General features: G+C 42.3%; 2 protein-coding genes and 2 non-coding genes across 14 annotated transcripts; 3 read left to right on the forward strand and 1 right to left on the reverse strand.

The window, feature by feature from the left end:
* Positions 1–68,214: 68,214 nt before the first annotated feature.
* On the forward strand, positions 68,215–360,472 carry LOC126267437 (sodium/potassium/calcium exchanger 3-like). Of its 3 annotated transcripts, XM_049972697.1 has the most exons (11): positions 68,305–68,414; positions 89,276–89,477; positions 139,298–139,383; positions 182,480–182,662; positions 234,175–234,371; positions 245,103–245,250; positions 291,325–291,417; positions 303,363–303,443; positions 336,098–336,268; positions 347,373–347,474; positions 359,526–360,472. In XM_049972697.1, exons 3-11 carry the CDS (start codon positions 139,338–139,340, stop codon positions 359,858–359,860), a joined length of 1,356 nt encoding a protein of 451 aa, XP_049828654.1. In that variant the 5' UTR covers positions 68,305–68,414; positions 89,276–89,477; positions 139,298–139,337; the 3' UTR covers positions 359,861–360,472. The 3 variants fall into 3 exon arrangements, with proteins under 3 accessions (XP_049828655.1, XP_049828654.1, XP_049828656.1); XM_049972698.1 differs by lacking the exon at positions 89,276–89,477 and having other exon boundaries at positions 68,215–68,414; XM_049972699.1 differs by lacking the exons at positions 68,305–68,414; positions 89,276–89,477; positions 139,298–139,383; positions 182,480–182,662 and adding an exon at positions 221,662–221,722.
* Positions 360,473–390,846: 30,374 nt separating this feature from the next.
* On the forward strand, positions 390,847–390,921 carry Trnar-gcg (transfer RNA arginine (anticodon GCG)). The gene has a single exon. It is a non-coding gene; the product is annotated as a tRNA-Arg (tRNA).
* A 23,969-nt stretch (positions 390,922–414,890) lies between these two features.
* On the reverse strand, positions 414,891–474,386 carry LOC126268177 (uncharacterized). Of its 9 annotated transcripts, XM_049973772.1 has the most exons (8): positions 474,071–474,283; positions 473,847–473,966; positions 435,994–436,138; positions 435,718–435,821; positions 434,732–434,891; positions 434,438–434,652; positions 416,125–416,191; positions 414,891–416,038 (listed from the first exon to the last, which is right to left on the reverse strand). In XM_049973772.1, the coding sequence occupies exons 4-8, from the start codon at positions 435,719–435,721 to the stop codon at positions 415,654–415,656; spliced, it is 831 nt and encodes a 276-aa protein (XP_049829729.1). In that variant the 5' UTR covers positions 435,722–435,821; positions 435,994–436,138; positions 473,847–473,966; positions 474,071–474,283; the 3' UTR covers positions 414,891–415,653. The 9 variants fall into 9 exon arrangements, with proteins under 9 accessions (XP_049829729.1, XP_049829732.1, XP_049829731.1 ...); XM_049973775.1 differs by lacking the exon at positions 473,847–473,966 and having other exon boundaries at positions 474,237–474,353; XM_049973774.1 differs by lacking the exon at positions 473,847–473,966 and having other exon boundaries at positions 474,019–474,350.
* A 22,813-nt stretch (positions 474,387–497,199) lies between these two features.
* On the forward strand, positions 497,200–497,274 carry Trnas-cga (transfer RNA serine (anticodon CGA)). Its single transcript has one exon. It is a non-coding gene; the product is annotated as a tRNA-Ser (tRNA).
* The last annotated feature ends 23,406 nt before the right edge of the window (positions 497,275–520,680 follow it).

Below are 520,680 nucleotides of genomic sequence, written 5' to 3' on the forward strand. Positions count from 1 at the left end.
CTGATCCCCAACTTGAACTGTCATTACTCCTCCACCCATGTCAATTACTGCATGGTGGGCATTCATGAAGTCATTTCCTAAAATCATTGCCACATTCAGCATTGGGAGCACTCTCTACCCTGGCAGGTAAAATTAAGCCGAGTCTGCCTTCGGATTTCTACGCTCTTACCGTAGATTGCACCCTTCACGGACTTGAAAAACGGGCCAAGTCCCAGTCCCTTCGCATTTTTGAAATGCTGCCTCTCTCACTATGGAGAAAGGGCTTCCAGTGTCAATGACACACTTAAAACATATTTTGTTTACTGCAACTGTCACGACTGGATTTATTCCCGAAATTTTAGCACTCGTAGTTACTTGCAACAAATCCTCTCTAATATCTTCCCTCTCTATATACCGCAGTCATTCACCATGTCGCTAATTTGTTCCGATTGGGCGCCTTCTGCGCTGATCGTTTGTCATTGCCGGTTTTGTTCATTAGCATTTCCTGGATTATGTCTAGGGTTAGGCCGAATTTCAACATCCTGAGGTGCTCTGCCTACAGTCCTATTCCCACCGTGTTCACCGTAGTATCTATTCTGGTTGCCGTAACTGTTGCGTTCACGATCCTGTCCACGTCTTCGATCATTTCCGTTGTTCCACCTGTGTTCGCGACTGTCACCCCAGTTTCTATACGGCAGGTCCCGATTATTGTTCCGTTCGCGTCGCGACGACCAGTCACGCCGTCGATTAGTACTACTGCCAAGACTGCGGTCGCGCTGCTGTGCCCCGTAATAACTTTGTGTCTGATTAGGCGGGAATTCTCCTGTATTATATTCCAACTCTTGGAGAAGGGTCTTAAACGTTTCCACGTCCTCTTTGCATCGTCCCGCAAGAATGACGTGGCGCAAGTGCATCGGCAATTTGGTGATGCATATCCTAATTAGTTCCGCAGGCCCGTATGGGTCGTATAGAAATTGATTTGCCTGCAGCATGTGGTCGAATAGGCGTGCTGGGCTGCCGAAACCAGACTGGTTCAAATTTGGCAGCATAATTATGCCATGCTTGACCCTATCTTGTGCCGCTTCCGACCAATAGGCGGACAGAAAGGCTTGTCGAAACTCCCGAGTGGAGTTGCAGTGACGCGCTGCCGACCTCATGCGAATCGCCGGTTCGCCTTCCAAATAGCCACACATATATTCTATCTTATGTGAACTTGCCCAGTCAGGGGGAAGACAGAATTCAAATTGCTCGAGCCATGCTCGTGGATGTATTCCTTTTTGAGAATTTCGAAATATCTCAAACTTTCTCACCGTAAGGAAATGTTTGAAATCAAATCCCGCATTTCCTCCCGGCGAGGCCCTTGAATGCTTCTATTTTTTTCATGTCTGTCCCTCAACATACATTCTTCCCTGTCGTCAATATCTTCCTCGTGGCCGGAGTCCCTCTCTGCACTGTCCGTACGGCTATTTTTGGTGCTATTGGCGAGTTCGGAATCACGCCCCAAGCGGCTTTCCAGATGGGCCACGCGTTCTTGTAATTCACCTGTTACAGCTTTGTGCCGCCTGTTCACTTCGAACTGTCCCTTCTGAAATCTAAGAAGCGAACGCACTTCTTCAGTCTCCGCGACCGCTACCGTTGTAGTATTGTTATCGCTCTCCGTCACCTTCATCATGCCTACGATGTCCGCTAATGCCGCAATCTTATCATGTATTTGTCTGTTGTCCTCCGCCCCAGTCTGCTTCAATTGTTCTACTTGCTGCTCGAGTGCGTGAATCGCTTGACTGTTGTCCGCTACTGTGTTGCTAATCGACGCGGGACAATGCGTTTCCGCCTCCTGGACCCTCGAGAGTACCTGCTGGTGTTCTCTTTGGCATTGTTCTCTCAGCGCTTGGAAATTCCTAAGTAGCTGTTCTTCGCTCTCTTTCGATTCCGCATCGCGACTCCGCTAGCCCTGTTCTAAGGCTTGCAGACGGTCATCGATTTGTTCAAATGTACGGCATAATTCTTTCATGATATCACTTTTTATTTCACTTGCCAGATTGAATATTCTTTGTGAGATATCCTCGGACACTCTCTGCATCGACTTGTCAACTTTATTTGTCTGCTGGATTAGTTTTTCGTCTATTTGCTCGCCTAGCTCCCGGATCGATTTTTCAGATTTTTGAGTCATTTGTTCGTTTAGCTCACGGATCGATTTTTTCAGATTTCTCTGTCATTTGTTCGCCTAGCTCACGGATCGATTTTTCAGATTTCTCTTTCATTTGTTCGCCTAGCTCACGGATCGATTTTTCAGATTCCTCTGTCATTTGTTCGCCTAGCTCACGGATCGATTTTTCTGATTTTTGAGTCATTTGTTCGCCTAGCTCACGGATCGATTTTTCTGATTTTTGAGTCATTTGTTCGCCTAGCTCACGGATCGATTTTTTAGATTTCTCTGTCATTTGTTCGCCTAGCTCACGAATCGATTTTTCAGATGATTCTTTCTGTTCTCGAAACGAGTTTTCAGATTTCTCTGCGTTTTCTTTATTTTGTTGCAATAAGGCTTTCATGAGTTCTGCCAAATCAATTTGGTTTGTTGGAGGCAAATTAATTTCTGGCTCTGATGTGAGCCCGTTCATCCTATTTTGCATTTCCTCTGAAGTATTTCCCATTGCATTTTCGGAACCGTCCGATGCGTTAATATTCGAAATCAGATTATCCCCTTGGTCCATGTTGCTTAAGTTGTTGGACTGCCTACTTTTAGCTTGGCTACATCTCAGCATTTGTTCAATTTATTATACCCGGTACGCAACACACTAATCAGAATAAATGTATCCCCCAAAAATCACGACAGTCACACGTAAGGTACCCAACTTAGTACGCACTTTTTCACACTCAAAACAAATTTATATCTTTGATCGAAACAGAACAATTTACAAGACAGAAAAACACACACACACACATATAAAACACACAAATATAGAAAACAAAACAAGACAAACAACACAACGCCGCTCAACAACTACGTGAATCTATTGAAAGTATGCTCCAAAACAACGCAGAAGTTGTTTGAGCGCTACAGGAGAAAAAAAATTAAGATTATACAACGCTCGCAATCTAAAGTTTCAGAGATTCCAGAGTCTAGCGGAATCACAGAACAGGGTCGCCATGTGTAATGTTGATGCTTTAATTTGCTATGTGAAAGCGGTGCTGATAGACAATAAAAGAGGGTTAAAAGCTGTGAGCTATCTGAGGAAGTTAACGTTGCATTACTGAGCAACTGTTTCACCAGGTATCCAATCTAGCTTACCAAATTTCCAACCAGACTAACATTAATTATAATATTTTAATAGTCATACGAAAACTGGTGATACATATATAAAAAAGAGAATTTAAATAAAAATAAATCAATCAGTTTATATTTGGAAATTTATTTTAACATTGATCATTGAAATTTCAGCATATTAAACTTGAGTCATAACTAAGCTGGTGCCTTATTTTGGATTGTGAAAATGTGAGTTTGTAATCTTACGGAACACATCAAATAGGGAGCCAAGATTGGGATACTGCATACAACACTACATTCATAAAATAACACACGAAGAACATTGAAACATATGTAAGAGGGAATTAACCACGACCAACCGATTCAATTTTCACCCAAAGAAGTTACGTTTGTAGCTCAATCCTGCCTGTCATGTAATTACCAAACACTGGTATACTAAATTCATACTAACTCTCTGAGAAATCTTCCCGAACAGAATAGCTGAGAGCTACTTCGATGATTACACCACATGCTTCACGTGGTTAACTTGGTTTACACAAAGAGTGTAACTCCACAATAATTTTGATAATTAAAATGAATTAGATCGAAAAGCAATTTACAATAGAAAAACCGGGAACTGGTTACCATCGTCTTACTATTAACCTGAGGGGTCAAACAACTGTATAAGCACGTGGTACTGGTCTCACAAAGTACACCCCACGTGGGTTGAACATAAAGAAAAGTTGCTATATTGAAAAATATTGTCAAGACGAGACGTTATAATCTCACGAACATTCGCATTTAAGATTGATGATCTTAGTTACAGTTCCTGATCAACACGTGGTTTCACTTTACTCACAAAGTAGTGACAAAGCAACTACTGGAAGATATTCTGAAGTTGTCACTCGAAATACACTGCGTTGCAATTTAAGATAACATTAGATATTTTAGAGCTAAAACCTGAAATAAAGTTGATTAAATTTTCAGTTAGGCTGAACTTAAGAAATCCATTGTCCCGCGGACTTAGCAGACACGCGCTTAGTCGGAGATCGTACCACTTCAGACGCTCGCCGCGGACAGACTGACCTGCGCTCCTACCGAGCGTGCTTCCCGATACAAAACGGAAGTGACCAGAGGGGCAGCTTCCTGTACCAACATGACAAGCGACGGACAGAACCATACTAAGGATAGAAACATCTTTGCTTTTAGAAAGCATAGCTACCTGTTCCGACGTTGGTCCTACTGTTCTCTAGCAGACAGACTTGTCTGCTACCCTCAAGCATGCAACTAGAAATACATTTGCTCATTCATCCTCTCACACAGAAGGGAAGGGGGATGACAGTATCTTATCATATACAGTACATAAAAGAAAGCGGATGTAGGTTCCGTATGAGACTGTGTGACATGAATTACATATATGAATTAGATATAAACTGTGCTTTAAAGTGTAGTAGCGTGACAGATCGTTCTTGTTTATGTGTAAAAGTAACACGTTCCACTACTCAGTCTCCTCGCAGATAGTCAGAAACGCCACAGTAAATTTAGAAGAGGAATTTATGCCGTAAATGACAACAGATTTAAGAAATTAACATGAAAGGAATCCAACAGAGACCTTTCAATATCTATGATTGAAAAGTGAACAGTTTTCTGGCTCTTCATGTGTTCATAAAAACTCCGCCATCCGACATATAGAATTCCTAGTGTATACAGAGCAGTTTCACGAACCCCTTCCATTTCAATATTTATTACTGGGCTGTACTTTTTCAATAAACTCATGCTTCAACACAGTTTCAGCTAACAGGTCCCCTCTATCTCGTGTACACAGTCTTTAATCATAGTACACATGTGATCTTCATTACCAGTTTCTGTATCATCATTCCCTGCAAATATTACTTCAAAAGCTTCTCTAAATTTTAAACTTCCTACACTCTACTCTCCTAGCTTGATAGCAACCCTCTAGTCTCTCCCTCCTACGTCTCTGACATTAACTTCTGGTCAAACTTTGCAAAGTTAGTCCTGTCATCAGTATCATAATCACACTCATCCCTCCCCATCCATTCAGTATTTAAGTCACTCTCACTTAAAACCATTTACCGTTCTTCACTAGGAACGAGAAAGGTTTTAACTTCGTGCTCATCCTGACTGCTGCCACAGCCCAGCGTCAGAGACACCACAGGGTGACCCTTCTAACTGCTGCAGTAAATCCAGGGAATACAACACAGTTTTCGACTAGTATCCAGCAACAGTCAGTTCCTTGAGTCTTCTGCCTGATAGTCAAGAACAAGATTTGAAGAGTTTCACAGGTGACACAATACTCTCTCACTTTTCCAATATTCTCAGTCAGATTAGCATTCATATTTTAGGCCGCAGTCTCAGTACTACATTTGCTGTGGGTGGTTAATGACTTTTCTACATGGGGAAACTGTGGACAAAATGTCCTTGTAACTGCATGTGAAACCTGTAGAGAGGTTGTACCTAGGGGGCCGTAGTGGAGGTGGCAAAGAAAAGGCAGAGAGCCACATTGGGGGCTATAAATTTTGAGGACAGTGACTTCATCGTGCGAGTGGTTCTGGGAAACAGTGTTCAGTGATTCTTACCTACAGAGAAACTTCTGGGCAGAACTCTGTCCTCCTCCTGCTTATGGTCAGGCAGAAGGGCGCCATTTCACAGGACATTTTAGCCGGATCAGGCGCCAGTCCGTGGCAGAAGAGGGTCGAATGGCTGAAAGTGGGGGAGAAAGATATTTAAGAGCGACTGTCGTAAACTGAGTTTTTGTGCAAATGGTGGGAAGGTCATAAAACCCTGTGTATTCTCATGTTAGAAGCTGGGACATTACAGACAGAGTGGCTGCCGTACGTGTGAAGTGAATGAAGAGCTGTGACCCCTCACCCCCCTGACCCAGGAAGTGGCCAGGTTCTTTCAGTGAGCGCAAAAACATATGTTTCAAGGACACAACTGTCTAGAAAGCTTAACAGCCTTCTTTCTACATCTACATCTACATGATTTCTCTGCAATTCACATTTAAGTGCTTGGCAGAGGGTTCATCGAACCACAATCATACTATCTCCCTACCATTCCACTCCTGAACAGCGCGCGGGAAAAACGAACACTAAAACCTTTCTGTTCGAGCTCTGATTTCTCTTATTTTATTTTGATGATCATTCGTTCCTATGTAGGTCGACCTCAACAAAATATTTTGTCATTCGGAAGAGAAAGTTGGTGACTAAAATTTCGTAAATAGAACTCGCCGCGACGAAAAAAGTCTTTGCTTAATGACTTCCATCCCAACTCGCGTATCATATCTGCCACACTCTCTCCCCTATTACGTGATAATACAAAATGAGCTGCCCTTTTTTGCAGTAGTTCGATGGATTACTCCTACTACCCTTCTTAAACACTGGTGCGACCTGCGCAATTTTCCAATCTGTAGGTACACCTTGAAAGGTCTCTGTTAGATTCCTTTCATGTTAATTTCTTAAATCTGTTGTCATTTACGGCATAAATTCCTCTTCTAAATTTACTGTGGCGTTTCTGACTATCTGCGAGGAGACTGAGTAGTGGAACGTGTTACTTTTACACATAAACAAGGACGATCTGTCACACTACTACACTTTAAAGCACAGTTTATATCTAATTCATATATGTAATTCATGTCACACAGTCTCATACGGAACCTACATCCGCTTTCTTTTATGTACTGTATATGATAAGATACTGTCATCCCCCTTCCCTTCTGTGTGAGAGGATGAATGAGCAAATGTATTTCTAGTTGCATGCTTGAGGATAGCAGACAAGTCTGTCTCCTAGAGAACAGTAGGACCAATGTCGGAACAGGTAGCTATGCTTTCTAAAAGCAAAGATGTTTCTATCCTTAGTATGGTTCTGTCCGTCGCTTGTCATGTTGGTACAGGAAGCTGCCCCTCTGGTCACTTCCGTTTTGTATCGGGAAGCACGCTCGGTAGGAGCGCAGGTCAGTCTGTCCGCGGCGAGCGTCTGAAGTGGTACGATCTCCGGCTAAGCGCGTGTCTGCTAAGTCCGCAGGACAATGGATTTCTTAAGTTTAGCCTAACTGAAAATTTAATCAACTTTATTTCAGGTTTTAGCTCTAAAATATCTAATGTTATCTTAAATTGCAACGCAGTGTATTTCGAGTGACAACTTCAGAATATCTTCCAGTAGTTGCTTTGTCACTACTTTGTGAGTAAAGTGAAACCACGTGTTGATCAGTAACTGTAACTAAGATCATCAATCTTAAATGCGAATGTTCGTGAGATTATAACGTCTCGTCTTGACAATATTTTTCAATATAGCAACTTTTCTTTATGTTCAACCCACGTGGGGTGTACTTTGTGAGACCAGTACCACGTGCTTATACAGTTGTTTGACCCCTCAGGTTAATAGTAAGACGATGGTAACCAGTTCCCGGTTTTTCTATTGTAAATTGCTTTTCGATCTAATTCATTTTAATTATCAAAATTATTGTGGAGTTACACTCTTTGTGTAAACCAAGTTAACCACGTGAAGCATGTGGTGTAATCATCGAAGTAGCTCTCAGCTATTCTGTTCGGGAAGATTTCTCAGAGAGTTAGTATGAATTTAGTATACCAGTATGTGGTAATTACATGACGGGCAGGACTGCGCTACAAACATAACTTCTTTGGGTGAAAATTGAATCGGTTGGTCGTGGTTAATTTCCTCTTACATATGTTTCAATGTTCTTCGTGTGTTATTTTATGAATGTAGTGTTGTATGCAGTCTCCCAATCTTGGCTCCCTATTTGATGTGTTCCGTAAGATTACAAACTCACATTTTCACAATCCAAAATAAGGCACCAGCTTAGTTATGACTCAAGTTTAATATGCTGAAATTTCAATGATCAATGTTAAAATAAATTTCCAAATATAAACTGATTGATTTATTTTTATTTAAATTCTCTTTTTTATATATGTATCACCAGTTTTCGTATGACTGTTAAAAGATTATAATTAATGTTAGTCTGGTTGGAAATTTGGTAAGCTAGATTGGATACCTGGTGAAACAGTTGCTCAGTAATGCAACGTTAACTTCCTCAGATAGCTCACAGCTTTTAACCCTCTTTTGTTGTCTATCAGCACCGCTTTCACATAACAAATTAAAGCAACAACGTTACAATATGATCATTAAAAATATTATGGGGAATCAAAGTAAACGAATAAGAAATGGAGGTTCCATAAGATGAAATTATTGGTGGAAAATTATTTAGTCATGCATTTCTTGTGTTCCCAAATTTGAGTATAAATCTGATGTTAGGGATTGATTTTTGAGTAAATATGAGGCATATGTGAATGTAAGGATCAGGTGTTGTAACTTAATACTGTTGGAGAGAGGTAAAGGGTAAAATTTAAAAGTGCACTCGATGATGATTTAGTGGCTAATTTGCATGTAACACAGTGCTTAATGGATGAAATGAAAGCTGAGGAGAACATAAACTCAGGAAATAATACTGAAAGGATGTCTGAAACTGAGAAAGTAGAATTGTATCATTTATTAATTAGAAACAGATATATTCTCAGAACAACCAGAGAAGGTGCTAACTTTGAATACTCGCTCATGGTGGAACCACATAAGCCCCTTAAGGTCGTGCCCTACCCAATAGCATCAGCTGACAGAGAGACAGTTAGAATAGCGCTACAGCATATGTTGGAATGGGGAGTTGTTGAACAATACAGAAGTAAATATTGTAACCAAATCCTAGTTTCAAAAATGTAAAATAGTTGACATCTGTGGATCTGACTGCCAGATTTTGGTAGGTCCCATTAACAACAGAAAGCATAAAATATACTGCCTTTCTGTTTGAAGGTAAGGCATACCAGTACAAAGTAGTCCCTTTTGGACTTTGCATATCTGTTGCTATATTTGTGAGCGCTCTAAGTTGTGTGCTGGTAAAAGAGCTGATGAGAACACTGACCATATACGTAGACGACATACTGATTGTCACGTCAACTTGGTGGCATCACTACTATTTGTTGCAGGACGTGTTTGCAGATTTCAAAGCGGAAATAAATTTCGTAGGACATGTGCTGTCGTCAGAAGCTATTGTATGTAAGAAAGACAAAATAAAAGCAATAACAGAGTGCTCCAACCAAGGAATCGTAAGCAGTTAAAGTTGTTCCTTGGAACAGTGATTTTCTGTTGAAAATTCTTGCGTGATTTAAGTCTAAATTCACCAAACTTGTCAAGCTTGCTTAAGAAAATTGCACCATGGGACAGTTGACTGTGGTAGGGATTTTAATAAAATAAAAGATAGTTTGAGAAATAGCAGTTTACTCTATTACCTGTAGTAGTTGGTGTTAGAGCTGCACCTTTTTTAAATTGAAGTCAAATGATAGGTATACCTACTTAAAGGAAGTCTATGTAACAAACGAACCACCTTCAAAGAAGGCCAGGTATCCAAGTAGAGAAGGAGTGAGCATATTTCATCAAAATATGAGGTATTAGAGATAAAATTAGTGAACTGCTTATAGATGTTCATTCTGACACTATTGGTATATCCGAGTATCACTTAAATAATGTAGCATTTCAGAGGCTTCCTTTACCAGGATACAGATTAGCTGGCTGGTTTTCAACGAATTCTTTGTGGAATGATGGAATGGCCATGTACGTAGAGAACAGTATTCCATTTGAGTCCCTAGATGTATCAAAGCACTGCGATGAACAGGTATTTTAATGTTGTGCAGAGGCAGTTAATTTAGTGAAACTAAACTTCTAATTGTTGTTTATAGGTTCCCTAATTCTGATTTCAGTTCATTTCTGCTTAAGCTAGTGAAGGTTCTTGGTTCACTTTATAGGAAGTACCAAAAATTAGTTATATGTGGTGACTTCAATATTAATTTTGTATTTGACTGTGCAAGAAAAGCAATGTTGGTAGACCTCCTAAACTCATATCATCTGATGCAGACTGTGTTTTTTCCAGCTAGGGTGCAGGTGAACAGTAGCACAGCCATAGACAAAATTTTTGTTCATTCTTCATTACTAGATGTGCATTCTGTTAGTAAAAGGGTAAATGGCCTTCCAGACCATGATGCACAAATTTTAACGCTAAAAGGCGTTTGTACTCAAACAAATGTCACAAATAATTACAAATTATGTAGGAAAGCTAATCTAACGGCATAGAGAGTTTTTTAAACCTTGTTAAGGAACAAGGGTGACAGGATGTTTATAGTGCCGATAACACAGGTATTAAATATAATGCTTTCCTTAACACATTTCTCATGCTCTTTGAGAGTTGCTTTCCACTAGAACGCTCAGAATGGGGTACTAGCTGTAAAAGGCAGCCTGGGTGGCTGATTAGTGGGATAAGGATATCGTGTAGAACAAAGTGTGGATTATATCAAAATGTTGCAAGTAGTCACAATCAAGCTACAGTAGTCCATTACAAACAGTATTGTTAAGTGCTTAAACATGGAATCAGGAAGGGAAAGAGTATGTGGTACACAAATAGAATAGCTAGTTCACAGTATAAAATTAAAGCCATATGTTCAGTTGTGAAGGAAGTGTCTGGTCAGCAGTACAAGCTCGATGATATAGTCAGTTCGTAGTAAAAATATTTCTGTTACTGATAAATCAGATATATGTACATAAGTCAGATATATGTACAGTATTTAACAATTACTTTCTGAGCATTTTTGGTGAATTAAGCAAAAACTTTGTTTCTACAAGGAATCATATAACTCTCTTGGGAAATGGCTTTCCGAGATTGAGGTCTGAAATACTCCCTCTGTGATACTGACAAGGGAGTGGCTGAGTCAGTTATTAAATCACTTAAGACTAAGGACTCTCATGGATATGACAGAATGCCTAGCAGCATATTAAAGTACTGTGCTGCAGATGTTAGCCCTGTAATTTTTTTATGAATCGAAAGTTAGTGAAAAGGCTGCAAATGAAAGGAAAATTGATCACCTTATATCACATAATTTGCTATCAAATTTACAGTTTGGCTTTAGAAGTCGTTAACAATTGAAAGTGCTACATTCTCTTTACTCTGTGAAGTACTGGATAGATTAAACAAAAGGTTTCGAAGTGAAAGCATATTTTTTTATTTACCTAAGGCGCCTGATTGTGCTGATCGCAAAATATTTCGCCAGGAGTTGGACCATTACAGATTTCAGGGAGTAGCTCACAATTGGTCCACCTCTTATTTTAACAACAGACAGTAAAAGGTCATTATTCACAGTGTTGAGATAGCTGTGATGGGTCTGAGTGGAGTACAGTCAAATAGGAGTTGTTTCCACAGTGTAAAAAATTTAGAAACTATAAAATTTTGTGTTGAGCAACATATGGAAGCATGTGCCACTGAACTAAAACTAAGTGATGGCACTTTCATAATTGTAACAGTGTATAGGTCCCCCTCAGGGAATTTCCAGCTATTTCTAGAAAACTTGGATGCTTTGTTGTGCTATCTGTCTGACAGGGGGAAACAAATTATCATTTGTGGGTATTTCAATGGTGATTCCCTGAAAGAGTGTAATATGAAGAATGACCTTGTAGTGTTACTCAGTTCTTTCAATTTGAGCTCCGTCATTGATTTTTCTACTCCGGTAACAAAGAACAGCAAGACACTGATAGATAACTTTTTTATAGACCAAGATAAATTGAAGGACATAAATGGTTATCCTGTTGAGAATGGTCTTTCAGATCATGGTGCACAGTTAGTTACAGTACATGACATAGCTCCATGCAGTATATCAAATCAGAATTTCAAAGCAGTGCATTCAATTAACAATATGAATATTGCAAACTTTAGGGAAAGCCTAGAGCAGCTAGACTGGGATGAAGTGTATAAGGAACCTGATGCAAACTTGAAATATAACAAATTTCACGATACATTTTTAAGGGTAATTGAAAATTGTTTTCCCAAGAAAATAGTTAAACATAATTCCAAGAAAACATATAAAAAAACCTTGGCTAACTAAAGGAATAAGAATATCTTGCAACCATAAAAGAGAACTGTATCTAACAGCAAGAGGGACTACTGACCCCGAAATTTTTCAATATTATAAAAACTATCGTGCGGTACTAAGAAAAGTTATTAAAAAGTCCAGAAGCATGTGTATCATGTCTGGATCAGTAACTCTGATAATAAAACTAAAGCAATTTGGAATATTATTGAAAGGGAAACAGGGCAACCAAGAGCACAGGAAGACTTTAGTGCCATAAAACTGAATGACAAGTGTACTAACAAACAATCTGAAATTGGAAATATTTTCAATAATCATTTTTTAAATGTTGTGGAGAAAATAGGATCTAGATCTTCAATAGAAGAGGCAAGGCTTCTAATAGAAGAGGCCATACATGTGCAGTTTGAAACAACTGTATTTCCACCAACCACTCCCTCTGAAATCAGTGAAATAATAACCTCACTGAAAAGTAAAAGCTCTTACGGAATTGATGGCATTTCCAGCAAGATACTTAAAGCTTGTTCTCCACAGATAAGTAGGATTCTCAGCCATGTATGTAATACCTCTTTGGAGCAGGGTGTTTTCCCCAATAGACTGAAATATGCCATTGTAAAACCATTGCATAAAAAGGGGGATATGTCGGATGTCAACAACTATCGCCCAATCTCTCTTCTGACAGCTCTATCAAAAATGTTTGAGAAAGTAATGTATTCAAGAGTAGACTCCCATATTTGTAAAAATAAAGTACTAACAAATTGTCAGTTTGGTTTTCAGAAAAGCTTTTCAACAGAAAATGCTGTATACGCTTTCACTGATCAAATATTAAATGCTCTGAATAACCGGACATCACCCATTGGTATTTTTTGCGATCTCTCAAAAAGGCCTTTGATTGTGTAAATCATGGAATTCTTTTAGATGAGCTAAATCATTATGGTTTGAGGGGGCAGTGCACAAATGGTGTAATTCATACTTAAGTGGAAGAATGCAGAAAGTTGAAATAAGTGATTCATGTAACGTTAAAACAACAGTTGATTCCTCAAACTGGGGGGCTATCAAGTACGGGGTCCCACAGGGTTCGGTCTTAGGTCCTTTACTGTTCTTGATATACATTAATGACTTACAATTCCACATTGATGAAGATGCAAAGTTAGTTCTTTTTGCTCATGATACAAGTATAGTAATAACATGCAAAAACCAAGAAGTAAGTGATGTAATTGTAAATGATGTTTTTCACAAAATTATTAAGTGGTTCTCAGCAAACGGACTCTCTTTAAATTTTGATAAAACACAGTATATACAGTTCCGTACAGTAAATGGCACAACTTCAGTAATAAATATAGACTTTGAACAGAAGTCTGTAGCTAAGGTAGAATTTTCAAAATTTTTAGGTGTGTCCATTGATGAGAGGTTAAACTGGAAGCTACACATTGATGGTCTGCTGAAACGTCTGAGTTCGGCTACGTATGCTATTAGGGTTATTGCAAATTTTGGTGGTAAGAATCTCAGTAAATTAGCTTACTATGCCTACTTTCATTCACTGCTTTCGTATGGTATCATATTCTGGGGTAATTCATCGTTGAGTAGAAAAGTATTCATTGCTCAGAAACGTGTAATCAGAATAATTGCTGAAGCCCACCCAAAGTCATCCTGCAGACATCTATTTAAGGATCTGGGGATTCTCACAGTAACCACGCATTATATATATTCACTTATGAAATTTGTTGTTAATAATCCTACCCAGTTAAAAAGTAATAGCAGTGTGCATAGCTATACTACCAGGAGAAAGGATGATCTTCACTGTGCAGGGTTAAATCTGACTTTGGCACAGAAAGGGGTAAATTATGCTGCCACAAAAGTCTTTGGTCACCTACCAAACAGCATCAAAAGCCTGACAGATAGTCAACCAACATTTAAAAATAAATTAAAAGAATTTCTAGATGTCAACTCCTTCTACTCACTGGCTGAATTTTTAGATATAAATTAAGGGAGGAGAAGGAAAAAACTAGCTTAAACATTAGTGTCATGCAATATTTTGTGTAATGTAATATCTTGTACAGACATCTTTTATTAACCTGACACGTTCCACATCATTACGAAGTGTCGCATTCATGATCTATGGAACAAGTATTAATCTAATCTAATCCCTAGGGAACAGTGTCGGGGCCACTCCTGTTCCTTATTTATACAAATGATGTGCCCTCTAGTATTATGGACAAATCCAAAGTATTTCTGTTTGCTGATGACTCTAGCTTGGTAGTAATTCATGTTGTGTGTAACATTGGCTTGTTTCAACTAGTGCACTTCATGACATAAATTCACTGTTTGCAGAAAATAAACTAATGCTAAATCACAGTAAAACTTAGTTTTTACAGTTTCGAACATACAATTCAACAAAACTTGACGTTTTAATTTCAGAGAATGGCTATATGATTAGTGTAGTTGAACAGCTCAAACTTCTAGGTGTTCAGATAGATAGTAAACTGTTGTGGAAAGCCCATGTTCACGATCTTGTTCAAAGACTTCATGGTGCTATTTTTACTATTCGAAGAGTAATTGAAGTAAGTGACTGTTCGACACGAAAATGAGTCTACTTTGCTTATTTTCATTCACTTGTGTTGTACAGTATTATATTTTGGGGTAACTCTTTCCATTCTAAAAGGATATTTTTGGCTTAGAAATGGGCAGTTCAGGCAATAAGCGGTGTAAATTCGCGAACCTTTTCTCGACCCCTGTTCATTAGTCTGGGTATTTTGACATTGGCCTCTCAATATATATATCCATATCTGTTGTTAACAATTAACAATATCAGCTTACTCCCAACAATCAGCAGCTTTTACTCAGTTAATACTCCTCGACAGAAATCCAATGTGCATTTGGATTGCAGTTCCTTCACTCATGTGCAGAAAGGTGTGCAGTATACTGCTGCATCCATTTTCAATAAGCTACCACAATAATTCAAAAATCTTAGCAGTAATCCACATGCTTTCAAATCGAAACTGAAGAGTTTTCTCGTGGATCAATCCTTCTATTCTGTTGAGGAGTTCCTTGTAAAATTAAGCTGATTCTTAGATTGTTGACTGCATTTACGTAAACTTATGGCATTACTTTTTTTGGGTACATAGACATTTTACTTTATCTGTTACTACTTTTATGTTGTAATGTCATGTACTGATGCATTTCTTGACCTTGGAGATCTGCTCCTCAATTTGGTTCTACGGAACTAGACGTGTAAATAAATAAAATAAACAAATGTCTCTCCAATTTTACCTTGCCACAGACAGCTCAGACTATGGAATACGTGCTGCTTTGTTTCAGAGGAAGTAAGTGGATGGAAAAATGGAACAAGAGAGTGTATCATATGTCGGTAGGGTGCTGAAAAACAATGAGGGGGCTATAGCATAACAGAAAATAGATTACTGGCACTGGTACAGGTATCCTCGAAATTTGGGACATATTTAGAAGGACATTAAAAGACACATTTTTAGCCATAGCATGTAAATCTTTTTTTTTTTGTCAGAGAACCCTGTTTAATAAAGCATGAAAGCCAATGCAAGATATCTTGTGCGCGGTCGCATGTGGTCGCTGGTGAGACACAGAAAGGATGTCTAGTCTTTTGTTGATTACTTCTTCTGTTATCTGTTCTGGAATGGAGTCGAGGGAGAGCCTCGCGCATTAGACTGGCCACTCTAATTTAAGCTCTTTAATTTTATAATAAGTCACCACGTACTGCAGGGCGCATACTCGTGCATACTAGTAACTATGATTAACGCTATTTGTTCTTAAATTTCATTGTTTGTTTAATCCATTATCCTAAAATTTCAACATTATATGTAAACTGTATTTTCAGTATTTATCTCATTTTTGCTCAGAAATAACGCGATGTCTGATGCCACCTGTAGGGAAGCAGCCTACTCACGCCGTTTAAAGTTCACATCACTCTTTCCATTGTGTGCCAGCCAGTCTGCTGTAACTAGCTCTGACATCATAAATGTTGCCCAATACTTTAAAAATCAAGTAAATAACCTGAAACGTTTCTAGCATGTCTGGAGCAATACTAAATCAATACGTGCTGAATATCAGTTCAATAACTTTAACCACTTTCGAAATTTGGACTTTTTCTGTAAAAACCATTGGCGCAACAGAAGAGATAGAAACTTAAAAATTTATATTTAGATTCCTTTTGCATAATAATTTAGTAGAAACAGTATTCTGGATCTCACAAATTAAAATTTTAGTTGAAATTCATGATTTTCTGGTTTTTGTCTTAAAAATTAAGGAAGCAAGTTAGATTAAGTAAGCGAATAAATAAGGCTAGGATGTTTAAATTTAAGTAGAAGGGAGATCCGCTATATTTATAAAGATGTGAGAAGTTTCAACTGAATAACTATAAAACTATAGCGATAGGGTATCTCCAAAGGGCACATTGAGAGCTCGTCTACTGCGTATAGTGTAATTAAATTAATTCTCCCGCCAAAAATATTGGACTTAGCCACGTCAGACTTTTATTCTGATTACTTACCTGTGTGCTGATTGCACATTTAAATTGAGAGCTTTATTGGCCATCAGCAAAGGAAGCAATGATTTATTCGATAACTTAAAGTGGTGCATTACTAGGCCAGCGGCTAGTCGGGACAGCGAATTTAATCAGGCGTTCCCTTAGCCGTCCGCACTGCGGCTTTATATATAAGAACGCTGCGCGAGAAAGAAAGGTCCCAGTTTTCTCCAGACGCTGATCAGCGCACCATCTGTGCCGGGAGTCGCGTCACGTCGGTATCATTGCTATAAACAGCCCCGGATGCCATAATAAGTTACTCGGGATACGCGTAACCATGAAATCGTTTTCGAGTGAAGTGTTAATTCTGGGATGACTTTAATGATCTATCTTCAGTTCGCGTAAGTCGTATTTTCACATGCCGCCGCGGGACAGACATTCTACCATTATTTAGCGTGGCGTTTGAGGAACATTATCATCAAATTATGGCGAGCATTCACTTAAACATTTAATTTGAACAGTTATAGTTGCACCAGCGCATTAGACTCTGAACTGCTCTGGTAGTTGGATTGTGTGGATTCTTTTTGGTCTGTGACTTTCAGAATATAGTGAACATTTTTGAAAGAATCGTTTTGATTATGGATCCCAGACAATCTTGTAATTCCTCAGAGCTATAAGCGGTAGCTATAAGTGTATTTCTCAGTTGAAGTGGACACTAGGAATTCTAATTACAGGCTTGACGTTTTGTTAATCACTTTCTGGTTCCCAATATTGTACTTAGAGAGCCAGTGTTGAGAACGGCAAACAACAGCATTAAATAAATCATAGGAAAATTTCATTTACAATTATTTCCACTTGCCGCCCCACGTATGGTGCATCGTTGGGAAAGACATTCCACATCATTTTTCATTTTAATAACAATAAATTCCACATGCCGCGCCACACACTTTATCATGGTTTTAATATATTCAATGATTTTCTTAAAATATTTCCATCCATCTCAATCTGTTCAACCAAAAATTAAATAATATAAATAATCATATTTACATACATATATTTTTTAATTTTTTTATTTAATTATTTACAGACGTGAGACCATTGTCATGAAAGATCATAAGGCTCTTACTTACAGGACCATAACCTATTGAATAAAAGACTCACTCAATGGGAGGTGTTCTTGGAAAGATTTCCATATCAGATAGAATATGTCAAGTGCACTAATAATGTTGCTGATGCGCTCTCATGATTGCCAATTGGAACTGATGGGAATAATGAAGAAGAGGAAGAGAGGACCGAATTTAGAATGATGTATATGGTGGGTGTTGAAGGGGAAAAACTTATTAGAAGTAAATACAAAGACATGAGGCAGATACAGAATATTGATCCTAATTTGAAGTTAGTACAGACCAGTTTGGGAACCAAGGAGCATGAGAAGGTGGCCAGGTATAATAAGATTTACAAAGGGATGCTGCTTCACAAGAAGAACGAAAATAAAGAGTAGTGGCGACTGTGGTGGTATGAAGTACAGTCCCTCACAATTATGGACATTATGTGTAGGAGTGTTACAGGACTATGTACTGTTTAACAACATGGACTGTAAATTGTGGAAGCAAGTCGATGCACATGACAGGTGTGAAAGGATAAAAAACAGCACGTTTTGAGTGATGGGGAAGTGCATAAGATCTTGCCGAAAAATGTGAAGGAACTTCTTGTGGTTAACGTGCTGCCAGGCAATAGGGATGGACAAAAATACGTTCTACTTGTTATAAATGTGTTTTCCAAACATGTAAAGTTGTATAGAATGAGAAAGAATACTAGTAGAACTATGATAAAGCACTAAAAATCAAATAAAAACTATCACGATCGCGTTTTCAGATTTTTGATTTGTTAGTAACGTGTTTTAACACTTTCCTCAGAGCATCTTCAGGCTTTTGACCGCCATTATGGCTGCTGGTGATGGCAGACGGAGGCATAATGGTAGTCAGAAGCCTGAAGATAGCCTGAGGAAATATAACAACATAAAAAATTTGAAAACTGGATTGAAGCAGTTTTTGTTTGATTTATAGCATTTTTTACTGAACAATGTGCTCCAGAATGCTTTCTAAAATCATGGTAAAGAAAGTGGAGTCTAACTTCAATGCTCCAGGTAAGCCAAAGGCTCTGCTTTCTGACAAAGGATCCGAGTTCATGTCGAAGGCATAGAAACATTTCATGGAGCAGACAGGCGTGAAGCACATCAGGACCTCAGTTTATAAGCCAGCAGGGAATCTGGCTGAATGATAAGTGCGCGCGCTCGGACATTTGTGCCGGCCATAGTGCAGCCGCAGATGTACCTCCCCATGCAGAATATGTAGCCTCATTTGAGGAAGTGACGGACAGTGTGAAAAACAGTGCTGCAGGGTTCAGCCCACGTGAAGCGATGTGGAATGAGAAGGCAGCCAGCAGGACAGCCGAGCCACTGAGCCTCCCACCTATCTCTGAACAGGAAAGACAGAAATTAATTGAGGAGCAAATGGGAAGAGGGGCATAACAGAAGAAATTTAAGCACGAGTAGGTGTACGCCAACGAAGTGCAAAGTTGGTGACCTGGTGCTAGGAAAACAAAGGACCAAACGAAGGAAGCAGATGGTGAGACCAAAAACCTTTTTGAACTCTACCATGGCCGATTTGCTGTAGTAAGCTGTAATCACACAAACGGCTACAGAATAGAGTACCCCAGGCCACAGAGACAGTTGGAACTGAGGAATGTGACTGAGCTCCAGCTCTATAAACAGCCAGTGTAATGAGTGCTACATAATTTTGATGATACGAAGTATACACATTTGTTAAATTGTACATATTTAGGTTAATATTTTGCGGGTTATTTTGTCAAGTTTATGCTAGATTAATTGTTTTCCGTGGTCACTTTAGTGTATATAGGAGTACTTAGCTTAAGAATTTTGGAAGAGTAATTTGGATACTGGAATAAGTTTGTTTATTTAAGGGGTAATATTAACTGTGTAACCTAAATTTTAATAGTTTTGGAGGGGACATATATATTGGTGGATGAGAATTGTGGAGTAGCAGATGTGAAGTACAACCAGTTGAGAAATTCAGAGTGGTGAGCTACAAGCTACAGCATTCGTGGTTACTGTGCAGCACATGGGTATGGTAGGACATGGAAGAAGGTTGAGGAACTTTGTGGATGAAAGTTTACTTACTATCATTTTGGAAAATGAAAAATATGGATGCATTCTTGTATAGATGGTTACTCTGGTCTCACACCAAGTTTCTTTTTGATGCATGGGAGTAAAGTTTGTAGTTCAGGTTAAACTGAATGGTCAGAGAACTGGAATGAAACTGCAAAAAAATGGTTCAAATGGCTCTGAGCACTATGGGACTCAACTGCTGTGGTTATCAGTCCCCTAAAACTTAGAACTACTTAAACCTAACTAACCTAAGGACATCACACACATCCATGCCCGAGGCAGGATTCTAACCTGCGACCGTAGCAGTCGCGCAGTTCGGGCTCAGCGCCTAGAACCGTGACACCACTGCGGCCGGCAATGAAACTGCATACAATAAGTTATATGAATTGACTAAAATATTTTGTTCCTCCCATGAAGTATGGACCTTGCCGTTGATGGGGAGGCTTGCATGCCTCAGCATTACAGATAGCCGGACCGTAGGTACAACCACAATAGAGGGGTATCTGTTGAGAGGCCAGACAAATGTGTGGTTCCTGAAGAGGGGCAGCAGCCATTTCAGTAGTTGCAGGGGCAACAGTCAGCAAACATTAACCAAAACGGCTTTACTATGCTGGTACTGCTAACAGCTGAAATCAAGGGGAAACTACAGCTGTACTATTTCCCGAAGGCGTGTAGCTCTACTGTTTAAATGATGATGGTGTCCTCTTGGGTAAAATATTCCGGAGGTAAAATTGTCCCTTATTCTGATCTCTGGGCGATGACTACTCAGGAGGAATTCATTAGCAGGACAAACAAAACTGGCCTTCTATAGATAGGAGCATGGTATGCCAGAACGCTCAATCGGGCAGGTAGGTTACAAAATTTAAAAAGGGAAATGGATAGGTTAAAGTTAGATATAGTGGGAATTAGTGAAGTTCGGTAGCAGGAGGAACGAGACTTCTGGTCAGATGAAGACAGGGTTATAAATACAAAATCAAATAAGGGTAGTGCTGGAGTAGGTTAAACAATGAATAAAAGAAGTGTGCGTAAGCTGCTACGAACAGCATATTGAACACATCATTGCAGCCAAGATAGACACAAAGCCCATGCCTACCACAGTAGTACAAGATTATATTCCAACTAGAACCGCCGCAGATGACGAAGAGATTGCAGAAATGTATGTGAGATAAAAGAAAAGGGAGACGAAAATTTAATAGTCATGGGGGACTGGAATTCAATAGTAGGATAACGAAGAGAAGGAAAAGTAGCAGGTGAATATGGAATGGGGGTCAGAAATGAAAGAGGAAGCCCCCTGCTGGAATTCTGCATAGAGCACAACATAATCATAGCTAACACTTGGTTCAAGAATCATAGAAGGAGGTTGTATATATGGAAGAAGCCTGGAGATACCTGAAAGTTTCAGATAGATTATATAATGGTAAGACAGAGATTTAGGAACCAGGTTTTTAATTGTAAGACATTTCTAGGGGCAGAAGTGGACTCTGACCACAATCTGTTGGTTATGAACTGTAGATTAAAACTGAAGAAACTGCAAAAATGTGGGAATTTAAGGAGATGGGGCCTGGATAAGCTGAAAGAAGCAGAGGTTGCAGAGAGTTTCAGAAAGAGCATTAGGGAACGATTGAGAAAAACAGGGGAAAGAAATACAGTAGAAGAAGAATGGGTAGCTTTAAGAGATGAAATAGTGAAGGCAGCAGAGGATCAAGCAGGTAAAAAGATGGGGGCTACTAGAAATACTTGGGTAACAGAAGAGACATTGAATTTAATTGATGAGAGGAGAAAATAGAAAAATGCAGTAAATGAAGCAGGCAAAAAGGAATACAAATGTCTCAAACATGAGATTGCTAGGAAGTGCAAAATTGCTAAGCAGGGATGGCTAGAGGACAAATGTAAGGCTGTAGAGGCTTGTCTCATGGGGGTAAGATAGATAGTGAATACAGGAAAATTAAAGAGACCATTGGAGAAAAGAGAACCACCTGCATGAATATCAAGAGCTCAGATGGAAACACAGTTCCTACGACCCTACGACTTATCTTAGAAGCTACATTAAGGAAAGGCAAATCTACGTTTCTAGCATTTGTAGACTTAGAGAAAGCTTTTGACAATGTTGACTGGAATACTCTCCTTCAAATTCTGAAGGTGGCAGGGGTAAAATACAGGGAGGGAAAGGCTATTCACAATTTGTACAGAAACCAGATGGCAGTTATAAGAGTCGAGAGGTATGAAATGGAAACAGTGGTTGGGAAGGGAGTGGCACAGTGTTGTAGCCTATCCCCGATGTTATTGAACCTGTATATTGAGCAAGCAGTGAAGGAAACAAAAGAAAAATTCGGAGTAGGTATTAAAATCCATGGAGAAGAAATAAAAACTTTGAGGTTCGCCGATGACATTGTAATTCTGTCAGAGACAGCAAAGGACCTGGAAGAGTAGTTGAATGGAACGGATAGTGTCTTGAAGGGAGGATATAAGATGAACATCAACAAAAGCAAAACCAGGATAATGGAATGTAGTCGAATTAAATCGGGTGATGCTGAGGGAATTAGATTAGGAAATGAGACACTTAAAGTAGTAAAGGAATTTTGCTATTTGGGGAGCAAAATAACTGATGATGGTCGAAGTAGAGAAGACATAAAATGTAGAATGGCTATGACAAGGAAATCGTTTCTGAAGAAGAGAAATATGTTAACGTCGAATATAGATTTAAGTGTCACGAAGTCATTTCTGAAAATATTTGTTTGGAGTGTAGCCATGTATGGAAGTGAAACATGGACGATAACTAGTTTGGACAAGAAGAGAATAGAAGCTTTCGAAATGTGGTGCTACAGAAGAATGCTGAAGATCAGGTGGGTAGATCACGTAACTAATGAGGAGATACTTAATGCAATTGGGGAGAAGAGGAATTTGTGGCACAACTGGACTAGAAGAAGGGATCGGTTGGTAAGACACGTTCTGAGACATCAAGGGATCACCAATTTAGTACCTGAGTGAAGCGTGAAGGGTAAAATTCGTAGAGGGACAGCAAGAGGTTAATACACTAAGCGGATGTAGGTTTTAGTAGTTATTCGGAGATGACGAAACTTGCACAGGATAGAGTAGCATGGAGAGTTGCATGAAACCAGTCTCTGGACTGAAGACCACAACAACATCAACAAAATATTTTTTATGGCAGTCAAAAAAAATGGCTCTGAGCGCTATGGGACTTAACATCTTAGGTCATCCGTCCCCTAGAACTTAGAACTACTTAAACCTAACTAACATAAGGAAATCACACAACTCCCAGCCATCACGAGGCAGAGAAAATCCCTGAGACCGCCGGGAATCGAACCCGGGAACCCCGGCCTGGGAAGCGAGAACGCTACCGCACGACCACGAGATGCGGGCTATGGCAGACAATTTTCTGTCTGTATGTTCGTAGTTTATATATTCAGTGAGGTTAGAATGAGATTCTGTACTGACTTGTGTAATGGGATATTTATCAATTTTTGCTTTTATTGACTTGCATAAAATTTAGGTCAAATAGCAATGGACAGTTAACATAATGTCCACTAAAGTAGTAGGCAAGATTGTAGCTGACACCTACCATGAAACGAATAATGTATCTAGATATTCTGAATTCCATCCTTCTCACATTTTCATTTCACTTTAGTTGGAGAAACTTAGTCTCTGTGTTGCAAGGTTGTAATAATTTGCTCTTTTTTGTCCATTGATAGAACAAGTTGCCGCTACCGAAATGAAGAATGCGTATCTTGCACGCATTCCTTGTACACATGATCATCTTTTCGTATGCGTTAGTTTTCAGTCAGAAATCTTGTTTGATTGTGTCAAGTCTGGATGGCAAAGGGGGTGGGTTTTTAATCCGTCCGATTCTTGGTACCCAGACGCCTTTGCTGACAGAAAATTGATTGGGTGATTTTTGTTTCTTGTTAGTGGCATGTGAACTGGCTGGCGAGAGAGTTCAGAAAACTGCCGCAAAGTTTTGCTGCACCCCAGTTACGATGAGGCACATATGAAGATTACGATATGTGTTGTGTAGTGTTTGTGCAGATTGTTTACAATGAGGGAAATAAGTGAAAGTGCGATGTTAAATTGATGGTGGGACCTGCCCATAGACATTAAATCTGTTCATTTATTGCTTGCAGAGACTGTAATGTTATTCATATCTGTTTAAGATAATTATGTTTATATTAAGGTAGAAAGTGCTGCTGCATAAGTTCGTTTATAGATTCATTTAGTTAAGCTCTTTCGGTTTTCGTGTGAAAATTTTTGGGGCAAATTATTTCTGAATGTCCAGTACGGTGTTTGGTGTTACTTGCGACACAACTTACAATGTATATCGTGTAGTAACACGAGAGCCTGTTGTAAACTGTACTATTCAATCAAAAAGACGTGACCGCTGTCGCACAGCCAGCAGCTAAGATCGAGTCGTATTCATCTTGACAGCTGAACTCAGCTCGACAGGAGCACCTGGAGACCCAGTTTCAGACTATGCTGGACAGATGGAGTTGTCTCTGGAATTCCGCCGACCGCAATTTCCCTTTTTGTTTTGGCATGGTGAGGGCTGCCACACGACTGTGTGCCCGCAGGTAGAGGCCGCCCAGCGGCCGGGGGGGGGGGGGGGGGGGGAGGGGGGGAGGGGAGGGGGGTTGGCCACACACAGCCCGGCTTGTCGGGGGTACAGTTAGCGAGCGGTTTGCCGGACCGGTCGGGCTGTCAATGGACTCGTTTCTCGCGGCCGCTTTTCGCGTCCAGTGCAAAATTAAAGCTTACCCCCAAATTGATGAAGATTGAGCCGTATGAGTCAGTGAAGAGCCAGCTGGCTCATTTGAAGCGGAAAAGATGGATGACTACGCTTGTTATGACGCGCCTTCCACATCCGCATTGGTTTATAAATTACTGTGAGTTAAATGTTACAAACTGAACTGTAAAAGTGAATATCTCGGCAACGCAGTATACAATTGCAACAAACGAGGGGCCTGCGAATGTACCTCGTAGAACTGTATCGGACTGTAAAAGTAGATCTACTAAAAGTATTCAAATATTTAAATGAGAGGCCAGTCCGAAAACAGAGGAAAACAATAGAAATTATTGTTTATAAATTCGGACGACGTTGGAATCGATGAGGCTGTGTTAGGAGAAAGTTTTATCTGATGAGAGGTGAAATAGCCGCTAGTTCGCGTGTGTGAATTATTCAGAGTTCCTTCTTTCCGACACAGAAATTTTTCAGCACCTGATGGACTTGTTATTTTTCTGCTTGGGTATGACGCATACAACATACATTAGGAGCAGGGGAAATGAAATGGATAGACTTCCTCTTCGTTACTGTCATTATTTTATTTCTGCTTTAGCTTGTAGGTTATCAGAATATTCATATGAGTGATCCCCTGCAGTCTCTGAGGATGCGATTGGGACGGTATGGATGGCCAGACGGTGCCAGAATCTGTACAGACCGTCCAGAGGCTGTACATGTTTCATGTCAAGATACCAGGACTCATTATGAGCGTTCGTTGTCTACCAAATTATTACTCAAATTTCCTCAACAATGTGTGAATGGCATCGATACATCAGTCCTATGTTACAGCAGTTAATACTCAGTACGTCTGCCTTCACTACTTTAGTCAGTAGCTAATGTTGACAGTTTATTTATTGTTAAAAATTTATCTGTTCACGTGTTTCGGCCATAGCCTATCTTCACAAAATCATTTAAAAGGACTTCACGCACAGTTTTTTGCTTTGATGATGGCAGTAGCCGAAAAGATATAGTGGATAAAGATGTATACAAGGGACATCAGTAAGTAAAGAGATCCATTGATGTAGAAATGAAAAAGTTTGTAGCAAGTATGTTTTACTTCGTTGACTTTCGATTTTTATCACTGGCTGCGCTGAGAACAGCTGACCAATAAAAACAATTAACATAACAACACAAGGAATGAAGACTCATAGTGTACAGACTTAAAAGAATGCTATGAAAGAGAATGTGGCTCTTTTCTAGACAAGATTTTTGCGTGTAATGAAATTTCGGTTCACTATTCTGAAACATAGACCAAAAGACAAAGCATGGAATAATGGTTTGTTGGAAAGTGGCTCAAGGTATAAAAAAAAAGACATGCAGCTTTCCTGTATGATTAAATGATGATGGTGTCCTCTTGGGTAAAATATTCCAGAGGTAAAATAGTCCCCCATTCAGATCTCTGGGCGGGGACTACTCAGGAGGACATCGTTATCAGGAGAAAGAAAACTGGCGTTCTACAGATCGGAGTGTGGAATGTCAGATCCCTTAATCGGGCAGGTAGGTTAGAAAATTTAAAAAGGGAAAAGTTCGGTGGCAGGAGCAACAAGATTTTTGGTCAGGTGAATACAGGGCTATAAATACAAAATCAAATAGGGGTAATGCACGAGTAGGTTAAATAATGAATAGGAAAATAGGAGTGTGGGTAAGCTACTACAAACAGCATAGTGAACGCTTTATTGTGGCCAAGATAGACACAAAGCCCATGCCTACTACAGTAGTACAAGTTTATATGCCAACTAGCTCTGCAGATGATGAAGAAATTGATGAAATGTTTGATGAGATAAAAGAAATTATTCAAGTAGTGAAGGGAGACGAAACTTTAATAGTCATGGGTGACTGGAATACGTCAGTAGGAAAAGGGAGAGAAGGAAACATAGTAGGTGATTATGGATTGCGGCTAAGAAATGAAAGAGGAAGCCGTCTGATAGAATTTTGCACAGAGCATAACTTAATCATAGCTAACACTTGGTTCAAGAATCATAAAAGAAGGTTGTATACATGGAAGAATCCTGCAGATACTAAAAGGTATCATATAGATTATATAATGGTCAGACAGAGATTTAGGAATCAGGTTTTAAATTGTAGGACATTTCCAGAGGCAGATGTGGACTGCGACCACAATCTATTGGTTATGACCTGTAGGTTAAAACTGAAGAAACTGCAAAAAGGTGGAAATTTGAGGACATGGGATCTGGATAAGCTGAAAGAACCAGAGGTTGTACAGAGTTTCAAGGAGAGTGTAAGGGAACAATTGACAGGAATGGGGGAAAGAAACACAGTAGAAGAAGAATGGGTAGCTCTGAGGGATGAAGTAGTGAAGGCAGCAGAGGATAAAGTAGGTAAAAAGGCGAGGGCTGCTAGAAATCCTTGTGTAACAGAAGAAATATTGAATTTAATTGATGAAAGGAGAAAATATAAAAATGCAGTAAATGAAGCAGGCAAAAAGCAATACAAACGTCTCAAAAATGAGATCGACAGGAAGTGCAAAATAGCTAAGAGGGATGGCTAGAGGACAAACTTAAGGATGTAGAGGCTTATCTCACTAGGGGTAAGGTAGATACTGCCTACAGGAAAATTAAAGAGACCTTTGGAGAGAAGAGAATCACGTGTATGAATATCAAGAGCTCAGATGGCAACCCAGTTCTAAGCAAAGAAGGGAAGGCAGAAAGGTGGAAGGAGTATATAGAATGTTTATACAAGGGCGACGTACTTGAGGACAATATTATGGAAATGGAAGAGGATGTAGATGAAGACGAAATGGGAGATACGATACTGCGTGAAGAGTTTGACAGAGCACTGAAAGACCTGAGTCGAAACAAGGCCCCAGGAGTAGACAACATTCCATTAGAACTACTGACGGCCTTGGGAGAGCCAGTCCTGACAAAACTCTACCAGATGGTGAGCAAGATGTATGAGACAGGCGAAATACCCTCAGACTTCAAGAAGAATATAATAATTCCAATTCCAAAGAAAGCAGGTGTTGACATATGTGAAAATTACCGAAAAATCAGTTTAGTAAGTCACAGCTGCAAAAAACTAACGAGAATTCTTTACAGACGAATGGAAAAACTGGTAGATGCGGACCTCGGGGAAGATCAGTTTGGATTCCGTAGAAACACTGGAACACGCGAGGCAATACTGACCTTACGACTTATCTTAGAAGAAAGATTAAGGAAAGGCAAACCTACATTTCTAGCATTTGTAGACTTAGAGAACGCTTTTGACAATGTTGACTGGAATACTCTCTTTCAAATTCTAAAGGTGGCAGGGGTAAAATACAGGGAGCGAAAGGCTATTTACCATTTGTACAGAAACCAGATGGCAGTCATAAGAGTCGAGGGGCATGAAAGGGAAGCAGTGGTTGAGAAAGGAGTGAGACAGGGTTGTAGCCTCTCCCCGATGTTATTCAATCTGTATATTGAGCAAGCAGTAAAGGAAACAAAAGAAAAATTTGGAGTAGGTATTAAAATCCATGGAGAACAAATAAAAACTTTAAGGTTCGCTGATGACATTGTAATTCTGTCAGAGACAGCAAAGGACTTGGAAGAGCAGTTGAACGGAATGGACAGTGTCTTGAAAGGAGGATATAAGATGAACATCAACAAAAGCAAAACGAGGATAATGGAATGTAGTCAAATTAAATCGGGTGATGCTGAGGGAGTTAGATTAGGAAATGAGACACTTAAAGTAGTAAAAGAGTTTTGCTATTTAGGAAGTAAAATAACTGATGATGGTCGAAGTAGAGAGGATATAAAATGTAGACTGGCAATGGCAAGGAAAGCGTTTCTGAAGAAGAGAAATTTGTTAACATCGAATATAGATTTAAGTGTAGGAAGTCTTTTCTGAAAGTATTTGTATGGAGTGTAGCCATGTATGGAAGTGAAGCATGGACTATAAATAGTTTGGACAAGAAGAGAATAGAAGCTTTCGAAATGTGGTGCTACAGAAGAATGTTGAAGATAAGGTGGATAGATCACGTAACTAATGAGGAGGTATTGAATAGGATTGGGGAGAAGAGAAGTTTGTGGCACAACTTGACTAGAAGAAGGGATCGGTTGGTAGGACATGTTTTGAGGCATCAAGGGATCACAAATTTAGCATTGGAGGGCAGCGTGGAAGGTAAAAATCGTAGAGGGAGACCAAGAGATGAATACACTAAGCAGATTCAGAAGGATGTAGGTTGCAGTAGGTACTGGGAGATGAAGAAACTTGCACAGGATAGAGTAGCATGGAGAGCTGCATCAAACCAGTCTCAGGACTGAAGACAACAACAACAGTTCTTTGTTGGGAGAAGTGAATTAATATTAGTGGGGATAATGTTGAGATCTAGTAAAGGTCTTGTTTTGTAAAAATGCACAATTATTTTTCTACATCAATAAACGATGTAGACTGTTCGTGTTACGTCATTTTAATCTAATTTAGCAGCAATGTCAAGACTATAACCATGTGGCATGGCTCTGTGCGTTAAGTCCTTTTACATGGCTTTTTGATGGTAGACTGTGTCCGAAAGTGTGAACAAATTTTTGACAAGAGGACTGTCGTTGAGACGCTAATTTTCAGTAAGTACATACTGGTGGCACGGTTACTCTGTGACTTTATAATTCGTGCTTGTTAATCACAGCAGTATGCCGTATGCTCACACCTGTCTGTAGACGATTAAATACATACATCAAAAAAAGTTTTTGCATCATCCTGTTTCCCAGAACTCCTAAAGAGTGATGTTGACTGTGAATATTGTTATCACAGACACAGTCTCTTTGGCTGTTCAGAGATGTCACTAACCCCAATCAAAGATGTAAACAGCCATACATGAATTGCTCACCTATTAGACGGAGAGGGTCCGACAGCCATTCCCAGTCATTCGACCAGAAAGGAGGTCCACAGCTCGTGTTGTCTGTTGTTCAACCATGCCTAGACCGTCAATACCGCGGTTCGATCGCGTCCGCATTGTTACTTAGTACCAGGAAGGGCTCTCAAGAAGGGATGGGTCCAGGAGTCTCGGAGTGAACCAAAGCGATGTTGTTCGAACATGGAAGAGATACACAGGGACAGAAACTGTCGATGGCATGCCTCGTTCAGGCCGCGCAAGGGCTATTATTGCAGTGGATGACCGCTACCTACGGATTATGACTCAGGGGAACCCTGACAGCAACGCCACCATGTGAATAATGCTTTTAGTGCAGCCACAGGACGTCGTGTTACGGCTCAAACTGTGCGCAATAGGCTGCATGATGCGCGACTTCACTCAGAATCCATTGCGAGGTCCATCTTCGCAACCACGACACCATGCAGCGCGGTACAGCCAACAACATGCCCTGAAGTGGTAGACATCTCCAAAACTAGCAAAAAAGTCTGCAGATATTACTGATCAGCTTAGTTTTAATTAAAAAATGGGTTCATAAATAGATCAAAACCAGAACGATAAATAGATATGGAAAATAATGTCCTCACAGCCCCTTGGTCTCTTATTTTGGAAGCAATCACACTGTCACGGTTGCGAGTGTTGGCGGAGTCATGGTGTGTACAACATGCGGCCCCACTGCTGACTCGTCGGCAGATACTCCAGGTGCTGCCCGATATTGTCGCTAAACTCCTAAAAATGTTTAGCAGAAGTGCATACTGGCAGGTGAATTTGAAAGGACGTCTCTTGAAGACAGCATAAAACTGAATAATCCTGTTTAATGAACGTAAATTTTAACTGTTGCCCCGTAAATGCGATTAAAACTACAATGGAATTCATTTTTGTGGTAAGTGTATTATATGTAATGTTGTAGTCTTCTCAACGGTAATATTTGTTTGCCAAGGTCGCAGGGAAGGATACATCTATTTCTAGTTTCAACCAGTAAAATGGCCATCTTCATATTACATAGCAGAAAGAAGTTGCTACATAGACTACCGAAGCATGACGCTTTGTCACAGTCACATTTCCAATTCCAAACTCGAAGATTCAAGACTACAATTTTTTACTTTGAAACTATAAACACGATTGTGTGAAAGCGTCTTGCTCAAATAGTGGATGTAGACACCATTTTCTGTTACGTGATCTGAAGATGGTCATTTAACCGGCCGAAACCAGTAAACGGTATGTCCTTCCTTCCGATCTCGCAAATAAAAAGTTCTCATAACAAGAGTGCAACACTATATATCACCTCCTAGTAAGTAACATGGCGGCGAGTGAGTGACGTGCGTTAGCTTGGCTCGCAAGTTTACGTCAAATCTGGAGGTGTTTTAAGCAGTTAGGCTAGTCTACATGCATGTCTACTATCGAGTGTCGTATTTCACATCACATACTGAGCACCAATTACACGGAATCGCAATTAAAATGGGAAATCGCCGAACAACGCGCAGTGCAGCCGACGGCCAGGCCGGAGGCAGCGCAGCCGTGGAGTCCACACCGGCAGCTGCGGCCGCTCCGCCCGGCACCGCTGACATCGCCGCACTCGTGAAGATTTGCGTCTAGGGGGCGCCGAGGAATTGGTTTTGCTGATTGGCCACGTCGAGCCATGACGTCGTCTCCCACACCAGCCAATCCAGATCGTTGCTACTTTCTGAAACGCGCTGTTCTTTAAACGAGGCCATTCGTATGTGCGCTGTCGATACATTCTGTGGGTAACTCGTTATAATCCTTCACTGTTGTGTGTTCTAGGCCTATGTATATAATGGTCGATCGCAACATGTGTTTTGTGTGCGATAAAGCATTTCAGCTTCGAAAAACTTTATACGCGCACATCAGGAATGTGCATGTAGGGCCAAGTACAGAAGGTAAGATTAAGTGCCCACAAGACGACTGCACCCATTCCTTCAATACATTGGCGAGTTTGAGAGCACATGTGGAGAAAAAGCACATAGTTCGAGGTGCAGATGAAAAGATTGTATTCCAGTCAATGGACGATAAGAAGCACCGCATAATAATAAGTTTTTACTATTAAATAGTAGGAATGTTTCTGGTAAAACTATAGAATTTCGATCTTTGTGCATCCAGTAATCTGGTGCAATGTTGTACTGCAAAGTTTCTTTCCGTTCACATGAAGGGATTATTTGTATTAGCCTTAAAAGACAATACATTAAAGTCACAATCATTCTAATCCACAAGGGGTAATTAATAAACTTTATTTTTACTGTCCATAAATTGTGTAGAAACTAGTTTTTTTTTCGTATCACTCAACGCATGGAACCCAGATTGGAATCCAGTTTCATGTGTAGCAGATTTCTCTTAGCAAAAGGAATACTTTAGATATACCAGGAGATAGCGAGCAAATTCTGAAGCTATGGGAAGAAATTGCTGTCACTTGTTAAATCTCGCTCCAAGAAAGAAGGTCAACATTGTGCCAGCAATGAGAAGGTGCCAGTTCAGCGAACATCTAAGAAAGAGAAAAGTGTCTTTGGTAAACCAACCCTGGCTGAAAAGCCAAAAAGCCAAATGTTGCTAGTGCTTTGGTGCAACCTGACAGTGAAGTGTTGAGTGTACATGTTGGCTTTGATCACGCATACTCTAAGACTTAAATTTATCTGTCCTCTAGTTGTGTGTGCATGTTTGTGTATCATGGTTTATAGGCCTACAGGGGAAACTCGCCATGTAAAAAAAAATGAGTAACGCATCATACTCGTTACCTCAGGGTGACGTGGAAATCCGAGTGTACTTAATAAAGAAAATGTCACTGTTTGTGTGTTTCTTTTGACTCATTTATCCTATTGCATATAGTTAACAAAATGTAACTGAAATATCTACTTAACTATAACATTAATTGGACTATGTACATAGTCATTTCAAATGGTTTTGCTATTTTTCACAGGTAAAGTACGAGTATTCACCAGAATGCTACAGTACATATGTTTTCCAGTTGACAACTAAATGAAGTCAAAAAGCAAAATCTGCTTGGACAAGTTGAAAATTGTTCATTCAGTTCCAGTTATTATTTTTTACATTAAAACAGTGCCTGAGAATCTATTTTGCTGACTTTCTTGGTCGAATTTTCTATATTTAACATGTCAGTTACGACATGCTTGGTGATGGATATTTTGTCACCAGGCATATGGCATCAGGTGTGTGGCTTTTAGTGATAATACTGCAGTCGATTTTCGGGACCTTGAGCATGAAGAATATGCATCCGGAAGTTTTGTTTACAAAGTGCAGCTAAAATTCTAATGTCTGTCTGAGGAATTTCCTTTAATGGAATGTTTTTGCCCAATAATTCAGTTAATGTCTGCTAATTACTTAACATGAGAAGTGCTGTGAGGCCAACACCAGCCACGTCAGAGCCGTTTGCCATGGCTGCTGGCAACTTTGTGACATTTAAGGAATAATACACAAAAGTGGGTTCAGCCTAGTTTTCTTTGGTTAAAGCAATTAAAATCAAACTTGTGAAACATGTTAAAAATCACATACTCCTCACCATAATTTAAATGTTTACATTGAAATGGTCCTGACATGTGCAAAATATATATGGAAATCTTATATTTTCTTGAAACCTTAAGAACCAAACCTGTCGGTTGAATTAACATATGAGAAAACCCATCACAAAAGCAATGTTATGCATCAATTTGCTGTAGCTTAAAGGCTATCTTGCATTTAGTTACTAAACAGTTCTCGGAACCTGATAATTTTCATTTCTTCATGCTTGAGGTGGTGGCGATCAACACAGCAATTAGCAGTAGTTTGTATAGGCTGTCCCACATAAATGATAGCATACTCACAAGGAATATTATAAATCCCTGGTACACTGAGCCTGAGAGTCAGGTCACAATATTTCTTTAATTTTCCTTGGTGACAAAAAGACTCCTCTGATTCCTTCCCTGTTTACACTCTAACAGCCATGCTGTCTCTTCATCCTCATGACTTGGCTGATTATTTCTTCAACAGAATGTTTGTTTGTTGGGCGGGGGGGGGGGGGGGGGGTGGGAGCTTGGATTGTGCAAGGGCAATGGGAAGGTGGGGAGGAATGGTCTAGGGTAAAAGTAAGATAAATAGTGACTAAATGGTAGTGGCAGGGGGGGAGGGGGTGGGGGTGGTTTGGAGTTGTAATAAACACAAAACCAGAAGAGATTATGTCACAACATTATGACAAAACTATGGACTACATGTCGTAAGGCATGATCCCAATTTATGCAGCAGTGTTCTGTCTGAATTAATAGCCAACTCACTTCCAACTGGGAATTTGCATAGATAGCCAATACATATATTAAATACCTAATACTGCCAAGAATGCAAACATAAACAGTGTCATGCTTTTAAAACATTGTTTGTATATATATTAAAAACAAAGATTCCAAGACTTAACAAGTGGGAAAGCGCTGGTAGACAGGCACAATAAAATAACACACAAACACACACACACACACAAAATTTCGAGCTTTCGCAACCTGCGGCTGCTTCGTCAGGAAAGAGGGAAGGAAAAGGAAAGATGAAGGGATGTGGGTTTTAAGGGAGAGGGTAAGGAGTCATTCCAATTCTGGGAGCGGAAAGACTTACCTTAGGGGGAAAAAGGATAGGTATATACTCGCGCACACACGCACACACATATCCATCCATACATACATCAATGGCAAGGAAAGCGTTTCTGAAGAAGAGAAATTTGTTAACATCGAGTATTGATTTAAGTATCAGGAAGTCATTTGTGAAAGTGTTTGTATGTAGTGTAGCCACGTATCTAAGTGAAACATGGACGATAAATAGTTTGGACAAGAAGAGAATAGAAGCTTTCGAAATGTGGTGCTACAGAAGAATGTACATTTTATATTCTCTCTACTTCGACCATCATCAGTTACTTTGCTCCCCAAATAGCAAAACTCCTTTACTACTTTAAGTGTCTCATTTCCTAATCTAATTCCCTCAGCATCACCCAACTTCATTCGACTACATTCCATTATCCTCGTTTTGCTTTTGTTGATGTTCATCTTATATCCTCCCTTCAAGACACTGTCCATTCCGTTCAACTGCTCTTCCAAGTCCTTTGCTGTCTCTGACAGAATTACAATGTCATCGGCGAACCTTAAAGTTTTTATTTGTTCTCCATGGATTTTAATACCTACTCCGAATGTTTCTTTTGTTTCCTTTACTGCTTGCTCAATATACAGATTGAATAACATAGGGGAGAGGCTACAGCCCTCTCTCACTCCTTTCCCAACCACGGCTTCCCTTTCATGTCCCTCGACTCTTATAACTGCCATCTGGTTTCTGTACAAATTGTAAATAGCCTTTCGCTCCCTGTATTTTACCCCTGCCACCTTCAGAATTTGAAAGAGATTGTTCCAGTCAACATTGTCAAAAGCTTTCTCTAAGTCTACAAATGGTAGAAATGTAGGTTTCCCGTTTCTTAATCTAACTTCTAAGATAAGTCGTAGGGTCAGTATTGCCTCACGTGTTCCCATATTTCTACGGAATCCAAACTGATCTTCCCCGAGGTCGGCTTCTACTAGTTTTTCCATTCGTCTGTACAGAATTCACCTTAGTATTTTGAGCTGTGACTTATTAAACCGACAGTTCGGCAATTTTCACTTCTATCAACGACTGCTTTCTTTGGGATTCGAATTATTATATTCTTCTTGAAGTCTGAGGGTATTTCGCCTGTTTCATACATCGTGCTCACCAGATGGTAGAGTTTTGTCAGGACTGGCTCTCCCCAGGCCGTCAGTAGTTCTAATGGAATGTTGTCTACTCTCGGGGCCTTGTTTCGACTTAGGTCTTTCAGTGCTCTATCAAATTCTTCACGCAGTATCATATCTCCCATTTCATCTTCATCTACATTCTCTTCCATTTCCATAATATTGTCCTCAAGAACATCGCCCTTGTATAGTCCCTCTATATACTCCTACCATTTTTCTGCTTTCCCTTCTTTGCTTAGAACTGGGTTTCCATCTGAGCCCTTGGTATTCATACAAGTGGTTCTCTTTTCTCCAAAGGTCTCTTTAACTTTCCTGTAGGCAGTATCTATCTTACCCCTAGTAAGATAAGCCTCTACATCCTTACATTTGTCCTCTAGCCATCCCTGCTTAGCCATTTTGCACTTCCTGTCAATCTCATTTTTGAGACGTTTGCATTACTTTTTGCCTGCTTCATTTACTGCATTTTTATATTTTCTCATTTCATAAATTAAATTCAGTATTTCTTCTGTCACACAAGGATTTCTTCTAGCCCTCGTCTTTTTACCTACTTGATCCTCTGCTGCCTTCACCACTTAATCCCTCAAAGCTATGCATTCTTCTTCTACTGTATTTCTTTCCCCCATTCTTGTCAATTGTTCCTTTATGCTCTTCCTGAAACTCTGTACAACCTCTGGTTCTTTCAGTTTATCCAGGTCCCATCTCTCAAATTCCCACCTTTTTGTAGTTTATTCTGTTTTAATCTACCCAATCGTCATATGAATATGTAATTATAGCAGGTGATACTAACATTAATTTTCTGCGCAATAGTCCTTCCATTGAGAAACTTAAGAGGACGCTTTCTTCCTCAAATATGACGCTGCTTCAGCTGGCACCTGCTCATCACACTACTACCAGTCACACTTTCATAGATATATTCGCAACGAAATCTCCGAACAGAATAATACGCACCTCTCAAATATCTGCGCCTGGCATGTCTGCCCATGACATCATTTCCATGACGTATTCACTAGAATGTCCTAGAAACAAACAAAAACTGTCTACATACCGAGACCTCAAACGCATAAATTTGCCTGAACTCGAAACTGAGGCACAAGAAATAGTTTGGGGGATGACCTCTACTCCCCTCATGGACATAAACGACAAACTCCAGGATTTCACTAACAAAATTACTCGACTCTATGACAAATATGCTCCAATAAAGACCAGAAAAGTAAAAAGGAAACCTGCATCCTGGCTGACTGATGAACTAAAACATCTCATGAATCTCAGAGACGCTGCATATTGAGAATACAAGATGCACCCTACACCTGAAAATTATACTGTATACAAGCAGAAAAGAAACATAGTCAGTCAAGCGGTGAGAAATGCTAAGCTCAAGCATGCCCGTACATTAGCTGACATATACATCTACATGATTCCTCTGCAATTCACAAGTGCTTGGCAGAGGGTTCATCAAACCACAATCATACTATCTCTCTACCATTCCACTCCGGAACAGCGCGCGGGAAAAACGAACATAAACCTATCTGTTCGAGGTCTGATTTATTTTATTTTGATGATCATTCCTACCTATGTATGTTGGGCTCAACAAAATATTTTCGCGTCCGGATGAGAAAGTTGGTGACTGTAATTTCGTAAAAAGGTCTCGCCGCGACGAAAAACGTCTATGCTGTAATGACTTCCATCCCAACTCGTGTATCATATCTGCCACACTCTCTCCACTATAACGTGATAATACAAAACGAGCTGCCCTTTTTTGCACCCTTTCGATGTCCTCCGTCAATCCCACCTGGTAAGGATCCCACACCGCGCAGCAAAATTCTAACAGAGGACGAACGAGTGTAGTGTAAGCTGTCTCTTTAGTGGACTTGTTGCATCTTCTAAGTGTCCTGTCAATGAAACGCAACCTTTGGCTCGCCTTCCCCACAATATTATCTGTGTGGTCTTTCCAACTGAAGTTGTTCGTAATTTTAACACCCAGGTACTTAGTTGAATTGACAGCCTTGAGAATTGTACTATTTATCGAGTAATCGAATTCCAACGGATTTCTTTTGGAACTCATGTGAATCACCTCACACTTTTCATTTTTTAGCATCAACTGCCACCTGCCACACCATACAGCAATCTTTTCTAAATCGCTTTGCAACTGACACTGGTCTTCGGATGACCTTACTAGACGGTAAATTACAGCATCATTTGCGAATAACCTAAAAGAACTGCTCAGATTGTCACCCAGGTCATTTATATAGATCAGGAACGGCAGAGGTCCCAGGACGCTTCCCTGGGGAATACCTGATATCACTTCAGTTTTACTCGATGATTTGCCGTCTATTACTACGAACTGCGACCTTCCTGACAGGAAATCACGAATCCAGTCGCACAACTGAGACGATACCCCATAGACCCTCAGTATGATTAGAAGTCGCTTGTGAGTAACGGTGTCAAAAGCTTTCCGGAAAACTAGAAATACGGAATCAACTTGAGATCCCTTGCGAATAAAGAGCTAGCTGCGTTGCACAAGAACGATGTTTTCTGAAACCATGCTGATTACGTATCAATAGATCGTTCCCTTCGAGGTGATTCATAGTGTTTGAATACAGTATATGCTCCAAAACCCTACTGCAAACCGACGTCAATGATATAGGTCTGTAGTTCGACGAATTACTCCTACTAAGAACTGTTGCGACCTGCGCAATTTTCCAATCTGTAGGTACAGATCTATCGGTGAGCGAGCGGTTGTATATGATTGCTAAGTAGGGAGCTATTGTATCAGCGTAATCTGAAAGGAACCTAATCGGTATACAATCTGGACCTGAAGATTTGCCCGTATCAAGCGTTTTGAGTTGCTTTGCAACCCCTAAGGTATCTATTCCTAAGAAACTCATGCTAGCAGCTGTTTGTGTTTCAAATTCTGGAATATTCCATTCGTCTTCCCTGGTGAAGGAATTTCGGAAAACGGCGTTCAATAACTCCGCTTTAGCGGCACAGTCGTCGATAACAGTACCATCGGCACTGCGCAGCGAAGGTATTGACTGCGTCTTGCTGCTTGTGTACTTTACATACGACCAGAATTTCTTCGGATTTTCTACCAAATTTCGAGACAATGTTTGGTTGTGGAACCTATTAAAGACATCTCGCATTGAAGTCCGTGCCAAATTTCGCGCGCCTGTAAATTTTAACCAATCTTCAGGATTTCTCGTTCTTCTGAACTTCGCATGCTTTTTCCGTTGCCTCTGCAACAGCGTTCGGACCTGTTTTGTGTACCAGGGGGGATCAGTTCCATCTCGTACAAATTTATGAGGTATGAATCTCTCAATTGCTGTTGCTACCGTATCTTTGAATTTGAGCCACATCTCGTCTACATTTGCATAGTCAGTTCGGAAGGAATGGAGATTGTCTCTTAGGAAGGCTTCTAGTGACACTTTATCCGCTTTTTTAAATAAAATTATTTTGCCTTTGTTTCTGGTGGATTTGGAAGAAACGGTATTGAGCGTAGCTACAACGATCACTAATCCCTGTATCAGTCATGATGCTCCCTATTAGCTCTTTATTGCTTGTGGCTAAGAGGTCAAACGTGTTTTCGCAACCATTTACAATTTGCGCGAGTTCGTGGACTAACTGCTCGAAATAATTTTCGGAGAAAGCATTTAGGACAATCTCGGAAGATGTTTTCTGCGTACCACTGGTTTTGAACAAGTATTTTTGCCAACATATCGAGGGAAGGTTGAAGTCCCCACCAACTATAACCGTATGAGCGGGGTATTTATTTGTTACGAGACTCAAATTTTCTCTAAACTGTTCAGTAACTATATCATCTGAGTCTGGGGGTCGGTAGAAGGAGCCAATTATTAACTTAGTTCGGCTGTTAAGTATAACCTCCACCAATACCAATTCGCACAGAGCATCTACTTCGACTTCAATACAAGATAAACCACTATTGACAGACACCACCAATTCTGCTTTAGCCAGCTTTCTGTACCTATAACGATTTCAGCGTCTGTGCTGTCTATTAGCGCTTGAAGCTCAGGGACGTGCCCAGCACAACTACAGCAAATTTACAACTAAAATTCCGACTGTTCCTTGATCCAAGCACGTCTTGTATTTGCCATGCACCCTTTGAGATTGCAGCCCACCCCGTACTTTCCCGAGGCCTTCTAACAATAGATGTAGCCCAGCTATCCTGTGGAAAAATCTCCGTAGTCTCGGTTTAGGAAAATAAAAGTTGCAGAAAATCCCATGGTCCCAGCTGAGGAACTAAACCGATTCTTCACATTACCTACAACCACAATTAAACCGAAAAAAAACAGAGATTAGATTAATTTTTCGTTCCAAAGATCCGTGTTGAGCAGATCCTCGTGGGTGTGGAACATGTCACCTTTTTTTATTTTTTTTAAAGCTGAAATAACAATACTAATAGTATAAATATATACAACACATCATTTGTTTCTATTAAAAGATTCGTCAATGGAGTAGAAGGAGTTGGCCACTAGTAAGTCTTTCAGGCTTCTTTTAAACTGATCTCTATTTGTAACTAAATTTTTTTATGTTTGCTGGCAAAATATTGAAGATGAGTGTTCCTGAGTAGTGGACCCTTTTTGAACTAAAGTAAGTGCTTTTAAGTCCTTGTGCAGATCATTTTTGTTCCTGGTATTGTATGTATGAACTGAGCTGTTTGTTGGAAAAAGAGATATATTATTTAGGACAAATTTCATTAAGGAGTAAATATATTGAGAGGCAGTAGTTAGTATACCCAGTCCTTTGAAGAGGTTTCTACAAGACGTCCGTGAGTTTACTCCACAAATAACACGTATTACACGCTTTTGGACTCTGAAAACTTTTGTTTGACTTGAAGAGTTACCCCAAAATATTATACCATATGACATTATGGAATGAAAGTAGGCAAAGTATGCAAGCTTTTTCACTTTTATGTCGCCTATGTCTGCTAACACTCGAATTGCAAATACAGATTTGTTAAGGCGTTTCTGCAGTTCTGTGGTGTGCTCCTGCCAACTGAATTTATTATCAAGTTGTAATCCCAGGAATTTAAGACTGTCAACCTCTTCTATCTGCTCTTCTTCATACTTTATGCACATGCTGGGTGGAAACCTCTCACAGGTTCTGAATTGCATATTGTGAGTCTTTTCGAAGTTTAATGTCAGTGAGTTGGCTTTAAACCATTTAATAATGTTCATGAAAATATCATTAGCAGATCTTTCTAGAGCTACACTCAACATACTATTTATTGCAATACTTGTGTCATCTGCAAACAAAACGAACTCTGCTTCTGGCAGTGTAACTGATGAGAGATCATTAATGTACACAAGAAAAAGCAATGGCCCTAAGATGGATCCTTGTGGGACACCACATGTAATTTCTTCCCACTCTGATGATGACTGATGACTTAATTCACTAGTCCCTTGCACTGACACCCTTTGTTTCCTGTTAGCGAGGTATGACTTGAACCATTTTGCAGCACTGCCCGTGACAACATAGAATTCTAATTTATTTAAAAGGATGTTGTGGTTTAGACAATCGAATGCCTTTGACAAATCGCAGAAAATACCTGCTGCTTGTAACTTGTTATTTAATGAATTAAGTACATCTTCACTGTAGGTGTAAATAGCCTTTTCGATATCAGAACCCTGCAGGAATCCAAACTGTGTTCTTGATAATATGTTATTTGTGGTCAGATGGTTGAGAAGCTGCCTGTAGATTACTTTTTCTAAAAATTTTGATAATGCTGGCAAAAGTGAAATCTGTCTGTAGTTTGATGGCATCTCTTTATCCCCTTTCTTGAATAGAGGCTTAACATCTGCATATTTCAGCCAGTCATTAAATGTCTCAGTTACAATTGACTGGTTACACAAGTAACTTAGAATTGTACTAAACTCACAAGAATCATTGATTACTTCATGGGGACGAACGACTGTAGCAAAATGTGGATTAGATCAGCATATATTGGACATTATGGCATCACTATCCAGATGATAAAACTTATTATTGATCAATTACTGCCCTCTATAACAGACATTTTCAACGATTCATTAATCACAAATATTTTCCTTGAGGCCTAGAAACTGGGTCAAATTAAGCCACTGCCTAAAAAGGACATCGCCACAGCACCCTCTGACTACCGCCCCATCTGCCTTCTTCCTGCACTATAAAAGACCTTAGAATATATAGTCCATGACCAGCTCACCAACTACCTAACTACTAACAACCTACTAGCCGAATACCAATCAGATTTCTGTAAACATCGAAGCACAACATCCGCACTGATAAAGGTGAAAGATGACCTGAAACTTGCCATGGACAGAGAAGAAGCGAATATCATTTGCCTCTTAGATTTCAGCAAAGCATTTGATACTGTCGTTTTCGACATCTTACTAGCCAAACTTAGCGGTCTAAATTTCTCGCCAAGTGCAGTGCAATGGTTTCGCTCATACATGACGTCTCGTCAGCAACGCGTCCTATCTGGGAATATAAAATCACAATGGCGGCAGGTAATGTCAGGCGTTCCCCAAGGCTCAGTATTAGGTCCTATACTCTTCTATCTGTAAGTCAATGATGTGTGATCGGTTCTGACCTATTGCAAATATCACATGTATGCTGATGACCTTCAGTTGTATCTAAGTGCGCAACCAAGCAATCTTAAGAAAGCTATTGAAAATTTCAATACTGATCTCGATGCACTATCAAAATGGGCACAGGACATAGGACTTAAATGAAACCCATCTAAAACGCAAGCGGTACTTGTTGCTCACTCTAAGCTCATTAGCCCAAAACATCTGGAATTCGTACCATCGCTTATCCTAAATGGAACTAATATTAACTCCTCTCCCTCAGCAAAGAGTTTGCGAGTAATAATAGATGAAAATCTAAATTGGACAGAGCACGTAACTGCAGTGTGCAAAAAAGCATCAGCATCCCTTCATGTCCTACAAAAATATAAAAAGCTCTTCCCTTTCGATCTGAAAAAGAAATTAGTACAAACGCTTATACTTCCAATCATTGACTACAGCGATATTATCGTACAAGGACTCTCTCAGGAAAATTCGCGACGTCTGGAACTGGTCATGAATGCCTGCGTCCGATGTATCTGTGACGTTTGACTTTTTGATCACATTTCACCAGCATATGCAAACTTGTCCTGGCTGTGTGCAGACAAACGCAGAGATTTCCATACACTCTGTCTCATCTACTGCCTTATAAATGTACACTGTCCCTCATATCTCTCCTCGTCGTTAACGCTTATGTTGGAACAACATGACAGAAACACACGTTCCCATCATAATAAAATCCTCTCTGTTCCACTGCATCACTCAGTCACCTTCTCCAAGTCCTTTACAGTAGCGGGAACCCGACCCTGGAATAACCTCCCTCGTTATGTTAGAGAACTTAAAAACATGTCCGGCTTCAAAAAACAGTTAATGACGCATCTACTTAACCAACAATAATGCCTTCCTCTGTACATGAATGCACTTCACCTCATTACTTCCCTCTTTCCCCCTCCTTAAATCTCCCTTCCCCAAAACTCGCTATACTAGTAAACATCTACTTTACACACCAAGATAGTAATGTACATCTGCACAAATCTTCATTACTATTGTCAATTTTTCTCATGTTTATCATTATTATTTGTTTTTTTCCTGTTATTATTATTGCTTTTATCATAATTTGTATTTATAGCACCTGTTGTAAAAATACTGCAAGCATTTACTTTATTAGGTCTTAGTCATTACTCTTTATTCATATTGTCACTAGAGTAATCTAATTTTCTCATTTAACGTATATGTCATGATGTAACTCTGATGTGTAAAATGCTGCCTGTGTGGAACACTGGCCCGACGTAAGAGAGGGTCTGATGGACCTAATCTGATCAGGTTAAATAAATAAATAAAATACAATGCTGACAACGTCAGGTAATTTTAATATGTTAAATCTATAGATATTCTCAGAGTATTTTCTGCCGTCAACTGAAATAAGTCAATGTTCCAGTTCTATGTGTTACGATAAGTTTAAAAATCATTTTATTGCAATACTTTTCTCACTATTCTGAATTTTACTGACCAATACATATTTGAATGGGCAGCCCGTTCATTGCAATATTTTTCCACTATTCTGAATTTTCATGGCCAGTTGTATGAATTAATACGTGTTGCATTTTGATTCACATTCAGTTTTACATGGGATAGCGCCACACGAAACAATGGTTCAAATGGCTCTGAGCGCTATGCGACATAACTTCTGAGGCATCAGTCCCCTAGAACTTAGAACTACTTAAACCTAAATAACCTAAGGACACACACACATCCATGCCCGAGGCAGGATTCGAACCTGCGACCGAAACAATGACTCAGCATGCTATGACGTTAATGTCCTTAACACTGGGGGACTGATGACCTTCGCTGTTTAGTCCCCCTTAAACATCCCAACAACCACCACCACCTTAACACTAATGTTCCCTCATAATTTGTATTCTGTTAAAGGGTTAATAAATTAAGCCTCCTGGTGATTTACAGTTCTATCTGTCTTTTACAAAACTATGCAACTTTCATATGATGACTGTATCATCTCAAAAAGCGAAAAAAACGTGACGTTTGGCGGATTACAAGTCTGCTGGTAAAATAAGGAAATTTTATCTGCTGCAATAAGATGACAGCGGATATGTATCCCCAGTATACTTGAGTACCCACGTATCTACAGGGACTGACATGTTAGTGCTTACTTTTTACTATTAGTTTATACTCTATGAACTTTTCCAACGTCATAATGCAGATCTTCAGATTCCTTTCTGTCTGCGGCCCACTTGCGGAGCACTTATGTGTTTCTTAGCGAAACCGCCAAAAATCGAGGTGATGGCCGATTTCAATGTTTTACAGCACTAGCAATATAGCTAAACTATCCTCATCGTAGCGATAGTTCACTCCAAAAATGTTACCTAAGAGGTTTGATCTTTGACAATTATCATGGCGCAACTATATCTTCATTACACAGACATATAAACATACAGCAAAACAATTACATAAATCACAAGATACTTTACTTAGATTTACATGGTTTTTATGGTGTTGTACATAATCAGTTAATTGTAATTATCAGGCACAACCGATGTAAACTCAGTGGCATATTTTGTAGGAACGTTGAATGACACCTGCCCTCGAGTTGATGTCTGGTAGTTGATGCGTAGCAAGGTTTGGGTAGCAGCACAACGGTGAGATTTTGGGAATCATACAAGAATAGGTTGCTGCTGCCTGCTATTGAAAAAGCTGAGGCTTGTGATATTTCCAAGATTTTTTTGGCAAGCTCTGTTATCGTCGACTTACTTTCGGAACTGGAGTTGAATTGTTCTTCCAAATTCTTTGATTATATTCTTGTAATTTGGATGAAACGTTCTGAACGTAAATTGCTATAACTTCTCCTGTCTTTCGCTTTGTGAACATTATGCCATTCTTTCTGCCGTAACCGCTACAGCAGTAGGGAGAGAATATTCTACGCATCGGCGTTGGCCTAGCTCTGTGATATCGCTTTTGTTTGTAGATGCGAATTCAGCTTTTACAACAGGGTGGAATAACGCTGGAAACGTAACATATGTGAAGTCATTTGTAATGTCCCTTCTCTAATGCAGCTGAAAACGACCACAATGGAATGCAGTAACGCCGTCTTACGAAAATCCTTCAGTTCGTACTGCAGTTTTTGTGTATATTGAACAGGCAACTTTCTATAATCATCAGAATATTGGAGTGTGCCAAACTTGCTATAACTTTACTATTGCTGTTGTTATTTGTTATTTTTTGGAAAGTCTTGTGTCGCTTATTTTCGCTATGTTTTGAACGTTGAATAGGAAAGACGGAAGCATTTGATCTTCACTTCATGCGATATTCTCCTTTACCTTTGCTGTTCACTTAATTTTTAGAATGAAAGGAGAACACACAGTCATAAAAGCTGATAACGAGGAGCCGGTACTTTACGTATAAATCCACAACCATTTATGGTGATTTGTCACTGTAAATACAAAGTAATTTATGTCGGAGCATGTTTCCCCACTACATGACGAACAAATGCGCTGAAACCACCAGAAAACAACGATTGCGCGGTACTGATTACCCTAGAACGATTTTCTTTTCTCTCATCTGTTGGCTGCTTTGGGTTAACTGAAAACGGCAGTAAAGCTTTCATGCCACTAGGATCCTGATGCATTTGTAACTAAGTATGAAATGGCTGAAATAATGTGTTCATCTGGCTTTTGGGCCAAAATTCTAGTTTTTGCTAATAGTTACTCGTATGACACATGATACTAGAAACAAATCATAGATGCCTTGGCGACCATGTTTCATGTTGTGCGAGCAGCAATAACTGACTGCTTTGAGAATACCGAGCTAATTTGTAAAATTTCATCAACAAGCCTACACGAACAAGCTGGTGGAGAAACAACTCCCCACAATTTGTTTATTATTCACAGATGTCACTAAACAACGAGACGAGCGAGCTAGTGGCTTAGGCTACGCAAGCTGGAGGCGTCCATTTGTATCCTGCCATTGATGATAAAACGCAACGTTGGTCGTCTGTTCTCTAGTTGGTGGGAGTGTTTTCCGTGAGCTATTGCAATATTCACGGTGAGAGAGTTACTCCATAAAGCAGATACAGTATTGTCGTCTTTTATATCAGCCATTAGCCTTTGCCACTGAAAACCAAACTACAATATTAAATAATCTTGTGCTTGCCAATGTGAGTGTACAAACGTCCGCTGCAGATCATAGGCTCAAGGGGCGACGCATTTGCGATCACGTGGATTGGCACCAACTGGCGTGAGGCGGCCGTAGGCCGGTGGAGGAGAAATTATTCCGATCAGGACAGGCAGCCAAGAACTCTTCACGGAAACGTTTTCGCAGGCTTCTGCTGTTACTGGCGGGTTGTGAAATGCAGTAAACTATTTCTGAACTTCCAACAGACTGATACAGATAGGAGACCGATGAGTTGTAGTTCACTAAATTACGGAAGAGTCGGGTTCAGAACTCCGCTTTCTTTTGTACTGCGCTGTGTTGCCATGGAGAGTAATTTAAGTGGAAGCAACACTTCCTGTGGAAACTGCCGTAGCCTACAGTATTGGCAGTTTGCGTAAATGGCCGCCAGGTGATTTTATTTCAGTGTTTTCGTTAAAAAAGAAAGAAAAGAAATTAAATGGTCGTGTGGCATTGTTGGACGGGAGGCCCCAACAGAAGTTCGGCCGCCTGGTCGCAAGTCTTATTTCCGTCGACACCAAATTGGGCTACTTGCATTTCGGTGACGATGAGCTGTCGATGAGGACAACACAGCCCGCAGTTCACGAGAGAATAAGATGTCCAAGCCGGCCGGATGTCTTACCTGTGCCCGCTGCACGGTAAGCAAACACGGTGCCATTCAGCTAAGCAGGCCGACTAGTGATTACAAAATCAAGATGAATACACGCACTGGATAGCTGAGGCACCTGGTTAATGGTGATTCGATAGAGCAAGAAATGAATGAACCGAAGTGACTGTAATCCGCTCCACGGAGTCAGGAAGTCAGAATTCTCACCCGGTCTGACGCACAAGTGTTACGACAAAATCGTGATCCAGGCATCTCTGGAGTTCAGTGGTCTGGGTTCTTGATACTAACCTAGTACACATAGGGTCAGATTTCGAGTCCCGTTTCAGCCGAAGACTTTCATTAGGCACTGTCAATGGATATTTAGTTTGATTTTTAACGTCTCTTCATTCATTGTCAATAACGATTTGTGACGGTTTAGGCTCTCAGACAGATGCAGACTTCTTCGTCACATCTTTTCAAGTTCAAACATGTTATTCCCAGCTACTGGTGAAAAAGAATTCTATAGTTAACGTGTCTTCGTGTGTAGTAAACAACGATATGTGCGGGGTTAGATTCTCAGCAATCACCGGATTGTACTCTTCGCCACGTGACTTATAGTTCAAACATGCGCACATCGCGCTTCTTGTGACAGAAACCTATGTTTAGTGTTCATTCGTAGGTAGAAAACGGCAAAAGGTGCCGGGTTCGAATCCTGGGAAGGCAGAAATTATTCATTATTTTAGTCACTGCGGTTTCAAACATCTCGGTACTGCTGAGAAAATTCGATATTAGGAATCTGACTGTGTTAGATATCAATCGTATTAAGTGCTGTGTTGGAATCGCCATCGAACACGTCATTTCAAGTTAATTACTTGCGAATAAAACCATATTTAACAACTCTCCTCGTTAGTTAATAGGAACAAAACTTTTGGATAGTGGTCTCCACCCAGTGCAAAAATTTTCGTCATGCAATTTGGAGTTCCGATTTGCTAACTGATACTGGCTAAAACCGTATTATACTACGTCCCTTTGGAGCTAGTCAGCAGTGACGATCAGTGGTGTGGTCGAATCTCGGTCAGGCACGAATATTTTGCTTTGTTAGTATTGGATCTCAGTCAATATCCAGAACAAAATAGTTCGTCATATCATGGCTTCTGTAACTGGTTGCTTCATTATTCAGCCTATGCAGAAGCACTCGCTTAGTGAACGATGGTTAATAGGTGGTTGGAAAATCTTTTAGAGGGCAAGAATACCTCGGGTAATCATAGAGATGTGGAAGTCCATATGTTCTTGGAAATCTCTTATTCACAAAACAGTGTGGTTTTGAGTAAGAATTACGTAATAATTGAGGTGTTAAGAGTTGATGGCATTATTTGTGTTAGATACTAATGAGAGTAGTTTAGAAATGTTACTTCTTGTCAGAAATTTCAGTTTCAAGCGTTAAGGACTATCTCAGGTGTTGACTGAAATTTTTAGTATCGTAGCATTAATTTATACATGGACTTACTGAAACACAGATGAGTGTTTTCTAGTTGTCATTTGTGGTAACCATTTTGTGTAGTCAAGCGACTGTACCGAAAATAAGTTGGAGGACCTGCAAGACAGTTACGTTATGTGGGCTGCATGCAGATCAGGCGAGCAAATTCAGGTTATTCGAATACTTTCGAGGATGATGGTACATAACCTGTTGTCATCACACTTGTTGGTGCTACGACCAGAAATTCAAGCCATAGTCACATAAAGCACAGCAAGGAACGTGTCAATGCCTGATAGGCCCTCAATGTGCCCATATTACTGTGTCACATCTTCGACGCGTGTTCCTAAGAATTCTGCAAACATTTTCTTGTGGAATTTTTCCCCACTCCTCAGCGCGGACCTCTGCGAGTTGTTGAAGAGTCTGAGGCGCCGCGGGACGGGCGCGCAGTTAGTTGTCTGTCCAGCGCGTCACGTGCACGCTCTGTGGGACCGAGGTCAGCACTCAGAGAGGTCCGAGTCCAACGTTTGAATCGCGAGGTCCTGTAACGTCCGCGGGTGTAAGTGGACATGGCAGGACCCTGTAGGGCCCTGGGTATCTGAAGGTCCGATAGGCCATAGATTGAGGTGCCATCTCACACGATTACTGAGTGCAGCCAAAAATAGTTCAAATGGCTCTGAGCGCTACGGGACTTAACATCTTAGGTCATCAGTCCACTAGAACTTACAACTACTTAAACTTGAGTAACCTAAGGACATCACACAGAGTGATGCCCGAGGCCCGAGGCCCGAGGCGACCATAACGGTCGCGCGGTTCCAGGCTGAAGCGCCTAGAACCGCTGGGCCACACCGGCCGGCTGAGTGCAGCCGCATGTGTTCATTTCCTGAACTGCTGCTTCTTTCTCTGGACACGTATACTTCCGTCGCACCGTGTTAAAACAAAAGCGGGAATAGCCTGTAAACAATACGCTGAGCCAGTGACCCAACTGCCAGTGCTGATATTCCTCAGAAAATCGAAGTCGGTCTCTCACGTGCCGCGCAGCTATACTGGGGGACGTGGTGGCGTCTCCTTGGTCTGGAGCCGGCCTCCCGCGGCCCGTCCCTTTGCTGTGCCGACGCTGACACTGCCGCCGGCTGCTGCTGTTACGTCATTCCGTAGGTTCCGGCAGTCGGCTGAGAGAACAGTTAAACACATATCGGCCGCCTCTGGCCGATGTTTTCCATTTTCTCCCTTGCCCTGGCTTCCTCGTTTATGTTCCAGCTTCAAGGAATCGTTTCCAGACCATCTCGACAACAGATGAATCCACATTAAGTTCTGTAGACACCGCACGAACGGTTTAACATTCCTGCAGTAATGTCACTTCCCGAACGCGTTCTGCCTCACTCAGATGCCTCACGTTGGCTGCCGAAACGCACACTGAGTATAGAGACGCAGCCGTCACTTGCACTCGCTAGTTGGCAGACTGAGACACTGCTTGTCCACTGCTTGCCCATTTCACTGTTACGCATGCAGGCTGAGCTGCAGTACCGCCACTAAGCCACGGCTTTCACTCGTACAGTGGAGGCCTGTTGTCATTACTATAACATGGTGAAAGACTAACGGCGACAATGTATGTTGTAATCGCGGACCACTCTAACTGTTTTGAATGTTGTTGTTTGTACTGATTTCGGAAGTACCTCGTAAGATTAACGCATGGACAATAATGTACACGAGTAACAGCTTTTAGCTAAAGTAACACGTATACAATATTTTCTAAAACCGACACCTCGGATTTCTCCTTACAACTTCCAGTAAATGAGGCGTCGCGGACAGTTTCTGTAACAAACACGCTTTCCGGACTTTATCGATCTAGTGGGTTTCTTTCGGTAAGGTCGATTCTAGGTAGCCGGGGATTTGCTCAAGCCGAGGAGGCTTCCCTACAACACGCACAGTGGCTGGTGTTCGGTAGCTGTGTCAGAAGGGTGCCCCACAACTCTGTTAAAACTGCAGTGCTCCTATACCGAGGTCGTCTCCACTCCCAGGTGCGGCATCCACGTACCTTGCCTTCTCAAATCGTTCGCCGGAAGACAAATGAGTGGAGCTGAAAGTGTCGCCGCCGACGATCTCGTAAGAGAGGGAGGACACGCCCACTAGGAAATCGCATGGAGAAGGAAACACGGCGTTCCAGAAGGAACCGTCGCAGAATTCGCCTCAGTCGCTTTAAGGAAGACACACAAAACTAATCCAGAACGGCCGGACGCGTATTTCAACGGCCTGCTCTCGCGAAGTCCTGTACATTTGCTGCTACACTGAAGGTGCCAGCAGCCTCGTCCACGTGGCCTCTCCAGCGGCTCCTGGAGACGAGCCGCTCCCTCACAGAGCGCCGGACGCCGGGCAGCGGCTCGAAGAGTGCGATACACGACGCACAGCGACGGCCGCCCTGGGAAGCCTCGCACACAGAGGAATAACAGCGACATACAGTGGGTCGACAACAGATACACGACGCACAGCGACGGCCGCCCTGGGAAGCCTCGCACACAGAGGAATAACAGCGACATACAGTGGGTCGACAACAGATACACGACGCACAGCGACGGCCGCCCTGGGAAGCCTCGCACACAGAGGAATAACAGCGACATACAGTGGGTCGACAACAGATACACGACGCACAGCGACAGACGCCCTGGGAAGCCTCGCACACAGAGGAATAACAGCGACATACAGTGGGTCGACAACAGATACACGACGCACAGCGACGGACGCCCTGGGAAGCCTCGCACACAGAGGAATAACAGCGACATACAGTGGGTCGACAACAGATACACGACGCACAGCGACGGACGCCCTGGGAAGCCTCGCACACAGAGGAATAACAGCGACATACAGTGGGTCGACAACAGATACACGACGCACAGCGACGGACGCCCTGGGAAGCCTCGCACACAGAGGAATAACAGCGACATACAGTGGGTCGACAACAGATACCCGACGCACAGCGACGGCCGCCCTGGGAAGCCTCGCACACAGAGGAATAACAGCGACATACAGTGGGTCGACAACGGATACACGACGCACAGCGACGGCCGCCCTGGGAAGCCTCGCACACCGAGGAATTACAGCGACATACAGTGGGTCGACAACAGATACACGACGCACAGTGACGGCCGCCCTGGGAAGCCTCGCACACAGAGGAATAACAGCGACATACAGTGGGTCGACAACAGATACACGACGCACAGCGACGGACGCCCTGGGAAGCCTCGCACACAGAGGAATAACAGCGACATACAGTGGGTCGACAACAGATACACGACGCACAGCGACAGACGCCCTGGGAAGCCTCGCACACAGAGGAATAACAGCGACATACAGTGGGTCGACAACAGATACACGACGCACAGCGACGGCCGCCCTGGGAAGCCTCGCACACAGAGGAATAACAGCGACATACAGTGGGTCGACAACAGATACACGACGCACAGCGACGGACGCCCTGGGAAGCCTCGCACACAGAGGAATAACAGCGACATACAGTGGGTCGACAACAGATACACGACGCACAGCGACGGACGCCCTGGGAAGCCTCGCACACAGAGGAATAACAGCGACATACAGTGGGTCGACAACAGATACCCGACGCACAGCGACGGCCGCCCTGGGAAGCTTCGCACACAGAGGAATAACAGCGACATACAGTGGGTCGACAACAGATACACGACGCACAGCGACGGCCGCCCTGGGAAGCCTCGCACACACAGGAATAACAGCGACATACAGTGGGTCGACAACAGATACACGACGCACAGCGACGGACGCCCTGGGGAGCCTCGCACACAGAGGAATAACAGCGACATACAGTGGGTCGACAACAGATACACGACGCACAGCGAAGGCCGCCCTGGGGAGCCTCGCACACAGAGGAATAACAGCGACATACAGTGGGTCGACAACAGATACACGACGCACAGCGACGGCCGCCCTGGGAAGCCTCGCACACACAGGAATAACAGCGACATACAGTGGGTCGACAACAGATACACGACGCACAGCGACGGCCGCCCTGGGAAGCCTCGCACACAGAGGAATAACAGCGACATACAGTGGGTCGACAACAGATACACGACGCACAGCGACGGACGCCCTGGGAAGCCTCGCACACAGAGGAATAACAGCGACATACAGTGGGTCGACAACAGATACACGACGCACAGCGACGGCCGCCCTGGGAAGCCTCGCACACAGAGGAATAACAGCGACATACAGTGGGTCGACAACAGATACACGACGCACAGCGACGGACGCCCTGGGAAGCCTCGCACACAGAGGAATAACAGCGACATACAGTGGGTCGACAACAGATACACGACGCACAGCGACGGACGCCCTGGGAAGCCTCGCACACAGAGGAATAACAGCGACATTCAGTAGGTCGACAACAGATACCCGACGCACAGCGACGGCCGCCCTGGGAAGCCTCGCACACAGAGGAATAACAGCGACATACAGTGGGTCGACAATGGATACACGACGCACAGCGACGGCCGCCCTGGGAAGCCTCGCACACCGAGGAATTACAGCGACATACAGTGGGTCGACAACACATACACGACGCACAGCGACGGCCGCCCTGGGAAGCCTCGCACACAGAGGAATTACAGCGACATACAGTGGGTCGACAACAGATACACGACGCACAGCGACGGACGCCCTGGGGAGCCTCGCACACAGAGGAATAACAGCGACATACAGTGGGTCGACAACAGATACACGACGCACAGCGAAGGCCGCCCTGGGGAGCCTCGCACACAGAGGAATAACGGCGACATACAGTGGGTCGACAACAGATACACGACGCACAGCGACGGCCGCCCTGGGAAGCCTCGCACACAGAGGAATAACAGCGACATACAGTGGGTCGACAACAGATACACGACGCACAGCGACGGCCGCCCTGGGAAGCCTCGCACACAGAGGAATAACAGCGACATACAGTGGGTCGACAACGGATACACGACGCACAGCGACGGACGCCCTGGGAAGCCTCGCACACAGAGGAATAACAGCGACATACAGTGGGTCGACAACAGATACACGACGCACAGCGACGGCCGCCCTGGGAAGCCTCGCACACAGAGGAATAACAGCGACATACAGTGGGTCGACAACAGATACACGACGCACAGCGACGGACGCCCTGGGGAGCCTCGCACACAGAGGAATAACAGCGACATACAGTGGGTCGACAACAGATACACGACGCACAGCGAAGGCCGCCCTGGGGAGTCTCGCACACAGAGGAATAACAGCGACATACAGTGGGTCGACAACAGATACACGACGCACAGCGATGGCCGCCCTGGGAAGCCTCGCACACAGAGGAATAACAGCGACATACAGTGGGTCGACAACAGATACACGACGCACAGCGAAGGCCGCCCTGGGGAGCCTCGCACACAGAGGAATAACAGCGACATACAGTGGGTCGACAACAGATACACGACGCACAGCGACGGCCGCCCTGGGAAGCCTCGCACACAGAGGAATAACAGCGACATACAGTGGGTCGACAACGGATACACGACGCACAGCGACGGACGCCCTGGGAAGCCTCGCACGCAGAGGAATAACAGCGACATACAATGGGTCGACAACAGTATGGAGACACCAACAACGCAGCGCATTACCACACCTAACACGGTGCATCGAGCGAGGTGGCGCAGTGGTCCGGCCACCCGGCTTCAGGTTTTCCGTCATTTCCCTACATCGCTCCAGGCAAATGCCGGGATGGTTCCTTTGAAAGGGCGCGGTCGGTTTCCTTCCCCATCCTCGACACAATCCGAGCTTGCGCCCCGTCTCTAGTGACCTCGATGTCGAAAGTACGTTAAACGCAATCTTCCTTATTTCCCAACACACTGCAGGAAAACCCAACCGTTTTCAATGGAACTGAACGAAGAGTATGGAAACTTCTTATATTACTGCAAAGTACGTTTGTTAAGTCGAGAGGCATGCCTGGAACGACATTTTGATTTAAAACTCGCTATTGTTTAAGTTAAGGAGGAAAAATGGGGTGCAGAAATCAAAATAAGAACATCCGGAATGGATGGCAGATTTGGAATTTTAAATGGGCTCTATTGAATACTGTCCACAGTAAGACAACGCAAGGTAACTTTTTCCTGATTTGATGAGGATGCATTAAAGAAGAAAATCGCATTAAAGAAGGGTCATTTTCCGACAAAGAGACTCTACTTTCCTACCTTCACTGGCATTAAAGAAAGTGAGAGGTTTGAAGAATTCATTGTAGCCTTGAAAGAATTAGAAGGATAGTTATACAAAGATTTGGAACACACTGTCAATGTTGTGGTTCATGGTGTGGGTTCCTGTAGTCATGTCCTAGTTCATGAACCAGGGGCAACGTATGAGTGGCCAAGTAAGTGGTCCCGACAGTCGGGATACCAGTTACTTTGGAATAAGGCTGGGCATCTCGGACATATTCCGAGTCGTGGTCACCTTTGTGCTCATACGGCAAAGACTACCAAATCCACAGGTTAGTCCCTCAGCCGTTAGGGGTAATACCCAATGGGACTCAGGGCAAGTAAGGCTAGCAACCTGCTTCCCTGGTACTTTAAATATGATGCTGGCAATAATCAGAGCAAAATGCCTCGGACCTTTTAAGGTGACGGAGTCCCACCTGTAACTGACAAACCAGAGACTCCTAAGATACGACTTGGCAAACAAATGGTAATGAGATGGGGAGCTATTAATATCAATGGGGGCTACCCTGGGAAGAAGGTAGAGCTGGCAGAGGCTGCAAGTAAGATGGGGCTGGACGTTTTAGCTGTTAGTGACATTCGGGTAAGGGGTGAGAAAGAAGAGGAAGTGGGAGAATACAAGGTCTACCTGTCAGGAGTCAAAGCAGGAATAGCACAATGGGCTGTAGGGGTTTACATCAGGAAAGAAATGGAATCCAGCATAGTTACAATAAGGTATGTAAACGAACGACTGATGTGGATAGATTTGACAGTGTCTAGCAAGAAAATTAGGATTGTGTCAGTATATTCGCATTGTGAAGGGACAGATCAAGATAAGATGGATAGTTTTTATGAGGCACTCACTGATGTAGTTGTTAGAGTAAAGGACAAGGACAGTGTTCTGCTCATGGGTGATTTTAATGCCAGGATTGCAAATCGAACAGAAGGGTATGAAAAGGTTATGGGTAAATTTGGAGAGGATATGGAGGCCAACAGGAACGGGAAACAACTCTTGGATTTCTGTGCCAGTATGGGCTTAGTAATCACAAACTCCTTTTTTTAAACATAAGAACATTCACCGGTATACTTGGGAAGGCAGGGGAACCAGATCTGTCATTGACTATATAATAACAGATCAGGAATTCAGGAAGGCTGCGAGGGACACACGTGCATTCAGGGGATTCTTTGATGACACTGATCATTATTTAATCTGCAGTAAAATTTGGATTGTAGGGCCGAAAGTGCAGATGGTCAGGTCCATGTGTAGGAAACGCACAAGGATGAGGAAATAAGGCACAAGTACATAACAGCAATCTCAGAAAGGTACCAGTTAGTTGAATGTACTTAATTACAGTCATAGGAAAAGGAATGGACAAGGTACAGGGACACAGTACTAGAAGTGGCTAAAGAATGTCTTGGAACAGTAGTGTGTAAAAGTACGAAGAAGCAAACAGCTTGGTGGAATGACACAGTCAAAGCAGCCTGTAAAAGTAAAAAGAAGGCTATCAAAAATGGCTACATACTAGAACTCAGGTAGACAGAGAAAGTTATGTTGAAGAAAGAAACAAAGCCAAACAGATAATTGCAGCATCCAAGAAGAAATCTTGGGAAGACTTTGGAAACAGGTTAGAGACTATGGGTCAAGCTGCTGGAAAACCATTCTGGAGTGTAATTAGCAGTCTGCGAAAGGGAGGTAAGAAGGAAATGACAAGTATTTTGGACAGGTCAGGAAAACTGCTGGTGAATCCTGTGGATGCCTTGGGCAGATGGAGGGAATATTTTGAAGAGTTGCTCAATGTAGGTGCAAATACGATCACTAATGTTTCAGATTTCGAGGTAGAATGGAATAGGAATGATGATCGAAATAGGATCACATTTGAGGAAGTGGAGAAAATGGTCAATAGATAGCAGTGCAATAAAGCAGCTGGAGTGGATGAAATTAGGTCAGAACTCATCAAAAACAGTGGAATGTCAGGTCTTAAATGGCTACACAGGATAATTGAAATGGCCTGGGAGTCGGGACAGGTTCCATCAGACTGGACAAAACCAGTAATCACACCAATCTTTAAACATGGAAACAGAAAAGATTGTAACAACTACAGAGGTATCTCTTTAATCAGCGTTGTGGGTAAAATATTCTCAGGTATTGTTGAAAGGAAAGTGCGAGTATTAGTTGAGGACCAATTGGATGAAAATCAGTGTGGGTTTAGGCGTCTTAGAGGTTGTCAGGACCAGATCTTTAGCTTACGGCAAATAATGGAGAAGTGTTATGAGTGGAACAGGGAATTGTATCTACACTCCTGGAAATGGAAAAAAGAACACATTGACACCGGTGTGTCAGACCCACCATACTTGCTCCGGACACTGCGAGAGGGCTGTACAAGTAATGATAACACGCACGGCACAGCGGACACACCAGGAACCGCGGTGTTGGCCGTCGAATGGCGCAAGGAGCGGAGCATTTGTGCACCGCCGCCGTCAGTGTCAGCCAGTTTGCCGTGGCATACGGAGCTCCATCGCAGTCTTTAACACTGGTAGCATGCCGCGACAGCGTGGACGTGAACCGTATGTGCAGTTGACGGACTTTGAGCGAGGGCGTATAGTGGGCATGCGGGAGGCCAGGTGGACGTACCGCCTAATTGCTCAACACGTGGGGCAGGAGGTCTCCACAGTACATCGATGTTGTCGCCAGTGGTCGGCGGAAGGTGCACGTGCCCGTCGATCTGGGACCGGACCGCAGCGACGCACGGATGCACGCCAAGACCGTAGGATCCTACGCAGTGCCGTAGGGGACCGCACCGCCACTTCCCAGCAAATTAGGGACACTGTTGCTCCTGGGGTATCGGCGAGGACCATTCGCAACCGTCTCCATGAAGCTGGGCTACGGTCCCGCACACCGTTAGGCCGTCTTCCGCTCACGCCCCAACATCGTGCAGCCCGCCTCCAGTGGTGTCGCGACAGGCGTGAATGGAGGGACGAATGGAGACGTGTCGCCTTCAGCGATGAGAGTCGCTTCTGCCTTGGTGCCAATGATGGTCGTAGGCGTGTTTGGCGCCGTGCAGGTGAGCGCCACAATCAGGACTGCATACGACCGAGGCACACAGGGCCAACACCCGGCATCATGGTGTGGGGAGCGATCTCCTACACTGGGCGTACACCTCTGGTGATCGTCGAGGGGACGCTGAATAGTGCACGGTACATCCAAACCGTCATCGAACCCATCGTTCTACCATTCCTAGACCGGCAAGGGAACTTGCTGTTCCAACAGGACAATGCACGTCCGCATGTATCCCGTGCCACCCAACGTGCTCTAGAAGGTGTAAGTCAACTACCCTGGCCAGCAAGATCTCCGGATCTGTCCCCCATTGAGCATGTTTTGGACTGGATGAAGCTTCGTCTCACGCGGTCTGCACGTCCAGCACGAACGCTGGTCCAACTGAGGAGCCAGGTGGAAATGGCATGGCAAGCCGTTCCACAGGACTACATCCAGCATCTCTACGATCGTCTCCATGGGAGAATAGCAGCCTGCATTGCTGCGAAAGGTGGATATACACTGTACTAGTGCCGACATTGTGCATGCTCTGTTGCCTGTGTCTATGTGCCTGTGGTTCTGTCAGTGTGATCATGTGATGTATCTGACCCCAGGAATGTGTCAATAAAGATTCCCCTTCCTGGGACATTGTATTCACGGTGTTCTTATTTCAATTTCCAGGAGTGTATATAGATCTAGAAAAGGTATATGACCGGGTTCCTAGGAGGAAGTTATTGTCTGTTCTACGAGATTATGGAATAGGAGGCTAACTTTTGCAAGCAATTAAAGGTCTTTACATGGATAGTCAGGCAGCAGTTAGAGTTGACGGTAAATTGAGTTCATGGTTCAGAGTAGTTTCAGGGGTAAGACAAGGCTGCAACCTGTCTCCACTGTTGTTCATATTATTTATGGATCATATGTTGAAAACAATAGATTGGCTGGGTGAGATTAAGATATGTGAACACAAAATAAGCAGTCTTGCATATGCGGATGACTTAGTTGTGATGGCAGATTCGATTGAAAGTTTACAAAGTAATATTTCAGAGCTAGATCAGAAATGTAAGGACTATGGTATGAAGATTAGCATCTCCAAAACGAAAGTAATGTCAGTGGGAAAGAAATATAAACGGATTGAGTGCCAAATAGGAGGAATAAAGTTAGAACAGGTGGACGATTTCAGTACTTAGTGTGCATAGTCTCACAGGATGGCAACAAGGTGAAAGAACTGGAAGCGAGGTGTAGCAAAGATAATGCAGTGAGCGCTCAGCTACGATCTACTCTCTTCTGCAAGAAGGAAGTTATCTGTGCACCGTTCAATCTTTCGACCAACTTTGTTGTATGGGAGTGAAAGCCGGGTGGATTCAGGTTACCTTATCAACAAGGTTGACGTTACGGATATGAAAGTAGCTAGGATGATTGCAGGTACTAGTAGATGGGAACATTGGCAGGAGGGTGTCCACAATGAGGAAATCAAAGAAAAACTGGGAATGAACTCTATAGATGTAGCAGTCTGGACGAACAGCCTTAGATGGTGGGGAGAAACAAGGTTACCCAAGAGACTCATGGGTTCAGCAGTAGAGGGTAGGAGGAGTTGGGACAGACCAAGGAGAAGGTACCTGGTTTCGGTTAGGAATGATTTTGAAGTAATAGGTTTAACACCAGAAGAGGCACCAATGTTAGCACTGAATAGGGGATCGTGGAGGAATTTTATAAGGGGGCTATGCTCCAGACTGAACGCTGAAAGGCATAATGAGTCTTAAATGATGATGATGATGATGATGTCAATCTTACGTCTGTTTCCGTTCTGTTTACGAGGCCGTTTGCCGTTTCAGTCGAAAGCGCCCCTGTGTATTTGCAAGTGTAACTGATTGACCTGCAAGGTAATCACCGTTTTAGTGACGTATCTTTTTGCGTTAAAGCTGTCCAGGACATCTACGTCGCATTTATCAGGTAGGCCAGTGTTTCCAAATCCCCAAAACGAGGTTGCAAAAGTGTTACAATATTTCAATCGACGTATTTGTGTGAAAGAATTTTTTCGATTACGAAACTCAGCAAGACACGATTTACTGGCAACTTGAAGTCGAAACTCTGTGAAATGGTTTGTCTTCCATATGTAGATAGTTTTCGTCAGACAAAAATAGCTTATGTCTTCAGTACACAAAGCATAATTGAGTAATAGCGAAAATCTGCTTTGTCTGTGACCAGCATTGTTGAGAAACGTGAAATATAAAACCAAGTGGAGCGCAGTGCGGCTGGTCTCTCACAGAAGGTCGGCGCGTTCCCCGTTCCCCGCACTTCTTCCCCCGCCACGCTTTCAGGCACCGCAGCGCCACGTGGCTGGCGGTGGGGAGAATGTGATGTGGAGAGAGAGAGGCCGAGTGCTGTGGCACCCGGGCCTGTGCACAAAAAAATGGCTCTGAGCACTATGGGACTTAACTTCTGAGGTCATCAATTCCCCAGAACTTAGAACTACTTAAACATAACTACCCCAAGGACATCACACACATCCATGCTCGAGGCAGGATGCGAACCTGCGACGTAGCAGTCGCGCGGTTCCGGACTGTAGCGTCTAGAACCGCACGGCCACTCCGGCCGGCGCCTGTGCACAGCCCGCGAGGCAAAATCTCACCAGCCCCTGACTTACAGCACAGTGGATCACCTACACAAGTTGTTTCAATCGTCAATTTCTTTGAAAGCAAAATTTTGAGTGTTTTTTATTATTTTTCTTGTTGGTTATTTTGTGCCAGTTAATTAGATTTTCTCTAAGGAATTACCTGTTTCATAGCGTGTAGGCTTTCACGGCCGGCATCGTCAGTAGTTAAAACTTCCGGGCTGAGAGGCCGTGGTCGAACAGTAGAACTTCTTCTCCCTGACGTTTCGTTGCCAGCTGCGGACATCTTCCGAGGCGAGTCTACGACTCTACGCCCTCTACCCGCTCTATATATACAGGACCTCCGCGGCTTGGTAGCCAGTCGTAGACTCGCCTCGGAAGATGTTGTCCGCAGCTGGCAACGAAACGTCAGGGAGAAGAAGTTCTACTGTTCGACCACGGCCTCTCAGCCCGGAAGTTTTAACTACTGACGATGCCAGCCGTGAAAGCCTACACGCTATGATTATTTGTATTGTTTCTTCTAACTTTTATGTAACAATATTTTTTTTCTTGTTGTCAGATCTGGGTCAGTTAAATACTTTAGTGGGTAATTTCAATTTGGTTATTAATCACTTGCTCTCCTTAACTGCTCATACTTCCTATTTATGTGATAAAGACATCTTTCTATTTTTATCAAACAGTGAATATTGTTGAACAGAAAGCCCCTTGGGTGCAGTCCTTCCCTTTGAGTGCTTTCACAGAGATCCTTAGGCCGTCAATGCCCGTACCGAAGCCGAATACCATTTCCCAATGAATTCTCGTTATACCTGGCATTGAAAGATCTTCCAGTTTGTCCTATATAATAAACAGGACATCAATCACACGTGGTTTTATAAACTCCTGAAGTGTGTATATGAGCATTTGTGGACGTGAGATTGTGAATAAGGTTTTTTCTGCAAATTGGTCTTAGTAGAAAGGGCTAATTTTGCATCCATATGCATCCAAGACGAATTCTGTAAGAAATAGGGCCTAAAAATGGAATCGAAAATCTTTCTATACTCTTTAATATCAGAAACAACACTGATGCCTGAATGAGTCACTGCAGCGTCAATTTTAACTTTGAAGATGTTTTCAACTAACGAGAGATCACAAACGTTATTAACTCCAATAGTTTTTATTAAATTCATCTCACCATTAAGCTTGTCTGGTGACAAAGGTATAGAAACTACGCGATGAATGCCTGAATGGCAAAATATTTTTTATCGGAATGAGGATGCACTGAACTAGTGGGGACAATCTGATCTGTGTTAGTGGCTTTTAGAGAAACATCGAAGGAAAGTTTGTCGTTGTCTGTGGCGATACTGGAGTTCTTGTAAGGATGACGACGACCGTAATTTTCTAAGCTGATTTTTTCATGAAGAGTAATAAAAGTTCCAAACAGAAGGTCAATACCTTCCTGGAAAGCACCGTGTATGGTCAAAATGTCGTCTACGTACCGAGAACATGACAAAATACGCAGAACAGTAGCTGAAAAGATATTGAAGAATTTTTCTCCCAGAAAATTAATGAAATTATTGGGCAAGATGCCTGCCAGTAGATTACGCATTGCCTGGCCGTCAGGCGGATGGTACAGTTTGTCAATGAAAACAAAGTAGTTGTATTTTACTACTATTCTTAGCATACGAATAATCTAAGTGATTTGCTCATCAGAAATATCTTTTTTAAAAGAACGTAGGATTTTTTCAACGATGTCTGTAGTTGTTTGAACGGATACATTAGCATATAGGTTCGTAATATCTAGTGAAAACAATTGAGTATGCTAAACACATTACAAATCTTTGATTTTACTTACTATGTTTTGAGAATTGGCGACGAAATAATTATTTCGAAAAATAAGGTTTTTTTTATTTTATTGCGAAGAAATCTTGCTAACTCATCTTATGCACTGTTCATATTGTTCACAATCGAATGTACAGATTGACAAATTTTATGTACCTTTAACTCGGAATGCAATTTTGGGGCCTGTAGATTCATTTTAATAAGCTGTTTCTTATCACAGAGTTTAAGCAGATGTATAGCTCTCTTATTAGCAAGTCTAATTTCTTTTTGTATTGTGGGGATCTGATCTTCATCTAGCTCCGAAATATGGTTCTCTTCAAAAAATTGTGATGTTTTAGACACAGTCACCTTCTGAGCAGCAACAACTGTGGCATTACTTTCGCCAGGTTTTATTACAGCGGCATTGTTTTCTTGTAGCTCGACACTGGTACTTTAAATCAATTTTTTATCACAATGATAATGAAAGACGTTCTTACTGCATGTTTCTCAAAACTATTACATAAATCTTGAACTACCCTCGTTTGTCGAGAAGCATCAAGATATCAAGATCTATTTTAAGATATGCTATCATATTTTCTACAACATTTTTGTCTGAGTGGTTAGGCAGCTACATGACTTGGACCTTGCTATTGCCACAGGCAACGACAGTCTTTCGTTCGATTTTTTTCGAAAAGCCACTAATACAGATCAGATCTTTCAATGTCAGGTATAAGGACATTTATTGGGAAAGAGGAGCACTAATATATCAGGTTCTTATCGGGTCTTCAGCCGATCAAACTGTCACCTGCACATAATATTTCCACGGTCTACCTGGCCGCCATCGTCGGGTGAGCAAAGCTAAACCGCTCGCGCCGATAACTGATTCAAACTGTGGACGGCGGAACCTTTATAAGCGACGAAAATAGGAAAGTGGATGCGCTAAGGTAATGCGCAAGCACTAAATGCTTGCTGCTGCCCTCTGGCGCAAGAAGAGTTGCTACGCCTCCAGTGGTGAATTCTGCCGAAAAACGACATATAGTTAAAAATCGTTAAAAAATCGTTCCTCATAGCCAGCCGATTCAGCTGCCGTTGTTTCTTCAAAACCGAAGCCCACGAGGAAGGCAGGCGGTGTCGCGTGCGTCGCAGCACGTGACGCTGCAGGTCTTACGAACGCCAGGAGCCGTTTGCGGCGGGGAGCGGGTAACAATTTCAGACGAGTTTAATTATTCTTGGCCCCATGTTTAGCTGCATGCAACCTTCAGTTGGTTGCTTTTCCAATTGAACACTGATCTCCCGTGGGCGCCGCTGGGAGCCGAGGGTTCGCGAAGTGTGGCGGACGAACCGACTAGTGTGACGTCACACGTCCGCTGCGGGGCCCGTGTATCTCGTTGGCCCCGTGATAAAACACGATTCCAAGTTTCACTTAGCGGGTATCCATTATCATCGTTAATGACATTATCTGTTGGACTAATTTCGATAGATCCTTTTATAACACAATCCCAGTAATGCGAGGCATTTGCAACCATTTGTGTCTCATTGCGTTAGCATCCTATGTCTCTCTGTAGTTCAGTGCTCAGCCACGACAGATTTTTCAGGTCTTAGCAATCGCGATGGCGATGACTTTCAACACGTCATATAAGGTACGAATAGTATGGCTAAATTATATTTTACCGCACTAACATGGTATTTTGTAAATGCAAGGCTTCCTGAAGCCTATTTCGTTCTTAGCCGGCGAACGGAATACACATCTGATTTCATGTTTCTTCAAAACCCTACCCATCTTCGCTGACACATTCCCAACATATCAAAGGATAGCCATAGAACTCAGTGTCTTCAGCTCGTTTAGGAAGTACTCCAAACTCAAAAGCACGTCAAATCTGTCGTTATGATTAAAAACGTCCTTAAGATGTTGCAGCTGTTGTGGTAAACTCTGAACTTCCGAGATAGCATATGCTCTTTTGACCAAGGTCCGTAGGATAACAGATGGTAGCATGTAAATATCTATCGGTACGAGTCGGTTTCCTATAAACTCTGTGTCCGAGAGCTCCGTCATCTTTTTTTATAAACCAATACAACCAAAAATGTTAAGTTCCCCTCCTTTTCAATAATCATGTTGAGTTTGATGTTAGGATGAAGACAATTAAAATGGTCCGATAACCAGTGCAAAGAATCTATTCCATGTGGACAAAGAAGAAACATACCGGCGACATACCTATCAAATTTGTTTTCAGAGCCACATCCTCAAAGACCCCCATAAAAAGATTAGCGACTATGCAATAATGTGCATAATTCCACGTCTGCTGATCATCTGTTAATTTCCGCTTACAAACCGAGAAGTGTTGTAGAAACTTCCATTTTACCAGAGAGGTCACGGCCTCGACGTACCCGGAGAGCTGGAGGCTTTCGAGTACATTTCTAAGCACGATGGCCTCATCCTTAAGGAACAGTCACAGTTAAGTAACGAAAATCTTCCCGGTGGCTTTAATCCACTACTCGCGAATTTTGATTCCTATGTTTTCAACTATGATCTCCCTGCCTGTAGTTCAAAATGCTTCAAGTGGCTCTAAGCACTATAGGACTTAACATCAGAGGTCATCAGCAACCTAGACTTACAACTACTTAGACGTAACTAACCTAAGGACGTCACACACAATCATGCCCGAGGCAGGATTCGAACCTGCGACCGTAGCAGCTGCGTGGTTCCGGGCTGAAGCGCCTAGAACCGCTCGACCACAGCGGCTGGCGCCTCTAGTTCGGAAACATTTTTTCTTCAATTCTCATAGAGAAGTGTACTACTAAACTTTCCTTCGAGGAGATGTTTTTAGACTGTACAGCTGTTTGTGTGAATATTCTACCTTACGAGTCTACTCAAAAAATTCCGGAACATTCGTAATTATCTCGCCAATGGTGCGTTGGATCGAAATACGGATGGCATCCCTGCAGACGTTTGTGTGTAATGTGTAACTGCCGGAAGTTTCATTGTTGTGTGTCTGTTAGTTATCGTTTAGTACTGTATTGAGTAGAGCGTTGTGTCGCACTGTTTGTAAATTTCGAGGTGGCAGAATTACAGGAGCAGCGCGTCTGCATAAAATTTTGCGTAAAACTAAAAAAAACCCTCTACCGAGACACGCCAAATGATGCAAGCAGCCTACGGTGATGAGTGCTTAAGCCGCACTCCGTGTTACGAATGGTTCACATTGTTAAAAATGGCCGGACGGAAGTTAAAGATGACACTCGTACAGGACGCCTTTCTACGTCTACCTATGACGCTCATGTCAGGAACGTCAATTAAATTGTGCGTGGCAGTCGAAGACTGACTGTCCGAGGGAGAGCAGAAGAATGTGACATTCCAGTCTGATCATGTCATCAAATCCTGACAGCCTTTTGGAACGCTTCGTGTTGCCGCCAAGTCCATCCCACGGCTCATGAGTCAACCAAACCTTCGCCTCACAATCTGTGAAGAGCTTCTGGATCTCGCAAATGAGGAGGAGACGTTCCTTAAGAAAACCATAACTGGCGATGGGATGTGGGTCTGTAGTTATGGTGTTGAGACCAAGATTCAATCTTCACAATAGGTCAGGAAATGTTCTCCAAGACCAAAAGAAGCTCTTCAGGTCAGTTCAAATGTCAAAGCCATGCTGATAGTTTTCTTTGACTTTCAAGGATTAGTTCAGAATGGATTCGTATCACGGGTAAAAATCGATGATACTATTGGGACGTAGTGTGACGCCTGCAAAGAAATGTGAGAAGGAAATGTCCTGAAATGTTGCGAGACAACTCATGGCGCTTGCATCATGATAACGCGCGCCCACCCACATTCATCCCTGCTGATGCGCGACTGCTGCACGGAAAGCGAACTCACTGTGCTGCCTCACCTCCTGTACTTTCCAGACTTGGCCGCTGCTGACTTTTCTTTGTTACCAAAGTTGAAAACCCCGTTGGAAAGACAAAGATTTGCAACTATAGACGAGATAAAATAAAAGTCGCAGACTACGCTTCGTCCGATCCAGCAAAAGGCGTACAAGACTCTTTCCGGAAGTGGTAACGGAGTTGGGAGCGGTGTATCAACTGTGGAGGAGATCGTTTCGAATGCACGATAAGTAAAATGTAAGTGTAAAAAACATTTGTGTCCTAAGATCCGAAACTTTTTGAGCGGACCTTGTAGTCTGTACTTTGCGTATTGGGCATTTCGGTACAGACTAATAGATGGCTCTTAGTTGTACTTCATTTACTTGGCTACTTTGTGTTTTCAAAAATACATTAGGCTCTCATCCTTTCAAATTTGTTTTTTATAGTTAACTGTTGTTTATCTCAATTATTTCTATTACAACATCTCAAATGGACATACGCCACTGTCCGCGCCCGATAGCCGGCGCAACTTTTTATCTTGTTTTGGTAGTAGCAATGTAAGCCACTGGCCTGCTCAGTCTGATGTTGTCCCTTGCACGATGTGCGTACCAAAGGCTGGAACGTTTTTAATTTTTGACTTGAGCAAGTCTGCCCTAAACTTTGACTATTGCTTGCTTATAATGTAATTTTACGTAAGTAACCTTTCCATCTTGGTTAATGTTTCTGCGAGACTTGTTTATCTAGTTATTATTTTGTAAGACTTTTAAATTTTCATTCTGATGAAGACATCGTCAGTGGTGGCGAAACCTAGGTAAATGTATTAATTGTTTGTAAGCGGGTGGATGTGTTATTTTTCCATTTAAATTGGAAGACAGGATTTGGGAAATAGAAGAGGAGGTTGTTTGAGATGAACGGGAGATATGTTAGTGAATCCTAGGTAAATGTATTAATTGTTTGTAAGCGGATGGATGTGTTATTTTTCCATTTAAAATGGAACAGGATTTTGGAAATGGAAGATGAAGTTGTTTGAAGGTGAGCGAGATTATGAGATAGGCGAAACACTCTCCGACTGCGAGAAGAATGTAGTCCTTTCGGTTGGAAAGAAGGCAGGTGTTGAGAGGTGTCAGTATCACCCAACTATCAGTTTAACAAGTTATGGTTGTAAAATAGTAACACGAATTGTTTACGTAAGTATAGGAATCACAGTAGAAGCCGACCTCGGGGAAGTTCAGTTAGGATTCTGGAGAAATGTAGAAACATGTGGGACAATACCGACCCTTCGACTTATGACAGATTAAAGAAAGGGGTACCTATGTTTATAGAAATTGTAGATGAGAAAGTTTTTGACTCCAGTAAAGCCTTTGACATTCTTAATATATCAGGCATAAAATACAGGATGCGAAAGGTCACATACAACTTGTACAGAAACCAGATGGTAGTTATATGAATTTTTTTTTTTTTTTTTTTTTTGGAAATTTGTGGTAAGTTCCTATGGGACGAAACTGCTCGGTCCCTAGGCTTACACACTACTTAATCTAACTTAAACTAACTTACGCTAATGACAACACACACACCCATGCCCGAGGGAGAAGTCGAACCTCCGGCGGGGGGAGTGGCGCGAACCGTGACAAGGCGCCCCAGGCCGCGCAGCTACCTCGCGTGGCAGTTACAGGAGCAGGACACGGAAGGGAAGCAGTGGTTGAGAAGGGAGAAGACAGGTTGTGCTATGTGCCCGATGTTGCTGAATGTGAACAGTGAACAAGCTGCGAGGGAAACTTAGGAGAAGTATGAGTAATTGAAACGTGGGCCATGAACAGTTCAGACAAATCATTAATTAAAACTTCCGGGCTGAATTGCAGTGGTCCATATATAAAACTTGTTCTCCTTCCTGACGTTTCGTTGCCTACTGCGGACATCATCTTCTGAGGTGAGTTGGCGACCTCAGAGTCGGCGACTCACCTCAGAAGATGTTGCCCGCAGTAGGCAACGAAACGTCAGGAAGGAGAACAAATATCTATATGAACCACGGCAATTTAGCCCGGAAGTTGTAATTCATGAAGACGCTGGCCCTGAAAGCTCACATATTATGAGTTCAGACAAAGATAGGACAGCTTTTGGAGCATGGTGCTAGAGAAGAAAGGTGGAAGATGTAATGGGCAGATCGAGTGAGCAAAGAGTGTGCTCTGAACGAAACTGGCAGAAAGAGCATCGGTTGAAAGGACACGTCCTGAAGTGTTAAGATACCGTCAATGTCGTGATGGAGGGAAGTATGTGAGACAAAAAATATAGAAGGAAACGAAGGCTCTGGCACAGCAGCAGGGTTCAGACAGCTGTAGGTTACTGTAGGTAGGCAGAGATGAAAAGAGTTGCACAGGACAGAGTCGAACGGATGGCAGCGTTAAACCAGCCTTCGGACTGAAGACCACAACAGTTACGGAGCATTCGTAACAACTGAAGCGACACTGTCAGAAGAACACTGCATCAGAATCATGTTAATGTCTAAGCGTTTGTCACGTGTAAGCGATTTTTTGTTTTGGAGCACTCTGCTAATTCAGTTGCAGTGTCTCTGAAAGTATGTCGGTCGGCCTGTTTAGCCGCAGAGCCGCCACACGGACACACGCAGAAACGCAGGTGGAGCGGATTAAGAGCAGCGGGGCGGCGCACGCTTCCGCCACGCCGCGGCGCCGTGCGTTTCCAGCCGGCCGCCGGCCGCAAGGCGCCACGTGTGCAGAGCGCCGGCGCGCTGTGACGCGCCACCGACTGTACCTGCTGCAGAGGACAAGGACGGCAGCTGCGCGCACGGCGGAAGCTCGCCAGTCGGCCACAGCTCCGTCTCGGCACACGTTCTGCACACACCGCGCTCACACCGTGAGTAAACACGATCTCCTCTGAAAAATTCCTAACATACATTGTGCAGCTGCTTCGTCCCATCTACTTTGGAGATACTTTCCGTGTGCTTCTTTAGTTCGGCTTTTCCGTCGCTGCTTTTACAGCTGACGACTGGCAGCTGTGCTTTGAAGTTCCGTATAAGGTCCAGCTTTCGATATCCTAGCTCTTTCTCTGTGTATACGAGACAAGTGACGTCATCGATTCGGACCCCAGCGTTTAAGGCGTCGGTTCTGTGCTGTTGCTTGCGTGCACCACGCCCAGAACTGCGTCAGAGTATTCACACAAACCTACCAGTAGGTGACGACTGCCGCGTTTGTTTCCACTGACAGTGGAAGTGACTTTGGAGAGGTTCCCAGAAAACAAAATGCTCGTAAACCGCATTTGTCTTATACAGCTGTCTTATTACATCAGAGTAGAAGAATTCTGCTGTTTACATTACAGCTTCGCGATGTAAATAGTTCCCGATGTTTTGGATGCTGCTCTGATTGTCCTTTACCGGGGTTAAGTAACAGCCGACATTCCGACTATTTACGGCAGTATGTCTTACCTCTGTCGTTAGCAGTAGTTTAATTCGTCCGCAGATCGCTTTTATAAGGACACTGAGCAAGTCACGGTGTCACAGCTTAAGAACAAAAAACGTAACGCGTGCGTGCTTGCATTTACATACTTACTGGTCTAGTTCCACGGGTACGGGACAGGTAGTGGTATAATGGCGGTCGTGGCCTTAACAGCTCGAACCATCTAGGCATTTGCCTGAAGTGCTTTGAGAAAATCACGGAATACCTAAATCAGGGCGGCCACATTGGAAATAGAGCATTCAACTCCGGAGATAAGGACGACACTTGCCTACAGCGCAAAACCATTCCGCGTATCCCTAGCTAACAATGCTGTCTGATTTATACATTCTTTGCAAAAAAGCTACTCCGTAAAGTAAAAAAATTGGCGATACCCTATCCATTCGTTGAATTTCGCATTAGCCTCGGCCACACATGCCGCAGAAAACGACCTGAGTACATTTCCGTTAATTTACCTTTCCTTTCTTTTCTTTTTATTCGCGCCTGAAGCGAAGGTTGCGTCTGTCACGAAGCCTGCCACTTTGTCGCTGCACTTCATTATTAGCTTAGGGTTTCCGTCTACGAGCCACCCCAAAACAGCAGGGAACCTCCACCTTGTTGCACTCGCTGCACAGTGTGTCTAAGGCGTTCAGCCTGACCGGGATGCCTCCAAACAAGTCTGCGACGATTGTCTGGTTGAAGGCATATGCGACACTCGTTGGAGGAGAGAACGTGATGCCGATCCTGAGCGGTCCATTCGGCATGTCGTTGGGCCCGTCTGTACCGCGCTGCATGGTGTCGTGGCTGCAAAGATGGACCTGGCCATGGACGTCGGGAGTGAAGTTGCGCATCGTGCAGCCTATTGCGCACAGTTTGAGTCGTAACACGACGTCCTGTGGCTGTACGAAAAGCATTATTCACTTGGTGGCGCTACTGTCAGGGTTCCTCTGAGCCATAGGTAGCGGTCATCCATTGCAGTAGTAGCCCTTGGACGACCTGAGCGAGGCATGTCATCGACAGTTCCTGTCTTTCTGTATCTCCTCCATGTCCGAACAACATCGCTTGGGTTCACTCCTAGGAGCCTGGACACTTCCCCTGTTGAGAGCCCTTCCTGGCACAAAGTAACAATGCGGACACGATCGAACTGCGATATTGACAGTCTAGTCATGGTTGAAAGACAGACAACATGAGCCGTGTACCACCTTCCTGGTGGGTTGACTGGAACTAATCGCCTGTCGGACCCCCTCCGTCTAATAGGCGCTGCTCATGGATGGTTGTTTACATCTTTGGGCGGGTTTAGTTACATCTCTGAACAGTCAAAAGGACTGTGTCCGGGATACAATATCCACAGTCGACGTCTATCTTCCCGAGTTCAGGGAACCGGCGTGATGCAAAACCTTTTTTAATGTGTGTACTTTATCGTCAAGCATACCGTACGAATTTTTAAACACAGTGTATGCCGGTACGATATTTGCGTACAGGTTCTGTAATGGAACCGCCGCCGCTGCAGCTCCTGGTGAATATGCAGACGATTTCGTAACCGTAGTGTGCGAGAGTCGAGTTGTTTACTTGCGTTTCCGCTGGCGTGCGGCGCGCATCATGTGAACACAAGTGAGTAGCGTCGGAAGACACTGTTCTGTTGGTGGAGCGCACTCCGTCAACAAGTACACGCAAAACTGCTATGCGTTTTAGTGTTCATCATACAAAAATAACGCCGACACTACGTATGTATGACCTCCTCCACTATCACCTACAGCGGATCAGCACTTTTGAGAAGGTGACGAAGGAAGTCGATTCACTTTTGTAGTTGGTTAACTGCAAATCACCGAGCAATCTCATCCACACTGTTTGCTAATGAAGGTATTTTCACTTCTCACAGCATCAGTAGCACTCGTAACTCACACCAACTCCGGAACCGCGCTGCTGCTATGGTCGCAGGTTCAAATCCTGCCTCGAGCATGGATGTGTGTGATGTCCTCAGGTTAGTTAGGTTAAGTAGTTCTAAGTACAGGGGACTAATGACCTCAGATGTAATGTCCCATAGTGCTGAGAGCCATTTAAACTCACACCTGTGTTTCGACGAAAACTCACGCGCCTATGGGGAGATACATTTGCAACAACGCTTGTTGCAAACGTGTCGTGTGATATGACAAACAGATGAAAGGGCTCGTTGTGTTACCGCGTGGTCTTACAGTGCTCCGTCGTGTAAGCGTTGCTGAGCGCGACCTTACAGCATCACTGGAAGGTTCAAAATGGTTCAAATGGCTCTGAGAACTATGGGACTCAACTGCTGTGGTCATCAGCCCCCTAAAACTTAGAACTACTTAAACCTAACGAACCTAACGACATCACACACACCCATACCCGAGGCAGGATTCGAACCTGCGACCGTAGCAGCAGCGCGGCTCCGGACTGGAGCGCCTAGAACCGCACGGCCACCGCGGCCGGCCATCACTGGAAGAAATTCATTTCTGAATACAAGAATAAGTACGGTATGTTACTCCAGCATGGCGGAGGCCCCTTCAATTCTTGTCGTCAGGTGACACGTCATCGACGCCTAACGTTCCGCGGAAGATTGAGTTGCAAAAATCGTCACGTTCTGTGATTGCCATAGTGCCAGGATCTTTCCCTTGTAGATTTTTACCTTTGGAATGGTTTCAAGGTAGGGCTATTGATAAATATCAATGTATCGATAATTCTTCCTAAGATAATCAAGGTAAACCTGCAACTCCTTCCTCAATAAATATCGACATCTATATGGAAATATCGAGTGCCGATATTTTTATTTTATATTACGTTTCTTTCTCAATTTTCGATATATAATTTAAATTGTTCTTTTGAAATTGTAGTAGAACATAATTTTACTTTCTCTGTGTGAAGGAGTCTTACTACTTTTTGAGCTTTCATCACGTCCAGTCTTTCTTTTTGACTGCGTGAAGCAGGTACAAGTGGCACAAACAAGCAGCCCGGTTGCAGTGCGGGCCAGCGGTGTGAATGGAATAACAAGGTTTGCGATGTAAAGAAATAACACAGCAGTTGCATTAAAAAAAAATCTCCTGAAAATGATGAGGAAAAATCTAAATGACAAGACTGGTCTTTCCGGTGGGCGGAGACGTGTGAGGCGAAGTGCTTGTGTAACGATGCTACCGACAGAAACTGCAACGCTTAACTTCACCGTACAATGTTGAGGCTACAACTGCTAGGTCTCTGGCGTTGGCAGAAGTGAAAAAACAGGGAAGTCGGAATGCAGTGTTCTGGACAAATCCGATATGTGACGAAAACGAGCGACGGACCCATCGTACACCTTTTATTGTGCCACTTACATCCAGCTACCATTGTCAGCAAAGTGGTCATCGCCAAGCGTGAACATGCCGCGATTTCCTTTCAATTCTTGCTCTAGGGGGGATAAGCAGGTGCTGCTTGTTGATGCACAGAATATCTAATATTAAATCAATAACTAAAAATATAGCTCTTAAACTGGTACTAGTATATTTACGATGTGCAGCCGATACTTTATTAGGCCAATACGTCGATATTTTTCCGTCGATATGTCGATACCGTTTTTCGATTTTAACAGTACCGATAATGATACTTTTTTAAATATCGATAGCCCGCCCGGTTAGCCGTGCGGTTTAACGCACTGCTTTCAGAGCGGGAAAGGTGTGCCTGTCACTGGCACGAATCCTCCCGGCGGACGGCCTGTGGATGGTTTTTAAGGCGGTTCTCCATCTGCCTCGGCAAATGCCGGCTGGTTCCCCTTAATCCTCCTCAGTTACACTATGGCGGCAGTTGCTGCGCCAACACTTTCTCCACGTACGTGTACACCATAATTACTCTACCACACAAACTTTGGGGTTACACTCGTCTGGTGTGAGACTGTAAGGTGTCAGGCAAATCCAACACCTTCCATGAAAACCCTGACATGATAAGCAAATCCAGTAGTATGTCACACAGCTCCGAATAAATCGTGACATTAAGTTAATCAAAGTAACACGAGTAACGAGTGAGCAAATGGAATACCGCAGACTAACACAAGAATGCCTAAATGCATGTCATACCTTCCCACCGTGAGACACACGCAGTTCCGAAGGGAGAAACGAGAACAGAAGCCGAGAGCAGAGCCGTGTTAAGCTAGAAGTCCCTACGATAAGGGACGGACTGGACACCCACGTCGCCAGCTAACCATCAGGACAACACCACCCGCAAGTTTTAGCGTGAGACTTCTTCGCGTCTCTGTTACGTCAAGGACCACCCCCCAGCCCATGTTAAAAGCTAGAGCCCTCCAGAAAAAACAGTATAGATCTTACGATAACACGAAAAGGGCCACACCACCTGCAAGCTTTAGCGTGAGACTTTTTCGCGTCTGTGTTACATTAGGACCACCCGCCCAGCCCATGTTAAAAGATAGAGCTCTTCAGAAGAACAGTGTAGATACTACGATAACGCTAAAAGGATCACACCAGCTGCAGGTTTTAGCGTGAGACTTTTTCGCGTCTCTGTTACGTTGTAAACTTTAAAAACATTGCCCCAGCACGAAAAGTATAACGTTTCTCATTTGATAGACAGAATTTTTGTAGGCGGATCTTAAGGTTAACATTGAGACCCTGATTGGTCAGATGAAAACACAACCAGATAGTTTTTTTTTAAACCAACTTCGGTAAATTGTAGTAAGGAGAAGTTAGGGGAGAGTTACTTCGGAGACGTACTCAGAACTGCAGAGGTCTCATCTGTTACACCCCCTTTTTGCGTAATACTAGTGTCTATCGTCAATTAAAGCTCATGGTGTTCACATTTGCCACTCGAAGTAAAAATCTGAAACGCGATGATTTTTTGGTTATATAGTTATTAAAAAGCCACATCAGCCACTGTAATTTATGACAAGTTAAATAAGTAATTAAAGATAATTGAAGGTCACTGTAGACCATTTTGATAGTTTGCTCTTTTGTGAAACTTAATTTAAACCTAGATTATACATGTGATATGGCATAGGTCATCCTTCGATCCATTGTAGAACTTGGAAACCCACTCAGGGAATATTCGTTCACATTTTTGTTGAACACAGTTGGTTTTTACCATCCTGTATTAAAACATTTCCTTTTATCAATAGTGCAATTTATAAACAATGTTTTGTGAGTAGAATAAAATTTTCAACGGTAAACTTAACTGCTTTTCCGACGTTATTTTACCAGCTAACTAAAAATGGGAAAGCCTTGAACCCCTTCCACTAAATTTAGTTAGTATTAAGATTCTTTTACAGGGAGTGCAGTGGAGCTGACGCTGAAATCATTAAGTATTTGGTTCAATCATCGCTAGTCTCACTGAACTCTTCTGAATGCAACATGCCATGTGTGGTCTGGCGTCTCCTTACCAGCAACAGGTGACAGGTTCAAACTAGTCAACTCTCTAAAAAACAAGCTCAGAGCGTCGTTGCGCGAAAATGGTAGGGAGACACGATATAGAACAAACAGACACCACCATGAATGTTTAGAAGACATTCCTGGGGGTGTACTGGGGGCCGAACCGCACAGTAACCCTGGGTTCGTTGTGAGGCGGCGGTGGGGTGAGCGGACTGATGTGGCCTGTCGTGGGGTTGTGAACCACTGAGGGCCCGGCCGGCTGCCGCTCTGACACACGGCGGCTGGCGGCAGCAGTCTGTCCGTACCGGTCAGGACCCTACCATTTGGTGCGCAGCTGTACTCAGCCCGGCCGGATGCCGCTCTGACACACGGCGGCTGGCTGCAGCAGTCTGTCCGTACCGGTCGGGACCCTACCATTTGGTGCGCAGCTTTACTAAGCCCGGCCGGCTGCCGCTCTGACACACGGCGGCTGGCGGCAGCAGTCTGTCCGTACCGGTCGGGACCCTACCATTTGGTGCGCAGCTGTACTCAGCCCGGCCGGCTGCCACTCTGACACACGGCGGCTGGCGGCAGCAGTCTGTCCGTACCGGTCGGGACCCTACCATTTGGTGCGCAGCTGTACTCAGCCCGGCCGGCTGACGCTCTGACACATGGCGGCTGGCGGCAGCAGTCTGTCCGTACCGGTCGGGACCCTACCATTTGGTGCGCAGCTGTACTCAGCCCGGCCGGCTGCCGCTCTGACACACGGCGGCTGGCGGCAGCAGTCTGTCCGTACCGGTCAGGACCCTACCATTTGTTGCGCAGCTGTACTCAGCCAGGCCGGCTGCCGCTCTGACACACGGCGGCTGGCGGCAGCAGTCTGTCCGTACCGGTCCGGACCCTACCATTTGGTGCGCAGCTGTACTCAGCCCGGCCGGTTGCCGATCTGACACACGGCGGCTGGCGGCAGCAGTCTGTCCGTACCGGTCAGGACCCTACCATTTGGTGTGCAGCTGTACTCAGCCCGGCCGGCTGCCACTGTGACACACGGCGGCTGGCGGCAGCAGTCTGTCCGTACCGGTCGGGACCCTACCATTTGGTGCGCAGCTGTACTCAGCCCGGCCGGCTGCCGCTCTGACACACGGCGGCTGGCTGCAGCAGTCTGTCCGTACCGGTCGGGACCCTACCATTTGGTGCGCAGCTTTACTCAGCCCAGCCGGCTGCCGCTCTGACACACGGCGGCTGGCGGCAGCAGTCTGTCCGTACCGGTCGGGACCCTACCATTTGGTGCGCAGCTGTACTCAGCCCGGCCGGCTGCCACTCTGACACACGGCGGCTGGCGGCAGCAGTCTGTCCGTACCGGTCGGGACCCTACCATTTGGTGCGCAGCTGTACTCAGCCCGGCCGGCTGCCGCTCTGACACATGGCGGCTGGCGGCAGCAGTCTGTCCGTACCGGTCGGGACCCTACCATTTGGTGTGCAGCTGTACTCAGCCCGGCCGGCTGCCGCTCTGACACACGGCGGCTGGCGGCAGCAGTCTGTCCGTACCGGTCAGGACCCTACCATTTGTTGCGCAGCTGTACTCAGCCAGGCCGGCTGCCGCTCTGACACACGGCGGCTGGCGGCAGCAGTCTGTCCGTACCGGTCCGGACCCTACCATTTGGTGCGCAGCTGTACTCAGCCCGGCCGGTTGCCGTTCTGACACACGGCGGCTGGCGGCAGCAGTCTGTCCGTACCGGTCGGGACCCTACCATTTGGTGCGCAGCTTTACTCAGCCCAGCCGGCTGCCGCTCTGACACACGGCGGCTGGCGGCAGCAGTCTGTCCGTACCGGTCGGGACCCTACCATTTGGTGCGCAGCTGTACTCAGCCAGGCTGGCTGCCGCTCTGACACACGGCGGCTGGCGGCAGCAGTCTGTCCGTACCGGTCCGGACCCTACCATTTGGTGCGCAGCTGTACTCAGCCCGGCCGGCTGCCACTCTGACACACGGCGGCTGGCGGCAGCAGTCTGTCCGTACCGGTCGGGACCCTACCATTTGGTGTGCAGCTGTACTCAGCCCGGCCGGCTGCCGCTCTGACACACGGCGGCTGGCGGCAGCAGTCTGTCCGTACCGGTCGGGTCCCTACCATTTGGTGCGCAGCTGTACTCAGCCCGGCCGGCTGCCACTCTGACACACGGTGGCTGGCGCCAGCAGTCTGTCCGTAGCAGTCAGGACCCTACCATTTGGTGCGCAGCTGTACTCACCCCGGCTGGCTGCCACTCTGACACATGGCGGCTGGTGGCAGCAGTCTGTCCGTACCAGTCAGGACCCTACCATTTGGTGCCCAGCTGTTCTCAGCCTGGCTGGCTGCCACTCTGACACACGGCGGCTGGCGGCAGCAGTCTGTCCGTACCAGTCGGGACCCTACCATTTGGTGCGCAGCTGTACTCAGCCCGGCCGGCTGTCGCTCTGACACACGGCGGCTGGCGGCAGCAGTCTGTCCGTACCTTTCGGGACCCTACCATTTGGTGTGCAGCTGTACTCAGCCCTGCCGGCTGCCACTCTGACACACGGCGGCTGGAGGCAGCAGTCTGTCCGTACCGGTCAGGACCCTACCATTTGGTGCGCAGCTGTACTCAGCCCGGCCTGCTGCCACTCTGACACATGTCGGCTGGCGGCAGTAGTCTGTCCGTACCGGTCGGGACCCTACCATTTGGTGCGCAGCTGTACTCAGCCCGGCCGGCTGCCACTCTGACACACGGCGGCTGGCGGCAGCAGTCTGTCTGTACCGGTCGGGACCCTACCATTTGGTGTGCAGCTGTACTCAGCCCGGCCGGCTGCCACTCTGACACACGGCGGCTGGCGGCAGCAGTCTGTCCGTACCGGTCGGGACCCTACCATTTGGTGTTCAGCTGTACTCACTCGCCTTCACTGCTGTAGTGAATAAGTGACGCACGAAGTAGCGCCAGACGTCCAGGGATGGTTCAAGTGGCTCTGAGCACTATGGGACTTAACGTCTGAGGTCATCAGTCCCCTAGAACTTAGAACTACTTAAACCTAACTAACCGAAGGACATCACACACATCCATACCCGAGGCAGGATTCGAACCTGCGACCGATTTAAGTGCCTAGAACCAATCAGCCAAAGCGACTGGCTGAGTTTACTTTGCCAGCGCTCAACGCTTTCCAGTACGTTATGTTCCAGCCTCTCCAGCACAGGAAGCACGACCAGCACACTGCATGCCAAAGCAACGACTCCCTCTGTGACCCCATCTCGCTCTTTATCAAGAAGTAGGAGTCAGATCTATGACGGTGAAGTTCACCACTAACCACTCAACATCCCCTTCTGAATAACCGTCTGCTGTAGGGGTTTTCATACATTATAGCGTTCGGCTATGCACGATGTTGTTTCTAATATCATCTTCCCACTCTCCATCATATTCAGGGTGGCCAGGAACAGTGAAAATGTATGCAGGCTGTGCTGAAAAATGGTGTTGTTGTTTTCAGTGCAAAGACTGGTTTCATGCAGCTCTCCTTTTACTCTGTCCTGTGCAAGCCTCTTCATCTCCGAGTAACTACTGCAATCTACATCATACTGAATCTGTTTGATATATTCATCTCTTGCTCTCCCTCTACAATTTTTACCCTCCACACTTCGCTCCAATACTAAGTAGTTGATCCCTTGATGCCTCATGACGTGTCCTACCATCCGATCCCTACTTCTCGTCAAGTTGTGCCACAAATTCCTCTTCTCCTCACTTGTATTTAGTACCTCCTCACTAGTGGCACGATCTACACATCCAATCTTCAGAATTCTTCCGCACCAACACATTTCAGAAGCTTCTATTTTCTTCTCGTCCAAATTATTTATCGTCCATGTTTCACTTCCATACATGGCTACACTCCTTGCAAGTACTTTCAGGAAAGACTTCCTGCTGCTTACATTTACACTCGATGTTAACAAATTTCTCTTCTTCAGCAACGCTTTTCTTGCCATTGCCAGTCTACAACTTATACCCTCTCTACTTCGATCATCCTGAGTTATTTTGCTGCCCAAAATAGCAAAACTCATCCACTACTTTAAATTGCTCATTTCCTAATCTAATTCCCTCAGTATCACCTTGTCGAGTTCGACTACATCCCATTATCCACACCAGCCGGAGTGGCTGTGAGGTTCTAGGTGCTACAGTCTGGAACCGCGCGACAGCTGCGGTCACAGGGTCGAATCCTGCCTCGGGCATGGGTGTGTGTGATGCCCTTAGGTTAGTTAGGTTTTAAGTAGTTCTAAGTTCTAGGAGACTGATGACCATAGCAGTAAGTCCCATAGTGCTCAGAGCCATTTGCACCATTTGAACCATTATCCACGTTTTGCTTTTGTTGGTGTTAATCTTATATTCTCCTCTGAAGACACTGTCCATTCCGTTCACCTACTCTTCCAGGTCCTTTGCTGTCTCTGACAGAATCACAATGTCATTGGTAAACCTCAGAGTTTTTATTTCTTCTCCCTCGATTTTAATTCCTACTCCACATTTTTCTTTTGTTTCCTTTATTGCTTGCTCAATGTAAGATTGAATAACATCGCGGATGCGCTATAACCCTGTCTCACTCCCTTCTCAACCACTGCTTCCCTTTCGTACCCCTTGACTCTTATAACTGCCCTCTGGTTTGCTGAGAAATAACAGTTAAGAAAAAAAAATTCTTAACAGTTTAGCTGAGAAATACCTGTTAAGAAAAGAATTCGATACATTCCGCCGGTTTGGAGTCAATTAGCACTGAAGTTAGCCCATCAGGTCGTTTCGCGCGTAAATTCAAGTGCCCTGCCAGAGCGTATCGCCATAAGTGTTCCTCGTTTAGTTTCCTAAAACCGAACAAGAGAGTGATACAAAATTTGGACGTGGGCCGGTAGTAAGAATGGATCCCCAGTCAAAGGCTGACTCGCCTCGTGCTCTCTCGTCTACACTATGAGAACAGCTGGCACTAATTGTGCCTGGAGGGCCGCTTGAAATTGCGGGCGCACCGCCTAATGGGCTAACTTCGACGGTAAATAACTCGGAAGCGGCGCAACGTATCGAATTTTTTTAACAACTATTTCTCAACGCAACCTACCATGCAACTCATAAACTTTTCAGAAAGTTTACCACAGCCCTGTATTCATACGGTTGATCATAATTAATGGCGTAAACACGTACAGTTGAAAGTACAGGATACTCGAAGCAAAAAAGTATCATTAAACAGGACCTCTGAGACGTATACTTCAATATCTGCACTGAAGCGCCAAAGAAACTGGTATAGCCAAGCGTATTCAAATACAGAGATAAGTAAACAGGTAGATTACGGCCTTGCGGTCGGCAACGCCTCTATAAGACAACAAGTGCCTGGCGCAGTTGTTAGGTCGGTTACTGCTGCTACAAAGGCAGGTTATCAAGATTTAAGCGAGTATGAACGTGGTGTCACAGTCAGCGCACGAGAGATGGGACATCTCCGAAGTAGCGATGCTGTGGGGATTTTCCAGTGCGACCATTTCACGAGTGTACCGCGGATATCAGGAATCCGGTAAAATATCAAATCTCCGACACTGCTGCGACTGGAAAAAGATCCTGCAAGAGCGGGACCAAAGATGACTGAAGGGAATCGTTCAACATGACAGAAGTGCAGCCCTTCCGCAAATTGCTTCACATTTCAGTTTTGGCCATCAAGTGCAGCGTGCGAAGCATTCAACGAAACATCATCGACAAGGGTGTTCAGAGCCGAAGGCCCAGTCGTGTACCCTTGATGACTCCATGACACTGCTTTACGCCTCGCCTGGGCCCGTCAACGCCGACATTGGACTGTTGATGACTGGAAACATGTTGCCTGGTTGGACGAGGCTGTTTCAAATTGTATCGAGCGGATGGACGTGTACAGGTATGGAGACAACCTCACGAATCCATGGATCCTGCATGTCAGCAGGGGACTGTTCAAGCTGGTAGAGGCTCTGTAATTGTGTGGGGCGTGTGCAGTTGGACTGATATGGGATCCCTGATATGTCTAGATACGACTTCGACGAGTGACACGTACGTAAACACCCTGTCTGATCACCTGCATCCATTCACCCATTGTGCATTGAGATGGCAATTCCAGCAGGACAATGCCACACCCCACACGTCCAGAATTGCTACAGAGTGGCTTCAGGAACACTCTTCTGAGATTAAACACTTCCGCTGGCCACCAAACTCCCCAGACATGAACATGATTAATGGAATGTCTTGCAACGTGCTTTTCGGAAGAGATCTCCACCCCTCGTACTCTTAAGAATTTATAGACAGTTCTGCAGACTTCACGGAGTCAATTATCTCCAGCACTACCTCAGACATTAGTCGAGTCTATGCCACGTCGTGTTGCGGCGCTTCTGCATGTTCGCAGGGGCCTTACATGATATTGGGCAGGTGTAGCATCTTCTTTGGCTCTTCAGTGTATAGGTATACAATAAATATTTCAGCAAATCATCAATAGACATTAAAATTTTTATAATTCTTGATTTTGAGATTAAATCATTTCAGTTATTAAAATAGGTTTTATGTAACATGGTTTTACAATATACAAATTGTATACGGGCTGGCAATTTGCCTTTACACAAACAACCTCCTTCTCTTGATTCTCCATGCCATCGTCAAATATGTAATGTTCTTGCTTAATTTGTTATGAAAGCGGAGCTGATAGACAATAAAAGTGGGTTAAAAGCTGTGAGCTATCTGAGGAAGTTAACCTCGCATTACTGAGCAACTGTTATATAAGATAATTTAAATAAAAAGAAATAAATCAGTTTGTATTTGGAGATTTATTTTAACATTGATCATTGAAATTTCAGCATTTTAAACTTGATTCATAACTAAACTGGTGCCTCATTTAGGATTGTGAAAATGTGAGTTTGCAATCTTATGGAACACATCGAATATGGAGCCAAGATTGGGAGACTGCATACAACACTGCATTCATAGAATAACACACGAAGAGCGTTGAAACATATGCGAGAGGAAATTAACCACAACTAACCCATTCAATTTTCACCCAAAGAAGTTACGTTCGTAGCGCAATCCTGTCCGTCATGTAATTACCACACACTGGTATACTAAATTCATACTAACTCTCTGTGAAATCTTTCCGAAAAGAATAGCTGAGGCCTACTTCGATGATTACACCACATGCTTCACATGGTCAACTTGGTTTACACAAAGAGTGTAACTCCACAATAATTTTGATAATTAAAATAAATTAGATCGAAAAGCAATTTACAAAAGAAAAACCTCGAACTGGTTACTATCGTCTTACTATTAACCTGATGGGCCAAACAATTGTATAAGCACGTGGTACTGGTCTCACAAAGTACACCCCACATGGGTTGAACATAAACGAAAGTCGCTATGTTGAAAAATATTGTCAAGACGAGACGTTATAATCTCACGCACATTCGCATTTAAGATTGATGATCTTAGAGTTACTGATCAACACGTGGTTCCACTTCACTCACAAAGTAGTGACAAAGCAACTACCGGAATATATTCTGAACTTCACACTTGAATTTCACTGCGTTGCAATTTAAGATAACATTAGATATTTTAGAGCTAAACCTGAAATAAAGGTCATTAAATTTTCAGTTAGGCTGAACTTAAGAAATCCATTGTCCTACGGACTTAGCAGACACGCGCTTAGCCAGAGATCTTATCACTTCAGACGCTCGCCACGGACAGACTGACCTGGACTCCTACCAAGGGTGCTTCACAAATAAAAACAGAAGGGACCAGAGGGGCAACTCCCTATACCAACATGACAAGGGAAGGACAGGACCATGCTAAGAATAGAAACATCTTTGCTTCTTGGTCCTACTGTTCTCTAGCAGACAGGCTTGTCTGCTACCATCAAGCATGCAACTAAACATACATTTGCTCATCCATTCTTTCACACAGAAGGGAAAGGGGATGACAATATCATATCATATACAGTATATAGAAGAAAGCGGATGGAGGTTCCGTATGAGACTGTGTGACATGAATTACATATAAACTGCGTATTAAAGTGTAGTAGTGTGACAAATCGTTCTTGTTTATGTGTAAAAGTAACACGTTTCATTGCTCCGTCTCCTCCCAGATAGTCAGAAACACCATAGTAAATTTAGAAGAGGAATTTATGCCGTAAATGACAACATATTTAAGAATTTAACATGAAAGGAATCCAACAGAGACCTTTCATAACCCCAACGCTCCGGGAAAAGACTGTGCATGGAATTTTCTGGCCATGCTAGGACATTCCCAAGCAGGCTTCTCCCACCCAACTTAAACCCAAAATGTAAAGAAAAGGCAAAAAGGACACCAGCTACTTGCTAAAACACAATAATTTCAACACTTCTTTAGAATCTACCAATTTCAAAGAGAAAAATAAACGATCTGTGACACCTATTTAAAAGATAGTGTAGACCTAATTCGGTCAACAAGTAAAAACAATGGTTCCTGTGTCATTAATATGAAAACAATTTCTGATTGTTACTCTTATGGAGGTCACCAGTATTTGCTCATTGCAAGAGCCAACTGATCACACGAAAATTTATGACTTTAGTAACAAGTAAAATTTACGAAAATAGCAAAGGTGCCACAGCAATTAAAAAAAACACATGAAAATAACATCAGTATTATAAAGCAGAACATTACAATGCACAATCCGCAAAGGCAAAAAAATGATAAGAAGAAAAACATGTTTTACAAAGTGGTTATAGCAAAAAATTCTATATCTTATAAAACTAATAATTTGTAGAATTAAAATAACTTTGTGGCACTAATTCAATCACACTAACATATTTCAGTTAGTTAGCAAACAATGATCACTGTGTCATTATACTGAAACTACAATTAATTATATGATTGTTACCCTTAAGGGGTTCCTCACTATAAATATGCCCCATGCAAAGGCTAATCGATCACAGTCCAATGAGAATGAATAGCTACCTGACTGATAAACGAAGCAATGCCACAGGGATGAATTTACGAAACAAAATAGCACAAATCTAATACATCACACAAGAACAAACATTGATCAATAAAACAGTTCTGAAAGTACAATAGTCAACGTCTAAAAAAATCACCAATAAATAAAACACCTGCAAAATACAAGAGTCAAAGTCTAAAAAAAAATAATAAATAGAACACCTGCAAAATACAACAGTCAGTCTAATAAACACCAATAAATCGAACCCCTGCATAACACACGAGTCAAAGTTTCTCTGACAGAAATACACGTATATGCATTGGACTAAGAACGACATAATCACTTTCACTGGCACACTCAGTAGTTCCACTGTTCCGTGGCACAAAATAAAGGGTGGGGGGGGGGGGGGGGGTTGTCACTGTCAGTAGGGATTCTGTCACACACCTCGATTTGGTTCCATGTTTGTGTGGTCAAATTCGTGCAGTATCCTCGTTTGACACGCCATTTTTATATACATGGGCAAGGATGACACTTAATGGCTCTTCTTTGTGCCACCCTTAGCTACCAGAGAACATCGAACTATGATTTACTGTCGCTTGACAGTGGGCATCCGCCAGGAAATGTTGATAGGCGTCGTTGAAGTCTGCCATTTTCTCTGGACAGTGCCTGTCAAAAGGCTCCACGCCCCTTTACACCTGTCTTCTGTCGTTTCACCGCAGCCGTCTCGTCACGGTCACGTTCGTGTGGTGCGTTGCCAGCAGATGGATTTCCGCGCGGTGGACCGCTCGCCCATCTCAGGTCATCGCCTCCACAAAGGGTCGCACTGGTGCGGCCGCCCATTAGGTCCGGGTGCAAGGGAAAGTGTTTGCCCCGCACCATTCTTTTGTGGTCGACCACACTCCCGAAGTGGCCCGGTTGGCAGCGTGTCCTGCTGGGAAACCCGCCAGTTTACAACTAGCTCTCCTCCTCGTTGCTCCCGCTGTCTCGTAAGAGTTGAGCCGGTTCGCTTTCACGTTCTCAACTGCATTCACAGAAATTGTTCATCATAGTTATGTGATTTCACAATGTCATACACAATACAGCTTAGTATTGTCTTTCACTAATTTTAAGAACAAAAGTGAGACATAATTTTTTTTAAATAAAAAAGTTTGATGAATCTACAATATAAAAATAAAAGTGAAATGACTTGACAGTATAAAAATAAAAATTAAATGAACTGACAATATAATACCTGAATCCACATCACTAATGTGGTTCACTTGCATTTTAATAAATCAAATGCTACTTATTAATTCACTAAAATGAATAGGATTATGCCTTGTGCAGGACAGGACAGCGTAGTGTTTACATGTTATTTACACACACACATGCACACCTGTTGTCTATTCTACAAACTAACTACCCATAAACATGCATTACTCAAAATTTTACTTCAATCCATTACTAGTTTATACCACTACAATATCGTTCTAATTCGTCCTCTTCCTGACGCTCGCGGCGTTAGTCTTGTCACATGATAAATATGGAGAAACTTTCCTTAAACATACACAGTAAAAAGAACAATTGTTATTTACACGCCAAAACATTTATACCAGTTGATACACCTGATAAGAGACTCGCAATTATACATTTATGATACTCAAATATTCACACATAAAACAGTAAGACAATTTCATCTAAAATTACGTTATCACAAGAATTAATCACACAGATGACTCTGAGAAGGATAAAAATATTTTAATTATACAGGTTATACTACATTTTCTTACCCATTTCGTTCCTTGTTTAAGTTACCTTTCACTTCCAAATCAGTTATTTCGCCTGTGGTGGTTATTCTGGATTCATTTCTCATGAACGGCAAAATTGTGGTCACCTCTATTCTGTAAAACAGTTTCATATTAACATATTGAACTTACAACAGACACAAAAGATCCGAATCCTCCTGTAGTTTAAATGACAAATGTTTTGCTTCATACTTATTTCCGTAAACCAAGCTTTCCTTCGGTCCCATAATCAAAATTATTTAATCTTCCTCTACCTTCAAGAGAGAAATTTCCTCAGTACAAATCACATAGGCTGCAGTGCATCCCGCACCAGCGAAAACAGTAAGCTGTAATGCTCACAGCATCAGCAAAGCACATAAACGTCTTTTTTCTAGGACAAGTATTAACGCAGAATAATTTTTCAGGCTCTGGCTCAACATCAATCAATACTACGGAAAGGATCCATATTTCTGTTCCATTCTCCATTTGCTGAAAACTGCTCCGTGCTGGTAGGTGGATCTACACCATACCTAGTACGGAAGCCACGCTGAACACTTATTACTGACCCGCACTGCGAAATACGTAGAACACAAAACGCTTTATGTTGTCGCGACACCAAATTTACAAGAATTGAAGTGGGGGCACACAGCTGCTAGCTAGCGGTAACCACGTAAAACTCTAGAGTTAGCTCTTTCCAACAATATGTTGTTCACGCACGTATCTCAACTATGTTATGACTTTTTATAAATCGGATGATTCTTTTTGATTGTCCATGTATAATTGTCGTTGTGAGTCGAGCAACCCTTCATGAACCAAAATTGTGATTAGGGTTACTAAGGAAATTGCTTCTACCCAAGTGCGACACTCGTACCGAAAACGTTATTTCCTCAACTATTCTGGAGAAACACGTCTTTCACGAAACTGGATAAAAATTATTTACAGTTGAAAATTTTACATATTTTTCGTAGTTGCGATAAATAGCTTGATTACAAGGAACGCTATCCGCTGCCTCTTGTCATGCTGCGAAGACAGTGAACAATTTTTCTACTTTAGAGCCAGCAGCATAATATATGTCTGATAACGACATGATTATTTTTAGAATAGATGCACCAAACAGATGCTTATATTAAGTAATCTTTATTTACGACAGACTGTCTCTGTTTTATCGCCATTTTCAAGTACCTGCAATTACAATTTTGGTGAGAACAGGTATGGGTGCCAGTGTCATGTATATTAAAGAAGCTGTATTGTACAGCTACTGTATTGTACAGATATATTGTACAACTACTTTAATATAAATGACACGGGCATCCATACATGTTCGCATCAAAACTGCAATTACAGGTACTTGAAAATGGCAATAAAGCCGAAACAGTCCGTCGTAAAGAAAGATCACTTATTATAAGCATCTGTTTGGAGCATCTACTGTAATAATCGTGTCATTAAGAGACACTAAGAATTCGCACAAGACAGCTTCCTCACTGAGGTCCTTCCTGTCTCTGCAGATCAGGTTTCGTCCTTGTGACAGGAGAACGGAGACAGCTGAGTGCCTTCTAGGCGGTTCGTTCTCGTGTGGTGCCGTTGGGTCAGTCATCTCCAGGTGCCATCCATGCCTCCAGATGCTGGACTCGAATACGCCACGTCCTCAGTCCTGTTCGCTGTGGTGGTGTTGTGTGATCCTCAGCTGTCTCAAGGAAACTCTCGCTCGACTTCAGTTGTGAATGTGCTTGGTATAATCAAGCAGGAGACAAATCTTATCGTGTTGGTATTGCCTATTCTGAAAAAAGGACCAACTTCAGAAGTTATTGCTTTGGCCAAATGTAATGAGGAGTAATTCTAATAAGACTTAAAACTTCTCCACAATGGCGGGTCATATAAAGTCCTTAATCATGTGATACATGTCATTACTAACCACATCTACCGGTTTGGTGTAGTGGAATCTGTATCATACAGGGCTTAGGTATTCAGCTGTAAATTACTCAAAAAGCAAAAAAAGTTTTCATAGTTTCTGGTCGTCCTCCACAAATTCTTCCCGTCAATTTGAACGCAGTATTATTTCTGGCAGCCACTTTCAGAAAGTCGCGGTCCAACGTAACCATCGGGTATTTTGGGACTGTGCTGTGTTCCACGGTTTTTCCTTGCCAGGAGAGGTTTGCACTTGTCTTTGTATCCTCGTTTATTTAATGGGAGACACCTGTTTGCACTTTCACTGGCTTCCATTGCAGCTGGCGCCTGTCACTGCACCTGGAGAGAATACGTGTCTGTAGAGCCGTCCTCTAACGATGCAGATGTCATCCGTCTATTAGCACGGCTGTTGAGACTGAGACGCGCGGGGTAGCCGCTCGGTGTGAGACGCTTGCCACGGTTCACGCGGCTCCTCCCGCCGGATGTTCGAGTGAGTCATCCCTCGGGCATGGGTGTATGTGTTGTCCATAGTGTACGTTAGTTTAAATTAGATTGCGTAGTGTTTAAGCACAAGGACCGATGATCTCAGTAGTTTGGTCTCATAGGAACTTTTTTTAAAAAAGTTGAGACTGATCATTTGCATAGGCGTTAAACAAAGATGACGTTATACATGTCTATAGGCTACGAAATAGTGTTTTATTATGTTGTCGACTGCCGCGCGGGATTAGCCGAGCGGTCTGTACGGAAATAAAACTGGGTTAATCGATCAACAACGAACTTCAACGTATGTCTTACGACGTCCGCCCCGAGCAGATGCAACGAACAAAAGCGAACAAAATGAAATGCCGGCTCGGTAGCTCAGCGTGTTGTTCGGCTAGAGAGCGGGTTGGCCTCTGTAATAAAAAAAAACTGAGTGGAAGGATTAACAAACGAACCTTAACGGAGGTCATGTGGCGTCCGCAACGACCAAACTCAACTATCAACAACGGAAAAAAAGCGGTCTTAGACGCTGCTGTCATGGACTGTGGGGCTGGTCCCGGCGGAGGTTCGAGTCCTCCCTCGGGCATGGGTATGTGTGTTTGTCCTTAGGATAGTTTAGGTTGAGTAGTGTCTAAACTTAGGGACTGCTGACCTTAGCAGTTAATTCCCATAACATTTCACACACATTTGAACATTTTTTTGTTGTCGACGTTTTTTTGTAAACTATGATTATTCACAGAACCGCAAGTTGCTGTAAGGTTTTTGGAATCAGTTCATGTAGGCCTAATTGATTCCTTTTATACCCATCTTCGACATATTGTGTTAGTTTGGTTACTTGTCACCTGTGGCTCTTTCCAGGCCAAAAGTCTCCTAGTTCTGGGATCAAGAGAGAGCCATGCGCTTCCATCACTCCTTTTAAATGTGACGTAACAGTAAAAATTTGCCGATAAGTTCTTGATTTGTTTACAAGTTTGCCGGGTTTTAATACGGCTGCAACCTTAACTGCTGTCGTACTGACGGCATGCCACAGGAACGGGCACACTTGCTCACTTGCTGTTAGTAGTTAGCGCTTTGTGATAGGACCGAAGTGTTTGATCTGCTCATTTCGCAAACTAATTCTATTCAGTTCATGTAAAGCGAAACGCAAATATTTCTTTTACCAGTCTGAACACGATCAGTGGAAATGTTAGCAATCAAGGATCTGTAGTGTGGTTGCATGCATGGTAAATACGTCTCCGGAATCAGAGAGTAACAGGCAATGCTGTTTCCAGCCTTTGTTTGCTACCAAAAATTTCCCAAAAATCTGTATATAAATCTCCATAAACTGTTAATTTTTTTTGACATGCAGTTTAGTAATGAATTAAGATCCTTTACAAACAGCTCAAAATATCGTCATCATATTTCAGCAACAGTTCACAGGTACGAACTTTTCACTTTTTATCAACACAACAACTACTTGTTCCAGGCGCGCAGTCCGGAACCGTGCGACTGCTACGGTCGCAGGTTCGAAACCTGCCTCGGGCACGGATGTGTGTGGTGTCCTTAGGTTAGTTAGGTTTAAGTACTTCTAAGTTCTAAGGGACTGTTGACCACAGCAGTTGAGTCCCATAGTGCTCAGAGCCAATTACTTGTTCCAACAATTTTGGGTTCTATTCAACCTTTACAAAAGGCAACTTGTCTTTTTTTTGTATTGGCTGTACATCAAAACGTTGTCAGCTCATGCCGAGTTCTATTTAACTTCTGTACCCCTGCCGTCCTATATTATCCAGGCTGACACAGATCTTGTTAAGATACTAAAGCTCGCCTGTGGTTCCTTTTTTTCATGCCCTAAATGTCTGGATGGATCAAACTAACTTCGCTTTTCAGAAAGCTGACCAGATCTGGTGGTCGCGCGTCGCGAGTACGCCGCCGATTTCTGGCGCCTTCCCGGCACGGCAGGTACTTTGGCGGCGCAGCCTGTTGTCGGCACGTGGTCCCCCCACGTACTGACCAGTCAGTCGGCTCCTCTGCCTGCTACTCAGGCGCAGCACGCAGCCGGTACACGTGTGCAGCAACAACCACAACGCAGGTACCAAGCTTTGCCGCAGTCAGCAGCAGCCCTCTCAGGTCTTCATTTGCGCGGTTGGCAGCTGTGTTGGCCAAGAGCCGGTCACGACGCTGCAGAATCCACACCGGTGTGTCTCGCTGCTCCTGTTTCATGGAGACAGCTATTGACGCTACGTTCCAAGTAGTTAGCTAGACAACTTCCTGCTCCTTCTGTTACGAGCCCGTTATTTTTATCATTAATACCAAATGATTTGGTTTCTCAAATGGGAAATAAACTCTTCAGTCACAATCCAATGGCGAACTCTTTTTGCCTTCTCTAAAAATGGAAAGATTTTGTCTGTTGGATTTGCACTAAAAGATTCAATCGGCGTATAAAGTACAGGTATATATACAGATGAAATTTAGGTATTAGTGTGACTTAAACTAAATTCCACAAAACCGTTGGCTGATTAGAGTGCAAATAAACATCTGTAAAAGTCTATTGTACTGTATGGAACTGGGGACCTAGCAACGACGGAGAGGCATCGTCCCCGCCGCAGCCCTCAGTGGTTCACAACCCCACGACAGGCCACATCAGTCCGCTCACCCCACCGCCGCCCCACAACGAACCCCGGGGTTATTGTGCGGTTCGGCCCCCGGTGGACCCCCCGGTAATGTGTCACACCAGGCGAGTGTAACCCAATGTTTGTGTGGTAGAGTAATTAAGGTGTACACGTACGTGGGGAAAGTGTTGGCGCAGCAACTACCGACATAGTGCAACTGAGGAGGATTAAGGGGAACCAGCCGGCATTCGCCGAGGCAGATGGAGAACCGCCTTAAAAACCATCCACAGGCCGTCCGCCGGGAGGATTCGTGCCAGTGACAGGCACGCCTTCCCGCTCTGAAAGCAGTGCGTTAGACCGCACGGCTAACCGGCTGGGCTATAAAAGTGTAACTTAAGAATCTAACGAGACCTGTGGTAGGCAGTCACATAACATTCCTAAAATATTTTGTCGTATCTAATGCCAGTGGTAAGACATACCTGGTTCAGACACATTATAAATGTAATAATATGCACACATTTTCTCCGTGTGCCAAACGGCAATCATTCAGTGTTTCAGGAATTTTGTAGGATTTACTCAGAAATTTCGTAATTCTTTTTAAAATTAATACAGGGAGAACCCGAAAGGCACAGTCAAAGTTTCTGAGGTTGTTCTGGAATATTATCTGAGTATTTTGGTACAAGAGACCAACTGGTCAGCAGTGGAGGCTGTTACGAAGTGACTGCATTTTGTTTCGTGTATTATCGCCACCCATCTCTGCACCTGTACTGCGGCGAGAGTATTTGCAGAAGGGTGCACATGTGGGCGGTAGGAGCTGTGCGCCTTCTTCCGTTCGCTGAGGGCTCCTGCTGTTGATGACAGTGATGCCGAATCTACCCTTCGTCCTCAGCAGTGCGTTCAGTAGTGATTGGTTCTCCCTCGCGTGTTTTCCTTACAGTGTCTGTTGCAGGTTAAAAGCTACCCGCAGCAGAACTACGGGTAGAGTTGGCGGAAAGCACCTGGTGTGGGGGTTCACTCGTTGCTACGCTGGGCTGTTGCCACACTGACGGCAAACGACGTCACAAGACATTCGCCCCCTTACCTTACTCTGTGTTGCGTGTTGTACTTTTGGTGATCGCATTTTGCAGCCTTTTTGGTGTTGCGCAAATATGTTTACAGAAAGAAAGGTGATTTGAGTTACATCCCGAAGAAAATCGTAATTATATCTTTACTCTGTAATGGTCCACCGGACGACAAAGCTCACCCGACACCAAAACATCAGAAAGTACCCACCGTCAAGGTATGAAATTCCGGTGGAATCTGTATACAGTTTTGATGAAGAAGAACTGCTACATTACTGGAAACGCTGAAGCGTCTGTTTCAACAGCCACGAAAAACTGATTTGTTTCTCGTCGGTAGGCGAACTGTGCCGGAATGCGGTACATTTGGAACCTGGCATTGCGCGTGCACACGCAAAGAGTAGCTAATAATCGTTGTTTCAGGACGAATTGTCCCCTTGTTAGCCGAATAACTATACAACTAACCACTGCCAGATAGGGAAACTCATGCTACTTAAACGGCCAATGGCTAGATTTTTGAGATGGCGTTAGAGAGAGGAGCTCACACAGTCACTCTGTTCCTTGACTTCCGGCACATCTTAGACAGAACTCCACGGCACCACAAAGCAAATTCACTTTTGACAATTAAGAGTGCAACGCCAGGCATGATAGCAAGTGCCGAAATTTTAGTCGTGCGTTTAGAGCGTGGCAGGAGGAATACAACAATGAATGTTCACAGCCAGTGGTTACCAAACTTTTTTCTCTGGGACGACCTTCACAAAGAAAGACAGTATTGAGCACGCACCACCACCCTACTTCATTAATGAAAATAGCGATTAAAAAAAACAAAAAGCAAAACACACACACACCAAGAAAAGTTTTGCATCACCTCGGTTCCAAGAGTTTCGGAACCTCTAAATAACATTGGAATAGAGATCAGCATAAACATCATTTCCGCCCTTTTTATCGCTCATGAAAACCACACATTGCATGATGTACCATCACACAGCGACACCTTCAGAGGTGGTGGTACAGACTGCCGTACACACCGGTACTTCTAATGCCACGTAGCGCGTCCTCTTGCATTGATGCATGCCTGCATTCGTCATGGCATTCTGTCCTCAAGCTAATCAACGCACTGTTGGTCCAAATTGTGCCACTCCTCAACGGTGATTTGGCGTAGATCCCTCATAGTTGTTGGTGGGTCAAGTCGTCCATAAACAGCCACTTTCAATCTATCCTAGGCGTGTTCGATAGGGTTCATGTCTGGAGAACATGCTGGCCACTCTAGTCGAGCGATGTCGTTATCCTGAAGGAAGTCATTCACAAGATGTGCAGGATGGAGGCGCGAATTGGCGTCCATGAAGAAGGATGGCGTTTACGAATCGTACAGGCGTTACACCGTCTTCCATGACCACCAGCGGCGTACGTCGGCGCCACATAATGCCAACCCAAAACAGCAGGGAACCTTGCTGCACTTGCTGGACAGTGTGTCTAAGGAGTTCAGCATGACCGGGTTGCGTCCAAACACGTCTCCGACGATTTTCTCGTTGAAGACATGTGCGACATTGATAGGTGAAGAGAACGTGATGCCAATCCTGTGCGGTCCATTTGGCATGTTGTTGGACCCATCTGTACCGCGCTGCATGGTGTCACGGTTGCAAAGGTGGACTTCGCCATGGATGTCGGAAGTGAAGTTGCGCACCATGCATCCTATTGCGCACCGTTTGAGTCGTAACACGTCATGTGGCTGCACGAAAAGCATTATTCAACATGATGGCGTTGCTGTCAGGATTCCTCCGGGCCGTAATCCGTAGGTAGCGGTCATGCACAGCAGTAGTAGCCCTTGGGCGGCCTGAGCGAGGCATGTCATCAACAGTTCCTGTCTCTCTGTTTCTCCTCCATGTCTGAAGAACATCGCCTTGGTTGTCTCCGAGATGCCTGGATGCTTCCCTTTTGAGAGCCCTTTCTGGCGCAAAGTAGCAATGCGGAAGCGATCGAACCGCCTGTCTGTCCGGTCAATACCGTCTAGGCGTGGCTGAACTACAGACAACACGAGCCGTGTACCTCCTCCCTGGTGGAATGACTGGAACTGATCGGCTGTCGGACTCCCCCCGTCTAATAGGCGCTGCTCGTGCATGGCTGTTTACATTGTTGGGCGGGCTTAGTGACATAGCTGAACAATCAACGGGACTGGGTCTCTGATACAATATCCACAATCAACGTCTATATTCAGGAGTTCTGGGAACCGGGATGATGCAAAACCTTTTTTTGATGTGAGTATCTTCTTTGCCTTATTCTCCATTTTACCAAATTCAAATTTAGAAGGATTTTACACAACAGAAACCAAAACTGCGTGAATTATGACAACGAAAATACGGCACAAATTGCTAATTACGTTTTGATTTAATCAAAACTATGAAAAGAACAATATTTACAATTCAGAAGAAAAGTATTACGAGAGTAAAATGTTCTCGGGCTTGAAATCCAGCAGGCTCCCTCCCCGGCCCTCCTCGGCCAGTGTCAGAGGTGTTTCGCTGAGTGAGCTCGCGCACGCCACAGCCAGTGACGTCACTGGTGTGCTCTTCCGCGCCCGCTCCAACCTCGCGACGGCCCAGTGGTTGGTTAGCAGGGCGTGCCGAGCCGCGAACCGCCGTCCTTTTTGATGGTGTTCAAACCTTTTAATTTCCACCGCTTCTTTTATGCCATTATCCCTAAATCCCTCTGTCCACATAATGACAAATGTTTCGTCGAAGTAAATTAAGTGTACATTCTCTAAAGCGTGCCCTGCCAGAGCTGGTTTTTAGGGTGGTGCAGGCCTCAGCACCACTCGTGTCACGTCCTATGCCGCTCCGCAGTAACCACGCTGGCAAGCTGCCTGGCACACTGCAGCCAGGCCTAGATCGTCCTTCGCAGGCCACACGAGCTGTCGTATTTTTGCTGGGGGCCTCAAAACTGACGAGACGTTGTCTCTGTTCGAGAGCCGGCCAATCTTTTCCGACACTGTGCCACAGGAAGGAAAAAACGCAAGTTTCTTGTTCTCTTCTTCGGTGGTGTTTTTCTTCTGTGCCTCAACAGTAACAGCCTGTGATACCTGGCGGCGATTGTAACCGTTACCCGAGAAGACTTTTCGAAGGTGGCTCGATTCTGGTGGTAGGTTTCCAGCGTCTGAGATGACTTTAGCACGGTGAACGAGTGTGCTCAGAGCGCCACACTGTTGTGCCTGGTGGCGGTCCAAGGTAAGAGTGTGCAGGTACCGATCATGAGTGTAGGTTCTCTGTACACACTGTGGCCGAGGTGGCCTCAAGGACGTCAAGGAAGGGCAATGCACCATCTGTGTCCACTTACTTAGTTAACTTAATGTGCTCGTGAATGCCGTTCACAGTTTCTCCCGTCTGTGGGGCCGGATGATAAAATTGTCGTCGGCGTAGCGATAAAAGAGACTTAGTTAATTTGGAGCCGTATCCAAAACGATGTCTTCAAATTTCACCATAAAAAGGTTGTCTACACATGGAGCTAACGGACCCCATCGCCACACCGTCCCACTGAACAAAATACTGACCACCGCGTAGGCCGAAGACGCAGCTGTTTAATTCGTCTGATAAAGTCGTCGGTGTTCTCCGTGTGATGAACACAGCGACCCACATGCGGCCTTCCATTCGGTTTTGTCACACGTAGTTACGAAATCCTTCATTTTTTCATTCCAACATTGCACAGCTGCCTGACTACCTTGACATGAAATGTTAAGAATATTTACTAATAGTTTGTCAAAAATGTCAATGAGGGCCGGCCGGAGTAGCCGAGCGGTTCTAGGCGCTTCAGTCTGGACCCGCAGGTTCGAATCCTGCCTCGGGCATGGATGTGTGTGACGTCCTTAGGTTAGTTAGGTTTAAGTAGTTCTACGTTCTAGGGGACTGATGACCTCAGACGTTAAGTCCCATAGTGCTCAGAGCCATTTGAACCATTCTGAATGTCAATGAGGTAAACCATTTTCAAAAGAAAGTCTCCGTTGCTCAAACCGTTTGCCAGGGAGTGACCGTCCCCGTTTAAGAAACAGAATACCTCATTCCTCAGCTTAGACATTTGTTTCAGTACTTTATCCTTTGAAAGCCATCGAGCATAAACAAAAAAAGAGCAGTTGAGAGCGTTCAGCACGAATCTGCTCACAATAGGACTTCAAGAAGCCTCGAATTTGTACACTGTTGCCTCAGTAATATTAACTGTTTCTATAAACGTTTGCAGGACTTCACGATCGGCTGAGCTAAGTCGTCCAGCGCAGTGAGTAAGTACTGCATCAGGGGGCACAGCTTTTCACTTCCTCTCGCAATCCGCCACGAATTCCAGACAACTAGCGAGCTCCGTCCGTGAATGTCCCAGTACACCTATTCCATGATATAAAAAAAAGTATTGATCGTGTGAAAAAGGTTTTGGGCTGTAGCTGTTTTCAGTATCGGTTCACAGAAGAGTTATTCCTCTCGAATATTACACTCATCAACGAAACAAACATAAGCAATCAAATGAGTATCTTTAGATTATCAGTCGCTTCGTCCACAAAGCCAGTTGTTACGCAATTTATCGAATTAACAGCTCGAGACACCGTCAGAAATGTCTAAAAGTTTTCTGTGCACTGTGTCATTAGAGACAGGAATACTATTCAAATGAGTCACCGAACATGATTGCGTCGCCCTATCATTTCAAACTGCAGTTTCGTGGTCCTCGATTTTCACTGGCGTAAAAATGACATCGGACGAAACTCAATCAAACCACGGCTACAGCCGCCATAGTACTATCGAACAGAAGGCCTGCAGTGGACAGTGCTCCCATTACGTCATTAATCCAGCGCACTTATAATTTTTATTCACCTACACACCTGAGTAAGGGAGTTGCTGACCACGACAGGTAGCGAGGTATTAGTTAATTTTCTCAAGTACCTGTCCACACCACTGCTGCTGCATCACGCTCGATACACGGTAATATTTTTAGTTATCTGCTCACACCCTTGTGTGCTGGTGTAAAGTTTTCGTGTTGGGACTGGTGAGAGGTCTCTGTTGGATTCCTTTCATGTTAATTTCTTAAATCTGTTGCCATTTACGGCATAAATTCCTCTTCTAAATTTGCTGTGGCGTTTCTATCTGGGAGGAGACTGAGTAGTGGAATGTGTTACTTTTACACATGAACAAGAACAATCTGCCACAGTACTACACTTTAAAACACAGTTTATATGTAATTCATGTCACACAGTCTCATACGGAACGTACATCCGCTATCTTTTATATACTGTATATGATAAAATACTGTCATCCCCCTTCCCTTCTGTGAGAGCGGATGAATGAGCAAATGTATTTCTAGTTGCATGCTGGATGGTGGCACACAAGCCTGTCTGCTAGAGAACAGTAGGACCAACGTCGGAACAGGTAGCTATGCTTTCTAAAAGCAAAGAGGTTTCTATCCTTAGTATGGTTCTGTCCGTCCCTTGTCATGTTGGTATAGGAAGCTGCCCCTCTGGTCACTTCCGTTTTGTATACGGAAGCACCCTTGGTAGGAGCGCAGGTCAGTCAGTCCGTGGCGAGCGTCAGAAGTGGTAAGATCTCCGGCTAAGCACGTGTCTGCTAAGTCCGTAGGACAATGGATTTCTTAAGTTCAGCCTAACTGAAAATTTAATGACCTTTATTTCAGGTTTAGCTCTAAAATATCTAATGTTATCTTAAATTGCAACGCAGTGTATTTCGAGTGTCAACTTCAGAATATCTTCCAGTAGTTGCTTTGTCACTACTTTGTGAGTAAAGTGGAACCACGTGTTGATCAGTAACTCTAAGATCATCAATCTTAAATGCGAATGTGCGTGAGATTATAACGTCTCGTCTTGACAATATTTTTCAATATAGCAACTTTTCTTTATGTACGACCCACGTGGGGTGTACATTGTGAGACCAGTACCAAGTGCTTACACAATTGTTTGACCCATCGTGTTAATAGTAAGACGATAGTAACCAGTTCGAGGTTTTTATTTTGTTAATTGCTTTTCGATATAATTTATTTTAATTATCAAAATTATTGTGGAGTTACACTCTTTGTGTAAACCAAATTGACCACGTGAAGCATGTGGTGTAATCATCAAAGTAGCCCTCAGCTATTCTTTTCGGGAAGATTTCACAGAGAGTTAGTATGAATTTAGTATACCAGTGTGTGGTAATTACGTGACGGACAGAATTGCGCTACGAATGTAACGTCTTTGGGTGAAAATTGAATCGGTTTGTTATGGTTAATTTCCTCTTGCATATTTTTCAACGTTCTTCGTGTGTTATTTTATGAATGCAGTGTTGTATGCACTCTCCCAATTTTGGGTCCATATTCGATGTGTTCCGTAAGATTACAAACTCACATTTTCACAATCCTAAATAAGGCACAAGTTTAGTTATGAATCAAGTTTAAAATGCTGAAATTTCAATGATCAATGTTAAAATAAATTTCCTAATATAAACTGATTTATTTCTTTTTATTTAAATTATCTTATACCGGTTGTCGTATGACTATTAAAAGATTATAGTTAATGTTAGTCTGCTTGGGAATTTGGTAAGCTAGACTGGATAGCTGGTGAAACAGTTGCACAGTAATGCAAGGTTAACTTCCTCAGATAGCTCACAGCTTTTAACCCACTTTTATTGTCTATCTGCACCGCTTTTATATCAAATTAAAGCAGCAACTTACAAGTATCATCCCATATCCATGGACTGTTTTCACCAGTTAAACTGCATAATCGGGGTGTAGCTAGAGTGTCTATACAGATGAACCTTTTAAAAAACGTTACGAGTCCCAAGAAGCCTCTGAGTGTCTTCCTATTATATTGTGTTACAAAATTTCATTTGCCTTCAATTGTCCTGGGTTCGGTTTCATTCCCTGTGCAGATACGACATGTCCTAGGAAGTTTATGTGTTGTGTTCCAAATTTGGATTTTTTCCAGGTTTGCGGTTACTCCGTGTTCTTTAAGTGTTTTCAGTAAAGTATCCAAAATTTTGTTTCGTTCTCCCACGATGACTCTGCTATGAGGATGTCATCCACATAACATGTCAATCACTCCTGTAACTCCTTAGGTTAAATACTTCCTAGACCTCGAATAAAAGCTGTGGATGAAATATTCAATCCGAAGGGGAGTCTTTTAAACCTATAAAACCTTCCAAAAGCAGTAAATGCAGTAAATTTCCTGAATTCTGGACCTAATTCAGTTTTCCAACAGCTGCTTCGTAAATCGAGTGATGAGAATACTTTTAGATAATGAAATTTTTGGCCTCAAATCTTCTAGGCTCTCGGAACGATCTGTTTTTGAAACTATGATTGTGTTAATTTGTCTTGAATCTAACACCAAACGTATCGTTCCATCATCCTTTTCCACAATACGTAACCGGCTGTTACAAGTTGACGGTACCTGTTCAGTAACACCATCTTGTTCCATCTTATTTAACTCCAAGAATACACCACTCAATGGGATGTTATATGGAGCTACTCTAAAAGGCTTATGGTCCTTAACCTCGAATCTGTATTGTAGATCTTTAATTGCTCCAGGTTTCAGTTCAAATACAGTCGCATGCCTGTGTAGGATTCCATCTAATTCCAACCAATGCTGATGTGTTAACCCCTCTAGACTTCGTATTTTTTTCTCGATCTCTGTGTAAATATATTCGAGTATTCCCAAATCCTTAGGCCCTTATTCGTTCGTCCTTTTATATCGCGGATTATCCTGACAAGCAATATCTCAATCTACTTGCAGTTGTAACTGTGTATAATTTCCACACATTTCTTCATGCCTCATGTTTTCCACGAATTTTAAGGTGATTTCTCCTAAAGTGACACTTCCTCTGCACATTTCCAACACAGCTTTACGTTGATTGAGGAAGCCAGCTCCGATAATCATATCGGCTGACATCTTTGGTACTATAACAAAATTCGTTTCTATTACATGACCCTGACAGTCAAATGCAAGTCTTGTCTGCCTTGTGACGTTCCACGAACGTCCCATAATTGGTCCGTGTATTTTGACTTTTCGTGCTTTTAACAATAATAAATCATTGTCAGTATTGCAACGATTGAATAACGCCTCTGATATCGCCGTTAATTCACTCCCACTACCTACTATTGCGTTAACGACAAGACAATACCCTTGACTGTTATACGAAGTATCGGACTTATCTCTGAAGTACTCTCGCCTTCGACTTTCTCCATTAATATGTCCTCAATTACTTGGTAATTTAACTGATGTAAGTGTGTTTGTTCCGTCACTGCTGGATGTTTATGGGCATCCATAGTTGCGTCATTTTTCATCAACATTTGATGGTCTTCATCGAGAGGTTGGGGCGAAGTATTTCCCTTTTTTAAACTGTCCAACTTTAGTGTCGCTGCTTCTATCTCAGCTTCTACCGTAACGAATCTAGATTTTAAATCCTCATTTTCACACCTGGCTGAGTTTGCCTCCTCGTCACACATCGCCGTGATTATGTTTAGTTTGGATTTTAGAGCTTGGCAAGCATTCTTTAAATGAGACAGTACTTCACACTTACAATCTGGGGATTTGTCAGATTCTGCATTAATTGTGTCTGTACTCGCACCCTGATTCAACTCGTTATCATATTTATTCTCTGACACTGAGAATTGCAGATTCAAATTTTCAGCTGTGTCGTCATTTATTACGAACCTGTTTTCTGTGTCTGGTGAGATGTTTACATAGTCTCGGTAATACTGCCGTACTATGTCCTCGTATGTGCCAAATTGTATACCTCTGAATCTGATTTATCAGACTGTTTATTATCTGGTTCGTTTTCCGATCCAGACGAAATATTTGCCCTGTTACTTTCCTCTTCATTATCGACTTGTTCTTCCAGATTTTGTTCACAACGCCTCAGACTCTTTCTGATTTTCTTTTTTTTTGTGTGTGTAAGGCTTTTAGTAGATCTTTATCGATCGTAGCGTTAGTGGTTACAGTAGGATTTGTATTATCCTGATGAAAATCATTTTTCGTCTGTGCAGAACCAAACATCTGGACCATATACATTAACGCTTCGTCATAATCAAATGGTTTATTACTAGGTAATGCTGGGAGTTCATCCTCAACGTCAGTTTCAATCCACTCTATCTCGTCCCAACACTTCAATTGTCACTTCCTCCCTATTCCTAATATCTGTACGGATAACTTTGATGATCTTTCTGTCGTTCCGGGTCCCAGTTGCGATTCTTGTACATCACACCTTAACCTATTTATTGCTGTAGTCGCCTTGTCATTCGTTTCTGCAGAAAGTGTGTTATCTACATCTACATCTACATCCATACTCCGCAAGCCATCTGACGGTGTGTGGCGGAGGGTACCTTGAGTACCTCTGTCGGTTCTCCCTTCTGTTCCAGTCTCGTATTGTTCGTGGACAGAAAGATTGTCGGTATGCCTCTGTGTGGGCTCTAATCTCTCTGATTTTATCCTCATGGTATCTTCGCGAGATATATGTAGGAGGGAGCAATATAATGCTTGACTCCTCGGTGAAGGTATGTTCTCGAAACTTCTACAAAAGCCCGTACCAAGCTACTGAGCGTCTCTCTTGCAGAGTCTTCCAGCTATTACTAAATGATCCTGTAACGAAGCGCTCTGCTCTCCGTTGGATCTTCTCTATCTCTTCTATCAACCCTATCTGGTACAGATCCCACACCGGTGAGCAGCACTCAAGCAGTGGGAGAACAAGTGTACTGTAACCTACTTCCTTTGTTTTCGGACTGCATTTCCTTAGGATTCTTCCAGTGAATCTCAGTCTGGCATCTGCTTTACCGACGATTAATTTTATATGGTCATTCCATTTTAAATCACTCCTAATGCTTACTCTCAGATAATTTATGGAATTAACTGCTTCCAGTTGCTGACCTGCTATATTGTAGCAAAATGAGAAAGGATATTTCTTTCTATGTATTCGCAGCACATTACACTTGTCTATATTGAGCCGGCCGCGGTGGTCTAGCGGTTCTAGGCGCTCAGTCCGGAACCGCGCGACCGCTACGGTCGCAGGTTCGAATCCTGCCTCGGGCATGGATGTGTGTGATGTCCTTAGGTTAGTTAGGTTTAAGTAGTTCTAAGTTCTAGGGGACTTATGACCACAGATGTTGAGTCCCATAGTGCTCAGAGCCATTTTTTGTCTACATTGAGATCCAATCGCCATTCCCTGCACCATGCGCCAATTCATTGTAGATCCTCCTGCATTTCAGTACAATTTTCCAGTGTTACAACCTCTCGATATACTACAGCATCATCTGAAAAAAGCCTCAATGAACTTCCGCTGTTATCCACAAGGTCATTTATATATATTTGAATAGCAACGGTCCTACGACACTCCCCTGCGGCACACTTTAAATTAATCTTACCTCGGAAGACTTCTCTCCATTGAGAGTGACGTGCTGCGTTCTGTTATCTAGGAACACTTCAATCCAATCACACAATTGCTCTGATAGCCAATATGCTCTTACTTTGTTCATTAAACGACTGGGAAGAACTGTATCAAACGGCTTGAAGAAGTCAAGAAACACGGCATTTACTTGGGAGCCCGTGTCTATAGCCCTCTGAGTCGTTGTGGACGAATAGCACGAGCTGGGTTTCACACGATCGTCTTTTCCGAAACCCATGCTGATTCATACTGAGTATATTTGTAGTCTCCAGAAAAGTCATTATAGTCGAAGTTAATACGTGTTCTAAAATTGTAAAACTGATCGACGTTAGGGATGTAGGTCTATAGTTCTGCACATCTGCTTGAACTCCTGCAATACGTGACGTCAGTCAATCCTCACGCTTCCCAGGATCTGGTGGTCGTAATTCAGTCTCCGCCTGTGGTTCGTTTCTCCGGTAATTACCCGAAGTATTTGCTTGTTGCTGCGTTCTCGCACCACTTCCCTATATGCTTTCTCTCCAAGGAACTGGCGACCGCTGATTAAAATCAGTTTGTCGGCTATCCCGAGTTCTCCAATTTCCGTTCCTATTTTCATCTATATTCATATCCATTACGCTGTGGTGTAGTGTTTCCACTACTCCCATTTCCGTAATTATTCCCATTTCGTCCAGAATTCAATCCCAATACCGGCCCACCACTGCTACCATTATTATTATTCTTTTTACTATTACGTGTTTTTTCAAAATTATTCTGTCCTGAATCGCGACGTCTTTGAGCGTCGTTTTCATACACGACTTCTACTTCTCTCAAAACACCTTTGAAAGTTTCTACAGTATTGCCCCCACGTCCTATCAAGGCTTGTTGATACTTCATTAGCAGTTTCGTTTTGCGTATTTGAATCAATTCTCCATCGCTATATGGGTTATTTAAATATTGGTTCCTTTTAGTCATATTCTCAAAGAATTGGCTGCTGCTTTCTCACTCGAATTTTCGAATGAGACATTTTGTAATAATCCATATTTTATTCTCATCTGAGCCTCAGGTGACCAATGTCTTGCTATAAAGGCAGCTCTAAACGAATTATACGACTCGCAAGCTTCCGCTATCTTCTGCATAGTTTCAGCAACAATTCCCTCCATATGTGCACAAATGAAATCTAACTTAAGTTTCAATGGCCAATGTCTCGGTATTCCTACTTTAAATTGTTCAATAAATGTCCGGGGATAGAGAATATTTGCATCTTCCTTATAGTGCTGGTATTTCCGCACTGGTTATCATCAAAACACCTCGCTTCTCTCTGTGATGTACCTTCTGGGTTTTGAAGACCGGAATTCTCTCCTAGGTTTGCATCAAATCTACGCAAACGTGTGTAACTTGGTTCATTCTGTGCCATTTGTGCCACAGAATCACTTGCAAATCTCATTGTGCAATGTGCGTGCATAGCGCCCGCTACCGGCTCTGTATCTTGACGTGTAAGCAATTCTGGCTCGTTATATAGACACCGTACTGTCTCCCGTCGGTATTCGTCCTACAGGTTGTAGCGTTGCGTAACGCGTCTCCGTGGTTTGATCAGCGTATGTCTCGCTTTGTGCTTGACGCACTGAACCTCGCTGCAAACCACACTCTTGTATTCCCGATTGACCTGCTATTCTTTCTTGAACAAGTAGTCGCAATCCACACCGTTCCCTACGGTTACCGTGATGTTCTGTCATATGCTGGTTTGGAATACTTTCCCGTTCTCGGTTTGCGGTTTCGGACTGACACCCACATGTGCCTTTCCGTCTTACGTCACACGTAATTTCGCGTAACCTTTCTGTCGTATTACCGACAACTGTTGATTTTACAGTATTCACAGTAGTATCTACCAACACTAAAGTGGATTCTGCCGTCGTCTGCGCCTCCTCACTAACGCTTTCTGCGACATCTCGACTTTCGATCGAACGTAAAACTTCCGAACTCAGCGTTGAAATTGATGTCCGTTTTTCTCCTGTATTTTTAAAATACGAGCATAGAATTTCATTAATGCTCCTTTTGTCGTTCTTTTGTGAGATGTCGTCTCAGCAATAACATGTTTCGCTTTCGTCGTCGCTTTGATGGCAAAAGCTTCAACCTGTTGTGTTAAAAAACACTTTTTTGCGTAACTTCACGTAACGTAATCATGTCTGTTTAGTGTCAGTGTCTGTTCTCAGTTGTTTGTGTCCTGTAACGAGTGTTTGAAGCGTGATTTGTGCTTCCTTAGCTTCAGTTCGTATTTGATCTAATTGGCCTTGAATATTATCACGCGTTTTTTGTATTTCCTTGCTAGTTTCTTTCAGCTCCAATGTTATGTGCCATTCTAATTCTTTTTGCCCTTGTGTTATGCGCCCTTCTATACGCCTTTCTGATTCCTGAGATTGTTGTAATAAACGCTGCAACCCTCCAAATATGTTGGTGTTTTCAGTAACCCCCCTTTCACCTGTTGCCATCTGATGTAACCATTCCCTATCTCGTTTTTCGTTAACCCTTTCCTTCACTTCCGAACATAGTGTAGGAGCACTAACACTCGTTCTTTCATGTAATTGCAAGCCTGACTGAATCAATATGATTACATTTGGTTCAGTTGCATTTTCGGTCTCATTCGGTGTTTCTGACTATTCTGTCTCGTGTTGTTCACGCTGATCTACCTGTTGCGTCTCCAACTCGATCCTGTCAAGATCTTCTATGACTTCTCTTTGTCTTAATCTATTATTTTCTGCCATTTTTGAGCGTTCCTCCAAGCGATGCTCTTCGCGAATTTTTGGAACTTGCTTACGCGTTAACATCTGATCATTCAACGATGTGTTGCACAATCAAATAAGAAATACATGAATACAATTCTATCTACACTTCCTACACAGTTGAGTCACATTTACATTTACATTTTTTCCAATTTCTGTCAGCTTTTTATTTGGGAGGATTATGTACTTTGTACCTATCAAAAGCAAACCCTCGATCTATCAGAATACTGTAATGTCGCTTCCTGGCAGACGTCGCCATTTGCAAGATATGCGCACAAATGGAAAAAACATCTCAACTGTCTTGTCAAGCCCTGGGTATTAAACAGGTATTCTGTACAAATATGAATCTGGCCCTGTAAGGCAGCTAATATTAGGTGCAGATCGTAACAAATTAATTTTAAACACTGATGTCACGTAACTACAATGCATGAATTAACAAAATGAAAGTTTGGGATCTATTCTAGAAAGAAAGAAACAGCTGTCCCCTTTTTCATTCTACATATAATTTATCAACTGTGCTTTGAGGGGTCAGGTGATTGCAACAATCACGTCCAATTACTTTCAGCACTCAATAACAAAATGTTTAACCCTTGGACATATTGAATTGGCAATTATCAACTCATTATCTCTACAAATGAAAATGTTATCACAGGCAAGAATGATCAAAAATCTTCATCTATTAAATTTACTTCTATGATATTGTAGATGGTCTGTGCACTAAGTTGGTGGAGAATAAATCTACCTTTTAAACCAATGAAAAAACTCCCATGTACTCAATGTGAGGGTAGGTTAGCATCCTAGCTTTTGATTGTCAATGGTCAAAGCGTACGCAGGTCGGTGTGAGCAAAATCTCGACATTTACTGTGGCCTAATGCGCAATGGTACCTTACCAATCGCGATCTGCAATGGCGTTATCTCCATGCTGGATCTGCTCTAGCCTTGACTGAATTCACTCAGTCTCAATTTTCCTGCATTCCATAGAACGTTAATGTTTCCCTAGTCGAAATAGTGGCTATTGCACACTCGCTAAGGGTTGCAGGAATGTGCACAATTTCATTGCCCGCAAAAATTCCCGCAGGAATAATTTACTACCTCTTTGCTATCTGTCACCATAATGCGTGAAGCATATCGTCCACACATCGCAGATGCAAAGCTCTCAACATCCTCGCTATTTCCCACACTCTTGTCTGGTCTGCTGCAAGACGAGAGAGATCTAGAGATTTTTAGTTCTCAAAATGCTTTTACATAATGGAGATCTCTCCACCACGGCACGTTTGCGCCGACCAGTATGGCTTCAGCCAACCGCCACCTCGTTAGAGGTGAATCTGTATTTTTCCTGCCGGGTCGCTGCTAGCCCTTTTAATCCGCGCAGCCACTTACCCTCGGTCTTGGCCGTATTTACGCTATAGGAAATAATGTATTGATCTGGCCTTATCCCTTTCCGCACTGAATCTCGGTGTTATCTTGTTCAGTGGGGTTTTCCAATGCCATTAAACACCTTCTCGGTTTGTCTCCAAGATGGGTTTCAATTTAACTCATTTATGCATGCCCCTGTCTTTATATTGGTAGATATTGTTTTATTAATTTTCGGTGCATGAGATTACTGCAATTGCTTTTTGTTGATAATATAGTTTTCTGAGGATCTCATAATGTATCGTACTGTTGTTATGGACTGGGCCCATATAAGGTCCGTAAAATCCGGATGCCTTACGTATTCTTACATCCGAGACATACACGAGAAGAAAATTACAACAAAGCGCACATTAATACCGAAACTCTGTCAAACGACAGTAAGGAGTTTGGGAAGGGAAATTTTCGGCTGTTACACTGGGATTAAATGCATCAGTGACAACGTGGCTTGTTATCATAGTGACTACATCTGTATTATACAACACTATTATACAGACAGAGGATGAAGAGCCTCTAGACGATCAGAAACTCTGTCACTACCTTCAGCAGGAAAGACGAATTAATAGAAATTATTTACTGTCTGAGGAAATATACGTACCTGATGTCACAGTTCCACAGGATGGACCTGCAGTTGCTAATGGAAACAGAACTGTTGAGAACCATTTCCTCTAGGCGAAATGTGTGTTAAAATCTGGTGAATACATGAACGCTTAATGAAGTTTTAGTGTTCTGGCAACAGACTACAAAAATCATAAACCTATAAATTTTATGCTGGTAAAATCATGGACTGCGATGGCTTGGATTCCATAAAAGAAACTGTCTTGTATTGTAATAATTTATTTTGTTTGTTTAGGTATGATTAAGAAGAAACTCATAAATATTAGTGTGTCCCTTACTGGCAAAAAATATAGCAAACAATATTAATTATCTGTAGAATGATAGCGGAAATAAATTTATTCTTTGCTTTGAGAAAACTACTAATAATCACGGAAAAATGAATACAAACATGATGATAACGACATTATCCAATTTTTCACTTATTTTTATCCCTGTCATTAATCTCGGAATACAGAAACTCACTTTTTATTTGTATAATACAAAATCTTTGCTTACAGGACGGACGTCTTTTGCCTTTTATTTTCTTGCTTCACTCTTTCTGCTTCCTTTTTCGTCTGTAACAACTCACATTTTTCTTTGTGATTTTCAAGAAGAAAATGCAGTTCTTGGTTGGACAGATATCCCCTCGCTTCCGACAGTTACGATTTTTCTCTCGGGCATTTGCAGCTTCTGTAGTTTTTACTTTCTTCAAGAAAGGTCTGTTCCTTGCTGTCCACGACCACTCGTTTGCAGACGTCGAGGAAATCTTGTTACTGCAATTGGGTAGTGCTTCTTGTTGTGGACCTGCTACTGGGATCTCTGTTTCACGTTGTCCTGGGTGTTGAAAACCGCGCTGGGCAACTAACACATGCAGGTGTTGCACAGGCAGCGTCACAGTCAACGCTGTTGCTACGTGGATCTACCTGAGCAGTGATTATCTGCAGTAACTGTGAAGATGTTTCGTCTAGTGATGGGGTCGCAGCAACTGTCTTAAAATTCTTCAACTTGCCTCGACCCCTTTCTTGTTTTGCCCTTCATCTGAAATTCTCATAAAACGTTTTCACTTGCTTCACCGTTATTTTCTTTACAAATTCATTTGAATTAAAACGGTCCACAAGCTCTTCCCGTGCTTTGACCTTTGCACGGAATGTTGCGTTGTCCGTCTTCTTGTTTTCGGTTACTTCTTTCATTTTGGATATGAGACCCAAAATTTGCACCCTGTCTTCTTTGTTTCGGCAGTATTTACCATTATGTTTGCGTTATTATGATGGCATCGTAAGAGTTACTGTAAGTTACAACTAGAAGAGATCGAATACCTTTACTGAATTTGCGCTACTTCGTTTGTTCAACTGAAAAACAGAAAACAACAATGAAATAAACACACATGATGAAACGTGACGATACGTGAGGAATAAATGAGCATTAGGACCGAGCGAGGTGACGCAGTGGCTAGCACATTGGACTCCCATTCGGGAGGACGACGGTTCAATCCCGCGTCCGGAAATCCTGATTTAGGTTTTCCGTGATTTCCCTAAATCTCTTCAGGCAAATGCCGGGATGGTTCCTTTGAAAAGGGCACGGCCGACTTCCTTCCCTAATCCGATGAGACCGATGACCTCGCTGTTTGGTCTCCTCCCCCAACACAACCCAGTAAATGAGCCGTCGAATTCGACGTTTGTCTGGCATATTTAGACAGAGACTAGTGAAACCTGGCACATGTGTGTTTACTTACGAATGGCGATTATTAATTTGTTTTATAAATGCATTAGAGTATTTGCATTAAAGTTTGCTATAAAAATGGAACAAAATGTAACAAAGTTTTAGAAATGTTGAGTATTGCTTTCGATGAGTCTGCTGTGAGTAACACAAGGGTTTACGAGTAGTATCAGCGTTTCCGAGGTGAAGAGCACGAAAGTTCTGAACGCCCCATCGCATAAACGATCGACGAAAACTTGGAAGAAATGATAGAAATGATTACGAACGGTGGCCGAATCAGAATCAGACAAGTTTCTGATGATGTTGGCATATCAGCTGGCTCATGCTGTGAAATCTTTTCGGATGTTATGAGTATGAAATGTGTGACAGCAAAATTTGTGCCAAAGGTGTTGAATTTCGAGCAAAACCAGCAACGAATGGAAGTGGGTCAGGAGTCGCTAAATAAAGTCAACGACGGCTAGAACTACTGAAACGTGTCATAACTGGTGACGAAACGTGGGTGTACGGGTATGACGTCGGAACTAAAGCTTATTCGTCCCACTGGAGACATTCACAATTGCCAAAACAGAAAGAAGCTCACCAAGTGCCGTCGACTACGAAGATTCTGATCTCTGCTTTCTTCGATATTAACTGAATAGTCGATCACGATTTCTTGGCGAAAGGTTAAAAGGTAACGAGTACAATGTACTAATCATCTTGGTATTGAAGCTCTTTTTTCCGTGTTTGCTTTAACAATATATATGTTTTTGAATAGGGTCCGCCTTTAGCAAAACACAGTTTTGTTTTATAACCCAAACATGTTTCACTGCAGTTGCAGCATCCTCAGTGGGCTTTTATTTTCCATCTGTTAAAGATAAAGAACGTTCTTTGTTGTTTTGTATACATGTAGCTATTAGTTTTTAAAAAATGTAATCATAGATATTTGAAAAAACACATAAATTATGAAAATCCATACCTTTTTACCACATGGTGTGGTTTTTATGACGTCTTGTGTTTCTACAATGACCGACAGTTTGTCATCTGTAACCACTTATACCTTAAAGTACATAAATTGTTTAAGCCAAAATTACGATTTGAAGAACTATGTTATTATTATGCCTGAAATTATTTAATTCTATGTGTGTGTGTGTGTGTGTGTGTGTGTGTGTGTGTGTGTGTGTGTGTGTGTGTGTGTGTGTGTCTATTTACATGGTGTTTCACTTACTCTTTTTTCGTCTTCATCACTGTCAAACACTGAATATTGAGTTGCCACTGCCACTGTCACTGTCACTCACTGTTTCACTGTTTGTCAGCTATAAAAACAAAACATGGCTGGCAGTGGAACAGCTGGAGGTGTAAAAACAAGATGGCTGACAGTGGAACAGTTGAAGGTGTTCCTGGCGGCTGTTTTGAACCTTTCAGAGGTGACTGAGATATTTTTTGTTTTGTGTGTGTGTGTGTGTGTGTGTGTGTGTGTAAAAGGGGGAGACAGAGAGAGAAAGAGAGGGAGAGAGAAAGGGAGGGAGAGAGAGATTTTAGGTTTCAGGATCTTTTTTTTCTGGTGTGTGGGGGAGGGGGTTTAAGATCTCTATAGGTTCGTTTTGTCTGTTAGTTCTTTGAGGGCAGAGAACAGAGTGCCATTGCAGAGAGCTGTGTATTCATTTATTATTTGTTTGCCTTCTACTATGGCTTTTTGTATCTGGTAATTTTCTTCGATCATCAGTTTTTGTGAGGGGCTGTTGCTGCATTTGAGAATTTTCAAATCCGTGTTGATGTTTGTTGGGCTATGTTTCTTGTCCATGAGGTGTTCAGCAAATGTGGAATGACAGCTGTTACTTTTTAATGCTCTTTTGTGTTCTGCATATCTGGTATTAAAGTTTCTGGTTGTCTGTCCTATATAAACTGCTTTGCAATCCTGGCATGTTAATTGGTAAATACCAGATGTGTTGTGTTTGTCTGTGCTTGTGTTGGTTGTCCTTAGTTTTTTCTGTGTTGAGTTGTCTGTGCGATTTTACCCCCCCCCCCCCCCATGAACCATGGACCTTGCCATTGGTGGGGAGGCTTGTGTGCCTCAGCGATACAGATGGCGGTACCGTAGGTGCAACCACAACGGAGGGGTATCTGTTGAGAGGCCAGACAAACGTGTGGTTCCTGAAAACGGGGAGCAGCCTTTTCAGTAGTTGCAGGGGCAACAGTCTGGATGATTGACTGATCTGGCCTTGCAACATTAACCAAAACGGCCTTGCTGTGCTGGTACTGCGAACGGCTGAAAGCAAGGGGAAACTACAGCCGTAATTTTTCCCGAGGACATGCAGCTTTACTGTATGATTAAATGATGATGGCATCCTCTTGGGTAAAATATTCCGGAGGTAAAATAGTCCCCCATTCGGATCTCCGGGCGGGGACTACTCAGGAGGATGTCGTTATCAGGAGAAAGAAAACTGGCGTTCTACGGATCGGAGCGTGGAATGTCAGATCCCTTAATCGGGCAGGTAGGTTAGAAAATTTAAAAAGGGAAATGGATAGGTTAAAGTTAGGTATAGTGGGAATTAGTGAAGTTCGGTGGCAGGAGGAACAAGACTTCTGGTCAGGTGACTACAGGGTTATAAACACAAAATCAAATAGGGGTAATGCAGGAGTAGGTTTAATAATGAATAGGAAAATAGGAATGCGGGTAAGCTACTACAAACAGCATAGTGAACGCATTATTGTGGCCAAGATAGATACAAAGCCCACACCTACTACAGTAGTACAAGTTTATATGCCAACTAGCTCTGCAGATGATGAAGAAATTGAAGAAATGTACGATGAAATAAAAGAAATTATTCAGATAGTGAAGGGAGACGAAAATTTAATAGTAATGGGTGACTGGAATTCGAGTGTAGGAAAAGGGAGAGAAGGAAACATAGTAGGTGAATATGGATTGGGGCTAAGAAATGAAAGAGGAAGCTGCCTAGTAGAATTTTGCACAGAGCACAACTTAATCATAGCTAACACTTGGTTTAAGAATCATGAAAGAAGGTTGTATACGTGGAAGAACCCTGGAGATACTAAAAGGTATCAGATAGATTATATAATGGTAAGACAGAGATTTAGGAACCAGGTTTTAAGTTGTAAGACATTTCCAGGAGCAGATGTGGACTCTGACCACAATCTATTGGTTATGACCTGTAGATTAAAACTGAAGAAACTGCAAAAATGTGGGAAATTAAGGAGATGGGACCCGGATAAACTGAAAGAACCAGAGGTTGTACAGAGTTTCAGGGAGAGCATAAGGGAACAATTGACAGGAATAGGGGAAAGAAATACAGTAGAAGAAGAATGGGTAGCCCTGAGGGATGTAGTAGTGAAGGCAGCAGAGGATAAAGTAGGTACAAAGACGAGGGCTGCTAGAAATCCTTGGGTAACAGAAGAAATATTGAATTTAATTGATGAAAGGAGAAAATATAAAAATGCAGTAAATGAAGCAGGCAAAAAGGAATACAAACGTCTCAAAAATGAGATCGACAGGAAGTGCAAAATGGCTAAACAGGGATGGCTAGAGGACAAATGTAAGGATGTAGAAGCTTATCTCACTAGGGGTAAGATAGATACTGCCTACAGGAAAATTAAAGAGACCTTTGGAGAGAAGAGAACCAAGTGTATGAATATCAAGAGCTCAGATGGCAGCCCAGTTCTAAGCAAAGAAGGGAAGGCAGAAAGGTGGAAGGAGTATATAGAAGGTTTATACAAGGGCGATGTACTTGAGGACAATATTATGGAAATGGAAGAGGATGTAGATGAAGACGAAATGGGAGATACGATACTGCGTGAAGAGTTTGACAGAGCACTGAAAGACCTGAGTCGAAACAAGACCCCCGGAGTAGACAACATTCCATTAGAACTACTGACGGCCTTGGGACAACCAGTCCTGAGAAAACTCCACCAGCTGGTAAGCAAGATGTATGAGACAGGCGAAATACCCTCAGACTTCAAGAAGAATATAATAATTCCAATCCCAAAGAAAGCAGGTGCTGACAGATGTGAAAATTACCGAACTATGAGTTTAATAAGCCACGGCTGCAAAATACTAACGCGAATTCTTTACAGACGAATGGAAAAACTGGTAGATGCAGACCTCGGGGAGGATCAGTTTGGATTCCGTCGAAATGTTGGAACACGTGAGGCAATACTGACCTTACGACTTATCTTAGAAGGAAGATTAAGAAAAGGCAAACCTACGTTTCTAGCATTTGTAGACTTAGAGAAAGCTTTTGACAATGTTGACTGGAATACTCTTTTTCAAATTCTAAAGGGGGCAGGGGTAAAATACAGGGAGCGAAAGGCTATTTACAATTTGTACAGAAACCAGATGGCAGTCATAAGAGTCGAGGGGCATGAAAGGGAAGCAGTGGTTGGGAAAGGAGTGAGACAGGGTTGTAGCCTCTCCCCGATGTTATTCAACATCTACATCTACATCTACATCTACATCCGTACTCCGCAAGCCACCTGACGGTGTGTGGCGGAGGGTACCCTGAGTACCTCTATCGGTTCTCCCTTCTATTCCAGTCTCGTATTGTACGTGGAAAGAAGGATTGTCGGTATGCTTCTGTGTGGGCTCTTATCTCTCTGATTTTATCCTCATGGTCTCTTCGCGAGATATACGTAGGAGGGAGCAATATACTGCTTGACTCTTCGGTGAAGGTATGTTCTCGAAACTTCAACAAAAGCCCGTACCGAGCTACTGAGCGTCTCTCCTGCAGAGTCTTCCACTGGAGTTTATCTATCATCTCCGTAACGCTTTCGCAATTACTAAATGATCCTGTAACGAAGCGCGCTGCTCTCCGTTGGATCTTCTCTATCTCTTCTATCAACCCTACCTGGTGCGGATCCCACACTGCTGAGCAGTATTCAAGCATTGGGCGAACAAGCGTACTGTAACCTACTTCCTTTGTTGTCGGATTGCATTTCCTTTGGATTCTTCCAATGAATCTCAGTCTGGCATCTGCTTTACCGACGATCAACTTTATATGATCATTCCATTTGTATATTGTATATTGTATATTGAGCAAGGAGTAAAGGAAACAAAAGAAAAATTTGGAGTAGGTATTAAAATTCATGGAGACGAAGTAAAAACTTTGAGGTTCGCCGATGACATTGTAATTCTGTCAGAGACGGCAAAGGACTTGGAAGAGCAGTTGAATGGAATGGACAGTGACTTGAAAGGAGGATATAAGATGAACATTAACAAAAGCAAAACGAGGATAATGGAATGTAGTCAAATTAAATCGGGTGATGCTGAGGGAATTAGATTAGGAAATGAGACACTTAAAGTAGTAAAGGAGTTTTGCTATTTAGGAAGTAAAATAACTGATGGTCGAAGTAGAGAGGATATAAAATGTAGACTGGCAATGGCAAGGAAAGAGTTTCTGAAGAAGAGAAATTTGTTAACATCGAATATAGATTTATGTATCAGGAAGTCGTTTCTGAAAGTATTTGTTTGGAGTGTAGCCATGTATGGAAGTGAAACATGGACGATAACTAGTTTGGACGAGAAGAGAATAGAAGCTTTCGAAATGTGGTGCTACAGAAGAATACTGAAGATAAGGTGGATAGATCACGTAACTAATGAGGAGGTATTGAATAGGATTGGGGAGAAGAGAAGTTTGTGGCACAACTTGACTAGAAGAAGGGATCGGTTGGTAGGACATGTTTTGAGGCATCAAGGGATCACAAATTTACCATTGGAGGGCAGCGTGGAGGGTAAAAATCGTAGAGGGAGACCGAGAGATGAGTACACTAAGCAGATTCAGAAGGATGTAGGTTGCAGTAGGTACTGGGAGATGAAGCAGCTTGCACAGGATAGAGTAGCATGGAGAGCTGCATCAAACCAGTCTCAGGACTGAAGACAACAACAACAAACAACGAGTTGTCTGTCCTGTAGGCTATTTTTATCCCTTGTTTTTTGAGTATGTTGCTATTCTGTGTACTGTTTTTTTTGTTATAGGTGAGAGTGAACCATCTGTTTGTCATTGTGGGTGTTTCCTGTTCATGTGTGTTCATTGGTGGGTTCTGTGTGTTTGTAGGTTGAGGCTTTTGTTTTTGATTTTGTGTGTTGGTTGTCCTTTTTAGTTTTGCTTTAATTTTGTGGTTTAGTTTATCTATAGTGTTTGTGTCATATCCATTCTCCACTGCTATTTGTCTGATTGTCTGCAATTCATTCTTGTAGTTGTTATCAGTGTGGGGTTTATTTTAGTCTGTGTAGCATATGTTGGAAGCTGGCTAGTTTGTGTGTAATCGGATGATTAGAGTCTTTGTGAATGGTTGTGCTAGTGGTGGTCGCTTTCCTGAATATGGAGAATTGGTGTTGGTTGTTGTGTCTGTATATTGTGAGGTCAAGGAAGTTTAGCCTTTTGTCGTGTTCTGTTTCTATGGTGAATTTTATTTTTGGGTGTACTTTGTTTATATCACTGTGGAGTTGTTGGATGCGACTTGGTGTTTCATCTATAAGGCATATGATGTCATCTACATAACGGTACCAATATATTATCCGGTATTGTTTGGGTCTAACTATTGTTTCGAATATTTTATTTTCAATGTGATTGAGAAAGATGTTGGCTAGGACTCCACTGACTGGTGACCCCATTGGAAGCCCATCTTCTTGTGAGTAAAACTGATTGTCAAAGGAGAAGTAGTTTTGTTGTGTAATAAGTTTTAGGATGCTAGCTATTTCTTTTATGTGGGGTTCGGGAATTTTGGCTTGTTCTTCTAATTGTTGTCTGATGATGTTGATGGTTTCAGTGGTGGGGATATTGGTGTACATGGATGTGATGTCAAATGATGTGAGTGTGGCTGTTGTGGGTATGTTGATGTCTTTGATTTGCTCTACCAGCTCTCCGGTGTTGCGTATGCTTCTGTTATTTGTGTATATGTAATGTTTCTGTATGTATGTGTGAATTTCTCTGGCTAAGTGGTATGTGGGTGCACTTCTGAAATTGACGACAGGGCGTATAGGAATGCCATCCTTGTGGAGCTTTAGTAGGCTGTTCAGTGTGGGTGCTTGGGGGTTCTTTTGTTTCAACCATTTTGCTTTCTGATTTGTGAATATGTGTGAGATATTTTTTAGGAGTGTTATTGTGTTTCTCTGGTATCTTTGTGTTGGGTCACTGGTTAGCTTTGTTATGTTGTTGTCTTCCAGGAATTTTAAGGTTTTTTGCTTGTATTCATCCTGTTTTATTATTATCATGGTGCTGCCCTTGTCTGATCTTGTGATGTGTGCCTCATTATTTTTAAGTTTGTCCTTTATTTTTCCAGAGGTTTTTTCTTCTTCAGTTTTTGTTCCTGTCAATATGTTGTTTTTGTTTTCTTTTATTATGTATCTCATTTCTTCTGTGATTAATTGTCTTGTCAGACCTGCATTGAAGTTTTGGTTATTGTTTCTTTCTTGTTGTTTTATGATGTACCCACTTTCTGTGATACGATTCTCCACTGTCTTGTGTGTGATGTGTGTGTTGACATTGTATTTTGGGCCTTTTTCTAGAAAACTTATTTCTTGGTTGGTTAGTGGTATGTCAGTAAGGTTTACCAGACGTTTGTGGAATATGTGGTTTGCTTGCTTTCTATTTTTATGTGCAAAAGCTTTGTTTTGTTTTAAAAGAGTGTTTAGTTTTTGTTGTTGTTTATTCCATTTTGATTTTATTTGTGTTTCTGTGTTTTGTTTGACTGTATTCATGATATCGTTGAATATTTCAGAGACTTTAATGTGGTTTCCTAGTTCCAGGCGAATTTTGAATAGTTCAACATTGAGTTGTAATTTAAGTAGTAATAAACTGTTTTTTAACACTTTAAACTAATTTATTACGTTAATTATAGTGCTCTGCAAGCATACCATTAAAGGTTTTTGTCTTACTCGCGTATTTTCACAGTAATCACGTAAAGTTCATTTTGTTTACATATCGCGGCCAGGCCGAACTTTTGAGTTTTCAGATTAAACTTCATACCGCAATCTTAAGTGCATTTACTGATAGTTCAGTGTGCTAAATACGTTTGCTGCCCCTTTATATCTGTAGAGTATCGTCATCTCTTAAGTAATTTCCAGTAAAAAACTTCTGAACCACTGTTTACATAGTCGCGAGTAGGCCTAATTTTTCTTACACGTATTTTCATTGTTTTCCGGTAACTTAATTGTCTTTCTGTCACTAAAATAGATTTGTACCATGAGTGTAAAGTGCCTGACGTGCCGTAGGATCGTTAGCTCCGGGGTCTGGTGTGATGGATGTAGTAACTTTTTTCATTGGGGCGACTGTAGTGGCGTGGGAATTGGGAAAATGAGCGAGACTCATCAGTGGTTCTGTAGGCTATGCAGTAGAGATAGGAAGATTGTGGAACAGGAGGGGAAAATTGCTGCCCTTCAGGCTGAGTTAGATGAGGCTAGGCGAGAACTGGGCAGGTTAAGGGGGGAGAAGGGTAAACAGGGGTGGGAAGTGGCAACAGGCATGAGGAACAGGCCAAGAAATTCTTCTGACCGCTTTGTTATTAATGTACAAAATAGGTTTGACCTGTTGCCTCAGTCAGAAACTGATGAGCCTCTCACAGAAGTAGATGTACACAGGGCTCAACAAGCTTTCAGCAGCAAATTGATTAAGAATGTAGGGAAGTCTGCAAAGAGAAAGAAAGTCTTGTTGCTAGGTAGTTCGCATGCTAGGGGTGTGGGCCAACTTCTGCAGGATGAATTAGGGTTGGATTACCAGGTCACAAGTTTTTTCAAACCTAGTGCTGAACTTGGGCAGGTTACAGAGGATTTAGGTTCACTATGTAAAGGTTTTACTAAGGAAGACACCGTGGTTATTGTGGGTGGGCCGGGCAACAGTATTGACAGAGATCCGGGGTACAGCATAAAGTGTGACCTGGCAAAGATTGAATCGGCATCGAATCATACCAGTGTTGGGTTTGTGTCGGTTCTGGAGCGCCACGACCGACCTCATTTGACCTCTTCTGTCAGGAGAGTTAATTTGGAGTTGTAACGGCTACTTGGATCTGGTGCAGGGTCACACATTGGTGTGGTTCCTGTTGATTCACTCTGTAGGTGGGACTATACTAGACATGGCCTACACCTCAACAGGAAAGGGAAGGGTAAACTGGCTGGGCTGATAGCAAGAAATTTAAAGGGGGGAGGAACTACATCTCATGGTGGAAACTCTTTTTTAGTGTAAGATCAGTGTCCAGTGGGAAACTCAGCCAGGCAAGTACTAAAGATGTTAAAAAAGTTCAAGATACTCACAAAAGTAAAGTGAAAAATAATGTTAGCATATTTCATCAAAATATTGGGGGATTGAAGAATAAAAGTACTAAAGATGTTAAAAAAGTTCAAGATACTCACAAAAGTAAAGTGAAAAATACTGTTAGTATATTTCATCAAAATATTGGGGGCTTGAAGAATAAAATTGATGAGCTTCTGCTTTGTTTAGAAGATATAGAAACCAAGAATGTAATAGATATACTATGCCTGTCTGAGCATCACATTGTCACTGATATGCAAAAGGTTAGCATCAATGGGTACAAATTAGCTGCACATGTAAGTAGAGATAATATGATGAGAGGAGGAGTTGCCATATATGTCAAAAGCTTCCACAGTGCAAAAAATTTAGAAACTAAAAAATTTTGTGTAGAGCAACATATGGAAGCATGTGCCACTGAACTTAAACTAAAGGATGGCACTTTCATAATTGTAACAGTGTATAGGTCCCCCTCAGGGAATTTCCAGCTATTTCTGGAAAACTTGGATGCTTTGTTGTGCTATCTGTCAGACAGGGGGAAGCAAATTATCATTTGTGGGGATTTCAATGTTGATTCCCTGAAAGAGTGTAATAGGAAGAATGACCTTTTAGTATTACTCAGTTCTTTCAATTTGAGCTCCGTCATTGATTTTCCTACTCGGATAACAAAGAACAGCAGTACATTGATAGATAACTTTTTTATAGACCAAGATAAGTTTAAGGACATAAATGCTTATCCTGTTGAGAATGGTCTTTCAGATCATAGTGCACAGCTTGTTACAGTACATGACATAGCTCCATGCAGTATAATAAATCAGACTTTCAAAGCAGTGCGTTCAATTAACAATATAAATATTGCAAACTTTAGGGAAAGCCTACAGCAGCTAGACTGGGATGAAGTGTATAAGGAACCCGATGCAAACTTGAAATATAACTTATTTCACAATACATTTTTAAGGGTATTTGAAAATTGTTTTCCCAAGAAAATAGTTAAACATAATTCCAAGAAAACATATAAAAAACCTTGGCTAACTAAAGGAATAAGAATATCTTGCAACCGCAAAAGAGAACTGTATCTAACAGCAAGATGGAGTACTGACCCCGAAATTGTTCAATATTATAAAAACTATTGTGCGGTACTAAGAAAAGTTATTAAAAAGTCCAGAAGCATGTGTATCATGTCTGAGATCAGTAACTCTGATAATAAAATTAAAGCAATTTGGAATATTATTGAAAGGGAAACAGGGCAACCAAGAGCACAGGAAGACTTTAGTGCAATAAAATTGAATGACAAGTGCACTAACAAACAATCAGAAATTGAAAATATTTTGAATAATCATTTTTTAAATGTTGTGGAGAAAATAGGATCTAGATCTTCACTAGAAGAGGCAAGGCTATTAATAGAAGAGGCCATACCTGCACAGTTTGAAACAGCTGTAATTCCACCAACCTCTCCCTCTGAAATCAGTAAAATAATAAACTCACTGAAAAGTAAAAGCTCTTACGGAATTGATGGCATTTCCAGCAAAGTACTTAAAGCTTGTTCCCCACAGATAAGTAGAATTCTCAGCCACGTATGTAATAGCTCTTTGGAGCAGGGTGTTTTCCCTGATAGACTGAAATATGCCATTGTAAAACCATTGCATAAAAAGGGGGATATGTCGGATGTCAACAACTACCGCCCAATCTCTCTTCTGACAGCTCTATCAAAAATTTTTGAGAAAGTAATGTATTCAAGAGTAGCCTCCCATATTTGTAAAAATAAAGTACTAACAAAATGTCAGTTTGGTTTTCAGAAAGGCTTTTCAACAGAAAATGCTATATATGCTTTCACTGATCAAATATTAAATGCTCTGAATAACCGGACATCACCCATTGGTATTTTTTGTGATCTCTCAAAGGCCTTTGATTGTGTAAATCATGGAATTCTTTTAGATAAGCTAAATCATTATGGTTTGAGTGGGGCAGTGCACAAATGGTTTAATTCATACTTAACTGGAAGAATGCATAAAGTTGAAATAAGTGGTTCGTGTAATGTTAAAACAGCTGATTCCTCAAACTGGGGTGCTATCAAGCACGGGGTCCCACAGGGTTCGGTCTTAGGTCCTTTACTGTTCTTGATATACATTAATGACTTACCATTCCACATTGATGAAGATGCAAAGTTAGTTCTTTTTGCTGATGATACAAGTATAGTAATAACATCCAAAAACCAAGAACTAAGTGATGTAATTGTAAATGATGTTTTTCACAAAATTATTAAGTGGTTCTCAGCAAACGGACTCTCTTTAAATTTTGATAAAACACAGTATATACAGTTCCGTACAGTAAATGGCACAACTCCAGTAATAAATATAGAATTTGAACAGAAGTCTGTAGCTAAGGTAGAATTTTCAAAATTTTTAGGTGTGTCCATTGATGAGAGGTTAAACTGGAAGCAACACATTGATGGTCTGCTGAAACGTCTGAGTTCAGCTATGTATGCTATTAGGGTTATTGCAAATTTTGGTGATAAGAATCTCAGTAAATTAGCTTACTATGCCTACTTTCATTCACTGCTTTCGTATGGCATCATATTCTGGGGTAATTCATCGTTGAGTAGAAAAGTATTCATTGCACAAAAACGTGTAATCAGAATAATTGCTGGAGCCCACCCACGGTCATCCTGCAGACATCTATTTAAGGATCTAGGGATCCTCACAGTAACCTCACAGTATATATATTCCCTTATGAAATTTGTTGATAATAATCCAACCCAATTCAAAAGTAATAGCAGTGTGCATACCTATAACACCAGGAGAAAGGATGATCTTCACTATGCAGGGTTAAATCTGACTTTGGCACAGAAAGGGGTAAATTATGCTGCCACAAAAGTCTTTGGGCACCTACCAAACAGCATCAAAAGCCTGACAGATAGCCAACTAACATTTAAAAATAAATTAAAAGAATTTCTAGATGACAACTCCTTCTACTCATTGGCTGAATTTTTAGATATAAAGTAAGTAAAAAAAAAAAAAAAAAAAAACCTTAATCATTAATCATTAGTGTCATGCAATATTTTGTGTAATGTAATTTTGTAATTTCTTGTACAGACATCTTTTATTAACCTGACACGTTCCACATCATTACGAAGTGTCGTATTCATGATCTATGGAACAAGTATTAATCTAATCTAATCTAATCTAATCTAATCTTTGTATGTAGGTTTCTAATTTCTTGCTTCAGCCACTCAATTTCAGCTTTATGTTTGGCATGACGAGCTGCAGGTGACATACTGTTTACATTTACATGTATATAGTTAGGTATTACATTATATGAAAGACAAAGTCTATTGAATTTTTATATTTAAAATAGTTTGATGTAACTTTGCTGTAGTGTTCCGGAATTTGTTGTAGAGCTTGCTCGGAAATGCCTGGCAAGGCGTCAAAATAATCATCTTGGTATTGAAGCTCTTTTTTTCCGTGTTTGCTTTAACAATATATATGTTTTTGAATAGGGTCCGCCTTTAGCAAAACACAGTTTTGTTTTATAACCCAAACGTGTTTCACTACAGTTGCAGCATCCTCAGTGGGCTTTTATTTTCCATCTGTTAAAGATAAAGAACGTCCTTTGTTGTTTTGTATACATGTAGCTATTAGTTTTAAAAAAATGTAATCATAGATATTTGAAAAAACACATAAATTATGAAAATCCATACCTTTTTACCACATGGTGTGGTTTTTCTGATGTCTTGTGTTTCTGCAATGACCGACTGTTTGTCATCTGCAACCACTTATACCTTAAAGTACATAAACTGTTTAAGCCAAAATTACGATTTGAAGAACTATGTTATTATTATGCCTGAAATTATTTAATTCTATGTGTGTGTGTGTGTGTGTGTGTGTGTGAGTGTCTATTTACATGGTGTTTCACTTACTCTTTTTTTGTCTTCATCACTGTCAAACACTGAATATTGAGTTGCCACTGCCACTGTCACTGTCACTCACTGTTTCACTGTTTATCAGCTATAAAAACAAAACATGGCTGGCAGTGGAACAGCTGGAGGTGTAAAAACAAGATGGCTGACAGTGGAACAGTTGAAGGTGTTCCTGGCGGCTGTTTTGAACCTTAGTTTAACGCCGAGGCGGGAAGCAATCCGAAAAAACGTCCGGATTTGTGGCGAAACAGTTCGTGGCTTTTGCAGCACGATGATGCACCCGATCACACTTCATTGCTTGTTCGTGAATTTTTGACCAAAACCGACACTGTAGCGACTGGCCCGCCCACGTATTCGCCACGCGTGCCTCCGTGCACTGTCCCGACGTTTTACACCGAGGAGGAGTCAAAAGTCATTGGATAGCAGCAGGCGCGGTTCGAGGTGCCGTGTCGCGCATTGCACGGCCCCTCCCGTCAGAGGTTCGAGTCCTCCCCTGGATATGGCTGTGTGTGATATTCTCAGCGTAAGTTAGTTCAAGTAGTGTGTAAGTCTAGGGACCGATGACCTCAGCAGTTTAATGGCTTAGGAAGTCACACACATTTGAACATTTGGATAGCGAAAGGCACAAGAACAGATAGCAGCATATCATGTGCAGAAGGTATAAAAGGGCAGTGCCCTGGTGGTGCTGTCATTTGCACTCGTGTAATTCATATGAAGGGATGTCCGACGTGACTGTGGCCACACCACGGGAACTAACAGACTCTGAACACAGAATGGTACTTGGAGCTAGACACGTGTGGCATTAAGTTTCGGAAATCGTTAGGAAATTCAATATTCCGAGAACCACAGTGTCAAGAGGGTGGCGAAAACACCAGATTTCAGACGTTATCTCTCACCACGGACAGCACAGTCGCCGACGGTCTTAACGACCGAGAGCAGCGGTGTTTACGTCGAGTTGTCAGTGCTTACAGACAAGCAACACCGAGTTAAACAATCACAGAGGTTCATGAGGGACGTATCCATTCCAACAGTGCGACGAAATATCGCGTTTACGGGCCATGGCGGTAGGCGACGGACGCGAGCGCCTTTGCTGACAGGACGACATTGCTTGCAGCGCCTCTCCTGGACTCGTGACGATATTGTTGGACCCTAAACACTGGGAAATCGCGCCCTCGTCAGACGAGTCCCGATTTCCGTTGCTATGAGTTGATGGTTCGGCTCTATTGCGGCGTAGACTCCACGAATCCATGGACTGAGGTTGTCAATGAAGCACTGTGCGAGCTGCTGGTGCCTCCATAATGATGTGGGCCGTGTTTACATGAAATGGACTGGGTCTTCTGGTCCAGCTGAGCCGATTATTGACTTGAAATGGTTACGTTTGGCTATCTCGAGGCCGTGTTCCCAAACAAAGACGAAATTTTAATGGATGACGGTGTGCCATGTTGAAACGTCCCCTTAGAAAAATTATACAAGACTGTGCTTAAACTGACACACAATATATTTAGCGCAAAGCAATCTTACTTCCAAAAATCCCTACGAAAGAATGGCCCTGACTAGCATTAACCTATACGTTTCACAAATCACTTACCTCACAAAAATCTTCGTTACTCTAGCTACTGCAATACAGCGAGCGCCACTACTGCCAGCTAAATAAAAGATTCAAACTACTGAAGGCACTAACTACTGATAGGCATAGTTAGCAAATGAAAGATTTTAATAGAGAACAAACAATGTATTTACCTCACTAGTCATAATATATATAGCAGTTCATGACACCAATTCTTACAAATTTCAAAACTCCGCCATCTCTCTCCCCACGTCCACCACTGCTGGCGGCTCACCTCCAACTGCGCAACGCTACACCCTGTTAGCATCCAGCTGCCGATGCCCAACACTACAATGGCGAGTATTACAACAATGCCAACCAGCCACAGACTGCACACGGCACAGCCAGTGATTTTCATACAGAGCGCTACGTGGCGGCGGCGTTACCAATTTAAAAAAATCTAAACAGCCTACTTACATAGCCCTCATGCTCCCCACAAAAAAATTTACAAATTGTTTGGGCAGTGGCCAATATAGATTTGAAAAATTTTTTCATAATTACAATGACAAAGAAATGAAATGCACACACTTATCGATACAATGTTGGTCAAAAGCTAAAATTTTCTCACAGTTTATAAAGACAGTCCTGATCATTCATCAAAGTAAAATAGCAGTGTTTTTCTCAGAGACTGAGCAATAAAAGAAAATGCACACGGAAGTAGTGAATTTCCATGCAGTCTTGAAGAAGTAGTGTTGTCCTTCCAACGGAAAGACAGTGCTGACTCTTGACATGCAGACAGGTAATGGGCCACAACAGAGCAAACCCACAGCAGAGTCATTCGAAGTTTTGAAGAATATTGGTAGGTAGGTCATCACAGAGTAGACCCCTTGTACTCCTGGTAGAGATTACGGTATTGGTGGGCCACCAGAGATGCAGACCCACTGTAGACCTTGTAGAAATAATGGTATCGGTGGGTCGTCAAAGGTGTAGACCCACTGTAGTCCTTGAGGAGATGGCCAGCAGCCATCTGTTTGACTGTGCAGGCGCACAATCACCATTGAAGTGTCTTGCGGATAATATAGCAAGTCCATAACCACCACTTGTGCACTCACAAAAATTGTTTTTGAAATGTCCTTAGAACCAGCAATGCTGTTATCCAGTCCCTTACTGAATTATTAACACACGTGCAAACACTATCAGTCCCTACTTCTCACATATTGTCCATATACTATGACCAACAGAAATGTGTGCAGTGAAATGTAATTTACAAGTTACTTAATTTGATGAACTGGTGTCAATTACAATTTTATAACATAAGAATACAATAACAAAGCTACAAAATATATCATTAAAGAAGATTACGACATAAGTACATACATAAAAGATCAGAATAACTTTTGAAACATCAACTTCACACATGAGCATTAGAACAAAACAGAATATATAATGTGTAAACATCTTTACAAGGTAAATAACATGTTATTAATGCAAATTATATTTGAGGATAACAGTATTCCTCATCATAGTGAATGTAGCTTAGTATTAGAAAAATTCTGCAACATAAGTCTTATCAGATAAACATATAAAGACAGGAAGAACATAAATACACAAGGGTACACAAACACATAGTGGGATAACACAAGGAAAGGACAGGGTTTGTTTTACTGCAGTATTTTGCAAACAAAACTTTCTTTACTTCTCGGAGATCTCCCTTCGTTCTTCATTATTTCCAAAAAGTCCTATCTATACCTGATTTCTGTACTTTTTTCGTATAACTTCTCAGTGCATTTCTTCAAATCCATCACAACTCATTCACTTATATAGGTTACCCTCTCTTAAGCTAACTTAAATCTACTGAGCTCAGATGCTTAACTAAGGGACGAGGCAATGCAGCAGCACAAAACAATTTACACAAACAGCAATGATAAAAAAATGGAAATTGGCAAAAAAAGGCAGCAATATTACAACTAATATAAGGCAATGCGCAGCAAACAAGAAAAATAAATCAGTAATAAAATTGGCTTAACCTAGTAATACAAAGCGACATTCAGTAGCACTATGAATGGCAAACAGCCGCACCAAATGCTATAACTTATACCTAAACATGACAAAGCTCAAGCAGAAAAAATGTTACACTAAAGACAACAATGCAGATAAGGACAATGTCTATTCACAGCTTAATGTCTATGCAATTAAAGTGGTGCACCACAACTTATTCAATGAAATAAATTCCCAAGTACTTGAAAAGAAAATTATGTATGCAGTTCCTGTGAAGGGCAATGTCTTTTTGTGCTCCCTCATTTTTTTGGAAGTATATTACGAAGTTATTCTTTACTGAGTCTGTAGGCATAAAATATTTATATTAGTACATCTATAAAATTTTATTTTAACCAATGCTGTAGTGCAGATGGAAACTGGATATTAAACAAAATGAGCAATCTCTCAGCTAGAAAGACAATAGATATAAAATGTTTCTCATCGTTTCATTTCAGTAAATGTCATAAATTAAGAACTATACAGTGTAATCATGTTTTCAAGTTTGATGGTGTCGTATTTACGACGCTTTCTACAATGGAATGTCAATAGCGAGGATAATGGCTTCCCCTTCTTTTTTTTTTTTACCTGTGCCTCTGAAAGGGACACACTAATGGCTTTTTTCTCAGGCGACTGTCGCACAGCTGGGTGCCCACGATGCATTACATGCAGGTGGTCACTTACCTTTCTTACTGAAAAAATTAGGACAGCAGTTTCCGCTACAGTGACAGTCTCATATAAAAATATTTTCACAGGTTGAGAATTTGCGTTACAAATGTGTAGAAAATAAAATCCTATAAATATAACAGTGTCCAAAAAATTTTCGTCGGCATTGTAATATATTCACGCATGTACACACATTTCATAATTCTGAAAGTACGATTCTTGGTTTCCAACATCCTTTTCCACAAATCAGAGTCCCTAACCACTACTCATTATTCCTTACCTTGTTCGTCAACACTTCTTCAATATTTCATCATAACAGATACGTAGTATAATCAAATAACTCATATAGCATCAGCTTATTGATCATAAACATACCGCAACAGCGTAATACACATCGTCATCATAACATCAGAAAACCTCAGCCAAATCTCAAAATCATCGTAGCTTCCTCCAGTAATTTAAAGACCTAAAAAAAATTCTCTGCTCATGTCAAGTGTCATCTGCCTCAAACGTACTTTAAAAATCATGATCTCGTACCAAATATGTCATTCAAAGCTCCCTGCCGCCGTTGGATAAGCAGCTGCAGCAGCAAGTCGTATAACCCTAGCTTACTTATTTGTTACATAGTTTAATTAATTTCTTTGCGTGTTTTTGGGTACTTGCATTGTTTAATTCGTATATTTCGGGCGTATTATAGTACTTGAGGGTTGTAGCATCGCGCCTTAGTACCTGAATAGTGCAAATTTGCGTAGTCGTCTGTCTTCTGTTTTTGTTGTGAACGGCCAGAGTCGGTTGGCCAGTCAGTGTGCTCCCTGCCGCCGTTGGATAAGCAGCTGCAGCAGCAAGTCGTATAACCCTAGCTTACTTATTTGTTACATAGTTTAATTAATTTCTTTGCGTGTTTTTGGGTACTTGCATTGTTTAATTCATATATTTCGGGCGTATTATAGTATTTGACAGTTGTAGCATCGCGCTTTAGTGTTTACTTCGTAGATTCTTATTTAAATTGCGTGTGAGTTTCGTATAGGAGGTGCAATTTCAAGTTTTAGTTACTGTAATCGTAAATTCAGCAGATTGTAGCGCAGTCGTTAGGCATTTGTACAGGTTAGTTGATACATTCTTTGCGTGTTCCGCTTGCGTTATCTAGGCACCGACTCGTGTTTCAGTAACTGTTGTTAAACATCGATTAGAATGGGCAGGGACTGCGATTGCTGTGTTCGGATGAGGGCTGACTTGGCATCCCTTCGCTCACAGCTGCAATCGGCGCTGACTTCGGTCGCGCAGCTTGAGGCTGTTGCCAATGGGCACCACTGTGGGGAGCCGGACTCGGGTATCACGGGGATGTCAACCTCATCCCGTCTGTCCCCAGATCGGTCTGCCGCTGTGGTTGCCCCGGTTACTGCCCGCAGTGGGGCTGAGCCCTCGCCTGTGGTTGATTGGGAGGTCGTTCCAAGGCGTGGCAGGCAGCGAAAGGCGTCCCCGGAAGCTGACCAGAAAGCCTCCCCGGTGCGTCTGACAAACCGGTTTCAGGCACTGTCTCTGGCTGAGCCAGATGCAGCTGCCTGCCCTGTTTCAGAGGATCATTCTCAGCCTTCAAGGTCCGGGCAATCGCAGAGGTTGGGCTTACTGGTAGTTGGGAGCTCCAATGTTAGGCGCGTAATGGTGCCCCTTAGGGATATGGCGGCTAAGGAGGGGAAGAAATCCAGTGTGCACTCCGTGTGCATTCCGGGAGGAGTCATTCCTGATGTGGAAAGGGTCCTTCCGGATGCCATGAAGAGCACAGGGTGCAGCCAGCTGCAGGTGGTGGCACATGTCGGCACTAATGACGTGTGTCGCTTTGGATCTGAGGAAATTCTCTCTGGATTCCAGCGACTATCTGATTTGGTGAAGGCTGCCGGTCTTGCTTACGAGATGAAGGCAGAGCTCACCATCTGCAGCATCGTTGACAGAACCGACTGCGGACCTTTGGTGCAGAGCCGGGTGGAGGGTCTGAATCAGAGGCTCAGACGGTTTTGCGACCGTATTGGCTGCAGATTCCTTGACTTGCGCCATAGGGTGGTGGGGTTTCGGGTTCCGCTGAATAGGTCAGGAGTTCACTACACTCAGCTGGCGGCTACACGGGTAGCGGAGGCTGTGTGGCGTGGACTGGGCGGTTTTTTAGGTTAGAAGGCCTCGGGAAAGTGCGGGATGGGCTGCAATGTCAAAGGGTGCTTGGCAATTACAGGACGTGCTTGGATCAAGGAACAGTTGCGCTGGAAAAGTCCCTGAGCTTCAAGCGCTAATAGAAAGCACAGAAGCTGATATCGTTATAGGTACAGAAAGCTGGCTAAAGCCTGAAATAAGTTCTGCAGAAATTTTTACGAAGTCTCAGACGGTGTTCAGGAAAGATAGATTAGGCAGAATTGGTGGTGGAGTGTTGGTGTCTGTCAGTAGTGGTTTATCTTGTAGTGAAGTCGAAGTAGATACTCTGTGCAAATTGGTGTGGGTGGAGGTTATACTTAACAGCCGAATTAAGTTAATAATTGGCTCCTTCTACCGACCCCCAGACTCCGATGATACAGTTGCGGAACAGTTCAGAGAAAGTGTGAGTCTCGTAACAAATAAATACCCCACTCATACGGTTATAGTTGGTGGGGACTTCAACCTACCCTCGGTATGTTGGCAAAAATATTCGTTCAAAACCGGTGGTAGGCACAAAACGTCTTCCGAGATTGTCCTGAATGCATTCTCCGAAAATTATTTAGAGCAGTTAGTCCACGAACCCACGCGAATTGTAAATGGTTGCGAAAACACACTTGACCTCTTGGCCACAAACAATCCAGAGCTGATAGAGAGCATCATGACTGATACAGGGATTAGTGATCACAAGGTCATTGTAGCTAGGCTCAATACCATTTCTTCCAAATCCATCAGAAACAAACGCAAAATAATTTTATTTAAAAAAGCGGATAAAGTGCCACTAGAAGCCTTCCTAAAAGACAATTTCCATTCCTTCCGAACTGACTATGCGAATGTAGACGAGATGTGGCTCAAATTCAAAGATATAGTAGCAACAGCAATTGAGATATTCATACCTCATAAATTGGTGAGAGATGGAACGGATCCCCCGTGGTACACAAAAAAAGTCCGAAAGCTGTTGCAGAGGCAACGGAAAAAGCATGCGAAGTTCAGAAGAACGCGAAATCCTGAAGATGGGCTAAAATTTACAGACGCACGAAATTTGGCACGTACTTCGATGCGAGATGCCTTTAATAGGTTCCACAACGAAACATTGTCTCGAAATTTGGTAGAAAATCCGAAGAAATTCTGGTCGTATGTAAAGTACACAAGCGGCAAGACGCTGTCAATACCTTCGCTGCGCAGTGCCGATGGTACTGTTATCGACGACTGCGCCGCTAAAGGGGAGTTATTGAACGCAGTTTTCCGAAATTCCTTCACCAGGGAAGACGAATGGAATATTCCAGAATTTGAAACACGAACATCTGCTAGCATGAGTTTCTTAGAAGTAGATACCTTAGGGGTTGCGAAGCAACTCAAATCGCTTGATACGGGCAAGTCTTCAGGTCCAGATTGTATACCGATTAGGTTCCTTTCAGATTACGCTGATACTATAGCTCCCTACTTAGCACTCATATACAACCGCTCGCTCACCGATATATCTGTACCTACAGATTGGAAAATTGCGCAGGACGCACCAGTGTTCAAGAAGGGTAGTAGGAGTAATCCATTTAACTACAGACCTATATCATTGACGTCGGTTTGCAGTAGGGTTTTGGAGCATATACTGTATTCAAACATTATGAATCACCTCGAAGGGAACGATCTATTGACACGTAATCAGCATGGCTTCAGAAAACATCGCTCTTGTGCAACGCAGCTAGCTCTTTATTCGCACGAAGTAATGGCCGCTATCGACAGGGGATCTCAAGTTGATTCCGTATTTCTAGATTTCCGGAAAGCTTTTGACACCGTTCCTCACAAGCGACTTCTAATGAAGCTGCAGAGCTATGGGGTGTCGTCTCAGTTGTGCGACTGGATTCGTGATTTCCTGTCAGGAAGGTCGCAGTTCGTAGTAATAGACGGCAAATCATCGAGTAAAACTGAAGTGATATCAGGTGTTCCCCAGGGAAGCGTCCTGGGACGTCTACTGTTCCTGATCTATATAAATGACCTGGGTGACAATCTGAGCAGTTCTCTTAGGTTGTTCGCAGATGATGCTGTAATTTACCGTCTAGTAAGGTCATCCGAAGACCAGTATCAGCTGCAAAGCGATTTAGAAAAGATTGCTGTATGGTGTGTCAGGTGGCAGTTGACGCTAAATAACGAAAAGTGTGAGATGATCCACATGAGTTCCAAAAGAAATCCGTTGGAATTCGATTACTCGATAAATAGTACAATTCTCAAGGCTGTCAATTCAACTAAGTACCTGGGTGTTAAAATTACAAACAACTTCAGTTGGAAGGACCACATAGATAATATTGTCGGGAAGGCGAGCCAAAGGTTGCGTTTCATTGGCAGGACACTTAGAAGATGCAACAAGTCCACTAAAGAGACAGCTTACACTACACTCGTTCGTCCTCTGTTAGAATATTGCTGCGCGGTGTGGGATCCTGACCAGGTCGGATTGACGGAGGACATCGAGAGGGTGCAAAGAAGGGCAGCTCGTTTTGTATTATCGCGTTATAGGGGAGAGAGTGTGGCAGATATGATACACGAGTTGGGATGGAAGTCATTACAGCATAGACGTTTTTCGTCGCGGCGAGACCTTTTTACGAAATTTCAGTCACCAACTTTCTCTTCCGAATGCGAAAATATTTTGTTGAGCCCAACCTACATAGGTAGGAATGATCATCAAAATAAAATAAGAGAAATCAGAGCTCGAACAGAAAGGTTTAGGTGTTCGTTTTTCCCGCTCGCTGTTCGGGAGTGGAATAGTAGAGAGATAGTATGATTGTGGTTCGATGAACCCTCTGCCAAGCACTTAAATGTGAATTGCAGAGTAGTCATGTAGATGTAGAAAGCTCCTATAGTATCACAATGGTTCTGAAAAAATATGAACAGTTCACAAAGTACAGACAAAATACAATTTCGTGAGTGTGAAGTTATCCAACTGTGTAATTACGTAAACATCTGTCACTGATGTAGTAAAATGAATGTTTGTCTCTCCCAGTTAAATGATCAGATAGCTGTGTAATTAATGTGTTAGAGAAATACGGTACCGATGTGTAAAGTTGTATAAGCAAATACCATATTAGCTAGGGCTCCTTGTGCTTGCCAAAGACATGGTACACAAAGTAGACGTGTACCCCCTGAGGATTAATGTAATTATACCCTCAGGTGTTACAGATTACAGCAATGGAATGAAATGTATCACAAAAAACTTTCTTTTTAATTCAACAATATTAATAAATAAATGGTTTAAGTACGAAATTAATCACTCAAATGCGTGCCCTGTGTTGCTAAATGTGCGATTTGCTGTAAGATAATTCTGTGGAACTGTCGTAGTTACCGTCCTCTGTAAGCAAAGTTCTGCTGAAGTCAATGTACTTACCTCATCATAAACGAAGGTGAAATGCTTTGCGTATAGATATCGTAGTTACTACGCTTATTGCCGTGATGAAGTAAGTACTGTACTGTAACGTATTGTTGTGCTACAGAAAAGGCTGTCTCATTGTAGCTATACCACAAAGTTACTACTAAAACATGTTTTACTTTCCAGAAAAATTCAGAAAAACTGTGCAGATATAAAACAGATACAGTGCAAAAGCAACATTGTAAATTGTCACTCATTAGTAGCGTCGTGATAAAATCGTGTAGCTGTCACAGAAACCAAATGCTAAGTCATCTTTAATCTCACGGAAAGTACTTTAAATCCAGAATTTATTTTCAAGTAAACCAAAATGTTGCATTAAAATCTCATTAGCAGTACTGGTAAATGTTCTAAGTATGTGAGCCTTATGGTCGTTACGTAATCGTGCAACTAACAAGCAAGAATGTACACGCACAATAACACTGTGACGTCTGTTCACTATAACAATGCATTCGTAATTTCTGTTTAAAAATGTTCCCTAGGCTCTAGACTGGATAGTAAACTTCAAACATTGTTGCATATTAACAGTTTATAAGTCTGACAAAGCATACTGGTAATGTGAAGTGAACAGCTTTATGGCAAAGACAAAGTTAAAAATCAGATTATCTTTCAATAAACGGTTTTACATGTGAAATGTGGTGTAAACCTTTACTCTTCCTACTATGCAAAGCTCGAGCTTCAACGGGATTATCATGTCGTATACGTCGGTAAAGAATGCTAAAATTTTTCTCAAGGTTAGCGTCTGTGTTATTTTTCTCTCAGCCAGCCGGCGCACGCGGCTGCCTGCGGTGCGAGTCATTGTCTGTCTCTTTGTTGGCGCGCGCCGTTATTGGGATTAGGAGACCTAACTTCTACAAATTCACCTTGCCGAGAGGGCCCAGCTCTTTTTTAATCCCGCCAGTTCTGGTGCAATTCAGGTCTGTCGTTACGATCATATCGTCTGTCGTCATGTCGGTAATTTCTGTAATTAATTTCTTGTCGGTCACGTGGTGGAGAATTTCTCCCTGAATCGTAACTGCGCGCTGGACCGTTGCGTCTGAAGTTATTCCATCTCCCGTGATGATAATAGTTCTGGTTGCCATATTGTCTGTTTCTATGATTGTCTCTGTCATATTCATTACTACGGAAATGCGATCTTTCTCTGTAACTATTACTCTTCCAACGGTTGTCATATGGATTGTGTCTGTTTTGGTCACGATTTGTGTTGTGAGAATAGCCTTGCCGTGTCCAGTTATTGTTTCTTTCATCGCGGAATTGCGACGGATGTGACCTGTAATTGTTGTGTTCCTGTTTCCGCGTTCCGCGATTGTCAGTATTAATTTCCAATTCTTGTAACAATCCGTGAAAAGCCTCAATGTCATCTTTGCAACGTCCTGCCATAATATGTCGTAAATGTTCAGGTAGTTTGATTAGGCAAATGCGGATGAGTTCTGACGGGCTGTATGGGTTTGACAGGTACTGATTCTTGTGTAACATGTTTTCAAAATATTTCACAAGACTGGAAAATTCAGATTGTTCGAAATGTTTCATCATTATGATGCTATGTTTTACTCGGTCTTGTGTGGCTTGGGACCAATATGCTGAGAGGAAGGCATGGTAAAATTCTCCTTCACTGTGGCAATCGTGAATGACCGATCAGCTGGTTCATTCTCTAAGTAGCCACACATAAATTCTAATCTGTGCTCTAGTGACCAGTTGGGAGGAAAACAATGAGAGAATTGATGGAGCCACGCTTGTGGATGAATGTCGTTGCCAGAATTCTTAAATGTTTTGAATTTACGTGTAGTAATGAACAACTTATAGTCAAAATCATCGTGTCGGCGGGTAGCACATCGTTCATTGTTACATCATGTCGGCAGTTCCATCTGAAAATTCGGTGCACCTTACCAATTTCTTTCACAATTTCCGAAATGCCCTGTGTTATTATTTTGTGGCTTTTCCGTATTTATAAGTCCCTCTTCCAGTGTTGGAGCGCGACTGTCCTCTGAAATACGTAATTCTTATATTACCTGTGTCAGCTGATCTTGTACTTCCCGGATTTCTCTTTGGTGTTGCGTATTAATTTGATTCTGATCTTGTTTGAATTTCCTAATTTGTTCGAACTCTTCTGTGTCATTAAAGACTACCGGTTTTGTGTCATTCAGATTATCATCTACCTTCGTAGATAAATTAGTGAACTGATCCGAAAGTTCGGCTACTTTCTCCGATAGTGAACACATTTCCTCAGTGTGTTTTTCTGAACCAAGTTTCAGAGTGTCCATTTGTGTTGAAATCGAATCTACTGTGTCCTTTAAGTTTTCCTGAGTTCTTGCAAGTTGCGTAACCGAATCGGTGGATGCAACTGAGTCCATTTTAGCTTGCAAGGTGTCGTGATTTTCACGAACAACAGTTTGCAATTCTTTTATGGCTGCTTTGTGATTCTGTAATGAGTTTTCATGCCGCGAAAAAATAGGTTGAAAATGCTCACAAATTTGTGTTTTTACGTCATTACAGATTTTTTGACATTTCGATTCAATGTTATGTAACTCAGTAGTTAAATCTTCACGTGTTTGTTCAAGTGTGGTGTCTAACTTCCGAAGATTATGTTCCATTGTGTCCAACTGTTGCTGTGTTAGTCTCTGATCTTGTTCCATTGTGTCTAACTTTTGAAGATTATGTTCCATTGTGTCCAACTTTTGAAGCTTTTGCTGTGTTTGTCTCTGATTTTGTTCCAAGGTGTCTAACTTTTGAAGATTTTCTTCCATTGTGTCTAACTTTTGAAGATTTTGTCCCATTTGTTTCTGATTTTGTTCAAGCGTTGTGTCTAACTTTTGTAGCCTTTGTCCCATTTGTTGCATTAACTGTAATAACAGTGCACTGGTGTCTGAAACATGTTCCTCAGTGCTACTCAGCAGTGCATTTGAACCGGCAATATTCGCATTTTGAAAAGCAGAAAATGTGTCTTGATTTATTTGAGAAAACGGAGAGGACGCAAAATCTGAATCTACAGTATTTGCAAGATTGTGTCCTGTCATTTCGGAATCCTGAGGCAAGCTGTTGCCGACCGATCGATCGATAACACTTCCCTGTTCACTAATTGTTTCACTGCCTACACCATTATTTGCAACCCGCTCCATTTCCCTATACACAATTACCAAATTACTACTTTGAACATTAGTTAATTCATTACATGGTGGCGCTAACACACTGCTTTCGTCTTCACTGTCATTTCTCAGTTTACTTTGGAGCCTAGTATTACGTTTTTCACACGCCATTATTGTCACAATTTTTCACACGACAACACAGAAAAACACAATTTGAAAAACAAAAATAAGAGAACACATTAACATAGCACTGAAAATAATATCTAGTTAATTGCAAGCGCAGCTGCGAAATACTTGGTGCAACTCTACATGCATGCCACAACTGTTGTACTGTACAACAATGAAAGACTACAACCACAAAGGAAATTCTCTCTATGATTACACGCTAGCAATAAAAAAATCTACATTAATTACACAAACTACAAGAAAAAATCAGAAGATTCCAGTGAGGTATCCTCGGCTAAGGGTCGACTTATGAAACGTCCCCTTAGAAAAATTATACAAGACTGTGCTTAAACTGACATACAATATCTTTAGCGCAACGCAATCTGACTTCCAAAAATCCCTACGAAAGAATGGCCCTGACTAGCATTAACCTATACGTTTCACAAATCACTTACCTCACAAAAATCTTCGTTACTCAAGCTACTGCAATACAGCGAGCGCCACTACTGCCAGCTAAATAAAAGATTCAAACTACTGAAGGCACTAACTACTGATAGGCATAGTTAGCAAATGAAAGATTTTAATAGAGAACAAACAATGAATTTACCTCACTAGTCATAATATATATAGCAGTTCATGACACCAATTCTTACAAATTTCAAAACTCCGCCATCTCTCTCCCCACGTCCACCACTGCTGGCGGCTCACCTCCAACTGCTCAACGCTACGCGCTGTTACCATCCAGCTGCCGATGCCCGACACTACAATGGCGAGTATTACAACAATGCCAACCAGCCACAGACTGCACACGGCACAGCCAGTGATTTTCATACAGAGCGCTACGTGGCGGCGGCGTTACCAATTAAAAAAAAAAAAAAAACAACTAAACAGCCTACTTACAATGTCAGTGGGCCACAATTGTTGGGGATTGGTTTGAAGAACAATCGGGATAATTCGAACAAATGATTTGGGCACAAATCAAACATTTATGAGACGTAATCGAAGGGTCGGGTTGTGCACAAAATCCGGCAACACTTCCGCAGCTACGGACGGCTGTGGAGGCAGCATGGCACAACACTTCTGCAGCCGGCTTCCGACGACACGCCGAGTATCTGTACTGTGCCGGACAAAAGAAGGTCCGGCCCGCTGTTAATTGCTATCCCACGACTTTTGTCACCTCAGTGTACAACCTTTGAAGAGCCTAGAAGAGCCTCGCTTCAAGAGCGAGGTGTCATCCCAGAGATCGAGTTCCAGAAGCGTTTCTGGGATTGGAAGGGGCACTGGCCTAAGTGTATAGTATCTAACGGAAACTACTTCGAAGGCGATAACATTAAAGTAGACGAATAAAAAATTATTTCTAAAAAATGAAAATTCACCGTGCTTTTTGAACACACCTCGTAGATCTGGTTCCTCAGCGCCAACCGGGAATGTGCGCGACGTGTCCAGCCTGTTCCGTTTTCCTCGAATACCTAAATGGCGGGGATGGCAGATACCTCCCGTGGTTTAACAAAGTCTTCGATTGTCTGGGCCACGCAATACTCTGCCTAAGCTGCAACATTATGTACTTGAAGAAAAGAAACTCACCAATGGTTCACTTGCTATCTAACAAATGGAAGGCGGAATAATGTTCTCTAATATCAACGAATAAGGAACAGATCTGAATCTGATTGGGGTTCTGTAACAGGTGGGGGAACGGGGTAGAGTAGTGTAGGAAGTCTACTGCGACATATTTTCCGGGGGTACGTGTTTCTAGTCCTTCCATCGATGGCCATTTGATAATCTGACGTTCTGACAGAACGAGTGGTTGGCACTGTCAAAGAATTTCCCCTATTGCTAGTAGCAGAGTAAAGAAGAGATGGTGGGTGGCGTATAATAGAATACATATCACGTTCATATGTAGGCCTTTTAGGACGGAGAAACGCCTCTAAATGCTCGATAAAAAATTATATACTAATTTCGATAATAAAGAATAACATTTCCATTAATTGCAGAGGGCAGCATTTGTCATTGCGGGGCGGATGAAGAAAATGTAGAATTATTTAACAGCGTGCCTGTCCGAATTCAGATTAGGACGTATATCATGAGGATATATTATTTTGGTGGTGCAGCCATGTTTATAACACGATGATATTTAGTGAGCCCCGTACATATCCCGAATGGAAAAGGATTTGGATGAAGATACGTCTTTGGATAAAACGGTTGTCGGCTCCTTTTGTAGACTCGCTGGGCCTCAGCAGTGCTAGTGGCAGAACATTTCAGGAAGAAGTTGGAGAAGGCCACTCGTAAATGTAATGGCCGCGTTGTGATATTAGGAAAGATTAGAGCTTAGCAGCTATAAAGGGGCAGAATGAAGTAAAGTTATCTCTGTCGACATGATAAACAAAACTCTGAATGTTTTGTTTCGCGCTAAGTCACTAAACGAATCGACGCCACCAATCCAGTGACTGTGATCTTTGGGACCAAGCGAATGCAGTACGGACGGCCACACCACAGGACGCCATTGGGGCCTCATCCGCGTCGACGTCATCACGCACGGAACGAATTACCAGGGCTCATGGCGGACTCACTGCCTACAAGGCAACACACATGCTGAACCGAGGTGACTGAAATGTTAATCATTTCCGCAAAACATACTAATGTACATGTCCTGTGAATATGAATGTCCTATCTCTATTCCTTCAAAGCGTTGTGTTTTTTTCTGAACACGAATGTACATAAATGCAAATAACATCTTTGATATTGACCTTACACATACGATAATAATTTCAGCAAGCTCTTCTCTTTATTGCGATTTCAGTACTGTCATCAGGTTTTCTGTAATATGTGTGGGTATAGCCTTAGCGTTTTCAGTGAATTTTCGAACCTTCAGAACCTGGCCTTTTGCGCAACACCCACAAACGTGTGGCGGCGTAGTTTGCCTCAGGCGCCACGGGATCTGCGAGCAGACTGCAGCCCGCCAGAGAGCTCATCCCAGCCGCTCTCACGGCTGCTTCCAAACACTCTCGATGTCGCTCAGCACTGGCTCGCTCTCCTGGCCCGGCCACTACAGCGCAACCAGCCAGCCACACAGCACTCAGCCACACCCACTGTTTCAGAGTACGCTGTATGGTGGACACTCCACTCGTAACATCACACCGTCTCCCATGGTTGTATATGAGTAACAAATGACATACGTATTCCGCACAATGACTGTTACATCAGTTCCACAACGATTTAATTCCCGCAAGTTAGTTACAGGGCTAAGCCGTCCTTTTTCCGAAGGAATTCCAGTGAAATCATAGCCTCTTTCTTAGGTTTTCCTCCAGCGATTTACGTCTCAATTTTGGTTAAATACGTTACCAAAGAAACAAAGAACAATGAAAGACTAAGTTTTCAGTTTATTATACTGTTTTAAGAACGTATCAGTTCAGTAAAAAACTTTTAAACTGCTTCCAACGGTTCATGTGTCCTTTTTTGGGTTGAGGATGAGCCTAAGGGACTAGTTTTTTTTATTTCGGAACGTTTGTGGTGCACATGCAAAAAGATAAAGAAAAGAAACGGAACACCAAAATATAATTAATGTAGAGTAATGAAATTGCCACAGTACATTGGTCTAGGTAACATATCTGTGATTATCACTGCTTAATCAGATGTACATGTAAGCACCAGATAGGCCACTGCAAATGTGAAATGCTGGTACGTTAATAATTGGAACAGCCGCTAGAACATTGAATGCAAGCATGGACACGTGCATGCCTTGTGTTGTACAGGTGCCGGATGTCAGTTTGCGGGATGGAATTCCATGCATGTTGCGCTCGGTCGATCAATACAGGGACGGTTAATGCTGTTCGCGGATGACGCCAAAGTTTCGGTCCGATGATCCCAAATGTGCTCTATTGGACACTGATCTGGTGATCGAACAAGCCAAGGCAAAACGTTGACACGCTGTAGGGCATGTCGGGTTACAACAGCGTTATGTGGGCGAGCGTTACCCTGTTGGTAAACCGTGTGGGCAGGCGTTATGCTGTTGGTAAACGTCCCCTGGAGTGCAGTTCATGAGTGGCAGCACAACAGGTCGAATCACCAGACTGACGTACAGATTTACAAACAGGGTGCGTGGGATGACCTCGAGAGCGCTCCCGCTGTCGTACGAAATCTCACCCCAGACCGTAACTACAGGTGTGGGTCCAGTGTGTCTGGCAGGCAGGCAGGTTGACTCCAGGCCCTGAACTGGCCTCTTCCTAACCAACACACGCTCATCACTGGCACCGAGGCAGAACCAGCTTTCACCAGAAAATACAACAGACCTCCAGCTTGCCCTCCAGAGAGCTCTTGCCACCATTGAAGTCGCAAACGGCGGTCGTTTGGGGTCGGCGGAATGCACGCTACAGGGCCTGTGCCTCGGAGCTATCCTTCAAGTAGCCTATCTTTAACAATCCGTTGTGCCACTGCTGCGCCAGTTGCTCCTCAGACTGCTGCCGCATATGCAGTGCGATGCGCCACGGCCATACGCTGAACACAATGGTCTTCCCTCTCGGCAGTGCGGCGAGGCCGTCCGGCGCCCTGCCCTCTTGCGACCGCACGTTCCCATGACAACCGCTGCCGGCAGTCGTGTGCAGTGGCCACATTCCTGCCAAGTATTTCTGTAATATCGCGTAACGAATATCCAGCTCCTCGTCAATATGGTGTTGATATTGGCGTCTTTGTAGCCTTGAAGGCACTCTTGACTGCCATCGAGCCATCACGTCCGATCTCAGAGGTAACTAAGGCTCGCGACACTTACACTTTTTATCTAAAGCGAACTTGATTTGCGTATTCATAGTGCCACTACTACCGCCACCCCTATGCGACGGTAGCGGAATCTGAGCAGGCGCCGTCTTCCACGTGAAGAAACACACCCATCAACTCTAGTGTATGTTGCGCATCTTCTTGGTGTTGCGATTTTTTTCCGTCAGTGTAGTTTGCAGTCCTTGTTAGAGTTCTATTCTGTATGCAGTTTCTCTGGTCAGAGGCTACATTAAGAGCTGAAGTAGTGAAATGGCGATTTGACTCCATCGGGTGGAAGCCTCTCCCATCAAAACAAAAGACGTCAGGGTATGTTAACAAGCTCAAGCACGTTGTAAATTAGCTGCCTCACTGTCTTTCCTGTGTGTTGTGTTACAGAGCTGCTGGTGCTACCACGCGAGGAGGAAATCGCCTGACGATGTCGCTTGGCAGTGACGTCATCTCTCCTAACATCTCATTCACAGGTATTTCCATGTTAATTTAAATATGTGTTTTACTAAGCAGAGATCATTTATTTATTACTCACTGTCATTGCTGACGCTCGTGACTGTTTCTTTGTCCGCACACATCTCATAAAACTTTTCTAATAACTGTTTTAGAAATTATTGGTACATACTCTTAAAAACATGATACGTTTTATGAAGTATTGTGTATTTATTTAAAGGTATACCATAAATTCATTTTAAATGTTACCCAGCACATAATTATGCATTTTATTCCAGTTACACAGAAACACAAGAACATGTAAAACAATGAGATATGCAGTTATTAAATAAATGAAACTTTTGCAACTGTTGAGTAAAATCTGTGCAGCAGTAGGAGGTACTCGTTGATTAGGGGGTTAACTCTTGATGTTTCGTGTTCAGATAGTAGTCTGTGAATGGGCAAGAATCGAGTCCGTTTGAATCTATAGATGCTGCTTGACATGTTGTAAGATGACTATAACCAGAGGATTCACTGGAAATGTGTGTAAACTGCTGAAGAAGACTGGCATCGCTCATGTGCAGCAACTACTCTCTTCCCCATGGAATATTCAATAACATTGCCAACAAAGCTAATGCTAGAATTAATGCAATATTCTTCTCGATAAATTTGTTTGTATTTTTGAGAATCATTTTCATAAAATAATAACTAAATATGACACTGAAAAATAATAAAATAGATTCTAACATCTTAAAGCATCTCCATGTCTTCACATCGGAAAATGCATCCCTATGAAATATAATAATCAAGCAACCGTGCAGCTGAAATCTTTCATTATGCTCAGTATTATAGCATACCTATAAGAATCGAGGAGCAATACATCTTTTTCAAAAAGTGACAGCTCGTGCAATGAACACATATCAATAAGAAGTATTCTTAGTGAGTAGACACAGAAAGTAAGTGTACAACTTTATGGTATTTCTGCTAAGAAAAATTAGTAAACTATGAAGAATAATAAAAATCCAGTCAATTAATTAACAGCAGAAAGTAAACCAATATAACTGCATGCCTTACGGGTAAAATTTGATAAAACCAAATTGTCTTCAACACTTCATATAAAAATAAATAAAAGAGCCAAAGTTTTTAAACTGGACATTTGCAGTAACCCTTCACCACAGTGGAGAGCTTTAAATGGTCACTTCGGTCAGTAATGAGGCAGCAAATGTGTGTAGTGCACAGCATCGTCTGCACAGAGCGCCAGTAGGGGGACAAAGCAGAAGAGGGTGCATTATGTTAATTGGCTCTGAGCACTGTGGGACTTAACTTCTGAGGTCATCAGTCCCCTAGAACTTGGAACTACTTAAACCTAACCAAATTAAGGACATCACACACACCCATGCCCGAGGCAGGACTCGAACCTACGACTGTAGCGGTCGCGCGGTTCCGGACTGTAGCGCCTAGAACAGCTCGGCCACCACAGCCGGCGTGCATTATGTTAGTGTGGGTTGCCTACATCAGGGGCAGGTATGCAGTATGCACTTAGGAGCAAACCTATTGTTCTCCTTTGATTGACAGGTGAAAAATCTATTGTTCTGTTAAGTGCTTTCCCATATCATCCCCATTTCCTTTTGATTGACATGCACTTAACCTATTGTCATCCCCACCCCCACCCCTCCACCACACTCCTCCCCCCTTCCCCCTCGCTGCTACAGGTACACTTTCAGGTCTGAGTTATTGGAACAAGCCTGCTCTTTCACTCTTATCAATTTGATTTACCACTTAATTAAATTGATCAAATAAATAACTTCTCTGGTGGGAAAGTGCCATGCCCCCTGGTAGGAAATTCAAATTCCATCAGGACAATGCAACCTCTACTAACCTAAGAAAATGGTGGGAAAATAGATTAGTTGGGCTACTTTCACCAACCTAAATCATCCGACCGCCACCTCCTTCTAGGAAATGGGGGAAGAGGACTCGACCTGTGCTAGACATAAGTCTTTATTTTGCACGCACTATTTGTTGAAGCAATTAGAGGCAGTATTTCCATCCAATGTGTTAACCACAATTTCTGGAGTCCAACTGACCTAGTACACAGTACTGCCACCAAAGGATGCTGTTGTCTGTTTTGTGATGTAACCCAAGATAGTGGCAAAAATGGCAGGAAACAGTGTGGTCGCCAAGGGCTCTGGAGTCCAACTACCCTAGTACACAGTACTGCCACCAGATGGCATTGTTCGTCCATTCTGTGATGTAATACAAATTGGCCATGTGGTGGAGGAAGAGTGTCATAACAGGAAATTCAAGGGTATATTGTTTATTTATTAAAAAAAATCAGTTTGTGGGGGCTGGATTTCTCTTGCTCATCATTCTCTGCTGTTTGGAAGCATGTAGGTCTTGTAAGAAGTAATTACGTGGAGCAAACATGTTGCATAAGCTAATGTTCGGCACTGTACTCTGGGTGTCTTAACCTAATATTTGGCCCTTTGCCGGCACTTAACCTATTCTTCTGTTGAGTGGTTTTCCATGTCACCCATTTCCTTAAACCATTCTACCGCCTTTGATACCAAATTAAGTAATAAGTTGTAACGATCGCAAGTAGACAGTGCTTTAAATCACATACAGAACACGTGACTGTATACGAGTCGAACGCAGGCTATGTCATGCGACTGATGCATCCTGACAGAACAGTGGAAAAATTGACCTGCAGCAACCTCTCCCTCTCTAGAATGCATCATCAGTCTACCATTAAATCGTACCTCGAAACAGCTCCATCTCAATCGATGTCCCTGTCCACTATCTGTCATCCTTTAATGCAGATACATCTTACGTTTAGAGGTGGATGGTTCTCTGCCTTCCTGAAAAGCGTCAAATCAGTAGTCAACTCGCGTGTATCACTGGTACCTCAATAGACATACAGTATAATGCTGCCTCAGTGGGAAAAAAATTGACTGCTTCCCTGATTCTCTTTGGTTCCATATCTACGTTCCTTGGATTCCTTTTGCTGCCACATACTTGTTCCCATGTACAAATTGTTCTGCGCGAACCAGAAGATACGCAAGTAACTCCTCAATTTCTGTGCATTTTGGTATATATTTGGTCAATTTATGCTTATTCCCTCATCATTTTTCGCAATTCTATCGATTTTATGTCAGATCTATCCATGCGATCATGACACAACCTGTCGCTCTGGGTTCTAAAATTGCTTGTAAATGTAGCACAGTTGCCAACACCTGCCCCAACTTAAATGTTCAGGAGTTGTAGTAATAGCACTGTACTCGATTGTGTCCAGTCACCTCTACATTTGGAGAGCGTTTGCTCTGTTTTCTGTATGTGTATATATGTATGTGTATATACACGTGTCCTGGAAGGCACCCAGGACCCACGTCCACCTCTGGGGGACCAAATTTCGATCATAGAACATGTATTCACACATAGCGGGTGATTGGTCCACTTGCGAACCCTATCCTGGATACCCCATGTGGTGGATACACCTCAAACATTAACTCGGATGTGGTATATTGTATATCAGGACCCAAACACCACTTCATACCTTGTGCATGGTGGATCCGCCTTCAAACCCTATCCTCTGTGCAGCATATTGTGGATCCGCATCACAAAATTGCTCTGGATATAATGTGCGACGGATCCACACTCGAATGCTAACTCAGGTCTACTACAGTATATGTGATGAAACTTTAAACTGGCCCATGCAGTGGATCAATACCTTTATATTTAATAGGATCATCACATGTGCTCGGAGCCAGCATGGAAGCGGTATTTGCGTTTGATGTATGGGAGGTGAAAGATGCGACAAAAATCTTATCGAGTTCTCTAGCGAATGAAGTTAGTGGAGCTTTTATAGTTTGTAATTTTTCTCTGGTGGATGGAACTGAATAACGATGATAGAATATTGGGGTCATGGACGTGAATGGTCTCTGAGGGACGTGGATCTGTGGTACCTGCTTGTAGTTTGGAGAAGCACCACAATGGATCTGTGGTACCTGCCTGTAGTTTGGAGAAGCTCCACAATGCAGCAGCAGAATCCCCGTCCTTCGCCCAGTTCCCGTACTGTCTTTTTACTACTCCGTGTTGCAGGAGAAGCTCCATTTCCGTAGAATGGTCCAAGCGCACTTCCGTCACAGTAACTCAGTTTCGCCTGTTTCCACACGGGTTGCCGAAGGTGGTAGATATAGCTTCCTCTGACTTCTCAGTTCCGACTTACATTGCAATAATCACATGCGCAAAGCAGTAGGGGTGGTAGCGCAGAGTCAGAGGGGCAGTTGCAAGATATATAGGGGCTACCTAAACCAATGTTGGAATTTTACTGTAGCAGATAGGTTCGAGAAAGAGGGCTCGTTTTGAGATATAAGAGTGCCAGAAATATGATACGGCATTGAGACAGAATGTGTTACAAATACTGGAGAAAGACCGCTTGTGTCAGTAATGTACAGTAGTTGCTGGTATCGGGTTTTTTAACATCTGGCGGTTTGTAAGACGATTAAACCTCTCATTATAAGACATGGTGGTAGCACTCACAAGAAAAACTTATGAGACATGTCCACCCATCGTTGATTTTCAATCAGTAGTATTTCGTATCGCCAGCGATCAGTTATTAATGAAGTATTTTACTTAGTAGTAGGGGGTACATGATAGGTTCGCCTTGAGCATCAGGCTTATAAAGTATGTGTTTGTGTTCAGGCATGTGCGAAGGAAGGAATGGATCTGGCATGAAATACTGTGACAGCAAAGGGAAGAGCATGTCAAGTCATAAGAATGGTACTGACATTTCTAAGTCCAGAATGATTCGCATTTCCCATTAATGGTAGAAGCTATCCGAATGGAGAGGCCTGTTTGAGTGTCACAATGTAGACTTATCTGTATTGTCCTATAGACGACCGAATAGCAAACTAATACTTTAGTATGTGTTAAGCAGCTTTTGTGATTAAGTGGAAATTTGACATGATTCAATATGGACGTGCCTTTGTGTTGGACCATTATTCAGACCCACAGAATTTGTTTGGTTGACTACTTCTTCGCATTTGACTTCTTTATTTAGTTGAGATTAGATCGATTGAAGATTAAGCATCTCTATTTTTCTTTTGTCGAGTTTTTTCATGAAAAGAGCTTTGCAGATGGGAAAAGTTTCTTGTTACTCTATGGATTACAGCACACAATGCCTATCTACAGTTTCAGGTTTCTAGAGAAATAATTTCCAGTCTATATCTTCAGAATTATATCATGTGAGCCGTACTGCTATGCAAGCGATATTGATACGTGTTTCATATCGAGAAGTACCGCGAAAATGGTACTATATTCTAGCAAATCATGCGAAATTAGATATGTTCTTGTAATCACAGAGTCTGGAGACGTGTGTAGAAAAGCGTGCAAGCAAGAAGGTCCAGACCAGAAACAGTAACGCATTTGTGCCGAGGGGGAAACGAGTCAGTCTTTGAACAACAGTTCTGAAAGTGACTTACATCCACTGAGGGCGCTCAAGTCACGTGTTGGAGTTGGATGACCGCCCTACCTCCTGGGAAATACACTCCTGGAAATTGAAATAAGAACACCGTCAATTCATTGTCCCAGGAAGGGGAAACTTTATTGACACATTCCTGGGGTCAGATACATCACATGATCACACTGACAGAACCACAGGCACATAGACACAGGCAACAGAGCATGCACAATGTCGGCACTAGTACAGTGTATATCCACCTTTGGCAGCAATGCAGGCTGCTATTCCCATGGAGACGATCGTAGAGATGCTGGATGTAGTCCTGTGGAACGGCTTGCCATGCCATTTCCACCTGGCGCCTCAGTTGGACCAGCGTTCGTGCTGGACGAGCAGACCGCGTGAGACGACGCTTCATCCAGTCCCAAACATGCTCAATGGGGGACAGATCCGGAGAACTTGCTGGCCAGGGTAGTTGACTTACACCTTCTAGAGCACGTTGGGTGGCACGGGATACATGCGGATGTGCATTGTCCTGTTGGAACAGCAAGTTCCCTTGCGGGCCTAGGAATGGTAGAACGATGGGTTCGATGACGGTTTGGATGTACCGTGCACTATTCAGTGTCCCCTCGACGATCACCAGAGGTGTACGCCCAGTGTAGGAGATGGCTCCCCACACCATGATGCCGGGTGTTGGCCCTGTGTGCCTCGGTCGTATGCAGTCCTGATTGTGACGCTCACCAGCACGGCACCAAACACGCCTACGACCATCACTGGCACCAAGGCAGAAGCGACTCTCATCGCTGAAGACGACACGTCTCCATTCGTCCCTCCATTCACGCCTGTCGCGACACCACTGGAGGCGGGCTGCACGATGTTGGGGCGTGAGCGGAAGACGGCCTAACGGTCTGCGGGACCGTAGCCCAGCTTCCTGGAGACGGTTGCGAATGGTCCTCGCCGATAACCCAGGAGCAATAGTGTCCCTAATTTGCTGGGAAGTGGCGGTGCGGTCCCCTACGGCACTGCGTAGGATCCTACGGTCTTGGCGTGCATCCGTGCGTCGCTGCGGTCCGGTCCCAGGTCGACGGGCACGTGCACCTTCCGCCGACCACTGGCGACAACATCGATGTACTGTGGAGACCTCACGCCCCACGTGTTGAGCAATTCGGCGGTACGTCCACCCGGCCTCCCGCATGCCCACTATACGCCCTCGCTCAAAGTCTGTCAACTGCACATACGGTTCACGTTCACGCTGTCGCGGCATGCTACCAGTGTTAAAGACTGCGATGGAGCTCCGTATGCCACGGCAAACTGGCTGACACTGACGGCGGCGGTGCACAAATTCTGCGCAGCTAGCGCCATTCGACGGCCAACACCGTGGTTCCTGGTGTGTCCGCTGTGCCATGCGTGTGTTCATTGCTTGTACAGCCCTCTCGCAGTGTCCGGAGCAAGTATGGTGTGTCTGACACACCGGTGTCAATGTGTTCTTTTTTCCATTTCCAGGAGTGTATCTACTGCCACGAGTATACTTATGGTGCGTGTGTTTTATGCTGTCTGTCTTCACGGTATATATACAAATCATGTAAAAGGGGCGATTTTGTATGGCACATCATACTAATTGTATGTTTACTACATCTACACGGTACGCAGTGATATTTTGCTGGGTCGGAGATCAGTTTCACGCTCTGATATTCAAGCTCCTGTCCTCCGTCAGATAGTAGTGTAATTGAGTAAGAGATATGTAGCGTACTTTGCAAGCTTTAATTGTGGGTACAGTATGGCTACCTGTATAAAAAACTTTTTTGAGGCTGAAATTCTCGTCTGAAGAAAGAAAAAAGAAGGTGTACAGTGCTGCCACACCGGCAGCATCAGTAATTCGGCGGGTAAATTCGATAAGAACCAATCATAATCCCCATACATTCACAAGACACCCTTTGTGCTGGGATATAGGAGTCTCTACATAGTGGTGAGAGCATTCGTGTATGTGGAAACAGAAAGGATAAGACGTGATGGACGGAGTGCCACATTAGGACCATCAGGAGGAATGCATTCGGCGTTATTCCGCACTGTTTTCGTAAACAAGATCTGTTAGGACAAGACTTCGCATGCAGACAAGCTGAGACATCATAAAAGCTCCTACAAAAGCACCTGTTAACTATTTCTGGGACACTATACAATTTCCGAGAGGTCGACATGGCTCTATTTTACTTAGCCATGTGACGTCAGTATAACACTAAGAACCTGTTAGATGGTGAGTCGCGACGCAGATGTTTTTCGGCGTGGCATCAGTCACGCTTGCGCAGGTAAGTATGGCTGGACTCAGCTCGTAGGTCCTGTTAGGACAGCTAGCGAGAAAGCAGGCTGTGCTATTCTGGAACACCTTTCTATAGTGCGATCTGTGACATCAGTATCCAAAGGTATAGCGCCAGCTATGGTAAACACACGTGCTGGCCGGAGGTGTTTCGTATATGGGATTGGTATGAGCGCACCTTGGAGATCTGTGGTGAGGTGGACAGGGGTGTGTGATGTACCTCACATGATCGGCGAGAACGTGATGGCAGAGGAGCAAATGCTGCAGAATCAGGCCACTGCAAACAACGTGGTTGCTGCAGCTCTAACCAGCTAGCCTGAAGGAGAGTGGCGCATAAACGCCAGAGCGATGCTGTGGCTACTGTGGCCAGGGTTGGGTCAGGGCCAGGTGCACTGGTTGACGCAGCGGCGGCGCATGGACGCCAGAGCGATGCTGTGGCTACTGTGGCCAGGGTAGGGTCAGGGCCAGGTGCACTGGTTGACGCAGCGGCGGCACATGGACGCCAGAGCGATGCTGTGGCTACTGTGGCCAGGGTAGGGTCAGGGCCAGGTGCACTGGTTGACGCAGCGGCGGCGCATGGACGCCAGAGCGATGCTGTGGCTACTGTGGCCAGGGTAGGGTCAGGGCCAGGTGCACTGGTTGACGCAGCGGCGGCACAAGGACGCCAGAGCGATGCTGTGGCTACTGTGGCCAGGGTAGGGTCAGGGCCAGGTGCACTGGTTGACGCAGCGGCGGCGCATGGACGCCAGAGCGATGCTGTGGCTACTGTGGCCAGGGTAGGGTCAGGGCCAGGTGCACTGGTTGACGCAGCGGCGGCACATGGACGCCAGAGCGATGCTGTGGCTACTGTGGCCAGGGTAGGGTCAGGGCCAGGTGCACTGGTTGACGCAGCGGCGGCACATGGACGCCAGAGCGATGCTGTGGCTACTGTGGCCAGGGTAGGGTCAGGGCCAGGTGCACTGGTTGACGCAGCGGCGGCGCATGGACGCCAGAACGATGCTGTGGCTACTGTGGCCAGGGTAGGGTCAGGGCCAGGTGCACTGGTTGACGCAGCGGCGGCGCATGGACGCCAGAGCGATGCTGTGGCTACTGTGGCCAGGGTAGGGTCAGGGCCAGGTGCACTGGTTGACGCAGCGGCGGCACATGGACGCCAGAGCGATGCTGTGGCTACTGTGGCCAGGGTAGGGTCAGGGCCAGGTGCACTGGTTGACGCAGCGGCGGCACATGGACGCCAGAGCGATGCTGTGGCTACTGTGGCCAGGGTAGGGTCAGGGCCAGGTGCACTGGTTGACCCAGCGGCGGCGCATGGACGCCAGAGCGATGCTGTGGCTACTGTGGCCAGGGTAGGGTCAGGGCCAGGTGCACTGGTTGACGCAGCAGCGGCACATGGACGCCAGAGCGATGCTGTGGCTACTGTGGCCAGGGTAGGGTCAGGGCCAGGTGCACTGGTTGACGCAGCGGCGGCGCATGGACGCCAGAGCGATGCTGTGGCTACTGTGGCCAGGGTAGGGTCAGGGCCAGGTGCACTGGTTGACGCAGCGGCGGCGCATGGACGCCAGAGCGATGCTGTGGCTACTGTGGCCAGGGTAGGGTCAGGGCCAGGTGCACTGGTTGACGCAGCGGCGGCACATGGACGCCAGAGCGATGCTGTGGCTACTGTGGCCAGGGTAGGGTCAGGGCCAGGTGCACTGGTTGACGCAGCGGCGGCGCATGGACGCCAGAGCGATGCTGTGGCTACTGTGGCCAGGGTAGGGTCAGGGCCAGGTGCACTGGTTGACGCAGCGGCGGCACATGGACGCCAGAGCGATGCTGTGGCTACTGTGGCCAGGGTAGGGTCAGGGCCAGGTGCACTGGTTGACGCAGCGGCGGCGCATGGACGCCAGAGCGATGCTGTGGCTACTGTGGCCAGGGTAGGGTCAGGGCCAGGTGCACTGGTTGACGCAGCGGCGGCACATGGACGCCAGAGCGATGCTGTGGCTACTGTGGCCAGGGTAGGGTCAGGGCCAGGTGCACTGGTTGACGCAGCGGCGGCGCATGGACGCCAGAGCGATGCTGTGGCTACTGTGGCCAGGGTAGGGTCAGGGCCAGGTGCACTGGTTGACGCAGCGGCGGCGCATGGACGCCAGAGCGATGCTGTGGCTACTGTGGCCAGGGTAGGGTCAGGGCCAGGTGCACTGGTTGACCCAGCGGCGGCGCATGGACGACAGAGCGATGCTGTGGCTACTGTGGCCAGGGTAGGGTCAGGGCCAGGTGCACTGGTTGACCCAGCGGCGGCGCATGGACGCCAGAGCGATGCTGTGGCTACTGTGGCCAGGGTAGGGTCAGGGCCAGGTGCACTGGTTGACCCAGCGGCGGCGCATGGACGCCAGAGCGATGCTGTGGCTACTGTGGCCAGGGTAGGGTCAGGGCCAGGTGCACTGGTTGACCCAGCGGCGGCGCATGGACGCCAGAGCGATGCTGTGGCTACTGTGGCCAGGGTAGGGTCAGGGCCAGGTGCACTGGTTGACGCAGCGGCGGCACATGGACGCCAGAGCGATGCTGTGGCTACTGTGGCCAGGGTAGGGTCAGGGCCAGGTGCACTGGTTGACGCAGCGGCGGCGCATGGACGCCAGAGCGATGCTGTGGCTACTGTGGCCAGGGTAGGGTCAGGGCCAGGTGCACTGGTTGACGCAGCGGCGGCGCATGGACGCCAGAGCGATGCTGTGGCTACTGTGGCCAGGGTAGGGTCAGGGCCAGGTGCACTGGTTGACGCAGCGGCGGCACATGGACGCCAGAGCGATGCTGTGGCTACTGTGGCCAGGGTAGGGTCAGGGCCAGGTGCACTGGTTGACGCAGCGGCGGCGCATGGACGCCAGAGCGATGCTGTGGCTACTGTGGCCAGGGTAGGGTCAGGGCCAGGTGCACTGGTTGACGCAGCGGTGGCACATGGACGCCAGAGCGATGCTGTGGCTACTGTGGCCAGGGTAGGGTCAGGGCCAGGTGCACTGGTTGACGCAGCGGCGGCGCATGGACGCCAGAGCAATGCTGTGGCTACTGTGGCCAGGGTAGGGTCAGGGCCAGGTGCACTGGTTGACGCAGCGGCGGCACATGGACGCCAGAGCGATGCTGTGGCTACTGTGGCCAGGGTAGGGTCAGGGCCAGGTGCACTGGTTGACGCAGCGGCGGCGCATGGACGCCAGAGCGATGCTGTGGCTACTGTGGCCAGGGTAGGGTCAGGGCCAGGTGCACTGGTTGACGCAGCGGCGGCGCATGGACGCCAGAGCGATGCTGTGGCCACTGTGGCCAGGGTAGGGTCAGGGCCAGGTGCACTGGTTGACCCAGCGGCGGCGCATGGACGCCAGAGCGATGCTGTGGCTACTGTGGCCAGGGTAGGGTCAGGGCCAGGTGCACTGGTTGACGCAGCGTCGGCACATGGACGCCAGAGCGATGCTGTGGCTACTGTGGCCAGGGTAGGGTCAGGGCCAGGTGCACTGGTTGACGCAGCGGCGGCGCATGGACGCCAGAGCGATGCTGTGGCTATTGTGGCCAGGGTAGGGTCAGGGCCAGGTGCACTGGTTGACGCAGCGGCGGCACATGGACGCCAGAGCGATGCTGTGGCTACTGTGGCCAGGGTAGGGTCAGGGCCAGGTGCACTGGTTGACGCAGCGGCGGCGCATGGACGCCAGAGCGATGCTGTGGCTACTGTGGCCAGGGTAGGGTCAGGGCCAGGTGCACTGGTTGACGCAGCGGCGGCACATGGACGCCAGAGCGATGCTGTGGCTACTGTGGCCAGGGTAGGGTCAGGGCCAGGTGCACTGGTTGACGCAGCGGCGGCGCATGGACGCCAGAGCGATGCTGTGGCTACTGTGGCCAGGGTAGGGTCAGGGCCAGGTGCACTGGTTGACGCAGCTTCGGCGCATGGACGCCAGAGCGATGCTGTGGCTACTGTGGCCAGGGTAGGGTCAGGGCCAGGTGCACTGGTTGACCCAGCGGCGGCGCATGGACGCCAGAGCGATGCTGTGGCTACTGTGGCCAGGGTAGGGTCAGGGCCAGGTGCACTGGTTGACCCAGCGGCGGCGCATGGACGCCAGAGTGATGCTGTGGCTACTGTGGCCAGGGTAGGGTCAGGGCCAGGTGCACTGGTTGACCCAGCGGCGGCGCATGGACGCCAGAGCGATGCTGTGGCTACTGTGGCCAGGGTAGGGTCAGGGCCAGGTGCACTGGTTGACGCAGCGGCGGCGCATGGACGCCAGAGCGATGCTGTGGCTACTGTGGCCAGGGTAGGGTCAGGGCCAGGTGCACTGGTTGACGCAGCGGCGGCACATGGACGCCAGAGCGATGCTGTGGCTACTGTGGCCAGGGTAGGGTCAGGGCCAGGTGCACTGGTTGACGCAGTGGCGGCGCATGGACGCCAGAGCGATGCTGTGGCTACTGTGGCCAGGGTAGGGTCAGGGCCAGGTGCACTGGTTGACCCAGCGGCGGCGCATGGACGCCAGAGCGATGCTGTGGCTACTGTGGCCAGCGTAGGGTCAGGGCCAGGTGCACTGGTTGACGCAGCGGCGGCGCATGGACGCCAGAGCGATGCTGTGGCTACTGTGGCCAGGGTAGGGTCAGGGCCAGGTGCACTGGTTGACGCAGCGGCGGCGCATGGACGCCAGAGCGATGCTGTGGCTACTGTGGCCAGGGTAGGGTCAGGGCCAGGTGCACTGGTTGACGCAGCGGTGGCACATGGACGCCAGAGCGATGCTGTGGCTACTGTGGCCAGGGTAGGGTCAGGGCCAGGTGCACTGGTTGACGCAGCGGCGGCGCATGGACGCCAGAGCGATGCTGTGGCTACTGTGGCCAGGGTAGGGTCAGGGCCAGGTGCACTGGTTGACGCAGCGGCGGCGCATGGACGCCAGAGCGATGCTGTGGCTACTGTGGCCAGGGTAGGGTCAGGGCCAGGTGCACTGGTTGACGCAGCGGCGGCGCATGGACGCCAGAACGATGCTGTGGCTACTGTGGCCAGGGTAGGGTCAGGGCCAGGTGCACTGGTTGACGCAGCGGCGGCACATGGACGCCAGAGCGATGCTGTGGCTACTGTGGCCAGGGTAGGGTCAGGGCCAGGTGCACTGGTAGATGCAGCGGCGGCGCATGGACGCCAGAGCAATGCTGTGGCTACTGTGGCCAGGGTAGGGTCAGGGCCAGGTGCACTGGTTGACGCAGCGGCGGCACATGGACGCCAGAGCGATGCTGTGGCTACTGTGGCCAGGGTAGGGTCAGGGCCAGGTGCACTGGTTGACGCAGCGGCGGCGCATGGACGCCAGAGCGATGCTGTGGCTACTGTGGCCAGGGTAGGGTCAGGGCCAGGTGCACTGGTTGACGCAGCTTCGGCGCATGGACGCCAGAGCGATGCTGTGGCTACTGTGGCCAGGGTAGGGTCAGGGCCAGGTGCACTGGTTGACCCAGCGGCGGCGCATGGACGCCAGAGCGATGCTGTGGCTACTGTGGCCAGGGTAGGGTCAGGGCCAGGTGCACTGGTTGACCCAGCGGCGGCGCATGGACGCCAGAGCGATGCTGTGGCTACTGTGGCCAGGGTAGGGTCAGGGCCAGGTGCACTGGTTGACCCAGCGGCGGCGCATGGACGCCAGAGCGATGCTGTGGCTACTGTGGCCAGGGTAGGGTCAGGGCCAGGTGCACTGGTTGACCCAGCGGCGGCGCATGGACGCCAGAGCGATGCTGTGGCTACTGTGGCCAGCGTAGGGTCAGGGCCAGGTGCACTGGTTGACGCAGCGGCGGCGCATGGACGCCAGAGCGATGCTGTGGCTACTGTGGCCAGGGTAGGGTCAGGGCCAGGTGCACTGGTTGACGCAGCGGCGGCGCATGGACGCCAGAGCGATGCTGTGGCTACTGTGGCCAGGGTAGGGTCAGGGCCAGGTGCACTGGTTGACGCAGCGGCGGCGCATGGACGCCAGAGCGATGCTGTGGCTACTGTGGCCAGGGTAGGGTCAGGGCCAGGTGCACTGGTTGACGCAGCGGCGGCGCATGGACGCCAGAGCGATGCTGTGGCTACTGTGGCCAGGGTAGGGTCAGGGCCAGGTGCACTGGTTGACGCAGCGGCGGCGCATGGACGCCAGAGCGATGCTGTGGCTACTGTGGCCAGGGTAGGGTCAGGGCCAGGTGCACTGGTTGACGCAGCGGCGGCACATGGACGCCAGAGCGATGCTGTGGCTACTGTGGCCAGGGTAGGGTCAGGGCCAGGTGCATTGGTTGACGCAGCGGCGGCGCATGGACGCCAGAGCGATGCTGTGGCTACTGTGGCCAGGGTAGGGTCAGGGCCAGGTGCACTGGTTGACGCAGCGGCGGCGCATGGACGCCAGAGCGATGCTGTGGCTACTGTGGCCAGGGTAGGGCCAGGGCCAGGTGCACTGGTTGACGCAGCGGCGGCGCATGAACGCCAGAGCGATGCTGTGGCTACTGTGGCCAGGGTAGGGTCAGGGCCAGGTGCACTGGTTGACGCAGCGGCGGCACATGGACGCCAGAGCGATGCTGTGGCTACTGTGGCCAGGGTAGGGTCAGGGCCAGGTGCACTGGTTGACGCAGCGGCGGCGCATGGACGCCAGAGCGATGCTGTGGCTACTGTGGCCAGGGTAGGGTCAGGGCCAGGTGCACTGGTTGACGCAGCGGCGGCGCATGGACGCCAGAGCGATGCTGTGGCTACTGTGGCCAGGGTAGGGTCAGGGCCAGGTGCATTGGTTGACGCAGCGGCGGCGCATGGACGCCAGAGCGATGCTGTGGCTACTGTGGCCAGGGTAGGGTCAGGGCCAGGTGCACTGGTTGACGCAGCGGCGGCGCATGGACGCCAGAGCGATGCTGTGGCTACTGTGGCCAGGGTAGGGTCAGGGCCAGGTGCACTGGTTGACGCAGCGGCGGCACATGGACGCCAGAGCGATGCTGTGGCTACTGTGGCCAGGGTTGGGTCAGGGCCAGGTGCACTGGTTGACGCAGCGGCGGCCCATGGACGCCAGAGCGATGCTGTGGCTACTGTGGCCAGGGTTGGGTCAGGGCCAGGTGCACTGGTTGACGCAGCGGCGGCGCATGGACGCCAGAGCGATGCTGTGGCTACTGTGGCCAGGGTAGGGTCAGGGCCAGGTGCACTGGTTGACGCAGCGGCGGCGCATGGACGCCAGAGCGATGCTGTGGCTACTGTGGCCAGGGTAGGGTCAGGGCCAGGTGCACTGGTTGACGCAGCGGCGGCGCATGGACGCCAGAGCGATGCTGTGGCTACTGTGGCCAGGGTAGGGTCAGGGCCAGGTGCACTGGTTGACGCAGCGGCGGCGCATGGACGCCAGAGCGATGCTGTGGCTACTGTGGCCAGGGTAGGGTCAGGACCAGGTGCACTGGTTGACGCAGCGGCGGCACATGGACGCCAGAGCGATGCTGTGGCTACTGTGGCCAGGGTAGGGTCAGGGCCAGGTGCACTGGTTGACGCAGCGGCGGCGCATGGACGCCAGAGCGATGCTGTGGCTACTGTGGCCAGGGTAGGGTCAGGGCCAGGTGCACTGGTTGACGCAGCGGCGGCACATGGACGCCAGAGCGATGCTGTGGCTACTGTGGCCAGGGTAGGGTCAGGGCCAGGTGCACTGGTTGACGCAGCGGCGGCGCATGGACGCCAGAGCGATGCTGTGGCTACTGTGGCCAGGGTAGGGTCAGGGCCAGGTGCACTGGTTGACGCAGCGGCGGCACATGGACGCCAGAGCGATGCTGTGGCTACTGTGGCCAGGGTAGGGTCAGGGCCAGGTGCACTGGTTGACGCAGCGGCGGCGCATGGACGCCAGAGCAATGCTGTGGCTACTGTGGCCAGGGTAGGGTCAGGGCCAGGTGCACTGGTTGACGCAGCGGCGGCACATGGACGCCAGAGCGATGCTGTGGCTACTGTGGCCAGGGTAGGGTCAGGGCCAGGTGCACTGGTTGACCCAGCGGCGGCGCATGGACGCCAGAGCGATGCTGTGGCTACTGTGGCCAGGGTAGGGTCAGGGCCAGGTGCACTGGTTGACCCAGCGGCGGCGCATGGACGCCAGAGCGATGCTGTGGCTACTGTGGCCAGGGTAGCGTCAGGGCCAGGTGCACTGGTTGACCCAGCGGCGGCGCATGGACGCCAGAGCGATGCTGTGGCTACTGTGGCCAGGGTAGGGTCAGGGCCAGGTGCACTGGTTGACGCAGCGGCGGCGCATGGACGCCAGAGCGATGCTGTGGCTACTGTGGCCAGGGTAGGGTCAGGGCCAGGTGCACTGGTTGACGCAGCGGCGGCACATGGACGCCAGAGCGATGCTGTGGCTACTGTGGCCAGGGTAGGGTCAGGGCCAGGTGCACTGGTTGACGCAGCGGCGGCGCATGGACGCCAGAGCGATGCTGTGGCTACTGTGGCCAGGGTAGGGTCAGGGCCAGGTGCACTGGTTGACCCAGCGGCGGCGCATGGACGCCAGAGCGATGCTGTGGCTACTGTGGCCAGGGTAGGGTCAGGGCCAGGTGCACTGGTTGACGCAGCGGCGGCACATGGACGCCAGAGCGATGCTGTGGCTACTGTGGCCAGGGTAGGGTCAGGGCCAGGTGCACTGGTTGACGCAGCGGCGGCACATGGACGCCAGAGCGATGCTGTGGCTACTGTGGCCAGGGTAGGGTCAGGGCCAGGTGCACTGGTTGACGCAGCGGCGGCGCATGGACGCCAGAGCGATGCTGTGGCTACTGTGGCCAGGGTAGGGTCAGGGCCAGGTGCACTGGTTGACCCAGCGGCGGCGCATGGACGCCAGAGCGATGCTGTGGCTACTGTGGCCAGGGTAGGGTCAGGGCCAGGTGCACTGGTTGACCCAGCGGCGGCGCATGGACGCCAGAGCGATGCTGTGGCTACTGTGGCCAGCGTAGGGTCAGGGCCAGGTGCACTGGTTGACGCAGCGGCGGCGCATGGACGCCAGAGCGATGCTGTGGCTACTGTGGCCAGGGTAGGGTCAGGGCCAGGTGCACTGGTTGACGCAGCGGCGGCGCATGGACGCCAGAGCGATGCTGTGGCTACTGTGGCCAGGGTAGGGTCAGGGCCAGGTGCACTGGTTGACGCAGCGGCGGCACATGGACGCCAGAGCGATGCTGTGGCTACTGTGGCCAGGGTAGGGTCAGGGCCAGGTGCACTGGTTGACGCAGCGGCGGCGCATGGACGCCAGAGCGATGCTGTGGCTACTGTGGCCAGGGTAGGGTCAGGGCCAGGTGCACTGGTTGACGCAGCGGCGGCGCATGGACGCCAGAGCGATGCTGTGGCTACTGTGGCCAGGGTAGGGTCAGGGCCAGGTGCACTGGTTGACGCAGCGGCGGCGCATGGACGCCAGAGCGATGCTGTGGCTACTGTGGCCAGGGTAGGGTCAGGGCCAGGTGCACTGGTTGACGCAGCGGCGGCACATGGACGCCAGAGCGATGCTGTGGCTACTGTGGCCAGGGTAGGGTCAGGGCCAGGTGCATTATTTGACGCAGCGGCGGCGCATGGACGCCAGAGCGATGCTGTGGCTACTGTGGCCAGGGTAGGGTCAGGGCCAGGTGCACTGGTTGACGCAGCGGCGGCGCATGGACGCCAGAGCGATGCTGTGGCTACTGTGGCCAGGGTAGGGTCAGGGCCAGGTGCACTGGTTGACGCAGCGGCGGCGCATGGACGCCAGAGCGATGCTGTGGCTACTGTGGCCAGGGTAGGGTCAGGGCCAGGTGCACTGGTTGACGCAGCGGCGGCACATGGACGCCAGAGCGATGCTGTGGCTACTGTGGCCAGGGTAGGGTCAGGGCCAGGTGCACTGGTTGACGCAGCGGCGGCGCATGGACGCCAGAGCGATGCTGTGGCTACTGTGGCCAGGGTAGGGTCAGGGCCAGGTGCACTGGTTGACGCAGCGGCGGCGCATGGACGCCAGAGCGATGCTGTGGCTACTGTGGCCAGGGTAGGGTCAGGGCCAGGTGCACTGGTTGACGCAGCGGCGGCGCATGGACGCCAGAGCGATGCTGTGGCTACTGTGGCCAGGGTAGGGTCAGGGCCAGGTGCACTGGTTGACGCAGCGGCGGCGCATGGACGCCAGAGCGATGCTGTGGCTACTGTGGCCAGGGTAGGGTCAGGGCCAGGTGCACTGGTTGACGCAGCGGCGGCACATGGACGCCAGAGCGATGCTGTGGCTACTGTGGCCAGGGTAGGGTCAGGGCCAGGTGCACTGGTTGACGCAGCGGCGGCGCATGGACGCCAGAGCGATGCTGTGGCTACTGTGGCCAGGGTTGGGTCAGGGCCAGGTGCACTGGTTGACGCAGCGGCGGCGCATGGACGCCAGAGCGATGCTGTGGCTACTGTGGCCAGGGTAGGGTCAGGGCCAGGTGCACTGGTTGACGCAGCGGCGGCGCATGGACGCCAGAGCGATGCTGTGGCTACTGTGGCCAGGGTAGGATCAGGGCCAGGTGCACTGGTTGACGCAGCGGCGGCGCATGGACGCCAGAGCGATGCTGTGGCTACTGTGGCCAGGGTAGGGTCAGGGCCAGGTGCACTGGTTGACGCAGCGGCGGCGCATGGACGCCAGAGCGATGCTGTGGCTACTGTGGCCAGGGTAGGGTCAGGGCCAGGTGCACTGGTTGACGCAGCGGCGGCGCATGGACGCCAGAGCGATGCTGTGGCTACTGTGGCCAGGGTAGGGTCAGGGCCAGGTGCACTGGTTGACGCAGCGGCGGCGCATGGACGCCAGAGCGATGCTGTGGCTACTGTGGCCATGGTAGGGTCAGGGCCAGGTGCACTGGTTGACGCAGCGGCGGCGCATGGACGCCAGAGCGATGCTGTGGCTACTGTGGCCAGGGTAGGGTCAGGGCCAGGTGCACTGGTTGACGCAGCGGCGGCGCATGGTCGCCAGAGCGATGCTGTGGCTACTGTGGCCAGGGTAGGGTCAGGGCCAGGTGCACTGGTTGACGCAGTGGCGGCGTTGGCCATCGAGTGGTGGGATGTTTTTCTTACCAGTGATCTTTCGTTATACTGTATTCCATTGATTTCTCCAAGCAATAGGGTGCTCCAAATTAAAAGAAATTGTCCCATACCAGTGAGAAATATCGTTTCAATTAATTTGTGTAATTTTTTATATCAAAGTGGTGTTAGCAGTGTAACAGTTAATGGGAGGGTGTGCGTGAGTGGGTGGCATGGAGCAGAACAGCAGGTCAAGTGCAGAATGCTAGGTTAATTTGTATAATTTTTATGTAAAATGCAGTACAACAATTTAGGGGGGTATGTGACAAAGAAAAATGTGCCAGAAATGACGTTCAAAAGCATGTGAAATGCGAAAAGTGTACCAGAAAATGGTGGGAGGACACAACTAATTACTTAATTTGGTATCAAAGGCGGTAGAATGGTTTAAGGAAATGGGTGACATGGAAAACCACTCAACAGAAGAATAGGTTAAGTGCCGGCAAAGGGCCAAATATTAGGTTAAGACACCCAGAGTACAGTGCCGAACATTAGCTTATGCAACATGTTTGCTCCACGTAATTACTTCTTACAAGACCTCATGCTTCCAAACAGCAGAGAATGATGAGCAAGAGAAATCCAGCCCCCACAAACTGATTTTTTTAATAAATAAACAATATACCCTTGAATTTCCTGTTGTGACACTCTTCCTCCACCACACAGCCAATTTGTATTACATCACAGAATGGACGAACAATGCCACCTGGTGGCAGTACTGTGTACTAGGGTAGTTGGATTCCAGAGCCCTTGGCGACCACACTGTTTCCTGCCATTTTAGCCACTATCTTGGGTTACGTCACGGAACAGACGACAGCATCCTCTGGTGGCAGTACTGTGTACTAGGTCAGTTGGACTCCAGACATTGTGGTTAACACATTGGATGGAAATACTGCCTCTAATTGTTTAATAAATAGTGCATGCAAAATAGGTTAGTAGAGGTTGCATTGTCCTGATGGAATTTGAATTTCCTGCCAGGGGGCATGGCACTCTCCCACCAGAGAAGTTATTTATTTGATCAATTTAATTAAGTGGTAAATCAAATTGGTAAGAGTGAAAGAGCAGTCTTGTTCCAATATCTCAGACCTGTAAGTGTACCTGTAGCAGCGAGGGGGAAGGGGGGAGGAGTGTGGTGGAGGGGTGGGGGTGGGGATGACAATAGGTTAAGTGCCTGTCAATGAAAAGGAAATGCGGATGACATGGGAAAGCACTTAACAGAACAATAGATTTTTTACCTGTCAATCAAAGGAGAACAATAGGTTTGCCCCTGAGTGCATACTGCATACCTGCCCCTACTGTAGGCAACTCACACTAACATGATGCACCCTCTTCTGCTTTGTCCCCCCACTGGCGTCACCCCAGTTCCCAGGGGTGGCTGCGCTGTGGCCAGGGTAGGGTCAGGGCCAGGTGCACTGGTTGACCCAGCGGCGGCGCATGGACGCCAGAGCGATGCTGTGGCTACTGTGGCCAGCGTAGGGTCAGGGCCAGGTGCACTGGTTGACGCAGCGGCGGCGCATGGACGCCAGAGCGATGCTGTGGCTACTGTGGCCAGGGTAGGGTCAGGGCCAGGTGCACTGGTTGACGCAGCGGCGGCGCATGGACGCCAGAGCGATGCTGTGGCTACTGTGGCCAGGGTAGGGTCAGGGCCAGGTGCACTGGTTGACGCAGCGGCGGCACATGGACGCCAGAGCGATGCTGTGGCTACTGTGGCCAGGGTAGGGTCAGGGCCAGGTGCACTGGTTGACGCAGCGGCGGCGCATGGACGCCAGAGCGATGCTGTGGCTACTGTGGCCAGGGTAGGGTCAGGGCCAGGTGCACTGGTTGACGCAGCGGCGGCGCATGGACGCCAGAGCGATGCTGTGGCTACTGTGGCCAGGGTAGGGTCAGGGCCAGGTGCACTGGTTGACGCAGCGGCGGCGCATGGACGCCAGAGCGATGCTGTGGCTACTGTGGCCAGGGTAGGGTCAGGGCCAGGTGCACTGGTTGACGCAGCGGCGGCACATGGACGCCAGAGCGATGCTGTGGCTACTGTGGCCAGGGTAGGGTCAGGGCCAGGTGCATTATTTGACGCAGCGGCGGCGCATGGACGCCAGAGCGATGCTGTGGCTACTGTGGCCAGGGTAGGGTCAGGGCCAGGTGCACTGGTTGACGCAGCGGCGGCGCATGGACGCCAGAGCGATGCTGTGGCTACTGTGGCCAGGGTAGGGTCAGGGCCAGGTGCACTGGTTGACGCAGCGGCGGCGCATGGACGCCAGAGCGATGCTGTGGCTACTGTGGCCAGGGTAGGGTCAGGGCCAGGTGCACTGGTTGACGCAGCGGCGGCACATGGACGCCAGAGCGATGCTGTGGCTACTGTGGCCAGGGTAGGGTCAGGGCCAGGTGCACTGGTTGACGCAGCGGCGGCGCATGGACGCCAGAGCGATGCTGTGGCTACTGTGGCCAGGGTAGGGTCAGGGCCAGGTGCACTGGTTGACGCAGCGGCGGCGCATGGACGCCAGAGCGATGCTGTGGCTACTGTGGCCAGGGTAGGGTCAGGGCCAGGTGCACTGGTTGACGCAGCGGCGGCGCATGGACGCCAGAGCGATGCTGTGGCTACTGTGGCCAGGGTAGGGTCAGGGCCAGGTGCACTGGTTGACGCAGCGGCGGCGCATGGACGCCAGAGCGATGCTGTGGCTACTGTGGCCAGGGTAGGGTCAGGGCCAGGTGCACTGGTTGACGCAGCGGCGGCACATGGACGCCAGAGCGATGCTGTGGCTACTGTGGCCAGGGTAGGGTCAGGGCCAGGTGCACTGGTTGACGCAGCGGCGGCGCATGGACGCCAGAGCGATGCTGTGGCTACTGTGGCCAGGGTTGGGTCAGGGCCAGGTGCACTGGTTGACGCAGCGGCGGCGCATGGACGCCAGAGCGATGCTGTGGCTACTGTGGCCAGGGTAGGGTCAGGGCCAGGTGCACTGGTTGACGCAGCGGCGGCGCATGGACGCCAGAGCGATGCTGTGGCTACTGTGGCCAGGGTAGGATCAGGGCCAGGTGCACTGGTTGACGCAGCGGCGGCGCATGGACGCCAGAGCGATGCTGTGGCTACTGTGGCCAGGGTAGGGTCAGGGCCAGGTGCACTGGTTGACGCAGCGGCGGCGCATGGACGCCAGAGCGATGCTGTGGCTACTGTGGCCAGGGTAGGGTCAGGGCCAGGTGCACTGGTTGACGCAGCGGCGGCGCATGGACGCCAGAGCGATGCTGTGGCTACTGTGGCCAGGGTAGGGTCAGGGCCAGGTGCACTGGTTGACGCAGCGGCGGCGCATGGACGCCAGAGCGATGCTGTGGCTACTGTGGCCATGGTAGGGTCAGGGCCAGGTGCACTGGTTGACGCAGCGGCGGCGCATGGACGCCAGAGCGATGCTGTGGCTACTGTGGCCAGGGTAGGGTCAGGGCCAGGTGCACTGGTTGACGCAGCGGCGGCGCATGGTCGCCAGAGCGATGCTGTGGCTACTGTGGCCAGGGTAGGGTCAGGGCCAGGTGCACTGGTTGACGCAGTGGCGGCGTTGGCCATCGAGTGGTGGGATGTTTTTCTTACCAGTGATCTTTCGTTATACTGTATTCCATTGATTTCTCCAAGCAATAGGGTGCTCCAAATTAAAAGAAATTGTCCCATACCAGTGAGAAATATCGTTTCAATTAATTTGTGTAATTTTTTATATCAAAGTGGTGTTAGCAGTGTAACAGTTAATGGGAGGGTGTGCGTGAGTGGGTGGCATGGAGCAGAACAGCAGGTCAAGTGCAGAATGCTAGGTTAATTTGTATAATTTTTATGTAAAATGCAGTACAACAATTTAGGGGGGTATGTGACAAAGAAAAATGTGCCAGAAATGACGTTCAAAAGCATGTGAAATGCGAAAAGTGTACCAGAAAATGGTGGGAGGACACAACTAATTACTTAATTTGGTATCAAAGGCGGTAGAATGGTTTAAGGAAATGGGTGACATGGAAAACCACTCAACAGAAGAATAGGTTAAGTGCCGGCAAAGGGCCAAATATTAGGTTAAGACACCCAGAGTACAGTGCCGAACATTAGCTTATGCAACATGTTTGCTCCACGTAATTACTTCTTACAAGACCTCATGCTTCCAAACAGCAGAGAATGATGAGCAAGAGAAATCCAGCCCCCACAAACTGATTTTTTTAATAAATAAACAATATACCCTTGAATTTCCTGTTGTGACACTCTTCCTCCACCACACAGCCAATTTGTATTACATCACAGAATGGACGAACAATGCCACCTGGTGGCAGTACTGTGTACTAGGGTAGTTGGATTCCAGAGCCCTTGGCGACCACACTGTTTCCTGCCATTTTAGCCACTATCTTGGGTTACGTCACGGAACAGACGACAGCATCCTCTGGTGGCAGTACTGTGTACTAGGTCAGTTGGACTCCAGACATTGTGGTTAACACATTGGATGGAAATACTGCCTCTAATTGTTTAATAAATAGTGCATGCAAAATAGGTTAGTAGAGGTTGCATTGTCCTGATGGAATTTGAATTTCCTGCCAGGGGGCATGGCACTCTCCCACCAGAGAAGTTATTTATTTGATCAATTTAATTAAGTGGTAAATCAAATTGGTAAGAGTGAAAGAGCAGTCTTGTTCCAATATCTCAGACCTGTAAGTGTACCTGTAGCAGCGAGGGGGAAGGGGGGAGGAGTGTGGTGGAGGGGTGGGGGTGGGGATGACAATAGGTTAAGTGCCTGTCAATGAAAAGGAAATGCGGATGACATGGGAAAGCACTTAACAGAACAATAGATTTTTTACCTGTCAATCAAAGGAGAACAATAGGTTTGCCCCTGAGTGCATACTGCATACCTGCCCCTACTGTAGGCAACTCACACTAACATGATGCACCCTCTTCTGCTTTGTCCCCCCACTGGCGTCACCCCAGTTCCCAGAAGACAGATGTTGACTGTGGATATTGTTTCACAGACACAGTCCCTTTAACTGTTCAGAGATGTCACTAAGCCCACCGAAAGATATAAACAACCATACATGAGCAGCACCTATTAGACGGAAGGGGTCCAAGAGCCGATCAGTTCCAGTCATTGCACCAGGAAGGAGGGACAGGGCTCGTGTTGTCTGAAGTTCAACCGTACCTAGACAGTCAATACCATGGTTCGATAGTGTCCGTATTTTTTCTTTGTGCCACGAAGGGCTCTCAACAAGGGAAGTGTGCAGGCGTCTCAGAGTGAACCAAAGTGATGTTGTTTGGACATGGAGGAGATACAGAGAGACAGGAACTGTCGATGACACACCTCGCTCAGGCCGCCCAGGGGCTACTACTGCAGTGTATGACCGCTACCTACAGATTATGGCACGGAGGAACCCTGACATCAACTCCACCATGTTGAATAATGCTTTTCGTGCAGCCACAGGACGTCGCGTTACGACTCAAACTGTGAACAATAAGCTGCATGATGCGCAACTTCACTCCCGACGTCCATGGCGAGTTTCATCTTTGCAACGTCGACAACACGCAGTGCAGTACAGATGGGCCCAACAACATGTCAAATGAACAGCTCAGGATTGGCATCACGTTCTCTTCACCGCTGAGTGTCTCTTATGACTTCAGCCAGACAATCGTCAGATACGTGTTTGGTGGCAACCCGGTAATGCTGAACGCCTTAGACACACTGTCCAGCCAGTGCAGCAAGGTGGAGGTTCCCTGCTGTTGCGGGGTGGCACTATGTGGGGGCGACGTGCGCCGCTGGTGGTCATGGAAGGCGCCATAACGGATGTACGATACATGAATGCCTTCCTCCTACGGATAGTGCAACCATATCGGCAGCATATTGGCGAGGCGTTCGTCTTCATGGACGACAGTTCGCACCCCCATCGTTCACATCTTGTGAATTTCCTTCAGGATAAAGACATCGCTCGACTAGAGTGGCCAGCGTTTTCTCCGGACCTGAGCACGATCGAACATGCCTGGGATAGATTGAAAAGGGCTGTTTACGGACGACGTGACCCACCAACCACTCTGAGGGATCTACGCCGAATCGCCTTTGAGGAGTGGAACAATCTGGACCAACAGTGCCTTGATGAACTTGTGAATAGTATGCCACGACGAATACAGGCATGCATCAATGCAAGAGGACGTGCTACTGGGTAATAGAGGTACTGGTGTGTACAGCAATCTGGACCACCACCTGTAAAGGTTTCGCTGTATGGTGGTACAACATATAATGTGTGGTTGTCATGAGCAATAGAAAGGGCGGAAATGATGTTTTATGTTGATCTCTATTCCGGTTTTCTGCACAGGTTCCGGAACTCTCGGAACCGAGGGGATGCAAAACTTTTTTGATGTATTTTTCGTACACTGCATGGCTGATGGTTCTAAAAGGTCACACTGGGTTTTGTAGACTGGCGCGGCTCTCCACAGCAGACCTCGCCAGCCCTGCACAGCTGGTGCAGCCTGCTGCCCTTTGGACCTGCTCACTATACTGGAGCCTCCGTATCCGTTTGCAGTCTCTACACCCACGCCTCTCTCTCTTACCAAACGGACTGCTCCATCATACCTGACGGTGCCCCGTATGAACCTGTGATTCATTTTAGTCAGCCAATCTGTGTACTGTCAATCGCCGCAAACATCCTTCCCGTACCTTGAACAGTTGTGGAAGGGCTCCTGTTACTTACTGCGCCACCTTCAGTTCAGCATGGGATGGCAACTTGAGACCCAGCATTCCACCACTGATACAATTAATTTTTTTTTTCAGTACTGGAGAGAGGTATAGCATGCTGTCCGCCATAAAGACTATTCTGGTGTGTTAGCAGGAATGCAGACCTAAAGTGCACCAAATGGAAATCCCACTTGTAGATGGGTTTGTAAGGATAACACAGTAACCGGCCACGAATCTCGTTTCTGCGACAAGATGGAGTCGATCAGGGCCCTTTACTCATGGCCGCAGAACTCTGCCGATTGGGGAGCGAGCTTTCACAGTCACCGCTTCTTATGAAACGAGTATCAGTGAGCATCGAACACCATTGGTAGACGCTGAGGTAAGCATGTACCGCACGAAGCCACCCACGGACAAAACAAAACTTCAGAGGTTTTATCGTTTTTAAACCAAACTGTTGGAACTCCTTGCAGCAATGCACACATGGATCCAGTACGTCTGAATAAGATAGTCTCTGTTGCCTTACATAAAGGTACGACGGTAAGCGAAGCTTCCACGTGTACCGCAGAAGCCGTTGTAATAAGACAAGCTCTCCGATTTGTGAGAGACTAAGACCGTTCCGATACCGCTTACAAACTTGAATAACATTAATTCGCTGAGTCAGATTGCACTGATACAGTGAAAGGGAATCTACATTTACGTTGAAACTCCGCCGTCCACCGTACGGCACGTAGCGGAGGGTACCCTATACCATTACAAGTCATTCCCTTTCCTGTTCCATTCGCAGACGGAACGAGGGAAAAACTACTATCTGTATGCCACCATATGAGCCCTGATTACTCGTACCTTACCTTCGCGGTTCTTACTTGTAACGTATGTTTCAGGTTGTAGAACCGTACAGCAGTTGGGTTCAAATACCGATTATCTTAGTTTTCTGAATACTGTTCCTCGAAAAGAATATTGCGTTCCCTCCGGCGATTACCATTTAAGTTCCCGAAGCATCTCTGCAACACTTGCGTATTGTTCGAACCTACCACAAACAAACCTAGCGGCCCGCTTCCGAAGTGCTCCGACGCCCTCCTTTAATCCGACCTGGTACCGATCCCAGACACTTGGTGCCACTAGCGCCCTGTATGCATCCTCCTCTAGAGGTGAGAACCACACTTCCCTAGAATTTTCGCAGTCAACCGAACTCGACCATTCACCTTCCCTATCACAACCCTCACATGCTCATTCTATTTTTAACGACGTCACGCCCAGATATTAAAACAATTTGATTGTGTCAACCAGGACACAATTAATGCCGTATCTGAAAATAACGGGTTTGGTTTTCCTACTCATCCGCATTAATTTACATTTTCCTATACTTAGAGCTAGCTGCGGTTCATGACACCAACTAGAAATTCTGGCTAAATAATTTTGTATCCTCCTATAGTCACTCAATTTCGACACCTTACTGTACACCGCAGCATTGCTCCCCCAACCGCTCGCCAAATCAGTTATCGGTCCTGCCACACTTCCCTGGTGCACTCCTGACGATGCCCTTGTCTCTGATGACCACTCGCCGTCAAGGTCAACACGCTGGGTTCTGTGACTTAAAAAGCCTTCGAGCCATTCACATGTCTGTGCGGTTATCCCGTATGCTCGTAGCTTCGTTAACAGCGTGCAATGGAGCACCGTGTCGAATGCCTTCTGGAAGTCTAGAAATACGGAATCTGCCTGTCGCGCTTCATCCATAGTTCGCAGTATATCACGTGAGGAAAGGACGAGTTGAGTTCCGCACGGGCGATGCTTCCTAAACCCATGCTGATATGTGAAAATAAGCTTCGGTCTCAAGAAAATTTGATATTTTCGAAATGAGAATATGTTCAAAGTTTCTGCAGTAAACCGAATTTGGGGATGTTGGTCTGTAATTTTGCCGGTCCGTTCTTTTGCCCTTCTGATACATAAGAGTCACCTGTACTTTTTTCCAGTCGCCTGGGACTTCGGCCTGGCCGAGAGATTCGCGATAAATGCAACCTAAGTAAGGGGCCAATGCCGGAGAGTACTGTTTGAAAAATGGAACTGGGATTCCATCGGCACATGGCGACTTATTTGTTTTCGATTCTTTCAGAATTTTCTCTACGGCGTGGATGCTTATTACTGTATCGTCCGTACGGGACTCTGTTCAGCGGAACGTACGATTCTCCTGTGCGAACGATTTATCGAACGTAAAATTTAAAACCTTCGCTTTCGTTTTGCTGTCTTCAACTGCCACACCAGACTGGTCAACGAGTGAGTGTATCGAAGCCTTAGACCCACTTAGCGATTTCACAAAGGACCACAATTTTCTCAGGTTCTCTGCCAGACCTTTTGCTAAGGTTTGACGGTGGTAGTAGTTATAAGCTTCGCGCGCGGATTTTTCTAAAGGCGTACGAATCTCTACAAATCTCTGCGTGTTGTCATTTACGCTGTCTCTTTTGAAATGAACAGCATCTGCTTCGTCAACATTTTCTGTATCTCGTTATCGAACCAAGGTGGATCTTTTCCGTGCTTAATCCACTTACTGGACACGTAATTCTCTAGTCTCGCTTTATTTGAATATCCTATCACTTGACAGTCACCTCTAACGAAACTGCAAATGAAGTAGCAAAAGACGCCATTTTAGTAAAAGAAAAATTCCTTGCTACTCTATCTGACGTGCCCGGAGAAAGAACGAGAGGGGAATGTCTGCAAGATGACGACGACCTACAAACGTTTTGATAGTTAGACCTTACGTAGTCACTGAAAAAGACATTCCACGTCAATATTGGTTCCCTAAAGCAGAAATTTCATCGTCATAATGAACCGTCAGAGATTCGAAGATTGCAGTTCCTTCTCCGCTTCCGCCTTTATGCTGTGCAGAGGCAGAGTTCTTGAAGGTTGTTTTGGCCTGCTAGAACAACGTTTCATTTTTACACATTTTCCGTGGGTACTGTATGGCTGCGCGCATAAGGCCACGCTTCTCGTCCCAAACTATCTCACGGTATGTACTGTACAACACTACAACGACGCCATAGTCAAAACCATAAAGAGAGACAGATCGAACTATGTTTTCCATATGTACAGTCACGTGTAACATAATGCTTATACTTTCATATGCCCCAGTTATCGCATTGCAATTAAATCGAGTGGGGAGAAAAAAACAAATCTATTAATTATTATGTGCCATTTCTTCCACGAAAGAAAAGGACTTACTGGTAGAGACTCGGGTGTTTGGTGTATGTAACTTGCCACATAGTTGTCACGCGTAAATTGGTGCTAAAACACGTTTACTTATGCACAGTAGCAAGTAGAAAACTAAGAAGAAGCCGGAACTGAGTTCCACTGGAAAGCAACAGAAAAAAATCCGGCAAGCGCGAAATTGGGGCAGTTCCCTGCGAAGCCATTGGTGGGCAGTGGGCTGCGAGATGACACGAAGTGGCGCCTGTTACACCGCGATGTTCTGCGCTGCCTGCAGCTACAGTAGGTGGCCGGCACTGGCCGGGTTTCCTCCGCAGCTTAAGCAGCCGCCTTTGTGCCGGGCGCCGTTGCACCGCCGCGCTCGCCAACGTGTGGAGTGGAGATGGGCAGAAACGGCGACTTCAAGGAATCGACAGTTTCTTCTTTAGGAATGCTCTCTCCTACTTGCGCCCTTATATGCAGTCAAAGTTAAAAGAAGGATGCATAAATTTCTGTCCAAGTCAATGCATATTTGATACTCAAAATTGTGTGTTTGCATTGCAATTATTCCAGTTTCACCATCAAAACTGTGAAATGTACCAGCATATAACTGAATAAAAAAGAATGTCTTTCAGTTCAGGTCCCTATAGAAGATTTTAAAGAGAGTTTTTCTATTCTTTTCTTAATATTTTCAGACGTTCAGCTCTTCTGTTCGACTAAGCTCATTTCGTAAGTCGGACTAGAAACCCCGTAAATTGTGGATTTGACGCTAATGTCAGTTGGTTCCGATACACGTGAGCCATCCCCTTCAGCCACCGGTGCACCTCGCACCAAATGAATATCCTAGGGTAATCTAGTAGTACTTTTGTCCTTATGGTATGTCGTCACCATTAGTCGGTTAACTCACTGCTGAGTGTCGAGAACTTCATTTCTTAATTCATTATTTCTTAACTAATTGAATCTTCGCCTAGACGCCTCCATCCACAGAGACATTCACCTCTTCTTAAAATAATGTGAAGAGATAGCTGGTGATCTTCTTCGCTTGATCCAGCCATCTGTTTGCTACTCTTTCTCGAGGTCTTTGCCTTGGAAGATTATTTTTTCTAAATTATCCCCAAGCATCTGGAAGTATCTTTGGCTGACACGAGAAAATAAACGTTTTGGGGTGCTAAGTTAGTCTACAATGAAAGCACCTGTTCTTCTTTCTGTTCATGGTACACGTAACAACTTCCGGGGACACCACATCTCTAGGGCTCCAGTTCGGCAATAGTCATTGGCGTTTTCTGCCAGGTCTCGCAGCAGTACAAGAACGCAGGAAACCCCAACGATTACATGGGGAACTTCATCGTTGTATCAGATATTGCCCGCGTCTACCAGATCTCAGTGAGTTTAAGCATAGTGAATCTTCGTTTTATTTCCTGTGTCATTCATCAGAGGTCCTAGATATACAAAACATTCACTACCTCCAGATCCTTTAAGCACGCTGTAAGCTGAATTTGATCTAAACCTTCGCGATTAGTAACCATTACTTTGATTTCTTCATGTTTATCTCTAGACCGAAACTTAAATAAGCAGACCAGATCCCTAAGTTCGTTCTCACTGCCTGCAGTGAGGGCAGTATCATGTGCAAAGCATGAGTCTGTAGTCTGGTTAAAATTGCTCCAAGCCTTCTAGTGATATGCAGAAATACACTACCATAGATGCATCTGGATTTGCTCATTATTGCAGCAGACATCTACTGCAAAATGCGACGGCTGATACACTCATTCTGATCCATACAAAAATGTTCTCAGGTACGTACACACTAAAAAAAATACGTTTCCACACAGAACTCGGACCGCGACCTCTGCTGCACGAGTCGCTGCCGCTTCCCCAAGACCCCGGAAGCCTGGTGAGCTGACGGCTTTCGACCCCTGGACAGGCAGGGCTTTGCTCGCAGTTACAGGGCGACCACAGAGATTGCTGCTGCTAGACAACTTCATTATGTTCATCACAACTTACAAATTATTTTAACCCCTTGCATTTTCACAATCATATTAACGGTTCATTTCGTTGTGTAATTCTATTATTTGATGTTGAAAATATATGGTATCGTTTGACACATACTTCAATTCAACATTCTAATGTGTTTCATACTAGAAGGACTTGCATCCCTGTTAGACTATAAACCCCGTTCGCAGCTGAGGAAGCCCTCTGTTGAATGTACAATCTACCGTAGACCCCTCGAGGAAAAAAAAAAAAAAACTGTGCCCAGTAGCTGGAAAAAGCGAGAAGGGTAGTAGACGTGATCCAAAAAACTACCGCCTAGTATCTTTGACATCAGTTTGTTGTAGAATCTTAGATCATATTCTGAGCTCAAACATACCGAGATATCTCGAACAGAATATTCTCCTCCATGTCAACCAGCACGACTTTCGAAAACATCATGTGAAATGCAACTCTTGCTATTCTCACGTGGCATTCTGAAACCCATGGATCAAGGCAGTCAGACAGATGCAGTATTCTTGATTTGCGAAAATCATTTGACTCAGTGCCAGACCTGCGCTTGTTATCAAAAGTACGATCTTGTGGAGTACCAAGTGGTATTTGTTGCTGGATGATGGACAATTTGGTAGGGAGGACGCAGAATGTTATCTTGGGTGAAGAGTCATCGCCAAATGGACCCACTTCGGATGTGCCCCAGGAAAGTGTGTTGGGACCTTTGCTGTTCGTTTTGTATATTAATGATCTTGCACACAACATTAATAGTAAAATAAGACCATGGGTAACAAAAGAAATACCTCAGATAATCGCTGACAGAAGAAAGTACAAAAATGTTCAGGGAAATTCAGGAATACAGAAGTACAAGTCATTGAGGCATGAAATCAACAGGGAAGCTAAGACGAAATGACTGCATGAAAAATTGGAAGAGATCGAAAAAGAGAGTATTGTCGGAAGAACTGACTCAGCGTATAAGAAAGGCAAAACAACCTTCACTGAAATTAAAAGTAAGGGCGGTAACATTAAGAGTGCAATGGGAATACTATTGTCAAACACAGACAAGAGAGCGAATAGGTGGAGATAGTACATTGAAGGCCGTGATGAAGGGGAAGATTTGTCTGATCTGATACAAGAGGAAGCAAGAGTCTATTGAGAAGAGACTGGGGATCCAGTATTCGAATAAGAATTTAAGAGAGCTTTGGAGGACTTAAGATCAAATAAGGCAGGAGGGATGGATAACATTCCATCAGAATTTCTAAAATCATTGGAGGTAGTGGCAACAAAAAGGCTATTCAGGATGGTGTGTAGAATGTATGAGTCTGGCAACATAGCATCTGTTGTTGTTGTGGTCTTCAGTCCAGAGACTGGTTTGATGCAGCACTCTATGCTACTCTATCATGTGCAAATTTCTTCATCTCCAAGTAACTGCTGCAACCTACAACCTTCTGAATCTGCTTAGTGTATTCATCTCTTGGTTTTTCTCTATGATTTATACCCTCCACGCTGCCCTCCAATGTTAATTTGGTGATCCCTTGATGCCTCAGAACCTGTCCTACCAGCCCATCCATTCTTCTAGTCAAGTTGTGCCACAAATTCCTTTTCTCCCCAATTCTATTCGGTACCTCCTTATTAGTTACGTGATCTACCCATCAAATCTTCAGCATTCTTCTGTAGCACCACATTTCGAAAGCTTCTATTCTCTTCTTGTCTAAGCCTATTATTGTCCATGTTTCACATCCATACGTGGCTACACTCCAAACAACTACATTTGCAAAAGACTTCCTGACACTCAAATCTTTACTAGATGTTAACAAACTTCTTTTCTTCAGAAACGCTTTTCTGGCCATTGCCAGTTTACATTTTATAACCTCTCTACTTCGTCCATCATCAGTTACTCTGCTCTCCAAATAGCAAAGTTCATCTACTACTTAGCCTCGTCTCCTAATCGAATTCTCTTAGCATCACCCGGTATAATTCGACTACATTCCATTTTGCTTTTGTTGATGTTCTTCTTATATCCTCCTTTCAAGACACTGTACATTCCGTTCAATTGCTCTTCCAGATCCTTTGCTGTCTCTGACAGAATTACAATGTCATCAGCAAACCTCAAAGTTTTTATTTCTTCTCCATGGATTTTAATTCCTACTCCAAATTTGTCTTTTGTTTCCTTTACTGCTTGCTCAATATACAGATTGAATAACATCAGGGATAGGCTACAACCCTATCTCACTCCCTTCTCAACCACTGCTTCCCTTTCATGCCGCTGTATTTGAAGCCTGCCACCTTCAAAATATGAAAGAGTATTCCAGTCAACATTGTCAAAAGCTTTCTCTAAGTCTACAAATGCTAGAAACGTAGGTTTGCCTTTCCTTAATCTTTCTTCTAAGCTACGTCGTAGCTCACGTGTTCCAACATCTCTGCGGAATCCCAAGTGATCTTCCCCAAGGTCGGCTTCTACCAGTTTTTCGATTCGTCTGTAAAAAATTCGTATCAGTATTTTGCAGCCTTGGCTTATTAAGCTAATAGTTCGGCAATTTTCACACCTGTCAACACATGCTTTCTTTGGGATTGGAATTATTATATTCTTCTTGAAGCGCCGGCCGGGGTGGCCACGCGGTTAAAGGCGCTACACCAGATGGTAGAGTTTTGTCAGGACTGGCTCTCCCAAGGCTATCAGTAGTTCTACTGGAATGTTGTCTACTCCCGGGGGCCTTGTTTCGACGCAGGTCTTTCTGTGCTCTGTCACAATCTTCACGCGGTATCATATCCTCTTCCACTTCCATAATATTGCCCTCAAATACATCGCCCCTGTATAGACCCTCTGTATACTCCTTCCACCTTTCTGCTTTCCCTTCTTTGCTTAGAACTTGTTTTCCATCTGAGCTCTTGATATTCATACAAGTGTTTCTCTTTTCTCCAAAGATCCCTTTAATTTTCCTGTAGGGAGTATCTATCTTGCCGCTAGTGATATATGCCTCTACATCCTTACATTTGTCCTCTAGCCATTCCTGCTTAGCCATTTTGCATTTCCTGTCCATCTCATTCTTGAGGCATTTGTATTCCTTTTTGCCTACTTCATGTACTGAATTTTTGTATTTTGTCCTTTCATCAATTAAATTCAATATATTTTCTCCTACCCAAGGATTTCTGTTATCCCTCGTCTTTTTACCTACTTGATCCCCTGCTGCCTTCACTACTTCATCCCTCAAAGCTAAGCATTCTTCTTCTACTGTATTTCCTTCCTCCATTCCTGTCAATTGTACCCTTATGCTCTCCCTGAAACTCTTTACAACCTCTGGTTTAATCAGGTTATCCAGGTCCCATGCCCTTAAATTCCCACCTTTTTGCAGTTTCTTCAGTTTTAATCTACAGTTCATAACGAATAGATTGTGGTCAGAGTCCACATCTGCCCCTGGAAAAGTCTTACAATTTAAACCCTGGTCCCTAAATATCTGTCTTACCATTATGTAATCTATCTGAAACCTTCCGGTGTCTCCAGGCCTCTTCAACGTATACAACCTTCTTTCATGACTCTTAAACCAAGTGTTAGCTATGATTAAGTTATGCTCTGTGCAAAACTCTACCAGACGGCTTCCTCTTTCATATCTTAGCCCCAATCCATATTCACCTACTACTCTTCCTTCTCTTCCTTTTCCTATTATCGAATTCCAGTCCGCCATGACTATTAAATTTTCGTCTCCCTTCACTATCTGAATAATTTCTTTTATCTCATCATACATTTCATTAATCTCTTCGTCATTTGCGGAGCTAGTTGGCATATAAACTTGTACTACTGTAGTAATCGTGGGCTTCGTGTCTATCTTGGCCACAATAATGCGTTCACTAAGCTGTTTCTAGTAGCTGACCAGTGCTGCTACTTTTTTAATTCACTATTAATCCTACTCCTGCATTACCCCTATTTGATTTTGTGTTTATAACGCTGTATTCACCTGACCAGAAGTCATGTTCCTTCTTCCACCGAACTTCACTAATTCCCACTATATCTAACTTCAGCCTATCCATTTCGCTTTTTAAATTTTCTAACCTACCTGCCCGATTAAGGGAGTTGACATTCTATGTTCCGATCCGTAGAAGGCCAGTGTTGTTTCTCCTGATAACGACGTCCTCCTGAGTAGTCGCCACCCGGAGTCAGAATAAGGGACAATTTTACCTACGGAATATTTTACCCATCTTTTAAACATACAGTAGAGCTGTACGCTTTCGGGGAAAAATTACGGCTGTAGTTTCCCCTTGCTTTCAGCCGTTCGCAGTTGCAGCACAGCAAGGCCGTTTTGGTTATTGTTACAAGGCCAGATCAGTCAATCATGCTGACTGTTGCCCCTGCAACTACTCAAAAGGCTGCTGACCCTCTTCGGGAACCACACGTTTGTCTGGCCTCTCAACAGAAACCCCTCCGTTGTGGTTTGCACCTAGGTAGAGCTAACTGTATCGCCGAGGCATGCAAACTTCCCCAACAATGGCAACTGCAAGAGCTGACAATTGTGAGAATTATCGCGCAATCAGCTTAACTGCTCATGTATCCAAGTTGCTTACGAGAAAAATATACAGATGAATGGAATAGAAAATTGAGAATTTATTAGATAACAATCAGCGTGGCGCTAGGAAAGGTAATGGTACCAGAGAGGCAATTCTGAGATTGCGGTTGATAATGGAAGCAAGGCTAAAGAAAAATCAAGACAAGTTCATAGGATTTGTCGACCTGGAAAAAGCGTTTGACAATGCAAAGTGGTGCAAGATATACGAAATTCTACCAAAAATAGGGGTAAGCTATAGGGAGAAACGGGTAATATACAATATGTACAAGAGTCAATGTGGAATAAAAGAGTGGACGACCAAGAACGAAGTGCTCGGACTAAAAAGGGGGAAGATGGGGATATAGTCTTTCGCTCCTACTGTTCAATTGGTACATCGAAGTATAAGAAAGATTCAGGAGTGGAATTAAAATTCAAGGTGGAAGGATATCAATGATACGATTCGCTGATGACATTGCTATCCTGAGTGAAAATCAAGAAGAATTACATGATCTACTGAACTGAATGAACAGTCTAATGAGTATAGAATATGGACTGAGACTAAATCAAAGAAGGACGAAAGCAATGAGAAATGGCAGAATTGAGAACAGCGAGAAATTTAATATCAGTATTGATGGCCACAGAGTAGATGAAGATAAGGAATTTTACTACCTAGGCAGCAAATGACGGACGGAGCAAGGAGGACATCAAAACCAGACTGGCATTTTCAAAAAAAGGGCATTCTTGGCCAAAAGAAGTCTACTAGTATCAAACTTAGGCCTTAATTTGAGGAAGAAATTTCTGAGAATGAACGTGTAGAACACGGCATTGTATGGTAGTGATGAGAGGTGGCAGAAGCTCCCTCTCATATTTCTATCTTACTCTGAGTTATTCGATTTTCCTCTCTAACTGCATGCGGTGAAAAGTTGCTATTCCTTCACACCCGGACTTCCCACGCAGCGTCTCCCGTCACCCGGGTGGTCCGGTGACAGGCGGGCTCTGCTGATCTTGAAAGGGTTAAGTCGACGGGTGTGAGGGAGTCGAGTGAATGCCTTCCAGACGCCGACATTGTCAGTAGAGCGGCGGAGACACGCCCGCAGGAGCCTGAAGGAGCGGCTGGGCTAGAGATTCCGTTACTTCGCAGAAACTTAGCGAAAACACTTTCTGGGGGGCTACCAGCGAGGCGTGGGAATGACTTGTGTCCCCAGGCAGTCTTGGCGCGCAAATTCCCGCGTTTTCTGCCAAATCGTAACTGTGATTGGTTTGCTCAGGACCTAGCTCCGTGACGTAGCAAAATCGGCGCAGAAATTGGCGCCAAGAATCTCCATTGGTGGAATGATAGTGCTTCGGCAATAGAGTGGAATTTTCCACCGGTTTTCGAGTTGCTGATTGGAACGTTTAACCACGACCACTGTCGTGGGGGCGGGAATGCTCTGTGTTCGGCTTGTACGGGTGCTCTTGTAGGGTCGGCTCTGGCCTTTCGGTCGGAATAGGTTACAAGACTGAGCTTTCGCTGCTCTGGACAGCCTCCCTTCCGTTGGCTGTCTAATATACTTTTATTTGATTGTAACTGCTTAACGAAGTTGCTGAAGTTTCGACTTCAACGTAACTTTCCGAGTACAGTTGGCAACTGAGCGTTCTGCGTACAAGCGGCCTATGTTGTCTGTCTTGAGCAGTTTTGGCTAAAGTTGACTGTATCGGAGTTACTGTGTGACTTCGCTTGTTAAAATCAATCACTGTACCGTCAGTGATTGTGTGGCGAGCCTTCTTCGTCTCCCTCAGATGCGCATTTGTATCGCTAGGAAGTCTTTAGTCTGGAACAACCAGACCAGGATAATTTGTTTCGGACTATACTCGCGACATTATCATCACCACGACGGGACGTCGAAGTAACCAGCCATCGCCTCCGGTACGCCAGATCGTGTCCGTGCAGTTAAGAAGACAGCTTGGTAATGTACGTCCGCAGCACCGGCAAAGCAGGCAGTTTTGCTAGGTGATAATCAGAGCTCAGCAGGGCGCGCCCGTTTGTCTTTTCTAACTTTGCTCTGTCTTGGGTGTTCATTGTCTGAGTTATCACAAATGGGTTAACTGTGTGTATCTCTTAAGATTTGAGTTGCAAGGAATTGGCTCCACATACCACTTCGTCATAAACGTCACAATCTAGTTTAGGGACCACTTCACCTTCACAGCATTTATTTGAGTATCCAATTTGAGCCAATTTGATGTATTGTAAATGTGTCATGTGTTTTTGTTTATTATTTTGTGTTTAGTCTTAATAAATCATGTTGTTATTTTGGACAGAACTTTCATTTTGTTAATTGGTAGAGCAACCCTATCACTTCGTTAATGAAACCTTCCTATATTTAACTTATTTATCAAATTAAATTATTGCAGGTGCCAAACTCTTTTCTACTCCACTTGCAGGGTCGATTACAGTCAGTTCGCGTAGTTTTTTAATCCATGTGCAACAGCAAAAGTCGGAGTTAGAATAAGGGGGGGGGGGGGGGGGGCTTAGAGCATCATTCACGCATGTAGATTCTAGAAGAATTTAGTGTTAAACACACTGCTAGCCCCGGCACCTCGCAGTGAAACACGAACTTTGGGAAAACCGGAACAGAAGAGAATCGAGCCATTTCAGCTGCGGTGCTACAGATTAATACTGAAAATTAGGTGGACTGATAAGGTAAGGAATGAGGAGGTTCTGCATAGAATCGGAGAAGAAAGGGGGAAATATGAAGGGACAGAGTGATGGGACATCTGTTAAGGCATCAGGAAATTACTTCCATGATACTAGAGAGAGATGTAGAGGATAAAAACTGTGGAGGCAGATAGGGGTTGGAATACATTCAGCAAATAATTGAGGACATAAGTCGCAAATGATACTCTGCGATGAAGAGGTTAGCACAGGAGAAGAATGCACACTAGATCGCGTGTTCCAAGTACAGCTATCGCTGAGTTTTCTTTAGCTGAAACCAAAGCAACGGAGACATTCATAGGCGGTTGCAGAATGTCTACGGAGACCTGAAAGTGAACAAAAGCGCGGTGGGTCGTTGGGCGTGGTAAGATACATAGTGGTGCAATGATTGGCAGCTTCCTTCAAATGTTCAAAAATTTAAAATTGTACACTTTACAAAACGAAGAAACATAGTTTCCTGTGAAGATGTTATTAGTGAGTTAGTGCTGGACTCTGTAAACTCAGGTAAATACTTGGGTGTAACACTTTGTAGGGAGGTGAAGTGGAACGATCACACAGGCCAAGTCGTGGATAAAGCAGGCGGCAGACTTCGGTTTAGTGGTAAAATACTGGGGAAGTGCAGCCAGCCCACAAAGGAGACTGCTTACGAACCACTCGCAGGGCCGCTTCTAGAATATTGTTGGAGTGTGTGGGACCCATATGAAATAGGACTAGCAATGGATATCGAACGTGTGGAGAGAAGAGCAGCACGAATGATCACACGTTTGTTTGTGCCAAAGGAGATTACCAATGAAATGTTGAAAGATGTGACCTGAGAGTCCACTAACAAAGTTTCAAAGACCGGCTTTAAGCGGTTACTCTGCGAATATATTACAACCACTCTACGTATCAAATGGTTCAAATGGCTCAGAGCACTATGGGACTCAACGTCTTAGTTCATAAGTCCCCTAGAACTTGGAACTACTTAAACCTAACTAACCTAAGGACATCACACACACCCATGTCCGAGGCAGGATTCGAACCTGCGACCGTAGCAGCCCCGCAGTTCCGGACTGCAGCGCCAGAACCGCACGGCCACCGCGACCGGCCACTCTACGTATCGCTCCCGTGAGGGTAACATTAGATTAATTACAGCACGCACAGAGGGATGTAAAGAGTCATTTTCCCCTCGGTCCATATGTGAATGAGTCGGGAAAAAGCCATAATGACAGGTACAGTGAGACGTATGCCGTGCACTTCACAGTGGTTTGCAGAGTGTAGCTGTGGGTGCGGCAACCGAAAACCGAGACATTTTAGATGTAATCGTCATATAAACATTTGAAACGTAAACTCTTGTTGCAGTATAGGACAACTAATGCACGTGAAAGTGTAAAGCAAAGAAGGAATTATAAAAAAGAGTGAAATTCAAACAAAATGATGAATAGGTGTAATGAATGCTATAACATGGAAGAAAATATAAAAACAGGAAAGAGAAGAAATTAGTTTGAAGTTAACACATAAAAACAATTAAAATCTCATGGGAAAAGATACCAAATGAAAAAAGGAATGACACGAAGAAAAAAAAAGAGGGCAAATAAAAATTTAATACGATGATTAAAATGACAAAGGATTAAGAACGAAAATACGTTCAAACGAATTAATTAAACGAAAATAATGATCAAAGACATTTGAATAAAAATTGTTAACCTCGTTAAGGGATTCAAAGACCCAACCTTCACCGTGTTAGGAGCGTGTGTAACCCCTGCACTACACGACCACCGTGGATGAAAGCCCTTGACTTTAAAGTCCTGACACAGAATGTAGCTGAATGTCGCACTACCTGTATTGTTTCTCGGGAAAAGCGAGGACTCGACATCGCAGTTCTCGGCCCTCTGTTCGCCCGTCACCAGTGTGGAGCCACTGGCGACGTTGTGGGTCAACAGACACCATCTCCCTCTCTCTCTCTCTCTCTCTCTCTCTCTCTCTCTCTCTCTCTCTCTCTGTCCCTGCAGATTCGCCCATCACCTGAGTTCTCTTCCAGACGCAGCGCTGGCCAACTGCAGCGCGCCGCCTCTCTCTCTCTCACTCTCTCTCTCTCTGTCCCTGCAGATTCGCCCATCACCTGAGTTCCTGAGTTCTCTTCCAGACGCGGCGCTGGCCAACTGCAGCGCGCCGCCTCTCTCTCTCTCTCTCTCTCTCTCTCTCTCTCTCTCTCTGTCCCTGCAGATCCGCCCATCACCTGAGTTCTCTTCCAGACACGGCGCTGGCCAACTGCAGCGCCGCCTCTCTCTCTCTCTCTCTCTCTTTCTCTGTCCCTGCAAATTCGCCCATCACCTGAGTTCTCTTCCAGACGCGGCGCTGGCCAACTGCAGCGCACCGCCTCTCTCTCTCTCTCTCTCTCTCTCTCTCTGTCCCTGCAGATTCGCCCATCACCTGAGTTCTCTTCCAGACGCGGCGCTGGCCAACTGCAGCGCCGCCTCTCTCTCTCTCTCTCTCTCACTCTCTCTGTCCCTGCAGATTCGCCCATCACCTGAGTTCTCTTCCAGACGCGGCGCTGGCCAACTGCAGCGCGTCACCTCTCTCTCTCCCTCTCTCTCTCTCTCTCTCTCTGTCCCTGCAGATTCGCCCATCACCTGAGTTCTCTTCCAGACGCGGCGCTGGCCAACCGCAGCGCGCCGCCTCTCTCTCTCTCTCTCTCTCTCTCTCTCTCTCTCTCTGTCCCTGCAGATTCGCTCATCACCTGAGTTCTCTTCCAGACGCGGCGCTGGCCAACTGCAGTGCGCCGCCTCTCTCTCTCTCTCTCTCTCTCTCTCTGTCCCTGCAGATTCGCCCATCACCTGAGTTCTCTTCGAGATGCGGCGCTGGCCAACTGCAGCGCGCCGCCTCTCTCTCTCTCTCTCCCTCTTTGTCCCTGGAGATTCGCCCATCACCTGAGTTCTCTTCCAGACGCAGCGCTGGCCAACTGCAGTGCGCCGCCTCTCTCTCTCTCTCTCTCTCTCTCTCTCTCTCTCTGTCCCTGCAGATTCGCCCATCACCTGAGTTCTCTTCCAGACGCGGCGCTGGCCAACTGCAGCGCGCCGCCTCTCTCTCTCTCTCTCTCTCTCTCTCTCTCTCTGTCCCTGCAGATTCGCCCATCACCTGAGTTCTCTTCCAGACGCGGCGCTGGCCAACTGCAGCGCGTCACCTCTCTCTCTCCCTCTCTCTCTCTCTCTCTCTCTCTCTCTGTCCCTGCAGATTCGCCCATCACCTGAGTTCTCTTCCAGACGCGGCGCTGGCCAACCGCAGCGCGCCGCCTCTCTCTCTCTCTCTCTCTCTCTCTCTCTGTCCCTGCAGATTCGCTCATCACCTGAGTTCTCTTCCAGACGCGGCGCTGGCCAACTGCAGTGCGCCGCCTCTCTCTCTCTCTCTCTCTCTCTCTCTCTCTCTCTCTCTCTGTCCCTGCAGATTCGCCCATCACCTGAGTTCTCTCTCTCTCTCTCTCTCTGTCCCTGCAGATTCGCCCATCACCTGAGTTCTCTTCGAGATGCGGCGCTGACCAACTGCAGCGCGCCGCCTCTCTCTCTCTCTCTCCCTCTTTGTCCCTGCAGATTCGACCATCACCTGAGTTCTCTTCCAGACGCGGCGCTGGCCAACTGCAGCGCGCCGCCTCTCTCTCTCTCTCTCTGTCCCTGCAGATTCGCCCATCACCTGAGTTCTCTTCCAGACGCGGCGCTGGCCAACTGCAGCGCGCCGCCTCTCTCTCTCTCTCTCTCTCTCTCTCTCTCTCTCTCTCTGTCCCTGCAGATTCGCCCATCACCTGAGTTCTCTTCCAGACGCAACGCTGGCCAACTGCAGTGCGCCGCCTCTCTCTCTCTCTCTCTCTCTCTCTCTCTCTCTCTCTGTCCCTGCAGATTCGCCCATCACCTGAGTTCTCTTCCAGACGCGGCGCTGGCCAACTGCAGCGCGCCGCCTCTCTCTCTCTCTCTCTCTCTACCCTGCAGATTCGCCCATCACCTGAGTTCTCTTCCAGACGCGGCGCTGGCCAACTGCAGCGCGCCGCCTCTCTCTCTCTCTCTCTCTCTCTCTCTCTCTCTCTCTCTCTCTCTCTCTCTCTCTGTCCCTGCAGATTCGCCCATCACCTGAGTTCTCTTCCAGACGCAGCGCTGGCCAACTGCAGTGCGCCGCCTCTCTCTCTCTCTCTCTCTGTCCCTGCAGATTCGCCCATCACCTGAGTTCTCTTCCAGACGCGGCGCTGGCCAACTGCAGCGCGTCACCTCTCTCTCTCCCTCTCTCTCTCTCTCTCTCTCTCTCTCTGTCCCTGCAGATTCGCCCATCACCTGAGTTCTCTTCCAGACGCGGCGCTGGCCAACCGCAGCGCGCCGCCTCTCTCTCTCTCTCTCTCTCTCTCTCTCTCTCTCTCTCTGTCCCTGCAGATTCGCTCATCACCTGAGTTCTCTTCCAGACGCGGCGCTGGCCAACTGCAGTGCGCCGCCTCTCTCTCTCTCTCTCTCTCTCTCTCTCTCTGTCCCTGCAGATTCGCCCATCACCTGAGTTCTCTTCGAGATGCGGCGCTGGCCAACTGCAGCGCGCCGCCTCTCTCTCTCTCTCTCCCTCTTTGTCCCTGCAGATTCGCCCATCACCTGAGTTCTCTTCCAGAAGCAGCACTGGGCAACTGCAGCGCGCCGCCTCTCTCTCTCTCTCTCTCTGTCCCAGCAGATTCGCCCATCACCTGAGTTCTCTTCCAGACACAGCGTTGGCCAACTGCAGCGCGCCGCCTCTCTCCCTCTCTCTCTCTCTCCCTCCCTCTCTCTCTCTCTCTCTCTCTCTCTGTCCCTGCAGATTCGCCCATCACCTGAGTTCTCTTCCAGACGCGGCGCTGGCCAACCGCAGCGCGCCGCCTCTCTCTCTCTCTCTCTCTCTCTCTCTCTCTGTCCCTGCAGATTCGCTCATCACCTGAGTTCTCTTCGAGATGCGGCGCTGGCCAACTGCAGCGCGCCGCCTCTCTCTCTCTCTCTCCCTCTTTGTCCCTGCAGATTCGCCCATCACCTGAGTTCTCTTCCAGATGCAGCGCTGGCCAACTGCAGTGCGCCGCCTCTCTCTCTCTCTCTCTGTCCCTGCAGATTCGCCCATCACCTGAGTTCTCTTCCAGACACAGCGTTGGCCAACTGCAGCGCGCCGCCTCTCTCTCCTCTCTCTCTCTCTCTCTCTCTCTCTCTCTCTCTCTCTCTCTCTCTCTCTCTCTCTCTGTCCCTGCAGATTCGCCCATCACCTGAGTTCTCTTCCAGACGCGGCGCTGGCCAACTGCATCGCGCCGCCTCTCTCTTTCTCTCTCTCTCTCTCTCTCTCTCTCTCTGTCCCTGCAGATTCGCCCATCACCTGAGTTCTCTTCCAGACGCGGCGCTGGCCAACTGCAGCGCGCCGGCCGTCGACAACTTCCCGTGGGACGGTCTGACGCGTGCAGAGCGCCAGCAGGGGTACGCCGCGCTGCACGCCATGGCAGCCGCCTACCTGTTCGGCACGATGGCCATCATCTGCCACAAATATTTCGTGCCAAGTGTACACCTGATTGCAAAACGTAAGTTGGTAAACCATTTCTATTCTCTTATAAGTCAATTTTATTAGACTATGCGCGATCGTGACAGTCCTGTGTCACGGCTTGGGAATCAGTTGCCTACGTGGGTGTGGAAATAATTCGTTGTTTTGCTCTTTATTTCCCCAGAACCAACGCCACCTACAAGTAGCATTTTCAAATCGCGTCTAGGTATCTTAACTCGGTATCTTCAGATCGCTCAGTGTAGTTACAACGTCAATATTCCTTTTCAGATCGCATTTTGATTGCGACAGTTCTTCACAGTGAAGAAATAACTATGTTATTGATAATCTTCTTCTCGAGTGCTGAGTGTTCTTGCTCTGAATTGAGCACGTTGGACACATTTAGAACCTTTAATGTTTGGTGTCTATCCACTGCCAAACTGCAGTCAAACAATACTGTGTGCAGTAGAACTATCACAGCCTTGATTGGATACCAAGACAGTTTTTTCTGTGTTTTTTGCCGGCCGAAGTGGCCGTGTGGTTCTAAGCGCTACGGGCTGGAGCCGAGCAACCGCTACGGTCGCAGGTTCGAATCCTGCCACGGGTATGGATGTGTGTGATGTCCTGAGGTTAGTTACGTTTAATTACTTCTAAGTTCTAGGCGACTGATGACCTCAGAAGTTAAGTCGCATAGTGCTCAGAGCCATTTGAACCGTGTTTCTGTGCTTTTTTCGGGAACTTTGACGTAACATGAGTAGTAGGGCAAGGTTCATGCCACCCCACTGTCCATTGTCGCCAAATTTATTCAAGATGGCGGCGATGTCGTCATCCAAGATGGCGGCATGTAGACATGGCAACAGCGCATGACGTCATCCAATATGGCAGCTTTTGGCCTACGGCCACTAACCTAACCTCGATCTCTCCCACCAAAAATGGTGGGAAATTTGAATTTTGGCGGGAAAATAGACCAATTGTGCTACATCCACTAATCTATGCATCCAGAAGAAAAAAATGGCGGCAAACTTGAATTCCTACACCATAATGCATGCCAAACCATACTTGTCTTTATTATTATTCATTATCATTTATTATTATTTAAATAGACCAATTGGGCTATGTCCACTAACCTAAGCCTCCAAAAGAAAAAAATGGTGAGAAATTTGAATTCCAACAGGATAATGAATGCAAAAACCGTACTTGTCCTTATTATTATTATTCATCACTATTGATTATCATTTATTAACATTCATTATCATTCATTATTATTTATTATCATTTTTTATTATGTATTATCATTTATTATTATTTATTATTATTGGCCTGCCTCTACTACAAAATACCCTCCAAATTCAAATTCCGACATGATAATGGCTGCAAAACCTTACTTTTGTTTATTATTATTCATTATCATTTATTAACATTCATTATCATTCATTGTCATTTATTTTAATTCGTTATCATTTATTATCATTCATTATCATTTTTTTATTATTATTATTATTATTATTATTTATTATAATAGGCCTACCTCCACTAGAAAATTGCGTAAAAAATTCAATTTCCAACACGATAATGTCGTGAAAACTGTACTTCTATTTATTATTATCATTTATTATTTATTCGAGATGTCCGATTTTCTCGGCCAGGAAGCCATTTTCCTTACATCCATAACAAAAATCTATCACAAGTTCAAATCCCAACACCATAACTGATCACACGTACGAACTTCCTCCGTCACTTATCTTTTTTCGCTGGTAGCCTATCATAATCGTGTCAAATAATAAACTGCACTTATAGTAACGTAAGTCACGTCCTCTGATTTTGTAGGGGGGCAAGGGACTGAAGACTTTATTTCAAGCAGTACGGTCATCACTTGTTCTCCAACACAGTCAGCACACACATCTTTGATATCGCAGTGCAGTCGCCACGATGTCCGCGCTCCAACTGAATTAGTTCAAACCCTCGGCACCCCTTGGCCAGCGCGCGGAGACACTGCCTGCGCCTGTCACATGAGGCGACCGGCCAGGTGCGGTTAGAGATGGGTCGAACTCGTTCATTCCCGTGAACTACTTCATTCATATCGCTCTTTGCTGTGAAGCGTTCAAATGAGGCAGTTCATTCATGAAGTACGGAAACCTGGCGAAGTTGCCCAGTTCGCCGCTCAGCTGCGGCTATGCTCGCTCTTACAATAAAGCTTCGTAATACTTCATAATTTTACCAACAGATGGCCGAACTATGCAGTAACATGCTCACAACGTTTTACGCTCTTATAGCGTCTGAGTTAAATTAAATAGAGCATGGTCGAAGGGGACAATGGAAAGATAAACAGAGAAGCCTGTGACATATAAAGAAGGTATTACATTTAATCTTGCTCGACATTTCCTCATGAAGCGCCCAAAAAAGTCTTTATCTGCCAAATGAAACATTACTTGTTGTATACATGGACTGAAAACGAGGGCTACCAATGAAATGCAGTCCAATTTTATGTCCCATTTAAAATTTAATCCAAACTAGAATGAGTATGATTACCACTGTCACAAAGTCTATACACCTACGTTAAGTAATTATACGGAAGTTTGCAGACAAATGAATATTAAAGATACAAACGAAGAGGCTGGCTGTGTGAGAACGCACAGCCAACATGAAAATAAAAGGTTTGTTAATAACACTGAAAGAGGGATTTTACCTGAAATCGTACCAATGACTACAGGTGACAGTTTACGTTTTGAATCTGGAGGGTTATTATTCTCAACAAAAATAAAATCTACAGGAAAACTTCCGTATAATTACTTAACGTAGGTGTATAGACTTTGTGACAGTGGTAATCATACTCATTCTAGTTTGGATTAAATTTTAAATGGGACATAAAATTGGACTGCATTTCATTGGTAGCCCTAGTTTTCAGTCCATGTATACAACAAATAATGTTTCATTTGGCAGATAAAGACTTTTTTGGGCGCTTCATGAGGAAATGTCGAGCAAGATTAAATGTAATACCTTCTTTATATGTCACAGGCTTCTCTGTTTATCTTTCCATTGTCCCCTTCGACCATGCTCTATTTAATTTAACTCAGACGCTATAAGAGCGTAAAACGTTGTGAGCATGTTACTGCATAGTTCGGCCATCTGTTGGTAAAATTATGAAGTATTACGAAGCTTTATTGTAAGAGCGAGCATAGCCGCAGCTGAGCGGCGAACTGGGCAACTTCGCCAGGTTTCCGTACTTCATGAATGAACTGCCTCATTTGAACGCTTCACAGCAAAGAGCGATATGAATGAAGTAGTTCACGGGAATGAACGAGTTCGACCCATCTCTAACCGCGCCTGGCCGGTCGCCTCACGTGACAGGCGCAGGCAGTGTCTCCGCGCGCTGGCCAAGGGGTGCCGAGGGTTTGAACTAATTCAGTTGGAGCGCGGACATCGTGGCGACTGCACTGCGATATCAAAGATGTGTGTGCTGACTGTGTTGGAGAACAAGTGATGACCGTACTGCTTGAAATAAAGTCTTCAGTCCCTTGCCCCCCTACAAAATCAGAGGACGTGACTTACGTTACTATAAGTGCAGTTTATTATTTGACACGATTATGATAGGCTACCAGCGAAAAAAGATAAGTGACGGAGGAAGTTCGTACGTGTGATCTGTTATGGTGATGGGATTTGAACTTGTGATAGATTTTTGTTATGGATGTAAGGAAAATGGCTTCCTGGCCGAGAAAATCGGACATCTTGAATAAGTAATAATTGATAATAATAAATAGAAGTACAGTTTTCGAGACGTTATCGTGTTGGAATTTGAATTTGACGCAAATTTCTAGTGGAGGTACACCTATAATAATAAATAATAATAAATGATAATGAATGTTAATAAATGATAATCAATAATAATGAATAATAATAATAATAATGACAAGTACGGTTTTTGCATGCATTATTCTGTTGGAATTCAAATTTCCCGCCATTTTTTCCTTCTGTAGGCTTAGGTTTGTGGATGTAGCCCAATTGGTCTATTTAAATAATAATAAATGATAATGAATGTTAATAAATGATAATGAATAACAATAAAGATGAGTGTGATTTTGCATGCATTATCGTGTTGGAGTTCAAACTTGCCGCCATTTTTTTCTTCTGGAGGCATAGGTTAGTGGATGTAGAAAAATTGGTCTATTTTCCCGCCAAAATTCAAATTTTCCACCATTTTTCGGGGGAGGGGTCGAGGTTAGGGTAGTGGACGTAGGACAATTGCCCTAATTTTCCCCCAAAAGCCGCCATATTGGATGACGTCATGTGTTGTTGCCAAGTCTACATGCCGCCATCTGAGATGACGTCATCGCCGCCATCTTGAATAAATTTGGCAACAATGGAAAGTGGGGGTGGCACGAACTTTGCCCTATTTCTAACATGGGCGATGAAATCCTTCCTGCTCTATCGCTGGCCGCATCTATGGCTCCTCTTCGAATGTGGTAGCTCATTACCCACCATGAGAAAGTTTGACATCAATGTGTATGTCAAAACCCACAAAAGACGGTACAAATTTAGATAATATTCTTGTCCATTTCAATGTTACACAATAATAAACATATTTAATAATGTCTCCATCTTCTTGTCACATCTCAGTTCACGCTAATTACACCAAGAGTTTTAAATCATTAGGCAGCGTTAACAGGCAGTTCAAACAATTAAACAGTTCATGAAATCTGCGTCTAATAAGTTCAGAAGTCTGATCAGATAAGTTTCTCAACTACAGACATTAAATAAAAACATGGTCGTGTGTTAACTGACTGTTCCGTTGGTTCTTAGTAGGAGGGGCGTTTGAGAAATCCGTGAAAAGTCCGAGAGATGCCACTATCGAGGTCATGTTTAGTTAGTAGCATCTTTGGAAATAACGCACACCAAATTTCAGCCATATTGGTCGATTTCATTGTGTTTGGCATTCGTGTGAATCAAGGAAGTCGAGTGATAGTCAAAAATGGACGAAAAACAATTTCGTGCGGTGGTTAAACATTACTCTATGAAAGGCAAAACGCCTCAGGAGACTAAAGGGAAGCATGATAACAATTACGGTGGCTCTGCACCTTTGATTAGAACAGTTTCAAAATTTGCGGAGTGGCCATATGAGCACAAGTGATACTGAACATTCTAGACGCCATTTGGAAGTTACGACTCCAGAAATCATTGATAAAATACACGATATGGCGATAGATGACAGAAGAGTTAAGGTGCGTGATTGCTAGTGCTAGTACTTGTGGGCATCTCGAATGAACGGGTACATATTTTGCATAAACATTTGGACATGAGAAAGCTATCCGCAACATGGGTTCCGCGATTGCTCATGTTGTTGTTGTTGTTGTTGTTGTCTTCAGTCCTGAGACTGGTTTGATGCAGCTCTCCATGCTACTCTATCCTCTGCAAGCTGCTTCATCTCCCAGTACCTACTGCAACCTACATCCTTCTGAATCTGCTTAGTGTACTCATCTCTCGGTCTCCCTCTACGATTTTTACCCTCCACGCTGCCCTCCAATGCCAAATTTGTGATCCCTTGATGCCTCAAAACATGTCCTACCAACCGATCCCTTCTTCTAGTCAAGTTGTGCCACAAACTTCTCTTCTCCCCAATCCTATTCAATACCTCCTCATTAGTTACGTGATCTATCCACCTTATCTTCAGTATTCTTCTGTAGCACCACATTTCGAAAGCTTCTATTCTCTTCTTGTCCAAACTAGTTATCGTCCATGTTTCACTTCCATACATGGCTACACTCCAAACAAATACTTTCAGAAACGACTTCCTGATACATGAATCTATATTCGATGTTAACAAATTTCTCTTCTTCAGAAACGCTTTCCTTGCCATTGCCAGTCTACATTTTATATCCTCTCTACTTCGACCATCATCAGTTATTTTACTTCCTAAATAGGAAAACTCCTTTACTACTTTAAGTGTCTCATTTCCTAATCTAATTCCCTCAGCATCACCCGATTTAATTTGACTACATTCCATTATCCTCGTTTTGCTTTTGTTAATGTTCATCTTATATCCTCCTTTCAAGACACTGTCCATTCCGTTCAACTGCTCTTCCAAGTCCTTTGCCGTCTCTGACAGAATTACAATGTCATCGGCGAACCTCAAAGTTTTTACTTCGTCTCCATGAATTTTAATACCTACTCCAAATTTTTCTTTTGTTTCCTTTACTGCTTGCTCAATATACAGATTGAATAACATCGGGGAGAGGCTACAACCCTGTCTCACTCCTTTCGCAACCACTGCTTCCCTTTCATACCCCTCGACTCTTATTACTGCCATCTGGTTTCTGTACAAATTATAAATAGCCTTTCGCTCCCTGTATTTTACCCCTGCCACCTTTAGAATTTGAAAAAGAGTATTCCAGTCAACATTGTCGAAAGCTTTCTCTAAGTCTACAAATGCTAGAAACGTAGGTTTGCCTTTTCTTAATCTTTCTTCTAAGATAAGTCGTAAGGTCAGTATTGCCTCACGTGTTCCAACATTTCGACGGAATCCAAACTGATCCTCCCCGAGGTCTGCATCTACCAGTTTTTCCATTCGTCTGTAAAGAATTCGCGTTAGTATTTTGCAGCCGTGGCTTATTAAACTGATAGTTCGGTAATTTTCACATCTGTCAGCACCTGCTTTCTTTGGGATTGGAATTATTATATTATTCTTGAAGTCTGAGGGTATTTCGCCTGCTCATACATCTTGCTCACCAGCTGGTAGAGTTTTGTCATGACTGGCTCTCCCAAGGCCGTCAGTAGTTCTAATGGAATGTTGTCTACTCCGGGGGCCTTGTTTCGACTCAGGTCTTTCAGTGCTCTGTCAAACTCTTCACGCAGTATCGTATCTCCCATTTCGTCTTCATCTACATCCTCTTCTATTTCCATAATATTGTCCTCAAGTACATCGCCCTTGTATAAGCCTTCTACATACTCCTTCCACCTTTCTGCCTTCCATTCTTTGCTTAGAACTGGGCTGCCATCTGAGCTCTTGATATTCATACACGTGGTTCTCTTCTCTCCAAAGGTGTCTTTAATTTTCCTGTAGGCAGTATCTATCTTACCCCTAGTGAGATAAGCTTCTACATCCTTACATTTGTCCCCTAGCCATCCCTGTTTAGCCATTTTGCACTTCCTGTCGATCTCATTTTTGAGACGTTTGTATGATTGCTCATACTTGACCAAAAACGGAATCGTGTGAAGTGTTGCAAGGATTGTTTGCAGCAGTTCCGGAAGAATCTGCAAGACTTTAAGCGTCGTTTCGTCACTGTGGATGAAAAAGGGATACATTACTACACTCCTGAGACAAACAACAATCTAAACAATGGGTTACCAAGGGAGAATCTGCACCAAAAAACCTTGAAGACCATTCCTTCGGCGGGAAAGGTTATGGCGACTGTCTTTTGGGATTCGCAAGGGATAATCCTCATCAACTATCCGGAAAAGGGTAAAACTATTACAAGTGAATATTATTCATCGTTATTGGACCGTTTGAAAATCGAGTTGCAAGAAAACCCCGGCGATTGGACCACAAGAATGTCCTTTTCCATCACGACAATGCACCTGCACAGACCTCAGCAGTTGTGGTCACAAAATTAATGGAAATAGAATTCCAACTCGTTTCACATCACCCCGGTTCTCCAGGCTTGGCTCCCTCACCACACTACTATTTGTTCCCTAATTTGAAGAAATGGCTGGCGGGACAAAGATTTTATTCAGTGGAGGAGGTGATTGCAGCAACTAATAGCTATTTTGCGGACTTGGACGATTCCTATTATTCGGAAGGATCAACAAATTAGAACAGCGTTGAATGAAGTGTATAAGTCTAAAATGAGACTATGTCGAAAAATAAATAAAATTTAACTAAAACACGTAAGTAATTTTTATTTTTGCACGGACTTTTCAAATGCCCCTCGCAGAATATTTTACACATTATGAGTGTAAAAACAAACACAATGGTATAATATTCTACAACGATATCGAAACAGCCGGAAACCTGTTTTTTTTTTTTTTAAAAAAATCCATATATGACCTCGTATCTCCTGAACTAAGTGTCGTACAATGATCTAACGTTGTAAGTACATTCAGCGGCTTATGTGGATACCGTGTGAGAAATTTATTGCGAATAGTTTTATTTGTGCGTGCGTGTGTGTCTGTGTCTGTGTGCGTGTGTGTGTATGTCCCATATCTCCTCCTGAAATACTGGACCGATTTAAGCGAGACCTGGTGCACAAGTACCTCAGTGTCAGACGACACCCGCTTTGTGGGTAAGAACAACCTACCTATCAAAGGAGTGGGGCCGGGAAAGAAGCGTAGGCCGCGACGCGTGAGTTCCCAGATTTACTCATCCAGTGTTTGACAACAAGAACATTTAGGGACTTGACAACAAACTTATCGCGTAATTTCACCATTACCAATTTTTTTCTCGCTGACAACCCCTTCAAAACGATGAAAGGAAAAGTGTTTGTCGCTTACTACTTTTCTGCTGTGGATGCAGTTAGTACAGATGACGTATAGCGTTGTAATTTATTACTGCTCTACTACAAACCGTATTCGCAGTACAGTTTACAGGCAGTATGCAGATATACCATGGAATATTCAAATGGTTGGAATGGCTCTGAGCACTTTGGGACTTAACTTCTGAGGTCATCAGTCCCCTAGAACTTGGAACTACTTAAACCTAACCAAACTAAGGGCATCACACACATCCATGCCCGAGGCAGGATTCGAACCTGTGACCGTAGCGGTCGCGCGGTTCCAGACTGAAGCGCCTAGAACCGCTCCGCTACCGCGGAATGTAAGAGCACAATTATATCACTGTTCGACACACAGTTCAGGAGACATCACATCACAAGCAATGAGATGCATGAGAAACTGTCACATAACGTTTAATTTGTTACTTCTTTGGTAATAACTTTATTCGCAATAAATTTGGCAAAAAGCATCCAAATATGCCGTTGAATGTACATACAGTACTATATCACTGTACGACACACAGCTCAGGGGTTAAGACATTGCAAACGTCATGCACCAGGTCAGAAGACGCGTGGTGTGGCCAGGCATGCACAGCTATAAATGCGAGTCACAGTTGGTGATAACTGATGGAAAGTCATCGAACAAACCAGAGATAATATCTGGCGCTCCCCAAGGAAGTGTTATAGGCCCTTAGCTACTCTTGATCTATAAAAATAATGAGCTTGAGTATCGGTTATTTGGTTAGCAACGAAATAAATAACGCTGTTTTACCGATCGCTCTCAAGAATATTGAGAAAGGATGATTAATTATTAACAGTTCCACTCTAAACTGTGTTGTCTGCAGTAAAAAACTTTTCGACGAGCGGGTGACGACAAATTGTTGCCTGCAGCTACGGCACCCTCGCTGAGCGGTCGTTTGTGCTTCGTGCGGCGGCCGGCACCGATTCCATCAGGTGTTTCGCGGAACTGTTATCAAGTTTTTGTTTTAGTGTAATCTACTGGATATTTTGCCTGCAAGTAGTTAGCAACAAGTGTCAAAGCATCGTCGCTGGGAGACTTCTCTCGGCGGCTATTTATAAAATGGAAACTAATGACGAAATCCCAGTCGGTACAGGCCAAAGGTCGGCTATCGCTTTGCATGCGAGTCACAACATCCAGACTGCCACGATGCATCCTCCTTCAATAGTGTTAATTACAAATATGCATCAATTGGATACCATGGGAATGTGCTCTCTAGATCACTGTCCTCACAATGATCAGATGGAGATGGACCAGCATTCATCAAGTTCAGCTTTCTTGTCGCAGTGTCTGACAAACAATACCCAGCGACAAAAGGCAAGACACCGATCACCATCATCCCAACAGGCAGCAGCTCCTGACGCACACGTTCCGAAGAAGGCAAAGGCAAGTGAAAGGCACAGTAGTGATGTTGAAGTGGATTTAAATGTGGTAGATATTGATAATTTTGGATACACTGTGGAAGTTCTAGGAGGAGATACTAACTTGAGTGTAAATATAGGACACAGGAATTGCAATGAGCAGCCTGCTTCCCAAAAGTCTGTTAGTCGTAAGAACGTGATCTCCTACATGAAATAACACGTTACCTAGTAACAACAAATATGCTAGTAATGATAATACATATCAACAGACATGGGACCCTACGTCGTCTTTGTAGACGGAGAAAATGATAATGTAGGGAAGTTACATCTGATGGCTCTTGGAAGAATGTTGTTTACAGAAATTAATAACTTAAGACATGAAATAGTTAATATCTCAGCTATTGATAGAAACAGGTATAAAACTGAAACCAAAACAGGGCAGTCTGCAAACAGGTTGCGGTTGCTGATGTTTTTCGGCTGAAGAATATCGAGGCTTATATTCCAGATTTCCTAACAAAGAGAAAGGGAGTTATCTGTGATGTTGATATTGCATTATCCCACCAAGACATCCTTGCAGAAATAAAGTCAGAATTTTGAGTAACAGATTTACGAAGGTTCACAAAGCAAGTAATAGAAAATGGAGAATTGAAAGTACTTCACACACCGAAATGTGTTGTAACATTTAAATCTCAATAACTTCCACAGTACGTATATTTGTGCGGTATACAATGCCCCGTTGCACCGTATGTCCAGTCAGTTTTCAATGTCACAATTGCCTTAAATATTTCCATTTAAGTTTGCAATGTCGCAGTAGTGCCCGCTGTGCCAAATGCACGGGAGCCCACGAGACCTCTCAGTGCTCGCACGCCGGAGAGACCAGGTGTTTGCGTTGCAGCGGAAACCACCACGCTACCGATAGCTGTTGCCCAGTTTATCCGCAGCACATGGGAGCAAAGAGCAGCGAAGCCTATGGCGCTTCTTGCGTAATTGCCGTCTCGTCACCGCGACCAACATTTGCGCAAACTACTGCCAGAGTTTCTACAACACGAGAGCTCTCTCCTAGTGACTGGCCTAAAACATGCGAGAATCCAAAAGGTTTGAACATGACGGACAAAAGCATGCAGTTATGTCGGTTCCAGCTCCCAGGTCTTACAAAAATAAATCATTTACTCGCAGTCCATAGAAGCAGGGTTATTCAGGTAAGTTATACGGATTTCAGGGTCCACAGAACTCAATACAAAACAATCCATATTCTCCCACTCCTCTGGCAACATCTTATACTGGTCGAGAAACTACGAGTAACAGCCTTTTGTGCTCTAATAATGCAGATCTTTCTTTGTCTTAAAAATGAAACAGATGGCTCTTATTTGTAATGCTGTTGAAGACTTCTGCAAATCTGACAATGGCTTTTAAAATATTCCAGTGGAATGCACGGCCAGCAATCTCGAACAGAGAAAGTCTTTATCGGGATCTTAGCAGGAACCACATGCCGGTAGCTTGTATTTGCGAAACTTGGTTTCAGCCAACCCAACGAATACAATTCAAAGGATACGCTGTTCTCAGAAACGACAGAGGCGATGGAAAAGGAGGAGGAGTAGCCATTTAAATTAGAGAGACGGTTAAGTTTAAGAAATTGGACACCACTATTAGGACAACAGAATGCCAGGTAGTTGCTGCTGTAATTTACACTCCTAACGGCGCACTCACCATCGTCACCATTTACAAACCACCTAAATGTGAAATACAAGATCTTTCACTGGATCAGATTGTAGCCCATCTTCAAACGCCATTCCTTCTTTGTGCAGACTTCAACGCACACCACTCACTATGGGATTGCGAAGTAGATGACGCCGATGGCAGAGAGTTAGTTACACTTTTTGAAAAGTTTAATTTGATTCTTCTAAATGACGGTTCTCCTAGTATGATACATAACCCAAACAGACGACCGTCAGCCGTCCATTTCACATTGTGCTCTGTTGACTTCAACCGTGTAACGGAGTGAGCGGTCAAACGAGACCCTCTTGGCTCAGATCATTTCCCTCTGGAAATCACAAGAGACTTATCTATAAATACAGTAGAAATCATCTAACCAAACAGCAGGTGGAAAATAAAGGATGCTGCCTGGCCAAAGTATACTGCAACAGTCCAGGTGAAGTTTCAATCTTTTGACAATTTGTTAGCTCCGGAAGAGGGCTACCAACAGCTAATTTCAATTACTGAAGACGCTGCAACAATTTCCATTCCAAGAAAAAAGGAATTCATCGTTTTGACGTAACGGACCCTAATCTGGTGGACACTAGAGTATTCTAGAGCCATAGCACAGCGCAACCTTGCGTACAGTAACTTCTGTAAACAACAAAATGTAGAAAACGTCATTGTATATAGGAAGATAGCAGCGAAAGTTCGAAGGCGGTTAAAACACTGTAAAAAAAATAGCTGGCAAAATTTCTGTGAATCTTTAAATAACAATATTAGTATCGCTGATGTTTGGAAGAAATTAAGATTTTTCAAAAACAAAAACTTCACTATGCGTCAGTCATTAAGTGACGCATGGCTTGAAGACTTTATGAATTTAATCTCACCAGCTTCCGCAGCCGAGCAGCCATATTGCCCCGCGGAACAACGAGATTACAATCATTTTCTCGTCGTACCGTTTTCTTATGAAGAGCTGATGAATGGCATTAAAAAGAGCGTAACTTCCACACCCGGTAAGGACGGTATTCAGTATCAGATGATATAAATTCTCCCAGACATAGCACTCAGAAAACTGTTACAGATATTTAACCAAATATGGATCAACGACACGCTAATAGAAGATTGGACTACTCAAGTAGTGGTACCCATACTGAAACAAAAATAAAGATGAAGAGCAGGCCAAATCACATAGACCTATTTCTCTTTCTTCCTGTATCGGCAAAACCTTAGAGTGCCTGTAAAAAATCGCTTGGAATGGTGGTTGGAATCAAATCAGACCCTGTCATTGAGTCAGTATGTGTTTAGAAAAAGCAAGGGAACAATAGATAATTTAAATATCTTAACCTCAGATATCTATGACGCAACAACAAGAAACGAGAATGTAACAGCTACATTCCTGGATATAGTTGGAGCGTATGGTAATGTTCTTATACCTATGTTGCTACGCAAGTTGGAAACCATTGGAATCCCGCCACAACTGATTTATGGAATCAGCACTTTCCTCGCTGGAAGACCCTTGTGTGTTCGGTTCCAAAATAAACTAATTGGACCACGTCGTCTTACAACAGGTCTCCCACAAGGAGCTATCCTCAGCCGCCTACTCTTTGCACTATATACTAACGAGCTGGCTAGGATGATCCCTTTTCCAGTTAAAAGCCTCCAGTATGCAGATGATATTTGTTTGTATGTGTCGACCAAAGGAATAAATCAGGCTGTATGTGAGCTTTCAGAGGCAATGGGCACACTGGATCAAACATTACGTAGCTGTGGGTTACAGATCTCGGCAGGAAAATCGGTACTTGTTCCTTTCACGAACCAAACTATGCCAGGCTGCTTGAATAGTGAAGACTTTCTGGTCATAAAATATCACTAAAATCCCAGGAGAAGTTTCTTGGTGTTCTCTTGGATTCCAGAATGAGATGGATACCTCATATTCAAACAGTACGTGTGAAAAAGCACTGAACCTTATCAGATCAGTGACAAGAGTATGATTGGGGGGGAGGGGGGGGAGCTCCCCCCAACACTCTGCCGCACGTTGATACGTTCCCATACAGACTACGGATGCACAGTCTATCACACTGCTGCTAACAGGTACCTAGCACTACTGGATAAACTGCAGTACAGAAGCTTACGCATCTGCCTCGGAGCTATGCATTCTTCTCCCACCAACGCCCTTCTCCTGGAACCAACAGAAATGCCTCTACATATCCGAAGAACAATGATGTGTGATCGTTATATCTTACAGCGGATGGCAGATACTAAACATCCACTGATAAAAAAGTGTGAAACGCTCTCTCAAATCGGGAATAACAGAAATGTCAGGAAACAGCAGTTTCATATCTACAAGCGGTAGGAAGACTGGAAATATCTCCAAAAGAAAGTATATCGAAGTGAGGTTCTTCCAATGTTCCTATATGACTACCACAGCTCTTATCACGATATTCTTGTAACACACGTCGATTATTCCAGCAAAGGAAAAGGATATGGGCAGTTTTCACCTACATCGCACCTGGCAGAAAAGGGGGCAGGATATCTTAAACCACAAACAGATGGCTCAAAAATGCTTTCTTCTGGCCAGAATCTACAGAAGAAAGGAAGTTTCAAGTACCAGTGTATGCTTCCACATTTCTTACTGAAACTTTTGCTATTATAGAGGCAATCAAATATGCAAGATCTCTCAAAATACCGAAGGCAGTAATAATCACTCACTCTCAAAGCGTTTTGAAGTTCATTACTTACAGAAATTGGGACAAAAGAACTAGGAAATACATCCTCGACATACTGGATCATTATCACAAAGCTAAAAGACTGGCCAAATTGTAGAATTTGTATGGATCAAATCACATTCCGGCATTCTTGGACTTGCTCCATAGGTTTGACAACTGTAGGCTTCTTCCTCTAAATGGGTCAAGCGTATACTACACCCAGAAGCTGACTGTGTGTGGGGTACTACAAACGTTTTTTTAGATTAGGCGCCTCTCCATCCAATCTCGATAGCGGTAGCTATAGGAAACCCAAAGGCATCAGTGAAAAATAGAAAGAAATGCCTCCCACAGGTGAGAGTATAAAAATCCTAGAGGTTAACTGTCGAAGCATTCGCAACAAAGTGACAAGAGTTCGAAGTGCTCTTCAAAAGCAGTGAAGTTCACGTAATACTAGTTACAGAAAGCTGGTTGAAACCAGGAACTGATAACAGTGAGATTTTTGGAGAAAACTTGAGTGTAAATCAAAACGATAGGCAAATGGGAAATGAAGGTGACGTATTTGTCACAGTAGACAAGAAACTTAAATCCACTGAGATAGCCGGCCGCTGTGGCCGAGCGGTTCTAGGCGCTTCAGTCTGGAACCGTGCGACTGCTACGGTGACAGGTTCGAATCCTGCCTCGGGAATAGATGTGTGTGATGTCCTTAGGTTAGTTAGGTTTAAGTAGTTCTAAGTTCTAGGGGACTGATGACCACAGATGTTAAGCCCTATAGTGCTCAGAGCCATTTGAACCATTTCCACTGAGATAGAAACCGAAGCTGCATGTGAGATTGTTTGGTCAAGACTCAGTATCATGGTGGGCAGAAAATAGTAATTAGATCCTTCTGTCACCAACCAGACTCATCTGATGCAACAGGAAACTTAAGAGAAAACCTCACTAGTATGGGTAGAGGTTATACTTGACAAACTAAACTATTAATTGGATCGTTTTACCGACCCCCCCTCCCCCCCCCCCCCCCCGACTCAGAAGATATATTTGCTGCAGAGTTCAAAGAAAACTTGAATCTCATTTCAAATAGGTAACCTACTCATACAATTATAGTCGGTGGCGACTTCAATCTACCCTCTATATGCTGGAAAAATTATACGTTTAAAGCAGGCGGCAGGCATCAAACGTCAACCGAAATTGTACTGAATGCTTTCTCAGAAAATTATTTTGAACAATTAGTTCATGAGCCTACTCGAAGCGTAAATGGATGCATACTTGACCTCTTAACAACAAATAATCCTGGACAAATAGGGAGTATCATGACGAATACAGGGATTAGCGACCACAAGGCAGTTGCTGCTAGGCTGAATACCGTAACACCCACAAACCTCAAAAAGGAATGCAAAGTACATCTGTTTTAAAAAGCTGATAAAAATGCTCTTAATGCCTTTTTAAGTGACATTCTCCACTCCTTCCAATCTGATCGCGTAAGCGTAGAGAAGATGTAGAATGATTTCAAAGAGATATTATCGACGGCAATGGAGAGATACATACCACATAAATTAATAAGTGATGGTACTGATCCTCCATGGTACACAAAACGGGTCAGATCGCTCTTGCAAGAGAAACGGAAAAAGCATGCCAAATTTAAAAGAGCACAAAACCCCGAAGGTTGGCAAAGTTTTGCAGAAGTTAGAAATACAGAACGTGCTTCAATGCGAGATGCTTTTAATAATCTCCACAACGAAACTCTGTCTCGGAATCTGCAGAAAACCCAAAGAGGTTCTGGTCATATACAAAGCACACAAGTGGCAAGACGCAATCGATATCTTTACTGCGCGATAACAACGGTGAAGTGACTGATGACAGTGCCACAAAAGCAGACTTATTAAACGCGTGTTTCCGAAACGCCTTCACCAAAGAAGATGAAGTAAATATTGCCGAATTCCAATCAAGAACAACTGCAAAGATGAGAATCATAGAAGTAGATATCCTCGGTGTAGCAAAGCAGCTTAAATTACTTTATAAAGATAAGGCCTCCGGTCCAGATAGTGTACCAGTCAGGTGGTTCCTCTCAGAGTGTGCAGATGCAATAGCTCCATATTTAGCAATTATATACAACCGCTCGCTCACAGAAAGTTCCCTACCTAAAGACTGGAAAGTTGCTCAAGCCACATCAATACCCAAAAAGGGAAATAGGAGTAATCCGCTGAATTACAGGCCCATATAACTAATGTCGATTTTCAGAAGGGTTCTGGAACATACACTGTATTCGAAAGAAAAGAAGAAAACGATTTACTGACACATGGTCAGCACGGATTCAGCAAATATCGTTCTGGCGGGACACAGCTAGCTCTTTATACTCACTAAGTAATGAGTGGTATAGTCAGGGGATGTCAAATTGACTCCATATTTTTGGCTTTTTCAGAAGACTTTCGACGCCGTTCCTCAGAAGCGTCTTCTAACCAAACTGTGTGCCTACATAATATCGCCTCAGTTGTGCTACAGGATTCGTGATTTCCTGCCAGAAAGGTCACAGTTCGTAGTAATAGACAGAAAGTCATCGAGTAAAACAGAAGTAATATCCGGCGTTTCCCAAGGAAGTGTTATAGGCCCTCTATTGTTCCTGTTCTATATTAACGACATAGGAGACAATCTGAGTAGCCCTCTTAGATTATTTGCATATGATGCTGTAATTTACCGTCTTGTAAAGTCATCAGATGACCAAAATCAATTGCAAAATGATTTAGATAAGTTATCTGTGTGGTGCCAAGAGTGGCAATTGATCCTGAATAAAGAAAACTGTGAAGTAATTCACATAAGTACTAAAAGAAATCCGCTAAATTTCGATTACGCGATAACACACACAAATCTGAAGACTGTAAATTCAACTAAATGCTTAGGGATTACAATTACAAATAACCTACATTGGAACGATGACACAGGTAATGTTGTGGGTAGAGCAAACCAGAGACTGCGAATCATTGGCAGAACACTGAGAAGGTGCAACAGATCTACTAAAGAGACTGCTTACACTACACTTGTCCGCCCTATTCTGGAGTATTGCTGTGTGGTGTGGGATCCGTATCAGGCAGGCTGACGGATGATATTGAAAAAGTTCAAAGATGGGTGGCTCATTTTGTATTTTCGCGAAATAGGGGAGATAGTGACACAGACATGATATGTGAATTAGAGTGGCAATTATTAAAACAAAGGCGTTTTTCGTTGCGATGGGATCTTCTCATGAAATTTCAATCACCAGTTTTCTCCTCTGATTGCGAAAACATTCTGTTGGCACCCACCTACATAGGGAGAAATGATCATCACGATAAAATAAGATAAATCAGGGCTCGCACAGAAACATTTAAGTGCTCGTTTTTCCCACGCGCCTTTCGAGAGTGGAACGGTAGAGGGACAGCTTGAAAGTGGTTCATTGAACCCTCTGCCAGACACTTAATTGTGAATAGCAGAGTAATCACGTAGATGTATGTAAGTCCCCCAATCATACTGTAATCATCAATGGAGACTTAAATCTACTGTCAATTGGAAAAATTACATTGTTGTTAGTGGTGGGCATGATAAGACATCCTGAGAAACATTACTAAATACCTTCTCTGGAAGCCGCCTATAACAGATAGTTCGAAACTCCACTCAAGATGGAAGTATGTTAGATCTAATGACAAATAACAGACCTAACCTATTTGAAGATGTCCACATTGAAACTGGTATCGGTGACCAAAACGCAGTTGTGGACTGTCTGGCCATGTCCGATCGTGTACCAGTCACTACACGACCCATCAAATGCACCTTTACCGGATGTGCATGCTGACTCAACAACCCCGAGTGTTCTGCACTCCCGGCAGGGGGCTCTTTGGGACAGTCAATCTCAATGCAGTTCCCAGAGACCCTCTCCCAGAGACCCTCCACTACGAGAAGAGAGAACACGAATAGAGAGAGAGAATGATTAGTGTGATCTGAGTCTTGGTCCAAGATAGTTTTATTGATTTATGTTGGCTATTAAGGTTTACATAGATGCAGCCACCACATTTGTTATTTATGGTAGTCATAAACACCAGCCTGTACTCTAATCTACCCACATGTCTTATTGGTAATCTCTCTATGACCACATAGAGCAGAATAAGTTTTTATAATGATAACAAGTTACAGTTGCAATCAAAGTATAAAAATTAATGCTGATTTACATGGACAAATTAAGTATCTTGTATACAGCTAGGCAGAGTGGAGTGGCCATGTGTTCTGGGGCGCCATGTCATGGATTGCGCGACCTCTCCCACCAGAGGTTTGAGTCCTCCCTCAGGCATGGGTATGTGTGTTGTTCTTAGCATAAGTTAGTTTAAGTAGTGTGTAAATCTAGGGACTGATGACCTCAGCATTTTGGTCCCTTAGGGATTCACACACTGTACTATATGCAGATAGTATCTTAAATATATCAACATTGTCCATATCATGAAACTCTTTTCTATTGTAAAAGCAGCGAGAGGAAATTCATTAACAATTTTAAGGGCATTCACTTCATGGGAGTCTCCTGTTATTGCTACCCTGTGCCTTGGGATGTCAATGCTTGGGTTATTTCTAGTATCATGTTTGTGAATTGTTTCCCTAATAATATATTCTTTAATGAACTTGACAAAGAGTGCAGGTATACAGATTTATCACTGTCAGTATCCAAAGCCTATTACCGAGAGGGTGACAGTGCCCTTTAGTATCAGCCTTGCTTATTACACAATTTTTTTCTTTTAAAATGTTGCTGATATAAGGAGAATGTCCCCATATGAGAAGGCCATATGAGGTATGTGAATGAAAGAGCGTAAAATATGTCACACAGATAATTATTGCTGACCATATCTCTCAGTTTCCAAGTGAGATAGGACGCTCTTGAGATCCTTTTACAGAATATATTGTTTTTAATGCTCTTTCCAACTGAGTTTGGCATCAATGTGTACTCCTAAGAATTTGATACATTTATTATCTACATTCGTAGACAGTCCTAACATAAGCTTTTGGGTTTTGTCTGAATTACAAAGAAGTTTATTGGCTGCAAACCAATTTAATGCAGAGTCAGGGGTTTCTTGTGTAATCTTATCAAGAGATGGGATGTCGTGATATTAAGTAAATAAAGTCGCATCATGAGGAAAGCAGATAACTGACTGTAACACACAATGGGGTGGTCATTGACAGCCACAATGGAAAACAAAAGGCCCAAGGACAGAGCCCTGTGGAACACCTGTTCCAATTTCTACTAAGGGGGAGTGTCTATTTCTGAGACAAACTGTTTTCTGTTGTTCAGGTAGTAAAAAAATTACTGCCAATATAGATTTTAGTACACCCTAATACTCTAATTTTGTGGCAATATGTTAAAACGAATGCATCTGATTGCTTTACTTAGATCACGTAGTACAAGTGACACTATATTCTTATTTTCGAAAGCTTTTTGAGTCTGATCAATAATTGCAGAACAGCTGCAGTAGTACCTTTATCTGGCCAAAATCTGCAGATTGTTGCAAAGGAGATCCGTCTTATCAAAAGAATTCCTTAATTGAACATACACAATGATTCAAATATTTTTGAGGATATTGACACAATAGAAACTGATCAGTAGTGCTTGGGGGAGTTGTTCAAGAAGTGCTTGGGGGAGTTGTTCATCACTCTTTTCGAATATGGGGATAGCTTTTGAGATTTTGATTGAATTCAGAAGTACTCCATACTCTAAACATTTATCAAACATAAAACCTAGTGGCTTACTTATCAAGTGAGCTGTATGTTTAACAACATAATTATAAATCCAGTAGCAGTCCATACTTTTGGAATTAGATATTTTGGAAAACAGTTTTACAGTTGTCATTGGACGTGATATTTATCCCCAAGAAACAAAAGCTCTTCAGACAGCTAAGGACCAAGCAGATTCCTCGAAGATCTGTCTATGTTTAATTTCGTCTCAGTTCTCTAAGTGATGTGACAAAGTAGTCATTCAAGTCTCCTGAATCAAGCAGAGTTTGACATACCAGACTGGAAGAATTATCTTGTCTGATAACTTCCCTCGCTGCCTTACACTTATTTGGAGCAACTTCTATATACCTTTCACATACTGCTTTTTTGGTTTGTATGAGCTTAGCTTTATAATACTTTTTACTTCTAAAGTAAGCAATGTAATCCAAATCACTCTGTCTGGTCTCCCGATTATCCTCACTTTTGTATATTTGATGCAGTATAAGCATGTTTCCTCTCATTTTTGCCTATTCTTTTGTATACCAGTTAATTTTTGTGTTTTTACATTTACTTGAGAACCTAATTTATACTAATGAGGAATATGAAAACCACAAGTCTCTATATAATTTCTTAAAAAATCATCAAAAGCATTTTCAACTCCAGTTTTTCTTGTCTGACACACATATACAGAGCCCCAGTTTGCGTTCTTTAACTTCTCTCTCTCTGATCTCTTACCCAATTCACATGAAATTCATTTGAATAAATTGGTTGCTTGTGATAAAATGTTAAAAACAATGAAATATAATCTGCAAAACAATCTATCAGCCAGGCCAGCTACATATTCCTCAATAAAAGCCAGTTCACACTTACCGTCATAAAACTGTCACATCATGGCACCTTCATGTCAGGGTGTATTCACACTGTCCATCATGTCAAGGCGTGTCAAGTCAGTTTAAGTCATGTGATCTCAACTTACGTGACTGTCATCAACTGTTCTTTTAGTGGGAATAGTGTTCTTCGCAAGATTATTTTCTACTGGTTTTGTACACGAAGACACATACTAAATGTGATAGTTTATATATATTCTGGCGTCCACATTTGTACGAAAATGACATTTATTGAACTTAAATGGTTTTCAGCTTGTAGGAATAGATTGTGTATGAGAGAAGGAAGAAGAAATGGAAAACAATGCATAAAAATAGTGTGTGGTCTGAAAAATGTCAATACGTGGCACTTAGAAATTCCACACACTATACAAGATCAAGGAAGGGGAATCTGCATTTTATATTTTACAAAGTTGAAGCATCAGCTTTTTCTTTTGTTATGCCAAATTGCATGCAGAAATACTAAAAGGAACCAAGCAGCCATCACAGCCAATGAAAAATTGGTTTGTTTAAGGTTAAGTTTAGTTGATCATACAGTGAAAATTTTTGTGTATTAGTCATACCTCCCTCAGTATTTTTCCCTTCAAGATTTATAAGTTGTCTTAGCATCTTCTATTTGGCTTTTAATAGATCAAGTGCCTTATTTGTACTGGGGCTAGATAGTGAAACCACATAAATGATAATCACTGGTCCTTGCAAAACTCTTTTACACGCAATCCAGAAATCTACGTAATAATAAATAAGCCTGCCACAAACGCATATTGAAACAAGCAAGTGTATGGAAGTTTCAGCCCATATCTAAATGAAACGCTACAAATGTCTGACAACATACAATTTAATTCCACCTACTAATCAACCTGATTCTACCCACAGTACTGTTTTCACTTCAAGTTGCAGTCATACTGCAGACCATTTCATTGTGCAATATTAAATATGGTATCAGTATGTATAAAAGTCCACTATATGGATATATTAGTACAAGGCTAGTCATGTAGTACACTGATGTCATACAATTCAGAGTGCTGCCTCACTGCTTCAATTAATCTTTCTTTGTTTGTTATAAATTTTAACAAAGGAAATAATGAAACAAAACAATGACAAAACAAAATATGGTGATCTGTCCATAGCAGTATATCAGGAGGAAATGAGTTTGGAGGTCTCATGATTAACAATGGTTGGATAGTGTCAGCCATCAAAACTTTCTTCACAAGAGACCTTGACTGTGGCATGACATGACATCATGAGATGGGACGGCCAGTGTGGATGCTGCCATTTGAAATGTATTGCAGAATGTTTGGATGGGACTGGAGTCAATATCAGTTCAGGCATGGATATGCTTCTAACTGTGGCAAATGACACAATATCACAGGCATCAGTCTGGTTTTGAGCTAATGGGTTCCTGCTTAATGAGAGTAAAGGAAAACATTGTATTTAGATTAAGAGATCTGCCAGTAGAAGACTTCATGGATAGTGTTAAGTTCTTAGATATTGTTATAGATAGTAAATTGACTTGGGAGTCACATATAAATACATTAGTGCAAGGCTGTCTAGAGTGGTGTATTTGTTAAGGAATTTAAAAAACCATGTACCTGTGGCCTACGTAAGATCGGTCTACCTTGCTTTTTTTCAAAGCATTATTTCTTATGGTTTTAATATGGGGCAATAGCTCACACCTTCAGGACATTTTGGTACTTTGGAAGAAAGTAATTTAAATTATCACAAACAGTGATAAACTGGCCCACTGCAAACCACTGTTTATCAACTTAAAAATATTAACTGTTATAAACATGTATATTTACAGTGCATATAAAGATGTTTATCAACTTAAAAATATTAACTGTTATAAACATGTATATTTACACTGCCCTACTGCATATAAAGAGCAACTTATCAGAATACCAGCGTAGAAGAGATGTACACTCTCATGGAACCAGGAATAGTGGCCATCTTAACATTCCTTACTACAGATTATCCAAGTCACTGAACAGCTACGCAGTGGTGGGTATCAAGATGTTTAACAAACTGCCACTAGAATGGGTAGAAGCTCCATTTGATTTATTTACAGACAAATTATTCAATTGGTTATCTGCAAATCCTTGCTACTCACTTCAGGAACTTTATGACTATAAAATGTCATAGTTGTACTGGTGTGGAGAGTGCAGCATAATTTCTTTAAGTGAGTAATTTATGATGCAATGTTTTCATATTGTTGTTGTTGTGGTCTTCAGCCCTCAGACTGGTTTGATGCAGCTCTCCATGCTACTCTATCCTGTGCAAGCTTCTTCATCTCCCAGTACCTACTGCAGCCTACATTCTTCTGAATCTGCTTAGTGTATTCATCTCTTGGTCTCCCTTTACGATTTTTACTCTCCACGCTGCCCTCCAATACTAAATTGGTGATCCCTCGATGTCTCAGAACGTGTCCTACCAACTGATCCCTTCTTCTAGTCAAGTTGTGCCAAAAAGCTCCTCCTCTCCCCAATCCTATTCAATACCTCCTCATTAGTTATGTGATCTACCCATCTAATCTTCAGCATTCTTCTGTAGCACCACATTTCGAAAGCTTCTATTCTCTTCTTGTCTAAACTATTTATCATCCATGTTTCACTTCCATACATGGCTACACTCCATACAAATACTTTCAGAAACAACTTCCTGACATTCAAATCTATACTAGATGTTAAAAATTTTTCTTCTTCAGAAACGCTTTCCTTGCTATTGCCAGTCTACATTTTATATCCTCTCTACTCCGACCATCATCAGTTATTTTGCTCCCCAAATAGCAAAACTCCTTTACTACTTTAAGTGTCTCATTTCCTAATCTAATTTCCTCAGCATCACCCGAGTTAATTTGACTACACTTCATCACCCTCGTTTTGCTTTTGTTGATATTCATCTTATACCCTCCTTTCAAGACACTGTCCATTCCTTTCAGCTGCTCTTCGAAGTCATTTGCTGTCTCTGACAGAATTATAATGTCATCGGCAAACCTCAAAGTTTTTATTTCATCTCCATGGATTTTAATACCTACTCCGAATTTTTCTTTTGTTTCCTTTATTGCTTGCTCAATATACGGATTGAATAACATCAGGGACAGGCTACAACCCTTTCTCACTCCCTTCCCAACCACTGCTTCCCTTTCATACCCCTCGACTCTTATAACTGCCATTTGGTTTCTGTACAAATTGTAAATAGCCTTTCCCTCCCTGTATTTTATCCCTGCCACCTTCAGAATTTGGTTAGGTTAGGTTAGAGTTGTTTAACGTCCCGTCGACAACGAGGTCATTAGAGACGGAGCGCAAGCTCGGGTTAGGGAAGGAAATCGGCCGTGCCCTTTCGAAGGAACCATCCTGGCATTTGCCTGAAACGATTTAGGGAAATCACAGAAAACCTAAATCAGGATGGCTGGAGACGTGATTGAACCGTCATCCTTCAGAATTTGAAAGAGAGTATTTCAGTCAACATTGTCAAAAGCTTTCTCTAAGTCTACAAATGCTAGAAACATAGGTTTGCCTTTCCTTAATCTTTCTTCTAAGATAAGTCGTAGGGTCAGTATTGCCTCACGTGTTCCAACATTTCTACGGAATCGAAACTGATCTTCCCCGAGGTCGGCTTCTACCAGTTTTTCCATTCGTCTGTAAAGAATTCGCGTTAGTATTTTGCAGCTGTGACTTATTAAACTGATAAGTCGGTAATTTTCACATCTGTCAACACCTGCTTTCTTTGGGATTGGAATTATTATATTCTTCTTGAAGTCTGAAGGTATTTCGCCTGTCTCATACATCTTGCTCACCAGATGGTAGAGTTTTGTCAGGACTGGCTCTCCCAAGGTTGTCAGTAGTTCTAATGGAATGTTGTCTACTCCCGGGGCCTTGCTCTGTCAAACTCTTCACGCATTATCATATCTCCCATTTCATCTTCATCTATATCCTCTTCCATTTCCATAATATTGTCCTCAAGTACATCGCCCTTGTATAGACCCTCTATATACTCCTTCAACCTTTCTCTTTTCCCTTCTTTGCTTAGAACTGGGTTTCCACCAAAGCTCTAGATAAAGATCTTGTTCAAAAATGGTTCAAATGGCTCTGAGGACTATGGGACTCAACTGCTGTGGTCATTAGTCCCCTAGAACTTAGAACTACTTAACCTAACTAATCTAAGGACATCACACACATCCATGCCCGAGGCAGGATTCGAACCTGCGACCATAGCAGTCGCACGGCTCCGGACTGCGCGCCTAGAACCGCGAGACCACCGCGGCCGGCAAAGATCTTGTACCAAAATGCTCAGTCCCTAAGCAATAAAGTAGAACTAAATATTTTATTAATGCATTAACTAGAGGATATTTCTGTAATGTGTCTGGCTTGATGAGAACTTAATTAAATCTGTCTGTGTACACAATTTCACTCTGGCTTAGTACTATTGTACACCTAGTGGTCACTATTGAGGTGTAGCCATATGTGTAAAAGATAATATAAAGGTTACTAAAATGGATAATGTCACCTCTCTAAGTTGTGAAAAAGACTTTGAGATGACAAGTGATAAAAATTCCAAAATTAGGTTTGATAATAACAACAGTGTACCGCTCTCCAACAGGAAAGTTTGAGGTATTTTTAGAAAAAATGGAAATTTTCTTAAATAAGCTGCATAAAACAAGGTGTGATGTAGTATGTGGTGACTTTAACATAGATTGTCTAAGTAAATGTAAACAGAAAACCGCCCTTGGCAATCTCATTAAAACACACAACCTTACAGCCACAGTTAAAGTTGCAATGAGAACACCAACCAGTCAGACAGGCTTAGATCAAATCCTGATTGATAAAGAAAAATTGGAGTGGTCAGTAAAAGTGTTTAACACAGGATACAGTGACCACAAAGCTCAAATACTTACCACCACAAAGGGAGGAAGACCGGTTAAGAATAATTTACTAAAGGTCAAGAGAAGGAACTACAGGCAGAAAAGCATTTGTAATGTGCCGGGCTGTATCCTTACCCGGTAGCACCACATGTAACGTGCCAGGCTGTTTCCTCATCCGTGGCGCCATGTGTAACGGGCTGGGCTGTATCGTTGTATTAAATGCCTCTTACTAGTTCACGTCATAACCGGATGTACCGGTATTGAAACATTTTCTCACCCAGTAGATAGTGCGCAGTGTTTTCGACCTACCTTGCTTTGTTTATTCAATATTGTCTTCCCGGTAGCTACGTCCGTCTCATCAAAATCACACTGAAATTAAAAAGCCAGGATCCTAGGTGAAGTTTTCCAAAATCGTATTGATTGTTGAACATTTATGCCAACCACAGAGAGATTTATTTGTTATCACTAGCACACAAAATATTCATGTGACCAGGCCTCTTACACTTAATCGTCACAATAGGTGCGTCAAAAACTTCCAGTCTTTAACAAAGTTCACAATTATAATTACTGAAAAATTAACCAACTTGCCGCACTTTCACTCCAAAAGAATCTAACTGAGAACTGAAAACTACACCAGCTCGGACCTTATATAGACGAGTGCATCAATATTTGACTATTTCTGTTAATATATTGTAATTTATAATTTCCAAGGGTTAAAATGATCGTTTCTAACTGGTTTTGAAGTTAACTATTGGATTTTATTATTTAAATAACATGAGTGAGCTGTATCAATTTAAATACGCAGAACTAACTTATGCATCCGCCGTGGGAATTCCCGACTTTTAACCATGGCAGCCCTTTTGAACAATAATTTTTACATATTCAAATTTACTTAATTCTCAATTAATGCACTTACAAAGTCGAGACTGAAGTTATTTTGTGTAGAAAAATAAAGGTAGCAAAAGTATCGAAACAGATCTGGGAAATATTTGGTAGTTTGGTCACAACTGGCACTGAAAACCATACAGGCTACAGATTTTAAGTCTTAATATCTATTTAACTAACAGACTTTAGGTTAATTTAAACACTTTGCTGGAATAAGTAAAATTTAGGCTTTCTTTTGGATGCAGTCTTGTAGCTAAATTTGATCTATTTGCTCACTCGAATTGTATTTAGTATGTATTGCACAATATACGTCATTGTTCATAACTTTCAATAGTATGCATTTCCAATAAAACTGATTAGCTCATTACTTTCAGAATAGACATTGGAACATACTGAAATAATAGATTTTACTAGGGGAATTTTATTTAAACTATTTCTGAATTCTGTACTATGAGGCTGAAGGCCACAGAATCTGTAGTTGGAATCTGAGTAGTGAAAATGAAAAAAAATAAAATTTCATTGCTTAACTAAGTTACTGAAGGAGTGTAAAACCAAAACAGGATAGCAGTGGGCAACCCTGCTTCATTACGTCACCCGCCCATGTAATTATACTGATGAATATTTTTAAATATGAACCTGGATAATTCCATAGAAAAAAATTTCATACAAGTGTTAGATATATACCACCATCATTTCACTTTAAATTCACACATGTAGCATTTTATACACTAAAACATTTCAATAGAAAACCCTGGAGGCACTGGTCATCAAATAACACTTGTAAATTTGAATTTTCAATGACATTGAAATCTTCCTATCTCAGTACAAGAATAGTTACAAAACAAAAGAAAACATGTACAAAAATTTGACATAATAATATTTACATTACATGAGAACATTCTTATTTCACACACATGACAGTTATCTCACAGTTTGTCAGTAATATGGGCCATAAAACAATTCGTAGCTTACTGTTGAGTCATTCCTCACACTTGAGCAAACTCATTCCACTTGAGATCACTGCCGTAGTATCCATTATTTACCTATTACCCACAAGTCTTGTCCTTTCACCACTAGTGTGCTTTGTCGCTTCTTTCAACCCCACATTACTGATTACAAATATATAAACTTTCTGTCATTCATTTTAAAATTATAATATAAAGTCTTATCTAAGGTAACATACAGGTACATATTTAACACTATTTAGTACCGCAGATCAACAAGGATTTCCTCAAAAGTTCAATAAAGTTATAGTAACATTGCATATAACAAAGCATTTCTCTCTATGGAAACTGTTTCTAATATAAATTCTCCACTTATTGTTTCCTAATTAATTTATTTGCCAATGAGGCAAGTCTAACCAGCAGTACACGTACTTTGTCAAATGCTAAATATTATTGTAATTTGGATTTGATGGGTCCCATTTTAATAATTAATTCCTTAGGATTGCCATATTGGTTATAGCAGAGAAACAATTTGTTGCCTTTCTTTACCCAGTTGTCATAATACTTATTTGTATTCTAGTTATTAACTCCTCATTTTAATGCTTATCTATATTTCAGTTGTGCCATACTCTCTTTTTTCCTCTGTTAACTGTAAATGTGTGAAGTGTATCCCTACTAAAACATTAATTACAGCAGACACAGGGTCCCTAACTATTCCCTAACCATTACTTCATTTTACTATTTCATACTCGTTGACTTCATATTCCTTATTCACCATTATCATCACTAAATAATTAATTAACTACGCCCCTGCTCTGGCTTCACTCAACCTCGAACAACAAGAAAGACACTTCACAGTCACACTTTTTAATACTTATCTTTGACTTACTTTATATACAGAACTTCATTATTGCACACTTTATATACTTCAATACTCATCATATTACTGATTATTCATGCCCAAAGCCTCAAACTATTATCACACCTGAAGATGTTTCCTTCATTCTGTTAATACTCCAAACAGGCAACTCTGTTTCATCACTTGACAGTATAACCAATATTCCTTCTAATAACATTTGAAAAAAAAGCCATTATATTTCTCATATTATTTTATAACCTAACAATATTATTGCTGCTGTTCACTAATACAACTCCAATACGTTATATTTTTAAAACTTATTTCAAATCATTTTCCACCCTTTGTAGCTTAATATTCCACCAGTTACCAAATATCATTACTAATACACACATAAATAGTAAATTGAAAATTAAATTTGCATGGCCTAACTTACATGATAAGAACACCAACCAGCTAAGATATTCTCAATGGGCACTTGCCAAGTAGAAAAATGGGTAATACCAATAAACTTTATCATTAATCATATTTCCTCCTCTGCAGCTTTCTACCTAATTATTTCTCCAAATACTATTATGAATACTGAATGACAGCACTTTCATAAAGTTACCATAAGCATCATTGTTCACAAAACTTTCTGGTTTCTCAAACTACATGGCCCTCTCTTCATAATTAGACTGGCAACTGTAAGTATTCAATTGAAAATAAACAGTTCCTAAGCAAAGTCAAACAGTACAATACAGTAAATAGGCAACAACCTGCCACAAGATCAACAAAATAATTTCAGGTAACACTCAGATACAAAAATACTAAAATAATGCATTGTATTAACAGTATATATATATATATATATATATATATATATATATATATATATATATATATATATATATATATATATACACACACACACACACACACACACATATATATATATATGATGATGATGATGTGACTTACCAAACGAAAGTGCTGGCAGGTCGGTAGACACACAAACAAACACAAACATACACACAAAATTCAAGCTTTAACAACCAACGGTTGCTTCATCAGGAAAGAGGGAAGGAGAAGGAAAGACGAAAGGATGTGGGCTTTAAGGGAGAGGGTAAGGAGTCATTCCAATCCTGGGAGCAGAAAGACTTACCTTAGGGGGAAAAAAGGGCAGGTATACACTCGCACACACACCCATATTCATCCGCACATAAACAGACACAAGCAGACATTTGTAAAGGCAAGGAGTTTGGGCAGAGATGTCAGTCGAGGCGGAAGTACAGAGGCAAAGATGTTGTTGAAAGACAGGTGAGGTATGAGTGGCGGCAAATTGAAATTAGCGGAAGTTGAGGCCTGGCAGATAGCGAGAAGAGAGGATATACTGAAGGGCAAGTTCCCATCTCTGGAGTTCTGACAGGTTGGTGTTAGTGGGAAGTATCCAGATAACCCAGACGGTGTAACACTGTGCCAAGATGTGCTGGCCGTGTACCAAGGCATGTTTAGCCACAGGGTGATCCTCATTACCAACAAACACTGTCTGCCTGTATCCATTCATGCGAATGGACAGTTTGTTGCTGGTCATTCCCATATAGAAAGCTTCACACTGTAGGCAGGTTAGTTGGTAAATCCTGTGGGTGCTTTCACACGTGGCTCTGCCTTTGATGGTGTACACCTTCTGGGTTACAGGACTGGAGTAGGTGGTGGTGGAAGGGTGCATGGGACAGGTTTTGCACCGGGGGTGGTTACAAGGGTAGGAGCCAGAGGGTAGGGAAGTGGTTTGGGGATTTCATAGGGATGAACCAAGAGGTTATGAAGGTTAGGTGGTCGGCGGAAAGAGTAATTCCAGTCCCGGGAGCGGAGAGACTTACCTTGGGGGGAAAAAAGGACAGGTATACACTTCTCGTTATCCGCCAGGCCTCAACCTCCGCTAATTTCAAGTTGCCACCGCTCATACCTCACCTGTCTTTCAACAACATCTTTGCCTCAGCACTTCCGCCTTGACTGACATCTCTGCCCAAACTCTTTGCCCTCACAAATGTCTGCTTGTGTAGTGTATGTGCAGATGGATATGTGTGTGTGGCCGACTGTATACCTGTCCTTTTTTCCCCCTAAGGTAAGTCTTTCCGCTCCTGGGATTGGAATGACTCCTTACCCTCTTCATTAACTTCATTAAAACCCACATCCTTTCGTCTTTCCCTCTCCTTCCCTCTTTTCTGAAGAAGCTTTTATTTGGTAAGTCACATTATATACACTCCTGGAAATTGAAATAAGAACACCATGAATTCATTGTCCCAGGAAGGGGAAACTTTATTGACACATTCCTGAGGTCCGATACATCACATGATCACACTGACAGAACCACAGGCACATAGACACAGGCAACAGAGCATGCACAATGTCAGCACTAGTACAGTGTACATCCCCCTTTCGCAGCAATGCAGGCTGCTATTCTCCCATGGAGACGATCGTAGAGATGCTGGATGTAGTCCTGTGGAACGGCTTGCCATGCCATTTCCACCTGGCGCCTCAGTTGGACCAGCGTTCGTGCTGGACGTGCAGACCGCGTGAGACGACGCTTCATCCAGTCCCAAACATGCTCAATGGGGGACCTGCATTGCGCCAAACACGCAAACGACCATCATTGGCACCAAGGCAGAAGCGACTCTCATCACTGAGGACGACACGTCTCCATTCGTCCCTCCATTCACGCCTGTCGCGACACCAGTGGAGGCGGGCTGCACGATGTTGGGGCGTGAGCGGAAGACGGCCTAACGGTGTGCGGGACCGTAGCCCAGCTTCATGGAGACAGTTGCGAATGGTCCTCGCCGATACCCCAGGAGCAACAGTGTCCCTAATTTGCTGGGAAGTGGCGGTGCGGTCCCCTACGGCACTGCGTAGGATCCTACGGTCTTGGCGTACATCCGTGCGTCGCTGCGGTCCGGTCCCAGGTCGACGGGCACGTGCACCTTCTGCCGACCACTGGCGACAACATCGATGTACTGTGGAGACCTCACGGCCCACGTGTTGAGCAATTTGGCGGTACGTCCACCCGGCCTCCCGCATGCCCACTATACGCCCTCGCTCAAAGTGCGTCAACTGCACATACGGTTCACGTCCACGCTGTCGCAGCATGCTACCAGTGTTAAAGACTGCGATGGAGCTCCGTATGCCACGGCAAACTGGCTGACACTGACGGCGGCGGTGCACTAATGCTGCGCAGCTAGCGCCATTCACGGCCAACACCGCGGTTCCTGGTGTGATCATTGCTTGTACAGCCCTCTCGCAGTGCCCGGAGCAAGTATGGTGGGTCTGACACACCGGTGTCAATGTGTTCTTTTTTCCATTTCCAGGAGTATATATATATACCAAGCGGGAAAGTGCCGGTAAATAGGCACAATGAATAAAACACACGGGAAAGTGCCGGTAAATAGGCACAATGAATAAAACACACAAACACACACACAGAATTTCGAGCTTTCGCAACCGGCGGCTGCTTCGTCAGGAAAGAGGGAAGGAAAAGGAAAGATGAAAGGATGTGGGTTTTAAGGGAGAGGGTAAGGAGTCATTCCAATCCCGGGAGCGGAAAGACTTACCTTAGGGGGGGAAAAGGATAGGTATATACTCGCGCGCGCACACACACACACACACACACACACACACACACACACACACACACACACACACACACACACACATATCCATCTATACATACACAGACACAAGCAGACATGTCTGCTGTACCCTTTGAGCGCCACTATCAGTGTTCTTTTCCTCACTGAGGTCCTTTCCATCAACATTACTTCCCTCTCTTCCCACTTTGTCTCCAATTACAGTGGACGAAGACTTAATTTCCTCGTCCTGAATACCACTTACTTCACTGTCAGTTATGGTCAAATTTAATTCTGACCTATACCCACTGTCGTCTGTGAATTCTAATACTTCAACTTTTCTACCCCCTAAAGTTCATTGCTTAACTAAGTTACTGAAGGAGCATAAAACCAAAACAGGATAGCAGTGGGAAACCCTGCTTCGTTACACATTGACCACTTTAACTCACTATTGCAATCTGAAGACTGATCTGATGTCTATAAAAAGCAAAATCTGAATTCGAAATTCCATATTTTTCTAGAAAAAATGGTAAAGCATTTTGATACAGCCTTCCCTCAAAAAATGGTAAATATAAGAGAGAAGACAAGAGGAAAGGGTTGGATTACTAAGGGAATCAGAATTTCTTGCCAGAAAAAAAGGGAGCTCCACAGAACCTGCAAAGAAAATAATGCTACTGAGGAAATGCATACTCACTACAAAACATACACTAAAATCTTACAAAAGGTCATTAAACAGGAAAAAAGAATGTACAATGATTACTACATAAATAATTCTACAAATAAAGTGAAGGCTATGTGGGACATCATTAAAAAAGAAACTGGCAAAAATAAGAGAACTGAGGATACCATTGTCTTGATACACATGAATAAAAAGATTTTACAGCCTAGAGAAACAGCAAACATATTTAACAAATACTTCACTGGGATAGCTGAAAATTTAATAAAAACTAATTTTAGATCAACTCAGCATCAAGTGGTAAACAAGTGCAACAGTAATAAATTTTCAATGTTTGTGGACCAAGTAATCAGGGAGGAGACATTGAAGGCTGTCAGAGAACTAAAGACAACATACTCAGCAGGAATTGATGGTATACCGAACAGAATCCTAAAACTCTGTATCCAAAATATAATTGACCCCCTTCCTCACTTACGCAACTGTTCCCTAGAGTCAGGCATCTTTCCAGATCAACTAAAAACATCAAAAGTCATTCCTATTTTCAAAGCTGGCGACAAAGATGAAGTAATAAACTATTGTCCCATTACACTGACATCCTGTTTCTCAAAAGTAATAGAAAAAATTATGTGTCAAAAACTGTTAAAAGTTTTAAACAAAAATAGTGTGCTATGTAATACTCAACATGGCTTTAGAAGCAAGAAATCAATGGAGACAGAAATCTATGAATGCATATCTACTGTATTAAAAACAACAGATGAAAAACATCAAACAACAGGTATATTTTTGGACCTAACCAAAGCCTTTGATATGGTAAACCACAAAACCCTATTGAAGAAGCTAGAGCACTATGGAATTAGGGGGTTTGCAAATGATTGGATTCATTCATTTCTCAATGACCGTAAACAAAAAGTATCCATCAGACATATAGATGATAAAGCATGAATAATCACAGAATATGTATCATCAGAAAGCCCAATCACTTACGGGGTACCACAAGGGTCTGTAATGGGACCCCTGCTTTTCTTGTTATACATCAATGATTTGGATATACATATTGATTCCCACAAAGTAATACTGTTTGCTGATGACACAACAATACTGGTAAAAGCAGCAAAAAATGAAGATATACAAGAAGAAAACACAGCTACAAAACATCTAAGTAATTGGGCAGCAGAAAATCAGTTGATAATAAACTACAACAAAACAGTACCCTTAAATTTCCATAACCACCAAAACACCACATTGATATACCCAGAAATAAAAATCAATTAACACCCTATTGCAAATGATGAGGCTACAAAATTTCTCAGCATCTGGATACAAAGAGACTTAAAATGGGACAAACACATAGAACAAATTAATGCCAAGCTGAGCACGGTCTGTTATCTTCTTAGGGTTCTCAAGCGATGCATAAATGAGCAGGCACTATTGTGTGCCTATTATGCGTACTTCAATGCCTATCTCAAGTATGGTCTCATATTCTGGGGAAATTCCCCAGCAGCTCAAGGGACTTTCAGAATACAAAAAAGAACCATTAGGATTATTACAGGGAGTGGTGCTCGACAGTCCTGCAACCCAATATTTAAAGCACTGAATATACTACCTCTACCGTGTATGTTTATTGTTGACACAATAATGTATGTAAAAAAGTATATGATTGGAAATGATGATAATACTTTAAAAAACAAAGATATACATGATCATAATACTCGAATAAAATATAACTTGCATGTACCCCCAGCCAGTACCAGTTTGTATCACAAAGGTATATGCCAGCTGGGTATTAAACTTTATAATAGACTATCAAATAGTATAAAATGCTTACAAAATATTACTGCTTTTGAAAGATCTGTCAGAGAATATCCACAGTATCACTGTTTCTACTCAGTAAAGGAATACTTGGACCAGAATAACTGTTAATAACTAAAGCTACTGTAATTTGTAACATTGTAAGAGCTACAACTACTGAAACTGGTAGCATGTTGAAAAATGATTATTTAAATATGTATCATTTTGAGCTTAGTAATAAGTCCAATATCATCCTGTACACTGTACTACATGTGATCAAAAGACTCAATAAATCAAATAAATAAATAAATATTCATGCAAGTGGTTCTCCTTTCTCCTCTTTTCCTTTATGCAGAATCTATCTTACCATTAGTGAAATAAGCCTCTACATCCTTACATTTGTCCTCTAGCCATCCCTGCTTAGCCATTTTGCACTTCCTGTCGATCTCATTTTTGAGATGTTTGTATTCCTTTTTGCCTCCTTCATTTACTGTATTTTTATATGTTCTCCTTTCATCAATTAAATTCAATATTTCTTCTGTTACCCAAGGGTTTCTACTAGCCCTCATCTTTTTACCTATTTGATCCTCTGCTACCTTCACTATTTCATTCCTCAAAGCTACCCATTCTTCTTCTACTGCATTTCTTTCCCCTATTCCTGTCAATTGTTCCCTTATGCTCTCCCTGAAACTCTGTACAACCTCTGGTTCTTTCAGTTTATCCAGTTCCCATCTCCTTAAATTCCCACCTTTTTGCAGTTTCTTCCGTTTTAATCTACATTTCATAACCAATAGATTGTGGTCAGAGTCCACATCTGCCCCTGGAAATGTCTTACAATTTAAAACCTGGTTCCTAAATCTCTGTCTCACCATTATATAATCTATCTGATACCTTTTAGTGTCTCCAGGGTTCTTCCACGATTCTTGAACCAAGTGTTAGCTAAGATTAAGTTATGCTCTGCGCAAAATTCTACAAGACGGCTTCCTCTTTCATTTCTTTGCCCCAATCCATATTCACCTACTATGTTTCCATCTCTCCCTTTTCCTATTGACGAATTCCAGTCACCCATGACTATTAAATTTTCGTCTCCCTTCACTACCTGAATAATTTCTTTTTATCTCCTCATACATTTCATCAGTTTCTTCATCATCTGCAGAGCTAGTTGGCATATAAACTTGTACTACTGTAGTAGACGTGGGCTTCGTGTTGTGGCGAAATAAATAAAAAAAATTAAATTTATTGGTTTTTTGAAAAGAGGAAAAATTATGGACATGGAACTGTAACTTTATAACTTTTTAAAGGCTTTTTAACGGACTGTATTGACCATATTGAATGCGGACAAATTCAGTGCTGCGTGAAATATGCCTGTAATTTAATTTACCATTCCGATTTATTACATTTTTGAATTCTACGTCACTGTTGATTTAATCAGAGTTCTCACCTTAGATGTAGAATTAGTCCTTCTGCCACAATTTTAAGTCATTAGTCGCCATCGATGTTCTTCTCTTTGTTGACCGTGCATATCTTCCTAAGTTGGCACCGGTTCACTTCACGAAGATGGTGTAAACCAAGGAAATACAATGCTACGTCACTTTAAATAATTTTCGTAACACTTTGATACTTCTCACTATTTTTTATTCACAAGACAATAAGACTTGCTCTGCTCGTCGCACAAACCATAATTGCTAACAACATGGCTGCCTTTCCGCACCCTCCAAAATTACGTCCGTCCTCCACAAGGCAACAATCGAAAGTGACTCTTAGCTCCTTCTCGGAGTATGAAACAAAAGAGAATCCAATGTGGACATTACAAAGACTATAATCTACATGCTTCTCAATTTAATCTTTGGCACAGCCTTTAAGGTATTGTATGTCTCTGCGTCGGAATGTGTCATTACAGCTGCTCCCCTACTGTATACTGTCACTAGAAAATTTTATTTGGTTGACAGGATACAGTAGTCGACCTTGCAATTTGTAGGTTTCGGGGTCTTTTATTTACAAACTTCATTCATATTGTCTCATTTTCATGCCACTGTGAATTCTTTGGTATTACTGAGTGTGTGTCATTTTTTTGTTATACTTATGCTAATATTTACAAACCTTAATCTTAATATGCAAAGTTCTGGTTAATACTTAGAAAACGACATCATGTGGTAAAGTTTGTACAATAAAATATACAATGAATACAACGTTATTTACAAATGTTTCCTTCCTCATCAGAGGTGAAAATTAAGTCTTTGTATTGCTTTCTGTATTTATTCTGGGGCGACTGGCTTTGTTCGCTAGCCCCAGTGTTGAATATGGGCGTGTGATACACGCGCCTGATTGTTTGGTCGTCCGTTAGCGGGCGACATTGGTTGAATGCGCACGCCAGTGCAGTGAATATACACCGACATGCGGGTACCGTCTAGGCTTCCGAACCTCAGTAGGCGTGTGCTTTTTGTAGTTCCTTCCAGTACTTGGACTGAATACGACAAGGTACATTGGAATATGTGCCCCGAAGAACACACTACACTATGTGCGAGGCGGAGGACGATCCCGGCGATGCAGCTCCTGGTAAGAAGCGTACCATGTCAAACTTGTTTGGCATTGTCCTTTCCTATTGTGGCGCCGTGGGTCGTTTGACGATACAAGCTTCAATTTTCGATGTCACTTGTTTAGGCTCGCTGACACTTGAAACGTAGCACTAGTTTGCACAATTTTAATTTCTACACATGCCACTTTAACTAGGAGTATTGCGATCGAAACTTTCTTTATCACTACACTTTATTCTTCGCATTAACCCCTTTTACCTATTGTACCGAGATTCATTCCCCTCAATACTTCTGGTCAATGTACATAAGTATTCACTAATTTTTAAGTCATGGGACTTGGCATGAAATACAAAATATATCACATACAATGGAATAACATATAACAGATACAATACATTGGTTACATTAATTACAGGAAAAAGCTATCGACTAAAATTGAAAAATTTTTGGCCACTCATAGTGGCTTCTGCATCTTGGATTTTACTGATTCACACACCTTTTTCCATTAATCTGTTAGAAGGAACAAGTCCTTTGTTTTCCTTCTCGAACTCGAGTATAAGTTAAGGTTTACCTCCGTTACGTATTCTTCATACGCAACGACATGCATGAGCATGCAGAGAACACACCTGTAGCCGCTCCACTGCAGCTTGGAAAGGGAATTTTCTACCTTCTACTTAGGGTAGTGGCAACGACTACGTGTATGCTACGGTTTTTACGTATAAAATCTGAAAATGCACGAAGTAATCATTTATATGCAGCATAACCCTAATATGTACAGTGTTTTGTGCTTAAGCACGTTCTGGTGTGCTTGTAAATCATTACCTCTAATAAAACTTCCTACATTAACATAGACATATAAACATAAAATCTTGAAGTTCAGGGTGTAACTGCTATTACTATCTACAGTGTTTCATAGTAGCAGCATGCCCTTGTGTGCATGTATCATCTTCAATTATAGTGCGCTTATAGGCGTCTTATATTATCATGGGAGAAAAAGTACAGACATTTTAATGCATTGCTCGTCATGAAAATCTATGTACACGAATAATCCGACTTTCATAGCTTCAGTGCAGCATAAAATTCTGTATGACGTTTTTGTTCATAATTCATTTTATAGACGATTCCTTTGCTTACAGGTCGTCGATCACACTACTTACCTGTATCTCGTTTAGCGGCGATATGCTTTTCATTCTTTGTGACTGTAAATCGTGATATGTGTGAAAGATATAATTTTGTCATGATTTATCATTTCATGTTTCAAGTGTGTAAACTAATTCATACCTTCCTTCTGCATACATGATTGAAGCATCGCTAACGTTGCACTTTGTATCACGTTTTTCGTATTTTCTCGTAAACTCGTAGAGTCTTAAGGTTTTAATTAAGTTGTTTCTTGACATTAGGTATACATGTTTATACAAGGTTGTGTTAGAGTTTCATTTTCCTTATACACTTCTATGTTGTTTAGGTTCCGTACATGTACAGAGCTTCTTTCGCCTTTCACACATTCATACATACGTTTATACACACAAAAAACATCTACCACTATAAAATACACTTTGCTAGTGGGGCCCTTTTTCGGTACCCTGCACCATTCCCTCAATATTCCAAAATAATTCAGGGTGAGCTGAGCATCATCCCCTCATACTAATAATACTTACAACTAAATATTTCTTCTTACATACATAACTGCCTTACGGTCCATTAATGCGCAACCATTCCATATTTTCTTCCTTTACACTTTAGCTTTCGTACATGTGACCTCGTGAATAGTTTATATATTCTATAAAGTTGTTTGCTGAGTACTTAGGTGTTTCCTCATGTTAATGTGACTCTCTCACTATAAATCATAGGTATTTGTTTTGAGAGCGGTTCAGTTCATTATTCACACTGCATGGATCTGTTTATTATTTTCCTATTTTAAAGCTTGTGTCCTTTATTTTCCTTAGCACAAAAATTTACGCGTTTACTTTGTTGTTCATTCTGAAAATCGCTAGCTACTGTGTAACGTAAATGTATGCGTTATCTCTTTGCTTTCCTCTTTGCTGCTTTTTCGCTATATGTAATTGTGTGTTGTTCTCGTGTACATAGCCTTTCTTCCAGTTATGTATGTGCATTATTTATTTATTTTCTATTGTGCTATTTTCTTTCTCCTTCCGTACAAGCTAAGATTTTACTCAATAGAATATAATATGACAATACCAATATGACCAGTATGTACTTGTATGTTCACTTTTATTACGTAATACCAGCTTATAATTAAATTTTCTAAGCTACTATTTACAAGACTTGTGTGCCCTTTTCTTTCTTGTTTTTGAATGGCTCTCGTCACTGTGTCTCATAGTAAGAGTGGTCTCACAACTTTTAAACATTCGGCACATGCGCACTTATGTACCATGACTGGACTGCATGCGTGGAGAAAACTCTGCATTGTTGGTGAACATTATTCGTGATAGCCGCCATCGTGTAATATGAGTCACATGTCGTCTGGACTCGACCGTTCATGCGCCTTCGCGCTTTGTATACACTCAGCTGATCGTACAGGGAAGGGGGAAGGTTTCTCCCCGGCTCGCTGCCTACAGCGTGGCCAATGACCTTGCCTTGCTATGCAGCTATCGCGTGCTCATCAGCTGAGCGTTCGATTGCAACTTCGACGCGTGGCTTGTTGCTCGTCTCAAGCGAACAAACTCTGGCCTTTGCGTTAATTTGGCATTGTTCCTCTCTCTTAAATAACTGAGTTAGACCACAAAAGTACCGTGTGGTTTATTTTATAGTGTTAAGATTCACAGTAACACATTTTTCATTAGGTGTGGTTAACTATGCGTTTTTTAGCTGGCATATGCCCCCAGTTGATTACTAGTTTCGATGTTTAACTGAAATTTCAGTTATGGTTTCTAGTGTAATGCATGTTTTTCACTAACTGACTGTCTTTTGTTTTCGTGTTCGCAAGTTTCTTAGGTTAATGACAGCAATTTTACCATGTGATCCAAGGTTGTGTAATTTCAATTTTGCTAAAATATCATATAAACTTTAATGAAAAAATTCCTTGATACCCTTGTGGGGGTATAACCCTTTCACCTTGCCCGTTCGTGCGTTACCTAACAGATAACATCCTGGGTGAGGTTTGTTTATTATAATGAAAGGGCCATCATACAAAAACTGCCACGTAATACTTTTTGACTTGTTACCTACAGCTGTCAAGATTTTACAATATTCCGTTGGCAACACTGGTACTTGTAATGCTTTCGAAACTTCTTTAAATAAACTGTTAGAAATAATATTCGTAGATGCGCCTGTATCTAAAATTACGCTGGTAATTATAGTTCCTATCTTGTCGCATACGGATGCCAACTGTGTTGGTTTTGTCCACTGCCATTAAAATGATTCCCGTTACCGTTGTTTTGATTGGTTACGGAATGTTCATTCCGATTACTTGTGCTCGGCTCTTCTTCATATATTAGATCAATTGAGTCAAGCACGGAAAGAAAGTATTCAAGGTCATTCTCTGGTATGGTTACCAATTTTTCGCTGAAGTTTGCGGGTAGTCTGTTTTTCAGAATTTTGAGAACATCTACATGCGGTATTGGATTGTTCCAATAGCGCGTCTTATTCAAATACTTTCTCAACCCGCTGTTTTTTAGGTTGAACGGATGTGGGTTGAATACCTCACGTCGCAGTCTTTCTTGGACCGCAGTTGACCAATATTTCTCCAAGAAAGCCCGTTCAAATTGTTCGTAGGTGATGCACTGTTCAGCCATGTCTGTTGCCCACAAAAGTGCATCTCCTTGCGTGAAGCCTACTACATGTCTAATCTTCTGTGCCTCAGTCCAGTTTCTTGGTAAGACATTTTTAAATGCTCTTACGAATACGACTGGATGAGTTTTTCTGGATTCTGTGGAGAAAACTGGAAACTGTCTATGTTTCAACAGGCTCTCATCGACTAGAATCGTCGAGATGCAAGGCGACACGCCTACTGCCTGTTGCAGCACCGCGTTTGGCGAATAGCCATTGTTTGCCTGCGCCGGTGTGTGCACATACGCCGGACTGGGCACGTGATATTCTGCGTTATTAACATCGTAATCTGGCACGAGCGAATAAGTGTCAGGCTGCCTGTTGCTTGACGTAGGCAAATCATTTGTAACATTCAGTCTACCAGCAATTGCCTTGCGTATTCTGTCTTTGGCTACTTTGATTTCATTACCTAATTTTTCAAAAAGTTTTGCTTCCCGGTCAGTTATTGATTCATTTACATTACCGGTTTCTAAAGTTTCATTTATTTTGATAATGTCCGTAATGTCCGTGTTGATACGTCGAGTCTCCTGTTTCAGAAAACAGACTTCTTCGTTAACTTTATCAACTTGGTCAGGTATTTCTTCACATGCAGACTGTACTCTGGTTAAATTTAATTGAATAGCCTGTACGTTTTCATGTATTTCCTTTTGTACCGTTTGTGTTTGATTGTGTGTTTCTACGATTTCTGACAGTTCCTGTTCCTGTTTGTTTGTAAGATCTGACAATTTCTTCTCTAAATCATTTGCCAATACATTGTATACATTATTGACTGTTTTGATGACTTTGTCTTTGATCTTTTGATCGATTTCATTGGTGAGTTTATTTAAGCGTTGATCAAAATGTTTGTGCATATTTTCAAATTGCGTGTTTACACTTGAAAACTGCTGTTGGAACCCAATTTCCATGTTTGACAATTTTGTGTTTGTCATGTTGTGGCTGATTTCTAGATTCGACAGTTTTGTGTTCGTTGTGCTGTGGCTGATTTCTAGATTCGACAGTTTTGTGTTCATTGTGTTGTGGCTGATTTCTAGATTCGGCAGTTTTGTGTTTGTTGTGTTGTGGCTGATTTCTAGATTCGTTAATTTTTTGTTCGTTGTGTAGTGACTGATCTTTAAATCAGATAATTGCTCACTCACGTTTGACATCAGACTGTATAATGCCTCAAGCGTAACTGACGAAGCTTGTGTGTTTGTATTTATGCCATTATTTGTAACCATTGTTTCTCTACCACGGTCTGATTGAATCGAAACCGGGCTAGGTTCACTGATTTCACGCTAAATATTTTCATCTGATCTGGTAATCGATGCTTCATCGACTGTGTGCATGGTTTCATTTGCAAGTGTTTCGTTATTGTTAATCCCAGTGGAGTGCAATTGAATTGTATTTACTTCTACATTATGTTGTGCTGAAAAACTAATTGTGTCATCATTTACGTCAGTATTGATAGAATCGGTGACGTGTTCATGAACATTTGTCAAATTAAAATTCTCCGATTCCATTGTGGAGATATTATTTTTATCTCTACTTTACTGTTAATCTGAATCTTTAAATTCTCTCGCAGTTGAATTAATAAAAACATCTCGCGATTGTTATTTGTTGCGCGCCAGAAATTTACAAGATGGCGCACTACGTCTTCTAATTCTGCGATTGTTGAACATAAAAAGTAATTATCAAAGTGTAATTGTGTGTTGCCACAAACACTACCAGGATTTTAATATGGAACGGAAAAGGTTCTGCTTTAAGTGGAGCTAAGACAAGGTGCAGCCGCTGCGTGCCTTTGCGCTTTCCTACCTTAATTCCGGCTGAGCTGCGTTACTCACGATTACGTTAGTTTTGTAAATCCTTGTCCTTGTTCCTTCTGGTTATTGTGCCATCCGTTTATACAGTTAATATTGTTTCACCTTATTCGTCATTTTCCATGTGCGTCATACATCAGAGAAACAGTAATTAGTACAAGTACATTTGTAGTACAACAATCAAGTACTTACTTTTTGTTCCACCAGCACTGTCCCTGTCCACAGTCGCCAGTGTGGCGAAATAAATAAAAAAATTAAATTTATTGGTTTTTTGAAAAGAGGAAAAATTATGGACATGGAACTGTAACTTTATAACTTTTTAAAGGCTTTTTAACGGACTGTATTGACCGTATTGAATGCGGACAATATCAGTGCTGCGTGAAATATGCCTGTAACATAACTTACCATTCCGATTTATTACATTTTTGAATTCTACATCACTGTTGATTTAATCAGAGTTCTCACCTTAGACGTAGAATTAGTCCTTCTGCCACAATTTTAAGTCATTAGCCGCCATCGACGTTCTTCTCTTTGTTGACCGTGTGTATCTTCCTAAGTCGGCATCGGTTCACTTCATGAAGATGGTGGAAACCAAGGAAATACAATGCTACGTCACTTTAAATAATGTTCATAACACTTTGATACTTCTCACTATTTTTTATTCACAATACAATAAGACTTGCTCTGCTCGTCGCACAAACCATAATTGCTAAGAAAATTACGTCCGTCCTCCAGAAGGCAACAATCGAAAGTGTCTGTTAGCTCTTTCTTGGAGTATGAAACAAAAGAGAATCCAACGTGGACATTACAAAGACTATAATCTACATGCCTCTCAATTTAATCTTTGGTGCAGCCTTTAAGGTATTGTATGTGTCTGCTTCGGAATGTGTCATTACAGTGTCCATCTTAGTCACAATAATGTGTTCACTATGCTGTTTGTAGTAGCCTACCCCTACTCTTATTTTTTTGTTCATTATTAAACCTACTCCTGCATTACCCCTATTTGATTTTGTATTTATAACCCTGTATTCACCTGACCAAAAGTCTTGTTCCTCTTGCCACCGAACTTCACTAATTCCCACTATATCTAACTTTAACCTATCCATTTCCCTTGTTAGATTTTCTAACCTACCTGCCCGATTAAGGGATCTGACATTCCATTCTCCAATCCGTAGAACGCCAGTATTCTTTCTCCTGATAACAACGTCCTCTTGATTAGTCCCCGCCCAGAGATCCGAATGGGGGACTATTTTACCTCTGGAATATTTTACCCAAGAGGATGCCATCATCATTAGCCATTCAGTAAAAGCTGCATGCCCTCGGGAAAAATTACGGCTGTAGTTTCCCCTTCCTTTCAGCCGTTCGCAGTACCAGAACAGCAATGCCCTTTTGGTTAGTGTTACAAGGCCAGATCAGTCAATCATCCAGACTGTTGCCCCTGCAACTACTGAAAAGGCTGCTGCCCCTCTTCAGGAATCACACGTTTGTCTGGCCTCTCAAGAGATACCCCTCCATTGTGGTTGCACCTACGGTACGGCTATCTGTATCATTGAGGCATGCAAACGACCCAACCAACGGTAAGGTCCATGGTTCATGGGGGGGGGGGGGGGGGGGGGGGTTCATATTATTTCATTTTAAATATTGTATTTTATGGGAAACCAACTGTGACATATTGATCTTCAACCAATGTATATATGATGTATAACTTGTATATATGTAACTTGACTTTGTCAATTGCTGTAATAGCTCAAAGACAATAAAATTTCATCCATTTATTCTTGACATGACATGATGCCCAGTGTAAATTGGCCTTAATATTGTCTAGACATGTATCATTACAAGTAGGACATTTGTTTGTGCAATGTATGTTTAGATATCTTAAAAGTTAAAAAAAAAGTTCCGGAGTCTTTTTGATTTAAATCTCCCATTTCAGTATTAAAATCTTTACAGGTTACAAACAACATTGTTTTAAATTTAAAAAACCTCTTAATTACAAACTGAAACTTTTCAAAAAATACATTTATATCTCCATTTGGGGACCTATACAGGCTAACGATTATTATATTCTGAACAATTAGACTTATACAAGTGAACGCGGCATTTACTTATTTACTTCTGAACAGTATGCCACAATTTTGTAAATTTTAGACCATGCTTCAAGTAAAGTCCAGTACCAAAAATTTTTATATTTCCTTCACATTATGTCAGTCACAACACATCCATGAGGAAGGAAACTGTCAATTTCATTTTCTGTTAGCCAGTGTTCTGATACACACATCACAGGTACATCCTTAATGCTACAAAAATGTTCAGATTCTAAAAATTTATTTCTTGTACAGCAGCCACTCACTTGCAGCAGTGTAAGTATTTTATCATTGTTTTCTTTCTCGCACGAGCACTCGTTTGCACATGGCATATCCAAATTTCACACACTGCAATTGTCTAAGTTAGAACCGCTGGAATGTTTACTTCTGCTAAAAAGCATTATAATCATCACTCGTGGTCTCGGTAGAAAGCACTACCAGTACTGTTTCATCACTTCGCTAGCTAAATTCTAGAGCTGCATCACTTTTGTATTTCATAGATATTTACTTGATACCTCTCTACACGTTTGATTTCACATGAACTATATGTGAGATTTACGACTAATAAAGGCCTTTCCCAGTCTGTTGATGTGTAAACCTTGTGCTATATGAAATCGTCTCCAAGTGTGCTTAATCAGCTTATGTTGCATTTGCATTTTGAAAGTCCCTACACACAATGTGCATAGTCTTATTTGTTTTTTTCTGCTTCCATATTCACACAGGACCAATTATGTAGGTCATGGCAATTGGGTACGGAAAAAAATTATCACATTCGTATTTCTGCATGCCCCCTCCATTTAAGGGGAAGCACAAAATCTTTCTCGGCGTTCCTTGCAAAGTCATTTGTCCCTTTAAGGAAGAAAGAAAAATCACTACTGTTTTTAGTCCTGAGATTTTTTCGTGACTTAATGCATTTGCTGCCGTCAAATTTGCATCTAGTTTTATCATGCGGTTGAGCTCCTGTCTACATCGCAGTTAAGAGGCTGGCTATTTCTAGCCCTTGACTGTCAGCCTAAAGGTCAACTTTTACTCGTACCTATTGCGGGAAGATCACTGTTGTTTAGTCTGTAAACACTACAGGTACCTGCGCTGTTTTGAATCACATTTTCTACGTTGTTATTTTTGTCAACGAGAGACAAGGATGCCTGGGGAGAATTTCTAATAGCCGCTAAATGATTATTGTTCACAATCATGTTACCGTGGTTATTTTTCAGCGGCAAAATATCTTATTGTCTCGTCTTGTTGGCACCGTCTTCGATCTTCCCTTGCAGTTCCACACTTCATATTTTTGCACAGTCCTTATTAGAAAGTATTTGATGACGATTGTCATGCACTAAATTTTCATATATTACACAGCCTTCTGTGGTTTTTTCTTAATATCTGCTGTTTATGACACTTCTGTCCACTTTTCTGAGGTGATTGAATTAACTAGTGGAAGATTTGCCAAGTTTTACATCGATAGTGACTCAATTATTTCTTTCTGAAGTTTTGAGACTCCCCATTTGAATTTACCAATAATGAGTTACAGACCTGAAATACGTTGTTTCAGCTTCATAATTTCATCATTACACTTTGTACACACTTGCTTTTTCACTGCTGAATTCACTATTCTGCGTGACGATACTTAATGAACCTTCGCTCTGGTTGCCATTTTGCACAATAAAACTACTCGCCTGTGTTCGTGTTCTCTGACTTTCAGGTAATGTTTTCTTTGTATAGTACATATGTAGAAACACTTCTAGATTTTTCAGTTTTTGTTGTGGTCTAATATCTCTGTCTCTCTTATTTTGCAAGCATCTTATGTTTTGATGAAAAAATCTGTATGTATAATGATTGCTATCTTTTGTTCTGCTGTTTCTCAACTGATTACTGAAATGTGTCTATAATTATCCCATAAATGGCAGCTTAAAAAGGATACTGAAAATATTCAGAGTCATAGGGGTCGGAGTCTGCCATTATAACATTGAATGCTGCTTATTTATTTATTCATCAGAGAGGTCATCTCACAGTGATATAGGATATGTCAAGGAGATAAAATGCAATCAATGGCCCAAAACATAACATACAGCGTTGATAACATGCATTAAAGGGTAGGATATGAAGCCTAGGAGGACGGGGCAATGGGATGGCCATGACCATGATTGAGGAACCGTCCCAGCATTTGTCTTAGCGACCCACGAAAACCACAGGAGACCCAAATCAGGAGGGGATTATGGAAGTGTCCGATTCCACCCTTTGATTTGACCCATGACGTCATAAGTATGGTGGAAATGGCTAGTCTAAGCGTCTCCAATATGGCACCTATGATGTCACTACATATACATGGCAACAAACACGAAAATACGTATAAATAAGACAATAACATCTCCCTCCTAAAATACAATCAAGCTAATGGTGCAGCTGCGGGAAACTGGGCTGACGATACCAAAACCAACGCCTACAGCAAAAACTACGGAAATTGGAATCAGACTTTTCCCTTGACCACAGCTTACAATGTCAAAACATCAGTACCCACATGCAAAACTACGAAAATTGGAATCGGTCATTGACTTCTGTACACCAGTAAGCCCCTTTCAGTGGTGTCAGGTACATTTGGTTTGGAATCTCATTGATGGAAGTAGAATTGTCTTCAGTGATGGTACCCACTTCAATCTGAGCACCGATGAGCAAGGAAGATGTGTCTGGAGACACCATGGACAGTAGTGGGATGCCAACCAGACTGTCGCTCACGGTGTGGCCCAAATATCAGGAGTGATGGTCTGGTGTGCAATTTCTTTTCATATCAGGATCCCTTTGGTTGTCATCCAAGGCAGTATGTTGACAATATTCTACGCCGTTTTATTGCTGTTCGTGGCATGCCAACCTGGGCTTACCTTTCAGCAAGATAATTTCTGCTCACACACAATGAGAGTTTCTACTGCTTGTCTTCGTGCTTGCCAAAGCTTAAATTGGTCAGCTGAAAATATTTGGAGCATTATGGACAGGGCCTTCCAACCAGCTTTGGCTTTTGATGATCTAAAGCACCAATTGGACAAAATTTTGTACGATATCCCATAGCAGGACTTCCAACAACTCTGTCAATCGCTACCAAGCCAAATCACTGTATGCATAAGGGCCAGAGGTGGATCAACACATTATTGACTCACTCAATTTGTCAATCTAGGTCTCGTGTGAATAATTCCTTCACAGTGCATTTTTTTTAGGAGCATAATAAATCAACATTGAGCATAGGGAGAATGCACAGTATACACTTCTGCATAAAGAGAGGAAGCAACTCTTTGTCACCTTGAGCATAGATGATAAATTTAGAGATTGTGTAGCAAAAACAAAGTTTTTGTGCATGAACATCTAACGTGGAGTGAATATACAGAGATACTGGCCAAAAGAATGTCATCAACATGCTCTGCTCTGACAGTGTTAGCATTAGTTTGTAACAGCCAACATCTTTTGGTGACACACTATGCCTCCATACATTCAGTTCTTGACTATGAACTCTTTTCTGGGGATCGAAGGCATAAAATCATCCATCAACCACAAAGGTTTACAGTTTTGAATTTTCTGTTGATAACTCCATGAATGTGAATTTGTGACCAGTTTGCACAATTCATTCATGATGTGGCTTTCTTTTCCTTCTTTTTTTCCTCAGAGTGTACACATTTTTAAGTTGCTAACATTCTCGAGGGATCTATTTTTTTTTTTCCTTTATATTAGCTTTGATGTTTAACCTGTAATATGATGGTGCTTTCATTGCTAAAGAGAACTTTTTCTCTATGTCTTACACTGTCTGGAATGTCATTGATATACATTAAGAACAGGATGTTCCCATTTATTTTATTAAAAAATTTACATGTGAACAATCTCCATATTTTGCACCCTGTTCTTCAAGTAAAATTGAAACCACTCACTCACTGTTCCTCTTATACTTAGCACTTCTAGCTTGCTCAGTAGTATTTTATGGTCAATGGTGTCAAAAGTCTTGGACAAGTATAAGAAAATGCATGCAACACAATCATCCCTATCAAGACCTTTGAATACCACTTTTGTTAACTCTGAAATGCCTTTATTCTACTTTTCCACTTCTGAAACTATGTTGTGCTTTGTTAAAGAGGTTGTTTTTATTCAAGTAACGTATCGGTCTCCTTCTCATGATTGCTCCAATTATTTTTGGGAATGAAGGCAGCAGTGAAACTGGCAAGTAGTTTTCAATGATTGCTGCTTTACCTTTCTGTAGTAAGGGCATCACTTGTGCATGCTTTAATTATTCTGGAAAAATACCTGAGCTAAAGGATTCATTTATTAAGTTTTTTAGTGAGGCTTGTGTGCTATCTATGCATGACTTCAGAACAGAGACAGGAAACTTGTCTGTGCCTGCAGACTTATTATTTTTTTAATGCTGTACTTTCTTCCTAACTTCAGGATCTGTTGTGGGAAATAGCTTCATTGTGCTTGCTGCATAAGTCATATGGGCTCCACATGTGTTCTAGGAGGATTTTGCTGCAGCTTATCCACAATATCAGTGAAATAATCATTTACAAAATTTGCTAACCCCTGAGGACATTGTATTATCCTGTTCCCATCTTTGATACGTATTATGTTATTATACCTGCTACCTTTTCCAATTTCTTGTTTAATAAAATGCCACACCACTTTGCTTTTATTTTCTACATTTTTATTATCTTTCATTGACTGAATTTTTTCTGCAGACAGTACCTTCCTGTATATTTTTTCATACTGTGGTAGTATTTGAGGAACTGTAATTAGTGCAGAGCTTTTGCAAAGAACTGAGAAATTTAAGTGTCTATGAGAAATTTCTAACACCTACAGTTAACCATCTATTTTCCTTAGCTGCTGCAGTAGAAGTAGCCACCTTTTGAAACATCACCTCAAAAATTAGTTTAAACGATGAGCAAAATTTAGAGAACTTAACATTTACAATGATTTTCATATATGTTTCATCCCAGGTTTCATTTGAAAATGCCCTACAAAAAGTATATGAACAAAAATAATAAATTTTTGAAAATATAAAGCATCTTATTGTCTTCTTTTGTAGTCCTTCCGGTTTATGTGCAGTTAGTGTTACAAGTAAATTCTTGCCAGAATCTGTCAGGTGCAGCCCACACCATATGTGGTGCAACCATGCATGGAGTGAGGAATTACTCGAATCTATCTGTAATTGCCCATTTTACTTGAGTGACTAGCTTTTACTTTCAACAGAAGCCTTCATCTGTCACATCCCTCAGAGAGTGACACCATCTTCATATTAAACAATGAGCAATTTGAGTGAAGTGCTTGATTTCATCTTTATTTTGTAATTGAGGTTATGGTTCAAACTGTTTCTGCCAGCCCCTCCCCCCCCCCCCCCCCCCTCCCAGTGATCACTGCATCTTATTCTTCACCAAGATCTTGAGAGTAGTAATCTGACACCCTGCACTTAGGGTGTTCTGTACTGTTTCAGACATTCCATTCAAGGGCTACTTCCTGTCTGAAGGACGCCCTTGGTCTTTTTAACGCTCTGACCACTACTTGCATAACTTGCACTTTTCCCCACCATCTCATAATCTTTGTGAGCTCCTTTAGTTGTCTACACTTTACTGACCACACTTTCAAGAGCAATGATTCGCACTGGAGAAGTATAGACTAAAGCCAGCAGACCTGCACCATCTCTTGAATGTATTACCTGAGTTGGCAGTTCTGACAACAGTTCAGTGATCTTCGCATCTTGCAATGTTACTGCTATCAGCTGTAGTTCTCAGTTGTTCTGATTCTGTCTGTGCTACTGTCATATCAACTGCTCATCCATAACCACCTCCATCGAAGCTGGTCACTCACTACATCAGCAGCTCACATTAATAAATTGTGGGCAGCATTCACATCATCGACTATTTTCCACCACTCTGCTGCAGTTTCCTCAATTGTCCATTGTGATGATGTTTTGCAGTCTAGACGTAATAGGGAACAGGTGTGAGTTAACATAATTGTGGTCAACACAGTGCTATCTCGGCCACCAATATTGGCTTTGAAACAGTTGCTGTTATTCCTTTGAACAGCTCTTTAATTATGGAGGTCAGGGGGTGTGAACAGAGTGAAATACCTTCAAGAAATAATAAATGGAGCAAGAAGAAAGAATGGCTAGAATTTAACATTCCATAGACACCGAGACTGTTAGACGCACAGTGTTAGCTCTCCTGGGAAAGGGTAGGGAAGAAAATTGGCTATGACCTTACTCAAGAAACCACCGTGGTATTTGCCTGGATTGATTTAGAAAGGAAGGAAGATTTCAAAAAAGCAGTTGGTGTAATGTCCCATCAACAGTAAGTTTATCAGAGATGTAACAAAACTTGGAATGTAGGGAAATCAGCCATGTGCTTTACAGTAGGACTCATGGACTGTCTTAAGCAATTTAGGGAAACCACTCTAAACCTAAATCTGGGTGCATGGATGGGTATTCAAACCCAGTTCCTCCCTCAAGTAAATCCACCATCTTTGCCACTATGCTGCTGCCACCAGTCAGGACTGAGTCAAAGCCCTTTGTGTAGTAATAATTCAGCATAAGAGTCATATGAAATTTCAAAACATCATACATGGAGAAGAATGACTATATTCTGATAAAGTATCCAACCCTTCACAGTAACACACTTCCTCAAAACTCTAGCTTCATACGAATCTTGATTAAATGCATGAAAAGAGGATTATCTACATAAATTAGAAACAAATTAGTAGTAAACTGAAAGCTCTATAGTTAATAATGAGCATTATTCCTGTAAGAAAAAATGGAACAATCAAATGATTATTTATCTATCAAATCTTTTAGCAGAAGTACTATTATAAGAGAAAACACAATTTTTTTCAAAGAATAGCTTGTTGAAAAAATTATTTTTGCATTACAGGGCTGGGTGTGTCTGACGATGTAGCTGGTGCGACTGCCATGGCTGCAGCCACGTCGAGCCCTGAGCTGTTTGTGAGCTCTGTGGCAACCTTCACCAGTGACACAGAAGCTGACACAGCACTAGGAACAATCATTGGCTCAGCGGTATTCAATGTCTTAGCTGTCCCAGCAGCATGTGGCCTTTTTTCAGCAGGAAAGGTGTGTGTCTGTATATACAGTTTTTTTCTTCTTTGACAGTGACACAGTCACACTAAAAATTATCTTGTTTGTCTGCAGCATGTAATGTTGCACCTAAAGACAAATATATTCTGCTTCAATAAAATGCCCACTGAGACTTGAATTTCTGAGATAACTGATTTATATGGCATTAGATTATGCTTCATTGGTCCGATTCATTAATTGAGATGGGCACCAATCTGGTCACTAGTGCGTTCCCATTGGTTATGGATAACTAATTTGTTCATTTCCTATAACTTCATGATATTAATTTGCTTAGACTTCATTTTCCATGCTTGCCAGAAGTCAAGAGTACAGTAAAATACCTGATTTCAAAAATAAATGACACTTCTCAAATTGACCTGACTGTATTTGTACTCTCAAATGCAATGACTGTTCATATTAACATCTCTTTATAGGTAACATCACAATAATCTCTGTATTAAATGTAGAATTGACAGGTTGAGATATCACAACTGACTGCTAGCATGTATATGACAGATAACCAGAGTGTGCCTTGTTTTCATAAAGACATCATCTTCATTGTTAATGCTCTTTACTTGATAGTGTTCTCCACATCTTCCAGCCAGGATGCTGCAGTACAGAATAACTGCTAAACCAGAGAGTACCACAACACATGGTAAAACTGCCATAATTGCCCCACCTTGAAGGTGCACTCCAATCATCTGTGCCATTTTACAAGCACGAACAATAACAAAGACTTCCAAACAGATCCATATCTTAAATTACTTAACAAATAAAAATACTTTTGACTGTAGTGTTCATCATTTGTCAGTTAGATGTTGGATAATGTATTTCTTTACCTGTGGTTTTTACCAAATCTCTCTGGAGTGATTTTGTTCATATACCAGACAAAGCCCCTTAACAAAACACTTTGTGGTCACAATTACCATATTTGACAGCCACATGCTTCTTGACCTTGTGAAGGCCAGATATCTTTGAACCTGCTGTTCTCTAGTGGCACCTTTGGTGTAATTGATCCACTATGTTGTTTTCATTCTTCAGCAACTGATATTTCCCATCACCAAGTGGAGGGTCTAGGGCTTAGAGAGATGCTGTGTGTCATCTACCAACAAATAGTTAATGGGAAGTTTCCAGGAAACATTTCCAGGAGACATTTATGTCTGCTTGTGTCTGTGTATGTGCGGATGGATATGTGTGTGTGTGTGTGTGTGTGTGTGCGTGTGTGCGTGTGTGAGTGTATACTTATCCTTTTTCCACCTAAGGTAAGTCTTTCCGCTCCCGGGATTGGAATGACTCCTTACCCTCTCCCTTAAAACCCACATCCTTTCATCTTTCCCTCTTTCCTGACGAAGCAACCGCCAGTTGCGAAAGCTCGAATTTTGTGTGAATGTTTGTGTGTCTATCGACCTGCCAGCGCTTTTGTTTGGTAAGTCACATCATCTTTGTTTTTAGATATGCTTGTCATTGTATGTGAGACATATACTCGTGGGACACCCCTTACAAGTTCTGAATTGCATGTAGTGTGTTTCTTCGAAGTTTAGTGACAAAGAATTGGCTAGGAACCAGTGATTAATGTCCACAAATATTTTATTGGCCGATCTTTCTAAGACTACATTTGATTTGCTATTTATTGCAATGTTTGTATCGTCGGCAAACAGAACGAAATTGACCTCTGGTAATGTTACTGATGAAAGGTCATTGATACATACAAGAAAAAGTAAGGGTCCTAAAACGGAAACCAAGCGATGTGGCGCAGTGGTTAGACACTGGACTCGCATTCGGGATGATGACGGTTCAATCCCATGTCCGGCCATCTGATTTAGGTTTTCCATGATTTTCCTAAATCATTCCAGGCAAATGCTGGGATGGTTCCTTTGAAAGGGCATGGCCGACTTCCTTCCCCGTCTTTCCCTAATCCAATGAGACTGATGACCTCGCTGTCTGGTCTACTTCCCCAAACAACCCAATCCAACACTAAAATGGAACCTTGCGGGAGCCCACATGTAATTAGTTCAGAGTTGGATGATGCCAGATAACTTGATACGTGTATGTTTCCTAATAACACCCTGTGTTTCCTGCCAGAGATATACGAATTGGACCATTTTGCAGCATTTCCTGTTATATTATAAAATTCTATTTTACTTAAAAGGATATCGTGATTTACACAGTCAGGTGCCTTTGACAGATCACAAAATATAACAGTTGCCTGCAATTTTTTGTCTAATGAATTAAGCACATTTTCAATGTAAGTGTAGATAGCCTTCCCAATATCACAACTCTTTAGAAATCCGAACTGTGACTTTGACAGTATGTTATTTGAGATAAGGTGGTTATAAAGCTGATTGTACATTACTTTTTCTAAAATTTTTGAGAATGCTGGCTAAAGTGAAATTGGACAGAAATTTGATGCTATTTCTTTATCTCCCTTCTTAAACAGTGGCTTAACTTCAGCATATTTCAACCATCCAGGAAATATTCCACTGATAAATGACTGGTTACACAGATAGCTTAATACATTACTTGACTCAGAATCATATTCTTTAGTTAGCTTTGTTGATATTTCATCATATCCACTAGATGTTTTTGATTTTAAAGATTTTATGAGGGACATTATTTCTGCTGGGTTAGTGAGGGTCAAATTCATATTATGGAAGTTACTTGAAATGTCTGGTCTGAGGTATTCTGTAGCAGTGTCTACAGAATGTGACAACCCCATCTTTTTAGTAACAGTTATAAAATGTTTGTTATGTTAAAAAGTTCTGCAACACTATACACATCTGTCACTATACACATCTGTCACCAATGTATCATTTACTCTTAATGCTATTTGTTCCTCTTCATGTCTGGTTCTACAGGTCTCCTCCTTCACTATATCCCATATTGTCTTTATTTTGTTATCTGATATAACTATCTTTTCCTTGTAATATATTTGCTTTGATGTCCATATTACAGTCTTTAACATTTTGCAGTATTTCTTATAATGTGCTATAGCATCAACATTGGAACTGTTTCGGATTGACAGATACAGTTTTCTTTTTGTTTTGAGTAATCCATAGCTTCTTTGTAGACTTTTTTGATTCATGCCATGAACACTGTAAACATCAGTCCAGTGAATGTCTCTAAGGAGTGTCCTAAAATAATCAATTTTTGGCTTATTGATTACCCTCTTGAGCTCAGATTTAACAGATTTCATATCTTGTTCAGTGTTTACATTTAAAAGAAGGAACTGCATGACATGGTCTGAAAGGCCATGGACTATTGGTTTTGTAATATAATTTTGCTCATTGGACTTTTCTATAAAGATATTATCAATGGCTGTTTGTGAGCAAGTGGTTCTTGTAGGTGGGAACTTTACAGTGGGAATTAACTTGAATGATAGTGTTACTAACTCAAATAAGTTCTTATTGGGAGAGTCTTTAAGGAAATCTACATTGAAATCACCAGCGACCACTATTTCTTTGTTTTTGGTTGTTAAATGGGCCAGTACAGCTTCAAAGTGGTTTACAAACAGATTAAAGTTACCTGCAGGTGCTCGATATACACTTAATATTATGAAGGATTTTTTGTGAAATTCTAATTCTGTTGCACATGCTTCCATATGTTGTTCTAGGCAAAATTTATGAAAGTCTATGTTCTTATGACAGTTCCTGATGAATGTGGCAACTCGTCCTTTCTCCATTTCTAATCTAAAAAAGTGAGATGCTAACCTAAACCCTGTAACACTTAAAAGTTCTATACCAGTGGCCACATGATGTTCAGAGAGGCAGATATTGTCAGCTGGGTTTGAAGACTCTAGTTCATCTATGCAGATAGTTAATTCATTCATTTTATTTCTCAGTCCTGGAATATTTTGATGCAATAAAGATAGCTGTCATTTCAAATTGACTGAGTTAAAATTGGGTAGAGTTAAAATCTGTTGACTGTTGAAAATTCTTAACCAATAGCTGTTTTATTGATGTAATAAGCTGGAATTATGTTTTTTGATTTCTTTCACAAACTGAAGGTTTGTCTCAGTTCTAACCTTTCTTTCTGTCCTCCCTACCCTAAAAAAATTTCTGTTCCGACACTGACAATGTTGAGTGTTTATGGAAAAAGTTTAAGGCAATTGTAAAATGCGTTATAGACAAGTACGTGCCGAGTAAAACTGAGGGATGGGAAAAACCCACCGTGGTTCAACAACAAAGTTAGGAAACTACTGCGGAAGCAAAGAGAGCTTCACTCCAAGTTTAAACGCAGCCAAAACCTCTCAGACAAACAGAAGCTAAACGATGTCAAAGTTACCGTAAGGAGGCCTATGCGTGAAGAGTTCAGTGAATTCAAAAGTAAAATTCTATGTACCGACTTGACAAAAAATCCTAGGAAGTTAAATCAGTAAGTGGCTCGAAACAGCATATCCAGACACTCAGGGATGATGATGGCATTGAAACAGAGGATGACACGCGTAAAGCTGAAATACTGAACACCTTTTCCCAAAGCTGTTTCACAGAGGAAGACCGCACTGTAGTTCCTTCTCTAAATCCTCGCACAAACGAAAAAATGGCTGACATCGAAATAAGTGTCCAAGGAATAGAAAAGCAACTGAAATCACTCAACAGAGGAAAGTCCACTGGACCTGACGGAAAACCAATTCGATTCTACACAGACTACACGAAACTTGCCCCCCTTCTAACAGCCATGTACCGCAAGTCTCTAGAGGAACGGAAGGTTTCAAATCATTGGAAAAGAGCACAGGTAGTCCCAGTCTTCAAGAAGGGTCGTTGAGCAGATGCGCAAAACTATAGACCTATATCTCTGACGTCGATCTGTTGTAGAATTTTAGAACATGTTTTTTGCTCGAGTATCATGTCGTTTTTGGAAACCCAGAATCTACTCTGTAGGAATCAACATGGATTCCGGAAACAGCGATCGTGTGAGACCCAACTCGCTTTATTCGTTCATGAGACCCAGAAATTATTAGTAATGTATTCAAGAGTACAAACCTCGAATACCATATCTTTCTAGCTTTGATAGCAGAATTTTATGGTCCACCATGTCAAAAGCTTTTGACAAGTCAATAAAGACTCCTATTGTTTCCTGTTTTTTGTCCATCAGGTTTAGAATGGAATTGATGCACTCATAGATAGCAGTTGTTGTTGACCTCTTATTTCTGAATCCATGTTGTTCACTACATAGGATGCTGTTTTTATTAATAAATTTCATAAGTTTCTCATACATCACTTTTTTCAGTACTTTAGAGATGTAGGAGCAAATTGTGATGGGTCTGTAGTTATTTACATTGTCTTTATCCCCTTTTTTAAATTCAAGAATAACTTTTGATGTTTTCAACACATCAGGGAAAGTGCCTGCCTGAAGTGAGCAGTTGCATAAATGTGTGAGTACTTCAATCAGGTTCGATGCGCTCTTCTTTAACATTGTTGCAGGTATACCATCAATACCTGCCGATTTGGAATTTTTTAGTCCTTTTATTGCTTGTGAAACAGAACTGATGTACATTGATCCTCTACATGCACTTATTTTATATTCATTTGCCTGGGTGCTCTTAAAGTTTGACTGTAACATATTTTCAGCAACACCTGTGAAAAAGTTGTTAAATGGGAGGATATCCAGATGGCAAAAATTGTAAAAGTTGAAATCATGATAGAGCTACTATTCCATGTGGGAATCACTACAATCAAACCGTACAAGCAGATGGGTTCCATCTGCTGAAGTTTAGTCCTGTTTTATTCTTTATTTTTCATGTTTAATTCCATAGGAAAAAACTGAGGAGCAGATTGGCATGCTCACAGAATGAGTCAGTGCATGAAATTAATGCCAAAAAAATTATTAATAGATATTTTTTTTATTCAATCCTATGCAAACAATCTGTTGGGTATGTATTAGCAAAGTCAATGATATACCACAGGAATTAGCTTAAATGCCTGCCAGGGTCTCCCCAACAGAATAAAGCAAAAAGTTAGCCATGAGAAGATCCATCAGTTTAGATCTGAAAGATTTTTTAATTCTTGTGGTAGCTTATTGAAAATTAATGGAGCAGAACACTGCAGATCTTTCTGCACAAGTCAAGAATATGTTATCCAAATCCAGAATGGATTTGTGCCTAGTATCAACTGAGTGCAAGCTGCTAATTCTTTGAAATAAGCTCATATTGTTAAAAACAAATGACATTAAAGAGAATGCATACCGAAAACCAGTGTCAGAATTCTCAGGCTCCTGGGCAGTGACAGACAAGAAGTTAATGAACAAATGTCACATATTATTCAAACTGCCCATTTCTGAGTAAAAAATTTCTACAATCCATGAACTCATGTATTGAACTACACTATTTGATACCATGTGGTTGTAATTGAAGTGCAGCTATTCGCAGAGGTCCTGTACGGGCTATAATTATTGCATGGTATTGAAACTTGGTAAATATGCTAATGCATTAATATGGAACCAATTTAGTGTGTAGTATTTGTACATAATGTATAAAAGGGCAGTGCATCATTAAAGCTGCCATTTGTACTCATATGTTTCATGTAAAAGGTTTCCATTGTGATTATTACTGCATGATGGGAATTAACCAACTTTGAACGTGTAATGGTAGTTAGACTTAGATGCAAGGGGGGGGGGGGGGGAGCATTCCATTTCAGAGATCATTATGGAATTCAGTATTCAGATATCCACAGTGTGAAGAGTCTGCTGAGAATACCACATTTCAGGTATTACCTCTCACCAAGGACAATGCAGTGGCCGACGCTCTTCACTTAACGTCCAAAAGCAGGGACATTTATGTGGAGTTGTCGGTGCTAACAGACAAGCAACACAGCTAGAAATAATTGTAGAAATCAATGTGGGATGTGCAACAAGTGCATTCATTAGGGCAGTATGGGGAACTGTGGCCTTAATGGGCTATGGCAGCAGATGACAGCCGCAAGAGCCTTTTGCCAACAGCATATTGTCACCTGCAGCGCCTCTCCTGGGCTCGTGACTATATGGGATTGGCAATAGATGACTGGAAAGCAGAGGCCTGGTCAGATGGGTCCCCATTCCAGTCGGTAAGAGGTGACGGTAGGGTCTGAGTGTGGCCCAGATCCCACAAAGCCATGGGCCCTAGCTGTCAACAAGGCACTGTGCAAGTTGGTGGTGGCCCCATAATGGTGAGAGCTGTATTTACATGGAATGGACTGGGTCCTGGATTATTGACTGGAAATGTTTATGTTCAGCTGCTTGGAGATCATTTGCAGCCATTCATGGACTTCATATTCCCAAACAACGATGGAATTTTTGTCACCAGACAATTCTTCGGGATTGATTTGGAGAACATTGTGGACAATTTGAGCAAATGATTTGGTTACTCATAAAAAATTCGTGGCATATAATCGAGAGGTCACTTCTTGCACATAATCCTGCACTAGTACCACCTTCACAACTATGGACGACCATACATTTATTTATTTATTTATTATTTATTAATTTCATGTTCCGTAGATCCAGTTAGTGAGTCAATCACAAGGATATGGAACGTGTCAAATTGTACAGGTTTCAATTTAAACTTACAATAAATACAAGGGCAATTCAATGCCAAATTATACATAGTCTAAGTAAGACATACTATAAATACAGTAATATATACAATGTCAGCTAAATAACATAACAACTATTTAATAGGAAAAAGTTTCAAATAATGGTTACAAATAAGAGCACAAGGTTAAATCAGACATTAGGCCTACATGAGTAAATACAGGTACAGCCAATTTGTTGTTGCAAAAACTGTGATTATGCTCAAATGCTCAATAAAATCAATTGAACTAGTTCTAGACACATTAAGTTTAGTAATGATGTACACTTTCTTTCAAATATTCATCCACAGTATAAAAAGATCTCTCTGTCAGGTAATCTTTGAGAACTTGTTTAAATTTTGGCAGTTCTGTATGAACACCTTTGATATGTAGTGGGAGAGCATTGAACAGCTTAATGCTGGAGTAGTAAACTCCTTTTTGTACCAGAGTGAGACGTTTCATTTCGACATGTAGATTGTTTTTGTTTCTGGTGTTATAGCCATGGAATTTACTGTTGTCTTGGTAGATAGAATAATTTTTGCACACAAAGGTCAGCAAGGAAAAAATATACTGTGAGGCAGTTGTTAGGATACCTATCTTTCGAAACAAGTGCCTGCAAGTGTGTCTTTGATGGACCCCACACATTATTCTGATTGCTTTTTTTTGGACGGTGAAAACTTTTTTTGCAAGTGGTTGGTTCCCCCAAAACATGATAGCATATGACATCAATGAGTGGAAGTAGCCAAAGTAGGCAACCTTAATGGCATCAACTTCAGCCACTGAAGAAATTACCCGTAATGCAAATGTTGCCGAGCTAAGTTTCTTACATAGATGTAGAATGTGAACTGACCAATTACATTTACTGTCTATATAAGCACCCAGGAATTTTGTATCTTCAACTTTCTGTATTGGTTGATCTCTACATTTTATGTTAATTTCATTGAGATTACTTTGTGATGTATGGAACCTCATATAATGAGTTTTATTTGCATTGAGTGAGAGACTATTTGAGGAGAACCAATTTAAGATGTCATTAAAGACAGTATTTGTAGTTTGTTCAAGATTGTGATGTATCAAATCATCAATTAGAATTGTGGTATCATCAGCGAACAGGGTAAATTTGCTGTTTGTCTCAGAACAAAGAGGAAGATCATTGATGAAGATGAGGAACAGCAATTTTATACAGGCAGCATGGCTCAATATTTCTGCAGGGGACATGTGGTGACTTGTTGACGCCATTCCATGTTAAGTTGCTGCACTGCACTGGGCAAAATGATGTCTGACACAATATGAAGGGAAGTCACCAGTAGTTAGAAAACATCGGGCCACTAGTCTTTTGTTTGTGGCATTGCCAATCTCAATACTGTGTAAAGCTCTTACTACACAAGCTAATGTCTAGTATTGTGCTACACATAATTTTATTATTATGTCTGCTTTGTTTTTGAGACCAAACATTTCGAATCTTTTTAAATTATGCAGAAGCATTTCTATTGAAACCCAACTCTAAAGAGTAATTAACCATATTTTATAGCAGTAGAATGTAATTTTTCCAATTTTTCCTGTCGTCAACTTTTATGGTAGGTCAGATTTGGATAGTTTTGTAATGCATGGCCTGCCGAGGGTGTGTTTAAATATGAATAAGGATAAAAAAGCAATAATATGTAAATCTACAAAGTATAAATTTAAAATATGTAATTATGGCGATATATGTAATGATAAAATAAAATAAATCAGCACTCACAACTTAATTCATGAACATTTACACTTTTCATATCCATAAGACAAACAGAAAAAATATGTAATTACATACAAATCTGAGTTCAGGTAACCACACAACAGTGTTTTTACAAATTCCTTCAAAGCCAAGTTTATTAATTCACTCATAAGTGGTGGTATGTGACCCAGAGGCAGCCAATGTGAAGCCTTATTGTGGTCACCAGTGGTAGAGAATTATATTTCAAGACGGAGGAGGTACTCATTTTTTATGAAGAAAAGGTGACAAACAGTAGAATGAAAAAAAAGCATGCAATTAGGCCCCTGAATCTAGCCCTCATAGAATTAACAAAAATGCAATTTCATTTTATTTTGCTTTAATTACTGTTATGACAGTGTTAGTTGAACTGATAATAAATGAGGTAATTCTCTACAGGATCAATAAGTAAAACATGTGCTAGAATAAGATCAGGATGATAAGAAGTATGTTAAGCAACAGGGAGTAACTTCTGTGGTATTAGAAAGAGCAATGAAGACAAAAATTGTGGAGACAGACAAGAGACTGGAATATATGTAATAAACAATTGAGGAAGTGCTATTGTGAGATGAAGTGATTGACACACAAGAGGAAACCCTGGCCAGCCACATCAGACCATTCATTCAGAGGATTAGAAAAAGAGGTAGAGTGAGCGGGGTTAAATAAGTAGATGATGATTATGTGCCTGACTCTACTGCCAGCTACTATCTGCTGCTGAGAACAATGTACACAACAGGGATGTGGCAGTGAGCTGAGTATGCACTGTGATTTACTGCAGAACTGAACAGTATGCCCCATTTTAAAGGTATAATTACAATGTTGTGGCTATCTTGATGATGTTCAAATGATGTCGACTCTTTAAGTGGTATAACTTTTTAAATGCACTGATACTTCCAGAATAATGTTGGTAAAATTCCACATTTGTGTGTACACGATATCAGTAGCTGTCGTACAAAATATTCATTAACACTAGTTTTGTGTATGCAGCTATCAAAATGTGTTTTTTCCCATTTCAACATATGTTTCACTTTATTCTGTTGAAATGGTATTGTTTTCTCTTTTGTTTCTTGCTGAAAAGTTTGATCCAGTAACTGTGTGTATATTTCATGAGAAGTTTCTTCTCTGGCACTCTTATTACACAAAATATAAAAGAACACTAAAGAAGGTAAATGGCAAACAATGAAACACAACAAAGCTTACAATTAAATCTACTGGTATTGCAATACTTTGATGGACTGCTCATTGGGAGCTGCGGGGACAGAACTGAGTTAGGGGAAGTACTATTTCCTCACTCCTTGAACTTCTTCCTTGCTGGCATTATTGTAACCTACCTGTTCATTACTTCTTACGGCATTACTGATTACTGACAAGGATAATTCAATAATTCCAGTTTTGTTTCCATTTTAAGATTTTTCATGCTATTCACCATTGTTTCAGGTAATTGAACTCAATATATGGCCAATTACAAGAGAAGTTATAGCATATGCATTCTCAATCATCACACTTTTAGCAATTCTTGCTGATCGTCATGTTCGGTGGTATGAATCATTGTTTATGGTCTGTTTTTATTTTTCATACGTGTCAGGTAAGGAGCACATTCATTTTAAAATAATCCTTGTCTTCTTTATTGTTGTTGTGGCAATATAAGTTACAGTTTTGATATTTTCTTCCTAAAATGTGCTTGGCATACAACCGTTAAACAGATTGCATCCCCATAAGGAGAAAATAACAACACCAATTGAATGGTACTACATTTTGTAATACACTCCTGGAAATTGAAATAAGAACACCGTGAATTCATTGTCCCAGGAAGGGGAAACTTTATTGACACATTCCTGGGGTCAGACACATCACATGATCACACTGACAGAACCATAGGCACATAGACACAGGCAACAGAGCATTCACAATGTCGGCACTAGTACAGTGTATATCCACCTTTCGCAGCAATGCAGGCTGCTATTCTCCCATGGAGATGATCGTAGAGATGCTGGATGTAGTCCTGTGGAACGGCTTGCCATGCCATTTCCACCTGGCGCCTCAGTTGGACCAGCGTTCGTGCTGGACATGCAGACCGCGTGAGACGTCGCTTCATCCAGTCCCAAACATTCTCAATGGGGGACAGATCTGGAGATCTTGCTGGCCAGGGTAGTTGACTTACACCTTCTAGAGCACGTTGGGTGGCACGGGATACATGCGGACATGCATTGTCCTGTTCGAGCAGCAAGTTCCCTTGCCGGTCTAGGAACTATGACGGTTTGGATGTACCGTGCACTAATCAGTGTCCCCTCGACGATCACCAGAGGTGTACGGCCAGTGTAGGAGATCGCTCCCCACACCATGATACCGGGTGTTGGCCCTGTGTGCCTCGGTCGTATGCAGTCCTGATTGTGGCGCTCACCTGCACGGCGCCAAACACGCATACGACCAACATTGGCTCCAAGGCAGAAGCGACTCTCATCACTGAAGACGACACGTCTCCATTCGTCCCTCCATTCACGCCTGTCGCGACACCACTGGAGGTGGGCTGCACGATGTTGGGGCGTGAGCGGAAGACAGCCTAACGGTGTGCGGGACCGTAGCCCAGCTTCATGGAGACGGTTGCAAATGGTCCTCGCCGATACCCCAGGAGCAACAGTGTCCCTAATTTGCTGGGAAGTGGCGGTGCGGGCCCCTACGGCACTGCGTAGGATCCTACGGTCTTGGCGTGCATCCATGCGTCGCTGCAGTCCGGTCCCAGGTCGACGGGCACGTGCACCTTCCGCCGACCACTGGCAACAACATCGATGTACTGTGGAGACCTCACGGCCCACGTGTTGAGCAATTTGGCGGTACGTCCACCCGGCCTCCCGCATGCCCACTATACGCCCTCGCTCAAAGTCCGTCAACTGCACATACGGTTCACGTCCATGCTGTCGCGGCATGCTACCAGTGTTAAAGACTGCGATGGAGCTCCGTATGCCATGGCAAACTGGCTGACACTGACAGCGGCAGTGCACAAATGCTGCGCAGCTAGCGCCATTCGACGGCCAACACCGCGGTTCCTGGTGTGTCCACTGTGCCGTGCGTGTGATCATTGCTTGTACAGCCCTCTCGCAGTATGGTGGGTCTGACACACCGGTGTCAATGTGTTCTTTTTCCATTTCCAGGAGTGTATATACAATGGCAGCAGCAGCTCTTGGTAGAGCCTGATGTACAAAGGATATTCATCGTAACATGATATGTACAAGAAAAGAGGATATGTATTAGGCAGAGCAGACACATTAAAAATAAGGTTGGAAATATGTGCTGACGTGACAAAAGTCATGGGATGGTGATATGCCCATGTACAAATGACAGTAGTATCGAATACGCAAAGAATAAAAGGGCAGCACAAAGGCGGAGCTGTATATTTATACTCAGGTGATTGATGTGAAAATGTTTCTGACATTATTGTGGCTGCACTATGGGAATTAACAGACTTTGAATGTGAAATGGTAGTTGGAGCCAGATGCATGGGACATTCTATTTTGGAAAGTGTTAGGGTATTCAATATTCCGAGATCCACAGTCTAGAGAGTGTGCTGAGAATGGCAGACTTCAAGCATTGCTTCTCACCATCAACAACACAGTGGCCAGTGGCCTTTACTTGACAACAGAGAGCAGTGGTGTTTGTGTAGATTTGTCAGTGCTAATAGACAAGCAACACTGCACGAAATAAACATAGAAGTCGATGTGGGAAGTACGGTGAACACATTGGTTAGGACAGTGCAGCAAAATGCAGCATTAATGGGCTATGACAGAAGATGACTGACGCACGTGCCTTTGCTAACATCAGGACATCATCTGCAGTGCCTTTCTTGGGCTTGTGACCACATCAGTTGGACCCTAGGTGACTGGAAAGCTGTGGCCTGGTCAGATGAGTCCTGATTTCAGGTGGTAAGACCTGACAGTAGGGTTCAATTGTGGTGTAGACCTCATGGATCCATCGACACTAGTTGTCAGTCACTATGCAAGCTGGTTGCGGCTCCATAATGATGTAGGCTGTGTTTATGTGGAATGGACTGTGTCCTTTGGTCCAACTAAACTGATCATAGACTGGAAATAGTCCTGTTTGGCTACTTGGAGTCCATTTACAGCCATCCATGGACTTCCATATTCCAAAGCAAATGTGTAATTTTTACAGATGACAATGCGTCACATCACTGGGCCACAGTTGTTCCTGATTTGTTTGAAAAACATTCTGGACAATTTGAGTAAATGATTTAGCCACCCAGACTGCACGGCAGTTGTGGACAGCTATAGAGGCAGCATAGCTCAGTATTGCTGCAGGGAACTTCCAGCAACTTGTTGAATCCATGGCATGTCAAGTTCCTGTACTACATCAGGCAAAAGGAGGTCCGACACAATATTAGAAGACATCCCATGAGTCTTGCCACCTCAGTGTATTGCACAAGTGGAGAAGGAAGTGCAGTGGACTGATTTGTTTCTATATAAGTTAATTTAATTACATGTTTGTCGTGACAACAAATATTTTATTTATTTCGTGATGTATTTTGGTCACTAGCCATCTTCAGTTTTCAACTAAGAATCATTTATTTAATACAGCATTTGTCTCTGGGTAGCGATCTACAGGGTCATCTAGTATCCAAATTGTTTTCTTATGGATCACAGCTTGCCAAATCCCATGAGTTTTCACTTATGATTTGTACTGACCATTGGTGAAATGCATCGCATCCATCTATTTCATGATATGCTTGAATTGTTTGTTATGTGTATGATTAGTTTTCCTACTACAGTGCTCCTGTGTACCACAGTGCCGTGAAGGTGGGCAACAATGACTTCTCCTATATCTTTTAGTTTACATTTATGTTTTATTAGCAATTGCGACAAGATGCATTGCATTGACTTTTGACCATGTTGAAACTAATGACTGCCAATTGTTTATATACATAACTTGTTTTTCTGATACTTGTTTTTCTTTGCACAGTGCTTTTGAAGATGGTCAGTGGCCAAAATACAGGAAATTAGTAAAATATATGTTAGCAAGGAAACGTATTGTTAATTATATAACTAAAAGCAACAGTTCAAAAAATCTTTTGCTGTGATGTGTAAGGTTTATTTGTTATAAAAAGTTTTATTAAGGAGGTTTCTTTTTCAGTCGTAGTCCATTGCTTTTTATCATGAGATGCTCTTAGATAACAGGCATAGCATTGTACTGTCTGTTGAAGAAACACATAACTCCAGCACTAATCCAGAAGAGCATGTTTCCCAGCAATGGATTTTGCAAAGTGAGATGCTACCAGTTACATTTATGATCACAAGATCCAAATCTAACAAGACTGTGGTGTACTGTACCACATAAGTACCTTGCAGTGATTGTTTCTGCCAGTTAATGTATAGTTTCACTCGTTCCACATCCTTGAAACTTCTCCAATATGAAGGGCTCTACAGCACAAAATATGTGACTTAATGAATGAAATAATGTATCAGCAATTTTATGAGGCTCAGTTTCTTTTAACTTTGTAGGTGTATGTGTAATGTTACTCAGCAATGTCTTAGTGTTCAGTGTCTACTCTTACATCTACATTTATACTCTGCTAACCACCTTACAGTTTGTGGCAGAAGGTACTTGTGTACCAGCTTCACTTTGCCCTTCCCGATTGTGAATGATTGATGGGGAGAACTATTGTTGGTATGCGGCTAAGGGATGTCAGACATCTCTAGCTTTACCTTCAAGATCTTTTCATGAGTTGTACATAGAAGGAAGCAAGATATTGGTTGCCTCTTCTAGGGACGCACGTTCTCAAACTTTATGCAATGAAGTGTGCCTTGATGAGAACCCCTCCCTTGCAGTGTCTGCCACTGCAGTTGGCTGAGCATCTCTGTGATACTTTCGCACTTACTAAATGAACCTGTAATCATTTGTGCTGCCCTTCTTTGGATCTCCCCTTTTATTTTATTTATTTACACATCAAGTTCTGTAGGACCAAATTGAGGAGCAAATCTCCAAGATCATGGAACACATCAGTACATGAAATTACAACATAAAAAAAGTCAGTCCATAAGTTTAAATAAATGCAATCAAGAATACAACAAGAATCAGCTTAAGTCTTCAAGGAGCTCCTCGTCAGAATACAAGGAGTGACCCACGAGGAAACTCCGCAATTTTGATTTGAAAGTGTGTGGATTACTGCAAAGGTTTTTAATGCAAATGGTAGCTTATTGAAAATGGATGCAGCAGTATACTGCACACCTTTTTGAACAAGAGTTAAGAGAGTTAAGAAAGTCCGATCCAAATATAGGGTTGATTTCTGTTGAGTATTAACTGAATGAAAGCTGCTTATTCTTGGGAATAAGCTAAAATTGTTAACAACAAATGACAGTAAGGAATAATATATATTGAGAGGCCAATGTCAAAATACCGAGATCCATAAACAGGGGTCAACAAGAAATTCGTGAACTTACACCACTTATTGCCCAAACCGCCCATTTCTGTGCAAAAGATATCTTGTCGAACGATCACTCACTTTCGAATAGTAAAAATGGCAGCATTAAGCCTCTGAACAACATCCTGAATGTGGGCTTTCCACTTTAGTTTACTATCTATCTGAACACCCAGAAATTGGAACTGTTCATTTTCACTAATCATATGCCCATTCTGTGAAATCAAAATGTCAGGTTTTGTTGAATTGTGTGTTAGAAACTGTAAAAACTGAGTCTTACTGTGATTTAGTGTTAGTTTATTTTCTACAAGTCATGAACTTAAGTCGTGAGCTGCACTATTTGAAACCAAGCCAATTTTGCATACAAGATTCTTTACTACCAAGCTACTGTCATCATCAGTATTTTAGAGTTATCCGTAATACCAGAGGGTGTATCATTTATATAAATAAGGAACAGGAGTGGCCCCACCAATGATCCCTGGGGAACCCCCCACTTGACCATACCCCAATCAGAACCCACATCACAGCCATTGTTAACATTGTCACTAATGACCTTTTGCTGTCTGCTGCTAAAGTAAGAGGTGAACCAATTGTGAGCTACCCACCGTATTCCATAATGGTCCAACTTCTGGAACAATATTTTGTGATCAACACACTTGAATGCCTTAGTTAAATCAAAAAAATATGCCCAGCATGCTAAACCTTTTGTTTAATATATCCAGTACCTCACAGAGAAAAGAGAATATAGTATTTTAAGTTGTTAAATGACTTCTAAAGCTGAACTGTACATTTGATAGCAAATCTTATGTTATAAACTGATAAATTATCCTTACATAGACAGCCTTTTCAATAACTTTAGCAAACACTTGTGACGACTGCGATTCTACCCTATCACTAAGTATCGCCAAAATACCCGAAAAATACCGTGTTAACTAATGCAGTCCAAATCAAGTCGTATCTAAATAGACGTTTACCCAATTTTACTTCCCAACACAATATCTGATCGTATTTACCCCAGTTTAGCATAGAATAACCATATTAAATAAGATTTAAGGACATTGACAAAAAAAATTGTTTCTAACATCAATAAACAAAAGAATTCCAAAGTTGAGTGATGAACCCACAATTTTACATGACTCTCATTCAATATAATCACAACCCGTGTGGTTTGGCAGATACCCACCTTTGAATTACCCACTATAGAATGTTAGCACCAATAGCAAGCGAGCTTAATGGCGGGCGCCCTTGTCCAAGTAGCAAAGCATTACAATACTTCTGGCAAGTGCTACGGCACACGAATTGAGACACATACCCTCCAAAAGTTATAAATAAATACACATGCAGTGGCAGAGGATTTAAAACGTAAAAAAAAATGGAAATAACTAAAAGAGAAATGGCTACTGCTAATGAAAGTCAACAATGTCTACATAGAACACACCACTTCGTGGGGAACACTTTCATTCTAAAGAAGACAAATGTTACGTGTATGGCAGCCAAAAGGAAATTAAAAAGGTTTGCAATAATTTTGAGTCTTTGAGAGGAGAAGCGCTGCTTTAAAATCCTATCTTGTGTGTTGTGACGATGGTCGCGATATCGACGTCAGCTGGCTGGTCCTGGTGAAACGCTGAGATCTGCTCCCATGGTCGTGTGATTGCAGATGATTTTTCCTCATAATTGGGCGGGCGGTGGTATTTATTAAGCTGCAAATCTGATTACAGTGGCGTTTTGCAGGCCACAGGTTGGTCGATGTAATTGTTGTTACAGATGTCCGTATGTGCACAGTATTAATGTTTCTGGCACACACAATTTAAGTTTACTTATGCCACACACAGTTTATAAAACTTGTCAACGGCGAATTCTATACATAGTCATTTCTTATTTTGACTGTCGCGATCGCGATAAACCGTCCTGGGCGGCAATGTACTCACACACAATAGACAGTTCGCTTAGGTTCATAACGACTATTACCGATTATAGGCGTCCGACAGTTCATCGAAACGCGAATAAATATGTAAGTTAACAGTACTTGAGTGTACGAAAACACAGTCAAAATACAAGTGCAGTTCAATTCACAGACACAAAGCTACAATACTGCCCATTCTCGGTTGCATTGTCATAGTTACTTTGTCTCACAGTCTCAGTATTTACTTTGCCCAGTTTCTACACTCACTATTATCATATCACGTACTGATATAGAACAGTCATAACGTACATCGCTTGCCACTAAACTCAATCTTCACCAGTTCGTAAAACTCACAACTCCCACACTAAAACATGTGTCCACCTCTCTAGCTACCCAACAACACACACTCCCTTTGGTGGATCAACTATGGATATCGCTCTCTCTCTTTCTCAATACTCTTGCCCACAGTTTATACAACATCAAAGTAAATTACATATATCTTCACACAACTATTTTCTACCAAACTTATTACAGTAAACAATAAACACAAAAAATTAAAGCTTTCCACAATCAATAAACTCTAAACATATTTATCTACATACAAAAAAGAAATAATTTCCAGTTACATATTACATTTAGAAAGCAACTTTTAACTCTGTTTTACAGGACAAAAGAAAATAAAATGCGCTACAACATCAAAGATATATGAACAGACGGGGAAAAAAACAAGAAAAATAACGATGTCTTCACATGTGTCCCCATTTTACCATGAGATGTTCCCAAAAACCTCTCAAGATAAAATGTCCATGACCCATAAGAGACAACTGTCCTCATAAAACTAGATAATATTCTGGTACATGTTGACTTGACTTATCCAAAGCTTGTATTTACAAATATTACTTCAGTAATTTCTCATATTATCTAATAACATACAATCTACCTGACAATCATGAAAACAATATTCAACAAAATTCCTACAGAATAATGATTTCAATTAAGCAAACCAATTAAATGAATGATTATTTTATATTCTGAATCTAGCACTAAGAAATGTATGAGCAGTAACAATTTAAAAAAAATTCTCATATAAACAAATAATTACAACAAACTTATACAATATCACTGAAGACTAATCTGGTTAGTCCATTCCTCACTGTATACATCACTTTTTATCACACACTTTTGAGTCTTTGTAACAAGTCATGTTTCCACACAAAATTTATGACTCTAAATTATAGATTCTGTCATAATGTTGTGTATTTTAATGTACTTAAATAATTGATTCTACAACTCAAATTCGATTGCCTATAGCGACTAATATAATCCTATACTCCTTAAACATGTCTCTCAGTTCATCAAATTCTGGTTCACATTTAAAAAAGAAAATGGAGAAGGGGTCCATCACCCAAACCTCATGCCCTGGGTTTATATGGTTTCAAATCTACTATTTTCTTCAGACCAAACTTCTTTTTTGACTTTGTATACACCAGATAATAAGCATTCGGATGTGGTATACCCACTACGTCAAACTGACCTTTAAACACATCAAAAAACGTTGATATCTCATTGTTAATCTCCTTAGATTTTTCATAGGTCTTCACCAATACCAAGTCTTCCACCTTAATTTCAACCTTCTTTAATTTTTTATCATGCCGTCTCCTCCTCTCCTCTAACCTCTTTTCCACTAATTCTCGCAGTCTTTTCTTCTTCTCATCCCAACTTAACTCATCCCTAGGTGGAAACGACAACTTCTCCTCTACAAAACTCAAGGATCTTTCTCCCTTCATAATCTCATATGGGGTAAACCCAGTTACATCATGAGGCACTATGTTCATTACATCCTCAATATTTTCCACAACATCTCCCCAGGAACTGTGATTATTACTACAACACGTGAGGCATAATCTTCCTATTTCCCTCATATAGTGCTCCGCCGGGTTCCCGGCTGGGTGGTAAGTTCATGTATATATGACCGCTATTCCCTGATCAGTAAGACCTTCCTTCCAATGCTTACTACTAAACAGGGAACCGTTGTCAGAAAGTATTGCTTTTGGCTTACCAAATTTTACAAAATAGTCCTATTCAAGTTTAGTCAGAATCGCCCTACCAGTGGCTTTACACAAAGGGTACAACCTAATAAATCTAGAAAATACTTCCAATACCACAAAAATGTAGGCAAAACCTCCTTTTGTCTTTGGCAAAGGGCCATAGAAATCGACAGCTAATAACTCCATCAAATCATTAGGTTTTACATTCTGCATAGGAAGCCGGCATGTCTGATTTGTAACCTTGGCTCTCTGACACTTATCACATGTCCTAATCGTGTTATTTACTCTGTCAAAGGCCACACATTCTCTTAATTTCTGTATACATTTCCTTGCACCTATATGCCCAAAACTCAAATGAATGTAGTCAATTATTTCATCAATGCAGTCACTAGGCCAACACACCTTTCAATCCTCTGAACTTTCATTAGTTTGCCTGAACAAGATTCTACCATTCACTTTATAGTATTTCGGCAGTATATCATTACCATTTGGCATATCTAACTCTCTCTTAATCATTTTCCAGAGCTCATCATGGGTTTGATACCCCCTCATGTATTTACATATATTTTCTATTTTCTTTTCCCCTTGAACTCCCCTAATATAGAATAATTTCACATGCTCTTCATCTATATCTTGTCCTTTTTTCCCATTTTCAGCTAAAGGTAATCTGGATAATGCATCTGCAACTTTATTTTGAGTACCCTTAACATACTTGATTTCGAATTCAAACTGTTGCATGAATACTACCCATCTTGTCAACCTAGTATGCATCAACCTAAATTTCTTGAAAAATATCAAAGCCCTATGATCAGTATATATGATGGTTTCATTTCCCCACAGATAATCCCTAAATTTTCTAAATCCCCAGATTATTGCCAAAGCTTCTTTTTCTGTCACACTATAATTATTTTCATACTTAGTTAATGACCTGCTTGCAAATTCAATTGTTCTATGATCTTCCTTCACACCTTCTCCAAAATCCTGAAATAATTCTACTCCAATACCATATCCACTAGAATCAGTCCCCAAACAAAAAGGTCTAATAAGGTCAAGATGATGCAAAATTCTACCCTCTTTTAAAGCTCCCTTAAGCTGCGTAAAAGCTTCCTGAAACTCACTGGTCCAAACAAATGGCACTTTAGGACTCAGTAACTTTTTTAAACTTGGATTGTTAAATACTAGTCCTGATACAAAATTTCTATAAAAGTTACATAAACTGAGAAAGGACTTCAATTGTTTTCGATTCTTCGGAGATGATCATTCTTTAACAGCTTTGATCTTCTCTTGGTCAACTTTGATACCGGTAGTGGACAAGATTCTACCTAAAAACTTTATTTTCTTTCTCACAAACTCACATTTCTTTAGTCTAAGGGTCATGCCCCTTTTCTCAAAGCCTGAAACAGATCATCCAATAAACTACAATGTTCCTCCCATCACTCGGTGGCAATCAACAAATCATCTACGTACACAGTTATTCTAGAACTCAACTCTGGTCCCAAGACTTGGTCTAATGCTCAAATGAATACGGACACACTAATATTCAAACCAAAGGGTACTGCAGTATATTGGTAACATTTCCCATTTACCAAAAAGGCCATATACTTCCTATACTCCTCCGCAAGTGGAACCTGCCAGTACCCAGCCGTGCGATCAAGGCTAGTCATGTAGTTCATATTATAATACTTCTGTAAAATCCCGTCCATATTTTCGGGGCAATCAGTCTCTTTACTCACTATGTCGTTCAAAGCTCTAGCATCAATAACCACTCTTACACTACCATCTGTCTTGCCCACCACTATTGAGGGACTATTGTATTCACTCTTGCTTCTTTCTATAACTCCACAGTCTACCATTCTCTCAATCTCTTTATGTACAGCTTCCCTCAATGCAAACGGTATAGAAAACGGCTTTCTTGCAAAGGATTCATGTGGTTTCACATCTAATTTACACTCAAAGTTCTTAACTTTACCGGGTCTGTCTGAAAATACCTCTCTATTTATCCATAATACTTCCATTAACTCTTCTTTCTGTTGTTTACTTAACCCTTCTACCTTGTCCATCTGGTTCTTCAGTTCTTCTATTATCTCTCTCTATAATCCGAGTTCAACTCTAAATCTCTCATATTGACTCCTACTGTCATCACTCTCATTTTCAACTGACCAACTAAATCATTGCTACCCACTATCATTCCATCAAATTTCACACTTGTTTCTAATCCTTCATTATAAAAAGTGACAAAACCGTCCCCACAATTCATTCCTGCTTTATACTCTGTCAACCAGTCCATGCCCAGGATAATTTCCACACTGAGCCCTGGAACAACAAAAAAATTATGTACTAAGCTTACGCCCCCAAGTTCAAATTCTAAGATGATCTGTCGCTTGACCGCTTTGCTCAACTTGCCCGTGGCACCCATTATTTTTAACCCCAACACAGGTTCGTCCATTACCTCATTACCTTCTTTTATACAGTTATAGAATACCTCTGGTATAGCTCTTATTTCACTACCTGTATCCAAAAGAGCCTTTTGTTCCCTACCATAGGTTTTCATTTTCACAAAAGGTAGTCCAGCTTTAATATCACCCATATCTTCACCTTCATGTAACAAATCTCTTTCAATATTATCATATTCCCATTTTCTACAACCTATTTCTGAGCTTTCCTCTTCTCTTGACTCCCTTCTAATTGCACACAAACTCTCTTCCTCCTCGCTGAAAGTTGCCACACCCTTATCCTTGCCAATAATAAACACATTAATTTTTTCTTCCTCATCAGCATCTACACCATGGTTCAAGGAATCGGTAGAAATCTCTCCCTCAATAACTTCAGAAACTGGCCTGTTCTCTTCCCCTTTACTCCTATGCAAATTACTCTGGAAAAGAAATGTATCCTCTGGTACCTCTTCTTCTCCCCCTTCACTGTCACTACTACCACTACTTGTCTTTTCCTTCTCACTTTCAATACTTTCCATTTGTATCACTTCATTCTCCTTCTCCCTTTCTATTTGCTCCTTTTCATATTCTGTAACACCATCATACATATGAGAAAATACCTCCATACATTAACCTCCCGATTCTATATTAGTCCTACACTTAATTTTGGGCCCTATCTCTTCAATTATTAAGTTCTGACCTCCACATCCCCTATCACCATGATTAGTATTACTATTGCTGCTCATCATAAAATACCTGACATCATTGTGACAACTGGCAACATTGGTAGGCCCTGATACTTGACCCGCCCCAGCATGGGCCCTTACTGTTGCGGTGTACCGTTTCCCATATTAAAACTTCCTCTCCTATCATAATCTCTACCATTACCCCTAAAATTCCCTCGACCTCTTTTTCCCCTACCTCTCACTTTTACCTGATTCACTCTACTGGTCTGTTCCTTGTTCTCTTGGTACTTCCAAGAATCTCTGTTTACATCAAAAGAACAATTTGTCTGCCATCTATCCACATCTCTCACCCTATTCAGAAAATCTTTCAGATTATTATTATGCCCTATTAATCCACATCTCCTATTATGAGGTAACTTCCCCATCAATACTTCTATTGTATCTCGATCACTCCAGGTACTGTCCAAATGCTTCAACCTAATGATCCATCTTTCACAATATTCTCTCACGCTCTCCTTATTTCCGTTATCATACCATGGTGCCTTCTACATTTACATCTACATCCATACTCCGCAAGCCACCTGACGGTGTGTGGCGGAGGGTGCCCTGAGTACCTCTATTGGTTCTCCCTTCTATTCCAGACTCGTATTGTTCGTGGAAAGAAGGATTGTCGGTATGCTTCTGTGTGGGCTCTAATCTCTCTGATTTTATCCTCATGGTCGCTTCGCAAGATATACGTAGGAGGGAGCAATATACTGCTTGACTCTTCGGTCAGGGTATGTTCTCGAAACTTTAACAAAAGCCCGTACCGAGCTACTGAGCATCTCTCCTGCAGAGTCTTCCACAGGAGTTTATCTATCATCTCCGTAACGCTTTCGCAATTACTAAATGATCCTGTAACGCACTGCTCTCCATTGGATCTTCTCTATCTCTTCTATCAACCCTATCTGGTACGGATCCCACACTGTTGAGCAGTATTCAAGCAGTGGGCGAACAAGTGTACTGTAACGTACTTCCTTTATTTTCGGATTGCATTTCCTTAGGATTCTTCCAATGAATCTCAGTCTGGCATCTGCTTTACCGACGGGCAACTTTATATGATCATTCCATTTTAAATCACTCCTAATGCGTACTCCCAGATAATTTATGGAATTAACTGCTTCCAGTTGTTGACCTGCTATTTTGTAGCTAAATGATAAGGGATCTATCTTTCTATGTATTCACAGCACATTACACTTGTCTACATTGAGATTCAATTGCCATTCCCTGCACCATGCGTCAATTTGATGCAGATCCTCCTACATTTCAGTACAATTTTTTATTGTTGCAACCTCTTGATACACTACAGCATCATCCACAAAAAGCCTCAGTGAACTTCCAATGTCATCCACCAGGTCATTTATGTATATTATGAATAGCAACGGTCGTATGACACTCCCCTGCAACACACCTGAAATCACTCTTACTTCGGAAGACTTCTCTCCATTGAGAATGACATGGTGCGTTCTGTTATCTAGGAACTCCTCAATCCAATCACACAATTGGTCTGATAGTCTGTATGCTCTTACTTTGTTCATTAAACGACTGTGGGGAACTGGGTCAAATGCCTTGCGGAAGTCAAGAAACAAGGCATCTACCTGTGAACCCGTGTCTATGGCCCTCTGAGTCTTGTGGATGAATAGTGCGAGCTGGGTTTCACACGACCATCTTTTTCGAAACCCATGCTGATTCCTACAGCAGAGTAGATTTCTAGTCTCCAGAAAAGTCATTATACTCGAACATAATACGTGTTCCAAAATTCTACAACTGATCGACATTAGAGATATAGGTCTATAGTTCTGCACATCTGTTCGACGTCCCTTCTTGAAAACGGGGATGACCTGTGCCCTTTTCCAATCCTTTGGAATGCTTCGCTCTTCTAGAGACCTACAGTAGACCTCTGCAAGAAGGAGGGCAAGTTCCTTCGCGTACTCTGTGTAAAATCGAACTGATATCCCATCAGGTCCAGCGGCCTTTCCTCTTTTGAGTGATTTTAATTGTTTCTCTATCCCTCTGTCATCTATTTCGATATCTACCATTTTGTCATCTGTGCGACAATCTAGAGAAGGAACTACAGTGCAGTCTTCCTCTGTGAAACAGCTTTGGAAGAAGACATTTAGTATTTCGTCCTTTAGTCTGTCATCCTCTGTTTCAGTACCATTTTGGTCACAGAGTGTCTGGAAATTTTGTTTTGATCCACCTACCGCTTTGACATAGGACCAAAATTTCTTAGGATTTTCTGCCAAGTCAGTACATAGAACTTTACTTTCGAATTCATTGAATGCCTCTCGCATAGCCCTCCTCACACTACATTTTGCTTCGCGTAATTTTTGTTTGTCTGCAAGGCTTTGGCTATGTTTATGTTTGCTGTGAAGTTCCCTTTGCTTCCGCAGCAGTTTTCTAACTCGGTTGTTGTACCACGGTGGCTCTTTTCCATCTCTTACGATCTTGCTTGGCACATACTCATCTAACGCATATTGTACGATGGTTTTGAACTTTGTCCACTGATCCTCAACACTATCTGTACTTGAGACAAAACTTTTGTGTTGAGCCATCAAGTACCCTGAAATCTGCTTTTTGTCACTATTGCTAAACAGAAAAATCTTGCTACCTTTTTTAATATTTCTATTTAAGGCTGAAATCATTGATGCAGTTACCGCTTTATGATCACTGATTCCCTGTTCTGCATTAACTGATTCAAATAGTTCGGGTTTGTTTGTCACCAGAAGGTCTAATATGTTATCGCCACGAGTCAGTTCTCTGTTTAACTGCTCAAGGTAGTTTTCAGATAAAGCACTTTAAAAAATTTCACTGGATTCTTTTTCCCTGCCACCCGTTATGAACGTTTGAGTCTCCCAGTCTATATCCGGCAAGTTAAAATCTCCGCCCAGAACGATAACATGCTGGGGAAATCTACTCGAAATATTTTCCAAATTATTCTTCAGATGCTCAGCCACAACAGCTGCTGAGCCCGGGGCCTTTAAAGACATCCATTTACCATGTCTGAGCCTGCTTTAACCATGACCTTCGCCCAAATCATTTCACAATTCAGATCTCCGTCAATTTCCTTCGATACTATTGCACTTCTTATCGCTATAAACATGCCTCCCCCTTCACTGTCCAGCCTGTCTTGCGGTATACTTACCAATCTGAGTTTAGGATTGGGCGTTGTGACCGTTTATTAATGGGAGCAGTTCTGGGACCTTTCTATAGACGCTCCTGCAGTTTACTATTAGCACATTAATATTGCTATTCCCTGTTGCATTTTGCCTACTCCTACCTTGCCGCATCTCGGGAGGCATCTTGTTGGGCCTAGGGAGGGAATTCTCTAACCTAAAAAACCCCCATGTGCACTCCACACGTACTCCGCTACCCTTGTAGCCGCTTCCGGCGTGTAGTGCACACCTGACCTATTCAGGGAGACCCTACATTTCTCCACCCGATAGCGGAGGTCGAGAAATTTGCACCCTAGCTCTCCGCAGAATCGTCTGAGCCTTCTTAAAAGCCTCAATTACATCACTCTGTTCTTCTTGAGACCAGTACTCTGCTAGAAAAGCTGACACAGAATCCTCAAAAGTTTCATATCTATCTGGTGCATCTGCTCCCTAATCTAAACTTTCACCCTTTAAACATGCACTTGCCCTCCTTAATTTATCTTTCTCAATCCACTCTACAGTAAACTGACTTTGTAAACTATTCACAAAAGCCACTGGATGGACGTTGCCTTTAGGATCAAATAATATATTATTAAGAGTACTACCATCTCTCATATGTACTACCACAGATGGAGCTGTACAATTCCTATCTTCTATTGTTCTTTCCAAAGTTCCTACTCTTTTCTCAATCACAGAAGTGGACTCCCTGATTCTTCCCACTTCTACTTGAGCTTTCTTACTATGTTCCTGTAAAATTCTATCACAATATTCCTTCACTTCTGTCTGTCTTTTATCACACACTTCAGCCTGTGCTACAATATTCTTATCCAAGCAATCAACCCTCCCATTTACCTCCTCCCTAAGACTCTTTTACATTTCCATCAGCTCGAATTCAGTTTCTTTAAATGTCTCTTTAACATCATCTTTAAATTTGTTAAAATCTTTGCCTATATCCAACTTTATATTTGAAATCCTCTTTTCTATCCCATCATCTAGTTCCCTTTTAAAATCCTCAAACCTTTGTTCAAATTTCTCTACCATATCCTTCTGTGATTTGCTAACAGCTTCCATTTTCTTATTTATACCCTTTATATCTTCTCTTAAACCTTCATGGCACTCTTTCATTCCTCTCATTTCTGCTAACAGTACAGCAAACATATTTTTACCCCCCCCCCCCCCCCCCGTTCCATCTACATCTTTATCAACCTCTGGCTCTGTCTTAATTACTGTATCCTTAACCACTATTTCCATAGCAATTTCACGTTCTTTATTTCCCCCTTGCTCGTCATTGCACACTTTAAAACTGGCTACACATTCATCCTCTTTAGTAGTCATCTTGTCTATTTTCTGATCCTAACACCAACAAACCACTACCACTAATTATGAAAAATTTTGAAACTGAGATCAGAAGACTGCAATTCTTTAAGACAGCGTCAAAACACCCTGTCCTGTCACTCCACAGTCGCCATATGTGACAACTGTGATTCTACCCTGTCACTAAGTATCGCCAAAATACCTGAAAAGTACCGTGTTAACTAATGCAGTCCAAATCATGTCGTATCTAAATAGACGTTTCTCCAAATTTTACTTCCCAACACAATATCTGACCGTGCATTTATCGCAGTTTAGCATAGAATAACCATATTTAATAAGATTTAAGGACACCGACAAAAAATTTGTTTCTAACATCAATAAACAAAAGAATACCAAAGTTGAGTGATGAACCCACAATTTTACACGACTCTCATTCGATGTAATCACAACCCATGTGGTTTGACAGATACCCACCTTTGAATTACCCACTATAGAATGTTAGCACCAATAGCAAGCAAGCTTCACTGTCATTGGTCAACGTTTAAGAAATTAATGGCGGGCGCCCTTGTCCAAGTAGCAAAGCATTACAATACTTCTGGCAAATGCTATGTGTGGCGTCGCAACTAGTGCGAGCGCACAGTTTTCTATCAAATATTTACTGTGAAATGTAGACAGACTGTAAAGTAGCCATCAGATTAGCATATGTGCTGTAGCGGGCAGATTACCGGTGTCCGTTCGTCTGACGTCACGACCATATGGCATGTCTGTACCGTGAGAATGTAAGACCTGTGCGCTAACTAGCCGCGTGTATAACGTGGAACTTTCATCTTTAATAACTTCTAACTGAGGAACCTGAGGAAATTAAAAGTTAATATACTAGTTTCTGTTATGAATAAAAATAAGTCATCCAAATTTGAGCTTTGAAACCTGCATATTTTGGAAATTAGAAAAATCTTACAGAAAACGCAAATTTCTACAATTTTCGAGTCTAAATAAATACCATTATGTATAGATCACCTTCAGTGACCATCCAACTATGAAACAAAATCACCTTCCGTGCTTTTGTATTTATTTTGAGAATTTTACTTTTAGAAATTCACCTATAACTTTGTTAAAACCATAAATGTTTTGAATTTTTGTGAACAGTTATTTTATATGAGTAGGTGAGAGTGAATGAGTGTGCCTGAGTGAATGAAAGAGGGACATTCGCCATTCTTTGCAAGTGTATAAAATCTAGGTTGGAACTCGCAAGTGTTCAGACGATGTAACCGTGGGAACAGAGTCGCCAGTGGTTCCCCATCTTAGTGAATGTCGGATGTCCAAGAGTGTATGGTATTGTACAAGCAGCCAGAACGTTCGCGAGTATTTAAATAATTTCTGGAAATAAAGTAAAGTCTAGTTTTCCTTTCGGTTTGTTAAATTATACAGTAAATTTTGTGTAACAAGAAATCATGACGTAAATGATTCAGAAGTCATGACTGGTGCGTGCTAGATTTTGGCGCGAGGCGCACCCAAAGAGTTAATTCTGATTGGCTGTGTGATGTGTGAGCCAATGAGATGCGAGGACGGTTAGCAGACCAGGAGAGTGAGTCGCGAGTGGATGAAGAGTCGCGAAGGAACTGTGATCGAGAAGAGACATGCTTGATGTGTCCTCGCGAATAATGTGTAAAATGAAGTCATAAAACGGCTTCATCGGTTCGGTACTGTGCGATTTGAGACTGGAAGAGTCCAGTAACGCGTAGTGTGAGTTTGAGCGAGTTGTGACTTTTCGTTCCGCGAAAGACGCGAGTAACTTTAATAATTAAAAGCGTGGCGGTACTTCGTAAACTTTTACTAAGTGCTTATGGCGAGCATTAACGTTAAAAAACGAACTATTATTGAACATCGACTGCAAACGTGTATGTTAGAAAATCGTCTGTGTTGCAGTTAAGTAAATTCCGTAACTTTGAAAGCTAATTCTGGCGGGGTTTGAGTGTGGATAGAATTGTGAACTGAACTTTCTTCAAACGTAGATTAGCGGGCTGATGATCAGGCTTAAAGACAATAAAGAGCTTAAATAGAATTACCAACTTCGCGTTCTCGTTTGAGTAAACAATTACTACCATTCCAATAACTCAATTTATTTAGGAAGATTGCTCATAGATTGTATTTCAGCAAACATGTATCGCGGCCTCCGGTGAGCGGCTATTAAATTGCAGTTTCTTCAACACTGCTTTTCTGCAATTTTTCCAGTAGCTGCTATCAGGAGAGGCGAGTGCAGCAACTACCTAAGAAACGAGGTAGGTGGATTTTCTTTCAGGGAAAGGAAACTGCGCGATAAGAGCCTGACCCGTCGCAAGTGGTGCATCGGCCGGGAAATAAAAATAGTAAATTCCAGTGAATTTCAAAAAAAGCAGTAGTGACAATTACCGGACAATACAGAAGTGCTCGCTATGTGTAGGAACTGTGTAGCGTACAAATTGATATCGCCACGTGAATAGGAAGGACAGTGAAAGTGTCCGTGAACTGTAATGTGTTGTACGGAACGGAAGAATTTTTCGGTGACTACGCGCCGATTGGAATAGCAGTCTACGACGGCGTCTGGCAGACGACGAGCTACGGAGACTACGCAGAGGCGACGCCAGCAGTGGCAGTTGGCAGCGCTGATTCGAGCGGGGGCCCGGAAACTGGTACAGCATTGCAGTGTATGGTGAACGGACCCGCAGTTTCATCTAGCAGCAACGCAGCACGCCGAAGCACAAAGTTAAGTACAGTGCTTTTGAAAACTTTGTGTGTTTGTGGAGTCAAACTGAGAAAAATGGCTGAGTTTCAACCAAGTGACAAAAAGGCGGAACTAAGTTGTGATAGTGGGATGGAGACAGGGGAAAATGACCCCATGAATTTTAGTTTAGACGTGTCTCAACCCAATTTCAGTAGTAGTTTGACTGATTCATCCTATGTTAATTATAGTTTGGAGTCAGATCCAAATATGTCAGTGCCCAGTGAGTTACAGTTACCCATGCCGGTAGTTAATGTTAATAGGGACATTGTATCAGCAAATGAGGGGGCGAAGGATAATGTCGCCAGTATGCTGATGAATCTATTAACTAAGATGAACGTGTTGGATTCCAATATGTCAAGTAAGATGGATTCCAGTATATCAAAATTGGAAACTAATATGTCACAAATGGAAACTAATATGTCAAGTAAAATGGATTCAAAAATGTCTAAATTAGGATCTGATTTAAGTAATGAGATGACTAAAATGGGCGCTGATTTAGATTCCAAAATATCCGATCTCAGAGACTGTTGGAAGCAAGATTTAGCAGTGCTCAGTAGTAAAGTAAATGTTGAAATACAGCAGGTTAAACTAGAATGTACAGAAAATATTGTTCAAGTGCAAAGTGAATTGACGACACGAATCGAACAGGTTACTGAGGATCAACAGCAATTTAAATCCCATGTTGATGCAGAATTAGATAAAGTATGTGAGCACATAAAAGTGGTAGAGAATTCCAATGAAATTAATCATGCCGCCTTAGAATGTAAAGTAAATGATACCAAAATTCGGTGTGAGAAACTTGGAGAGCAAGTTGTAAATAAGGTCAATAATTTAGAGACTCACATAAGCCATTTCAGTGAAAGTGTGAATGAGCAACTTTGTGGGCATGAATGCAGACTAACCAAAGTAGAACAGTGTGTTTCTAACCATAGTGGTAGTATAATTTCCAGTGGAATAATTGAATCTACCGAGGTTGCGTATGTTACCCACAGACAGTTTTTAAAATTTGACCCAAGTAAGAACATGCACCCCAGAGAATTTTGGAACGATTTTGAAGACGTTCTGCCGAAAGTATGGAGCGATAAACAAAAGATAGGCTTTATCACTTCAAATTTGATGGGAGAGGCCAGAGTATGGGGGAATTTAGCCTCTGAAAAATACGCGAAATTGTCAGAATTTAAATTAGCGTTCTTTGAGGAATACTGGGGAAAGAGAAAGCAGATGGATGTTCTTAATCGGTTCTGGTCGGGAGAGAAGTATGACCCCAAGAGAGAGGGCATCAAACGATTTGTTCAAAGGTGGGTAACAACTCTGTCCTACCTTAGTAATAAGTTAGAAACAGAACAGATCATATTAGGGGTAGAAAATAAGCTACCGTGGAACTGGAAAACTAAGATCATATCTGCGCCCCGAGATAACATTGACAAGTTCGTACAGTATTTAGAAAGGGTTGAATCCGTCCAAAAAGAAGAAGAAAACATGAGGAGGGAGCATCGCCCGCCTGCTAGGCAGAATGACAATCGCGCGGATGTAAACATTAATAGGATGGGTGTTCAGAGAGGCGGCGGATACCGTGGCAGTTCACGTGGTAGAGGAAGAACATATGTTAACAGGTTCAATGAACGCGAGCAGTATGACAGCGGCCGACAGATGTCAGGAGGTGAGGCGGTCAGCTGGAGGCATAGTGATGACGCACCGCGCTCGGAAAACCATTAATTGTCTACGAGTGTGCTGGCGATCGTAGGCAACAGCGTTTAAAGTTAAATCCGCTGGCAAAACCATTCATAAGAAAGCAGCCTGAACGACCACCTAACATAAATGTTGTTGCTACAAAATTTAGGGAGGATAACGTAAAACAGACAGAGATAGTAGCGTTAAGTCAAGTGGAGGTTAATGAACCAATTAACTGTAAGAATAATCATAAGAAGCCACTTATTGAAGAACTAAGTACTAGTTATAAGGGTAATAATCAGAAAGACATTATGCACAGTAAAACTAATGAAGAGCTGTCGGATAGGGGTGAGAACAGTAATAATGGCAGGGTTGTGACTGTGCTTGATAAGATAATTGATGTTGTAGATAGTTACGAAGAAGAGGATAGATTAGAGGAGGAGGTAGAGGTTAATGACGACGCCTTGGATAGGGTCGTAGAAAAGGAGGTTAATGAGAAAGAGGGGGAAACATTGGAAAAATGTTTTGACTTAGCAATAGTGGATAGGCTGATAGGAGCTGCCACTAGAATTGAGGGTGATAATAAGCATGAAATAAACCCTGTAAGTGTGAATGTGATTGCCACCCAAAAGACAGGCTTCGAAAGGAGAGAAATTGTGCAAGATTTATTGGAGGAAGCAGAACCCAAAATAAATAAAGAGTACTTAGGGCAACCGATAGTAGAGCTAAGAGTATTAAATGAACCAGTTAAATGTTTGATAGATACTGGATCGGAAGTCTGTGCAGTATCCCAGAACTTGGTAAATGAACTCCCTAACAGTAAACAGATTGTTAAGATGCCAGTAAGTGGCTTGAACATTGTAGTAGCAACCGGTAAGACTAAGAAGACAGTAAAACAGGAAGTGTTTCTACCCATAGCATTTAAGGAAGTAGAAATAAGACAGAACTTCTTAGTTATAAATGGACTGAGTGTAGACATATTGGTGGGGGCTGACTTTTTGAATAAATATGAAGGATGGGTGAATTTTTCTACCAATGATGTTATGGTAAAAATTAAGGGTAAACTAATTACTATACCTTTCATCGGTAAGCAGCTATGTGAGGATCCTGAGCAGAATGATTTTCCTATATGTATTTGTAAAACAGAGAAATTCTTGGAGGGCTATAATGAGTACGGTGGCAAAAAAGTAGAGGATCCGTCTGAGCTTGTGAGTGTCAGAAATAGGATCGAGGAGAAATTACTAGAATTAATTGATATTGATGAAGCAAGGAAAAACGATTTAAGACAAATACTAGTCAAACATGCCGAGGTTTTCTCAGATCAACCAGGGCTAGTAAAGGATTATGAGTGTTTTTTGACAGTGCAGAAAGACGCTCATTTCTTCAAAAAACCATTTGCAATCCCAGAAGTACATAAGGAGGCAGTACGTGACTTAATTCAAAATATGTTAGAGTGGGGAATTATTGAAAGGGCTGTTAGTGTGTACAATAACCCGCTAGTCATAGTTCCTAAGAAGGATGGCTCAATTAGACTAGTGTTGGATGCTCGAGCATTAAACAAAATAGTACTACCTGAGAGTGACCGTCCGGAGAATATTGAAGAACTGCTACAAAAGTTTAAAGGTGCTAAGTTCTTTACATCCATGGATGTGACCTGTGGATATTGGAACCTACCGTTAGCAAAGGAATCAAGAAAGTACACGGCATTCTTATTCGAAGGTAGATGTTATCAGTATAAGGTGGTGCCGTTTGGTTTAAATATAAGTGTATGTGCCTTTGTAAGAGCTATGTCGCAGGTATTAGGGGACCATCTACTAAGAAGAATTACAGTGTATGTAGACGACGTTTTGATATCGACACCAACGTGGGAGGAACACTGTATGTTATTGGATGAAGTATTGAGGGCCATAAAATTGGGGGGTATGAAATTGAAGCTAGACAAAACTGAATTTGTGAAGAAAGAAATTAAATTCTTGGGGCACATAGTGAGTGGCGATGGTATCATGCCGGATCCAGAAAAGATTAGAGCAATAAGGGATTATGCTGCACCTACAACACGTAAAGCATTAAAGGGGATGTTTGGTTTGTTTGGGTTTTATAGAAAATTTGTGTCTGGACAATTATTCAATGCACCGTGCCTGCGAGAACTCTTAAAGAAAAATGTAGTTTATAAATGGACTTCTGAGTGTCAGAAGGCGTTTGAAGAATTGAAAGAAGCTCTTATTAATAGTAAGATTTTGAACCATCCCGATTTTTCGAAACCATTTTGTCTGGGATCTGATGCTTGTGGTTACGGGTTAGGAGTTGAACTATTTCAGTTGGAAAAAGAAGGAGAAGAGGAAGTCCACAAGACCATAGCCTTTGCGAGCAGGTCATTGCAACAATCCGAGAAAAATTATAGTATATCTGAACTTGAAGCATTAGCTGTTATTTTCGGCCTGCAAAAAATTTGAAAAGTACCTTTTAGGACATGAAATTTGGATCTACACAGACCATAGTGCCCTTACATATTTAGACTCATGTCAGCTAAAACATGCTAGATTAAGAAGGTGGTCCCTGTATTTACAGCAATTTAATTATAAGATGATATACATTAAGGGTTCCGAGAACATCGTGGCGGACGCCTTATCAAGAAGTGTGAAAGATACAGGACAAGAAGGGAAATCTTTAAGAAATACCGATAATAATGAAGTAATGTTGGCCATCATGCAGCTCCAGGACGATGGCTTAATTAAGCGAATTTGTAAGAACCTACGGAGGGAACAGAACCAGGATGACAACATTAAATTAGTAAAGAGTAGATTAGGTCATCCAGACTACCCAAAATTACTGGTCTACTATAAAGTGCATAAAGATGTCTTATTTAGGCGCAGGAAAGACAGTGAGGAGAATTGGAAAATATGTTTTCCGGAGCAACATGTAGATGCACTTATAGACTACGTACATTGTAAGTATGGGCATTATGGCGCTCGTAAATGTATAGCTAAGTTAAGTGAAGTGGTAATTTTTGATAATATGTGGAGAAGGGTGCAACAGCGATTAGAATCCTGTGATCGTTGCCAGAAAGTTAGGGCCAACAATAGAACTATCCAAGGACAGATGTATTCAGTAGAACCACAAAATCGGCTGGATTTAGTAGCTGTAGATTTATTTGGTCCACTACCAGTGTCTAGAGGGGGATGTGAATATGTGTTTGTGATGGTGGATGGGTTTACTAAGTACGTAAAATTTTACCCAATTAAGAAAGCCAACTCTAAAGTATTAGTGAATAAGTTGGAGAAGGACTATTTTGGGAAGATAGGAGTGCCAAAGGCAATATTGTCAGACAATGGGCCCCAGTTTATCTCTAAGAAATTTAGTGAATGTTTACAACAGAGAGGTATCGATCACATAAAAATCTCCGCGTACTTTCCTCAAGGGAACATGTGTGAGCGAATTATGAAGGAGTTAAACAGATTGTGTAGAACATATTGTCATAAAAAACACTCCGCTTGGGCCAATTATATTGAATACTTCGAAGAAGTAATAAACCATCTGAAGCATGAAGCCACAGGATATGCACCAGTAGAGCTAATGTGTGACATTAGGCCGAATAATATTTTATTCGACCTGGTCGAGTTTCCAAATCTCACAGACATAGCCATCGAAGAGAAGGAGAGACTGGCACGTATTAATATAAGAAAGAAGGCCCTGGAAAGAAAGAGAAGGCATGACGCAAGAGCTGATCCCACTAATTTTCAGGTAGGGGATCTAGTGCTAGTGAAAACTAGGGAAAGATCTAAGAAACTTACGTCAGAAACAAAGAAGTTTACCGATGAGTACGTGGGCCCATTTAGAATCGTAGAGAAGCCTCACCCAAATGCTTATAGACTGGAGTTTGTGAAATCACATAAGGTGTTAGGGCTTAGGAACATTGTGGATTTGAAAAGATATGTTCAAAAGAGAGACGTGGCCAGGAGTGAGTAGTTACCTCAGAGAGCTTTGCACTCTTTGCAGAGCTAAGTGCGTGACGAGCACTAGGTCTCGAGTCGTTTGACAATATTTCTTCCACTTTCTTTTCCGTATTGTCAACCTACTCTTCTTTCATTCAGAACTAAAATTCTATCGTCTTTCCTTCTTCTCTATCGTAGTTTTTAAGTGATAAAGTGTTTAAGTAATGAGTAGGAAAGAACCTCAGTGCAGTATAGGTTAAGCGTAAGGAATGAGTGTAAAAGAAAATCAAAAAGGATTAAGATACCTCAGATAAGTAATAAGTCTCAGTAAAGTAAATGTTTGGCCTAAGGTGTGAGTAATGCCCTTAGAAAGGTAAAATAACTAAGAAATGTAAGAGCCTCAGAAAATATGGTGACGAACATTGAAGCTGTTTGTTAAGTAACTGAACGATATGTTAAGACGTAGCATTAAGCTAATGTTTAGGAAAGGAAATGGAGCAGTACAGCAAAACTGTCTGTTCAATGAAGTCAGAGCCTCAGGAGGTGATTTAGTGGTAAAATGAGTAAAGGTACAGTGCAACAAGGTTGACTGTCAAAGGGGTAAAGGAAGTTAAGTTAAAGGGACAGTGCAGCAGGACTGACTGTCAAATGAAGAGAAATATGTGAGAAAAGGAGAAAGAATGAGCATAGTGTTTGGCTAGCTCGATATTAGGAAAAAGTGAGGCTACGAAGGTGAGTAAATAAAAAGCTTAATGTTGGTAACCAGAGGTGGCGTTTGTTGGTAAACAGAGGAGATGTTTGTAAACAAAAGGAAGTGAGGCTACGAATGTAAACAGAGCTGAGGCGACGTTGGTAACTCAGGAGGTGGATGTATGTTAGAAAGTATGGGTAACGAGGTTTCGCAGATTAGTAGGAAACGCTTTAACAAATACTAACCTGAGTGTGTGAAGTATGAGTATGAGAGTTGTAAATTAAACCCGAATGTGACTAGAGAAAACCTGATGTTGACAAGAAATTGAAGTAACTCCAGATATGTGAGATGAGGAAAGTACCCATGACATCGATTCCATTTTTGACCAGAGACACACAAAGCTCCCCAAGTTTGTCGTAGAGATTAGTATAAGGATTGTAGTGTTGATAAATGAATAAGTAAATATGTATTTTTCAGTGTTTAATTTATGATACAGGACTACAGGAGATTGCCTGGAGACAGAATTGTAATATTGATAATTTTGTGTATATTTTATATTGTTGTGTATTGTACAGGAACTGGAGAGTCACCAGTGCTGGCGGAGATTTATTATGTATTTGTGAACTATTTGTAGGAATTGTTTTTCTTAGTATTTCTTATGTAACCATAACTTGTTTGATTATGAGATGAAGAAGTAATTAAAGAGTAAATGTGCCACTTCGGTACTGCATTAGGAAAGTCAATTCACTTTTCACTTAAAAAAAAAAAAAAAAAAAAAAAAAAAAATTTGAAAATTGTACATACTGTAAAGTAAATTTTATCAAAAATATGAGACTTTAGAGTCAAGCAGATAGCGCCATTTATCGCTGCTGTAGGTTAAGACGTAGCAGTTAGAAAGGGAACTGAGGCCAGCTGATGTTTCAGGTGCGCCGAAGTAAACAGAGGTGGTAGCACGAGACTTGAAATGGACCTCCCAAGCAGGACCCGGTCGAACTACGAGTGCTATCAAAATCTTAAGTGTAAGTGGTAAAAAAGTGACGCTCACCATAGCGACAGTAGTGTTAGTGTGCGTGTGACGTACATCAAGATAGTATTTAGGTTTGTTTTCTCTTTCAGGAATTTGTAAATAGAATTTTGTAATCTGAAAAATTTTTTTTGAATGATGATAAAAGTGAATGTTTAGATATAAGATGTTTTGTAGGTCGTCAGCCCTAGGTATAAGTGGATGATTGATGTACAGGAACTATAAATGTTAAATAGCTGTTTGAGTAAATCTTTAATAGAAATTTTTTTAGAAAACTAAAAGTTTGTCATGAATGAAAAAATTTAGTTTCCTCAGGAGGTGTGTGGCGTCGCAACTAGTGCGAGCGCACAGTTTTCTATCAAATATTTACTGTGAAATGTAGACAGACTGTAAAGTAGCCATCAGATTAGCATATGTGCTGTAGCGGGCAGATTACCGGTGTCCGTTCGTCTGACGTCACGACCATATGGCATGTCTGTACCGTGAGAATGTAAGACCTGTGCGCTAACTAGCCGCGTGTATAACGTGGAACTTTCATCTTTAATAACTTCTAACTGAGGAACCTGAGGAAATTAAAAGTTAATATACTAGTTTCTGTTATGAATAAAAATAAGTCATCCAAATTTGAGCTTTGAAACCTGCATATTTTGGAAATTAGAAAAATCTTACAGAAAACGCAAATTTCTACAATTTTCGAGTCTAAATAAATACCATTATGTATAGATCACCTTCAGTGACCATCCAACTATGAAACAAAATCACCTTCCGTGCTTTTGTATTTATTTTGAGAATTTTACTTTTAGAAATTCACCTATAACTTTGTTAAAACCATAAATGTTTTGAATTTTTGTGAACAGTTATTTTATATGAGTAGGTGAGAGTGAATGAGTGTGCCTGAGTGAATGAAAGAGGGACATTCGCCATTCTTTGCAAGTGTATAAAATCTAGGTTGGAACTCGCAAGTGTTCAGACGATGTAACCGTGGGAACAGAGTCGCCAGTGGTTCCCCATCTTAGTGAATGTCGGATGTCCAAGAGTGTATGGTATTGTACAAGCAGCCAGAACGTTCGCGAGTATTTAAATAATTTCTGGAAATAAAGTAAAGTCTAGTTTTCCTTTCGGTTTGTTAAATTATACAGTAAATTTTGTGTAACAAGAAATCATGACGTAAATGATTCAGAAGTCATGACTGGTGCGTGCTAGATTTTGGCGCGAGGCGCACCCAAAGAGTTAATTCTGATTGGCTGTGTGATGTGTGAGCCAATGAGATGCGAGGACGGTTAGCAGACCAGGAGAGTGAGTCGCGAGTGGATGAAGAGTCGCGAAGGAACTGTGATCGAGAAGAGACATGCTTGATGTGTCCTCGCGAATAATGTGTAAAATGAAGTCATAAAACGGCTTCATCGGTTCGGTACTGTGCGATTTGAGACTGGAAGAGTCCAGTAACGCGTAGTGTGAGTTTGAGCGAGTTGTGACTTTTCGTTCCGCGAAAGACGCGAGTAACTTTAATAATTAAAAGCGTGGCGGTACTTCGTAAACTTTTACTAAGTGCTTATGGCGAGCATTAACGTTAAAAAACGAACTATTATTGAACATCGACTGCAAACGTGTATGTTAGAAAATCGTCTGTGTTGCAGTTAAGTAAATTCCGTAACTTTGAAAGCTAATTCTGGCGGGGTTTGAGTGTGGATAGAATTGTGAACTGAACTTTCTTCAAACGTAGATTAGCGGGCTGATGATCAGGCTTAAAGACAATAAAGAGCTTAAATAGAATTACCAACTTCGCGTTCTCGTTTGAGTAAACAATTACTACCATTCCAATAACTCAATTTATTTAGGAAGATTGCTCATAGATTGTATTTCAGCAAACATGTATCGCGGCCTCCGGTGAGCGGCTATTAAATTGCAGTTTCTTCAACACTGCTTTTCTGCAATTTTTCCAGTAGCTGCTATCAGGAGAGGCGAGTGCAGCAACTACCTAAGAAACGAGGTAGGTGGATTTTCTTTCAGGGAAAGGAAACTGCGCGATAAGAGCCTGACCCGTCGCATATGGCACACGAATTTAGACACATACCCTTCAAAAGTTATAAATAAATACACATGCAGCGGCAGAGGATTCAAAATGTAAAAAAAAAAAAAAAAAAAAAAAAAAACATGGAAATAACTAAAAGGGAAATGGCTACTGCTAATGAAAGTCAACAATGTCTACATAGAACACACCACTTCGTGGGGAACACTTTTATTCTAAAGAAGACAAATGTTACATGTATGTCAGCCAAAAGGAAATTAAAAAGGTTTGCAATAATTTTGAGTCTTTGAGAGGAGAGCGCTGCTTTAAAATCTTATCTTGTGTGTTGTGACGATGATCGCAATATCGACGGCAGCTGGCTGGTCCTGGTGAAACGCTGAGATCTGCTGCCACGGTCGTGTGATTGCAGCTGATGATTTGTCCTCGTAATCGGGAGGGCGGTGGTATTCATTAAGCTGCAAGTCTGATTACAGTGGCGTTTTGCAGGCCACAGGTTGGTCGATGTAATTGTTGTTACAGATGTCCGTATGTGCACAGTATTAATGTTTCTGGCACACACAATTTAAGTTTACTTATGCCACACGCAGTTTATAAAACTTGTCAACGGCGAATTCTATAGAAAGACAATTCGTATTTTGACTGTTGCGATCGCGATAAACCGTCCTGGGTGGCAATGTACTCACACACAATAGACAGTTCGCTTAGGTTCATAACAACTATTACTGATTATAGGCGTCCGACAGTTCATCGAAATGCGAGTAAATAGGTAAGTTCACAGTACTTGAGTGTACGAAAACACAATCAAAATACAAGTGCAGTTCAATTCACAGACACAAAGCTACAATACCACCCATTCTCGGTTGCATTGACATAGTTACTTCGTCTCACGGCACAGTCTCAGTATTTACTTAGCCCAGTTTCTACACTCGCTATTATCATATCACGTACTGGTATAGAACAGTCATAATGTACATCGCTTGCCACTAAACTCAATCTTCACCAGTTCGTAAAAGTCACAACTCCCACAGTAAAACGTCCCTTTGTCCCTTTTTATGGAGTAGCTTTACTGCTGAGTACTTTAATTGTTCAGGAAACTGACAATTCCTAAAGGAAAAATTACAAATACGGCTAAATACAGGGCTAACATGTGCAGCACAGTGCTTTAATATTCTGCTAGGCACTCCGTCTTATCCATGAGAGTCCTTAGTCTTCAGTGATTTAATTATTGACTCATTCTCCCCCTTGTCTGTATCACAGAGGCGTTTTTCAGATATCAATCCGAGAAAGGCATTTGCCATGAAAATTATATGATTCATTCTAGAAAATAAATTTGTATTTAATTCACCAACAATGCTCAGAAAGTGATTGTTAAATACTATACATATATCTGATTTATCAGTAACAGAAATATTTTTCTACTGACTGACTTTATATTGTCGACCTTGTGTTGCTGACCAGACACTTCCCCTATTTCCACTATCAGATATCTGGTATGGAAACCAAGCTGATGGGCAATAGTCAGGTATTTGTTCACTAAGAGTTTTGAAACTTTCTTCCTTTGTGGGTGGCCAAAGTTTTCTGAAGATGCTTCCAATGAATCTCAGCTTGCCATCTGCCTTACCTGTGATGAGTTTTATGTGTTTGTTCCACTTTAAATCACTCAATATGCATACACCTAGATATTTGGTATGTGTGATTGCTACCAGTGAACGTTGTGCAGTCATGTAAAGGTTCAGTAATGGGTCTATTTGCATATACTGTTATATGAAAATTACATTTTTCAAGAGTTCATTTTATGCTGAAGCAATTGCATTTCTTTCAAGCATACAACGTTTATCTGTTTTAGAATTTATAGGATGAAGATGACAGGCTGTCAAATAACAATGTTCATTTTAAGCAGTCATTTTCACAGCATGAAGACTGTCAAGATAATTCAGAAAATTCTTTGGACTGTCTTTTATTCGTATTTTAGAAGCATACACAAAAACCGCAAGACTAAAAAGGAACAAGAGTCTTCACCCATTATTATAAACAGCAACCAACAAAGATCTTACATTAAAGCAGACAGATTGTTTTGTCTACTGTGATCTTTATAAGTATCAACATAGACAACACATCTATCAGGAAATAACAACTCAGTAGAACACCTGGAGGCACAACAGTAATTTAGACAACTGTTTTTCTTTGATGACTAAGAGAACACTCATACAAATACCAACTCTATATTCTGGCTTTGAGGACCACATGACACTAACCATCTTCCTCCCAGACCATAGAGCTGCAAATGTACTTTGGGTAGCTGTTCAGATGGCCCCATGAATCTGAGTAAATCTTGTTCCCATCCTCCCACTACCTAAAATTTCTGGCAGTACCTGAATTGAACGTGGGTACTCCGCTTAGCACACATAAACTATGACCTCTCAGCTATGTGGGTGGATTCTGGGAGAGAAATATTAGGCAGTATGCTATGTAAACAGCATATGCTGTTATTGTTCTGTATTATGCTCTGTTATGGTCATTCCCTGTAGAAATACAATACATGGCTAAATGCCATTCATCAAACTGGCATCCATCTGGCTGCTCACTACTTTATCAGAGCTGCATCAATTTCTTGATATACATTGTTGTGATCTCCAGTCTGAAGACTAGTTTTATGTAGCTCTCTATTCTAATCCATCCTGTGCAAGTATCTTCATGTGTTCATAATTTTTGCAGTTTGCAGCCACTTAAACCTGCTTATGTTTTGATTCATTCCACAATTCTGATCACTCTTTTTCAGGATAGGATCTGCAGAATGCAATGAACCAAGGTGTATACTTAAAACATGATGTTAATCCTGAAAGTAGCACATGAACAATATTAGCAAGCTGGTGTACTATGCATCTTCATATTCTGAGCCTTTATCTATCATTTCCTTGCTATCATAAGGAGAATTTTCTTAGTCTGTTGATGTTCATTTTATAATTTTTGTTCAACCTGACCAATGTATATCTCTCTTGTGTACACCTGAGGCTATCAGTTTCATCTTTCAAATGTATATGATGTCCCTACATAGATAATGGGGAGTGTCCCATATAGCAAAATATACTTTATTGAGTCACGAAATACGGAAACATGTCTTCATTAAACATGACTCAGAACACACTACAGTCTTTGCTCAAGGCACAGTTATTATACTTATACTCTGTCAGTGACACGTATCACAGTGGATGTCCACACACCTGCCCCCCCCCCCCCTCATCCCACCTGACCCTCCTTAAGGTGGATCACTGAAGGGAAGACAAGAGTGGGGTTAGTGACTCGTGAAGCGACGGGTACAGGTGTGTATGACCAGTCGTGCTGTGGCTGTCGCTTTCAAGAGGCAAGAAAGGCCATTTCTCAAGGTGATGCTTTGCAGTTGTATGTAACCAGTCATGCTGTGGCTGGCAGTTTAGCAAGACGTGACTGGGCCATTACTCAAATTTGCAGTGCATTTAGTATAAGTGCTAAACAGGTGGTATAGCTATAGCTGACATGTGAAGAATCTTGTGTGCCTACAGGGGTTGCCAGTGTTATGACTAAAGAGATTTTGGGGATGAGTGGGGACAAGGTGATGAGGATGTTGGCATGTGGAGGCCACATGTGCCAGAGAGACTTTGATCTGATCAAAGGGATGGCATGTGTTGAGGGGGTAATGTGGTTGATGGAAGCTACTAATTTATTTGCTGGCAAAAGCTACAATGGGCATGGCCTGTGCTGTGGGTGTGCGCGGCAGACTAAGGTCCACAAGGAGGCAGGAATTCTAAGTACTGATGCTCTTCTGGTTTTGGTTGAAGTCAGTTCAGCTGAATATACTATCACAGAGACTGGTGTTATTGTGTTGAACTCATGCTGGGAAACAAAGTTGTCAATGATGGTTGGAGGCAAATTGTGCAATTGAAGGTGGTTGAAAAAAACATTGTGTCATGTTCAATTGCTCCAATATGTGTGAATGTGATGTCACAGAGCATTCTGGTAGGTTTGTGGTAATCGAACAGAGAAGCTGATGAATGTAGCCGGATGGTTCGATGTTGTGTGAAGATCAGCAGCAGACAGTGTGGAAGAGATGTGGTGACAGTGTAGTGTACAGCTGGAAGGGTGCAACTGATGATGCCAACAGTGGGGTAGCCAGGTGGCAAGGCCGGGCTGACAGTGCTGGAGCCGGGTAGGGGGGGGGGGGGGGGGGTGAGTGGTGAGTGTGGTTGGACATCAGGTGGCTCGACCGGTCGGTAGCATTGGTACACTCCCAATCTAATCATCACACAGGTTGCATGTTAAGACTGTGAGCTGCTCGTGTGCCAAGGTGAGGGCAGCAGGTGTGTCCTTACAAGGTTGCAGGAGCAATGTGTTCTTCGTACGGAGAGTGTCCGACGACGTGCGGCAGCGGGGAACTGCAGAGAGCTCGTCAGTTGAGGAGGCACACTCCTTGAGTGTGTTGATGGATGTACGATTGTCTTCCCGTTGCTTGTCTTGAACAGTCAATGCACCAAGTTGGGTTGTGGATGCCAGGGCGAAAGCTCCTAGAATGCAGGGGCGTGTGGCAAAATACAGGAGCACGGTGTGTTGTATGAATGGGAAGAGGCAGAATGGCATAAAAAATCCACCTCTAGGTCCTGTTTTATGGCATCCTTGAGTCTGATGACAAGTCTCAGCCAGTCGCAAACACTACTGAGTAGCCACGAGATGGGTGACAGCCACACACAGTGTCGCTGAACTGCTCCCACACGTACATGGCTTGGATGTGTACAGAGAATGGAAGAAGTAGGAATACCAAAACGAATGAAGGAGGCCAAATCTGAGGGAAAGAGGGAGACCTAGAATAAGATGGACTGACTCAATAAAGGGGAGATTAAGAAGAAGGAGTTTGGACTGAACTAAAATAGTTATAGAAGAAGAGTGATGGAAAGACAGAAATGTAGAGAAGTACTGTAAATGTCCCAACCCAGCTTGATATTGGATAAAGTGGTAACAAAGAACAAGATGAGCTCTTTATTTTGCTTGTCAAGGTCTCAGATATTAGCTCATTATTTTCTTTAACAGAAACATAGGATATTATGCAAATTGAGGATGGAGAGGGGAGAAAGGAAAGGGGAGGAATTAATGGTAAGATAAGATAAGATACTTTATTGTCACATAACATGTTTTTATACAATCATTCGATGGAGAACATTGGTGACTCGTCAGTCTTTAACCTAAGTTGTTACACTATTTTATATACTACAGGAAATACGTCATACATACATTGCTTATTATAATAAAAATACAACATTATATTTTAAATCTTTTCCTGACTCATCGAATCATTACTATAGCCTTCACACACCTATATGAAGTATGGATGTACTGAACGGGATACAAACTGCCACATAATTCTATATATAAACGTAAATATAAAGTGAACGTGTATACTTTGTATCTATATGGCTTTGAAAGTATACCATTTGTACTTGCATCTTTACTCCCTATTCCTATTTATAAATTCTTCTAAACTATAATATTGCTTTTTATTCATTTAGAAATTCTTCTAGACTATAATAACATTTGCTTTTTAGGTATGTGCCAATGGTCCCCAATGTGGATTCACCAAATATTGACCTTATCTTATTTCTCATCTTCAGAGCCATGTAATATGGAGTATTTTCATATACTGTGAGTCGGTGACAAGGTAGCATGTATTTCAGTTTATGTCTAGTTTTATAGGCATGTGTGAATGTATTTCCTTCAAACAGATGTGAGTTTTTCTGTTCAAAGAGAAGTATTTCATATATGAAGATGGAAGGAATTGTCATGAAGTCCAGGCTTTTGAATAGTGGTTTGCATGAATGTCTACTATTGATTCCTGTCATTGCTCTGATTTATTTATTTATTTTTTGTAGTTTGAAGATTGGACGGAGGTTTGTCTTTTCAGCACCCCAAAATATTATTCCATATCTTATCAGTGTTATGAAATTCACATGGTATACAGTTTTCTTCACTGTTAAATCCGTTACTTTGTGTAGTACCCTCACTGCATGAACTAAACTATTTAATCTCTTCAGTAAACTGTCCACATGGTCGGTCCATTGCAAGTTTTTATTAAAGTTATCCCAAGAAATTTTACAGAATCAACTGTGGTCAATTCTTTACCGGAATATTCTATTTGTGACATACATTCAGTAGTTTGTTTGGCCCTTATGTGTATGATTTGGGTTTTTTCAAGATTTAATTTCATAGCATTATCTTTTATCCATTGTTCAAGTTCTTGTAGAGTTTGTTTCGTGATCCTTACTAATCCGCCAGTGTTTTTGCAGCAGACTACAGCAGTTGAGTCATCTGCATAAAATATTGTATCTGTATTTACTTTGCTAGGCATGTCATTTATGTAATATAAGAACAGAAGTTGTCCTAATATCGAGCCCTGAGGCATGCCTCCTTGAATTTTTTTCCAGCTAGAGTAAGTTTTCTCTCCCTTTTGATGTATCACCACCATTTGGTATCTGTTTTTGAGATAAGATGAAAACCATCTTATAGATTTTTCATGGAAGCCATAGGTACCCAATTTTTAGAGCAGTAGCTTATGGTTTACTGCGTCAAATGCCTTTGATAGGTCACAAAAAATACCAGATACACTTTGTTTGTTGTCAAGGCATTTACTTACTTTGGAGATTAGTTCATTTACAGCTTGAAAAGTGTTTCGTCCCTTCCGAAACCCATATTGGTTATTGAGAATAATATTACCTTCCTTATTGTACTTTTCTAATTGATTACATACAATTCATTCAACTATTTTAGAGAAAACTGGGAGTATAGACACTGGGCGGAAATTTACAAATCTTCTTGTTTTCCCTTTTTGTAGACGTTGTAGCGTCTCCTGGTCAGTTGTCACAAAAAGCGTGTGACCGAATTTTTTCCGTGTGTGTAAGACCAGTTAACATATATTGATATAGTGCCATGCACGTGGTGAAAGACAGATAATTTAAACATGAATAAACATGAGCAAGTGAAGCAATAAAACAAGACTGTGTAAACATTTCACGAATATATTATGTGTGTATGTAGAACATTCATAATTATTTGACGTTTTATGCATTTTTTAATTTTGAATTCATGACATATTATTATCTTTGACAAACGTATTCTTGTTAAATGAATTAGTGATTAAGATCTGTGCCTCAGATAAAAAGGACAATTCAGTACATGTATAAATAGTAAAAAGATTTCTCTGTTCTCTTTGGGTTTCGTTGCGAGTAACACTTGTGTGTTAATTAAATGTATACGCTGGCCATGAATCTTTTGTTCATGAAGCTTGAGATCCGCCATTAGGCGAGTTGCTAAAAAGGTGTGTAAAATTAATGAATTTTTGTTTGAATATATAGAGTTTGAGCAAATATGTTTTTGAAATAATTTGTAAAGTTGCCAGCCATTCGTCCCATAAATAATTTAGACATTTTCAGCATTTAATTTAGTGGAAGCCGCTGATCCAATCTGCAAGAGCAATGGCCGCAGACGCGGCACATTTAAAAAATATTTATTTCAGGCATCGCAGTCATCTCGCCAGTAAAGTGAGGTAACATAATAAAATGTAACATTTTCCTCCAGCTTGCAGCAGTGCTGGCAGACTATATTATATTGTTCAGTGTGTTTCTCAGTTTGATTTGGAAGGTACTGTGTGACGTGTTTTATGTGTGGGGCGCCAGTTATTCCATCTCCCTTACCCCTCCCCACACTTTTTTACTACTGGAGTTAATTTGATTCGGCTTGTGGTTTTATTTATTTAGATATGATTATATATGTGTAGCAGCAAGTAAGTTGGTACATGGTAACTAGTAACTTTGCTTTACGATATTAAAGTTTGGATTTGCAATTTCATACTGATATAAAACTGAAACTCAGAGCTGATGGCAGTACACAACATTATTTGTAACAAGTTGCTATAGTTTTGATTCAATGTTATTACACTGTCTTTACTTGGTTATTCTTCCTTCATAAAAGCAAGTAACTGAGTAGTGTTGAGTAAATATTTCCCTTTGGCTGTATGAGTCACACTAGCCCACATATGTTAAGTTCAGACATGGAGTGGGAGAGGGAATAAACACTTTTATCATAAATGTGGCACACCATGGATCAAATTATTGCTTTTCCATATCTGCTCTGGATAATCATGTAGGAAACATTCACTTGCTACTGTAACATAATCAAGAAAGAAAGAAAACTGTATCTGAAGTCACTACCTTGCATCGTATTCAGAAAAGTCAGTAATGAAATTCAAATGATCGTCACAGCACTGAATGTTGGTTACATTATGCAGTGGATTTTTGAATACTGTTAATTAGAACAGGCACGCGGCTAGCTCGCGTTCTCTTAATCTCTGGAAAAAAATGTTAAATATTGCTTTAGTTTCACAGAGCAGACCTTGCCACAAAATGTGGAAATGATAAAGTCATAACACAGTTATTCATTATATTTTTGTGATCGCATAGAACATGTCGCACAGTACCTTCCAAATCAAACTGAAAAATGCAGTGAATAACATAAAATAGTCTGCAGGGACTACTGGAAGCAGTAAGAAAATGTTAAATATTATCATGTTACCTTGTGTTACCTACGAGATGACTGCGATGCATGAAATAAATATTTTTTAAATGTGCCGCATCTGCCCTCACAGATTGGTACAGCGGCTTCCGCTAAATTAAATGCTGAAAATGTCTAAATTATTTACGGGACAAATGGCTGGCAACTTTACAAATTATTTCAAAAACATATTTGCTCAATCTCTATATATTCAAACAAAAATGCATTAATTTTACACACCTTTTTACAACAAATCGCTTAATAGCAGATCTCAAGCTTCATGGCCAAAAGACTCATGGCCAGCATATACATTTGCTTAACACACAAGTGTTACTCGTAACGAAACCCAACGAGAACAGATAAAATATTACAATGATTTTTACTATTTATACATGTACTGAATTGTGCTTCTATTCTGAGGCACACATCATAATCACTAATTTATTTAAAAAGAATACGATTGTCAAAGATAATAATATGTCATGGATTCAAAGTAAAAAATACATAAAACGTCAAATAATTACGAATGTTCTACATACACACATAATATATTCGTGAAATGTTTACACAGTATTGCTTTATTGCTTTATTGCTTCACTTGATCATGTTTATTCGTGTTTAAATTATTTGTCTTTCACCGTGTGTGTGGCACTATATCGATACATGTTAACTGGTCTTACACACAGAAAAAATTCTGTCACACGCTGATCCATACTTCCACCTAGCACCAACTATTTGCAGTTCCTCTCCCTGTCTTCCATGCTCACTAATTTTAGACTGCCGCAGGAGATCAAACATAAATGTGCCTCTGCACTGAAGGTTATTGATTCATTGCCCATTGTGGTGAACCAATTATATGAATGTGTGGTGTCAGTATTTTTCAGTCATGTCCTACAGAAAAGACACCATGCATCATATAAGAAACATTGCAAATCAAGCAATATGTCACTGTATGGGAAAACAGTTGATAACATTGGATAGTAATTGAAAAAAAGGTAAGAATATGAGTCGTTTAGCGGGCACGACTATGTGCAGGCTAAGTGAGGATGTAGCTCCAATGTGAATGCTGTCCTCAGGCATGCGATGAGTTAGTTGGTGTCCATAAGCAGCTGGGAATGCCCTGACTACTGTCAAGTGATTGAAAGCTACTGTGACTGGGTGTGTTGGGAGAGCTACTGAAAGCTCCACATGGAGCACATCCATACCTCACCACTGACTTCTAGTATTAGCCGCACACAGTTGATGTCAACAAGTGAATGGGCCTGAAGATGACATGTTACAATGTTGAAACTAGTTGCCAAAATAAAATCGACACCTTAAATACAACTGGAGGAATTTCTTCATTTTTAATATAAATTTATACCCGCTGATGTCTCACTGTCCTCCATTTCAACGACGGATGTACGAAGATTGTGGAATTGTGGTTTATTCATCTCATGGCATACATTTGCAGTCTGTTTGCTTTGCATTCAGAAGACAGTCAAAAATTTATAATACACTTACAATGATTTTTGCACTAATAAACAATAGTGTTAAAATAAATGATAACACTATAACGATAGTTATTGGGATATGTAACACATTGTATCCATCTCAAATTTCCAGTTCATCCTGCATGATTTCATCCACTGAGTATTAACATTTCAATGTCAGAATACTAGATACAGAAAACTGGTTGAAACTTGAAATTGATAGTAGTGAAATTTTTGAGAAATATTTAACAGTATATTTAAAGGATAGGCAAATGTTGTTGTTGTTGTTGTTGTGGTCTTCAGTCCAGAGACTGGTTTGATCCAGCTCTCCATGCTGCTCTAAGCTGTGCAAGCTTCTTCATCTCCCAGTACCTACAGCAACCTACATCCTTCTGAATCTGCTTAGTGTACTCATCTCTTGGTCTCACTCTACGATTTTTACCCTCCACGCTGCCCTCCAATGCTAAATTTGTGATCCCTTGATGCCTCAGAACATGTCCTACCAACCAATCCCTTCTTCTGGTCAAGTTGTGCCACAAACTTTTCTTCTCCCCAATCCTGTTCAATACCTCCTCATTAGTTACGTGATCTACCCACCTAATCTTCAACATTCTTCTGTAGCACCACATTTTGAAAGCTTCCATTCTCTTCTTGTCCAAACTATTTATTGTCCATGTTTCACTTCCACACATGGCTACACTAAATACAAATACTTTCAGAAATGACTTTCCTGACACTTAAATCTATACTCGATGTTAACAAATTTCTCTTCTTCAGAAACGCTTTCCTTGCCATTGCCAGTCTACATTTTATATCCTCTCTACTTCGACCATAATCAGTTATTTTGCTCCGCAAATAGCAAAACTCCTTTACTACTTTAAGTGTCTCATTTTACTAATCTAATTCCCTCAGCATCACCCAACTTAATTCGACTACATTCCATTATCCTCATTTTGCTTTTGTTGATGCTCATCTTTTATCCTCCTTTCAAGACACTGTCCATTCCGTTCAGCTGCTCTTCCAAGTCCTTTGCTGTCTCTGACAGAATTACAATGTCATCAACAAACCTCAAAGTTTTTATTTCTTCTCCCTGGATTTTAATACCTACTCCAAATTTTTCTTCTGTGTCCTTTACTGCATGCTGAGTATACAGATTGAATAACATCGGGGAGAGGCTACAACGCTGTCTCACTCCCTTCCCAACCACTGCTTCACTTTCATGCCCGTCGACTCTTATAACTGCCATCTGGTTTCTGTACAAATTGTAAATAGCCTTACGCTCCTTGTAGTTTACCCCTGCCACCTACAGAATTTGAAAGAGAGTATTCCAGTCGACATTGTCAAAAGCTTTCTCTAAGTCTACAAATGCTAGAAATGTAGGTTTGCCTTTCCTTAATATTTCTTCTAGGATAAGTCGTAAGGTCAGTATTGCCGTCTGTCAACACCTACTTTCTTTGGGATTGGAATTATTATATTCTTCTTGAAGTCTGAGGGTATTTCGACTGTCTCATACAGCTTGCTCACCAGACGGTAGAGTTTTGTCAGGACTGGCTCTCCGAAGGCCGTCAGTAGTTCCAATGGAATGTTGTCTACTCCGGGGGCCTTGTTTAGACTCAGGTCTTTCAGTGCTCTGTCAAACTCTTCACGCAGTATCGTATCTCCCCTTTCATCTTCATCTACACCCTCTTCCATTCCATAATATTGTCCTCAAGTACATTGCCCTTGTATACACCCTCTATGTACTCCTACCATTTTTCTGCTTTCCCTTCTTTGATTAGAACTGGATTTCCATCTGAGCTCTTGATATTCATACAAGTGGCTCTCTTTTCTCCAAAGGTCTCTTTAATTTTCCTGTGGGCAGTATCTATCTTACCCCTAGTGAGATAAGCCTCTACAATCTTACATTTGTCCTCTAGCCATGCCTGCTTAGCCATTTTGCACTTCCTGTCCATCTCATTTTTTGAGACATTTGTATTCCTTTTTGCCTGCTTCATTTACTGCATTTTTATATTTTCTCCTTTCATCAATTAAATTCAATATTTCTTCTGTTACACAAGGACTTCTACTGGTCCTCTTCTTTTTACCTACTTGATCCTCTGCTGCCTTCATTACTTCATCCCTCAGAGCTACCCATTGTTCTTCTACTGTATTTCGTTCCTCCATTCCTGTCAATTGACCCCTTATGCTCTCCCTGAAACTCTGTACAACCTCTGGTTTTTGTCAGTTTATCCAGGTCCCATCTCCTTAAATTCCCACCTTTTTTGCAATTTCTTCAGTTTTAATCTACAGTTTATAACCAATAGACTGTGGTCAGAGTCCACATATGCCCCTGGAAATGTCTTACAATTTAAAACCTGGTTCCTAAATATCTATCTTACCATTATATAATCTATCTGATACCTTTTAGTATCTCCAGGACTCTTCCATGTATACAACCTTCTTTTATGATTCTTGAATTAAGTTATGCTCTGTGCAAAATTCTACCAGACGGCTTCCTCTTTCATTTCTTACCCCCTATCCATATGCACCTACTATGTTTCCTTCTCTCCCTTTTCCTACTCTTGAATTCCAGTCACCCATGACTATTAAATTTTCATCTCCCTTCACTACCTGAATAATTTCTTTTATCTCATCATACATTTCTTCAATTTCTTCATCATCTGCAGAGCTAGTTAGCATATAAACTTGTACTACTGTAGTAGGCGTGGGCTTTGTGTCTATCTTGGCCACAATAATGCGTTCACTATGCTGTTTGTAGTAGCTTACCCGCACTCCTATTTTTTTGTTCATTATTAAATTTACTCCTGCATTACCCCTATTTAATTTTGTGTTTATAACCCTGTATTCACCTGACTAGAAGTCTTGTTTCTCCACGCTACCGAACTTCACTAATTCCCACTATATGTAACTATATGTAACCTATCCATTTCCCTTTTTAAATTTTCTAACCTACCTGCAAGATTGAGGGATCTGACATTCCACACTCCGATCTGTAGAATGCCCGCCCGAAGTTCCGAACGGGGGACTATTTTATCCAAGAGGACGCCATCATCATTTAACCATACAGTAAAGCAAATAGGCAAGTAGGAAATTCAAATCCACCGAGATGGAAATTGGAGGTGCATGTGAGATTGTTCGGGCAACATTCAATGTCAATGTGGGGATAAAATGGTAATTGGATCCTTCTATCGATCACCAGACTCATCTACTCATGTAACCAAAAACTTTAGAGAAATCTTCAGTTCACTTGTACTTAAATGCTCCAATCATACTGTAGTCATCGGTGGAGACTTTAATCATTCACCATTTAATTGGGAAAATTACAGTTTTGTTAGTGCTTCTCTGAAAACTATATAGAGCAGATAGTTAGGAACCTGACTCATGACGGAAATATATTGGATCTAATGGCAACAAAGAGACCTCACCTCTTTGAAGATGTCCACTTTGCATCTGGTATTAGTGACCACAGGGCAGTTGTAGTAATAATGATTATCAAAGTACTAAGGATAATTAAAACAAGTAGAAATATTAATATGTTAATTAAACTAGATAAAGAATTGGTAGTATCATATAAAATGGCGAATTTCAAACTTTTAGCTCAGGACAGGAGCCTATGACTCAAGTTTAAATGAATAGCTAAGTGGATAAATACATACCCTGTAGAACTGTTCATGATGGGAGGGACCCTCTATGGTATACAGTCACTGTAAAGAAACTCCTAACAGAACTGAGATTTTGCATGATAAATTTTAAATAAAGTAGAGGGCTTTAGAGAGAGAAATGTTGAATGAAATGTGTATGTCTGTCAAGAGAGCAATAAGTAAAGCCCCCAGTAACTACTGTAGCAGAATATTGTCAAGACATTTTTCCCCAAACTCAAAGAAATTCTGGTTCTAGCAGTCCAGTCACTCATGGACAAGATAGGAACTGAAATACAGGGTAGCAAACCAAAAGCACAAATGCTTAAAGAAGGAAAAATCTGGAGGATTGTCTGAATTGAATCCTCATATGACTGAAAAAATGATTGAAATAGATATTAGTGTCTTTGGCATTGAGAAACAGCTAAAATTGTTAAAAATGAATAAAGCTCCAGAGGCTAATGGGATTCCTATCAGATTTTATGCTGAATTCGCAGCTGAGTCTGCCCCTCTTTTAACTATAATCTGCTGTAGATTCCTTGAACATAAAACTGTGTCCAGCAGTTGGAAGAAAGCATTCGTCACACCTTTTTACAAGAAGCGTAATAGAAATGATTCACAAAACTATTGTCCACTATCCTTAACATCCATTTGTTGTAGAATCTTAGAACATACTGAAAGGAATTCAAATGTAAGGAAGTATCACAAACAGAATGACCTCCTCCCTGCTAACCAGCAGGGATTCTGAAAACATAGACCGTGTGAACTGAAATTGCATTTTTCTCACATGACGTACTAAAAGCTATGGATCAAGGCAGTCAGGTAGATGCAGAATTCCTTGATTTCTGAAAAGCATTTGTCCCAGTACCATTTCTATGCTCATATGATGTATCAAGTGAAATTTGTGACTGGATTGAGGATTTTTTTGGTAGGGATGACACAGCATGATCTTGGATAGAGATTATCGACAGATCTAAAAGTAACTCTGGGTGTGTCCCAGGGATGTGTGCTGGGAATCTTGCTGTTCATATTGTATGTTTATGACCTTGCAGACAATATTTATAGTGAAACTTCCTGGCAGATTAAAACTGTGTGCCCAACCGAGACTCGAACTCGGGAGAGTGTAACAAAGGTCCCGAGTTCGAGTCTCGGTTGGGCACACAGTTTTAATCTGCCAGGAAGTTTCATATCAGCACACACTCCACTGCAGAGTGAAAATATCATTCTGGAAATGTCCCCCAGGCTGTGGCTAAGCCATGTCTCTGCAGTACACTTTCTTTCAGGAGTGCTAGTTCTGCAAGGTTCGCAGGAAAGCTTCTGTAAAGTTTGGAAGGTAGGAGACGAGATACTGGCAGAAGTAAAGCTGTGAGCACTGGGCGTGAGTCATGCTTCAGTAGCTCAGATGGTAGAGCAGTTGCCCACGAAGGCAAAGGTCCCGAGTTTGAATCTCGGTCGGGCACACAGTTTTAATCTACCAGGAAGTTTCACATTAGTGCACACTCCACTGCAGAGTGAAAATCTCATTCTGTAAATATTTATAGTATCTCATATGGTTCACAGATTAGGCATTTACGTACAATGAAGTACTGTCTAGAAGAAACTGTACAAATATTCAGTCATATATTAATAAGATTTCAAAGTGCTGCAAAGATTTACAACTTCCTTTAATGTTCAGTAATGTAAAATTGTGATTTCACAAAACAAAAAATAAAAAAAAGGTAGTGTCCTATGGTTATAATAACAATGAGTCACAATTGGAAGCGGCCAACTCATACAAATATCTGGCTATAAAACTTTGTAGGGATATGAAATAGAATGACCACATAGACTCAGTTGGGGGGTAAAACAGGTGGTAGACTTCAGTTTATTGGTAGAATGATGGTAAGCGCAATCAGTCTACAAAGGAGACTGAAATCACTTGTGTAACCCCTCCAAGAATTTTATTCAAATGTGTTGGACCCTTAACAAACAGGACTAGCAGGGCATATAAGTGGATACAAAGAAGGGCAGCAAAAATGGTAACAGGTTTCTTTGGCCCATGGGAGAGTGTCACAAAGATGAAACAACTAAAGTGGCAGACATTTCAAAATAGATGCAAACCATCCCACAAAAATGTACAAGGTGTATAACTTTGCTTCAGCTGTTTTTTCCAAAACATTTTAGGCTTTAATGAAACAAATTGGTTACACATGTATCATTCAAAGTATTTTCCATCACTACTTCCTCCCATCTTTTGGGGAGTGTATAAATCCCGCATCAAAAAAATTGTTCTTCTTTCAAAGTGATCCATGAATCAATCCAATTTGTGACTTCTTCATGAGATCGGAAGTGTTAGTCAGCCAGGCCATGCGCCGTTGATCTAAACAGGTAATAGCCAGAGGGAGCAATGTCTGGAGAATATGGCGGATGGGATAGGTCTTCCCATTTTAATGTTTCCAAGTACATTTTGACCTCTTTTGCAACGCAGGGTGGAGCACTGTCATGCTACAAAATCACTTTATCATGCCTCTCGCTGTATTGCGGCTGTTTGTCTTTTAATGCTTTGCTCAGATGCATTAACTGCATTTGATAACAAACACCTGTGATTGTTTTGCTTGGTTTTAACACCTCATAGTACATGACACCGAGCTAGTGCCACCAAATGCAGATCATAATCTTGGAGCCGTGAATATTCGGTTTGGCCGTCGGCATGGAAGCATGACCGGGATATCCCCATGATTTTTCCCATGTAGGTTTATTGTAATGAACCCATTTTTCCTTCCTGGTCACAATGTGATGCAGAAATCCCTTGCATTTTTGCCTCTGAAGCAACTGTTCACAAACACACAAATGCTGTTTAACATGTCTTGGTTTCAACTCACACGGGACCCAAGACCATTCTTTCTGAATCATGCCCATAGCCTTGAGACATTTTGAAATGGCTTGCTGTGTCACTCCCACTAATCATGCCAATTCCTCTAGAGTTTGATCCAAGTCGTCACTCAGCAATGTCTCCAATTCTGCTTCTTCGAAAACATTCTCTCTTCCACCACTATGCCAGTCTACTATTTTAAAATCACCATTCTTGAAGTGCTGAAACCACTCAAGACACATTCTTTCATTAATAGTGTTCTTACAATATGTACTTGAGAGCATTTGATGAGACTCAGCTGCTGTTTTCTTCATATTGAAACAAAACGGTAACACCTCCCGCAAATGATGAGAATTAGACTTGTAAACTGACATTTTCAATCAAGAACAATTTTATGATGCAGACACAAATCGACTAATATTTGAATGAGGTTATGTTGACTGAGGTCCAAGCTAACTGCCTGATGTCTGCGATCTGTTTCTTTCGACTGCTAATTACCGCCGCAAACGGCGGAAGTAATGTTGTACACTTTGTACTTAAAAATTTTCAGTGCTGAATCTAGGAATATATAACAACTGACTATATATCACTTCCACACGAATCATGAAGACAAGATTAGTCTAATTACAGCGTGTACAGAGGTATTTAAGCAGTCGTTCTTACCACAGTGCATATGTGAATGGAACAGGAAAAAGCCCTAGTCACTGATAACAGTGGGACATGTGCTGTACCACCCACTGCCATTGCTTGCTGAATATAGATGTATTTGTAAAATGTTGGCATGTATTTTTATTTTGTAATTTATATTGTAGAAAAATGTGTCTATTATGAAGGAATGTTGTAAATTCAAGAACAATGTGAAGCTAATTTCATGTGAAACCTGTGAGGTTTATGAGGAAACATATCTTGTAAAATATTGATGCACCATTTATGAATCTAATCATTTGTGCACAAATTGGTCTGGCAGTATGTTATATATTAGTAATGAAATGAAAAGCTAATTGTTAAAATTTCTCCACAGGTCTGTGCTGCATTGGACGGAAAATTAGTTGCTGCAACACAAAGCCAAGCAGATCACTCTATGATGGCATAGATGATTCTGCCTCTGAAACAGGTTCTTACTAATATTTCTGGAAAGAATTATGCCTAAATTTTAGCAAGTGATAGAGTAAATCTGCAAGAAGTCTGCTCTTTAACATGTAAATACTTTAAGTTTAAAGGGTACTATCCACCAAAAAGCAGAATCATTGAGTTGTCAATAGGTGCACAAAAAAGGAAGAAAACTGCTAGCTTTCAGATTTTATTCTTCAACGAGCTAGAGTACGTGAATTGAGAATTGATGGTAGTACAGAGGAATGGGAAACTATTTGGTGCAGGGACAGTGGGTTACCTGAGAGTGAAGCCAGGACAATTATGGGAGCAGAGGATGTATTGTAAGGATAGCTCCCATTTGTTTAGTTCAGAGAAGCTCTTGCTGGTGGTGGTGGTGGTGGTGGTGGTGGAGGGAAGGATCCAAAAGGCTCAGGTTGAGAGCAGTCATTGAAATTGAGCATATTCTGCTCAGCTGCATGTTGTACCACCAGGTGGTCAACTTTGTTCTCAACAACAGTTTGGCAGTGGCCAGTTGATCCCTCTCATGCAGCCTATGAGAACTCCCTTGCCCAGTACACTCAGGGCCTCATAAACACGTTCACAGATTGGCAATGCCCCTCAAACGTATTCCACTACAGATTTTCCATTTAGTACCTCCAAATACCCCCAATCTTCACACCACCCTCAAGAATCCACTACAAATGAGTGCCCCTCTCATCAGCCAGTATCATCCTGGAATGGAACAACTGAACTAGATCCTTCATCAGGCTGTAATCGTGAATTGAAATGAGCGACATCCTACCCGAGATACTTCCCACCGCTCCTAAAGTTGTGTTCTCTCTGCCACTCCCAATCCCAGTCCCTTTCCACAAGAATCATATCTCCGTGGAAGACCCAGGTGTGAAACCCGCCCAGTACACCCACCCAGCTCTTCCTATTCGACCCCTGTCACGGAGTTATCCTACCCCATCAGGGACCGAGCCACCTGTGAAGGCAGCCATGTCATTAACCAGCTCTGTTGCAGTCATTGCAGAGCTTTTATACTGGTATGACTAGCTACAAGCCACCCAACAGGATGAACAGCCATCACTAAACTGCGGCCAAGAAGAAAGTAGACCACCCTGTGGCACAACATGCGGCTGAACATAACGTGATTGATTTCCACGGGTGCTTCACTACCCGAGCCATCTGGATTCTCCCCTCCACCACTAGCTTTTATGAACCGCACAGGTGGGAGTTGTCCTTACAACACATTCTGTGCCCCCACAATTATTCCAGCCCCTGCCTGCACACACACACTTCCCACATCCTACACCCAACAGTTTCCAACCCCCTCTGTCTTGTCATTTCCTCCCCATTCTCATATCACACAGTCTTTGTTACCCATCCTCTGCCAATGCAGCCATCAGTCTTTCCCCCGCTCCTCTCCTTTTTTTCTTTTTTGTCCCCCTCCTCCCTGCCCCACAACCTCCTGATGCTGTGCCTGTTAGCATTGTAGTCCCTGCATACTCTGTCAGAGACCATTTATGTCTCTCCCAATGCATACAGTACTATACCTTCCCCTTCCCTGCTCCGTCTAGATTACTGCTTGCATCCCACATGACATTTGCATTCTGGCGCAATGCATGAGGTGAGCTTGATTTTGTGTATGAATGGTGTGTTTCTTTTCTTTTGCTGATGAAGGCTGTGGCCGAAAGGTTTGTGTGAGTGTCTTTTAATTGTCCCTGTATGCAACTTAATGTGTCTTCTTTACAGTAAGTAGTAATATATCTTGTCCTGCAGTGTTTATTTTCCTACCTGGAGTTTCTATTGTTTGAATTTTATGATAATTGCTCTTTCAATATACTGCTGTGATTTTTCTCTTGAACTGTATGCCCCTGTACTTTCTGCTATATTTAAGAAATGATTATTAAATAAATTTGCTAGCTGTGATTCATCATTTACATCCTTTCCATTTAGTCCAATAGTGATGTTATCCTGTTCTGTGGCTGGTTGTCCTATCTCTCATTTCACTGCATTCCATATAGCCTGAAGTCTGTTGTCAGAATTACCAACCTATGACAGTATGCGTACTTCCTTGATTTTTTTAATAACTTTTCTTAGTAATTTTGAGTAGTTTTTGTAGTGTGCAACTACTGCAGTATCTCTACTTGTTCTTGCCAACAGATAACATTTCCCTTTTCCCCTGACACCACACACAGATCAACACTATATTCACGATGGCTACTGATTGTTACACAGCTAACGTGGAGCCATGTAAAAAGTGCACAATCAGTAGTCAGGAGATTCAGGCTCAAATTCTTTATTTTCTGTTCACCACCTGAGGTGGATTAGGCATTTTACATTGATAGCATATGACATTTTCCTTCAATACCTTAGAATTAAATGAGCATTACATATTCCAAATACAACCTAGAAATGATAGGATAAACAATAAAATAATAAATATACTGAAGCACCAAAGAAACTGGTATAGTTATACATATTCAAATACAGAGATATGTAAACAGGCAGAATATGGCACTGCAGTCAGCAATGCCTTTATAAGACCATAAGTGTCTAGCGCAGTTGTTAGATTGGTTACTGCTGCTACAGTGGCAGGTTATCGAGACTTAAGTGAGTTTGAATATGGTATTATAGTCAGTGCATGAGTGGTAGGCCACAGCATCTCTGAGGTAGCGATGAAGTGGGGATTTTCCTGTACGACCATTTCACGAGTGTCCAGTGAATATCAGGTATCCGGTAAAACATCAAATATACAACACTGCTGCAGCCAGAAAAAGATCTTGCAAGAATGGGACCAATAATGACTGAATAGAACCATTCAACATGACACAAGTGCAACCCTTCCCCAAATAGCTGCGATTTCAATGCTGGGCATCAACAAATGTCTGCATGTGAACGATTCAACAAAATGTCATCGATATGGACTTTAGGAGCTGAAGGCCCACTCATGTACCCTGGATGACTACATGACACAATGATTTATGCCTCACCTGGACCCGTCAACACTGACATTGGACTGTTGATGACCGGAAACATGATGCTGGTCGGACGAGTCTCGTTTCAAACTATCGAGTGGGTGGACATGTACGAGTATGGAGACAATATCATGAATCCATGGACCCTGCATGTGAGCTGGTGAAGGTTCTGGTGTGGGGCATGTGCAGTTGAAGCTATATGGGACCCTTGATACACCTAGGTATGACTGTGACAGGTGACTTGTACATACGCACCCTGTCTGATCACTTGCATCAAGTCATGTCCTTTGTGCATTCCGATGGACTTGGCAATTCCAGCAGGACAATGTGACACATATACATCCAGAATTGCTACCAGAGTGGCTCCAGGAACATTCTTATAGTTTAAACACTTCCAATGGCCATATTCACCCCGTCATACTCTTACAGATTTGTGGACAGCCCTGCATGATTCATGGTGTCAGTTCCCTCCAGCATTACTTCAGACATTATTGCAGTCCATGCCATGTCATGTTGCAGCACTTCCGCATGCTCGCAGGAGCCCTAAACAATATTAGGCAAGTGTACCAGTTTCTTTGGCTCTCCAGCGTAAATACAGTCAATGGTGTGACATAACGAAAATCTTAAAAATTAATGCCAGCTGATTTTAGACTCATGAATTCAATTGTATCATAAAAAGGTTTAATAAGTAAAATGCTTAGTAGCTTGCTTCTGAAGCTACTTATGTGAGCTGACCAAGCAGAAAATGGAAGTTTATTAAATATTCTTAAGCCATTGGTTAGATGGGAATTCCCTGTACTTACCAGCCTGCGCCTTGGTACATATAATTTTATTTTGAATCTAGTGTTACAGTGCTATATGTTTTCACTCATTTTGAAATCTGCTACACTGTGTTCATGTACAGTCCCATGACACATATGTAGAGATTAATGACTGTTAATATGTGGAACGGTATAAACAATGGCCGGCAGTGTTCTGGTCTCACCAGCATGACTCATTGCCCTTCCCACCTTCTGTTGAAGTTTTAGAATTTCACTGATGTGAGGAGAATGCCCCCAATTCAGCAGTCCATACTCTTTATGTGTGACTGAAAGAGCCCAAAATAAATAACTCTTAAATATTCTTTTGTTTCTAAGCCTCTCAGGTTCCACAATAAACAAGTCTCTTGAGGTAATTTTGTTCCAGTGTGGTTGATATGTGTTTTCTATGTTAACTTAGAGTCTACATGAATTCCTAAAATTTTAACCACCTTCAACTCTACCTCTTTTTACAATACTAGTATAATCTGCTGTTTTTCAACAGGTCTGCATAGCAGTGTATTTGATGAGAACCAATTTAGTGCTGCTTCAATGCCATCTGGTATTATATATTGCAGAACTAATGTGTTCTCATGCTCAGCTAGTAAATTTGTGTCCTCAGCATAACAAGTAACAGTATTAAGAACACACTGAAGAAATCATTGACTGCAATTATGAAAAAGAAGGGCCCAAGGACAGAATGTTATGGGATCCCTGATTTAACTTCTTGCACATGTGACTGCCTGTTTCTGACAGATACAAACTGTTTGCTATTGGTTAGGTATGGTACAATTACTGCCAGTGCAGAGCCTTGTACACCATATATTTGAGTTTAGCAAGTAAGATATCATGAGAAATACAGCCAAATGCCTTACTTAAATCACACAAAAGAAGTGTAGCTTTCTTTTTATTCTCAAAGGCTATTATTACGTCATTCACAATTGAGAGAAAGGCAGTAGTTGTACCCACTGTAATCCTCCCCTTCCTTCCTATTTCCTGCTATTGTCCACAATAAGAAAAGTCTTTCCTGAAGATTTGATAGCAGTAAGATTACAATAATGCCAAGTAAACTAAAGAGTTGGCTCCAGTTCTTCTTGCCTTGGACTGTGATTCTTGAAGCTGAAATTTTCACATTTTAGGTCCTCATGGCTGAACTGACCTAAATAATTTTGAAGATTGTTACTTCCAGATTTTCGTTTCTACATTAGTATACTTTTGTCATATTTTAGTATATCATACAGTCCTTTGAATTTTCACAGTAACAAAGCTGAAATTACATTGTTCGCCCAAAATACAAAAACATGACTGATCACATCACTAACCACTCTTCATGTTGTGGTGATAATGACATTCCAAAGGGTTCACAGTTTTTCTTGACAAATAAATTTCTATCAATTTCAATTATTATTTCTTAAATGAATCTAGAAATAAATATAATAAACAGTACTAGATTGTGTAATTAATAATAGAAATTTTAAGTGTGCCAAATAATTCTTAATTTCAAATGTTTCTAAAAAAAATAATTTTAACTGTGCAGTAGCCACCAGAAGGATCGCGGGAGGCGCACATTGGCACAGCGCATCATGGACAATAATTGCCGCAAGTAAAGTCCCGTCCACCAGAGGGCACGCAAGAATTTGGCCGCGCCCTCTGCCAGCAGAACAACAACAACTCAGGCAGCATGGGTCGTGCCCAGTCATTTCACATCGGGCATGTCTAGCAGACAGTTCCCGGTATACACTATGTGAAGTGGGACAGAAAACGTGAATCGAGTTACTACGCAATTGGTGACGAGTAGGGTCATTCTTTCACATGTTGTGTCGTCATCGTTCCGGTTTCGCAGCTTATCCACGGCATGGAGGATTTAGTGTGGGTTTTGGTTGAGCAGCAGACGGAGCTCATGGCAACCATGAAACAAGTGCTTCCGGCATTGCTCTCCACGCAGTCTGCTCCAGCACCGTTCCCTCCTCCCTTTCCCCCCTATGACGAGACAGCAGAGGATTGGGACGCATATGAACATTGCCTTTGGCAGCATTTCCAGGCGTTTCATGTTGCCGATGCAGAGGTATGCCATGCTCTTTTCTTGTCTTGTTGTCTTGGATATCTCCCTCACTGTATCAAGTTTTGCGGCAGCTCACGCTGTTGCAGGAACCCTCGTCCATGTCTTTTGATGCATTGTGTTCGTTGCTGCCTTCATATTATCGCCGCCGCACAAATGTGGCGGCTAGGGTCGAGTTCTAACAGTGCAAGAAGCAGCCCCACCAGTCTTACCGGGAGTGGGCCGCTACCCTGCGCGGTCTTAGTCGCAAGCGTCATTCTGTCACGGAGCAGTAGCGAGAGTCGTATGCCCACGTTATGGTGCGCGACGTCATTGTTCGTTTGGCCCCTGATAGGGAGGTACAGCAATGGGTCCTGCAGTTGGAAGACCCTTCCCTCGAGGAAGTCCTGTCCATTGCTCAATCGTATGAAGTCTCTCACACCGCAGGTCAACAGTTGGAAGCGTGGTGCGACGTCGCGGCGGTTCAGGGCGGCGCGGCCGCGTCCACTGCATCCGGGGTGGACGACGTGCGAGCGGTACAATCCGGCCGTTACGGCCGCTCCCGCACGGCGCGTAAACAGAGTTCTGGCCGTCGGCCCCTGTTACCGTCCTGTGCGCCGTGCTATATACATCATGATCGGTCGGAGTGCCCCCAGCATTGGGCCGTTTGTCACAAATGTAATAAAATTGGACACATTGCTAAAGTTTGCCGCTCAGCCTCAAAAGAATTGAAGGAAGCAGGTACAGAGGACGTGGACATTCACATTCAGCAAGTTTCATCAGGCCAGGCTCCCGACGCATCGGCACACAAACTCTTTATCGAGGTGTCCGTTCGGTTGCACCGATTACACCTGCAAGTAGATACGGGCACAGCAGTTTCCTTGTTGAATGCACAAACTTACTCCGACCTTGGGTCTCCCCCATTGTCACCAGTTTACCAGCGTCTAAGTGGTTATGGTAAACAGTTCATTCCCATACTGGGTCAATTTGCTAACGATGTTACTTACATATCAGTCACTCGGCCTCTTACTTTCATTGTTGTCAGTGGTGTGAACTCCGCTAACGTTTTTGGATTCGATGCCTTTCAAGCATTCTGTTTATCTATCGCAGACACCATACAGTTGGTCTCCGACAACGTTCCCTATCAATCATTTGAATCATTGATCTCTGACTTTCAGGATATCTTTGAGCAGGGCCTAGGACATGTTTCAGACTTTGAAGCTCACTTAACGTTGAAGGCGTCGGCTTTTCTATGCGCGAGGCAGATCCCATTGGCTCTCTGCCCTCAGGTAAAAGCAGAGCTCAACTGGCTGACAGCCCTCGGAATCGTTCTTCCCATTTCTTCTAGTGAGTGGGCTTTGCCCTTCGTTATTGTCAGGAAACCCTCGGGAAAATCACGTCTTTTGGCGATTTCAAGGCCACCATTAATTCCCAATTGGTGGTAGACACCTATCCCTTGCCTCGTTCTGATGAATAGTTCTCCGCCATGGTGGGAGGCCGATATTTTTCGAAAATCGATCTTTCGGAGGCTTATCATCAGATACCACTTGATGAGGACTCCAAATGGCTGGCAGTCGTCAACACCCCGTTTGGCCTTTACCAACACCAGCAGTTGGCCTTCGGAATATCCAGTGCCTCGGCGATATTTCAGCATTATCTTGAGCATGTCACGTCGACAATCTCTTATTCTATTAATTACCTGGACAACATAATTGTCACAGGCCACAGCACGAAGGAACACTTAGACAACCTTCGAACCTCCTTTCTCAAATTCAGGTCCGTGGGCCTGCGTTGCAACCTGCGTAAGTCGAACTTCTTCCAACCGTCCATTGGGTATGTGGGCTACACCATCTCTCGGCACGGCATCCAGCCGGAAGTTTGGTCCGAGGTGTTGTCGACCTTTCACGGCCCGCTTCACTGAAGGAGTTACTAGCTTTTTTAGGCAAGATTGCCTATTACCTCCGGATCATTCCCAGGGCTTACACCATAGCCCACCCCCTGTACTGCCTTCTGCACAAGGGTGTTCCTTTTGATTGGTCGCCTGCATGCGAGCGAGCGTTCACCTCGTTGAAGGGCCTCCTCACGTCAGCGCCTTGTTTCTCTACTTTTGACCCCAATAAGCCGTTGGTCCTGGCTACAGATGCTTCACAGTATGGAGTGGGGGCGGTCCTGGCCCATCGCAATACGGATGGCTCTGAGCAGCCACTGGTGTTTGCATCTAAAACTCTTAGTCCCGCACAGGCGCATTACTCCCAAGTGGAAAAAGAGGCTTTGGCCATTGTCTACGCTGTTACCAAGTTTTACCCTTATTTGTATGGCCCGAAGTTTCAGTTAATCATTGACCATGAGCCATTAATATCGTTATTTGGCCCCGCCTCTCAGATCTCGGATAGGGCGGCCCACAGACTTCAGCGCTGGGCCTTGTTCCTCCCTAACTACCATTATGACATTCATTTTCACCCTACCGGACAGCATGCCAACGCTGGCGCGCTTTCCCATCTTCCAGTGGGCACGGATCCTAAGTTCGATCAGGAGGAGATTATGTGTTTTCATTTGGATGTGGCGTCCTGCCAAGCGGTTGATGGCTTCCCTATCACTAGTTCTAGAGTTGCCAGGGAAACGGCAGCTGACCCAGTTCTCCGGCAAGTAGTTTGCTTTGTTCAGCAGGGGTGGTCGTCCTGACCTCCAGGCTGGTCCTCGGACCCTCTTCGTAATTATTTTGTTCTACGAGACCGCTTCTCAGTCTTGGAAGGAGTTCTCCTTCTGGCTACCGATGATACAGCTCCTCGTGTGGTTGTTCCTGCAAGTTTGTGAAGGGAGGTCCTCACGTTATTACATGAGGGGCACTGGGGTGTTTCCCATACTAAAAACTTGGCTCACAGACATGTGTACTGGCCCGGTATTGACAGAGAAATTGAGCACTTTGCGGCCGCCATTTCCTAGTGTGTGAGCCAACAGGCATCTCCCAGGTCAGCGTACTCTTCGTGGCCACCTGCAACCCAGGCATGGGAATGTGTTTACATAGATTTTGCGGGCCCGTTTCTCAATGGCTTTTGGCTCATTGTCATTGATGCTTATTCCCGATTCCCATATGTGGTTCACTGCTCCTCAACCACTTCAGAAGTTGCAACCCAGGCACTAGCAAAAATCTTTTCTGTGGAAGGTCTGCCAGTCACCCTGGTATCGGACAAAGGACCTCAGTTTATTTCACAGACCTTCCAGGATTTTTGTAGGCACTTCGGTATTCGGCACATTTGCACTCCCCCCTTTCATCCACAATCAAATGGGGAAGCCGTGCACATGGTGTGCACATTTAAGATGCAGATGAAAAAGTATGTGCACAAATTTCCTGTGCTGGAGGCATAGACGTGTCTCCTGACGGCATACCGGACCACACTGATGGGAGAACGCATCCCCGCAGAGATCCTCCACGGGCGCCAACCTAGGACTCTGCTGCACCTCCTCCAGCCCGGTCCTCGCCAGTCTTTGCAAAACGGGGTACCTGGCTTTCCACCGGGTACGTCGGTCTGGGCACGTAGGTTTGGTCACAATCCATGTTGGATACCGGCGGTGGTCCTGCGCCACAATGGCCACCGGCTCTATACCTTGGAGGCAGGGGACCGTGAGGTATGTCGTCACCAAAATCAGCTACGTCCACATTTGGGCACCCACCCTCCGACCCCTCGGGTGCCGGCTTCCCCATTGCCGGCACCCGTGTTGTTTTCTCAGGGTACGCTACCACCCCTCCCACCTGTGACTCCGCCTCACTGCGATGGTTCTCAGCCATGGCAGCCTCCAGTAGCTCCAGCACAGGCATCGCCATCGTTAGGGATGCCCCGGTGAGAGCTGCCCCCCCTCCCGTGCCCGGTTTCCCAGGAGGCTGGTTCACCTGTGGTCGTCCCTTCCCCATTGTCCCCACCACTGAGTCTTGCCCCTCCCGAGATGAACCGGGATCTGGAGTTCGACAGCTTCTCGCCCGTTCTGTCCCGGGTTCCGGTGGCGGGATGACGGGGGCCTCTTTGTGTGGGTCACTTCCAGCTGTACTCGAAGGTTCTGGCTCGAGGGTTGGCAGGTCCCCCTGACTCCAGCCTTCCAATGGATGTGGAGGTCATCACTACTGCACGACACTCCACCTTCCGACGCAGTGGATCACAGTGGCTACACCCCCGGAAGGAGGAGTGCAGTAGCCACCTGAAAGGTCGTGGGAGGCGCACATCAGCATAGCGCATCATGAACAGTAGTTGCCTCTAGTAAAGTCCCATCCACCAGAGGGCACGCAAGAATTCGGCCACGGCCTCTGCCGGCAGAACAACAACAACTCGGGCAGCACAGGCCATGCCCAGTCAGTTCACATTGTGCATGCCTGGCAGACAGTTCCCGGTATACACTATGTGAAGTGTGACGGAAAATGTGAATTGTGTTACTACAAACTGTACATTCAGAGCTAGCACTGAATGATTGTATCATCAGAAATAAAGTAATTCCTTTTCATAAATTTTAGCTTGATATATAACATACTGTGTATAAAGCTATATGGAAGTTTTCAGAAAAGAAGCTGAGATAATATTGATTTGCCCAATATTCGAAAAATAACATTTGTTTTAACAACTACTGTTGAGGAAAAGTGGTGATAGAGGAGGATGTCCCATTACACCATGTCACCTTTTCCTTAGCATTGGCACCTGTGTTAGAGGGGAGTCCATCAGTTTTGTTGTGGTTACATCCAAGGAATTTTGGATCATGGTCTGCAAGTGCCCCACCAACTATACTGATAGTGTACAAATCCCTTTCAAAGTTGTTACTTATACATGCTCCATCATGTGTGGCATTTCTGTTGCTGCAATATACAGGATGAGTCAAAAAGGACTTTACAGTTTTTGAATGATATAGAAACTGATCATGTAATCACAGTTATGACCACATCATCTAATAAATGGTCACCTCTCAGATCATTTAGGCCAAACACTAATGTTAAAATGTAATACCAAATTCAAAGAAAAATGTATGAGCACAGGTGAATATTACCTGCAAACAACATTGCAACATTAGGTCACAATTTAAGCCAGAAATCATGGGAATCAGTTATGACTACCATTGGGGTCAACAACAATGGAACATGTTCACGGCAATTATGACAGAGCACTTAAATAGAGATGTGCTGTTTAAAAAAGTAAGTAGACAGAAAAATCAATATTCAAAATCAAAACCTGTGCCATTAGATTTTGAAACAAAAGATCTGAAAGAAAAAATGGAAAACATGAATACCTTACACAGACTGACTAACTCAGAGTTACATAAAGAACTCTGCACCATCCAGATCCCTCCCCGCAGTATCAGCTTGTCTGAACTGTGTGAACGAGAATTGTCCTGAGAGCACATCCCTTCTTCCTGCAGTTCTCTTGGCCCCAGTCTCTGCTAGCTGCCTGCCCCACACCAACCTTCACCCTGCACTAGACCCCTGATCTGTCTCGTCCTGCACCCATGCCTTCTTCTCCCCCGGCTACCCCTTCCTCTGCTCTATCACCCTCTCTCTGTTCTGTCACCATCATTGTCATAGTGTGGTGCATGAACTCACCAGCACCAGTGTCCATGTTGCATCCCTATTCCATGCTTCTGCTGCATCTCCCCTCCACATTCTTGCACCTGTCATATGCCTTCCTTCCATCCTTTAGCAACCCTTCCATCATGCTCTTATCCTCCTTTCTCCCCTCGCCCACTTCGCCAGACACAACCTCTCACCCCAGTCGTGCTGCAGAGCTGCATTTTCAGAAAGCTGTATTGTGCCAGTGCAACGTAGCTGTAAAGGTGTGTGTGTGTGTGTGTGTGTGTGTGTGTGTGTGTGTGTGTGTGTGGCATGTATGTGCAGGCTCAGAGGTGGTTTTGATGTCAGCGCAGTAATGCAAGTCAAGTGTCTACTTACTTCATGGACTGTTTTTCCTTCTGTAGCTTTTTGATTATATGTGAGTGTGACTGTGTACTCAGGCTTGAAAAGGAATTGCCTGAAATTTAGCAAAGTTCTCAGTTTTGGATGACTCAACAGATCTATGGTTTAGTGAGGTGTTACCTTAACTCCATGGGTAGCAACATATTTACAAACTACAAACAAGGAATGATGCCGTAACACTACTTAATTTTTTATTTTTTTTTTCAGACACACTTTGCGGTGCAGAGCAAGAGGCAGTTGAATCAGCAACTGCAGAAGACATAACGCTGACAAAAGAAATAGCCCCATGTAAGTTATTACCTGTCATTGTTCACTAACACACATGTTTAAACAGTACACTAACGATATATTTGGAAAAAAGTATATGACACTGTTTTAATCATATCAGTCTTTCACATGTCTTATATAATACTGCAATTCTTATATTCACCATTTAGTATTTTCATATGACATACAACCAACGCTTGCTGTCATATGGACTTCAGTTCTTCTTGTATTACAATATTTATCTTCTGATACTGCGACTGTCAAAGATTTTAATTACCATGAGGGTAAAGTGAAAATACTCAGCACAGCACTGAGATGGTTTTGGTGTCAGCACAGTAATGCGAGTGAAGTATCTACTTGCTCCATAGAATGTTTTTTCTTATGTGGCTTTTTGATACACATGTTTGGTGTGGACTGGAACACTGTACCATCATAAAATACCTTTTTTACATTTTATCACTAATAGAAATTCGTGACAATTGATAATTATACAGGGTGTTCAAAAAGTCAGTATAAATTTGAAAACTTAATAAACACAATAATGTAGGTAGAGAGGTAAAAATTGACACACTTGCTTGGAATGACATGGGGTTTAATTAGAACAAAAAAAAATCACAATATGTCCAACAGATGGCGCTGGACAGCAAAACGTCAGTGACTGCGCATGACAATCATGCATAAAAGGAGCTGTAATGACAGAGAGAATCAGATGCGCCAGCAGTCGCAGCATCTTGACGTTACCTGAAAAGGCACTTTTAGTGAAGCTGTATTATCAGAATGGGGAATGTGCTATTTCAGCGTTATGATCCTATCGCCATAGGAAGGGGATTCGAAAGGGTGAAGGTCCGTTGACAAATGCAGCTGTGGTGTGAATGATTTTGAAGTTCGAAGCCATATGTTGTTTAGACGATAGACCCCATAGTGGCCGACTGAGCACTAGGCATGATGCTGCTGAGACAGTTCAGCAAGAAATGGAGACTGTAGCGGGTTCGTCTATGTGTGGGGAAGTCAGCACTCATGCAGTCGCTCGTCACACTGTCATTCCATACACTACTGTTTGGTTGGCACTGAGGCGTACCCTCCGATGCTATCCATACAAAATCCATCAGCATCATGAACTGGCACCTGGCGATTTAGTGAAGCGGAGGGCATTTGGGGTGTGGGCATTTCAAAAGATGGCAGAAGATGACGATTGGTTGGGTAATGTGTTGTGGGCCGACGAAGCTCATTTCATGCTCCGATGGTCTGTCAACGGCCACAACTGCAGGATTTGGGCTACCGTAAATCCTAGAACTGTCATGGAAACTCTATTGCACGACGAGAAAGTCATGGTATGGGTTGAATTTACCACGTCTACCATTATCAGCCTTTTTTTCTTCGAGGAAATGTGTGAAACTGGTTTTGTAACTGCTACCATGACGGGTGAGAGGTACGCCGATATGTTACAGAATCGCATCATTATCAGCCTGGCTGATAAACACCTGCTGGAACGTACGATGTTTATGCAGAATGGCGCTCCACCCCATTTTGCTACATGCGTGAAAGATCTCTTGCGCGTGTCGTTTAGTGATGATTGTGTGCTTAGCCGTCACTTTCGTCATGCTTGGTCTCCCAGGTCCCCAGACCTCAGACCATTCGAGTATTGGCTTTGGGGTTACCTGAAGTCGCAAGTATATCATGATTGGCTGACATCTCTAGGGATGCTGAAAGACAACATCCGACACCAATGCCTCACCATAACTCTGGACATGCTTTACAGTGCTGTTCACAACATTATTCCTTGATTACAGCTATTGTTGAGGAATGATGGTGGACATGTTGAGCATTTCCTGTAAAGAACACCATCTTTGCTTTGTCTTACTAAGTTATGCTAATTATTGCTACTCTGATCAGATGAAGCGCCATCTGTCAACATTTTTTGAACTTTTGTATTTTTTTGGTTCTAATAAAACCTCATGTCACTCCAAGCATGTGTGTCAATTTGTACCTCTCTATCATTATTCCGTGATTTATTCAGTTTTCAAATTTATACTGACTTTTTGAAAATTCGGTACATAGAAATTGCTAGTAGGCCACTACAGAAGTAGAAAAGTCACACATGTAGTACAATACCAGTGATAATGTATAAGAAACAGCAGGCTAGTTATTGACATTACCATATTGTAGTTGATAAATTACTTTCTCATAGAATAGGTATGTGACTAACCATTGATTCAATGTTCCTTTGAAGGTTTGTTCTGATAAATCTTGTACAGTTTATGGAAGCTTATTAAATAATTTGTGCTGTGTGAGTCCATAATTGCTACATGATCTGTTCTGTCTGCAGTATGGAGTATAAATGCATCTATTGCTTCTTGTGTAGTAACAAGTACATTTCCTCTGCATTTTGCTTCTGGTAGCTTCCTTTTTGTGTAAATTTAAACATAGTACATTTACAAGATTTTATGTATATGATTTTTGGTTCACAAAGCACAGTTTTATAATGCGCCTTGTATGAAGAGCCAATAATTACACTAATAGCTTTCTTCTGTGATGTTAAGATGTCATGCACACAACTAGAGTTTACCCATAAAATTGTGCTGCATAATATTATTCTCTGAAAAAATGAAAAATAAGATGTTCTAAAACTTATTTCAGGTACACAGTCCATAAGTCATGTTAACAAATAAGCTGCTCTCAATAACTTACCACTAATATATTGCATATGTTGGCCCCAGAATAATTTACCATCTAAATATACCCATAAAACCTTAACATAGCATTGATCTTCTGATGGAAGATAAAAATCCCACTTCCCAAGAGATAAGTGGGATTTTAGCCACATATGTACTAGCTCTCTGCAGCAGGGTATTTTCCCAGATAGACTGAAGTATGCCATTGTTAAACCACTGCATAAAAAAGGGGATATGTCTGATGTCAACAACTACCGCCACTATCTCTCTTCTGACTGCCTTATCCTAAATTCTTGAAAAAGTAATGTATTGTACTGTAGATTCACACCTTTGTAAAAATAAAATTTTAACAAAATGTCAGTTTGGTTTCCAGAAAGGTTTATCAACAAAAAATGCTATATATACTTTCACTAATGAAATATTAAATGCTCTGAGTAGCCGGAAGTCACCCTTTGGGATTTATTGTGATTTCTCAAAGGCTTTTGATTGTGTAAATCATTGCATTATTGTGTAAATCATGGCATACTTCTAGATAAGTGCAAGCACTATGGTATGAATGGCACAGTGCTCAAATGGTTTAAATCATACCTAACTGGAAGAGTGCAGAAAGTTGTTAACTGATCGCCATACTTTTAGTTACTTCCAGAGAACAATTACTAATCCACATGTACACGCCATAATATGTTTGGCTTAAGCTCATTAAACTATCAAAGTAACTTATTTTACGCACAACTTTGGCTGAATAAACCATGTTCCTGTAACGAAACAGCAAGAAAAGGCATGAGTTGTGCAAAGTGTAAGAGGAAATTGCACTATTATTGCATTACTCAAGTGTAAATACAATGAATAGAGTGAAAAACTGGAAATGCAGTGATTGTTTTCATACTGAATGTGAATGTAAGAGCGCAGCAACGAAAATGCTGACCTTTGCTCCTGAGAGTCAGTTAGTGAGCAGGAGACCCAAAATATTTGTTGCCTCTGATAGACATGGCAGAGACTGTGCAAGAAACATTTTAAACTTAGCTTCAGATAAATATGATGTTGAAGGGAAGATGATACCAGGTGCCTCCACTAGTTCAATATTTAAAAAATGCAACTGGTGAAAGAACAGGGACATATTGTGTTTTGTAATTTCCCTGTCACACAAGTTTTAAGGTTAATTGATTTATAGTCTTTGGAATGGCTGTGTACTGATAATGCAGGGAAAACTGCCCAAGCATCCTATTGGTTAAAAGCAAATGGATTCTTGCCGAATGAAACCAAACACAGCAGGTGGTTTTCAGTTTAAAAGACAGATTAGATTAGATTATATTAGATTAGTACTTGTTCCATAGATCATGAATACGACACTGTGTAATGATGTGGAACATATTACATTACACAAAATATTACATGACTTTTTTTATGTGTGTGTGTGAGGGGGGGGGGGTGGAAATTACCCCCTTACTATATCCAAAACTTCATCTCGTCAGTAGGAGTTGCCATTCTTTTAATTTCCTTTTAAATGCCATATGGCTATCTGTCAGACTTTTGATGCTATTAGGTAAGTGGCAGCATTATTTATGCCCTTCTGAGCCAAAGTTAGATTTAACCTCAAGTAGTGAAGATCATCCTTTCTCCTAGTGTTGTAGCCATGTACACTGCTATTACTTTTGAATTCGTTTGGATTGTTAATAACAAATTTCGTAAGTGAACATATATATTGTGAGGCTACAGTGAAGATGCCTAGCTCTGTGTGTGTGGAGAGGGCAATTACTCAAGAAATAAACATACCCAAGAGATCAGTACAAAAGTTAGAAGAAGCAGAAAATTCTGTAGGAAAGAAGACACCCTATAAGAAGAGAAACCTACTTTCAAAAAGAAGAATAGCAATTCAAGCTCAAGGAGTGAGAATGCCAACAGGTGGAATATGGCAGTCAACCTGAAGAAAGAAACCAGAACCAAGGGACCAGGATTTTTGGTGGGACCAGCGGTGGTTTCACAGAAGAAAGCAGTTAACTAAGTGAGTCATCAATTGGATGAACAGGTATATGACTATTATAACACAGATGATCACACTGCATCAAGATTAAAGACATTAACTGAACCTACAACTTAAAATATAGAGTCAAATTGCTCCCAGAGGAATACTGACAAACAAACTCCTCACTTTTTTTACAAGTTAACATACGTTGCATTAGAAATAGGATTTTAGCATTAGAACATACACTACTGGCCATTAAAATTGCTACACCAAGAAGAAATGCAGATGATAAATGGGTATTCATTGGACAAATATATTATACTAGAACTGACATGTGATTACATTTTCACGCAATTTTGGTGCATAGATCCTGAGAAATCAGTACCCAGAACAACCACCTCTGGCCGTAATAACGGCCGTGATACGCCTGTGTATTGAGTCAAACACAGCTTGGATGACGTGTCCAGGTACAGCTGCCCATTCAGCTTCAACACGATACCACAGTTCATCAGGAGTAGTGACTGGCGTATTGTGATGAGCCAGTCTCTCGGCCACCATTGACCAGACGTTTTCAATTGGTGAGACATCTGGAGAATGTGCTGGCCAGAGCAGCTGTTGAACATTTTCTGTGTCCAGAAAGGCCCATACAGGACCTGCAACATTTGGTCATGCATTATCCTGCTGAAATGTAGGGTTTCGCAGGGATCGAATGAAGGGTCTAGCCATGGGTCGTAACACATCTGAAATGTAACATCCACTGTTCAAAGTACTGTCAATGCGAACAAGAGGTGACTGAGAAGTGTAACTAATGGCATTCCATACCATCACACCAGGTGATACGCCAGTATGGCAATGACGAATACATGCTTCCAATATGCATTCACCGCGATGTCGCCAAACATGGATGTGACCATCATGATGCTGTAAACAGAACCTGGATTCATCCGAAAAAATTATGTTTTGTCATTCCTGCACCCAGTTTCATCGTTGAGTACACCATCACAGGCACTCCTGTCTGTGATGCAGCATCAAGGGTAACCACAGCCACGGTCTCCGAGCTGATAGTCCATGCTGCTGCAAACGTCGTCGAATTGTTTGTGCAGATGGTTGTTGTCTTGCAAACGTCCCCATCTGTTGACTCAGGGATAGAGACATAGCTGCACAATCCATTACAGCCATGCGGATAAGATGCCTGTCATCTCAACTGCTAGTGATACGAGGCCATTGGGATCCAACACGGCATTCCGTATTACCCTCCTGAACCTACCAGTTCCATATTCTGCTAACAATCATTGGATCTCAACCAACGCGAGCAGCAATGTCGCGATACGATCAATCGCAATTGCGATAGGCTACAATTTGACCTTTATCAAAGTCGGAAACACGATGGAATACATTTCTCCTCCTTACACGAGGCATCACAACAACGTTTCACCAGGCAACACTGGTCAACTGCTGTTTGTGTATGAAAAATCGGTTGGAAACTTTCCTGATTTCAGCACGTTGTAGGTGTCGCCACTGTCGCCAACCTTGTGTGAATGCTCTGAAAAGCTAATCATTTGCATATCACAGCATCTTCTTCCTGTCGGTTAAATTTCACATCTGTAGCACGTCATCTTCGTGGTGTAGCAATTTTAATGGCCAGTAGTGTATATGTAACACCGAGCATGTAGATGTTATATGTGTATCTGAGCACTGGTTAACCCAAGAACAAGTAAATATATATGTAGAAAACAGAGAAAGAATGGCGGGGCTGGAATTGATGTATCTATGCTGTACTCAAAACTAGATGGGGGGGTTTAGTTGTGTAAAACTAATGAATGAAAATATAGTGGTAGTTAGTATACATAGGTCGCCAGATGGTGATGTAAATTTGTTTACTGAAAAATGTGAATTAATAGTTAAAAAGATATTGAAGAGTAAGACAAGAATTGCTATCTGTGGTGATTTCAACATAGGAATGGCAAACACACAGAGGCCAGCTGCTAGGACGTTTTTGAATACGCTGAGATCACGGGACCTGTGCTGTACAGAGTTAGCGTGGGTGGTGGAAGGCAACAGGCACATGACTGGAAGCTCCACCTCCGTCAGGTGGAGGGTGGCCGCCGGTCCAACCAGTGGGGAGCAATGATGCGTTGGCCAACTCGGGAGCAGCGGTACGGGAGAGGAGGCGGCAAGTGAGCGTGCCTTCTCCGAATGCAGACTGAGCTGTCCAAAGAAATGAAAGCTCAAATACATGACGGGTCACACTCTCATTGGAGGGACAATCTGTGCACTATCTTGACATTGAGTTCCTTGGTGAGGGTCGGGTCTGTACTGTCAGTGAGCAGCACGAGCACACGATTATCTAATTTGTGTGGTCGATGTGACCTATTGACGCCACAACTATATAGAAAGGGTCCCCAATAAATGCGAGGCAGCATGGCAAATAATAAAACAAAAGAATACACCAAAATGTGTGGAAACAGCTCTGTTCGAATCTGAGGAATTAAATCAGTATTTTTTAAACTCAGTTAAAGAAATAAGTAACAGTATTAAAGAAACAAAATCATCTGCAGTGGACCTTGTTGCAACACCACTGCCTGTTAACCTGGTATTTCAATGGAGGGCTGTCACACCTGCGCGTGTTACAAAAGCTGTATCCAAATTTTCTAAAAGTATGGACTGTTATTGGTTATCAAATGACATAATTAAAAAGACAATACACTCAAATCACCAAATCATTAGCTTTTATTTTTACCAAATGTGTATAATTTGGAGTTTTTCTGGGTGCACTTAAGATATCAAAAGTTGTCCCAGTTTTTAAAAAAGGGGACAAACATCTTCCCCTAGGCTACAGACAAGTCTCTATTGTTCCTATATTCTCAAAGATATTTGAGGGACTGATACACACACAAATAAGCAGCTTCGTTGAAAAACACAATAACCTATGTAGCAATCAATTTGGTTTCTGCAAGGGAAGAAACACAACAGGGGCCATCTTGGAAATCATTGACCAAACCTTAACAGCTTTCGCAAACAGTAACATGGTATCACTGGTATTACGTGATTCCATTCCTGTTGACATACCACTTGGGAAACTAGAGCTTTATGGGGTGAGAGGGAGCACTTTAGCTGTGATAAATTCTTATTTAAGTAACTTAAAACAGTTCGTTTCAATCAGAAATGTAAATTCTTCTGTAATGGAAATTAGCACAGGTGTACCACAAGGGTCTAGCCTTGGGCCCTTCTCCTTCATTGTAACTATTAATGATTTCCCAAAAAACATAGCCCACCCTGTTGTGTGTTACACTGATGATACAGCACTACTTACCACACATCAAAACATTTCAGATCTGAATAAACTAACAAAAGAATTACTTGATAAGGCCCTAGACTGGTTTGCAGCCAATAAGCTCCTGTGCAATCCTTATAAAACCCAACAACTTTTAATGGGAATATCAAATGAAGTAGGCAATAAGTTGGTAAAACTCTTAGGTATTCACATTGACTCAAAAATCATTGGGAGGAACATGTCAATCACGTATGTGAAAAAATATCTCGGGTAGCATACCTTATCTTGAAACTAAGGGAGGTAGTGAGCTTGGACTACCTTAGGATGACATACTTTGGGCTATTTCAGTCACATATTTCGAATGGTTTGGACATTCCGTTCACATCAAGAACATCTTGAAATTACAACAGAAAGTCTTACGCATAATATGTAAAAGAGGTCATAGGGAGCACTGTCATCCTCTTCTTCCCAGACTCAGAATACTTACAATTATATATTTATACATCTATGTCTCTGTACTCTATATTAAAAATAATATTTCAGAATTTATTGCCAGAGGGGAAATACATCAACACAACACCTGGACTAAGGGTAATATAGACATACCACACCACAGAATAACAAGAACACGAAATTCCCACAAAGTAAACCCACTCAAAATGTTCAATAAACTGCCAATTCATGTTCAGCCTATGGATATAATTTTTTTTTTAATTAAGTCGTACAGCTGGCTGTCAGATCATCCATTCTATGTCATTAAAGAATTATTTGAGATGCCTGAGGATGATATTAGCATTTAAAAGTTGTCTGTAACATATTATTGTGTTCTGTGGTTAATAGTTGGTAATTACACAGTGCATACAATAAACAATACAATACCATATTATATTAGATTGTAGTATAGCTTATTGCATTAACTTTTAGAAGCTATCCTGATGTAATGTGGTACACTGCCATGCTTAAAATGTATTCTATAATGTACTGACACTAGTTTATTTTATTATTCTATATGTACTAGTACATCCTGTATGACAAAGCCAATATCATTGTAAAATGTACTTATTAATGGAATTCTCAATGCTACTAATGTTCAATAAACACAAAAAATGTGGGATTTTTTGTCTTCTATGATGGCATTTTCATACTCATTCCTATATTTACCAAAGGCTAGTCTGACACGGCCAGTCTACAGATTTTTGCATGTATTGTAGAACACCGTAACTTGATTTTTCAAATTTGCCAGTTATCTACTATACCATGGATTTTATCTGCTTGGAATCTCCTTTTTGAAGGCTCTGTCAATTACTTTGCACCTCTGTATGGAAATGATACCATTGAGTTGTATCAAAAATGCTTTAAAAACCTGCCTAATATTATTTTTGTTGACAAATCATTACTTAAAGTCATCATAACATTGAATATCAGATTCACAATACCTGACAATTTTATCATCAGTGGCAGGTCTGGTGATTACAATTTTTGGGACAGGCCCAGTCACATTACTGTCATCAAGAGGGAACCTACTTGTATAATATAAGGATACAGGATCCAGGATGCAATCTTGGTGAATGCTGATAAGAAAGTTACTCCTTCATTCCCAACAGTTAAGAACAGGAACACCAAATTAAAGCATAGCTGATCTTTTCTTGAAAATGACCCATATAAAAGAAATCTCAGAACTACAATCACAGATAAAAGTATCCAAAATGGTATTCAGTGGTTGGCAAGGGAAAATACACAGACTAAATGTCAGTGCATGCATATGGCATACTTTACATGAATAATTATCTGCGAGGAAGCTTCTCTGTGCAAAGTTGAGGCCACATTTGTTGACTTCTGGCAAAAGCAAAGCCAAAATCCAGTTATTATGTCAATGCATGGACCATTTTGTTTTACGTGATGAAGTTCCATTACTTAATGACAGGTATGGCACTGCAGTCAAGTCAATTGATGGAAGCTGATGACACTACAACAATAAGATAAAGTTGGTTTTGTAGAAAGTGGGGAGTGCGCATGGTGATTATGATGACATATAATCATTTGCATTCCTGTCACTTTGATTTGATTTGATTTTATCAGGGACGCAAAAGCAACATTGGTCAAGGCCGCTGCTGCCCGCACCGAAACAGAGTTTATTGTGCGGTATTGTTCCCTGTGTCTCTTGTCGAGCCACCAACGTCCATGAACAGTGCAAGGAGATCCTTTACCAGTACTCTGCTAGACACAGTTTCTTCAGATCTGGTTGAGCCACATATTCTGTGTCTTTTAATCTCCAGTGCCTCACATTCGAAAATCAGATGTGATGCAGTTTCCTTGCCCACACCACACATCCTACATTTGGGATCTTCTTTGATTATCCCCATGGCTTGTCAATAGTCCAACCACGAGTTTCATTGCTCTGTTGTTCAAGCCCAGGATTGAGACACTTCTCTTAGAACATGGCTTCGGCATCAATACCTTGCCATTTTTTGCTTTTGGACCTTTGCCCAATATTCTACATGCTTCCTCCATGTCCAATCTCATAGTTTTATTTTGATCATCACTTTGGTGATTGTCAGGACAGGTTCCAGGTCAATAAATGGTGTCATCGCCACTATCCTGGCCAAACTATTGGCTTGCTTATTACCACTAATCCATGAGTAACCAGGGACCCACAATAGGTTTACTCTATTGCTTTCCCCTAGCTCCACAAGGACTTTGTGGCATTCTTTCATGACCTGGTGGATGACATCGGAAGTTCACTGAGGCTTTTTGCAGATGATGCTGTGGTGTATCGAGAGGTTGTAACAATGGAAAATTGTACTGAAATGCAGGAGGATCTGCAGCAAATTGACGCATGGTGCAGGGAATGGCAATTTAATCTCAATGTAGACAAGTGTAATGTGCTGCGAATACATACAAAGATAGATCCCTTATCATTTAGCTACAAAATAGCAGGTCAGCAACTGGAATCAGTTAATTCCATAAATTATCTGGGAGTAGGCATTAGGAGTGATTTAAAATGGAATGATCATATAAAGTTCATCGTCGGTAAAGCAGATGCCAGACTGAGATTCATTGGAAGAATCCTAAGGAAATGCAATCCAAAAACAAAGGAAGTAGGTTGCAGTACGCTTGTTTGCCCACTGCTAGAATACTGCTCAGCAGTGTGGGATCCGTACCAGATAGGGTTGATAGAAGAGATAGAGAAGATCCAACGGAGAGCAGCGCGCTTCGTTACAGGATCATTTAGTAATCGTGAAAGCGTTACGCAGATGATAGATAAACTCCAGTGGAAGACGCTGCAGAAGAGACGCTCAGTAGCTCGGTACGGTTTTTTTTAAAGTTTCAAGAACATACCTCCACCGAAGAGTCAAGCAGTATATTACTCCCTCCTACGTATATCTCGCGAAGAGACCATGAGGATAAAATCAGAGAGTTTAGAGCCCACACAGAATCATACCAACAATCCTTCTTTCCATGAACAATACGAGACTGGAATAGAAGGGAGAACTGATGGAAGTACTCAGGGTACCCTCCGCCACACACCGTCAGGTGGCTTGCAGAGTATGGATGTAGATGTAGATGTAGAGGTAGATCTTTGATCTTGTCGTAGAGGCTGCCAGTGCTTTCAGGGCTCCTTGGCTGTCTATATAAATGAAAATGCTACAACCTCTGTAGCACCTCCGCAATTTCTCCTCCATGCACTCCCTGATAGCAGATATTTCTGCTTGAAACACAGTGGCCATCTTTCCTAGAGAGATTGCACTCTCCAGCCTTGGCAGCACTCCAAATACCCCAACCCCAATACTTTGGTCTGTTTTTGAACCATCAGTGAACCAGACTATGTCCCCAGTATGGTGTCAAAATTTGTTCTCCCAGAGCTCTCTACTTCCAATTACTACATTGAAAGGCTTGTTGAAGCAGCTGGGAGTTATTATATAGTTGGCTGGCATTTCTCCAACCATACGTATGGTCGGCGGATTGCGTAAGCCGCCTTTGTGGCGTGACATGCTGTTGCCTCCTTGAGCCCCCCGGTTCTAGATGTACCCATGTCCAATTCTAAGCTACGCTACAGATCAGTTTGCAAAAAAAAAAAATTATTTATGGGAATATACAGTACAATCACCAACAAATTTTACATATTCACATACACCTTTGCCTTTAACCCAAATAAATACAGATTCGTTAACAGATATTTTCCTCCTGTTACGAGTATACAATGACAAAGAAGAAGGAGAAACATATGCAGATTTACCAAAATTCTTATTAGCCAAGTCCGAAATATGGTAAGTGTGAAAGGCAATAATGTCTCTGTCAACAAAACTTTCAAGTCCAGCAACACTTGGTACTCCAGCACCTAGATCTACTAGTGCTCGCGTCCGGGATAACGCTCCGCCAGCAGGCAGAAATATTCTAAGTCCGAATCAAGGTCACGCGTGTTCGGACATGTATATAAGCGAGCGAGTGCCGCGTAGCGGCTATGTCGCACTGCTGCTGCTGCACAGGCAACTGCATTGAACGCTGCCAAGATGCCTTACAGAAGATATCGCCGCCGTTCTAAACAAACAGTCTACAAGACCATCGAGAACATCGAATTTGCTACAACAGCTGGAGACAAGAAGAATCGTATTCCATTTAAGTCTGTCGCTGCACAATCTCTGCTGGATGGTCCTGCTGTTTTCGTCGGTTGTAGACGTAATTTTAGTTTAGATATAAACGATACGTTTGGTCATGGTAACGGATGGTTTACTGTTGCCATTGTTCGAGGAGGTACTGGAGTACCAAGTGTTGCTGGACTTGAAAGTTTTGTTGACAGAGACATTATTGCCTTTCGCACTTACCATATTTCGGAATTGGCTAATAAGGATTTTGGTAAATCTGCATATGTTTCTCCTTCTTCTTTGTCATTGTATACTCGTAACAGGAGGAAAATATCTGTTAACGAATCTGTATTTATTTGGGTTAAAGGCAAAGGTGTATGTGAATACGTAAAATTTGTTGGTGATTGTACTGTATATTTCCATAAATAATTTTTTTTTTTTGCAGTGTGCATACCTATAACACAAGGAGAAAGGATGATCTTCACTATGCAGGGTTAAATCTGACTTTGGCACAGAAAGGGGTAAATTATGCTGCCACAAAAGTCTTTGGGCACCTACCAAACAGCATCAAAAGCCTGACAGATAGCCAACTAACATTTAAAAATAAATTAAAAGAATTTCTAGATGACAACTCCTTCTACTCATTGGCTGAATTTTTAGATATAAACTAAGTAAAAAAAAAAAAAAAGAAAACAACTTAATCATTAGTGTCATGCAATATTTTGTGTAATGTAATTTCTTGTACAGACATCTTTTATTAACCTGACACGTTCCACATCATTACAAAGTGTCGTATTCATGATCTATGGAACAAGTATTAATCTAATCTAATCTACCTCACTCAGAATTTTAGTGTGAGATCCTGGATACCCCAGTGAGTTCCAGTTTTTGCCAGTCTTTAACCTGTGTGCTCCATCTACTGCCACCATCTTTACCCACAGGTGTAATGGGGGCATGTCCAACATGTTCCCACCCCAGCAGTGGGTGCGCTGCTAATTCCACCTGTAATGGCTAAGCACGCCAATCTCTGCACCTTAGCAAGCTCCTTAGCAGCTATCTGCTGTGCTATCTTTTTCCACCACACTGTAGCCCCATAAGTGATCATAGGTCTTACCACTGTGGTGTATATCGAGTACATACTCTTCATGCTTAAGCCCCAGTTTTACCACAAGCTCTGCTGGTACTCATTGGAGTACCTTTTGCCTTGGAACAGGTGCCCCTTACGATAGTTTCTCATCCAGGGTTACCACTAGAAATTTCTTTATCCCCTTGACTGGTAGATTTTCATCGAGAAGTTTGAGATTCCAGTATGTGTATTGGATCTGCTCCCTTATAAATGGCACTACAACAGTCTTATTAGGACTGACCCTTAGACCTGTTTCACACTGGGAGACTGGTGACAGTCACCAGTGATGGTTACCGGTAATTGTGGTGAACACTCCTGGATCACTGGTGTCCGACACTGCAGGTATTGCCAACGATTAGTTAGTGGAATGGACTTGAGTGAGGAGGAACTTTTGTTGTTACCTCTCAGCAGCAGCAGGAGGAGAATGAAGTCAAAATGTTTATTACATGTACATCCACTGCTACATGATCGGCTGGAGAAAGGATTGCTTTATACGCCTTATGTTGTTTGAGGAAAAGTTAACTATTCAGAGATTACAGGACATGTCACCTTATTTAGACCGTGGAGGAAATATTGCGAACAGTATCAGAGATGACTGCAAACTACTTCATTAGCCCTGAAGGTGAAATGCCTTGGCAGCTGCAGAAAATGTAATTGATGTAAATGTTACGTGCACTTTAATGTGGTTAGGCCTCATTGTTCACCTGGCATTGTATTTGTGATATGCATTATGCAATTATTATTATGTTAACTGTAAGAAGTCATATCATTGTATTCACTGAACTGATTGGAACTTACAATTAAAATTATAGAGTGTCAGGAATTTGTACCTCAATAATATTATAATAAGTAAATAAAATTCATTATTGTAGTAGCCACATATGGGCAAATAATTGTAATTGAGAATAATATTTTAACTCTATCTTTTGGACCACAAGGTGGAACACCTTAAGACAACGATGAGGCACGCCCTTAATTTTGTTATAAATTTTTTAAATGTAAGTGTTGTTTTAGATTTTTTCTTCATTTGCCTGTAGGGGTGAGTTCATGGTTTCCACACTCATCTGTTTTGTCCCTACTTATTGCATTAAGACTGCATAACAGTACACTTCATACTAGTAAATGCAAAAGAAAAGGGGCAAGTGATGCAAATGGGCTTGAAGGTTATTATGCTCCTAGCCTCATACAGGAGTAGCAAATAAATTTTTCTAGTTTTTTATGGTTCAAAAAATAAGGTATTAAATTTGAGAAAAGAACATACAACTTGCCGATCTTGTTTTTTTCATCCATGTTCTTCTCACTGAAAAGGCACAAACTTTGTTGTAATTCCTTGCCACACGTTCGTTTTCAGCACTTTGTTGCTGTAGTCATCGCTTTTGACATCCCAAATAGCAGGACGACTTTCTCCTTCACTTATAAAATCTTCTGTGCTAATCAAATCTAAACTCATGGCTACAATGTGTTCAGTATAATGTACAATGAATGTTTCATGTCACTGTCTCAGAAATGACTGCCTGCCTGTTGGCAAATCTGCGGAGCTGTGACTGTGATCTGTGTCCCAGTGCAAACACTCCAATTCAAACTAATGCATGTCTGGTGGTGACTGCTGTGAACACAGTGACCCTGTCCATTACATGTGGCGAGGGTGAGTCACTGCTGTGTCACAGTGGCTTGGTGAGGCAGTGTAGTGCCCTGGTGTGAATGCTCCAGTCCAAACAAATGTATCTCTGTCAATGACGATCCTGATGACCGTCACCAGTGTCCCAGTGTGGAAAGGTCCTTAGATCCTGTTTCCTGTACCAATTTTGCACAATGTTCAATACTCCTTGTGCCATAGATCTGACTGTACTTGAAAATTTGCCAAGTATTACTATGACGAGATCATCTGCATATCTGTGGCAAAAAATGTCTAGAGTTTAATTCTACAATAAGTTCATTCACCACAAGGTTCCACTGTAGAGGGGACAGGATCCCTCCTCGTGGACAGTCTCTGGTGGTGTTGATTACCATTTTTTCTTGCTTCATGTTGGCTTCTACCTTTCTGTCACTAAACATGGCTCTAATCCACCTGCAAATGGTGGTCTCCAAGCCATGCACCTCTGCTGCCTTAACTATGGTTCAAAGGTTTTTTGCTAAAAGCCCCTTTGATGTCCAAGAAGATGCAGGGGGCTATTTCCTGAAAGTGTAGTGCTTTCTCCACCTTCCCAACAAGTTGGTGGAGTGCAGTTTCACATGATTTTCCTGGTTGGTATGCATGTTGTGTTATGTGTAGAGGGACCCTAGTTAACCTCATCTCCGTAATGTGCAGGTTGACCAGTTTTTCTAATGTTTTAAGAAGAAAGGAGGACAGACTGATTTGTCTCATACCCTTAGCTGTGGTATGATTAATTCTCCCTGGCTTTGGAATGAAGACAAACTCCACTGCCCTCCAGATGTTAGGAATGATTCCTGCTGCTAGGCTAACCCTAAATAACCTATGTAGGAATCTTATTAAGTTCACTCTTGCTTGTTGCAAGAGCACTGGAAAAATTCCATCTGGGCTAGGTGACTTGAATGATTGGAATGTTCCGACCGCCCATTGGATTTTACTATGGTCAACACATTCTCAGGCAGATTCCCAGTTCTCTCTTTGAATACCTGAAAATGGATATCTCACAGGGATCTTACCCTGATCTTCATTGTCTGTCAGAGTACATCGAGGAAAATGAGTCTTGAGGAGCAGTTCCAGCATTTCTTGTGCTGTCCTTGTATACTCCCCACCTTCTTTCCTTAAAGTTCCTCCTGGTTTAGTTGGTATCCTAAAGAAGATTTTGTGAAGTCTGGCCTGAACAGCCATACCTCTACCTCCTCACAGAATACCTTCCAGGACGCCTGCTTTGCTTGCTTAATTGCAAGATAAGGATCTCCCGATATTCTGCCCATTGTCCTTTCTGTCTCGCAAGGTTTAATTGTCTTTGTACCAGTTTCCTCTGCGATTCCAGGTTGTTGTTCTACCAAGATACAGTACTATTTGCACACTTCTTGGTTATTGAGCAGTTGTCATGGTATGAGGTCATGATGGCAGAGGTCACTGCCTCAGCTATCTCCTCAAACTCTACTGGATTCCTTATCGAAATACTGACTTCCGATAGGCTTGAGTCGAAGTTCCTCCTATATGCCTCCCAGTCTGTTTTCCTGGGATTCCTATAGGACATGGTCTATCTAATGCCCATTTCAACCTCAAACTTATACATGTGGTCTGATGGGGATGGCTCTAAAGCCACGTGTGATTGTTTGACATAACTACCCATCAAAGTGTAACTGAAGGTTATGAAATTGCCTCTTACCTTCTTATATTCCTAAATGTAGGTTCCTTGCCTCTTTTGAGGATTCTAAGTTATTATCTAGAAGAAATTCTAGAAGGTACTCACCTCTACTGTTGGTGTCAGTGTTGCCCCACACTAAGTTGTGGGCATTAGCATTGCATCCAACAAATAATCGGTCACCCTGTTGTGCACAGGCTTCTGTTAGTCTCCTCTTGAGTAGGAGGAGCAATGTCCTCATAAGGAACGTATGCTGAGGCCATTACAAACTCCCTCGTGGTACCTTCCTCACATTGCCGCATCCTGATGGTCACTAAGTCCCTAGAACAAAAGTCTACCATCGGCATGAAGGGGGTTCCATTTTTTACACAAATGCTCATTCTGCAGATTCTTATATTTCTAGCATAAACCAGCTTACCTCCAGTGCCACCGAGACCTGATACACCTCCTTTATATAAATAGGACTCCTGAATCAGGGCCACGTCCACTTCTTGTCTTCCCAGATAACTCAGGGCAACAGTGGCCCCTTTACTGTGGTGGAGGTTTATCTGCAGCACATTCAGTCTCCATCTTGCTACTATTGTCACTTATTATATCTTTGGTTACCCTGATGGTAAACTGTGAGAACCCCAAGAGTAGTACCAGGTCCTGTTCCCACATTGCCTTCAGGGACTTCTCTCTGATATCCACCACAAGGGTATGGCCGTTTGGTGCAACCTTCCGGTGATTACCTTCCAATCCTCTGTCGAGACCCTTCAGGTTTTGTGACCCTGTTTTCTCAGTCAGAGTCTATGGAGAGGTATCCATAAGCAGTTTTGGCACCCAGATAAATATATTTGTGGGGTCCTGAAAAGCTCATCCCCCGTCTTTACAAGCAGCTTCGTATCCTCCCATGGTGATATTAGGGGAACCTTTTCCTTAAGCCAGTCCACTGTACCCATCCCCTCACAGACAAAGATAAGAGCAGTGTAATCCAAATAGACTCTCCTGAATTTGGGTCCTGGACCAGCATCCCCCCCCCTCCTCTACCCTCCCCCCCTCCTCCCCTAGTCTTCTCAAAGAGAGCTCCTCCTGCTGTGAGGTGATCTTGACCAGTGGATAGCCTTGCTGGATAACCACCATCCTAAAAACTGAGACTGAAGTACTATAGGTCTGTTTCCCTATTTCTTGCCTTCTGGATATGCTTATCCTGAGAAGTGTGAGTCTTAGATTCCTTCCTTGTTTTCTTACTGCCTGCCCTCAATGTAGAAGGGGTTTGCACACCCCCTTCACCTTGGGACAGTCTTTTCTTGAAGGTCTTGGGCTCAATGCCTTTTAGTTCCCTCCACGTTTTTTTAGGAAGCCACTCTTTTCCTTCCTTTAGCTTTTGTTCTCTAAGAAGTTTCCTCCTCTGAGCCCCAGACAAGCCTTTGATCTTTATCTGGTCCAACTTCTTAGCAACCATTCCCACTTCTTGGACACATCTGTCCCTCTGTTCGGCTGAGGGGATGTTTTCCATCGGTTCTGGCACCGATGTTTAGGTGTCTGAGGTCTCAATTTGCCCCTCATATTGCTATTTTCTTTCATGTCCATTTTGGTCCCATGAGAGTTGGGGATCTAATCGGTCCACACCACAGAAACTGCATGCAGTGCAAGGCTAATTACTCAGGGAGGTCACCTGGTATCCCTGAGGCTCTGTTCATGACACATTTTCTTATATGTCATGCACCCCTCAGCATGGATCGCATCACACCTTGGGTCGGGTATTGAGGAGTTGAGAAAGGACAAGGAATGGATGTGGGATGATGGGTCATTGTGGGCCACACTTAGTCTGGTCCATCGGCCAAGACCTTAGTGACTGTAAGTTCTCACAGCATGCATAGCACTCAGCTTCATGTCAACACACAAGTCTCTCCACCCACACGGGCAGTGCTACTTCCAGGTGGGGTCCCCTGGAGAGGCCTGTCACTTACTATGAATACTTTTATTCTCACTGTGTATACACAATGCGTGTAGCATAGAGCGTGTACTGCAGAGAACTGGCGTTGCTGTGGTAGGGCAGCAATATTATTGGCGGGTATAGCCAGTGTTTCGGTATGCCCACATAGGGCCCTCCTCCCGCAAATGCGGAACACAGTGACTGGTGTATGTCGTGATGCATTGTCCCACTGGCAGTGGCAAGGGCCGACATATCATAGTCCGCCAGGTGCCTGGGTGGCCATAAGGGGCAGCCTGGCCCATGACATCAGTGGCAGCACTGACAGGGTGGTGGCAGTGTCCATTGGGGTATTGGTGGCTGGTGGAGCATCATCCAGTGTTGGTGAAGCTGTCAGTCTGCCAGTGGCAGTGTCTGGGCTGTCAGACATCGTTATGAAGTGTGCTCTGGGGCCAACACGAGCAGGTAGCCATCCGAAGAAAGAGTGGATTTCAGACCTGCTGTGTTGATCGTAGGCAGAAGGGGTGTGGAGTGCTCTAATGACACTGAGACTGTGCACTAGCCCAACTGTCTATTGTTGAATTTGGTCATAACCGTGAATAGTGAGTCCTGTAGTGTTATGGAAATCTTCTGGGAGGTAGCCTCACAGATCTAGGCTGACTGTCAATTGGCTTGAGGGAACTGGAGCTGGGGCCAGTGGATGGTAAACACCGGGTGTGTCAGCTAAAGTCCACATCGGTTTTAGGCAGTTCAGTGACACTGTTGCCATTTTCCCAGCTTGCAAGATATAAAAATTATTTGGCCCTCGTTTCAACATCTTGTAGAAGCCACTGTATGCAAGGTGGAGGGCAGGTTTGACGGTGTCAGACTTGAGCATGACATATGTATATATTTGGACATCCTTGTGTAGAAAGACGGTTGATATGGCATGGTGAGATGGCGGTGGGATGCAGACGTGGCAGATGTGGTCCCTAACAAGATTTACTAGGTCTGGCAGTTGAAGTCCACAGGGTCAGTGGTTTGTGATATGAGCTCTGCTAGAAGGGTGATCAGTTCCCTGTAGAGCACCTCTGCCGGCGAGGCATCCAGATCTTCTTTGTAGGCAACTCGTATGCCGAGCAGCACCAAGGGTAGGGCCTCCATCCAATCCTGGTCATGGTATATGAGCACTGTCTTGAGGGTGTGGTGTCACCATTCCACAGGTCCGTTGGATTGAGGATGGTAAGCCATCCTGAGGAACTGGTGTCACCCACAGAGGAGGCAGTGGTCGGAGAACAGGGCCAACTCGAATTGCCGGCCCTGGTCAGTTGTCGGGGACTCTGGGCAGCCAAAGCATGAAATCCATAGTGTGATGAAAGCTCAGGCAATGGTGTGGGCCAAGATATCAGTCAGAGTTGTGGCCTACACCCATCGAGTTGTCCTGTCTATGGCTGACAAGATGTACTTGTATCCATTCAAATCTGGGAGTGGCCCCACCAGGTCCATGAGGAGATGTTTGAAACAGCGTTCAGATGGGGAATTTCCCGAAGCGTGGCTGGGCATGACATTCTGTCTTGGCCTGTTGATATTGGATGCAGGCTCTCGTCCACACGTTGCAGTCCTATTTAATTTTAGTTCAAACAAAATGTTTTGTTATGAGTTTCAATGTTGAGCGTACTCCAGCTTGAGAAAAGTTGTGGAGGAGGTCGAAAACTATCTTCCTGAAGTTCTGTGGGACAACTGATCATTGCCTACCATGGGATACATTGCAACAGAATAGTTTGGTTTGCCTGTGATGGTGCACTGCTTGAGCTGGGGGCCCAATGTGTGCCCAGATAGCAGGTTTTGAAGGTCGGTGTCAGTTGCTTGTGCCTCCGCTAGTTGGTCGAAGTCAAGTGTGCCGATGTGGCGGTGAGTTGTGAGAGGTAGTCAGCCACTGTGTTTTCTGCTCCCCGTACATAGTGGACATCCCTAGTATATTGTGAACTCAAGTCCAGGTCACAGAATTGTTGAGAGTAGGTATTGACTGGCGGGTTTTAATAACATCAGCCAGAGGCAGTGGCCTATGTAGATAGTAAGTGCCCAGCCTTCGATGTCATCTGAGAAGTACCAAAAGCTCACTGTCAAAAGGTTGAGCACATTTTCTGGTAGTCGGTAAGTTCCTGTGAGAAAAACCATAGGGGTTGGGTTGCACTGGGAACTTCCTGTTGTAGCACCACTCCAATTGCCCGGTCACTGGCATTGGCCGTTATAACCATATGGGCATCGGGCAATGGAAGTGCCAGGTTGCTGGGCTGAGCAAGCTGGATTTTGATGTTATTGAAAGCTGCTTGCATATCAGCAGTCCAAGTGAGCTTACATTTGTCTGATGTGTTCTTGCCGTGGAGTGACTCTGAGCGACAGAAGTGATTCAGTAGTATGTGGGAGATGTTGTGAGTAAAAATTAATTACCCCAAAAAACGGCATAACTCTTGATAGTCTGTTGGGGGTGGTAGGTTAGGGATTTGATCTATCTTTCCCGGGATGGGATGGATGCCTGAAACGTCGATGAGATGGCCTATAAATGTAACATATTTTTGCTGGAGTTGGCATTTGTTCTCATTGACACAACAGCATGTTCTGCTAGTTTATCAGATACTGCTTGGAGGTGTTTCTCATGATCTTGAGCTGTTTATGAGTAGATAATTATATTGTCCAAGTAACAGTAGCCAAAGGGCATGGCAAAAAACAAGCCGTCAATGAACCATTGCCATGTCTGGGCTGTATTCTTTAATCTGACGGGCATAAAGAGGAATTCAAATAGGCCAAACAGTGTAATTATTATCACCTCTTTGGGATCTCCTTCTTGGCCACTGTGATCTGCGAATAAGCTCTTTTGCAGTCGATCACACTAAGATGGTTGCACCAGCCAGTACATGGGAAAAGTCCTCAATATTGTGCACAGGGTAGCTATCAATGATGGTGCATGCATTCAAATGTCTATAGTCCCTACACTGGTGCTATGTTTTATCTTTTTTCATTCTCATAGTAATCGGTGAGGCCCACACACTGTCTGATGGCCTGATAGTGCCCTTGCATAACAGTTCCTTGATCGTGGACGTGGCGGCCTGTAGCTTGTAAGGGGCAAGGTGGTGGGGCCAGTGTCAGACTGGTAGGCTGTGGGTGATATTAACTGTGTGTACAGTACTATCGCATACAACGTTAATCTTTTTATGGAGTTGATATGGAGTAGCATGTGAGGCACATGATCCATTTATGAAGGCGATATCACTGTTAACACTTGTCCTGCTCATGAGAGCAGTAACAATGTTTTCAAGCAGCCCACTCATGGGAGCTTCATCACCAGAAGTAAGACACACTGGACTGACCTGTGGTTCTGAAGGCCTGGTGGCGTCTCAGGCGGCAGCTCTCGTTTTTGCTGGTGCGAAGACAGCTGTTGCTACGTGATGTGCAGTTGGGCTGTGAGCAGCGATTGCAGAGGTGTTTGTTAGCTGCTCGTGGGCTGGTATTGGTGCAGGGAAGATCAGTGTATGCAGTAGTTGCGGTTTTAAGTTCCTCGAACAATGCCTGGCACTTTAGCGTGAGGTCCAGTGCTGATTCAGGTCCAGGGGCAACAGGCAGCAGAGTCTCGTCTGTTGGTAGGTGGTCACTGTTTACTCAACTGATCAGCATGCAGTCATCACAATGTAGTAGTAAGGCCCTACCAAGGTTCTGCAGAAGATTATAATGCCTCACAAAATCTGTTCCCAACTATGGCTCTACGGTGTTGGCCACGAGAAACGTCCATGAGCGAAGGGTGTGGTTGTCCAGTTGAAGTTTGCTAGAGGCTCTGCCTAATGTGGGACTCACTGAATTGTTCACAGTGCATAGTTGTATAGCTGATGGTGTAAGTTTACCAAGTGCCAGCTGAGGTGGCAACGAGCTAATGTCAGCACCCATGTCAACTAGGAAGTACACTCTAAGATTGTTGTCCTAGACGAAGAGCCACATGCCATTACAATGTGGATGTGGGATATGATGAGTGTTGTCATGTTTCATAGTGAGGCAGCTTGAAGCAGAGTAGCGACCTGATGTGGCTATGTCAGGCTGATGTACTAGTTTGGGTAGCCGCAGGATGGATGATAGCGGTCCATGTCTGCAATGAAGCGTGCATGGAACCAGCAGCTGAGTAGGTGGAGCGTTCTGGCCAGTTGAGTTGTTGTAATGGTTAGGCACGGGTTGACGACCAGGCACGAATGCCTCGGGTGGTTGTTTACACTCTGCAACAAACGCACCACCTGGGTCAGTCGTGGTATCTGATTGTTGGTGCCTCGCAGCAGCATTGCTGTGTGCATGATGTGGCAGGACTCGACTAAGGTTGGAATAGCTCAGCACCTGTAGGTTGGCCGGGCACTGTGCAGTGAGCACTACACAATGGTCTCTGTGGGTACATCTGGTGTGCAGACTGGCCTGGGCTGGCTGTAGATGCAACCGGTGTTGACGTCGATGCCGGTGTCAATGTGAGTGTTTATCAAGGAGTGGCTTTACACGAGGGCAAGCATCCATTCGGCAAGGTGTAACTGAGTTTCCAGCGGTTTGTCTTCCTGCTTCAGCATGGCTGTCTGTATGTTTTCAGGTAGCCTTAGATGCCATAGTGACCAGCAAGCATGATCTGGTAAGAGATTTGTGTCAATTCAGAGGCGTAATCTGCACCAGAGCACTGACGGGGTGTCATGGCCCAGCGACATCTCAGCAGTCAGCTGTTGTTCAGGTGAATGTGACAGGCAGTGTAGTATGATGATCTCTCGTATTTGTCAGTGGCTGGTGTGTGCAATAAGAGGTCACTGATAAGATCAGTGTTGGTGTGGAGGTAGTTGAAAAGCCGACTGCATCATGTGCTCACAGAGTGCGAACCATATTTTTGGAGAGTCAACTTGTAGTGGCAGCATATATAACTTGGTGTGTGGCCAGTGGTAATCTGCCTGGTGGTGAGTGGCCAGGACCAGTATGAGGTTGTCGTAATCGTGCGAAGTACACGGTGCAAGTTCGTGAACACTGTCTGGTGGCGCTGATAGAAGTACAGCTGGCATTTTGACGTGGTTGTTGGGGTAGTTGTGTCGGTAATGTGGGTGTCGTGACCGATTATCACAGGACAGTGCAGGTGTCACAGCTGGTGCATCTGTATCACAGAGGATGGCGTCGTAGTGGGATACCGAGGAACGCAGTGTAGTCGATGGGACACGGTTGGTGGCAATATTGGCAGACGGTGCATCAGTGTAGGTCACGCAACGCGGCAGCTACTGTAGGTACTCCTAGTGTTTCTGTGGTGTGTGGTTCATAGTTGTGGCCAGGCTCACCGTATTGATATGCTGTGGTTGCGAGGTGTGAAGAGCCTGCACAGTTAGAGGTAGACGTGGTGTGCCTGCTTGTTGAGTGACATCACGTGGTAGGCGTGGCACGGAGCACGGCGCAGCTGTTGTCGGTGTGATGTCATTGTGATGTTGTGAGGGGGTCGCGGCGTGGCTGTAACAAGTGTGATGTCACCCAGGTGACGTACAGTATTGTGTGGAACATAAAGTTCAGTTGTAGGCCTTGGAAAAACATGGTCTGGCAGAGGAAAGTCACTTGTAGGATGGATTTGTCTGCAATAACCCGTAAATATCGGTTCTCTGCAGTGGAAGGCAGTAGTATATAGTAGTTACTGTCAATAATTGTGGTACTCTGTAGGGTGTCCATGATTTGGTACATTGCACGTGGAATATCGGTACACGCTGAATCATTAGCATGAAAATGAGTGCTGTGTAGTTCATTAACACTGTCACTGATCGATATATTAGCAGCACTGGTTGGGTAGGAGGTGGGGATGGTGGCAGGCAGCCATTGTTCACTGTGTATGGTCACTGTTGATGTCGCACAGTTACTTAAGGGAGTGACAGGCTTTGTGATTTAGTGTGTTCATTCCTTTGGTGAGAGGTCATGATGACTTGGTTCTGCGGTTGCTGAAACAAAGGGAACAGTGTCGATCGTTCGAGAACCACAATTGCACTTGTTGTATCATCTTAAAATCAGTGAGAACACCAAATAGATGCACAAATAAATCGTCTGTAGTGATGCCATGCGATGAAAAGCTCCGTTGTGGGGTGTATTCTTCGATGCTTGAAGTTTGTTCAAAAATGGTCCAAATGGCTCTGAGCACTATGGTCATCAGCCCCTAGAACTTAGAACTACTTAAACCTAACTAACCTAAGGACATCACACAACATCCAGTCATCACGCTTGAAGTTTGTATCCCACAGCGATCGGCGGCATGCCGGTGCAAGTATAACTTGGTATTTCACAGTGTGGTTGAAACAAAGTAGTAGGGTCACCACTGTTTTAGGATCAACTCCAGTAAAAAGTTTGGAAGGAAAGAACTCAATTAAACTAAACTAAACTCTGCCCAAACAGGCCATGAAGGCCCATTGCTACCGACACTGGATGTAGATACTGAGGGGCAGGTGGTCAGCACCCTGCTCTCCTGGCGGTATGACAGTTAATGAGATAGAAGGCCACAACTGGAAACAGAAAATATATGACACATCGCGAAGGAATTATCCAAATGGGGTGGAAATCGATAAATGTGATTTGCATGTACAGCCAAACAAATTATTACAATCTTGAAAGTCTCTTCAGGTTTGCTGCTGGATCCTAAAATCAACTTGAATAGGTATTTCGATGATCCAGCTGGTTACCATATGCAGGAAAATGCTGCTTCTGCTGATGAGTCCCACTGAGAACTGACACCATGGCTGCAAATTGACGTCCTATATGGGCCACCGTTCGGTACACGGCGCATGCGCTGCCCGTGCGCTAAGACAGCGAGGTGGCGCCACCCTTAGTGGAACACTGCTGACAACGATATATCGCACTCAGGACCGCACTTAAGAACGTTCAAATTTTTATGCTAGATAATACAGGATTCCACGTCTTGCTAAGAGGAAACCCATTGTTTCTGTTGATTAAATTATCCGCCAACCTAACTTCAATTGCCTCTTTATAGACACTGTTGCAAAAACCGGAAATGTTGGCAACTACCACAGTTTCATCAAATTTCGTACTGTGTCCCTCACTTAAGCAGTGTTCTGCTACTGCCAATTTTTCTGGCTGTTGTAGCCTCGTATGACGGCGATGTTCCACACACCTGTCATGCACTGTGCAAATCGAACGGCCAATGTAAACTTTCCCACATTGACACAGAATTTTGTACACACTGGGTTTCCTAAGCCCGAAATCATCTTTCACAGAGCCGAGCAGTGCCCTAATCTTAGAAGGTGCATGGAACACACTATTAATGTTAAAATTCCTTAAAATTCATCCACTCTTAAACGATAAGCCTCCAGCATAACGAAGAAAGGCCACCAATCTATGTTCCTCTTCATACACCTCCGGAGATGTTCCAAACTCCATAGCCCGACGAATCTGCTTCTCGGAGTATCCATTTTCCTTAAAAATAGCCATCAAATGTGCAAGTTCTTCGGTTAAGCTGTCCGTGTCGGAAATGGCATATTCTCTCTGTACCAAAGTCCTGAGGACGCCACTGCATTGGTGTAGTGGATGACAAATCTTAGGATGCAAGATACCAATCTGTGTTCATTGGCTTTTGGTGAACACTGTGTCCCAAAGTACAATCTGGTTTTTTATAACCATAACATCTAAAAATGGAAGCATCCCATCATTTTTAGACGTTATGGTTGATTTTTAGGATCCGGCACCAAACCCGAAGAGACTCTCAAGACTTATTACGCTGGGAAAGCCTACATAATCACAAATTATTACAGTTTCAGAAAAATTGGGTGAATTATTCAAGATAAATAGCTTCATAAACTGAGCAGATCAATAATATGGTGGTCCACTCTGGCTCTTATGCAAGCAGTTGTTCATCTTGGCCTTGATTGACAGAGTTGTTGGATGTCCATCTGAGGGATATTGTCCCAAATTCTGTCCAATTAGCATGTTAGATTATCAGAATCTCAAGCTGGTTGGAGGGCCTTGCTCATAACCCTCCAAACTTTCTGAGTTGGAGAGAGACCTGGTGACCTTGATGGGCAAGGTATGGTTTGACAAGCATGAAGACAAGCAGTAGAAACTCTCTCGATCTGTGGGCAGGTGTTATCTTGCTGAAATGTAGCGTAGGACCATTTGCCACGAAGGGCGACCAACTTGGAGAATACTGTTGACATACTTCTGTGCTGTATGGGTGCCACCATCAGTGCTGGTTGTCAGGCCATACGGTTGGTGACCATCAGGTCTGTATCCCACCACTGTCTGGGGCATCTCCAAACACGTCTCTGACCTACTTTTAGAATCTGGTTTACTGGAGTACAGTTATCTTCCGTGATGAGTCCCAGTTTGAACTGAGCCCCAATGATCAGTGAAGACATGTCTGGAGATGCCACAGACAGCAGTGGGGTACCGACCTGTCAGTTGCCTGTGATATGACCCGACAACCAGGAGTGACGGTCCGCGGTACCATTTCATTTCATAGAAGGAACCCTTTGGTTGTCATCCACAGCACCCTTACACTGCAGTGGTACATCAACAATGTTCTGTGCCCTCTTTTGTTGCCCTTCATGGCAAGCCATCCTGGGTGTACATCAGTAAGGTAACGCCCACCTGCACACAGCAAGAGATTCTACTGCTTGTCTTCATGCTTGCCAAACCCTATCACAGCCAGGAAAGTCACTGGACTTCTCCCCAATTGAGAAGATTTGGACCATTATGAGCAGGGCCCTCCAGTGAGCTCAGGATTTTTATGATCTAACATGCCAATTGGACAGAGGATGTGTGTGTGTGTGACATCCTGTGACATCCACCATTTAGCACCTCCTATGTAATGTGTGAAAAAGTTAGTGTCTGGAATATTGTGTGGGTTCAACAAAAAAGTTACTGGACATGGGCATTTTGCAGACTTTCCAGAACAGACAGCAGAAGTTAAATCTACTCAGTATGTAAATATTGTGGCTGAGCTGAAAGTGCACTATCTCAAAATGTGCAGCTTTCACTTAATGTTAATTTCTCTTCCAAGTTGGAAATTTTCTTGTTCGCCGATTGCAGATATCCTCCTGTCTGCTTTTTGGATCTTCTCTGTTGTGTATAACCTTGGGTGAATCATGTCCTTCATTAAGAATGCACTCTGTTTTGGTAGAAGCATTTCTGATCACAGACTGAGGAAACTGAATTTAATGTGTCTCTCTAAGTCTTTAAGAGTTAGTTAGTTCTTTATCCATCCAAGGATAATTTATGATACAATGTAAGTCCTGTCATTTTAACAGAAAAAGGGAACATTTTTTTTCTTTTTAATTTGAATAATTCATGCATGCAATACTACTTTCACATGTTGATCTAGATTAAAATATATACATTAGGATACTATATGTTAACAATGTTAACTGATAATCAAAATATCCACGGGTGTACTGCCGGTCTATAGTGTCCAACGGGCACAATATTTCGGAGATCAAACATGTCGCCATCATCAGGTGAACTGACGGACTGAGCTCCAGTGAATGTGCCAGCACGGAGATCCGTACGCTATGGCTGCTCAGGGGGAAATGGGTTCGGTCGCGGCGGCGGCCGATTTAAATACCTTCCTCCCGCGGCGAGCTCCCTCCGCCGTCCGCACCACGGTAGCGCGGTGGAACAGATTGCGACGGCGTCTGAGATGACGTCGGTGTGATGGCTCTGTCCGCCGTGGTCGTCAAAACTATGCGTTTGCTCGATTTACTCTTGATTAACCCAATCACTGGTTCCCAAGCCTTGCTAAGATTATAGCGTGATTTTCCGACAAACAATGTTCAGCGACCGCCGACTTGCTCGGATACATCAGTCGAGTGTGCCTCTGGTGTTCCCGGCATCAATCCTCGACGGTACGCATTGTCTGACCAATATACGACTTGCCACATTGACACGGAATCTGGTACACGCTGGCCTTCCTCAAACCGAGGTCATCTTTGGGGCTCCCCACCAGTGCATGAGTTTTATTCGGAGGACAAAACACAGTTCCGACCCGGTATTTCTTCAGAATGCTGCCGATTTTCCCCGAGAGTGCGCCTGTGTATGGAATAAATGCAGTGCCTACCTCCTCCCTCGTGACTTCATCCATCTCAACAGGTTGTGCTGCAATGGTTGGGCGGAGAGCACGTTGGATCTGCCACTCTGAGTACCCATTTTTTCGAAACACAGTTCTCAGATGTTCCAAATCCTGGGGTAGACTCTCTGTGTCAGAGATAGTGCGCGCCCTATGTACTAGAGTTTTAAGTACCCCATTCCTCTGTGAAGGGTGGTGGCAGCTGTCTGCGTGCAAATACAGATCAGTGTGTGTTGTCTTTCGATACACCCCATGACCTAGGGTGCCGTCAGCCCTTCTCCTGACCAAGACGTCAAGGAAAGGTAATTTACCCTCCGTTTCAGTCTCCATAGTGAATTTGATGTTGGGGTGTATGGAGTTTAGATGTGTAAGGAAGTCTAGGAGTTTATCCATACCATGTGGCCAGATGACGAACGTGTCGTCCACCTAACGGAAAAAGTAGGTAGGTTTCCATTCGGATGACGACAGGGCTTCCTCCTCGAAGTTCTCCATGTACAAATTTGCTACCACCGGTGAGAGTGGGCTACACATGGCGACTCCCTCCGTTTGTTCGTAGTATTCTCCATTAAAAAGAAAATACGTGGAAGTCAAGACATGCCTAAAAAGTTCAGTGGTATTCTCGTCAAACCTCTGACCAATCAACTCTAGCGACTCTCGCAGCGGTACCCTCGTAAACAAGGAAACGACGTCAAAACTCACCATGATATCTGACTCATCCAACCTGAAGCTGTCAAGGCATTTAACAAAATCCACGGAATTGCGGATGTGATGAGGGCATTTAATTCCAGAATGATGTATGTAGAAGAACAATGGGCAAAGTTTAAACAGATTGTAAATAATGCTCTGGAGAAGTACGTGCTGAGTAACTGCATTAAGGATGGAAAACACGCACTGTGGTTTAATAACAAAATTCGAAAAATGCTGAGCAAGTAGAGATTGTTGCACTTTTGAGTCAAAAAACAATGTAGAAATGGCAACAGGCAAAAGTTTTTAGAAATTCATACATCTATAAAAAAGACTGATGCGCGAAGCAAGACAACAACTACCATCATCATACCTTAGCAAAAGTTCTTGGTGAGAATCTGAGAAAATTTTGGTCCTACATAAAATTGCTAAGTGGGCCGAAAGTACTCATTGATCAGGCTGGTGTGGCAACAAAAGACAGCAATAGGAAAGCAGAAGTTTTAAATTCCACATTTAAGAAATCATTTACTCGGGAGGATTGTGCAGACATACTGTCATTTGGCTGTTGCACGTACTTCTGCATAGAGAGCAAAGTAATAAGCATCCGTGACTTAGAGAAGCAACTGAAAGAGTTGAGAATAAATAAGTCACCAGCCCAGATGAAATCCCAATTCAGTTTTACAGAGAGGACTCTTCATCATTGGCCCCTTACATGAATTTTAAAACACATTTTAAAAAATAAGAAAAATAATTTAGAAGCAATTCCTATAAATAACAATATGAGTCAATTAGCATTACTTGTTAGTAGTCTATATATCACAGGAGTGGTCTGTAATGGCTGCTTCTGCCTGTTGTTGTACTGACTGAATTTTTTCACACCTCTTAAGTTCTCTGTGTGTATGACATTTATGGACCATCATGCATGATTGAATGATTTCATGAATGTATGATTAACAACATTTCAGATGAGAGAGAACACATTTCAATGCAGCTGTTTGTACAAATTACATCACTTTGAAATATGATGTGCCCAATAGCCCAACTCTTCACATATTACTTACTTTTTAATAGGTGAATATACCGTAACTTAAGAGATATGCATTCACCAATCAGTAGAGGCGATTATAACATAAAGAGAGTCAGTAGTAGTTTTTAATGAAAAATGTTTACCCCTTTTGCTCTAAGAAATGAAAATTTATGTGTACAATGTGATGAAGATCTTTTATTATGTGTAAATTCGCATCATTATTCTGGAATTTTTCCTCTTCACTTCAAAACACGAGTTCTCCATTTGATGACCTGACATCCAGGTATATAAAATTTAGTTGGTAAGACCTAACCTTCACAATAGAAATGTTATATCTAGTGCACCTAAATGTAATGTCTCACACAATGAAACTTTGAACTAATAAGTATTTTTTTGTGTATAAATAAATAAGGGTGATTTTTTCCACTGTGTACAAACTATTATTCAGTCATACTTTGTTACAGAGACTGTGGTTTAATATGTACTGAACCATGCAGCCCCAGTTACAGTATGCATTGTTTCCTCCTGGAGGGTGCTACTGCTTCCCATACGTCATGCCCTAGTGCCCTCTCCTGCCCTGATAGCTGGTAATATTGTGTCCAACTCACTTCTCCTGCTGACTCACCTTGTGATGGATATGATACAGCATTGTACGCAGTGGTTCCATAATTGAATCGAGAGCTTGCTAATATGGTGTTTACTTGCAGAAAGGCAAATGGCAATGGGTGGTGGGCAGCAAGGTTGCATCAGGAGACCTATCCTCACGAACAACCACCACAGCATTCAACGTTTGCAACAGTGTTTCACTGTTTGTCTGATGCAGGGTTGTTTCAGGAATCAGAAAATCATGAAGGACATACCCGAAATGTTCGGACACTAGACTTCAAGGAAAATTTGATTAACATTGTGGAAGGCATCTGCCGTGTCAGCACCAGGCAGTTGGCCCACCAGTACAGTGTAAGCCAGACAACTGTGTGGAACATTCCCCATGACAATTGTTAATACCCTTATCACATACACCATGTACAGGGCTTACTAGAAACAGACTTTCCACATCAGGAGCAGTTTTGTCACTGGTTTCTTCACAAGGCAGCCACAATTCTGTGATTTGTGTCATCCATCTTACTTACAGTGAGACCATCTGCATGCAGAGTGGTATCCTCAACATTCATAACAGTTATCTGTGGGATAGTATGCAAAACACCCACTGTATAGTGATAGCGAATCATCAGCACCAGTGCAGCCAGAATGTGTGGTCTGTGGTCCGGGATGATTGGCGACCATAGTCTGGGACCAGTCTTCCTTCCTCATTGCCTAACAGGTCAGAAGTATAGGCGTTTCTTGTGGATGACTTTGCCTCCCCTGCTGGAAGAAATATCATTGATGATTCGAAGGGTTATGTGACTGCTACACAATAGTACTCCAACCCATTTCACTATTAATGTCCAGACGCATCTCAAACATGTCTTACCTGGTCAATGGATCAGATGAGGGGGTCCAGTCACATGGTCTTCTAGTTCACCAGATCTCAATTTATGTGATTTCTGGTTATGGGGGCCATTTCAAAAGTATCATGTGTGCAGAGCTCCTTCCAGGTGTGGAGACACTGGAGCATGGTATTCATGCTGCATTTGACACTGTTCAGATGGAGCCTGGCTGGTGTGAACATGTGTGACAGAAAATGGTATGGTGTGTACATGCATGTGTTGAGGTACATGGAAACCATTTTTAACATATACTGTAATGTTGATTGCATGGTACAATGCCTGCAACAATGTATGACTGAGTAAATGATTCCTAGTATGGAAACCATGCATTTCTGGACATAAGTTCATTTGACCTTTTTGTTCCATATCCCCTCATCAATCAAACCTTAGAGTTTGTAAAAGGTGCAAAGAATCACCCTAAGTTGATTTGATTTGATTTGATTAAAATTAATAAGAAGCATTCTCTTTAAGTGAAGCATTGATTTAAATATTTGAATACTATACAGCAGTGTATCTTGTCAGTTCAGTGACGGTTTATTTGCTTACTTTTCTTTATAGGTGGAAGAGTATGTAACTTCATCATGAAACCAGCACAAATAATTCTGTTTTTGACAATTCCAAACTGCCAGCAAAAACATTGGGAAAGCTTCTATCCCATCACATTTATTATGTGTATTGCATGGCTTGCTGTTACTTCATATCTTGCTACCTGGATGATTACTGTCATAGGTATTTACTTACCAAAAATTATAAGTTGTCTCCAATATTTATTTATACTGTAAATTGTTTTACCACACAAAAATCAAGTAGTAGAATATGCCAGTCAAAGTAATTTATTGTTGACACTGAAGAAAAAGAATTTTAAAAGTCTAAATATTATTTCTAACAATGGAAACACCAGGTTTAAATATCACCAATACAGAAAAAGTTTAGATTGCTGCTCATCATAAAGATGAGTCATTGAGTTGCTGTATGTGTGTGTGTGTGTGTGTGTGTGTGTGTGTGTGTGTGTGTGTATTTTGCTGAAGAAGGCATTGGCCAAAAGCTATAATGTGTAATAGTCTTTTCGTTGAGCCTATCTGCAACTTGGTGGATCTTCTTTACAGTGATAACAATGAAATTAATGTGGTTCAAGATTATGTATTAACCATTTACTGTGGAATAATTTATAGACACAGTTGATAAGAGAAGCATTTTTACAGAAAACCACAAAATGTTGTGCTACCTCTTTATCAGTACTCCTAAAAATGAATATCAAATTTGCCTATTCCAAAATATTGTGAAACCTTGCAAAACGGGTGTTCTAATAAATAATAATGCATCTTAACTTTAAATATGTTGTAATATATGACTGATCAGATTTTGGAAGTTTATTAAAAGAATTTAAACATGTAACTTAATGTAACTTCTCAGTATAAAACGCATATTTGAATCATCAGTTGTTTTTTTTTTTTTGGGGGGGGGGGGGGGGGGGGAAGGTTTCCATGGATGAAGGGCTAACATAGTTTAAGCCACCATGCTGCATTAGGCATTACTAAAGATGTGTAGTGCATGTCATGAAAATAAATATACAGCACAGGACTTTAGAAGTAAACATCCAATTACTCAGTACTTCTCTGTGTCCATTTAGTATTTAACATTTGCTTTTAAAGTCCTGTGTCATATATTTACATCATGGTGTGCACTTTTTGCTTATATTCAAGATGGGATGGGTCAACATCAAAGGAATACTTAAAACATTAATAACTGACTATTTCTTCTACTGATCAAGAACTAAAAGGAATCTGACCTGGGGGCAGCTGATCTGAGCTAGAAGGGAGGAGGCAGCCTTTCATCAGATGCAGACAAAACAAAGGACACAAATGCACACAACTCACACACACACACACATGACCACTGTTGTCTCCAGGTGCTAACACCCAACTGCAGATGCATATGAGCTGAATATACACTCCTGGAAATTGAAATAAGAATACTGTGAATTCATTGTCCCAGGAAGGGGAAACTTTATTGACACATTCCTGGGGTCAGATACATCACATGATCATACTGACAGAACCACAGGCACATAGACACAGGCAACAGAGCATGCACAATGTCGGCACTAGTACAGTGTATATCCACCTTTGGCAGCAATGCAGGCTGCTATTCTCCCATGGAGATGATCGTAGAGATGCTGGATGTAGTCCTGTGGAACGGCTTGCCATGCCATTTCCACTTGGCGCCTCAGTTGGACCAGCGTTCATGCTGGGCGTGCAGACCGCGTGAGACGACGCTTCATCCAGTCCCAAACATGCTCAATGGGGGACAGATCCGGAGATCTTGCTGGCCAGGGTAGTTGACTTACACCTTCTAGAGCACGTTGGGTGGCATGGGATACATGCAGACGTGCATTGTCCTGTTGGAACAGCAATGGAATGGTAGAACGATGGGTTCGATGACAGTTTGGATGTACCGTGCACTATTCAGTGTCCCCTTGACGATCACCAGAGGTGTACGGCCAGTGTAGGAGATCGCTCCCCACACCATGATGCTGGGTGTTGGCCCTGTGTGCCTCGGTCGTATGCAGTCCTGATTGTGGCGCTCACCTGCACGGCACCAAACACGATATGACCATCATTGGCACCAAGACAGAAGCGACTCTCATCGCTGAAGATGACATGTCTCCATTCATCCCTCGATTCACGCCTGTCACAACACCACTGGAAGCGGGCTGCACAATGTTGGGGCGTGAGCGGAAGACGGCCTAACGGTGTGCGGGACCGTAGCCCAGCTTCATGGAGATGGTTGCGAATGGTCCTCGCCGATACCCCACGAGCAACAGTGTCCCTAATTTGCTGGGAAGTGGCGGTGCGGTCCCCTACAGCACTGCGTAGGATCCTACGGTTTTGGCGTGCATCCGTGCGTCGCTGCGGTCCGGTCCCAGGTCGACGGGCACGTGCACCTTCCGCCGACCACTGGCGACAACATCAATCTACTGTGGAGACCTCACGCCCCACGTGTTGAGCAATTCGCCGGTACGTCCACCCGGCCTCCCGCATGCCCACTATACGCCCTTGCTCAAAGTCCGTCAACTGCACATACGGTTCACGTCCACGCTGTCGTGCCATGCTACCAGTGTTAAAGACTGCGATGGAGCTCCGTATGCCACGGAAAACTGGCTGACACTGACGGTGGCGGTGCACAAATGCTGCGCAGCTAGCGCCATTCGACGGCCAACACCGCGGTTCCTGGTGTGTCCGCTGTGCCGTGCATGTGATCATTGCTTGTACAGCCCTCTCACAGTGTCCAGAGCAAGTATGGTGGTCTGACACACCGGTGTCAATGTGTTCTTTTTTCCATTTCCAGGAGTGTATCAAGGAAAATAATCAGTTTTTGAAAATGTAATCTAATCGAATAGATAAAAAATCTACTCACCAAGCAGCAGCAGGAGAACACATGTAACAAAGGTATTAAAGTTTGAAAGCTTTTGGAATCAGTGGCTCCTTCTTCTGCCAGAAGGGTTGAAGAGGAAGGAAGAGGGATGAAGGGAAAGGACTGGTGGAGTTTAGGGAAATGGGTAGAATATGAAAAAGTTGGCCAAAATCCTGGGTCTCTCCTTCTCATCCAGTCTGGTAAGTCTCCCCCGACTTGGAGTTCTGGGCAACTTTTCTGAACTCTACCTCTTTACCTAAATCTCACCAGTTCTTTTCCTTCACTCCTCTTCCTTCCCCATCAACTCTTCTGCCTGAGAAGGAGCCACTGGCTCTGAAAGCTTGCAAACTTTAATACCTTTTATATGTGTGTTATCCTGCTGCTGCTTTGTGAGTAGATTTTTTTTATCTATGCAATTATATTATGTCTGAGGTGAGCAATAGTGGAGGAGAAGCGGAAAAGGCTGTGCAAGTGGATTGGTGTGCTGCATTGGGATTGGGGAAGTAAAGGGGCAGGTGGAAGAAAGGGATTCATGAAGTTTGAGGCCGGGGTTACAGGAATGATGATTATGTTGCAGGGAGAATTTCCATCAATGTGATTCGAAAATCTGGTATTAGTGGAAAGAATCCAAATGACACAGGCTGTGAAACAGTCCGGGAAGTCAAGTACATCATGTTGGGTGGCACAGCTGTCTCCTGGCCACAGTTTGGCAGACAGCATTCATACAGACAGACAGCTTGTTAGTGGTCATGGCCATGCAGAATGCAGCACAGTGGTTGCAGCTGAGATGGTAGATCAAATGACTGTTTTCACAGGTGTCCCTGGCTTTGATGATGGGGTGAGAGATTACTGTGACAAGGCTAGAGTAGGTGGAACAATATATTGGCCAGGTCTTGCTTCTAGTTCTGTTGTTGTTGTAGTCTGCAGTTCATGACTGGTTTGATGCAGCTCTCCATACTAATTTATCCTGTGGAAGCCTCTTCATCTTGGAATAACCACTGCAACTTACATTCTTCTGAATCTGCTTACTGTATTCATCTTGTGGCCTACGTCTATGATTTTTACTCCCCGTACTTCCCTCCAATACTACACTGGTGATGTCTCAGAATGTGTCCTGTCAACTACTCCCTTATTGTTATCAGGTTGTGCCACAAATTCCTTTTCTTCCCAATTATATTGAATACCTAATCATCAGCGGTTTGTTTTACCCATCTAATCTTCAGCGTTCTTCTGTAGCACTACATTTCCAAAGCTCGTATTCTCTTCTTGTCTAAACTGTTAGTCATTCTGGTACCCAAATAGCAAAATTCATATTCTAGTTTCAGTGCCTTGTTCCCTGATTTAATTTGACTACATTCCATTATCCTTATTTTGCTTTTGTTGACATTCATTCTGTGTCCTCTTTTCAACATACTGTCCATTCTGTTCAACAGCTCTTCCAAGTCCTTTTCTGTCTCTGACAAAATTACAATGTCATCAGCAAAACTGAAAGTTTTTATTTCTTCACCCTGACCTTTAACTCCTACTCCAAAGGCTCCTTTACTGCTTGCTCAATATACAGATTGAATAACATTGGGGATAAACTACAACCCCTGTCTCACTTCAGTCTCAACCACTGCTTCCCTTTCATACCCCTAAATTCTTATAGCTGCTGTCTGGTTTCTGTACAAGTTGTAAAGAGCCTTTTAGTCCTTGTATTTTACCACTGCTATCTTCAGAATTTCAGAGAGAGTATTCCAGACAACATTGTCAAAGGCTTCCTCTAAGTCTACAAATGCTATAACTGTAGGTCTACCTTTCCTTGACCTATCTTCTAAGAGAAGTCTTACGATCAGTGTTGCCTCACATGTTCCTACAGTTCGTTGGAATCCAAACTGATCTTCTCCGAGGTTGGTGTCTACCCGTTTGTTCATTCTTTTGTAAATAATTTGTGTGAGCATTTTGTGCTCATGACTTATTAAGCTTATAGTTTGGTAATTTTCACACCTGTCAGCACCTCATTTCCTTGTATTTGGAATTATTGCATTCTTTTTGAAGTCTGTGGGTGTTTCACCTGTCTCGTACATCTTGCACGCCAGATGGAAGAGTTTTGTCATGGCTGGATCCCTAGAGGCTATCAATAGTTCTGACAGAATATCATCTACTCAATAGGCCATTTTTTGACTTATGACTTTTCAGTGCTCTGTCAAATTCTTATCGCAGAATCGTATCTCCTATATCGTCTTCATCTGTGTCCTCTTTGATTTCTATGATATTGTATAGACCTTCTATATACTCCTTCCACCCTTCCCTTCTTTGTGTGGTACTGGTTTTCCATCTGGCATGTGATATTCGTATAGCTGCTTCTCTTTTCTCCAAAGGCCTCTTCTATTTCCCCGCAGGTGGCATCTATCTTTCCCCTAGTGAAACATGTTTCTAAAACCTTACAGATGTTTTAGCCATTCCTGCTTAGCCATTTTGTGCTTCCTGTCAGTCTTATTTTTAAGACGTTTGTATTCCCTTTTACTTGCTTCATTTGCCTCAGTTTTATATTTTCTGCTTTCATCAGTTAATTTCAATATCACCTTTTTATCCAAGTATTTCTATTTGGCCCTGCAGTGTTACCTGTTTGATCCTTTGCTGCCTTCACTATTTCATCTCTCAAAGCTATCCTTTCATCTTCTGTTGTATTCCTTTCCTATGTTCTAGTCAATCATTGGCTAATGTTTGCACTGAAACTCTCAATAACCTCCTGTTCTTTCAACTTATGCAGGTCCCATTGCTTTAATTTCCTACATTTTTGCAATGTCTTCAGTTCATAAACTTGTATTGCACTCAGAGTCCACATCTGCCCATTAAAATTTTTTACAAGTTAAAATCTGATTTCAAATTCTCTGTCTTACCATTATATAATCAATCTGGAACCTTCCAATGTCTCCAGATCTCTTCCATAAATCTTCTTTCATGATTCTTAAACTAAGTGTTAGCAATGATTAAATTATGCTCTCTGTAAAATTCTACCAGGTGGCTTCTTTCATTTCTTTCAGTCCATATTCACCTACTATTTATACTTCTCTTCCTTTTTCTGCTGTTGAATTCCAGATCCTCATCACAATAAGTTTTCCTCTCCCTTAACTATGTGAATAATTAATTTTATATCATCATTTATTTCTTCAATCTCTTCATAATCTGTGGAGCTAGTTGTGTGCAAACTTGTACTACTATGGTGGGTGTCGGCTTTGTGTCTGTCTGTGCTTTGATACTGTGTTCACTATGCTGTTCATAGTAGATTACCCACATTGCTAGTTTCTTATTCATTATTAAATCTACTCATGAATTACCCCTATTTAATTTTGTATTTATAACCCTGTATTCACCTGACCAGAAGTCTTGTTCCTCCTGCCACCTAACTTCATTAATTCCACCATATCTACCTTCAACATATCTATTTCCCTTTTTTAAATTTTCTAACCTGCCTGCCTGATTAAGGGATGTAACAATCCACACTCCACACTGTCAAACACCAGGTTTTTTTCTCCTGATGTCTTCCTGAGTATCCCCCTCCCTGCCATCTCCCACCTAACCCTTGGGGGGATCTGAATGGGGGACTAATTTTACCTCCATAATATTTTACCCAAGCCGATAGCACATCATCCAACCATACAGTAGAGTTGCATGCCCTCAGCAAAAATTATAGTTGTAGTTTGCCCTTGCTTTCAGCTGTTCACAGCATGGCAAGGCCATTTTGGCTGATGTTACAAGGCCACGCCAGTCAATCATCCAGACTGTTGCCCCTGTAACTATTGAAAAGGCTGCTGTACCTATTCAGGAAGCACACACTTGTCTAGCCTCTCAACAGATACCACTCCACTGTGGTTGCACCTACGGTACATCTATCTGTATTGCTGAGGCACGCAAGCCACCCCATCAATTGCACAACCCATGGTTTCTGGGTAAGTTCTATTGCAAAGGGTGAGGGGTTGAGTGCAGGTTTAGAATAGAGGTGGACAAGAATATTGTATATGTTAAGTGGTCAGCAGAATACCACTGTGGAAAGGGTGGGTGGAATATTTCTCATACCTGAGCATGGTTAGAGGTGGATGAAACCCCTGGGGGAGAAAGTGGTTCAGTTGTTCCAGTCCTAAGTGGTACTGATTCAGTTGCTCCAGTCTTTGAATCATGAGAAGGGTGGTTTTTTTGTGGTTGGATGGTGGGTATATGATGGATGGTAGATGACTGGGGGTACAAAATGTGGAAGTTCTGTTTCTGGACAAGGTTGGGAAGGTAATAACAGCCTGAAAAGACATCAGTGAGACCCTTTGCATTCTAATGGCATTCCTTTTGACACTAGAAAAATTATTAAGTATTCCTGAGAAGAGTAAAAAGAACAGACAGACAGGTAGCCTCAAAACTTTCCACTACAAAATTAATTGTAATTACTGTTCCCTACTCTTACCAGGTCCTCTTTCCTTCCTAGTATTACATGATTTAAATAAATCTGTCCTTTGGTGTTACTTTTTAATGTGAAAATTGAAACTGACCTTTTCATCAAAAATAAAATAATTAGTGCTGTGGATCTTAATTACTGTGTTCTTGGCTGAAAAAGGGTACATTATTAATTTTTCACTTTTCTCCGGAGTGCAATGGAGTGCACTCAAGGTTAATGTTCTTCTTAGCAGCCGGCATAAGAAACAACTTTTCAAGATCCGCATCATAATATTGCTCTGAAAAATGTTTGACATTGTTACTGAAGAGCGAGTCAGACGGATACGATTCTGAACAGCTGTGATAGTCTGTGTAGGTAGGGAAATTTTACAAATTTTTGCTTTTCACAAAAAAGACTCTATTCATTCCAGGAGACCATGAGATTAAACAGAAATCACACAGAACTACATAGCATTCAAAATTCTAAGTCTTCTGCTTGCTTGCACTTTGTATCGTAATTACTAGGAGAGGAAAGATGAGCATAATATTCACTTCAAAAATGAGAAAAATTTTACCTTTTAAGATGGGTGCATATACCGACAAAAATTAATCTTTTCTTATAGCTCACAGCAGTGGCTGGTGTAATTTCCTTTTTAACAATAGAACTACAGCTCCTTTGAAAATATGTCCTTCCGTAGTCAAGTCTACTATCAGAGAAAAAAATCATTAGTTAAGTCACAGAATACACAAGTGTGTTAAAAATCACTGAACACTAACTAGCCAATAATATTATTTACAATGCTGTGATCCCGCAGGCCAAAGTGACAGTTCAGGTTATGAAGTGATACTATAGCATATTTGGAGAAGGATTGTTTGCCGCTGCACATACAATGACCATGAGTGGTTTAGCTGTATGGAGGAGACTTCTTAGTGCCGAATGGGTGGCAGCTCTTGGAGTGGAGGTATTGTTGGTTAGTTGGTAGGTCTGATGTGGACGAAGATACTTACATCAGTACTGTCTTTGAGTTGGAGGTCAAGATTGAAAAAGGTAGCTTGTTAGGCTGAGGAGGATCAAGTGAAGCGAATAGGGCAGAAGGTGTTGAAGTTCTGGAGGTATATGGATAGGGTGTCGTCACCCTCATTTCAGATTCTGAAGACGTCATTAATGAATCTGAACCACATAAGGGTTGGGGATTCTGGGTGGTTTGGAAGTATTCTTCTATATCACCCACAAATAGGTTGGCATAGAATGGTGCCATGTGGGTGTCCACTGCTGTGCCACAGATTTGTATGTAGGTAATGCATTCAATGGAGGAGTAATCATGGGTGAGGATATAATTGGTAATGGTGACAAGGAAGGAGGTTGTATGTTCAGAGTCAGTTGGACATTAGGAAAGGTAGTGTTCAGTAGTGGCAAGGCTGTGGGCATTGGGGATGTTAGTGTAGAGGGACGTGCAATGACAGTAGTGAACAGGGTGCCGGACGTAGAAGGAACAGGTACTGTGGAGACTTGGTGGAGAAGTGGTTGGTGTCTTTTATATAGAAGGGTAGGTTATGGATAATAGGCTGACGGTGTTGGTTCACAAGGGCTGAGATTCTCTCTTTGGGGCACAGTAACTGGCCACAACTGAGCACTTTGGGTGGTTGGATTTATGTACTTTAGGAAGCGTGTAGGGGACAGAAGATAGGGAGTGGTGGGGATGAGGAGGAAACAGACTCAGGGGAAGGTTCTTCAATGGACCTAGACATTTGATGAGGGACTGTTGATGCTGCAGTAATGGGTTCATTTTGGAAGGTTTTGTAGGGGAACATATCTGACAGCTGGAGGAGTCCCTCCAACAGGTTTGCATTTGTTGGCAGATAGGATTGTAAGGTTGGGATCAGTTTTCAGATGGTGGGTTGTGGTTCTTTCTGCAGATGTAAGTTGGTCTCCATGGTGAGGATTTTTGGGAAAGCTGGTATGGCAGGGTTTGGGGTTAGGAAATTCTTGAAACAGGGGGTTATTTTTGAGCAGTGGAGCTGGATCACAGTTGGGTGGAGGAGTAACGTGAGTCAGACAGAGTTCAGTATTGGTACTGGATTTGGTCTGATTGGTAGGGTTGGTGACAAAAAAATATGTCCATTGTAATGACCGGGAGAAGGAGAAAAGATATTTAATAACTGACTGCATTTGTGTTTGGGACAAGCAGTAAGGTATTGAGAAGGGACTGATACTTCTGTGGGACTGTGGCTTTTGTAGGACAGGTTCATGACTGTCTGTTTAGATTCTGGGTTATGTATGATAATGAGAGAGAGTTTGTGAGGGTGTGATAAATGTAGTAGTTCCGCGAGGCAGGGTTTGGTTGCTATGAGGGTATGCAAGGAAGATTTGATAGAGGCTCTTGTAGAGGTGGTGCATAATGGTAGCCCGAGGCAGGAGTAGGAGGTCACCAGTCTGGAGTGATCTTTTTTGAGATGGCATTGTGCATATTGGTTTAGTTACTCAAAGGCAAGAGTTTCAGTTTTGTAGATGGGATGCACGAATTTGGTATTGTAGACCAGGAGAATTTTGTGAATGGAGAGGAGTATTGCAAGGAGGTTGCAGCCTGATTTATATGGCTTTCCAAGACTAGATTGTTCAGGGCTATGAACTGGTAGAATCTGACAGAAGGTCTTGCCACAGCCAGAGGTGGGTAATTTGATGGTCAGGCAGTTTGGGGGAAATTCCATGAGTTAACAAACATTGGAGGAACAGTATGTGGGACTGGGTTGTAGTTACGGATAGGGAAAGGTTTCTGTACTGGCACAGATGGAAGGAGCAAGCATCCATAGTAGAGAATAAAAACTTTGTAAACATACACAAAAATACATTTGAATATCACAAAAACTCAAAACAAGTGAAACAGATGAATATTGTGTAAAAAAGATAAAACCGGACAGGTAAAGAAATAAGCATGGGGGGGTGGGGGGGGGGGGCAACATGGCTTCTAGTTAACTAAATACTGTATTCATTAGTATCTTTCCAATGTACATAAAAAGGGAAATCTGTGACCAGTATATATTACCAGTACTAACAAACAAAAGTGAAACATGGGTGTTATATGAGCAAATAGTTTGAAAACTGCATGTTGTCCAATGAGGAAAGGAAGGATGGATGTTTGACATATTTTTCATAATTACAGTCTGTTATCTGAGAAGCTAAAATAAGACACAAAATTAACATTTTCATGCATAATAATAAATGTATATATTATTTATTCCTAGCACTTACAAAAGAATGCTAATACTTAAAAATTCCTAATACTACAATTGCTTCCTACATTTCAAAACTACAATAAAACCCCTTGACCAATTTCCCAACTACTAATACTACTGTTAGTACTACAGAATCTGCTCTCTTCTTGTTCATTTATAAGGATACATCTAAACTGTAAATGGTTGTTTCCACTACTGGATCCACCCTCATACTGCCTCAGTCAATAGCCATTGTCTGCTTCACTGGAGACTGACTAGATACTTTTTTAGCCATATTGGACAGATCCATTTGGCTTAATTCATGTGAATGATATTATGTATTTCTTCCTTTGAAAATAGCAAAAGCCAAAATGCACTAGTCCTTATAAGTGAATAAATACTGTGGTCAAGACATACAAAAGTGTTTGGGTGCAACCAGTGACCATGTCATCTCACCTCATAGTGCCTTTATACAGTTTATAGCTTCATCTTTTTAGTGATACAGCGTGTGTGTGTGTGTGGGGGGGGGGGGGGGGGGTGTACTGGTTGTGCACATGCTAAGAATATCATCCAGCAAATGAAACTGTGTCATAAACAAACAATACTCTGTAATGATGTCCTTACAAAAGCTATTCCAAGATCCGCCAACTTATCTGAAAAAGAGCACACTAAGTATAATGACTGAAACTAGCAGCAAAATACAAACCCTGTTGCTGCTTTTGGCTAAATATGTCCAAACATCATTTATCTGACACTGCATATGTAAATGGGTATCTCTGACATTCCCTTTTTTAATTTACAGGAGACACAATCAACATACCGGATTCCATTGTGGGACTGACACTACTAGCTATTGGTACTAGTCTTCCAGAAGCAATGTCAAGTATCATTGTTACAAGACAAGGTTAGTGTCAAATTTTTTTCTCTCCATGTAATAGCCATATTTAGGTAATATTATATGGGACAGAAGAGGAGCTTCTATGTACTTGTTGTCAAAAGAAGTGCATTTGAAATGGGGGGATAGACATATAATGAAAAAGCAGTTCATTTACTGGGGAAGTTTTAAGCTATTGCTTAGTTGGGAGAGAGAGACAAATACAAAAGTGGAAAAGGGAAAAGGAAATAAGTACATATGGTGGTAACAGCAGGTAGTAGTAGGGAAGATGTAGCATAAATAACAAATCAGTGTTAAACTTTAACAAACCTACCTATTACCCCTTCACAACCCTGTTGACGTGTAGGCAGTAGCTGTTGATAGTCCATCTACTAATCATACCAACAGGTACCACACATTTTATGAATGACAACAATCTATTGTACATGCTGTCATTGGTCAAAACACCTCTTTGCTCAATCATCCCTATTGCACAGATTTTGGTTTATTCCTATTTTATAGTGAACATAGTATAACTCATCAAATAGACTTATTTGGGTTACAGTCTAATGTTTATTTAGTCATACATTGCTGTTATGTAGTAAATTGGTCAGACTTTAAAACTGAAAATGCACCTCTAGAGATTGGTGTCGTGTTTTTAATTTTAAATTCTGGACAACGCACTACATTTTAACACTTTGGAATAACGACAATAAGGAAAGGTTGGATTTGTACTCACCACATAAAGGAGGTTTTGAGTCACAGACAGGCAAAATGAAACAGAATGCTAGAAATATTGTTTTCAGGCTAAATCTTTCATCAGGAGTAGAAGAATCACATTTTTCACACGTGCACAAATCACACACAGATGGCTACTCTCATCTCTGGGTGCTAGGGCCTCACTGTGTTAAAGACCTTCTCCATCCTCCCACTCCCCACAATGGAAACACTTTTTAACCACAAGTGCTACCAATCAGACTCAATCCAAAACCAATACTGATCACTAGCTAACTCAATTTACTCCTCCATCTAACCAAGATCCACCCCCACTGATTCTTAATTATCCCTAAATAACTTTCCAGAATTTTCTAACATTATGCCTTGCCCCACCATCATTCTTCAGATTCCTCAACATGGATCACAAACTCACATTCTCAGAAAGAACTTCAATCCACAATCTAAAGACTGATCCCAACATTATAATTCTACCTGCTGGCAAAGGCTTCACCACTGTCTTTATGAAGCACAGGAATTACCTGACAGAAGGACCCCACCAGTGATCAGGCATGTCCACCTACAAGCCCTGCTACAGTGACACTATTACAGGAATACAGCAGGATCTACAGTCCCTTCTCAAATCCTCTGGTGTGTCCCAGGAACTCTCCCCTGAGTCTGTCTCTCTCCTCACCCTTACCACTCGCTGCACTCCTAACTTCTGCATGCTTCCTGAAGTACTTGAACCCAAGTGCCAAAAATGCCCCATTGTTGCTGGTTACAGTGCCTATTACCTGTAACCTATCTCCTATACAAAAAAAACACTAACCATTTCCTCCATTGGTTCTCCACAGTTTCTGTTCTTTTACCATCCAATGCCCTGATCATCACTGCTGATGTTACCCCCCTCTACGCTGACATCCCTAATGCCCCAGGCCTTGCTGTTGATACTGAGAACTACCTTTCCCAATGCCCAACTGACTTCAAACTGACAATCTCTTTCCCAGTCACCATCACCAACCATACTCTTATGCACATTTACTTCTACTTTCAAGCGGCCAGCTAAAAACAAATCTGTAGTACAGAAATGGGCATGTGCACAGCTCCCGCTTATGCTAACATATTCGTGGGCTATCGAGAAGAAACCTTCCTAACCAAGCAGAATCCCAAATCCCTCACTTGCTTCAGATTTGTTGATGACATCTTCATGATCTGGACTGAGGATGAGGAGACCCTGTCCACATGCCTCCAGAAACTCAGCAACTCTGCCATTCACGTCACCTGGTCTCCTCAGCGTGACAAGCCACCTGCCTCGATGTTGGCCACCACTTCAAGAATGCTACATAAGTACCTCCGTCCACATCAGAAGTACCAAGCGCTAACAATACCTTTACTTCAATGGCTGCCAACCATTCCATACCAAGAAGTCCCTTCCATGCAAAAAATCACATATAGTAATTCCATCTGATTGATCCCCACTGGGTTGCCACAGAGGAGTGCTCGTCTGCTCCTTTTGTGACTCAGTATCACACAGGACAGGGGCAACTGAGTCACATTCTGCCCAGGTTTGAACTAGCTCTAGTCATGTCCAGAAATGAGGAATAACCTCCCCACCACTTCTACTTTTCTCCCAACGAGAGACCAGTTTGTCGATACAGTAACTGTAGAATGTTGACTTTTTTGGTGGAGCCACAGCCTCACCTCTGCTTGCACTGCTTCACCTCCATCAAAGTGAAGACCTCACAGCTGTTCTTTAAGTTTTGGAAACATGAAAATTGTATGGGGCCAAGTGGGGACTGTACGCAGGATGTTCACTGACAGTGAACCCGAGGCATCAGATTGTCACGGGTGACGCAGTGCCCTTGTGTGGTCCGGCATTGTCATGCTAAAAGAGAGGGTGCTCCATGTATGGATGACCTCCTCAAATTGATGCTTTCAGTTTTCTGTAGTTAGGAACTGAGTTACAGCATGCTGTTTCTCACAGACCGACTTAGTTATGTTCACACCACTATGTTACACACTGCAATTTGGAACCCTCTAGCAGCAGAGGGTGGCAGTGTTTGTCAGTGAAGTGAGAAGGTCAACTGAGTAATACACATCACATGTAATGCCTCAGTTGATATTGAGAACAGAATAAAAAATTCTGAGGCATTGCTTTTCAGCACAGCCTCATAGTATCTGCTCTTTGAAGACATTATGCAGCTACATTTAATTTAATAAGTTGGCAATAGGACAAGAAACCCTCAAAATAACTTACATATCCCCAAATTCTTAAGCTTTCAACACTGTACCTTCATAATTTCTTACAACTCCCTGTAGCCTGATGCCATATTTCAGTTGGACCATGTCACAATATCTGAAGACAAGTCACTCATTAAATACAGGGTGTACATGAAGTCCAGGAACACCTTCAATTATGCGTTGCACAAGAACCAAATGTTGTACAGGTGCCATACACATGTCATTTTGAAGAGAAACCCTGGAAGTTTTTTCCTTGTATACCGCCACAGCATAGTTTGGTAATTTGCCAGTAGTCAGCGCTAGTCACAAACATGGTGACTTCAGGTGTGGATTAAGCTTTCTGCATGTTGGAATTTGACAAAAACAAGTGCGCTACAGATGTTCAATGTATGTTTAGAACCAAGTATGGTAAGAAGCCACCAACAGGGAACGCCATTTACCACTGATACAACAAATTCGTTACGACGGGTTGCTTGTGCCCGGCAAAGAGAAGCAGACATCCCAGTGTGAGAGAAGTGAATGTGGTGTGCTTACGAGAGACATTCGTAAGGAGTCCAAAGAAATTGCTGCATTGTGCATCCTGTAAACTCAAAATGTCTCCAATGAAAGTGTGGAAAGTTCTGTGACAGAAGCTGTCTATGAAACCATTCAAATTGGAGCTAGTGGAGAAGCTCAATGACGATGACAAAGACAACCATTTTGAGTCTTGTTTGCAGTTGCAACAATTGAATGAGGATGGGGATGGCATTGTTGATCACTTTATTTTCACACTTAGGAGGTAATTTTCTAGAATGTTTCCCTATCGAAGCTGCGGGCTCCAAATGATGGATATCGTATTGCGATTCTAAATTGATCACACAACTGTGGTTGTGGGCATTATGAGCATGTTTACAGTATACAGCAATGACAAAAGAAGAGCGTTACTAAAATAGTTGTAATTATGAAGGAAATGACTTACCTCACTCATCGTCGACATTGTCGTCATGAAAAAGTCCGTTTGATGTTTATGCTAGGGGAAGCATTCCCTTTTTGCCATAACCTCGGTAGACTCTGCCAATGTCACACAAAAATATGGGTAGAGTGTCACATTTCCGACAAAAATTCAAAAAGTTTTCTACATTGCATAAGCATGGAATTAGATTCTTCCACATGAGGCAATCGGCCAAAGAAACATCTACAATACCAGACATCCCACTCACTACCATCATAAATCATTTGGGTTTTCCTAGCATCTCACAAATAATGCACCATTACGCCCTTCACCACAGTCGCATGATCAATTTAGAATCGCACTTTCGATATATATCATTTGCCACCCGCAGCTTCGATAGGCAAACATTCTCAGAAAGTACCCTTATGGGAAAGTGAACAGGCATAATTGTTGAATCTGGGGTACAAAGCATCCACACGAATGCACTGAATTTGAGTGCATTTTTTGTGCCTTGACGTGTTGAATGACCATTCTTCTTCACTGAGAGCACTGTCACTGGACATTCCTACTTGGACATGTTGGAGCAATGGCTGATGCCTCAAATGCAATCAGACTCTCCGTTCATCTTTCAGCAGGATGGGGCTCCACCCCATTTTCATCGTGAAGTTCGTTGGGTACCTGAACGCGGAGCTGCCACATTGATGGATCGGCCGTGGTACAGAAGGGAACAGCTGTGTCATAAAATGGCCTCCCGATCACCAGATCTCATTCCATGTGACTTTTTTCTGTGGGGACACAGTAAAGATCTGGTGTATGTACTGTTTCCACCACGGGATGTATCAGAGCTCCAGGAGAGAATACAGGAAGCAACTGCCACAGTTGATAATGCCATGCTGGAATGAGTATGGCAAGAATTCGATTACTCTATTGATGTCTGCCGGGTCACTCATGGTTTGCATATCGAATGTTCTTAAAAAAAAATCTTTCAGAGTTTCTCTTCAGAATGCAATATGTATGACGTTTGTACGATGTTTAGTTCTTGTACAATAAATGATTGAAAGTGTTCCCCGATTTTATGTAGACCCTGTATGCAGCAGGTGCATGGCAAATATGTGACATTTACTTAAATAAAATAGAAAGAAACTTCCACATGGGAAAAATATATTAAAAACAAAGATTCCAAGACTTACCAAGCGAGAAAGCGCCGGCAGACAGGCACAATGAACAAAACACACAAACACACACACAGAATTACTAGCTTTCGCAACCGATGGTTGCTTCTTCAGGAAGGAGAGGGAAAGACGAAAGGATGTGGGTTTTAAGGGAGAGGGTAAGGAGTCATTCCAATCCCAGGAGCGGAAAGACTTCCCTTAGGGGGAAAAAAAGGACAGGTGTACACTCGCGCACACACACACACACACACACACACACACACACACACACACACACACACACACATATCCATCTGCACATACACAGACACAAGCAGACATCTTTAAAGGCCTTTAAAGTATTGAAGGCAGCAGCATTTCTTCTGGACTGCCAAATGCTTGGCTGTGTCTGGCTGGAGACACTTTTGTTTCATATTGTGAGTTATTGACATTGTAGTCATACAACATGAGATTTTTTTCGTTTTGTGAATACTATTTTACATTTCTGAACATTTAAACCAAAATTCCAGTCTTTGCATCACTTTGAACCCCTATCAAGATCTAACTAAATAATTGTGCAGCTATTTTGACACAGTATTTCATTATAGTTTACTGCATTATCTGTGAAAACTCTCACATTACTATTAATATTGACCACAAGATCATTAATATACAACACGAACAGCAAGAGTTGCAACACACTACTGTGTTGTTCCCCAAAGTTACATCTGTAACTGTCGATGACCCTCCATCTGACATAACTTGCAGTGTCCTCTCTGCCAAGCAATTTTCAGTCTAGTTATCTAGTTACAAATTCCACTTGATACCCCATACAGTCATACAAAGTTATTGAAAAAGATGGACCCAATGTAGTTGATTTTTATTCTGTGAAGTGTAAATTGTACATGAATAGTGTAAATTCCAATGAAACAAGGAAGTTTCAAAGTATTTTTTAAGACAGGTTATAAATGTTCAGTGTGTCCCTCCATTGCTGCATGGTAAAAATCAAAGTGGTAGCCAAACTCGTCCCCACATGCGATGGAATCATATCTTGCATTATGGAGTTCACTGCAGTAGTGACACGGTTCCGCAGGTTCACCAGAGTTGTTGGCAGAGGTGGGCCATAAACAGCCCCATATGAAAAAGTAACAGGGTATGAGACCAGGAGGTCTTAGTGACCAGAAGGGTAGAGGGAGGTCTCGATTTCCCACTTGACCTATCCACCACCGAAGAAGGGAATGATTTAAAAATCCTCAGATATAATGGTGTCGCTGGAGGAGAATGAAGTCTTGTGAATATTTGGCAAATTGAAGACAAATGCATTGTTCCAATATGTCCAAATACATTATTCCACTAACAGTGCTTTCCACAAGAAAGAATGTTCCATAAACTTTTGCCCATGATAATGCACAGAACATGTTTAGCTTTGGTGAGTCCACTTGTGCTTCAATGTTGTACAGTAATTTTGCAGACCTCATATGTTAACATTGTGTCTATTCAATTTTCCAGAGACAGAATTTAGCTTCACTGCTAAAAATTAAGCACAGTAGAAACACATTGCTCTTCATAGTTTCTGGCATATCACCAAAAAATTCAATATGCTGTTCTTTGTCATTCTCAAGGAGACCCTGCACAAACACTAGGTCTTGTACAGCAAATGCCATCTCAAAACTTGCCATACAGTTGGTTGGGGTATTTCTAGGTCCATACTGGCTCCGCTGGTTGACTTAACATGGACTACGAATTATTATAAATTCACCTGACATCACACATGCTGTTGGCACAGACATTTTTCCCTACAGGGACATCCAGTTTTTAGAAATTTCTTAGACGAATGGTTTATGTTTCTTCTAATTGGTGGTTAAATGCTGAATCAGAGATGAAATGCCCGCAGCACTGGAACTGCCATCTCACTTCTTACTAACTCAGTATCGTAGAAAGGGTGCTGCATCATAGCCATAACTGCCTGTTGGCGTGAGTACCCTAGTGGCCATTTACGCAATTGTTACTACCCTAGTGGCTTAGCAGTTGACAAAATGAAACTTTGGGCCTCCCTCTTTTCTTCGGTATGTAGACTCTTTGTGTCCCTTTTATATGTCAAGAAATGCAGATTAATTAAACTGGAGCTATCTTTTTGAATAACCCTGTACTTTTGACAATACATGTAGGAGTGGTACTGAATGAAATCCTCTTTTGAAGTTATGAAATATTGCATTTTGATCCATTTACTTCAGGATGTCATGCAACAAAAGTGCAAGTCGGGTTTCACACAATCATCATTTTTGGACTCCATGCTTATGAAAATGCAGTAGAACTATCTGACAGTATAAAACATTTTAATGATGTACACTGTAAGTTGTTAACATGAACAGATGACGAAACAAAACTGTTTGCATGAAAAATGGTTAAGTCCCACATTGGGCATTCCCGGCACGTATAGCCACATCTCAAGTTGTGGCAACACTTTCACCCCATTCATTTTACAGGAGTGAGAGAATATTATTATGTTGAGGAGTAAATGATTTTTAGATCAGACATCTAGCAACATTTTATTTTTTGCAAAAATTGTATTTCACATGCAGGAGAGAGTAACTGAATAATTATTAAATTCTTTGGTGTGAATGAAGTTGGTAATGATGTACTTTTCATCAGCTTATTCATTCCAATGCAAGCATCAAACTCAACAACAATCCTTTTGTCCCTTTTGTTTGGGAACACTGAAATTCACCATCATTCTCAATTTTGAAAAAAATCAGATCCAAATTAAGTTGCTGAAAAGAAAATTCTGTCTGTAGGCACAAAACTGATCACAGAAGTAACAGACAGTATGGGGAAGCAGATGTAGCAGGAAAGTCATTAAGATGAAACTGAGTACTATAAGAGAGAATGTATGTGCTAGCAGGGATTGTTTTCATTCCCTAGAGGCAAAAGTGAGATGATTCTCATGAGTGTAGAACATGTCAGAAAGTATAACATAAAAAACATAGAACATTTGAATGTAATAGTCACTTCCCTGATCATTTATCAGGAGATCATCAAAACATGTGAATACATAACAATAAACTGGAACTGCTAATATTTACAAAATTAATACACTGTGAGAATGAAACATAGTTGCGCACTTTCAATAAATTTATCATAGACAATATACTTAATCTTCACTGTTGTGACCAAGTGCTGTCAAAACTGGAATCTAACAGGCATTTTTACTTTAGCTGGTCTCACAGTCCCTGTTAAAATATTCATCTATAGAGTAGGAGTTGCCTATCAAAAGTCTTTGAATCTCTGTTTAAATTGTGCTTTATCTGAAACCAAGTTTTTGATGGTTGATGGCAATTTATTGAAAATGTGTGTTCCTGAGTATTGGACCCCATTTTGGACCAAGATTAGTGATTTTAAACCTTTATGTAGATTGTTCTTATTACTAGTATTGATATTATGTATTGAGCTGTCAGTTAGAAACAGAGACATATTATTTACAATGAATTTCATTGAGGAATTAAATGCTGAGAATCAGTGATTAGAATACTCAGTTCCTTGAACAGGTTTGTACATGTACCACAAACAAATCTTATAACATGCTTTTGTGCTCTAAAAACCTTTGCTCGGTTTGACTAAATACCCCAGAATATGATCTCATATGGCATAATAGAATGAAAGTAAGCAAAATATGCAAGTATTGGAAGTTGAATAGCTGCTGCAACAATATTCATGTGACTTCATTCTTCACAAAGTCCTCTGTCATTCTCTATAATGAACTGCTCTTCAAACTGAGCAGTGTAACTATGAGGCTATGTTTCTAGAGCAAGATGGCTTATTCTTAATATGTGTTACAATGAGCATCCTAATATGTGACAGTATTGCATAGGAGGACATGCTATCTCATATTAGCTTGCTGAATCCAGACTCATAGTTTTACTAAGTGGCTTGACAATTTTGTGAACATTGTGAAGCTCTCTGATGAAGATCCTGTTTGCTAATACTTTGTGAGCATCATATCACATTTGTGTGATACACAAAACAACAGAAAACCATGTCCACATCATCTGTTTATCACCCCATTCAACACATAAAGTGCAGCCTCTTGTGTGGAGTTCAAGGGTCGGTTTACAATGTGTTATCCCCAAGAAATAGAAACCCAGGTCAAAAAGTAACCTTATTCTTGATTACATGTGTATTTAGAGCAGCCTACTTGAGAGCACTAACAATGGAAAATGCTATAAGTTGTCTCTGGAAAATGGGACTCTTCACACATAACGGGCATATACTTAGCGACAATGACTTTGCTCTTTGAATGTGACATACAAGATGCAAACAACAGAGTAGATGGGAGTCCATTTGGTATCCAGCCAGCTCTAAAAATCAACAGCTCACGTCATGAGCCACCAGCTCTAGGAAAATCAGTGTCTTCTAAATCTGTCAAGAAATTATTCACATCTCCATTCTGTGTAATTTTGAAACAATTCAAAGAGAAGAAAACTGATGGAATTGAAGAGACAGAAGCAAAAGTTTTGTTCTTGGAAAAGAAAAAGAGAAAAACATGGAAAACACAATCTTACTATCATTCAAAGAATAAGATTCTGAATGCATATTCATTTATCTGAAGATTAAACTACAGAATTGGTTTCAGTCCATGGAATATTATGCTTGGGCTCTCAAAGGATGTTAACTTGAAAAATAACATTTGTATGCCCTGAGTGCACTTCTTTTGCACAACAAATGTAGGAAATTTTGGAGAGACACTAAGGAAGAAAATATTCTAATGGAATTATCATTTCCTTGAGACGTATGAGTCTCAACTTTATGAAAGCAGAAAAAAATATTATTTTAGAGTTTAGTGATCAGCTGACTGTCGCATTTTAGGACATTTCTATTTTGATTCATATTAACTTCTTTGTGCTTTTCTTCAGATGTACATCTATTAAGTAACAAGAATCCTATAAATAAAATTTAATGTACAATGTTTCACATAGATTTACTATTACAGGTATATCAAATATTGTAATATAAAGCAGAGTAACGTTAGGCATGGAAAGTTCTCCATCCACCATTGACACAAATTATGTGCCTCATCTGAAGAGGTATGGAGGCAGCCTGCCTTTGGAAACATGTCTCATCATCCACAAGACTGTCCCTTGTTCCTAACACTAGATTCCCCAGTTGATCTGGTGACATTTCATTTTGGAACCTAAATTCGTCAACATCAGCCTGTTGTGAAGACCACTGCTGAACTATTTGACTCGTGTGAACCAGTGAGTGGTCCTGGAACTGGATCACTGAATTTTGATGCCTCATCCTTACACTCGATCCATGTATGTTTAATGATGTGCACATACTGATTCATGATGAGATGAATATAGATTTAATGAAGTACTCCTGCCCTGTCTGATGATATCGACCCACAGCAAGAGACTTTCATGCGGCCAGCATGAAAATGTTGCACCATGTAGTGTGGGTTGTAATGTGCTCCCCATAACCTATAGACCATCATCAGATCTGAAAAGATGACATTGTGTTAGTCACAGCCTACATTCAGTTGAGCGAAGGCAAGTCTATAAGTTCGTAGTCATCAGAGTGGGCCTCTTTATTAGCACCCATTTGGGCTCTTAGGGCAGCACCACGCAAACTGATGCAAACAGTCTGCAAGCATCCAGGGAAAGTGGTCTCATTCTCGAGTTGAACTCCGTCATCAGGCCACAAGTGGCCTACCGGGACCATTCGACTGCTGTGTCATCCTCGGTGGAGGATGCGGATAGAAGGGGCATGGGGTCAGCACACCGCTCTCCCGGTCGTTACGATGGTATTCTTGACCAAAGCCACTACTATTCGGCTGAGTAGCTCCTCAATTGGCATCACGAGGCTGAGAGCACCCCAAAAAATGGCAACAGCACATGGCGGCCTGGATGGTCACCCGTCCAATTGCCGACCATGCCTGACAGCGCTTAACATTGGTGATCTCATGGGAATCGGTGCATCCAATGCGGCAAGGCCATTGCCCATTCTTGAAAAACAGACGTTCCATATGGATGTCAGCTAACATGTTGCCTTGGTGAGGTGTCAACACCTTTCTGTAGCCCAGCCAGTTACTCGTCTTCTGCCACTGCTTTACCAACTTCTGGGCACAGTGAGGTTGAACACAACACCTGGCTGAATCCAGATCTTCAAACAATGGCATGCCACTAGCACTGAAACCGTCTTACAGGATGACTGCCAGGACACTATCTCTTAAGGCAGTAAATGACTGTCTGTCATATACCTGTCTGTGGTGCAGTGTGTTATCATATTTGGTATACCTCAGGTATATTTGTGTTACACTTGCAACTCATCAACCAACAAAAAAATTGGTACTTCAGCAAAATTCCAGATCCTCAAATGCTGGCCCGTGACTATCACGTAACTGTACACATTTGCTCTCATCGGTTTATTAGAGGCAGAAACATTTGACATTTCAAACAGATGAAAGTAAATGTTATAATGTATATATAAAATGCAATACTTATATGCAATCACAAAAATTCAAAAGTTGCATAACTAAAGTTGTTACAGTAAAAAGGGAAGAAACACTGCTATAAATGTGTTACATGAGGTGCTGCCACCGTTACCATTGTGTGTTGTGCTATCACTGGTACAAGTTGTACAAACTGAAGATACCTGAGCTTATGAAGACATGTTAACAGTTTTTTGTGTTGACTGTGCATTTATTTTCTGTATGTAGCGAAAAATCACACAAAGGAAAATGAAGGATGGAATAACAACAGTTCTGTATGGCGAGTAGCAGTTCTTTTGACATTATTGCTTTATGTGATATAAAAGATTTATATGGGGAGTTAAAAAAGAATAAAATAATACTTGTTCTCTTCCAAGTTAGGGTAAGTTATTAATTATTTCTTCCAGAAAATAACACTAACAAAGTATAAAATAGATTTCAAAAACAATGTGGACTGCATGCCCAACAAAGTACACAGGTATTTTGTTACTTAAGAGTAACTTCTGTTTTTCCGGTCTTGCTACATAAATAACAACAAGGAAAATTCTATTTTCTAGGACGAGGAGCAATGGGCATCACTAATGCAGTAGGATCCAACACATTCAACATCCTTCTTTGCCTGGGACTTCCTTGGCTGCTGAAAACTACAGTGTTGACTGGTGGGAATGGAGCCCACCAGGTTAACATCAGCTCTGGCGGGCTACTTTACAGTACAGTTTCCCTTCTTGTGACATTGTTGATGTTCTACATATGTCTTGCATGTTTTGATTTCCAGCTTTGTTCAGTATTTGGTACAATACTTCTTATCTTTTATATTGTGTTTCTAGTTCTTGCATCTCTCGTCGAGCTTAATATTTTCTTTCCAGTTAACCTACCTGTATGTGAAAGGTGAAATAGTATCACGTGTCAGACTCTCTTTCAATGTATAAAATAAAGTAAAAACATTTCATCATGTCAATGAAGTAAAATGATATGGTAGCAGAATGGTGCTGACAGTACATATAACACACAATAATTAATGTCAACATGGTAAAAAGCATGGAAATACTTCATTCATGAGACTGAACACACTTATAACAATCAAAGCTTGTAACAAGCACAATAGCCACTATTATGTATTGCATAGAGCAGTAGCCATTTTACGCCTTTTGTAAGCTATGTGTGCACTAATAACAATAATCTTGTGTGTGTTCATCTCAACCATATGTTTATTCTTTCACTTAGTTATTCATTCACACATTGTGATCCACAAAAACCATTGTCATAGTTTCTGTGATAGCACATGAGTCAAAACATTTAATATCAGAAAGATGCAGCTATGATGAATTGCATTGTGTGTGCTTTAAATATCAACTAACATCAGAGGTGGGCAGCATTTGTTATTTACGGGTATTTGCCACATACTTCACACACTATATGGCTGCAAATTTGTAGTGTGAAACTTATTTTTATTATTTGTCTTGAAATAACTTTTAAGATATAATAGACTGATTTCATTATTCAATTTTCTGTAGTGTAAGACTCATTATGGTGCCTTTCCTCATTTTTAATCACACAGTCTTGTTTCCTATATTATATTTTATAGTTAAATCTGATTTTCTATGTAGTCAGCCTATTTTACTATCCAATTTGTTTTTCAATCATCAAGTTTCTGGCATATAAAGTAATTTTTATTGTTTAGATATTTGTTAATAGTGTTATGACTTCTTACAATATCCTGTTGGCCCCTAAAAAAATTGAAAGAGAAGAGGCCTCCCACCTAAAGAATACTTCCATCAGTTTAAAAACTCATGTATTCACAATATAGATTCTGAAACACCAAAAAGCACATTTACAAAATGTCGAACAGAAGGAAGAAATAATTGGCACAAGCAACACTAGACATTTCACGGACTTGACAAGCTTTCACCAAAACAAACAATTAAAAGAAATATAGCAGTTTGAAACTGAGTTCCAGTCTATTAACTGCACAGTAGTATGTATGATAGAAATCCAGCAACTAGTAGTATTGTTGTATTAAGGACATGTTCATTCTGTTGTATTATGCCTTTGAATCAGAAAAGGAGCACATTTGAAATTGAAATATGATGTTAATTAATTAGAGGAGATAAACACTTTGAAATTTCAGCTATTGAATTAACTGTATCAAAGGAAACTTCAGTAGATAAAAGTATTATAGTGTATTATGAAGCAGAGTTTCTGACCAGTGTTTGCCTTCAGGAGGCGAAATGTGTAAAGCTGCTGACAGACATGCATAGAAGCAAAGTGAATATGCTACTTAGGTGATACTTTCATTAAATCGCTTAACATTGCAGTCACAAGAGCTATGTCCCACTGAGAAGATAAGGGGCATAGCGAGACAGCCTCTGGCCAAGCCTGCATCTCTCCACCAACTACAATAGATGAAAGTAATGGGAGCTCTATCTCCGAAGACTGCATCTGTCATCCCTACGATCACTTTATACTTGGTAAATGGCCAAAATCAAGCAATGTAAACTGCAGGTAGCGTTAAAAACAATGTAGGGAAAGATAGGTTGCCACTTCCTGAAAGATGATACATTAAGTTACAGACAGACACAATTAAAAGACACTTACACGAAGCTTCTGGCCACAGCCTTCATCAACAAAGGAGAAACACACACCACTCATACACACAAGAAGCACAAATCACAACACATGACTGCCAACTCCGGCAAGAATGCATCTGTCACAAGGGATACAAGCAACAGCCTGGAGACGACAGGGCAGGGGGAGGCGTAGTAGTGTATGGGGTGAGGGAGAGAGGAATGCTGTCTGGTGGAGTGTGCAGGGATTAGACTGCCAACAGGTGCAGCATCAGGAGGTGGTGGGGCAAGGAAGTGGGGAAAAAAGGAGCAAAGAGACGAGAATGGGGAGTAGATGATACGACAGAGAAGGCAGAAACTATTGGGTGCAGGGTGTGGGGCAGTATGTTATAGTAGGTTGAGGCTGGGATAATTATGGGAGAGGAGGATGTGTTGTAAGGATAACTCCCATCTGCACAGTTCAGAAAACTGTGTGGTAGAGGGGAGGATCCAGGTAGTTTGGGTAAATGGAGTGTATTTCAAATGATAGTAGTTGTACAATATATTGAAATTCTTGCCCAAGACAATCTGTCCATTTATGATCCTGTGATTATGATAATATAAACTGTTCAGTCTGTATAGATGCTCTGTACAAGGGCAATGTACTTGAGGACAATATTATGGAAATGGAAAAGGATGTAGATGAAGATGAAATGGGAGATACCATACTGCGTGAACAGTTTGACAGAGCACTGAAAGAAACAAGGCCCCGGGAATAAACAACATTCCATTAGAATTACTGACAGCCTTAGGAGAGTCAGGCCTCACAAAACTCTACCATCTAGTGAGCAAGATGTAGGAGACAGGTGAAATACCCTCAGACTTTAAGAAGAATATAATAATTCCAATCCCAAAGAAAGCAGGTGTTGACAGATGTGAAAATTACCGAACTATCATTTAATAAGCCACAGCTGTAAAATACTAACATGAATTCTTTACAGGCGAATGGAAAAACTAGTATAAGCCGACCTTGGGGAAGATCAGTTTGGATTCTGTAGAAATGCTGGAACACATGAGGCAATACTGACCTTACGGCTTATCTTAGAAGCTAGATTAAGGAAAGGTGGCAAACCTACATTTCTAGCATTTGTAGACTTAGAGAAAGCTTTTGACAATGTTGACTGGAATACTCTCTTTCAAATTCTGAAGGTGGCAGGGGTAAAATACGGGGAGCAAAAGGCTATTTACAATTTGTACAGAAACCAGATGGCAGTTATAAGAGTCGAGGGGCATGAAAGGGAAACAGTGGATGGAAAGGGAGTGGGACAGGGTTGTAGCCTCTCCCCAATGTTATTTAATCTGTGTATTGAACAAGCAGTGAAGGAAACAAAAGAAAAATGCTTCTGTGGCTATCAAAGCTCAAGAAAATGTGGCTACAACTGATGAATTAATTAAAATGTGAAATATTTCATATAGTGATTACAACTACCTTTGAAGTGATAACTTTCTGTCAGCTCACTCAACTTTTATTTCAGCAACAGATTTAATAGAAATCCACAACACAGAAGATGATGAGGAAGAAACAAAGGAAGATGAGGAGGTACCTAGAATAATTAATATGCCTGAAGAAGCTATTGCATGCATTAATGATGTTATGCCATTTGCAACACACATAAATTCTTCCAAGCTGTTGGAACTATTTTACAGAGCAAAAAATTTCATAGGAAAAAAAATTGAACAGGAAATTCAAAAAGGTTTTTTTCTTAAGAAAACAAATAAACACAGAAGTAATATGTATGTTCATACAACAATAAATGAATTTAAAGACAAAGTAAAAATAAAGAAACGCCCTATTATTTATGAAATAGTATAATAATTTACAGTTCTCTTGTACAAAATACAGTAAATAAACATCTACTGTGCAGGCGTGGAGGTACATAAATACATGCTTAATTACAAAATTATTATTCTGTACATGATATCTGGCAAATTTAATGTAACATAGTGAGTTTTGTGCAATCTAGAAACTTGCCTAATTTGGAAAGCTATTTTAGTCCCATAAGATTCCATTTTGAGCAAGTTTTACTGTATTACTAGCCAGCCATGGTATTATTGCACTCAGCCTCCTGTGGTCATAAGTTAAAACATGTGGCAACATTACATAAACAAGTACAACCGTGTCTAAGGAAAACACATTGCATTGTGAATTATTTCAAGACATTTGTGTGTATACAATCAAGTGGCATATCCTCATGAAATATCCCCATAAAAACTCATAAGCCAACCAAAGTGACCACACTCCCAGGTGCAATAATATTGTGGTTGACTATTATTATTATTGTTGTTGTTGTTGTCATCTACAGGCCGAAGACTGATTTGATGCAACTCTCCGTGCTACTCTACAGTGTAAAATCTTTGCATCTCCAAATAACTACCGCAGTCTGCTTAATATATGTGTCACTTGGTCTCCCCTCCAGTACTAAATTGGTTATCCCTTGATATCTGAAAACATGTCCTATCAGCTAATCCCTTCTTTTAGTGAAGTTGTGCCACATATTTCTTATCTCCCCAGTTCTGTTCAGTACCTCCTCATTAGTTACACCATCTACCCATCTAATCTTCAGCATTTTTCTGTAGCACCACATTTCAAAAGTCTCTATTTTCTTCTTGTGTAGACTGTTCATTGTCCATCTTTCACTTACCTACATGGCTACACTCAATACAAATACTTTCATACAAACACTTCCTAACACTTAAATCCATATTCAATGTTAACAAATTTCTCTTCTTCAGAAATGATTTTCTTGCCATTGCCAGTCTACAGTTTATATTACCTCTACTGTGGCCATCATTTTGCTACCCAATAACAAAACTCATCTGCTATTTTCAGTGCCTTGTTTCCTAATCTAATGCCCTCAGCATCACCTGGTATAATTTGATTACATTCCATTAGCCTTGTTTTATTTTTGTTGATATTCATCTCTTATCCTCTTTTCACGACTCTGTGGGTTTTACATGGTGTAGAACAGTAATAACACACGTTTAGAGTCAAAATGAACAATTATTTCGGCACTGAACAGAGTGAATACAGAAATGGATGTCGAACAGGGTGCAAGAGCACAAACACAGAATGCAAAGCCAAAGAGAATAATCAAAGAAATGTCACTTCACATCAGACACCACAGAGCCTCCCCCCCCCCCCCCCCCCTTACAGTGAAGAGCAATTCTGGGCAAAGCGAGCACACATCCACAAAAAAATCTTCGTGCCAACACGGAGAGTGGAGGCGGCATCCGGCGCACACGTGTGTGGTTTGGATGTGTTGTTATCACAGTCTCGCATGGTAGACAGCTGCACAGGTGATGGCAATTCGACAGGGGCTGCGGAGGTGGCAGTGGAGGCAGTTGGGCAGGGAGCGGCAAGGAGTGGCTCCGGGAGGGACCAAGTAGGCTTTAAACATTGTACCGAAACTGTACTCTGGCAGCCTTTGAGCAGAATCGTGTACGTATTGACCCCGCAGCGTAATACACGGTGCGAGCCGGAGTATGGAGGTTGCACAGCTGCACGAACAGAGTCATCCAATAAATGACTAACTCACAAGAATTCAAGTCCTTATGAACAAACACCTGTGGCGTGGTGTGTGTCTGAGGTAGAGACAGGCGCAAGCGGGCCACTTTCTGGTTGTATTTTTACCAGAGAGGGCATCGGTTCGAGCCAACTGGACAGAGGCAGCCAGAGGTATATGCTGCTGATAAAAAGTTCACCATCCCTAGAAAATGGCATAGTTGTGTGTAATCCTCGGGTAGAGGCAGAGCGAGGATGTTCGCAATTCATGAGTCAGTAGGATGGAGACCAAGAAAAGTAACAGATGTGGAACATAGCTGCGATTTGTCACAGTTAATAACCATGCCGTTGGCCTCAAGAGCCACGTGAACGGCGTCAAGGTGAAGTTTGTATTCCTCCACAAACGAGGAAAAGATAAGTATGTCATCCAAATAGGCAAAAGGGAAAGGAAGTGGTAGCAAATCAAATCAATGAAACGTTGCCATGTCTGTGCAGTGGTTTTTTAAACCATATGGCTTGAAGCAGTATGCGAAGCCTTCAAACAGTCCAATACAGAAAACAGAGCCATGCAGTAACTGCGTGAAATCCTGTATATTAGGGATTGGATGGTTGTCTATAATAGTTCTAGCATTAAGGGACCTGTAGTTGCTGCACATATGGAGCGAACCATCTTTCTTAGGCACCAGGTGAATGGGGGAGGACCAGTTGCTGTCAGAAGGATGGAGCACACCTGAAGCCAGTAAATACTGAACTATCTCTTTCCCTCGCAACAATTTCATAGCATTAAGACGTCAAGTTTAGTGGCGTAAGGGTGGGCCATCCGTGGTGCAGATTCAGTGGTAGGTGCTGTCGCTGACTGTTACGAACAGCGAAAGGAGGCATGTGTGGTGGTGCGAGAGGGGGGGGGGGGCACGAGCGGCGCCAGTTGCCTGACCTTGGAGTACCAGGATGGCGTATGTGAAGTGTCGGCAGTAGGCGATGGCTGAGCATGCAGCGCGGTAGCCACAGAAAGCGAGCAATTCCGCGAAGTGGGCGCGTGGACGTCCAAGCCGAGCTGGAGTGATGTGGGCAGGCCTCGGTGGGAGACGGCAGCGGTGGGCATGGCGTGATGGCCACACGATGCAAAGGATCGCGCAAAGCACAACTGCATCTGTGCAGAACTGGCAGCAGGAAAGGTGCAACTCAACACAGGAGCAGGGCAGAGTGAAGACACTGTAGGAGAGGGAGGCTGCATTGACAGGAGTGGTTCTGCAGAGAGGCAGCATAAGGTAATCCGTACATGACTCAATTCGGTGGAGGCGGTAGCAATGCGAGAGCGTAACTCTGTGTTATGAGTGCTTAGCCTGTCAATCTACTTACGGACATCCGATAAATCTGAGAGGCGACCTATAACATCTTCCAGCATAGAAGCACATGTGAAAAGTGTGGCCAAGGACATGGACACAGAGGATGTGTTGCACCAGTTTGAGCACGAAATGGTAGAACAAGACGTGTGTCAGAGCGTAGCAGTCTGTAGCTCTGGCAAAAGCGCATAATGGTGTAGAAAGTCCAACCCGATCACATGTTCGGCCACGTCGCCAACGTGGAAGGTCCAAGGAAATGTCACGCCCGGGGACAGACGAAGTGACATCTTGATGGAGCCGAGGACCGCAATATGAGAATGATTTGCAGTGACCAGTGCGAGGTTAGCAGGAGAAAGCACATTGCCCATATGCTTATCCAGGATAATGCTGACCTCAGCACACATGTCGACGAGAAAGCGCGTGCTTGAAGACAAGTCCATGACGTAGAAGTGCCGCGCCATTGGTGCAAGCGGTACGGCGTCAGAAGGAAGGCACCGTTGATGGTCACAGTGGGACATGGCACCTCAACATGCCCACCGAAGTTGCACTGAAGTATGCACAAGGGTCACGATAGTTGCGAGTGACATCCCCGTAGATTTCACGGTACAAGCAAGTGGGTAAGCTTGAAGGCAAGGCATTGCAGGGCGAGCAGGGGATGCAGCTGGCTGCGATATAGCTCGGGCTGCTGCTAGGGCGAGATCTGCTGCTGTCAGGAGGAAACTGGTAGTACCTGCTGTAGGCCGCCAGGATTCAGCTCCTGGCAGGTCACAGAGCTGTGCGTGCTGACCTCTACTGACGGCGCATGGAACTGGCAAAGCAGGGGTGCCAAAAGATGGTCAAAGTGATGTCATCCTTGAGAGGTGGTGTCAGTGGCGAATGATTGCACAGTTCTGATCGGCTATGCATAGGCGGACCTCAGGAGGGTCGGCGACGTATGATAGCAGGTGAAGCTGTAGGTCTAATGGTAGTTTGATCATCCAGAGTCCACAGTGCGGCGTCGAGTTGTGCTCGGTCATCAATCGATGTACGAAGGCACCAACAGAGCTGCTAAGGCATGCGGTCCTCGAGATGCTCATCATGGATGATGTGGTGTATGGCCATGGCGGGACTGCAAGAAAGGCATTCAATAAGCAAAGTTTTCGCCATCGCATACTTGGGCGAAGCGGGTGCCGAGAGCAGCAGAGAACTGACTAGATCAGGGTGGTCTTGGAGGTGGCTCACCAGGCAGATGAAACGTGCGTCATCGTCTCACATCCCGTGGATATGCAGTAGATGGTCCACCAGAATGAACCAAGTCTTAGGGTTCTCCCTTTGCAATTCAGGAAGCTTGAGAAATCTTCTGGGTAACACCTGTTGATGTAGCACAGGAAGGTGCAGATCTGTGTCAATAGTTGAGGGAGCCCCCAACGCCGGGAGTGCATGCAGTACTGGTGGGTGATGCCTCACCCGAAGTCTGTGTGTGTGTGTGTGGGGGGGGGGGGGGGGGGGGGGGGGAGCGCCAGAAGTAGCACACGAAGAGGCGTGGGCCGGCACAACCGACAACACAATGTGTCCCAACTGCAGGCCCAGAGGGAGACATGACACGGACATAATGGCTGGTGCCGGTACAACAGCAGGTGGAAGGCACTCGCAAAACAGCCAAGGGGGGCTGATCCTGAAACTGGTGAAGAAGAAACGGCCGGTGTCATTAAGGGAGCGGGCAGAAAGTGATCTTGATGTGACCATGAATCAATGGTCACAGCAACTGGCATGGTTGAGGCGGCCAGTGTGGCCGAGATGGCAGGCGCGGGGTGGGGGGATACAATGACGTAAGGCATCAGGCAAGTAAGAATGTGCGACCCCACACATATCAGCTTTCGGAGTACAGCTCTCGAACTGCATCTGCACATTGAACCAGCTGGAAGGCAACTGCTTAACTGGAGGGTGAAATACAACGTCCTTCACACGATTATCATTCACTATGTCAGTGAGTGGCATGCACTGTCCAGGTGGCAGGCCCGCTGCGTAGTAGCATTTGAGGGTGGCCATGTTGGGCCGGCAACAGTTAAGTGGCTGCTGGCTGGCATGGCAGGGGCCAGAAAATTGTTCACTTTTTACCAACTGTACATAAGGAACACTATTAAAAACACAAGAACAATTGCTAGGGTGTGACGCACTTGCACAAACGACACTGGTAGTTCCATTGTTTTCGAGACAATGTAGGCCAACACACGGAGTATATTGCTGATGAAAGTAAGCACAAAATAATTCTTGAACACACGATGTTGAAGTCGGGGTCACCACTGTGGGTTTTACATGGCGTAGAACCATAATAACACACTTTTACATTCAAAATGAACATTTATTCCAGCACTGAACAGAGCAAATACAGAAATGGATATCGAACATGGCGCGAGAGCACAAAGACAGAATCCAAAGTCAAAGAGAATAATCAAAGAAGTGTCACCTCGCATCAGAGACACCACAACTCCATCCATTCCGTTCAACTGCTCTTTGCTGTCTTTGACAGAATGACAATGTCATCAGCAAATCTCAGAGTTTTGATTTCCTCTCCCTGAACTTAAATTCCTAATCCCAATTTTTCTTTAGTTTCCTTTACTGTTTGTTCATAGTACAGTTTGAATAATATGAGGGATTGGTTACAATCCCGTCTCACTTCATTCTCAATCACTGCTTCCCTTTCATTCGCTTCAACTCTTAGAACTGCTGTCTGGTTCGTATACAAGTTGTAAACAGCCTTTCAGTCCCTATATTTTACCTCTGTCACCTTCAGAATTTGAAGGGAGAGTATTCCAGTCAACGTTGTCAAAAGCTTTCTCTAAGTCTACAAATGTACGTTTGCCTTCCCTTGACCTATCTTCTAAGAGAAGTCGCAAGATCAGTATTGCCTCATGTGTTCCTGTATTTCTTCAGCATCCAAATTGATCTTCCCCAAGGTCAGTTTCTACAAGCTTTTCCATTCTTCTGTAAAGAGTTTGTGTTACTATTTTGCAACTGTGACTCGTTAAGTTGATAGTTTGGTAATATTCACACCTGTCAGCACCTGATTTCTTTGGAATTGGAATTATTACTTTCTTTCTGAAGTTCGAGGTTATACATCTGGTGAGAAGGAAGAGTTTTGTCATGGCGGCTGGCTCTCCCAAGGCTATTGCTAGTTCTGCGAGAATGTTTTTTACACAAGGGACTTGTAGGACTCAGGTTGTTAAGAGCTCTGTCAAATTCTCCTCGCAGTATCGTATCTGCCATCTCATCTATGTCCTCTTTCCTTTCTATAATATTGTCTTCAAGTTTATCTCCCTTGTATAGACCCTCTATATAATCCCTCCATCTTTCACTTCTTTGCTTAGTACTGGTTTTCCATCTGGCTCTTGATATTCGTACACAGTGCACAGTGGCGGATTTAAAAATTTTACGCCCCTAGGCATAAAATATTATATGCGCAACCCCTCTTCCCCCCAAGAAAAACATATTTTAAATAATAACTATTACCTGATCACTTCACAATTGCCGTTTTGGGTGGGAGGGAGAGCTGTGAGCTGTTTCCGTACTCTGCTACTCATTGTTCTGAAGGGCATATCAGCGGTCTAGTCACGCTCCAACAAAATGGAATATGGTTCCTGAACTGTACTTTGTGTACAGCAGCGATAAAACAATATTAAAACTGCATTATGTTAACACATTCTTCTGTCGAAAAACGAGAGAAACGGACACAAGGAAAATAACTTGTCTTCTATGGCCTAAAAATTCAGCAGAGCTTGTAAGAGACAACGGATTTTTGTTATACATTCACTTTTAATATGTTATTTTACACGAAACCGTTGAAAATGAAAATAAAAAAAGCTGTGTTACGATCTAAAAATTGAAACACACATGACATACATTAGAAATTAATACGTACTTTTACAAAGATGCGTTCAAAATTAAAATGTCTAATAACTTGAATGAGTAGCAGATTAAAAAAAAAAAAAAAAAAAAAAAACACGTTCGTTATTAATACGTGAATCTATAGGAAAGCGTAAGAAATGAAAATGAAGCTGAGATTTCGGTGCACGAACTAATAACTAAACATAGGCGAACAAACACAGACCTGGGTTTGCTATTACATAATTTTACAGACTAGTGTGGAAAAATCAAATTTGTTTTATAATCTATAGTAAAGCATTAGGGTCTGTGTAACTAGATGCTCCATAATAAGTGTACACAATACCTGCACAGTTTTGTACTGCAGCAATTGCTCTCTCCATAGCTCTTTCTAACGGTATTACCAAAGATTTTATGTATTTACCGACAGAACTGATCTACATTATTTATTAACACTTTTCCATCTGAGCGTACTCTCCGATGACGTACATTTCCGCTATAACTACACATTGCAGCAGACGCCAAGAACACATATCAGTTGTAATATACTGCAGTATAGTGTGACTTGACTACAGCGCCGAGCAGCCTGGGTGATTTGGGTATTGTTTAGTATTGTCGGGCACCTTCGGTCACATACGCACGTAAATATGGTTTCGTTCTGCGTTCTGCTATTGGCAGTTGTAAAGTAAACAGGTAATACATAGTTTGTAAATCCGTTAAATGAGCTCTAAATTATAATAAAAATCACATTATAATCTTAAATTTTTAATGCTTATACGAACAAATAAACAAAATCATCAATCAGCAAAGTTTGCTTCTGGCTTTGATGGGAGAAAACTCGTTGATCATATATTCACACTTCAGGCGGTTATCAGTTAGGAGGTCGGCGAAGAATGGACAAGGCGCTCAATCTATCCTCAGACAATGTAGAACGCAGATACGATTTCAGTCTTTTAAGAGCGGAAAACTAGCGTTTTGCTCAACAATTAGTAAGTACCATGCATAGAAATATTCTAAGAGGAATGTCAACATTTGGAAACACGGACTGCAACCTCCCTTTTCGTAAAAATTTACTCATTTCCACTGGTATATCACTAATCTCAGAAGATTTGGAAAGTTCCGTGAAATTTACACATTCACTAGGGAAGGAAGGCTCTAAATATGTAAATACGTGGTTTACTGACCGGCAATTATCTCTCAATGTTACTAAGTGTAACCTACTGCGTATAAAAAGGCGAAAATCCCCATTAATGCACGAGTTAAAATAAATACCCAGTCTTTATCTCAAATGGAATGATCAGATTACACAAGTAATGGGCAAGGCAAACAAAAGATTGCGGTTTATTGGTAGAATCCTGAAACGATGCAGTCCTTCAACAAAAGAAATAGCTTACAATACGTTAGTTCGTCCAGTCTTAAGAGTATCGTTCGTCTGTATCGGACCCTTACCAGTTGGGTCTGATTCAAGAGATTGAGAAGGTCCAAAGAAGAGTGGCAAGATTCGTGACTGGTACATTTAGCCATCGCGAGAGCGTTACAGATCTCATAGGAGTTTGAAGTGGGACATACTTGCAGATAGACGGCGCGCTAAACGGAAGAGACACACTCTAAATTTCGAAATCCGATCTTCACCGAGAATGTAGAGCATATATTATTACCACCAATTCTCAAATCGCTCAATGATCACCATTCAAAGATAAGGGAACTTAGAGCTGGTACTGAGGCATTCAGACAGTCGTTTTTCCCTCGTGCGATCCTCGAGTGGAACAGAGGAGGGGAGGGGGGAGGGGGGGATATTACTTTGGCGCGAATTGTGCCCTCCGCCACACACACACCGCTTGTTGGTTAACGGAATATATATGTCGATGTAGATGTGTCATATGGCGCATGGAGTTTTGCTGCACGTTCAGCAGTATTATCAGGTGAACTGTTCTCAAGGTTACTGAAAACTATGAAGGAGTCCAACCGTGTTCTATAGCTTTCCTTCCTCCTCACTATTCGGCGTACACGTTGTCGAGTACTGGGAGAAATGTTTCCACTCTAAATCTTTCCCTTCGAATCAGAAAAGCTTCTTCAAAGCCCACTTCATCATCATCATGAAGTTTGGGTTCTCGTGATGTTATATAGGTGCAAGAATCATGAAAGAAGCTTGTACACATGAAGGACGCCTGGAGATACTAGAAGGTATCAGATAGATTATATAATGGTAAGACAGATTTAGGAACAGGTTTTAAATTGTGAGACATTTCCATGAGCAGACATGGACTCTGACCACGATCTATTGGTTATGAACTGTAGATTCAAACTGAAGAAATTGCAAAAAAACGGAAATTTAAGGAGATGGGAACTGGATAAATTGACTAAACTAGAGGTTGTACAGGGTTTCACAGAGAACATAAGGAAACAATTGACACGAATGGGGGAAAAATACAGTAGAAGAAGAATGGGTAGCTTTGAGGGATGAGGTACTGAAGGCAGCAGAGGATCAAGTAGGTAAAAATACAAGGGCTAGTAGAAATCCGTGGGTAACAGAAGAAATATTGAATTTAATTGATGAAAGGAGTAAATATAAAAATGGAGTAAATGAAGCAGGCAAAAAGGAATATAAATGTCTCTAAATTAGAACGACAGGAAGTGGAAAATGGCTAAGCAGAGAGGGCTAGAGGACAAATGTAAGGATGTAGAGGCATATCTCACTAGGGGTAATATAGATACAGCCTACAGGAAAATTAAAGAGACCTTTGGAGAAAAGAGAGCCACTTGTGTGAATATCACACAAACCCAGTTCTAATCAAAGAAGAGAAAGCAGAAAGTTGGAAGAAGTATATAGAACGTCTGTAGAAGGGTATGTACGTGAGGACAATATTATGGAAATGGAAGAGGATGTAGATGAAGATGAAATGGGAGATATGATACTGCCTGAAGAGTTTGACAGAGCACTGAAAGACCTGAGTCGAAACAAGGCCCCGGGAGTAGACAACATTCCATTAGAACTACTGACAACCTTGGGAGAGCCAGTCCTGACAAAACTCTACCATCTGGTGAGCAAGATGTATAAGACAGGCGAAATACCCTCACACTTCAAGAAGAATATAGTAATTCTAATCCCAAAGAAAGCAGGTGTTGACAGATGTGAAAATTACCGAACTATCAGTTAAATAAGCCACGGCTGTAAAATACTAACATGAGTTCTTTGGATTCCATAGAAATGTTGGAACACATGAGGCAATACTGATCCTACGACTTACCTTGGAAAATAAATTAAGGAAAGGCAAACATATGTTTCTAGCATTTGTAGACTTAGAGAAAGCGTTTGACAATGTTGACTGGAATACCCTCTTTCAAATTCTGAAGGTGGCAGGGGTAAAATACAGGGAGCGAAAGGCTATTTACAATTTGTACAGAAACAAGATGGCAGTTGTAAGAGTCAAGGGACATGAACGGTAAGCAGTGTTTGGGAAGGGAGTGAGACATGGTTGTAGCCTCTCCCTGATGTTATTCAATCTGTATATTGAGCAAGCAGTAAAGGAAACAAAAGAAAAATCGGAGTAGGTATTAACATCCATGGAGAAGAAACAAAAACTTTCAGGTTCTCCGATGACATTGTAATTCTGTCAGAGACAGATTAGATTAGATTAATACTTGTTCCATAGATCATGAATACGACACTTCGTAATGATGTAGAATGTGTCAGGTTAATAAAAGATGTCTGTACAAGAAATTACATTACACAAAATATTGCATGACACTAATGATTAAGTTTGTATTTTTTTTTTTACTTAGTTTATATCTAAAAATTCAGCCAATGAGTAGAAGGAGTTGTCATCTAGAAATTCTTTTAATTTATTTTTAAAGGTTTGTTGGCTATCTGTCAGGCTTTTGATGCTGTTTGGTAGGTGCCCAAAGACTTTTGTGGCAGCATAATTTACCCCTTTCTGTGCCAAAGTCAGATTTAACCCTGCATAGTGAAGATCATCCTTTCTCCTGGTGTTATAGGTATGCACACTGCTATTACTTTTGAATTGGGTTGGATTATTATCAACAAATTTCATAAGGGAATATATATACTGTGAGGTTACTGTGAGGATCCCTAGATCCTTAAATAGATGTCTGCAGGATGACCGTGGGTGGGCTCCAGCAATTATTCTGATTACACGTTTTTGTGCAATGAATACTTTTCTACTCAACGATGAATTACCCCAGAATATGATGCCATATGAAAGCAGTGAATGAAAGTAGGCATAGTAAGCTAATTTACTGAGATTCTTATCACCAAAATTTGCAATAACCCTAATAGCATACATAGCTGAACTCAGACGTTTCAGCAGACCATCAATGTGTTGCTTCCAGTTTAACCTCTCATCAATGGACACACCTAAAAATTTTGAAAATTCTACCTTAGCTACAGACTTCTGTTCAAATTCTATATTTATTACTGGAGTTGTGCCATTTACTGTACGGAACTGTATATACTGTGTTTTATCAAAATTTAAAGAGAGTCCGTTTGCTGAGAACCACTTAATAATTTTGTGAAAAACATCATTTACAATTACATCACTTAGTTCTTGGTTTTTGGATGTTATTACTATACTTGTATCATCAGCAAAAAGAACTAACTTTGCATCTTCATCAATGTGGAATGGTAAGTCATTAATGTATATCAAGAACAGTAAAGGACCTAAGACCGAACCCTGTGGGACCCCGTGCTTGATAGCACCCCAGTTTGAGGAATCAGCTGTTGTTTTAACATTACACGAACCACTTATTTCAACTTTCTGCATTCTTCCAGTTAAGTATGAATTAAACCATTTGTGCACTGCCCCACTCAAACCATAATGATTTAACTTATCTAAAGGAATTCCATGATTTACACAATCAAAGGCCTTTGAGAGATCACAAAAAATACCAATGGGTGATGTCCGGTTATTCAGAGCATTTAATATTTCATCAGTGAAAGCATATATAGCATTTTCTGTTGAAAAGCCTTTCTGAAAACGAAACTGACATTTTGTTAGTACTTTATTTTTACAAATATGGGAGGCTACTCTTGAATACATTACTTTCTCAAAAATTTTTGATAGAGCTGTCAGAAGAGAGATTGGGCGGTAGTTGTTGACATCCGACGTATCCCCCTTTTTATGCAATGGTTTTACAGTGGCATATTTCAGTCTATCAGGGAAAACACCCTGCTCCAAAGAGCTATTACATACGTGGCTGAGAATCCTACTTATCTGTGGGGAACAAGCTTTAAGTACTTTGCTGGAAATGCCATAAATTCCGTAAGAGCTTTTACTTTTCAGTGAGTTTATTATTTTACTGATTTCAGAGGGAGAGGTTGGTGGAATTACAGTTGTTTCAAACTGCGCAGGTATGGCCTCTTCTATTAATAGCCTTGCCTCTTCTAGTGAAGATCTAGATCCTATTTTCTCCACAACATTTAAAAAATGATTATTCAAAATATTTTCAATTTCTGATTGTTTGTTAGTGCACTTGTCATTCAGTTTTATTGCACTAAAGTCTTCCTGTGCTCTTTGTTGCCCTGTTTCCCTTTCAATAATATTCCAAATTGCTTTAATTTTATTATCAGAGTTACTGATCTCAGACATGATACACATGCTTCTGGACTTTTTAATAACTTTTCTTAGTACCGCACAATAGTTTTTATAATATTGAACAATTTCGGGGTCAGTACTCCCTCTTGCTGTTAGATACAGTTCTCTTTTACGGTTGCAAGATATTCTTATTCCTTTAGTTAGCCAAGGTTTTTTATATGTTTTCTTGGAATTATGTTTAACTATTTTCTTGGGAAAACAATTTTCAAATACCCTTAAAAATGTATTGTGAAATAAGTTATATTTCAAGTTTGCATCGGGTTCCTTATACACTTCATCCCAGTCTAGCTGCTGTAGGCTTTCCCTAAAGTTTGCAATATTTATATTGTTAATTGAACGCACTGCTTTGAAATTCTGATTTTATATACTGCATGGAGCTATGTCATGTACTGTAACAAGCTGTGCACTATGATCTGAAAGACCATTCTCAACAGGATAAGCATTTATGCCCTTAAACTTATCTTGGTCTATAAAAAAGTTATCTATCAATGTACTGCTGTTCTTTGTTATCCGAGTAGGAAAATCAATGACGGAGCTCAAATTGAAAGAACTGAGTAATACTAAAAGGTCATTCTTCCTATTACACTCTTTCAGGGAATCAACATTGAAATCCCCACAAATGATAATTTGCTTCCCCCTGTCTGACAGATAGCACAACAAAGCATCCAAGTTTTCTAGAAATAGCTGGAAATTCCCTGAGGGGGACCTATACACTGTTACAATTATGAAAGTGCCATCATTTAGTTTAAGTTCAGTGGCACATGCTTCCATATGTTGCTCTACACAAAATTTTTTAGTTTCTAAACTTTTTGCAATGTGGAAGCTTTTGACATATATGGCAACTCCTCCTCTCATCATATTATCTCTACTTACATGTGCAGCTAATTTGTACCCATTGATGCTAACCTTTTGCATAACAGTGACAATGTGATGCTCAGACAGGCATAGTATATCTATTACATTCTTGGTTTCTATATCTTCTAAACAAAGCTGAAGCTCATCAATTTTATTCTTCAATCCCCCAATATTTTGATGAAATATTCTAACAGTATTTTTCAGTTTACTTTTGTGAGTATCTTGAACTTTTTTAACATCTTTAGTAGTTTTATTCTTCAGTCCCCCAATATTTTGATGAAACATGCTAACATTATTTTTCACTTTACTTTTGTGAGTATCTTGAACTTTTTTAACATCTTTAGTACTTGCCTGGCTGAGTTTCCCACTGGACACTGATCTTACACTAAAAAAGAGTTTCCACCATGAGATGTAGTTCCTCCCCCCTTTAAATTTCCTGCTATCAGCCCAGCCAGTTTCCCCTTCCCTTTCCTGTTGAGGTGTAGGCCATGTCTAGTATAGTCCCACCTACAGAGTGAGTCAACAGGAACCACACCAATGTGTGACCCTGCACCAGATCCAAGTAGCCGTTCCAACTCCAAATTAACTCTCCTGACAGAAGAGGTCAAATGAGGTCGGTCGTGGCGCTCCAGAACCGACACAAACCCAACATTGGTATGATTCGATGCCGATGCAATCTTTGCCAGGTCACACTTTATGCTGTACCCCGGATCTCTGTCAATACTGTTGCCCGGCCCACCCACAATAACCACGGTGTCTTCCTTAGTAAAACCTTTACATAGTGAACCTAAATCCTCTGTAACCTGCCCAAGTTCAGCACTAGGTTTGAAAAAACTTGTGACCTGGTAATCCAACCCTAATTCATCCTGCAGAAGTTGGCCCACACCCCTAGCATGCGAACTACCTAGCAACAAGACTTTCTTTCTCTTTGCACACTTCCCTACTTTCTTATTCAATTTGCTGCTGAAAGCTTGTTGAGCCCTGTCTACATCTACTTCTGTGAGAGGCTCATCAGTTTCTGACTGAGGCAACAGGTCAAACCTATTTTGTACATTAATAACAAAGCTGTCAGAAGAATTTCTTGGCCTGTTCCTCATGCCTGTTGCCACTTCCCACCCCTGTTTAGCCTTCTCCCCCCTTAACCTGCCCAGTTCTCGCCTAGCCTCATCTAACTCAGCCTGAAGGGCAGCAATTTTCCCCTCCTGTTCCACAATCTTCCTATCTCTACTGCATAGCCTACAGAACCACTGATGAGTCTCGCTCATTTTCCCAATTCCCACGCCACTACAGTCGCCCCAATGAAAAAAAGTTACTACATCCATCACACCAGACCCCGGAGCTAACGATCCTACGGCACGTCAGGCACTTTACACTCATGGTACAAATCGATTTTAGTGACAGAAAGACAATTAAGTTACCGGAAAACAATGAAAATACGTGTACGAAAAATTAGGCCTACTCGCGACTATGTAAACAGTGGTTCAGAAGTTTTTTACTGGAAATTACTTAAGAGATGACGATACTCTACAGATATAAAGGGGCAGCAAACGTATTTAGCACACTAAACTATCAGTAAATGCACTTAAGATTGCGGTATGAAGTTTAATCTGAAAACTCAAAAGTTCGGCCTGGCCGCGATATGTAAACAAAACGAACTTTACGTGATTACTGTGAAAATACGCGAGTAAGACAAAAACCTTAAATGGTACGCTTGCAGAGCTCTATAATTAACGTAATAAATTAGTTTAAAGTGTTAAAAAACAGTTTATTACTACTTAAATTACTTATCTTGTACAAGAGCTGTGACTCAGACGTCCGTGTAGCAGGCGCAGGGCTACCAAAGGACTTGGAAGAGCAAATTTGAAATGAGGATATAAGATGCACATAAACAAAACCAAAATGAGGATAATGGAATGTAGTCGAATTAGGTCGGGTAATGCTGAGGGAATTGGATTAGGAAATGAGACACTTAAAGTAATAAAGGAGTTTTGCTATTTGAGGAGTAAAATGACTGATGATGGTAGAAGTAGAGAGGATATAAAATGTAGACTGGCAATGGGAAGGAAAGCGTTTCTGAAGAGGAGAAATTTGTTAAAATTGAGTATAGATTTAAGCGTCAGGAAGTCATTTCTGAAAGTAATTGTATGGAGTGTAGCCATGTATGGAAGTGAAACATGAACAATAAATAGTCTGGACAAGAAGAAAATAGAAGCTTTCGAAATGTGGTACTACAGAAGAATGCTGAAGATTAGATGGGGAAAATCATATAACTAGTCAGGAGGTAGTGAATAGAATTGGGGAGAAGAGAAATTTATGGCATAACTCGACTATAAGTATGGATCGGTTGGTAGCACATATTCTGAGGCATCAAGGGATCACCAATTTAGTATTGGAGGGTAGCATGGAGGGTAAAAGTCGTACAGGGAGGCCAAGAGATGAATACACTAAACAGATTCAGAAGGATGTAGGTTACAGAAGGTACTGGGAGACGAAGAAGCTTGCACAGGATAGAGTAGCATGGAGAGCTGCATCAAACCAGTCTCAGGACTGAAGACGACAACAAGATATAGGTGCAGTCATAGTCTAAATCAGTCACAATCTCCATGGAATTTGTAGTGTTATAAAAATATAGTGCTGGATATATTATGAAAGTTTGTGTGTAACTTAGCAACAGAATCAGAAGTTGATTGTATTGTCTTTACCTGATAAATATTTTTTAAACACCTCACAATCTTTGGATATAGAGCAGCAGATTAATTTATTTGAGATTGGTAGGAGGCAACATTACCATTTCCGCATGTTTTCATGACCGCGATGCAGTCATACCAGGATCAACACTAAGGGACCAAAAGATTTACTGACTTTAAAAGAAAAACAACATTACACAATTAAAAACGATTGATTCAGAAATTATTGTAAAACGATAATGTTCCTCCTGCCTCAATGCTACGTTTGGTCAATCAGCGTGATCGTAAGTTCTGGAGATAAAGTGATACAGAATGATTAACATTCAAGTAATGAGGATATGGAGACTCTTAAGGATAATTTGTCTAAATAAGCACACTTCATATATAACACACGTTTTTTAATGCTACGTACCTTTTTACGCGGGGGAGTAGTAAATAAGTTTCCCCTGTGGACTGTGGTCAGAGTTGTGTGTGAAAGGAAAAAAAGAGAATGAGACAATAAAGATAAGATATATCTTCATTTTTTTACATAATTTCCAAGTACATTGAGACGTTCGTATGTATCGAAGAATGTCGTGGATGATCTTGTGAGCTCACTCATGTCCGATGCCAAGTTCCACGATACGCCGGTTGGCTTTAATCATGTCATCCACCTTCCTGACATTTGCATCTGTAGTGGCCGCGCACGTCCGTCCAGGTGTCGGTATGTCCTGCACTTGCTGACGTCCATCACTGAATTGCTGGCACCCACTCGGCATCATTTGCTTCTACATCACACCTGACCCATACACCTCAACAAGGCGATTATGAATTTCTGTGCCTGATACTCCACGTGCCCATTCAAAGCGGTAACAGCTTTTACTGCCGACCTTGACCACGACTCCAAAACGCACTTTCTCTCCATAAGTCCGGGAAAAGACTTGGTGGCTGGTCTCCACTTTGCGTGGGCACTACGACAGCGCCATCTGCTTGATGGTGGTCGACCTCCACCCGATGGTGTATCGGTGTCTTGCACCTGCGCGTTCACCTGTCGTGTCGTCTTTCGCTCATATCACACAACTCTTCCCATAGTCGACAGGGGTAACGTAGTTTCCAACTGTCCCTCGTATATTACAGTTACAATAGCTGGTGCGTATTAAGAAAAGCTTACAAATCTTACTCGAGATTAATGTCCTTTTGATGGAGACTGATCGTAATTAATTACATAAACATCTATGTTCTCTGTTTGAGAAGACAGTTAGCACATTTACAGAATATTTTCAACAAATTATAAAACACAGATTGCGGAATGCAGCAAGTCCGTGTCCGCCTTTCATGGAATAGATATAGTAAAAGGTGTAGTGCTCAAGGTCTCATTTGTCTTGAAACAACAGAATTATTTTTATATCATTAATCGATACGTGTACATAGAGTTTTACGGCCGCCACACAGGAGCGGGAAAGATAAAGAATAATAGAGTCTGTCACTGCTATGTAACGTTTCATGTATTTTACATAACAGTTGTTTGATAACTTCAGGCCATCAGGCTTTTACTATTTAGCGTATACTAATGTTTGTGAGGAGAGAATTACCAATATTACACTGCTTCCCATGAGGAGGGAAATAATACCATTACTTTCATCCTCATGCCCATTGGAATATTTGTAGTTTTCGAGTGTAACATACAGGTTATTAAAAAAAGAGTTTTCATTTCATAGTCATTCTATAATAAAAGAATTGAAGTTACAATTTGCAATTACTGACTGTTGATCATTGTGAATTTGTTCTGTATTTTTTTTTTAGTCTTTGCGTGGTTTCAGTCTTTCTTGATGATTCTTAAAATTAAAGCTATAGGTATACGTATTTACAAATGTTACTAGAAAAAAAATCAAACTTCACCTTTCATAACTGCAAAAGTAATTTTACAATCACAACTGGTACATAACTTTTTTAACGGTATTCATTATATTTTCATCCTCTTATCAGTTAATTGCTTTGTCGTTTTGCCGAGCTTCATTAGTTCGGTCACATTTAATTATTCATTTCGTTCCATCACACATACACTATTTATCATAGACTTGGATCGTAGAGCAGCCACTGCTGAAGGATTCGACAAGGAATACATCAAATACTGATGAACCGATTCCACAGACCGAACGTGAGGAGAGGGGCTAGTGTAATTGTTTAATACAAACCAAACAAAAATGCACGGAAGTATGTTTTTTAACACAAAACTACGATTTTTTAATGGAACCACTTTAGTTTTGTTAGCATATCTGAACATATAAACAAATACGTAATCAGTGACGTTTGTTGCATTGTAAAATGTTAATTACATCCGGAGATATTGTAACCTGTTGAGGTTCGCCGACGACATTGTAATTCTGTCAGAGACAGCAAAGGACTTGGAAGACCAGTTTAACGGAATGGACAGTATCTTGAAAGGAGGGTATAAGATGAACGTCAACAAAAGCAAAACGAGGATAATGGAATGTAGTCAAATTAAGCCGGGTGACGCTGACGGAATTAGATTAGGAAATGAGACACTTAAAGTAGTAAAGGAGTTTTGCTATTTGGGGAACAAAATAACTCATGATGGTCGAAGTAGAGAGGATATAAAATGTAGACTGGCAATGGCAAGGAAAGCGTTTCTGAAGAAGAGAAATTTGTTAACATCGAGTATTGATTTAAGTGTCAGGAAGTCGTTTCTGAAAGTATTTGTATGGAGTGTAGTCACGTATGGAAGTGAAACATGGACGATAAATGGTTTAGACAAGAAGAGAAATGTGGTGCTACAGAAGAATGCTGAAGATTAGATGGGTAGATCACATAACTAATGAGGAGGTATTGAATAGAACTGGGGAGGACTTTGTGGCACAACTTGACTAGAAGAAGGAATCGGTTGGTAGGACATGTTCTGAGGCATCAAGGGATCACCAATTTAGTACTTGAGGGCAGCGTGGAGGATAAAAATCGTAGGGGGAAACCAAGAGATGAATACACTAAGCAGATTCAGAAGGATGTAGGCTGCAGTAGGTACTGGGAGATGAAGAGGCTTGCACAGGATAGAGTAGCATGGAGAGCTCCATCAAACCAGTCTCAGGACTGAAGACCACAACAACAACAACAATTCCTTCTTTGTCTGGACGTGAAGCACTTTCTTTCAAAAAAGGTCATTGATTTTTCCTCGATTAAATTCCACTTACTAATTCTAAGAGCATATAAACATCATTTTCATTTTACTATTTGGCGATAAGTGTATTGCTTGCCCCTTCCTCTCTCCTCATTTTAGTATCTCTGGGCTAATACCTCTCGAGTACACCATTTCCCTGCTTGCATAAAGTCTATTAAAATTAATACTTGGCTACAGCCTATTCTGTATTTTATTTTCCAGACACGTTATTTTAATGCATAAGTGTTTAGCACCGGTAAACGTCTGTAGTCCGCTCAGTTCAGTTCAGTTCTTGTCACTCAGTGGTTAATCCTGATCTCCAATACCTTAGAATTTTCTTACAGCTTAAATTAATTTTTGGCGTTTACTTAAATCATGATGGTGGAACAATCTTCTGATTTTATTGTGGCAGGGTCAGATAACAAATAGCTACCTATGTGTTGATTCCTTATTATCACAAAAGGACTTTCATAAATGTGTGGCAACTTACGATTCTTCTTTAACAACCAGGATGGTTTAAAATGAGTCCTGACTAATACCTTTTCACCTTCACTGAAATCGATAACTCTCTATACTTTCCTATCAAATGCTTTTTTCGGAGTTTAGCATATGTTGTCCATGATATTAAAGCTTACCTGATTTTTGCGTCTAGGTCAGATTCATTGTCTTGTAACTTTGGATCAAATGGCTCTGAGCACCATGGGACTCAACATCTTAGGTCATAAGTCCCCTAGAACTTAGAACTACTTAAACCTAACTAACCTAAGGACATCACACACACCCATGCCCGAGGCAGGATTCGAACCTGCGACCGTAGCTGTCCCGTGGTTCCGGATTGCAGCGCCAGAACCGCACGGCCACCGCGGCCGGCTTCTAATTTTGGAAGAGTTTCTGTCCACTCATTCCTTTCTTTTGATCTTGACATTAACTCGTGTAGCGTGAATCTGGTCGATAGATGGGTGTACGATCTGTTCCAAAGGTGTTACGAAGTGTGTCCACTTGTGCTGCTTATTCGGAATGTACGTCCTTATAAACCTGTTAAATTCTTTGAATATTCTTGCTATCGGATTCTATTAGGGCCAGAATCAGGATATCAAATTTTTTTTGATCCCATGGCAATCATGTACGCCATTGGTGTGATGTGAAATTTGAAGCATCATCGGACAGGATTGACTCGCGAACACCGAATCGTGGGAAATAAACATTTTCAACGCGACAAATTACTGGATTTGCACAGGAAGATTTCTTTGCATACTGCCCTATGCTTAGAAAAATTGTCCCGAATTGCTGCTAAGTATTTAGCGCCTCCTCTACTGGTGGGTAGTGGACCTGCCAAATCGATTATTGGATTTAATGGGATTAAAGTGAAAATGTTTAAGGATTTTGCCTTTTGACAGCTGACATAATTGCTCAATAATTGATGGATTCTCTGATGTACATTCGGAACATAATAGTAAGTCGAGATTTTTCTTTTAAATTTCTCTGGTCCGTAGTGGCCCATGAAATGTGGGTGTACCACAGAAGATATTCAATGTAATTTTGGGGGATGCGTAAACCATCTTTCAGATGACTCCAACGTCTTATGAAATAGCACTTGGTTATGAAATTTATAAAACTTTGACAACTTTTGGGCTGGATTTTCGTGAAGAATTCGTTTAACCTTCCTCCATTTGGGATCTGTATTTTGAAGAATCTCACTCTGCCTACATAATTGAAGAAAGTACTTTTTGTGCACTGGATCTTTAATTAACAAAATTTATTATTAGCATTTGTTCCACCAGTTCACTGGTTTCTGGTAAGCCCTCAAGTGAACCAGAAAGTGCGTCTGTTGTCATATTATCTTTACCTTTTATATATACTATGTCAAAATTGTATTCCTGTGGGAATAAGCTCCATTGAGTAAGACGGGGATGTTGCAACTTGCATGTGAGGAGAAATGATAAGGCTTGACGGTGAATATGCTTTAATTTTTCTTCCATAGATATAGTAGTTGAATCGTTTAAAAGCCCACACCACGGCGAGTGCCTCCAACTCCGCAACTGAATAAGACTTTTCACATTCAGATAATACTCGACTCACAAAGCTTATCACTTGGATTTGCTCGCGTCCGTCTACTAATTGAATCTGAAAGGGACAAGCGCCAATACCCACAAAGGAATCGTCAGATGTAATATCAAATTCCTTATCCATCTGAGGTTGATGGAGAATGTTACTGTTCATCAGACTGTCTTTAATTTTCTGGAATCCGTCCTGGGATTCTGGCGTCCAATTCCAATGTGAGTTCTCTTTCAAAAGGTTGTGGAGAGAGGGATTGTTCAATACTTGATTGGAAACAAAACGTTGTATATATATATATATATATATATATATATATATATATATATATATATATATATATATATATATAGTATCAAATCTGATATTTATAAATTTTGAAGTGAATGAATTGTCTTTGTCTTTCAGTCTTAATTTACAAATCTCGTAAATTGTAAGTCAGTAGTAGCGTGAACTTACGTCGATTTTTGCGTTCTCTACACTATAGAATGTATGAAAACCGACATAATTTCAGTGAAGTCAGATATAAATTCTATAATAACAGACATAAATTCAGTAACATCAGACCTGTAAACAGAGATAAATGACCTAAATACACGGTTAAACTCAGTAAAGACCGGACTAAAAGCAGACATAACAGCAGATTTAAATACTCAGTTGGGTAATGCACAAAACCAATTCAGTAATCAGATCAAGGCCAAGAGGTTAGAAATTGACACACACACGCAGGATCATAACTAGAGGACATATCGAAACGGTTAGATGCCAGAATCGATGTAACCAAGGGAGAGATAAATTCGAAAGTGATGGAATACCATCAACAAGCTGTGACATTAAAAGAAGTTTATAATGCAATCTCTGGTAAGGTAAAGGGAGTTAAAACCGCAATAGACACGTTCAAGAATGCTGTCGATGATCTCTGCAAACAGACTGGGACTCTCAATATGAAGGATCAAGTAAAGAATTCTGTCAAGGCACATGCCGAAGCAGTTTCCGACCACTACCAGGAGTGGATTAAAAGCAAAGACGGATTCATACAAAAGGAGGTCAAGAGGGAACTCAGGGAAACTGTCAAAAACGTAACCTTTGTATTACTGGCAGCCCCTGGAGAAACAGGAGACACGGTCATGTCAGAATTAGGCCAGATAAGACGAACGTTAGCTCAGGATTTACCTGAATTGTGTCAACAGATAGTTGATGAAGTTCGTACACTCAAATGTCAAGTTGAAAATTCCCCACATCCCGCGTCAGGAGAGTGGAACAATTCACCCGCACGTGATGAACAACTGCAGATACATTACCGTTCACCACTTGACAATGCTCAAACCCACAATTCTTTAGAAACACAATTCAGTCAGAGTTCCAGCCCACCAACTTTTGTCAGTTTGATGCAGAAGGAAAGTGTGATCAAGCATCGTGTTTTTCTGACTTTTCACCCACAGAAAGAGAAATTCATCCTATAGTATTCCTCCGAAATTTTTCAGGGATTTTTCCGAATAGCTGGAGTGACCCCCAACGAATTCAATTCGTTACTGGATATATCGTAGGAGATGCTGCCTTATGGGGAACGAAATGGTCGACTGCTGTAAAAGTTACAAGGAGTTCGAACAGATGTTTCTAGCTAAATTATGGAGTTCTGGTGTGCAGCAGCGCCTAAGAAAAGAGGTTTACAACGCCGAAGTGTTTAACAGCCAGCACGGTAGCCTGAGGAGATATTTCGAGAAATATTTAACGAAAATTAAGTTCTGGGTTTCGTCGATCACCGCCAAAGACGTTATTATGATCCTAAAACAAAGCTACCGATTGTGATCAGAGAAAAGATAGTAAACGTTTCTGAGAATGATACTGACACTTTCCCATTGGTGTTACTCTTACGAGGACGCAAGAGTTAATGTTGGCAACGCCCACTTAAGTGTAGGCAGCCAGCACAACATGGAGTACGCAGGCAAGAATGGTAGCCGAGCGACAGCCAGTAACAACCCCACAACGGTTTCAAAAATAAACAGAGCACGTTCTCCAACAGTAAACACAAAACTAAGTACAATAACAGGCAGCGATACATTCCAATATATAATTCGTCACCACAGCAGTACGGAAACGCACATTATAACACACAATCCCAGCAATATGGGAACACGCAACCGGCCAACGGCAATTATCAAAACAATCAGTCTTACAATTCAAATCGCCAGTGGAAAGGAAATAAATGGCATAAACAAGGTGGAGGCCAACATCCATCTTTCAATAGCGGTTACACTCCACACAAGCCACAGTAAAACAACTTTCAGCCACAAAATGCACACTTAACGCAACAAGCGAATTGACCTTCGGAAAGTCTGAAGCCTAAACGCCAGCACAATATGCAAATTTATTATGCTCAATCGAGTACACGAGAAGAACAAGACCCATTTCCACCCGAGTTCGTGCCACAAAACCAACACCAGTTTGAGATGAAAGAAACTTTGAGAAACAAGAACGAGCAGGAAAGTATACGCCAAGCAGAAAATTAAATGCAGCACCTTTGAGCCTCCTAGATGATGCTGCACGTTTGAATGACGGCACCATGTCCATTAGTCCATACAAAATTAATGCAATCAGGTATGACAAAGAGTCCAACTTACAGGATGATCTAGTGGCAGACAATGGGACGAAAGACAATGTTGAGTTTTGTGACGAACAAGTTCAAGCTTCCACAAGAATATCAATTGCCAATATATTGGTAACAGCCATTGTAGATAGAGGAGCTAATATAAATGTCTTATCTAATATCTAATGTCTTCGCTAATATCTTCTATATGCAAAGTTTTATCACGTCCAATTCAAGGTTGCACCGTTTCGGGAGCAATTGGTCCACTAACACAAAGCGTAAATCTGCAAACTAAGTTCCAAATCCAGATAGAGTCTATTTCAGTAACATGCATTTTTCTCAGTGTTAAAAACCTATCAGTGCCATGTCTTCTGGACACGGAATTCTTGAGACAGACGAAAGCTAAAATTGATATCGAGTTTGGAACCTATACTCGAGTAGTAAGTGAGCAACAGGTAACAGTAAATTTGTTACAAAGTAAAGTGAAGGCAAAGTTTAGCGCGCATCAAATAACAGTACAATGGACTAAAAGACAACGGTACGTCAGACAAGAGGCACGACAGAGTTTGAAATTGCCAATGTCGATGACTATAAAGACCTAATTCCCGATCAGAATGAATTAAACGTCAAAGCTGGTGAATCCACTGAATTGTCCACACAACAGAAGAATGCACTTTACAATTTGTTAATAGAATACGTTCAAATATTTTCTAAGAAACCAGGACTAATAAAAGGCTTTGAATATCTAACGGAGGTGCTGCCCCATTCAATCTACTGTAAAACAAGCTATTTAATTGGCTATGCAAAATGCGAAGCTGTCAAGTGCGAGAATAGGAAAATGTTACACTGGAATGTGATAGAATTATATCATTCACCTTATTCGAGTCCTTTATTGTCTGTACTAAAATCAGATGGTAGTGTAAGGCTAGTCTTGCATGCAAGAGTAATAAACAAAATTTTAGTACCCATAAGAACGAGACCTCAGGCTCTTGAAGACCGTCTGCAGAAGTTACATGGAGTTAGGTGTTTGACTACCCTTCATCTGAAAAGCAGTTACTGGCAAGTAAAACTTCCGCGGGAATCTAGAAAGTACACTGCGTTTATATTTGCAGGTAGATCTTACCATTTCCAAGTCGTGCCGTTTGGACTAAATTTGAACTCCGGAATTTTTACTTCAGTTCTTGACTATGTACTAGGTCCTGAATTTTTGGATGAGGTAACAGACTATGTAGATGACGTTCTTGTGGCATCGAAAAATTGGGAAGATCATGTGGGCATTTTGCAAAAGGTATTTCAACGATTCATAGAGTATGGTGTTACAGCAAATTCAAGGAAATCCAAGTTCAAGAAAAGCAAAATTAAATTTTTTGGATACATCATAACCTGACCCGGAAAACTGTCTGCAATGAAGAATTCTCCAACCCTTGTTACAAAAAGGCAACTGAAAGGATTTGTCGGTCTCACATCATTCTTCAGACGTTGTATAGTTACATAAGGAAAAGCCCCAACACTCTACCACAGAAGTTAAAAACCACTGATAATAAAAACTACCGCGATCGCTGTGAGTGTCAGAAAAGATGTATTTTGCTACGCCGGAAGGCGAATGACAAATGATGGAAACTTCATTCAATTTTTTGTCAGTTATTTAACAGACTCTGTCTTTAGTCCTAGCAGGAAGAAGGCGTATTTTCTGTAAGAAGTGTGTAGTAGAATTTGTGATATCTGAATAATAATTTTTATGAAAATATGAAGTGTGAGGATTCTTATTAGTGCAAAACCACAGAAGTTTTTATTTTCTTCCGCGCATAAATCAAGACTGAAAGACAGTTCATTCACTTCAAAATTTATAAATATCAAATTTGATACAATTGTAATTAATTCGATTAATAATAATATTTATTTATTTATTTAGTCCTTCAAATCCTATATGTATAGAATATATACAAGGATATTGGACATGGTTAGGTATTTACAAGATAAAAATACAGTTTGTATTGCAATGCTAAGGACTAGATAGTCAGGTAATTTAGCACAGATTCTTAAATACAACAAACATCACAGGATATTGGACATGGTTAGGTATTTACAAGATAAAAATACAGTTTGTATTGCAATGCTAAGGACTAGATAGTCAGATTATTTAGCACAGATTCTTAAATACAACAAACATCACAGGCAACATACAAAGTAGAATATTAATAATGCATCTTTATTTTTGTTGTTTGGCTTTTATATATTCTGTCAGACTGTAAAAGCAATAATCAATCAAATATGCCTTTTCTTCAGCCTTAAAACTACAGAGTTTACCTATTGATTTAATATGTTTAGGTAGATTATTGAAAATCTTTATCCCAGTATGTAGTGTGCCTTTTTGGCACATTGATGTTCTCACCTGTTTCACATGAAGGTCAGATTTTTGCCTTGTATTGAGTGCATGTATATCTTCATTTTTTAATAAGATATTTGCGTGTCTATCAATATATTGTTTGATGAAAACTGATGGTTTGTAGATAAAAATGCAGGGAAGAGGAAGAACTGACAGTTTTTTGAATATGGGTCTGCACGATTTCGTATTGTTTACCCCTTCAATAATTCTTAGTATTCTCTTTTGCATCCTGAAAAGTTTAATATTTGTTGTTGTATTGCCCCAGAAGATTATGCCATATTTAATTACAGAATGCACATAGGAGTAGTATACATTTAACAGGCTGGCTTTGCTGCAACAAGTTTTTAAGATCCGTATCATGTAACAGGTTTTGCTTAGTTTTCCTTGCAAATATTCAATATGTACCTCCCATTTTGTGTTGTTCTGGAGCCAGAGTCTCAGAAATTTAGTGCTGTTAACACTTTCAAGAACTCTGTCCCTAAGTTCTATTTCTATGTTTGGGTGGTGTCTTCCTTTTACATTATAGAAGTTCAGTGCTACCGTCTTTTTTTTGTTTATAATTAGCTTGTTGTAGCTGAACCACTGTTCTACACTGTTCATTGTTTGTATAGCAGAGTCTTTTAGTTTTTCTTCTGTTTTACCACTAATAAGGAAGCTTGTATCGTCTGCAAATTGGAGGGAAGTTTGGCAATACTTGTTGTACATAAGATCATTGACATAGAGGAGAAACAGAATAAGTCCTAATACTGATCCTTGAGGGACACCATATTTCACATTTTCATATCCTGAATAGAACTACCTGATTTTGTTATGGCCAGTATATTGCACTTCAACCACCTGTTTGCGACCACATAGGTATGTCTTGAGCCACTCGTTAGATATACCTCTAATTCCTAACTGGTCAAGCTTCTGCAGTAGGGCATTATGGTCAATGACGTCAAAAGCTTTAGATAAATCAAGACATATGCCTGTCACAAACTCACTTGCATCCAGTTTAGCATAGATTTAATTAAGAAATTCAAATATTGCACTTTCAGTTGAATAGCCTTTCCTGAAACCATGTTGTGAATCTCATTCTGGAAACATCCCCCAGGCTGTGGCTAAGCCATGTCTCCGCAGTATCCTTTCTTTCAGGAATGCTAGTTCTGCAAGGTTCGCAGAAGAGCTTCTGTAAAGTTTGGAAGGTAGGAGACGGATACTGGCAGAAGTAAAGCTGTGAGTACCGGACGTGAGTCGTGCTTCGGTAGCTCAGTTGGTAGAGCACTTGCCTGCGAAAAGCAAAGGTCCCGAGTTCGAGTCTCGGTTGGGCACACAGTTTTAATCTGCCAGGAAGTTTCATATCAGCGCACACTCCGCTGCAGAGTGAAAATCTCATTCTGGAAACATCCCCCAGGCTGTGGCTAAGCCATGTCTCCGCAGTATCCTTTCTTTCAGGAGTGCTAGTTCTGCAAGGTTCGCAGAAGAGCTTCTGTAAAGTTTGGAAGGTAGGAGACGGATACTGGCAGAAGTAAAGCTGTGAGTACCGGACGTGAGTCGTGCTTCGGTAGCTCAGTTGGTAGAGCACTTGCCCGCGAAAAGCAAAGGTCCCGAGTTCGAGTCTCGGTCGGGCACACAGTTTTAGTCTGCCAGTAAGTTTCATACCAGCGCACACTCCGCTGCAGAGTGAAAATCTCATTCTGAAGTAAGTTGTTGAAAAATATTTATGACATTGTATGAAATTTTTTGCATCTAATAATTATTTTTAAATTTCTAAGTGCAACATCACGGAACAAAATAACCAGAACCAAAACTTGTTGCAAAATAACCAGAACCAAAAATTCTAGTGGATAAAATAACCAATTCAAAAGAGAGTCAAAAGCGAAACCAGAATTTACGGAAAATTTTGAAATACGCTATTTGTTTCATCGCAGCAAAGGTAGGACCGCTACACAACTGCTTGTTTAACTATACTTGGTAGCATCTCCTGCATAGTAATTAGACATCTCTTTCCTTAATTTCCCTTCCTGAATGTATTGTAATGAATTTTCAGAAATTTCACGTAATGATTAGTGAGAGAAAAGTTTGAAGTTTTTGTATCACAACATCTCGTGTGTCATAAAAGTAACCAATGAATGATTCACGACACGTAAATCGTATGTTTAAATTTCCAAAAATAATATATTTCAATTTACTATTTTTCAAAATTTTATTTTTTATATTCAATCAAAATGGCACAAAAATCAGTTTCCATCATTGTTGACAATGGCGAAAATGCAATGAGCCAAGATGGTGTACAATTGCAAGGCAGAACATCTGAAGTACCAGCGTCATGTCTTCCACACTCAGAAGTATTAAGTAGTTCAGAGATAAATATAACCGAAGTAAGAAGTGTTAGTGAGCTTTCACAGAGTTCTAGCTTTGATGTTACACTTATGACAATAGTTGAAACTACCTGGTTCGCAGGAGAGCTCCTGTAAAATTTGGAAGGTAGGAGGCGAGGTACTGGCAGAATTAAAGCTGTGAGGACGGGACGTGAGTCGTGCTCAGTTGGTAGAGCAACTGCAAGCGAATGGCAAAGGTCCCGAGTTCGAGTCTCGGTCCGGCACACAGTTTTAATCTGCCAGGAAGTTTCATATCAGCGTACACTCCGCTGCAGAGTGAAAATCTCATTCTGGACACATCAAGTATCTCCGCGAGCAACATTCTGCTAGCACAAGAAAACATAGAAAGCGAAGATAACATGATTTTTGACGACACTTTACTGTCACCCATTATATGAAATCCAAATGTCAATTTACAAAGTACAGTTGTTAACAACCAAAGTACATTAGATAGCAACCAAAATGACGTACTTGCCCCGATACTTCAAAAACTAGCTAGGATGAACACCAATTACACCAATTTGCGCACAGACTTAAAAAATACAAACACCAATTTGCATACGGACATAAATACAAAATTTGATAGTTTGTCGCAAAACCTCAACAGAGTCACACAGGTCATAAACAACATGAAACAAGAGGAGAAAAAGTTTTAAAAGATTTTCAGGATACAGTCACACAACACATCAGTGATTTGACAAAGAATTTTCACGAAGAAATGAATGTAAAATTTGAAGATATGGAAAAACAGTTAAAGCAAGATGTACATTTCGAAGTAAACAATGATATTACGGAAATGAAACGGAAATTAGACACTCTTAACGAGCAGAATGTTATAGTAGAGCAGCTAATAATAGCGGTTAAAGACACATACACAAACCTGGAAGCTACACAAACACAAATAACTTCCACAGTAAAGAACATCACTACCGTAGTGAACAAACTGCGTAAGTATTACGAAAATATTGACGAACTGACTTTAAAAGTAGCATCACTTGAAATCGAATCAGTTTGTGCCAAAAGGAAAGAGGCAAAATTAGCGAAAATTTATCTGATGTAATTTCACAAGGTGAAGCAAGTACTTTGGACAAAACCAGTACCTCAGCGGAAAAAGTAGTGAAGGAATGTGGATTAGTCAATAATGTAGTTGAAAAAGTTATTCAGCAAAAGGAAAATGACATCATCGACAAAGTGAACACCAATTTGCAAGCTACAGAACACAGGATATGCAACTACTTAGGTGAAAGCGTTATAGACATAAACAAAGAGCTAGCCACAGCAAATGAAAGTAATGTACGCACACAGATCATTGCAAACCCTACAAAACGTAACTAGTAATGACAGACCGCAAAGTGTAAGTTTACATGACATAACACCAGAACCAGCACCTACGAGAAATGTAAACAATTATGACAGATATGTAAACAAAGCACAAAATACAAACAGCTTGTCCACTATATTTGCTGAGGAAAGACTATTAAGACACCGTCAATTCCCGACGTTTATGAGTCAAGGTAAGAGGATGAACCCTGTTATATTTATTCGTACTTTTGGACATGTATTTCCTAGAAATTGGACGGAAGCACAAAAGATCAGGTTTGTTGTTGGGTACTCGCAAGGCGATGTACTTTTGTGGGCAACTGAGGTAGCCGAGCGTTGGGCCACATATTTACAATTTGAACGGGCATTTTTTGACAAATATTGGTCAGAAGCCGTACAGGAGAGACTTAGGCGAGAGGTTTTTTACCACGCCCCTTTTAATAGCAAATATGGTAGCTTGCGAGGGTATTTTGAGAAGTATCTCAATAAAACAATTTATTGGACGAATCCTATTTCTCATGTTGATTTAAAAAATTTTTAAAGGTCGTTTGCCATCACACATTCGTGAAAAATTAGTTACTACACAGAATTTTTTTTTTCCATTTTAGACCTAATACCAGGTGATCAAATAGTCAGTATAAATTTGGAAACTGAATAATTCACGGAATAATGTAGATAGAGAGGTACAAATTGACACACATGCTTGGAATGACACGGGATTTTATTAGAACCAAAACAATACAAAAGTTCAAAAAATGTCCGACAGATGGCGCTTCATCTGATCAGCATAGCAATAACTAGCATAACAAAGTAAGACAAAGCAAAGATGATGTTCTTTACAGGAAATGCTCAATATGTCCACCATCATTCCTCAACAATAGCTGTAGTCGAGGAATAATATTGTGAACAGCACTGTAAAGCATGTCCGGAGTTATGGTGAGGTATTGGTGTCGGATGTTGTCTTTCAGCATCCCTAGAGCTGTCGGTCGATCACGATACACTTGTGACTTCAGGTAACCCCAAGGCCAATAATCGCACAAACTGAGGTCTGGGGACCTGGGAGGCCAAGCATGACGAAAGTGGCGGCTGAGTACACGATCATCACCAAGCGACGTGCGCAAGAGATCTCTCACACATCTAGGAATATGGAGTGGAGCGCCATCCTGCATAAACATCGTACATTACAGCACGTGTTTATCAGCCAGGCTGGGAATGATGCGATTTTGTAAGATATCGGCGTACCTCTCACCCATCACAGTAGCAGTTAAAAACCAGAATCACTCATTTCCTCGAAGGAAAAAGGCCCGATAACGGTAGGCGTGGTAAATTCAACCCATACCATGACTTTCTCGTCGTGCAATGGCGTTTCCACGACAGTTCTAGGATTTTCAGTAGCCCAAATTCTGCAGTCGTGGGCGTTGACAGACCCTCGGAGCGTGAAATGAGCTTCGTCGGTCCACAACACGTTACTCAACCAATCGTCATCTTCCGCCGTCTTTTGAAACGCCCACACCACAAATGCCCTCCGCTTCACTAAATCGCCAGGTAACAGTTCATGATGCCGATGGATTTTGTACGGATAGCATCGGAGGGTACGCCTCAGTACCAACCAAACACTAGTGTATGGAATGCCGGTGCAACGTGCACGAGCACTGACTTCCCTGTGCATAGAAGAACCCACTACAGTCTCCATTTCTTCCTGAACTGTCTCAGCAGCATTACACCTTGTGCTCGGTCGGCAACTATGGGGTCTACCGCCTAACCAACCTGTGGCTTCGAACTTCAAATTCATTCTCTACACAGATGCATTTGTCAACGGAGCTTTACCCGTTCGACTCCCCTTCCTATGTCGATAGGATCGTAGCGCTGAACTAGCACATTCCCCATTCTGATAATACAGCTTGACTAAAACCGCCTTTTCAGGTAACTTCAACATGCTGCGACTGCTGGTGCATCTGATACTGTCTCTCATTACAGCTCCTTTCATACACGATTGTCATGCGCAGTACCGCAGTCACTGACGTTTTGCTGTCCAGTGCCATCTGTCGGACATTTTGTGAACTTTGTTTTTTTATTCTAATAAAACCCATATCATTCCAAGCATCTGTGTCAATTTTTACATCCCTATCTACATTATTGTGTTTATTAAGTTTTCAAATTTATACTGACTTCTTGATCATCCGGTATATGAGGAGAGAGCAATAACAAATAGAACGTCAGACAGCCAAACACCACAACAACATAAACTGAATAGTCAGTAGAAAAAGTCATACAGGAACATACAGCAAAGTTGGTATGTGCAACCACAAGGGTACATTAACTGCAGTAATGTATATGGAAATGGAAATGGCAAGAACAAAAGATTTAAACGAAACTTTCAGTAAAACAGGAACAATTACCATCCATAAGCTAATTTCAATCCGTCACCTCTAAATTATGCACTGCGTGTAAATAAAAACAGTCAGCCGCACCAATGTCTGGCGCGTGGCAACAACAATGACGTGCCACACGCTGTACCGCAGCCAACCTTTGTGCAACAAAATCACAATACGGCTACATTTCTACATGACTTGGAGTGGCGCATTAGCAAAACAGAGGCGCACAGCCGTGTATAAATAGGCGGATTCAAGTGTGGCAGCTCTCGTGGATGGTGGGGCGTGTCACACCACCAGCTAGCTACACGCAGCACCAGATGGGGCACCAGCTTTCCGGTACATGACGGTAGACGGTTCGACCCTCTGAGGCCAACGTGGGGTCCGCAGCCAGGCAGCGGCAGGCCGATCGACGGCTCGCTCCCACGGGCAGTCTTGTGGGCTCCCGAATCCCGAGGCGAGGGCCGCAGATTTGGCTGTCGGATCGCTGGCGCTTGTCGTCGCCCGTGATCTTAACCGCGACGACGAAGAAGCAAGCACCGGGCCACACGGCGACTCCCAGCGAGCAGCGCTGAGGCAACGAGGATGGAGGCCGCCGAGTCGGCTGCCGGCGCGTCCCGGCGTCGCCGAAACACCGCGGCTGTACACAGCACGGGTCGCTGAGGTAACCGTTTCGCGCCAAGCTGTTTTGCAGACAGTGAAGTGGTGTCAGAATAGTGGGCGTCGTCTGTACAGTACGATGTTCGAGGCCACCGCCTGCATTACAGTCACAAAATGTCATGGGTGTTGATCAATTTTTCTTTTTGAGTGTTGGACAGTTTCTTTATTTGCGTTGTCACACAATTGATAGCGGACAATACGCCGTTGAGAAGTGAATTAACACCTAGGAGTGAGCGGGAAACCGCACCTCATCAGTCGTCGTTGCCTAGGGTGCCGCAGCAGGAGATTGATCCAGCTGCCACAAGGTTGATTATTCCATTTCCTTGCAAGGCATCTGGGGATGTGCGTTCGTTTGTGGAGGAATGGAAACTTCAGCTGTGATGACTGGTTGGTCTGATGAACATTTGTTACATGTAGCCAAGATTAGATTAACAAGTGAAGCAAAGACATATGTAAGGTGTTCTCAGGCCTTAAGGAAGACAGGACAGTTTAAGCAGTTGAAGGAAGGGCTTTTACAGAGGTAGAAGGAACAGGGAGTGGTTGAGTACAATTGACAATGACACAGGGGGAGACGGTAGAGAAATTTTCAGCCAGAATAAGAGAAAATAACGAGTATACTTACGAGTTGGGTCAGAGCTATGCAGTGAATGGTATTCTGTTGCAGGAGGCCGAGAAAAGGGCACTTGATGCATTTTTGAGGGGGCTACCGGCACATATGGCGCAGAAAGTGCATGAAAGGATTCTGAAAGCCATTCAGCTGGCAACCTGATGTGAGGAAACAGACGTCGCAATGGGGTATGTGATAGACAAACATTGTTTACAGTGGGCATAAAATGTTATGAGTGTCGTCGTATGCGACATGTGCAAAGACAATATACCCAGTCCCAAGGAATAGAGGAAGGGTGGAAATCAGCAGCGTGGAGGACGGAGAAGTGGAGTTAGTAGAGGTGGACGATCGTTAAACGCCAGAGGGGGCCCAAGACCCACCAAAGGGAGCTCCCGTTTAATTTTAATGCTACAAATACGTATGCATATGTGGAATGTTCAGTGGTAAGATGCATAGGAACTAAAAAGTTTATGATTTTGTTGGACACAGGGGCGCAAGTGTCAGTGGCTACTAAGAGTTTAATGGGACAAAGGACGTTACACCCACCACGTTATAGGCTGCGGGGGGTGGGGGTAAGGAGGTCACACCTTTGGGGTCAGTGACAATGACTTTCGCATAGGGAAAGTCTGATTTGACGCGTGCTTGGAGATAGTACCATGGGTAAGCGAGGGCTACGACATGATCCTAGGAGTAGATTTCGTGCATCAACATCATGCCAAAATTGACCTTGGACAATGAACTGTGGAACTTGGTGGAATGTTATTTCCGTTAGGGGAAACTGTTGTCGATGCAGAGTTGTCGCGAGGGGCGTTCAACGTAAAGAACAAACCAATTGAGCCGCGTACATTAGCATTAAACCTTAATTCGCACGATGAATGTGTTTCTAGAGGCACCGGGAAGTAGCTTTGGGTAAGTGTAGAGTCAAATCTACCTGTGGGTATGGTATGTGTTATTGAACCATTGGAGTATATTGAAGTTTTAGATCCATTAGGTTGTTCTGTGAAACATAGTATTGTACATGTACAAGAGGGAAACGACGGGCGATTAGACCCTGTGAACGTAGATAAATTTAGCGCTGTAGACGCGAATTTTGGAAAAGGAGTTTTAGTAGCAAATTTGGACGTGCCAGATGCCGAAGACGGCAGTTCGAAAGTTAGGCAAAGCGATCAACCACTAACTGCCAATAGAATTGCATTGCGTGACAAAATTAAGAATTTGAAAAGAGGAGAAAGAAAGTATATGTAAGAATTGTTGTGAGAATTTAAAGATTTGTTTGTTCTGCAAGGGCTGTTACCAGCAACTCCATTAGTTCAACACAGGATACGAACAGGGAATGGAGCACCTGTTTACTGTAAACCATACAGAATACCGAGGTATTTGCAGCCGATTGTGGAGGATTTCATTGACTAGCAGCTTGCAGACAGTATTATAGAGCATAGTAATAGTTGCTGGGGAGCAGACATTGTCGTTGTGCCTAAAAAATCTACGGATGGAACTAAGAAATACAGGTTCTATTGTGACTGTCGATACCTCAATAATAAGACAGTAACGGACGCACACACCATTTCAAACATGTCGGAGACTTTGGATCACTTAGGACAGTGCCAGTACTTTTCTACGATGGATTTGACAAGTGGTTATCATCAGTTAGAGGTGGCCACAGAGCATTGTCCAAAAACTTCTTTCTCTACTCCTGGAGGTCATTACCAGTACATCAGAACGCCAATCGTTTTGAAAAACGCTCTGGCAACGTTTCAGAGGTTGCTAGACAGTGTCTTGAGGGGTTTCAAACCAAAGCAGTGTCTTGTCTATTTGGATGACATTATAGTGACTTCAAATAGTATGGAGCAACATAGACAGCGCTTAATAGAAGTCTCTGTGTGGTTAAGAGCAGCTCGTTTGACGTTGAGCCTCGATAAGTGTCGTTTTGCATTGGAAGAAGTGAAATATTTGGGTCATATTGAAGCAAAGCAAGCGCTGTATCATGTATAAGAAATCAGAGGCGAGCGAGTGCACGGGACTTACCCTAGTTCACTGCTAGTAGCGTCACGTCATCGTAACGCGCCTGCATATAGTATTGCACCACATTTAACATAAAAGTAAAAATTAAGATTTGTGTGTAAAACTTTGTTAAAGTATAGTTCTATGTAATAATGTTTCAGGTAGCAAATCTTAATGTTATAAAATTAGTAGTTTACGTAAAATTCACGTTTTGAAAGAAAAATAGGAGGCGCTAAATAATGACGCTAGGAAGCCAAAATTTGGTGAGAAGGTGCAGTAAGAAGTCATTAATGAGTGGTGCTGGTTTCCAAAACCATAAAACTAAAATTGACTCCAGAATCCGCGTTTTTCGGAAAAATCAGAGGCGCGAAATAATAGAGCTACAATATTGAAAATTGGTAGGATGCTTCAGTTCACCCCAATAATAATAATGGAAATACCACAATCAGTTACCTCTTCTAGTTTTTTTAGTAATTTAGTAAAAACTACTTTTGTGAGTAAAATGTACATAAGCATTATAGATTAAGTACTTTAAATTTTAATGATAAAACAAATTCTTTAAGACCAATGATCAGATAGGACAATTAACAAAGCTACACCAAGTTTTAGTCTTGTAGCATAATTAACAGCTGATACAAGTCTTGATAAAGCTATGGTTCAGAGGTAACAATCTACCGTTAGTTCCATTGTAAAAATTCTAGAGAGTAAAGTTTTAATTTTAGCGGGCTGAGATTTTCTACGTGCTTCTGTACTGCTCAGATGTATGTATACAAAAATTGAGAAGTTTGTAAAGCTATTATTAAATGTGATATTTAAGATTATGTGCCTGAGATAGCGATCATTTGGAGGCTGCAGGCATCTGCATAGGAACGGAAAGAACAGATGCTCTCTTGGCGGTACGCGCCGGAGCTATATAAAAAGAGCGGCAGAGGCAGTAGGAAGCTCACTCCGCATTAGACCAACGCCTAGTCCACGCGAGCTTAACGTCCGATCGCGCCTCGCCTCGGGTGACGTCATAGCGGGCTGTGACATGCGCGTACTTAGCAATGTAAACGGACATTGAAAATCGCGAGGACTGTACACCGTCCTGGATCGTTTAGACTTCGGTAACAAACTGTTATTGTGCCGTCCGTGTGAAGTATAATTCCGCGTGGCAAGTGGTGACTAACTCCACTTTTAAGGCGAGCATTAATCTTTTTTTTTTAACATTATTGCGAACTATTAATAGAGCACCGTTAGTTAGAGTAATGAACTATTCGGGAGGAACTTGCTGTAGAAGTCGCCTCTGAACTATTAAACGATTGGCTGAATTAACAATATTTAATGTCTTTAGCATTTTCAGAAGTTTCGAGTAATTTGTGTGAGCCTTTAAGATAATAAAATCTTGTTTGGAACTTTAAATTTTATTGAAGCAGCCCTAATCCCGTGAAGAACTATGGATATTTTTCGTTTAGCTGGGCTGTACAGGAATGTGGCCGTGCAGACTGGGAACTAAGGTCAGTAAGTTTCCCTTCGCTTTCTGACTGGCCACCAAATTAGTTGCCAGGCTCGCGTGATTTAAGGTGGCAATGTTCAACTTTCATTCAACATTAAACAACGACTTCTTCGCCGTCCCACATATGTTGCATCGGCAATAGTCTGTTACGTGAAATGAACATTCAAACAACTCATTCGACAACTTCTTCGCTGCCCCACAATATCATCAGTAAAGACGGAGTACCGAAAGATATGGCTGTTACAGGCAGTAAGGGATTTTTTTGGAGCCGGAAACAGTTAAGGAAGTGCAATCATTCGTCGGAATCTGCAATTTCTCTCGAAAATTCGTGAAGGGTTTTGCAGATTTGGCACTGCCATTGACGCGATTGTTACGGATGGGTGTGAAATTTGAGTGGACAGAAGAGTATCAAAAAGTGTTTGACATACTAAAAGAAGCGTTAACATCAAGTCTTGTTCTTGCGTTTTCCAGATTTTGAAAAGGAATTTATTCTAGCATGCGATGCATCGAATCAAGCATTACGGTGTGTTCTTAGTCGGGACATTGATGGGAAAGAACATCGTGTAGCGTAGGGGTCGGGGCAGTTGAATGCAGGACAGGGGAATTACTCAACAACAGAGAGGGAGACGCTTAGCGTAATCTATGGAACCACATATTTTAAATGTTATTTATATGGGAGAAGATTTCGAATAGTGACAGATCATGCTGCGTTGAAGTGGTTGCTGGGGTTGAAGGATCCGTCCACTAGACTCGCTAGGTGGGCTGTGGTGCTCAGTGAATTCGACTACGAGGTGGCGCACAAGCCTGGGAAGAAGCACGGTGGCGCGGATGCACTACGTAGGAAGGTGGCAGAAGTAGAAGTCACACCTAGCAGTATGGCAAGAGTTACCGGACGCGTACAACGATTGTAAATTGTATCGGACACGGCCACAATTTAATATGTACGGCGGTCTTCCGTGCAGGGAAAAGCAGTTAGGGTCAAGGGTAGTAGTGCCACCTAAGCTGAGAGATGAAGTTTTAAAACAAGCACATGGTCATGTGTTACCTGGTCATGGAGGAAGTAGAGCAACGAATAGGAGAGTGGTGGAGGGGTAGGAAAGCAGATGTGGATCAATATGTCAAGAATTGTATATCATGTCAGCAGAGAGCAGATTTGAGTCGGAAACGGATACAGCTGCAACGATTGCCAGAATCGACATGTCCATTTTCTCTGTTGGGAATTGATGTCTTAGGACCTTTCAGTCGAAAACCATCCGGGAACAGATGACAATAATAGACCATTTTTCGAAGCATGTAGAGATGGTGGCTATGCCAAATCAACAGGCAGCAATGGCCATACAAGTGTTAATTAACAACTGGATTTTGAAGTTTGTTGTACCAGAGAAAATAATTACTGAGCAAGGGACCAACTTCATGTCGGATTTAATGAAGGAACTGTGTCAATTGTTGACTGTAGAGAAGTTGAGGACAAGGGCGTTGCACCCAAAGGCGAACAGAAGGACAGAACGGATACAAAGAACAATCGCTAAGATGATGAGTTTTTATGTGGATTGTCATCACTGTCAGTGGGACGAGTATTTGAAGCATATTGTATGCGCATACAATGCAAAAGACCATACCAATACCGGTTTGTCTCCAGATGAGGTAGTGTACGGGCGAAAAATGCCATTAGTGAAGCTACAGAAAGGAAGGACCGCTGAATCTGTACATTAAGTCGCGAGGACAATTCGGGATGTTTGGAAACGGGTACAAAGGTGAATACAAAGGCTTTGGAAAGGCAGGGAAGACACGGTGTAGCGGAAAGGAAGTTTACTACAGTAAAGGGTAGGGCAATGGCTAACACTATCCAGCCCCTATACGGCTAAAGGGAAAATGAACAAGTTTGTCATGAGGTATCAAGGGCCATACCAAGTAGTTGAAACTACATCCCCCGTTAATGTTAAGCTTCAGCTGCTAACTAGAGCAACGATAGTACACATTGGGCAGTTGCGGCCATTTAAGGGATGTCCGGATGTGGTTCCACACATGTCACAGGAAGGGGAGAGGAGGAAAGAGTGGAGAGAGGTGTTAAATGCAGGGAAAACCAGGAAAATAGAGTACAGCATGATGTACCGTATGCTTTGCGATCCAGAAAGTAGTAGATTATTTGTAGTTTTTTGTTTTCTTGTTATGTGTCATTGGATTTGCGTAGATTACTTAGGCATTGTATTTCATATGTTGTATGTGTTTTCGAGTATTGTGAGCCTGCTGGGGATAGCAGGCTTTTTGAAGAGGGAGGAAGGGTGATGGAGATCCCTGTCCTCAGGTCAGTGAAAGGGGGAGCTTTGAGCAAGTTTGTAGAAGTAAAAACTGAGGAGGTATTGCTGGTCTCGGCAGTTAACAGCTGGTATGCCAAGATGGCAAGGGAGGAATTACGGAGCTGCCGTAGAGGGAAGGTAACAGTGTGTCCAGCCAGGGTGGTAATCACCAATACGGACATGTGCACGGTGCAGTTCTTTTTAGCCAGGAGGAAAGAAACAGACTGTCCAAGGGACATCAAGGAGCCAAAATTGAGCTGGCAATGTGTCGGGATGCGTTCGATTCTCTTTACTTACGAAAATTTGATAGTAGTAGCAAGTTGTTTTGAGCAGGGAGTATTTGCAGAAGCGAAACGTATAGAGCTCGAGGGGGGCGGAATTTTAATCAGTGGAACTGCGTGTAACATACTAGGACCAACCTTCCATCTGCCAGCGAAAGTTCCAGGAGTCACACAATTGAATGTTTTACAGCCCCAGTTGTACTAGCCTGAAGCAACTTTAGAGTTTTTTCCAAGGCAGAATCTGACTTGATAAATCAAACTCTGGAGCCAGGTCTGTTGAGATCCGTCAACCAGTTCATTTCAGAGCAAGAGGGGCGCATATCAGCCGAACAGCTTGTGTAGCATGTCGCTCAATATAGGGAAAGGCAACGACAAGCAATGATGGTTTTGAGCAACTCTGTGCCAAATTCCATCGCAGTCTTAACTTTGTTGTGTGTTGTTTTCATTCTGATCAGGCAGAGAACCAGTTCCAAAAGGGAACCGACAGTAGTCCAAATCCCAGTGGTTTGGATACCGAGGGCGTAAGACAGGTAGGTACGGGGTTGATCGAGCATTAAGTGGAGTGGTCGTCCAGTAAGGAATTTTTACGTTTTGTCTCATGTCATGTGTTTTAAGAGGACTACACCACATCTAAGTTTTCTAATAGTAGTAGTACATATGTCATAAGTACGTGCCAACCCAAACAAGGTTATGAGTGGTTAGGGGTCGACCCGGGCACTAGGTCTTTCCAAAGGGGGGAATAATGTAGCGGCACCATCGTTTAAGATAGGAAAAAGTTACATTCGGTTCAATATTTCAGAGCACACAAGTACAGTTAGGCGCGGGCCTGTTGACAGCAAGTTACGCTTACCAGCGGTTCTCAAGCAGAATGGAGGCCACAGGGCCATTGAATTGCTGAAAAGAGTAAATGCAGCGGTTTGCGTGGAGCAAGTTACAGGCAGAAGCAGCCCACTTGCCCAACCTAGGTGTTACGAGTACATGACTCAGAGCGGCGCATTGGCACAACAGCTCCACCAGCTACACGTAGCAGCAGATGGGGCATCAGTGTTCCAGTCTACGGCGGTATGCTGGTTCGACACTCTGAGGCCAACACAGGGTCTGTAGCCAGTCTGTGGCGGGCCACTCGACGGCTCGCTACTGCAGGCAGCCTTGTTGCCTCCCAACACAAGCCAGAGGCATACCGAGGTGAGGGCCGCAGATTTGGCAGTCGGATCGCCGGCGCTTGACGTCGCCTGCGACCTTAACCAGGACAGTGAAGAAGCACACGGCGGCTCCCGGCGAGTGGCGCTGAGGCAAAGGGACGGAGGGTGCTGAGTCGGCTGCTGGCGCATCCTGATGTCGTCGAAACACCGCGGCTGTACACGGCTGGCACGGTGCAGAACGTTGCACGGGTCGCTGAGGTAGCCATTCCACGCCAAGCTGTTTTGCTGACAGCGAAGTGGTGTCCTCTCGACATTGCAGGACCCTGTGATGCAGACAGGAGGGAATGCAGCACCTGGGAATGATAAAACACTTGAAGATCGTGGCCGAGTTTTAATACGGCGCATCCTGACAGTTTCCATCCATGTTCAACATTCCTCCACCGCATGCCAACACCTACATTTGGCCGTGACAGCTCCAATTCGAATCGCCGCCGTCATCTGCTTTTGTCTGTGTCTGCTGTTTACTGTCAGCCAAGTTCGCGAATTATTTGCCAGACGTCAAGATGCCACAGATATTATTTGTCACTGCCGTTAGTCGTTTGCCTGTCATGTAGTGCTATGACTTGCTGGGATATGAGATGAAATTTTAAGTGTGGGTAACAACTGATGTTCACGCACGTCAAGAAGACAAGATGGTTCCTATTTATTACAGACAAATTAAATGACACACGTTTTACCACTTTTGAGCATAACTATCCACTATGTTATAAATTTTTTTGCACTGCAGTGACAACAATAGTACACTTTCACTGAATTTAACTACCAAAGACTTGACTATGGAAAAGATGTAATAAAGCAGTTTCAAGGCGGGAAAAGACAGGGTTAAGTTTTGATCAACTCAAAAGATGCTACATCACTACAAAAGCTTGGCTACTGCGTATAAAAATGTCACTTACTTTTTGCTGTCTTGATAGTTGTACGCCTGGATACTGGCAATTTTTGGTATTTCCTATGTACTTTCTTCCGGATCGATTAAATGGTTTTTCCCACTTCTCTTCTTTGGATGAACTGTATGCACATGAAAAAATGAAACAGTTATTAGAACAAACATTGAAATTTTTTAAACACTTTCATGAAATGATTTTTGATCAGTCCTTGTTCGGGCACCAAGTGTAGTGCTATGAAAAACAAGTGTTGAAGATATGATGAAATGTTGTGTGTAACCTGGCAACAGAATCATAGATTGATTGTTTTGTCTTATTGTAACAAGTCACTGTAACGATTATTTCACTTGATAAATATTTTTTAAATACCTGACATTCTTTGGACATAGAGCAGCAGATTAATTTATTTGAGATTGGTAGGAAGCAACATTATCATTTCCACGTGTATTCATGACCGCAATGCAGTCATACCCAGATCAACACTAAGGGATCAAACGATTTACTGACTTTAAAAGAAAAACAACACTACACAATTAAAAAAAAATCATTCAGAAATGATAGGAAAAAGATAACGTTCCTCCTGGCTCAATGCTGCCTTTTGGTCCATCAGTGTGCTCGAAGTTCTGGAGATAAATTGATACAAAATGATTACCATTCAAGTAATGTGGAGATGGAGATACTTAAGGATAATTTGTCTAAATAAGCACATTTCATATATAACACGTTTTTTAATGCTACGTATTTTTTATAATAAGCGCAATTGCTGGTGCATATTAACAAAAGCTTTGCACATAACAGGCAATACTTGGGATTAATATCCTCTTGATGGTGCCTGCTCACAATTAATTACATAAACATATATGTTGTCTGATTGAGAAGAGTATTAGCACATTTACAGAATATTTTCACAGATTGTAAAACATAGATTGTGGAATGCAGCAAATCTGTGTCCGACTTTCATGGAATAGAAACAGTAAAAGGTGAAGTGCACAAAGCCTCATTTGTCTTGAAACAACAGAATTATTTTAATATCATTAATCGATAAGTGTACATAGAGATTTACAGCCGCCGCACAGGAGCGGCAAAGTTAAAGGATAATAGATTCTGTCACTGCTACGTGACGGTTCATTTCTTTGACATTACAATTGTTTGATAACTTCAGGCCATCAGGCGTTTACTATTGAGTGTACACTAATGTTTGTGAGGCGAAAATTACCAATATTACAATTTATTTTTGTAATAGTAGAACATGCCACGAATACAGGCAATAAATCCTACAGATGATTCATATAATTCATGCACTATTTTAGTGTGAATATTTACAATTTGTAGTTTCAGATTTACTCTATTACATCTCTGGAGTATGCCTTTCCAAACTGTCATAATGAATACTTTCCAGTACTTCATTGTACATAAATGCCTAATCTGTGAACCATATGATACTATACTATACTATACTATAAATATTTCCAGAATGAGATTTTCACTCTGCAGTCGAGTGTGCGCTGATATGAAACTTCCTGGCTGATTAAAACTGTGTGCACCGACCGAGACTAGAACTCGGGAGCTTTGCCTTTCACGGGCAAGTGCTCTACCATCTGAGCTAACGAAGCGCGACTCAGGCCCGGTCCTCACAGCTTTACTTCTGCCAGTATCTCATCTCCTACCTTCCAAACTTTACAGAAGCTCTCCTCACAGGATTATTTCATCACAGATTGTTGAAGAAAGATAACTTGTATGTCCCTGCCCAGGATATCCATACCGTTCAGTGTGCTCTGCGAGAAAAGGATCAAACTCGGCTAAAAGTTCAAAAGACATCATATATTGACCATTATGTAATAAATGGAATCTTTCAATGTGTCTACGTATGGGAAATCCATGACTTGTTAGCTGCTTCACTACTGCAAACACCCTTTTCAACACACTGCGCCAGTAATTTTTTGTGTCTCAACATATAACTTGAAATGGTTATCTATTGTTCCAAGTGACTTGTTTCGTGTTAAGAGTGATAACTCAGAATTTTTGTGTTCAAATGAATTCTCATGATGAGATAAAATAATGGAAATATTTTTCCAATCTACAATACCAAGAGATAGCAGCACTGATCCTACAGGAGTATGTTAGAAAACCACGCAAAGTTGATTCACCATTTAAATGTTTACGGGTGAATACATTTTTGTTTAAATTTCTGGCTTTATCGCCTATTGATCTTCTTGAATTAGAAAAATCACCGTTACAATTTTGATTAATGCAACGTTGTAAGATAATGTCGATTGTTGATTCATTGACACATCATTATGCAGTATCATCACTAATGATGTTACTTCTTTCTGTAATGTCTGACTCGACATTTAGTTTTTCGTGAAACTCGATATCAGGAACAATTTGCTTTACTTCATTTTTAACTAGTTTCGTCTGTATTAACTTCTTTTACAATAGTTTTAGTACCAGAAATATCACCAGTACTACTTGCAATCGAAACAGCAACATTTTTTGCAAATAATTAATCTAGGATACACAGGATAATTGAAATGGCCTGGAAGTCAAGACAGGTTCCATCAGACTGGACAAAAGCAGTAATCACACCAATCTTTAAACATGGAAACAGAAAAGATTGTAACAACTACAGAGGTATCTCTTTAATCAGCGTTGTGGGTAAAATCTTATCAGGTATTGTTGAAAGGAAAGTGCGAGTATTAGTTGAGGACCAACTGGATGAAAATCAGTGTGGGTTTAGGCGTCTTAGAGGTTGTCAGGACGTTTATAGATCTAGAAAAGGCATATGACTGGGTTCCTAGGAGAATGTTATTGTCTGTTCCACGAGATTATGGAATAGGAGACAAACTTTTGCAAGCAATTAAAGGTCTTTACATGGATAGTCAGGCAGCAGTTAGAATTGACGGTAAATTGAGTTCATGGTTCAGAGTAGTTTCAGGGGTAAGACAAGGCTGCAACCTGTCTCCACTGTTGTTCATATTATTTATGGATCATATGTTGAAAACAATAGACTGGCTGGGTGAGATCATGATATGTGAACACAAAATAAGCAGTCTTGCATATGCGGATGACTTAGTTGTGATGGCAGATTCGATTGAAAGTTTGCAAAGTAATATTTCAGAGCTAGATCAGAAATGTAAGGACTATGGTATGAAGATTAGCATCTCCAAAACGAAAGTAATGTCAGTGGGAAAGAAATATAAACGGATTGAGTGCCAAATAGGAGGAACAAAGTTAGAACAGGTGGACAGTTTCAAGTACTTGGATGCATATTCTCACAGGATGGCAACATAGTGAAAGAACTGGAAGCGAGGTGTAGCAAAGCTAATGGAGTGAGCTCTCAGCTACGATCTACTCTCTTCTGCAAGAAGGAAGTCAGTACCAAGACTAAGTTATCCGTGCACCGTTCAATCTTTCGACCAACTTTGTTGTATGGGGGCGAAAGCTAGGTGGATTCAGGTTACCTTATCAACAAGGTTGAGGTTAAGGATATGAAAGTAGCTAGGATGATTGCAGGTACTAGTATATGGGAACAATGGCAGGAGGGTGTCCACGACGAGGAAATCAAAGAAAACCTGGGAATGAACTCTATAGATGTAGCAGTCAGGGCGAAAAGGCTTAGATGGTGGGGTCATGTTACACGCATGGGAGGAGCAAGGTTACCCAAGAGACTCATAGGTTCAGCAGTAGAGGTTAGGAGGAGTCGGGGCAGACCAAGGAGAAGGTACCTGGATTCGGTTAAGAATGACTTTGAAGTAACAGGTTTAACATCGGAAGAAGCACCAATGTTAGCACTGAATAGGGGATCATGGAGGAATTTTATAAGGGGGCTATGCTCCAGACTGAACGCTGAAAGGCATAATCAGTCTTAAATGATGACGATGATGATGATGATGATCCTGTTGCAACAAAAACACCATTGTTTTAATGATTGCCCCTCCAATCCCTGTATCATGTCTCTGGCACTATCTCCCCTATTTCATGATCCTGAGCCTCCCTTCTTTGAACATTTTCTGTTATCCGTTAGCCCCACTGATGCGGATTCCACACCGCACATCAATGCTCCAGTATAGATCAGACAATCAAAAGGAGAAAACATGAAAATGAAGCATACAAAAGGGAATACAATTGTCTCATACATGAGACTGACAGTTAGTTCAAAATGGCTAAGCAGGAATGACTAGAACACGTGTAAGGATTTAAAAGCATAGTTCACCAGGTGAAACATAGATACCATCTGCATGGGAAGTAAAGAGGGCTCTGGAGAAAAGAGAAGCAGCTGTACAAACAGTGGAGGATCACATACAGGCCCACAAGGCATGGGCCTAGGGGCGGCATCTCAAGGGGGGGGGGGGGCATTTTTTCACTCTACTCATTTTAACCTTTTACATTTTAAAATAACTTTGCTTAAAAACCACAATTTTTTTAAAAATATTGTTGAACAACTTGCCTGTTTAAATAAGCCTTAAGAAAGAAATTCGACAATACAAGCTTGGAAAAAATACATAGTTTACTTGGTGACTGAATAGAAATTTAGCGCTGGATTTGTCTGATATCCTCTTCATGATTGTTCAAAATATTTTGCAGTAAGCTGTCAGGCTGGCAATCCACAATATAATGTTTGAAACGTTATTATTTCGAGAATGTTGTCGGTTCCTACTTAACCCTACCATATTTTCCCCGTGAAAATACTGGGATCCCAGAAAAGCTGTGATAAACTAATCAGCAGTTCCTTAAATACTGTAACGTGTGGGCCTTAGTATGTAAAACCCGACTCTACTTAAATTTCTTGCAGAAATTACGAGGAAGTATCAAGTCAACCCTCTCATTATTGTAATTAATGTGAAAGCTCTGTGGTCGTCAATATCTGAGCTTTGGTTTAGTGACACATGTTTAATGTCTATCTTCTGGTGTCTTCCCAGACTTCCTTAGACTGGAGCACAGGGTACCAATATATAAGAAGGGGGATCCATGCGAGGCGTCCAGCTTCAGACCAATCTCAGTGGTACCAGTACTAGCCAAAGTTACTGAGTCTGTGATGCACTGCCAGATATTGAATAACTCTGAGGAAAATAACTTATTCCAAAACACGCAGCACAGATTCCACAAAGGGAGATCAACAGTGATAGCCACACTGGACTTATTAAAAATGAGAGTTTTGAAGAGAGAGTGTGGCACTGACACTCTGAGACCTCAGCAAAGCCTTTGACTGCATCTCACACACAACACTAATAGCCAAGTTAAGATACTATGGTGTTGGAGGTGTTGTTCTATCAACACTCCAATCTTATTTGGAAAACCGAAAGCAGGTAGTATCAGTGCACAGAGAAACGTCTCTTGAACAAAAATTGGAACATGGAGTTCCCCAAGGATCAGTCTTAGGACCTCTCCTATTTCTCATATATGTCAATGATACAAGCTGTAATAGTCCAATGTTGCAGTTTCCAGATGACACTACCCTTATTGCCAAAGGACATACAGCTGCAGAAGCTCTTGGTTCATCAAATTTGATGTTTGAAGAAATAAAAGAATGGTTCATCATAAATAAAATGAAGATCAATGAAGAAAAAACCCAACATTTCATATGCATTCTAACCAACATTGAAGAGCAAGAAAACATAGAGACTGTCAGACTACTGGGCTTCAAGATTGACAGCAAATTCTCCATGAATGATCACACTGCATATGTATGCACCCAAACCTCGTGTGATATATCTCCTGAGGAAGCTGAAGAGGGTAATAACTGACCAGTTTCTCACAATAGTCTACCATGTACTCTTCCACAGCCACATTACCTATAGACTGTTGTTGTGGGGACACTCCTCAGGCTTTCCAACTCGAACCAGCAACATTTTTTGCAAAAAATTAATCTGCTCTGCTAAGTGTTTTTAGAACACTGGCTTCTCGTTCTCGCCTTTCCTTTGATGATTTTGCACATTTGCTTTTTTCACTGTTATTCATGTTAAGGCACTTACAAAATTGCCAACCAACAGTGAAAACAAAAGAAAAAAATGTAAAAGGAAAGAAAGAAAGACTGTATCCAGTTCCAATCATACTACACCGCACATGAGCACAAAGCTTTTTACTTTAAACACGGCACACGAGCACAAAGATTTTTCCTTTAAAGACGGAGCGATGAACGGACCAACTCGGATTACTTGACATAACTGTGCTACGAAAGAACGTCAATGCAGAATAATTTAATTTCATTGTCACCTGTTTCTCTGTTGTCAGTGAACAGTAGAAGCCCACCTGCCGGCTGGAATTAGTTTCGTAAAGAAAACGGGACAGTTGTTGTGGGGACACTCCGCAGGCTGCAAAGATGTGTTGCTATCGCAAAAAAAAAAAAGCCATCAGGATCATATCCTCTAGCAAAAGAATGGACCACTGTAAGTCTATTTTCACCAGGCTAGGCATAATGACTGTTTTTAGCCAATACGTGTTATTCTGCCTCATTTATATAAAATAAAATCAAAGGAATTTTAACATAAGACAAGAAATACATAATCAAGACACGCTCTGTAAGAGGAACATTGAAGTGCCAAGGCGTAGCCTATCAAGCACACAAGACAGCTTTCCAACAGTCGCCCTAAAAATGTACAATCAACTGCCTCCAGAAGTGAAATCCCTGCCACCTGAATTATTTCAGAGAAAAACTGCTCAGGACTTGAAACAACATCCACTATATTCCTTGGATGAGTTTTTCCTGTGTAGCCATTTAAGACCCGATGTTCCACTGTATTTGATGACTTCCGACTTAATTTCATCCACCCCAGGTGCTTTATTGCACTGCAATCTATTGACCATTTTCTCCACTTCCTCAAATGTGATTTTATTTCCATCCTCATTCCTATCCCATTCTACCTCGAAATCTGAAACATTGCTGATCGTATTTTCACCTACATTGAGCAACTCTTCAAAATATTCCTTCCATCTGCCCAAGGCATCCACAGGATTCACCAGCAGTTTTCCTGACCTGTCCAAAATACTTGTCATTTCCTTCTTACCTCCCTTTCGAAGACTGCTAATTACACTCCAGAATAGTTTTCCAGCAGCTTGACCCATAGTCTCCAGCCTGTTTCCAAAGTGTTCCCAAGATTTCTTCTTGGATGCTGCATTTATCTGTTTGGCTTTGTTTCTTTCTTCAACGTAACTTTCTCTGTCTACCTGAGTTCTAGTATGTAGCCATTTTTGATACGCCTTTCTTTTCCTTTTACAGGCTGCTGCCTTGACTGTGTCATTCCACCAAGCTGTTTGCTTCATCCTACCTTCACACACTACTGTTCCAAGACATTCTTTAGCCACTTCTAGTACTGTGTCCCTGTACCTTGTCCATTCCTTTTCCAATGACTGTAATTGACTACATTCTGTACCTTTCTGAGATTGCTGTTATGTACTTGAGCCTGATTTCCTTATCCTGAAGTTTCTCCACTCTTATCCTCCTACATATGGACCTGACCACCTGCACTTTCGGCCTCACAATCCCAATTTCACTGCAGATTAAATAATGATCAGTGTCATCAAAGAATCCCCTGAATACACGTGTGTCCCTCACAGCCTTCCTGAATTTCTGATCTGTTATTATATAGTCAATGACAGATCTGGTTCCCCTGCCTTCCCAAGTATACCGGTGAATGTTCTTATGTTTATAAAAAGTAATTTGTGATTACTAAGCCCATACTGGCACAGTAATCCAAGAGTTGTTTCCCATTCCTGTTGACCTCCATATCCTCTCCAAATTCACCTATAACCTTTTGATACCCTTCTGTTCGATTTCCAATCATGGCATTAAAATCACCCATGAGCAGAACACTGTCCTTGTCCTTTACTCTAACAACTACATCAGTGAGTGCCTCATAAAAACTATCCATCTTATCTTGATCTGCCCCTTCACAATGCGAATATACTGACGCAATCCTAATTTTCTTGCTAGACACTGTCAAATCTGTCCACATCAGTAGTTCGTTTACATACCTTACTGCAACTACGCTGGGTTCCATTTCTTTCCTGATGTAAATCCCTACACCCCATTGTGCTATTCCTGCTTTGACTCCTGACAGGTAGACCTTGTATTCTCCCACTTCCTCTTCTTTCTCACCCCTTACCCGAATGTCACCAACAGGATCTTCTCATGAAATATCAATCCCCAGTTTTTTCCTCCAATTGCAAAAACTTTCTGTTGGCACCCATTTACATAGGGAGAAATAATCATCACGATAAATAGGAGAAATCAGGGTGCGTACAGACAAATTTAAGTTCTAGCTTCTCTGTGCACCGTTCGAAAGAGAGAAAGAGAGAAGGAGAGAGAGAGAGAGAGAGAGAGAGAGAGAGAGAGAGAGAGAGACCTGATACAGATGACCCCTAGCACCATGCTGGTCAGAGCAGGTATGGACTTCGAGTCCTCCAATATAGAGCTCAGCAACTACTTGTGTCCTTTCAGTTTTCCTGAACTGTACTCTTAGTACAGTAACTGGTGGGGAGTAAATACTTCTTTGTCCTTTTTTTGCTGCCTTTGCTCATTGTTTCATCTGATGGAGTGACCTTTTTTGCATAAAGGGATCCATCACTTCATTTTGCTGCATAAACTTTAAAGCGACCAAGGCAGCTGGATTCGATAATAAGTGTCATATACTGATCTGCAATGACCACTCAGTAGCACATCTGCAACTTTCTTTTTGCAACACCAAGGACACCAGCAGATGGTAGATAAGATTGCCTCATAATACGGAATTAGTGGCAGATTTTATCAGATCTGGTACTGTCTGTTAAGATCAATAATGTTCTTATAACCAGGAACACTGTGAATGCAACTTTTGCTTTGGGGTATGTTGCCAAAGAAGCAGAGTTCCCTTATGTTTTTGGAGACCATGTTCTCAGTGTTATAGTATAGAAAGGCACATACTTTATTACGATCTTTCTTACCTTGACATTCATGACGACGACGACGACAACAACAACAACAACAACAACAACAACAACAACACACATCTTCATTATGTGGTGTATCTCAAAATTAAAAACCCACAATGGCCCAAAGGAGGGAGAGGGGAAGAAAAAAAAAGACAAAAAAGTCTTCACTAGGAAGTCTGGAAGTGGGAGGTTCTGTATCTAATCAATAGACATAGCCAAACAATCATCATTGTCTTTGCAAATTTAGGCTTCTTTTTTCATTGGAATGTTAAACTTACAAACCCATCTTTCAAGGATAAACATTATTTGTAATACCTCTCAGTAAAAGCCTTTGTATCATTCCACTGTATGCAATGTATGGCTCAAATAAACAAAAACTAACAAAATATGCATTTCAGTTTTTGAGGAGTTATCATATTTTAGTAATAAGTGATTCAGTTCATAGTGAGGGTCCTAGAAGGATGTGTTCAATGGTAGTTGCCGACATTTGTGGCCTGGAATTGGCAGACACTATATACCCGAAAAAAGGTCGTTTAGTTCTATCATCTTAGGGCTGACGCAATATACATAAAGAATGTATTGCTTCTGGCCAACCCCTTCACTGAATCTACCACAATTCCATAAAATGGATAAAATGTCTGCTTGTGTGTGTGTGTGTGTGTGTGTGTGTGTGCGCGTGTGTGTGCGTGCGTGCGCTCATTGCTAAATAATGAAATAAAGTACTTATTTCAAAATAAAAGAACAGCCTGAGCAGGAATATAACTTCCTTTAAGTCCACGATTTGTGCTCAGATTGTGTAGTTGGTGATGCACTGTTCAGGAAATGCAGGGATCTAGGTCTGGGTGTCATTCCAGTGTACAGTTTTAAGTTGGTAAGTTACATACAGCTGTGAAATAAGTTTTTATCATTGGTTTTTCTTTTAATAAAAATATTTGCAAAGGACTTAAAACTATTTTCATAAATTATAACATGAAAATGTGAATGTGTTCATCAGCAGGCGTTATTTTAAGTTCATACACCCACTGTAACAAAAGGTTTTTGACAATACCAGCTTATACACAATTTATTTTATTTTACTTGAACAGCTTATCACATTAATAACATGTAAAGACATTACAGAAGGAGAAGCAAGGAAAAAATTAACATGAACAACAAAATGGATTTATATGTAACACATTGAGTATTATCAGTATTACAAGTCACTTTTTATGACAAATTCTTGATTAAATGCTGCCAAATCCAAAGAATTGAAATTTCATCAATGCTGGATGAACAGGATATGACTGGATGAAATTTTTTATGATGTGATTAGTTATCTGGCTTTTCTAATAAAATAATAAGCCATTTCTAACAATAATTTTAAAAAATCCATGCCACATTTTGTATGAAAATTGCCCTAATGAAATAAGGAAACTACCAGTTGATATCCCATCTCTTTTGAAACACAATCCCATGGTGAAAAAATTTAACAAATGGTTGAAGCACACCTAATATATCAAAGCGTACTTCAGTCTGACATCTAGGCAATATACTGACTTAGGGAAACATTTGAATAAGAATAAGAAATGTTCCAACAAAGTTTTCAACAGGAGGTCTCGGATTTTGGCTTAAATTTACAATCATATTCATCTTCAATGAACTCTTTCTCTCCGCTTAACTACTTGGACACATTTTCCGTAACAGAGTAACATTCTGGATGATATTTTGCCTCATGAGCAATTAGACTGTTCTTAAAAAGAAACATTTCTCCACATGATGAACATGGAAAGGCTTTTTCATCCGATTCTTCACAGTTAAAATCAAAATGAAAACCACATGGTTCCAAACTAAAATCTTTAACATCAGACAAATGGGATGCAAAACTATCTATTTCATTTGTTTCAGCTGATTCCACAAGTGAGATATTATTGGTTGTTTCAATCGGCAGTTGGCTGTTGGCATTCTCTGGTACTGCAGTGACGGCACAGACTGCCGCCATTTCTTCGTCAGTAGAAGTGGCTGACCCACTGAAGGTCTCCCTGACAGATACTTCTCCAGAACCCCTACAAAAAAAGGTATCTGTCAATAGTGGTTTCTTTCTTACTACAATATATAAGTTCAACAATTTATCAGAATCAACATTACTTACAGGGAGACTGGTTTCGGAAGTATTTTGCGCAATATTTTAGCCTGCAGTGATGGCTGATTTAACTTATCTGTAATCATACAAAAAAAAAAAAAATAAATAAATAAATAAATAAAATTTAATTCCAAATGTGTTTCATACTGTAGATTCCCACATGAAGGAAACCTTGTTAGATGAGTCAACCTATCATATATATTCTGATAATGGAAACTCAATGATTAAAACAACAAACAACTTAATAAAATGTTTACAAGCAACTCCTTCACCTGCAGATGTATAATGGGAGGCATAGTATAACTTCCTGATCTTTTTATGATCTTTCAGATCTCTCATAGTATAACTTCCTGATCTTTTTATGATCTTTCAGATCTCTCTCTCTCTCTCTCTCTCCTCCGTATGCATATGCGCGCGTGCACACACACACACACACACACACACACACACACACACACACACACACAGCCCTGGCACTCCATTTCAACTGTCTGAGAACTGTTTGACATCTTCTCTTCATTTGGTTGTAGGAGTTAATGATGCGAGACACAACTGGCATCCAAATTCATTAAGACACAGAAGAAGAAATGATGATTGTGCAGAGCAGCTCGCAGAACTGGATGAAAATAGTACCCGTAATGTCCCCTGCAGGGAGACAAATATGGGACCTTCCGTATGTGTGTGACATGGGCAATGACTGTGCTGCCGAGCATTGCTGTAGCTCGTAGCTAAAACCTGAATTAAATTTCTGTAAAGTGCTGCATCACACTTGTAATTCGAGACTCTTGCTTCTCTCGCTTTGATTTAATGGTGACCAGTGGTGGATTCCCAAGAAACAACCAAAGATGATGACTTCTCTTCAGGTAACTTTTATTCTGGAACAACTGTTGACTGCTTTTTCTTCAACAGGCTTTGTACCATTAGTTTACAGAAGGGTACAAAAAAATAGTACTGCAATGCTGTCACTGATTATGTCAAATTTTAAAGTGAAAGGTCTATTCAAAAAATTCTGGAACATTCATAATTTCGAGCCAATGGTGTGTTGGAGTGAAATGCTGTTGGCATTCCTGCACATGTCTGTGTTTAATGTGTAACTACTGGCTGCCACGTACTGCCAGGTACTCCATATCAGTGACCTCAGTAGTCATTAGACATTGTGAGAGAGCAGAATGGGACACCTCCGCAGAACTCACGGATTTTGAACGTGGTCAGCTGATTGGGTGTCACTTGTATCATATGTCTGTGTGCGAGATTTCCACCCTTCTAAACATCCCTAGGTCCACTGTTTCTGATGTGATAGTGTAGGGGAAATGGGAAGGGATACACACACCACAGAAGTGTCCAGGCCGACCTTGTCTGTTGACTGACAGAGACCGCCAACAGTTGAAGATGGTCATAATGTGTAACGGGCACACATCTATCCAGATTATCACACAGGAATTCCAAACTGCATCAGGATCCACTGCAAGTAGGCGAGTGGTGAAAACCTTGGCTTTCATGGTCGACCAGCTGCTCATAAGCCACACATCACGCTGGTAAATGCCAAATGATGCCTTACTTGGTGTAAGGAGCATAAACATTGGATGACTGAACAGTGGAAAAATGTTGTGTGGAGTGACGAATCACGGTACACAATGTGGCAATCCAATGGCAGGGTGTGGGTATGGTGAATGCTCAGTGAACATCATCTGCCAGCGTGTGTAATGCCAACAGTACAATTCGGAGGTGGTGGTGTTATGGTGTGATCGTGTTTTTTGTGGAGGGGGCTTGCATCCCTTGTTGTTTTGTGTGGCACTATCACAGCACAGGCTTACACTGACGTCTTAAGCACTTTCTTGCCTCCCACTGTTAAAGAGCAATTTGGAGATGGCGATTGCATCTTTCAACCTGTTCATAATGTACAGCCTGTGGCAGAATGGTTACATGACAAATCCCTGTAATGAAATGGCATGCACAGAGTTCTGACCTGAATCATATATAACACCACTGGGATGTTTTGGAATGCTGACTTCATGCCAGGCCTCACTGACTGACATTGATACCTCTCCTCAGTGCAGCACTCCAGGGGCTGCCATTCCCCAAGAAACCTTCCAGCACCTGATTGAATGTATGCCTGCAAGAGTGGAAGCTGGCATCAAGGTTATGTGTGGGCCAGCATCATATTGAATTCCAGCGTTACTGATGGAGGGCTCCACAAACTTTTAAGTCATTTTCAGCCAGGTATCTGGATATGGTACTTTTGATCACATAGTGTAGCAAAGCTATTATGACTGGAATATAGAAATTAATATTGAACACTATTTTACATTCCACTGAACATTAAGATGAAATGTAGTTCATAAAGAAATAAATAGTGTATGAAAACAGCATGATGTAGCAAGCTGAATGAATCCTATGTTCTGTATATGCATGATAATTAAGAAGATCTAAAAGTATGTAAAATATCTAAAAGGTTTCCAGTTGAATAGTGAAAAGTTAAATTCACAGATGGCAGCTTGGATTTACACTCCATATTACAGACTTACTGTCAAGTCAAGATTTTGAGGTAACTTGTCTCCTCCTTGTGTAAAAGATATTACTTCCACCAGTAACTAGCATTTGTACTTAGGGTATTTGTCGCCAGTATCATGACAGTCAAAATTCTTCTGGGTGCTGTACTGCATCACTGTACAAAATACTTTTAATTAAAAACTACAAAACTGACTTTTCGATCATATTACAGAGGCCTTGCTCAGGCAAGACTGGATAAATGCTGATTTGGCTGTTAGCATAAGAAGAGTTTGTAGTTTTGCAAGCTGCAGTTTGCAGTAATGATGTTGGAGCTAGACAGGAAGACTAAATTACATATAAGACTTCCAAATCATTAATAAGATCTGTAAGTCTGATAGCTTCAGTCTAGCTTTCTCCAGCAGCTTCAAGGCTTTGGAGATCACAGATAAAAGCATTCATTCATTACAAGAAGTTCAGAATCAGTGTGATAGTACAGGGCATAAAGTGCAAGGTAAGTAAGGGAAGAAAAAGTTTAAGATGGCCAAGGTCTTATTGCTGGGTAGTAATACAGAGAGGGGAGTGCCATAACTGGCACATAAAATTTTGGGAAGTAATTACTAAGTAATTGATATTATTAAGCCAAGTGAAGGGTCCAGCAATGTCACCTGTGGTTTAGGACCTTTGAAGAAGGGTCTTGGAAGAAGAGATAACATAATAACAGTAGGACGTGCAGGTAACAGTTTACACTGTAGCCTTAATTATACAACTGAGGATGATATGCTAGTGGGAAGATTATGTTAGTCTTTGAGAGTTTGACAACATCTGAGGAATGCACTAATGCAAAGCTTGAAAAATTGCTCAGGGCAGAGAGAGACCTTCATATATCAGTGTGACTGATGCATCACCCCTCACTAGATCACATTGTATAAGTCATTGTGCGCACCTGAATGCATCTGATACGAAGCTATTTGCGCGACTGACTGCCTAATGCATCCAGTGTGACCAACACAGTGTCCCTCTTATCCTACTGCTTTTGAATGTGTCACATAGAATTTTTTCAGAATTATTCTTCTTACAAAGAACTGTAGAATAAATATAGTGACAGAAAGAAAAAAAAAGAAAAACAACTTACTAAATGTTAATTTTCTGTCATGTAGTACTGATTAGGGGCATGTAGAGTCAATAATGTCCAGTTATGGATTATTTTTAACAGTAAAATTCTGTACAAGGCGTGAAGGACATGGTACAACTGTCACTGACAATTTGTTTTCGGATCCAACAACCAGTAGAGATGTAGCAGTCAGACCAGTAATCAATGACTTATTTGACCATGCTGGACAAATGTTAACACTAAAATATGCTGTCCAGTTAGGTATAGATCACAAAAGAAGAATATAGTATTACAGAATCATAAACATGAAATGAATACCATGTTTAGATAGAGTTTGCAGAAAGAATACTATGTAGAAATTTATAGAGCAACAATGTAGGCAGAAAATTTAACTTTTTGTCTTTGTTTTCTTCAAGAACAAACAAGGCTAAAATAAAACAGAATCAAGTATAAGAGATGCATAAATCCTTAGATTAAAGGTTGTGGTGCTAGGAAGAAAGAGATCTATCTAATTCAGCAGACAAACTGTACTCAGGAGTTCAAACTCCAGTACCATGTGTCTCATAAAACCTTACAATTTCTTTAAGTCCATGTCCTAGGCTCAAATAAATAAATGAAACTCTGAGCAAAAACAATCTAGAAAACTAAAACAAAAAAACATAGTGACCCAAATGAAACAAACCCCAGAATATTGCTCTGGCAGAAATGGCCACCAAATTCAATATTACTTATTCACAGTGGATTGAAATACTGCACTCACAATAAACAACCAAATGCAGGGCATTAGATGTATCTGTCAAGACAATGCATAAACCATTAACAGACATTAGTTTAAGAAATATAATGTATATGCAGATTAGAAAATTAATCATGTAATTAAAAGATACTAAATCTGCTGGCCATGATGGTGTTTATAGAAGAATATTAAGATGTTCTGTCGACTTGGTATGATCTTAATATTCCTTGTAATCAATCAGTGACCATGGGCACATTTTTTATCTGCAATACTAGATACACGCAAACCATGCCTAAAATTACAGACCTGTTGTTGTTGTTGTTGTGGTCTTCAGTCCAGAGACTCGTTTGATGCAGCTCTCCATGCTGTTTTATCCTGTGCAAGCTTCTGCATCTCCCAGTACCTACTGCAACTTAAATCCTTCCGAATCTGCTTAGTGTATTCACCTCTTGGTCTACCCCTGCGATTTTTACCCTCCACGCTGCCCTCCAATACTAAATTTGTCATCCCTTGATGCCTCAGAATGTGTCCTACCAACCGATCCCTTCTTCTAGTCATGTTGTGCCGCAAATATCTCCTCTCCCCAATTCTATTCAATACCTCCTCATTAGCTATGTGATCTACCCATCTAATCTTCAGCATTCTTCTGTAGGGCCACATTTCGAAAGCTTCTATTCTCTTCTTGTCCAAACTATTTATCATCCATGTTTCACTTCCATATATGGCTACACTCCATACAAGTACTTTCAGAAACGACTTCCTGACACTTAAATCTATACTCGATGTTAACAAATTTCTCTTCTTCAGAAACTTTTTCCTTGCCATTGCCAATCTACATTTGACCATCATCAGTTATTTTGCTGCCCAAATCGCTAAACTCATCTACTACTTTAAGCATCTCATTTCCTAATCTAATTCCCTCAGCATCACCCGACTCAATTCGAATACATTCCATTATCCTCATTTTGTTTTTGTTGATTTTCCTCTTATATCCTCCTTTCAACTGCTATGCCAGGTCCTTTGTTGTCTCTGACAGAATTACAATGCCATCGGCAAACCTCAAAGTTTTTATTTCTTCTCCGTGGATTTTAATTCCTACTCCAAATTTTTCTTTTGTTTTCTTTACTATTTGCTCAATATACAAACTGAATAACATCGGGGAGAGGCTACAACCCTGCCCGCCCTACTACCTTCCCAACCACTGCTTCCCTTTCATGCCCCTCGATTCTTATAACTGCCATCTGGTTTTGGTACAAATTGTAAATAGCCTTTCGCTCCCTGGATTTTACCCCTGCCACCTTCAGAATTTGAAGGTTAGTATTCCAGTCAACATTGTCAAAAGCTTTCTCCAAGTCTACAAATGCTAGAAATATGGTTTTGTCTTTCCTTAATCTAGCTTCTAAGCTAAGTCGTAGGGTCAGCATTGGCTCACGTGTTCCAACATTTCTGCAGAATCCAAATTGATCTTTCCCGAGGTTGGCTTCTACCAGTTTTTCCATTCATCTGTAAAGAATTCGTGTTAGTATTTTGCAGCTGTGGCTTATTAAACTGATAGTTTTGTAATTTTCACATCTGTCAACACCTTGTTTCTTTGGGATTGGAATTATTATATTTTTATTGAAGTCTGAGGGTATTTCGCCTGTCTCATACATGTTGCTCACCAGATGGGAGAGTTTTGTCAGGGCTGGCTCTCCCAAGACTCTCAGTAGTTCTAATGGAATGTTGTGTACTCCCAGGGCCTTGTTTAGACTTGGGTCTTTCAGTGCTCTGTCAAACTCTTCACGCAGTATCGTATCTCCCATTTCATCTTCATTTACATCGTCTTCCATTTCCATAATATTGTCCTCAAGTACAGCGCCCTTGTATAGATGCTCTATATACTCCTTCCACCTTTCTGCTTTCTCTTCTTTGCTTAGAACTGGGTGTCCATCTGAGCTCTTGGTATTCACACAAATGGTTCTCTTTTCTCCAAAGGTCCCTCTAATATTCCTGTAGGCAGTATCTGTCTTACCCCTAGGGAGACTTGCCTCTGCATCTAGCCATCCCTGCTTAGCCATTTTGCACTTCACGCCGATCTCATTACTGAGACGTTTGTATTCCTTTTTGCCTGTATCATTTACTACATTTTTATATTTCGTTCTTTCATCAATTAAATTCAATATATCTAAATAATTTATGGAAAATCTCATGTAAAGATGTGAAACAAATACTAAAAAAGAGAGAGAGGGGCTGGCCAGTACTTACCTCAGCTCAGTACAGCTGATAGATACACAAAACAGAACCGAAAATTTACGTTCCTAGCTTTGAGAACTTTTGTTCCTTCATCAGGGAGGAGAGAGGGGAAAGAAAGGGAAAAAGGATTCAGTCAGTTACAACCCAGGTTATGAAGCAACAGGAAACGAAAACAGGGAGGGTAGCAAGGATGGAGGAATGGTTGTCAGAGGGAAGCCAAAGATATTCTACTGTAAGTACTGTGCCAGCTTCAAACAAAAGAGGATGCATACAGAAGTAAAGAGGTATATAGTATAAAGATAAACACAACTATGTAGGATGAAAAGATGCGTGAATGGCTAAAAAGAGGAAAGGGAAAGACAAGAAGGCTGAAGAGTAAATGGGAGTGAGGTTGTTTAATGTAGGTTCAGTCCAGGGGGATGACGGGATGAAAGGATGTGTTGGAGTGCAAGTTCCCATCTCCGCAGTTCTGAGGGACTGGTGTTAGGTGGGAGAAGCCAAATGGCACACACGGTGTAGCAGGTTCCTAGGTCCCTAGAATTATGCTGGAGGGCGTGCTCTGCTACTGGGTATTGGACATCTCCTAGGTCGACAGTTGGTCTGTGTCCGTTCATGCGCTCAGCCAATTTAGTTGTTGTTATACTGATGTAAAAGGCTGTGCAGTGCAGGCTTGTCAGCTGATAAATGACATGTGTTGTTTCACATGTGGCCCTGCCTTGAATTGTGTATGTTTTACCAGTAGCAGGGCTGGAGTAGATGGTTGTGGGGGGGGGGGGGGGGGATGCATGGGGCAGGTTTTGCAGCGGGGTCGGTTACAGGGGTAGGAACCGCTGGGTAGAGAAGGTAGTCTGGGAATATTGTAGGGTTTGACAAGGATGTTACGGAAGTGAGGGGGCAACAAAAGGCAACTATGGGTGGTGTAGAGAGAATTTTGTCAAGGGATGATCTCATTTCAGGGGTTGACTTGAGAAAATCATATCCCTGGCAGAGTAATTTGTTGATGTATTCGAGGCCAGGATAATATTGGGTGACAAGGGGGATGCTTCTGTGTGGTCTGGGGGTAGGAACATTGTTGTTGCACGGGGAGGAATGTATTGGAAAGCACTGGTCAGGTTATTGGTGTAATTGTTAAGGGATTCATCACTGGAGCAGATACGTTTGCCACAAATACCTAGGCTTTAGGGAAGGGAGCGTTTGATGTGGAATGGATGGCAGCTATCAAAGTGGAGGTACTGTTGTTTGTTTGTGGGTTTGATGTGGACAGTGTGGATGTGAGCGACAACAAAATGAAGGTCAACATCCAGGAAGGTGGCTTGGGTTTTGGAGAAGGACCAGGTGAAATTCAGATTCGAAAAGGAGTTGAGGTTATGGAGAAAATTAAGGAGTGTTTCTTCACCATGAGTCCAGACCACAAGGATGTCATCTATAACCCTGTACCAGGCCATAGTTCATCCTGCGTAAAAGGAAATCTGCTTTGAATGTATCACTTTTCAAACCACCATCTGCAATATTTTCCCACGACCTGTTAGAAATAGGTTCGTTTCAGCAGTTGCAAGAAAGCGCCAGATAACAGGCGTCACCATGCTTGGGCAGCTTCAATGACGCAGGAAGCCCATATGTTCGTACGCATAAAACATTATATCTTACATTATGTCATAAAAGAAACAAGAAATCAGAGGATACTTCAAGACCATACTAAAATGCATAATTCGGCTTAAAATGCACATTCGTGTGTAAATTTTCTTGGAGTACCAGTACTGTATTATCTCATGTTTGGTTCTTTATTATGGCATAATGCCATACGTGCACTTGAAATGCAGCGAACAGTTTAAACTAGCCATTAGTGTGAAATTAAACTCTTTGTTTCATATAAATTAACTGTCTGAGCAGAAAAGATTAATAAAAGCCAAACCTCTTTAACAAACCAGCCAAAATAACTTCATTGTTCTGTAAGGGGATTAATGCTTCATTGTCAGGAAATAAAATCTGAAACTAACAACATATTTAAGCCTTCCGTAATTATGCGAACGTATTTTAATTCATTTGATAACTCCCGGCCACAAAAATCCATTTTGTTATCATTGAATGTGAGAGCAATAAATGAAGAGGAAACAGCAAAATCACTGAACGTAAACACAGGTCACGTGGAGACGACCCACCTCCCCACAACAACTCAGACTGCTCTGTAAATCAGCCCCAGATTTACAAAATTTCCTAACCGGAGCAATATTACGTAGTGGCGCCCAGCCACACTTCTGTACCCAGAAGCGGGAGAAGGTACTACTCATATGTGACTCAACTGCACATGCACAAGAACCCACCAGCAACTGCTCAAATGAATCTAATTTAAACAGTTGTCACGTCACGCTCATCGAGGCAATTTGTTGTTATAAAACATTGCATAGTCTTCCTAAAGCCTCTGACACTTGTATGAGCACTGTTTTGTTGCTGTATATGGCAGATTTCCTTTGCGACTTAAGTTTTATTTATTTATTTATTTACTTATTTTCTCTCTCACTCATGTTTTGATGCTGCAGTATTATTCTGCAGTAGCGGGATACAGTAATATCCTTTGTTAGAGTATTAGTTCTTACCAGTCAAAAACATAGAAATTTACTGAAAACCAAAAACACTGAAAAATCACGGAATTCCAAACAATTCCTGGGTTTTTCCCGGTTTTCTCCCAGATGAAAAAATTCCCGGGTTTTTCCCAGATCTCCCGGATGTCCCGGGTCATATACACCCTGCTTGTGACTATGTTCCTAAAGTATCGTTTTCCGCTGGAGGGAATCTTTAGCAAGGATCTTGGTTGGTTTCGAGAAATGATTTGTTGAGGGGTTTCTACCTTTGGTTTTCGTTGTAGACAGATTTCTCACAATAAACGGAGGGACTCTGAATTCAGAAGCAGACACGATTTCTGTGAGGCACTTGGCCAAAAGACTGATGCGAGTTGATAAATACCTCGTGCTAAAATCCGTGTAAGTGTGTGTAGTGTGACGGAAAAAACTAATGCGAGAATGCGCCTTAGTGCTGAATGAGTGACACTGGAAGTGCTTACAAAATCGCACATAAGTGAAAGTGCATTTAAAAATTTTACTTCTTGTAAAAAAAATTGCAGGCATTTATTTAATATGTTTCATTCATAATTTGTGTTAGTTTAAGTTTATTTTGAAATTAATGCTGCTCCCACACCACTACAAAAATCTTGTTAACACTATTGGCCTGGCGTTTAATCATGTAATTTGTTGTTTGAAATTTGTTTTATATGTCCTGGTATGAACTGAAGGGTGTTACTTCTGAACATTCTGGCAATCCAGAATGTTAATAAGTGGATGTGTGAGGTAACAGGGAGTCGTGGTGCCCTGAAAATATTCTAAGTTCAGAATTGGCGGCCACCGCTCGGGCCGCTTGGCAAGGCGCAGCACGTTAGCAGCGAGCGCGTGATGCCGCACAATGGCCAGACCGCGTGGTCCATCGAGCACGTGGCTGGGAATTCCTTGGTGGTGATGTGTGCCAGGAATGCCAAAGATGGCGGACTTTGTGAAACCTTAATGGCAGACATTTCGCAGTTCGTATACAAATTAATAGTAGCCAGATGAATCATGATACCTCAAAAAGATACATGTACATTACTGTTATTTGCACGACGATTCTGATGGCATAATCAGATTTTCAATATCTTTATTAGTGTATAGTTTAGTATCTGACTGTAAATTATACAAGTAACACCCAGCAAAGAATTTCCAAAATATTAATGCTTCATCTGATTTTATCGATTGTTGTGTCTGTAGAAAGCTATAAGTGTAAACCTAAATTGGTATGAATCACAGGCATGTAACTTGAATAGCACACGAGTTATTGAAGCTCAAAGTACTTCACAGTTACACACACACACACACACACACACACACACACACACACACACACACACAAAAAAAAAAAAAAAAAAAAAAAAAAAAAAAAAAAAAAAAACGGTAGCAGCATGCTTATAAATATATTTATTCGTCTATGTCTTTGTTTATATTCGATATATACTATTCATGAAGAAATTGGTTAAATATTTACTGTGTTTTAGAAAGCACAGAAACATTAGGCTTATGGCCTACCTTTTGTTATATTCCTTTGATATATGTTTGTTTATGTATCTAATAATGCATGTTAGAGCGTGTTTATGGTCCAGCCATAGAAATATTTATTTAATTTCAAAGTTATTTAAATGTAACTCCAGTATTTGGTATGTATTTAAATATCTGTCCAATGGCCAGCTTCACACGTCCGTCCACATCAAACCCACCAACAAGCAACAGTACCACCTCCATTATGACAGCTGCCACCCATTCCACATCAAACCGTCCCTTCCCTACAACCTAGGTCTTCGTGGCAAACGAATCTGCTCCAGTCCGGAATCCTTGAACCATTACACCAACAACCTGAAAACCGCTTTCACATCCCGCAATTACCCTCCCGACCTGGTACAGAAGCAAATAACCAGAGCCACTTCCTCATCCCCTCAAACCCAAAACCTCCCACAGAAGAACCACAAAAGTGCCCCACTTGTGACAGGATACTTTCCGGGACTGGATCAGACTCTGAATGTGGCTCTCCTGCCCTGAAATGAGATCCATCCTTCATGAAATCCTCCCCACTCCACCAAGAGTGTCTTTCCGCCGTCCACCTAACCTTCGTAACCTCTTAGTTCATCCCTATGAAATTCCCAAACCACCTTCCCTACCATCTGGCTCCTACCCTTGTAACCGTCCCCCATGTAAAACCTGTCCCATGCACCCTCCCACCACCACCTAACTCCAGTCCTGTAACCCGGTAGGTGTACACAATTAAAGGCAGAGCCACGTGTGAAAGCACCCACGTGATTTACCAACTGACCTGCCTACACTGTGAAGCTTTCTATGTTGGAATGACCAGCAACAAACTGTCCATTCGCATGAATGGGCACAGGCAGACAGTGTTTGTTGGTAATGAGGATCACCCTGTGTCTAAACATGCCTTGGTGCACGGCCAGCACATCTTGGCACAGTGTTACACCGTCCGAGTTATCTGGATACTTCCCACTAACACCAACCTGTCAGAACTCCGGAGATGGGAACTTTGCCCTTCAGTATATGCTCTCTTTCGATATCCGCCAGGCCTCAACCTCTGCTAATTTCAAGTTGCCGCCGCTCATACCTCACCTGTCTTTCAACAACTTCTTTGCCTCTGTACTTCCGCCTCGACTGACATCTCTGCCCAAACTCTTTGCCTTTACAAATGTCTGCTTGTGTGTGTGTGTGTGTGTGTGTGTGTGTGTGTGTGTGTGTGGGTGCGCGCGCGAGTGTATACCTATCCCTTTTCCCCCCTAAGGTAAGTCTTTCCGCTCCCGGGATTGGAATGACTCCTTACCCTCTCCCTTAAAACCCACATCCTTTCATCTTTCCCTCTCCTTCCCTCTTTCCTGACGAAGCAACTGCCGGTTGCGAAAGCTCGAATTTTGTTTGTATGTTTGTGTTTGTGTGTCTATCGACCTGCGCTTTTTTTTGGTAAGTCACATCACCTTTGTTTTTAGATATAAATATTTTTGTGAGTATACGTTGGACTGAAGACACAGTGCGAGTGCTCCAGCCAATCACAGTGATGGTGAATGGGGAGACTGAATGGAAGCAAGTTAGGGAGAGGAGACACGGGGGCAGTTCTGGACAGTACAGCACAGCACAGGACACGGGAAGTGCCTGGATGGTATGATGCGAGGTATGCACAGTCGGCGGAAAGACAGACAGTGGAGCAGTTTGCACGTGGTCGCAGAGGATAGAAATATTTCAGAGTGCTGACTTGTGCTCTTGTGTAATTTCCGTGGCTTCTGCAGTGAAGACATAGTGTGCGTTTAGAGGTATGTCATTGTTCATAACTAATTACGTGCTGTAGGAATCTACTGTTTCCGTTATTCAACTTATATTTTATTTAATTGCTGGACAATCGACAGCAATGTGTGTTTTGCAGAAATATACCGCATTCTCAAAAGTACTTCTTCTATCGTACTCATCATTTAAAGTCGTTAAGATAGTACCTGCAGATTTTATTTAATTACAATCTTTCATTTATAAATTTATATGTGACATTCATAATTCGCAATTGCTAAGTGATAGAAACCTTCGACGATTCAATTCATGTGTGTATTCTTATTGTATACTGTACACTCAGAAGTATTTGGCCTGTAATGCAGCAACTACGTATCCCAGCCCCTAGACGACAAAACCAGCCAAAACTTTAATATTGCAACTCTGAGTCGGAGGGGGCGTAGTCGTTTTGAAAGCCCGCAACCTCGTCATCAGGTTTAACTTTCTTGTCTACTCTACTTCACTGGAACAGAGGGACATCACTGGCTCCACAAAAGTACACCTATCTATTCCACTAGTTTGCCTCTATAATATCCTATAATATCAGCAACATAAAAAAATCTATCTATTGAAGTTTCCCCCACTTTTGCAAAACTTTGAGGGTGGTGACGTGATCACACATACTCTATGTAGAATGGGTCTACATTCTCAGATCAGTTATTCCCCTCGTGCCATATCGCCTCCTGCACAGTATCCACCAAATAATGGGCACTTCCTAATCACACACTTTAAGGGGGCCCATTTCTTCGGGCCACCAGGGAATGTTTACTCTCTGTGTCAACCTTAGCTTTGTAACAATACTGTGTGCAGTAGTGATTGTGAAGATAGTGCTGATTTGTGTGCAGTGTTGTGTATAGTGGTTATCATAATCATTGAGAAAAATGAGTGAAGAGGCTGTACCTTATCTTTCTAGAGGCTCACCGTCGACTCACGTCACTCCCATATGTTATTAAATTGTGTGGTGAAACAAGTCTATTCTGCAAAACGACATTTTCCACGTCTAACCACTCAGACCGAAGAAACACGTTTGTGGAAACCAGAAATGTTGATTAGGTACTTATTAAGTGTGGAAAATCCAACGTGTGTGCTTTGGTTTGCCATACATGCAAACTGGGTATACAAGACATCAGCCCACACGATTGACCAGATGCAATGGTGAATGAGCACTTGCACCTGCTACAGAAGGCTCCTTATGCTTTGGCATCACAGCTCAGTAGTTAATCAAAAGCCACAGAGCAAAGAGCGCAGGAAATAATGTCAAAACAAGAAAAACTGAAGGTTATATCAGAATTTTATTTCCTTAATGTCACGTCAGTACATGAACTCATATTGTGATCTATTTTGAAATACAAATTACGAGATCTGAACACAACTGTAAATGAAGTTGTACATTAGTAACATTGTGTTTATAATATAGAAGAGTAATCACAACAATGACTACATCATTTTAGTAGCCTGAATAGTTCTTTTTCAGCAATCCACCCCTGTGAAATGTGAGGAGGTCCAGTGTCAAGTAAATATCATCATGGTGTAGCGACACTCCATAGCAGGTCCACCACAGTGAGTAGCATCAAAAAAGGTGACCACAAGCTTTTATAAGGTAAAAGTTGACACACACACACACACACACACACACACACACACACGCGCGCGCGTGCGTATCAGCAGAATGACAAGATCATATGTGGAATGGAACACATCATAACAAAACCTAATTGTTTCACTCCATTTTGGTGACAGTGACAGGACTCTAACCAGCCACATGTTACATGTTCGTTTCTTTTATAAATCATAAACTGGCTGCCCTCAGAAGAAGCAGCATGGCTTGTCCCATCAGCTGAACTGCTAAGAGAAGATACCCAACTTTCACTTCCAGTGTCCTCCATGAAAAGAACATCTTACAATGTGTGATCAGTACGCGTGTCTGTTTATTCTGCCCCGACGTGTTAATACAACTGCATTTTAACTCAATGAAACAATAATAACAAATTTCAGTCTCGGTATTATCTTAGTTCTGCCATACAATCTTAAGAGAACTGTTTGTCTGCACATGAATAGTATCACAGCCCTCCTTATTGTCTGGGCTGTGCAAAGGGGCACAAACATTAAGCAACTTTGATGTCACGGTAAATACATCATCTAGTTATGCGCAAAGCAAACTAGATGACTTGTGTATTCCTGCATACCTGATAATTTATAGAAAATCTGACATCATCTTACATGACATTGAATATACAGGAATAAGTCATTGTTACTGACAGACAGTTGGAATCTCAATTTTCTTTACTTCTGATGTGTGTGTAACGTGTGGGCACTGCAGGATCCATCACCAGTGAAATACGTATGATTGTTATTCCATTGGTACTATACTGTTATTAAAATCTTATCAAACATATTTGGAGTAGGAATTAAAAATCCATGGAGAAGAAATAAAAACTTTGAGGTTCGCCGATGACATTGTAATTATGTCAGAGACAGCAAAGGACCTGGAAGAGCAGCTGAACAGAATGGACAGTGTCTTGAAAGGAGGATATAAGATGAACATCAACAAAAGGAAAACGAGGATAATGGAATGTAGTCAAATTAAATCAGGTGGTGATGTGGGAATCATATTAGGAAATGACGTGCTTAAAGTAGTAAACGAGTTTTGCTACTTGCGGAGCAAAATAATTGATGATGGTCAAAGTAGAGAGGATATAAAATGTAGACCGGCAATGGCAAGGAAAGCATTTCTGAAGAAGAGAAATTTGTTGACATCGAGTATAGATTTAAGTGTTAGGAAGTCGTTTCTGAAAGTATTTGTATGGAGTGTAGGCAAGTATGGAAGTGAAACATGGACGTTAAATTAGTTTAAACAAGAAGAGAATAGAAGCTTTCTAAATGTGGTGCTACAGAAGAATGCTGAAGCTTAGCTGGATAGGTCACATAACTAATGAGGAGGTGTTGGAGAGAATTAGAGGGAAGAGAAATTTGTGGCAGATGGGACCAGTGGGTAGGCCATATTGTGAGGCATCAAGGATCAGAAATTTAGTATTGGAGGGCAGTGTGGAGGGTAAAAATTGTAGAGGGACACCAAGAGATGAATACACTAAACATATTCAGAAGGATGTAAGTTGCAAGAGGTACTGGGAGATGATGAAGCTTGCACAGGATAGAGTAGCATTGAGAGCTGCATCAAATCAGTCTCTGGACTGAAGACCACAACAACAACAACAACAACAACAACAACAACAACAACATCAAGTGCACTTATGGCACTAACTGCAGTTCAGGAAAATTGTGACTGGTTGAAGCTCAATTTTGTCTATGGTTGCTTTAGTGTATTCAATGTTCCAGGATAAGTAAACAGATTGTCCCCACTTCAATAAATTTTTATAGCCATGTAAAAGTCTTTACAGGGAAGCTTATGTTAGTACTTCAGAAGTGGTCAATTTTACCAGCATTGCATATACTAATATCTCCTTAAAATACTACAATCTTTGGCAACAGATACATATTGCTATATACTCCAAGAAGGTTGTAAATGCTTGTATGTAACCAAATGCTAGTTCTCTGCGACCAGCTTTAAAGACCTTTGTATTAACAACATAAATACTTTGTAGTTACTAGTAAAGTTAAGTTGTTAGCCTTTGTTAATGCATTGTTTTACAAGAGTGTTCAATCAAATGCATTTGGCTGCAACAGTTGATGCACAATGACTTAATAACACGCAAAAAAAAACCTTACAACGAGATCATGGTTTTACACCATAGTGGCAAAAACTGCATATTTTCTTAAATCTTCCTATTTTTATAAAACTGTTTATTACTTCCAACACACACTGCTTGAGTGAGTAAGTATAAACTGATGAGAAACAAAACACAGAAGACTGAGTACTGACTCTTGCACAAGTATAAATAAGTGAATCAACTATGACTGCACTGGCATTTACCATCTGCGCTCTTCCTAAAATGGTTTACGGAAAGATAAAAAGAGTTACCCTAGGATGTTTCAGTAAGATTTAAGAATCACTCATCCCACATAATATTATTAAATTAATAGCTTAAGATGAAGGATTCTTCCTTTGCGAGAGATACAGTGCCTAATTAGGTCAACCTACAAACAAGAAGATGTACAGATGAAGTTCAACATTAAACCTGTGATATGTACATAGTTACTTGTAAATAACTCTGGGGTTTTATTAGATGACTGTGCAAAAACTAGAAGACATAAAGAAGAATCACACACATCAGTGGATAGAGCAGCTCTCCAGGTTTCAGTTCATAAAATATGATATAGTATAGTTGCAAAGCACACTGTTAGCGGGCACGTGGCATGTAATGGAGTGATGCACAGGTTTTGTGTGACTGAATCCCTTACATATGAATCAGTTCTGATGGATTTGTACCAAGTATAATGTAAAAGCCCCAACAGACAAAACAATCCATGGGGGTACTAACACATTCTGTGAGTCTGGTTGTTTTTGTGGTGTGAAGAAAACAGACCAGATGAGACCATCAACACTTGAGGGAATCATTCGTCAAGAGCCCAAAGATGACAATGATGTACCCGAGCAGAACACTGCAGTGAGTTGTCTGGCACATTATACATAAGCAATATGCGTAAAACCGTACTGGCAACAGTTGTTACGGTTGCTAACTACTCAGGACAATGGGATTAAGTCCGACTTTTGCTATTACTTGCAGCAGCTACTGGAGGAACATGCTTTTTCACAGAAGTTGTTTTCAATGACTAAGCCATGTTTCATGTGTCTGCAAATGGGCATTGTCATAATAAAGATGCTAGAGGTGCGGAACATCCATTCAAGATTGTGGAACACATTCGAAATTCACTTACAACTGTCTTTTGTGCTATGTCCTCTTCAAAAGATTACTCACCATTTTTCTTCACACAGAAAACAGTGATTGGTTTCATGTACCTGGACATGTTGTAGCAATGGCTCATGCCGCAATTACAGCAAGACAGTGGACACTTAATTTCACAGTAATACGGTGCTCCACCGCATTCTCCCCCCCCCCCCCCCCCCCCCCTCAGGTACCTGAGGTTGCCTCAATGCCGAGCTGCCGCAGTATCCGAGTGGATGTGCTTCCCGTCACAAGTCTCATCTTCCTCTTTAGTGACTCCCGTGGTCACCCGACTTAAATCCTTGAGAATTCTCTTGATGGAGTTATGTCAAAGATTGTGTGTCTTTGCCTCTACTGCTACTTAATTTGGAGGAGCTGCACAGTCGCTGACATCAACTATGACGTGCTGGGACATATGGCAACAGTTTAACTATCACACTGACATTTGTGGTGGTGGTGGTTGTTGTTAGTGTTTAACGTCCCGTCGACGACGAGGCCATTAGAGACGGAGTGCAAGCTCGGGTTAGGGAAGGATTGGGAAGGAAAACGGCCGTGCCCTTTCAAAGGAACCATCCCGGCATTTGCCTGAAACGATTTAGGGAAATCACGGAAAACCTAAATCTGTATGGCCGGAGACGGGATTGAACCGTCGTCCTCCCGAATGCGAGTCCAGTGTGCTAACCACTGCGCCACCTCGCTCGGTACTGACATTAGAGTGTCACAAAAGGTGCCCATATGAATCACCTTTAATATAGGTAATAAACTTGGAGAGGCACTTTGTCCACTAATGTATGTGTAGTTTCTGTAAATCTTGTAGTTGTGTTCTTAAAGGCTGAAGGTACTTATGAATAACCTTGCATCTGAACATAATAAACAATTGTGAAAGAGTAAACAACACATGAAATTCATGTCAGGATAAGCAATAACAGCAATTAAGAAAGTAGAAAAAATTACACACACACACTTGTGAAACAAATAAAAGAAAATTTTGGTAATGGATTTTTTTCCAAGATAATATTACCTTTTTGTCCAGATGTCGAGGCAAGATTCTTTTTTAATGTATTTGCTGGCTGTGGAAAAATTGTTGGCACGGCATTCCACACTAACTTCTTCCTTTTTTCATTCATAAACATTCGATCAGTGAAATGCTGCTCGCACAAATACTTTACATGCCAAGCCTTGGGACCTCTTTCCAGTAAATCTTCTCTGCCTGCATTTGCTAACCACTGTGCAGCTCTGGTAAGTAAAAAACATTTTTCAGACAGTTCATTATACTAAACAAAAGGAAACCACAAAACAAATTTTAAAATATTACCGTGATTTTTCTCTGGGAATTCTGAACAATGACAGCGATGGATTACTTCCAAAATTATTGTTACACCATAAAGCAGCACAATAAGTTCCTTTTGGTCTTACATTGAAGTTTTGCAATCGTTTATCTTTAGCTGTTCTTTCTCCTGTCTGCATCTTGATGCCTAAATTAGAAATAAAATGTTTAGATAAAAATTAAGCAGCTAGTATAATGACCACATTGAGCCTGTTTCCTTTTATAACACAAATCAATGATGTAAGTAAGTAAATAAACAAATAAAGAGCTTTATTTGAGATTCCTCTTCCTCCACTCTTTTCCTCCACCATTACCTTTTCCTGTACATTTGTACAATCTGAATTAGTAAACGAAATGTATTAAAAGACCTTCAACTTACATTGAAGTAGTTTTTCTCAAAATTTCCATTAAGTATGAACATTCAAATAACTTCTACAACTAACATTCAAATAACTCCATATCACATACTGTACTAGTATGCAATTCTGATCTTTGACAGAATGCAGGTATTTTTTCTCCTACTTACCTGCTAAAATTGCTTGTTTACAGCTTTTTTTTTAATCTCAGATATTCATGTACGACAATCCTATTGGACATTTCAAAAGTCTGATTTTTGTATTAATGGATATTTATGACTGTTATACTAATCACACATCTGACAGAATGAACATTCACATCTCTAACAACAGACAAGATGTTACTGGCAGACATCAACAGACACAAATTCTGTGATGACTGACATGGACTTTAAGAACTGATAACCCCTGCCCAATGACACAAATAATGATCAGTATAGAAGTAACAGCAATTGGTGCATTTGAAGATGGAGTCTAAATATTTTCCCAGCTGCTACAACTGATATTACTCACCATCAACAAATCGTGAATTTCTAGTGATCTAGACTCATTTGCGCAAGCATGTTATGGAAATAAAATTAATTGAAGTAACTTATCTTATTGCATGCAGACACTTACACATGACTCAGAAAGTTGAAAATCTCCCACAAGTGTGACACACAAATTATATCCCCACTTTCTGATGTCATGGATGTCTCTATGTGGCGAGGTATACATTTTACCTGAAACATTCAAAATGAGTCTGAAAATGTTACAGAAATTTTGGTCTGAAGAATCTGTTCATTGGTTATTCTGATATCAGTCCTTTATCCATGTAGAAAATGTCATTCTATAGCCAAAATGGGCAAGGTCAAGAAATATTCTTACTTGAAACAATGTAATATTTCTACATACCGAATATCAGATTGACCAGAATTGGTTTCTGTACAAGTCACACTGCTGCTGTCTCTTACATCTGCACTAGCTACAGGTACAATGCTGCTCCAGGAAACAGTCACCCATTTACTGGACACCATGACTGATAGCAACAAAAATTAACCTGTTAAGATAAATAATATTTGCATACACCTGCCACCACATTTAAATGGTTTACATTCTAAGGATTGCAAATTAACTACACTTACTGTCATCATTTGACCACTGTCACCTGATAATACTAGGGATGATTAATTTAAATTATGCTACAAGTGCTACAATGAATTATAATACACTCCTGGAAATTGAAATAAGAACACCGTGAATTCATTGTCCCAGGAAGGGGAAATTTTATTGACACATTCCTGGGGTCAGATACATCACATGATCACACTGACAGAACCACAGGCACATAGACACAGGCAACAGAGCACGCACAATGTCGGCACTAGTACAGTGTATATCCACCGTTCGCAGCAATGCAGGCTGCTATTCTCCCATGGAGACGATCGTAGAGATGCTGGATGTAGTCCTGTGGAACGGCTTGCCATGCCATTTCCACCTGGCGCCTCAGTTGGACCAGCGTTCGTGCTGAACATGCAGACCGCGTGAGACGACGCTTCATCCAGTAACAAACATGCTCAATGGGGGACAGATCCGGAGATCTTGCTGGCCAGGGTAGTTGACTTACACCTTCTAGAGCACGTTGGGTGGCACGGGATACATGCGGACGTGCATTGTCCTGTTGGAACAGCAAGTTCCCTTGCCGATCTAGGAATGGTAGAACGATGGGTTCGATGACGGTTTGGATGTACCGTGCACTATTCAGTGTCCCCTCGACGATCACCAGAGGTGTACGGCCAGTGTAGGAGATCGCTCCCATGATGCCGGGTGTTGGCCCTGTGTGCCTCGGTCGTATGCAGTCCTGATTGTGGCGCTCACCTGCACGGCGCCAAACACGCATACGACCATCATTGGCACCAAGGCACAAGCGACTCTCATTGCTGAAGACGACACGTCTCCATTCGTCCCTCCATTCACGCCTGTCGCGAAACCACTGGAGGCGGGCTGTACGATGTTGGGGCGTGAGCGGAAGACGGCCTAACAGTGAGCGGGACCGTAGCCCAGCTTCATGGAGACGGTTGCGAATGGTCCTCGCCGATACCCCAGGAGCAACAGTGTCCCTAATTTGCTGGGAAGTGGCGGTGCGGTCCCCTACGGCACTGCGTAGGATCCTACGGTCTTGGCGTGCATCCATGCGTCGCTGCGGTCCGCTCCCAGGTCGACGGGTACGTGCACCTTCCGCCGACCACTGGCGACAACATTGATGTACTGTGGAGACCTCACGCCCCACGTGTTGTGCAATTCGGCGGTACGTCCACCCGGCCTCCCGCATGCCCACTATACGCCCTCGCTCAAAGTCCGTCAACTGCACATACGGTTCACGTCCACACTGTTGCGGCATGCTACCAGTGTTAAAGACTGCGATGGAGCTCCGTATGCCATGGCAAACTGGCTGACACTGACGGCAGCAGTGCACAAATGCTGCGCAGCTAGCGCCATTCGACGGCCAACACCGCAGTTCCTGGTGTGTCCACTGTGCTGTGCGTGTGATCATTGCTTGTACAGCCCTCTCGCAGTGTCCGGAGCAAGTATGGTGGGTCTGACACACCGGTGTCAATGTGTTCTTTTTTCCATTTCAAGGAGTGTAATATGGTTGTATATCTACAGATTTTCCTTGGCTATTATTTTACACACATATATATACTGACCAGCAAAAACATTACGATCATCTACCTAATAGCCGGTACGTGCAACACTGGCATGGATAACAGTGGCCAAACGTCAAGGCACGGCAGCAGTGAGGCCTCGGTAAGTCGCTGGATAGAGCTGGCACCTCACCTACGTACAAAACTCACCAAAATCCTGTGAATTCGAGGTAGGGGGACAATAACCTCAGACGCCATGTTCAATCATATTCCAGATATTCTCGGTCCGGCACACAGTTTTAATCTGCCAGGAAGTTTCATTCCAGATGTGTTCGATCAGGTTCAGGCCTAGTGAGTTGGGGGGCCAGCACATCAATTAGAACCTGCCACTGGGTTCCTTGAACCACTCAATCACACTCCTGGATTTGTGATAAGGCACATTATATTTTTGAAAAATTCCACAGCCTTCGGGAAAAATGATGGTCATGAAGGGGTGTACAAGGTCTTCAACCAGTTTACAATAATCCTTGGCTGTCACGGTACCTTTCACGAGCTCCACTGAACCTGTGGATGCCGACGTGAACATGGAGTGACCACCAGCTTGTCTCTGTCTCACAGTACAGGTGTCGAGGAGCTATAGGCGACAGATTCGTGCGCTCCCATTGATGACAAAAAAAGGTGTCAGGATCCATCAAACCGTGCAAGGCTCTGCCACTGCCCCAATGTCCAGTGCCAGTGGTCATATGCCCACGTCAGTTGTAGTTGTTGATGTCACAGCATCAACTGGCACACGCGTGGGTCGTCGGCTGTAGTGGCCCACCATTAGGAGTGTTTGGTGCACTGTGTGTACAGAAACACTTGTACTCTGTAAAGCTGTTCCATTTCACCAGTCTGCCCAGCCTACAATGTCAGACAGCAGTAATGAGGGCTGGCTGTCCGAGCCCACAATGACTGGGCGTGGTTTCACCTCGGTGTCGCCACATGTTGAAGACACTCACCACAGGACTCCTCAAACACCGGCCAAATTGTGCAGTTTCTGAAATGCTTGTGCCGAGCCTTAGTGCCATCGTAATCAGCTGTGAAACTCAGATAGATCCCGTGTCTTCCCCATTCTTCACACAGACAGCGCGCTTACTTTTACTACGTGCACCGTGCAGGTTCGTGACTGGCAGTCATTCCTTGCCAGTTGGTGCTGCTACGGCCTGGATGGATTTATATTGATAGTAAGTCTACGATCATAAGGTTCTGGCTGGTCGGTGTATCTAGAAGATATTTTTCATCACAATATATATATTAAAAAAAAAGCAAATCAGGCCCACCGATCATACAAAATATTACAAACAGTGTATCTGCCCTACATTCACTGCTCTTAACTGTTTCAACAAATTATCATCCAACACAGCAAAAAAAGGCAGTAACTGCACTTGAACTCATACAAAAGACACAGTAGATAAAATATTTGGAGATAGACTGAAGCAAAAACAATGTGGAAGTGTTTAATACACGAACAAAATAAACTGAAAATTTGATCCACTCTAGATGCAATACTCAAATTGTTTTGGAGCCAACTGTCCATCAAAAATTGTGTAAGTTATACCAAACATTAGGAGAAGGGGTGGTTAGTAATTGAGCTCAGAGTAGAATTATTGATTCAAGCTGTGAAATCAGAGCTATCTACAGTCATCAACTAAAGTAATTTAGAACAAATACTGGAAAATTCTCAATTATGCCATTTGGAAAAAAATAGTTACTTACTAAAAATAAATAGTATCTAGACTGAAATATCTAGTGTGTAAATATGATAAAACAAGACTCATTATTGTAAAATTAGGAGGTGACAGAACATGTGGCCAGTGTTTACCTTGAGGAAGTGAAATATTAAGTAGGACTACTGGAAAAAAAAGGTCACAGTACCAGCTTTTGGAAACTTCATGTTCCTTCCTAAGCAAAGTGCGATAAGCTGGGGAAGAGGGGGGGGGGGGATTGAAAGGAAGGGGCAGATCAGTCAGACCCTAGGCTGATATGGATCCACATTCCGTGAGTACAAGGGCAGGCGACGGAATTAGAAAGTGTAGAATGTCAAAGATAGTACACAGTAAGCAATGTGTCAACTACAGTTCTTAGATGACAGAATGAGAAGTAAAGAGGCTGTCACCAATTTAGCTAACTGTGTATGGGGTTGCACAAGGTTTTTAGGTGATTCTCCATCCACTCCAGATAATGGTCATTAAAGTATTAAGGTTGCTTACACACAGCCAATCTCGTGTACTTGTCAAATTTAAAACATTCTTTAAACTTAATTATTCTTTCAAAACTGACCATGAGTGAGAAATGTGGGAGCTGTTATAGGGTAGTGAGTAGAGGGATTTGTTGCCAATCTTGTAGGGGAGATATTTTCACTGGGGGGGGGGGGGGGGGGGAGGAGGGGGTGCAGTGGGGAGAATGTTGCGAGAACAGAAGAGGTTCTCTCCTGGCACTGCAGAGTAGCAGAGTATGGAGTATGAACGTTTTGATTAGGGAACAAGAAAGGAAAATCTGTGCCCTTCAGGCACAGTTAGAGGAAGCAAGGAAGGAACTGATAAGGATCAAGGGAGATAGGGGGAGGAGGGTGGTTGGGAACTGGCAGCTGGTAGGAGGATAGGAAGAAAGAGAACATGATCTGACAGTTTTATCATCAACACCAAAAACAGGTATCTAACACTGCCAGAGTTAAGTGGAGAAGAGCCTTAGGTAGAACGAGGAGCAGGAAATGTGCAGCACACTTCAACCGAGGCCAAGAAGCCTAGGAATGGACAAAATGTTAGGAAGAAGAAAGTGCTGCTGCTAGATAGTAGCCATGGGTGAGTTGTAGGTCCTCAGTTACAGGAAAGTTTAGGGGCAGCGTACCAGGCTACCAGTATCTTCAAACCAAATGCAGGGTTACGTCATGTGATAGAGGACCTAGGGTCTTTACATAAGAACTTTACAAAAGAGGACCATGTAGAGATGGTGGGGCAGGAAACAGTTTAGGTAGGGATGGGGCATATGACATAGGTGGTGACCTGGACAAGATAGCTTCCCTGACTCATGGCACCAACGTACACTTCGTTGATCTGTTCTGGCGTCATGATCAACCACACCTTGATGGAGCTGTGAGGCAAATCAATTGGGGGTTAGGGATGGCTCAGACGACAGCCCTGTCTAAAGAGTATCTCCAGCAGTTTAAAAAATACTGAAACAATCACTCACAAGACAGATTTTAACACTTCAAATATCACACATACTAGATTACACACACACACACACACACACACACACACACACACACACACACACACACACGTGCGCGCGCACGCACAAAGAGAGCAAACCCATTGGAAAGAGTAACAAGGGCACTTCAGAGACTTAACAATCCTCCATCAAAACATGCAACCAATAAAAAATAAAATAAATACAACTATTAGAAGTTGAGTTTCAATGTTTGAACTGCACAGTAGTTTGTATTACTGAGCACTGGTGTAGAGACACAGAAATGCAACATGTAGTATTATTATTGTATGTTACTGCAGAACTGCTGCAAGGGGTGGAGGATCATGCATTTACGATGGCATTTCGAAAAGTAAAGATACAATGGCTCGCAGTCCTTAAATAGAACATTTATTTAGAAAATGTCAGTTACATCTTATTAACTGGATTATTTGTTATTTTTCGACATAATCACCCCCGTTATCCAAACATTTGTTAAGTCGGTGCACAAGCTTTTGCATCCCACAGTCATAGAAGGTTGCCGCCTATTGTCAGAACCACATTTCAACTTCATCTTTGATCTCTTCTTCGCCGTGGAATAATTTTCCATCAAGATGTGACTTCAGGTAATGGAAGAGATGGAAGTCGATGGGTGAAAGGTCTGGGCTGTATGTCGGATGGTCCAATATGCCCAATTTGAATTGTTTGAGTAGTGGTTTGGTTACGAGCGCTGTGTGAGGCCGAGCATTGTCATGAAACAAGCGGACTCCACTTGTCAGGATTTCACTGCGTTTGTTTTGAACTGCCCTTCGAAGACATTTCAACGTCTGGCAATATGCAGCAGCATTAACTGTCGCTCCAGGAGGCATAAAATCCAACAGAAGAATGCCTTGTCTGTCCAAAAAAACAGAAGCCATGATTATCTTCGCTGAAATTGACGTTTTGCATTTCTTGGCTTTTGGTGAATTCGAATGGCACCATTGCATTGATTGTTGCTTGGATTTAGGTGTATGGTGATAAACCCATGTCTCGTCCCGGTATGTGATGTTATGAAAAAGGGAACCGGGAGAGGCAAACAAATGCAGAATAACTTACTGCTAAGGGAGGGGGATAAGGCAATAAATGATCCACAACACTTAGCTAACTATGTAAATGAGCATTTTTCGAGTATTGCAGAGAAGTTACAGCAAAAATTCCCCAAAACAAATATAACACCTGTAAATAATGTTGCACTAAATAAAATGATGTTATTTCCCACCACAGAGAGTGAAGTCAATAAAACTGTTCAAAAACTAAAAAATAAAAAGTCAGCAGGCTTAGATGAAGTACCAATGTGTGTACTGAAACATACAAGGCCCCTTAACAAATGTAATAAATGAATCCTTCACATCAGGGACATTTCCAAAGCAGCTAAAACAGGCAACAGTTGTATCTTTGCTAAAGAAAGGTAATGCAGAAGACATAGACAATTACCAGCCCATTTCCCTGCTGTCAGCATTCTCACAAATAATAGAAGCAGTTATGAAAGACAGAGTAATGAATTACCTGAATAAATACAATCTTTTAAGCGAATCACAGTTTAGTTTCCGAAGTGGCAAAAATACGAAGTCAGTCATAGTAAAATTCACAAAAGTTGTACTTGATGCTCTTGATAAAGATGAGTGTGTCAGAGGCATATTTTTGGGTCTTTCAAAGGCATTTGATACAGTCAACCACAAGATTCTATTAAATAAATTAGAAGCAGTAGGAATAAGAGGGGTAGCTAATGACCGGTTTCGATCATACGTAGCAGATAGGGTACAAAGAGCAGAGATAACACATACTTCAAATAGATCTAAACATTTACTAAAACACTTATCAGAACCAAACGGTAGCATATTAGGATCAATACTATTCCTGATATACATCCATGACTTTCCCAGTAGTGTTACTCACGGTGAAAAAATTCTCTTTGCTGATGACAGCAATATTATAGTCACTGAGAAAACAAGAGAATTCCTTGCCAAGAAAGCAAATGAAACTCTCATGGAAGTTTACGATTGGTCAATAAGCAATAAAGTGACATTGAACATAAAGAAAATTAATGCCATGAATTTCAGTTTGAAGAGGAAAAATGACAATGTTAAATTAAATGTAGATGGCACCTCTATAGACTGTGTACAAATGCAAAATTTCTAGGAATGAATATTGATTCTCAGTTGAAGTGGTGTGGAAACACGAAGGTACTTGCAAACAGAATGTCATCAGCATGTTATGCCCTTAGAATCCTATCATCACTGAGTAGCATACAGTGTCTTTTAGTAATGTATTATTCATATGTACACTCAATTCTTAGCTATGGCATTTCCAAACTCCAGAAAAGAGCCATAAGAATAACAACCAAAAATACTAGTTGGGCTCATTGTAAGGATCTGTTCATAACACTGGGGATTTTAACTGCTCCATGTGAATACATTTACCAGTCAGTTGTACACATCAAAAATAACATGGGTAATTACTGCACAAACAGCTCTGTCCATGACCATACAACAAGAGAAAGACTCAACTTACATTTACCAAGAAAAAATAAAACTCAAAACAGCATTTTCTACTATGGAATAAAACTGTACAATAAAATATCAAAAGAGATTAAAGAAATTGCAAAAGTACACTTATTTAAAAATGCAGCTAAAAAGTACCTGTTATGCAATACATTTTATACATTGAAGGATTTCTTAGATAAAACAGAGTAGGGGTTTGATAAAATATCTTATGCAAATAAATAATAATAATGATGATAAAACATCCAACATTCCACATAACACCTTCACTTTATGTTTTTTTCCCTTCTAGAAACACTCTCCTCTCAAGCTATGCATAGCACAATATTAACACCTCTTCCTCTTTCTGAGTTCAACATCTCACTCATTATGGAGGGATGCTGACTCAGTTTTTCAGAATAGCAAATAGGAAGGTGAGGTACAGAAAATGGCCCAGAGTTCACCATTGTGTGTGTGTGTTGAGTGAAGTGTTATGAAACAATGTATATATAGTATGTGCAGTGACTGATAGTGAGATATGAGTGCACAGTGTGACATTACATTAATTAATAAGTTATTTGTAAAAGAGTATTGTATACCAGGAGTAAAATCTAATGATTGTCTCTGACTAGAAGTCTGTCAATATATGTGTATACAAATTAGCTCATTTTAAATTGGTCTACACTTGTAAATACTTTGATATGTCCTATATCCTTGTAAAAAGAGATCTACGGATTAATGAAGCTACTACTACTACTACTACTACTACTACTACTACTATACCAAAAGAAACTGGCAAATGAAACTAACAAAATCTTAGTGATCAGTTGCTGAAGAATTAATAACGAAGTACCAGAGTTTGAAGCACTCAAAGAGGGAGGAAAGAAAGGAAGAAAGAAAGAAAATAGAGATGATGTAATTGTCACAATACACAAGAAATGCAAATTCAGTGTGATATAAATTGAAGCTGGATGTCAGATACATTCAGGAAGACTCATTATCAAGGGTGGACATAAACTTATAATCAGAGTTTTTACCAGCCAGGAGACTTATCCCCCACAAGAAACCAAAAACTTTAAATAAAGCCTCAGCTCGATTTTAGGCATGCTCCTCAAGTGTAAACCCCTCAATGGAGGAAAATTTAATCATCTGAAGATTGACTGAGCTAATTCAAGTTATGTAAGTGGTAGCTGTGAGAAGAATCCCACAAAACAGTACGAAATGCTTTCTTTGAAAATTATTAGAACAAATAGTTCAGAGGTCCACTCATAACAGAAACAAATTATATTTAATGACCTCAAATAGACCTGAACACTTTGAGGATGCCCACAATGAAAGTGGCACCAGCACAGCTACAAAAATTAGAATGATCTAAATCTTCTGTAAAGTAGTTAAAGAGACAGTAGCATTGTAACTCAGGGGAGAAGTAGAAACATTTAGCTGTGGGCAGGAGCAGCTAGACAAACTTTGGCTCAAAATTAGCAAAATAGATGACCAATCAATGGAGACATATGTACTTAGTAAAACAGTTAATGATGGGAGTATTTTCCACGGTGTAAATTACAGTAAATAAATTTCTAAATAAACAGTAGCTACTGCACAATAAAAGTAAAATATGCCATAGTAGTGAAGATGGAGATGTGCTGATAATATGTTTGGCTGTCAAAGGAGCAAAGTTTGAAGCACTCATTGACTACCACAGCAGTGTTTAATAGAAGGACCCCTCACAAACCCCAGAAATTCCGGTCATATGTTAAGGCTGTTAGTATTCAGAAAGACATGGATCACAGAAATCGAACATGGAGATAGCAAAGCAAAATCAGAAATGGTGAAATGTCCCATTGTACTGGAAGATCCAGGGGTAGTGCCTTAACTTAGTTCTCAATCCACTGAAAAGATGAGTTACATAGATATTAGTGTCACTAGCATTAAGAAACACAGCTGAAATCGCTAAAACCGAACACAGCGATTGGGCACAGTGAATGTGCAGTCACATTCTGTGTAGAATATGATCTGCCCCTTCCCTCCAACCCCTCCCTCTCCTTCCCCAGCTTATTGTCCTTTGCTTAGGAAGGAACATGAAGTTCACAAAAACATAAAAATGTTGCACAGTGGTTCGAAGAAAGCAGAAGTCACACCTATCTACAAAAAGCACAACAGAAGTGATCCACAAAACTATTGTGCAACATCACTAACACCTCTCTGTTGTAGAATCTTAGAACATACTTTGAGATCAACCAAAGTAACATCCCCCATGCCAACCAGCAAGGATCCTGAAAACTCTAGTCACGTGAAATCAAACAAACACATTTTTAACACGACACGATGAAAGGCACAGAGCAATGCAAGTCAGTGGACATAGTATTTCTTGACTCTGAAAAGCATTCGAGTCAGTACCACACTGATAATTTGAGTCAGTACCAGTACTTATTAATGAGACTGGATCAAATGAGATATCAAACAAAATTTGTGACTGGAGTAAGGATCAAGAGTTGTTAACAGACATCAAAGTAATTTCAAAAGTGCCCTAGGTAAGTGTGTTGAAACCTATGCTGTCCATGCTGTATATTAATGACCTGACAAGCAATACTAATAGTAATCTCAGAATTGTTGCAGATGATGTGGTTATCTATGAAGCACTGTCTGAAAAAGCTTCACAAATATTCAGTCTGATCTTCAAAGTGTGGCAAAAATTGGCAACTACTTTTAAATGTAGAGAAAGTAGATGGCAGACTATTGTTAGTTAGTAGGATACTGAAAAATGCAGTCCATCAAAAAATCTCACAGAGATTACTTACGGAACATTTGTCTAATCCATCCTAGAATATTGCACAAATGTATGGAACCCATATAAAACAGGTCTACAAAGAGGTCTTGAACGTATGAAAAGAATGACAGCAGGAATAATCACAGATTTATTTGCTCACAGGAGAGCATCACCGTGAAATAGAAAAACGTGAACTGTCATGGGTTTTCGAAGTCAGACATTAACTATCCCATAAAAGCCTAATTATGAGGTTTCAAGAACCAGTACTATGCAATTAACTCAAACATTTGGAATTTTAGACAGTCTGTCTTTGTGAAATGACCTACTACTGATTCAGAAATGTGTGTGTATATAAGAGATACAAATCTGAATCAGTTAAGCTTTCTGCATTTAGTGCGACATCACTTCAGGAGTAGAATAAATGTGTGAAAATGTGAGCAACTGGCAATGGGGCTACGGAGATAGTACAGGCCAACCCTATTGCCTCCCTCTTTAATCTAGATTTGTGGAGCAGAAGGGGAATGGTGGCCACTCTCTGTGTCAACCACTTTCCTTAAACATTGTCAAACAATGGAAAATCTAATATGGAACAGTGACAATCTGGGTGGTGGGGGTAAAAAGAGTGGGGAGGACGAGGTGGAATAGAAAGCTATGTAGCACTGGAGTGGGTTTAAGTTCTGTTCTTGGACAAAATTCTACATCTAGTGCTTACACCTCACAGCATCAAGCTCATAGCTGCTGTCTCTATTACGTGTACTGGTGCACATGCAAATAACTATCACTTCTTTTACTACAGAAATCCAGTTGAAACATGGTGTACAATGGTGGCATCTTCAAAACAGATCTTGCGCCCATTCGTAAGATTATGTTCTGGTGTCATTTACGTCTGAAATTTTTTAACTTTATGCACAATATATGTTTAGTGCAGCAGTTAGACATCTATAATTTGTTTCATTTTCTGGCGATACAAACAATGCAACAAACAGCAAATCAAGTACAGTCCTAAAAATAATGCTTAACAAAATTTTCATGGGCATTAGTGAATGGTTCCCAGCTAATTCTTTGTCACTAAACATTTGAAAAAGCTCTTTCAGAATTTGACAGTTTTAAGTCCGAAGATCAAAGTTTGATAAGAAATTCAAATGAGAGGAGTATAATATAGGACTGCTGAAGCATCTACACAAATCTTATTTGTAAAGTGATTGTTGTCAGACATGCGTGATTTTTTTTTTTAAAAAAAAAAAGAAGAAAGAAAAAGAAAAAAGAAAAAAAAACCCTAGCATACGATACCTACTTTCACTCCACAATGTCAAATGCGATTATTTTTTGGGTAACTCATTAAACCAAATGAAAGGTTTTTAGAGTCCAAAATTGTGTAATAAGAATTGTGTGTGGTGTGAGCTCAGGAACACCTTGCAGAGGCCTGTTTATGGAACTCAGATATATATTTTTCTATTGCTGTCAGGGTTCCTCTGAGCCATAATCCATAAGTAGTGGTCATCCACTGCACTAGTAGCCCTTGGGAGGCCTGAGTGAGGCATGTCATTGACAGTTCCTGTCTGTCTGTATCACCTCCATGTCTGAACAACATCGCTTTGGTTCACTCCGAGACACCTGAACACTTCCCTTATTGAGAGCCATTCTTGGCACAAAGTAAGAATGTGGACGCAATCTAACTGCAGTATTGACTGTCTAGGCATGTTGAACTACAGGCAACATGAGCAGTGTACCTTCTTCCTGATGGAAAGACTGGAACCAATCAGCTGTTGGAGCCCCTCAGTCTAATAGTCGCTGCTCATGCAGGGTTGTTTACATCTTTGAACATTCAGAGGGACTGTGTCTCATGGTATCTGGATGAAATCACTCAAACGTCACTGAATCATAATTACATCCCTGAATTTGATACAATTCATTCAAATCTCTACCATTGTTTATCAGTGTGACAAGTTCTCTGGCACGCCATCACTACAAACAAACAAAAAGCTGATTTACGAGAAAAAACTAGATCACACCTTACTTCTTTCTTAAAATAATTTGCTAATGGAGGCTCTGAGTACTGTCAGACAATGATGCTTCCTTTTATTTGCTTTCTTTGTTGGATTCTCTACACTGCTGCCATACTGATCCCTACTTACAAGCAATTTGTACTGTTTTACTGGTGAGAAACACAAGCAAGCACTAAATACTTGCACAGCTGTACAGTCAATAGTGAACAGACAAATTAATGATGCATTGCTCAAGGTACAGCACGTCAGTGGCCAATAAGAGTCCCCAACGTCTTCAAGTTTAGATGGAACTGCACGCTCTGTAATGTCACAATCAGTGTTGAAATAAAATGCTAGTGCAGTGGTGACATTTAACTCTACTGTCAACATTACGTACATACAACCATTTCTCTCTCTTTTTTTTTTAATCACCACTTCAAAAAATTTAGCAAATTATTTTGTCTTGTGTGAAATATACTGGCTTGTACTTGTAACTGCTCTTCTCATTTATATATACTACAATGCAATGTGTGTGTGTGTGTGTGGGGGGGGGGGGGGAGGGTTGTTTATATAGAGTAGAAGATTTGAAATCCAATAAATTTGAAAGAAGACTTTAGCTGGAATCTGGTATGCTGGAAGAATGAAAAAATGTAGGCACAACAGAATATGAATAGACGTACACAACATTAGTTTTTTGAAGAAGCATCATAATCAGAATGTTGGCAAGCCTCATTTACAAGCTTGTTAAATGTGAATGAAATGAAGTATGTCTGTAAAGTCATGGTACAGTTATGAAAATCAAACAAAAGGATTGAAAGTTGTGCTACGCTGGATGCTATTGTAAGTGTTTCTGCAGTGTGGTGTTCACTGGTGTGCACGTACAGGTGACGACTCAATGCAATAAACCACTTAGCTGCAGTGGATCAAGCCTTGTCAGTCGAGATGGTACAGAGGAAAGTTCAGTGTGTTCTGTGGCTTGCTCAGTTTGAATCCATGACCAACTTTCAGTACGAATATCATCACGTGTGCCACAAAGAGTCACCACATAGAAATAATTTTAATCAGTGAGATAAGCAGTTAGAGCATACTGGCAGTTTGCTGGAGAAACCCTGTACTGGTAGGCCTTCGGTGAGTGCCGCAGAAGCTGTACGGGATAGCTAGCTACAGAGACGACACAAAAAAAAAAAAAAAAACTGTTGTGCTATCAAACTGACTGATAGACCCAGATGATTCAAGTTTTTTACAAAAACACTTAATGATATCAACTGTGATAAACGATTTATGAAGGAGATCAAGTTTAGCAATGAGGCCACTTTCCATGTCTGTGGTCATATTCATCACTGTTACATCAGAATATAGCCTGGAAAATCCTTAGAGTTATGTTGTTGTTGTTGCGGTCTTCAGTCCTGAGACTGGTTTGATGCAGCTCTCCATGCTATTCTATCCTGTGCAAGCTTCTTTATCTCCCAGTACCTACTGCAACTTACATCCTTCTGAATCTGCTTAGTGTATTCATCTCGTGGTCTCCCTCTACGATTTTTACCCTCCACGCTGCCCTCCAATACCAAATTGGAGATCCCTTGATGCCTCAGAACATGTCCGACCAACCGATCCCTTCTTCTGGTCAAGTTGTGCCACAAACTTCTCTTCTCCCCAATCCTATTCAACACTTCCTCATTAGTTATGTGATCTACCCATCTAATCTTCAGCATTCTTCTGTAGCACCACATTTCGACAGCTTCTATTCTCTTCTTGTCCAAACTACTTATTGTCCATGTTTCACTTCCATACATGGCTACACTCCATACAAATACTTTCAGAAATGACTTCCTGACACCTAAATCTATACTCAATGTTAACAAATTTCTCTTCTTCAGAAACGCTTTCCTTTCCATTGCCAGTCTACATTTTATATCCTCTCTACTTCGACCATCATCAGTTATTTTGTTCCCCAAATAGCAAAACTTCTTTACTACTTTAAGTGTCTCATTTCCTAATCTAATTCCCTCAGCATCACTCGACTTAATTTGACTACATTCCATTATCATCGTTTTGCTTTTGTTGATGTTCATCTTATACCCTCCTTTCAAGACACTGTCCATTCCATTCAACTGCTCTTCCAAGTCCTTTGCTGTCTCTGACAGAATTACAATGTCATCGGCAAACCTCAGAGTTTTTATTTCTTCTCCATGGATTTTAATACCTACTCCAAATTTTTCTTTTGTTTCCTTTACTGCTTGCTCAATATACAGATTGAATAACATCGGGGAGAGGCTACAACCCTGTTTTACTCCCTTCCCGACCACTGCTTCCCTTTCATGTCCCTCGACTCTTATAACTGCCATCTGGTTTCTGTACAAATTGTAAATAGCCTTTCACTCCCTGTATTTCACCCCTGCCACCTTTAGAATGTGAAGGAGAGTATTCCAGTCAACATTGAATAAAGCTTTCTGTAAGTCTACAAACGCTAGAAATGTAGGTTTGCCTTTCCTTAATCTTTCTTCTAAGATAAGTCGTAGGATCAGTATTGCCTCACGTGTTCCAGTGTTTCTACGGAATCCAAACTGATCTTCCCCGAGGTCGGCTTCTACTAGTTTTTCCATTCATCTGTAAGGAATTCGTGTTAGTATTTTGCAGCTGTGGCTTATTAAACTGATTGTTCGGTAATTTTCACATCTGTCAAAACCTGCTTTCTTTGGGATTGGAATTATTATATTCTTCTTTAAGTCCGAGGGTATTTCACGTGTATCATACATCTTGCTCACCAGATGGTAGAGTTTTGTGAGGACTGGCTCTCCCAAGGCCGTCAGTAGTTCCAATGGAATGTTGTCTACTCCGGGGGCCTTGTTTAGACTCAGGTCTTTCAGTGCTCTGTCAAACTCTTCACGCAATATCATATCTCCCATTTCATCTTCATCTACATCCTCTTCCATTTCCATAATATTGTCCGCAACTGCATCGCCCTTGTATAGACCCTCTATATACTCCTTCCACCTTTCTACTTTCCCTTCTTTGCTTAGAACCGGGTTTCCATCTGAGCTCTTGATGTTCATACAAGTGGTTCTCTTCTCTCCAAAGGTCTCTTTAATTTTCCTGTAGGCAGTATCTATCTTACCCCTAGTGAGATAAGCCTCTACATCCTTACATTTGTCCTCTAGCCAACCCTGCTTAGCCATTTTGCACTTCCTGTCGATCTCATTTTTGAGACGTTTGTATTCATTTTTGCTCGCTTACTGCATTTTTGTATTTTCACCAATCAAATTCAGTATATCTTCTGTTACCCAAGGATTTGTGTTTCCATGTAGATGTCAAAGCCCAAAACACTGTGGGTAGTTTTCCTGTTACCAGTTTTCGGATTTAGGAAACTGTCGCGGCTGATCCTGTCTTATATCAGGTTGTTCAATTTGTCTATCACAGCTGGCTGCATAAACCACCAGGTCGGGCATCAGATCTCTTGCACATTTTTTATATGCTTCCTGCCACTTCCGCTCCATTCTTGAAGGTGTGTTACTGTCCGCTAATGAAGAATCGAGGCCAAGTGCCGTGATCCCGTCTGCACTGTGGCACGTCGTCATGTGCCTTCTCCACCTGGACTGATGGGGTGTTTCTCATATGAAATTGCTGGCCCATGACCACATGTTTTGGCCAAGAATTGGAAATGATATCACACATCCTGTGTCAGCCTGTGCGATATGTGCCACCAATTTAGCAGCAGCACGGGCCTCTCTTTCCCAATGAACCCCCAGCGGCCCTGGCAATATATTTGTGCTGATTTTGCAGGCCCCTTCCTTAATTCCTTTTGACTTTTAGTAGTTGACATTTTCTCAAAAATTCCTCACGTGTTTCACTGCCCGTTCACATCCACAGTAGCTACGGTCACAGCTCACACAAAGATTTTTTTTGCTTGGAAGGATTGCCATATATCTCCGTGACAAACAAGGCAATTTACGCCACCTCGCCCCCTTCCATCCCCCAAACCATCCATTTCATACACAGTCCAATGGAGAGGCAGACATGGTAGTCTGTACCTTCAAAACTAAGATGAAAAAATATATCATGCAATCTCCTCCCACGGAAGCCCTTAACAAGTTCTTGAGCTCGTCCAGGTCCACTCTATAGTTGGCAGCTGTAGCCCGGCCAGCCACCAGTGCTCACCTTGCTGGCTCCCACAGCACGGGGCAAGCACCTCCGGCTCCTGCGCCACCTCTGTTCTAGGTGTGACCCTCACCAGGCGGAGTAATTGGCACTGTGCCACCTCCATCTCCGTGGCTCGTCACCACCATGCCTCTCCCGTCTTCTCGGCCCCATCTGTTGTCCAGTGCCTGCATGGAGGTGGACACGGATCTGGTGCCTCCATCACCGATGCTCCTTTACGGTCTCTTGTGGAGAAGTAGGTGCTGTAGGTGTCTGTGGCCACATCATTTCAGACTGTTCTCGTGTGATGACACAGACTTCTTCGTGGTGCACATCTTTTCCCCACAGGGAAGGAATGCTGCAACCCTATACAGTGAGGGCGCGCAATTAAACAGTGCGTGCCTCCACAGCTGGCTTACAGAGGCCACGTCACATCAGCACAGACGGTGAAGGAAGCACTGCACCATGTGCAAAACAGCCCGATACAAGCCGGCACACCAGGTCCTTGGCATCTCTAATGTTTACATGCCAAATGTACACTTTACTGTTAGATAGTGCATTACTGTGCATTTACCAACAATTCTAGTTTCTTGCAGACATATATGCTGCAGTTCAGAAAATGCAAATGATTTTTTATTGAGCACTGTTGGACTATTTAGCTTCCAACTTCAAACTGTCTCTAAGGCATCTTTGAATACTATTTACCTTCTAGAATAACACACTTTTAACTTATATACTAAAAAAATTCTACTTTCTGTACATTCTAGAGACTGACAAGCACATCAGACATATTTCATACTGAAAAATTTCCTGTTTTATTGCTGGCTCCAAACATATTTTCCAGGAACATACAAAGCGGTCAGGAACAGTCTGAAAACCTCGTAAGGGTGTTACAGGGTAAGTTTTGCTCAGAAATAATTAAGAGAAAATTCGATAGATTGCACAATTTCAAAGTAATTAGCTCTGAAGTTGACCAATCAGGTCATAGTGTGTGCAAATTCAAGCGGCCCGCCAGACATAATTAGTGTAAGTTGTTCTCGAAGTGTACATGTTAGTGCACGAGACTGCTTACTGGTAGCCTTTGGTTCGGGTTTGATCCTTACTAATGTCCCACATCCAATTTTTGCATCACTCGCTTGTTGAGTTTTAGGAAACCAAATGAAAAACATATTTGATGACATCACCTCTGGTGGGTCACTGGAATTTGTGCGCACAATGGCCTGACTGGCTAACTCCAGTGCTAATTAAATCAGAAATGGTGTGATGTGTTGAATTTTCTCTCTCACATTTTTCTCAGCACAACATACCATGCAACACCCTTACAACTTTTCAGACTGTTTCTGAACACCCAGTACATTGGCCTTTGCGATGTTAGCTATTTACTCAATAGAACGTCAACTCATGCGCTATAGTACTGCTTTGCCATTAAAATCTATTGAAGCATGTCTGCATCTTTTAAACAGTATGATTGGAAACCCTTGCAATTAGTTCATGTACTAGAATTACAAAGATCAAAACATTCCCACAATATTTCTCTGGTATACATCAGTGGAACCGCAACCTCAAATTTAGCAGGGAGTTCTTCCACGAGATGAGTCAGGTAACACTGCCTGCACTTAATAATGCTCCCTATGAATTTTTTTAAAGGTTGTCACAACTGTCTTCTGTTCAAGCTATTACAGATTTCTAAAGGCAACTACAGGAGCCAGGCAGACAGAATAATATTGGTTGCAATACAACCTAACATTGTAAAACACTGAGTTATGAATTGATTTTCTCTGTTTGAAAATGCAAAGGCCAAGAGAGAAGCATCTGTTTCTGAGTTCCAAGACAATAAAGATAGGTTGGCTGGTTGCTTTGGGTGGGGGTACTAAACAGCAAGGTCATCCGTCCCGTAGCATTAGGTAAAGATGAGGAAGGAAGTCAGCTGTGCTCTTTCAAAGGAAGCATCCCAGGATTTGCCTGAAGCGATTTAGGGAAATCATGGTAAACCTAAATCATGATGGCTCGGCGTGCGTTTGCACGATCGTCTTCTTAAATGCGAGTCCAGTGTGCTAACCACTGCGGCACCTCACTCGGTTGAAAATAAAGATATTACTTTTATCAAATTTCATATGAAAGACGTATACAATATACTTGAAACAATAAAACTGAAAGACTCGATGCCGCCTCATCACACAAAATGTTCTTCAACAGAAGAATCAACAACAGCAGTCCACAGAAACACAGATACCGAAGCTACTGCTTGCAAGAGCTAAGATGCAACACTGGTAACATTAAGAAGGAAAGAGGAAACTTCTAGAAGGAGATTAGAAGTATATAAAAAGCATGGTAAAAACATTAAGGCTCGAGAATGTAAAACATTTTTAAAAGATATACATGGTGGGCAAAATAAAAATGGCCCAATAAAATGTTTATAATAAGACTGACACAAAGTTCTCCCTTGTTACTGAACATCACAGAGGATGCTACCGTTGATGTCGATGCACTCCTTTGCTCGCTTTACTAAACATAGCAGCTCTACCCAAGAGACAGTAGTAACAGAGTTTTGCTAGCTCTTGCAGTGTGTGAGGATTATTTGAGTACAGCTGACTTTTCAGTTAACCTCACACCCAACAATCACAGAGAGATCACGTGATCGAGGTACCCAGGAGATTGCAGTGTTTTTGTTGAAAGTCCACTCTTCTCCAAACAACTCACGTGCTCTTGACAAGGTTATCGTCACAATTTGTGCTGTTGATTCGTCTAGCTGAAACTATCCGTACAGTAGTTCATGTTCTGTGAGTTGATCCACATATGGGTTAAATGTTTCTGAAGAGACAAGTTAGCATTCACAGTTTGGTGAAAGAATCTCATTACAATGCGGATACCAGACACTGTGGACCAAATACCCATCTAATAATTATGCAATGGCTCTTCAAAGCACTGTTGGGAATATTCTGATGTATATTGGTAAATGTGCTAACAAGGTTATACTGTAAATATATTACAATACAGAGCTAAAGATTAATGTTTCTATTATTTACCCCATTCCCTTAAATGGGACAAAACGCATATGCTATATTTATAGATTTATTTATTCCTATTCAAGAATTCATCTATGGTTAGAAGGAGTTGTCACGGAGATACAATTTCAATTTATTTTTGAAGCTATTACTGCTGTTTCTCAGACATTTTATTTCATCTGGTAATTTGTTGAAAATTTTTACTGCAGCATATGTTACCCCTTTCTGTGGCAAAGATAGTTTAAGTAAAGGAGAGTGTGAGTCTTTCTTTTTTCTGGTACTATAACCATGAATGTCACTATTGTTTTTAAACTGGTGCATGTCCAGAATAAATTTCATTAGTGAGTAAATGTACTATGAGGCAGTTGTAAGAGAATTCCCAGTCTTTTAAAAGATGTGTGACTATGAACCCCACACATTATTCTAACCACTTTCTTTTGAGCAGTGAATACTTTTTGTCTAAATGTTGCGTTACCTCAAAATATTATTCCGTATGACATCAGAGAGTGAAAGTATGTTAGCTTACTAATTTCTTTATCCTCAAAATTGGCAATTATTCTGATTGTAAAAGTTGCTGAACCTAGTCGCTTTAGGAGATCCAAAATATAAATTTTCCAATTAAGATTCTCATCTATATGTACACCCAAAAACTTAGTTTGCTCTACCCTGTCTACTGACTGTTGTTGATGTGTTATATTTATTGAATGAACTGTACTTGTTGCAGCAGAAAACTGGTGTACTGTGTTTTTTCAAAGTTTGGAGCAAGTCCATTTGCAGAAAACCAATTAATGACTTTTCCAAAGACCTTATTTGTATCATTTTCAGTTGGAGTTTCTTTTAGTGGATTAATAATTATGCTTGTATCATCAGCAAACAGTGTCAGTTCAGCTTCCTGTTTCAGATAGGAAGGGAGATCATTCATATATATTATTGAACAGAATGGGACACATGATTGAACCCTGTGGAACACCTAATGTAATTTCACCCCAGTTAGATGAAGTGGCAAACTTATTGAAATCACTTGACCCACATAACGAAACTTTTTGCTTCCTGTTCTGTAGGTATGACTTAAACCACTCATATGCTATTCCATTTATACCACAGAATTGTAATTTCTGTAACATAATGTCATGGTTCACACAATCAAATGCTTTGGACAAGTCACAGAAAATTCCTATTGGTGACATTTTACTATTTAAAGACCATTATGTGGACAGCGAAACTATATATTGCTGTCTCAGTAGAACAGAATTTTTGAAATCCGAACTGTGATTTACTACGTATCCCATTACTGTCAAGATGGCTAACCATTCTTGAGTACATTACTTTCTCAAAGATTTTTGAAAATGCTGTAAGCAAGGATACTGGCTGATAATTATTGACATCTGTGGTGTCCCCCTTTTTGTAGAGAGGCCTGACAATGGCATATTTTAACCTGTCTGGGAAAATACCCTGAGTTAGTGATGCACTACATATGTGATTCAGAACATCAGCTGTAATTGCTCCACATTGTTTTAATATCTTATTAGAGATGTCATCTACTCCAACAGAACATTTATTTTTTCAGAGATTTAATAATTTTACTTATTTCACAAGAGGTTGTTAGGTGAAACTTAATCTGACAAATTTTTTTTCAAAACAGAGTCTTACATATACTGCCTGGCTTTTTCTTTTGAACTGTTCTCACCATTTTTTTCTCCTACACTTAAGAAATGGTTTTTAAATACATTAGCTACTTGTGTACTGTTGGTTAGAAAGGTCTCGTTCTCTTCAACAGTAATACTATCTAACCCAGTGGTTACTTTTCTTGTCTCCCTTCTAACAACATTCCATAGCGACTTTATTTTACTGCCGGAGTTGTTAATTTCCTCTCTAACAAACATATTTCTTGATTTCCTTACAACTTCTCTCAGTATGTTACAATAATTTTTATAGTGTAAAATTACTTTTGGATCTTAACTAGTTCTTGCTGTCTCATAGTTTTCTTTTTCTTTCTGAAGACACTTTAATACCTGTAGTAATCCACAGTTTCTTTGAAAAGTGTGTGGTATTACATTTAGTAATTTTCTTTGGGAAACAATGTTCAAAAAGGGATATAAATTTATCAAGAAATATGTTGCATTTATCATTAGCATTTGGCTCATTATATGGATCTCCCCAATTAACATTTCTTAAGCTTTCTCTGAAGTGCTCTATAGATACTGGGTTGAGCGACCTCACACTTTTACTTAATGGTTTCCAAACTGTGCGCACTGTTAGGTTTTGTAAGTTAATCAGTTTTGCATCCTGGTCTGACAATCAGTTTACCATGGAAAGCATGTGTTTGTTTTACATCCTCTTTCTGTACAAATACATTACTGTCTTGAGCTATATGTGCACGGAAATTGATCACTGATTCTAAGTTATATGTTGTTAACAACACTTCTAGTTCACTTTTTCGATCATAATTACTAAGAAAGTGTACACTGAAATCACCACAGATTAATAACTTCTTCTTTTTGTCTGACAGACAGCATAATAGGCAGTTTAACTTATTTATGAACAGCTCCCGGTCTCCTAATGGGGACCTGTACACTGTTGCTAATATCAATACAACATTATCTAGCTGAAGTTTACATGCACAAACCTCAAAGTGCTGATCAACACAAAATTTGTTTACTTCTACAGTTTTGCATTTATACCCTTGTTTTATGAAAATGGCAACTCCTCCTTTACCCATCCTAGATCTACAAGTGTAAGATGCTAAATTATACTCACTCACACTGACACTATCCATGCCCACAGTTACATGGTGTTCAGACAGACAGAGTATATCAATCTCATTCTCGAGATAATCTAAACACACTAATAGCTCATCTATTTTTTATTTCCCTGATATTTTGATGACGTGAGTTGATTCCGCCCTTAGCTTTACCCCTATTTACTGAACATGAAGTTTCTTTTATTCTATTTATCTTGATTATCATCTGTCTGGACTTTGGCTTTAACCTAAAAAACCTGTCTGCCTGGACCCATTAACCACAGGGATCACATCTTGTTTGACTGTGAACCACCTTACAGTTTCTGCTAATAGAGAAGTTAACTTATTTTTCCCTATCTTAGTCAGGTGCAGGCCATCTGTAGTGTATCACCACCTAGCAATAGCATTTATAGGAACAACACTTATGTGAGATTTTGCCTGTGTCTGGACCATCCTGTTCAACTCAGTGTTAACATGCCTTACAGCAGTGTTTACCCAGGGCTGATCATGGCGCTGAAAGACCTCCACAAACCCCACATGTGTGCTCTGTTTCTGCCCCTATTCTATCCAGGTCACTCCTAATACTGTGTCTTAGATTCATAGCCAGGCTGTTTCCTGCTCCCCAGCTATAATTACCTGATCTTCCTTCTCAAAGTCCCTGCATAGCTGACCTAAGTTTTCTGTCACCTGGCTAAGTGCTATCACTTGGTTTCACAAAACTTGTGACCTGGTACCCTGCACCTAATTTCTCCTGAAGCTGCTGGCTCACACCCCACCCATGACTGCTGCCTGTAAGCAGAATTCTTCTTTTCCTATTCTGGTTTGATACCGACCTGTCTTTTTTCCTAAAGCTAATATTCTGCTTCAACCTACTTTCAACTACATCTGGATGAGGCCCTTCCTCCACTTCAGATAGCAAGCCAAATTGATTTACTAACTGAATTTCCGGATTTATTTATTTATTCATATTTTTTTTTACAAGTGTTTCCCTTTTTCGCCATTTGCTTGCTATCTTTTCCCAGTTCCCAGTCTCTTTTTCCTCCCTTGATGTACATAATTCCTAGTTCGCATTTTCTAATTCAGCCTTAAGGGCACAAATTTTTTGCTCCCCTCTTTCAAATTTCTATGGCAACCACCACATTTGTCACACATGGCTTGATAGACAAATTTAACACAAAAGCAGAGAATAAGTTGGTACAAGACCACAGTAGTTTCGTAACCTGTAGCCTACTAATCTGTAAATAAAAACTAAATGTAAACAAACTTTTAAAATTACTTCCAAAAATTTTAACCACTTAAACTCTGTATGACCGACACAAATTAAACTGACTTTGAAGCGATACCTCTAGTCAAAAACAAAAATCTACACTCGCGTGAAATTTACGACTAAAAAACATAAACAAAACTAGCAAACACCAGCCTTTTACAAAATACTTCCTTTTCGATCTTAATATGGTCAGAAAAGCGAAACCTTCAATAGATAGCCTAGAGAAGAAGTATGAGTGCATTTCAAAAAGTAAAGATCCAATGGCTTGCAGTCCTTAAATAGAACATTTATTTAGAAAATGTCAGTTACATCTTATTAACTGGATTATTTGTTATTTTTCAACATATTCACCCCATTATCCAAACATTTGTTAAGTCGGTGCACAAGCTTTTGTATCCCACAGTCATAGAAAGTTGCCGCCTGTTGTCGGAACCACATTTCAATTTCATCTTTCATCTCTTCATTGTTGTGGAATGATTTTCCACCAAGATGTGACTTCATGTAACAGAAGACATGGAAGTCGGTGGGTGCAAGGTCCGGGCTGTATGGCGGATGGTCCAATATGTCCCATTTGAATTGTTTGAGTAGTGCTTTGGTTACGAGCGCTGTGTGAGGCCGAGCGTTGTCATGAAGCAAGCGGACTCCACTTGTCAGCATTCCCCTGTGTTTGTTTTGAATTGCCCTTCAAAGACATTTCAAAGTCTGGCAATATGCAGCAGCATTAATTGTTGTTCCAGGAGGCATAAATTCCAACAGAAGAATGCATTGCCTGTCCCAAAAAACAGAAGCTATGATTTTCTTCACTGAAATCGACACTTTGCATTTCTTGGCTTTTGGTGAATTCGAATGGCACCATTGCAGTGATTGTTGTTGCATTCAGGTGTATGGTGATAAACCCATGTCTCGTCACCTGTCACAATGTGATCAAGGAACTCATCACCTGCTTCAGCATAGCGTGTGAGGAAGTTGATCGCAAAGTTTTCTGTTTATGTTCTTCTGTTAACAGTTTTGCAACCCAGCGCTCACACAATTTCCTGTACCCTAACTTGACAGTCACAACATCATAAAGAGTTGTCATTGACATGTCCGGTATGATCTGATGCAATCCTTTCAATGTGAGACGTCTATTCACACAAACTGCTTCTTTCGTTCTCCAAAGAAGGGCACCAGAGAACACAGATGGCCGATCTAATCGTTGTTCGTCATGAACATCGGTCCTACCTTCAGAGAAATGACTACACGATTTCGTTACATTTTGTCGATTCATAATGTTCCCATAAACAGAAACTATTTCTTTGTGAATATCCACAGGTCGCTGACCTTCTGCATGAAGGAAACGTATGATGGAGCGCACTTCACATTTGGCGGGTTTCTGAATTGGAGCAGCCATTTTAAGCATGACTTACTCCAACCAGAAGCAACGTTCAACTGCCGAACAACTGCGAGGGGAAAGTTAATGGTTCAAGGTTAACACCAGTGTTGCCAACTTGCTTGCCAAACCTCTTCTGTTCCTCTGGCATAAGGTGTATCTTTACTTTCCGAAATACCCTCGTATATACACTAGTTTAAAATATAATATTAACTAAATTAGCTCTTATTTCAATATTAATTACTTAACTTGGCTAGAGCTTCGTATTCGCATGTCTGCCGAGCTCCAGAGATATATACGACTGTCTTAAAAAGTGTATGTGAGCCATCAGATTTTGACAGCCCACACCAGTATCTATGAAGATACTAGAGAGACTTATTAACTCCCAGAATCATCCTCAACCATATCGAATGCAACAAACTTAAAACCTAAATAAAACATATTTCCACACTAAATCTATTCTCACTATAGGAGCCAGGTCAACTAGACAGCTCAAAAACATATCTAACCAACAAAAAATTTCAATCCTGGCACTTAAAGCAATCTAATTTAGAGAATATGTCAAATAGACCCTGTCAATTGCAAAATTCTAAAAGGTGAAGGCAGTTCAATCCTAACGAGAAATTGTCACACCATGGAAAATATATCTTAATTGACAAAAGGATTTCAAAAACAGTTACAGATTTCCAGTCCCCAAAAGTAAGTATGCATGTCCCAGTCAATAGTGGCAGTGGAGACAATCGCTAAAGTTTGAGACTTCAATGAAGAATTTGAGCTGATACCATCTGCTATCCCTGACAGACCTGCTAATATACTATTAGGGGACATCAATGACTTGGTGGGTCAGGAAAGAAAAAACAATGTGAGGACATGTAAGTCATGGAAGGTCCACTAAATAATGCACAACTGAACATTATTTATAAAATTTCCTGGCAGATTAAAACTGTGTGCTGGACTGAGACTTGGAATAGGGACCTTTACCTTTCATAGTTGGCAAGTTCTCTACCAACTGAGCTAACCAAGAGCAGCTCACACTGGCCATGAAGTATCATATCAGCGCACACACTGCTGCAGAATGAAAAATCTCATTCTGGATTATTTACAAATATTATATTTTTGACATGGTGGTTTTTTTTTTTTTTTTTTACATACAAAACCTTCTGTTAACAAATTTCTGTGCTGGATAATGTTCTTTCACCAAAACTAGTCACACGATAAAGAATAATTTAAACACAGTCTGTTGTTGTTGTGGTCTTCAGTCCTCAGACTGGTTTGATGCAGCTCTCCGTGCTACTCTATCCTGTGCAAGCCTCTTCATCTCCCAGTACCTACTGCAGCCTACATCCTTCTGAATCTGCTTAGTGTATTCGTCTCTTGGTCTCCCTCTATGATTTTTACCCTCTACACTGCCCACCAATACTAAATTGGTGATCCCTTGATGCCTCAGAACATGTCCTACCAACCGGTTCCTTCTTCTTGTCAAGTTGTGCGAAAAACTCCTCTTCTCTCCAATTCTATTCAATACCTCCTCATTAGTTATGTGATCTACCCATCCAATCTTCAGCATTCTCTGTAGCACCACATTCCGAAAGCTTCTATTCTCTTCTTGTCTAAACTATTTATTGTCCATGTTTCACTTCCATACATGGCTACACTCCATACAAATACTTTCAGAAATCCCTTCCTGACCCTTAAATCTATGGTTGGTTGGTTGGTTTGTGGGATTAAAGGGACCAGACTACTATGGTCATCGGTCCCTTGTTCCATAAAAACTAAAACCACACGAAGAGAATAAAAAATGAACAACAGGAAAGACAGCAGACGAAACAGGACATGAAATACTCTGACAGAGACCAGACAAAACAAATTAAAACACACAAGGTGACAGTGGTTGGCCGACTGTAGAGAAAAAGAGGAAAAGCCAACCACCAAGAACACTTTAAAACCTCAGTTTAAAATCAGAGGCTAAAAGCCAGAATCAACACTAAAAAAACAAACACACAGATTAAAGGATAAAAACCCCCTGCCCGAATAAAACACAAAACCAAGTCCACCATGGCAGAGTCATCTGATAAAAGAGCAGAGAGCGTGTCAGGCATTGCAAAAGTCTGCCTGAGCACGGTTAAAAGGGCGCACACTCCGACAGAATATGGACCACCGTCAAGGACGCCCCACAACGACAAAGAGGGGGATCCTCACGACACAGTAAATAACTGTGCGTCAGTCGGGTGTGGCCAATGCGGAGCCGACAAAGGACGACTGAGTCCCTGCGGTTGGCTCGGATGGATGACCGCCACACAGTTGTCATGTCCTTGACGGCACGGAGTTTGTTAGGGGTGGTCAGACAGCGTCATTCAGCATCCCAAAACGAGAGAACTTTGCGGCGTAAGACTGCCCGCAAATCAGCCGCCAGGAGGCCAATCTCCAGAGATGGCGCACTGGTGGCCTCTTTCGCCAGGCGGTCAACAGTTTCATTGCCGGGTATACCAACATGGCCTGGGGTCCAAACAAAGACCACAGACCTGCCGCTACGGGCGAGAGTATGCAAAGACTCCTGGATAGCCATCACCAGACGAGAACGAGGGAAACACTGGTTGAGAGCTCGTAAACCGCTCAGGGAATCGCTACGGATAACGAAGGACTCACCTGAGCAGGAGCAGATATACTCTAGGGCACGAAAGATGGCGACCAGCTAAGCAGTGTAAACACTGCAGCCATCCGGCAATGAACGTTGTTCAGAATGGTCCCCTAGAGTTAGTGCATAACCGATTAGACCAGCAACCATCGAACCGTCGGTGTAGACAACGCCAGAGCCCTGATGCATGGCCAGGATGGAATAAAAGCGGTGTTGGAAGGCCTCCGGAGGGACTGAGTCCTTCGGGCCCTGTGCCAAGTCGAGCCGAAGGCAAGGGCGAGGCACACACCACGGGGGTTTACGCAGAGGGGCCCGGAAAGGAGGTGGAACAGGGAAACACCCAAGTCAGGAAAGAAGCTGTTTGACACGTACGGCGATCGGACAACCCAACTGGGGCCGACATTCTGGCAGATGAACGACTGACTGCGGAAAGAGGACATGATAATTTGGATGACCGGGCAAGCTAAAAACATGGGCAGCATAAGCAGACAGTAATTGTTGGCGTCGTAACCACAGTGGAGGGACACCTGCCTCCACAAGTATTCTGTCCACAGGGCTGTTTCGGGAGGCACCAGTGGCAAGGCGTATCCCGCTGTGGAGGATTGGATCCAGCACCCGCAATGCAGATGGGGATGCTGAGCCATAAGCCAGACTCCCGTAGTCCAGACGGGACTGGATTAACGCCTGGTAAAGCCGTAGTAGAGTAGATCGGTGTGGCTCAGGCATTGCATAGCATTTAGATGCCGCCAATACGCCTGTTTAAGCTGCCGAATATGAGGCAGCCAAGTCAACCGGGCATCAAAAACCATCCCCAAAAACCTATGTGACTCCACCACTTTAAGAAGCTCGCCATCAAGATAAAGCCGCGGCTCCCGGTGAACAATGTGTCACCGGCAGAAATGCATAATGCAAGTCTTGGCTGCGGAAAACTGAAAACCATGCGCTACAGTCCAAGACTGCACCTTGCGGATTGCGCCCTGTAGCTGACGTTCAGCAGCTGCAATGCCAATAGAGCTGTAGTAAAGGCAGAAGTCGTCAGCATACAAGGAAGCAGAGACAGTATTTCCCACGGCTGCAGCGAGCCCGTTAATAGCTATTAAAAACAGACACACACTGAGAACAGAACCCTGTGGCACACCGTTGTCCTGGACTTGGGAGGAACTATATGAGGCCGCGACGTGCATGCGGAAGGTACGATACGACAGAAAATTGCGGATATAGATCGGCAGAGGGCCCCGAAGACCCCATCCATGAAGCGTAGAAGGGATGTGATGACACCATGTCGTATCATACGCCTTCCGCATGTCGAAAAAGACAGCAACCAGATGCTGACGGCGGGCAAAGGCAGTATGGATGGCCGACTCCAGGCTCACCAGATTGTCGGCAGCGGAGTGGCCTTTACGGAACCCACCCTGAGACGGAGCCAGAAGGCCTCGAGACTCTAGTACCCAATTCCAGCGCCGGCTCACCATCCGTTCAACCAACTTGAAGAAGAACGTTGGTGAGGCTAATGGGACGGTAGCTGTCCACCTCCAAAGGGTTCTTCCCTGGTTTCAGAATGGGGACAACAAGACTTTCCAGCCATTGCGACAGAAACTCACCCTCGACCCAAATGCGGTTGGAAAGATCGAGGAGGCGTCGCTGGCAGTCCACTGAAAGGTGTTTCAGCATCTGAGAGTGGATGCTATCTGGCCCAGAAGCGGTATAAGGACAAGCGGCGAGGGCACTTCGAAATTCCCACTCACTGAATGGAACATTGTACAATTTAGGATGGTGAGTGCAAAAAGAAAAACTCCAACGTTCTATCCGCTCCTTAATGGAGCGGAAGCCCAAGGGGTAGTTGGCAGAAGCGGAATTCATAGCAAAGTGCTCTGCCAAGCGGTTTGCAATGACGTCGGAGTCAGTACAAACTGCTCCATTCAGTGAGAGCGCAGGGACACTGACAGGGGTCCGATAGCCATAGAGGCGGCGAATCTTGGCCCAGACCTGCGATGGATTGACATGGAGGCCAATGGTGGACACATACCGCTCCCAGCACTCCTGCTTGAGTTGGCGGATAATGCAGCGGGCTCGCGCACGCAGCCGTTTGAAGGCGATAAGGTGGTCGATTGAGGGATGTCGCTTGTGACGCTGGAGCGCCCGCCGGCGAGCTTTAATCGCTTCAGCGATCTCAGGCGACCACCAAGGCACAGTCCGCCACCGAGGGGACCCAGAAGAACGGGGAATGGCAGATTCGGCGGCAGTAACAATGCCGGTGGTGATCGATTGAACTACTGCATCAATGGCATCGTTAGAGAGAGGCTCAATAGTGGCAGTGGAGGAGAACAAGTCCCAGTCAGCCTGAGTCATAGCCCATCTGCTAGGGCGCCCAGAAGACTGACGCTGTGGCAGTGACAGAAAGATCGGAAAGTGGTCACTACCACACAGGTCGTCATGCACTCTCCATTGGACAGACGGTAAGAGGCTAGGGCTACAGATGGAAAGGTCAATGGCTGAGTATGTGACATGCGCCACACTGAAGTGTGTGAAGGCACCATCATTTAAGATCGAGAGATCGAGCTGCGCCAATAAATGCTCAACGATGGCGCCTTGACCTGTTGCCACTGACCCACCCCACAGATGGTTATGGGCGTTAAAGTCGCCCAGTAGCAGGAAAGGTGGAGGAAATTGTGCTATCAGAGCAGCCAGGACATGCTGCGCGACATCACCATCCGGTGGAAGGTAAAGACTGCAGACGGTAACAGCCTGTGGCGTCCACACCTGAACAGTGACAGCCTCTAAAGGTGTGTGGAGAGGTACAGACTCGCTGTGAAGAGAGTTCAGGACATAGATGCAGACGCCACCAGACACCCTTTCATAAGCTGCCCGGTTCTTATAATAACCCCGGTAGCCACGGAGGGCGGGGGTTCGCATTGCCGGAAACCAAGTTTCCTGCAGAGCAATGCAGAGGAAAGGGTGAAGGCTGATAAGTTGGTGGAGCTCAGCTAGATGGTGGAAGAAACCGCTGCAGTTCCACTGGAGGATGGTGTTGTCCATGGCTGAGAAAGGCTTGACGGGACTGGGAAGGGAGATTACGCCGCTGGGTTACCTGCTGCCTCCGATTTAGCACCTGTGATAGTGCTTTCCATGGCGTCTGATGGACGGGCGAGATGGAGGTCCTCAGCGGACGCCAGAATCTCCACCGCATCCTCAGACGCAGAGCTGGAAGGTTGCGGTGGGATGGCTGCCACCTCGAGTTCCTTGGGCTGAGAGCTCTTCTTGAGTTTCCCACGCCGTTCCTTGGGTCGCACCGGCTGGGAGGGCTTCACCGATTCAGTCTCCGGAACGGAGGAGGATCGTGAAGCCCTACGACCAGCTGATTGCGGGCACTTACGCCATTGTCGGTCGTCAGGCTTCTCGCTGGCGGAAAGCTGGGAAGGGAGGGATCCAAGGGACCCCTTGCGAGCGTGAGAAGCCGAAGAAGTTCGACACTTCTCCGGCTTAGAAGTGGGGACGGACGTCCCCTATGGGTGGAATGGTGTTGCTCCTGAGGTAGGTGGCGCAGGAGCAACCCGGTGGGTAGAGCCCCCCACTGGCGAGGGGGCAGGAGGAGTTTTATTACTCGTCGATCCGGTCACAATGGGAGAAACAGACAGGGCTAGCACAGGTGTTGTAGCAGCAGCGTAGGAAGATGTCATTCTCACAGGATGGAGTCGGTCGTATTTCCTCTTGGCCTCAGTATAGGTTAGTCGGTCCAGGGTCTTGTGTTCCATGACTTTACGCTCTTTCTGGAAAATTCGGCAGTCTGGAGAGCAAGGTGAATGGTGCTCCCCGCAGTTGACACAGTTGGGAGGCGGGGCACATGGAGTATTGGGATGTGATGGGCGTCCGCAACCTCGACATGTGAGGCTGTAAGTGCAGCGAGAAGACATATGGCCGAACTTCCAGCACTTAAAGCACCGCATCGGGGGAGGGATATAGGGCTTAACGTCACATCGGTAGACCATCACCTTGACTTTTTCCGGTAATGTATCCCCTTCGAAGGCACCGGTATCAATCTGATTTTCCTTCGGACCCCGATGAACGCGCCGGACGAAATGTACACCTCGGCGCTCTAAATTGGCGCGCAGCTCTTCATCAGACTGCAAAAGAAGATCCCTATGGTAAATAACTCCCTGGACCATACTTAAACTCTTATGGGGTGTTATCGTAACGGCAACATCCTCCAACTTGTCACAAGCAAGTAACCGTCGTGACTGGGCAGAGGATGCCGTTTGTATCAGGACTGACCCAGAGCGCATTTTTGACAAGCCCTCCACCTCCTCAAACTTGTCCTCTAAATGCTCGACGAAGAACTGAGGCTTTATGGAGAGAAAAGACTCCCCATCAACCCACGTACAAACTAACAAGCGGGGCGAATAACTGCTACTGCCATCCTGAGACTTACCTTCCTCCCACGGTGTGGCCAGGGAGGGGAACGTTTTCGGATCATACTTCTGAGCATTAAACTGAGCCTGAGAAAGCTTAGAGACTGCTGGCGGCTGGCCACCAGCGAGAGACGATGTACCACGCTTCATTGCGGGTCATCCGCCCTGATGCCACCTACTCCGACCAAGGGCCCTCCCCACGGGCGCCACCCAGCCACGGCAAGAGCCACCTGGCAGGATGGCCGTTGCTGGGAGTCCCGATACCCCAGGAGGATAGGCATCTACTCCTTGGCATACATGGGGAGTTAACGGCGCAGGCATCAGTAGAGCGATCCCTGTGTTGTCAGGGGGCTACAACCAACAGGGTAAATGGCGGCCTCACCACAACGGACTGGCTACCGTGCTGGATGTTAGGTAACATGTGATCCATGGTCGCCGTCGGTGCAGAAAGAGGCACTGCACAGTGCGAGGTGTTATCTGCACGCAGAAAGAGAGTCATACCCAAGAGATGGAGAGCGGACAGGACTGCAGTTCAACAGTGTATAAGCTGGCGAAAGGTCTGATCGCAAGATGGACACAATGCACCAAGTAAGGCGCCCTTCCCCAATCGGCTCGCTCTTCGGAAAATTTTGAGAGATGGAGGTCAACCCCAACAGGGGACCATCATATAAGGCCGAAAAGTTTGAGACTCCTTTTAGTCGCCTCTTACGACAGGCAGGAATACCGCGGGCCTATTGTAACCCCCAAACCCGCAGGGGGCTGAGCACTATGGTTTTAGTGCAAATCAATTGTTACCTCTGTGTTGACCAGTTTGTATCTAGTACTTTTAATAATTCATTTACAAGTAAATCTATAAATTGAAGGAGAGGTTGTAAGTGGTTTTTTATCAATATGGAACCAGGTAAAAAGTGCGGTGCTGTAAGAGTGCTGTGTTGTAATCCATTGAAAAAGTCAAATGATTTTATTAGAGACAGAAAAAACTGAGAAATGTCACAGCATAGATGCCCAAATTATTTCCACAAATACCTAGTGGTGGCAGGATTTGTGATAAATGTAGGAAAGATTAAACCACATTGAAAACTACACCAGAGCCAATCAGTGATAAAAATGTTGAAGAAGATTCTTCTGGATCAGAGATAATCACCCCAGACCAAGACCCTGACTTCACTACAACTTCAGTGACTGTTCAAACACTTAACACACCACTTCAAGAACTAGGTGAGTCCCCAAATGATAAGAAAAAAGCAACATCTATGTGTTACGCCAAATCAAAAAAATAAAAAGAAACTCATCATTAGTTGCACGCAACTTTTTGTTGCTGCTAAAACTACTTCGTCAGATGCTGATAAATCCATGCTTCAAAATCTCAAAACAAACTTTGGAATTTAATGCTCCTAATTACATTGTTAATTGGTCAAAAAAAAATTTGAAAGAGAAAGGGTTCATGGAAGGTCCAAATCCAAAACCAGGAAAGTGTTTACCAACGAAAACTGTCAAACTGTACATTCATTTTATGAACATGGTGGAGTTAGCCGGACAATGCCAGGTATTAAAGATTGTGCGACAATTACGGAAACAAGTGGAAGTAAAACAAAAATATCAAAAAGACTTATTTTGTGTAACCTTAAAGACGCTTACAAACATTTTAAAGACAAGTTTTCTAAAATAAAAATCGGTTTCTCTAAATTTGCTGAGTTGAGACTCAAACATTGTGTATTTGCTGGTTGGAGTGGCACACACACTGTCTGTCTCTGCACAATTCACCAAAACAAGATTAATGATAGAAAATGCCAAACTAAATACAGTAAGAAACAGCAGCTTAAACAATTATAAGCAGTCAATTGCAAAAATGCTTTGCACTCCATCATCAGTTGATTGCAACATGGGAAACTGTGAATACTGCCCAGGAGAAACCGTCATATGTAAAATTTTACAAAACTCTTTTGTTGAAAACTTAATTGAACGAGTTCAGTTCCGACAGTGGATGTCAGTTGGCCTCTGTAATCTGGAAATTGTTGAGAAAACTTCTGAAGAATTCATAGATTTATTTTGTAGTAAGATGTCTACTTTGATTCGGCACGACTTCACTGCCAAGCAACAATGAACATTCCTTAACTCCACAAGAGAAAACCTTATGGAATCTGAATTTGTTGTCATACGTGATTTTTTGGAAAATTACAGGCTAGCATAGTTCTGCAGGATGAAGCTCAGAGTTATCACTGGACAAGACAACAGATTACCATTCATCCTTTTGTTATACGAGGGCTATCCACAAAGTACATTACGTTTTGGAATTAAAAATAAATAAAGTATTGGATTTTTAAAAAATTATATACAGATGAAAGCCACACTTAAATACTACTTTTCTACATAATTGCCATTTAAATTAAGGCACTTATCCTAGTGATGGACGAGCTTGGAAATTCCTTCATCGTAAAATTCAGCCGCCTGCACCTTCAACCACGTGGTTACTTCTTTTGGGACAGAAAAGGTGTGATTTTTGTGGATTTCCTGGAAAGAGGCACTACAATAAACTCTCAAAGGTATTGCCAAATTCTGCACAACCTCAGAACAGCAATACAAAACAAGTGCAGGGGAAAGTTGGGCTGAAAGATCTTGCTGATTCACGACAATGCCCGGGCCCACATGGCAAATGCCACTCGTGAAGTTCTCGAATCTTTTAAGTGGGAGTTGTTTCCTCATCCGCCGTACAGTCCCGACCTGGCACCGAGCGACTTCCACTTATTCCCAGCAATGAAGAAGTGGTTGGCTATGCAGCATTTTGATGACGACGCACAGCTTCAAGAAGAGGTAACCACGTGGTTGAAGGCACAGGCGGCCGAATTTTACGACGAAGGTATTTCCAAGCTCGTCCCTCGCTACGATAAGTGCCTTAATTTAAATGGCAACTATGTAGAATAATAGTATTTAAGTGTGGCTTTAATCTGTATATATAAAAAAAATTCCAATACTTTATTTATTTTTAATTCCAAAACGTAATATACTTTGTGGATAGCCCTTGTACATTCTAAACAGGAAGACAAAATTGAGCATACGAGCTCTGTCATTGTTTCCGATTGCCTGGAGCACAATACAGTAGTGGTTTACACCTTTCAAAAGAAGCTTACTTCTTATCTAACAAATAAATTTCAAAAGCTTCCAAAAAAGATATACTATTATTCTGACAGTTCAACTGCTCAGCACAAAAATAAGAAATGTTCCTGAACCTTTGCCTTCATGACGAAGACTTCAACACAAAAGCTGAGTGGCACTTTTCAGCCACAGCACATGGGAAAGGGCCTTGTGATGGAGTAGGGGGTTCAGTTAAGTAACTGGCAGCTTGTGCAAGTGTGCAAAGGCCATACCAAAATCAGATCCAAACCCCCACAAGATCTATTCGATTGGGCATTAGATAATATCACAAATGTTGATTTTGCATATGCCACTCAAGAACACTACATCAAAATTAATAGTCAAATACTTTTCAAGTGATATGCAGAGTTGGGAGAGGAAAGTAACTACATCACCAGACAAACTGAAGTTACAAGATGTATCAGGCTATGTCACCACTGTATATGGCAGAAACTGGTGGCTTGGGTACATTTAAGAAGAAGAAGAAGAAGAAGAAGAAGAGAAGAAGAACTTGATGAAGTGAAAATAACTTTTCTTCATCCCTGTGGACCAGCTAAGTCATTCTCCTATCCTGCCCATGCAGATGTCCTCACAAAAGTAAACCCATTTACTCAAACAATGAGAACATACATTCTTAAAGAAAGTGATGTAAACCAAACCCAGTAAGCTTAATTAAAATGTAATCTGTAAAGTTCCAAGACAATTTATTGGGAAACTGCTTTCAACTAAAAACCTAACTTTTGTCTCAGGTTAGTGTTAATGTATATTTTATAGAAAGTTGTTCCAAAATTACTGCTGTTAGTACCCATTTGTTAAATTTAGGTATGTATAGACACATGTTACTCAAAAACAAGCATTATGTATTTAATATTTTTAATAGTCTCATTACAAACATCATGGACCACAACTATTATGTAAATAGTTTTACTTTTTCATACTTTATTTCAGTTTGTAGTTAAATGCTCAAACTTTTTGTTTTATCAGTTAATGTACTCTTAGTTAAGTTGTATGAAATTAAAATAAGCAATCAATTATAAAATATACTGATTAGTTTTGTTTTAACAAGGTGATGTTTTGATATTTCTAATGCTTTTTTTACTTACCTTACAGTATATTTTAATGAAATTCCTGTTTGTTAGAGGTCAGTTTGGTCAAACTACGGCTCTTAGTGAAAAACAAGAGGTCGGATTTTTTTTTTTTTTAACAATGAACCCATTATCATCCCACATTTATATTTTGCCATGTGATTTACAGCAGTGTGAAGCAGTTATGGAAATATTTTGAAAATTTTCAATTATGTACTTTTTGTAAAAAAAAATTAATAAAAATATCAATTAGTATTTTGAAGAAGGTTATTAATTAGAAGCTATGTTTTGTTGTATATCCCTGGAAAGAGGATGCAAAACAACACATTTTCCAGCTCTCTAGCTCAATTAGAGCAGCTCCCAGGGAAATTAAAAAAAAAAAGTCTGTTCACACATTTCTGGCAGGTTTTTGAAAAGTTAACATAGCGATGTTTCAGGAATGGTTTGAGATAAAAAACTGCAATTTGGAATTTTTCTTACTCTCGGCACCCACTATATGTATACTAAATTTTAGCAAAATCTAAAATGGCGAGGTAAAATAGGTGTAGTGATTTGACATGGAATGACCCAGGAGAACTGCACCAAATCTGCAAGGAAAATAATGTCACAGCAGATATGCACACCCACTACAAAACTAACACAAAGATTTTGCAAAAGGTTATAAAACAGACAAAAAGCATGCAGAATGACAGGCATATAAAAATTCTACAAGTAAAGTAAAAGCAATGTGGGACATCATAAATACGGAAACAGGCAATAAATTGTCTTGTACACAAGGAAATAAAGTAATCACTGAATCAAGCAAAATAGCACATATATTCAACAGCTACTTCACTGGAATAGCTGAAAATTTACTGAAAACTAATTTTGTTGGAAATCAGAAGCCAGAAGAAAATCAGATCAACAGCTGTAAATTATCAGTGTTTGTGGATCTGTAACCAAGAAGCAAGCAGTCCGGGCTGTTACACAACTAAAATCAACATACTCAGCAGCAGTTGACAGCATGCCCAACCAAATGTTACAACTGTCTGTCCAATACATTATTGAGTCCCCTCACTCATGCATGTAACTGCTCATTTGAAACAAGCATCTTCCCTCATCAGCTAAAAACATCGAAAGTTATTAAAATATTCAAAGCTGGTGACAAAGAAAGTGATAAAAAATTGCCCCTTGCATTAACATCCTGTTTTCAAAAATGCTGGAAAGAAAGTACAATAATTAATAACTTTTAGAAACAAAAATGGAGTATTAGCCTGTTCCCAACATGGTTTCGAAGTAAGAAATCAACTGAGAAGGTAATCCATGAATGCATAACCACTGCTATAAAAGCCATTGATTAAAATTATACCTGTTATTTGCTGTTTTTAGACAATTACTGCTTTCAACATGGTAAGTGACAGAACACTTCTAAACAGATTTGAATACTATTGCATCAGGGGATTACCAAAGAAATGGATTCGTCTATTTACAATTGTCATGGCAAAAAACTGCATTGCTGTTTGGAGTATGTTATGGCGCAAAATTAGAGAACGGAACTCAGTCTTACCCAATAAAAATCTCTGTGGCAAATCTCTCCCCCCACCTCTTTTAATTCCGGTGAAAGAAGGAGCTGTTTATTATAACCTTTCGGCATGAATAACAGGCCAGTAATTATACTATGAAACATGAGACCGATACAGCGTTACACTCTTATCACAGTCCACGCAAACAAAAATGCTAAACTCTATTTCAACTCAAGATATATTAATAACGAAATACAATCTTTTTTTAAGCTCGTGATAATTATATTATGAAACCCTCCTCTATGTCCTAATACACTGGCGTAAATAGCTACAAGTAACTTATGATAATTACATTATCATCATCCATCTCTCACTTGCAACATGCAGATATAACACGTAAAATAAAACTCGTGTCACAGAATTGTTTTAACCCTTTGTTTTCAGTAGCGCCTTCCCGCTCTCATTGATGACCCTGAAATTTAAAAACAAAACAATGCAATACCAAAAAGGTTCAAATCAGAAACCTTCATTTATTCCTTTTCCTCTTGTCCATAACTTCCATTTCCTGACAATTACATGTTTTGCAACACTACACAGACTCCGCTGTCACTTTCTATTCGCCAGCTGTCAACCCAAAGATATTGCTTGCAGATCGATGGCCTCGTTCATCGCCCTTTTAAATACCGTGTCGCATACAAAATATTTAAAATATAATAAGAACAATGAAAGCGGATTTTTATACTTCGTTAATGGTCAGTTCACACGTCACCTCCCGCGGCATCAAAACATTCCACAATGCATTTCAAATTGCGGTAATCTACATATGCATCTATATTCTGCCCAAAAGGGGGTGAACTATGCTGCCACAAAAAATCTTTGGTCATTTGTCAAATGACAGATAGCCAACCAATATTTAAAAACAAATTAAAAAAAATGCTGAATGATAACTCCCTCTACTCAATAGATGAATTTTAAGACATGAAATAGTAATTATAAAAAAGTCTAATCAAAACCTAGGTTAAACTGACACGTTCCACATCATTACAGAATGTCGTAATCACGAAAAATGTAGTAATGTAATGTAAACCACCATGAGATGTACGGCAGAGGATACGTCCACTGTATCTGTTGTTAAGGTTTCTTCCTGTTCCATTCACGTGTGCAGCGCGGGCGGAATGATTGTTTGAGTGCTTTGTGTGTGCAGTAATTATTCTAACCTAATCCTCACGAACCCCTGTGTGAGCGATACGTAGAGTTATCATATAAACCCAGTTTTCGAAACTTTGTTAACAGACTTTCTAAGGACAGTTTATGTCTAGCTTCAAGGATCTGTCATCTCAATTCCTTCAGTATCTCTGTGACACTCTCTCATGGATTGAACAAACCTGTGACAATTCATGCTGCCCTTCTCTGTATACGCTCAATATCCCCTGTTAGTCTTGTCGTGTAGGGGTCCCAATACTTGAGTAATCTACATCTACGTGATTACTCGGCTATTCACAATAAAGTGCCTGGCAGAGGGTTCAATGAACCATCTTCAAGCTGTCTCTCTACCGTACCACTCTCGAACAGCGCGCGGGAAAAACTAGTACTTGAATTTTTCTGTGCGAGCCTTCATTTCTGTTATTTTATAGTGATGATCATTTCTCCTGTTGTAGGAGGGTGTCAACAGAATATTTTTGCTATCGGAGGAGAAAACTGGCGATTGAAATTTCATGAGAAGATCCTGTCGCAACGAAAAAAGCTTTTGCGATTGCAGTCTTTCTCGGAGTATTCCAATGATGAATTTTGCTCGGGTTATCAGCCGAATGGTGGCGTCATCTTGCCGCAACGTTTCGACGAGTTTCGTACCCATCATCTTCGCCAGATGAATTTATCAAAAACGCCTTTGTTTTAATAGTTGGCACTCCAATTCACGTATCATGACTGTGGTACTAGCTCCCCTATTTTGCTATAATTCAAAACAAGCTGCCCTTCTTAGAACTTTTTCGATATCATCCGTTAGCCCCACCTGATGCGGATCCCACACTGCACAGAAACACTCCAGAATAGGGCGGGCAAGTGTGGTGTTAGCAGTCTCTTTAGTAAACCTGCTGCACCTTGTAAGTATTCTAGCAATGAATCGCAGTGTTTGGTTTGCTCTACCCATAGCATTATATATGTGATCGTCCCAATTTAGGTTATTTGTAATTGTAATCCCTAAGTATACAGTTGAATTTAAAGCCTTCCGGTTCGTGTGACTTACCGCGTAATCGACATTTTAGTGGATTTCTTTTAGAACTCATATGAATAATTTCACACTTTTCATTATTGGAGGTCAACTGCCACTTTTCGTACTATACAAATATCTTATCTAAAGTATTTTGCAATTTGCTTTGGTCATCTGATTACTTTACAAGACGGTAAATGATAGCATCATCTGCAAACAATCTAAGGCAGCTACTGAGATTATCTCCTACGTCGCTAATATAGATCACGAATAATAGAGGGCCAATAACACTTCCATGGGGAACGCTAGATATTACTTCTGTTTTACTCGATGACTTTCCGTCTATTCTACGAACTGGGACCTTTCTGACAGGAATCACGAGTCCAGTCGCACAACTGAGGCGATATTCCATAGGCACACAGTTTGGTTAGAAGACGCTTGTGAGGAATGGTGTCGAAAACCTTATGCCAATCTAAAAATATGTAATCAATTTGACATCCCATGTTGATAGCACTGATTACTTCATAAGTATAAAGAGCTAGTTGTGTTTCACAAGAACGACATTTTCTGAATCAGTGCTGACTATGTGTCTTTGAGGTAATTCACAATGTTTGAAAACAATATATGTTCCAAAACCGTACAGCAAATCGACGTTAGTGAAATGGGCTTGTAATTCAGCGGATTACTCCTGTTTCCCTTTTTGGGTATTGGTGTGAACTGAGCAATTTTCCAGTCTTTAGGTGTGTATCTTTCTGTGAGCGAGCAGTTGTATATAATTGCTAAGCATGGAGCTATTGTATCAGCTTATTCTGAACGAAACCTAACTGGTATGCAATCTGGACCAGAGACCTTACCTTTATTAAGTAATTTAAGCTGATTTGCTACACCAAGGATATCTGCTGCTATGTTTCTCATCTTGGCAGTTGCTCTTGACTGGAATTCAGGAATATTTACTTCATCTTCTTTGGTGAAGGAGTTTCGGAAAAACATGTTTAATAGCTCTGCTTTTGTGGCACTGTCATCAGTGGTGTTACCGTTGTTATCACTCAGTGAAGATATTGGTTGCGTCTTTCCACTGGTGTGCTTTATGTATGCCCAGAATCTCTTTGGGTTTTCCGCCAGATCCTGAGACAAAATTTCGTTGTGGAAATAATTATAAGCATCTAGCATTGAAGTACGCACTATCTTTTGAATTTCTGACAAACTTTGCCAATCTTGAGGATTTCTTTTATATTTGACATGCTTTTTTCGTCGCCTCTGCAACAGTGATCTGACCCATTTTGTGTACCATGGGGGATCAATACCATCACTTAATAATTTATGTGGTATATACACTCCTGGAAATGGAAAAAAGAACACATTGACACCGGTGTGTCAGACCCACCATACTTGCTCCGGACACTGCGAGAGGGCTGTACAAGCAATGATCACACGCACGGCACAGCGGACACACCAGGAACCGCGGTGTTGGCCGTCGAATGGCGCTAGCTGCGCAGCATTTGTGCACCGCCGCCGTCAGTGTCACCCAGTTTGCCGTGGCATACGGACCTCCATCTCAGTCTTTAACACTGGTAGCATGCCGCGACAGCGTGGACGTGAACCGTATGAGCAGTTGACGGACTTTGAGCGAGGGCGTATAGTGGGCATGCGGGAGGCCGGGTGGACGTACCGCCGAATTGCTCAACACGTGGGGCGTGAGGTCTCCACAGTACTTCGATGTTGTCGCCAGTGGTCGGAGGAAGGTGCACGTGCCCGTTGACCTGGGACCGGACCGCAGCGACGCACGGATGCACGCCAAGACCGTAGGATCCTACGCAGTGCCGTAGGGGACCGCACCGCCACTTCCCAGCAAATTAGGGACACTGATGCTCCTCGGGTATCGGCGAGGACTATTCGCAACCGTCTCCATGAAGCTGGGCTACGGTCCCGCACACCGTTAGGCCGTCTTCCGCTCACACCCCAACATCGTGCAGCCCGCCTCCAGTGGTGTCGCGACAGGCGTGAATGGAGGGACGAATGGAGACGTGTCGTCTTCAGCGATGAGAGTCGCTTCTGCCTTGGTGCCAGTGATGGTCGTATGCGTGTTTGGCGCCGTGCAGGTGAGCGCCACAATCAGGACTGCATACGACCGAGGCACACAGGGCCAACACCCGGCATCATGGTGTGGGGAGCGATCTCCTACACTGGCCATACACCTCTGGTGATCGTCGAGGGGACACTGAATAGTGCACGCTACATCCAAACCGTCATAGAACCCATCGTTCTACCATTCCTAGATCGCCAAGGGAACTTGCTGTTCCAACAGGACAATGCACGTCCGCATGTATTTCGTGCCACCCAACGTGCTCTAGAAGGTGTAAGTCAACTACCCTGGCCAGCAAGGTCTCCGGATCTGTCCCCCATTGAGCATGTTTGGGACTGGATGAAGCGTCGTCTCACGCAGTCTGCACGTCCAGCACGAACGCTGGTCCAACTGAGGCGCCAGGTGGAAATGGCATGGAAAGCCGTTCCACAGGACTACATCCAGCATCTCTACGATCGTCTCCATGGGAGAATAGCAGCCTGCATTGCTGCGAAAGGTGGATATACACTGTACTAGTGCCGACATTGTGCATGCTCTGTTACCTGTGTCTATGTGTCTTTGGTTCTGTCAGTTTGATCATGTGATGTATCTGAACCGAGGAATGTGTCAATAAAGTTTCCCCTTCCTGGGACAATGAATTCACAGTGTTCTTATTTCAATTTCCAGGAGTGTATCTCTTAATTGCCATTGATACTGTTTCTTTGAAATCATTCCACATCTTTTCTATGCTTACATGATCAGAATGGAAGGAGTGGAGGCTGTCTTTTAAAAAGGCATTAAGAGCGTTTTTATCAGCTTCTTTAAATGAACGTTTTTTGCCTTTCTTTTTGATGGTTGGAGGTGTTATGGTATACAGCCTAGCAGCAACTGCCTTTTGGTCCCTAATACACCCTATTTGTCCAGGATTAGTTGTTGCTAAGAGGTCAAGCATGCTTTTACAACAGTTTAATCTTCGAGTGGGCTCATGTACTAATTGTTCAAATAATAATAATAATAATAATGTTGTGTGACGAAGGCCTCCCGCCGGGGAGACCGTTCGCCAGGTGCAAGTCTTTCGATTTGACGCCACTTCGGCGACTTGCGCGTCGATGGGGATGAAATGATGATGATTAGGACAACACAACACCCAGTCCCTGAGTGGAGAAAATCTCCGACCCAGCCGGGAATCGAACGTAGGCCCTTAGGATTGACAGTCCATCGTGCTGACCACTCACCTACTGGGGGCGGACATCGTTCAAAATAATTTCGCTACAAGGTAAACTACTTCTGACAGCAATAAATACTCCTCCACCAAATGTATTTAATCTATTATTTGTGAACACTGTTAGCCCGCTTGAAAAAAATTCGGCTGAACTTATTTCTGGCTTTAACCAGCTTTCCACACCTATAACTATTTGAGCTTCAGTGCTTTCTGTTAGAGCTTGGAGCTCTGGATGTCTCCCAACACAGCTACGACAATTTACAACTACAATACTGATCGTTTCTACAACTACCTTATGCATTTTGCTTGCCCCCTTTTGGATGGATGCCCTTCTGTGGTTTCCTGAGACCCTCTAACCTAAAAAACCGTTCAGTGTCTCTTCCACACAGCCCCCACTATACAGCACTATTTTAAGATGTGTCGGTCGAGTGATTTGTAAGCAATTTCTTTTGTAGATTGATTGCACTTTCCCAGTATTCTACCAAGAACCCAAAGTCTACCACGTGCTTTATCCACAACTGAACCTATGTGATCATTCACGTGGTCATTCATATCCTTACAAAGTGGTACATCCAGGTATTTGTATGAGTTGACCGATTCCAACAGTGGCTCATTGATATTATAGTCAAAAGATACTTCATTGTTGCGTTTTGTGAAGTGCACAGTTTTACATTTATGAACCTGACAATCTCTGCACTGTACCGAAATCTTATCAAGATCTGACTGAACATTTAGGCAATCTCTCTCAGATAGCACTTCATTACATCATCATCTGTAAAAGCCTGATTTTGCTATTAACATTTTCAGCAAGGTCATTAATATACAACATGAACAGCAAGGGTCCTAACGCACTTTCCTGGTTCACACCCAAAGTACTTCTACATCTGACAATGACTCTCGATCCAAGATAACATACTGTGTCCTCCCTACCGAAAAGTTTTCAGTCCACTCGCAAATTCTACTTGATACCCCATATGATCGTACTTTAGGCAATACGTGTAGGTCTGGTACCAAGTCAAATGCTTTTTGAATATCAAGAAACACTGCATCTACCTAGCTGCCTTGATCCAAAGCTTTCTGTGTGTCATGTGAGAAAAGTGCGAGCTGGGTTTCACATGATTAATATTTTCAAAAACCATGCTGGCTGACATTGAGGAGGTCATTCTGTTCAAGATATCTCATTATGTTTGAGCTCAGAATATATTCTAAGATTGCACAACAAATCGCTGTCAAAGATATTGGACTGTAGTTTTGTGCATCACTTCTGTCTCTCCCAAACAATTTCACAGGCAGCTTCAATTTCTGTCTCAGTGGATTTCAGATTTTGGCTGCAGTGGCAAATACACTACCCCATTTCCCAGTTGCCTATCCATTTTATATACACTTATATCAAGTTTTAACCAGCTTTCTGTAATTAGTATTATGTGAGCGTCACTGCTTTTTATGAGCGCTTCAAACTCTTCCGCTTTGTTGTAAATGCTTCAGCAGTTTACCGTTAGGATTTTAATACTCTCTCCTGTGGGAGGCCTTTCTTTCACTCTTACAAATATACTTCTGGGTATCCTATAGCTACCGTTATCTGGATTCGATGGAGAGTCGCCTAATCTAAAAGGCTTGTGTGCACCCCACAAACTATGAGTACCAGCCTCTGAAGTGTAGTTCTCACCTGACCTATTTAGGGGATCCTACAGTTCTGAACTCTGTGTCGCAAGTCCAGGAAGTCGCAGCCTAGCTTGTCATGGGTTGCCACTTCACATCATGTCAACGTTTCTCGGGCAGAAAGTTTTGACAGTGGTGTCATCTGGAAACATGGGAGGTTAACTTGTATTCGCCACACTCACTCATCTTTCACAAGTGGATTTTGTGCTCTTTCGTGTTCTTAATCTTTGTTTTATTATTGAGCTTCGTTTTTGTGACAAATTATAAAAGTTCCATGACGACTTGCATATTTTTTTCCATTGAGTGTTCCTCCACAGGCGAAAACTATTTAGGGTTTCCAATAATAGAACAGACTGATGCAATACTAAATATAAATAATAACATAAGTTGATAAAGAAATTTTCATTATATGAAATTTTATGTGAAAACGTTGGCTGTATTGAAGGAGAAAAATAAAGTTGTTAATGACGTTATTTGTTATGTGCCGATTATAGAATCTTGGAATAAATCCAGGGATGGTAAACCAAGGGAATAGGCTAACCATGGTTAATATGAGATTTTGTAATGATGTGGAATGTGTCACTTTAGTAAGTTTTCTTTATAAAAAATAATTGATTTAATTTCTTTTATAGCTACTATACACCTAACAATTCATCTATTGAGAAGAAGGGGTTGTCATTCAGAAATTCTTATAATTTGCTTTTAAATGCTGATTGTCTATATGTCAGACTTGTAATGCTATTTGGCAAATGACCAAGGATTTTTGTGGCAGCATAATTCACCCCTTTCTGTTCCAAAGTCAGATTTAACTCAGAACAGTGAATATCATCGTTTTTTCTATTGTTGTAGCTATGCACTTTGGTGTTATTTTAAAATTGGGGGGGGTTGTTAATGTGAGATTGTATGTGAAATTCGTTGAAACTTCACATTTTCTGTTTTCTACTCCATAATGTGCTTTGGACTTTCCTGAACATTTTGACATACAATACATTAAAATCAGACAGTTGTGAGACCTTCAAATAATATTTAGAATGCTGATGTGTGACTGTCAGTTTTTTGTGGCTACGCATGTACTGCCACAGTTGAGCAGTCATATCTTAGGAACTACATGGTCTAAAAGGGTGTGAATTATTCTGTTTTGTGCCTACTGCTGGGTCTCAGAAGTTGGCATTACGAATAAACAAATCAGTCCTTTGTTTCTAATACTAGTTTTCATTGAAAGTAGAGTGAATGAGCCCTTCAATAATGTGTGGTGTTGTGTGCCAAAAAATGTATTTGTTGGCTGTATGACTCTAAAGATAGCAGTGTCTGATGCTGTAATAACTTTTAGTGGTGGGAACTATGAAAGGCTTAAGGTTCTGGAGATTTTAGGGGTAAGATTTGGACAGTACAGAGCTAAAGGACTATGGGAATTGGATGAGCTTCGTGTAAGTGAAGCAGAGTTAGCTGTTCATCAAATGACAAAAGCAAGAAAGAAAAGGAGAAGGCAAGCACTGGGCTGTTGTGGCGTTGCAGGAGACACAGACTATGGGCTAAGGCAATTCTAGTGCATAAAAGGTCTAGGAATCTTAAGTCTGTATAAGAATATGTTGTAAAAAACGTTTTATACATCAATATCTCCGAACTACATTTTTTGCAATAAATGACCTGTTTTCTGAAAAAGTACTGATAGGAGACACATGAAATTCTCACAGAATGCCAAGTGTGAGATTCAACACATATGGAACTAAAACAATTTAAATATCCTGTGTTGTTTTGTTTTTATGTTCTGTCAAAAAATTAAGTGTTTAAATAAATGATAACATGCACCATAAGACCATTTTAGTAATAATTCTAGTTCAGTGTATCTGTTTTTGTTGTGGTCTTCAGTCCTGAGACTGGTTCGATGCAGCTCTCCATGCTAATCTATCCTGTGCAAGCTCCTTCATCTCGCAGTACCTACTGCAACCTACACCTTTCTGAATCTGCTTAGTGTATTCATCTCTTGGACCCCATCTACGATTTTTACCCTCCATGCTGCCCTCCAATGCTAAATTTGTGATCCCTTGATGCCTCAGGACATGTCCTACCAACCGATCCCTTCTACTAGTCAAGTTGTGCCACAAACTTCTCTTCTCCCCAATCCTATTCAATACCTCCTCATTAGTTACGTGATCTACCCACCTAATGTTCAACATTCTTCTGTAGTACCACATTTCGAAAGCTTCTATTCTCTTCTTGTCCAAACTATTTATCGTCCATATTTCACTTTCATACATGGCTACACTCAATAAAAATACCTGCAGAGACGACTTCCTGACACTTAAATCTATACTCGATGTTAACAAATTTCTCTTTTTCAGAAACGCTTTCCTTGCCATTGCCAGTCTACATTTTGTATCCTCTCTACTTCGACCATCATCAGTTATGTTGCTCCCCAAATAGCAAAACTCCTTTACTATTTTAAGTGTCTTATTTCCTAGTCTAATTCCCTCACCATCACCCGACTTAATTCGACTACATTCCATTATCCCGGTTTTGATTGTGTTGATGTTCATCTTATACCCTCCTTTCAAGACACTGTCCATTCCGTTCAACTGCTCTTCCAAGTCCTTTGCTGTCTCTGACAGAATTACAATGTGATTGGCGATCATCAAAGTTTTTATTTCTTCTCCATGGATTTTAATACCTACTCCGAACTTTTCTTTTGTTTCCTTTACTGCTTGCTTAATATACAGATTGAATAACATCGGGGAGAGGCTACAACCCTGTCTCACTCCCTTCCCAACCACTGCTTCCCTTTCGACTCTTATAACTGCCATCTGGTTTCTGTACAAATTGTAAATAGCCTTTCCCTCCCTGTATTTTACCCCTGCCAGCTTTAGAATTTGAAAGAGAATATTCCAGTCAACATTGTCAAAAGCTTTCTCTAAGTCTAAAAATTATAGAAACGTATGAATTTCTCATCAAAGCACACATGCAGATTTTGAATATTCTACATTAGCATCATACCTTTGTTCATTGTCTGTATTTATCAATGGAGTTGTGACATTTACTGTACAGAACTGTGTATACAGCGTTTTCTCAAAATTTAGTGAGAGTCTGTTTGCAGAGAACCACTTAATAATTTTTCTGAAAGACATTATTTATAGTTTCCTCAGGTAATTCTTGTTTTTGGTTGTAATTACTATACTTGTATCATCAGCAAAAAGAACTAGCTTTGTATCTTCATGAATATGGAGTGTCAAGTCATTAATATACATTAAGAACAATAAGGGACACAAGACTAAGCTCTGTGGGACACCATTCTTGATACCTCTCCAGTTAGAGGACTCTGCTGATTTTTGCAGACTATCTGTACTGTTAATTTAAACCTTCTGCATTCTCACAGTTAAATATGAATGAAACCATTTGTGCACTGTCCCACTCATACCACAATAATTAAGCTTATCCAGAAGAATTTCATGATTCACACAATCGAAAGCCTTTGAGAGACCACAAAATATCCGAATCGGTGATTTCCTGTTATTCAAAGCATTTAATATTTGAGCAGTGAAAGCATATATAGCATTTTATGTTGAAAACCCTTTCTGAAAACCAAATTGACATTGCGTTGGTACTTCATGTGATGCCACTCTTGAACACATCTTCTCTACCACACTTAATAAGTTATTGTTAAATATGTTTGCTACTTCTGACTTCTTGCTAGCAAACTTTTCATTGAATTTGATAGAAATACAGTTTTGCTGTGTTATTGGTTGCCCTGTTTCCCTTTTAACAATATTCCATATTGTTTTAGTTTTATTATCAGATGTGCTAATCTCAGACAAAATGCACATTCTTCTGGACTTTTTAATAACTTTCTTAATACAGTGCAGTAGTTTTTACAATGTATCACTGTTTCTGGATCATCACTTCCCCTAGCTATAGGATACATTCCCTTTTCTCTTTACAAGCTATTTTTATCCCTTTACTAAGGCATAGCTTTTTAGATGCTTTGTTACAGTTATATTTCACTGTTTTCTTAGGGAAACTGTTTTCAGATACACTCACAAAGATGTCATGAAATAGGTTAAATTTTAAATTACCATCAGGTTCCATGTATACATATTGGCGCCGGCCGGTGTGGCCATGAGGTTCTAGGTGCTACAGTCTGGAACCGAGCGACCGCTATGGTCGCAGGTTCGAATCCTGCCACGGGAATGGATGTGTATGATGTCCTTAGGTTAGTTAGGTTTAATTAGTTCTAAGTTCTAGGCGACTGATGACGTCAGATGTTAAGTCGCATAGTGCTCAGAGCCATTTTTTTTACATATTGGCCGTCCTGTCCCTAAATGTCACATCACAGAACTGGTTTTCATGGAAGAAAGTTTTGATGTGGTTTCCATGTTTTATAACAATTTATACTGTTCGTTATTTCTCATAAATTGTTTCGATTCATTATTGCTTTTCTTACAATTTATAATAAATGATGTAAGAATAACTGAAGCAGTGAGGGAGCTGTCTGAATTTATGACATGAGTGTACTAAATTAATTGCCCTCTACAAAATTGTTAATCATACTGGCACTGTATTTAATATTTTGCAATGTAATGGATAGTAGTGTAGCTGCAACATTAACTGAGGAAAGTACTGTGTGTAGAATTTTATTAGTAAGTGGAAATTATTTGTGTCTTGATAGGCACTTCTAATGTTTCATAAAGAAATTGTCAGAAACCTTTAAGCACTGCAACAGCGCTAAAACGTTTTTTTGCCATTTATTCATCAAGTAATGCATTAAAGTTGTTTATTTAAATAAGTGTTAGTTTCAAACTTATTTATTGTTTAAGTGCCTCTCTCGACTGTGTATGAAACTCTTCTGCAATCATAAGTGGTCAATATTTATGTGATTTCACTAGCTATCCCCTGTACAAATAAAGCACTAAAACTACACTCCTGGAAACGGAAAAAAGAACACATTGACACCGGTGTGTCAGACCCACCATACTTGCTCTGCACACTGCGAAAGGGCTGTACAAGCAATGATCACACGCACGGCACAGCAGACACACCAGGAACCGCGGTGTTGGCCGTCGAATGGCGCTAGCTGCGCAGCATTTGTGCACCGCTGCCGTCAGTGTCAGCCAGTTTGCCATGGCATACGGAGCTCCATCACAGTCTTTAACACTGGTAGCATGCCATGACAGCGTGGACGTGAACCGTATGAGCAGTTGACGGACTTTGAGCGAGGGCGTATAGTGGGCATGCGGGAGGCCGGGTGGACGTTCCGCCGAAATGTTCAACACGTGGGGCGTGAGGTCTCCACGGTACATCGATGTTGTCGCCAGTGGTCGGCAGAAGGTGCACATGCCCGTCGTCCTGGGACCGGACCGCAGCGACGCAGGGATGCACGCCAAGACTGTAGGATCCTACGCAGTGCCGTAGGGGACCACACCGCCACTTCCCAGCAAATTAGGGACACTGTTGCTCATGGGGTATGGGCGAGGACCATTCGCAACCGTCTCCATGAAGCTGGGCTACGGTCCCGCACACCATTAGGCCGTCTTCCGCTCACGCCCCAACATCGTACAGCCCGCCTCCAGTGGTGTCGCGACAGGCGTGAATGGAGGGACGAATGGAGACGTGTCGTCTTCAGCAGTGAGAGTCTCTTCTGCCTTGGTGCCAATGATGGTCGTATGCGTGTTTGGCGCCGTGCAGGTGAGCGCCACAATCAGCACTGCATATGACCGAAGCACACAGGGCCAACACCTGGCATCATGGTGTGGGGTGCGATCTCCTACACTGGCCGTACACCTCTGGTGATCATCGAGGGGCACTGAATAGTGCACGGTACATCCAAACCGTCATCAAACCCATCGTTCTACCATTCCTAGACCGGCAAGGGAACTTGCTGTTCCAACAGGACAATGCACGTCCGCATGTATCCCGTGCCTCCCAACGTGATCTAGAAGGTGTAAGTCAACTACCCTGGCCAGTAAGATCTCCGGATCTGTCCCCCATTGAGCATGTTTGGGACTGGATGAAGCGTCGTCTCACGCGGTCTGCACGTCCAGCATGAACGCTGGTCCAACTGAGGGGCCAGGTGGAAATGGCATGGTAAGCCACTCCACAGGACTACATCCAGCATCTCTACGATTGTCTCCATGGGAGAATAGCAGCCTGCATTGCTGCAAAACGTGGATATACACTGTACTATTGCCAACATTGTGCATGCTCTGTTGCCTGTGTCTATGTGCCTGTGGTTATGTCAGTGTGATCATGTGATGTATCTGACCCGAGGAATGTGTCAATAAAGTTTCCCCTTCCTGGGACAATGAATTCACCGTGTTCTTATTTCAATTTCCAGGAGTGTATTAAAAGTCAAATACAAGATGGAAAGAAAACCTGCACATCTTGAAAGAAAAAGTATTGTGATAGATATAACTATTACACAAAAATTTGCAATGGACTGACAAGTAAACTTCACCTAAAACAGACCAGTTTTTCATGGGATATGATGACAGATTCTAATACTGTGTTCCTTTAAGTAATTCAGGCACTTCGACTTTCTAAAATGTAAAATTCAGACTACTCTTGCCGGAGCTCCTTGTATGTTGTTGTTGTGGTCTTCAGTCCTGAGACTGGTTTGATGGAGCTCTCCATGCTACTCTATCCTGTGCAAGCTCCTTCATCTCCCTGTACTTACTGCAACTTACATCCTTCTGAATCTGCTTAGTGTATTCATCTCTTGGTCTCCCTCTACGATTTTTACCCTCCACACTGCCCTACAATACTGAACTGGTGATCCGTTGATCCCTCAGAAAATGTCCTACCAACTGGTCCCTTCGTCTTGTCAAATGCCACAAATGTCTCTTCTCACCAATTCTATTCAATACCTCCACATTAGTAATGTGATCTACCCATCTAATCTTCAGCATTCTTCTGTAGCACCACATTTCGAAAGCTTCTATTCTCTTCTTGTCCAAACTATTTTTTGTCCATATTTCACTTTCATACGTGGCCACACTCAATACAAATACTTTGAGAGACGACTTCCTGACACTTAAATCTATACTCGATGTTAACAAATTTCTCTTCTTCAGAAACGCTTTCCTTGCCATTGCCAGTCTACATTTTATATCCTCTCTACTTCGACCATCATCAGTTATTTTGTTCCCCAAATAGCAAAACTCCTTTACTATTTTAAGTGTCTTATTTCCTAGTCTAATTCCCTCAACATCACCCAACTTAATTCCACTACACTCCATTGTCCCGGTTTTGCTTTTGTTGATGTTCATCTTATACCCTCCTTCAAGACACTGTCCATTCCATTCAACTGCTCTTCCAAGTCCTTTGCTGTCTCTGACAGAATTATAATGTCATCGGCGAAACTCAAGTTTTTGTTTCCTCTCCATTGATTTTAATACCTACTCCTAACTGTTCTTTTGTTTCCTTTACTGCTTGCTCAATATACAGATTGAATAACATCGGAGAGAGGCTACAACCCTGTCTCACTCCCTTTCCAACCACTGCTTCCCTTTCATGTCCGTCGACTCTTATAACTGCTATCTGGTTTCATTACAAACTGTAAATAGCCTTTTGCGACCTGTATTTGACGAATGCCACCTTCAAAATTTGAAAGAGAGTGTTCCAATCAACATTTTCAAAAGCTTTCTCTAAGTCTACAAATTATAGAAACGTAGGTTTGCCTTTGCTTAATCTTTCTTTTTAGATAAGTCGTAAGGTGAGTATTGCCTCACGTGTTCCAACATTTCTACGGAATCCAAACTGATGTTCCCCGAGGTCGGCTTCTACCAGTTTTTCCATTCGTCTGTAAAGAATTCGCGTTATTATTTTGCAGCTGTGACTTATTAAAATGATAGTTGGGTAATTTTCATATATGTCAATACCTACTTTCTTTGGGATTGTGATTATTATATTCTTCTTGAAGTGTGAGGGTATTTCGCCTGTCTCATACATCTTGCTCACCAGATGGTAGAGTTTTGCCAGGACTGGCTCTCCCAAGGCTGTCAGTAGCTCTAATGGAATGATGTCTACTCCCCGGGCCTTGTTTCGACTCAGGTCTTTCAGCGCTCTGTCAAACTATTCACGCAGTATCATACCTCCTATTTCATGTACCTCCTCTTCCATTTCCATAATTGTCCTCAAGAACAACGCCCCTGTATAGACCCTCTATATACTCCTTCCACCTTTCTGCTTTCCCTTCTTTGCTTAGAACTGGGTTTCCATCTGAGCTCTTGATATTCATACGAGTGGTTCTCTGTTCTCCAGAGGTCTCTTTAATTTTCCTGTAGTCAGTATCTATCTTACCCCTAGTGAGATAAGCCCCTACATCCTTACATTTGTCCTCTAGCTATCCCTGCTTAGCCACTTTGCACTTCCTGTCGATCTCATTTTTGAGACGTTTATATTCTTCCTTGCCTGCTTCATTTACTGCATTTTTGTATTTTCTCCTTTCATCAATTAAATTCAACATTTCCCTGTTACCCAAGGATTTCTACTAGCCCTCGTCTTTTTACCTACTTGATCCTCTGCTGCCTTCACTACCTCATCCCTCAGAGCTACCCATTCTTCTATTACTGTATTCTTTCCTCCATTCCTGTCAATTATTGCCTTATGTCTCCCCGAAACTCTGTACAACCTCTGGTTTAGTCAGTTATTCCAGGTCCTATCTCCTTAAATTCCCACCTTTATGCAGTTTCTTCAGTTTTAATCTACAGGTCATAACCAATAGATTGTGGTCAGAGTCCACATCAGCCCCAGGAAATGTCTTAAAATTTAAAACCTGGTTCCTAAATCTCTGTCTTACCATTGTATAATCTATCTGAAATCTGTCAGTATCTCCAGGCTTCTTCCATGTATACAGCCTTTTTTTATGATTCTTGAACCAAGTGTTAGCTATGATTAAGTTATGCTCTGTGCAAAATTCTACCAGGCGGCTTCCTCTATCATTTCTTAGCCCCAATCCATATTCACCTACTACGTTTCCTTCTCTCCCTTTTCCTACTACCGAAATCCAGTCACCCATGAGTATTAAATTTTCGTCACCCTTCACTACCTGAATAATTTCTTTTATCTCTTCATACATTTCTTCAGTGTCTTCGTCATCTGCAGAGCTAGTTGACATATAAACTTGTACTACTGTAGTAGGTGTGGTCTTTGTATCTATCTTGGCCACAATAATGAGTTCACTATGCTGTTTGTAGTAGCTTACACGCACTTATTATTAGACCTACTCCTGCATTACCCCTATTTTATTTTGTGTTTATAACCCTTTAGTCACCTGACCAGAAGTCTTGTTCCTCCTGCCACCGAATTTCACTAATTCCCACTATATCTAACTTTAACCTATCCATTTCCCTTTTTAAATTTTCTAACCTACCTGCCCGATTAGGGGATCTGATATTCCACTCTCCGATCCGTAGAACGCCAGTTTTCCTCCTCCTGATAACGACGTCCTCTTGTGTAGTCCCCGCCCGGAGATGCAAATTCGGGACTATTTTACCTCCGGAATATTTTACCCAAGAGGACGCCATCATCATTTAACCATACAGTAAGGCTACATGGACTCAGGAAAAATTACAGCTGTAGTTTCCCCTTGCTTTCAGCTGTTCGCAGTACCAGCTCAGCAAGGCCGTTTTGGTTAGTGTTGCAAGGCCAGATCAGACAATCATCCATACTGTTGCCCTTGCGACTACTGAAAAGGCTGCTGCCCCTCTTCAGGAACCATACGCTTGTCTGGCCTCTCAACAGATACCCTTCCGTTGTGGTTGCACCTACGGTACGGCCATCTGTATCGCTGAGGCACGCCAGCCTCCCAAGCAATGGCAAGGTCCATGTTCATGGGGGGGGGGGGGGGGGGGGCTCCTTGTATAGTGCGTGAAATTTCCTTTCTGTACCAAATAATGAGATATTTCGTATCCACATCTTTTTTTCGTTATTTTTTGCACTTCTGTCTTTCTTTTCTAATGTACAAACTATCCCTGCAAGCTGCAAACCATTTGATTGCAATAAATGTATTTTCCTACAATTTTGGACTACAGCATCCACATATATATGCAACCGCGTTTTGTATGTGTTCTTTGGGCACAAAAACAATTGAAAATCATTTGCGAAGATCGCAAGTCCCATGGAAAAACAGTTTTGTACAGCTATGCCACTTGAGATCATGTGACTTGAACTGACTTGAAGTGCCGTGCCATGATTGACAGTGTGAATATACCTTGAGGTGATGGTGCCAAGACAGACAGTGTGAACTGGCCTTTATTCAATAAGAAATTCTTTCGGTTATGTGCATAATTGCAGCTTCCTTCGCTGACAGCGAGAGAAAATAAGTACGTATTGAACACAGTTAGTGGTTGATCGCTTTGCCTACCTCTCGAACACCAGTCATCGGCATCTGGTACATCCAAATTTGCTACTAAAACTCTTTTTCTCAAATTCGCGTCTACAGCGCTAAAATTGTCCATGTTCTCGGGAACTACTCGCCCGTCGTTCCCCTCCTGTACGCGTACAACACTACGTTTCACAAAACAACCGGACTGAAAACTTCAATATACTCCAATGGTTCAATAACACATACTGTATCCACAGGTAGATTCGACTCCACGCTTACCCAAAGCGAATTCCTCGTGCCTCTAGGCATACACTCATGCGAATTAAGCCTTAATGCGAATGTACACGGTTCAGTTGGTTTGTTCATTACATTGAACGCTACTTGCTACAGCTCTGCATCGACAACAGTTTCCCCTATAACGTGGTGGGTCTAACTTCCTTTGTTCCATTAAACTCTTAGTATCTACTGACACTTGCGCTCCTGTGTCCAACAAAATCTTAAACTTTTTAGTTCCTATGAATCCCACCACTGAACGTTCCTCTGCATATGTATTTGTAGCATCGAAATGAAACAGGAGCTCACTTAGGTGGGTTCTGGGCCCCCTCTGCCGTTTAACTATTGTCCACCTCTACCAAGTCCACTTCTCCGCTGGCCGCGGTGGTCTCGCGGTTCTAGGCGCGCAGTCCGGAACCGCGGCGCTGCTACGGTCGCAGGTTCGAATCCTGCCTCGGGCATGTATGTATGTGTGTGATGTCCTTAGGTTAGTTAGGTTTAAGTAGTTCTAAGTTCTAGGGGACTGATGACCACAGCTGTTAAGTCCCATAGTGCTCAGAGCCATTTTTCCACTTCTCCATCATTACTCTGCTGATTTCCACTCCTTCCTCTATTCCTCGGTGACTGGGTACATTGCCTCTGCACATGTCCTATATGACCACACTTATAACATTTTATACCCGCTGTAAACACTGGTTGTCTATCACGTACTCTCGTCGCCACCTTTATTTCCTCACGTTGGATTGCCAGCTGAATGGCCAAATATAAATCTTTCGGAGTGCCTTCACGCACTTTCCACGATATATGCGCCGGTAACCCCATCAAAAATACATAAAGTGCCCTTTGCTCGGCCTCCTGCAACAGAACATCACTCGCTACATCGCTATGACCCAACTCGTAAGTGTACTCGTTAATTCTGTCCACAAATTTCTCTACCGCCTTCGCCTGTCTCTTCGTCATTGTACTCAACCTCTCCCTAAAGTACCGAGTGCTATTCTGTTTCTTGTACCTTTGTTAAAGCCCCTCCTTCAACTGCTTAAGCTGTCCTGCCTTCCTTAAGGTCTCAGAACACCTTACATATACCTTTGCTTTACCCATTAATCTAATCTTGACTACATGTAACAACTGTTCAACCATTCATCACAGCTGAAGTTTCCAAATCCTCCACAAACGATCGCAAATTCTCAGATGCCTAACCAGAAAACGGAATAATCAAACTCACAGCAGCTGGATCAATCTCCTTTTGTAGCAGCCTAGGCCACAACGACTGATGCGATGCGGTTTCCTGCTCACTTCTAGAAGTTAATTCATTCCTCAACTGAGTATTGTCCGCTGTCAGTTGTGCTACATTTTCCAACAAAAATCCGTGCTGCTTCTGGTTCCGACACACCTCACCTTCCTGACTGTGCCACTGTGTTGCTTTCATTTCCCGTTAATCCCAAAACAAAACAATTAATACACCTCAATATCATCATAGTATCATCATACTCAAATCAATACAAAAGTAATTACGTGCCACAAAAATAAATCTTACTGCCCCAAATATACTAACATTTACTGTAACAAAAAAAAATAATATGCCTACGCAAAACATCTAAAATGGCCTGCCATGGGCCGTACTCAAAAACACAAAAAAGAAAGAAATCGTCAAAGACTCAAAGGAAAACTGGTGAAAACTCACCATATCTTGCGACTGTAATGCAGGCGGTGGGCTCGAACGCAGTACTGTACAGACGACGTCCGCTATTCTGACACGAAATGTAGTAGCAACTTCTGACACCGAACGTAGCAGCAACACCACATGTATCAGGATGACACCAAATGTAACAGGAAGAGGCAGAACGCACCGTATTAAGACTTGTCCGAGCTTTCCGAGTGATTTAATGTTTCCAACTACTGCGCTGTGTTCCCCTCAGCCTGCGCCACCAGGTCCTACAATGCTGAGGACGGCAACTCAGCGACCCGTCCAGTGTGCTAACGTGTCGGCCTCTTATGGCCGCAGTGATATGGCGGCGTCAGGGTTGCGCCGGCAGCAGACTGAGCAACCTTCATCCTGCGTTGCCTCAGCGCCTCCCACTGACTGCAAGACGGCCTGCAGTAGCTTCCTCGCCGGCGCTGCTCGGGTCACAGCGACAGCAAGCACCCGCGATCCGGCGTCTGAATCTGCAGCCCTCGCTCTGGATGTCTGCGGTGCGAGCTGGCAGCTAGGACGCCTGCTCGTAGTTGTGAACCACGGAGTGGCCCGCTGCTGGCCGACTACGGACCCCGCACCGGCCTCAGAGGGTTGAACCAGCGACCAACAGTGGACAAGGACGCTGGCGCCCCATCTGCCGCTGTGTGTAGCCGGTGGTGTGGTACTCATAGCACTTAGATTGTCCAGTGGGCCTCTTCTGCCTGTTACTTGCGCCTTGCAAACCACTGCGTGTACTTTTCCCGGCAGCTCTACGCCCCTGTGTCCTCTATTTTACTTCGCAACTGCTGGTGAGCGTAACTCACTGTAAACAGACCCGCGCCTGGCTGTAACTTGTGTGCTCAGAAATGTTGCTCCAAAACTGAGTTTTCCTATCCCAAACGGTAGTGCCGGTACACAGCACGAGATGACGTACCTGTAGCTGTGATCACACTGCAGTTCAACTTGATGTCCAGCTGGACTAGAGTCACTGTCAATGGACATGGGTCAGGACTGTGTACTAAGTTCTGCATGCTGTTTAATACAGTAACCAACTACAATGTAATTGCGTATTCCACAAACCGTAGTATATATATGTACTACAAGCAAACTTTCGTTATTTATTGTCCTTTCTGATGTCACAATTGTAATGGCCAGATCTGCACAAGCACATTCACAATTTACATAGCACTGTGAAGTCTTTGGCAGAGGATAGATTCCACTGTACTACATACTGGGGATTCTTAACTGTCCTTTCCCGTATGGTGCACAGAAAGAATGTCTTCTCAAGTTGATCTCTCCAGGCAGGGATTAGTCTAACCTTGTCTTCACGGTTCCTTAAGAAGCGATACCTAACTGTCTGTAGTATAGTCGTAGATTCCACACTTAATACTGGTTCTGGAAACTGTGTTCCAGCACATGGGACAGCCGAGCTCTGTCTTCCAGGCTGTGCCACTGTGGGTCTTACAGAACCGGTATGACGCTCTCTTGAGTCTCAACAAGACTGAGGCCATTCGTGTCGTCCTCTTCACATACTTTCAAAATCCTCTCGTCGCCCTGTTCGGTATAATTTCCACACACCTGATCAATATTCTAGGACTGGTCGCACGAGCGTTTTGTAAGCAAGACTAACCACACTCCACAGTATACTGCTGACGAACAGCAGTCCGCCACTTGCTTTAACTACCACTGTGCCTACGCTGTCGTTCCATTTAGTATGTGCTCAAGCTGCCACACCCACGTACTTCTACGAGAACACTTATTCCGATATGTGGGGTGTATGGACTTTTCGACATAGTAGACAACAAATTTAAGACAGTCATACACAGACAGTTTGAATACTCGCTGCTGTCACAGGTCGGATCTCACAGAGCGTAGGCAGTTCTGAGGGGTGTCCGTACACATAAATACTTGACATCTGTAGGTGCAGAAACTTCAGCACCAGCCAAAACGAGTTCCGCCAGGGCAGAGTGGGATGTTTTCTGCTAACACAGAGAGCGTTTTTGAAGTAAAAAATGCACTCACTGTTAAAAGATTTGAAGGGCGAGATGGAGAACGTGGGATGGTCAATCAAATCAAATGTGTGCACACATCCGTACGTAGCTCTGCAGAACTCTAGGGCAGAGACAGTCTTACGTTAGGGTCGGAGCCGCCAGCGCGAAGTTCGACGAGGGTCGCCCAGCTCGGTGTGAGGAACCCGGACCTGGGCCGCCGCTGGCACGCAGGGGGCTCAGACCCCCGCGGACAGCCGGTGGCCGCCCTCAAGTCTGTACTCTCCTCAGCCACTCCCTAGGCAGGGTCGGCCTGACGAAGCTTTCCTCGAGGTCACACCGACTAGAGACTGGAAAGCAACGCAGACAACTCTCATTAATGTACTGCAGACATCATTGTTTTCCTCTTTTTAACGCGGAAATACAGGGTGAATCACCTAAAACATGCCCTGGGAATATTGCGGAAAGGGAAAGTGCTATTGATATGCGGCTTTCACATAATAGATTGGTACTCAGGAGCGCGTATTGTTAGCCAATAAACAGATTGTAATACAGTAATATTTAGAAAGTGTGTCTTTTGTGTAAACGCACTTTTTTTTAAATGGAACAATGCCTATTGACACCAACAAACAAAAAGTAGGGTAAATCAGAATGTCAGTGGCGTTTGTTACAGGATTCTACTGCTAGTCGTCTGGGAGGATATCGTGTTTTGAAAAGTTTCTACACCGACGCTTATTTGTGCCATTCAGCGTGCGTAGTTCCTAAGTACGATGTAGTTATTTTCGCTTAGAGTGTGCTTGCGTATTCCTTGACTGCATTGCGACTTGCTAATCAGTTAGTGTGTGACAGTCCAAACAGTAGGTCGTGAATGGACGATCGGATTTACGAGAGTAGCAAGACTGCAGTTCGTACTTGTACGGTATATGTGGCAAGATAGTCCAATAAACGTCAGCCATCTCAGTAATTCTTTATCGGCTGCTTCAACTAGCTGTGTGAAGGTGGTATACGACACGTAGACAGTGTAACAGAAGGAAACAGATGGCGGCAGAAGAGCGGGAACTTAATGTTGTCGCTGCTGTTTCAGTGGGTCCGCACGCCGCCTCCCGTGTGCTGGCACGAGGAAGGGGCACGCGTCAGGCAGCTGTCCTACGCATTCACGATGCACGCAGGTTCCAACCCTGTCACATCTCTCTCCACCAACATCTGCACGGAAACGATTATGAGAATTGTGTTAACTTCTGTACATGTGCACTAAGACAGGATACTCCAAATGTATCATGTATCTTGTTTAGTTACCAAGCCAGATTTACTAATGTCGGACAGGTAAACAACCGAAACATGCACTATTGGCCGGCCGCAGTCACCGAGCGGTTCTGGGCGTTTCAGTCTGGAACCGCGTGACCGCTACGGTCGCAGGTTCGAATCCTGCCTCGGGCATGGATGCGTGTGATGTACTTAGGTTAGTTAGGTTTAAGTAGTTCTACGTTCTAGGGGACTGATGACCACAGAAGTTAAGTCCCACAGTGCTCAGAACCATTTGAACTATGCACTATTTGTCTGTTGAAATCCTCGTTGGCTCCGTGAGGTGGAAACTCAGCGTCCGTGGAGCGCAAACGTGCGGTGTGGGACAGTGAGCCAGCAGCTCGCAGGCCCATTTTACATGGACGGAACACTGAACACGCACAAGTATCATGGCCTCCTAACAGACCATCTTGCACGGACGACAGAACACGTTCCTCTGCAGAGTGGAAGGAAGCTGTGGTACCAATATCATGGCTGTCCGCGCCATAGTGCACGAACTACTACGGTATGTCTTCACAAATTGTTTCCAAATCGTTGGATTGAACGCAGAGGACCTGTGTCTTGACCGGCCTGTTCCCTGGATTTCACGTCTGTAGACTTTCTTCTGTGGGGAAATCTGAAAGACGCTATCTACAAGGCCGCGCCGACTACACCCGATGATATGCAAGCACATATTTCCGCAGCCTGTTGGGACACCTCCTCTGAAATGCTAACACGTGTGGAGCAGAATGAGATTTTCACTCTGCAGCGGAGTGTGCGCTGATATGAAACTTCCTGGCAGATTAAAACTGTGTGCCCGACCGAGACTCGAACTCGGGACCGCTGCAGAGTGAAAATCTCATTCTGGAAACATCCCCCAGGCTGTGGCTAAGCCATGTCTCCACAATATCCTTTCTTTCAGGAGTGCTAGTTCTGCAAGGTTCGCAGAAGAGCTTCTGTAAAGTTTGGAAGGTAGGAGACGGATACTGGCAGAAGTAAAGCTGTGAGTACCGGGCGTGAGTCGTGCTTCGGTAGCTCAGTTGGTAGAGCACTTGCCCGCGAAAGGCAAAGGTCCCGAGTTCGAGTCTCGGTCGGGCACACAGTTTTAATCTGCCAGGAAGTTTCACGTGTGGAGCAGTCGTTCCACACCAGACTGGAAGCGCGTACTGCAGCTGGCGGCGGTCATTTTGAACACAACCTGTGACGGTGAATTGTGTCGTTACTGGCGAGAATCCACATAACTAGATCATGCATGTGTGTTGTTCTTTAGTGTCTGCCACCACAGGTATTATAGAAACCTCGGTGAGACAACTTTTTAAAATTCGATATCTCTTAAACGACTCGCACTAGAATCATGCAACAAAAGGCACTGACATTCTAATTTACCCTACTTTTAGTTTGTTAATCTCAATAGGCATTGTTGCATTTAAAAAGGTGTAGGTCTCTGAAAAAATTACACTTCATAAATATTATTACGGTCTGTGTATTGGCTAACAGTACGAGTCCCTGTCTACCAATCCATTACAGCATGGTAAAAAAAGATCGCTATATCCAAGTCAATGGATTTAAATGTACTGTAATTGCAATCTTTCCGTTAGTGCATGGATCCCTTTATTAAGTGAAGTCTGCACTCAAGTCTATTTCCTTATAATTAACAAAACCCTATCAATATAAAGCAATATACACTCTTCTATGATCCTTATCATAATACACTCCTGGAAATGGAAAAAAGAACACGTTGACACCGGTGTGTCAGACCCACCATACTTGCTCCGGACACTGCGAGAGGGCTGTACAAGCAATGATCACACGCACGGCACAGCGGACGCACCAGGAACCGCGGTGTTGGCCGTCGAATGGCGCTAGCTGCGCAGCATTTGTGCACCGCCGCCGTCAGTGTCAGCCAGTTTGCCGTGGCATACGGAGCTCCATCGCAGTCTTTAACACTGGTAGCATGCCGCGACAGCGTGGACGTGAACCGTATGTGCAGTTGACGGACTTTGAGCGAGGGCGTATAGTGGGCATGCGGGAGGCCGGGTGGACGTACCGCCGAATTGCTCAACACGTGGGGCGTGAGGTCTCCACAGTACATCGATGTTGTCGCCAGTGGTCGGAGGAAGGTGCACGTGCCCGTTGACCTGGGACCGGACCGCAGCGACGCACGGATGCACGCCAAGACCGTAGGATCCTACGCAGTGCCGTAGGGGACCGCACCGCCACTTCCCAGCAAATTAGGGACACTGTTGCTGCTGGAGTATCGGCGAGGACCATTCGCAACCGTCTCCATGAAGCTGGGCTACGGTCCCGCACACCGTTAGGCCGTCTTCCGCTCACGCCCCAACATCGTGCAGCCCGCCTCCAGTGGTGTCGCGACAGGCGTGAATGGAGGGACGAATGGAGACGTGTCGTCTTCAGCGATGAGAGTCGCTTGTGCCTTGGTGCCAATGATGGTCGTATGCGTGTTTGGCGCCGTGCAGGTGAGCGCCACAATCAGGACTGCATACGACCGAGGCACACAGGGCCAACACCAGGCATCATGGTGTGGGGAGCGATCTCCTACACTGGCCGTACACCTCTGGTGATCGTCGAAGGGACACTGAATAGTGCACGGTACATCCAAACCGTCATCGAACCCATCGTTCTACCATTCCTAGACCGGCAAGGGAACTTGCTGTTCCAACAGGACAATGCACGTCCGCATGTATCCCGTGCCACCCAACGTGCTCTAGAAGGTGTAAGTCAACTACCCAGGCCAGCAAGATCTCCGGATCTGTCCCCCATTGAGCATGTCTGGGACTGGATGAAGCGTCGTCTCACGCGGTCTGCACGTCCAGCACGAACGCTGGTCCAACTGAGGCGCCAGGTGGAAATGGCACGGCAAGCCGTTCCACAGGACTACATCCAGCATCTCTACGATCGTCTCCATGGGAGAATAGCAGCCTGCATTGCTGCGAAAGGTGGATATACACTGTACTAGTGCCGACATTGTGCATGCTCTGTTGCCTGTGTCTATGTGCCTGTGGTTCTGTCAGTGTGATCATGTGATGTATCTGACCCCAGGAATGTGTCAATAAAGTTTCCCCTTCCTGGGACAATGAATTCACGGTGTTCTTATTTCAATTTCCAGGAGTGTATTTTTAATAAGACACTCTGAAGCGTACAGTCCTTCAGGTTGTACTACCGAGTTATAGTGTCTTATTTTGGCCTCTTGGATAATGCCTATTTGTTGTACTTATTCTGTATTAGGTTGTAGAAAATTATATTTTCTGGCTCTTCCCCTGTTTGCCTCTTTATCCAACCCGTTGCGTTGGATCCATTCCCCCCCCCCCCCCTCCCACGCATTTAAATTTCTCTTTTCTCTCACTCTTCCACGATTTATTTACATGCATCTCTCACTTCGGTACCTGTACTCCACATATTCTGGTTTCTCATAGGAGATTTAAAGTCCCGTTTCTTTCGCGATTTCATAAAGACTCTCAAGTATCTTTCGAGGGTCTTGTGGGTTGTCTGCTAAGAGAGCAAGGCCTTGATATCCAGTTGTTTTCTCTTTCTCCTTCCAAATTCAGAGCTTCTTCCCAAGTTTCCACCATTTCATCTAATATGATGTTGGAGAGGTTTGGGGATAATCCATCTCATTGTCTGACCCCTGTCTTAATTTCAAACGAATCAGAAATTTCTCCGAACAACTTGACTTTCGAGATACTATCTGTCAGATTTCTCTCGTATTTTGGCCGACTGCAAACATTTCAAAGGTACTAAATGATGTTTGTCAATTTATCGAATCGTATGCCACAGTGTTTTGGCTCGTTAGAGATTTTGTTTGCAGAATGATTTTTAGGTTGAATATCTTTGTGGCTCAAGATTTTCCTTTCTGGAAACCAGGTTGGTATTTTTCAGTGAGGTGAAGAACCTGTTCAGCTCAACATAGCTCCAGGGAGAATCTAATAAGCGATTGGAAGTAGAGAGATCCCCCTGCAATTATTTGAATCAGTTTGGTTACCTTTCTTATAAAGTGGGTAATGAGCGCACATTTCCAGTCATTTGGGTCCTGTCCAGTGTTCCACATATCTCCTGTATGGTGATCGATTCTTTCTGCAGCAACTTCTCCTCCGATTTTCCACATTTCTGCCACAATGCCATCTTCCCTGATGCTTTGTTGTCAGGGGAAGAACCGTAACAGCGGTTATTGTAAAAATAAATTTCTTGATGAGAATGCTTTATGCTGAACATATTAAGTAGATAACTGGAATGGGAGTTTCTGGAGGGAAAGCGACGTTGTTTTCGAGGAGCATTATTGACCAAATTTAGAGAACCGGCATTTGAAGCAGACTACAGAACGATTCTAGTGCGGTCGACAAACATTTCGCCGCGCGAGATTAGCCGAGCGGTCTTAGGCGCTGCAGTCATGGACTGTGCGGCTGGTCCCGGCGGAGGTTCGAGTCCTCCCTCGGGCATGGGTGTCTGTGTCGTTCCTTAGGAACAAACGATGAAGATAAGATACAAGAAACTGGCGCTCATACGGAGGCATAAAGACAGTCGTTTTTTCGTTGTTGTATTTGCGACTGGAACAGGAAAGGTAATGGCTAGTAGTGATACAGGGTGGCTTGGAGACTACGTATGTAGATGTTTATGTAGATAATACACCAGTCAGCCACCAGCATGTTCACTGCCGACCAAAAGACTGAATACCACCAACTGTAGCTGGGCGCACGTGACGATCTAGGGAAGTTTGTAAGCGGCATAGAGACGAATCATATTAGCGATGGTAAGGTCCGCAAATGGGGAAACCCCGCTGACAAAAGAGACTCTGAGAAAGGGCAGAGTGTAGTGACTGGGCGCGTGGGAGTCACCACCTCGGAAACAACGGATCTGGTCGCCTGTTCGCGTGACGCTGCTGTCGCCGTGAGAGCAGAGTGGGGGACGGCGAAATCACGAGGGGGGCGCGAGGAGAGGTGCGGCACATCAGACTGTGGAGGTCAGAGGGTTTCCCTCTCTGTAGTGCATGGCTGGTGGCGACCTGACGACAGCGTCCAATGCTGGTGCGAGCACACGTGTTTCGGAGCGCGCCGTCCAGCGCAAACTGTTGAAAGTGGGACACCGCAGCAGACGACACGTACGTCTTCCAATGTTCGCCCAACGGCAGCGTGAATCAAAGTAAACGACTTGTCTGGTCTGATTTTCTTGTTATACCAGGTCGATGATCGTGTCCGTACAGCTCAAGATCTACGATATTTCCGAATCGTGGCAAAAACTTGATAGTGGCGCCCCATCCCTCCCCTTCGAGCGTTTGAGATAGGATGCCAAAAATGGAAAAAACGAAAGATTTTCCGTAAGTATGTTCATTTTGTAGCGCACGTCTTTCTGAAGAATTTGATATATAAAACATATATGGTCGAGGAAACGTAATACATGTTATTTGGCGTTAAGTGTGCCAAAGTGCGTTGCCGCGCCTCTTCACTCTTCTATCGCACGTCATTGCATTTCGCTGTGTGGAACTCAAAGTGTATATTTTGTAATGGGAGCCATCAAACCTAGGCCGGCCGGTGTAGCTGAGCGGTCCTAGGCGCTTCAGTCTGGAACCGCGAAACCGCTAAGGTCGCAGGTTCGAATCCTGCCTCGGGCATGGATGTGTGTGATGTCCTTAGGGTAGTTAGGTTTAAGTAGTTCTATGTTCTAGGGGACTGATGATCTCAGATATTAAGTCCCATAGTGCTCAGAGCCATTTGAACCATTTCAACCATCAAACCTATATTCAGGACAGCAGAAATTAAAATGTCCCGTGGTGCCTCTCCTGCTCCCTGTCGGCAGGTTTGACATCCTATCCCCCTTAAAAAACTTACAACTAATACTGGGTGGGATTATTTGTGAGCGGGAGAATAATAACTCTTCGGAAAATCTGCAATCTGTATTCTCTATTAGCTAATATCTTTCCCTTTTTTGTCACATAAAATCAAATATTCGAAACACAAAAGCATTAAAGACGAGAGACAAGCGAGACAGTACACATTTCTTCAGTTCTTAAATCCCAGCATTTTTTCTCTCTAATCTTGCTACAGCTTTACGTGGGACGCTTTCCTTTCTACGAAATAATTTATTACCTCGCCAAAAGTTGATCAAACATTTTGCTACATGAAAAATGAAAATGTCGTTGTCTAATACTGAAGAAGTTGTTAATAGGAACAGTAAACAGACTGGTGTGGTTTCTGGATTTGATTACGTCTATTCAGTCATTGTCTGCTGGATAAAACGAAAAAGGCCATTCTAATATTGCATCAATTGTAACACACGCCAAATAATAGAGACCTTTTTGGAACAAATGGTCATTTTTATAACACAACAGAATATAATACACGATGTATCTATATCAAATGCCTATTAGACTTACTACAAGCAAAAATTTTATGTTAGGAAATAGTTTCACTTCTCATTGATAGCTCCAGTTTCTCAAGCGAGAGATCAAAAGCGAGAGCACGAAATTTTTATATAAATTTGGAATCATAATATCCTTCCATACAATTTGTGTGATGTCCCCGTTTCTTCTCCTTCCTCGTTCTAACAAACAATCTCGTTATCTCTAATTCTGTAACTATCCCTGCTGTTGTCAAAACTGATTCTCCAGTTACTTTCATGAACCCTGGCAGAATCACCGCTTTAGTTATCCCGTGTTTATTTTCCGGTTAGGCGTTATTACCTGTTTGTAAACCGCGTTTTCCACGGTACTCCGATAACAGAAGTTAAGCTCCTGCTAACCGGTGAGTGTAGAACTGGCCCTCAGTAGTGGAGCCATCTGGCAAAAATTGTGTGTCAAATTTTCATTTTCTTGGATATGTAATCTTTCTTACCTGTTGCTCCTGCCAGTGGTTTATTTCCACTCTGGTTTGTAGTCTGAGTCCATGGAGCCGGCCGTGTGGCCGAGCGGTTCTAGGCGCTTCAGTCTGGAACCGCGCGACCACTACGGTCCTGCCTCGGCCATTGATATGTTTGATGTCCTTAGGTTAGTTAGGTTTAAGTAGTTCTAAGTTCTAGGGGACTGATGACATTAGATCTTAAGTCCCATAGTGCTCAGAGCCATTTGAACCAAGTGTATGGATTTTGCTAATAAATACTCGTATAACAACACTAATCATTCGCACACCTAATCAACCACGTAAAGTAACAGCGACTGGTATTCACCCGTTCGGGATTGCTCGGCACAGCCCCTTTTGCTTGTGGGAAAGTTTTGTATTTGTAGACGCGATGGGAATTCCCCTGGCAGAGACATTACGTACACTATGCACGCATTCAAAAATCATGATTCGTTCAGAAATCAACATAGAATGTGTTCAAAAATGTTCAAAAACCAACAGGGATACATTTCAAAATCATACGAACAATCGATAGAGCAATATGCGCTGAATGCTAGGCACTTTGGGAAACAAGGTTTTTTTCTCTTCAAGTATATGAATTTGGAGCTCCCTGAAATTGCCGCGCGAGGCAGTAGCCCTGTTTGCCTTCCCCCCCCCCCCCCCCCTCCACCCCCACCCAGTGTCTAGATGCGGGCCAGTGTCCTTAGTCCGTATATACCGGAATCCTGAGGCCAGCGGCTGCTCGAAAAGTGAAGTTCTGGGGGCAGCGTGGAGGACGTTCGTCTGGGCTTCCACGGCTCCTACGGTAACACTCGAGGGCACCGTGACCGCGGACCACCTGCATTGGTTCACGCTCTATGTCTTTCCCAGCAGCGCTGCCAACTTTCGGCGGGATAGCTGTCTGTGACACAAGTCCAGAGACGTGCTACAGCGGTTTTAGGAACATATTGGTACCCCGACGAGCAGCTTCGTCTGTTCTGACCCCGAGGGGGCTGCAGCTCCGCCCCCAGCACCACCGGCCCGCAGCTCCCGTGCGTGGCCTGTTCCGGAGACGCCCGGTGCAGCGCAGCGCCGGAGACCCGCCGAGGGCTCGTCGCATACGCGCCGCCCACAGCCGCTGCCACACTGCGCCCTCCCCGCTGTGAGGCTGCTGCTCACGGTGCTGTGGCGCGTCGGCCAACAGCGTACATTTGCAAACAGTTAAAACTGTAAGTAGGATACTTAGGTTTTTTTTATTGGTATCGCCGCCGCCACGTAGCTCTCTGTATGAAAATCACTGGCTGTGCCGTGTGCAGTCTGTGGCTGGTTTGCATTGTTGTCTGCCATTGTAGTGTTGGGCAGCGGCAGCTGGATGCTAACAGCGCGTAGCTTTGCGCAGTTGGAGGTGAGCCGCCAGCAGTGGTGGACGTGGGGAGAGAGATGGCGGAGTTTTGAAATTTGTAAGACTGGATGTCATGAACTGCTATATATATATTATGACTACTAAAGTAAATACATTGTTTGTTCAGTATCAAAATCATTCATTTGCTAACTATGCCTATCAGTAGTTAGTGCCTTCAGTAGTTTGAATCTTTTATTTAGCTGGCAGTAGTGGCGCTCGCTGTATTGCAGTAGCTTGAGTAACGAAGATTTTTGTGAGGTAAGTGATTTGTGAAACGTATAGGTTAATGTTAGTAAGGGCCATTCTTTTGTAGCGATTTTTGGAAGTCAGATTGCGTTGCGCTAAAAAATATTGTGTTTCAGTTTAAGAACAGTCGTGCATAAATTTTTCAAAGCCAACGTTTCATATGTCGACCCTTAGCCGAGGATACCTCACTGGAATCTTCTCATTTTTTTCTTGTAGTTTGTGTAATTAGAGTAGCTTTTGTTTATTGCTAGCGCGTAATTATAGAGAGAATTTCCTTTGTAGTTGTAGTTTTTCATTGTTCTACAGTAAAACAGTTGTAGCATTCATGTAGGTTTGCACCAAGTATTTCGCAGCTGCGCTTGCAATTAACTAGATATTATTTTCAGTGCTACATTAATGTGTTCTCTTATTTTTGCTCTTCAAATTGTGTTCTCATATTTTTGCTCTTCAAATTGTGCTTTTCTGTGTTATCGTGTGAAATATTGTGACAATAATGGCGTGTGGAAAACGTAATACTAGGCTACAAAGTAAACTGAGAAATGACAGTGAAGACGAAAGCAGTGTGTTAGCGCCACCATGTAATGAATTCACTAATGTTCAAAGTAGTAATTTGGAAATAGTGCATAAGGAAATGGAGCGGGCTGCAAATAATGGTGTAGGCAGTGAAACAGTTAGTGAACAGGGTAGCATTATCGATCGATCGGTCGGCAACAGCTCGCGTCAGGAATCCGAAATGACAGGACACAATCTTGCAAATACTTTACATTCAGGTTTTGCGTCCTCACCGTTTTCTCAAATAAGTCAAGACACATTTTCTGCTTGTCAAAATGTGAATGTTGCCGGTGCAAATGCACAGCCGAAAAGCATAGAGGAACAGATTCCAGACACTAATACATTATTATTGCAATTAATGCAACAAATGAAACACAACCAGAGACAAACACAGTAACAGACACAATGGAAGAAAATCTTCAAAAGTTAGACACAATGGAACAAAATCAGAGACAAACACAACAAAAGCTTCAAAAGTTAGACATAATGGAACAAAATCAGAGACAGACACAGCAAAAGCTTCAAAAGTTAGACACCGCACTTGAACAAACATGTGAAGATTTAACTACTGAGTTACATAACATTGAATCGAAATGCCAAAAAATCTGTAATGAGGTAAAAACACAAATTTGTGAACATTTTCATCCTATTATTTCCCGGCATGAAAATGCATTACAAAATCATGAAGCAGCCATAAAAGAACTGCAAACTATTGTTCGTGAAAATCACGACACCTTGCAAGCTAAAATGGACTCAGGTGCATCCACCGATTCGGTTACGCAACTTGCAAGAACTCAGGAAAACTTAAAGGACACAGTAGATTATATTTCAACACAAATGGACACTCTGAAACTTGGTTCAGAAAAACACACTGAGGAAATGTGTTCACTATCAGAGAAAGTAGCTGAACTTTCAGATCTGTTCATTAACTTATCTACAAAGGTAGATGATGATCTGAATGATACAGAAGAGTGCGAACAAATTAGGAAATTCAAACAAAATCAGAATCAACTTGATACACAACACCAAAGAAGAATCCGGGAAGTGCAAGATCAGCTGACACAGGTAATACAAAATTATGTATTTCAGAGGACACTCGCGCTCCAACACGGGAAGAGGGACTTAGAAATATGGAAAAGCCACAAAATAATAACACAGGGCATTTCGGAAATTATGAAAGAAATTGGCAAGGTGCACCGAATTTTGAGATGGAACCGCCGACACGACGTAACAATGACCGATATGCTACCCGCCGACACGATGATTTTGACTATAAGCTGTTCATTACTACACGTAAATTCAAAACATTTAAGAATTCTGGCAACGACATTCATCCACAAGCATGGCTCCATCAATTTTCTCATTGTTTTCCTCCAAACTGGTCATTAGAGCACAGATTAGAATTTATGTGTGGCTACTTGGAGAATGAACCAGCTGTAAGAATGCGATCGGTCATTCACGATTGTCATAGTGAAGGAGAATTTTATCATGCCTTCCTCTCAGCATATTGGTCTCAAGCTACACAAGACCGAGTAAAACATAGCATCATGATGATGAAACATTTCGAACAATCTGAATTTTCCAGTATTCTAATGCTCATGTGTGAAGTTGATGTTTCAAAAGTTATTCTGATCTTTTATGTATGTACTTAGGTCGTAATTTTTGTAACACTGATGTATTTGCTATTTCGATTCTTTTATAAAGCCTGTACTACTGCAAATGTTATCTGTATTGTTATGTTCTTTAAAGATGTATTTTGTACCTTTGTTATTGTATTTTTATGTTATAAAATTGTAATTGACACCAGTTCATCTAATTAAGTAACTTGTAAATTACATTTCACTGCACATGTTTCTGTTGGTCATAGTATATGGACAATATGTGAGAAGTAGGGACTGATAGTGTTTGCACATGTGTTAATAATTCAGTAAGGGACTGGATAACAGCATTGCTGGTTCTAAGGACATTTCAAAAACAATTTTTGTGAGTGCACAAGTGGTGGTTATGGACTTGCTATATTATCTGCAAGAGTCTTCAATGGTGATTGTGTGCCTGCACAGTCAAACAGATGGCTGCTGGCCATCTCTACAAGGACTACAGTGGGTCTACACCTTTGATGACCCACCAATACCATTATTTCTACAAGGACTGCAGTGGGTCTGGACCTCTGGTGGCCCACCAATACCGTAATCTCTATCAGGACTACAATGGGTCTACTCTGTGACGACCTACCTACCAATATTCTTTAAAACTTCGACTGACTTTGCCGTGGGTTTGCTCTGCTGTGGCCCATTACCTGTCTGCATGTCAAGAGTCAGCACTGTCTTTCCGTTGGAAGGACAACACTACTTCAAGACTGCATGGAAATCCACTACTTCCATGTGCATTTTCTTTTACTACTCAGACTTTGAGAAAAACACTGCAAATTTTACTTTGATGAATGATCAGGACTGTCTTTATGGACTGTGAGAAAATTTTAGCTTTTGACCAACATTGTATCGATAAGTGTGTGCATTTCATTTCTTTGTTATTGTAATTATGAAAAAAATTTTCAAATCTGTAATGACCACTGCCCAAACAATTTGTAATTTTTTTTGTGGGGAGCATGGGGGCTATGTAAGTAGGATATTTAGGTTTTTTTTTATTGGTAAGGCCGCCGCCATTTAGCGCTCTGTACGAAAATCACTGGCTGTGCCATGTGCAGTCTGTAGCTGGTTTGCATTGTTGTCTGCCATTGTAGTGTTGGGCAGAGGCAGCTGGATGCTAAAAGCACGTAGCGTTGCGCAGTTGGAGGTGAGCCGCCAGCAGTGGTGGACGTGGGGAGAGAGATGGCGGAGTTTTGAAATTTGTAAGACTGGATGTCATGAACTGCTATATACACTCCTGGAAATGGAAAAAAAGAACACATTGACACCAGTGTGTCAGAACCACCATACTTGCTCCGGACACTGCGAGAGGGCTGTACAAGCAATGATCACACGCACGGCACAGCGGACACACCAGGAACCGCGGTGTTGGCCGTCGAATGGCGCTAGCTGTGCAGCATTTGTGCATCGCCGCCGTCAGTGTCAGCCAGTTTGCCGTGGCATACGGAGCTCCATCGCAGTCTTTAACACTGGTAGCATGCCGCGACAGCGTGGACGTGAACCGTATGTACAGTTGACGGACTTTGAGCAAGGGTGTATAGTGGGCATGCGGGAGGTGGGTGGACGTACCGCCGAATTGCTCAACACGTGGGGCGTGAGGTCTCCACAGTACATCAATGTTGTCGCCAGTGGTCGGCGGCAGGTGCACGTGCCCGTCGACCTGGGACCAGACTGCAGCGATGCACGGATGGACGCCAAGACCGTAGGATCCTACGCAGTGCCGTAGGGGACCGCACCGCCACTTCCCAACAAATTAGGGACACTGTTGCTCCTGGGGTATCGGCGAGGACCATTCGCAACCGTCTCCATGAAGCTGGGCTACGGTCCCGCACACCGTTAGGCAGTCTTCCGCTCACGCCCCAACATCGTACAGCCCGCCTCCAGTGGTGTCGCGACAGGCGTGAATGGAGGGACGAATGGAGACGTGTCGTCTTCAGCGATGAGAGTCGCTTCTGCCTTGGTGCCAATGATGGTCGTATGCGTGTTTGGCGCCATGCAGGTGAGCGCCACAATCAGGACTGCATACGACCGAGGCACACAGGGCCAACACCCGCCATCATGGTGTGGGGAGCGATCTCCTACACTGGCCGTACACCTCTGGTGATCGTCGAGGGGACACTGATTAGTGCACGGTACATCCAAACCGTCATAGAACCCATCGTTCTACCATTCCTAGACCGGCAAGGGAACTTGCTGTTCCAACAGGACAATGCACGTCCGCATGTATCCCGTGCCACCCAACGTGCTCTAGAAGGTATAAGTCAACTACCCTGGTCAGCAAGATCTCCGGATCTGTCCCCCATTCAGCATGTTTGGGACTGGATGAAGCGTCGTCTCACGCGGTCTGCACTTCAAGCACGAACGCTGGTCCAACTGAGGCGCCAGGTGGAAATGGCATGGCAAGCCGTTCCACAGGACTACATCCAGCATCTCTACGATCGTCTCCATGGGAGAAAAGCAGCCTGCATTGCTGTGAAAGGTGGATATACACTGTACTAGTGCCGACATTGTGCATGCTCTGTTGCCTGTGTCTATGTGCCTGTGGTTATGTCAGTGTGATCATGTGATGTATCTGACCCCAGGAATGTGTCAATAAAGTTTCCCCTTCATGGGACAATGAATTCACGGTGTTCTTATTTCAATTTCCAGGAGTGTATATGACTATTAAGGTAAATACATTGTTTGTTCTGTATTAAAATCTTTCATTTGCTAACTATTGTAAGTAGGCTGTTTACATTTTCCTATTGGTAGCGCTCTGTATGAAAAATCACTGGCTGTGCCGTGTGCAGTCTGTGGCTGGTTTGAATTGTTGTCTGCCATTGCAGTGTTGGGCAGCGGCAGCTGGATGCTAACAGCTCGTAGCGTTGCGCAGTTGGAGGTGAGCCGCCAGCAGTGGTGGACGTGGGGAGAGAGATGGCGGAGTTTTGAAATTTGTAAGAATTGGTGTCATGAACTGCTATATATATTATGACTAGTGAGGTAAATACATTGTTTGTTCTCTATTAAAATCTTTCATTTGCTAACTATGCCTATCAGTAGTTAGTGCCTTCAGTAGTTTGAATCTTTTATTTAGCTGGCAGTAGTGGCGCTCGCTGTATTGCAGTAGCTTGAGTAACGAAGATTTTTGTGAGGTAACTGATTTGTGAAACGTATAGGTTAATGCTAGTCAGGGCTATTCTTTCGTAGGGATTTTTGGAAGTCAGATTGCGTTGCGCTAAAAACTATTGTGTGTCAGTTTATGCACATTCGTGTATAATTGTTCAAAGAGGACATTTAAGCACAGTTATGTACAATTGTTCAAAGGGGACGTTTCATATGGCGTCCCTGCCAGGATACCTCACTGGAATCTTCCGATTTTTTCTTGTAGTTTGTGTAATTAATGTAGATTTTTTTATTGCTAGTGCGTAATCATAGAGACAATTTCCTTTGTAGTTGTAATCTTTCATTGTTGTACAGTACAACAATTGTGGCATGCATGTAGAGTTGCACCAAGTATTTCGCAGCTGCGCTTGCAATTAACTAGTTATTATTTTCAGTGCTATGTTAATGTGTTCTCTTATTTTTGTTCTTCAAATTGTGTTTTTCTGTGTTGTCGTGTGAAAAATTGTGACAATAATGGCGTGTGAAAAACGTAATACTAGGCTCCAAAGTAAACTGAGAAATGACAGTGAAGACGAAAGCAGTGTGTTAGCGCCACCATGTAATGAATTAACTAATGTTCAAAGTAGTAATTTGGTAATTATGTATAGGGAAATGGAGCGGGTTGCAAATAATGGTGTAGGCAGTGAAACAATTAGTGAACAGGGAAGAGTTATCGATCGATCGGTCGGCAACAGCTCGCCTCAGGATTCAGAAATTACAGGACACAATCTTGCAAATACTGTAGATTCAGAATTTGCGTCCTCACCGTTTTCTCAAATAAATCAAGACACATTTTCTGCTTTTCAAAATGCGAATATTGCCGGTTCAAATGCACTGCTGAGTAGCACTGAGGAACATGTTTCAGACACCAGTGCACTGTTATTACAGTTAATGCAACAAATGGGACAAAGGCTACAAAAGTTAGACACAACGCTTGAACAAAATCGGAAACAAATGGGACAAAATCTTCAAAAGTTAGACACAATGGAACAAAATCAGAGACTAACACAGCAACAGTTGGACACAATGGAACATAATCTTCGGAAGTTAGACACCACACTTGAACAAACACGTGAAGATTTAACTACTGAGTTACATAACATTGAATCGAAATGTCAAAAAATCTGTAATGACGTTAAAACACAAATTTGTGAGCATTTTCAATCTATTTTTTCGCGGCATGAAAACTCATTACAGAATCACGAAGCAGCCATAAAAGAATTGCAAACTGTTGTTCGTGAAAATCACGACACCTTGCAAGCTAAAATGGACTCAGTTGCATCCACCGATTCGGTTACGCAACTTGCAAGAACTCAGGAAAACTTAAAGGACACAGTAGATTCGATTTCAACCAAATGGACACTCTGAAACTTGGTTCAGAAAAACACACTGAGGAAATGTGTTCACTATCGGAGAAAGTAGCCGAACTTTCGGATCAGTTCACTAATTTATCTACGAAGGTAGATGATAATCTGAATGACACAAAACCGGTAGTCTTTAATGACACAGAAGAGTTCGAACAAATTAGGAAATTCAAACAAAATCAGAATCAAATTAATACGCAACAACAAAGAGAAATCCGGGAAGTACAAGATCAGTTGACACAGGTAATACAAGAATTACGTATTTCAGAGGACACTCGCACTCGAATACGGGAAGAGGGACATAAAAATACGGAAGTGCCACAAAATAACAACACAGGGCACTTTGGAGATTATGAAAGAAATTGGCAAAGTACACCGAATTTGGAGATGGAACCGCCGAAACGAAGTAACAATGACCGATATGCGACCCGCCGACACGATGACTTTGACTATAAGCTGTTCATTACTACACGTAAATTCGAAACATTTAAGAATTCTGGCAACGACATTCATTCACAAGCGTGGCTCCATCAATTCTCTCATTGTTTTCCTCCCAACTGGTCACTAGAGCACAGATTAGAATTTATGTGTGGCTACTTAGAGAATGAACTAGCTGTAAGAATGCGATCGGTCATTCACGATTGCCACAGTGAAGGAGAATTTTACCATGCCTTCCTCTCAGCATATTGGTCCCAAGCCACACAAGACCGACTAAAACATGGCATCATGATGATGAAACATTTCGAACAATCTGAATTTTCCAGTCTTGTGAAATATTTTGAAGACATGTTGCACAAGAATCAGTACCTGTCAAACCCATACAGCCCGTCAGAACTCATCCGCATTTGCTTAATCAAATTGCCTGAACATTTACGGCATATTATTTTGGCAGGCCGTTGCAAAGACGACATTGAAGCTTTTCAGGGACTCTTACAAGAATTAGAAATTGACACTGACAATCACGGAACGCGAAAACAGGAACACAACAATTACAGGTCACATCCGTCGCAATTCCGCGATGAAAGAAATAATAACTGGACACGACAAGGCTATTCTCACAATACAAATCGTGACCAAAACAGACACCACCCGTATGACAACCGTTGGCAGAGTAGTAATAATTACGGGGAAAGGTCACCTCTCCGCGGTAATGACTATCACAGAGACAATCAGAGAAACAGACAATATGGGAACCAAAATAATTATTATCAAGGGAGACGGAATAACTTCAGACGCAACGGTCCAGCGCGCAGTTACGATTCAGGGAGAAATTCTCAACCACGTGAGCGACAACAAATTAATTACAGAAATTACCGACATGACAACAGACGATATGATCGTAACGACAGACCTGAATTGCATCAGAACTGGCGGGATTCAAACAGAGCAGGGCCCTCTCAGCAAAGTGAATTTGTAGAAGTTAGGTCTCCTAATCCCATTAACGACGCGCGCCAACAAAGAAACAGACAATGACTCGCACCGCAGGCAGCCGCGTGCGCCGGCTGGCTCAGAGAAAAATAACATAGACGCTAACCTTGAGAAAAATTCCAGTATTCTTTACCGATGTATACCGCATGATAATTGCTTTCAAGTTCAAACTCTGAGTACTATGAAGAGTAAAGGATTGCACCACATTTCACATGTAAAACCGTTTATTGAAAGATAACCTGCTGTATGACTTAGTCTCTGCCATAAAGCTGTTCACATCACGTCACTAGTATACTTTGTCACACTAAGAATCTGTTAACATGCAACAATGTTTTGAAGTTAACTATCCAGTCTAGAACTTAGAGAACTTATTTAGACAGTATTTACGAGTGCATTGTTATAGTGAACAGACGTCACAGTGTTATTGTGTGTGTACATTCTTGCTTGTTAGTTGCACGATTACATAACGACTATAAGGCTTACATACTTAGAACATTTACCAGTACTGCTAATGAGATTTTAATGCAACATTTTGGTTTACTTGAAAATACATTCTAGATTTAAAGTACTTTCTGCAAGATATCAGATGATACAGTGGTTAGTTTATTTGACAGCTACACAATTATATCACGACGCTACTAATGAGTGACAATTTACAATGTTGCTTTTGCGGTGTATCTGTTTTATATCTGCACAGTTTTTCTGTATTATTCTGGAAAGTAAAACATGTTTTAGTAGTAACTTTTGTGGTATAGCTACAATGAGACAGCCTTTATCGTAGCACAACAATACGTTACATTATAGTACTTTCTTGATCACGGTAAGGTACGTAACAACTACGATATCTATACGGAAAGCATTTCACCTTCGTTTATGATGAGGTAAGTACATTGACTTCAGCAGAACTCTGCTTACAGAGGACGATAACTACGACAATTCCACAGAATTATCTTACAGCAAAACGCACGTTTAACACTACAGGGCACGCATTTGAGTGATTAATTTGGTACTTAAACCATTTATTTATCAATATTGTTGAATTAAAAAGAAAGTTTTTTGTGATACATTTCATTCCATTGCTGTAATCGGTAACACCTGAGGGTATAATTACATTATTCCTCAGGGGGGTACACGCTTACTTCGTGTACCATGTGTTTGGCAAGCACAAGGAGCCCTAGCTAATATGGTATTTATTTATACAACTTTACACATCGGTACCATATTTCTCTAACACATAAATTACACAGCTGTCTGATCATTTAACTGAGAGAGACAAACATTTACTTTACTACATCAGTGACAGATGTTTACGTAATTACACCATTGGATAACTTCACACTTACGAAGTTGTATTTTGTGAACTGTTCATATCTTTTCGGAACCATTGTGGTACTATGAGAGCTTTGAATGACATATTTGGTATGGGATCACGATTTTTAAAGTATGTTTGAGGTAGATGACACTTTTGACATGAGCAGAGAATTTGTTGTAGGTTTGAAATTATTGGAGGAAGCTACGGAGATTTTGAGAATTTGACTGTGGTGTTATGATGTTATTATTACGACGACGTGAATTATGCTGTTGCGGTATGTTTATGATCAGTAATCTGAAGTATGCTTAAGCTGATGCTATATGAGTTATTTGGTTATGCTACGTATCTGTTATGATGACATATTGAAGAAGTGTCGACGAATATACATATGTGTAATAAGGTAAGGAATAATGAGTAGTGGTTAGGGACACTGGTTTGTGAAAAAGGATGTTGGAAACCAAGAATTGTACTTTAAGAGTTATGAAATGTGTGTATGCGCGTGAATGTATCACAAGGCCGCCAAAAATTTTTGGACACTGTTATATTTACAGGATTTTGTTTCTACATATTTCTAACGCAAATGCTTGACCTGTGAAATTTTTTTATATGAGACTGCCACTGTAGCTGAAACTGGTGTCGTAAATATTTCGATAAGACAGTTAAGTGACCACCTGCACGTAATGCGTCGTGGGCACCCAGCTGCGCGACAACCACCTGACAAAAGAAAACATTAGTGTGTGCCTTTCAGAGGCACAGGTAAAAAAAAAGGGAGGCCATTATCCTCGCTATTGACATTCCTTTGTAGAAAGCTCCGCAAATACGACACGCTCATTACTGAGAAAGATACTTACATCTGACACCTGATTATAACAAACGTCTTTCTACGAGAGTTGAGAGAATTCTACTAACTTATGAAATGTCACATGACTATTGAATGATATTTTTATGCTTTGTCCATAGTTGCTTATTTCATTTGATATCTGTTTTCCAGCTGTGTTGCATCATTGATTTTATAAAATAAAATTAAATGCATTTGCTAATGTGAACACTTTCTGCCAACAGATCTATTAAATAATAATTTTATGATCCATATTCTTCGAAAAAGGAGCACTTTGAATAGAAAGAACAATAAGAAGGGATTAATCACAGTAACTGAATAGAAAATTTTCTTTTCAAGTAGACGGTAATATTTTTTACAGTTAAGTTTTTGTGGTGCACCACTTCAATTACATAGACTTTAAGATGTGAATGGACATTGTCCGTATATGCATTGTTGTCTTTAGTGTAAATTTTTTTCTGCTTGAGCTTTGTCATGTTTAGGTATAAGTTATAGTATTTGCTGCGGCTGTTTGCCATTCATAGTGCTACAGAATGTCACTATGTATTACTAGGTTAAGCCAATTTTATTACTGATTTATATTTCTTGTTTGGTGCGCATTGCCTTATATTAGTTGTAATATTGCTGCCTTTTTTTGCCAATTTCCATTTTTTTTATCATTGCTGTTTGTGTAAATTGTTTTGTGCTGCTGCTTTGCCTCGTCCCTTAGTTTAGCATCTGAGCTCAGTATATTTAAGTTAGCTTAAGATGGGGTAGGCTATATAAGAGAACGAGTTATGAATTGGAAGAAATGCATTGAGAAGCTATAAGACAATGATTTGGCCAAAAAAGTAGTGTACAGTGGAGAAAAACTATTTCTGAAAGAGGGTGTGAACAGAATACAGAAAGCAGGTTTAGATACGACTTTTTGGAAATAATGATGAACTAAGGGAGATCTCTATGCAAAATACTGCAGTAAAACAAACCCTGTCCTTTCCTTTCGTATTATCCCTCTATGTGTTTATGTACCCTTGTGTATTTGTCTTTTTCCTGTCTTTATGTGTTTAGCTAATAAGATTTATGTTGTAGAATTTTTCAAATACTATGTTATTTTCTTTGTAAATATGTTCAGACATTATTTATTGTGTTTTGTTTTAATGCTCATGTGTGAAGTTGATGTTTCAATAGTTATTCTGATCTTTTATGTGTGTACTTATGTCGTAATTTTGTAACACTGATGTATTTGCTGTTTCGATTCTTTTGTAAAGCCTGTACTACTGCTAATGTTATATGTATTGTTATGTTCTTTAATGATGTATTTTGTACCTTTGTTATTGTATTCTTATGTTATAAAATTGTAATTGACACCAGTTCATCAAATTAAGTAACTTGTAAATTACATTTCACTGCACACATTTCTGTTGGTCATAGTATATGGACAATATGTGAGAAGTAAGGACTGATAGTGTTTGCACGTGTGTTAATAATTCAGTAAGGGACTGGATAACAGCATTGCTGGTTGTAAGAACGTTTCAAAAACATTTTTTGTGAGTGCACAAGTTGTGGTTATGGACTTGCTATATTATCTGCAAGACTCTTCAATGGTGATTGTGCACCTGCACAGTCAAACAGATGGCTGCTGGCCATCTATACAAGGACTACAGTGGGTCTACACCTTTGATGACCCACCAATACCACTAATTCTACAAGGACTGCAGTGGGTCTGCACCTCTGGTGGCCCACCAATACCGTAATCTCTACTAGGACTACAGTGGGTCTGCTCTGTGATGACCTACCTACCGATAGTCTTCAACGTCGACTGACTCTGCTGTGGCCTATTACCTGTCTGCATGTCAAGAGTCAGCACTGTCTCTCGTTGGAAGGACAACACTACTTCTTCAAGACTGCTTAGAAATCCACTACTTCCAAGTGCAATTTCTTTTATTGCTCAGACTTTGAAAAAAACACTGTAATTTTACTGTGATGAATGATCATGACTGTCTGTATGGGACTGTGAGCTTTTGACCAACATTGTATCGATAACTGTGTGCATTTCATTTCTTTGTTATTGTAATTATGAAAAAAATTTTCAAATCTGTATTGGCCACGGCCCAAAACAATTTGTAAATTTTTTGTGGGGAGCATGGGGGCTATGTAAGTAGGCTGTTTACATTTTCTTATTGGTAGCGCTCTGTATGAAAAATCACTGGCTGTGCCGTGTGCAGACTGTGGCTGGTTTGTATTGTTGTCTGCCATTGCAGTGTTGGGCAGCTGCAGTTGGATGCTAACAGCTCGTAGCGTTGCGCAGTTGGAGGTGAGCCGCCAGCAGTGGTGGACGTGGGGAGAGAGATGGGGGAGTTTTGAAATTTGTAAGAATTGGTGTCATGAACTGCTATATATATTATGACTAGTGAGGTAAATACATTGTTTGTTCTCTATTAAAATCTTTCATTTGCTAACTATGCCTATCAGTAGTTAGTGCCTTCAGTAGTTTGAATCTTTTATTTAGCTGGCAGTAGTGGCGCTCGCTGTATTGCAGTAGCTTGAGTAACGAAGATTTTTGTGAGGTAAGTGATTTGTGAAACGTATAGGTTAATGCTAGTCAGGGCCATTCTTTCGTAGGGATTTTTGGAAGTCAGATTGCGTTGCGCTAAAAACTATTGTGTGTCAGTTTAAGCACATTCGTGTATAATTGTTCAAAGAGGACATTTAAGCACAGTTATGTACAATTGTTCAAAGGGGACGTTTCACTATGCCTATCAGTAGTTAGTGCCTTCAGTAGTTTGAATCTTTTATTTAGCTGGCAGTAGTGGCGCTTGCTGTATTGCAGTAGCTTGAGTAACAAAGATTTTTGTGAGGTAAGTGATTTGTGAAACGTATAGGTTAATGTTAGTCAGGGCCATTCTTTTGTAGGGATTTTTGGAAGTCAGATTGCGTTGCGCTAAAAAATATTGTGTTTCAGTTTAAGCACAGTCGTGTATAAGTTTTTCAAAGGGGACGTTTCAAAACAGTTGATACACGCGCTCAGTGTAACACCTATTTTCGACCTATTTTCTATCTGTATCGCTATTTCTATGTCAATTTGTGGTGTTGCTTATGTAGAATGTTGTGTCTGTTAGGGAACTTCTTTGACTATGTACACATATTTCAGTTATGTGGAATTTTTCAAACAATGTTGTTTAGACTGTGCTTGTGGAGTTAAATAAATACTGGGAAGATTGTTATATAATGTACTGTAAATGACTTGGTCCTTAATTTGGGAACGTAGGAGTGAATGTAAAGATGTGGGGAAGCCTCTCAGCTACCGAAGTAGCCTGGCGGAGTGGAAAAGGTGTCGTTGGCGCGCAATTTGCAATTCGTCCTTTGTGACGGGTAAGGACTCTGGGCTAAGCAGTGCTGTGGTTAACATCTCGCTAGCAGTAGCCGACCATTGTGGCTCATATTCTAAGAATTTTGACCCCAAAGGAACCTAAGAGCAGTATTTATGGGCCTCGGATGCTGCACTTGGTGATACTATTATCATGGTGTGGTTCTTGGCCCGTAAAAATATAATCCCGACACCAATAAGATCTGTAACAAGGCGAGACCAACAGTACTGCCATGACTGTATCGTCGCCATGTTAACAATCATTGAAAATTACGCCACCAGTGCCATCAGCCTTCCACTAAATTGTTTATATTTGGCACTCTGTAAATGGACCAGGTATTTGCGAATTTTGGTCAGTTTTAATAATAATCGTCTCTATCTTACACCCGTAATTATCCCAAATCACAAACCTGAACAAGAATCCTATCATAGTGAATTTAATTACGAGTGTCCTAATTTATTATGTAAAGACTCATTTGGCAGTTGTAAAAATAGTAGGGATTGCTTTCTAATCAGTGGAGTTATAGCATTTAAAGTGCAGTTTTATAGTTTAAGAAATACTCCACTTACAGTGCATTTTTAAATCAACTTTCTTAAATAATTTGCCTTACTTGAAAAGCTGCCTGAAAATAGTAAAGTCGATCTGAAGTGAAAAAGATTATTAATTGTTGCATTTTTGCACTTTGATAAGAATTACAAAGTTTTATTGGTGTTCACTTCATGATAAAGTGATTGAACTTGAGTTTAATGTTGTATTTTCATTTGAACAACCAACTACATTTCCTTCCTCCTCTCCTCCTCCCGAACAGGCCATGAAGGCCCAAAGTACTGACTGGCCGCCGCGTCATCCTCAGCTCATAGGCGACACTGGATTCAGATATGGAGGGGCATGTATGTGGTCAGCACACCGCTCTCCCAGCCATATGACAGTTTCTGAGACCGGACAACTACATTTTGAGTATGTTGCAAGACTGGTTATCAAAGCACTTTTTTTATTTAAAGAGTAATATATTGTTCTGTTTTAAATAATAATTATTGATAAGAATACTTACCTTATTCATACATACTTGTGTACCTTTTGTTCTTCAAACCATGAAAGTATAAGGGCCCTCATGTACTAGGCTAGTTAGTTGATGAAGCAAAGCAAAGGCTCCTTCCGAGCCAGTGTAGTTAGATTTGAATTCTGTTTAATTGCTTCAAACCGAGTTTAAGAAAGTAATATTAACTGTGTTAGCTATTCTAATGCAAGCTGGTTAATGGACAGGCTCTATGCCTGTACTAAGTAATGATGTTACACTCCTGGAAATAGAAATAAGAACACCGTGAATTCATTGTCCCAGGAAGGGGAAACTTTATTGACACATTCCTGGGGTCAGATACATCACATGATCACACTGACGGAACCACAGGCACATAGACACAGGCAACAGAGCATGCACAATGTCGGCACTAGTACAGTGTATATCCACCTTTCGCAGCAATGCAGGCTGCTATTCTCCCATGGAGACGATCGTAGAGATGCTGGATGTAGTCCTGTGGAACGGCTTTCCATGCCATTTCCACCTGGCTCCTCAGTTGGACCAGCGTTCGTGCTGGACGTGCAGACCGCGTGAGACGACGCTTCATCCAGTCCCAAACATGCTCAATGGGGGACAGATACGGAGATCTTGCTGGCCAGGGTAGTTGACTTACACCTTCTAGAGCACGTTGGGTGGCACGGGATACATGCGGACGTGCATTGTCCTGTTGGAACAGCAAGTTCCCTTGCCGGTCTAGGAATGGTAGAACGATGGGTTCTATGACGGTTTGGATGTACCGTGCACTATTCAGTGTCCCCTCGACGATCACCAGAGGTGTACGGCCAGTGTAGGAGATCGCTCCCCACACCATGATGGCGGGTGTTCGCCCTGTGTGCCTCGGTCGTATGCAGTCCTGATTGTGGCGCTCACCTGCACGGCGCAAAACACGCATACGACCATCATTGGCACCAAGGCAGAAGCGACTCTCATCGCTGAAGACGACACGTCTCCATTCGTCCGTCCATTCACGCCTGTCGCGACACCACTGGAGGCGGGCTGCACGATGTTGGGGCGTGAGCGGAAGACGGCCTAACGGTGTGCGGGACCGTAGCCCAGCTTCATGGAGACGGTTGTGAATGGTCCTCGCCGATACCCCAGGAGCAACAGTGTCCCTAATTTGCTGGGAAGTGGCGGTGCGGTCTCCTACGGCACTGCGTAAGATCCTACGGTCTTGGCGTGCATCCGTGCGTCGCTGCGGTCCGGTCCCAGATCGACGGGCACGTGCACCTTCCGCCGACCACTGGCGACAACATCGATGTACTGTGGAGACCTCACGCCCCACGTGTTGAGCAAATTCGGCGGTACGTCCACCCGGCCTCCCGCATGC

The sequence above is a fragment of the Schistocerca gregaria genome, chromosome 4, assembly GCF_023897955.1.
Source record: "Schistocerca gregaria isolate iqSchGreg1 chromosome 4, iqSchGreg1.2, whole genome shotgun sequence".
NCBI classification, from domain to species: Eukaryota; Metazoa; Arthropoda; class Insecta; order Orthoptera; family Acrididae; genus Schistocerca; species Schistocerca gregaria.

Coding starts and splice junctions, on each gene's coding strand:
- LOC126267437 (XM_049972698.1), top strand. CDS start 139,338: ATGTCGCTTGGCAGTGACGTCATCTCTCCTAACATCTCATTCACAG. Junction 182,663..234,174: donor TGTACACCTGATTGCAAAAC/GTAAGTTGGTAA, acceptor TTTGCATTACAG/GGCTGGGTGTGTCTGACGAT. Junction 234,372..245,102: donor GCCTTTTTTCAGCAGGAAAG/GTGTGTGTCTGT, acceptor CCATTGTTTCAG/GTAATTGAACTCAATATATG.
- LOC126268177 (XM_049973775.1), bottom strand. Junction 416,192..434,437: donor CTCGACATCTGGACAAAAAG/GTAATATTATCT, acceptor GTATGATTACAG/ATAAGTTAAATCAGCCATCA. Junction 416,039..416,124: donor CTTCCGAAACCAGTCTCCCT/GTAAGTAATGTT, acceptor CTTTTTTTGTAG/GGGTTCTGGAGAAGTATCTG.